Raw genomic sequence first — 485,533 nt, 5'->3', positions numbered from 1 at the left:
TTTTATTCCCATTGAGGTTTTATGTCATCACCACATTGTAATGGTTTGCTGGTAATCCTTTGGCATTAATCATGAATCCAAATTAAAATATTTGTTCCTGCATTTATTTGCATTTACTGAGCTATTCTTTCTTTAATTTCATGTAAATTTCACAGCTCCTGCATTCATTTCTGAAGCCCCTATTAACAAAAAATCAGCCTTAATATTCTCCCCCATAGTTGCATCAAATACACAGTAGTGGGTTTTGCTAGAGAGAAATCTGATAAAATATCACAACTACAGAAACAGAAAATAGAACCAAAAATTAGGAACCTCAGTTTTAAAGTGTTCATAAATAGGCATCTGTAGGGGAATAGCTTTCCTACTCTTAAGAAAGGGAGTCCAAATTATATCATCAGCTTTAGGTCCTGTGTAAGAAGACAAGTCTGGGTCCTGCTAAAAAGTGGAAATTGTCTTCTCTAATTTCTTAATATTCAAGGCTGCCTTTAGCATCACTGATCCAATTGAGGACACTGGCTGGGTTCTGATCATTTGTCAGGCTGATTCAAAAGATTTACCCTTTGTGATCAAAAACTATTAAAACCACTTCTCATCCATCACAGCTCTGAGCAAACCTGCCATGGACTGACCTCAAGCAACATTTGCTGCAACCCACCTGACCAGCACTTTTCATCCTTAGATAGCCATCAGAATAATTCCTAACTTGCAGTCTGAAGCTATAAAATGAGTCACATGATATTTACGTGCCCTGTGGTCCTTTTGGCCCAGGCATTATGGCATACCAGGGTTTAATGATCTTAATAACCCCATATGGCTTGCTGAGAAATTAGATTTTCCCTTTGGTTGCAGAAGGCAATTTTCAATTATAGCAGATGGCAAAACAGTGAAGGTCTGAGAAGTCAAGAACTGACTAAGAAACCTCAGATTAGTACTTAGGCCTTATGTTGCTCAGCCTAATAATGTCAATGGTTGAATTTTTTGCCCCAAATGAAAACAGCCTTGAAGCAGAGCACAGCATTTCAGCAGAACAGTCTCCCAATTCCACCTGCTCTTCAGAGACCAGGCACAACAGACACCCAGAAAGCCACAGGAAAGCATATGGAAAAAAACAACCCTTGGTGTCTCACATGCACAGCTCATTAATATTCAATTTTATTGGAAATTGGAGTCCAGGACAATTGAAGATAGAGATTCCTCAAAACATAAGAAACTTTTTCAACGAGATTTTATATCCCTTATAGGTTTTTCAGGGGGGTTTTATCTCATTTTTTCACCCTCCAAGCAAGATAAAATAAATCTGCATTGAGAGCCTGTGACTTGCTGTCTGCACTTGGGAAAATCCAACAGAACCTTTCTATGGGAAAGGTGTTTTTTGCCACTGCACCTGGTGCCCATGGCACACAGGGACTCCTCTGGAAGTCCCAGGATACAGGCTGTCACCACAGGATGCAAAGTGCCACCTCCTCCCAGTGGGGTTGCTCTCCTGCCATAGGTGGAGGGAGGTGCACTGGGAATTGTCCCCTGGAAGGATGTTTGTCACCTGCCTCCTAGCAGAGCATCCCTGGACTGCATTCCCTGCCCTCCTTCCCTTGATCTGGAAATTGTGGATGAAAGGGTTGAGGGAAGGAGGAGTAACCAGGTTTTAGAATGTGTTTCTTCAGTACTACCTCTAGTTAATGCCTGGAAAATATGGTAATGAGGAGTGTTTTAAGGAGCTATTCGAGATCTTTGGGGGTTAGCAAAGATTTTCCTGTGTCCTTGCAGACTCTGCTCCACAATGACCCGTTGCCAACTCTCTCCCTCCCTGCCAGAAAGGCTGTGCACAGAAAATGCAATAAATCTGCAAAGCTTTTTTCTGCTCTGCCTTTTTATGTGTTCAGAGGAAGGCAGGGCTCTCTAATGCCTCTTGCACAATTCATAGGGAGACACATGAAGTAGAAAATAGCACCTCTGTTAAGTAGCACACGATTGCTTTAGTGATGAGTTAACAGAGGGAATCTCTCATGGAGGCACAGTGGGGGGAAAAGTCTAAAACAGCTGAAGGTTCATGGATTTACTTCTAAATCCTCTGCATTCTTCCCAGTGTCTTTTCAAACACTTACAAAAGGTCTAAAATAATTAATAGTGATCAAGCTTCCTGTACTGTCTGTCAGAAGAAAAGCCATCTCAAAAAACCTGTAATTTTGGTCAGTGTATTATAGACTGGATCAGACAGGACCCTTTAACCCAGATTATTCAAAATTTCAAACTAAAAATTCAATATTCAGCTGCTTCTGCATTCCACAGCTTCCTTGTTTTACATCTTTAAAACAGGACTATATTAAAGTAGCTTAAGAATGGAATTCTAGTGAAATATTAAATAATAAAAAATAAATAATGCAATGATGTGATGATACAGTGCAGTCAGTGGGCATTAAAATGGAGGCAGAATAGAAGAGCTCTAGAAAAACAGAGATTTTCAGGCTGAAATAGAAAAACAATAAATGTAATGACTAGTACTCCTAATCTGTGGGAAGTCTGTAGTGCAATGTATACTTTGCTCTAAACTACTCTTCTAATCTTTTTACCCCTTCAGAAAAGGGAATAAAAAGAAAGAGAAGAATTAGCAACACCAAATTACTTCAGCAATTGTGTTAGGCATATTGCAATATACATAATAGATGAGATATTATTAATACAGAGCTATTCCATTGAGATGCTCTGGATAATATAAACTAGAAGTATTCTTAAAAATAATTCCTTCTCATGCAGTATCTCAAATATTTCTATGTACTTCAATTTTTTATTACTTTTTGAATGAGCATTATTGGATGCTCTGGATTGTGATTCTTAACTCTGACTCATGTTATTTCCAGGTTAACATATCACTGACATTTGGTTCTCATTTTATGGGCTGAGCCTTCCTCCTTTGTGGCCAAAGCCAAGGCATCCCCTTGACTTTGATGATGCTACTTTGCAAAAACTTTTATCTGTGCAACTCGTGGTGGGATCCTATTAAAAAAATGCACATTCAGGGGGTGAAAAACCTGGAAGACATACAGTTCCTTGTAGAAAGAAAAGTCTGACAACACTGAGCATGACAGCAGTGCTAATGGCATCAGGAAGTTTGGTGGTACAGCTGGAAAACAAGAGGGCAACACATTATGAGAACAAGACAGGGAATGCAGAGTGTCTCCACTTGTGCTAAGATGTTTTGGGAGATTCAAAACAAGATATTTCTAAATATCTTTTTGTTCTGGACCAGAGAACATTCTCCTTTTTACCACCTTCACAGCTCAGGAATCAAGACCTGTATGGCACATTTATCTTATGCTTGCAATTCAAAGCAAATTGCTGCTGCAAAACCTTTTAGCATGGCAGTTATATTTCACTTTTCTGACAGAGAAAAGGCGTTGTGTGAAACCTTTTTTTGGGAACACACACTTCCTCCCTTCCTGTCTGTTTAAATATGAAATCATGAGATGGTTTTTTCTGTGCACTGACAGTCCTTGCCCATAGATGCCATAACTGCATTTATTTCTGATGGGTTGTGCAAAAAAAAAAAAAAAAACCAAAATCCAACTGCACAAAGACAATTCAAGCATCCTTCTTCAGTATAAGAGGATTTGGTCCTCTTCTTTCATCCACCCAGGTGGAAGCCTTTCTGTTTTGCTTAGTGTTGATGATTATATTAAAAGGGATTCCTAGTGATTTATCAGATTACCAGACTCTCATTCAGGACTCTGCCAAATTTGCCTGGATAAGCAGTGTTCCATGCAGCTCCTCTTGAAGATACATCTGCCAACCCCTTTGTCCTCCATCTTTTTTCTCTATAATTCAGGTGTCATCTGATTTTGCTTCTCACTTCTTTAAAAGGAGTGGCCAGGGCAGGGAGGGAAGGGACTCCCTCCTTTGGGGACCAGGGGAAAAACATCCCAGGTACAGAGCAGGGTGGGCACAGTCACAGCAGGCATTTGGTGCCAACAGAAAGAAAACTCCCCAATGGGCCTGAAATTGTCCAGGCACCAAGAGAATGAAATCAAAATTGGGAGAAAGGCTCTGCCTCCCTCACCTCTCCTCATATCCACTTCTGCCTTGAGCTGCTAATCCCCACCAGCACCAAAACCACCTCACTCTTGTCCTCTGCAGAAAGAGTTTCTGCATGGCTGCTCTCACAAGACAACCAAATATTTCCAGCACTTTGTTCAAACAGGTTTTCCCCTCTTCAAGACATCACCTTTGGTAAACCTCACACAGAGGAAGGATGCTCACAAGGTTTTGTGTCTCCAAGACACATCCCTCTTAATTGCCTACAACAGCACTGGGAGGAGAAATGCTTTAGGACACAAAGTTGGATATAAACAAGTGTACAACCATGAGGTTGTAAAAATAAAAATAAAACTTAAAGTCTCTACATCGTTGCATATGCAAATTGCAGAAAAATTCAATGAGGTTGTTTCCTGACTGCTGTGGGGTTCAGGAATTTGGCTGTCCCTGGTAGAGCTGAACTCTCAAACCTGCCCTTGGGATCACAGAGCAGAGAACAGCAGACTCAAACAGATGTAAGACTAGACCTACACAGCACACAATAATCTGCCTGCCATAGAGATGAAACAAGGAAAAAGAAGAAAGTTGAAGTTCATGGTAATTACACAGGATTTGTCAGGTTCATCCATGAATATTTTGGGGCTGGATCACCAGCTGTTCTGATTGATAGTGTTCACTGAAGACAAGAGCATTGTATTAGTCTACAACAACTGCAGACATGGCTCTGCTGAACACTGCTTGACACATTTCTTGCACTGACATTGCCTTTAAGGTGATGAAGAGCTCAGTGACAGCATTTGTGCAGCCCTCAGTGCATCCTGAAACACCCACCCACCCCTGCAGCAGCACAGGCTGCATTAGAACTGCATTTTACTTCTGATAAATCCCCTAATTCCTGTCTAACAGTCAATTACAGTCGACTATTAAACCCCACAGCATCTCAGGAAAGTGTGGATAACTAGGAAAAAGAAAAGGCTTTGTTACAGAAATAACTGCATGCACATCCACAAACCAACCAGCTTTTACTCACAGTACTAATAAGAAAAATTAGTTTATCTGCTTGAGTAGTGAAGTGCATTTTTTCACTTATTTAATCTATAGAACCATCATTGACTTCTTCTTGGCCTGCAAAGGCCAAACACAAATGATGTGGTGGATTGTTAGCAGAGGCAATTCTTCAGGTCAGTCAGATTAGAGTTAAACCCCAGCTGCATTTGGGAAGGAATTAGACAGAGACTGCACACCTGAGAAAAAAGGCAATGTGATTTTCATCATCCAGTTTTGATGTAGCAATCCAGATATCTTGACACACCTGTTCTAACACAGGGCAGTGAGATTGAAAGGAAAACTTGGAAATAAAACTGCAGGGTGAAGTGTGTGCCTTTGATTTGCATACTCCAATTGCTGTGGTGGGGAGTGAGTTGAAGCCTCCTTCCCTTCTCCTCACAGCTTGAAAAAAGATAATAGGACAAACCCTGTATTATTTTTAAGAGAAGATGTCAAGATGAAAAAATGAAAACGTCAAAAAAGAGGCTGATATACAGCATTACTTAAAGACTGTTTTGTTGAGAAAAACTGACCAAATGATTTACGAAAGGCTTTTAACAGGGCAGTCTTTGGATTACAGTGAAGATGAAAAATAAATGAAAATCTATTTCAAGTTTACTTTAGCCTAGTCATTTGACAGATGAGGGCAAAACCTGGCAAGAACACAAGTTTTAATCTTCAGATGTAGTGACTTTATTTGCAGTTTTGCCGATTAAAGTCTTCTCAGTGCAAAATAAGAGTTTTTCAGAGCATTTGCAGATGTTTTCTGTTGAAATTACTTTTTTTTTTTTTTTTAGGTGAAGCTCCCATGAAAGGCACATGAGTAAAATGACCAAAGATGCTTCTGCTCATGGCACAGAGCTCACACAGACATTGTCCTGACTCTGCTGCAGCCCCATGCCCACCACCTTCCTCCTTTCCCAATCCTCCTCTCAAGCCTCACTCTTGAAATTCAGCCCTCCTAATTAATTACTGGATTAACCAGCCTAGCATCAAGATGCTCATGGCTGGAGGTGGATCTTGGAGCATGGGCCCATTCTCAGTATGCCCAGCCTGGCATATTTCTGCCTGGCCAGATGGGTTCACCATCTGCTCCTATTTGAAGAAAAACTTCCTGGAATTAGGGTTTTCCTCTTAACCTTTGCTTGTACAATCCTTTGCTTCCTCTTTCCTTTTTTTATTTTTTTTTCTTTTCCCCAGAATCACCTGAAGCACATCAGAGTCAGATTTAAAAAATAAAGTGGCAGCTTTGGTGCACACCTGGCAAAAAATGAGCACAAAGGCCACTGGTCTGGAGCAGCCTCAGCACAGCAAAGGGCCCATTTGTGGGAAAGTAGGAACACAGCAGAAATTATTTCTAGTGTATAGGTTTCAGAGAGTGTAGCAAAATCAATCCTAACACCAGGAGTCAAAGGTGGCTTTCTGCTGTTTGCTCAAGATATTAGGGCATGCTGTATTATTTCTGAGTATAGAATTTATAGATTGAGACAAGCAGTTGATCTCTTCGAGACGAGTAAAAAAAAAAAATAAAGATGGAAAAATGGAGAGCTGATATCTAATTCTATGAAAATCTGCCAGTTCTATATTTATGATAAGCCTATCCCAGCATATCCTGCTCTAAGTCTTACAGAAAATGTGTTGCTAACTACCAGGGAATCATTGATTTTTTAATTTTTTCCCTTTATAGGTCTACTGCTTAGCTGTGGTAGAAGCCATAACTTTGAGAGAAGGGTTAAAATTAAAAAAAAAAAAAAATCAATATTATCATTATCAAGTAGTGACTACAGTTTATAGCAGCAATAATCTCCTGTGAAGCAGCTTGCAGAAGTACCAGTTGTCATCTACATAAAGTATTAGTGGTTTGATCAAGTTATTAAATGCAGATATCATTTGATGTTTTGTCATTTTGATTTGGTGGCCATCAATATTGCCCAAACCTCACATCTAACCCACATTTGGCCAAGAGCTGCAGTATTTGCTGTCGGCTTTCTCTCTTCATTACTGCTAAGAGTGACTCATTCCCTCATTAAGAGCAACTAATTTTTAACATCCTGTGCTGTTTCTTGCACTGTGTATTAGTGGAGTGTTTAGATGTGCCCCCAGTCACTATGTGCTGTGCTTCCTCCAGCAATGCCTGAAGTTATGAGATCATTTGTCACTGGTTTTCCACACACGCCTTCTTCCCAGGGAAGCAGCTCCTGCAGGGTGATGCTTTCTCTCAACAGTTTTCTGAGCATCTTTTTCACATGTTGAGATTCTGAGATGCTACAGCAGATCAGGGTGGTCTTCAGGACTGAATCTCTGAGGCACAGAGCAGCTCTGTTTTGAGTTTATTGTGCCAAAACTGAAATATCCTTATTTATCTAATTGCTGGCAAATGCAAATGTAACCATTCAGAGCTTCAGGCCTTCTCCTGTGTGCCTTGGAGAAAACCTCCAGAGCTAATTTGATTCATCTTGGAGGTACTTTTAGGTTTTAACTTCTTTTAAAAGAAGCTCCATCTGAAGACCACAGGCATGAAGGCCACAAGTGTTGAATACCTAGAGAAGAGACAGGTATTGGTCTTCTAAAATGCTCTGTGTGTTTCCATAAATGAGAATTCATAACTGAATGTGTTTGCATCTATATTTATATAATAATTTCAAGAGGATGAACGATGACTTGGTTAGGAAAAGGATTAGGTCTGTGATTATTAATATATTGAAATTATAAAGGCAGTAGTTTTTTATGTTACCATGATATTCAAAGCTCTCAATGAGGAAACAAGAGCTGGTTTGCAAGTTTTCATTGTAACATAATGTAGTGGTAATCTCTTTGCTGAAGTCCCAATCTATCATTAAATACTTCATGTATGAAATGACAAATACTAAACTTTCTGTGTTAGAACACTGTTTAGCTTTTTTTCCCAAGGACTGGGAGAATTGCTGCTGGCCTGAGACTCCAGGAGATCCCACAGGTGGAACTAATTGGCTGCAGAAGGAGCTGTCACTGCTGCCCTCCCCTTGCTCCCATCACAAGGCCACCCTGCCTGCCAATCCAGCTGCTGCTATTTTTATCCTTTTATCTTTTCTGATATTGACTTAAAGCCTGTAATTTGTTACACCTGGAACAGCACCTATGAAAGTTAAGGTCTAAGAAACATGCCAAGGTCCACCCACGCAGAGCCTATCACTTGTGCAGAAAGTGTTTCAGAGTGTTCCAAGTTGGCATTAAATGCATTCCAGATGCACACATTCTCCAGGTGGATGGGCCAGGCACCTGCCACTCATGTTTGCAGAGGCAGGGCTTAACACCAAGTCGTGCTGCAGCAGTTTTGATTACCTTATCTACAAGCTAAAAGCAATATAAAATGTTACCACGGGATTATTTGTTTCCCTAGAGCAATGCACAAAACCCTAATGAAATTGCATTTATAATATAACCTCAATAAGAATTTTAATAATGCTTGTTCCTATATCACAGCTGTCAAGAGAAAGAGCCCATATTTCATTTGAGACAGTGAGGAGTTCTGTAGAGTAAGAACTTAGAGTATGTATCTTAAACTGTGACTATTAGGAGCTCTTAATGATTTAAGAAATAAAAATTTACACTTATTTGTTGCTTGTCCTTCAAAGGTGCATTATTCTGCAACCAACCTCTCTCCAGAATCACCTACACCAAGCTGCTTTCTCTTGGTGCTTACAGACAGATTCTGAATCTCAAAGTCACTGCTTGTGGCTCCTGAATGGATTCTCTACATCCCTTTCATTCCAGCTCTCAGTAGTAAGGCTGTCATCTTAGATCCAAGCATTTCCAGCATCAGTGGGGGTTTTGGGCTGGCTCTGTGCACATGATCCAATCCTCCTGGCTGTCATAACATGAATAATCCTAATTACATCCCTAGTTATGATTAGGCAAATGCATGTAGGAGCATTCACTCATTCTTGGGCACTGGTGTGAGCTCTGATCAGGTCCCAGATCTGTGCTGGATAAAAGTTACACCCACACAAGAACCTTCCACTCCCTGGAAGTGGAAGGTGTGCTCAGATGTGCTCAAAATTAAGGGTGGGAAGAGGGAGAAAAAAAAAGAGAGAAAAAAAATAGGCAAGATCTCAGGGTACACTGTGGTATGCTGCAAAATTTAGCCTGTGTGCAGCTGAAGAGATTGCTGGTGTGAATGGGAACTGCTGGCTGGAGGAAAGCCTGCAAGAGGAACTCTGCTTGTGTGATTCCACTGACACTGCCAAAAAACCTCAAAGTTTCACCATGCAACAGAAGTTTTTAACCACCTAAGATGCTTAAATGAAAGCGAAATGCATGAGGAAAAGCAACAGTGACTTGCTATGTATCACCATTACTCCTAACATTAGACACTTACAAGGGACTGTTCAGCTGAAGACCACAAGGTATATCACAAAATATTTCACAAATCATTAGGTAACTAATGGCAGAGCAGCCAGTGTGAATTAGGCAAGAGAATGAAAGGGTCACTTTGCTCATCCTTTAAGATGGATGCTGGTGGTGCAGCTCTGAAGCCACAAAAACAGCAGCAAAACAGCACAGGGAGTGGGAGAAGACTTTACCAGGCAGACAAGAGAGTTGCAGAGAGGATTTGGGAAGATGAACTTCAATTTTCTGTGTGGGACTTCTGCCAAAGACAGGACAAGCACTTTTCCTCCAGCAGGGCACACACTGAGATTATGTCAAAGTAATCTCCCCTGGATTTCACTCAGCAGTACAAACAGAAGAAATCACCTCCCCAAGCAAGAAACACAAAACATTTTTTCTAAATTTCTTAAGAAATGCAATTTCAGATATATCTGGAACACTTCTCCTGACCATAAACCCACCCAACCTTTGTATTTTAATCACAAAACACACCTCACTAGTCAGACAAAGCTGTTTCAAGCTAAGAGAGAGAAATTTTGTTGGAAAACAATAAAGTGTTGTGATTGTTATCACCGAGATGGAAAAGGAGATCTGGGAACTGTCTCTTCTTCCTGAAATCTTGTTGGTGTGCTGATTCAAGCAGAAATTGTCATCTATGGAATTATCAACAGGTGAGGCTCACTGCTCAGCCAGATGTTTTAGAGCTCTGTTAGGACCATATGTTCCTTTGTGACAGGTGGGGAATCCTGCCCAGGATACTTTCAAACCCCTAAATTCACCAGTATCCCAACAGATAAAGTTAAAAAAGTGATTTGTTTGGAGTGCAGGGAAGGAAAGGAGGGTTTTCCCTTTAAGTCAGGTTGAGGATTTTTAAAAATAGTAGCAATAAAAAGTGTTTGGGTTTTTTTCAAAATATGCTTTTAAAAACTAAGCTTTTTTGAGAAGTAATACAAATAAGTGGGCATATTTGAGAAAATGATATGAACAGAGAAGCTGTTCATAAATATGATTTCAAAAATGAATATAAATTTGTGGTGGTGTCACTGCAGATAAGGAATCAATAAATTTACTACCTCAGCAGGCAGGAGGGAACACTGTCAGCCTTTTTTCCCCACATTGAGTAGCTTTCAGGAAACTAGATTTTCAACACAATTATGTATTTTGTAGAGGAGAGGAACATTCAGACAGACTCCAGGGTGGTTCCAAAAGCAGTGACTGCAGCAGTACTCAGAGTTTAGCCTAGTTTAACACAGTGTTATAGAAACTGTGCAGAGCTGCTTCTGCAGATTGTGTTAAACTAAGCTTAGCACCACTTCTGTCATGTCTCTGGAGTCACTGGGCTCAGCCAGTCCCTGCTCATGCAGAGTGCCCTGAGCTCATCACACAGTCCATGGGGACACTCAGTTACCTCCTGCAATACAAACCTGGGCTTTGCTAGCACAGGCCATCATTTATTTCTGCTTGCCCTTTTTTAAAATGAGAAAGTGGTCATTCTATTCCCTTTTTTTGCTGTTGGGCATCCCTTGCCTTCTCACCCCTCATTGTGGATTTGAAGTTTTTGGGTTTAAATGAAGCACCCCCAGTGCAGTGCAAGGGTGTGTGAGCAGCAGTGGCTGCTTGGGAGCAGCTCAGCTTGGCACAAACACCAGGGATAATCACATTTGACTCAGCCTACCCATCAAGTAGATCCCCTGAGATCTTGTCTCTGAAGACATGCCAGACTGAATTCTCAGGTTCAGAGAAAGTCAGAGGTTAGAGAGGGGTCAGCTGTAATTTAAGCATCTCTCAAAGTCCTCTGAGTGCAGTTTTCACTCCCACAGCCCAGTACCAGGAGAATAAGCACAGGAAGAACCCTAAATGTAAGGAGGTCTAAATTAATGCAAAGACTGATATCTGCATGTATTCTGAATTTTGTCAGCTGCACAGGGATCCCTCTGGGATAGCACAGGGATGGGATGCCACCATGCAGAGTGCAGCCTAAGGCCATTTGGCACTGCAAAGCAGTCCCAGAAACACCTCTGTGAGGTCACAGCATCTGCAAACAATTCCAAACCACTTTCCCTAAGGTGCCACTTAGTAAATATATTTTCCCTCTTTTGGTATCTCTTATGTTGGAATACTACTCTGGACAAACACAGTGAAGATTTAAACCTCAGCAGGAAGAAAATCCATGTCTGTGCCAGGGGTTGTGCCACAGAAGAACCTCAGAGGTCTGTGCTGTCTCTAAGGACAGCAGAGACACCACCCAGCCCTACTTCCAAGGATGAGAGTCCTAGAAAAGGAACATGCACCAAAATGTGAGCCTCAAAGCTCCTGAAAAAGAGTTAGCAGAGCCTGGGTGTCCTTTGAGTCCCCAAGCCCACGGGCTGTGCTCTCACAGCTGCCTGTTACACATCCACAGGAAAAGGTCTAACCAGATGAGCAACAAGGCATGAGAGCAATTTTTCTTCCTTACTCAAACAGGGCAGGCTATTCTGACACTGAATAGCCTTGGATCAGCAGTAAGATGAAAATGTGCTACTTACAGAAAAATACAGCCACCTATTTCCTTTAAAACTAGGGGTTTAAACCTCCAAGTACAAAAGGTATTTTGCCCCTTTTCCTCATTAAGCTGTATAGCTCTCATCTTTCTGCTAATCAAAACGCTGTGCTGATTTAACAGTGTCACTGTGTTCTGTGAAAAGCTTAAGATAGCTCTTATATCACCAGTTGGAACACCAGTGACTTGAAATTAGTTGTATACATGTAGGGGAAAACAGACTGTCTGTCCCTCTGCCAGAACAAACAACTCATCTTCATCTGACTGCATGGAGTAGGGGTAAGCAATCCATAAAGAGGAAGAAGTTTTAGGATCTTAATAGCTGTGGGATGGCTGACTCAGCTATTTGACATTCTGGTTTTTTTTAAAAAATTAAAAATCATATAATCTATACAATCCCATCAGCTGAACAGCAAACGAGCTCTGCAAGCAGCAAACCTCAGCCCTCCATAAGAGTTCAGGTCTGTGTCCCCTTTTTGTCTCAGAAAGGTAGTGAGAGAAGGCAAGGTGAATTATTTGGGTTAGTTTTTATGCCTGGGTTTGTTTTATGAGGCACACAGTTGTGCTAAGGAAAGAGGTGTAAATCCTTGGGGGTGGGGATAGCAGCTGCCTGCCTCCTGCCCACACCTGCCTGTGCATCCTGCCTATGCCTCCTCCTGGGAAAACAGGAAAGTTTATCTTCTGCCTCTATCCTAATTGTTTCAGTTTTTCTAAACTGAAAAAAATAATAAAAAAAAGAATCCAGTTCTAGTAAAAAAACAAACAAATCTGTTGTTATAGCAACAGAACCTCCCCACCCACCTGTGATCAGACAATCCTCCGGGCTCACCAGCAGGGACAGGGATGGACAGGCAGTGCTCCCACAGATGGGGAGATTCATTTTGCACCATGATTTCAGGAGCTGCTGGCTCAGAGCCCACTGACCACCCAGGGGCTGCAGAGCACTGATCCCAAAACCCAGTGCCAGGTGGACACATGGCCCAGGACTAGGAATGAAATGGGAAAATGAATGAAATTGGATCTGGTTTTCCCCATGTGGAAAGAGTCCAAGAGCTTCTGATGGTTTGTGACTTCCATCCCCAGAAGTGCAGCACTTCTGGGAGCACTTCATAAACCTGGCCTAGGAAAACAGCTCTGCTAGTGCTGGCATCAGCCCAAGCCCAAAGGAAAGCCCACATGGCCTATTATATTTTATGACACCAACACACAATGTTAGTCTATGTCTAAAATTTACCAAACCTTATCTCTGTGCCACACTTATTCTTTATCACCTGAAGCTGTCAAGCATCATCCTGATCAGACAGGATCCTACCAGAGGCAAGAGGAAGCCTTCAACTCCAGTGTTTCCACAGAAGTAAACCCAAACTGTGACAGTACAAGGCTTGTCCCTAACTCAGGGAACAGAGCAAATCCAGAACAAGCATGGACTGTCCCTCTGGATGTTTCACTGCATCTCTGTGACCAGCAGCTCCTCCCAGCCATCCCATCCCTTCCCCAAAAAGCTCCACTGTGTAACCAACACTGGCACAGGTTCCTCCCACACCTCCTGGGATCTGTCCATCCCAACCATCCTTAGTGCTTGTTTCCTCCCAGGTCATGGCAAGCCCATTCTCACTGGGATTAGGGAGCTGTTCTGCTGATCCCCTGTCATTTTAAAAGGCTCCTGATTTCCCTCTGCATCTCTCAGCTCACGTTTGGAAAGCAGCTTCTGTGTCCTTAAGTGGCACTTGCCATTAAATGAGAAATGCTTTTCATCATCACAGAGAAATCTCCATACCATGCAGAAAGTTATTCCTTGCATGCAACCATGGGACAGATAATAATAAATACAATAAGTGTATTCTAAATACAGGAGCCATTTTCCTCATTTGAAACCTATTTCAGCCCTAACAAAGCAGAAACTTCAGCAAGGACAGCAAGTGTAGCCCATCACCAACCTGGGAGGGTTTGGCAGGACAGAAGTGTTTGATAGCAGTTCCCCAATGCATTTAAAGCTCAGTAGTGAAATGCTCAAAAGTAACTTCTAGTCAGTCCTCTGCAGGAATTAGCAACATCAAAATATTGCACACATATAACAATATTTTGCCCCATTTTGGGGCTACTCTACACACAAGTCCAACCAGACAGTATCTATTTCATATCTGCTCAGTATTCTGTTTTTTATCTCTTCTCATGTAATGGTTTTCCAAATATCTCCATGCCATCAAAGTAATGAGGTTACATGTAATTAGAATATATGAAGGTATTTAAAAATTAAGTGTTATTATTTTGTACACTTTTCAAATAGCATAATTGCCTTAAAATTACTACCTTCTGCTTGTTCCTGTTATAAACATCACTTTCCTTTTCTCATCTCAGAAGAAAATAAGAAAGGTCATCCAGAAGAGAGCTGTAGCTTATTTTGCATCTCATATCTCAGTGATACTGTATTAGAGATCTCTACATGCCCAGGTGTCTGCATCAGAGCTGATCTGAATAGGGATATTAAAGTTCCTGTTAAACTGAAAAAGCAGAGCTATACTTACCCTTTCCAAACAGGAGTTCTGCACTGGGCTGACACCAGTGCAGGGGCTGTGGCCCTCTGTTGGTACCACTTACTGCAGATCCAGGTGGGCTCACTTGAGGTAGATGCACAGGTGATTTTCAGCCATTTCTCAGCCTCTTGATCTTAGCAGCAATTAGGGCTGGATAGCACAGGAGAGTGAGAGTTACTCTAATGTGCATAGGCTGTGATTATTCCTGAGGCTCTGCCATCTGCAGAGAAATCCTCCTCTCCCCTCCTGGGCTTGTCTCCTTTCTCTGCAGCTCAAGGGGAGCAGCCAAGGATTAAGGAGCTGACCTTGAGTCCTGCCCTCATGAATTTCCCACTATTCACCATGGTAAACGAGCACACAAACATTTACCAACAACATTAATTCCTTGTCTTCTATGGAAGTGGAGCACTTTGGTGCATTCCAGAAAATTCTGCCTATTTCTACACCCTCACCAATCCATTTTCCTGTCCCAGCTGCTGCTCAGGCTTTGGCTGGGCACAGGCTGTTGGTGTCAGCAGCCAGGAGCTGCCTTTGCTCTGCCAGCACAGGTCCTGAGCATGTCTGGAGATGGGCTGAGATGGTTCAGGAGCCCTGCTCTGCTCCTCACCAGCACGTGGAGAAATATAGCTTATAATTCTGCACCACCAAGTGGCCAGATGGAGCAGAGATTGCAGAACACCTCGGGATCCAGGCTTGCCACATCACCTACATGGGTTTGGTTGTGGAACTCCATATTGGCCTGAACTGGCAAATAGGGAAAAAAACACAGGATATAAAGCCTCACATCTTCAACGAAGAAAACTCTTTAATTTTTTTTTCTTTTCTGACATTCCCTAAGATGTTCCTAAAGGTGTGTTGTCAAAACTGCTTCAGTTCTTATTCAGTCACAATTTGCATATTTCAAATTTAGTGGTGGATGGTTCTGTAAAAACAAGGCAAATATTTCTGAATATCAATAAAGTGCTTGTGTCAGAAGTAGGAAGAAAGTACATATTTTTGTTCTTTAGAGATTAATCCCTCCAACTTTAAAAGCTGTTAAAAAGAAAAAAAAGAAATATGGCATTTCATGCAGAAAGATGCATTACATGGTCTAAATAGAAGCTATTTTCCCATTCTTTTGTTCCTTGTGCTCAGTTGAACTCTTATTCAGTTACTTGAGGTACAAAGAGTGAGGTCTGATGCTGATCAATATTACTTATCCAAAATCTCCACATGACAGAGCAACTGAGCCCATTGCATAACATTACACATCCTATTTAATATATGATATTGATTTGTGACAGGACAGGGAGTGGTCCCTCATCCTGGTTTGGGAATATCAGTCCATGTATTGGGAGATTTCTTTTTTCAAAATGTTAATGAGTTGAGTCACTGTCTGAGGATCTTGATTAATAATTTCATAAATGGTATTTCCTTAAGTAAATATTTTCCTTAACTCTGATTTCAGAGTGTCTCACTGGTTCATCAGTCTCTTAGTGGAAATCTTTGTTTTCTGGATTTCCATGGGCCATATGGAGAGGTGTTCACCAGGAATCAGGACCCCAGCTCAGTGCTTTAAGCCTTCACATATTTCAGTGGGAAAAAGGCTTTTAACTTTCCTAAATATCTCAATGGGGTCTTTGGGTTTTGAGTGTTTAGGTCCCTACATATTTTTCAGTGCCCAGCCCTGTAATCATATTCAGACAGGATAATTTCACCTGTGTCTCTGCCTCTGGAAATTCACAGTTCTCACAGGTTACTTTTGTTCTGTGCATTGAGCCTTGGAGACCTTCAACAAAAAGTCTCTGACTTGGGTGCATTTGGGGTTGAACACAGGCCATACACACAGAGCCTTAATCCATGTGTTTCTTTTCAAAGTGGAATTTTCTAAGTAGTGGAATTTTCCTTCATAAGCTCTGAGGTCACAGTAGCAGGCATTGGTCCTGACCTGTGTGTGTTCCCTGACCATGGAACTGAGAAGCAAAACTGGGATGGGGGCATCAGAAGGCTCCAAGGGGGTTTTGTGTGTGTGCCTCACCATTCCTGATGCACTGCAGGGCAGTACAGGGAAACCTGTCAGGGATAACAGCAGATGTTGAAAAACTAAACACAAACACCAGAAATGTAAGTGTGCTTCTGATTATTTAAATAAGGACAAATTAAGAAGGAAGAATAAAGAGAAAAGGCATTTAACTGGAGTGCAGCAATGCCTGGAGACTTTAGCCATGATCAGAGTGACATTGTGCTGTGCAGGTTGTGAAGGATTAGCAAACCATTGAGCCAGGGGGACTCAACACCAAATCAGTCAATCAGTCAAATATGAGTGTCTGCATTCACAGCTGATGCTGAGAAACAGCAAAAGATGAAACAACTTGTCCAAGGATTTGTCCAGAGCTCTGTGCACCTCTGGGAGCAGTGCTGGGAGAGGCAAGGCTTGGCTCAGGGCTAAGGACCTGACAGTTTTAACCTTTGGAATGATAGCAGTCAAGACAGCAATATAACTATGGGATCCCAGATTGTAAATGACCACTTGTAAATGGCTTCTGACTGCAAAAAAGTACAAGGTTTCAGTGCCTCAGACTGGCTTCCATTTGGATTGGAGGTCCCTTATTTCTGTCGAGGTGGCTGCAGGAGCAACCACCACTCATGTACAAGCTGTGGACCAGCACTGCCACTGCCATGGAAGCTGGGAGCTTTGCAGTGGGTCAAAGGCATGGAATAACAGGACACATCCATTCAGTCTTCCCTCATATTGTGCTACAGGGTTATTTCTTGTTTGCAGCTCAGGACACACTGAAGGTCTTTCCTCAAAACCAGGCAAAGCTGGGTGCCTTGCTCACCTCCTGTGCTTCATCCACAGGGTCCATATGTCATTCCTGAGATTAAACCCTGGCTCCACTTGGAGCCCACGAGCAGTTTGCCAGTTATGTTCAAGGCAATGAGGATTTTATCCTTTGTTCATCCTGTGCCGGCTGGGCTAACGATGTTCAATTAGAAACTGCTCTTTGTTCTAGCTCAGTCAAGAGGATTCTTGCCAATGATTTGAATGAGCATTGGATAAAGCTTATGGCTAAATCCAGTCCTTATGCAAAAATCCATGGATTCTACTGAATTGCTTTTCTCCCAGTGAAATTAATGGAAGCTGTATGAGAACATCTAAGGGAAGATTTAGTTCCTGTTTGTAACAATATGTTACCCCCTGATACTGGGCCTGTTTGGAATGTTTATTGTTAAATCCATGTATTTTTTGCTATATCTCATTAAGAACACAATACAGCCTTGGAAAGTACATTCTGAAAAGGGTATTACAACCGGATTGGGATTACTGCTTGTGAGAGACTTTTAACTAGGGGGAAATTTCAAATTCAATTTACAGTAATGTCAAACCACAATTAATATATAGGCAATGATAAGGCGAACATGCAGGAGTACACATTGATAGCACTACATCAACAAATAAACTTTTGGAGCTAGTAATTAGGTACACAAGATTATTATATGTTTAATTGACTAAAGCGACAATTTGGAATTACATCTAGTCACATTTAATTGGATTTGGAATCTCTAGAGGAAAGGAAACAGAAAGCAGAGTAGAGAGGCAGCCATAAAAGCAAACTGATTTTCTAAAGTCTGTTAAGACTGCATTAATATCCTTTGCACAATACTTTTTTAATATCCCTCAGCCTAGAAAGAGCAATGCAATGATTGTCACAGGCAGAGGGAGTACTAAAATGTACTCAATTAGGTGACAAGACAGCTGATTACTTTTAGTTTGGGGTAGGTTTTAAGCTGTAGTTTAAACAAAGGTGAACTCCGAGACAAGTGATATTCCAGCACCGCCAAGACACAGGGTATTGTACAGCTTGATGCTGTCCTAGAAGGAATATACTTAAATATAAGATATTCATCCCCAAGTACTTTAAAGGAAAAAAAAGAAAAGCCTGACTAAAATATTGTATAGTATCCATTAATATTTGCTTAGAGCAAAATACTGGAAAGTTATTAAAATAAAATGTCGCGTTTTGTCAGGTAGTTTAAAAAATTCACCAATGCTTGTCTTAAGGCTGGACAAAGACTGAGAGTTATGTGTAATCTTTTGGTAAAAAACTCATGCTGCTCTCTTCTAATACCACCTGCATTAAATATTGCTATATGCATCCTTCCCTCCCTGGCCACTCATTTTTTCTGCTTTTGTCACGAGGAGGGCCGTGATTGCTGACTGTACATTCATCATGACAGAGGCACCGTGTGTGCAACAAGAGACCCCATCCATCTGTATTGGCAGCTAGAAATTGATAGCCCAATGAGGAAGGAGGTGCTTATCTCACTATTAAGATCAAAATGAAGGATTGCTGCTTAAAAGACTGCCGACAAAGGCAGCTCTTGGGCATATCAATCAACAGGACACCATACAGTACCACCGTGCTTGTAACCAAGTAGATTTTCTTGGACTAATTTTAAGGGCAAAACTCAAGGTTGTTAACCCTTGACTCATACTTCAATTTTATGGAGTGCCATAAAATTTAATTCCAGATACTCTATAGCCCCCTAAGCTATTTTTTTGTGAAGTCTTCCGACCACAGTGACACTTCCCTCTCGCAATTTGCATGGTACTAATCCTCTGACACCTTTCCAAACTCCTCAACTGGAAGGGGAGCAAAAAATGGCTGTAACAAATGGTCTCAGAGGAACCTGCAGTGCTCTGTGAAGGATGAGTAGGCAAGACCCCACTCTACCAAGATTACTGATGTGAGGAGTAGACCATTGACTTTAATGAGACTCGTGCCTTGAGTGATACTCATTTAAGATGGCTGTTCAGCCCCATCAGCACAAATTCAAGTTTTTTCAATTTTCAAGAATTCAAATTCAAGGGTACTTCCTTCTACTTGCATTTCTACTCCTTCCTGAGGAGCAAATTTTGTGGTAAATGGATCCTTTATTTGGAAATGCTCATTTCTGCAGGAGTTTGCCACCACCAGTGAAAACCCAGCCTTCATCCCTAGAGGGATGTGCAGCATTTGGGCCTCAGGTGGTGGAGAACTCTCCTGCCTCCCAAAATGGACCTGGTGCTCAGGCTCTCTTTTTCCATACAAAGATTTTAAGGATTCTGGGAACAGTGTATGCCCCATGCAACAAAATGTCAGGGTTTGATTCTGATCCCATTTATTTTAGCTTGTTCTGTGAAACACCTGTTACATCTGTACTGAATGTGAAGTGGTGCAAAAAATGTCTGACATAAGCCGTAGTAATAAAGATCAGAATGTGATTTTTTAAATCTTCCCTCACATGACAAATTCTTCCTTTTTTCAACTATTATTAGTTGCATTCTTATTGGTAAAAATGGAATAAATCTGAGTCCCAGGAGCTGCTGAATTTCAGTACTGCTGTGAGTGCAAAGTGCATCTAATTCAGAGAATTACCCACTGGGCTACTGTTTGCAGTGCCTGTGAACTTTCGTATGTGCTTTCCAGCAGAGAATTTCTTCTGTACAGAACAGTTTGATTTTTTTTCCCCACTGGGTCAGACTCATTTAAAATCTTGAGTTCACAAACACGTTTTACGAAGGGGTCATTTCTTCAAATGGAATGTCTTTTTCTGTCTCTTTACACTGGCATCCATTGACTTCCCTTCTTGATGTCATGGACATGAGGCTTCAAAGAATAACCCTTTAAAGGAGGAGCTGTCATAGCTGTCCTCTCCCCCAGGGGCTCAGGCCATCCTGCTATGCAACAGGGCTGGAAAAGTGGTGTGAAGGACAAGATTCATCCCAGTGCCTCCATGCAGAGCCTAAACCAGACGCTGTGGTTGGGCTAAGGTGGGGATGAACCAGAAGTGAAGGGGGAACTGAACTGCTTCCAGTCATTACCATCATCTGCTAAAGAGCAAGGGCCAAAGGATGTTGGCATTGGTAGGACTCTGGCTGATCAATACTCTACTCCAGAGCTCACAGCTCATTTCTCTTCCTGGCAGAAAGCTCCTGTGTGAGCCTGGCTGGACCCCTGTGGTACCAAGAGGCACCACCTTGGTGTTTGTGCCCTGCTCCTGCTCCCTGCCTTTCTCCCAAGTTGCTTTCACCTCCAGCTGCAGAAGCTTTGAAACATCAGTAGAGATCAAACCATTTGTCTGATCCCCTGCTGCTCACGGTTTTCAGCAGGAAACAGAGATTGCTCTGAGATTTTGTGCCTTTTGTGGGTGTGCCTGAGCGTGGGCTGTGCCAGGGGCTCAGTGGCACACGCAGGAGAGGCAGCTGGGTGCTGCTCCCACTCTGCAGCACCAGTGGCAGCCTTTCCCCCAGCACCAGTGGCAGCCTTTCCCCTCCCAGAGCTGCTGAGCTCTGTGCCCTCAGCACCAGGGCTGCCCTCAGAGTCATCAGAGCACACAGCGGCAATTATCAGGATGATGCAGCCTGTGACACTGCACTGGGACTTTCTGCCACAAAGAGACTGAGCAGAGGTAGCATAATCTCTTTTTTTTTATTAATATTCTCTCTATTTCATGGTGTAAAAGCTGAAAATAACTTGTCACAACTGTAGATGCTCATGTGCCTTTGTAACCAAAGCAACAGCTATTGATGCACGCGCTTCGTGCTAACTCCTCCTCTGCCCCAGCACTGCCTCACAACCATGAGCAACATTTTCCAAGGAAAAGGGAATAGTTAGGGGACAGGATGGTTTGCTTTTTCCTTCTCTGAAGAAAGATTTATAGGTTAAATACGTCACTCTTTGCTTTGATTAGTAGGTCAGGTTTAAAACCTTCTGGCTCGGCATTGACTACTTTTGTTTCTTCATATTATGATTCTTTTAACTGCTGGAAAAGTCTTCTATTTCTGTCATGGCTTCAAAATATTGTACAGACCATTTGAATCCCTGAGTTGACATCTTTACTGCAAAAAATTCAGGTCCTTAATTCTCATCTACAAAGCTCTTTAATATTTATCCTACTTCTAAGTCACTGTGTTTTCTCTCCTGATCTACTCCTCGTGCTCAGAGCAGTCTTTATCTTGTATCTCCTCTGGTTTTCTTCTCCTGATATGGGGTTTATGCTTTCCTTTGAACTTCTCCTATCCTTGATATCAACTGCCAGGAGTCCTCTTTCTTTAAACCATTCTTAAAACTTCCAAATTGTTCCCTCCATTATCATTTTTTACATATTTCTTCTTCTTTGGCACTAACCTGTTTCATGTGACTGAGTAGCTCCTCTTAGGCACACTCCAAGGTTTTTTCTGCTAAATATTTAAGGCCACATGGGCTCATGCTAATGAATTACCTGACTTTCTGCATAAAAACACCACAGAATTGCCTTCCTGCATTGGTGCCACAAGAGAAAAGCAGAGACTGGTTTTGAGAAAATTACCCAATGCCCATTTAAACAGTTTAGGAATTAGAATATTTACCATCACCTAATAGATCATTTTGGTGCAAGTTTTTTTCCCCTTTTTTGCCCTAATTTATGGACTGGAGCTTTACTCATTCAGTCTAAACTTCCATCAATTCATATTATGCATTAATTTCTGAAAGAATAAAGATCCTTTAGCACATCTTACCCTCTCCCTGTATATGTACCCATGGATCATGATCAAGGCAACTTTAAATATTCTTTTTGATTAGCTTTCTTTGATTGTCCCCTTAAAAATAAATAATCTATTTCTGGATCTTCTGTACAGTGATATGCAGTACCTAATATTAATACCCAACTTCCATTCTACTCTGAAACAAAGGTATAATGCCAAGAAGGGGTGGAAAAGTAATTTGAAATGGACAATATTATTCAGTAAGTTGGGCTTTTTTTCTCTGTTCAAATATTTTATTCTGTGGATTGAAAATCTACATTCCAAGTTGACATATGATCAAATGAATGGGTTTCTTTTCATAGCTCACTAGAGATGTGCACTGGATGATTTGTGTATTGGCTGTTAGATTAAAAATAGATGAATTAAATAGATTTCATCACAATAAATAATAATGGAAAAATTAAACGTGTTATAGTAAATATCTTTTGAGTGGTAGCAGCAAGACAAAGTTTAAACTTGCTTATTACTGTAGTCATGTAAGCTCCCCAGCATTTCTTGTCTGCAATGCAATTTCTCAGCTGGTAACAACAAAACAGTAGGCTTGTGATATTTCATCCCACAGAAAAAATCCCTCTCCAAACTGTCCAGCTTTACTCACACCTTGGCAAACAATTCCACTGGCTAAAAACTCTGCAATATAAACTGGATATTTTATTCTGTGAATGAGAATATTCCACACCCATACATTCTGGCAATGTCAAAAAAGCCCAACGTTGTCAAACATGGTTGAAACCTTGAAAGTCACAGCCTGACTTCACCAACATCTGGCACTCCCATTTTAGTATAAAATATTACCTCTTTTATAAATATCTCAGTCTTAACTCATTAGCACATGATAAATCTAAATTCTTTCATTGTTCCATCATGAAAACCATGTGGCCTATTTTATGCTAAAAGCTGAGCTCTAGCATCCACTCTGCACTTAGATCCAAAGTTGATCCCACCTATCCAGAGTCTTACAATAAATGCCATTGCACCAGCCATGATATGTTGCTGAAGCTAACAGAACTCCAGGAAAGAATTTCAAAGTCTGTATGTTCTTATCTGCACACTTCCATGGCCATCTGTACTCAAAACCTTAATTCCAGAATGCAGCCAATGAGTATTTGCTGCAGCTCAAATGGAAGCCTTTAATCTGCATTGGAGTAAACTGGGCTTTTACCTTTAATTCCTGTTCAGTGTTCTGAACAAGACTGAGCCACCACAGAGCTGCTCTTGTCACCCCAAAAATGCAACTTGAGAATATTTCTGTCAGCTAAACTCAGCACCACAGAGAAAGCCTCCAGCAGCACATGGAGGTCTGGGTGCCTTCAAACCTTGGCTTTGCACTCTGGTCACTGCTGTGAACACCAGGGGCTGCCATCCCAAAACCCTGGGCTGCTGCAGGCACAGGGCAGCACACACCCCACCCAGGAAAACAAATTACCCAGCCCTGAGAGGCAGCTGAGCACCTCCAGCACAGTCAACAGTTTGGAGAGGGATTCTTTCTGTGGGATGAAAGATCACAAGCCTACTGTTTGTTTTGTTGTTACCAGCTGAGAAATTGCATTGCAGACAAGAAATGCTGGTGAGCTTACATGACTACAGTAATAAGCAAGTTTAAACTTTGTCTTGCTGCTACTACTATGAAGATATTTACTGCAATACATTTAATTTTTTCCATTATTATTTATTGTGATGAAGTCTATTTAATTCATCTATTTTTAATCTAACAGCCAACACACAAATCATCCTGTGCCTATCTCTGGCGGGTTATGAAAAGAAACCCATTCATCTGATCATATGTCAGCTTGGAATGTATATTTTCAGGCATTGTCAGCTCCTGTAGAGCTCAGCCTCATCTCACACCTTCAGGGGTGAGAAGACAAGGCAAGGAACTTAAGAGGGGCAAGCTCTTGGTGGCCAAAGCCTCCTGTGCATTCCCAGCTGTGCCCAGGCCTGTCAGCAGTCTGTGTGCTCACTCTTGACCCGTGCCCTGCTGGGGAGCCTGAGCTCTCCAGGCTGGCAGAGGCAGGGATGTTTGCAGTGCTCCCAGCGGAATGACTGATAGGAGCTGACAGGCAGCCTCTCTGGGCAGCCTGGCCATCATGGCACTGACAAAACGAATTTCTCATTAATTCTTGAAGCTATTTCAGCAGCTCATGCTGTGCCACACCTCACTGCAGGAAAGTCCTTTCTTTAATCAAATCTGGGGGAATCTGTGTAAGGTCAATGGTCTGGGGTGCACTGGCAGAAGGAGGTGTCTGGTGTGCCTGTGTTGTCCCAGAGGTCTGTGGAGCTTGTTGCTGATTTAAGAATTCATTTTAAATTTTCTCATGCCAGAAAGAGAGAAAATTTCCCTTATAGCTCTTCATACATGCCTATAGGTAATCCTCCCTTTTTTACATCTATGGTCATATAGATATATCAACTCTTGCCTTGAAGCACTGAGCTTTTCATTTCCTGGTGGAAAATTTGGACATAATTACATTCCTTATCCTGGTCATTAGAACAAAAATTGTCCCTTGAGCAGGAAGATCAGTTTGTTCTTAAGACATCTCACTGGTGTCCAGATGATCTCAGTGCAACTTCTGACCAGTTTGTGTCCCATTTCCTATGACCCATTGCATCATGACTGAAGCAACTTGTTAAAATTAAAATTAATAACATTTTGTCAGGATAGAATGGGCCCCTTCCTATGTATGGCATTTCAGGGATTCTGCCTTTGGAATACATTCTTTGTAAGACATAACTCTCAGCTGCAGAAAATCAGCATTATTCTGCTCTCAGGTACAGTAGTAAAAATATGAAGTAATCAAAAACTGGATTGAGAAGACAAATAAAATAACATAACAGAGAGTTTCTATCACATTGATACTGATTTGGGAGCTTTTCACTGCTGTTGTTACTGCTGATATTTCCATTTCAGAAACAATTCTGCATGTACAAAACCAAGCAGCTTAACAGTTTTCTTGCATCCTTTCTTCTTTAATAATATCTACTTTCACATATTTTCTCCCTACTTGTATTTTTCTGGTGCTAAATCATTTATGATAGAATAAATACTGCTTGAATCATAACGCTAAGAGAAGGTATTAGCTTAAATGTCACAACTATTAAAGCAGATGGATTAATTGTCTCTGATTTCAGGAGAGATGGATTTATTTAACACTAGCTGAATGAAATAGGCAACACATACCTTGCTGTAGTTTCTAGCTGTTGAAATCCCAATATTAAACAAATTATCAACCCAATTAGGGTTGTAACTGTTAACAGGGGCCCATAAATCATGTCTCAAGGATACTCAAAAGGAACAACCTGGTCAGCAAAACTCTAGACCATTTAAAAAACCCACAGGGCAGCTCAAAAGTAATGTACATATTTCAAAAGCAGAATTTCCCATTAATTCTGTATTTTACTGGTTGCAAAGCAGAGCTTTAAGATTTACAAAGGAAAACTGAAAAACCAGCATAAAATCCCACCTATTTTGTGCTGTTCTCAGGCCCTCATTCTTCCCCTGAATTGCAAAGGTCCTTAAGAAGTTGCACATCCATTATCCTCCTCCCTTTCTTTGTATTTCTTTGGGGAAGTGAAGCTGCAGGCAGGAATGTGTGCTGCTCCTGGGATCATTACTGGTGATGTGCACACCTGCTCTTGAGGAGCTGCAGAGCACACTATGCAAAAATAGACAGAGTCACTTTTCAGAAACATCTCTATACACAGTCAACTCGGCTTCTACTAAATTAACAGCCATTCAGGCACATAAAGTAGTTTGCTATTGCAATGACTCAGGCATGATTTTCCACTGACCCTCTGAGCAGTGCTGTCCATTTGACAGGCTAACCACATCAGTCACCATCTCAGGCTGTCTGATTCATCTCTTCACATTTAAGTTCCCAAAAGACATTGAGCACTGTGCTGGGAAGGACTGACATCTCCTTCAGTTAGTTTCTGTATTCTAGTTTCTTTTTCTTCTTTTCTCTCTGTTTTTTTATTCCTCCTCAGGCTAAAAGCCCTAAAAACCCCTTACAGCAAATATCCCATCTTTCTCCAGGAGTATTCCCTTGCCAGGCTTGCTCCCTGTCTCTCAAGCACTTGCCTGAACCTCCTGATGGATGCTGATCCAGATGTTGGCCAGGGGATTCTGACTATGTCTCCCTAAATCACTCAGTGCTGCTCAACCTTTGGCTCTGCCTGTCTGAGTTCAGATGTCTGAGCCCAGGCTGCCAAAGCTGTTCAGCTGAGCACAGTTTATATATATGGGGGTTTTTGTTGTTGTTGGTTTTTTTGTTGTTGTTGTTTGTTTGTTTTGCACAAAAACAACATGTTGTTTAAGCTGTGACCTGTTCCTGCCCTAGCAGGAGCCCTGCAGAGCTGTCCCAACACCTGCTGAGGACTTTGAATAGCAAAAAAAGCTTCTTCCAGCACTGGAAGAGAGCCAAGAGCCACCACAGGGAATTGCCTCACTGGGATTGGGGTATTCCTCACTATAGAAACACCTTTTAAAAGGGGACATTGTTAACAAAACTGGTTTGAAACTCTGGTTCTAGACACCAGCTTCATGTAGAGGATAATTGGCCTGTTCACAGACACCACAGGCAAGGAGTTTCCAGAGCAGCCTCCAGCCTTTCCATACGCTGTGCATTCCAGGATTTTTCTTTAATGACTAGTGATCTCTTTGAAAGGATGTAAAACACGGATTTCCTTTCTTCCCAAACATAAAGAGACACTTATTAGAGTACCAAGCAGGCCTTGAAGCCTTAGGTAACCCATGAGCAGCACCTCTGCTTTGGGAGGACACGGATCTGTCACTGCAAATCCCCTTTCAAACACTCTGCATCCAAACTAACTCACAGAGACTTAAATACTTAATAGCTTAAGACCCCAAATAAGCTGATATTTGATGTGACCTACATTAATGGGGAGGCACTACATGGCAGATAAGCAGAAAGTTCTCCTCTGTTGTGTAATACATGATTTATTCGTGCCATAAACATATTGAGAAGGGGATGTGCTCTGGCATTCTTTCTGCTTATTTTTTTTTTTCCCACAGTAAAGAATATAAAATAAAATTATGTAAGAGGATCATGCTGGTGAGAAGATATTCGTATCACAACAGCCACAGACTTAGTGGCAGGACTGCCACAGACTTCTTTATGGTTGGAAAGATATAGAGGAAAGCACATAGGTTGCACTGCAGTGCACCCATAATTCTAACTACCAGCCTAGGAGTGGAAGCAGTTCATAGAAGAGGGTAATGGCTTTACCCTGTCTGATACCATTGCATTAATAAAAATCATCAATAAAAGCATCAGTTCCTGCTGTACTGTAAATGAGACAGGGGCTGAGTGTGCACTGCAGCTGCAAGATAAGGCACTAGAAAGATATCTAAATTTTTGGCTAATTCTAGATGTCAAGATAATTGGATTTTGCAAATTAAACCTTTCTGTAGTTAAAGAGGATTAAGGTTAGGGACTGTGGCAGGGAAAGCTACTGTCACTGTTATGAAGACTTTCTCACTACAGTGCCATTTTTCTTCTTCTACATCTGCTCTAATGCAAAATGGCAAGAGCTTCATAAAAATATTGAGGCAGTTACATCATTTGCCATCAGAAGCTGGCACAGGGAAGGTTCCTTTTTTGTGCACCTACCTATTCACTTTATGAGTTCTTAACAGAATTTTAGTGAGTGTTGAATCACAGAATTATAGACTGGTTTGGGTTGGAAAGGACTTTAAATCCCATTTCCTTCCACTCCCTGCCTTGGGCAGGGACATTTTCCACTGTTCCAGGTTGCTCCAAGCCCTGTCCAGCCCTTGGACACTTCCAGGGATCCAGGGACAGCCACAGCCTCTCTGGCCACCCTGTGCCAGGGTCTCACCACCCTCACTGGGAAGAAATCCTTGGATATTGCACAGCCAAGAGGCTCAGAAAAGAGTTGGAGACAGTTCTGGGTCAAATATGGGTTTAAAGCCTCAATCCAAAGTTTGTTGTTTAAGAATGTCTTTTGGCTTTTTCTTTTTCACGATAGCAACGCACACGCCTCAAACCTGTAACTGAGGCATCCCTCAAGCTCGTGCTTTGAGAAGGAATTAATTGGTATTTTAATAGAAGTGCTGACAATATAAATACCCCTTGAGACACTTTGTCTCCATATGGTTTCTCTGCAGAATTTCTCTGATTCCCCACACTTCCAAAACAGGGATATAAACCTCCTGACACAGCAGAGCATGAGTCAGTCCCATAACTGCAAAAAGAAATCTTCCCTATCACCAGGTTACTCTGCAGACTCTTTTTAAGCAAGTTTTTGCATCTTTGCTGGAGAAATAGATTCTGTCCACCTGCTGAAGTAAACCACACTCAGTGGCCTCGTGTCAGTCACAGCCCTGACATTCATTATTGCTCCTTGCTGGAGGAGATCTTCCTTATATTTTAAGATCACCTCAGGGACTTCAGGTTTTCCAACTGTTCTGGAATTAAGGGCTGGAGTTTAGCTCTACATGATGAAACTTGCTGAAGAGCTCAGTTGCAAGATATGCAAAAAAAAAAAAAAATCATCATTCTTTATGGTTTTGTCAGTTTAGCAGCTGCCCCCACACTCATGAGAGCCTCACACTCCTTCCACTCTTCCACTCAAGGCCAGAACAGCAACATCCTCCTCCTTGCACCTGACAGGACATTTTAGAAAGGTCTGTTCTGATGCAAGGACATCAAAACTCGTGCAAATGGGGAAAAACCAGTTGCCCAACCCTTTCTGCAAGGAATTCCTGGAAGTCCATTGAGCCTTTCCCATCCTCTCCTCCTTGTGTCTATAACTTGAGTGATATGCACAGCACAACAAATGTTCTGGAGGCATCTCTGCTTCCTGGACATGCTGCCAGATATTCATCCACAGTGACAGACTTCAGTACATAAAGGCGTGAGCAGAAAAATCCTCTGGGATTTCACCATATAAAGTTTTCTCCTCCAAAGTTTTTATGGGCTGAAGTTTTATATCTTTAAAGACTTTACTCCATAAAAATCCAAGAAGATAATAAAACAAATAGTGTCTCTGTCCAGGGTCAGTAGTCTAGAGGGGAAATGCTCTTGGGTAATAATAAGAGTGCCTTCAGTACCAGTATTGACCAGAAATGATGAATCTGTTCTTTTCCTCATTGGCTGACATTTCACCATCACTGCCCTCACTATTTGCTGTGCAGAGTAGCCACAGGTAGAAGCAGTGCAGAGATCCCAAAGTGTGACTTTGAAGTGTTCTTGGGGATGACAAATCCAAAAGTGAACTTTGTGGATTGCAGAGCTTGTCTGGTCCAGCCACTCACTTTTTCATCTTACTTCCTCACTCCACCTATTTTAAACCTGAAGTGTGTGGATACACCCAAACCCACACTCACATGCTCATACCAATCCAGATTAGGAAAGGGTTGCCAACCTATAGAAAATAAGCAGAATATCCAACATCTCACACAAAATTAGGCTGACCTAATTCCATGTCTATATTTACACATGAAATTCAGAAAAACTTGGAAAAGTTTGGGGGTTTTTTTTAATGCATCTGTGAAAGTTAGATTGGTGGCATTGTTTGCTGCATGATCCTCTAAAGGCTCTGAACAACGAGGTCATAAAGCTCACAGGAATAAGAAAACCTAAAATCACTTCCCAGTAAATCAGTGTAGACTGGTAAATTTACCACAGGAAGGAATGGGCACAGATCTCTTCATGTGTCCCCCAAGCTCTTGGCAGGAGGACACACTTGTTATTTTCTGGTCTGGTACCTCCAGGTCTGTGGCATTAACCATGGATAACATGGTTCTGCCCATGGAAAGCTGGAGCTTCTCCTCCCCTGGGTGGAATGTTATTATTGCCCCAGGTGGCCATGATACTATTACACACATTCAAGGCTTGTCAATTCTCCAGGGCTAAACTGGCTACTCCAGCCTGTTTCCATCCCAATAAATGTGCTGGCTAAATATAGAAATCTGAAATATAAACAAATCCCCAGTGATACCCTCGAGATCCAGGCAGAGTAATCAGTGTAAGAGCACTCAGGGTGCACATTGTGGCAGCCTATCCTAAAATCCACTCAAAACAACTGTAACAGTACTTCTGCACGCCCCATATCAATCAACAGGATGGAAATAAACTGGCATAAGAACCTTATCAGAAGTTCTGTTGTCTAAAGCCATTAGAGAGAAGGACATGGATACTTAACTAATTGGCACTCTCAGCCTCCCATCCTGGGGTGGTGGGAGCAGTCATCAGCTGAAGCAATGACTCACAGAGCCACACTGTGCCTTGGATAATTTTACACAGGTGGGGGATAGACTGGAGAACAAAAATGAGGGCTTGTCAGCAGCCCACAGGGCTGGTCCCACTGTGATACTCTCTGTGAATTACCTCAGTGCCCAGGGGACCTGGGAGATTCATCCCCCTGCTGAAATGCAGATATCCTCTCCTCTCCTGCAGGTCTGACCATGCCTGTTCACTCTGTGTTAGTGCTGGCACAGTCAAACACGTTTATGCCCTGCCAGGATGAAGCTCCCAGCAATGCCCCCCTCCTGATAAAGTTGTCATGGGCAGGGGCTGAGCGTGGTCTGACCCAAACCCCAGCCCAGCAGGAGCTGCAGCTCAGCCTCCCCTGCTCTGGGAATAAAATGCCAACGAGGCTGTTCCAGGCTGGCAGCTCCTCTGGGGTCCTTGAGTGTGAAATCCACCTCTCTGCACCACCCCAGCACCATGCATCACTTTCAGCCATTTCTAAGGGTTCACAGGAGTGAATTTTACTCTTGATGCAAACGGTGCTTAAATGCAATATTTTAAGACTAATATTCCGTATAGGCACAGTGTCTGATTCGTGCCAGCCCAAGGGGTAATATGAATGCTCAGTGTTTTTTAACCAGCTCCCAAGGACTGAATAAAACCCTCAGATGAAAGCTGTGACCTTCAAAGAGCATGGAATCACTCTTTCTTTTCATCTAGGAGATAATTTAGGCTAATACTTTTCTCCTCATTGAAGACAGAGGCTCACTGCACTGAAAACTGTTTACAAATGTTCTTTCCCCATTAAATTGATTTTCTGAGTATAGATAGGCAATGTTTTTTGGAGCCAATTTGAATTCCTCCCTAATTAATATTCAGGACCAAAATATGTTATCTTTGCATGACTGTGCAATTATTAGAGGGAAAATATCATCAGAGAAAGTAGGGGGGGATTTTGGTGGTTTTTTTTAACTAGCCATTACCCAACAAAAAATTTATCATTTCTTTGCTTTTTTTAGTCTGCAACTCAAGAAGCCTTCAAGAGAGAAGTATCTTTTTCAGTTATTTACACACCATTTGTGAAAGGAGACAAAGCTGACAAAATAAAGGAGGCAAATAAAAACTTTGCTAAAGAGCACCCTGATTACATACAGCACATATTCACAGGTAACAGCAGATGCCTTGAGCACTGTGTGTCTCTTTGGGTGTGATTGTGTCTTAAGAGGAGGCTGAGAGAGTCAAGCTTGAGCTCCAGACATTTCTACACTTCTGGGGGAAAACTCTCATCTGAGATTTGCTCTGATTGTCCATGATTTAGGTAATCAAATGAATTCTGAGGCAAAGTACAGACTTCACACTGCAAGTCCCCATAAATACAATTTTTAGCCATGAAGTGCCATATTTGTGTTGTTGAATCCCATCATTGCCACCAGTCTTTTGTTCAGGGGCAGCTTTGCAGTGTGCTGGGGTGACAGGGAGACCCAAGCTCCTTCCCAGCTCTGTGGATTTCCATGGGCACTGAGGGTCATCCCTGCAGCAGGAACTTCACCTTTCCCTTCTGTGAGCCCTTCTGGGCTGCCCTCCACCCTTGGGAGCTCCTCATCTGCAGGGATGGGAGCAGAGAGCCAGGTTTGCTTCAGCCTGTTGAAGGCAAGCAGGATGCAGAGTGAGCAAGGGCTTTGTCACAGCCCTCTTTGTACAGTAACTCCAATAGCCTCCCCTGGAGTAAAGAATTCCCAAATCCTGGTGACTGTGGCCTTGTTTCAAGAAGAATGGGCATGACATTTTGGCAGGGGAATAAAAGACATTTCTTCTGTCACTGACCTGCTGACCTGGAACATTGCTGTCCCTGATAACGCTTGGCTCTGGGTTGGTGATTGAGAAACACGAAGGGAAAAGTACATTTCCCACGTCAGATTGTGGAAATCCTCCACCTTTGCCAGTCAAACTGGGTGTAGCTGACCTCTCACTGCCACCTCCAACACAATCCAAAAGGCTGAGGGGCTGCCCAATTCCTGCAAACCCAGGTCAGAGAGTCCTAACCCTGCTGAGCTTCCAAAAGGAGACAGGCTGCATTTTTGGAGAAAAGAAGAAAATAAAATCTCCTTCTAAACACAAACAGGAATTAGGAAACTTAAGTGTTCACCATAAAACTAAGCATGTAGTTAGCACAAGTAAACTTGCTTTTGTTCATTCCTGTTTTGCTTTAGAAAACCAGCACAAAACTAGATCATGTTTTGCAAGTTGCAGACCACCCATGTATTGGAATTCTGGCAGGAGCTTTGGGCTTGTTCAAAGAGAGAAAATGAGAACTTATCTATCATGACAGTTGTAAAATCCCTGTCTTCCATTTACTTGCTGATGGGACTGTGGAGAATTTCCTGGGACAAAAGTACTGGCATTAAAAGGAGCATAAAATAAAACTCCCTCAATTTACAGCAAGGGTGAGACTTTCAGGAGCACATAAGCAGCAAAAGTGTGCAAGTGTTGCACTGAAACTCAGTTTGTGTTCATAAATCACTGAATGAAAATGCCACCAATCACTTTCTCACTCCTCCTTTTCCAATAAGGAAGAGGAAAAAGGCAAAAAATAAGGGAGGGAGTAAAAAATCCCAGTTCTATAGAGCTTTACTCAATTCTAAAACAGACTAAGTAGAGCCAATTCTGCTTTGACATGTTTCTTTACAAAAATCTATCAACTCAAAGAATTGTTTCAGTTTTGTTTGTTAGGTTTTTTTTTCCTGAGTACAGGTTCTGGGATCACTGAAATTTCTGGGATTTGAATGGTACCAAAGACAAAAAAAAAAAAAAATCATATGTATAAAAGGGCTGTATAACAGGCTGAGAACACTCTCAGTTAGAGCAGATATGGCTCCTTTTCCTTCACTTGATGCTGGGATAACTTTAAACGCTATTAGGTGAAGTCAGCCAAATCTGTAGTGTTTACTCAACTTATCTATTCAGATCTAACCTAAAATCATAGTGCCCACCAAAAGAAAAGACATCACCAGCCACAAGTTTAGTTCATTGCCACTGAGCATTCCAACTGCAGGTCTGAATCTCTCCCAGGTGAAATTAAAAATAGGAGTTAAATCCTATTCTAGCAGTGGGTGTAAATACCAGGCATCTCACGAACATGTTATTTTAAATACCCTTCCAATTCTGCAACAAATATCTGTCCAATTTTAGCCCAAGTTCTGCTGGAGTGCAAGGTCTGAATTGGTTTCAAAGTTTTCCTATTGCCAAGGAAAAGGAGCAGATACACATCGAAATCCAAGTGTGCAATGCAGTTTGTCACGAAATTGGGAATCCATCAGCAGCAGAATATGCTGCAAGGGAAATATCAGGTCCACTTGCTTTGATTTATGTCAGGGTAAGTCTGGAGAGCACTGAGTGGGGTTCTCCATTTGTCACTGTGACCACACAGCCTGGCATCTTAAAAGCAGAGCTCCCTGCAAACAGAGCACTCCTTTGTGAGAAGTGACACTGACATTCAATCTAGGTTTATTTTCTGCAGGGGAAGGGAAGGGAGGAGAGAGCTGCTCCAGCTCCCTACACAAAGGTGGTTTGTACAAGTGCTCTGAGCATCTGTCCTTGCTGAGGTTGGGCAGTGACACACAGGGGTTTGTCACACACCCTGTGCCAGCTGGGGACATCACACAGGACATGCAGGAAACCTGGGACTGTGGTGGTGGCAAAAGCACAGACTGTAGGAAATCAAACCTCACAAATTCAGGGAACAACAAAACAGCTCCTTTTGCAGTTAAGAGCTGATGTGTTCTGAAGGGTTGAGCTCCTGATGCTTTGGATGATCAGCACTGAAAAGTGCATAGATGGGAAGAAAGTTTTATCTTGCACATCAGCAAAAACTTAAGCTGTTGATGCAAAAGGTTGCAAAGTCTGGATTTTTCAATATCCTGTAAGAGCTGTGTGAACTGGTTTGGTCTCTTTTGTTTTGGCAAGATTTCTAGAATCCATTTCGTCCCTTTTAGACTTCCTTTTTGGTTTTGGATTGTTTTTTTTTTTCCTCCAAAACCAAGAAGTAGCTTCTCTTCCAACTGAAATGGCACAGTGGAAATTATCTCCATTTTGCTATTCCAGATCCTGATGGAATTTACACCTGGCCAGACATGGCTGAATCCCTGCCTGCCCAGCAGTGCTTATTGACTGTGGGCTTCAGAAACAAAAACACTGGTAAAAAACTTGGAAAGGTCTGTAACTAGAAAACTGCCAATTTTCTGAGGTGCACCCCTTGCTTGAAGGCTGGGACAGCTCAAGGGTGATGTCCACAATCCTTGCTGGAGGAGAAGGGCTGGTTGGGGAGTTTCTCAGGGCCCTTTTCTTTGGCCAGAGAAGTCTCCCCATCCTCCTCACTCCTCTACTTTATCCTCAGTCTGACAGATCCTTTACAGAAATTGAATATGAAAAAACACAGTCTATGGTATTGTTATTTCATTTCCTAAATCAGAAGTCAGTCCTACCATGGAAGAAGAAACAAAACAATATGGGGAAAGAACTGGGGGAAATATAGTAATGGATTTTATAAGAAGCACCAGAATAAATGTGAATATAAAAACCTCTCTTTGGTGTGTGATGTGTGGTGGCAGAATCTTCTGTGTGGGAATCATGTTGTGCTTTTTAGTGGGTACTTCATGCTGTACATGCCCCTCCCATGTCCAGAAACTGCACCAGGAGCTGAGATCAAATGGGGTTTAGATACTTTATAAAAGTAGTCCTAATTATTTAACAGTACACAGTTTATTTTAAATTGTTTAACATGCAATTTTCTCAAATCTTTATGGCCTGATGTATCATATCCTTTGTCCACATAGCCACCAGAACTACCCACTATATTTAATAACCACAGTATACTACACATTCTACCATCATCTCCATCAATAATTGCTCCTTGAAGCATTTCTGATGATTCAGATCCTGATCCCTGTGTAGGAAAATATGTGAAATAACCTTCAAATCTGCTACAGCCATATTAAAGGTATATTAGTTAATTCTACTCCATACTTTCTGCAATAATGTACACAGCTTTTTAGGAGCATGGCTGTTGATTAGCACAAAAGGTCAAAAATCAAATTTGCATGTAGACTAGACTGTTTTAATGCAATTCTTAAATTATTCTCCAGAAAATATGAGGAAGAAGCCTCTCCTCCTCCCCAGATTGTGAATGCTAATGTTAATGCTTTTTCCCTAGCAATAACTGGGTTGGAGTTTTCTGTGCACTCAGGGAATCAGAGCCATTTTCTCGTCAGGAGTGTCTTAGCAAATCACAGGATTTATATTCTTAGATAGGAGGTTGACAAAAACTGCTACTTAGCAACCCCTAGCAAGGAAGAAACATTAGCTGGATATTTGAGGAAGCTCTGTCTCCTTTAGTCCCAGAGAGCAGCTGCTGGAGCAAGGCTGATGCCTGAACTCCCAGGGCTGGTGGGAGGCAAAGGTGCTCAGTGCTTTTCCAAAATGGGAGCTCACAGTGTCTGCGTGGCTGGGAGGCAGGAGAAGGGTCACACATCCCCCAGGAAGCACAGCTGCCTCTCTCCAGTTCTCTCCTGAAGCCCTGGGTGACCAACAGCCTGAGTTATTGATGTGTGGGCTGATAGAAGTGGCATCTTTGGGAAAGTGAAATATCTGCTCCTGCTGTGGGCACTGCACTTCAGTGCACTTCAGGAAGCCACAATTGCAAACAGGCAGTGGGCTGGGTGCTGGGTACAGAATAAACCCCTGGCCTTTCTAAAAGCCCCAGTAAAACTGCAGTTTGGAAAGAATAATTGACTCCACAATTCTCTCTTTGGGTGTGGCACGGAGCTTTTAGAGGTAAGACTCCTCTATCACAGTTGTGCAGTCTCTAAAGAGTAGCAAGAAACTTTGAAATAGATTATCTTTTGTATTTTCCAAAATGATCCTATTCTGTAAATGAATTTGGAGGAGCAGGACCTCGTGGTTCAAGCAGAGCCAAAGAGCAAAAGACAATGGCAATTACAGACACAGAGCTGTTCTGCTGCTGAGGACAGCATTTCATGGTGCTGACAGATTTGGCCAATTTTGCTTCTTTAGAAGTATTCCAAAATTTTCTTTACGCTAGAAATACAACTCCATCTTACTTCTGTCACACACAAACTGAATTAAAAACATGCAAAACAAACTTCAGCTACAGACTTAAGCTTTACAACTTAAAGAAGATAAAATAATACCTTTGGGTTTTTTTAATAGAACCAACATTCCTTTCTGTCTTCTTTTTCATTTGAAGATGCAAATGTGCAATCCAAATTCTTGTCCTGATCAGATTTTCTTTTTTTTTTTTTTTTTTTTTTTTTTGACAAAATCACCCCAGGGCTAAAGTAGACCTTACTAAGCCAGGGCAGCACTGAATATTCAAGGCAATTCTGCAACCTCAGTTGTGCAGTCACACAACCTAGAGTTAGTTATGTGCTTTATACACACAGTGTATAAACATACACTGTTGATATACAACATACAGTCTTGGTATGATGTGAAGTCAGAGGTTTAAAAAGCAGAGAATTTTCTCTTTCCACCTCCCCCTCCTCATAAAGAACAGCCAGTCCCATTTAAATCAAGGGAACATTTGGTTATTGTAAAGAAATTTGAGGAAGAATATCATAGTCTGCCCCTCCTCTGCACTGTTGGGGAAATGCCATAAACCTCATCTACCCAGAAACACCCTGGCACAAGGATTATTGGTTATTTCATTTAGAAGATGTCTGCTGGTCAGAGCTGCAGTTACTCATACCCCAGCACTCACAAGCAGTTACTCTATTAAGTGATTTCACTGGGGTCATTTCTGCTGCTTTGTACACACCAAGTTTTTCTTTCTCTTGCTGTAGTCCCATGCTGATGGCACATGATGCTACTTAAGAGGAGAAAGAGTGGCCAGAGGGGTTTATTAGACTGCTCATGCTATAAAGGTGAGCAAAAGCTACCACATGATTCACAGCATGATGCTGACATTTACAGATCTCACTCTTTTGCTGTCTATTTTTTAAGTGGAGGGTAAGTATTTACTGCACACACTTCCTGAAGGATACCAGGGGCATTAAAGAAACATTATGATGGATTTTTTTCCTGCTTGTTATTGCAATGGGCTACAGAGCTGCTTGCAAGGCATAACTTCATTCAGAATTTTGAGCTGAAAAACAGTGGAAAGGACTTCACAGTAGACAAGAAATACTAAGCAAAATTCCAGACTTTTGCAAAGTGCTGTTCTTCAAGCTGATATTTAAACATGCCCTGAGTGCTGGCTATGACACATCCCACTTAAAATCCAGGCTGACCAAACACTTTGCTTTGCTTTTATGTTTTTTAGCACTCAGCAATTTGAGTTTATTTATAAATAGAAGTGGCAGAAGGGATGACTCCTTTCTTGCATGCAGAGAAAAGGAAAAGGTGGGGGTATCACCCCAAAGTTCTCAGTTCATGAAAGGACAGGATTCACTCCTCTCACATGCTCTGCAGCTCCTTTTTCCAATGAAAGCTTTGTTCTGGATGCTGGTGCTGGGTGTTTAGCAAGAGCTAAGGTAAGCTCCATCCAGCAGAGGCTGATCTGTTTGTGTGGGTGATTTTTCATCCCAAGGTCAGAGGAGGGAAGATGTCACAGGGCTGATCCTTGGGCAGCAGGACCTTATTTCTTTCCCAGCAGGAAGGTCTTCAAATGCCTCCAGGAATAAACAGCCTTTTTGGTTCTAGTTTAAAGGGAATTTGTGCAGCAAAATTTTCTAGGGAATGCTCCCTCTTGCAAGACTGCCCACTATGAATTAAGACTCAACAGAAAATCCAATTGCTTATTTTTACTTTTTCTTTTCAATTCTTCTTGAAATACTAGTCAACAGGGGTGAGATACATCCAAAAGTAACAGCAGCATCATTTACCTGTTTCTTATCTGAGTATGTTACTGAATTTCTAACCAGAATCCAACTCTTATTCCATATACTGCATTTTTGGTTCCTTTGCTACCTGATTTCTCTTTCCCATCAAGTCTCCATTTAAGTTTGCTGCTTGCTTAACCTTCACTGTGGCAACCTGGGCTGGTTTCACTTTCATCTGATTGCCAGGTCACTTTATTATGTTTTTTACTGCAGCTTAGTAGCCCCTTGAATTCTGCTACAGTTCATGTAATTCTCATCATGCGGATCAGCTCCCAGTGGAAATTTTCTTCCTGCCAGCAGCAGTTATTTACTTTCTCCTTCTGCATTTCTCATTGTCACTGAAACACCACCTCTGACAATGTTCAACCTCCTCTAATCCCTTAAAAAAAATTTAAAAAAACCTTGTGAGTCTTTTATTTATTTATTTCCAACCTACTCTAAATTTAAATAGCATTGCTGTGTCCACAGAGTGAGTGCTGGCTCAGATGCCAAATTTGTTTCATGGAGCTACGTGGCCTGCCTTTATATTCTTCTGAAGAGTCAAGCAGAGAAAAAATTGTTTTCTTTTAGCCTTTACTTTCTTAATCACTGGAGAAGCCCCCACCAGACACAGCATGATGAGAGAGGATTGTTACCTGCTTTCTGAGCTGATGACTCAACATGCTCATTTCTTAGTGCTTGCACAAAAAGGGTTTGGGTGGATTTCAAGAATAGCAGGGGAAAAAAAAAAAAAAAAAAACATTTGCTGCATCTCAAATGTTGTGAGACTATTTGGTGCTGGTAAGAGTTCTCTTTCTTTCTCATTAACTGATTGCTTCTCCTTTTAATGCACACAGCTCTGCCTGGGGCTTCCAGAGACCAGTGGTTGGGTGGAATCTGAGCTCCAAATTCTTCCTTTCTTCAGCACCACATTAACTACATAGGGTCAGATTTATAAGATAGGATCAGAATTATATTGTTATTGACTAGATATAGATTTCACATATTAAAGAGCACAGAAAACTTTTTCTTTGCTGGTATTTCCTAGTAATACTAGGTCAGGTCCTCAGAAAATGACTCCTCAAGTGATAAATGTACTTTTTAAGGAGGTTGTCCTGGTCTTCCCTCTTGGAGATGGGTTAACAGCTCATGAGCAGATGGGTTTAGAAGGACTCTCCTGCATCCTCAAGTCAGGTCATGTGCTGTTATAAACCTTTGTTTCACCAAATATCTCACTCATACATTGAGTAAAATCCCTCTTAGAATTACTCAGGCTTTCTGTCTTTTCTGCTCTGAGTGAAGCACACTGCAGACCTTCCACCTGAATTATCAGAAGCTTAACTGTCTTATTTGTACCTATTTTTACACAATGGTCCTTCTGCTATCATTGTCTTTTATCTCTCCTTTGCTTTTCAGTTGTTTGCTCTCTCTGGAATTCTGCCCTGCATTATGTTTATTGAGAAGAATAATAAGCTCTTGGCATTTTCATTAATAGACTAATCAAAGCACACTTCTCTCAAAAGAGGTATCTCCTACCGTGCTGGCTTCTCTGCTCTGTGGTGCTTGGGTTTCAATTAACCTCTCCAAACACAGCTGATGGGAGCTAGCTGCAATCCTCCAGGGAACTGCTGACCAGAGCTCCCTTTCCCTGTGCACTGCCTGATTCTCTCCTCCAGCTAATGGAAACACCAGCCCACTGCCTCAGCTCTTTCTTTCCCAGTTGCTCTCACATCTGGAGCTCCCAGATTACAGCTCCATTACTGTGCTGCTCTCCAGCACACAGTCTTCTATTTATATATTATATATATTTTATTTTTTATATAACTGTTTCACAATTATCTTAAGTGTTAGATTAAAAGGTGTAAAATTAACTGTGCCAGGATTGTGGTTTTTTAAAGTTAAAGAAAATTGAGTGTTTTTCCATTACTGCTCCTGTAAGAGGTATAGAAAGCAGCATCAGAGTTGTTATTAAATTCTTAGCCTTGATAAAAGAACCACGTTCACACTTGATGGCAACACTTGATGGTTGCCCACTGCAAATTTCTGCAAAACCAAGATCAAACCAAGTGATGAAGACTCTTTGTGAAGACGGGGTTCAATTTAAAAACAGGACAGAGTTTGTTGAAAAAATAAATGTCATTCCAAACTTTCCTTTCACTGTGCTCAATTCATGATTGGACCTAGAATCACCTACCTGAAGAGCATGGAAATGGCAGCATCAGGGTGCCACCATATGGAGCTGCCAGAACAAAGGTCTGCTAAAAATACTGGAAGTGGCTTTGAAAATTGATGCCAGTTCTTGGAATTTCAGGCACTTAAGTGCATTCAAAACCCTGATTAGATGAATGGAAATTTCACTCTGAAGGGCTGAGCATTCAGATATGCAATGGCTCCATCTCGTAGGGAATCTAGGCCAAATTGCTTTTGAAAATCTCAGTAGGGTGCTTATTTGCATTTTTGGCATCAGAATACTTCTGAAAATATGGTGGCAAGGCTGCCATCCATCAAACACTTCAGCAGGTGCTGAGATTTTATGCAAGCACTTGGCTGAGTTTCTGTATTCACACACTTAAAATTTACCATGTGCCTGGCTGCCTGGAGGATCAGAACCCACCTCTGCAGGTTTTAGGCCCTCAAGGTTATATATTTGAAAACTCTGGATTTGCCTAGTCTGCAAACAAACCATAAGTTGACACACTGCACATTTTCCTCAACCTCTTCCCTGAAACTTTAAAAGCAATCCATATAAGTTAGGTAATATTTAATAGAGGGGATTATAGAAAAGCCATTTCCAAATGAGAAAATTGCATTCAAGTTTGTTATCTGCTGTCCCCACTTCACATATGTTATGACTGCATATTTATTCTTCTACTACTACTACTACTACTACTAGAGAGAGTGTGGTAAGAAATTTTTTCCCCCAGTTCAGGGATTGTCAGCAGCATTTTCTTTAAGGTGCTGGATATCATATTGCTTATAGCATTACCTGCACAAATACAAGGGTTGAGAAGCCTCCAGGGGCAGGGCTTAAAGGACAAGGGTTTTATTTTTCCTGTGACTCTCCTCCTTTCCCTGCTTTTGCTGGGAAAAAAAGGCAAGCACAGCTCCTGTCCAGTGTGATGGAGAGGTTCCATTACCAACCTCCTTGGAGGAGGAGCAGTCCCAAGTGATGAATCAAGTGATGGCTGAGCTGGGGACCATGCCCTGCCCACAGGGAGGCACTTGGGAAGGTGCAGAACTGGTCAGGTTTTATTTCTAACTCCTATTTTGGCCTCTAGAAGAAGGCAGCCAGGGAGGAAAGGGCTGGGCCAGAGCTCTGCACTGCAATTTGCTCCATAACTCATTTTTCCAGTGTGCAGCCCTGAAGTAGTTTTTAAATCGTCCTTCAGTGCTTTATCAGAGGAGGTGCTGATCACCTGCAAGGATCACTTTTATAGAACCAGCATGACTCATCTGTGGGCATATTTTTAAAACCTCTTCTTTTCCCCCAAACCTCCCCAAATCAGTCTGGGAAAATGATTGCAATTATTCAGATTGTGCTACTCTAAGTTATCTAACCTCAGAAACCACCTGCTGCAAAACAGGCCCAACCCAGCTACAGCTGAGCAGAGCAGGAAAGGAAAGGTTTCCTTTCCTGCTGCCACCCCTGTCTCTGAATAATCCTGTGTGCCTGCCATGCTCTGTTTTCCTTTTGTGAGAGGAGGGCAGAGATGCCAGCAGGGCTGGGACTGGAGTCATTAAAGGCCTGATAGCACATCAATAAGCTGCAATCAGAAAGTACCATATGATTGTTCTTCCTCAAGGCTGTCAGGTTTTACAAAGGGGGAAAGAGAAGCTCAGGTACATGTAAATTTTAAGCATTTCATTCTAGGGTAAAAAAAAAAAAAAAAAAAAAAATTAAAAAAAAAAAGAAAAAAAGTCTCTCCACAGCCCTTGCATTTAAAGGCAGTCCAATTTTGATGATCCAACTAAAAATTCCTGGTTTTTCCAAAGCCAGTCCCTTGCCATTTGTTTGCAGTCCTGCAAAGCTCCTAAGCTCTGCAGAATTAAGGCTTCACAGCAGCTTGCTTTAGGGAAGAGAAGCAGCAGCCTGCAACTGCAGGAGGTGGCTGCCAGACTTTGAAGTCTGGGCTCGAGATAAGGGGAAACGACATTGCAAAGAAACTCTGTTATTAAAAGACATTCTCCTTTTGATTCAAGTTCTCTGGTATTAAACTTCAGCAGGCCCACATTTCAAGGCTGACTAAAGGGTCTTGAGTTATTGGTACATATTTCAGTGATGGGTTTTTCTCCAGGGCACAATATTTTCAGTACATCACACGTTCAGCACAGGCTCTCACTCTCTTGTCTGTATCTTGTCATGTAGTAATCATAAACCTGACCTCCCTGGAAAGCTTTTTGGAGAGGCTTTAGGCCACCCAAGACAGGTCTTCAGTCTCTTAAGGGTAGGACTGGGCAGAACAAAGGTCTGTGCTGGGACATTTATGTGACAGGCTTTAAATCTTTCAATGAAACGTGTATTTTTTGTTTACTGAGCTCAAGGTAAAAATGCTTTTTTAAAAGAAGACATAAAATCTCTACCAGCTACAGTGCATTAATTCAGAATTCATTTATTTTTCTTTGTTCTGCCACCCAGCTATAAACTATATCTTTATTCTGTGTGCAAATGGAAGCTCTGTTGCTTTGTAACTGGAATATTTTAGTAAAGTTAAGGCACCACAGTGTGAAGGCACAAGACTGCAGGCAAGAACTTGCAGAATAACTTCACCAGGGAGTGATTAATGGGGTTTATCTTCCCTGGTGACACCAGCCCACATGGCACAGGCCTCTCCTGTGCCAGCAGGGATGGGTTCCCTCCACATCCCAGCTGCAGTGAGCACAGAGCATCCCTGGCTCTGTGCTCCTGAGCCAGCCAGGGAAAGGGGCAGGGACAGACCCTCACCTGCTCCTCCTCCTGCCACCCTCCTCCTCCTCCCCCTGGGGTCCCCAGGATGGGTAATCTGCAGGACTGGGCTGTCCTGGTGTCCTCATCTCTCAGGGGCATCCAGGGGCAGCTCCTGTCCCTGGGGTCAGAGCCACAGCACCCACACTGACCCCCTGGGACTCTCACTCTTCAACATTTCTAAGAGAGCTCTAATTTCTTTTCCTTGAAGAAAACTGAGCTGGACAAATTCTAATCACATTTGGACTAATAAAAATTGAAAATAATTCCTCTGAGGTCATTCTGACTTTACACTGGTAAAACTGAGATAAGACTTTATGACCAAGGAAGGCAGTTAAATTGTGTGAGTTAGAAAGGGCTAAAGATGCCAAATGTTTATTATCACATACTGAATAAGTTGTATGAAGTTTAAAAGACACTGAATTTATAACAGTACAACTCACGTGGATCCCAAAGGCATTTCAGTTATAAACTCTTCTGTGTAAATATCTTCTTGTAACTAAATAAAGTCCTAAGGTATGGCACAGGGAACTGCTGCCTGTCTGGGTACAGATAGAAGAGACAATTTCTTGAAGGAAAAGATAACTTCTCCATAAATTCTAATGCTTACATTGTGCAATTCCTTGTAATGAGTAATGGATTTGAGAAGAGACTTCAAAAACTATTGTTTGCATTCTCTTTAAGCCACTACACATTTTGGAACAGACCTACTACACCACAGCAACGTGACAGGTATTAAACACCAGTTTCTCCCAGTTTGTCCCAAAATACTGATGGCTGCTGACAGGAGCCTGCTCAAGGATCTGAGCCTTGTGTCTCCCTTTCTAAGAGCTGCTGAAACATTTCCAGGTGTTTGGGAAAGGTGCACGGTGAGGCCATGCTGTGACTAACCTGGAAGGAGGCAGCTAACTGGAATTTTAGCCCCCCTTCCAACACTAAGGACTGATTACCAAGTATTTTCCCTCAGCTTCTTTTTATAGTTTACACTAGAAATTGTCAGCCTTGGTTTTATGCTCTGTTATGCTGAATGATGGGGAGAAGGAAGGGTTTGCCAAAGGAAAAGGATAGTAAAAGCAGGGGAAATGAGCTAGATACTTCCAGCTACAGTAAAAGCATCTCAGCTTTATTGTTGTCCTCTTGTAAGGTTTTACATGCTGCTTTAAATGATGATACATTAGCCTTGGGAGAAAATACTAAAAAGCATTCATGTACGACACAGAATATCTCAGACAGCTAAAGAATAAAATATGGAGCCTTTATTCTTTACAACCCCAGCCTTCCTTTACTAAATATAAACATTTACTGCATTAAAATGTATAGGCTTAAGTACAAATTTTCCAGAGGATTTTTTTCCCATTGTGAAGTATTTTAGATCCCAATAATGCAGTGCAATGGCTGAAGCAAAGATGAGGTGGCAGTGCTCATTGTGTGAAAGATGAGTAATAAAATCATCAGCGTACAAATGATTTTTTAATTAGGTTTTAATCTGTGTATTTAGAGAAGTTATTTCTGTGTGAATTCCACGCTGATAATTTTTATCTCTGTACCACAGCTGCAGTCACTAATGGTTGATGCCATGGACATCCTTGAAGGGAAAAGTGAAGAAGATCATGTGTGGGCTAAAATTGAGAAGGCAAAAAGCAGCAGCAAAGGGCAGGAGAATATATTGCTCATTGGGGAGTAAAATTCCACCTGAGTCATATCTATTTGAAAGGTAAAAAAACGTAAGTGCTATTTGAAATCTGACTGCACCTCTTGAACTCTGTTAGTGCTCAGGCACTGACCACAAATACATGTTTATTATTTGATTTAGCCCCTACAGCTGAACTTTGTCCATACTAACAGTCTCATAGGGCTGTCTAACACATGGGAAAAAAAAAAAAAAAAGACAAAAATCCCAACCTGAATAGCTTCTTTTTGGCTGATAATTAGAATTCTCTTCTATCTTTGTCATGTGTGGTACAGTGCTAATTGGATGTGGGGGGAAGTTGTTAGGGAATGAAATTCAGCCCAACAAATTAGGTCTGTTAGTGGAGCTCAAATGAGGCTTTGGTGATGTGAGAGGTAAAAGACATGTAAATGCCTTTCTGGAGTCTCTGCACAGCAACTGGTCAATTTAATTCTGAAAGGATTTGTGGAAGGCAGGGAGCCTTGTTGGTTCTCAGAACAGATGAGTCTGACCCAGCAGAATGAATGATGGGTCAGGCTGGGGTGGAAGAGGAGTATGTTGCATTTTCACAAAGTCTCTCAAACCAGAGCAAATCACAGCTCTGGGCATTCACCATCACAGACATTCAGCCCCTTGTGAGGGAAAGGATAGCTGCACATCACCAGGGAGGGAAAATGTTATTAATGGTTCTTGCAGCTCCCTCAGATCCCAGAGGGATGCACTCTCACTCTGGATTGTGGATGCAATGACAGCCTGGTGAGTAAAGGATTTGGATTTCTGCACTGGCAGGACCTGAAACTGCCTTTTTTGGGGTTTGGGGTTTGCAGACAGATCTCAGGTAAGACACTGAAAACCCCAAACCCTGCCTGAACAGAGATGTCTCATTTCAGACATTTCAGACATTTGAAAGGCACCACAGGGGTGGAAGGTCAAGGTGTTTCCAAAATGATTATATTCATTATATTCCTAAATTATTTGAATTACAATTTCAAAACAATTTCTCCCTAGAGAAAGTCTGAGTAGGTGTGTATTGCCTCAGTTAGCTGTCAGATCAGTGGCTTTTAATAAAGTTTCCCAAGAACAGAATGTTTTCTGAAACTAATCAAATCTTAAATGCCCTAAATTATAGACAGACTGGGGTTTCATCTCTTTCAAAAGCTTGTGAGGCAAAACAAAGGACAAATACTTTTTTACATTTCACCAGGATAGTCTCTAAATTTCTCACACCTGCCTACAGATTATGAGAACCTTTTGCAACACAAATACTGCACATGATATAAATTATATATACTTATACAATTGCATATATTTTCCTGCCTTATATAATAAATATTGTTACCTAGATGAGTGTAAATGACACAGCTACAAATAACCTATTCCCTGTACTTCTCTAATATTTGACATTTTAGACAGTAGACTTAAATATCAGACAGATTTCCAAATTTTTCCAAAAGTCAGAATTTAACCCTCAGCCAGGTGTTTGAATAACCAGTCTGATTTTCACAACTGTGAATGACCACAGGCTGTTGAGAATGGATTGAACAGAGACAGCTAAATATTTATTAAAGGTTCCTTAAAATTTTGTTACTTCCATATTTTTTACCACAAAGTGACTAATATCTCATTGCAAATTCAGTAAAACAAGCTTGGGTTTTGGTGTGTTTGTATGTATGTACATCATTTTTCTCTGGATACTTTTGTTTTCATTATAATTTTAACAAAAATCAAGCTAACATCTAAAAATGAACTGGTAGCCCATATTATGCCACATTAATCTGTGCATAACTCAATATTTGGGATTGAAATTTACTGAATGCATTAAAACCTCCTCCCTGCCATTACAAAATTTGGTGCTTCAAAATTCGTTTGCATTCTGAGCATATGTTTGCATTTAATTTCTGACAACTCACATAACTATTTGATTTGAGACATCTTGTTCCAGGCAGAACTCACAGTTTGTTTCATAATACTAAACTATTTTTCTGTATTATGTCAGAACAAAGAAACAAAAAGCATCATCAACTTTACTTTAAAAAAAAAAAAATGCATTTCAGCATATTCAGCATGTTCTTAGGAAATAATTCTGTTTAAATTGAAGAGACAGGAGAACACTCAGGGAGCTCAGGGAAGAGGGGTTTGTTGGATTTTTGGTGGTTTGTGGTTGTTGTTTTTTTAAATCAGCTCTAATTAAGAATGTTACATTAGGTTAAATATCTCTAACACATTACCAAGGAGGAGAGTTAAATCTGGTGATTAAAAATTGATGTGGTGTGGATTATCACATCACTTGAGCTAGAACCATTTCCAAAAATTCAGAATTTGTCAGCTCACTCATCACCTAACACTGATTGTAGGAGCCTACAAAGAACCTTCACACATATCTAGTTTCAAGGTAGTTATTTGTATTTTTGCTATTGAATTCATTTCCATATTTTGGAAAGCAAAAGAACAGAACATAAAGGAGTTTATACAATCAGCTATAAATGCAAAGCTCTGGAAAGCTGACAGCTATGCTCCCACCAGTGAGGTTTGGCTTTTGCAACAGAAAACAGCTGTTGCACCTAATGAAAGCACTCAACAGTTTTCTCTAATGCAGCAGGGTTATAGCAGTGCCTATTTTCCAAATGGTTAAAGGGTCTGTCAGAACTGCCAATACAAACCACTGTTTTCAGGGTTTTGCATTCTAGAGTCAGCCATAAAAAATTCATTCAGGCTGAAATCTGACATCAAAGGGCACAAAGCCTGACACACAAACACTTTTCCTCTTGTCATAGTGGAGGGTTTATGAAATTAGTTTGGAATTAATCTGAACAATTTTGAATTTCCAGGGCTGACAAAGTAGTAATGGATATGTAGCTTCAAGTGTTTTGGGTGCTGCACTGCTCATCCAATTCACTGACAGATTTACATCTTTAAGCCAACTAATTTATTAAATGGGCTAATTATTTTGTGAGCTTAAACACAAAGAAATGACAAATTACTTCATAATTAGCTGGGAAAAAGAGAAGATCAGTGCATGGAAGATGCTTCTGTCAGTATTACCAGGCTGTGACTGCAGCCACGAGGAGAGCTGACCTAGGAAAGCCCAGATTACCTTGGGAAATTAAGAAACACCCTCCCACAAATCCTTTCCCCACGTGCTGGGTATCCCTGAGGAATGCCAGAGAGGCAGGGAAAATGGGTCTGGTCAGTCTCCCAAAATCCCTATTCTGCAGAATTTACTGACACTTTTGTTCACAGTCCCCTGGATAAAATTTGGCCAGCAGCTGGGGGAAGCAGAGACCCTGAAAACTTTCCAGCAATTAAGGGAGGGACTGAGTCACAATCTACTTCAGGATTATGGACATTCATAAGAAAAATTTATCAACTTCTTTCTTTTTATAGTTGTCAGAAATTCCCAAACTCAACTTGCTTGTGGGCCAGAGCACTTGGCTCACAGAGGATTTGAGGCAACATACTAAAGCTTAGGACTATTGTTTTGGTCACTGGCTCTGTCCAAAATGTTTTATAAATTGAGTGTTGAAGGTATTTAAATATCACAACTTCAGGATTGCATGAGAATGAACCTCTCTGCAGCCCTTCCTAAGCATGGGAATCCCACCTAAAGCTGTCAACAGGAAACATTAAGGAAAAGAGAATCAAACCCTCTTTCTAAAAGGGGCTTAAGTCTTCAGCAGTCAAGGTAGGTAGAAATGTATTTTTTCTTACTGGATTTTAAAGCATAAATTCTCTTCTTAATTCAGATGATATTTGAATTTATTATTATAGCAAGTCTTATTTAGTCCAGTAATTTAAGCAATGATCTCTGATGCACGAGGCTCAGCAGCAATGAACAGGAAACTCCAAGAGATATTGATGGAAATTAGGATGGTAACTCAGCTCTGTCCCACAAAACTCAGTCCAGGCACTGAGAATTAAGCAGAAGGGGACACTCTCAGGTCTGGCTGTTATTGATGAGCTGCTTTGGTGACAGAGTTACACACAAGGTGACATCTGATGTGTACATCAGTGCTGGGACTGGCAGTAAAGCTTGGCCCTGAATCACTCAAGGAATCAGGACTCTGCATGCTCAGTGAAGGACTTTAGAGCAGCCACAGACAGGCAGAGGGGTTGGAATATCTGACACACATAAAACAACCTCCCTTTCCTCTACAGAGCCTTTGCCCCTCTGCAGTATTGTAAGAGGGGAAAATAAAAGGAAAATAAAGAGATTGCTTCCCTATCTCATAACCATAAATTCATTAATAAAGCCTCACAATATTGTTACAGTGAGAGGCATTTCATTAAATAAATAGATACTTTAGAGCCTGTCAACCAGAAACTTTTGATGTCCAAGGAGGGAAGAGCTGTGTAAGTGCAAGTGCCAGGATGGCTCTGCTTGCTCTACCAAGATAATAATAATGCAGCTTTACTTCTCTCCTCCATTTAGCCCCCAGGCTTTTGTAGCAGTTTCACAGGATCCTCTTAACATCATTTGAACAGCCAAAGGAGAGACAGGAGTTGGCAAATAAACACTTTCCTCCACTTCCACATGTGAGACACTTCATAAAACCTTCACAACTGAGTTTACCTCAAGGGCATCACATACTTTGCAATTTAGATAAGTTATTATGCCCATCATTTGCTGAGCTCAGTGGAATGCCTGTTTCATAAATCTGAAAGCAGAGCAAACATGGATGAGTGAATAAAAGAACAGATGTAACTTACATAAGGATAAGAATATAACAAAGGCTGCACTAATATATGTGAATATGAAATGAAGTAAAATTAGCCTAACATATTATATAATATTTTAGCCAGGCATGTAGATTTTCAGCAGTTGACCTCTGCTCACCACATCTCTGCCTTCTGCAGCAGCAGGGGGACACTGATGAACTGTGCTCTTCCACTGACATTATCTCTTAATTGAAAATCAAGCCATGGAAAAGGGCCACAGACTCTGGCTCTCAGTCAGCCAAAGGAGCAAGGAGGGAGATTCATGGGATGTTGATGGGAACTGGACATGTTGCTGAATAGGATTTGCTGGCTACTCCAACAGCTTTTGATGGATATGACTTTGTAACACCTGATAAAGTCATCCAAGCCCACGCCACAGCCACTGGGAGCTGCACAAAGGATTCACAAGTCCCTGAGTTCTGGTGCATTTTCTTGGCTCAAACTTGGCTATTCCTAAATTGATAGTAGGAAACCAGTTCCTGGTTTATTCCCTCCTTGGGGCTGTGGAGATGAGTGTTTCATGATTCTGTGGACCCACTGTGAAAAGGGAAAGCAAAGGATGGGAAAGGATAGGAAAAGCACACTTTCTGAAGCAGGAGTACAAGTCTAATGTGCAATTAAGTCAGAAAATGCAAAAGAAATAACAGGAAACCTAGGAGCACACAAGGTTTTATTCAGATCCAAAGGAAACATGGGAAGTTTTCAGTTTTCTGCTACACCAGAAGGAAATAAAATTTCCTTGTACCTAAAGGCATATTTTTTCCCCCTAAAATTCCTGAAAACTCCTAAAAAAGCTAAATCAATCAAACTAATCTCATATCATCTATATCCATAATGCTTGGGCCATGACTGCTCCAAAAACCACTGCTAATGCTATCAGGGAGGAGTTTTGTGCTGAGAAGGCCTTTGGTCCATTCCACCAAGATCTAAGGTGTGATAAATCACTGGGATAATTTTAAATAGCAGCAAATCTGGCAACTAAGCAGTAAGTGCCCTAAAATTGGAATAATGTAGGTGCTTGCAGCTGCCTGGCAGTTAAATCACAGGTGATTCTGGGCATTGCCAGTGCCCACACAAGGATTTAGGTAAATATTTCCCCAGCCCTTGCTATGGTGTGTCAGTGATAAACAGGCAGCGTGCTCACCTGCTGCCCTCCACCACAGAAGGTCTCCAGCCCTATAAACACTTGTTAGCAGGAATTGCTACTGCTGTGAAAAACACTGTGAGTCAACCAGGCTGCTGATAGTAAATACTGTGCTGGACAGGGGTTTCAGAAGAGCTTGTGAAGAACTAAAGGATTCTCTGAGTTCTAGGTAGTTATTAAGTGTAATTCATTAGCAACATCAATTTTTTTTTCCTTTCCTCATCAACAAAGTCTCTTCCCACCATCTGCTTTCAGCACTGGGGCTTTGCTGCTGTGCTAAGGACCTGCAGGCAAACACTGTTTTTCCATGTTTCACTGAGCTCATCCCTGCACGGTGGGAAGGCAGAGCTGTCTGTCAGAATTCCCTCCAAAGAGAAAGGCTGTGCATGCAAACGAGGCATGGAGGGGGAACTACAGGCAGGGAGCACGAGGGACAGCAGGTCTGTCTTTGGTATCTGCATCTGAGCTATGAGCACACCAGCAGCAGGGCCAAGGTGAGAGCTGGGTGCTCACAGAAATGCAGGGAAGAGGCTTTGCCCTGCCCAGGGCAGCTCAGATCCTGGGCAAACCTCCTCCCTTGCAAAAGCAACCATAACAGAACAAATGTGCTTCACTTAAAACAAACAGAAAAATCAGGAGCTCATTTCCCCCCCATGCTTAGCAACCTCTGTTCTAATTAACTTTCATGGAAGGTATAGATGGGGATGTAATCTTTATTAAAATATCAGTAGCTTTTCTCAAGCTGTTCCTCCACACCCTCTATAGCCATCCCTGCTCACTCACAGACCCTTCAAGTATTGTTCCTTTGGTTATAGTCACTCCAAAGAGAGCTTTAGCAAGCACCTATGAGAGACAAAGGAAAACACTGAGGGGAGTTTTGGGTTTGAAGGCAGCTCCTTTACCTTCTATTACTTAGAGCTCCCAAGTAATAGAGTCTGTATGCCAGAAGATCCTTTTTGCCATTACCTGTTATTTATAGCTCCTGCAGACATCTTCAAAAGCACCTGTCTCTTCCTTGAGCATGAGTCCTCAGAGTTGTACTGGGATTTGGGAAGTTTGGATGTTTAGGCACCACACTGCAGAGGATGCAAACACACGCACCCATGCGAGACATACTTTAATGATACAACAATTTACAGGGTCTGCTTGCTGCTTATCCAACTAAATTTTTCTCTAAACAAAGTTATTTCCCTAGAGGAGGTTTTTCCTTGTTGGATTCTGCCTCTTTCTCATTTTATTCTAAACTCTTTAGCAGACTCTATAACTGCTATTTTGCATTTGCACTCAAATAAATTCAGGTTGGTCTGTTAAAAGTTGTGTGTGCTTTCAAGCTTGTGACAAGAACAGCTCCCCCATTTTTGGATGAGAGCTTCCTTTGGACAGTCAGTAGTCACTGAACACAGACATCTGCTCCTTGGAAGGGCCCCTCACAGCAAAGGTTGACAAGTTCTGTGACATCTGTGGCCCATCAGGACTTGGACAAAAGCAATGAAATGATGGATGGTCTCACACAGTTCCCCTGTCTCTGGGTTAGGAACCATCTGTGGGATGTCTTATCCTGAGGAGTGCCCAGGAAGAGTGAAGGATATTCTGGCATTGGGATGTTTCAGGGCACAACCATGTGCACCCAAGAAATTTCAGAAGGGACTGATTGGGGTGTCACCAGAAATGCACTGAGTTTTTCAGAAGTGGAGAATAAAGTCCTCGCAAAGCCCTGCTTTGAAGAGAAGGTTGGTCCAGGTGACCTCTAGAGTCCCTTACAGAGAAACCATGCCATGATTGTAATTCAGCTGCAGCCAGCAAGTGCTGCTTCCACCTCCCTGCACAGCACAAGCAAATCAATCAGGATGGCATCCAGAGAGCAGGGCTCAGCACTCACAGCAGCCAGGCACTCCCCTTTATCCATCACTGGCCAGCAGGTACAAAAGGGCAGGATCAGAAATATTTCTATATGCTCCAAACAAGGCCTGTGTGATCCTTATCTGGGTGTGCATCTATAGGATGTCATTTTCAAGAACTCCTGTAGGTTTGAATCAAACCCTAAGCCAAAGGGGCACCACATTTTGTCTCACCTGATAAGAACCTCTGCTGTTCATCCCTCCAGCTAATCCTGCTGCAGTGCCTGTTACCCAAAGAGCCCTGTGTCTTCACTGCAGGCAGAAACTGCATTAGACATCTACCAAAAGCAGAAGCATTTCCAGATTCTGCCCAGCCTCAGAGAGCAATGTAAAACCATTTCAGTTAAGAATGAGCTGATCAGCCCAGTATTCACAAAGATCATTTTCTTTTCCCAGCAAACTCAGAACTGAGATTCAGAGCAGACTAATTGACCTTCAGTCCATCCAGCTACTGCTGGTGCACTAATTATGCTTTTCACCTTCTCACTCCATGTCAGAATAGAAATGCCTTGATGTGTGGCACTGAGGAAGGGCAGACACAACCTTGCTCATTGGGCTGATTTTCCCCAAGAAGAAAGAAGCAGAAACCTTTGAGATGTGACTTGTCAGTGCTGCAGGTCTGTGCTGTGCCACCAGCACAGCAGCTTCTGGGTCCAAGGGCACACACTGAGCCCTTGTCCTTCCCAAGCTTTCCTCTGGTGTAAAAAATGTGTGATTTCCTCCAGGTGGGCCAGACTAGTTTATTTTTCTTGTCCTGTTTGATGTTTTCACTCAGCCACCAGCCTGGAGATCTGTCTGTCCTAATTCCCCTAAGCCTTAGGCCCCCAGATAACTCATGGGTGTGAACTGAAGGCAGAGAGTTGAAAACACCAACACTACCCATGTGCTCTTGCAGAGGCCAGAGGTGTTATAATTCCCTTGATTCTTGTTCTGCCTCTCCCCAAATCAAACAATTTCCAACACTGATATCTTCTACAACATACTATTGGTGCAAGAATTTGATACACAAATAATTTGGGGGCAATGTAAAATAAATACAATACTAAATAAAGAGCACAAAATAAACCCTAAGGATCTTCATTTTCAGATTTCTGTCCCCAAAACCCTACATTTCTCTGCTTGGCTTCATCCCAAAGCACCTACAGGCACCACAAGGATGTGCTGTGGACCAAGCATGCAATTAGCTTAAAATTCATCTTTCATTTTTATTTGTTCTTCATTCTGTTCATTTCCTTTTCCTGCTCCTTCCAGCTGATCACAGAGGACAGACTAAAGACAGAGAGAAAAATCCAGAGGGAGAAATAGGGTCAGGAGCAGCCTGAAATCAGGAGCTAATGAGAAAGAAAGGTGAGGAACTTGAGTAGGTGGAGCAGCTGTGCACTGAGGAGCCTCCAGCTGGACCAAAGCTGCAGACACTGATCCAGAGAAGGAATGCTCTGAGGTGGAGTGAATACTCAGAATATTCCAAAATGAAGATGATGTAGCAGAGGATTAAAAATGGGTGATGCCCAGTTTGTCTCCGTAAGTTCTCAGGTCACCAGGCACTGAGGAAAAGTCCATAAAGCCACAGGATAGCAGATGGGAAAAGTGTGGATTTGTACACTCAGGAGAGGATTTAAGGGACTTCACTCTAAGGATGTGAGGCAGCAATTGAGTCACAGAGAGCTGAGCACAGCCCTGCAGATGGGCTCTGCCAAGCACTGAGGCTGGCACACGTGGGGATTTGTGGGGATCAAGGCACGACAGGTGAGGACCATAATCCAAATCCAAATTGTGCAAAGGACTGACCTGGTGTTACTGATGTGTGTGGGCTGGGATCATGCCCGAAAAGAGCCTCGTGTGAATCACTGATAACACCAGCAGTGAATGCTCTGCTGTGAGCCAAGCCCAGCAGAGCTCTTCACCTGGGGTTCAGTGCTGCTTTGGCCTGAGAGCAGCTGCAGGATTCAGCCACAGATCCCTGGGATTCCATCTCAGCATCAGTCTGTAGCCAGTTATTACTCTGCTTGGGAATAAACCTTTTCCAAAATCCATTTTCCTTCCGCTTTTGTTCTAACACTCATCATGTTTGGGCTGGCTACAAACGGTGTCCTACCTACTCCCACCCACATGTATTCTTATTTAAACTTCTATTGGGAGGGGGGGAAGGGGAAAAAAAGAAGATAAAAGAAAAAAGTGAAGCTATTGATTCAAGAAATTTGCATTTCCCAGGGAGAGCCCCAAAGGTGCCTCACCACAGCCAGGCAGCAGAGGAGCAGGCACAGGCAGGTTTTAAATCAAGGCAAAAAGGCAGAACATAATGCTTCCAATTTACTTTCTTAAAATGAAATGTGCAAGGTAAAAAGCCATGAATTAGCACTAGTGAACGCTGCAGCCACCAAAAAGAGATTTTTAAGCCATTCTCCACTGCTCCCCCCCCCTTTATCTTGTCAAGAGACTGTATTTTCATTGTGTGCTCCTGGTAATTTGAATCCTGCTCGGGCTCAGCGCGCACCGTGTAATTGTGAGTCGGCAAGGGTTTGAATGTCATCACTGCTGTGCAAATAACATCATCAGCTCATCAGCTGTGTCAGTAACATTGCAATTATGTAAGCCACTATTATTTCCACCCCTGATATGCCATATTAGAACTTATTTTGGGGGCTGGAGCTGACAGGTATTCTATCAGTATGAAAAGCACACAACAGCAGCCGAGCTACGGCTCCAGGTAGGAACATCATTCCCCTGGGACTCCCTGGTGACATCACCAGCGGTGCCAGAGCTCATGGATGGTCCTGAAGGAGCTGCTGTAAAGCCTGTTGCTGTTCTGGTGTCACCATTGCCCTCACCCCACACCCTACCCAGCACTAAGGACCTGTTTTGTTTCCTCTCACTCTTTGTGCTCACCCAAATGCAGACCCCGAAATAGAAATGGTGAGTTTTAACTGCTGAAGAAAGTTTGGTAGATATTTTCATTTGGTCTATTGGAGAAGAGTCTTAGGGGTTTAGTGGCTGTTTATAATATGGCTAAGCCCCTGGACTGCAGCTCAGCACTTACTGATTAGTTTTTCTGAGGCTTCCCATGTGCTTTTGGCCAGATCAACAATTTCCTAAGCTTTTATTTTCACCTCCTTAAAAATGAGGTTGGCATAATGATTCTTTCCTCTAATCCTCCATGTGATTATACAGGTGAGCACATCCCAGCAGAGGCAGCCCCTGAGGCTCCTCAGAGAGCCCCAGCCTCTCTGTGCTCCTGTTCCAATGGGTCTGCTGGCAACAAGGGAGCAGAAGCCCAGGCACAGCCAGCAAGGTTCACCAGCACTGCAGAAGCTCTTTCCTGCAGCATCATGCTCTGTTCTAAGCACAGCTGATCCCTGGAAATGCTCCATGGAGCAGGCAGAGCTCCTCTGCCAGAGCCATCCCCTGTGCCCCCAGCAGCCCAGGGGAGCAGGTGGAATAGTCCATAAACATTCCTGCTTGCCTTGGCTTTTCTCTCACACACCCACAGCACAAACCACAGCCAGAGCAGCAGCACAGCTCCAAGCTCAGGCTGAGGAGCACTTTGGTAACAGCTCAACACATGAGGAACAATGGGAAGCCACACTTGGATTAATTCCCAGTCAGCTGCTCCATGTTGTGCCTAAAGAAACAACGCTCCACTGAACGTGTGTCAAGATGATAGATTCAGACTTTTTCTTTTTTTTCCAAGATTATTTCAGCTTAAAATGCAATTGGAAGATTGATTCTTTAGATCCTCACATTATATAGGGTCTGGGTCTAGAGTATAACTCAGTGTGAAGGGAGATGATTCTCATCTTCACCTTCCAGAGATGCTGCGTGTCACCAAAGCTGACAAAGAGAATGAATAAAGGCAAGGGCTGGGGAGAGGGAGGCAGGAAATTATGAATGCTTGGTATTTACAGCATACCTGTACACAGTACTATTATTCCTTTTTTTTTTTTTTTTTTTTTTTGGAAATCACTCCTGCAAGGAAGATGAATACCTAAATATGCTCTTTATTAGGTTAATTACTGTTTTATTTGGGGGGGGATGCTGAGGTCATTATTCTTTTACTGTATTCTCTAGTGTATTATATTCACAGCAAAACATATTTATTCAGAACTTCATTTTTATTTAATAGAAAAATGTTTCTTGCCACAGCAGTGTGGAATACTCATTTTTCTCCATGTGTTGATTTTTGGCATATAAATGCCAGAAGCCTCTGTTCTCTTTCCTTATCAAGAAAAACTTGCCCGAGATTAATTTCCTCATCATCCTTTCCTTTTAAAGTGGCTGTTTTTCAATGCCATTTAAAGGCAGAGTTGTGATAAATTCCTGGTTTCAATGAACAGATTTCAATGAAAGAGTCTATTCCATAGCAGTAAAGTCATTGAATCCAAATAGAAAGAGAAAAAAAAATTATGAAGTTGGGTACTGCTACAGCAGCCAATTCTGTGAGAAGTGCCCTCATGTGTTTTGCTTTCTAATGACAATTAGTTTTGAAATGAACTGATTGCAAAAGTTGTTAATATTTTTCTAGAGGGAAAGGGACATTCTTCTGACACAACTTCTTTTCAATTGCATGTTGGACTAATCGAAAACTATTTTAACACAGCAAAAGATAATTTCTTAAGGAACAAAAGCTTAGATGGAAAACATGAATTTGACTCCAAATCTGTACATTTCTGACCCTAACATTTAGCTATAGAGCCAAAGAGGAGATTTATAGATTTTATAGGTATTGGGTAGATGGGCCAACAAGAGCCATCTTTCTACTTAATGATCCTTCCCCTTTCTATGGATTACCTTTAGCAAGACTTTATCCTGTACTTCATTAGTCTGAGCTGTCTGTGAAAGGCTTATTTTAAATAGAATTCACTTTAAGTTGTATTAATTAATATTTAAATTGCATTAATTTTTATTAATTTTCAATTCCATTCAATTGTATTGCATTTTAAATTGTAAGTAACATGCAGAAAAACAATTTCCTACTGTCAGAATATTCTGCATCCAAACTATAAACCCCTGCTTGTTTGTCACCCAAGCAGCATGGAAAACAGGGATCCTCAGCCAGAGATCACCTGAGCAGGTGATGCTGGCCCAGCTGAAGTTCAAGTTCTGCTAATGCTGGCAGTGCCTTTTGGTGCAGTTTCTTTGCAGGAAAATAACCTCACCCTTACAAAACCAGCATTCAGTTCACTGCTTTTTCTCATTCAAGGGTGATTTTAAAACAAAAGGATAGAAAGAAAGGAAAAATCCAGTCCCTAGCCCTAAGATTTAATTAAAAATCCAGGACCTCAAAAGGTATTTAGCCACTTAATTCCCATTATCTGTTTATCATAGACAGTCCAAGGCTTTTAGCTGCTAGAGACTGCCTTCCTAGGCTCTCAGGAAAGATTTCTGAAAAATAAGAAGAACTGGCAAAAGCTTTGATGGTCCTTTGTTCATTGTTAACAGAATAAAGAAATCTTTTTGAGAAAAATCAGAGCTCCTTAAATATGTAGGACAGAGAAAGGAAGAGTTATTGCCCTTTGGAGACAGCATTATTTTGCCATGGAGTTGGTTTTGTCAGATGAAGTTTTATGACACATAGTGGCAATCATCCATCTTTGATGAGCAGGCACACAGTAAATCAGAGAGACTGCTCTCCACGGATCACCGAGCCACAGCACACGCCTTGCTAAATCATGAGGCTCTTAAATAAATACCCTTAATGCGTTTCAAGCTGGCTTAGAATTCTGCAATATTTAATGAAAATCAGGTGTTTTTATCTGGAATGTTGGAAAATAATAAAGTGCACTGGAAGCAGGTGATCCCTGTGAAGAGAAAAAGCAGCATTGCCAAGAAAAAAAAACCAGTTGTGTGTGCAACAAGAACAAGTGGAGACCCGAGCAGAGTGAGAGAAATGTTGCAGTCTCGTTTCAGAGCTTTGGAGAGACCCAGATCCGAGGCAAGATGTGACATTTCACTTCTCAGATATCAAGTAGGGCGGAAAAGCTGTCTTACACTGCAGATCAATACATCACTTAGAGAGGGGGAGAGAGGCCACGGCCCAAATCAATCTGCAGGGTGTCAGAAACATCTAGGCCACGGTGCCCTTTAGCCCCCAGAGAGCCTCAGACCAAAGCAGTTGTCAGGAGATGAAGTCAGCCAGGAAACAGCACAAAGCAAATGTGAAAGAAGCCTCTTGTCGTGGAGAAGGGCATTGCTGTTTTCCAAAAATACCCAGCTGTAATGCACAGCTCCCCAGGCCCCAGTGTGCATTGGATTTTACTCAGGTTCAAGTTGTGAAAAAAAGGGCAATTATTTATTCCATGGATATACTATATTTTGGCTGGACAATGAGGAAGCTGAAGGAAGGGGAAGTAGGTAAACTTGATTTTTAAATAAACTACAGACTGGGTTACAACAATCCTCTTAGCTGGCAATTTCTATGGAGTAAAGATATAAACCACAGTTTCTCTCATTCAGGAAATATTATTACAAGCTGGACTTGACTCCTCATCCTCATTTTTTGGCTAAGGGCACATTAAAGAGCCTGGCCCATGGTTTCTGTGGCTGTTTTAGTCCCATGCACAAGGACACATCTGAGACCATCCCCACAAGTTCCACTTTCAGGTCACTTCTCTTTCAAAGAGCCGTTCCCAAATGAATGATGGGGACTTGTTTCCCTCCATCACAGAATTTTTTTTGTCACAGGAATGATTTATCTGTTGACAGCCAGGTTCACTGCCCCCAGGCAACTGATGGCAGTTGAAACCACTCGATGAAAAGAGAAGAACACTATAACCAGTTTTAAGAAAGGGAAGGAAAAGGTAAAAGTAAGTCCTTCCCTCCAAGACTGCCTTGTAACTCTTCCCTGCAAGAGACACAAAGTCAACTCCTCCAGGTGCTAGGTGTGGTATACCCTTGGGTTACAACATTAATTATAACTTGGAGAAGGTAGACCAGGCAGTGGTTGTTCTAAAAAAAAGATATTCCACTATTTGTGAAGTCTCTCCTGTCAAAGTGGTATGGTAAAAACACTTGGAAAATACAAGGTTATGGTTCAAAGCATGTCTACACCTAAAGTATTGCATGAAACACATCACCAGAGGAGCAAGATGAGGTGAGCTCATGACATCCAATTGTTGGGACTAAACAAGGACATGCACTAATGAGATCCACTGGCAGGGATTAAAGCAGTGCTCTGCTTGTGGCTGAGCTCTGTGGGGTCAGTGAGAGGGACTGCACTCAAAATGATTTGAAGCACCTCAGGCACAGTGCAAGTATCTCCTGTTTCACATCCAAGATGAAGGAAAATTTCAAATTTGACTCCATAGATTGCAAATTCTTGAGAATAAGGACTGTTCTATGGCCCACTCCTGAGGGCCTCTTGGGACTTAGCATATTAATATTTCAAAACAAAATACCACATAACAGAAAAAGAGACTGATATTAAGATATTTATAAGCTAGTTATCAGTTTATAGATACAGGAGGGATATTAGGCACCACACTACTTCTAAAACAAAGTCCATGGCTGAAATGAGAAGAACCAGGATACAAGGTATTAAATTTGAGAGGCCATACAAATGTAACCTGCTGTTCACTCAGTGGCAGATGTGATCACACACCCTCAATCTCAAAAACCAGAACAGCAGCAGGCCACAGTTTTACACTTCTCGATCTGAACCACAATTATTGTCACAAGAGCCAATTTCACATTGGGCCGTTTCTTGTTGTTGTAATTCATCATGAGAAGACTGAGATCTGAGATACCTCAGCAGGGCACAGCCCATGAATAATACAGCACGTTGCTCTGACCTTTTCAGTTTGCTTTGTGGTGTGATTGGCCAACTGTTCCTGTCCTCCCTGTTAACCACCCCATTAACCTGGGACCAAGGTGCAATGGACAGACAATTAGCCAGCAGAATGCTAAAAAGGTTAATGCAGGAGCTCACAGCCTTGGCTTTCTTGAGCTTCAATGGGTATTAAGATTCTGCAATCTTTCCTCTTTCAAAGTCTGCAGGGAAAAAACAAGAATTCACACAGGATGAACTTTGTTCTCAGATCATAATCATGTAGCTCCTCTCAGATGTCACACTTGGATGATTCCAGCATATGCGTGAATAAACCAAGAAGAATGTTTATTTTTACTCCTCTCAATATGGAGAATATTCAGATAAAGTGGTGAACCTTTTCTCTGAAGCTGACCATTCTTGAATAAAGGAAAATTGGAGAGAGTAGTGGCAGAGCAGCTCCACACAACAGCCTTCTTCCAAAGGTCACTCTTGCTACACTAACTACTCCAGCTGAGTCATCCCAGGCATCTCCTACTCAAAGAGAGCAAATGCTGGAATTTTCACATCCTGTGGGCAGAAAACTTCATCTCAGAACTCACCAAGACTGTGAGGACAGGCAGAGCTCACATGTTCTGGCACATGGAGAACGTGAGGCACAGTAGGGCTCAGTGGAAGTGCCTGTTGAAAGCAACTGCCCCATTTCTCTGGATATCTACACATTTTTAAAGTCTCCCAATACCTTATTTTTCAAAAGATAAAACCCCTATGGATGACACAGAGTTATAGGTAAGTATCAGAAACTGTTTTCTGAAGCCTTGCAGTCAACAGTCCTAATTTCACCATTTCACATGGGCTTCTTTTGCTCATAAAGATTTCCTAACCAACACTCCAGTGGTTCATTTATGATGACCTGGGATAAGTTTTTTTTTCAGACACTGCCACATTCTTGGTTTTGTGGAAATATCTGAGTTACTATTACTAGCAATGCTATGAAATACTTTAGATGGAAGCAGAGAAAAGGACCTTTTTGACACCCTTTGCAACACCAAATTTTACATTTATTACGGGTATTGACCGCAATAACGCAGAGCCCTTTTTATTACCTTCCACTAATAATATATTCTCTATTTTGCTTAAGGTGACCAATGATATTCAGACAGGAAGAATTATTAACAGGGAAAAGATAAAGCTCTAAATTATAAAAATGACTTGATAGTTTCTCTCTGTAATACATTTTAAGTCCAGAAGGGACCATTAGGATCACCTATATGCCAAGGATTTTTACACTGCATTTCTTGATATATGGGATCTCAAGTATCATACCATTTCTTTTGACCCTTGCTCTTGAGCACTATCTCTGATGGATTTTTACAAACTGCATATTAAAATATTCACATGCTTTGGGGCCTGCTCACAAACTGAAAGAGATTAGAGAAGCATAATTTCTTTTCAGAAGAGCAGTCTGGTTTTTTTTATTTTTAGTATAAAAGTTTTTCTCTGTTTCTGTAACAGGTGAAACCAGCATAAAGAAAAGTTTATCATGCTGCCATATATTTAATTTGAAAAGATTGGTGGGAACTTTAATGAGTTCTAATTCTATATCTGGGATAAAACTGAATATTTCTGAGCATTCAGCAAGAGTTATCACAGTTATGCCATTTACAGGCTCTACCAGTGCATTCAGCAGCAGACAGACACCATCATGAGAAGGACTGCCAACCTCAACAGCTGATCTCTACTGATCACTATCACAAATTAAGACATACCACAAATTAGGAGAGGGCTGATCTTGTCAGAATCAGATTAAATTCTGGGTATGTTGAATAGAAATGGCAAATAAAGAGAAAGGAAATCAATCCATTCCTGGATTTGTTCAACAGTCTGGGTGACCTGGGGAGTCCCTGCGGCAGTGAATGAATTGTGCCCTCCTGCAGATAAAGTTTTAGAACTCTCTTGGTTGTGTGCTCATTTAAGGAGGGCTGAGGTGATCCACAGGGAATGAGAGTGGCAGGAACCAAGGAGTCCTTGTGCTGCTGTCGTGTTTAACTCAGCCCCAAACAGCCACTCGCTCTCCTGGGTGGGAGGGAGAGAGAATCAGGAGAGCAAAAGTGAGAAAACTTGTGGGCTGAGATGAAGACAGTTTAATAAGAGAAGGAAAAGCCATGCACACAAGCAAAGCCAAACAAGGAATTCTTTCCCCACTTCCCATGGGCAGGCATGTGTTCAGCCAAAAGCTGTATCAGCGACTTTCCACCACACACAACAGTGACTTGGGAAGACAAAAGTCATCACTCTGAACATTCCCACTTCCCTCTTCTTCCTCAGCTTTATGCTGAACATAATACAATCTGGAATATCCCTTGGGTCATTGGGGTCAGCTGTCCTGCCTCTGTCCTTTCCCAAATCTTTGTGCATCCCCCTCCCCTTGCTGGGACTGAGGTGAGGAGCAGAAAATGCCTCAGCTCTGTTAAGCCCTGCTGAGCCATAACCAAAACACCCCTGAGTTATCCACACTGCTCCCAGCACAGATCCAAAGCACAGCCACACATCAGTTACTGGGAAAAGAATTAACCCTACCCCAACCAAAACCAGCACAGCTGCCTTGAAAAGCTTTCCCCCAAAGCCCTATTTATAGCAGTAACTCTACTTTTGAAATACATTTTTCAACTGCTGTTGTTAAATGTGCCCAAAGAGCTTTTATTTTTCAAAGGGACGATAACATCAGGTTTTACACATCGACAAACAAGCAGAGAAAAAGCTTTTTTTATTAAAATGTGGAATGTCACTTTTTGTGGGGATAATAGCTGGAGGTGCATAAAACCAAATTCTGCCATTTAATTAGTAATCAGCAGTGATCTGTTAGTCAGTTACTGTAATTCATGAACTGTTAAGTCAAAGCAAAAATGGCAAGTAATTAGACTGTATCCATTAGACCTTCCCTAGCACACACTCATACAGCCAGGGTTTCAATTGGAGGCAGAAATGGAAGTGTGAAACTCCTTAATATATTCCACTTTTTAATTAGCAATCAGCGCTGATTTGTCAGCCATACCAACTCTAATGCATGAGCCATTGAAACACAGAAAAAAGGCACACTTTCAAAACCATTTATGCTCATATTTACATTCCCTCCAGGGTGAAACATTGGAGAAAGAACTGAAATGCCATCAGAGAGCAGCAGAAACTGTGTAGGACCTCACAGTCCAATACAACCACTGCATCACTAATGGTTTGGGTGAAGACACAAATTATTTACAAGAGGCAGTTGGCACGTCCAGACACTGACAGATAAACATTAATAAGCATTACCTTTGTTAACTGTACACAACTCAAAATCTCCAAGAGCTCAGGCAGTTTATATTCCACTCAACTCCATTTGAAAGGATCTATTAATAAACTGATAGCAAACTTACCAGGTTGCTGCATTTTGGATGGAGACAGGAGTGAGAGAAGTGTAAAAAGTCCTCCTTTGCCTAATCTTCAGAGCTGCCAGAGGAACCTAAGCAAGAACAGCAGAACACATCCTGCTTCTGGGCTTTGGTAGGTGCAAGATTTTACTTCCCCCAAGCCAGGATGGGCTCTACAGCACTCCTGAAGCTGAGCAGCAAAACTGGGCACTCCAGCATTAGGCCAAGAGCCCCTTCCTTGTTCATCAACCCTTAAAGAACTTGAGGAGCTGAGGGAAGAGAGGGAATGAGGTGTAGAGGTTGTCCTCTTTTTATCCATGTTAGTATAAATACCAGAACTTCCACTCATATAAAGTACATTCACTAGGCCTCCCTACAGGGCATAAAAAGAAAAGGCTGCTTCATACATATTTGTAAGAACCTTTTGTTTATCAAAATACACAAACACATATATTGTTATATATAATAACTTACTTCAGAAACAGAAGGTAGCTCCTATAATAGTCAGGCTCTGTACTTGAAGTCATTGTCAGTGTATGGATCAGCTGACAAAAGCACCAACACAGCTTAAACTAATTACAGTTTGCAGGTAGGGTGGTAATTGCACTTCTAACTGCCTAAATTAAGTATACAAAGGCCTGGTTACATTTGCATAGAGGCTGACAGGATACTTTGTGCCAGCTGAAAATTCTGCCCTCAGCAGTGGTAATGTTCTTTACAAAAAAAAAATTGCTGTTGTTTGCCTAACATCTGACAGAGTGACATCTATTTCACCACATGCTTAATTAGTTTGTTTTCATGGTGTTCCCGCTTCCATCGCAGCTTTCCTTAGTGCTGGGAGAGGGGCAGGTTTCTGGCTCTGCTCTTGAAACCGGTCCCAAGGCAAAGAACCAGTTTGCCTTTCCCCTTCCAATGTCAGCTGCGAGGAGCACTCAGCCAGCGTTTCCAGCTTTCAACAGCTTTTGTGTTTTTAAAGTACCTCCTAGCTGCCCCTTTGTGTCTGATGGCTGCCTTTCAGGGCTGGAAACATCCATCTCGCAGAGGAGGTTGCAGCTCCTGCATTTGAAACAGCAACTATTTCTCTGCAAAGCACAGGTCAAGCTGTCCTGTTGAATCTACCACAAATTTGCAAACAGGTGCTCTCGAGCAGCTGTGAGATCTCCACCTTTTCCCTTTGAACAAGAACCTCTAAAAGATTAATCATGTTTAGCCGTTAATGCTTCAATAGTCTGTGAGTGTACATTTATGAGTTCTAGGCATGTGAATGGCTCCAACCTCTATTCCAGACTTCCTCCAGTCTGGTCTTGAGTGTGTCAGTGGGGCTCTTCTAATTTTTTTAAGCAAGCAGACGAACTTTTGCTTCCTTAAACATCACCCCACAAAACTCCCACCCAAAAGATCTTTTCCTTTGACAGCTGTCCTTCAACTACAAATTTAGAGCAATGGTTAAGAGAATTCTTGTAGCACTGCAAACTACTCAATAAACTGTTTTTGTACAGCCCACAAGAAAAGGTTGTATTTTAAACAAAGACCATCTTTGGACTTCTTCAGAATTCCAGTTTTTCTGAATGAAAAAAAATTTGTATGCTGAATATGTGTTGGCTGACTCTGTAGCACAGAGATTTTAAAATGTCCTTTTAAGCCAGTTTTTTTTCCTTAAAAGAGTTGCAGAACAGATCTTCTAGTTTTACAATTCAGAAATCTCAATATAAAGACTTAGGAAATTATACTGAATTTTCCTAAACTAAACTGAAATTTTAAAAAAATCATTCAGGAGATGTGAATTGTCTGTATCATGACTGAAGCTAGGTGTTGTACAAAAGCAGATGTTTACTGCTACTCAGTAAGTCACAGCCCATGAGGTGAGATGATAAAAGTAATATTGTTTAAAATTCTGGTTTGGAGAAGCAGTCTCACCTCAGAGTTCAAAATACCCTCCAAATTTTTGTACTTATTCCATTGCTACAAGTACAAGGAATATTGGAAATGGAAAAGGTGGGGCAAACTTCTCATTTGTAAAAATTCCTTATTTTGGCTTGTTTCTCTTACTCTGGATCACCTTTTTAACTCAAAAACTCATTTCCACCTCCCAGCCTGTTCTGTCATCTTACTCAAGATTTTGCTGCTGTGTGACAGCTGTAAAACTCTCTCCCCTTCCCTTCCCACTCTGTCAAGAGAAATACTGAGCAGACCCTTCTAAATCCTAACACTTGTTAACAGCACACCTATTTTTTTCATAAAAGCAGAAGCAGCTCTTGCTGAAATTTGACATTACAGGTTAAGGTAATGCATCCAGAATGTAGGAGTGGATAAAGTCACACCAGAAGCTGGTACAGCCTTCCTCCTCTTCCAAGAGTTAGCAAGACTGGGCAGAACTGGTTCCTCTATGAAAATGTGCAACAACTGGAGAAAAGGAGGGCTCAGCACTTAACTGAAGCTGATAGTGCTGTAAGTTTGTACAGAAGTTACCAGGCTGAAGATACCCTAACAATAATAACAACAAAAAAAAAAGGACAAACAGAAACCAGAAACTGTTGTTGGATTTTCAGTATTTATTGAATAGTTTATTTTCTAGAGCCACTTTATGATAGAAGTGTCAGTGCATAATCAGCTCAGAATGGACAAGGACCAAAAGAAAAAAAAAAAAACAAAAAAACCAAACCATGGACTGGACACACAGATCCAGGGGAGATTCATGAATATATTAAGAAAAAACAAAAAAATATTCAGGCCTATCAATTATTAGGAATAACTACATAGATAATCAAAGTACAGTTGTAGGCTAAAGCCCAACAATGCTTTTTTTTTTTTTCCCATATAAAAAAGTAAACTTTCATAAAAGCTTGTTTAGCAAAGCCAGAAGCAGTGTTATCTTAAACAGTTTATTTACATTGCTCAGATTGGCAAAAAAAGGATATAAAAAACAGTGCAGTCTGACACATTTAAAAGCATCACTAGTTACATATAGATACAAGACAAAACACAGGTGGTTAAAAAGAAACCAGAAGTTGTGAACTCCTGCTAATACCAACAGTTGAACTGTTAATGAAATGCAGAAATTCACATATTTAGATAGTTTGTGAGAGTGAATTGCAGGGTACAAACTGTTCAGAGATGACAGAAGTGAAGACAGAGTTTTAGAGGAAGACATAAATACATGAGAAAGCCTAAAAGCCTTAGGAGTAGTACACTGAAATTTTTACACACCAAAATTGGACCCTGAAGTTACAGTGTCCTGTATATATTGATGTATCATTACACCAATAATTCCATGTATTAAATAATGATTGGTTAACCAAGTATGGGGAATGTATGGGGGTTTGGTTTTTTAACAACCCTACTAAACACAAGTGTAATTATTTTCCTCAGACTTCCACTTCAAAGAAAGATGAAAAATTCAATTTTTTGGTGGTCAAAGCTCCTCATACCACTGTGTTACAATAAGGCTGCAGATCATAATCACAAAACTCAATTCTATTTAATTATAAACAACTACATGTATAAAAATATCTGGAAGAAGCAGCTGTACAACAGGTTAACTGTCATACTTGAAAGGTCAGGTACTTCATAATGAATCTCCATTTAAGAAATCCACAATTCAAACATTATAGTGCTCTGCCAGTAGATGAAGTTAGGCAAGCATAAGAGTCATCCAAACTAGCAGTAAATTATGTGATCATCATCCTCATTTCAAGATCTGACAAACCAGTTTAGTGCCTGGAGGGGACAATTTCCATAGAAGATGTTTCAGTTATGCTGGTAAGGAAATAAATCTGTGCAAGGGAACATTGTGTTTAAATGAAGGCCAAGTTACTTATTCCACTGATTGGCTGGTCTGTTTCAACACAACTAATCCCCCCTTGTGATTACCTAGTGTTATCTAGCATTTTGCTAATCATAGCTAAGTGCTAATGACTAAGGTACCATTAATGTCACTAACAGGTCACTGCCCAGCCACCTGCTTTGTCAGTCATTCCCAGAGCAGAGTCCTTCCCACCTGCTCATATCAAGTGGGTTGTTGATCGGCTTAAGGTGTGACTCCTCCTTTCAAAGATCGAGGGAAGGCTGACCAAGGAAGGAGAAGGAACACCCTGGTGGACAAAAAAAAAAAAAAAAAGTTATGATCATTTATGAGCCAATCTTGATAGTGCAGCAGTCATTTCTCAACCTTGACATACCCTACAAGGAATGTGTGAGTGCAGATCTCAAAGATTGGCAGCTTTTGAAATTAATGATTCAGCATTTCTAGAGTTTGAACAGGAAACTTCAAACATTTTTAAAATTGCAGAAGAAAGATATTTTTTTTGTTACTAGCCTGAGATTTGGAATGCAAGAACATGTTTTTGAAGAGTAGCTTTTAACAAGTATTAGTACACATCTTGCATCAGTTTTTGCAGTAATAATCTCCCTCCAAAACGAAGGCAAGATACACTGTGATAATCTCTTGGAGAAACAGAGCTCCCCCTCCAATCCTACAACTTTCTGTATTATGATCAGCTCTGAGCCCCAAATGAGATGCTGAACACATGTCTCCTTGGCTGCAGGAGGCAGCAGACATCCCAATGATTTGTCAGAGCTTGCTTTAGCTGTGCCTGGATGGGCACACACTAGGCAAGAAGCTGACTTTTCTGATGCTTGGAGAATAAGCTGCTTCTGAGACTTAATTACAGTGAAACCAACACATCAATATGTAGCACTAAAAGTAAACCTCTTTGGATTAGCTGAGATTTTATATTCTTTCCACATTAGACCTCAAGATACTTTCACAAGCAATCCTCTGTTGCTCTTAACAGCCAGTCAAGCTTCTCAGCACATCAACAGGTCACGGTAGTTAGGCAGCTTGTGCACCTGCATACTTCAAGAATCTTTTAAATAGGGATATTTTGGGCAGCTAAGGATATACACATCTCACTATGAATAAACCCTATGTCTGTTTGTGGCATGTCCTCCATTTGCAGTCATAGCAATATCTGAAAATTTAAACCTAAACTCCTCTTTATAAAGCAGCTCTTATTAGACTTAAGTATTTTATACCAGATTTTTTTTTATTTACAGATGGTTTTAGTTTTCTGTAATCTAAAGGTAATATGGTTGCAAGGAAGTCTTGAGCAGCTCAAGTTATTAAATTCCTCACAACTCTGGCCAGTGAGCTACACGGCCATTTGGACAATTGAACTGAAACAGTGAGGAATTTAACTGTATATAAATTTTAAAAAAATCCTCCAAAAAATTACATCTAAAAGTTTGTGAAAAAAATCAGTTGGCACCCAGAACCAGAAATAGAACCACATGTGAATGCTGACTCCAACCTGTGCATTAGAGGATGTTAAAGAAGAACCCAACACCATCTGAAGCCCTTTGTGCATTGGAGCTGTACCATGCTCTCTTAGCTTAGAGAACTCAGGATTTCTTGCTCACTTCAGTCAGGATCTGATGCACAGAATTTCCCAGCACCACGCTGGTTATCATCTCCAGAATCAGCACAAGTGGCAGCAATGACAGGGAAAGCACATGGTCTGTCCAAGGCATGACCATTTAAGCTCTCCAAGTTGGAAGAGGCTTTTGCTTCTACAGCACTTAAAAGATGAGTACTTGGAGAGCCAGGACACTGCACAGGTCCAGGCTGGGAATTGTGAGAGCTCCAATCAATAGAACTGGAGTGATGGACATTAACAGCACATTTGGCAGATCCACTTAGGCTGCACGTGGAAGTGGAACGAGCAATCTACAATTAGGAAGGATTTAAGAGTTAGCTCAAACTGGAAAAAAAAAAACCAAAAAACTCAAGCATCCAAGCTTTATTGCTATTTTTACTCTGGTTTTTTTTCTGCACCAAAAAATTCCTACATGAGCAAAGGCCAGGACTTAATTTAAATAAAACAAAATGTCTGAATAACAGCTTTGACTCTTAATGGACTCAGACAGGTTCCCTGCAGTTTTAGCTTCCTATCAACAACTGCACTGATATTCCAACTTGAGGGGCTGGAATCCAAACCTCTTTTCCCCTCAACATTATCATTGAACCAAAAAGGCTTTATGCAAGTTTAGTGGTGTGTGGCATTGGTTAAAATAACACAACACAATCTGCTGCCAAGCTGCAGCTTATTACCACAGAGGTGCAAGAGCTCTGAAGAATCTGAAACAGAAACATGGTTTTGCAACTTTCTAAGATTTTGTGGAAAACAAGTATTTTTGTCTGGGGTAGATATGCACAAAAAGAAAAGTACATGACTTGCAAGTTGATGAGAAATGAGACACAGTGCTGCATAAAAACAAAGACAATTAAAATGCAAAAACAACTGTTGCCATAATAATAATAAAGGAAGAAAATATCTCCACAGAAAACTAGGCTATAGCCTCATTGATAGATTTTTTTTTTTTTAATTTCCTCTAAAGCAAGGGAGTCTGCTGTGATCATTCCTCCCTGCTTCATATTTTCTCATGTGGGAGAGCAGGGCTATATCTTTATGTTGTACAATTTAATGACCACTCAAACATACTGAATTACCTCAATGTTAAAGTACTGACACATCAGTCAGTAGTAGAGAGATCAACATCATTCCCTTTTCTTGGCCTTCTGTCCCACATATTACAGACTAAGAAGAAGGTATTTACTCAAATTTACTCAAATTTACTCAAATGCTATAATAAAAAGCTAAGATGATGAAAAGATTCCTCCAAATCTAGTCTGCTTTACTAGACTGTATTAGGAAATTGAGTTTGGCCTAATGTACCAGAAGAAAACTGTTGCAGGCAGCCAGGCATAGCAGAAGAGCTGCAATATGTAGAACAATATTTTATTTTATCAAGTTTTCTTAAACATTTACAAGGAGATAATTCCCTTGTTGTTTTAAAGACTTGCAGGCTGCAGCATCTATGTTTTGCTACCCTTCCTTCCCAGTTTGTTTCACAGGATGTCTGTAATCTCCCTACTTTGACTGAAACATTCACCATACTATTCAGGGTTGCACCCCACATTTCTATTTAGTGTTCAAAATCAAAAGCATGAACCAATACAAGGCTTGTTTTGAAACTCTCTCACTCTCTCAGAAGAGGAAACATATTCCATCCTGAGCAAAAGAGATTGGTGGAGTTTTTCAACTTAAATGTATAAGGCTATTCCCATTTTCGAGTGCATCAAGATTTTTCTGCATTTTCAGCAAATAAGGCTTCTCATTACACAGCTCTTAAAACAATACTCCTATGAAAACAGTTAATAATTTTTCCCCACTGTGATGTTGGGATTGCTGGAGTGAGAGCAGCAGCAGACAAGAGAGGAGTGTGGTGAGAAGCTGCCCTCCCTGCCCTCAGGTCAGGTCACTCACCGCTAGGGAGGAGGTGCTGGTCAGGCGGCTGCCGATGAAACTCTCGCTAGCAGAGCTGGGGCTCCGCCCTTCCGTGGCGCTGTGAGACATCAGAGCCCGGCGCAGAGCTCGCTTGGGTGTTTTGGAGAAAGAAAAGGCTCTTGTGACCTGAGGAGTTGGACAAAAACCAGGCTGTAATAATTACTTTCTGAACATCTCTAGGATGTGTATCAAGTGTTGGTGGCTGGATCACAACCAGCCAAACGTCCACACCTGAAGGGAACTGACTTTTAAAGGCTCCCCATCATCCTTGTTCTTCTCATTCTGTCCAAATATGAGACAACACAGGAGGGAGAGAGGAAGGGCAGAGATTCAGGGAGAAGCAAATGCAAGGTCTGGTCACCAAGGCTTCCCCATTTCCCCCAGTCCTGCACAGTCAGCCTCCCCCACTTTAAGTTGCTCTCAATTTTGCATTATATTTAAAAGACTCAAAGTATTAAACAGCATAAGTTCCATAACAGACTCAAAATGACTACATAATAGGTATGGCTGTAATACTTAAGACTCTATATACAGATATTCCAAAACCTTAAACATCCCTCACCTTCTTTCTTTAAGGAGATTATAGTTAAGAGTTTTAGTTCAGATTAAGTTTCTCCTGTCACTACTGTAAATACTACAAGCCACCTGAAAGAGGAATCCCAGCACAATTCTCTGAATAAAAAGCACTACCTTCATGCTATCTTACCTTTTTTGATGTTTTCTTTATTGCCCTGGATGCTCTGCTTAAAGTACTGTCCATATCTTTAGTATTTACTTCAACTGAATCAGGATCAGCAACATAAATGAGATTTTCCTGTAGACAAAAATATCAAATATCAGCACTTGCCAAAATATAGTTTTCTCATCCATTAGATCAAATTTAGAGGGTTTAGTTGCCATATTTTTCCATATTTAACCCCTTATACAGTCCAGCAGCTATTTATTTTCAAACTATTTCATTAGATCTAAAGCTGGTACAATCAGTTTGTGAAACCACTTCATTAATAGTTTTACATTCAGTTTGTCTGATTCAGTTTCAAGTCCAGGCTTGACCAAATTAAAGGCAGTAGTTCTGAGGCATCCCAAGGGAGTTTCCAAGATAAACATTGCTTTATTCCACTGACACATCTAGCACATTTCTGAAGTGAAATCTTGAGAACTCCAGCTGTCAAACATTAAGAATAAAGACTTTCAACTTAAGTGCAATACATGTTGCAGGACAGCCACAAGTTTTGTGGTCTTTTCATGCCTTATTCTTAAACTCCAGCATGTACAAAGAAATCTCTGGCTACCAACTTAAAAAACCTGGGGGGCAGAGGGGGCACATATGAGTGAGAAATTGCTAGGATGATTTTTTTTTTTTTTTTTTGCTGTTTGTTGTCTGTATTTTGAGAAAAGATATTTTACATTAAAAAAAAAAAAATCTCAAAAGGATCCCAGGCAGGACTTTTATGGCCATTCCTAGAGCCTAAGAAAGATTAGCCAAAGCCTTTGCTGCCACCAGGTGGCAAAGCCAATGTTATCTCATTCACATAATGCTCTAGAAGTCTAAAACCAGGCAAAAGTGCTCAAATTGAAGCTCAATTTAGCATTTAAATCAGCAAGAAAGAAGCATTATATAGTCAGTACAAAGCAATAGGCACAGAAATTACAACTAATGGGATTCAGCAAAGTAGGTTACAATTGGTCACTGTGATTCTGAATGTCTTGGGGCAAGAGGGATACCTTTATTACACCAAGGTTTAATTTCTATTAAAAATCCAAGTTATATGTGACACAAAATACTGAAGATAGGCAACACACAGACTAAAGTAAATTAATACTTCCACATCAGCACTTTTCCTACTCAGTACCTAAAAGGGAAACCACAAAGCTGAAGTCTTATTCCTAAGTCCTTAGATCATAAGACTCACAAAATAAAACTAAGATGCTGTTTTCATTAGTTAATTACCTCTCCTGTAACAAGCATGCCTTTAAAAATCACAACCAAGTATTGTACTGGAAGAATACACTACAGAACATAAAGCATTTCTATTTTACACCAAGTAGCTTCAGCTATCTGTACTGCACATATTTTCAGCAAATTGAGATGACTGATATGCAGACTTTTACATAATTAAAACATTAACTGAAAGCCTCTTGCTGTAATTGGAGAGGATCTACTCCTCAGATTAGTGAGTTTCTGACTATAGGAAATCCACATGCTGAATTTCTAGAAATATGACAAGGCAAGTGCCTCCTTTATTTCAGTTTTTCTTATTTCCTTGTTTTAAAGTTATAGATTTCTGTCTATGGGAGGAAGATGCTTCATGTCTCTTGCATTATGGTGCAGATAAGGTGTAGAGCAAAGAACTCATCCTAACACAGTTAAATCTAACACAAATGATCACCAACACTGGGATTGTAAACTCAAAGATAGCTGTGAAAGAAGCTGAAAACCATTCTTGTTAGAACTACAGGGCAGAGTTGAATCATATCCTTTTACCATCACAAATTAATTACAAATAATTTTTGATTTTTAAGCACTATTTAGCTTCTGTACAGACTAACTTCCAGGCTGTTTCCTTTTATACTTCTTAACCTCTTCCTTGCAGACATGTTAGCACAAATGTTTTCTGTCTACTTTACCTCAGGCATGCCCACTATTAACTTCTTTAGCTTCAGGTGCTTAAAGCCCCAAAGAGGGAAATGTTTCCATCAGCAGCATGGCTCCAGAGTACTTACTGCATCTGCTTTACAAATGGTGTTGGCCACGTGTCGACACAACGTCTTCAGCCAGTCCTCCTTGCCAGGGTCTTCAGTTGTCATCTGGAAACTGAGCAGCTTGTTGTTGAGTTCTGTAGGTGGCCTCACAACTAAGGCAAAAGCTTTCTGGCAATCTATAGTTTATTAAAAGAAAAAGCAAGGAGTTAATGAAAAGAATAATGATTTTTTTCATGTAATTTAGGGGGAAAACTTTGGAAGGGTCGACCCTCTGTCTGCCAGGAGCTGGAGCTACAGACATGATTTGGGGCAGTGATTTTGTCTTTGACACAATAGTTGTTGTATCACTTGCAAGAGCAGAGTTCTGTCCACAGCCATCATCAAGAGACTGCAATCAGCATTTCAGGCAATAGCTGATTATTTAGCTTTATTCCTCTTTGCCTTTTCTCTTCTTAATTTGGTTTCTATGTTCAGGTGCTTCAGAGAACATAAAGCAGAACACATGATGTGCATATCATCACTTACAGTGAAACACCAAATCTTGCCAGGATAGAAATCTAGAAAATGGTGTGAAAAGATTCTTTGTATGTCACTACCAAAGCTGGAGTAATACAGCAAAGCAGGCAGAAAAATTAAGTCATCTTTTAAGATGCCAAGCACAGCTCCTCCTGAGCATTATCATCACCAGTTAAAAGAAAATTTGGTTTCACACCAACAGCACTTTTCCCTGGCCAGTCTAATGCTCTGGGCTGAAGTCTGAGGTTTGGTTTTATTTTGTACATCCAGAGCTGTCAAGTGTTTAACTCTGTTTATTTCACACTGCCAATTGGTTGGCTTATGCTAATGCCATCTAGTAGTTCTGCCAAATTCAGCACCCTGCAGCATTCTTGAAAAGCCAAAAGGCATCAGTACCAGGAATTCTCGAGCTCATACAGAGATTCAAACAGAAGCTTTTACTAAGATCACATACCTAATACACCATACAATAAACACATCTTAGCATTCCATCTCACAACAGCAGAGCTTCCCCTTCACATTCTAAAACAGTTCAATAGCATAGCACTTGAAAATACACAGACCTTCTGTCTCCCTGATGTCCAAGACTTTCTTGATCTGGGAGAGAGGCATGAGAACAACATGCTTGAGAGATGCAGGAGGCCTTGTGTGGCCATGGGGACTCTTGAAAGCTCCAATAACTTTATGCCGTTTCCTGGCAATCTGCAGTTAAATAGAATAGAATAGAAAGGGTCAGTTGGAATTTCTCTTGCCATTGTTTCCTTTCCTTTCTCTATTTTTTACCTTCTACTATCCAAGAAGGCACAGAATATCTTGCTACTGCCACATAAATCTTAAAGGAACTCACTTATCTCACTATTCACTGCCAACAGCCCAAGTGGCCCAGCAATATTTGTTACTTGGCATCAAAACACTCAGCTGAAAAAAACAATAAATTTTTTAAAAATACCTAGAGAAGAAGTAACTTCATCTTACAGACCTCAATTCTACCCTGCATAACAAACAAGGATCCTTTGAAATCTACCACAAGGTAGCCTAGATTTAAACACAAAAGACAACATCTATATGCATGAACCAACTTAAGGTGTGGTGTGTTATGTCCTAGAAATATCACTTGCTGTTGCTTATGCATGCAGTCATTGAGCAGGCTTTGCATAAAAACATGTAAGGTACTTGTGTGCTAAAGTAATGCATCTTGTTGTTTGTCTCTTGTCCAAGAGACAAGCCAAGAAGCTTTATTAAAAATGGTTTTATTTTTCTTTCTTTCCTTTACAAGAAGTGATGAAACTGAGTCGACTCCCAGAGAGAGTTCATCACTAGTCACAAGAACAGGCTTTTGTCTCCAAGTGCTGCTTAGGACAGCACTAATTTTGAATTATTTTAGAGTTGGTCTTCTACAATGTTCTTCACTGCTGCAGACAACAATGAGTACTTTATGAAAATGTCCTTTATAAATTCAGTTTTTCCACGTTAAGTCTCCAAAACCCAGTTAGATTATTCTTCCCCTCTAGTTCTTCCTAACATATTTTTAGTTTAAGGCATTTATTATGATTTTGGGTTTTTTTGGTAGCCTAAGAACAGACAGATCTACAGAGGCCCACTATTCACTCCCATTATATACAACTTTACAAGGACAAACAACCTGATGAGCCAAGGATTCCAGCACTTTTTCATCCATTTGTGCTACTCGAAGTGCTATTCAGATAAACATTTTTTAACATATTAAGATGCTTTTATGTTTTTACTCTGGCTGCAAGACATTAAAGGCTACATTAGCCCTTCCCACCTATGCAGACATTACTAATAACTATGTTGGCTTATACAGTAGCTAATGGAAAGGAAACATCAGCATGTGTTGACCTATCAGCAATCTACGACTTAGAATTCTGCCTCAAAAGTTCTTAAATTTTACTTCTTTATATTCATGTGTAGTGTCAAGCCTTTCACAAGTCAGTTCATGAGATGTACTCATCTTACCTCTAGGCAGTCATTGAACAGAAAGAGTGTGACCTGCTCTCCCCTGTCACAGAGGTCGTCCCCGAGTGCTACAGTTTCCAGACGCTGCACCAAGCTGCGGTGGGAGGACAGGAGATTGGCCTAAATAACACAAGCAAAAAGCTCATTAAGCATTTAGTTCAAGGGCTGGATTACTGCTTGCTTACAGCTTAGCACTGGCAATCTCTTTAAAGCAGCACCATTGCATTGTAGCCTCACACACTTTTGCAAAGGGAACAAAGTACTGCAGTCATTTAACAGATCTGCAGCTTTGGAGGAATTACTTACTGGACATCCATCCACTTCATAGACGACATCGAAGAACTGCCTTTGGGCCTCTGTTTTTCTTTTGTCTTCATTAATATGTCTAAGAAAAGCATATTATATTAATCTTCAATACCCAGAAACTGTAAATGGATGCACTGCATTTAAGGCATACAAAAAATAATAAAGCTAAACATTCAGGGATAGAATTTATACAGCAGCACTTGCCACATTTCCCTGAAAAAAACAGCCAAATACCACATGAAATCACATAGGAAACTTCAGCTCTAGAATACTATTCTTGTCATGTTCCCAGCACTTGACATACCAATCAGTTAAAACAGAATGCCCCTCCCCTGCCTTGCAAGATTTTAAACCAGAGACTGACACAACTCAGTTCTTTATAGCCTGCATTTTGTTCACCCCCCAAATCAAGACTGCAGCTCACCAAGAAGCAGATGCAAGAATAATTACAATTTAAAAGTTGTTGTTAAAACTGGACAAACATTTATCCAATTAATGCAGGAGTTCTTGTTGCTGGAGACATACGCTACATTTCAAAAGAGGTGAGACTACAATCTAAACAACTTCAGCTCTCAGCTAATTAACTCATGGAACAGAGCCAAGAAGAGCTAATACAAGACCAGAAGAAAAACCAATCTCCCACCAAAAGTCTGTCCTTTCAGTAGATATATGCATAGAAGAAAGATTTAAAGACAAAACCCATCTCTTCCATTCCAAAAGGAAGAGACAGAAATAAGAGTTGGAACAGAAGAGGGGACTGGGGCCAGTCCCTGCTGAGGCAGGGGGTCAGCAAAGGTTCAGGTACAGGTGCTGGGGAATGTCACAGACTCCTTCAGAGCTCTGGCACAGAACACCAAAGTGACAACAGCAGCCAAAAGGAGGCTGAAGAACACCTACAGTTATGTTTACTTACTGTTCCTTGTGACAACATAACACTGACAATTTAGGAGGAGCAGAGGGATCTAAATGCAGTATGTTTAACAGTATGTTCATAGAATCAACATGACTTACGTCATCACCTCCTTTAATGATTCAATAGCTCTCTCTAGAGTTATTTTATCTGGGTTCTCTTCTGCTGTATGTTTCTTAATATCTACAATTTAAAAAAATTAAAGAAATAAAAAGTCCACACATGTTATAAGTGCCAGAAAAAAATATGAAAAATTCAAATTTAAACTGAGTTAAGATAAGCTGTCTGATGAAATCAGATGTACCCACCCTGGAATCCAAGTAGCACTGATTAAGTGGGGAACTAGGCTGAACAGAAGCTGTCCAGACCTCATTAAGGAAAAAAACACATATAATACAGAAACTGAACCCTTAAACTATTAAAAAAATTCAATTAAAGCGCAGAAGTATTTTTCTACCTGAAACAAAGGGAAATGTGGATTTTTTTTTTTAAACAAAATCATTATTACAGCAAGTTGTTGATACGAGGTGGAACACATGAAACTGTGAGCCTTGTCAATATGAATTGCTCCTAGTTTATGTTAGTATCATTTGAATCTCAATTATATTCTTGTTTGAAGAGACAGAATTGTCAGTGCAAACTGTTCCTCTATCTGTATCCTGCATACAAATGTATGAACAAGTGGAATTTAGTCAGAATTTATGCTTCCTTCAGTAGTGGGTCTCACTGACTGCCAGGGATCACGGTTAACTCACATAACCCAGCTTCTTTTAAATGAAAAAAGCTGTTGCTAATGATGACAAAAAGTAGACATCATCTTGTGGTTTTAACACCTTCACAGACAAACTAATAAAAATTACACCACTATGTTACCATTTAGTAGTAGGGCAACACTGGGCAGCCTTTGAACAGGACGGATAAGGAGCTCAGCAAGGCTTTGGCGACCACATTCAGGTTTAGCTTGATTTATCTGGGAAGAAATAATGTTTACTTGTTTTTTTGTTTTGCTTTTTTTTTTTTTTTTACACATATACACAAGAAAAGCACAAGATGAAAAACTGCCTTCCTTGAAATTAGCATTGCTATGCAAGTATGAGAATTGTTTACCACAGTCATTAACAGAACATGTTAAAAACCACATTATAAAACCAGCTGCTAATGTGGAGTGGGACTGGGGATGGCCTGTTATCTTATTTATTCCCCATCTTTTAGATATCAGTATTTGGATGCAATTCCTCAGGAAACATGAGCTGAAACTGTCAGTGTGACTACTTGACTATTTAGATATATGTGTTAAAGCTACACTGCATTATTAACAGTACACACATATGTGAAGAGATCAAGAGTCTTAAGCCTCATCTTGAGATAAGTTTCTTTGAAGATCCTCTTCCTGTTAGATCTCCACTGTTAGGCTCCTATTCATTAGTCACAGGAAGGCTGAGAAATTCTACCTCCCTGGAGCTTCACAGCTGCCCAAGGAAAGTTAAAAGCTGTTTCAGAAATACAAGTCTCACGAACACAGGGAGGGGACTAGTCAAAGCAGCAGCTCCAGTTATCTCTACAGAAAGGAATAGACATGGATATGGGAGGAACTTTTTCCAGCAACAAATGCATATAATCAAATCACCTTGAAAGCTGTTTAACAGAGGAGGAACTTAGGCTTTTTCTGAAAGAGTCTTATGAGGAGCTTGAGGGATTGAAGTTCAAGTCCTTCCTATTTCTGTCTCACCAAGAGATGTTTGCATTCCTTCAAGCTTTCAAAATTTCACAATCTTCCATCTATTGCATTCAGTAGAACATGGTTCTCACAGACTTAGTTCTGCAGACACTTACCTTTAGGAAGGCATGAAACCTTGGTTTCTGCTTTTCACATCTTGTAATCGTCTCCTTGCTCATTTCAAAGAAATTCACAAATGGAGGGTATGTTTTCAGCAAGTCTTTTGACTGAAAGAAACAACTGTTAGGGCTCTGCTTTACATATTCTGTATCACTGTACATATGTTCCTATGCCCTGAGCCATACAAAGCTGCTCAAAGGCACATTGCAATAAAGAATAATAAAAAATGTGTTGTAAACCCATACGTGTTCCCAGAACAAGTTAAGACATTTTTGCATGCCAGATGCCCCAGACTGATGCTGCTGATTAAATGCAGGCTGCTCTCACCAGCATCAAGCAAATATGTGACAATCTTAGAAGCTGCTGAGCAACTCAAGTGGGAGGCAGGTTCTCACCTAGCAAGAGGCTTTTGGTGAGAATTTTGGAAATTTCAGACAGGTATTTTCACTAGTTACTGCAATCACCTTTTAAACCACCAGAAGCAATACCTTAGATGATAACTTTTGAATGGCAAGCACTATTTGTCTCAAAATCATCAGATCAGCAAAATCACAAGATACCTAGCAGCCTATTTATGTTAAAATACTTTTCAGTCCCAGACTTAGCTTTCCTGATCCACACAGGACTCCTTGTTCACTTCTATGTTTCAAGTCTTGAAGAAAACATAAGAATTTTTCGTGGAAAATTCTTTTCCTAGTTCTTTACTATTGATCAGAGGCAGCAGATGGCTAAGGGCCCAGGAAGTGGCTTTTAATGTCTGATTAAAAGCATGTCTGTAGTGTTGCAAATGACAGTTCTCAAACTGTAGCTATTTGTAGTTTTAATCCTTCATACCTGTGAACAGACATACACACTAAAACTTGACATGGATTGTATCACCTAACTCAACTGAAAAGTCTAAATAAAAAAAGACAATGATACAAGTTGGAGTTCTTTCTCAGCAGTGCTTTGCTCGTGTTTGCTAGCTCCTAGAAGTGGATTGTTTGTAAGGCAAGATAATACTTGTAAGCATAAAGAAAAACAGGAACTTACATATTTGAGAATGATATCACCAATACTTTTGCTTTCAGTCCAATTTATCATAAGATCTTCCAGGTCTTCCTAGAATAAATGCAGGGATGGGGGAGAAAACAAGCTGAGCATAAAGACATTAAATGGGATCAGCATTCTGCCAAACACATCATTAGGTGTGTTTTTGTGCTGACAAAACAGGCAAACCTAAAAGCTGTACAATTTCACATTCAGCCCCTCCAGTCTACTGAGGGCTGAAAACAAGAGATCTCTGGCTTACTGAACATTTGGATACAGGTGTAAATCACTGCAGGTAGAACCTGGCAGCATGTCAGGAGTAGCCAACTCTGCAGCAAGTGACATTGCTGCATCCAACACAATACATAACACATCCCAAAGGAATATTGAAAAAGGATACACAGAACACAGTTGAAACAATTCTAATTAAGACTGCAAAACTTATCTTGGACTTAAGTCTATAAGATGGGATTGAAATAGAACTAGGATAGATTCCACTTACTTGCTACACCAGGCTGTCAAGGAAAGTGAGAACAAGCCTGTTAAGCCTATATGAGCTTGATAAGGATCAAGCTTAATCATCATCAGATAATAAGAGACAGGAGGGCACAGCTGAAGGTTCAAGATTCACCTTAGGTGAAAAGGATTTATCACTAATATTGGTTTGCTGCTGTCACTGCTCATATCTTTATAAAGATGAAAGAAAACACAAGTCCTACATCAAAGCAACTCTGACTGCACTGAGTGCTGCAGGTGACTCCAATTTGACACACAGACACACAACTCTACTTTCATCCCTGTCTCACTGGGCACACATCAATACCTTGTGTGATTAACCAGACTGGACCCCACTGGTTGGAAAAAACCAACAAAAACTGTACAAACAAAGCACCAAGTTACAGGTAGCCTGCAAGTCTCTCTATTTTAAAAGCCTACAATGAAATGCTGCCAGGAATAGGAAGATGCCACTATTTGAAAGAGTAGGAATCAGCAACAGGAAGAGTTTATACCAGTCCAGCCCAGCAGATGCAACTGAAAACATGCAGAAAAGATTCAAAGTCTCTATGACAGCTTCCCCTGCAGGGGAGAAGGTGCAGCTTGCCTTGATTTTAGTGTGCACATCAAGAATGTCTGGAATGCTGCCGAATATGGTCTTGATCTCTTCCTGTGCAAGGATTGGTCCCCCAAGTTGTCCCTCCTTCTCCAACGGAACTTGAAATAACTGATGAATTAAGAGGCAAAAGTAAGTTAACTGGCAACATTGTATTAGAAATAGTAATGAAAGCAACACTGTTTTCCTTCTAGATCATAATTTCCTGCAGTCACAATCTTGAGATATCTCCATTCAGCAAGAGTGGATTTTGGAGAGTGGTTTGAAGACACAAACACTTAGTTTGATACATCTCTACAGCATAATCCCCTCTAATCTCTTTCTACTCAGACATCTTGGCTCATTCTTTAAGTAGATAATCAGCTGCAGTAGAAATAAACTTTCAAGAAATTAAGCTCTTCCTGTAAGTTGCTTGCTATTCTGCTCTTCTTGGAATAACTAAAAAAAAAAAAATTTTTCCCTTTGCCATCTCTCTTCTATTCACTAATATCTAAAATATTAGTCATGAACATCCTATTTTCCTGACACTTCCAATTTAATTTCCATATATATTGCAATACCACTGCAGATCCCAGATTAGAAATTGTATTTTCCAACCTGAAACTGAGTATTTTTATTTGTCAGTCATCTCCCTATGAAGCTTTGAAGCAAAGGCCTGCAGATCACAGCTTGAAAATACTAATTGATGCAAACATTGGATATTTTATTGCAATTGACCTGGACTGGCTTTAAACCATCTTACCTGAATAATTGTTGTCAGAATATCAACATAGTTACTTTCTGTCTGGTACAATTCCTTTGCAACCTGCCATCTTGCAGACTGCTTGAGAGGAAGAGGAGTTGAGTTTTTGGAAGGTCTTGCACAGGATTTTGGTGTTTCTGATAAAGAGATTTCCCAAAAGAAAATAGAGCTTTATTACAACAGAGTCCCTTAAAAATCTCATCCTCAAAGAAAAAAAGAAAAAAAAAAAACAAAAAACCAACTTCAGAATTTTTAACTGAAGTTTGGGGGTTTTTTTTCAAAGTCTGTATTGCAGTTACCAGGGCTCTTTCAAGATATTAGCTCTCTTTGTTACAGCCTACTTATAAACAACAGTAATATATCATTTCTCAAAATTAGACTGAAACTAATAAACCATTTATGGGCAGGTCAATGATTTGACCCTATTATAAGTACCTTATAGCAGTAAGCAAGGATTAGGTGCTGAACATTATTTATACACTAGTACAGAAGAGCTTTTCTACTTCACTTTGCCATATAAACAATTAACTCTCAACTGCCTACCATCCTTGCATTAGGTGTGCAGTTCAAAACCATTGACTAAAATCAGCCCTTGCATACAACACTCACATTCCATCCATCCTAGGAAAGGCTCAAGAAAGTAATTCCTCTTAAAGCTAAAGTCAAGATAGACGTGAGTTTCAAATACTTGCTCATGTATTGGATCTCAGAGACCTATACTGGCTTTTTTGATATCAAAGCTCATTTCTGCCATAGTTAATAATGAAATACCTTCTATGTTGTTTCCAAAGATTCTGAGACTGACTGCTGCTGTTGGATTAGAAGAAAATTCCCTACCAGGGGTAACAAGAGCACTACCATGGTATAAGAAGACTGATCTTCCCTGAATTCCTGAATTATCACTTACAGGTTGTGCCTCACTGGGAGCTCTTATGTGATTTGAGTTTGCCTTTTTAAAGCAGTGGCAGTAGCTCCAGATGCCTCCTCTATATGATAGAAACAGACCTTTTAAAAACACTTGGGGGTATCCAGCTTTTGACTAACCCAAAATTTTGCAGTTCCTCTCTTCACAAGAGCCATGTGCAGAGATATTTAAAACTCTGTGCATTCACCCCAAACCCATTGATGATTTATATTCTTGTGAAGTTTTAGACATGACAGTTTGCTGGCACAAATGGTGTTGCCTCAACAGAACATTTCAAAGACCTAGGAGTTGGCCCTGCAGGAATTTTCCCTTTACCTTCTAGAAAAGAATCTTTGTCTCCTCTCCAAGTATCCTGTGGAGAGTATTTTAGATAATTTACTGTTGACTATGCTGCTAATTTGCTGCAGACTTCCAACAGAGTTTTTGAAACATTTTGGAGTAACACTCAACTGTACTTCCTATTTATCACCTCTGTATCTATTCCTTCAGATATGAAAATGCTTACTGTGATGACAAGAGGTAGCTTGGCCTGTGTATGAACTCTTCACTCCAATTTTTTTCCTACACACTTTAAAAAGGCAAAAGCCTGGAATTACTTGGCAAGAAAGAAGCTGTAAGATTTCCCTACCACCACCATTTCCACTTGCATGCGAGAGCTGTTAAACACTAAGTGTGGCTGAACGGGAAGGCTTTAGCTCTACCTCCATTGGCAGTGCTTGACTCTGGGGTGTTGGAAATATCCAGCAAGGAGCCAATGGAGAGGGAATGCTCAGCTGAGGGGCGTTTCCGAGGAGGGAAAGGGGACACGTCTGTTTCCCTGGTCAGCTGTGCCAGGGTCTCTTTCAAGCGGCGCCGTTTGCGGTTGCTGTTGGGAGTGCTCAGCGAAAGCAGCGACACCGACTTCTTGAAGTCAGGACTCTCCGACTGCAGGCAAAGAAAACTCCCCTCAGTGGGTTTGTCCTCTGTGCCCAGTTCAACTCAGTGCAGAGATTAGTTAATTACAGAAATCAACACACAGCACAGAAGGAAACTTCACAGGGAAGCTAAGACAGCTTGTTTGATTAAAAGTAAAACTTTTGAGAAACAGAAAAAAAAAATCATCTATTCCAAATTAGTATTCCATGTATAAAATTTATAATGGATTATCTGGAATTTAAATTCTGCTTTAAACCAGCTGAGCTCTGACCCCCCACACACACACACTACATTGCATGCTAATTTTACCACCAAAATGCACTGTGCATTGTGTAAGTGTTCAACATACCTTCTCAAATAAATACATGGACTCTCCAGCTCTGGCATCCATTTGAATGCTTCCCCAAAACCACTAAAGGAAAAAAGAAAACACACATTTATAAACCCATTACAGAGCTTCACCCAAAGCTAAAAATATTCAAAATAATCTGTAGTAGTAACAGAGCTGGAATGGAAGATATTTTTTTCAGAATAAGACAGACAGTTCTACATAGCAGCATTCTCTAAAGAGTTTTCAGCACTAACCTCTTGCTTTACAACATAAAGTTTTTTTAAAGGTTCAAATGGAAGATCTTTTACTGTACTTTCTTCAACCACCAAGTGTGTACACCTTTCATCACCAACTGGTAAATAATGCCCTCCTAGACAAAAAAAAAAAAAAAGCAAATTAGCAAGAGGAAAGAATATTCTTGTTAGAAGTAAGTATCTCACTTAGCAGTTCTGTGGCACCTATCATTACAAACTCCACCCCATTCTTCCCACAGGTTTTCATAAACAACAACCTTGCATTTCTGTCATTTCTTCCATGTTAGCTTTCTCATCATCAGAGAATCCCAGGAAACTTAACATGCAATCCTGAAAGGGAGGAACCTTGAACTGGTTTCTAAAGTCATCATCAGCTGCACAGAAGTCACTGAAAGAAAGAAGATGCACAGAAAGGTCACTTAATAAGTGACTTATGTCAGTATTTAAGAAGTTCACATTTCAGGTGAACAGGATGCAAGGTAAAGGATGGAGGAGAATAAAAACCTACATTTCATTCCTTTTCTCCCATGCTTTATAAATCCACTCAGCTTTCACAATAGGAATGCCAAGACTTACAGCAATCTACAAAACAGGAAAAGCATAAGTTGTACCAAATATTTAATTTAAATCTTTCCCACATTAAGAAAAATTTGTAACCTTCCTGTTACTTTTCAAGACAGATACTGCAGAAAGTGAATATATTCCTTCAAGAGCCACATCCAACTGCAGCTCCCCAGAATTAGAGTGATCAAATTCAGTGACTAGGAGATCAGATCAATAGTTATTTTGACATTTCCTCAAAAGTGTACCATTTTGTTAGTCTGATATCCTTCATCATTCACAAAAAACACAAAATCAAATCTTTGTTCCAGTAAAATATGGATTTTTTTTCTCTTTTGATACTTTGTATGAAAAAAACACCCCATCCTGCTTTTATCAAAGAGAAAGTGACTGTTTGAAAGGTAACTGCCATGGTAGCTTGAGAGATTGTACATTTTCCTACATTTTCTCCTCTGAGTTGGTAGAAAGGAGTGTTTGAACAGAAAACAGGACTTTTCTTCCAACTGCAAGATTATAAAGACAAACACAGGGAAAAAAAAGCAACATCCCACCAATAATCCAAACAAGGGAGAGTCAAGGGGCACAGACATTGCTATGTCATATTAAATAATACAAAAACCTACAATCTGTTATTTACTTCTAAACTGAACATAAGTATCCAAAATTATTCCCTTTTAGAGCCAGAAAAGAAAAAGCACTCATGTCTATTTATGCATAAAGGAGTATTTGAATCCTCACCCATAAGAAGTTAAAAATAATTTTTAAATATATGCACTAATTAAGTACTAAAGTTTTTTGCAAGTTACCTCAAAGTTTATTGTTTGGACAGACAAAAGCAGACATTTGTTCATCACTGTCTTAACTACTGGTAGAATCAATACTGAACCATTTTGTCAGAGAAAAAATCATGCCAAAGCTGAACCAGACAAATGAATTCACTATTACAAGCTATTGCAATAGAGGAAAAAAGAGAAGCTTCTGAGCTAAAGTATAATGAACAGTCTACAAGAGCCAAATTCCAAAGGTTTCTATGAAATACCAACTCAAGTTTACACACTCTGAATTTGTCTCCATGTGTTGAGTTTGCCACCAGGTGAGTAACTTTTGAGCTGAAGTCCCTTCGAGTAATTCCACCCATATGATGAACCAAGGTCACAAGCTTAATCTGAAAAATGAAGATGAAAAGTTTCCATTATCTTTTGGAGAGTGAGTTCAGTGCAAAAGCGATTTAAAAAGCAAGTTACAGAAGATTACATTAAATGCCCAGAAATAGAAATACACTGATCTGTTTTTAAAACAACTTGTTCACTTCAACAGAAGATATAGCTTATACATCAAAGGAACAAACAATTCATTCTCCCCATGCAAGCTTGAGCCATGGTTAAACCCTATGGGTGATGGAGCAGAAGAGAATCTTGAAAATATACTTAACATGGTTTCATCAATCCAAAGAAGAATAAATTACTTACTAGTTCATCTTTCTTTCTGAATCCTGTAAAGCACAGTACCAAGTTCAACATACTTGCACAGTACAGTGGACGGCAGGAGAAAGGTAAAGGCTGAAAACATGAAAGCTCGTGAGTCAGCAGAACAGTGCTCCCATTAAAGTTTTCACATTACCTTTAATACATTACTGTCATTTCTAATATTAAAAATGCATCAGAGACTAGTCCAGGTCTGCATATTCAGTTATACCTTAGCTCCAGGCCTGCTGATAAAGTAACTAGAGCTTTATCAAGTCCAACAGGTAGCACTCCATCCTTTTATTTCCTCCCCAGTCCACCTGCTCTACATTACAACTTTTGGAAATATAAAGTGATTATTACTGGAGAATCATTTATATGCTGACTTGCCTAATGGCACCATCCCAACTGGTGATCAACAACTCCCACAACTACAGCAGCAATTGTAGCCTTTTGTCTGCCTGTGCTCTCTCACTGCACACGATATTCTATTTCTAGCATCAGAAATTTGCTTTCCTTAAAATTCTCTTGCTAGGAGTGTTTATAACGGATTGGAAGAGCAGAGAGACTTTACAGTGAACTCTCAGAGCTCAGTACAGCAGGGATTTCAGCAGCAAGTACACACCTCTCCTTTCTGTGCACAGTGCAGCAGGACTGGCGGCCCGATGACTCGGCAATCTGCCTTGCTCAGGTTGCTAAAGGCGGGAGCTTGGAAGTCTGACACAACGAAGATCGTCTCAAATTCTGGGGATTCAGAATCCCCAAGCTCTTCTATCGTGTCTGTCTTTATGTAGGGCATTTTAATTTCCTTCATGCACAGGGTGAAAGGGAAAGCATTACTCAGGCAACATATTTGCACAAGTGTAAAATTCAGCTGATGTATATATTGAACCATTAGAAAAATGTGTGATTTGTATTGCAGAGACAAAGTTAGGATTTGTGAGAGCTGAATGCAATGCACTCTTCTCTAGCATAAGAAGAGCTATGAACTGCTGCCTGCTTTAAGATTGAATGTCAAACTAATTCCTGCTTTTGAAGAATCAGAATTCTGGTTGCTTTAGCAGTTTACATATCAGTTCACATTGATAATGTAGCACTGGAAGTAGCTAAATAGAAAAAACACCCTAAGCTCATAAGATAAATGATATTTCAGACTGTCAGAACAGCTTTGGGTAATTTGGAATGCTACTAAAAAGCAACATCCAGTTTGCAACAGCAAGCTCCATGCTGCAGAACATCTACAGAACAAAAACAGATTTTGTTCATTTTTTGATATTTTAAAGGGATTAAAAAATTTGGTCTACTCCAATTTCAATCATAAATTTCAAACTTTATCTCTTTATATTTTTCACATCAAGAAATGGAAAAGCATTTCTTGCACTTCAGTTTAAATGTGGCTTTCAATTGAAAGAGCAGCTCATTAACAATTGCAAAGTCAGTTCATAGCACAAACTTATGTGTGACAGAATACAAGCATGCAGTTGGATGTCCCCATGAGTACTTTGCTACCCCTGTTAGAAAACACCACTAGGTAAGAGCTCCAAGTATTACTCCATGTTCTAAAAAAGTGCTAATTTTGATGAGCTGTGACACCACCAGAACCATTAGAATATATTATGAGCATTATACCAAATTAATTTGAATTAAAGTGTGTGCACATTTCAGTCCCATTGAAGTGTAACATGCTGCATGCAATTACATGTGCTGAATTGCATGACATACCATATGAATAATACTTTTTATTAGTTTTTCTTCTGATTTATCAGGACTACTTTTCTTTATCTTTATAACAGGTACTTCCATTATCTTAATAGTCTGTGGAAGAGGAAAACTTTAGTACAGAAGCAAATTGGTTACCAGAAGTCTGCAGGCAAAACATGTCCTTCCAGTGACTGTTTTATCTCAGGCCCACATACCTCCAAGGCTTTCAGAAGCTCCTCACGTTTCCCTGCTTCCTGAACCAAAACCACTCTTGTTTCTATTTGAGGCATTTCTTCTGCTTAGAGAGAAGCAATATTTGTATATTAGCAGAAAAATCCATGTTATGTCTAAATCAAGCAATAATGTATAGAAGAATACAGGCAGATAGTAGCCTTTCAAGATTCCTTATCAGGAGCAATCCATAAAATAAATGTTACACTGAAGAGTGTCCTTTAATTAAGGCATACCAAAATGACTTAGAGCCCAAACTTTTTAATATGAGATGAAACATGAATCTGAAATCAAGATCAATCAAAGCAAGAATGTAAATCAAGGGGTGGGAAGGAAAAAAGACAACAAGCAAAAGAAAACCCCAAAAAATTACAGGCTTAATGCTCCTCTCAGAATTAGATACAAAGATTTGCTAAAAAATAGGCAGTTGGTATCTTTTCTAGTTTCTGTGTTCCTGGTTGACAAGGTTCATTACATTCTTGGTAACTGAGCAGTCACCAAGAATATCAGAAGTGAAATTAGATGCCTTGTTCTTTTTTTCCATGTATTAATAAGTCTTCAAAATACCAGGAGGAAGAACAAGTGTTGCCTCCACTTGCATCAACAGACCACCAGCAGATTTTGGCTACTACCTTAGAAGAAAAGATGGGTGGTTGTTCTTTAATTTCAAGATTTGTTCTTGAATTAATTTTGGGCTCTATCAATCTCTCCACCTCTTTACCTTATACCTTAATCTGTCCACCTGTACACAACAGAGCAGCTGCAGTTTCCAAACACTGGTGTCAAACTGTCACCTGGAGAGAATTATCTCACAGAAGAGGCATCAAATGGAACTGACAGCTTTCTGTACAAGAGCCAGAAAATTCATTCAATTTGGTCTGTAACTCCAAATTTTCTTAATGAAAAGATTCCAGATCAACACCCTTTTCCCTACTGTACATACGACTTTGCAGCTCAAAGTACTTTAGGTTTTTCAAAACTACTAAATACCAGCAAAGTAATCAGTCATTACAAAAAACGAGTTGTCTTAAAATAAACTTCCCCCATTACCTTCAGCATCCAGAACAGTAGCACGGAATACATTCTCTTTGGAGGTTTCTATAATTTTTGAATCAAGAACAGAAGAATCAGCCAAGAGGCTCCTCCCAGTTTCAGACACCAGAGTACTGTTGTCAGCCATGATTATGCCTTGTTTCTTTCTTCAACAGCTGGAAGGTAGAGGGGCCAAACTCAGTTACAGGTGCAAAAGCTCATTTATAAGAAACCTATGACCAAGGCTGTCAGAAGTGACTTCAGAAAACAAAACATTTAGGCTCTTACTGGACTCTCACTCACTGATAGAGCAGCTCTGAAAGAGCATCAAGAGTAACACAGCTGATAGAAAAGACTGACAACAAAGCTGTTACAGAAATGGTTCTCTAATCTACCTTCACAGAGAGCTGCAGAGAGGGAATTTCAACTCTGAGCACAGGCAAGTACAAACTCAGATGCTCATTTTAAAAACTTTAACCACAAAGCACCAAACTAAAAGCACTTGTCCCTTTCAGTGACAAATATTATAAGCTACACTTGAGACTAAAATTAGCATTGTTGATTTGAAACGTTAGCAGAAGAACTAGAGTAAACATAACATCTTTCTAAAATCTGATTTTTCAGGTGATCTGGCCACAGATATTGTGGTTAGAAATGAGCACCCAGAGAGTAAAGCCAGGACTGTTTACTCAGAAAAATTAAAAAAGCTTGAGAGTCTCTGCAAAGTTGATATGCATATATATGCCTAGCAGTATGGTCTGATCTATTGTCCTGCATTAACTATAATAGAGTAGAAATACCCTTTCATCATCAGATAGATCACACAGAATGGATCTGGGTGCCCCTGCCCATCAGACTTGTCACCTGGCAGAATCCTTAACCTTCTCATATTCTGGGAGCTGCCAACCCAAATCCTGCACCACAAAGATTGTTCTAAGACATCTGCCCAACAGGCAGCACATGTTCTGTCACAACTGAGGCAAGCAGAGTGCAGGTCCTGTGATTCATCACACACCCAGATTTCAGTGTTTGCACAGTGATAGCAGAAGTCACCTGGAGCAGCAGCTGCACAAACTGCTGTTGGATAATAACCCTTTGTAGCATTTTAACTGAAATGCTCTTGTGACTGTAAATGCCTTTTTAAAACAGAAGCTACTCAAATACTGCACTAGAACATTGAAATAGGCCTCTTGATGTATTAAAACCCCTAGAGAACAGCACATACTATTTTTCAAACTGTGTAATAACCATCCTATTACACAGAAAATTAAGTCAAAAGACAAAAAGCAATGGGCACTTCAGCTATATACCATCTATACAGAAAAGGCTTTATCTTCCAGAGATCACATCTGGGACTCAGGGAAAGGATTCAAATCATCAAGCTCTTAATACAGCTATGAGCAATAATCAACACTACAAATCTATCATTATTCTAGATGTGTTCAGTTACCAGACTTGCCACCTTAGTTTCAATTTCAGGTCACACACAGCTGTGCACATTCACAGAATTGAGCTGCTTAGACCTAAGTCCCAGTCACCCACCTCATTTTTCCCAGAGCAGCTTAAAACGGAGCAAGAGAAGAAAGTAACCTCAATTTTAAAGAGGCCAGAATATTACAATGTCACCACCAGGAACTGCGACACAGTTACCAACTTTTTTGCAGTGAGGTTAAAGGGAACCATGATCTTGGCAGAGTCAAACCACATTGTTAATAATGATTACCACAAGGACAATAAAACGTAAATTCAAAAGAAAACAAGTGCTCCAGTTAAAGGCACAACTAAACTTAAATCCTAGAGATTGCTTCTTAGAAGTCTGAGACATCAGCATGGTTATTATTATACCAAATAACCTGTATATGAACTTAGAAAGAACTTCACTGCATACTTGAAGAAGCCCATAATTTTGGTCTGGGCATTGATTTCCTTTATGAATTTTCCAATTGATTTATTTCTGAGGTTCCATCCGGGGTGTATTTAAAAATATTCCTTATTTTAATAACCATATGATAATAACAATACTTGTCACTAAACTTACAGGCTGAAAGTACCAGGATACAGAGAACAAACAGCACAGAGAGACACGAACAAAACAGATTTCCCTCACATAAAGAGCAAAAGTCAGAGCTCCATCACGGGCTTGAGGCAGAGCTAATACCCCCTACAGCATCACACTCAGAAATAACCTTCCAGTAATTTGAGGAATGCCAGGAAAGGACAGCAAACACCTCCCACATTTCCCATGGCCCTCCCGAGGAACCACCCAGGAAGGTTCCCGAGCCCTGTGCAGGGAGATGGCCGGACAGGAGAGGACAGGACAGGAGAGAAGAGGAGAGGACAGGACGGGACAGGACAGGAGAGGAGAGGACAGGACGGGACGGGAAAGGAAAGGACGGGACAGGACGCGGGACCGCCGCCGCCTCTCCCCTCACGGGCCAGCAGGTGCCGGCGGGCCGGGGCTCCGCCCTGCCCAAGGAGCGCGGCCGGCGGCCTGAGGAGCCCCGGAGCAGCGCTGGGCCCCGCAGACCCCACAGGTTCCCGACACAGCAGCCCCGCTCCGAGCCGCCCGCACCCCCGGCCCCGCTGCCCCCTCACCGCCGGTGCCATCCGCCATCAGCGGCCGCCGCCAATTCAAAAAGCGAGCCGCCGCACCCACACCGCCGCCCATTGGCTGCCGGCCCCGCCGCCCCTCTGTAAACCTGCCTCTCATTCGCCACGGCCGCGGGATGCCCCGCCCCCTTGCCCTTCCTTCTCGGCCAGCCTTGCGCCCTCGTCCCTCTTCGATTGGTCAGTGCACCTGCCACTCAGGCGGAGCGAGCTCCCATTGGCTGTGAGAGGTTTCCTGGGCAGACGCACAGCGCTTGTTGCGGTACGGAGCGCAGGTTGTTGAGTGGGCGGGGTGACAAGCTCTGCGCCGATTGGCTGCCGGGAGGGACACTCTCTGCGCTGATTGGCTGCCGCGGAGTTTGAACGCTTCCAACGGCCGCGCCGAAAGACCCGGATGGAGTCGGGGTGGGGCCGGGAGTGGCGCTGCCCTCAGAGCCCTCAGAGCGCTCATTGCCCTCCACAGCAGCCCAGGGCACCCGGAGAAAGTCGCTATCTCACCACAAAAACAGTAAAGCTGCTAATAAGTAAAAAAAGGATATCGGTGTGCATCTCTATATTGAGTTTCAAAATAATCTTTTCAGTAGGAAACAGGAGCTGCCGGGAAAATACGACTTGACAAGATGAAAATCTACCAGCTGATTCCACGGCACCAGCCCCGAAACAAATTATGTCAAGTGCTTAAATCGTCCTTATATTTTTAATTTTACCTGATATTAAATCCTACTGGCACAGAAAGAAATTCTGTCGTAGGGGCTCAGCATCCTGGAACCTGATTTAGCACAATATTTATTTCACTGCAAATGTCCCAATGTAAATACAATGAGATGTATATTTTCTATTTCTAGAATGTTTTCTTCCAAACTGAGTTCTTAGATCTCCCAAATTTTTTTGGTACAACAATTTTTATTTTTTCATTTCAGACTTTTTCATGACTGATCCAGCACCTGTAAAAGTTCATTGACTTTTTATGATTTGGAAAAAAACCAAAATAGGCAAAAGTGTAAGAAAATGATAACGGGTGCTGTGTAAGTGGGTATAGATTTGCTGATGAGGTACACAGAAATCAGGATTATTTTCCTGATGAAAAGATTTCAGAATAACAGCCTGGACAACAAGGAGCTCATTTCAATGTTAACACTTGTGTCAAATTACTACACTATTACACAAGCTCTACAATTACTTTATTTCACATTGACTGGTTTCAATAATAACTTGCAGTCAAAATACACCCTTACCTTGGGTCCTTTTGTCACCTTTAAGTGACACTTGGGCAATCATTTTGCAGCTCCAGGCCAGACCAACTTTCACTGGCTTTTCCACTGCTCTCTCCCTTCTCTACACTTTTAAAAAGTTCTTTTTAGCCCTTCCAGTCCTTTTCAGCCAGACTTCCCCCACACCTGGAACCAGGGGCCAGGATTCTCCTGGGTTTGCAACAAGTTCTTCAGCACAGGAGTCACTATTACTTGTTTCTGGAAAAGATATTGATTGCACATTAATTTTCGTTTAACATCAAGATCTTAAAACAAAAAAAGTCTGCATGCAATGTTGCTCCTGCAAAGACAAGAGAACTATATTTATTTGGACAGGGGATTAAGAGGTGATAAGATGCATCACTTCTCAGTTAAATGTTTAAAAATATATATAATCAATACCCAGATGTTCAGTACATAAAAAGAGGATCCCTGTGCATTTGGGAGTGACTTGCATTACCCATTTTTTAATATACTTGAAAATCCAGAATTACAAACTGATAAAGCAATTTGGTTATTCTGGTGAACCTGGAGTCCCAGGAACAGAATGTAGACACATTTTAGGTAGTAATCACTTAAAAAACATGGCTAAGTTGTTGGGTTTTTCAAACCAAGTGCATTTATCCTCACTAAAGATTAGTAAAGAACTGATGACAAAATAATTATTATTCTTCATATGTCTGAGATTTAAACTTCAAAGTGCTTGTCTTAGGCTCTGAAATAGAAACACCCATTATTTTGTGTTCTGCAAAATGTAACCTGGAGCTGAAACTTGGTTCCTTCCAGTTAAGCAGGCATCAGTAGCCCAGGAGTATAACATTTCTTTTGTACTTAAATAGTTTCCTCAAGCAGTGCCACCCACAGGGAGAAGGTTTCAGGAGATTAAATCATTAAATAAATCCTGCCAGGACGCCTCCATGAGAGCAGGGATCACATACCTGTGGCAAAAAGGAGGCTGGAAAAGCTGATGGAACCCCAGGAGACCAGTGTTGTCCTGGGAAGTTGGGGTCCAGCACCTTTTTCTTGGCTTCAGGGTATGAACTTATGTAAGTAAAGATTTAAAATGTAAAATGGCTTGCAAGCATCCTGGGGTTTCATTTATCTCTTTTATATTTTGTTACACAAAGGGTTCTTTCTCAAACCACAGTGGTTTGTTGTTGGTTTGTTGGTTTGGTTTTTTTTTCAGTCAACCAACTTCTTTTTGAGCACTTGGAAAACAACAAATTTCTCAAAGAACCATTGATTCAGTTTAGCCAGAGCAGCAGTTTTCAAAATGTGAGGAAGGGGAGAGATTAAGCACCAGATGTATTTGGGGGGGGGTCATGAGAAACCTCAAAAAAATCCCATCCAACCTTTTTTATCTCTGCTTCGAGGAAATAAGTAGCTGAGAGAAGAATGGGGCTCAGTTTTGCCAGAGGTTTGGGAACAATGAGTTTTGTTGGAAGAGATGGGTACCAATTACACTGGGGATGCTGGCTGTGGGTTTTAGGGGCAGGACCTTGGGAAAGCAAAGGAACAGGGATGTGCAAAGCAAGGGAGGCAGGGGAGCAGGGCAAAATAATACAGAAAGGCACAACTTTGTATAAAAATCTGGAGACCTCAGGGACTTACCCTGTGCTGCTTTCTTGGCAAAACTTGTTTCTTCTCCTCTGTAGTCTGTCCAAATGGATTGTGAAAACTACAGAAAATCCATCTGCTATTGTTATTTAAAAAGGTTAAAGATGCTTGAAGGTCTGACTTCCTCACACATTCCAGAAACTCTTCTGCAACCTTTAGAATCAGTGAGGTGGTACTTCAGTTCCAGGAAAGCTAGACTAAAAGTTGACCTTTTACTTAGAAATATATTTTTCTTATATTACGTTTTTATGTCAATTTTTAAAGGAAACTTGTGCTTTCCAGGACATTATTTATATTTCTATGTGACTTTTTTAGTATTGTGAATTCATTTTTAATTATTGTAATTGTTAAGTTTGGTGCTCATTCTTTCTTTTTCTTTTTCTGCACTGGATTCATTATGTACGTGAATCTGGCTATTTAAATAAATATTTTAATTTGATGACGATAGAACTGTGACTAAGTAGTGACTTGTGTAAAGGCTGAACTTGTTAGTGTTTGGGATGAAAAAAAAATATTTAAATTTTTTTCCTGTCTTAGGTACAAGAAATATTCCTATGTTACACCAAAAATTGTTATTGACCCATGGTAAAAAATAAATTTAAACCCCAACAAATTCCCTGTCCAATACAAAATTACAAAATAAACAAATAATATTTCTGGAATCATTTGGTAATGTGCTAAATGGGAAACAGTATGATTTCTTCAGGTAAAACAAGGGTATCCCTGAGTTCCTGGAGACACCTTGAACCTGAGATGCTCTCAAACTGACTTGAATTGATCCATGTCACAGCCTTCATCTCACCTCCTCAGCCTCTGGGCTCATGGAGAAGGGCAAACCCTACCTGAGCATTGATATTCCTGTTCTCTGCTGGCAGAGAGCTGCCACTGTGCACATCTGCTGCTGCTACAACCCCTAAATATGAGAATCAAGGTCTGACAGGGCTTGGAGCAGCTTGCTCTAGGGGAAGGTGTCCTTATCCACGGCAGGGAGTTTGGAATGAGATGGGTTTTAAGGTCCCTTGCAACCCGAACCATTCTGTGATTCCATGAAACCGGCGGGGTTTGCTTGTGGGTCGGGCTGGATGCTGCCAGGTCAGCCCCCACCGAACCGCTCAGCCTGAGCTGGGCAGAGGGTTTGGGTGTGGGTACAGAGGTCAGGTGTGGGTACGGGGTTCAGGTGTGGTACAGGGTGTCAGCAGTGGGTACGGGGTGTCACCAGTGGGTACAGGGGGTCAGCAGTGTGTACGGGGTGTCACCAGTGGATACAGGGTGTCAGCAGTGGGCACAGGGGGTCACCAGTGGGTACGGGGTGCCAGCAGTGGGTACAGGGTATCAGCAATGGATTCGGGGTGTCAGCAGTGGGTACGGGGTGCCAGGAGGCAGCGCTGCAGATGAGGATGCCTTTGTTGGCCGAACGCGCGATGGAGGCGCTCCGTGACCCCGCGCCTCGCGTGTCCGCACAGCCCGTTCCCCCGGGAGCCCCCGCCCGGCGCGGGCAGCCTCAGGCGCGGCGATGCTCCGCGGCGGCTCGGCGGGGCGGGGCGGCGCCGGGCGGGCTGCGGGCTCGGCTCGGGCCGGGCACACGGCCGGCTGCCCGGGAGGAAGCGCCGGGACTTCCTCCGGGGGAGGCCGGCCCGGGGGCGGTGCGCGCCCCGCGGGGAGCGCGGCGAGGCGGCCGCACACGGCGCGGAGGAGGCGATGCGGGCCGCCTGGGTGCTGCTGCCGGCGCTGGCCGCCCTGTCCGCGTACTATGTGTACCTGCCGCTGCCCGGCGCCGTGTCCGACCCCTGGAAGCTGATGCTGCTGGATGCCACCTTCCGGGCGGTGCAGCAGACGGTAAGGCGGCCCCGGCACCGCGGCTCTGGGGGGCGGGCGGACGGTGCCCGCGCCGCTGCCGGGGGCGGTCGGGAGCGCGGTCATGGTGCCGGCCCGGGGTATCCCCGCACGGCGCTCCCGGCCCGGCCCCACCGGGCTGCCCTGTGCCTGCAGCCGAGCGGGGAGTGCCCGTCACCCCGGCTCGGTGACATCGCTGTGCTGGGGACGGTTCCGCAGCACCGCGCGGCCCCGCGTGCAGGAGGAGAAGCGGACTCGTGTCTCTGTAAGGCGCTGGCTCCGCGGCGGCAGCGGAGCGGGACAGCCCCGGGTGTCGCCCTGTCCGTCCATCTGTCCGTCCGTCCGTCCGTCCGGCGAGCGCCGCTCGGCACCGGCCGCTGCCGGCGCAGCCTGACCGCATGGGGCTCGGTCTGGTGCGCGGCTTGCCGGCTCGTGGTCAGGAAAAAACAGTTAGTGGGTTTTAATCTGATCCATTACGTATGCCTTAGGGAAAGAAGATATAGGAAGCTCTTTTAAATATTAAACTTCATTGGGAGTCTTATTACTAAAGAAAACTCTGTGAATGCTTGCTTTTTGTCACAAAGCGGTTGTCACGTAATCATTTCTCCCTTATTTTCTGCCAATGTTTTTAGGCTGACATGAAACAGAACAGGGATGGCAAAATTTCTGACAATGGCTTTAGCTGTGAGGTTTGTTTTCTTCTAATGTTATCTGATCTTTCACAAGGACTGATCAGTCATGGACAGGACTGATGTAAAGCACTATGTGTGTGAAAACTGAAAGTTGTTTTGTTTTTGATTTCAGCTTACTGAATTGTTTTGAAATCTGCAAAAGCTTGTATTTGGAGCAGGTGATGATGCCTTCAAAAAGGGCTTAAAGAGGACAGAGGGCTCATGAATGGACTAGGTGGGAATGTATCTGCTACATTCTTAATGCAGTAACATTAAGTGGATAGTGGGGAGCATGAGGTCAATGGACCATGTAGTGTCCAAACTTGTATATTCTGCCTGAATAGCTTCTCTGATTGTCACCTTTGGAGACAGAGGCTGGGACTAAATTGATCACTCATCTAATCCCCTGGGACATCTTATGGTCCAGTTGTATGGCTGAATCAAAGCATGGCTCTAGGATGAAATTATAAAACTTGTTTGCTGTACAGATAAAACCTGGTCACTTGTATATGCTCTTGTACAATAGAAAAATTATGCAATACAATAGCTTAAATTCTGCAGTAAAATCTATAGCTTCACATTCACTTGCTCCATGTTTTTAACTCAAGTGACTGAACTGCAAGTGCTCAGCTTGCCCAAATTCATTGGTAAGCAGGGACAGAGGAGCCATGGTGCCTGCAAAACACAGTGTCATGGTTTGTCCAGGAATCTGAAACCTGAATCAAGGCCAGAACCTCTGGCTGAAAGAGACTTAACTTTAGAAGATGGTAGGACTGTGACTATATATATTTATATTGCTGCTGCCTCAGCTACACATTCAGTTTATGTGATGTGTTGGGCGTAGATGCATTCTGGTGCTTCTAGCTTGGAGGCTGAGGATTATCTCTTTTGAGATATTCTAGAGGTCATAATCCCAGAAGGAGCTGGCAGGAATAAAGCCTGGTGAGTGCCAGCTGGAGCAGGCTGGCAGCACGGCTGAGGTGCCCACATCTGCCCCACTCTCTGGGGCAAGGAAGACTTTATTAGGAGAAAGTGGTCATTTCTTAATTGTTTACATCTCTGACCTTAGAAATAAAATCTTCAATAGTGAGAAAAACTACAAAGCAAGTAACAGTTCCTTAACATCACTTTCAAACCAAAGGCACAAATGAGTTTTGCACAGAAGCATGAAGGAGGTGAGTTGTTAGAGGTGCCCCAGTCACACAGCAGGTGAGCCTTGGGGCATTGGTTTCTGGAGAGAAAGAGAAGGTGCTTTCCAAGTGTTCAGAAATCTCTCTAACAAACACTGAGGCAGCACAGTCAGGAATAAATGACTGTCATTAGGAAGGAACTCTGGTGTACTCAGGGTAGGATTGTAAAAGTTAAGCTTGTGTGTTTACTTTTTTAGGCAGCTGTTGTGTGTGCTTATGTATAATAAAGTGTACGTCCTTTGCTAGAGCTCAGCTTCCTCTTTCTTTGTCTATCAGCTGTTTCAAGGCCAAATGGTTTAACATTTCTCTCAGTGTGACTGTTGAACTTTTACCCACTTCTGAATGTATTTCAGCTTGCTATTTATTACTTTGCTTTATAGGTCTGACAGCTGACAGAAACACCTTTCTAATTTTAAAATCTCTGAAATGTACTTTTTCCCCACAAACTTCATATGCTTCAAATAAATTAATTGTCATTTGCTTATTTTGAAATGGATTTGTCAAGACTCTGATGATTAAGTGTGACCATTTCTTGTTAGGGATAATATGTTTGTTTGCTCACTGCATTAATAATCACTGTGAATAAAACACAATAGCCTGTCACTGGCTTCCAGTGTCCTAATGATAAGGTTTTTACATTTGCACATAGAGTTTTGTCCCAGTCAGCTATAAATTTCTTTACAAGCTTGGGACTGAGTCAGTGTCCTGGCTCAGGGTGAGACTCCAACAAACGTTTGAGTATAATCAGGTGATTTTAAAAGTGCGCAATGCTTATGGGGCGGTTTCTTTAAGTGGATTTCAAAATGTACTGCAGAAGGGAACTGATACTGCTAACCTAGTCTTAAACTGGGGGGAACAGAGGTAGGAAGAACTGGAATGCTTATCTGAGGCCACAAAAATTCAGTGGAGGTGCTGAAAACTCAGATGGCTTTTCAGAGCCCTGTTCCTGTGCCCTCTCTAATGCCCTGTGCTGCTCTGGGAAGAAAACAGAGAAACTGAGACTTTAATGATATTAATGAATTGATGTGAAAATGCTTACCTAAGAGAAGGAAATTTGCCATCACTTGTCTAAAAATGGGGCATGGTAACATTTTTACATAAAACTGTGATATAACTCAATTTGAGATTAGAAATTTTAAAATTTTATACATACATATATATATATACAGGTACATCAGAACTCAGCTTCGCTGAAATTTGGGAGGCCACATAAAGTTAATTACGGGACTGAGCCATAGATTTAACCACGGTCATTTTTTTCAGTTGGTGTCTGTTTCAAAGTGTCTGGAGCAACATTTTGTAATTCTGCTGTAACAGCAGTATTGATAAAAGACATTTTTCACTTCTTCCTCTAACCACTCTCCCTTAGAGGAGGAAAGAGCAGCACATGTTTATTCAAGTCCTTTGAAATAAGTTATTTCTGAACACCACTGTCAAGATACTTGCTATTCTGGTGCATGGCAAGGAAAGAAGATTTTTTTGGAACTGGGACAGCTGTTAGCAAAGGTTTGGAAGTATAAACGAGTTGGCATAGAGGCCATCAGATAGATGTATATGGAAGGAGGCAGGCAGCTGTACAGGGCAGAAAACTTCTCATCAGCCAAGTGTTTCCTTTGTGCTTCTTCTCCACTCACTTTTGGAATAAAATCAGCCGTGGGATATCAACATTCAGGAGTAAAGAAAACAGTGATAGTTCTTTCTAATATTTTATTTTCTCACATATTTCTTATATTTCAGAGTGTGTGACTTCTGGGCAGATGTAAGTCATAGTTGTAGGCAGTGAAGTTAGTTGTTGATGGCTTTGGATGCAAGAACAATCTTAGACCTGATTTACAGTACAACAGGTTTTTAGTTATGGCAGGTAGGTCTCACAGCACTGGCACCTGAGCAGAAACTGAACCCACTGTAAGTCCTTTTTTCAGGAACAGATAATTTATGTTGCTATAAAAGCAGATCATCATGGTTGAATACTTACATTAAAACATAATCTAGATTTTGCTTCTAGTTAATAAACTGAAAACTGAAAAATTCCTGGTTTCTTTTTAGTTCTAAAGGAAATTCATAAACTAAGAGCACTTGTCTTTGAAAACTGTCTTTTTCTAATAGTAATAAAAAGACATGTTATTTACTGGGCAACAAGACATTGCATTGAGAAATCTTTTTGTAAAATCACCCTTAAACAGGGTAAATTGCCCAAAATGCACACAAAACAGTATGTTCTACACACAGCTAAATGTGGAAATCATCCTGTTTATTTATCACTAATCTGTTACTGACTGCACACATTGTCTTGGCATTTTGGCCTCTAACCTTCATGGAAGTATCCTTTTCCAAGCAATGCCAGGACTGACTATAGTGTCTGTGTCTTTTAAGGTAGGAAATTGGGTTTTGTTCAGCCTTGCAGTTCAGCATCATTACTCGGTCGAGTCATGAGTGAGATTTGGCTGGGTCCCAAGTAGTGCTGGATGCAAAAAGAGCCTCAGCTGTTTGCCCAGTTCCTGTTCCTCCCCAAGGCCTGAAAGGTCAGTGCAGGACCTTGGCTGTGCCTGTTTGGGGGGCACTGGAGGGAGCAGCTGGTGGCTCTGGGGGTGTTGCCTTTGTGCGCTGCAAGCGCGACCTGTCGCAATAATTCCGTGGCTAAAGGGCAGAGCCAGGCTTAGCCAAGGAGATTATCTGAGGACAGAGTCCCCATGTGCTCAGTAGTGTTAGAGGTTACTGGATATTAGCAACAAAAACTTTTGGGTTACTTTTTTGCAATCCTGAACACATGACAAGTATGGAATTCAAGTCCCTGGGGGATGTGAGTTTCTTCATTAAATTATCAGCTGGGGAGCCAATAGAAGAATCTATATAGTTTAGGGACAAGTATTGGTGGTTAAAGGTGAAGTAGTGGTGCCTCACTGTTGCAGTACTTTGTTCATTCTGCCCTGATGCCTTTCTTCATCTACTGAAAAATTTCTCCTACATCAATTAAATCTTTCAGTATCTGGCACCCCATTTCAAAGAATTTACCAGAGGAAGGTGTCAGTCTTGAACATTTCAGTACCTAGGGAGTGCCTGCATAGTCCTTACCTTAAAATCTCAGGCATGGGAATGACCTGGTGAAAGAGAAGGAGACTTTGCAGCTGTGACCCAGAGCGAGCAATGTGCTGTGCCTGTGACAGGCATGGCAGTTCTGGGCCAGTTGCCCACAGGCTTTTCATCTTTATCTCCTCCTTCTTTCCTGTAGTCTCTTCACTTCCCCCTTTTCCGTATGCTTTCTCTTCTTTTCTGCTAGGTTTTAGTATTACAGCTCCCTTTTCACCAGAGAACATCTCTTCTCTCTTCTCTTCTCTTCTCTTCTCTTCTCTTCTCTTCTCTTCTCTTCTCTTCTCTTCTCTTCTCTTCTCTTCTCTTCTCTTCTCTTCTCTTCTCTTCCTTCTCTTCTCTTCTCTTCTCTTCTCTTCTCTTCTCTTCTCTTCTCTTCTCTTCTCTTCTCTTCTCTTCTCTTCTCTTCTCTTCTCTTCTCTTCTCTTCTCTTCCCCTCTCCCTCTCCTCTCCTCTCCTCTCCTCTCCTCTCCTCTCCTCTCCTCTCCTCTCCTCTCCTCTCCTCTCCTCTCCTCTCCTCTCCTCTCCTCTCCTCTCCTCTCCTCTCCTCTCCTATCCTCTCCTCTCCTCTCCTCTCCTCTCCTCTCCTCTCCTCTCCTCTCCTCTCTTCTCCTCTCCTCTCCTCTCCTCTCCTCTCCTCTCCTCTCCTCTCCTCTCCTCTCCTCTCCTCTCCTCTCCTCTCCTCTCCTCTCCTCTCCTCTCCTCTCCTCTCTTCTCTATTCCTATTCCTATTCCTATTCCTATTCCTATTCCTATTCCTATTCCTATTCCTATTCCTCACACACCTACAAACATAATCCCCAAATATTTTTAAGTGTTATATTTGATAACCTTCAGCAACCCTACAGGTTGTAACTGGAAGGGTGGTAAAAAATCCCAGCTACTAGCAAAGATCAAATCCATTATTGCTCACATGAGATGAGCAGTTCCAGTTTTATACTGGATTTAAGGCAATCCAGCTGCTGCCACAAGGCATCCACTCTCCTGCCTTGGGGTCGCAGTAAGGTGATGACATGAAATTTAGTTTCTCTGCCTCTGCTGGGTTTGTATTGAGCTGGTGCAGCAAGATCATGCTCTGAGGCCTCCAGTGGCACCACAAGAAAGGTGCCAGGGAAAAACAGGCATCAGGATGGACAGGGCTGTTCTTTGAGTGGCAAAGCACTCCTAGAGGAGAGTTGGCCAAGTACATCTTCTGCCAGGAGTATTAGTACAGACTGCTAAGATATGATAGATATTTATATATATATATATTTAGAGAGAGGAAAAGAAGAAATTTATTTGTGAGAACTTTGGACAAGACCGGCTCTTTGCCAGCAAAAAGTGCAATCCTGATGCCTTGCAAATAACAAGTCAATAGGTTGATCAGGCAGATTGACTAACAAGGAATCTGTCTGATAAATGCTTGGCAAAAAACCTGCCCACGTCTGATAAACAATTAGGACTGTTGCATTTGTGCCCTGATGTAGAAAGCATCTCTTCCTAGTTTATGGATTCTTGGAAAGAGTGGCCTATTCTAGGAGAAATAGGCATGAAAGAGAACGGGCTGCAGATTGCCAGGGTGCTCTGTGGTTTGAAGAACAGGGCAAAACACTTTGTGGTAAACATCACTAACTAGCCTTGGAAAGAAAACATCCCTGATTTCAGGGAACATGTGGTAATGTTGTCTACAAAGAATGCAAACTAAACTGGGAGAAAACAAAAACGAGATGTCTATTGCAGCACAGTCAGGCTAAATAAAATCTACAAGAACATTTCCTTTAGAAGTATTTCTGAAACTGCTTCCCAGTGGTTATCTCCCTTGGGAAATTCCATAGGGCACAGAGAGGATCAGACCTTTATGTGGTTACATTAGTGGCAGCCCACCAATTTGTGTGCCAAATTATTAATAGATGTATTGCTCTTCAGAGTTCAAACTAGTCCTGGGGTTTCCTGTGGGAATTTTAAGTAATGGTGGGAGAAAAACACAGGCTGAAACTCAGAGATCCTTGTGAAATCAGCATTTCTTCCTGCTGGGTGGATATTTTGTGTTTCTTCTCCCAGAGGAAAAAAATTGTAGTATGAAGAAATTATATCCCACCCAAAAAGCAGCAAACATTTTGAAATTTGAATTCCTACCAAGCCATCTCAGCAGGGTGATGTTACTACAAGTTAAAGCAAGAAAAGAAAAGAGCTTTTTTTATTCTTGTTTTGGAAGTGGATTCCTCTCCCAGGTCACATAACAGCCCATGTATTTGGTGTAAATTTTGGGGTTTTTTTAAAGTATCAAACTTGTCTCTTTTTTTTCTACAGCAGTCTGCAGTAGGAGCTCTGCAGGGCCTTTTCTGTACACCACCTGGATGAAAGCAAATATTTCAATTTTTTTTTTAAATTCAAACTCATTAGAACAGAGAAAAAAATACATGTAAGAGATTGTGGCTGTAAGAACTCCTTTGGAAGAAAGGATGCTGAGTGCTTCAAAGCTTGCTTTTATTCTGGAGTGGGGTGTGTGCAGATTTTGTACAGATTAAACTGGCAACTGTCTGTTCTTCTGCAGGTGAATGTGGTTAGACCAGTGCCTTGGTGACCCTGCTGCCTTTGTGGCAGCATCTTGAATTCCTTGTAGCTGGTTGAACTGCACTAGTGGGACTGACAGAATTCACTCTGCAAAGTGGGCATGTCTAGAAAAGCCCTATACAACAGGACACCTCTTGTTCTGAGTATTTGGTGCCTGGACAGAAAATAAAAGGTCCCAGCTGACAGTTTTCTAATACAGATATATGTTAAGTACATCTGTTAATTTTACCTCCCAGCTCCTTTGCCTAGACTGAGAATTTTGTAAAAAAAGCTTTTCTGGTTATCCAGTTTCTGAGCTTAAAGGTGAAAGAACTCCACTACTTTTTCTTTTAAAAGGTCAGTTTGGACACTGTGGTCCTTTGGCTGCCCTTTTGTCAGTCCTGGTGCACCATCCAGGGCATGGGAACAGGTATGCACTACAAATAGTCAGCAGGTCATGTGTGGGGAGCAGGTCGTGACCATTTCAAGGAGGAGTGCCCTGAATCCCAGCAGTGTTTGCTAAGAGAAACAGGTTTCTAATCGAGTCAGGGCAAAATGTTAAAAATAAATACGGAAATAAAAGTCCTGGATAGCTAAAGGGGGTAAAATCTGTCTCCCGCCACAAGGAGACAGAAGGATGAGATGATTCTTCAGTTTCATAGTGTTTTAATCCCATAAAAAAGTAACACACTTGAGTCTCTGGGGTTGGAAGAAAGTGTCACTAACTTACTGTTGTTCTTGACTAGTGTTTCAGATCCTTCCCAATTCAGTAGGTAAACACAGGACAAGCCAAAAAACACCATTGTATTCCTTTAAGATTATTCATGCTTCCAGATTTCTTTGCAGTCCTTGGGAACTTTTCTTAATTTGGAAGTAGAAAGACTTGGGCTTTGCAGTGGAACAAGAGAAATAAGCTGCATTTTTGATACTTTTCCACCAAAAAACATCGCCTGTGTAGTATTGCCCTCTGCTGGCACCACTCTGAGGAGCTTCATAGGTCCCCTAATGGAACATGAGGTTTGTCCCCTTCCAAGGCATCTTTCAGAAGATCTTCTGCTTATTTATGATTGTGATACACAAAGTGCTCATGGTTTAATTTTATTTTTCCATAGGAGATCTTTTATGGGCAGCGTTTTGTTTTAATACAGCTTTAAAAATACTAGAGGTTCTTGATAAATTCCAGTGAATATTGTAAGAATAATGTAGGACCTGCCCTTTGAAGGCAGTTATTACTCATCAGTATGGTCACATATGATACGCTCTGAAGTAACAGAAATTTCTTTTCTTCTTCTTTTCCCCACTCTAGTGTCACCTGATTCACTATCTGAGACTCAGCCATCACTTGATAGTTCTGAATTATTTGATTTGCACCTTTGACAAGCTGAAGTCTGTCTCCTCTGAAGGCATTAAGATCACGGATGCAGTTTTTGATGGCGTGGAAGTGAGAGTGTTTGAACCTCCTGCGAAGGGAGATGAAAGCCTCAAGCGCAGCGTTGTTTACATCCATGGAGGGGGCTGGGCCTTGGCTAGTGCAAGTAGGTGTCTGCCAGTAATTAAATAGGATTCCAGTCTGCTTTTCTCCTAGCAGAAAAAGCCAAAAGCTCCTTTTCCTGCCAGGAATGGCAGTTTTGCTGAGATGTACCTGAATTCCACAGCGATCGTCTCCGCTCTGGTGGATCAAGTCTAATGAGAGAGAGAGAAAAAAATACCATGAGCACACAGCAGAAGTGCATATCTTATCTGCATGTGAGCTGTAAAAGGACCTAAAGGTTAATTTTGTTACATTCTGAGAGGAAAATTAGCTTTTTGATTAAATTTTTGTGATGCCTGTGTGGGCTGCTTGGGCCAGTCCCCCACTTTCTGAGGTAATGTGCAAAAGTCAGTCCTTGGTGATCATGTTCCAGTGGCTACATATAAGGACATTACATGGGTTTGCCTCATTTTCAGAGAATAATTAGCAGAAAGCTGAGCTGATCTACACTACATGCAAAGCCTTGCTAATGTTTGGTTCTTAAATAACACCTACCTGGGAATAGTCACTGCTGAGCACAGACAGGAGTGTGAGGGAAACAGGTAGAGGTTGGTTCCTCTTAGGTTAAGGTTGCTGCTTAGGGACAACCACCACCATTAGTATTATTACCTTGAAATTAATGCTGTTTGCTCCATTAACTTGAAAACCACAAACAGGCTCAAAGGGAATGAGGTACAGCTATAGGCAGTGATAAGGTAACCACTGATTCCTTCCACATTGGGCAGGAGGAAAACAACCTTGGGAGAGAAAGGGCTTGTGGTTCCTGTGGCTGCTGTGAGATCCAGATCTGGGAAGAGCCTTCTCTCTTTTCCTTCCACCTTGTTCCCATGACATCCTGAAGTCCACACAGCCCTGCTGCATTCTGCAGCTTCCTCTACAGAAAAAGAGCATCAGTGAATTTTTACAAAATGATACAAAACATGGACTATATTGATTGTATTTGGACTCTGGATTTACAAGTCACTTAGACCATGATTTGAGTGAGATTTAAGTTCCTAAATAACTTCAAAATGTGGCCTTCACATACCTTTGGAAATTCCAGTTTCTTTGACCTGTAGCAGTTAAATATTTTACTCCTCTTCCTACAGGAATTGTGCTTTGAGATGGGTTTTCTTAGACCTGCCTGAAGGATATTTGTTAACCTCCTGCCTGCATCAGTTGTTCTGTAATAGTTTGCATATGACTTTTGTGCAAAAGTTTATATTAAATTGCTGGACTTTGTCAGGATAATTATAGCTTGGCTTTGCCAGATGTGTCCCTGAGTCCAAGATGCAGAAGATAATGACACAATTGCTACACCTAAATAATAACTTTTAAGACTGGATACTTTAGAAAACTTTTAGTATCCTAGTATATTTTTATAGTACTGAGAACTAACAATTGAGTAACTGGAAAGGAACAAAATTAAAGATAATCAGTCCTCTTATAAATAGGATAGCTGTGATTAATCCTCCCTTAAATGAGTAGTTCAGCTGACATTAATAGGGCAACTCATTTGATTTAAAGCAATGCATGCTATAGTAAAATGAAGCAGAGGCAGTGACTCATACAGCAGTAACTCTCTCTGGATGTTAAAGTCCCCAAACCACTGGGTACCTTAGATTTTGGCCAACTGAGAAAATTGTGATAGGTGCATGAAATGATGTGTCTGAAGTCACCAAGAAACAGAGGAGGAAGGAGGCATTAGACTGCAGGATTCTGAAGGCATGAATTACCCTCCTTCTGCTGTAGTATGGATTTGGTACTTGATCAGTTGCAGGCTGATATGGATCTGTGTGATGGCTCTATGTTTTCTGAGAAGGCTTAGGAAGAGCTTTGAGTATTGACTCACATGTACCTAACACCATGTCCTTCCCTTCCAGGAACAAGCCTTTACAACAATCTCTGTAGGATCATGGCTGAATCTCTGAATGCTGTTGTTGTCTCTGTTGAGTGAGTAATCTAAAACTGATCAAGTAGTTTTAAGGTATTAGAAATATGTAACACAGTTTTTTTACTTCTTCTTTGCTAGTGGCTTCTCCATAAGACTTTAACTTGGACAGTAATTTTCTATACCAGTCTGATACCTTTATCCTTTTAAAATTACAACAAATTGGGATGGTATCAGAAGTTCATTTGAGTTTAATTATTTTAGAATACACTGTGGGGTCTGGCAGTTTCCTGCTGCTCTTGCAATCTCCCACTGTTCCAGTCCTCTTTTAAGCTTTGTGCTTCCCTTAAGAGCAGAAGACTGCCAGACAACAGAGAAGCAGGGCTGCTTTTTTAACATGTTGAATAATTCCAAGGCAAACAAACCTCTTGATTAGCTAAATACATTACCTAGACGACTCCAGCTTGATTGGTACTGTTCCCATCTTTATTGTCAACTTCAGTGTTTTCTTTTGCAAACCAAACCACTTGATAAAATTACTCAATTTTCCCACCTGCAGTTCATTACATACCAAGCTTTGGGATCTAATTGTAACTTAATTATATGGAGTTTTGTTACTCATTTAATGCTTATTATAGTATACTTTGAAGGGTTGGGGGGTTGGTTTATTTTTTTTCTTTTTACTGTTTTGTTTTTTTATTATTAGAAACAAGGAAAATGTAAAAAGCAGCTGTTGGTTGTTCCAGACAAGCAGCAATTGCAATATTGAAAAGTTCCTTATTATTTATTTTCTAATTTATGCTGATATCACTGTGCCTATTGCTCTGAGTTACTATTACCTCTTCTCCTTAATCATTATGTCCTTCAATCAAGGTGTTCAATTAGTCAAGTCTAATTAGATGCATCGTTGGTCTAATTGCACATCTCACTTTCACAATCTCTGCACAGTTTGCTGTTAGGCAGTTTTGCAAGGAGCTCCCAAAGGACACCCTTAGATTCCTGTATATACAAGATACATATTGCTTTCTGACAGCAGGTCACAGCTGGAGTTTGAAAGTTTTAATCTTATGTTTAAAATTTTTTTCTGCATCTGAAACTTCTTTAGCTTACACTCTAAAGATGTTTTGTCAGAGAACTGAATTTTGGTTCACTAGGCTCTTCTAAGAAAGTGTAAAATCTGTAGTTTGAAAAGCCGAAAACTTTGCTTTATACCATAAGGTCCAGTAACAACTCCTGGATGTCAGATTATTCAGTAAATGCAAACAGATTTCTCCTGCACTGTTACCTGGAGGCTGAGAAAGCCTCATGTCTGGGATTCAGCTGCTGGCTCTTCTGGCAGACTGTTTGCTCTCTCTGTGCCTCCATCCCCCACCTGCCCAATGGGTGCATTTCTGCTCCTCTCTCTGATAAAGGAAAGGAATTATTGCATCTGTTGCATAGGAGAAAATTGGCATTACTTAATTTTTTATTGTTCATTTCATGGCACAGAGGGATTAGCAAGGTTTATTCAGTAAATAAATCAGTAAAAGTTTGGGAAGCAGAAGTGCTTAGGTGTTTGGCTGAGCCAAACAGGAGCATATTGGGTGTGTATGATTTACTCACCCTTGTACTTGTTAAGGTGGGAATTTGGATCAAAACCAGGCACAGTGTAATGACTCCCTTTCCAAGGGTGTTTTAACTATTGATTTTTATAATGCATGATGAAATCCTCCATTGGGAAATCCTAGGAAAGTGCTGCACAGTTTTATACTATCTTGGTATTATTCATGTCCAGTAGGTTCATTTTAATTTTTCCAAATGAGAGCATTAATTATAAGATTAATTCTTACATAGGTATTACACACCTCCTACTTTTTCTGTACAATTTATCCTAATGAAATACTTATTTCCAGTAAGGGTTGTCTGATATCACCTGTCAATCCTAAAGGAGGGGTACAATAACATCAATACAATACAGCAGAGGGAAGAATTGTTTTTCATTTTCCTTTGCAGATACAGGCTGGTGCCTGAGGTGTGCTTCCCTGAGCAGTACAACGATGCTCTTCGTGCAACAAAGCATTTCCTGCAGCCTGATGTCTTAGCTGAGTATTCAGTGGACCCCAGTCGAATTGCAATCTCTGGGGACAGTGCAGGAGGGAATTTGGCAGCTGCTGTGTGCCAGCAGGTAACACCCACTCGCTGTTCTGTATTGCACTACAGCAGTCCAGCCCAGAGAGGCTGGCAGGTTCTTTGTGCTGCACCATCACAAGGTGGTGTGCCACCCTTAAAAACAGAATGGCAAAAATCCAGAATCTGCTAATTTTTCTTGTGTAAAGTGACTCAGTCACTATATGAATCAAATAAGTTGTGATGTGTTGTTACAGTCACAAGTTGCTATGGACCAGAGTTTAAGAGCAGGTAGCTAAATGCATTTTTTAATCTATTTTGCTGGTGAACTTCTTATTTTTCCAAGGAGGCATAATTTCTTAATATGGTTGCCTATTTTTAGATAATTGTCTGGAAATGTGCTTTTATTTCTTTCAAATAGAAATGAAGGACAAAATATACAGTAAATGGAGCTTAATTCTTCTGTTAAAATTTCCTCCTGTAGCATTTTGCAATTTTAAGGAAATTTCTTTTGTGTATCTGCAGTTTAAATGTAATCTGAATTTGATCTAGTAAAGAGTTTAAAGGAAACCCGAGGCAAGTACTATTTTTCACAGTTGAATGAAATATTATTATTACTAACTTATTCCTATTTCCATAACCATTAGTGATAAGAAAGCAGATACCATGTCTAGGCAACTAATTAGCATGACAACCTTGCAATATTGAATTAGGGTGGAAAAATTAATAAGAGACAATTACAACAAAAGCTTCAATACTGAGGACTGATAAACATGATAGTACCATGCTTTGGGAAGAGCATTCATAATTTGATTTCCTGATGCATAATTCTTTTTAAACAAGATGAGACACGATAGGACACTGGGTATCTTGTGTAGAAGATGAAACAAAGAGGTTGCTGACTCTTCCAGTAAGGCAGTCAGGGGGCACCAAATGTGTAATTGATAGACTCAAATCAAATGCAGGTTGAGTCAGATACAGAGAGGTGCTTCTGCACCAGGTGATTCTTTGCTAGAAGAAATTGTGGATGGTAGTAATCTGCATTGGCTGAAAAAAACCTAATTATAACAATTCATGGAGGAAAAATCCATGAAAAGCTCTTAATAGCAAGAATAGCTCTTTTGATTCAGGAAATCTTCCTGTTGTTCAACTGGGCACTGTGTTAGAGAAATGCCACTTTTTGCATTTTTTATTTCTTACTCCCTTCAATAAACTTAGGTCACAGATTTCTGTTGGGAACGGGATGCTGGGTCTGTCTGAACAGCCACCTCACGAGAGCAGAAAATGATCAGGCTGCTGATCCTTCAGACAAAGCAGCCACATTACCTGTGATGTTGAGAAGGATAAGGAGTTGACAGGAGGGTCTCATAGATATGTATGTATAACAGAAAGGTCTTTGAATGTAGAATCTGAAGAAGGTGTAGGAATGATAGCAAGTTTTGATGTAGAAGAAAAGAATTGCTGGGCGAGTTTTATGGGGTCACTAAGAAGGCAAAGAGCAAGTGAGTTGGAAGGGGCTTTTATGACTTAGAGCAAAAGATAAATCCACCTCAGACAAAAGATGTTTTTACCAAGCAAAAAGATTTTCACAGACAAACAAAAATACCATGTTGCAAGTGGAGAAAAGATCTCAGAATTTTCCACTGCAAGAAAACTGAAAAACAACTTCTAGCTTAAACTGTAACATACTAACTTTTGGTGATTGGAAAATCATAACATGAATATGGTAATGTTAGTAGTTATGATAGGCTATAGGTGATAGTAAAGGTATTGATTGGTTGTCAAGTTTTAACATGCTCTGTAATGAAAAGTATATAATGCATTGTAACCAGAACTAGAGGAAGCTTTCAGACAACCCACAGCTGTGGCTGACAGGCTGTGGGCCAGGCTCCTGTCACCCACAGCCCGTGAATTGCTGCATCATTTGGACACAAACAGCATTTCAAAGAGCCCACCTGGAGTTCTGCATCCCTCATTTTAGCCTCTTACACTGTACAAGAGAAGAATTCACTCTAAAACTGCCACATGAACGTTCCACATCGATAACCTTCCTTCTGTCCCGTGTTTCCCTGCGCAGCTCAGCAAAGAGGAGGATTTGCCCGTCAGGCCCAAACTGCAGGCCTTGATCTACCCCGTGCTGCAGGCCTTGGACTTCAACACGCCCTCGTACCAGCAGAACATGAACATGCCCGTGCTGCCCCGCTCCGTCATGGTCAACTACTGGATCGACTACCTCAGCGGCGACTACGAGCTGGCGCGCGAGCTGCTGGTCAACAACCACACGGCGCTCGACGTGGGGCCGGCGCTGCCCTTGCGCGCGCGCCTCGACTGGCCGGCGCTGCTGCCGCCCTCCTTCCAGAAGAGCTACCGGCCGGTGCTGCAGGCCCGGGGCAGCGCGGCCATCGTGGAGCGGCTGCCGGCGCTGCTGGACGCGCGGGCGGCGCCGCTGCTGGCGGACGACGCCACGCTGGCGCGGCAGCCGCGCACCTACGTGCTGACCTGCGAGAACGACGTGCTGCGCGACGACGGCGCCATGTACGCCGCGCGCCTGGAGCGCGCCGGGGTGCCCGTCACCCTCGACCACTTCCACGACTGCTTCCACGGCTGCATGATCTTCACCGTGTGGCCCACGGATTTCTCGGCCGGCGTGCGGACCAGGAGCAGCTACATCAAGTGGTTGGATGAGAATCTCTGAAGGGGGAGGATGCGCGGTGGGCGTGCGGCAGAAGAGCGAGCGAGCGTGAAGTGCACTTTTCTGAATTCTGACTTCAGTGTTTGGCTGCAGCTGCTGGGGGTACAGACCACTGACTGCAGCCTTTTCTAGCTCCATTGGCCTTGCCCAGTAAAGCATTTTGAGAAGTTCTTTTTGTTTTTTTCAAATCAATCTTTTTTTCCACTTTTTCCCAGGTGTTTGTTGCCAAACATTAACGTGTGTTGAGCAGGGAGATCAGGATTCCTGCAGGATTCTTACCTGGCTGCAACTCTTCAAGCTTTGACTCTTAATTAGGTACAAAGGCCCTGCCTTTCAAGTGATGTGAGATAAATCCTAACATATTCATCTACTTCTGAATACATAAAAAACATGAGCTAGTTTACAGCAGTGTTGAGCATCTGATGTCACAGTGAGAACACTCACCTTGGACAGCAGGGCCATGCATTTGAATGACAAGCATGGATTTAGGTGTTGGCTTTTTGCCATAGACAAACTGCTCATTTAAATTTTTCTAAAATATTTTTCACAAAAGCTCTTCTAGACAGTTAAAATGGTGCTAGATGAGTCTCTTAGCCAAACCTATAATTCAGCTTTGAAATTTGGTCTTTACTGCCTTTTAATAAATACATTTTTAGAAGGCACAGGACTAAATATATTTTCAATAAAAAGTATGATAGCATACACACAAATAGGTAAGATAAAATACTATGTGTAGAAGCAGAATCCAAGTTTCCTGGGTGAGTTTCCTTCAAAGCTGACTACAAATTTGGCTAAAGAATGTGACTTACCTGTGTTTAAAGCCTCAGTTGTACAACCTCCTTACAGAAAATACTGACCTTACTACAAATAGTCTGCTGTGTGGTTTGCACTAATGTTTGTAATTAATAGTAGAAGTTTTTGTTCATTGACTTTTATTTTGTGTTTGTAGTTTTTATTTTATTTCCTGCTTCATGAAAGGAGGACAGCAAGCAAAGAGAAGTGGGCTCCAATCTATACAGAAGATGTAATTCTGAGCTTTGCAGCTGAGCTTTGTCTGTCTTGTAGCCTGCTTTAGGTAAGGTGATCTCACTACTGAGCAGCAAATCTGTGCAGTTTGAGCCAGTCTAAAGTTCAGACAGGCAGGACAGGGCAGTGAAGCCACTTTGTGACTGACTGTTTTCCAGGCTGCTCACATCTTGCAGAAATGAAGGTGGTGTCAAAAGTAGGCACACAGGAGAGAGTGGGAGATCAAATTCCTCTTCAGCTTTACCACAGACTTCCTGTGGGTCCCCAGCAGAACAACATCATCTCCTTACACCCCACTTCTGCAAGGGAGGGAATGATTGCCCACCTCACAAAGGAGCTGTGAAGCTGAGCTCTCAGGGAACATGGCTGCAGGCACTCAGCAGCTCCCATGGCTTTTGACTTTCCATCCTTCTCCCAGAGCTGCCTCAGAGCAGCCTGTCCCACATCAGGGATGCTGCTGGGCTCGGGTCCTGCTGAGCTGTTTGCTCCCCTCTGTCCTGGTTCCTGTCAGGAACCCTAAGGTGAGGCTTCCTGGGTCCTGGAGATCATGACAAAGGCAATTTCATTAAAGCATTCCCTACAGCAGGATTCTGAAAAGTTGTTTAAAAAACCCCACCAGGTACTGGTAGATCAAACTGCCTTCATTTCAAATATATACAGAGCAGCCCCCTTTCACTGGGATTTAAATTAAATAGGAGAATGGCTTTGCTGAATCACTGCTTCATGGAAACACCAGGTTGTTAACGTGGTTGTGTGTATTAAGAAAAACCATTAATGAGACAAGGCCTGGATGTCAGCTCAGTCATGCAGGCCAAAACTCATTCCCAGCATAGTTCACACAGAGATCACAAGACAAAGTTTTTGAACAGTGGCCCAGATTCTCCTTCCATTTAGCATTTACAAAGACTTGCTGGAATTAGAGCAACCAAGTGACAATCTGAATTAGAATAAATTTTGATCCAGAAATCCAATTAACACTGCAGAGGAATTCAGACTTTTTATCTGGATTTAAACCCCTTCTTCCTTTTCCCCATAAACACAGCTTCATAGATTGTATGCTCTAAACAGACAGCAACCAAAGTTGTGTCTATTCAAGTTACTAATCTGCCCCAGAGTCCTTTCCCTTTATATGGAGACTGCTACATTTACCTGACTTTAAACTATGAGTAAAATAGTAAAAAAAAAATCACTTTACCTAGTTATAACAGCAGGTTTCTTCCTGAATTTCCCACTTAAAGAGTAAACCCATGTCAGAAAAGATAAAATTTATATCTACTCACTGTCATTAGCATAATATGTAGATATACTGTGATTATATGTCATAGTATAACTGTAGTACTGGAAGAAAATTGTTAATATTTCTATAAATCTTATAATAATTAAGTTTACCTGAGAGTTTTCTGCAAAGCTTTAGCTCAGCATTTGTTTATAGCTAAGTTATAAATATGTTACGAACCTAAAACATAATTGCTGCTGTTTTTAACTGAAAGGGAGAGCTGGAATATATATATATATGTGTATATATATATTCATGGAGTTGGTTGTAAATTTCCTTCATGCACTGAAGCACATTAAAGTCTTGGCACAAGGAATGGTGATAAGTTCCTAAGTGGAGTGAGTGTGTTTACGAAGCCGCCAGCAGCCTGCTGCGAGATCCCAGCGCCACGAGGGTGTGATGTGCAGTGTTAACTACTTCTGTCAGAGCATCTGGACTGCTTTCACCTTGCAGCCACCTGGCTCAATGCCTGAGAGCTGCAGAGATACCTGAGGGATCCTACAACATGGGGAAAAAGAGGTCTGAGTTGCACTAAAAGCCCTTTAGTGCACAGCCTCATGAGACACTGATCAAATTCAGTATAAACCTTGAAGGGAGTGTTAGTCCCACCCCAGCTCTCCTCCTGCTGTGCTTTGTCCTCATTTGCACACAGTCCCCGTGCCCCAAACTGGAAGTTTAGGGTTGTTTCCAGCTGTGTTGCTGCAAGCTCCCAGGAGCTGACTCAGGGTTACAGAAAGCAGATGCCTGATAGCGAGGGATTCAAATTAATCCATTTCACAACACCTGGATTTGTTCCTGTGTTTTCCTGCATCTCCAGGTGTTTCCTCAGGCACATCTTGCACCTTCATCCCTTGGTTATTTCACAAAGCAGTTTAGGGCACTTGGCACGTTGTAGGATCAGAGCAAGTGTTTGTAGCAGTATTTCACCTGTGCATGGTAGAGTCTTTCTGGAGGAGATGTTCTGTAAGTTTCTTTTCTTACCATGATTTTGGCTAGATACCTTTTGTAGGTAGCTTTTCTTCCCCTTCTACAATGAGATTTTACCCCTCTATTGCAAAAATATCTTGTTCCTGATAGCTATCAAAGAATTCAGATGACAAAAAAAAAAAAAAAAAAGAACAAAAAAGAAAAATCAATTTGCATAACAAAACCTATAGTCATTCTTATCTTGCTTTTGTAGACCTAATAACTATATTAATGAGTCCCCAGTATTTTGGCTAATATTTGCAGGAATAGATGGAGATTTTATCTCCCTAGCAGAGGATCTCTTAAAGGATGGGTGTTCAACATTTCTGGAAGCCCAGATCTCTTTCAAGAGGTTTCATGATGCATAAAAATCACAAATAAGTTGAATTTCCTGACCTTCCTCTAAGTAATTCCAGAACTGCATTCTCAGTCAAAGCAGAAAGGCCATTGTGAGTTTTAAGCCCTATAAGCTAAATATAAATAATTCATCTTTAAAACACTATTTTGTAGTATTTGGGCCTTGATATTTTTTAATCTCTTACCAAACTTTACTAGAAACTTTTTAAAATAAAAATAATGGAAGCAGGTAAACTTGAGTTAAACCTTTTAAGCTGCTATGATCTGTAACAATGATATTGTTTAAAAAAATAAATCTAAAATCAGCTGGTTTAGTGTTCTCATATTTATGATGTTCAAAAGCCCAACATGCAACATACTTGATGTGAATGCATTCAATACTTTATGTATGACTGGTTTTTGCTTTTTGCCCCAGAGCAGGGGAAAGATGTGTAAGATCTCATTACCAAGTGTACTCTGAGATGTGCTATCAAAATGAAGAACAAATAAATAAAGTGAAATATACTTGTGACTTAATTGTATTTTTCCCAGGACCACTGGTTTTGTATTTCTGAGCATTTCCAATCTGATTTTTGATTGTTTTCAAGGCAGGAGACTGCTGTGTGTCCATGGGCTGTGAGGGTCACCTCCTGGTACTTCATTTCTGCCCAGTGGTCAGTGGTGACCACATCTGCTGGTGCTGAAGAGTGGACAGACCTGCACTGGTGCTGTTGTTCTTCCTTAAAATAAACAGAAGAACTCACATTCTCCATTCTGATGTAGAAACATTTTTATGTGTCTGTAGGTTATGTGTATGTTTGAAATTTGGTTTAGCCAGCAGAAGTCCAGGTTCCTTTTTCATTCCTATTATTTATTTGCCCTCCATTCACTTTTTTTTTCTGACCTGTAACCCATTTTCTGCCCCTGCTGTCTCACTTATTGATCAAAAAGAAACACTGCAATGGCTTCTTTAAAGCTGTTTTTACAGAAACAATATTTTAAATAACTTTTTCTGATTTTATAAAATGTAGAAAACACTAAATACTTCCATTACAATAATTACTCATTTTTAAAGCACAATATCAAACCCCAACACCTCCCATCATAAGACAGTCTAGGGGTATAGGAGAGGCAAAACTTGTTAAAGGAGAGAATAAATTTGATAGCAAGAGACCTAAATCAGCAGTAATAATTGGTACTTTAGGAAAGCCCTTCTCCCACAAACACAAGTGCCAGTGTCAGGACAGTGCAGTACACTCAGGGCCACTGAGAGGTGGGATTCAGGGTGTGGTGAAGGAATAAAGGAAATTACTTTTAACCTAGCAATTACTGTTAACCTAGTAATTTCACAGCAATCCCATTCCAGTCTGAGATTTTTAGTAAAAAGGCAATCATTTGCAATATAGCCAGCAGAGGGAGTGTTTAAAGCAAATTCTGCTGCAGCAATTTCTAAAACCACACTTTCAAACAGGAAGTGTGACTGTGGGAATTGCAGCAATACTTGGGGCAGCCCAGCTGTGAATTCATGCACAGACAAGGCAGGAAAGTCACACCAATGGGGAATTACTCAGAGTTCTTGGGGAAAAAAAACCCCAAAAAACCCCAAACAAGCACCTCATAACCATTCCATCCCAGGGATACCCATCCCTGGAAGTGTCCAAAGCCAGGCTTTGAGAAACCTGATCCAGTGGAAGGTGTCCTGCCCATGGCAGACGGTGGAACGAGAGGAGCTTTGTGGTCCCTTCCAACCCAAACATTCTGTGGTTCCTCAGCATGAACCACTCAGCCTTGGCAGGCTGTGAGGGTGTTTTCCAGGTGACCTGGCCCTTGGTTCAGACCCTGGGCCCAGCTGGGGTGTGTGCAGTGACCCAGGTTTGCTGCAGCTGCAGAGCCAGAAGGGTGATGGAGTGCACCCAGGGGAAATGTGCTTCTCTGTGCCCAGGGCATGGGGCAAGCTCATGGAGAGCTGTGTTTTCAGGGCTGTCTCCATTGCCTGCACATACATCTGTGTCAGTGAGGGCTGCATAGAGGCATAAGCAGCATCTCCAAAAACCTGCAGAGAGCTGTGAGTGCTCCTGGAAATGGTGTGGGGTAATACCTGAAGAACTGGGGCTATTTCTGCCCTTGTGCTGTGGCATCTTCACTCTTTTAATGGTGCATAAGGCAACTCATGATAAGAAAAGGACAATTTTTAGCCCTTGTACCCCCTGCTCCTGGTGCTGGAAGGAGATGACCTTTCCAAGAACTCACTGGCAAAGCAGCCCTGATGCTCAGCTCTGTGGAGCCAGGGTTCCCTGGCACAGCCAGCAGCTGGGGTTTGAGTTATTTTGGCTGTCAGATGAGTTACCTTTGGTGCTTCTCACACCCAGCCACGTGCACAGCAGCCTTTGCATCCTCCCACAAGTGTGCTGTGGGTTCTGGAGCACTCCAAAGCCACAACTTAGCCCAGCAGCACTGCACATTTACTGTGACTGCATCTATTCATAAGGGTTTTTTCCCTCCCCAAAAAATCCTATGCTGAGGAGCATGCAGAGGCAGGAGTCAGATGTGCCTCCTCACCTCCCTGTGCTGCTGGAGAGGTTCAGCATGAAGGGTCAGGATCTGCACCCAGCACTGGGGCTTCAAAACCCCCTGCAAAAAAAATCCCCACAACTCCCAATTTCCTTTTGCATTCCTGTTTTTCATCACCAGCTCCTCTGCACAAGTGCAGCAGAACTTCCCAGCCTTTCCAAAGACCATACCACTGCAAATCCTGGTTTTGGTGGTCTGTGTGGACAGCCAAGGGAGGGAAGATGCCACTTGTTATTTCACAGCCACAGCAATGCCCCAGAGGCACGAACCAACTGCTTAGTTCAGGTCCTGTGTGATCTGCTGAAATACCAGGGGATTAATCAGAGATCAGACATTGTACATTTGTATTTCATGTTCAATCCCAGAGTGGTGGTCTTTGGACACAAATTTACCTGGATGTTGGCCAATTCCACAGTAAAACTATGAAAAATCAAAGACAGGGGTACAAATGTGAGAAAGGCCTATGGAACTACATTTCTCACATAAGTGACATGGTGAAGCTTGAGCCAATGTATATCTTTAAGCACACTCTCAGAAACTAGTTGCTATAAATTATACCTGTGCATATGTATATATACACACACATATAAATTGCCATAGTACAAACCTAGGACCACTTCATCAAGGATTATAGGCTGGCTCTAGATTTATAATGGTCCTTTTAGCCAGTCTAAAATGATTATATTGGCATGAATTTGGGCTCAAGGCTTTTATTGTCATGTCATTATCTTGGCCTTTGGGCTGGTGATCTTCTCACCTGAATTTCCAGGGGAGTTTCTGAGTTTAAGCAAGATCTAAACAAGTCTGTTGAGCTGTCACCTTGAGGCAGATTCATACATTGACTTCATCAGCCACTCATGCAATCTCTTTGGGTCTTCACTCCAAAATGCAAATCCCAATTCTAACATACTCTTTAGTGTTACTTTGAAATGCAACTTCAGCTTGACTAGCATTTATTTTTATCACATCACCTGTCCTGTGCCTGCCCAGACCAGTATCTCCTGAGCTGTAAAAAGCCATTTGCTGTTTGCATGTTAATGCAGCAGAGCCAACACAGCTGGGTGCTGCTCTTGCTCCTAAAACTTCCCCACAAGGCTTGTTTGCTAAGCTGCAGTCAGTTAAGGGCAGCAGGGTTAACTCTGCACCTCTTTGTGCCAGCTGACAGCACTCACCACACTGTTCCTGCAAACATCCCAGCAACTCCCCTTGACCCAGACTCAGTTCCCAAAGCTGGAGCTGGGAGCAGAACCAACTATCTTTCCACTTCCAAATCAATCAGGGCACAGGAATCATTAAAAGCTAATCTGTGCCAGCACCCATAATGAAATTCTGAAGTCATTTGTTTTCCAGATGAATAACAAGTTAAGGCAGGTGATTTTCCTGTTAATACTTCATCCTTTCCCCAAGGGCTGTCTCAAGAACCAGGGGATCTTCACTGGGTGGAAAGAAAGGCATGGAGTTTGGGGAGAGTTTAAAAAGCAACCAAGCCAGCAAGGGCTGAAGATGAGCCCTTGGGTTAAACTTTTGTGGGTTAAACCTTTGTGTCTGCACCAGGCTGGGAGCAGGAGCTGTGCCATGGGCAGAGGCAGCCCCAGCAGGGCAGGGATGGCTGTTTGCTCCAGGATGGCAGGGGAATTCCACCCCTTCTGTCACTGCTTCCCTAAGACCTGGACACCAGCCAGCTCTCCAAAAACTGGGAGGCAAAACAATGGAGGTGTTTCCTTGTTCAGGCTTGCAGGAAGAGATTTGAATTTAGTCGACAAGAGAGGGTTTGACAGCCTGGGAGCTCCTTTGGTGCTCTACAAGAGAGCAGCCTGAGGCTGGGATTCACCATCCCAGGGCTCAGCACACATTCCATAGGATTTCTATCTCCTGTGCAAGGCATTGCAGAATGCACCAGTTCACCACAGTGTCAGCAGTGTTTATTCAGGCAAGGATTTTAGGACACAAACACACCCGCAGCCAGTGGGCTGGCACTTGCTCCAACTGAGCAGGTTTGCTCTTTTCATCCTTGACAATGCTCCTACAACATCCAGCTGCTTGGAGAGCTGAAAACACTACACTGCTCACAGCTGAGGAGACTTTAGCTGTGTATTAAGGAAGAAATCAGATGACTGGCATATTGTCATTTTAGGACCTTAACAACACTCTGCTGAACCCAGCAGAGAGACTGACATTGTCCTGAGGAGCTCTGGGGCCACTGCTGACAGAGAGGAATCCCAAGAGCCCAGCAGAGGAGCTGCTGCCCCAGCCAGAGGGGTCTGTGGGCATCTCAAGCTGTGTCAGTGAGGTTTGAATAGAGATACACCTAACTCAGATTAGAAAAGCTTTGCCCACATTATTTGTAGCTGCTTCATGTAATGTGCTGGTGAAGGAACCTCTGACACCAGAGCAGTGACTGGCACAAACAAACAGGGTGCACGTGGGAATTTATCTTGCCTTTCTAAGCAGGCTAACTGCAACACACACAGGTAAGGTCAAAACTTTTAGAGCTGGTGCTTTCCACAGTATCAATAAAATACTCAGCCAAGGAGAGGAAAAACACTGCTGCTTATCTGCTCCACCCCTCCACTCAGCTTGTTTCCTTTTCCCTGAAATGTTTGAAAATAAATGAGCCAGTGTGGTTTCAGGAGAGTGCTTCAAATATTAAACAATCTGCTGCTCATAGCTAATAAGGAAGGAGGCTGGCCAAAAAGCCCTGCCTGTTTACTGACTCAGCCCTGCCCTCCTGGAGCCAGGAGGTAACAGCACTGCACAGAAATCTTGAGAAATGTTGGGAAATGTTGGGAATTGTGCAAATCAGGACAGTTCTGCCCTTTAGCAAGACCTTGTTGGAGATATCCAGACCTCACCAGCCAAAACCAAACCACTTACAATTGAGGAAAAGACTACTTTAACATGGTTTGAAGTGTCCCATGAATCTGAAGTTTTGTTTACCCTGGGTGTAAATAGTTTCATTTCTGTTTTCTCTCTGGTCTACCTTGAGCAGTAATCATGAAATGAAACAAGTCCAGCAGGGCAAGGTTACCTGGTTTATACACTCTTTTACAGCCTTTATCAGGACTAACAAGAAATGATAAAATGCTGAAAATAGCACACAGCCAGAGGTATCTTGATCCTGGTGCTACCATTCTTCAAAAAAACCAAATAAACCTGTTCTTCCACTAAATGCCTGTAATTTCAGGGTTTTTTTATAGCTGGTATTTAATGTCTCAGGTATTTAGCATGTTTTCATGCAGCACAGTATGCAGGGCTGGAAATGCAGACCCTGGGTAAAGAAAATGTCACCTTTCTCCAGCCTGGTCTGTTTTTAACTTTTCAGAGGTGCCAGCCTGTCTGTGTTCCATCACCTGACTGGAGATGCAGACATGTCACCACTCAGCTGGACTTGTCCAGATTTGCCTTTCTCACCCTTTTATTTCTCCTGCCCTTGTTTCTTTAGACATTTGTTTTCTTTGGAAATACTTTTTTGGTAGTCACAGGTAGAGAGGAGGTTCAAACTGAGCATGACAGGGATTTCTGTGAGGTCTTTGCAATAAAGTCTTCCTGCAATGGTGCGTTTCTACTAGAGGTTAAGAGATATATATTTAAAGTGTTTTGTGAACTATTTATATCACTGATAATACATTCTCACCATAAAGAAGGCCGTAAGTGAATTGAGAGGCACAAGTATAAGGCATTCATTGGATTCTCAATTTCACTGATAGAGCAAATAACCTGTATTTGCACTGTTAATACTATTTTAGCTTTTCTTATCTTATCGAGAACATTTTTTCCCCAAAATATTTTCACAGGAAAAGAACTACAGAAATTTAAGTGCTGTGCTCAGCAGTGGTGCTTTCCAACTTGCTGCAGTTACTTTCTGTGTAAGAATTTGGCTTTTCTTTGATCATGCATCTTAATTTGGGAATGAAGAGTGGGGACATTTGTGCTCTCAGTACTTAGGTTTGCTCCTTGCAAGACATCACCAGCCCAGCTCCCTGCTGAGGTGTGTAGGGAGGAAGGATCCAGATGCTCAGATCCCATCTGAGCTGCCTCTCTCTGCTTTTTATCACAAACCAACTTTGTTTATGTAAAAGTTTGTGTTTACATAACAATTTGGGTTTACACACAAATATTTTCCACGGTGCAGCAAGCCAAACACATTACCTAACAACATTGTCCAGCTATCTGCAAACATTTTGAAGCCTGAATAATATTTGCTCAATTCAAGTTTAGACTGTACTCACCAAGAAAAGTCAGGTGAGGCTTTCCAGCATGGTGACATCTTCCTTTTCTTTCCTTGTACAAACAGGAATGTTCATTCCAATAAATGTAGTCTTCTGAGAAAAATAAAATCTGCATGTGAAATCTAATAGCACAGGTAGATCTGCAGGGATTAACAATATGAAGGAGAACATCGTCAAGCATGTAATGATATTTTTTTTTGTATGTCTGCTACAGCTAATGCTTTTAATTGTGTTTTCCAGTTTAATTCTAGTAGCCAAAGGCACAATGCACAAGGCAAATAAATGACAGGATCATTGGCATGCCCAAGTGCTTCTTCTCCACATAAATAAGGCAGACAGCAAATATGAGTTGAGCAAGGAGATCTCTGTATTTCAGTTTAATTCACTCAGGATTTCATCAAAATTAACACTGCAGGATGGAAAAACAGGCCTGGGAAATGCATTGAAAATGTCAGGAGGGACAGGAGCCACAGAATCCTCCCCTCACATCACTTCACACAGGTGAGAGAAAGCTTTGTCAGCAGAGTGACTGGGGAGCAGTGGGATCAGACTCAGCATCCTGCTGGGGGCAGCTCTCCATTCCCTGCATGCCTGAGGTGCTTTACTGGGAGAGATTCTTCTGTGATTACAGGTGCCATTGGTGAAAGGCTTTTAAACAGAAAGACATTCCTACCAACCTGACAGCAGCAACAGATTTAATTATGCACACCCAGCTGGGTTTTTTTTTTTTAAGACATCAGCCCTGCAAGTACAGTGGAGGTGAACTATCACAGAACTTCCATTGGTGCTGCTCAGCTTGTTTTAATGCACCCAAAGAGCTGCAAAGAAATGAGTTTGACTGTAAGGCCTTGAGGGCTAAGATTATCTTTATGGGTTCAGACAAATACACATTACCAGAGTGTTGTTTTTAAGTCCATCAGAGCTGAACAGTGAAATGAGTATAAAGACAAGTACTTTTCCTTGACTTTTAAGTCAAGGTAGGTTTTCTCCTGTTTGATCTACAAATCCAGCCAGAGTCAATAAATTCTAAACTGCAAATATTCATTACACTTAAAACTCAAGGAACCTTGGCAACTTTTCACCTGTTTTTTTTTAAGCATTTTTTACTAACTATGAAGGAAAGCATGTCTGTATTTGGCTTTTTCACAGATTGTTTGGCCATCTAACCTAAAAAAGTGATACTGTTGATCAGTTTTGGAAAGCCACACTGTGTTGAGAAGAGTATTTCCAGGCTGTGAGCCATAAAATGAGCCTGTTCCTGCTGCAGTTCATGTGCTGTGAATTGGAACGAGGGCAGGCTCACATCCAATGCAAGGTCCCAAAGACACTCACACATATTTCACACCAAAAACCATCAGCTGTGAAAACAAAACATTTGGGGAAACTCCAGTCAGGGAGCAAACTGCCAAAAGAAATTATTCTCTGTTTACATGGAGCTGTTTCCATTTCTTGTTTTGCTCGTGGGCTGACCCAGGGCAGGGACAGGTGAGTTCTGTTTCCTGGGAAGCAGTGGGATGAGCTGGGTGACAGAACAGTCCCCAAAGCCTTTCCTTGGCTTTGCTGCAGGGTGAGGCTGCACCCTGACATTGCAGAGCTTGTTCCAATAAACCCCTCACTGTATTCCTGAAGGGCATTTCCCCCAATAATCCCATTATCTGGGTGAGTCCCCAGCACAATTTGTGCCTCTGGGATTCCTGCAGGGATCACTCCTGTCCCTGATGTCTGAGTGCACAGCTCTGTGGTGCCTTCACTCACCTGCACATTTACAGTTTCCAGTTCAGGTCAGTGCTATACCAAGCACTTGTTTACAGTCCAAAAGGAGGTGTTAGAAGGGATGGAAGGCAGATGTCCTGTGTTTATCCAGTGCCAGTGATTTCATAACATGAAAGTCACAGCAAGTCATGACTAGATTGTCTCAGCTGCCAGCAGCACAGCCCAAGATGTGTTCACTCCACTCAGCACACCCACAGCACTGAACTGAGCCACAGCAAAGCTAAAGTGCCATGGCAGGAAGAAATGCTTCAGAAATAGATATAGATATATATATGTGTGTATATATATGTGTGTGTGTATATATGTGTGTATATATATATATACACAACTTTTTTTTTTCCTTTTGAAAACTGGATTTCAAAAGCAGATACCACATACTTTAAAAGCCTTTGTGCTCCTTGGGGCACAAAGCTTCAGTCTGTGAAAGCATTCAGCTCCATGCTGTGACCACTGGCTGACCTTTATGCTGGTGCTGCCTGTGTCAGGATAAAGCACAAACCCTTCTGCAGCTACACAGATCTGTCAGCACTGATACTGCTGGGTCAACAAATAGTGTCTTAACCTGAACACAACCTAAAGCCTTTTTATTTACTTCAGCTAAAGCTTCCTGCACATGAACACTTCTGCTCAGAAAATAAATAGCTTGTCTAGGATCACCCAACTTTTACACCCTGCTCACTTTCTCTTTCCCTTGCAAGACTTTTGCACTCTCCCATAACAGCTGAGACTCCACCAAAATGCAGAAATTAGGTGAGAAACTTTGGAAGCCAGTTTGGGTATTACACCCTCTACCAACATAAAGCTGAGAAAAAGAAAGAGGTGAATACAAGATGTTTTACAAGAAGTGCAAATTCTCCAGGTCAGAGTAAACACACATTAAACATACATCAAACCTCTGCTCCAGGCTGTCAGAAACAGCAAAGTAACCTGGCAAGAAATTTGGAGAGCTGCACCCTTACTAAACAGTGAACAGTATTTGCTTGAAAAATGATCATTCTCCATGTTAAGAAAGTGTAATACCAGGTGTCCTACAGGTAATTTGTCTCAACTACAACAGAACTCCATCTGGGGATTAATGTAATCCAGAGTTTTCAAAGCACAATAAATCAAAGTTTTGCCAAGTGCACCAAACCAGGAGGAATTAGATCAGTAATATATATATATATTTGAATATGTGTGTGCAGGTTTAGGTAGGAGTGTCTATTCATAGAATAGAGCTCTAAATCCATAGAGATATGGGGACTTCAGATCTGGAGCAGCACCATGTTCAAGGATTATCTGATTAGTAGGGTTGTAAAGCAGTCTGTTTCTCATGACATTCCTTCCCTGTGAAAAGAAAGCAGAGGTTTGTCTATGCATCAATAATTCAGTCTTAAAAGTCAATTCCCACAAAGTGCTCTTCAGGCATGAATTCTTCACAATTCCACCTGGGGGGATTGGTTCTGGGATTTCTTCCACCTGATGGTCTCCTTGAAGACAGTGACACAGCGTGGAAGAGAAGCTGAATAATCTGGCTGAAGTGAGAGGAGAAATCTGACAAAGAGCCCAGCACAGCTCCCAGGAGCTCTGAGCTGGCAGATCTGCCCTTGGCTCACATCTCCATCAGTTTAATGCAATTTGCTGTCTACAGAAACACCTCCTCAGAAACAGGTGAAAAATCAAGCACAGACTCACAAATGCTTGCTTCTTAAAGAAATCAAAGGCAAGTTTCCAGCCCTAAAAACTACAGTAAGGAGTTCAGAGCTCAGAAAAACCCAAAAGCAAGGACAGGGAACACAAGGTGTTTTCTCTTTAGACCTGTGGGGACCTGTCAGCCTGTCCCTCTGAGGAGGGTGCAGCCATTCACCCTTCAGCCAGATTTAGCCAAGAAATCATGAGGTCAGAGGGAATTTTTTTTCTCTTTCCATGCACTCCATCATGAGCAGTGACAAAGGTTTTGGGCCTGTGGAGGCTGCTACAACAGGAGGGGCATGAGAAAGCCAGTGACTCACATTTGGTATCTGGTGGGATGCCAGTGAGCACCAGCAGCTGAAGGGTCACACTGCAGACACATTCCCCACTTGCAAGTCATGTCTAAACACAGAGCATCACTCAACTCTTTGTTCACATGCAAATCTGCAGTTAAAACCACTATGTGACCTCAAGGACCAGACACAGCCCAAGTCTGACCCACAGCAAGCCAGGATTACAAAGAAGGAATGCAGCCTACCCTTCAGGCCCCTCTTTTCATTTGCAAAGTGCAAATGAAGCAGAAGCTGTTGGTTTTTTCCTGCAAGTCTTGCCTCTGGGACATTTTTTAAATTTGGGGAATTTCCTGTATTGCATTTTAAGAACCATACTCTGGAGATCCTGGCAGTCAGCTGGATGGCAATATTGCCTCTCTCTGATTAAAGGAGAGACTTGCAAGAGAAGGGAAGAGGTTATTAAACCTATTTTTGATGTGCAACAGGTTCTTTTCTGAGTAAGGCAATGATGCCTCTGTAAATCACTGCCTCTAACCTTCAAAAAGATTCAGTGTTGAAGAAAACTGACTGGCTTTTAACACAAGAAAACTTAAAATGTAAAGGAACTGCTGAGTGATTGCACCCAGCTTGTCCCAGCTTTTTCCTTGTGGCAGACTCAGAGTTAAAATTCCCAAAGGCAACAGAATCAACCTGATTCCTGCAACTCTGGTGTTGCTCTTGTTCTTCCTGCAGTGTTGTTTTTGTTGCTGGAATCAGAGACCAGCCTCAGGGACATGTTTAGCAGAGATGGAGCATTGCTGATCCACACTCAGATCAGAATCTGGGCTGGCATCAGTGCTGGTCCTGTCTGGGTGGGAGTCTCAGTGGGGCAGGAAAGCTGGCACTGGTTTGGTGGAGAGAGGGGGATTCCTCTGTGGGCTTTGGCAGATGCAGCATCAAAACCCACCTAGGAGCTTCAGTTCTGTAATACTGAGCTGGACACAGCTCTTCCAAAACAAAAAAAGTGCCTCCTCAGCAGTCAGGAAGAGGTGCTTGGAAAGGGAGTTTGGACAAACCCTGTGTTCACATCTGCTTTTCTTCATTCCAAAAAAATCTCCTCCTGCCAGCTTCCATCTCCTGCTGCCATAGCCCTCCCCCAGACCCCAGCCCTTCCCCTGGCTGACTCAGACATGCTGAATTCTTTGTGGGAGGCTTCAAAGGCTTTAGTGCTTAGTCCTGCTGATTTGCAAATGTATTATCACAGCAATCTCTGCTATCCCCATCCAGCTATTGTGCTCCCTGGAGAAGAAATGCCTGTGTAGCTGTGCAGGGCAAGCACAACAAAACAAACAGATTACTACTATAAATATCCAGGATATATCTGATTTGCCATACCTGCACACAATCATTTTCAGGACAGCCTGTTACTCTTTCTGGAAGAATTTGATTCACTCTGAATGTGGCCACAGGTGGTAAATGTGAGTCTGCAGGAGGCATGGCAGCCTGGGGAGAGCTGATGAGCATCTGCAGTTACACTCAGTGACCCTGAGACAATTTCTGAGCAAGGAAATAGGAAATGAGCATAATAAATAGGCTATGTATGGGGTTTTATTTATAAAATATTTTTAACTTCCTCCCTATTAATATCTTGCAAGGACAACAAAATTACTTTTTCATAACCAGATGCAAAAAAAGGGCTCTCTACATCAGCACCCCTTGCTTGTGGACATTTTATCAGTTTCAAGTGATAGAAACTAAACAGCATCTCTTCCATGTGACAGGGGGGGAAAGGTGGTAAATGTTTCTTAAGAAGACATAGAAAAAAAAATAAAGCTATGGACAGAGCTGAGCTCTAAGTCTTCACTCCCATCAGCTCTTGGGCAATCCTAATAACCCTTCTCTCTGGATTTGACAGCACCTCATTGTCTTCTGCTATCTTGAGTTTAAATAAAATCTGCATATCTATCAGCAATCAGCAGAACAGAAGCACTGGCAAACATGATGAGCTCTACAGCAGCCTCACTGCTCAAATAAAGATGGCAATTCCACTCTCCATCCTCCTGTTTCAGCTGGTGGCAGTGAGTTCAAAGGTCCCATGTTAAAAATGCACATCTGCCCCATGACGTTCAGAGCAAGCCAGAGGTGCTTCCCCAGGGCCACTCTGACCCTCCTGGGACAGGGGACAGAGGCAGATGTCCTTCACACAGCTGGGTGCTGCCAGGGAGTAACAGCAGCACAATTTTTACATCTGGGTGGGAAGCTGAGGTGGAAGGAGGGGTGTGAGGGACTGACCCATTTTCCCAGCCTGTTCACCAAAGGGCAGCTCAGGCCACAGCTTTGGATGGGGTTTGTCACCCTGCCCTGCACCCCCTCACCTCTTGAGGGGATCAGCAAATCTCTTCATGTGACCAAACTACAAACCTGCCTGGGGAACTGAATTTTTCTTTCAAGCAAAGTGAAAAGATGTGGGGGCTGTAAATGGATATTGCCACTGGGATGGTTAAACCAGCAGTTCAGGGAAGCTGCTGGTGATTTCTCTCAAGCTGTGTCTGACTGAGGCTGTCTGGAGCTGGAAAACACTTCAAGATGGGGCTGGTAGCAGAAACAGAAAGCAGGTTCAACTGAGGCTCTGTGGGCAACTCCCTTCAGAGAACCTTGAAGTTAAATATGAAACTGCTAGCAACAAAGAAAAGGAAAAACAAAACCAATGATAATCTCACTGGAGGAAATAACCATTGTATTTCTCATAAAGAGTGTTTTTCCCCAAAATGAGTGCTACATAATAGGCAGGATTTTCCTAACTAATCTGTGACAGGAAAGTTTCAGCAGCCTGAAACACTCCTTAAAAATTTATGGCAGGGGTGATGAGAAAGACATTCATTGACTCTTTTCCTTTAAACTACCAAATTAAAAGAAGCCAGTACCTGAAGATGAGCCAGATCCAACCTCTGCACTGGCAAAACCCCTCTGGAGTGGCCAAGGCTGATGCTGGATGGGCAGCTGAGCCCTCCTCATGGCCAGGGGAGGGTCATCCTCACCCTGGCACTGCCCTGGGCTTGTGGGCTCTTCACTGAGCCAGTCCTGGCTGCCAGCCCAATAGAGAACTTTCTGGTGCTTTGTGGGAATAATGAGCTGCACTGAGCACCAGAGCTGATCCAAGGTCAGCAGCAAGGCCATAGAGTCAGGACAGAATTGGAAGAAGGCAAAAGTGGAGCTTTTTTCTGTTGAGAAGGGGTGAGCACATCTAAGATCTCACTGCATCTCCTGATCATCACTCCCCATTTGTGCTTTGTCTGGAGTGATGGGTATCAGATCCCATCCCATTATCACATCCTGCTCCTGCCACTGACACCAGCAGAGGGGGAGAGTTATTTTTGTGAAGCCATATCATCATCTCCTGGTGTTTTCCTTTCACAAAACTGCAACTGCATCATTAAGGTCCATTTTTAAAAATTAAGTCCTTGAGTCACACACCAGAACAATCTCTGTGCTGGGAACAGCTCTCTGCTGCCAGGGTGAGTGATATTTCTCCTTTAGGTGATTAAAGACCTAATTATCCCACATATGTTACTGGACAGGAGCCCTAGAGCAGGCAAGGAGATCAAATTCACCTGCCTTCAAAAGTCATAAAAAGGGACATGTTATTTTAAGCCAAGGCAAGCCCCTTGGTAATTGTTTTAATTAAGTCAGTCAAGGAGGTATTTTTGCAATCTAACTGTGCTGAAGAACTATTTCAGTGGCTGATTGCAGTCATCAATTATTTTTCAAGTGCTCTTTGGTGATAATTCTTCCTAGTTATACAGAAATTACTTTTGCATTTATTCTTTTAATGCAAACATTCTGTTGCAACAGTTCCAATTTTTCTTATCCAGGAGACTAAAGAAGTGTTTTATCTTACCCAGTCAGGTCATATTGAGACACAGACCTCAAGTTGTACTCCTGCATATCTATTTATGTCCATGAAGCTTCAACAAGGGCCCAAACATCTTCCCCAGCTTTCTCCATGGCAATCTCATGCACTGATTCTGCCAAAACAAGTTGCCAACACTCATCATTAAAAAGTTTTGAAATTATTTTACTATTGCAAAATAATTTACAGGCAAGTCTGGATTCCTTTAATATTTGGACCCTCAGCACACACTTTAGCTCCATTTCCAGTCTTTCCTCCTCCACCATAAAATCTGATTATTTTTTTCTTTTCCTTATTACATCCACAAATCTTTATAAACTAAGAAAAGGTCACCTATATCAAGATCATGTCATCATATGGACATTTTCTTTGGCAGAAAAACTGCTTTAAGTGTTTCCTTCCATTCTTCTCTGCCCTTATGCAATTTGTTGTGAATTTAGCTGCATCCTTGTAGAGGTTTGGTCTTACTGCTATGAAAAAAAGCTCAAGGATCAACACAAACAGAGCAGCCAGAGGGACAGAGGGGATTTGCAAAGCTCAGAGCCACTGCAGGACCCTTGATCTCACCCTTCTCACAGCCTGTCCCTCCCTGGAAGGACCTGGTGGTGTCTCCTCCCAGTTCAGAAACTGTGGCTACACCAAGGAGAGTGCAGAGTTTGAGGGGATTGTGTTTCCAGCTGTAGAGAGACCCAACAACCCTAAAAGTCCACCTGGGATCCCCATGCAAAATAAAAGGGATTACTGAATCCTGTGCCCCCTGGTCTGAGGAGACACCTGGAACAATGAAGGATGATGCTTTGATAAGGTTCAAAGCACCTCTGTGCAATCTCATTCCTTCCAAGTGTTTACATCTTAAATGTTGTTTTCACATGGCCTTTATTTGCATTGCCTGAATCACCTTTCTGGTTAATGCATTACTTAGAAAACTCTGACCAGAGCAGCAGTTAATCTGATATTGTTGTGATATTCAGACAAATAAGAGTAATGACTGTATAAAGTTGGAAACACAAGTTGGGAATGTTTTGCCTGCTAAGATATGAAAAAAGTCTCCAGGGTTTGTTTGGTGGAGTACTCCTGTATTAAGTTACATCTCAGAGCTAGCTAAAAATTAATGGAAAAAGACAAGTGCTGTGGGTTACCCAGAACAAGCAAATTGATTGCTGTGTAGCAATCACTAGCTCTTAAACCAGTGGGGTTTAAAAAAAATGTTCTCTTAAGGTTTAAGATTACCTTAAGATTTTTCATAGTAGATATTTATTGTCAGGAGCCCTTTTCAACTTGCTTTCCACATAAATAAGGAAATCCTGCTTCAAAGAGCCCAGGGAAGTGTTTGCTGTCTGATTTTTGTTCCCAGACACTCAAGTTCTTGTTTTGCCAATCAATGTTAGCTTAAGTTGAAAATTAGTGAGGAAAAGCTAAAAATCCAGGTCCAAGAGTAAATACACTGCAGCTCGATGAAGTGCACTGCAGTTTGCTTTTGGTTAAATATTGCTATACTTATAAATGTCTTTTTTCAGTTAAAGATTACACAACTTTGGAGTAGGAATGATGAAACTGAAATGCATACTGACCCAGGAGACTGCTCTGCTTTCTATTCTTCTTGAGCTCTTTCTGTTTACTGAGTTTCAGTGCTGTACAAGGCCAAGGAAACATCTTGCATCTGGCAAAATTTGCCATCTGTTATCATCTCCAGATCAATTCAGTCTCTGTTCTTATGGCAAACTGGCCCCAGAGCTGTTTCAATGCTCTCTTTGGCAGCAGCTATGGGGAATTTCTGCTCCCTCCCTGTAATGATCCATTTTCAGGACAGAAAGCAAATACCTGTGCAGTTGGGTGTCACTGAAAACACCAACTGGTCACCAGAGGTGCAGATACACAAAATTCTAATGCAATGTCTGCAACTGACATTTATCCAGTACCTTCACAACAGACAGCACGTGTATTTTTTATCACCACTCTGATGTGACTGGCTTATTCACCACAGCCAAGGTTTCATTTGAGCTTTGCTCCAGCTAACTGATAACCCAGCAATCTCCACCACTAATTCAAGCTCCTCCTGTCTTGCAGGGGTTCCACTGACTTGTGTTTCCTGCTCACAAGCCTCTGGACAACCCTGATTCATCTGGCTAGTCCCTGAGCCAGCTCCCCTGAATACACAGCTGTCAAGCTGAAAAGAACTGCATTTGAGGTGCTGCAGATACCCTCACACTGAAGGATTTAGAAGTGTTTCTTGCCTGAGAGTCACTGCATGCCACTTCCAGAAATTCCCCCATTTCTCTTCCTAAGGGTAAAATAGCCACAAATATTCATGGCTGTATTCTCTTCTTGTTATTCCCTATTTTTTATACTGATCACAGAGGATGGAAGACTGAGCAGAGGAGTTTTTCTAGCTACTGCCATGAAGTCTTTCAACAGCCATAAATGAAACAGTGGAAGAACCTTTGTGTCTTCCAGTAGTATGTAGAGTGAAATAGGCAGCACTTGATCAATCATCCAGGAGCTGGATCCACATGCTGTGGATCAGAGCAGCCCAGGTCTGTGCCACTCCTCAGAACCAAGCAGCCACCAGGCAGCCCCAAAGCCTCCACAGCAGCAGGACACAGAATAAGCCCAGGAAGTGCACACTCAGCAGTGGGTATCACCTTCTATGTCACAGTGGTGCTCCTGCTGCAGATGAGTAGCTGCAGATACAAACAAACCTCTTCCCCACTCCATCAGTGTGTTCTCATGAGGACTGTGCTGATTTAAATGCAAAATCCAGTCCACACATCCTCAACACAGATTAAACACATTGTAGGTGAAACCTCTCTATGATAGCAGGAGAACAAGATTCTCCTGGATATAATCAAGAATTTAATTCACTCCATGTTTTTTTTCAATGAAAAGAGAAGACACAGCCCATCCAATTAATCTGTCATGTCCTGGTTTTCCAGGAAGAGGGAAGAGGCTTCAGGGAAGCACAAATCATCCCCACCTGCTTCTCCCCAGCTCCTCTGCATCCCCAGGATTTTGCTGCCAGCTGGGAGAGCACATCTGAGCAGAGCTGGATGTGATGCCAGCAGCAGAGAGGACTGCCAATGGCAGATTCCCACACCAAGGGAACAGAAATCTCCTTCATTTCTCTACCTACAGCCCTGTTACTGATTTTAATCTGTCCCAGGAGGAATCTGTAGCCCAGATGAAGATAGACAGGTGTGTGACTGATGCTTTGCTGAGAAGAAGCCTCAAAAGAAAAAGTAATTTCTCTGCATACACAATTGGCATCCTTAAGAGAAATATTTGTCTTCCATTTTCAGTGGAGTTTAAAAGCACTCACCTATGGCAAAGAAAATCAAATTTCATGCTTCAAGGCTTAAGCTGATTGCATAGCAATGCTTTGCTGTGTGCCAGGGACAATTCTTCCTCTTTCTGCAGTGTTGTGGAGGCAGAGGGATGTGTTATGGATCTTGTCACAGCTCCCTCCAGAGCTGAGACTGCAATGAACCTATTTCAACATTATCACTTTGTTAGTGTAACACAAAGAGACTTAAGAGCATCTATAAACATTCTCTTTGCTCCCCTGGCCAGGGAGCATCATCTAGTGCTTCACACAAGTCTGGTTGTGTTATAAGGGAACAGCCACATGGCCAGGTCCAGCTTTGGAATCTGCAGTTTAAAGGAATTGCTGCTACTTCAGGGATCTCTGGGGAATACAGGAAAGCAGGACCATGCATCCCTTGCATGAATACATTATTGTATTCAATAATGTATCCTTATTTAAGGTACCCATATTGTATCCCTTACAATGAACACATACATTATTACAATGATAAAGTAGTTTCAATTATTCCAAAGTGATGTATTTAGAAACTTTCCTTTAACCAAAATCTTTCCCTCTAAGACAAACAGAAACATTGAAATGTGAGACCTTCCTGTCAAATAGAAACTCTCTGTTGTGGCACTATAAATCTTACTTAAAACAATGACATGGGAATGATTTGTGTTAATAAACCCCCACTGTGAGAAGGAATCTTGAGTCAGGGCACCTTAGTGAAACCAACTGTATTCATTCAGTGAGTAACACCTGGGTGCTTTCCTGGGATGTGCCTTGTGACAATCCCTGGTGCTCAAAAGCTAAATAAATACCAGTGTTAGGACAAGGGGGAATGGTTTCAACCTGAAAAGGGCAGATTTAGATGGGATATAGGGAAGAAATTCTCCCCTGTGAGGATGGTGATGCCCTGGCACAGGGTGCCCAGAGGAGCTGTGGCTGCTCCTGGATCCCTGGAAGTGCCCAAGGCCAGGTTGGAATGGCTGGGAGCAACCTGGGATGGTGGAAGGTGTCCCTGTTCATGGCAGGGAGGTTGGAACTGGATGAACTTTCCCTTCCAACCCAAACTATTCAGTGATTTGATGATTCTAAATCTCTCAAAGAAAGATTTCATAACGAGCACTCATAAAGGACAATATACTTTTGGAAGTGCCTCTATATAACTGACAAAGTTAAAAACATGCTTAAAATATATACAGTATATTAACAGGCAAAAGATATTTATTTATAGTAAAGTATTTTCTAAACCAAAATGGAGAGATTCAAAGTTAGATCTGGAGTACTGTTTCTACTGCACTTTTGGATATGATTGTGACATGCCCATGCACAGATATTGCCTGCTTTTTGTATCAAATCCAGTGCTTGGGGCATTAAAAGAGAGATGTCAGGTCTGACTAATTTAATTCATAGGTGTGTTTTGAGCCAGCCAAACCATTACAGTTGTTTTTGTAACACCATAGGCCAAAAGGGTATTGCACTGATAAATAGATCCTGATCCCATGACAGTACAAATCACAATGAACTCATGGATTTGAGATGGTTTACAACTGACAGCAAAACATGAGGCTGGAATCTGGCACAGGGACCATGAAGGAATGAACAAACCACAGGAGCCAGATGTGATCTGTCCAGCACATGTGCAGGGCTAAGCACTGCAAGGTTAACCCTGTGCTGGCTGCAGCCTCCTTGTGCCTGCTCAGCTGGCTGAGGCTCTTCACGACCTGTGCTCTGAAGCTGAGTGTGTCCCAGAGATGAACTGGGAGGCTGCAGAGCTGGGCAGGGACTTCCCTTTCCCTTCAGGAAGGAGAGGAGACAGCAACCTCCCACTGTGCTCTGACAGCCAAACAAGCAGCAGCTTCATTGTGGGAACTGACAGCTGGAGCAGCAAAGCAAGAGCAGCACTCAGGTGTCTGCTGGGGGCAAGGAGGAACAGCTTCATTCCCCCTCTGCAGCTACAGCACTGTAATTACATGCTGGGATGAAAAACACGACCCCCTTTGCTGCTCAGCAGAGAAATCAAAGTCAAGAACTGCTACAAACCACAAAGTCAGCTCTGCTTTGTCTGCCTTGGAAAACATCCTGCCTGAAAACATCTTCATCACCCTCATCACTGCAATCACTGAGGAATGGGAACTGAAGGACTTTTTCTAGTCCCTCTACCTTCATTTTTGCACATTTTCAGAGCCATTTTATATTCCTACTGGTCACACTGCTGGGGGACAAGGGTGGCAGGTCCCCTGCCTGGTGCTTCCTTGACATGCCAAGTGACACATCCTAAGTGCACAGGACTGATTAAGGTTTATCTCTAATTAACTGGCTCACTGAGTAAGCTTTAATAGGATGAAGGAGCCAGGAAGTATCAGATGTTTTGTTGGGGAAATGCTCTGGTCTAGCACTACACAAACACACGTGACTTGGTTCTGTTTAAAAACATACTGACATCATTCCTTCCCACTGGTGTCAATGGCCCAGGTTTACCGTGGCAAAATTTCATCAAAACACTCATTTTTAACTCTTGGAACCTTCAAAACAAATTATTTTCAGTATAAGCTTACACTTATTAGAGACAAAAATTAATTCCAGGAAAGCGAACATTGAAAGTAGCAAAGACTTTCAAGTGTATTCAGTGCTGGAAATTGTTGGAGTTTCACTTTTGGAGTATTCTATGTCAGTGTGGAAACTCAGAAACTGTTTATCATTGTGTAATGAAATTTTCAGATCTTAAATCTTCAGAAAGATAGTGAACTCATAATTTTTTTAAGAGATGGATTTGAGTCTGCTTTTCCCATTGCTCTTTTCAAATCATACTTCATTAATTTTGCCTCGCAAGACTGGCACTAATTTAAGAAGTATTAAATCAGAAATACCCATGGAGGATTTAAAATGATGAGTCAGGGGCACACAGACCATGCCTGGTAGAGGGCAACAAAATGAGTATATGCATCTCGAAAAAAAATCTTTCCTCAATTGGTATGTTAACCTACAAAATAATTCTGTTAAAAGTTGAAAGGGTGAGGAAAAAGCCATGAAGGGGCTGGAAAAACAGAATCCAAGCCAACTCCTGACTGAGTGAACAAGAGTGCTCTGTAGTGTACTGGATCTCTTTCACTTTTGTTTCCATTCTTTTTGAAAGGAAACTCCTTCAAATGATATAGAACCTCCCTAAACAATCAGAATGAACAGCCACAAAAGCTCCCTTCAGCAGGCAGGAGACTTCATCCAGGTCAGCTTGCTGTTTTTTATCTAATTCTTCACGTGTCTCTCCCAGATGTAATTTCCTTCTTAGGAATTTACGAACCTTGATAAACGAAGCAGGAGGAGTCCAAAGTGCCACAGTGACTCTCCTGACAAGGCATAGGAGGGGACCATGAGCTCACTTTTGAGAAGTAATCTTCTCCATCTGACTTTGTGTTGGAATTAGACAGATCTGAACTGCTTTGGCACACAGATTGAATGTCTCAAAGAGCCAGACAAATAAACTGTCTGCTGCCACGTTGAACAGGGAGTGGGGGGTTATTTTGTTACATTATGATGGAAGAAAAAGCAATTAATTCTCCTCTAAATGGCTGAACACAGTGCAGTTACGCCTTCTAAAGATTACTTCACTAGTCAGGGGAGATTAAGAGATCTTGATTTTAATTTTCTCCTGTAATTATACAGAGAACTCCCACCTGCATCCTGCCATTCAGGTTGCAGATGTTGAGCAGCAGCCAAAATTTCATCCCATCCTGCAGCCAGCAGCATGGAAGTGACCTGAGTCAAATGTCTGCACTTGGATTACAAATCCCAGTTTTCCATGGCTGCACAGTCAGCAGAGGCACTACCTGATTTAAAAGAATCAGCAGAAAATTATGAATTTGCTTATAACAGTCTGTGTGAGGTGAATGTGTCAGAGCCCCAGGGAAAGTTAATGGACACACCCTAAAGCACGGACATGCCTTTGGAAAACATCTATCTGGGTGGAACAATTTGGAGAAAAGTTTGCAAGAAGGAGCCTTAGAGATTTGAAAACCAAACAAACAAACCCCAAAATGCCAACAGATACAGCAAGCTCAAAATATACCTGATGTCCATGTATTGTGGCAATAATCATGTCATGACCAGGGTGTAGAAGCACTGGTAGCATTGGGAAGGAGCTCCTGGCACTGGTTTTTGGCTCACCAGCACCTTTCTGTGATGGACCAGCTCTACAGGAGAAGCTGCAGAGGACAGGACAGGTTAGGACAGCTCAGGAAGGACATGGATCTGTTGGAGTGAAGCAGATGATGCTCAGAGGGCTGGAACACCTCTCATGTGAAAAAAGGCTGAGAAAATAGGGTTTGTTCAGCTGAATAAGACTCCAGGGAATCCTCAATGAAGCCTTTCAGTACCTGAAAGAGGCTTATGAAAAATACAGGGACAGACTTTTTAGCAGGGTCAGTTTCAGTAGAACAAGAGATAATGGTTTTAAACTGAAGGAGTGTCGATTCACATTAGGTATAAAAAAGAAGTTATTTACAATGAAAAGATTTTTACACTTAGGGTGGTGAAAAACTGGCACAGGTTGCCCAGAGAAGCTGTGGATGCTCCAAAATTCCCAAGGTCAAGCTGGATGGGGCTTGGGGACAGTGGAAGGTGTCTCTGCCCGTCTTTGGGGTTGGACGAGCTGAACTTTAAGGTATCTCCCAACCCAAAACAATCTGTGATTCTAAGATTCTGTTACACATCTCACATTCAGGAAACTCCCAGAGAGTTTGCTCGGAGACGCTGCAGCAGCGCTGAGCAGTGACCGCAAACCCGCGCATCCCGCTCTTCGGGAGGCGGAAAAAGCGGCGGCAGAGGGAGGAAATCCAGGGGAAACAGGGCGGGAACGGACAGAGGGAAAGCAAGGAGAGGAGAGACAAAACAGGCGGGAACGGACAGAGCGGAGGAGAGGGAGGGACAGGACAGAGGGAGGGTCCCTCCGCCCCGCTCCGCCCGCTGCATGCCCGGCGGGGCGGGCTGGGCGCGGGGTGCATTCGCCACGGGACAGCGGCCGGGAGCCCAAAGCAGCCCCGGGAGCCCAAAGCAGCCCCGAGCAGCCCCCGGAGCCCCGAGCAGCCCCCGGCAGCCCCCGGAGCCCCGGCAGCCGCAGGATGCTGGCGGCGGGCGGCCCCAGCCCCGCGCAGAGCTGCGGGGCCGTGCTGGTGGCCGCCGTGCTGCTGCAGTCCGTGTGCGTGGCCGTGACCTTCCTGTACTTCACCAGCGAGCTCCGGCAGGTCTGTGCGGGGCTGAGCGGGGCTGAGCGGGTCTGTGCGGGGCTGAGCGGCGGGGGGACCCTGCCCCCGGGACAGCCCGGCTCGGGGGGCGATGCCAGAGCATCCCTGGGCTGGACAAAGAGCTCCGCTCCCTTTGTGCGGAGGGTGTGAGCGGGGAGAGGAGGGCACAGCCGGGCACACACACGGCGTCCGGCTCGAGAAAACAAAGCTCTGCCATTTAGCCCGAAATGTGTTTCCCATTAGAGCGCAAATTCGCCATCTCATCACTTTTGCGGTGCTGGGGTGGAACAGGCGCTGCACAGCCGAGGAGGATTGGGAAAGCTCAAATGCCTCGTGGATGCTTCCTGTAGGACAATACATAGTTTTAATGACTAGCTCTAAAGGAACTGCACCAGACGGCAAACACCGCTGAATTCCCCGGAATAACTTATAAAAAACCCATTGTATAGTCTAGATGCTTTAGTCTCCCGGCAGCCTCCCTTGAGGTCTGCCAGCTGCTGCTTAACTCTTCCCTCTTCTTGCAAAGGATGATTTACACTCCAGGAAAGTTGAATTTAGCTGATAGACCCGTGTGTGTGTAGCCCTGCTTTTCAAGGCCCCTTGTTACTCAGGGTTTCCATCAGTGTCTTATCCCAAATTGACTGTCCTGCTCTAAGTTGTGCCTGGATGTTGTTAGTCCTGGCACACAGGTAAACTACCTGCAGGTAAGTGTTCTGTACATATACAGCTTCAGAAAGTGTTGCATAAATGTGAATTACTGTTGTGTATATATATGCACTCAGTAATGCATAAATAATTACATTATTGATAATAATGTAGATATGCATGTTATGCTATATATGTATTTATTCCATTCCATATATACATTTATATATGTATTTATTGATTTAATAGCTGGAGTCTTCTGAGATGTCAGAGTTCTCTGTGAGGCAGAGGGTGTGCAATGTTCTGCAATAGAAACCAATGCTCATACTTTAATAATGTATAAAACAGATTTTCCTGCTGAATTTATAGCTGTGGCTGACCAGTGGGGGAGCCACAGAAATGTGCTTACTTTATGAAATCAGGTTACATGATTGCTAATGAAGAAAAATACATGGAAGGATTCTCATGCACACAGTTCAGAGTCCTTTACTAACAAACATGCCAATCTAAGTAGTTAGTAATAACACTTATCTTTTCCTTCCCTCTATTTAAACATATACACCTGGGACACAACCATAATCCAGGGACTTGCCCAAGATACAACTCATAGTTTCTGAAGAGTAGCAAGGCTGCATTTGTTGTGAAGGGATAAATCTGTCCAAACTGAAGTTGTGCTTTGCTGCAAACAAAGGCTGCTGGCTCTGGAGGGGTTACCTTAACCACATATTCCTGCATGTGCCATTTGGTGCACAATAAACAGGAAAATCCTCATCTAGGCACAGGCTGCTACCCCACATCCACATGGTGCATGTGGAATAAATCTCTGCAGGTAAACTATGATTTTTTTGTGTGCACATTTTTCTTCCCTTTTTTTGTTAACAATACTTGCATTTCTACACCTTCACCAAATGACTGTGGCTGCACAGACTGCAGGTATTTCCATCCTTACAAAAAGCATGCTAGTAACTAGCAGGATTTGTCTACTACTGTAGTAACATGATTAGGACTAGGAGTAGGACATTTGTTTAACAGTTAAGAGGAAGTACTGAGACAATAAAGTTCTTATAGTTCAGGATACAGGGCAATGAAAACAACCTCTGGCTTCCTTCTGCTTCAAAACAGTCCATAACCACTCCTAACATAGGAGAGAGGCTCTAAGGTAAGATTCCTGCAGGAGTCATGTCCTCAAAGGGTTCAGTGCTGCAGATAAACCTCATTTGAGTAAATCTTACAAGAGAAGTTCCAGTCCCTCAGTTCCATAATGTGCTGCTGTAAGGCTGCATTCCCATAGGATTTCAAACTGCATACAAAGTCAGGGTCCAGTGCCAAGAGAGTAAACCTGTTTTGGGGAAAAGTGAGCAGGTAAGGTGGAGGCAGAGGCACAGGACTTTGCTCCCAGATGGGAGGGCAGAGCTGTGACAAGTCTGCAGGAGAATAAACAGTAACCTCACAACTTGCTTATGTTTGGCTTTTTTTCTTAAACTCGTCAAACTACTTTTTTATAGAAGCTCATTGTATAGTTAAATCAGTCAGAGCTTGTAGTTTTACCTCAATGAGCACATAATATTAATCACTTAGAGTTCTTGAAACCTGACTTTAAAATACCATTGTACTCCTTGGCAAAGACACAGAAACCCTCACAAACACCCTTTTCCTTCTGCTGCCTACAAAATACATAATTTCAAATACTAGCTGAAGCTCAGTGGAATCTGCTGCTGCAAACTGAAGGTGGGACTTGAAGGAGGCGAACTCTCCTCCCCCTGTAGCAGGAAATCTCTCTCTTTGTTTTCTAACAGCCAGAAAAAGCATGGAGTGTGAAAGAGGAAATCCATTTGTTGCTTTCAATTCCCCAGTCTCAAAGGCAGCTAAAAAAACTGGTACTTGTAGAAAAAACAGAAAAAAAAAACCATCAGTATAGCAAACCAAACAATGCTTCTCTACCACAACAAAAAAGTGAAATTTACATGCTGTTACCAGGATTGCATCTGAATGCTCTGCATGTTTCCTGCTGCTTCCTCCAAGCTGCTGCAGTGCTTTGCTGGCTCCACAAGCCTGAGCAGTCTGTAGCTGGTGCAGCAGGAGCCCAGTTCAAGGCAAACAAGGAGCTGCTCTCAGGTTCTGTGCTCCCACTCTGCCCAACAGCGCCAGCTGGAGTCACATCCACAGGGAGCTTGGGGAGAGCTTTCCACTAGGAAAACACTCCCAGTCACATTCCCTTGGAGCCAGAAGGAGTTCTGCCAACTCTTCAATCTCAGAAAATTAAAAAAAAAAAGTTTTCTCCATGAGTAGAGGATACAGATATTTGATATTTTCATGTCAAAACCATCTAGCATTATGATTTTATTTGGACTCAAGTGTTATTTCACTATAAAAGAGACCACAAACTAGATATGGTGAGGATATGGTACAAATATATATAAGAGCAAAGGTCTGGATTATAAATGCAATTGGCTGAAAAGACTGCATAGAAAATACTTCTAAATTCTAGTATTTGATTTAGTCATCAATAAAAAAAAAATATTGTGCGAAAGAAATGTTTTTTTATGCAGAACTAGAGAATCTAAAGAATTTCCAACATCAGGGATTTAGGTGTTGTATTTTCACAAAGCCTATTAAGTTGAATACTGGATACCAGATTTATGTCCATGGAGATAATCCAAGCATATTTTTTCATGTGAGGTGTGCCCTCATACTTAAATACGTCAGGTCAGGGTGAATTAAATCCTCTTGTTCATGTAGCCCTACTTGCACCATACTAGCAAATGCTCTAGAGAAAAGGAAGTGTGTTTTTTAGCATTTGGTGAATCTAGTGACATACCACAGCTGCAAAAACATGGATACCAAATGCTGTTTTTCCTGTGCTGCAGCTGCAGGACTCGTACTCCAGGAGCGGCGTCGCTTGTCTCAGCGCGGAGCAGATCGGAGACTCCATCCAAAACTTGGATCTCATGGAAAGCCAGGACAGAGAGGCTGATCCCTGCTGGCAAGTAAAGTGGCACCTGGGAAAGTTAATTAAAAAGGTATTTGGGAGCAGTGTGCTTGGTGGTGTTCCAGCTGAAGGAGTCCTAATAGCAGAATAAAAGACGTTCAGATTGTTTTATTGCAAAGCAATTGTCAGGCTACAGCTCCAGCTGCAGAGTGCTTGCACTGAAGGAAAGGAAAAAAACAACCCATGAAAGTGGTTTCACTGCATTCAGGAAACAATAAAGCAAATAATATCAGCTTTTACTAAGCAAATTCCACTGATAGGTTGGCTTGTCTGAAATACCTCAGGGTAAAGGCTTTCTACTTGAGCATACAAATGATGGTGCTATCAGAGCTGTCACTGCCTCTTTGGAAATATGGGGAGGCTGGGGAGAGAAAGGGAGATTAAATGTAACACAGGGAGAGCACCAAGGTGCCTAAAGAGTGGTCCAGTCAGGAGCTGTGTGATGCAGTGGTGAGGAAAGAGAAGTGAGCACACAGCATCAGGCACAGCACCTTCCCAAAGAGCAGCTCCTGCGTGACTTACACACAATACAGATAATTTTGGCTACAGAGAACAAAGTCAGTCTGGCTGAAAAATCACAGTGGCTAAAATCTTCTGGAATGGCTTTCAAAATCCCATCTCCAGCACATAAACAAGCTCATCCGTAGAAATTCTCTTCTAGATGAAATTTCCTGGCAAAAACAGGTCTTGCAGTCCAAAACAGATTCTCTATTTGTGTTCAGAGATCTGGGCTCCTTTGATGGCAGCCAAAGTGAAGTGAAGTCCCTGAACTTCTGCACTGTTCTATGCACTAAAGCATTGTTTTAGTTGGTAGATGTCTGCACATCCAATACACCTACTAGCTCCCTGATTGCTTATGAAAAGGTAGCCTGGGTGCCAGAAATAAGTTACAATTACAATAATACTACTATTACTGTTAGGAGAGATGGATAAATAGAAATGTGTCAGGACAAAACCCATCAATAATTGGTGATATAGGCCTTATTAACCACCCAGGTAAATCATCACCACACTTGCTGCTGCTGCACCTCTGTCAATACTAAACTGGTTTGTTTCAGCAAACAGTTATGAAGAAGGGCAATGCACAAAGTAAAATATGCTGGATTAAGAGCTTAGGTAGATAGGTAGAGGTATAAAAATAAATTTAATTTAATTCCTCAGATCTAAGACCCTATAGTTCATACTGCCCAGTATTCTGCAAATAGAAGCTGGTGTTTGGACACTTCTCTTATTTGAGAGAAGCATGAGATTCAGATTTTTCCAACAGACTTATGCTTGAGCTCCTGTTTTCCCATGTATTTAATTACCTAAAAGCTGTAAACACAGAAATTCTTTATTACAACAAATTAATAGGTGCCTTTTCCCCCCTTTGTTGATCAAATCCAGAGTCCCCTTTGTTCATGAGTAAAAAAAGGTGTATCTTTTTCCTGCTCCTGTCAGCCCTAGCTGACAAACTAATTTATTTTCACTGTGTTTGTTTCAGATGATGTCAAGAAACTACGAGGAAAACATATCTGCAATCAATGGTATTGTAATAATTTTATTAACTGTGGTAAAAAGGAGCCACGAGTGGCACTTGATGTATAATGACTTGATTTTGTAAAAGTGCAGAAAACTGACTAAGATCTTGTACTGGCATCAAGTCATCAAAAAAATGATTACTTATTACTAGCAGGTAAATTTTCAGGAGCCAGAATTACTGTCAAGTGTTTAGAGCAAGGTAACCAAGGTGGACTCAGCCTTTAGAGCTCAGTCCCACGTGTCATGGGGGATGTTTGAGCACCCCAGCTCCTGGAACATGCAGCACAGGGCTGCAGAGATCAGTGAAGGAGCAGCTCTGCTGAAGCTCACACTAAAGATGCTGGGTTGAAAGCATTACAACAATTCACAGGGAGACCAGGAATATTTAACCATGAAATTGAATACTATGGGTTGTTTTGTTTGTTGATAACTTGAAGGCAGAGGGAGGAGAAAAAAGGGGAACAGAGAGGCAGAGAAAGACATTTCACGAGCAAGAGTAAAAGCAGAATTGGAGCCTTATTAACCAATAATTATCCACCAGCCCGTGATTCAGTGCAAGCGGCACAGCTGTTCAGTGCAGTCAGCTCAGCTGTAGGGGTGTTTTGCAGTGCTGATGTGGTGTGTTTCCTGCAGTGGGCAGCACGCTGACCCTGCCGCGCGCCGAGGGGCAGCAGCCGCGCGCAGCCGCGCGCAGGATCGCCGCGCACCTGACGGGCAGCAGCAGCAGCAGCAGCAGCAGCAGGAGCTCCCTGGCCCCTCGCAGTAAGGACACACTCCAGCAGCACCTAAACACCACACACTACTGAAAGTGCTCTCCCACTGCCAGCCTCGCTGCTTGCAGACACCTTTTAGTACTTGTGTTGAGGTAGGGTAGGGAACAAACTTGTCCCAGATATTGGGTACCCATTTCCTCTGGGTGCCTTCATAACTCTTCTTTTGGAACCTTCATTATGGGGGGAAAAGAAAGTGAAATATCCTTCCTAGTGTTAAGTTTTCCTCTTTTCTTTCCTTTGCTCCTGTTGGTTGTGTGAGTCCCAGCTGCTATGGTGACAGACCTAGTAGAAATGTGAGACAGGAGAGATTTGACATTCAGGCCATGTTAATGAAGGGCTTGCTTGGCTCTCTGCAGCTTCCAAGGGTATCAGACACTAATGGATATTTTAACTTTGTTACTAAGTAAAAACATAATTTTTTTCTCCTTATTTGGGACCACAAATATTAAAGGCAGTTCATGTTAATTCCCACATAAAGCTTTCTTACATACCATCAAATTGTTGAGAATGGATCTAATGAACTGCTGGGAAGAGCAGGTTTCCTTATTTTATTATTAAAAACAAGGCTCTTCAGCTAGCAGACACTTGGCTTCACCACCTGTTTTTTAAGTTAACATCTCTCTTTTTTTTTTTTTTTTTTTCCCCTCAAGTAAACCCCTTGCCCAGAAGAGGAAATGGACACAAAATAAACAACTGGGAATCATCAAGAAAAGGCCACTCCTTCCTTTACAATGTGGAGCTGAGAAATGGCGAGTTAGTGATACCCCAGACAGGCTTTTATTACATCTACTCACAAATTTACTTCCGCTTCCGTGAGGAGGAGAACGAGGACTCAGACTCGTTGGGACAAATCAAAAACCCCAAACAGCTTGTCCAGTATGTTTACAAACTGACTAACTACCCTGAGCCCATTTTGCTCATGAAAAGTGCAAGGACAAGCTGCTGGTCTAAAAAGGCACAATATGGACTCTACTCCATCTATCAAGGTGGTGTGTTTCAGCTGAAGAGAGAGGACAGGATTTTTGTCTCTGTCAGCAACAGTGACATAGTTGACATGGACAAAGAAGCAAGTTTTTTTGGAGCCTTTATGGTCAGTTAGAACATGAAAATCATGATCCCAAATGGCCCAGTTTTTCCTAGTCAAGGACAGCTTGAATTCCTATGAAATAGGAGATAACAAGCAAAAGCTGTATGGACACCAACAAGAGCAGCCTGCCCTTACTCACCACGTTCTGTCCCAGCAGCCAGGAGCAGCAGCAGCAGCTGGCTGTGGGTGGCAAGGCTCTGTGCAGGCACAGGCAGCCAGGCTGGGAGTGTGTGAGGATTCACAGGTGATACCTTTGGCCAGAACCCTGGGCAGGTGAGCACTCACCTGCAGCAGAGATGCTCCAGACTGGCTCAGCTGTGGCACAAGGGATGGCTGATGCTCCAGGTCTGGTCACTCAAGGCTACTGGACATCAAATTTTATTTGTGGTCTCCATTAGGACTCTTTCTTGAATGTGCCAGGAACCTTTGTACATACATTGCCCAAGTGTCTGTAGAGTATCTCCAGAAGTTTTCTGAACAGGAGTTTTGCAGGAGCTGCACATCTTCATCTCATCTAACAAAGCACTTAAGCACCTGATTAATTTTAAGCACACAAACAGTCTGACTACATCAGGGTATCCACATGCTTGAAATTAAGTATGTGCTTAAGCATCTCCAGAATCATGTCTTGAGTAAACACATTTGTCTTGTGTGGGATATTGTACATAAGAACAGCTGCTGGAATGGCAGTGAGGAGCTTTTGAAATCAATCTGTGTTTTGATCAGCATTTTGTAACAGTGCCTATTTACTTAATTACTGTGCTGTAGACATCCCACCAGGCTCCCAGTAAGTTCAGTAATGCAGTTGCTGTTAGACTTGCTGACAGCAAGAACTGGATCCAGAAAAAAAGAGGTGGGTTTCTGTAAATACTGAATTCTGTGAGAAATTTGCAGCAAGTTAGGCATGACAAGATTCTTCCATGTTTATTTGTACTGGTCTATGTTTGGGAGGATGTAATGTAGAATAACACACCCCAATGACTGACATTTTAAGGAAAGCAGGGACAACTATCTGTACTTACAAAAATGCTGCTTATTTAGGTAATGCTGTAAATATTTGATTTTATTTTTAGGAATCGGAATTTTTCACTATGTTTTTTGTAAAATACATTTTTTTATAAATGAACAGTATATTTTTTAACTCTATGAAAATGACTATTTTGTATTAAAAGGATTTGAAAGTTACTGGCTCAGTGCATAGCAAAAGTCAGGTTGTGTAAATCAGCTCATCTGTAGCATTGTCAGTGGAGGAATAGCAAATTGCACTATGAATGCATTTTGCCCAGATTTGGAGGAAACAGTGGGAAAGGTAAAACAAAAATAAAAATTGGAGGGAAAGGAGGACAGTTCTGCAAATGTTACTTTACATCAACAGAGTGATGGCAGGATAAAGTCTGGCTTTTTTTAAAGTCTGTTTTTTGAATGCACTGGGGTTGCCGTGGGAACCCTCCCATTCACCTGCATGCTCTGGTAATTAAATCACAGCAGCCCCTGCACAAGGGCCTCACCAGTAAACAGGAATTGTTCATCTTCCTGCCCAGCCAGCAACAGGGGGTTTACAGACAGCAGCCCTGAGTTCATCTGGCTATTCAGACAAACAGCTACATTGGCCCATTTAAATACCTGTGTTGGAGCAGCAAGAGAAGAATTTCAGGAGCACTTTTCTTTTGGCAGGTAAGGGCAAAGAAACGCACCAGTGTAAGCTGAAAATAATGAGTTTTAACTCCTGCCTGCTGTTTAACAGTGTCACACACACTGCTTTCAGTGGCAATCAAACATGTGAAATTCCTCACCGTTTACTGAAACACTTTGGTTTGCCTCCTTCTCAAATCATCTGTTTTGACAGAGAACAGAAAACATTTCTACAGTTTTCATTTCTGATTTCATTGTTTAATTCAGAAATTTCCTCCCTGCCAGAAAGGCTGGAGAACAGAGCCATTCCCTGTATATCTGTATGTCTGTTACCTTGGAGAAATGACTTTTGTGGGGTCTCCTTGCAGATGGACTGGGCCTGGTGATTTCAGCACAGGACTCACCCCTGATATCAGGCTTAGTCTCTGCATGCAGAGCATATTGCAACAGGAATCACACCAAATAATAATTTTATGAGTGATCTGAAGGCATGTTTGCCAGATCTTATCTTAGGGGAACATTGTCAAGGGATATCAGACAGGACACCTTTGAAGAAGAATGGAAAAATATAGGAAGTTCTGTTTGTGCTCTGACTCACACTTTTCATCTCACTTTATGCTGAATGACATATGTAGCAAATTTTGATAGGTTCCATTAACGTGTGAATATTGTAAATTTTTCTACATGCCTTTTTATATAAAATGTTTTTACTAAACAGTTATTTAGTCTCACAGTTATTGGTGTCATCCTATGGCTTTCATAACAACCCTGTCTTAAATAATTTCCCTGACATTGATTGCTATCAGATATAATCCACTAAATGCCAGAAATGGTTGCAATGCAAAGGACAAAATGCAAACCATTGAGCAATGCCATATTGTGTAATTTCATATAACTTGGTGAACAGCATCTGGAAGCAGCAGGCTGAAGAAATCCCTGAAAATGATCTTGTGACCAGAGAGCATTTCTCTTGAGGCACCTCTCATATTTCTGGGCTTTAGCAATTATTTAAGCACTGGGAATTCTTATTTAGTAGCAAAACATCTGATCTTTACCCATTACCAAACTACAGCAGAAGATGTTTGTTCAGTCTGGAGAAGAGAAGGCTCTGGGAGACCTTAGAGCATCTTCCAGGACCTACAGAGGCTCCAAGGAGCTGGAAAGAGACTTCACAAGGGCACAGGATGACAGGGCAGAGGGGAATGCACTCACACTGCCAGAGGACAGGGGATTGGGATATTGGGAAGGAATTCTTCCCTGTCAGGGTGGGGAGGGCTGGCACAGAGCACCCAGAGAAGCTGAGGCAGCCCCTGGATCTCTGGAAATGTCCAAGGCCAGGCTGGATGGGCAGCTGGGATAGTGGAAAGTGTCCCTGCCCATGGTAGAACCCCTACACCAAGGGCTCTCTCTGGAGCTGGGGAGAGAGTCTGAGGAGCAGGGACAGGATGCCCAGCTGGGAAAGAGTCTGAGGAGCAGGGACAGGATGCCAGCTGGGAAAGAGTCTGAGGAGCAGGGACAGGATGCCAGCTGGGAAAGAGTCTGAGGAGCAGGGACAGGATGCCCAGCTGGGGAATGAGTCTGAGGAGCAGGGACAGGATGCCCAGCTGGGCAGTGAGTCTGAGGAGCAGGGACAGGATGCCCAGCTGGGAAAGAGTCTGAGGAGCAGGGACGGGATGCCCAGCTGGGAAAGAGTCTGAGGAGCAGGGACAGGATGCCCAGCTGGGGAATGAGTCTGAGGAGCAGGGACGGGATGCCCAGCTGGGAAAGAGTCTGAGGAGCAGGGACAGGATGCCCAGCTGGGGAATGAGTCTGAGGAGCAGGGACGGGATGCCCAGCTGGGAATGAGTCTGAGGAGCAGGGACAGGATGCCCAGCTGGGGAAAGAGTCTGAGGAGCAGGGACAAGATGCCCAGCTGTGACCCAGTGACACACTGAGCTCAAGCACAGCCAAAAGCTGAGTTTGACCCTCTGAATTAGTGACTGCAGAGCACAGCTTTGCTGATTAATAAACTAGCAGTGTTTTGAAGTCTGCTGGCAGATAATACTGCCATACAAACAACTGTAAAGTAATTTGAGCTCATTTTGTGTTTTCCTTTATTAAGCTGCATTACTGCTATTCCATCAGCACTCCTCAGTGATGAGAGCTGCTAAACCATAACCTTTGAAAACATACACCAGGTGCTACCTTCTGCTCTAAACCATATTTATAACAACAGTCAAAACACCTTCTGTCCCTGGATATAATAAAAAAATGAATTTGCTTTTCTCTGAGTTTTGGAGGCGCATCATTTCAAAATTAATCTCTACCTTGAAGTCTGTTTTCCAGTTTCTTCTCTCCACAATAAACACATCATGATTGTAGATTCAAAGCCTTCAGATATTTCCATGACAACAAACACTGATATAAACAAGAATTAGAACTTTACTGGATGAGAAGAAAATTGAAAGAATGGAACAAAGGAGTGAGATCTCAAAACTCCACAAATAGAAACTCTTCTACCTCATCTCCGGTGCTCAATGCAGCTTTGAAGCTACTGAAGAGAAACAGAAATAATTTAAGAGTTCCATGAAAGGTAAATGCCCAGTTTAATGTGTTTTCTAAATTATCTTTTTAATATCTGGTTTGCTCTTACAACCAGTGGATAAATAGAATAAAAAGTACTTAACTTCAGCTCCTTTCTCTCATTGCAGTAAGACCAATGACTTCACTCTTGTATTGTTGCCAACATGAAACTAATGTTCTTGCAGCTGAGGGCTGGTAGACAACTTTTTTGGGAGCCTAAAGCCATCTTCTCTCACAGTTCTTACCTCTATTATCATCACTATCTGCACCACTGTCCTTCAGCATAGGCAAAGCTGAAGAAGGAATGCATTATGCAGTTTTTGTGGGACGACATATTTTTATATTCCATCCAAATTTGGCCTGATATTGCCAAAGAAGTCAAAAAAGAAAACTAAAGCTGCTTTTCTTCTCTCTCAACTGATTTTTTTTCTGGCCCTGACCCAGCCCCATGCAGGAAAAGCAGCCAGAAGAGCTCTTGACTCGTGATACCCTTTTAAGAAGGAGATCAATGTTGCTGGATTTGAAGTACAGCTGCCAGTTCTGATCAATTGGCTCATAACACATGAAACTCCCAAGGAATTCAGGGATAAATCTTTGCATTACAAGCTCAGGTTGTCTGGAGTGCACAGATCTGGTGCTTACTTATGTGGAGCACTTGATTTTATTCTAGAAAAGAATAATCATTTTCCTGGGGAGAAGAACAAAATATAACAAAAAAACCCCAAACCAAACACTTTTCTCTCCCCGGGGAAAGAAAAATGGTCTTTTTTGACAAGACACAATTCAGCAAAAACAGAGTTTCATGAAGGATCCTCTCTACATAGAAAGTCACATTTATAGCTTCAGGCCATTTTCTATGGTAAATATCAACGTCCTGCAGCTAACACCACTGGTCTGAGAATGTATTAGGGAAAAGAAATTTAAAAAAATGAGTGAGAAAATTCCTTTAATAATGCAAAGTATTTGGCAGCCTAACCACAGAAGCAGTTCCATAATATAAAGCATAATATAAATTAGGCTGGGGACACAATTCTAATATCAAATAATGGTGTCTTAGTGGCATAAAGCCCATGATTTTTATTCAGAAACATGCAACACAGCTATGCAGGCAACTGGGTAAAGTGAGAAGTACATTAGGCTCTTCTTCCTTTACAACTGCAATAATGTGCAGCCATCCCTCATAAAATTTAGCAACTGTTGAGTAACTTGCTGCAAAACTGTCTCACAGTTCACGAGCAGGAATGAGAATACTGATTCCAGTGAAATGGCAAAAATATATCATCCAAATTAGGATATGGACAAGGCAATAAGACTAATGCTTGCATTATTACAGAAGGCACAAATTACAGCACACAGGCACATTCAGAGGCACAGGCAGAGTAACTCAGCATTGTGTCACACCACCTTTGTGCTCTATCTACCCTCCAGCAAAGGCCTGCAGCCGTGGAATGGGAATGCCAGTGCTGGAGTGCAGCCAGGGGAACAGCAGAAACCTGCTTCCCTGCTGAGCTGGGCAGCCTGGAGCAGCCTGGGCTAGTGCAAGGCATCCCATGGCAAGGTGTAGGAATGGGATGGGCTTTAACATCCCTTCCTACCCAAACCATTCCTATGGTTAAGGTAGATGCCAATGTGGATTCAGAGCACTGGTTGCCCTCTGCGAGATGGGACAGAAGAGATTCAGCCCCTCTAGACAGATAGGAGTGAAAAAGGACTGTGCTGCTGCACACATACCCTTACAATCCGTGGGGACGAGGAAAGGTGGAGAGATACACCCTGTACAGATGTGTGGGAAGTTACTTTACCACCTCTGATCTCACCTTGTTCTGCTCACATCTTATTTCTTGGGTACAGTATTGTCCTTTTGTACAACAGGAGTCGGCAGCTGGGGAAGCACGGCTCCGTCTGTGCCTGCAAGGGGCAGAGCAGAGGACAGCAGTAACACGCTGAATCGAAATTTAATTGCAGGTAAATCATGTAGAAGCGGGTGACTGCAGCAGCTTCGCTGAACTAGAGCCTGACCGGGCTCCTGCCAAGATCCAAGGGCAGAGCAAAGAGAGGAGCGAGGAGGCAGCGATCGCACCCAGGGCTGCGCGACCGGCCGCGTGTGCGGGGACAGGGCTGAGAGCGCTGCCCGGGAACGGAGCGCTGCTCGGGGAGCGCGGACAGACAGCACCGGGGAGCACGGACAGACAGCACCGGGAACGGGAGCGCGGACAGACAGCACCGGGGAGCACGGACAGACAGCACCGGGCAGCACGGACAGACAGCACCGGGCAGCACGGACAGACAGCACCGGGAACGGGAGCGCTGACAGACAGCACCGGGGACAGCACGGACAGACAGCACCGGGGACGGGAGCGCTGACAGACAGCACCGGGGACAGCACGGACAGACAGCACCGGGAACGGAGCCCTGCTCCGGGTGCACGGACAGGCGGCACCGGGGACAGCACCGGGAACGGGAGCGAGGACAGACAGCACCGGGGAGCACGGACAGACAGCACCGGGAACGGGAGCGCGAACAGACAGCACCGGGAACGGAGCCCTGCTCCGGGAGCACGGACAGACAGCACCGGGGACAGCAGGGACAGGCGGCACTGGTGAACGCAGCCCTGCTAAGGGAACACGGACAGGCGCACCGCACCGAGGGACAGGACGGACAGGCGGCACCAGGGCTCCGTGAGCACGGACAGACAACACCACACCTGGGGACAGCACCGGGGACAGCACGCACAGGCGGCACCCGCTGTGGCGGGCGGCGGGGCAGGGACCGGGGCCGGACGGGCTGAGCCGTGCAGAGCCAGGGGCTCGGGAGGAAAGTTTGGCGGCTCGGGCAGCGGCCGCGGGGGTCGCAGCGGGGCCGCTCCGTGCCCACGTCTCCTGTGACGCGGCAGCGCCCGCCCGCCCCGGGCCGGGGGGAGCGGCGGAGAGGCGGAGCGGGGCCGCCCGTCCCTGCCCTTCCTCCCCTGCCCGTCCCTGCCCGCCCCCGGCCCCGCACCTGCCCGGCGAGCAGCGGGCACCCGCGGGGCCGGGCCGCGCCGCGCCGGGCGGGGATGCTCAGCCCGCGGCGCCAGGATGCGGGAGGGGAGCGCGGGCGGCCGCGGAGCGGAGAACCGGACGGGAGCCGAGCCCCCGCTGCACCTGTTCCCCGTGCCCGTGCTCACCGGCATCACCGTCGCCTGCGTCCTGCTCTTCGTCATCGGGATCATCGGCAATCTCATGACCATGCTGGTGGTGTCGCGGTTCCGGGACATGAGGACCACCACCAACTTCTACCTGTCCAGCATGGCCTTCTCTGACCTGCTCATCTTCCTCTGCATGCCCCTGGACCTCTTCCGCCTCTGGCAGTACCGGCCCTGGAACTTCGGGGATCTTCTCTGCAAGCTCTTCCAGTTCATCAGCGAGAGCTGCACCTACTCCACCATCCTCAACATCACGGCGCTCAGCGTGGAGCGGTACGTGGCCATCTGCTTCCCCCTGCGAGCTAAAGTCATCATCACCAAGGGGAAGGTCAAGCTGGTCATCCTCTTCCTCTGGGCCATCTCCTTCATCAGCGCCGGCCCCATCTTCATCCTGGTGGGGGTCGAGCACGAGAACGGCACGAACCCGCTGAGCACCAACGAGTGCCGCGCCACCGAGTACGCCATCCGCTCGGGGCTGCTCACCATCATGGTCTGGACCTCCAGCATCTTCTTCTTCCTGCCCGTGTTTTGCCTGACCGTGCTGTACAGCCTCATCGGGAGGAAGCTCTGGAGGAGGAAGAGAAAGAACATCGGTCCAAACACTGCCATCAGGGATAAGAACAACAAGCAAACTGTGAAAATGTTAGGTACGGGTCCTCTTGCTCTGTTTTTCCAGAAGGATGCGTGTGCTTGTGTGTGTGGGAGAGAGAGGAAAAGATGGGGAGCTCTCTGATAGTTTACTGTAGTTCCTTCCAAAGGAAAGAAAATGTTTCATGCAAAAGGCTAAACCTCAGGGTGTCTGTAGAATAACTCTCCCCCTCCCTTAGATTTATTTCTAACTGGTTTGAGCTGGGGACTCCCAAATAGTTAAACAAACATTAATAACAATTCCTGACAAGGACAAATACTTCAGTTATAATTAGCTTGTGCCCTGGAGATTTTTGAGCGTTTTTGCTCTTTGGTTGTGGATACCAATGTTATTTACAGAGAACAGTTTATTTGATTTTTAAACAAAACTAAACCCTTCTCAGTCCATGAAGTTGAGCTGCAGACTACAGCCATGCAGGCAGGACATGATGTGCACTTAAGATTCATAGGAAAAGAGTATCAAGGTTTTAGTAAATTGGAGTTATTTCCTAACATGGCCATGTAAGCTTATGAAAATTAATCTGCATTTTCATATTAGCAAAACTCCAGGGTATGCTGAACCTGGAGCACTGCCTCCTTTGAGGTCTGTGATGCTGTAAAATATCACTGACTGTAAGAAAACAGGATCAGGACAGCAGACAGTCATTCCTAACTTTGTGTATTGACACTGCTGAGTGTTTTAAACACTTGTGGTTGTCACATGGAAACACAAGTGGGGTTTTTTTTATACTAAGTCAGTGCATGTAATGGCAGCTTGAAACACAAACCTAAAAAGTTATCCTGCAGTTTCAGTGTCTGAAAACTGCAGAATCCTGCTGCTGCTTCTGCATACTTTTATCCAAGCCAAAAGTCCTCTGCAGTGCAAGTCATCCCGTGGATTTCAGGGAGGATGAGATGCTCTGCAAGGAGAAGCTTTCACAGGCTCCTTTCAGCAGGGTTGAAGTGCTGGGCTAATGAGGCAGACAAGAGGTGGCAGTGAGTCCTAAGTACCTTAATTATCAAATAGGAGCCTATGTGATCTTTTTGTTCATGCCCTAATTTATTACTATGTAACAGCAGGATGAATAATAAAACCTGCAGCATTCTTTATGCCCTTTCAGCTACATTTTATGATCAATAGAATTACTTCAGTCTGGTAAGCGTGACCTTGGAATAATTAATTGTTTACACTTCTGGAGGATTATGAACTTCCACTGACTATAAGTAAATTACATGTATTCCTACCATGTTTGTATTTTCATATACTTACTATAAAGAATTTTGAAATAAAATTTATTCCTGCCCTGAAGTATTGCAAACAAGCATTGCAATATTTCAGGCACCTTTTCTTTTTCCCTTTTACAAGGTCTGAGAACAGCCAGGCAGTGGCAAGACTCTATTCTGACAGAGAGCCAATATTCTCTAAAAGATAACAGCCTGATGCCTGATAGAAAGATGGAAAGAAGTTAGTGAGGGCTCAGTGGCTGCAGATGCTCAATGCAGTCAGCTCTCACTGGTGTTAATGTCCTGCTTAAAATTTAGAAGGTGCTTTCTGAGGCTTTATCAAGTCATGGAACATAAAGTAAATGGGATTAGCATCAGCAGTTCTTTTAACTGTAAAGACAGATTATGCTTCTGGATCTGAAATTAAGCACCTAAAATGTATAGCCTGACTTGCAAATGAGCTAGCACACCCCATTCCTATTGAAATCCATGGGATCCTGCATGCATGAAGATCAAACTGCCAAGAGCCTGACTGGGGATATTGCATGCCCACACGTGCTTAAAATTCTAATCATAATAGACTGTGCTTTAAACTCTGCTCATTCATAATGACCATCATAGTAATATTCATTACATGGATTCAAATCCCCAGGTGAGCTAGGGAGTCATCTGAATTCTGTAGTGAAGACAGTGAGGGAAAACTGGAAGTGGTTGGCTCAAGGAGATGCAGAGATGGAAAACCTATTCTGAACCTCAAGCTCTGGTGCTTTCCACTATATCACAAGACCTGCAAAAGCATCCTTTTAAATTTGGGAATGCTGGTGCAGAATTTTTGGGGAAAGATATCTCTAACCACTCTTCTCAGCAATTTGTATTTTATTATCTTCTGAGACATGATAATGAGGATTGCTGACACAAGCAGGTTGCTAACACAACCTGCCCACCAGGGCTGGGTTGGACTGGACTTTGAACAACCTGGTTTCATGTAAGGTGTCTCTGCTCGTAGCAGAGGGCTTGGAAAAAGATTTTCTCCAAGTTCCTTTCCAACCCTAACAATTCTGTGATTCCATGAACAGGTTAACTGTAAAAATTGCTTAAGAATGTCAGAAACCCTGGCTCGAGTTTTCTGGTTTTTCTCTCTGTAGTATATTAATAGATACACTCAGAGCAATATGAAAAATCATAAAGGTCAAAGGCACACAGGAAATGAGCAGAAAGTTTCCTTTTCTCTCAGATGAAAATTCCAATGGGTCAGTATTCAGAGATACCCACATTCCCATTATTATACAGACATGATATTTACATGTAAATGCAACCACTGTAGTAATATAATATTACAGATATACTGTGTAACTATAATTTTCCAGTTATATACTATACATTTAGTTTTACTCTTCTTGGGAGCAACTCATTTCCAAAAACTGGACAAACTGGAAGGGTGCACCACTCTCCTTATCTTGGCATATGTGCTCTACAAGTCCCCACTCTGTGTTTTATTTTGGGGCTTTGCCTTTAATAATTTTGTTTTTTGTCTTAAAAAATTTTGCTTCCCAGTGATTACATTCTTCATTATAAACCACAGTGTTGAGTCTACCACATATAATTTGCTTTTGTTAAACAGTGCAGATGGTGGATGATTAGGCTTCTTTTGTCACCATTTTGATTCTTTATCGCTCTGTTGATGCAAACATAAGTTTTATAGGTCAGAGTTTGCTACATCAGAGTAGTTGGGCAATATTCAGGCAGCCTGTTAAGATATGATCCAAGTGTATTAATATCAGCGATTTGTGCTCTCAGAGAATGTATTGAGACACAACTGAAAGCCGAGGGGAGGCACTTTCACACTCTGTGATTAATTTGTTAAAGGAATTTGTTAAGAGCTGTGGCAGAATGTGAATCACCTGTGTGCGGATACTCACACTTAACCCGCTTTCCTCTGCTGTTTTCGTTTTAGTCGTGGTGGTATTTGCGTTCATACTCTGCTGGTTGCCTTTTCACGTAGGACGCTACTTGTTTTCCAAATCCTTCGAAGCCGGCTCCCTGGAGATAGCAGTGATCAGCCAGTACTGCAACCTGGTGTCCTTCGTGCTCTTCTACCTTAGCGCAGCCATCAACCCCATCCTGTACAACATCCTGTCCAGGAGGTACCGCGCGGCCGCGGGGCGGCTGCTGGGACTGCCCGGGAAGAGCCTGGCCAGCAGCAAGCAGGGCAGCGCCCGCTGGACAGAGCCCAGCCCGGCCTGATGACCACGCATGGCCCCGCTGGACAGAGCCCAGCCCGGGCTGATGGCAGTGCAGGGCCCCGCTGGACAGAGCCCAGCCCGGCCTGATGACCGCGCATGGCCCCGCTGGACAGAGCCCAGCCCGGGCTGATGGCAGCGCATGGTCCCGCTGGACAGAGCCCAGCCCGGCCTGATGACCGCGCATGGCCCCGCTGGACAGAGCCCAGCCCGGGCTGATGGCAGCGCCCGCTGGACAGAGCCCAGCCCGGCCTGATGGCAGCGCCCGCTGGACAGAGCCCAGCCCGGGCTGATGGCAGCGCAGGGCCCCGCTGGACAGAGCCCAGCCCGGGCTGATGGCAGCGCAGGGCCCCGCTGGACAGAGCCCAGCCCGGCCTGATGGCAGCGCCCGCTGGACAGAGCCCAGCCCGGCCTGATGACCGCGCATGGCCCCGCTGGACAGAGCCCAGCCCGGGCTGATGGCAGCGCCGGGCCCCGCTGGACAGAGCCCAGCCCGGGCTGATGGCAGCGCAGGGCCCCGCTGGACAGAGCCCAGCCCGGGCTGATGGCAGCGCAGGGCCCCGCTGGACAGAGCCCAGCCCGGGCTGATGGCAGCGCCCGCTGGACAGAGCCCAGCCCGGGCTGATGGCAGCGCAGGGCCCCGCTGGACAGAGCCCAGCCCGGCCTGATGGCAGCGCAGGGCCCCGCTGGCAGCCAGCAGCATCCTGCACCCAGGGCATCGCCGCAGACGCACATCTGGGGGGAATGTTTGGGACTCAGAGAGACGCGGTCATGGAACTGGGTGTTGTTTTTGCGCAGCTTTTGCCCCTTTGGTTTTTTTAATGCTGACTTTAGCCCACCCACTCCAAAATTTGTACGACTTCAGCGCCAATTCCACCTGAATTTTTCCACAGTTAGCTTTAGTTTTGCTAAGAATTTTGCTAGCATCTAACCAGACCCTAGAGAGAGAATGCTGAATTGTCTTTTCGGAGTAGTAAACAGGAAATTTGATACGCTTTTCATAAAACCAATTTTTAAGTAAGCTCACGGTTTTCTCGGAATGAGGAAAATTATTTCTTTAAAAAAAAAAGATATAAAATGGATAATTTTAAAACACGATAAAAGTAAATAACTTTCATGTCACATCCAAGTAGAAAGGAAAGGAAAAAAATGCCTTCACAGAAGTGGCTTAGAACGTGACTGTACTGAAATATTTTTTTAAAATATATATCAGTGGGACAAGGACAATGCTGACTTCAGGCCTGCAGTGATACTATAAAAACGTGGAATGCAATCACCCAGCAAGTCTTTTTTTTTTTTTAACTAGCTAAATAATCGTACTTGTTCTGCTCAGTTTGACTGTGAATGACTTGATGTGTTTGAACTTGGAAGCTTTTAATTGTTTCAATATTTGTAACGAGTCTGTGGCTACCTGTCCCTAACTGCCCCACCACACCCTAAACCTTGCTGAGGACAGGTATCCTGCCTGTAAACCCCCAGGTTTCTGTTTAAAGTCTGTTCCCAGTGCCCCCTGTAAAGCCTGGTGTGCATTTGTGCTTGTTTGCTGCAATGTTGAATTGAGAATATTTTGCATTTTTAACCACCGTGACCTGAGAAGGTAATAGAAAAATCTGCATTAAAGGACACAGGCAGGCACATTCTCGTACTTGATTCATAAACACCTTAAATTAGATTTTTATACCTCAAGTGTGCCGTTTCAAGGCAAACCAGAAAACGTTCCATCCTCTGTGCTAATGAGTATTGGCTTATATTGTCTCTCCAACACGTGGGTTTTGTGCCCCACAGAGCTGACAGAGCTTTGGAGCATGCATGTGTGCTAGCAGCTTTCTGCTCACTTGGTTCTAGTGTTCAACCCCAGCTGGTCCAGAGCCCTTTCTCCCTGGTGGATTTTAATTCTCCCCAGTGAATTGTGTGTTAGCAGAACTCTCCTGCCTTCAACCCCCCCTGCTCACACTGATGGGCCACAGTTCCCCCTGTTACACCTTCAGCTGCTCAGGTTGAACTCACAAGAGAAACTGGCCTCTTCTGTATATCCAGTGCCACATCTATCACCTTTGCTGGTGCCAGGGGCTGGTTGCTGCTCCTTGGTGGCACCTGAGCCTGTCCCCTCCCCACTCCAGGAGTGCAGGGTTTATGTGCAAACACCCACACTGCAGGATCCCCTCCTGCTCCACCTCCACCCACATCACCTGTCCACGCTGTTCTCTCTCTCACTGGCTGACAAGCAGGTCTGGTGGCAGAATTCATGCAACTCAGGGAAACAAGACATTGGGAACCATGGAAAGAGGGTGCAGATGTGAGCTCAGTAACAACCTGTCTGTACAAACACCCGGCGTCACATCGGTGTTTCAAATCTCAGCTGTGTCTGTGCTGTTAAATGTGAACAGAAAAAGAAATAAAGTGATGAGACCCTTTATAACCCTGTGGCTCTGTGGTGGGGGAGGATCCATTGTGACACAACTGGATTTTAATTTATTTTTTCATATTTATATTTTAATTTTTTTTCCCAAATCTGTATAACTAGCTTGATAAAGCTATTTTGTTTAGCCAGAGTAACTGCAACATGAAAGCACTGTGTGGACACATTTGTGCATACAAACTACAAACATACTAATAATTTCACTTAGCTTAAACATTTCATCAGGAAAAAATGTAAATGTTAGCTCTACCAACACTATAAAATTTCCACAACTTTGTGTATAGAATGAAATTTAAAGCATTTGATCTGAGGTCATAAAAGTCAGAAAGAAAGGGACTGGCTAGTCCTTGGGAGGGAGGACAGGACTTCTTCCTTCCAGCTGAGGAGATGGTCTTATTTTTACAAGTCCTTGGACAAATCTAGCAAAATACACAAATTATTATCAAAGAAAAGTAGCCACCTTCATAGGACATTTAACACACTGTAGCTGTTAACACACATCAGCCATTAGTGTTGCTGCCCTCAGTACCAAAACTTTTCTGTATGGATTCTCTAAGACCAGTAGGGTCACACCAGCACAGGCTGAGTGCAGATGGTGAATAGGAACTGCTGCTTCAAATTGGTACATAATGAACTGCTTTTATATGGAAAGCATGGAAAAAACCACCTGAAAATCTGGATTACCCTCACTTTTGCATCATAAAGTGAACTTTTGTCTGATGCCTCCAAAAAGACACACGTCCCCACCTGCAGTGATAGATGAATCCAGCATTGCTTGTCTTGAGTGTTATTCAGAGAATCACAGAACATAAAAGGCACCTTAAAGACCCTCTAGTCCCAACCCTCTGCCATGGGCAGGGTGACACCCACTAGATTGCTCAGAGCCTCATTCAACCTGACTCTGCCCAAGTTTGAAGAAATAACTTCACTGGGAGAAAAATAAGAAAGAGTGAGCAAGATTTGAATAGCGTTTTTTACCTAAGAACAGTGAAGTCAGTCCAAGGTAGGCATCATCAATGTGTCTCAGGTAGCAGCAAGGGGCAAGGCTCCTCCTGCCCTGTCTCTGGCAGGATGAACAGGGGCAGAGTGGATGCTGCAGGTGCAGAGGGCAGTGCAAGCAACCTGTGCTGGCACAGTGATGCTGGCACAGTGCCACCCACCAGAGCTGCTCCTCGTCCTCAGCCTGGCAAACATTTCCCAGCTCAGACAAAGCCTTTCTCCTCTGCTTCCCAGGGCATTTCTGCAGCACCTCGTGTTCCTGGCAGCTTCTCCCCAAAGCCTTCCCTACATGCAAGGCACAGCTGTGCCTCCCATCCAATTTTGGGTCTGGACATGGTTTTTGAGATCCAGTTTTCATGGGGGGAAGACAAGAGTCCTTGCAGGCACTGGGCTGTTCATTGGCATGGCAGACAGGGCAGCTCTGCAGGAAAGAGTTTTTTCAGGCAGTTGAACCTTTCCATTTCTGGAAACTCTTCCCTGTGGGAACAAACCTTGCCAGTTCTGATGGGAAAAAAAAAAAGCATAGAGGCTTTAGGAGTCAAAATTTTGCTGTGTTCTTACTGACTTGAATGTGAGCAGCCCATAGAGAAAATAACTGAAAGTTCATTCATTAAACAGTCACAGTTTTAAAAGCTTTTCTACCTGTACATTTTGTATCACAGCTTCCCAAATAAACAAGAACCATTTGGCTGCATTTTCCTTCTTGGCAATGACTTAAATTGGTGATGAAATAGGTGAAAAGGACTTTATCAGAAAGCTTCATTTATTTTACAAAAGTGCCTTTGATGGAGACATGCACAGGCAGAAAATCATGTCCTATTGTATTTCTTGCAAAAAAAAAAAAAAAAAAAGGAAAACCAGCACTTCCTGTCAGAATTTGAATTGATAGATATTCAGCAGTTATATAAGTTTGTATCAAATGACATTTGCATAAACCCTAATAAAATAGGCTTTTTAGATACCTAAATATCCAGGAGAACCCCCTCTCTGTCATGGGTCTGCTGGTTTTAGGGTGATGCTGCTCTGAGCCCAGTGGACATTTCTGGATGGGCTTCCATCAAGATTGTATCTTCGGCAAAAATCCAGTGGCCTTGAAAAGATAAATTATATCTTGAGAAGTAAATTCAAATTTGGGACAAAAAAATCTAACTCATCTCTCAGGGATGCCCCTGCTGTTCCTTCCCCATTGTGTACTCTGCTTTCACTGCCCTGGCTCTGCATCCCTGCAGTCCATGGTGACCCTGCACCTGCAGCAGGGTTTGTATCCACACAGGAGCTTCCCAGAAAATCCTCAGGATGAGCCAGCAGATGAGTTGCAGGAGCTGCATGTCCCGGGGGTTTTGGCAGTGTTTGACACCATCTGCTGTCAGGCACAGGCAGCTGAGTCACCCTGCCCAGTGATGCCAGCAGCACCTGGAGAGCTGGGAGCTCCTGAGGTGTTAATGGGAGATCTCTGCTCCTTTGGGCAGGTGCATCATTCACAGAGGGCAGTGACACTCACCCCCCTTCAGCCATCTCCTCCCCATCCCCACCTGATGGATCACCTGGAATCCTTCCCAGCTCCCCATAAACTTCCCAGGAGCAAATTTCCTCACGCAGCTGTGCCTGCCAATGGCTTTTCCCTCTGAAACACGAGTTCTGGTGAGAGACAGGTAAAACCCAGGGGTTTGGCTTCATGTCCCACATCCCTGGCCAAACTTTTGCCCAAAGCAGTTGTTAGATGTGGGGTCCAGCTGTGCCAGCTCTGTCAGATCATGAAACCACAACCCTGCCTGCTGCTGTTTAGGAAAAAGAGCAGAAAAGCCAATATTACATCAGAATTTGCCTCTTATCTCTAAATTGTGATTATGCAAGTACAGTGGAGAAAGGAAAAATTAATCCATCTTGTATTAATGCAGGCTAAGAGGTTTCTGCAGTCACTCTGTCAAGCCTTAGCCCAGTTGTGTTCCAGCACACAATACAGCACATTAGCATTATCCCATGTAACCAACACACTTCATGGGTCTTTAACAGGTAAGTCCAGTCCTTGTGTGTCATGGCCCTTCTCACTCTCAGCTGTAGATGGGTGCATGCCATGACTTCTCCCCTAAGACCAAAATTCAGAGCCTCTCATGAACTCAATAACCTGGATCAGAACAAAAAGCACCTGGGCTTCATCTTGGAGCTGAGCTGGTGATGCTGAGTGCTCATTTCTCTGAGACCTGCAGACACACTGACCTGCTTCTGCTCAGAGAGAGGAAGAGGCTCTGCAGCACAATTTTGAAGAGCAAACACGTCCACACCCACTGATGTGCAGTGTCACCTGGATCCCAGCCCTGACACCCTGCCAAGCCCTCACTGCTGGCCAGGATTGGGCTGAGAAGGAAACACAAGGTGAGCAGAGCCCCACAGATGTTATACAGGATCCCAGCAAAGCACCCCGAGGGATGGCAGCAACCCCCAGGAGGAGAGTAGGGGTTGACTTCTAAACATCAGCATCCAAACCACCCAGTGCCCACTGCCAACCCCAGCTCTCATTTCTGTGTACAAATACCCTCCTGGGAGCTGCAGGGTGCTCCTCCTGTTGTACTTGGAGATAAACCACTTTGTGTTTCTCCACATAAAGGGGTTTTATGGCTTTCCACATCTGCTCTGATTCTTTCACTGGCAGCAAAATAATGGTTTTGTGACGTGTGTGAGTCCATAAGGCAAAATTGCTCTCAGAACTTAACTACCCCACTCTCCCCTTCAGAGACTGCTCTGAGGGCTCAGGAGATGTTCTCCCAGCACTTGCCCCTATTTTTGATGCTACTGGATCAAAAGATCCTTTGCTTTTTTCTCATGTTCTGATTGATTTTCACATGATTGTAGCACTGTCTGTGAGAAAGAAAAGGCATGGCTATTTCCAAGCCTCCATCCACATTGTTCTTCCCTGCACAGCCTCCTTCCACTAATGACCTGGTGCTGCAAATCCTGGCTCATTAAGGTGGGCAGGCAGGGAATCTGACACCTCGAGCCTGCTCTGCAATGAGACTCAGCAGGATGAGCTCTGAGGAACAGGGATTTAAATAGTTTTAACACAGCAATCTGAGAGAAGACAGCAACAATGCATACTACAAATTCTCCCAAAATTAAGCCAAGATCCATGGTCACACACAGGCAGACATCCTGCCCAGTCAATAGCACCTTGGTACTTTTATCAAGCAGTGACAATGAGATTGATTTTTCTAAAATTTGCTGTGCTATGCTGGGGGTGCCAGCATGGGGCTGTGAAAGGTGCAATCTCCTGAGTTAGTTGTGATTGAATGTGGGGTTTTGAACCCACTGAACCACTGTTATTTTGTGAGGAAGGAAGTGGGCAGCCAGCACAAGGGTTTCTGTGTGCCTTGGCTGGTCCCTGGCTCTGGGAGAGGAGTGCTGGTGTGGGTTCATCCCTTGGATGCCTGAGGATCTCTGGTCTAATGCTGGTGTGCAGAATCATGGGATGGTTTGGGTTGGAAGAGACCTTGAAGACCATCTAGTCCCAACACCCTGACATGGGCAGGGACACCTTCCATTATCCCAGGTTACTCAGAACCCAACCCAACCTGGTCATGAGCACTTCCAGGGATGGGGAACCCAAAACTTCCCTGGGCAACCTGTGCCAGGACCACAGCACCTTCACAGAGGGGTCACCTCACACCAGCTATGGTGTCAAAACCCATGAGAGGTTTGTACTTACCTGCTTCCTTTCAGTCTTTGCTGTGGGCTCGTGCCTGATTTCCCTCACTGCAGTGGAATCTGGACTCTGCCACACAGCCAGGGCAGTGCCAGTGCCACAGGCTGTGCCCAGATCTGTATCCAAGGGAAGGGGCTTGCACCACTGCCTAGACAGGGCTCAGTCAGGGAATAACCAGAGGTTTGTAGAGCTGGCATGCTTTTGGTTTCAGAACACTAAACACCTTATAGAAGACAGGACAGAGCCATAAAGAGCACAGGAACTCTGAACCCTCACCCTGGAGAGAAGCAGAGCAGGAGCAGCACTGGCTTCAGTGCTGTGATCCAGAGCAATCACTAATCCAGAGCTACAGCAACACAAACTCCACCCAGCAGCATCCCAGGGGTATTTGGCCCTGCTGAGTGCAAAGACCCAATTTTCTCAGCAAACCCTGATAAGCTGAGCCATGTCTGGGCAGGGACCAAGTTCATCCTGCCCAGAGAGCAGCCAGGGAACACCAACATCACCAGTGCTGCACAGCCTCTGAGCCCAGGACACCACCTCCAGCTCACAAGCTGCTTATGGAAACAAAGAGCATTTGAGCTATAAATTAAAAAAAGACAATATTTGCATTGGATTAGAGTGAATTTCTCAAATTTATTCACAAGTTAATCCTCAGAAGACTTTTGCATCCCTACTGTTTGCCCCATTTTATTTGTAGAGAGTAATAGCTTTCATATGACAGAAAGTGAGAGAGATGAGCTAATAAAATTACCAAGAAATGACATCCACTGAGCACACTGACCCAAGCAGTTATTTATTAACCATGTCAGGAGACCTAAAAATAGCTTTGATTGCATGCAAGACCATCTATGCCACCAATTAGTGCAGTAAATGTAACTACTCAAGCTAATAACAGCACATTCAGTTAGGTAACAGCAGATCCCAGGCTAATCCATGGTGTTTGAAAGCATCTTGTGAAACTTCTTTTTATTTCACTGAGCCAAGAATCTGGGCATTATAAGAGCAATTGTCAAGAGCAAAAATAGATGTAATTGTTCAGAATGTAGCAGCAATAAAATAGCCCTTTCAGGGGATCTCAGCTGGCTTTTCTGCTCAGCCATAAAAACAGTGAAACAAAATGTCCATATTTATCTCTACTTACTTGTGGCTCTCACTCAGAGAAAAATACAAATAACATTTGCATCCTTACTCCAGGCCAGGTTAAGGACAGAGAATATAATACTACACTATTTCAATAAATGACAATACATCATGAACTCTGTAATAATTGTAGAGAAAGATTTGCAGAGGAAATATAATTTATACCTCGTATTACCACATGAATTTCTTCTTGTCTCTAACACCTTTGGTTGAAAGAGAGATCTAAGAGAATCATCCTGTTGATGTAGATGCCAATGCTGGAGAAGATGTCCATGTCCACAGGCCATAAATGAACGGAATAGAATGGAATCACAGAATGGTGTGGGTTGGAAGAGGCTTTAATGATCATCTGCTTCCAGCCCAAGTATTTAATTTTCAGGGGGATTTTAAATACTTGAGCTATGCTTCAAGATGGGAGGGACAGGGAAGAGAGCCTTGATCCCTTGATCCTCTGGCACAACACTGGGACTATGACACACCCCACTTCATGCTGGATTTGAGCATCTCCTAAAATTCACAGACACAGGTGAGTTTGTGGAAAAGCTCCACAGGAGATGAACAGGCACTGATGTCAGCCCAGGTCCTGCTTGCTTCCTGGGAGCGCGTGGCTCCGCTCGTGCCACACGTGGCTCTGACCCCAATTCCAGAGGGGCTCAGCTCCCCTGCACCACACCAAACGTGCTGGGAGCTGCCAGGAGAGACCGAAGTGAGGAGCAAAACAAATTCCAGGCGTTGGGTTTTGAGCATCTCTGTGATTACTGAGAGGAGAGAATCGCCGCTGCCATAGAAACGGCAGCGCCAGCCCAGGGACCAGCTGCTGGGGCACACCTGGCACTGCTCACACTGTGACATGTTCCCCCTGCTGCACCACCCCAAAAATACCCCAAAGACTCTCTGCTCTCTTCCAGAACTCTTCAAAGCTGGTGCTCCTCCTGCCAGCTGCTGGTAAACACAGCATCACCCAAGCCTGGTTACAACTTGCTCTGTGCATCCTCACAGAACAAAATCCATGGTGAATTTAGTGCTACTTACCCAGCTCTGCACAGCCTGGGTGTGGGAAAGGCACCCAGCACCTCTGCAAGAACCTGTGGGTGATAACAGCACAAGGTAACATTCAGAACTCCAACAGCAAATGTTTAAATCTGCTTCATCCCCATGGGCTCTCACTGCAGACACCCCTGGCAATAAACCAGGGAGCACTGAAAATAAAATATCTCCTCAGGTGCCAAAGATTACTATTTTACAGACATATTTAAAAAATATTTGGTTCAAGAAATTGTCTTGGCAAACAGTGCTCAAATAAAAAAAGCTGAGCAACCAAGTGAAAAAAGTTACTGTATTCCCCTAGAAAACCCCACTCATGTTGGAAACTGCAGCAATTAAAAAAGCAAACAAATAAATTGTTGTATTTAAGCAGTGACCTGAAAAGCATTAAAAAATTAACGTGTGTTTGACAAGAAACATGTATACATACCAGATTAATTCATCGTGATGAGGAATTGAATTCATTGCACATAATTAATAAGTTAAAAGCTTGAGTATTTCAAGTGTTTAATTACTAGGAACATACCTAGGTATGTTTCTGTAAGTATAAATCTTTAATTTTCATGCAAACTATTTAAAAGAAGTGATTAGAACACCTGACTTTCAGATTATCACTATAAACTTACTCTTCGAAGTGCCAAAGAAATCACTCCAATTACAAACCAGAAACATCCTGAGGTAAATTCAAGGCTCCCACCCTTGCTAAAGGATCACAACAGCACTGACCTGCCAGAAGTGGACCCAAAGGGCTGTGTTCAATTAAAATAAAGAATTAAAACAGAAAGAATTAAAACATTTATTGGGCATAAATATATTACATATACACTACAGATACAGTTAAGTCTTACATACATAGTGTAGTATTTGCAAAATCTATACATTAAAATTGATATGGCAGTTTTAATATAATGCATATGAAATAGTCTAAAATTTACAATACAAGAAAACTTCTGATTATTTTTTTTTTAAAGTTGAAAAGCTTGGAATGTATGTTCCCATAGTGAGGTAAAAACATTTTATTTTTCTTTTTCAATTTAAAGAACTGTGCAAGGATAAGGTTCATACACATTCAATTAGGGCACTTCTCAATCGTGACACTGAATACTGAGCTACTGGAGCCAACAAACAGGATTAGAAAACACTTCAAGTTCATAAAGAAAAAGGCAGAACAATATAAAAACATCTCTCTCCTTCCTTAAGGGTATTAAATACTTAGTGTTTCATTCTACCTTTGTTGTTGTTGGTGATTCCTGTGAGAGCAAAGTGCCCTGGGGATGGATCCAGCACCTGCCACTGCTGGACCAGGGGCACCAAGAGATTTGGGAAGGGCCAAGGCATCAGCAGTGGTGGGACAGGGACAAGGTCCCTCAGAGGAGAAGCTTGTCACATTAGAGATATTTGTCATTGACATACTAGTGACAATCAGGTCACTATGGCAGGAGATACAGACTGAAAATGTCAAATTCACTGGGCCTGTCCCAGCTGCTCCAGATCTCCCAAAACCTGAGCCCTGGACTGGGGGCTCTGGTTGGTGTGGCTACAAGGGACCCAAAAATCAGCAGTGCCAGAGATGCTTTGAGTGTGACTGGTGCTCTCCCCTCCACTTCTGCTCACTGCTTTTAGTAGCACTCGTATTTCCAACTTTCAAAATCGCTGATCTAGAGCACAGTGGGTATTTTCCTTTCTTTATTAAAGCAGTTTTGTTTTTTTTTTTTCTTTTAAAAAAAGGTGTCAAGCTCAGATTTCATAGCAGCACTGCTCAAACAATATACCAAAAATAAAAAAAAGGAATCTATTCAAATTTCTGGATTTTTCCAAACTAGCGGTCTTTTCATCGTTTTAAAAAATACACTCTTCTCCCCTCCAATGAAAACAGCTGTATACTCTTTGCTCACAAAATACAGATGCAAGGTCACAGAGTTTCATATCACAAATAAATTTAAATAAGATGTAAATAAATTTGACAAGCCATGACTTTGGCAAAAAACAAAAAAATATATATATTTAGCTCAATGCCATTAGTTTGCAAGGCTAAATCAAACTAATTATAGTCAATAACAAAATACAGAACATTTCTAATATTTGCTACATCTAGAGAGGCACACAGAATAATTCATTGATCTTAGCACTTTCTTTCCAGAGATGATTTTGTTTTTGGATACATGTAAACGTTTGAATCACTGATAATGGGGTTTTTTTTGGCATTTAATGTACTAGATGCTCCCATCTTCAAAAACACAAGAAAATGCAAGAAGATTAATAATACTAGGAATGCTGCCAGGTAAAAAGTTGACCTAAAGAACAACAGTATAAAACAGACAAAATGTAACATGCTATGGGGAGGGCGGAGAGGGGGATTAGATTAGTACATAAGTACACTTTTTATTTTTTATTTTTTTTTACAATAAATAAAAAGATTGCACTGTAATTGGTATTTAAAGTACTGTATGCAGTATATAGTATAAATAAACCTAAAAACAAAAATAATGTTGCTTTTTTCCCCATTACTTTGGTTAAGGGAATATTATGCTAATACAGGACACTGAATTTTAGACGATGGAGACAGCACAAAAAAAGCCAGGACAAAAGCAAAATCAAGTAGCAAAAATATACAAAAACAAGAGGCAGGGAAATACACTGTGTCTGTTGCACCCTTTTGGAATCTATTTGCACCTCCAGCTCATTTATGTCCCTGAGGTACTCGCACAATGTTGACGTAATATAAATAACCCCATGACTCAAGAGTTAAAAAATCTAGTGTCTGAATGGATTAAAATGTGTCTGGGAAGGGGCAGGCAGGAGGGGGACACTGCCACCAGAGCAGGGACCTTTCCTCTGCAGGACTCTCAGTTTTGCCAGGTACCAAGTTATTTCAGTCAGCCCCGTGGTAAGAACAGCATAGACACCCTCTCAAGGTATTTAAAAGGAACAGATGTGATTTCTGACACCTCCAAGAAAGTTCCATAAAATAGATATCCCTCAAAAAACCAACAATAATAATAATAATAAAAAAAAGATCAACTGACAGGAAAGTTTGCTTCCATTGAGTGTAAATCTCACCTAATTCAGTAGAGGCAGTAAGCTGTCACCAGCTCGAATCATATAAATCAGGCTGAACGTAATAGAATAATATCTAGTATTAGATTAGGAATAGTTATATACAATGACAAACAGACAAGTTAAAGCAGCTTTTAAATAGCTGAACATGGGAATAACTAACTATTGCACAATGCCCTCTTACTTAAAATTACTGCTAGGAATCAAAATGGTAAAAAAAAAAGAACCTATAATGCTTCGTAATTTAAATGCAGTTTGGTTATTTGATTTCTTATACAGGCAGTTTATAGTGTTTGTAAAAGTAACAGGCAACTAAAAAAGTTTTTCATCTGCAGGATGCTGTTCCAATTTAAATGCACTAAACAGTTAAAAGAACAACTTAGGTTTTATCTTGAAAAAATGGGGCAAACGTAGTGAATAATTTGTAGGCAACATTGCTAACACTGTTCAAGGAAAAACTGGTACTTGACTAACACTGTATTCTAGTCTTACCACTATACACACTTGTGACTAATGTTTAGAAGGAACACGAAGAGACAAAAAAAAGTGACTCATGATTAAAATTTCCTAAATAGTAAGATAAAATAAGAGACTGCATGAACTTCAGTGAAAAAAAAAAAAAAATCCAAAACGACATCGAAAAGGCAAATTGGTGACAATTTTGAAATCGTAAAGGAAAAACAAAATATCTTGCTTTTGGTATCTGGTTTACTTGTTTCTCCAGTTTGACCACTTCCTAGTTCTGAATTTCAAAAAGGTGCATCAAAACACTGATTTATCTTTCTTCAAGCTAGAACCGTAAAAAAACAAGAGCAGTATATATAAAACGCACGGATTTCCGAAACCAACAAAAACCGAAAGGGGCGGGGGGGTAATAAATGTGTGGACTATAATGCGTAGCATTAGTTAAACCTGTCCTCCGAGCCGCGTCACTTCATGAAGAAGTACTGCAGGATGCAGGCGAAGACGATGGAGAGGCTGGCGAAGCCCAGCACGATGAGCGCGGCGAACTGCTCGTCCGTGGGCAGCGGCGCCTTGGCGGCGGGGCCGCGGGCAGCGCCCGGCTCGCCCGGCGGCTCCGGCGCGCCGCGGGGCAGCGCCAGGGCGGCCGAGGGGCTGAAGGGGCCGCTCAGCTCCTGGCCCGTGGCCCCGCAGCGCCGGCAGGCGCACACGCGGAACCGATAGTCTGTGCTCGCCTGCAGCCCGGAGATCTGGAATGTGGTTTCTTCTCCCTTGTACACCTTGGGGGACAAAGCAAGGCAGCGCGGTCAGGCACGGCAAGCCCTCCTTTGCCCCGCTCCCGCGGCGCAACGGTGTAGCAATGTAGGTAGCAATGTATATATAACGGATACATAATGTGCATAATACGCATATATAATGTGTATATATGTATATATAATGTGCATAATACGTATATATAATGTGCATAATATGTATATATAATGTGTATATATAATGTGCATAATATGTGTATATAATGTGCATAATATGTATCTATAATGTGTATATATATATAATATGCATAATACGTATATATAATGTGTATATATATAATGTGCATAATACGTATATATAATGTGCATATATAATGTGCATAATATGTATATATAATGTGTATATATAATGTGCATATATAATGTGCATAATATGTATATATAATGTGCATATATAATGTGCATAATACGTATCTATAACGTGTACATATATATAATATGCATAATACGTATATATAATGTGTATATACGTAATGTGCGTAATATGTATATATAATGTGTATATATATATATATAATGTGCATAATATGTATATATAATGTGTATATATATATATATAATGTGCGTAATATGTATATATAATGTGTATATAATGTGCGTAATATGTATATATAATGTGTATATACATAATGTGCATTATATATATAATGTGTATATAATGTGCAAAATATGTATATATAATGTGCATAATAGGTATATGTAACGTGTATATATATAACGTGCATAATATGAATATATAATACATATATGTATATATAATGTGCATAATATGTACATATAATGTATAATATGTATATATGTATAGATAATGTATATATATGTATATATAATGTGCATAATATGTATATATAACGTGTATATGTATAATGTGCATAATACGCATATATAATGTGTGTATATGTATAATGTGCATATGTATATATAATGTGTATATATATAATGTGCATATGTATATATAATGTGCATAATATGTATATATAATACATATATGTATATATAATGTGCATAATATGTACATATAATGTACAAAACAGAATACCAAAATTAAAAGAACCAAAGTAAAAGTGGACAGTAAAGTTCTGAACAGCGACCAATCATTGTACCTAAAAACCTTGTGCAAAGCACGTAAACAGCATAAAAGCACCAATCAATAAATATGTAATAGTGCAAACAGCAATCTTAAAATGTGCAATTAAAGTTAAAAAGTAAACAATAAATCAGTTTCTGCATAACCATATTAATTTGCTTTCCAAAAGTCCTATTTGTCCCACACAGCAACACCAGATTTCGTGGGGATTTTGGATTTCAGTTCAGTCTGATGCCTTGGGACTTCAGCTTTTATATTTTTCAGATCCTGTACTGAGTTAGTGCATCACTCTGAACTCCACATAGAGTTCACATTTCTCTCTCCACATTTTGGTCAGACAAAACAATTCTTCCAAGTCATCACTGCAGCCTCAGGACCCGAAAAGTATAAAAAAAATGAATTGGGGGGAGCAAACTGGGGAGATGTGACTTCATTACCTGAAGCTGTAATTGGATAATTAAGCCCTGATATGCAAACAGATCAAACTTGTAGCTGTCTGAAAAATTTGTGACCACTGTCCTCTCATCCTCTCTGCACTCCCATCCTCTTCTGCACTGCCCAAGGTGTATCCTTTGAAAGCCTTTAATAAACACCCACTTTATTCTCTGTCTAGACTCTGTTCTAGGTCGCCTCTCCAGGCATCAAGTCAAGTCTAAGGAAATGCTTCTCAAAGGAAGGAACTCACTGGGTCGACACAGGTTTTGGAAAAACACAGGCAGAGAAAACCAGAACTTCCCAACAAATCCCAGCACGGTGCACACAGGGACATACAACAAACACATCACTCACTGCAGCAATGACAGCACACACTAATCTTTTGTGAGTGTGATAAATGCTACAAATGTATTTCTGCACTCTGAAAGGGTGACTGTATGCCCAAAACATGTCTAGGACATAACTGCCCTGTCTAGCCCCAAAACAAAACCTGCAAATGAGGTTTTTAGAAGTCATTCCATGTGTGGTTGTAAAATTGCTTACAAATGTAATTTTAATGTATTTTCCCCTCACATTTCTCTCAAGAAACAGTAATCTTGCCAGAAATTGCACTTTCAGAACTGGTGAAATAATAAAATATTATTAAGATATGAAAAATTTCCTCATAATTGCATTATGTTTGGTTATTTACTAATCCAAACCCATCACATATTTATGTTAATCAAATGTAGGTACCACATGACTCAGAGCACAAGTCATGGTATCAGAAAGGAGAGAAAAAAACTGAGTATCTGAGACAATTTTGTGACTTGAATGGAAAAAAAACCCACTGGAAATATTCACAAAGTCTGAAAACAAATAATTTATGTAATAGATGGTTATTGAGACTGGTATTTTATGAAATGAAAAAAGTGTCACAGAGTGCCTGTGTCTGCTGGAAAAAAAAATCCTCAACTTCAGCTGCTTCTTCCTCTGCAAATTTACCATTTCCCTTCCATTTGCTGTGGGAGCAGAAGGTTGAGAGCATCTCTGTCCTTCCAGAGGCAAGAACTCATCTTAGAAAAGGGAAGAAACTGGGAAACTAGTCCCAAGGCCAGAGAGGATTTCCTGTGTGTTACTCTGGAGTAAGAAATGAGGAGGAAAGGGAAGAAACCTGCTCAGCTAAAGAGCACTTAAAGATCTCAGCTTCCCATCCCTGCCTGCCCCTGAGACTCATCCCTTGCTTAAACAAGCAGCTGCTGATTTTTTGAGAAGGTCTGTGACAAAAAGATTGAGGTGCTTCTTTCATTTATCATCTTCACTTTTCAGCTTTCACAGCCCTTCCAAAATGCAGCTTGAATGATGGTGAGTCTGGATTTGCAGACTAAGCACAAATCCCTCTAACTGGCTCATGCTTCTTGGACCTGAGGCACAGATCAAGAAACAAAAAATAAACAACAAATAAATGTTGCCTTGCTCAAGTACTGCTCAGTATTTGCAGGAAGTTCCCTCTAGTGACAGGACTAGAACAAATTCATCGCATAAACCCTTCACTGGCCACAGCCATGCACTGCTGCCTTTCTCCTTGTCCTTGCTTGCCTTTGCCAGTGGGGAGTGTCACTGGGTTACAGCAATTGCAGGGAAAACAAAACTGAAGTGCTGCAGCAGCCCACAGGGTGATGAGAGGTTGAAACATCTGTTTGCAGAGCAGCCCTGATGCCAAGAGCACCTCTGGCACTCTGCTCTCCAAGGGCAGCTCCATTTCTAACTCCCACCTGTTGGTAACTGTGTTGTCTCACAGGATTGAGTCAGGATTCTTCCACCTAACTCCCATTTCTTTAGATTCTGAGTCAGGGCAACTCAAAGCCCTCACAAAACACCTGTCAGCAAGGTTTGCTTTCTGTAATTATTTCTGTAATGCTGCTGTAATAAATAATTTAATTTCAAAACATATAGCCAGAAAAGCTCTACATGCCTTTGCCACAAATAAACCTCTGCAACCAGTATGACCCCTTCTGAACCAAAATAAAATAATCCAATAAAATCTGAATAACCACATTTAAATTAATAAATTTACAATCTAAACTTCATAAATTACATTAAAGAGATACTAGGGACTACACATATACAATCTGTCTGCACTGAAGAAAATCCTGTACAGTAAAAAAAAAAAAAAAAATCCTGGCTTTTTTACTTGTTTTGTTCTGTCAGGGTGGTGAATACCAGTGTAACTGGAGGCCAAATTTGGCTAAATCAAAGACCTCTATCTTCATTACAGTCTAACAAGTACAGATGGCTGAGCTCACTCAAACCACCTATTCACCAGCACTTCTCAGAAAAAGGCCAGACAGCCAAGTGAGAGAAGAGTACAGCTGTAAATAAAGTTTGAAAAATTGTAGAAAATCAATAAATTACGTGAATTAATATTCACCAATGATAAAGACAAAACATGTCCTGCAGTAGCACTAAGACAGTTATGGAAATTGTTCTGCTTCCAGTGGTTTGAGGAGTATTTACCAGCAGTGGATCTACATGTCAGTAACAGGTAAACAATTATTAAATTGTTGACCAGGGGCTGCAGCAGCACCTCAGAGCTATGGCAGGACGCCCCAGCACAAACACATTTGGTTGTAAATAGTTGCACTCTGTGAGTGGACTTTACACATATAATAGAAAAAACCCTTGACAACTATGGATAAGGTCTTTAAATCAGCTGAACAAATATTAAATCAAATATAACTCCATGGAGCAGCAATAGTATTTTATATGTAGCACATTATGCTTTGGTGGCCAACAAACCAAAGTGAAGTGCCTATCCAATTTATCACTTTCAGTTCCTAAAAACAGCTTTTTGGTTTGGACACTTGAGAATATAATAAAAATGTGATGAGCTTTTTGCCTGCCTCCCTCAATGAAAATATCACCACAAGTAATAAACTGCTGCTGAAGCCTCTCATGGTATTTGATCCTACTGATAGAGCTAGATAGAGCATTCCTGCAGGCAAGGATTTCTCAGTTTCACTGATCTCATTAAATAATTCCAACCCTCTCTCCCTCCTTTCCAAACAATAACAATGACAACCACAATTGCCCTATAAGCAACAACTGGAAAGTGCAAAGTAACCTCACCTGGTTGTTGAACACTGATGCAATGGCCAATGTCTTTAATAATTAGCAAAAGCCTATTTTGTGTGCTAATAAAAATACAGAATCATAGAAAAGTTTGGGTTGTAAAGGACCTTAAAGATCACCCAGTTCCAGCCCCTGCCATGGGCAGGAACATCTTCCACCAGACCAGGCTGCTCCAAGCCTTGTCCAACCTGGCCTGGGACACTGCCAGGGATGAGTTTCAATCTGTGCCAAAAACATGTCCACTTTAAAAGTTCAATTTCTTCTAAGTCACCTGACAGGTTTCTTATTAAGAAACTGGATTGTACTTTCATCCAAACTCAACATCAGCTTCTCTGACTTCACCGCTGAGATGCTCAAATTGGCACAAGGAGGCAGAGGGAATACCCAGTGCAAGTGGCACTAAATGCCAACAGGTACTGTGGAATTCTGTCATATTCTGGCTCATGACCAGCACAACTGCCTTTGATTTACTGAAAATAGAGAAGGAAACCAAATTTTTGTCTGACTACAGCTTTACACAAATTATCAGTTCACTAAGGAAGTTCTGATATTGTGTGCCTACACAATCTAATGCAAATAAAAAATAGTAATTAAAGTGAGGGCTTGGTAAGGCCAGCTGAGCTCTCCCAGGCACCCACCTCCAGTGCAGACCTGAGAACTGCTGGGGGATTTTCACACACCCAGTGTATCCTGGCCATAATTTTTCTTCTTTTGGAAAGCATTTGAAGTGAGTTTTTTTTCCCAGTAGAGATGTGGCAGAAGCTGGTGGAACACTGCTGCCTCCAAATTCTTGGAAATTTCAAAGGTAGAACATTTTGCTTTGTGGCAAACAATTGTGGCAAACAATTTAAGGATAAAGAAGCTTTAAAAAGCTCAATTCTCACTTTCCATGGTCAGTTCTTAGGAGAACCTGGTTTCTGGGTGATTCCATCCCCAGAGCTGCTCAACTGGGAAACCAAACCTGTTATCCCAAACTGCAGCTCCTGCAGGTGCTGCACAGCCCAGCCCACCCCTCTAAATCCACATTAAAGCTGTGCAAACACAGAGACAATTTAATACACTTTGGAGCTAATTTCTGACTGAGTCAGCTATGCTGGATACAAGTGCAAGAAACAGAAAAACAAATCCAGGCCACTGATTCCTGGAATTTCCTGTGGCTTACATCCTGATTCATAAACAAGGAAGATTTGATTTCCTAAAAAGAACTGTCCTATGCCATTGCTTTTTTAAAATTATCTGTAAAGATAGAGCATACAAATACACAAAAAGGAATACACTGTGTGAGAACCAAGGAAAGGAGTAGCTAGCATTTTTAAAAATACACTTTCCAAGGAGCTAAAATGTTGTTTAGCTCCAGCAAATCCAGCTCTTCAGGCAATTCTCAGCAGAGAAATATTTACAAAATATTCTCCCATAGGAGGGCAGAGATGGCTCTAGTCCCAGTCTGAAAAAAAGGGCTTTTGAGTAATTTGGTATCACCTCTGCTAGATCAAATGGTGGAAAATCAGCAGCTTTTGGGCTGTGGAGAGCTGCAAACACTGGGGTGCATGGGAGGGAGAAGCTCAGGTGTGACAATCTACAGAGAAATGACAGCTTCACCCAAAAGCATATCAGTGGCTGATGCTGCATTCCATTAACAGCCTGAAAATCTAGTGTATTTCATTTGTGCCACCCTTCAAAACAATTTTATCTTCTGTGCCCATTACAGGAGCTCAGAGCACACAGCCACTGCAGCTCATGGACATGGATGTGGCCACATTTCTGATGGAGAAAAAACCATCTTGATAGGCAAAGGGGATTTCTGTGCAGGTGGAACAGTGGAAGTCTCCCTCTTTCCCATGGCTGGTTATCAGCCAGCACAACTACATAAATCCCAGTGGCACTTGGAGCATCCCAGCTAGGAACTTCATCCAGGGATTTATTGGTGATAATTCACACAAAAACCCAATTGTCAGGCTTGTGCCTCATCAGAAATGAAGACCTTCAACATAAGAAGAGCCTGAAAGCATTTTTTACTTCCTTACTCCACTGCTGTTTTTTCCCCACCACAAGTTCTGGACAGTGCAGATGAAGCCATCACTTCTGTCCCAGGACCATGAAGCTGTGCCCAAGGACACCAGAACATTTTAAACACTGGGGCTACATTTACTGAAGCTGTACCTGGAGGAAACACACCAAAGCTGCTCTGTAAATCAAGCAATAGCCAAATATCTCCATTTATCCACTTGCCCCTGACATTATGAGGCTAGCACAGCACACAGGGGTTTCATTACCTACACTACACCAAAGATTGTTTCCTGACAAAAACAATCATTAGGTTTCTCAATCTTATTGCCCCCATGAATTGTCTTGCATTTTTTTCTGTTATTTTTGATAATTCATTAGCTCACAGTAGCACTCAGAAACAGCCCGAAGAGGAACAAAAACACAGTTGCAAAGAAAGCACTACCTTAAACTGATTTTTAAGAGCTTAATTAGCACAGCATAAGAGTTTAATTAGCATAGCATCTCTCATTTCCCTAATTTGGATTTATCTGGAATCCACATGACAACAAAAGAAAGCAGAGGAAAAAGAGAGCACACAGGTGCTCAGGAAATCACACAGGCAGAGGTGTGACAGATGAAATAAAAGATCTGACTGTGAACGAGCTGTTCTGTGTCAGGTGCTCTGGGCAAGTGTCCACTTGTGATGTCTAATCCAGACAGACAAGGAAAGAAGGACCAGCTGTACTCCACTGCCTTTGCTTCCACAGTGACAGAAAGGATACACAGCAGTTACACGTGCAGCAAAACCTCAGACAGGAGTGAGACAGATGAACAAACCACTTAACGTGTGCTTGACTGAAAACCCTGATGGACAGTCTTGGAATTGGCTTAGCAAGATTCATCTTCTGGCTTCATCTCATCTCCAGATAATGGTTAAGAGCAACCAGCTCAGAAGCAAGCATGGACAGAATTGTAACTTTTTAAAGGTTAGTACAGTTAAAAATAGTGATTAACCACAGAAAGAACACAAATCACTCCAATAAAATAATAATGTTCTATATAGTCCCTTAGGAGAGAAAACAGCCCATTACAGACCTTAATTTTGACTCAGCCTTTACCAAAGTGCATCTGACACATCACCATAGGGTGTAATTCAATACAGTAGAAAGCAGCAGCACAGTGGACTTTCAAAACCATTTCCATTATGCCATCAATTTAACAATATTAAATCCAGACCATTTCCCTACCTGCTTGTATTCAGATTCTCTTCCAACCAGTACCTGCAGAACATAACCAACAGGATCTCCCTTCATGGGTGGCACCATTTCCCAGGTAACTTCACAGGAGTTTCCTCCCAGCTGTGTCACTCGAGGGGCTACAATAAAAGGAAATGTGTTCATGTTTAATATAAAGACCACACCAAAATCTTATTTTATGAGCACTGTAATATATATACTAGAACATTTTAAAAAGGGTAGAGCACCTCTTACCTGTCAGCTCTGTGAGCTGCTACAAAGGAGGAGTGGATTTAGAGAAAACTTTCAAAACTTAATTGCAGTGCTGTGCACTGATCTTTTCAAAGCAAAAGCCAATGCACAAATTACACAGGCATTCATAAAAGCAGCTACTGTGAGAAGTTCTCAGCAAACACCTGTGCCAGTGGAGATGCCTGCACATCCCTCCCATGCTACATGCCATTGAAAGAGAGGAACAATATCAAACACTTCATTCAGGAAAAACAGGAGAAGGAACATGAGAAGAAAAGCTAAAGAATCTTCTGTATCTGAGATGAAATCCAGCCTGGGAAGCAAAAGGACAAGCATAATTCTCAAGACTTGGACTTGAATATAACTCTGAGCCTGACACCCACTCAATCAGACCTGCTATTTCTTGCCAGACTCAGAGTAGTGCTCTCACTAGAACTCCAGAGAAATTCAATTTGTCAGCTGTCCTTGGCCAAGGGATGCTGTGCCTTGACCCACAGCAAGCTCACAGGTGAGCCTAGCAGAGCACAGACAGGGGCAGCACATTTTTAGGTACAACAAAGCATTTGCCAGTGGAAGGCATGAAAAAAAACTGCAACAGCATCCAGGGTTCACCAACTTCTTGATCAGACAGAGCCAGCAAGCACAATACCAAAAAAGAGAATGAAAGTGGGAGAAACAAGAGTGCTGAACACTTGTATCAGGTGGTTAACACGTGCATGTGCAAGGACATGAGCTTGTTAAAGGCAATCCAGATCCCCAACCCTACAAAAACAGACAACAGGAGGGTCTACCAGAGAATACTGCTGCATACATTACATGAATTTTAGAGTGATTTGTTACTTCCCAAGAGGAACACATGAATCATGAAAGCCCAAATGTAATCAATATCCATTTACTTCTCTCTGCACATCTGCTAGTGTTGAGAGACTGATAATAGATGCCTTAATCTTAGCTGACAATGACAATCCCAATTATTTTCCCTTTTCCTTCCATCCCTCACTTCAATACATGTAGATTTTTGCCTGACACTTACAAAACACTGCCATTAACAACAAAGCTATTCTAGGGTTGGCATCACTAAGGGAGTGATGAGGAGACCTTATTGGAGAACAAACACTTTATTCTGACAGATAAAAAGCCAAACTAACATTATCACATAAATTCCTTTTATTTCTCTGAGCAGAGAAGGGAATCAACACTCTCATTTTGCATCAGACCACTCCTCCCCATGGCACCAGTCCCCCTGAGCAGTGTTCATTAGCACAGTTTTGTCATGCCCTGTTCTCTGTCACAGCCAGGTACCCGAGGTCCCAGCCCACACACGACCTGGTATTTGCACCACACCATTGAAACTCAGCTTGACTCTCAGCCCAGAGGATGAGTCACATTTCACAGGGACTCAACAGGCAGACTGGGAGCTCAAAACAAAATCCTAGGTGAGGTGAGCTGAATAAAATGGGATTTTAGCCAACAAAGTGCAAATGTGGCTACAGTGCCTCTGGCATCCAGGGTGAGGCCACAGGAGCTCCCTTCCCCTGGCTGGGCAGCACATCTCCCACCCCTGCAGAGGTGGGGATCAGGATAACTCACCCCTGGCTCAGCATCCTTACCCTCAATCACACAGGTATGCTTTGCTGCAGAGTGTTTTCTCCCTCAGAGCAGCTGATCTAGCAGGGAAAGGCACCCCCAGCAGTGCTCTTCCCTCCCTAAATATTTGGTTACAAAAGGTGTCAAAATCACCAAATTTAAAATTTTTAAATTTTAAATATGGAGAAGCAAACTGACAAATTGACAGTTGTTTCAAAAAATCAAGGGAAGACTTTTCCTCTCTTTTCAGGAGAAAAGGTGCATTTGATTTCAGCTCAGCTGATCTGACAGCCCACAGAGCAAACCCATTGCCTTTGGAACAGGCCAAAGTAGGACTAATTAGGCCTAGAACAAAAGACTTAATTATATGAAATTTTATAATTAAATATCTTTCACTGTGGTTTTTACTTTTGCTCCTTCCTTCCTCCTCCTCCTCAGGAGCATAATTACTTAGGACAAAATTTACACATAGTAAAAGACATTTCATTATAAAACTTCATTTAATTAGACCTTTATTTCTCCTAGTGGAACTCATGCTGAGTTCTAAGTCTAATGCTCTATATGTGAAATATCATAATTAATTTTATACACTAAAGTAAAAATAAACCCTTAAGATCTACATTGGACATCACAAACACAATGAAAAACATTAAAATTTACTAAAGCTTAAGTTGGTAGGAATCCATACACACTACAGCTGTTAGATCCCTTGTATAAATGTTGTGGTAATCCAGAGAAACCCCTAGTAAACTATTAACAGCAGCAGCATTTTAACAGTTTTTTATTACAATAGTTTTTGACATACCCTTCATGTATTTGTGTGGTTTATTTTTGTGTGGTAATTTAGCTTCCCACCATTCACAACTCAAAAGAAACCTACAGTCAGCACAAACTGGTTCTTCCCATGTGTTATTACTTCTGGTAACCCTTACAACCTCCCCTCATACTTAACAATTTACATAAATATTTACATGTTACTTACATGCAAAAACCCTACACATACCTTTGATTGCAGGTGGGACTGACTTAGTTGTGCAGAAGGTAGAGATTTCTGAGAAAGGTCCCTCCCCAGCATCATTGACTGCCTGTATTCTGAAGGAGTAACAGGTGGATTCTGTCAGCCTCTGGATCTTGTACGTGTGACTTGGTCCCCTATAAATTGGGATAAACCTGAAACAATAAAAACAAGAGTATGTAGTTACACTGGAGAGGCTCTGACTCTTCTGGCTATTACACCCATCAGCTCAAAGTATTCTTCTTGTGAAAACTGGCACCAAGTGCCCTGCAGGGCTGTTAAATGCACATATAAAAATGTCACATTAATAACACACTGATGATGATAAGAAGCTCAGGGAAAGCAGAAGTTCATTGTCCCTTTTGAAACTACTATTACCTTGCAAAATGATTGCATGAATTATCAGGAAGAACATCTGTCAATGGTTCCCTACTGCCATGGAATCAAAATGGATTCAGCCTGTCCTGCTCCAATACACCATTTGGCTGCTGGTTTACATGGATGATGGAAACACAATTAATATGTTGACTCTTTCATGGACTGGGACTTCATTTGCTCATTAAGACACAAAGACTGTGTCTTGCAGTTATCTGCCTTATCTCCCAAAACACTTCAATTGTCAAGACTAAACAAGAGCACACACAAACTTGTCCAACAATGTAACACTGAACAAAATCAATGTCACTTAAAAAAAAATATACAGCTACTACAGAGAATCTGACTTATATTTTCTATTGCTCTGCTCAGATAAATACTCTTCACTAACAGCTGTAAGTCAACCAGAAATTTCTAAGTCCCTGATCCCCAGGAGCTGAGCAGAGTGGGGATGAAAGCAAATAAAGAGGAAGCACCCAGACTGTGCATCCATCCACTTGGCCTCCACCAGGGAACAACATTTTGCACACAATAGTCCTGGCCTTGGAGAACAGATAATTTGCTGTGTAGGATCACATACTATTTTTTGATTATTTAGTACCCTTATTCAAGTATCTCAACCATTTCAGAAGGTTTTAAATCACCAGGAAGCCAAGAGATATTTTTCTTTGACCTCCCTATCTAGGTGCTAGCTTTATGCTTTGGATTTGGATGAGATACAGAGTACAACCAATTTGAGCATTTCAAAGAAACTGGGTCTGTCATTAGCTCTCAGGGGCAGTACTCAATTTGTATGATGTTATGATTGCAATCCACATAAGTACAAACAAAGATCAAGAATCATCTGCAATAATATTCAGGTAATTCAAATTGCTGGAAATGTACTCTGAAGACTAATGTGACTTACTACTCCCACTGAGTTTTAGTGAGAACCACACCTTGATAGCAAACTAAAGATCTGTGCCCACAAGTTTTAAAGGGGAGAGCTTAGAGCCAATTTCCAAAGATTGGTTTTTTAACCTTATGCTTCCCCAGTTTAAGAACTCCCTGCTTTCCCACATTTCTGAAGCTCACATAAGCAGCCACAGCATGTTTCAAGGCTGACACAAACCTGTGTTCATGGAATAGAATTTCCTGAGATTCACCATGTGATGAGCAAAGAACACATACTCAGGACAGCTTTAAGACAAGATACTCTCCCTCTGCACTTCTTGCAGCTCAATCAGGCAGCTGGCTCAGAAACCACTGCAGTACTCACAGGAGTGCAGAGATTTGTCACTGACCCTGATCCCAGGGCAACAGAAAGCAAAAAAGATCCAATGCCTATTTTAGACTAATGACATCTTTGCAATCATTTGTGGAGTTAGGTGAGCAAGGGAGGATAAATGTATCTTCCCAGCTAACAGACAAGCAGACCCTCACTCCAAGCTAAGGTACATTTCCAGTCATTCATGTGGCCAATACCAATGACTCAAATGACATTTTCACCTTTTGGATATGACTAAGGTCACTAATACTTGCTTAACACTCAGGAAGTGATCTGGAAAAACATTTGAGCTCCTTCTGTTATTTGGACACTGGACTAACACTCCCAGTTCAGTTAATACCAATACACCATCCAGTTTCCATCTCCACTCATTTCTACTTCTCTGTCTTAAAAAACATCTGTAAGAAAAGCAAGAACTGTGACAGAAGCTTGCAGATTCCTGTGTGCAGCCACATCTGGGGGCAAGGAACAGGCAGGAGGACAACATTGAGCACAGATTAAATGGGAATTAACAGCATTTATGGAGTGGAAGATGTGGGAGCAATCAGGGAGAGCACCCAATGGCCTCTTGAAATTATACAGTCAGGAATGAGGCAGCTACAACACCTTGTCAACAACCAACAGCAGATATAAATAAGTGAACCAGAAGAGAACAAACACAGTTGAGAGCAGCAAACCAATATTCTTAGAGCCCTACACGTGTTTATGTTCCCTGTGCAGCATTAGAGCCACTTTCCCAGAGTGGCAGCACTGAACAGTGTTTATGGGCCTTGCAGTGATGCTCAGTGAGCACACTGTGTCCCAGCTGCTGCTGTGCCAGCCCCAGGAGCCTGGGCAGAGCTGCAACAGGGAGCCAAGCTCAGCCTCTGCCTCACCAATTTCAGCAAAGTGAAGCTGGAACCTAAAAATGTGCTCTTGGAAAACTGGCCAACGTGATCCTGCTGCACTAAGCTGAGCCCCCATTATACTTCAGAGATTAAATACTAAGTCATTACTCTAATCAAGGCACTGTTTTTCTTATAAGGTTGTTACAGGTGTGCAAAAACCAGTTCTTATTACAGTGACAATCCTGGGTATGGATGCAGCTCTTATTTATGATCTGCTGTCTGGAATACTGAATATTCAGTTACCCATGAAGTCTGAAGTACCTGCAGATGTGCACAGATCAAAATAAAGGAGAAAATTTTATTTCTTACCAAAGCAGGGATTTTTTGAAAATACTTATGGGGTGGCATCTTACTCTGTGTCTCACCAGCTTCCTAACAGCTGCAACACCTCATCTCACACATTTAACATGGTTTTCACTTTGTCTCAAATAATGACACCCATACAGTTAACTCACACCTGCAACAAATGTTGGTTTACTCCTGCTTCCAGAGAGGAAGATGAAATGCATTAACAACTTCACTCTGACACTTGGGAACAGTTCTCCCTCTTCTTTTTAATTTGCAGAGCCCCCAGTATCTGCTCAGAGTGCTGCTAATATAAATATCACTAATATTAATAGCAATACTCACCTACAGAATGAACCAATATAAACACAGGTTAGCTTGAAAACTTTCCTGAACATTAAGCTTCTATCTAGCCAGGCTTGCAGTGGAACTGTAGCATGCCATCTGTCTTGGTGCTCATGCTTAATTGCCTTTTATCACTGTTTTACACAATATGAAAATGATTTTTTCCTGCAGGTTTTTGCAAGGATATGCTAACTTATCTGATTTTGTATTTTAATAGAATTTCACAAGCCAGTAGGACTGATACATAACAGTAATTGCTGTTAAAATGGGTGTAAATTGTCTTGATCAAATCAGGAGTGTAAACAATTTTTTAATTAGACTGCTTGAAACTTGCAGCAACCAGGGAATGATTATGCCAAAGTCATCAGCCAAGGGCAGCACATTCAGCAGCACATTCTGTGTTTCTTCCTCCAAGTTAAAGCAGAGAAAACACCCATGGCTGAGGCTCATATGCTCAACCACTCCCTGCCACCACCAGCTGAAGACAAGAGAAGTGTGGGACAGTGGCCAATGATCCTTACATTGTATTTTTAAAGAATATGTTTAGGCTGTTTCTTAGTCAACCTTACCAATGACTCTCCCTTAAAATGTAATTACATGTGTAAGTATTGACTGTGATTCTGTACACACACAAAAATCACACAATTTACCTCAGCTGCAACATACAGTCATCTAAAAGAAACCCAAGCAACTGATAAATGACCCACTACTAATTTATTTGCTAATTCTCCTTTTCAGACTGGATATTGTGAGCATTTTAAGGCACTAAGAGGTGTAATTAGTAGTGGGAACAACTAAAGATTAATTACCAGTACAGCAGAAAAAAAAGGAAAACCATTAATTAGGTTCATTTGTTCCACAGAGGAAAAAACCCATAATATTCTGGAATGTAGTGCAATTTGATAAACAGAAATTTCTTGACATTACCACAATTAGAAAATGAAGTCACAACTGATAGTTCATTTAAAAAAGAAAGGAATTTCATAGTCCTTACATAAAGGTCACTTACTCTCAACTAACATTTCCATGTACTGAGCTTTCCAGAAAGAGATTTTTCTTCATTTCCACTCAGTGCTACCCGTAATTGAAAGGACAAGTGATGCTAATTTCATCTTCCTAAATGTCACACCCTGAAGAGCTAATGGGAGCTAACACAGGTACATCTCTGATGTGCACACCTCTTCAAGCCCTTACACTAATCAGTGCCAGAAGATTTCCAAGTATTTTGTTTCACAGGTCTTGCAATCAATGAAACATTTGGTTTCCAACAACTGGCCTGTTACACCTCATTACAGAAAGGAAAAGTTGAAAACAATCCTTAATGACCAGGACACGCTGGAGAGCACTGGCTATCATTACATAAAACCAGAGCTGAGTCTTTACCAAAAGACCATTAAAGCTATTGGGTCAGGATGGGATTTACTGGATATTTCCTTTTTGCAAAAGAACTTGCTCATCTTTAAATTTTTGCTTGTGAAAATGCTTCAACAGCATTTAAAAGGTAACTTCTCTTTTAAACCAAAGAAGGGACAATTGTGATACTGAATTGAGAGATTTCAATATAAACCTGTTATCAGTAATTTCAGATGTCTCAGGGAACACAGTAATAGAGTAATACATTACAGAGTAATGTCCTCTGGAAGACCAGGGGTAGGACAGAGGTCACTCTTCAGTTATCCATGTTTTAAACCACAACCTCTTTCCCTGAATCAAGTCTGTCTCTTCTCCCAGCAGAGGGGACACCATAGCACCTTCCTACAACTCCTTCAAACCATAAAATACTCCAAAAACATCCTTCCAGATCATTTATTCTATGTCATTTTGTCACCAGACTGGCTTCCTAAAGGGGAGGTCAGTCCCAGACCTGTCAGTGATTGAGAGGCATTTGGACAATGCCCTTAACAACACCTTTTCACTTGGCCAGCACTGACACTGCATCACTGCAGGTCCCTTCCAACTAAAATATTCTATTTAATTACTCCCTCACATGTGCACAGTTTGCTGTGCAGCTCAAGAGGCCAGTGATGCTCAGAGAGCTGTATTCCAGTATTCCAGCTCTGCTTCATGACAGGAATTATCTGGGTTAATTGTTCCAATCCCAGCCACCAAAGGGAGCCAGTTCAAGCAGAGGGAGACAGCACAGTGGAGAGGAGCAGCTTCTCTGCATCTCTGGGAGATCATGGGGACTCTAAGTCAAATTCACAGCTAAGAAGATCCAGCAGAGTATCAAGTTCAAATGCTCCCAATTAAAAGCTCATAAGAGACCATTTGCAGTGGGAAAAGCTTGTGCAAAAGCAAAGGCTCATGCTAAAGCTCTGTGCCAAAGCAAAGCAGAAAAAAACATTCCTTGCCTGCTGGGAGGTAACATTCTATTCTTACAAGGAAACTTACTATTTTCCCCAGTATAAAGACAGGTTAAAAACAATTTACAGTTATTCACCTTCCTACCTGCAGTGCTACATGAAAGCAAAGCAAAGCAGCCTGCTGGATGTGTCTTTGGAGCTGACTGAATCCCAGGGTGCTGCAGCTGATGGGCTCCTGCCAAGCATCACTGCACTCTCAGGGAACTGTTTTTACCTGTCAGACTTTCAAATGGGTATTTATATTCATTGGACACCTCTCAGGATTAATACAGGGGAGCATGTACCCTCTCTGCATCAGTACAGTTGAGATACTGGGAGGTATTAAGGCATTATTCATGGTGGGTTTATTAATTAAAATTAGAACTTTTGGGCCAGATTTTCAGCTGGCATAAACTCAGCATAGCTCTATTTAAATTAAAGGAATTGTGCTAATTTACATCAAATTATGATCTGTGCTGAAGGTCTCTAAGGATTATCTACTCAATAAGTCCCTTATTTTAGCTAATTGAAGTAGTTGAGAGTGTTTCTTAGTAAATTATGAACCATCTATGATATTTATTCATTGAAGAGCTCAGACTATTAGGCAATACTTGCATATTGTCTTTTTTTCTTTCCCTTTTTTAACTGAATATATCTCATCACAACTTTGGAGCTACATTAGCAAATCTTCCCATACAAAGCTCACATGGGAAGATAGTTTTTGCTTAGCACTGACTGTCTGATCTAAACACAGATTTTTTGTTTGTTTGTTTCTTGCACACCTTATTTCAAAATTATTATGGAGCTACCAAGCTGATGCCAAGCTCATATTTTCTAATGCTGTAAAACATTACAGCTATAAAATCAAGACCACCATGCTGCCCAAAAAACATTGTTCTGCACAGTTTTACTTTACCTAGAACTCTGATTTGTAACCCTTGGCTTTATTAATACACACAGCAAGCTGGGTGTTTCATATATTCCAAAAGATAAAGCACTGAAACTTGATTTTAAAATGACTGGCAGAAAGGTGAGGGTTTTGCTGAAATTTCACCAGAACATGACTGATTTCTGTTAGACTGGCAGTGTTAGGTTAAGGGTTGGACTCAACAATTTAGAGGTGTTTGCAGCCTTGGTGATGCCATGATGCTGTATCAGTTACAGCTTTGCTACATAACCTGCTCAGACTACAGGCACAGAATGCCTATTAAAACAGTATTTTGTACATAATGGCAGGCACAAAGCAATCAGGAAAACAAAATTTTTCCTTCGCTCACAACTGTGTTATGATGAACCAGAACTCCTTTTTATCAGCACAAGGAAAAGATTCATGTCTCTTACCTTTTATTTCTGTCTTCTATCTGCAAGATATAGACCATGTCATCAGCAGAGTGAAGCTTGGAGCTGCTGTCTCCCCACTTCAGCTTCAGGCTCTGAGGCCCTGCTGCAGCACACTCCAGCCGTGGAGGTAAGGGTGGTAATGGCCTGGTTTTTGCTTTAATAAAGTGGCTAAAAGGTCCAGCTCCAATTTCATTGACAGCCTGGATCCTGATCCTAAAACAACAGCAAGAGGATTAATGTTAGATGATGTACTTTTATGAGGTTTTTGATATAAACATGTCCCAAGGGACAAATGAGCCTCCTGGGGCTGGCTGCTCCATCCCAGCCACAGTGCCCCAGTGGATGGTTATGGTTATCTAACAATGATCATGGGCTAATTTGGGTGAAACCATTCAGGAAAAGCACCCCATCCCCAGGCTGGCAAACACCCTGAAGACCCAGAGCAGTGCTCTCTCACTGTCTCACACAGCACACTATTTAATCACAGGAAACTCTGCTGGGAGGAACTCATGGAGAAGGTTAAATCCACAAACCTCCTACACTCTGCCACAAACTGCAGAAATGCTAACTGCCAGTGAACTCTCCATTAGATCAAATAAATGCTGGACCCAAGTCACTCTCCCAAGATGCACAAAAGCCCTTGAGCTATTTGAGGTCATCAAGAAGAAAAGCAGACCTCCTGCCTGGTCACAGCAGCTTGAATTTGGAAATGTTCTTGAGACTGAGCCAGTCTTCTAAATTCTATTTCTTTCTTAAGATAGTGATTCCTGCTTTCTGCTTTGTTAATTTTCTCTTACCTGTCTGCAATATCACACTTTTTAGATATATGCATGCACTGACACCTGACTTATCTTGATTTTGCCAGGTATTTGCACCAGGCAAAAATGTGTCTCTTCATTCATTTTTTTTCTCACTTTTCTCTGCTGCACAGAGTTCTTGCTCCCCCCTTCTGACACACACAAATATGCAGACACACACTCCCCTTCTGACTCTGGAGCACAGTAACACTGATGGAAACTCTTAAGCCTTAAAATAGAGACAGACATCTTTACAAATGAGTGGTGACACTGGGAAAGCAGGAATTGATTTATTTGACTCTACCATGGCTGATGTGGCCACTCTTTTCTGCTGATTGCACCACCATAAAGCTCAGTAAATTGCCACTATCATTCCCAGGGCCTGAGCTTCATCAGACACACACAAACAACTAATTTTGTGTTTCCTGTGCACATGGCAGCACAATCCAAACCCAGGTGCCATCCTCCTCTGAACCCCAGGAGTGTCTGCTCAATGGGCATCAGGCCTTGGGAAGTCCAAAGGGAAGGGGAGAAGCAAGAAGGGAAACAGAAAAGGAAGAAAAGACCACGTGGAGAAGGGGAGAGAGCAGATGGTGGTGGGAAAGGACCTTGAACTGCATTATCTCTGCTCCAGCTCAGGTGGTTTTTAGTGTCCCTGCCCCAGCCTGTGACAATGAGCTTTTCCAGCTGGTGGCACAGCCAGGGTGGGCAAGAGAACATCCACAATTAAGTGGAAACCAATTACTGTTTACAGAACTGGTACTGGGAAAAATCAGCTCTTTATTTTCATGTAAAAGTATAATACAGACAAGGAGAAATATTTGCAGTAAAAGCACTTCCTGAATTCCTTTCAACTTTTCCACTAATGGTTTCTAAGTGAAAATACCCCAAACATCCTCTTGGAAAGAAAGACAGTTTAACAATCTGACAATCACAATTTGACAACAAGTTTTTTGGAAATGTAAAGACTATTTAAGAATAGTGCCTAATTCTATAGATACTGGACCAATAATATTTGCATTCATTCTCACATTTTCCCACTAAAATTTTTAAACATTTAGAAAGAAAAACCATAAATCAGACTAGGCAAATTTAGAAACCACTAAATGATCTTTAACAGACCATTCTCTCTTAAAAGATTCTTGACCCAGGGAAATAAACACACTAAACAGGATGCTATTTTCAGAGTGGTCACAAAATCCTTCATGTAGTATTCCAACAAACTGGAAAATCAACTTTTGAATTAATTTTAGAGTCGGACATGAGAAGACTTCGATTCCCTTGTTCCCATAAGAGGAATGCCACCAGTTGCAATGCATGTGCCTGTGGAAACCTGTGGGAGTTAAAATGCCATGGGCTTCCAAAGGGGAGGGGAAGCAGCATCCTGGACATGATGAACAGCAATCACACACTGCCCCACTAACCTCCACTCAAGACTCCTGGAAGAAGACTTAGCTTTACACTCTGAAATACATTTTGTTTCATAGCCTGTTTAAACTTTGCTAATTTGAGCATCCACATGAATTTCTCTCCATCTTGGATGACCTATTACTTGACATGGTTTAAAAAGAAAAAAAAATATAGATTTTTTTTATTCCTAAACCAAATTAAATGCTGCTACTAAAATTTAATAATGTTACTATATATTTCTGTACACTGTGTAACTTCAGAAGAGAAGAAGCTTTCTTAAAAATTTGAAGTTGTTTTGCAGTGAAGTATCTCAACAGCAGAACACAATTATCTATGGAATGTGTTAAGTGAAGCTTGGGAACAGAGTGTAATAGAAAATTGGTGTTTCTGTGACTGTTGAATTTTTATTTATTATGGAATATTTATTAACTCACTCCTAGTTACATCAGTTCACAGAAAACCAGGCCAAATATATTACCCTATAATCTGAGTTTCCAGAGCTTTGTGGCTGTGTCAATAAAGCAGAGAGACTGCAGAAATCAGACATATTTCTGCAGCTGCTCAGCAGCCAGGATGTTTACACAGTGCTCTGGGGAGGCATCAGCTCTGCAGCAGCAGAGCTGGAATCCTGACTCAGCCCTGCCATGGCCACTTGCAGTGTGACAGAGGCATCTTCAGCCCCTCCTGCCTCAAATGCATTTTGGGATGGAAATCCTTCTCATGGGATGGAAATCCTTCTCATGGGATGGAAATCCTTCTCATGGGATGCTGGTTGGATTTGCTGCTCCAACTTGTCAGCCTGGAGCCCATCTCTGCAGAGAGCTGGATTTCTCCCTGTGCTCTTGGGCTGCTCCTGTTATGGTCACTCCCACAGAGAATCTGGAAGCAAAGCAGTGCCAGACCCAAGCTAACAGCCCCAAGAGGGTGGACCCACATGGACAGGCATTCACACCCTATCCAAAACAATTTAAATTTCCAATTTTGGACTTGTTGGGTTCATAACAACCAAGATTTGCTTTCAATCTTTGTTTCCCACAACCAAAAACATTGACAGTGGAATTCCAACTCAACTGAAACATATAAACCCTTTGCTGATCTACTTCAAATTCTGCTGAAACTTTGGCAAGGGAGTTCAGAGCCTCAAACCCAGCAGTACTTGGCTTGTTTAGGAAAAGTATGTTCACTGTTTTTAAACACAGCAAGGAATAAACACTTGAGAGGAAGAAGAGTAAGTTGTGTTAAACAAAACTGACACGAAAAGAATACTGATGAGTGGAGAAATGAAGAGAATGAGATCAGTGATGTTCTGAGAGATTCTTCTGATTCAGCCAGGAGGGCAGAAAATGCACCAAGGTTTAGCACACAGCCTGATAATCCTGTTCCTTGAGGATTTGTTTATCTGGACAGACATTCCTTGATCAAAGACAGGTGTCAAGATATGCTTGAAGAAGAAATAGCAGTGAAGAAGTTAATGATTGAAACACTTTGACAAATCTGTTTTTGATTAGCAAAATAATACTTCAAACTATTGATGAAGTGCATTTGCAATCCAACTGTAGTTACTTGTCTTCCCTTACAGGAATGAGATGCAAGATTTGGGGGTTTCTTTCTCTTATTCTATTTAAGAAATGAGCTTTTCTACATTATTACTTCTGATTAGCCATCCATTGGTCTCTGCTCTTCAAGTGTTGTTTTTTGTTTTTTTTTTTTGGTAGGAACTTAGTCTTACAATAATATTTAGAACAGTTAATGCTTGTGGCTTTGGCTGTTTCATTTGGACCAGAGACAGGACGAATCCTAGACTAAAACTATGTAATTTAATATGGTGCTTCTTACAAAATAATGAAATAAGAATGAAAAAAAAAAATCATTCCACTCTCCATTTTTAAACCTTGAAGAAGACATTTTCTTTAAGGAAGCTGTAGACAATCAAGAATCAGCTAAAAAAGAGACTGAAGTAAGACTTTGGTGAAGAATTTAAACGGCACATTCTGTCTTGAATCAGTTGCTAAAAGTTCCCTTTTCAGCTTTTTTGGGTCTTGCTTGAACAAACATTTGAGGAGAAACCAGGGAATACAAAACTGCCCAAAGATGATGAATTTCCACAGCTGGATGACCAATCCACAGACAAACTCTTCAACTTTATATGAATGATCTGTGAGCAAGCAATGTGCTCCTCACTTTAAATAACTTCTAGTGAATGCATTTGTATCCTTGCTACAACAAGTCCTCTTTCCTTGGGTACATAATAAAATTTGATTTATAAACTTATCATTTACAAGACCTGTAGGATTGTGACCTCGAATATGAATTTAAAAAAAAAAAAAGAAAAATATTACAGCAAGTCTGTGACATCTCTAATTTTACAACTCTGTGACAAAATTTCAGTCTTTATCAGAACAGTACTTAAAATAGAATTTCTTTTGTCACATATTCTGTTGTATTGCTGTTCATTGCCTGCATGGAACCATTTTTCTTTCTTAATTAGCAATTAGGGAGAAAACATATACATCTGAACATTAAACTAATAAAATTTTGGCAATGCCACTTATCAATTTAGACTCTGAAGCAATATAAATTGGTTTTAAATTCAGATCAACTTTTCATTAATCTCCATATACCAGAGACAAAAAATAGCTGCAACTATACAAATAAAAGTTTGTTGTGTGAAAGTTGCTAACTCTACTCAGGGATCTATAGCTTAATTTAATCCCTTGGAAGAGTACTTTTATGTAGCTGAAAAATATTATGAGATGTAAAGTTAATTTTAATTACTTCTTATTTTTAAAATTTATTATTAGCAGTGTGACCTTACCTTAGCAGAGCAACTCAAAAAGGAGAGATCAGAGATAACGCAAGGAGAGGAGAGGACAAAAAGGCGGGAGAAAAAAACATCTGAACACAAACTACCACAATCCATCCCATCAAGGAATGCCTGCAGCTCCCTATGCTCCTAGGCTGGTTCTCTGGGGTGCTGGTTTGCATTTTCAGGCCCTGCCATGCCATGAGCATCTCCACGTGAAGCTGGGGAGCCCCAGCACTCACCGGTACGAGGTCTCGGGCAGCAAGCCCTCGAGGACGTGGCGCGTCACCTTCCCCACGGGCACGCTGAGCTCGCCCAGCTCGATGTTGTAGGATGTGATCTCAGCCCCGTTATTGCTTGGCTCTTCCCAGCTCAGGACAAGGCACACAGAGGGTGAGGGCTGGCAGGCAGCCACGTGCTCGTCCTCCAGCACGCACAGGCTGGGGACGGCGTCAGGCACGGCGGCAGGGATTCTGCAGGTCACCAGCTCGCTGTAGGGTCCAGCTCCAGCCTGGTTAATGGCCTGGGTGTGAAAACAATCAACATTTACCAGTGTTCTCCACATGTGTATCGAGCTCAGAATGATGAACTGTGCAGCCTGCAAGAGCTGCATGAATTAATTCTTCGGAAGGTATGCACTGCTGGCTTCTTCTCTAGAGCATGACTCACACCTCTGCTATCCTAGGGAATTAGTTCCTTTGTCACTTAGGAATGTCTCAAAAATACTGGAGAATATTTCTCTTTCCCTTAACAGATATTTAGTAACTCTTTTATCAGTGGCAAACTTTGGTTAGTAAGGCAAAATGTCATAGTCATGCTGCCAGTGACAGGTGATATCAGCAAACTGGCTACCCAAAATTACTGAGCCACCCAGTACAAAGTCCCCAGTATGCAGGGTGGCCCAACAGGTGCTTCATGCAAGCAAAAATATCCCTAAAGATAAGGGATATTTGGCTTGTTAAAAACTACCCTTGTTCCTAATTTGGAAAATGGATAACTAATTTCATGCTAAAAAGCTTCTGATATAAAAATATAGAACCTCAGCAGAGCATTAAGCCTATGACTCAACATTTCCCCAGAATCACAGAATCATTAAAGTTGGAAAAGTCATAATTCACCACCAAACCACAATCAAAGCACAAAGGCTCAGTCTCTCCCACAAAACTGGAGAGTAACAATTTATCAAGCTTCTCAACCTAAATCCTAGATCCTGAATACCAATGGAAACAAAGCTTCAAAACCTGGCCCCTTTCTGCTCATTAATTAGAGGCTGTTGTCTTTGCAAGCCCAACATTGCACAGTTGTACAGGCCTGGGGTTTTATCATCTGATGCTCAGCCAGTGGCAAAAGCTGTACCCATTGCACTGGAATTGCCTAGGGACTGAGTGATGCTACCTCCTCAGGATTATTATAAACTCAATCACAGAACCATGCAGGCTGGAAGGGACTGGGGGACTCATCTCATCCAAACTGCTGCTCCAGCCAGGATCAGACATTGCACACCAGGCTACTCAGGCTTTTTTTCCAGTTGGGTCTTGAAAAATTCCAGGTGTGTAGATTGCACACCTCTCTGGACTACTGTTAGATCCTTAATTGCCTGCACAGTGATATATTTTCTTTATATCTCATCTGAACATCCCTATTTCAGCCTGGAGCAACACTGGATGGGGCATTCCAGGCTGTCAGGAATGGCATGAAATGGGCAATCCCACCTTCCCTGGACCTGCTTGCTGGGCTCCTCCTGACAGCCCAGCATCCTGCCAGCACACAAGGCATGGGGAGGGCTTACAGAACATGGTACAGCAGAAACTACAGGAGTCCAGAAGGCACAGACCTCCAGAAACACCTTTGATGCTGCCCAGCACCATTTACATTTCCTTTACATTTGGAAAAGTTAGCCCAGAGTCTCCCATCAGGTTACAATTAATTAAAAAATCCAGGCTTACAATACTGCCAGCAGGACTCTGATGGCAATGACATGACACATCAAACAACTGTTTGATTTCTAACCTATGCTTAACTGCAGTGAATAACTTATTTCTGTTCTGCATAATGCAAACACAAAGCCATGTTCTGTTTTTTCCAGGAGACGTTTTGTTCAACTGGAGAAAGAGATAATAAAGTTACATTTGTCAGCCTTTAAAAAGCCCTTCAAAACAAATCCTGCTCGGGGGAAATCTTCTATTTAGTGCAGTGCTCCTGGAGCTGTTAGAAGTGAGCCCTGCTTTGTGCTCTGCCAATGATATGATTTGTCTTGCCCCTAAACCAGTGTTTGGCCATTTGTATCTTGCTCCAAGCATTTGATTGTCAGTGGTGTTTTTTAACTGCTTTATTGGACAATCTCATCTCCATAACTGATGGGGCTTTGCTGCCAGGCTGCTTTCCCCTGCCACCCCCAAATGACACAATATTTTCCCTTTGCAGAAGCCACTACTGTTTTCAGGAATATTCATTACAGGAAAAAAGTTGAGCAACGGTAAAGACAATTGTCTGCCCTGCAGTTAGATATGTCTGATTCCTCTTTTTTACTGAGTTACTGGAGACTGATATAGCACTGTGTGTTTATTAGAAGGATGAATAAATGTGGTTAGGAGGATCTTTATTTTTAAAAAGGAAATTTTTCTGTTAAAGCTGGTGATAGATAAAATAAGCTAATATTTCTGACATTATTTAACTTCCTTTGTATGTTATATCTATTTTGTAGTCAGATTTTTGTGTAACTGTTTGAAGATTACGGTGTATCTTTTAAGGCATTCTTTTCCACATATTACAGAGGATCAGATCCAGAGGATGAAGCTCTCCAGACAGTAACACCTGAGTCACTGATGCACTTCAATAAAAAATCTTCTTGCTGCTGTGCCTTTCCTGTAACTTCTGCCTATGGATTAAATTATACTGGCTGCATTAAAAACTGAGTAGACTTGTGCAGCATTTTTGTGGCAGGTAGTTTGAAATAAGCACCCACTGGAAATCAAAGATGCCATACAGCTGCCTGTTTCCATTTTTAACACAAAATTTTCCTTGGGCTCCCCACAGCAGTGGTCTCAGAGTCTCCTCCCTGCCCAGCAGATGCTGAATGCTCTCCCTCTTGCAGAAACAAGAGGCACTTTCTGGCTCACACCTCCCAGCCACTCACACATTCCCTCATTCTGCTTCCCCCACAGAGCCAGAGCAAGGTACAGACCAGCTCTGGCCAAGACACAAAATACATTTGAGTGCCCTTGGAGCTGTGGGGCCTGAGCTCTTGGGCTGCTGGCCAGCTCCTCCAAACCTTCTTCCCAAAAAAATGAAAAAAATTCAATATCCTGCTTTAAAAGAAAAAAAAAAAACAACAAAAAAACTGTAAGAAGGAAACACTCAACAGAAGCTTGTTTTCCCTGATCAAAGAGATTATTCTGGGTGGTCCACATGTTACCAGCTGGGTGGGTATTTGGGTTGGATTAGTGTTGGTTCTGTCTTCACATGCAAATGTATCTTGTGCAAGAGTATCTTAGTAAAATATTTCTATTTCACTCCCAGTTGCTTTACCTTCCATTTATTTATCAGAAGACATAAAGGATGAAAAGTACTAGTTTTTTACTTCCATACAGATGTACAAAACATATTTTAACTGCTACTTTTTACTGAAAATAATAGGAGATCAAAGAAAAAGGAATCATGTAGAGACACTTCATGAGATTCAATTTCACAAATCTAAGAGACAAAATGGCAAAGATGGGAACTCACTTTTTGACAGGTACCATCCCCTGTACACACAGGAATTTATTCTGCTTTGCCTTACTGGATAAAATAAACAGGTGCTGCTACTCATTATTTAAGCCAGGGAAATCTTCAATATCTAGTTGGAAGGTAGATATTATTTGCCTCTCCTTACAATGAACAGTTTTTGTTTTTTTTATTTTCTAAACCATTACCATTTTGTTTTGGTGTCAGAGGGCAAGGTGGCTGTTACAAGCACTAGCCACTGAAAGTAACAAAACACAAGAGCAATTTTTAAGTAGCACTTCAGTCTGTATTGCTTCAAATAAATGTGCATGCCCTGCCTTGCAGAGCACGACTTGAGAAGGGTTATTGATGAAATAAGAGCAGCAGTGGAAGGAAACTCAGTTTGGATCTCAGAGGGCAATGCATGCAGCCCTGCCTTACCTGTAGCCTGCAGCAGTAATGTGCTGCTGCCAACAAGTCACTGACTTCAAAGCAGGTTTCTGTGCCACTATATGCAAGCTGTAGAGATTCCTCCTCTTCTCCCCACTCTAATCTGTATTCAGAGATGTCAGTACCAGAACATTCAGGACTCTGCAACACAAATATTTATGTGGTTCAGATCAGAAATGAGCACTTTGGATCGCTGTGTTTCACTGGGGAAGGAAAAAAAGTACATGGGAAAAAAAAACCCAACAATCACCCTTATTTTTAAATTAATACTCCATTACTGCTGCAAATAGAAATGTACTGAGTTAATGTTCCCTGAGAGGCTACTGAAACAGGACAATTCTGCACAAAAATTACCTGATTGAAATTCAGAGAAATGAGTGTACGCAGCTACTTTGCTTTCCATCAGGACACTCAGGAATAAATTGTCTCTCCACTGGCTTGGCAGAAGCTCAACCATGGAGAACATAAAAAAAAGCATCAGTCTAGTGCAGCCTAGCTGAGAGATCAAAACACAGCTCTGGAAGCCCTGGCCTTGGAGCCTGAAGCTGTGCTGAGAAAAGAACCACCTCAGCAAGGGAGGAGCTGGCCTGAGGTTCTCTGTGGAAGACACCCATCAGTCCCAGAAGGGGAGCTGGGAGTGTGGATCCATTCACATCCACAGTGACACTCCCATGGGATCACAGAATTACCAAATGGTTTGGGTTGAATGGGACCTTGAAGATCACCTTGTTCCACCCCCTGCCATGGACAGGACACCTTCATCAGACCAGGCTGCTCCAGCCCCATCCAACCCTTGAGAACTCCAGGGATGGGGCAGCTTCTCTGGGCAAACTGTTTTAGTGTCTCACCTCATTCACAACACAGAATGTCTTCCCAATATCTAATCTAAACCTGTCCCCTTCCACATATCCCCAGCAATCCCTTTATTGATGGAAACACAAATTCAATGCCTGAACGTGCTGGAGATGAGCCAATACAGGCAAAACAGCACAGTTCCCAAACCAAACCAATCAGTGTTTTTAACAGAACTACCTAGAGCTGTACTGTGTGGCCTGAAGCAGCTCTGCCTGAAGTGTGGCCTGCAAGGACTTTGTGATTTTGACAGGCAAGATGAAATTTCCAGTGCAAGGATCCAGAGCCTTGCTGCACAACTCTGCAGAGGCACAGGGGCTCCTCTGCCTCAGAGCTTCCAGCTGTTTGAGCAGGAACATTCAGAGCTCCTAAGCCAGATTTCAGAACAATGTGCAAAAAAAAGCATCATAATAGGCATCACAGTGTGCTCTCTAGCCACACTCCACAGTGCTTCACTGTTTTTGCTTCTTATTCAGATCAGCCAAAAAATGACACTCTTTAAGAAAACAACCACTGCAAACCACAGCTTCATTTTTAGCTAGAATAAACAAATATATCCTTCAAATAAATAGAGAACCTACCAGAACCACTGCTTCATGGCTGGGGAGAGCAAATCCCTGACCATTAAAAGGCAACATTTGAAGGTTAAATGAGATTTCTAGTTGCAAAAAATATTAATAGCCCCAAACTGCACCAAATACATCTTTGTTATAAAATTAAATGCAGATTATGTTTGGATATAGATATGTCCTTAGCACAATTTATTTGAGCATCTTGTGAATGTCAGTGACTTCCTTCTCAACAGGGGCATTGTTTTGGGGAGGAGCCCAATATAAGCAGGTCTGGAATGGCTGCTAGATTTTCACTGAAGTCTGTGGCAGAACCACATCACAGTATTATTTATCTGTATACCATTATTTATGATAACATCCTTTCTTTTCTGCCTTAATTAGACAACATTTTTTTCTTTAATGGCACCAATCATCCCCATAGCACTTCAGTTAAAAAGTGTCTTGAGCCCCAATGCCTAAGATGCTGCAGAATGAAGGAGGAATGCACACAAACTAAAATAAAAGTAAATATTTGGGGAAGAGACAAACAATTCTTGAGGAGCAAAAAGCCCTACATTGTAAGCATTTATGGAGAGTTAATTTCATATCAGAGACTCCAGTTTCAGCCAAAATCAAATATTTGTCTTCATAATTCCAGTTGAGGACATGCTGATGTACTAAAAGCTTGCAGAGAGCATTTCTATCATCAGATGCCAGTGCAGGAGGCCTTGTGTCTGAATCTTGGCCTGGAAGACTTTGTGTAATTCTTCAGAGCAAGGGAGAGAAGATGATTTTCTAAAATAGAATAGTTTCTACACAGGGTTTTCCTGCACAAAAAGATAAACAGCTCTTGGCTCACTTTTGAGTTCTGTTGTGAGCATATCAGTGGTGGAATCAAACCAGCAGAGAGCTGACTTACTGACTCACCTCCCAGCTGACCAGGACCCGTGTGTGGGACAGGAAGGACAGGGAAGGTGCTCTGCACTGGCCTGGGGGTCCTGCTGCTGTGGTCACCTCTGTCACCTCTGAATATGGCCCGTACTGGAGGGAACAAGGTGTTGTTATCATTATTATTATTATTATACAGGTGTACATCCATCTCAAAGTCCTTAAGGGCTTTCCAAGAACAGCACATGAACTTTTTCAGAGCACTAAACTTTCTCAAAGAGAGACTGGGCTTGCAATACCTGGCACCAAACAGCAGAGCTCAGGAGGAGCCCACAGAAATGACTCAGAGTTGAAGTGTGAGGTGGGCTCAGGAACAAGCAGAGAGCATTGTACATCCTTTGTGCATCCTCCTGTGTGGCTCATGAAAGCAGAAACCACCTCCAATTTGCCCAAAAGTGAGAATGAGCACACAGTAACTGAGGAACAGTTTGCGTCTCTCTGCCTTACCTTAGCACAGCGTGTTCACGTATCATAACCAGCTTCTCATGGATACAAAGGGGAGCACAGCAAGAGCAAAGCACATCCTGGAGTCCACTTCCAGCTTCTTTTACATGAAATGCCTGCCCCAAGTTACTTGTAAAAGGACAGGATGTGCTGGAGCCCCAGCCTGGTACAAGGTGCAGGGACATGCTGCACACACGCTGTGGATGCTCCGCTCCACGAGCAGCTCAGCTCAGACAAACCCTGAGCCCGTGGCAGGAGAATCATTTAAATGCAGATTAGCAAAAAAAAAAAAAAAAAAAAAGCCAATTTTCAGCAGTCTGGGAGCCTGGCTACAGCCAGCAGTGTGAGGACAAGAGATAGCACTGAAACAGCTTTTCTGAGGCCTCCTGAGTGGAAGAGTGAAGTTTGCTCAGTACATCCCCAAGTTAATTAGAAATCGTTCTCCAGAACAAAGGAGCTTCACTTGGAAGCAATTAGAGGAAAACCACTGATATTTAGTTGTTTTGTAATGAAATATTAGTAAGCATGAAAAAATGAGCCACTACAAAAAGGCCAAATGACACAGAAATTATGAACCACAGAAAACTTCTCATCAGATGTGTCAATATCTACCATCAAGGAAAGGCCAACACTGATTGCTTTGTCTTACAAAGAATGTACATGTCAAAAAATGGCATTTATTGACTTCTGCTGTTTTTGAGGAAGAGTCTGGTAAAGGACATCCTCCCTTATTTTGCATCTGGTAGAAAACTCCTGTCAAACCAGAATCAGACCCTTCATTTAGAGCCTTATTTTTTCAGAGGGCTGAACCAGAAATGCTTTGCAACTGTTCTGCCATAGAAAAAGGACTAAAAAAAAAAGAAAAAAAGCAAGGCATCATAGCTCCCAGGTAGGCAATGGCTTTCACTCCAGCAAGCAAATCTAATCTTTCCATGTGCATTTAATTAATTTTTCACAAAAACAAAACAGTAGGTATTTTTATGACAAAACAATTTAACGGTCTTGCCAATTTTTCTAATATCCAAGTTAAGTTTTAACAGAACTTCTCCCTGTAGGTGAGCAACTTTAAACCTTTGTGTTATATTTGTCATCAAGATTTCCTGGGGAGAAACACATCAATGCATGTAGTTTAGCTGGGACTTTATGTAATACCACTAGAATGACACAAAGGCAAACATAATCAACTCAAACCTCAATGAAAAAGATTTTTGTGCAGATCTCCATGGACATCAGACAGAATTTCTGATGTATTTGGGAAGGAACTTCTTCCAAGGAAATAATTTAATAAAAAAAATCTCATCAAATCTATAAAGCTCCTATTTTTTTAAAATTGAAACAAAGAAATCACCAGAATGTGAGTTTCCCTCAAAACACACCACCTGGGTGAAACTGCAGTACTTGTTTTTACACACTTTAGATTTAAAACAAAAAGAAGGAAGGAAATGCAACAGAATGAGGATAAAGTGTCTCCCCTGCAAGCAGCTATGACTTTTAGCAGGGATTCCACACATTTGGGAGCAGCTGATTCTCAAATCACATCAACACCCGAAATCTCCTTTTAAAAGACACCCAGGTCTAAAAGTGCAGCTTTTCCTCTGAAGTTCCTGTGGAGCATTGACACGGTTTTGCCTTGGCTCGTGTGCCCTGCCCCTGGTGCAGGCAGCAGAGGCGGCAGGGCAGGGCAGGGCAGGGCAGGGCAGGGCAGGGCAGGGCAGGGCAGGGCAGGGCAGGGAAGGGCAGGGAAGGGCAGGGAAGGGCAGGGAAGGGAAGGGAAGGGAAGGGCAGGGCAGGGAAGGGAAGGGAAGGGCAGGGCAGGGAAGGGAAGGGAAGGGAAGGGAAGGGAAGGGAAGGGAAGGGAAGGGAAGGAAGGGAAGGGAAGGGAAGGGAAGGGAAGGGAAGGGAAGGGAAGGGAAGGGAAGGGAAGGGAAGGGAAGGGAAGGGAAGGGAAGGGAAGGGAAGGGAAGGGAAGGGAAGGGAAGGGAAGGGAAGGGAAGGGAAGGGAAGGGAAGGGCACGTACCCCGCCGTCGTTCCGGGCGCGCACGCGGAAGCCGTAGGTGGCCCCGGGCAGGAGGCTGCTCACGGTGCACTCCAGCTCAGGCCCGTGGTACACCTCAGAAACCATCTCTTCAGGGGCTGTCATCTCCACACTGTACTCAGAGACGGGGCAGCCACTTTCTGACTGAGGGACATCTAAAAGAGATTGTGTAAATGCATTAGCAATGTTAGGGGGTGTGAGGGAAGAGCCGTTTTTTACTTCATATGCCACAAAAACGTGTATTTCTGTATCTGTGTATAGATACACATGATGCATTTGAGCAGTGGAAAGGATAAGCAAAAAGAGTTTTTATTTAAAGAAACACTACACTTATATAGAGTAGTTTGTGAAATATGAAATAGAAAAGGCTCATTGGTTCAAGAAGGCAACACCTCTTTGAAAACATGCTTTTTGTAAAACATCATGTCTCTCACATCTTCAGCAGGTGTTTAATCATTGTTATAATTCCTTGTCCTTGAGCAGCCTGAGAAAAGGCTGCTTTCTTGGCTCCCAGGTGTATCCTAACATACACACACACACACACCTCTCTCTTCTGTTGTGGGCACCTCTGTGTGGCCAATAAAAACAATGTATTTGATAATACCTGCATATTATGTTACAAGCCAGTACCACAGAATCAAACTGCCTGGGGATCAGAAAAACAGCAGCCACCAAAATACTTCCAGGAAGCATTTGGGCAAATTTTTATACTGGTGTTGAAATATATTTGACAGTTAGAAATTTTACTTATCTAGAATTTGGCTTAACAAATGATGCTACAAAAATACTTGGATGCTGCAAGATTATCACTGTAAAGAAAGCATTCTGTTGGAAACTGGCATGTGCCTTGTATTCTGAAAAATGTGAAATTTTTGACAATTTAGCACCATGACTGTAGTCCAACATCTTTGCAAAACGGGTCCAACAGATTATGTGTGTTATACTGTGGATCAGGATTTAAATGCCACTCAAACCCCTCAATATGTTCCAACTTGAATTTTTGAAAGAAGTTATACATTAGCAATATCAAAATTATTCTGCCAAGCCAATATTGCAAATGAACAAAAAAAGAGATTTTGAGTCACTGTGTTTTTAAAATAAAAGGATAGTGATTTTAATGAAGCTGATTCTTAATAGCCCTGAGAGGGACAGGGCTAAAAAAACCAAAATGGGAGCAGAGTATAAGACCTAAAGCAGAGCTGAGCCACCACAGCTGATGAGAAGCTGCTCTTCAGGCTTTGCTGTGCACTTCCCAGTGAACAGGACACAAGCAGTAGAAAGAAAGGCTCAAGCTGAGCAGCAGAAGCAAAGTTTTAGAGCAGAGGATGCTGCCCTGGCTTACCCCACTGCAGCTGCAGCTCCCTGTGCCTCGGCTTGCCCAGGAGCCGGGGCGGGCGGCAGGGACCCGGCGCCACGCTCAGCGTACGGACAGGTAAACTCTCAGAGCACTGCAGGAGGGCAAGGAGCAGAGAGCAGTCACAACCTGAACCAGCACAGCCCAGACTGCCCTGGGGCACCAACAGAGCCCACACAGCCCTGTGGCACCAGCACAGCCCAGACACCACCCTGGTACCAACACAGCTCAGTCACTCCTGGTACCAGCACAGCCCAGACACCACCCTGGTACCAGCACAGCTCAGACTGCCCTGTGGCACTAACAGAGCCCAGACATCACCCTGGTACCATCAGAGCCCAGACACCACCCTGGTACCAACACAGCTCAGTCACTCCTGGTACCAACACAACTCAGTCACCCCACTCTAAGGATCACAGCTCAATCACCCCTCTGGTGTGATCACAGCCCAGTCACCCTCTGGCACAGCCAACACCTTCAAAGTAAGCCACAGCTTACACAGGAAATTTTCTACACCCACCACTTCATGGAAATTTATATGAACAGTAAAGGAGAGGAGATACTATCAAGCCTGTTAATACAAATGCAATTAATAGAGTTCCTTCATTAGCATTCTCAATACTAGGCTCTCTGTTTTAATTTTCCTTGGTTTCCAAATAATGTCAAGGCCTAAAGTACTCAATCTTAAATGAGAAAAAACCATATCAAAGCAGGAGGAATAAGTGTAAAAGTACTGAAGTGAATTTAAATCAAAGAGGGAAATTACAGGAACTGGGGTCTGAAAAAAGGAACTGAAAGGATTCAGCCATATGAAAGACAATTGTTACAACAAACTACCTCTTTCTGCATCTCCAGTAAATACAGGGTCAACACATGAGTCTGTGGCCTTTTTCAAGCAAGTGGCCACATCAGATAAACATGTAATGTAAATATAAACAACTACATATTGGTTTTGAGGAAACCAAATCTCATTAAATTGCAGCTTGCTGAAAAGGAAATTATGTACACATAGAAATCTAAAATTCAGCAACTTGCAGCATAAGATCAACTGCAATCAGTGTAGTTTTACTGTGCTACAGGGAAAACATCTCCCTTCTTTTGAAAGCAGTATTTTATCAAAATTAGCAGATAAATCTCAGAAAAATATCAACCCAACAGACCTTATGGTTAGACAATACCCACCTGACTGTGTCCACCAGTGCTGATACAGCACGCCCGGAGTTTATACAAAGTGCCTGGTTTCAAGTGAGTACAGGTGTATTCTGTAGCTGAGCCACTATAGGCCACTTCCCACTGATTTGCTAAAAAAAAAAAAAATACATCCAAGTTTAAAGAAGTGGAAAGCAACACATTTAGGAGTGTCTAGGAGAAAGGAAAATCTTCAGTGTGGTCTTCCACAAATGATGGGTGTCAGGAAAACCATCAGTATTACTATAAATGTTATTTCTCACTTGAAGACAAAACACAGACACACATGCAAATGCATGTATTTACAAATATAAATGAATATGAGTATTATATGTCATGTATAAACGTGCAAATATGTGCACACAAAAATATTTCTAGCTTTATCCATATAACCTAAAATTCTGCAATTACTAGTAAAAAGAGGATACCTAAAAATCCCACTTCAAAACCTTCCCAAAATCCAACTCCAGGTCACCCAGGAATACTGCAAAGTACATAACTCTCTTTCAATCACATTATTAGGGCATTAGTGATAATAACAGTAATAACCTAAAGATTCAGGACTTCCATATAGTAGCCACAGTGTTTTGAAATTGAGACAACTCAAGTTTACCTTCTGGACATCCTTGAGAAATCTCCAGCAGATACTTTAGGATTTCTGAACCACCATTATCCTGTGGAGGATCTGAAAAAAACAAAGACAAGAATAGAAGTTAAAGGTAACAAAACAATTCCAAACCTGTTTCTGACCCAGCTCTTCTCCAAACTCCTCCACATTAACTACACCAGGTTATGTGCAGCAGAAGTGGGTGACAGACATTATTTTTCAGCATGAATCAAACTAAGACTGCTGGATAATGATGATCCAAAACAAATTGTATGGAAAAAGCACTGAAAGAGAAAATGTGTGGAGGTTTGCCCCATTAATAAAGGAAGCAGCTGGAATGAAGCTGCAATGGGACATGAAATGGAGAGTGAAAAGCCTGAAGATGCACTTGAGTAAGAGTTAATCAAAACAAAAACATTTTTGCTTCTGAATACACAAGAGCGTCTACATGTCTTTTTGAATATTAAAAAAAATTAAGCTGTCAAGTTTTCCAAACGCATTCAACTTTGGACTGAGAAGGAGCATGAACAATCTAAGTTGTAACACATATTTATGCAATTTCACTTGAATTTCTTACGACCCCAAAAAGCTCTGCTGCAGCAATCTGAGCTGGCTTACCCCACTTCACACTAAAGCCATGAGATGTTATTGGCCCCTTGATCACAGGTCTGGTTGGAGGTCCTGGCCTGTCTGGGCTGGTTGTGCAGACCAACACTTCACTGGGAGAACTCCTCCCTTCCACGTTGGAAGCAAACAGCTGAAACAAAACCACAACAGGTTTGCCCTTGTTCACTGCAACTGCTTTTCTGGCAGTTCTGCATCACACTTCTTTCAGTAATTGCACAAATGTCACCAGACTGGAAGGTATGTCACATCCCAAAGTGTGTGGGATTGTAATAACATATTAGATTGTCATTATGTTTCTTTACAAACTACAGTGATTTCTTCCCCTCCCTCCATCAGCAATAGATTATGACATGTTTAAGATAGAAGCAGTCCTGGTTTTCCCTTTAAAGAAAAAGTCACTTTTAAGAATAACTTGCAGTATTTTTCTCATAAAATTCCTCATAAGAGGACTATAATAACAACTTTGCTTTTTTTCTAACTGTGTTTCTAACTGCTATTTACAACAAAGTCGTTCAGATTATCAGTAATCACACAATTAAAAGATCCAAGTTGTGTCTGTAGCCAGTGACATCAAGCTACAGATTTGTTCTGATATCAGTGCAGTTTTGTAAAATTCATGTTTAATTTGAAAGCAGTGCTGCGAAGAAGCACTAAGGGTTCTCTTCTCTCACCAGCCACAGCAGCCTTTACAACACTAAGCTAAAAGGCATCATCTCAGAGTGACAACACAAAAACTTCCCAATTCTTTGGGTAGTTCAGGCAACTTCACACGGTCTTCTGTCCCACAGAGTAGTAAAAAAGTGTTCACTTTGAGGGTGGTGAGGCCCTGGCACAGCTGCTCAGAGAAGCTGTGAATGCCCCAGGGACAGAAGTGTTCAAGGCCAGGCTGGGTGTGGCTGGCCTAGTGGAAGGTGTCCCTGTTCACAGCAGGAGGGCTGCAATCAGGTGATTTTCCAACCCAAACTGTTCTATGACTCTGTTCTTCTTTTGTTTTTGTTGCTCCTGTAGAGAAGCCAGGTGCTAGCCTCACACACAGCTTCTGGCCTTCTCCAGAGGGACACCACACTCTGGGGGGCACATCTTGTGGAGCCACTGCAGGGGACACTCAGGGATGGAAGGACAGTGGCACCACAGCTGATCCAGCACCAGCACTGGGATCAGAGACCTCAGCACAGAGAGGAAAATGACTGAGCTTGGTGCTTGCAGGAAGACTCCAGAGCATCTTCACACAGAGAAGACACCAACACCTGCTAAAATCAGCTCCAGAACCAACAGACAGATGAGGCAGGAAAGCTTCAGTCTGTGGCTGCCAGGGGAGCACACTGTGCTGGCTGGGCACCTGACAGTGTTTGCTGCATTCTGAACAAGTGAGATGGGATTTGCCACCAGGGACCAGGTTTTTGGGAGCAATGCAGCTCACTATGACCACCTCACACCCTGGGCTACATTTTCACAACATCCTCCCACGTGGTATTGAGAATTGTGATTGTTCACCCAAGTCTGAGCAACAGTACCTCCTGTGTGATAAAAGCAGAAATACAACTACTAGTTTAATCTATTGGGTCACAGTATAAAGCAAATTTGTATTTGATGACTCAGTTTTGGAAAGAACACTGAAGGACCCCCATAGTGCCTGGAAAAACCCCAAAACAGAAAATACTTCACAATGACAAGAGAGAAAAGACTTTACCCTGAATTTATACTGTGTGCTTCTTCTGAGATTTTTCACAGTACAGGCTTGCTCCTCTCCAGTGTACTTTGGGTGAAACACGCTATCCTAAAAAAATACAAAAGTAAACAAATTCCCATAACTGAGGAGTCTGAGAAAGTGCTCCTTGTGCTAGTCTCTGCCTGTAACACGTTATAGCAAAGGGGCTTTATAGCTGATTTTTTTTTTAAACAAGAACAAACATATATATAATAATATTAATTATTATTATTATTGCTACTGCTTTTAAACTGCAAGGCCACAATACTTTTTCTTTAGAAGAAATACGCTGCAGCTACCCTGAATAATGTAATTTTGCTGCAAAATAAGCACAAAACCAATTGTGGCACTTTGACCTGCTACAGAACTGGAAATGACAGATGACAGAACACAAGCCCACCAAGGAGCAGCCAGGAGGACATGGCAGACTGACCCAGCTAAGGACAAGCTGCCCTGTATCTCACAGAATCCTGTGTGGCTTTGTAAGCAATCACAGATGACAGCAGAGATTTTCAACTAAGGATTCCTAATTCTGCTGTGCAGCAGAGCAAATCACACCCTGCCAAGTACCCAGTACTCCTGGAAGGCCCTCCAAAGCAGCAGTCCATGCTGCTTCTAAGTGATCTCCAATTAATAAATCAAATCTCAGTGCACTTTACAGCAACACAGTACTCACATTATCCTCTTCCTGAATTTCCAGAGTGTAGGAAATCACTTCCTCTGGTGTGCATCCTTCTACTTTATTCCACTGCAACGAGACCCACGTCACACCAGCTCGAGTGAGCCGTGGTGCAGAAGGGGTCTGGGGAATATTGCCTGCAGTGTAGCAAACCACCTCCTGGCTGTACCCACTGCTCAGAGACACAGCAGAGAGAGGAATATTAAAAACAAACAAACAAACCAACCTCCAAACCCCCCCCGCCAAACAAAGAAACAAAGCAAACAAAACAAAAAACCCACCACAAAAACACAAAGCTTAAGAAACTTAAACCTCAGTGTACTTAGAAAAATATTTCACATTTTCAAAAAATTTGGACAAAGTTCAAATTTCTCAGGTGGAAAAGATGAATAGTTAGGAAATGCCAGAACTAAGAATAGAAAAAAATGCAGGGTAATGTGTCTGCACAGTTGTTTTTACAGATCTCACCACAATAACACTGGAAAAAAATATTTGAATGCCTAAAATGATTAACTTGGTATTAACTGTGGAGGAAAATCTCATTTAACAAAGGAGAACTAAAGTATAGGAAATAAAGCCTCAACTGCTCAACTTTTGGATGTTGAACCTGAGATATGCAGAATACAAATTCTATAGACTCTGATCAAGGTTTCAATGGAAGGTGACACTCTTGCAATTTTCAAATCTGTTTCCAAAGTAGAAAATATATTTTGTGCCCTAAAGTCACATCGTGCACTTAACACATAGAAAAAGCCAGATTCCTTATTCCAAATCTTCTTTCTCAAAAATAACCTATTTGATTAAATACACTTATATTTAAATAAACCACCTATAACTAAAACCCAAACAAGACAAAAAATCATCACATATGGTAAGCCCACAACAACAAACCAAAGCCATCTCATGACATGAAGTGTTAGATGACATTATCATGCCTTAATTTTGAGTGCTGTCTATAAAAGTAAGGCATGTGTTGCTGGTGCTTATCTCACAGATTAGCACAGAGCAGCTGACCATAAATAGATTTTTAGCTCACTCCTTCATCAATAGCCTGAGGGGAGAGAAAAAAGGGAGAAGGAGAAAAAAAAAAAAAGGAGGAATGGGGGAGGAGCACCAAGATATTTTAAAAATCTGGAATCTGGCAAAGAAAAGAGATGCCAGAACTGAGAACTGTGCCCAAACCCAATTCCCTTCCAGTTACACTCAGCAGCTCCAGCTCAGCCCCCTCTCTCTCCACACTGAGTATTATTTCAATGGAGAGGAAATTAATCTTGCAAGAAGTTGGGAAAAGAGACTCTGTGCACACATGAATGGTCTCAGTCCATGTCAGGGAAACACAGCAAAATGAATAAAGAAGCTTTCTAAAGCCATAAATTACTGACAGGCTTGTGTTTTAGAAGAGACAACAATGCAGGAGCCTCCCTCCACAAAACACATTGTTATATACCACTGGTGTTTCCTTTGTGTCCTTGTAATAATGATTAGATCCTGTTTAGCTAAGAAGGACAATAAAGGAGTACACAAGGGCACTGGATGTTTGGCTTCTTCACAGCTCAACCTTTCCTGGCCTGCTCTGCTTGCCTGAGCACAGGAGCACACACTGCCCTGCAGCACAATGTCCCTCTGGGCTCACTCTACCCCTCAGCTGCAGAACATTTCATCCCAATGTTCCCTAGCAGCTCCCAGAGCACTGAACTAAGTCTGATTTCTCACCCATCTTCATGTGAGTGCAGCAATTTGTGTGCAAGGAAAAGCAGAAGCTAAATCCCATCTTTCAGTGCCTTGGATGTGCCTGTCCTCTCTCAGTCCTGCCTGTCTCTCCCTTCTTTCCCTCCCCATCAGCCAGTCCTGCCAGTCCTGAAGAAGGAAGGGACTGTACTGCTGAAAAGAGACAGAAGGGCTTTGCTTTAAACCAGAAAAAATAAATATATCAAGATTCCTTTCAAAATCTGTAACTCAACTTCCCCTTGCTTGTTTTTCTTGGTTCACAGAGGTCCCTAGTGGGAATTTTACATAACAGATGTATTCTTTTTTTATTAGGAATAGCCCACAAAACACCATTTAACACCTCAAAAGGAGTCTATCTGCTTAGGCTGATCTCATCATGCTGAAGGTACACAGCAGCTCCCTGGGGGGGTGAAGGATATCACCAAGGAAAGCGTGACTTACCTTGAAGCATTAACAACAGCAAATGTCAGATATTGAACTCAAAACCACGAAGAGAAAAGAAACAAAAATCCCCCAGAAATTCCTCTTTATGCTGACATTGATACCAAACTTTTCAAGTGCCACTTTTCCTCAAGAAAGAGTGTCCTGAGGAACTCACCTCGTACCGATGTCGTTCTGCGCCGCCAGCCGGAAGGTGTAACCCAGAGCAGGGCACAGCTTGGTCAGCTTGCAATGCTTCTGGCTCCCAAAGTAACATTCTCTGAAACCACTGTTCCTCTTCCCCTGGAAAGAGAGCAATCTGTGATCAGATGCTATGAAACAAAGCCACGCCAGGCTCATTTGAAAAGGAGCTGTATCAAATGGGATGTTTTCATAAAGCAAGCTGTGCAAGCACTGACAGCACTGCTGTGCTCTGAAAATCACACAGACAGCACAGTCTGCCTGCTGTCAGATCCCTCCTCTTCTCATCCTCTTGGAGTTGTGAGATGTGTCTACAGCTCCACCTTGAAACACAATTTATCCCACTCAGGAACAAAAAAGTGGGAGAATGATGAGTGAAATGAATCCCTGAATCTTCTCGGACACAGGAGCACAGGAGAGGTGCAGCCAACATCTCCCTGTGCTCCACGTGTGCATCCCTCGCTGGGATTGCTTCAGGAATTCCCTATCCCACAAGAGGGCTCTCGCTCCCCACGGTCCAGCACGGCCAGCGTCAGAGGGACAAGCTGGGTGTGACCTTCCCCTGCTCTCCAGGACAAGATTTACCCATCCCAGAGGAATATTCAGCGTGCCAGGCTCTGCACCCACCCCACTGCCCAGAGCACACGGCATGTGCCGAGTGAACAGGGTTTGTTGGGAACTTTGTTGGGGAAGTTTGTTAGGAAGTTTTTGGCCAGAGGGATGGTTTATTGGAGCTTCCCATCACCATGACCTGGAGCAATGATCCATCCTGGCAAAGACAGCATGAGGCAGCAGCCCAGAGGGTTTGAGACACTTCTGCAGCTCCCAAATCCTTCCTCAGGTACTGCTGTGTCCCTCAGCACCACTCAGCGCAAGGACACTCAGAAATTCTCTCCCCAACCCCACCACATTTAAAACAAAACCAAATCAATCAATCTACCCCAGAGCTTGGTACACCTTGGGGCAGAAATAAAGCTGAGCTGTTTGCAGGACAGGGACCCTAAAGTAACAGGGAATACCTGGACTCATTCTAGGCCACACATGGAAAATAGTTTGAAATCTTCCAGGAGAAAGGACATGAACTGCTCAGCTCCTCATAAACAATATCTACCAGAACTGGAACAGCTGAAAAGAGTGTTAATTTCACTATTCATATACAAACTTATTGGACAATTGCAGGATGAAGTACCCAAAAGCCTGACAAAGCACATCCATGGGCTCCAGCATGTGCAGAAGACAGAGTGATGCCCATCTCTGCAACTTCTGCCTGAAAAGCACTGCTGAGCCATCTACCAGTTTTGGCATGTGTCTGTACAATTTTTAATGTTTATTTTACTATATACACAGGCATTCCCCCCTGAGGCCAACAGCCTCACCTGCTGTGCCCCCTTGGGCTCCCTCTGCCCTCCCACACACTGCTCCTGCTCCATGCTCAGAGCATCACCTCTAAAGATCTGAGAAATACCCGAGTGGAACATGCATTTTTCACTGGCCCATTCTCCAATCCTTGCCACTCTCTACTTCTTGTCCCTTGAACTGTGACATAGAAGGAAAAACTCCCTGAAACATTTATAGAGAATCTCCAGAATGTGTTTATCAGGCTAGAATCAACCACCCAGATCTCCAGCACAGCACAACAATGTGGAGGCACTGAAGGGACATTTAGCACACTGGCAAACAGCCAGAACTTTTATTTATACAGTGGGAGCCTACACTTGTTCTAGAACTCCTTTACACACAATCTCCTTAGGCTTCACCCACCTGCTCCAGCTGTAGCAATACTGCACAGCTCACGTAAATTAAGGAGTGGAATTGGAAAAGAATCATGAAATTCAGAGCAAAACCATTTTGTAAATGAAAATTTTTTCAGGTCTAAAATCCCAAGCCATAGAGTGCTATGAGTTCTATGACAGAATTTCTTTAGGACAAAAGTAACAGGTGAGCATACTTCTCAGCTCAGCAGTAATATATTTAAAATGCAGACTACACAAAACCTAATTACAAATCTTATGTTTCAGTAAAATATCCATTCATCAGTGCAGCACTACTAAAAATAAATTTTTTTCCCCTACGCAAACTCTCTTTTACAGGTTGAGTTGCCTTAATTTTTCCTCAATTCCTTCATGACTTCACTGCTTATAAATAATTGAAAACATTTCATTTATTTTGGACTTCTGTTTAAGAATCCCTTTAAAAAGAATAATTTTTTTTTCCAAGGGAACAAAGTGACCAATTGCTAAGCATGTGGTCAATAAAACAATGCTGGCTAACAAGAGAAATCATTGAAAATGTCACCTATAGCACAATGCCTGAACTGAGAGCAATGGGCCAAGCAAACTCTTGTTTGTCAAACTGGTAGGTTAAAACTTTGCCAAGATTGCCAAACATTTAAGGTATCCTTAACTCTATAAGAGTACAAATCCTGACACTGTATGTATTTCTCTTGTAGAACTGATATTGTACAATCCCCAGACTCACTCAGAGACCAACTGGTATTCAGATTACTCAGACTGGCTGGTATTTTGGATTCTATTGGCACTAATTGGAGAGGTTGGCCGATATTTCTAATTATCCTGGCATTAATAGCCTGGAAATAGCCTCTCCACTCCCTCTCTCCCAAGATTTATGAAAGCACTAATGCTGGCATAATTATAGACAGGAACAACTGGCAGGCTGGTACTGGCTGCCACCCAAGAGTCTTACAGCTTTCCCAGAATCCTTCTCCTATTCTTTGTACACTCGGCATCCAAGATTTTAATCCTTCAAATAATGTTTCATAAGTTGCTTAAAATACACTGTATCATTTCTGCAAGTATTTGTAATCCCCAGATTTGGGAGGGAGAGGTTGTGGGACTTCCCCAGCCTGGGGATGTCTTCTCCAGCCTGGGTTCCTTTTCCTCTTCAGGACAGCCCACCCTGTGATGGACCATCAGTGCCTGTCTGAGGAAACAAGGACAATTCAGCCCCACAAATCCATTCTACATTGCACAATGCTCCAACTCAGTGTTTAAACACAATTAAGAGCTCTGCCTGCTATTTCAGCAATATTTCAAGCTGCACGCTCACTTAACACAGGGTGCTTGATTGTCTTTGGAGAGTGTATTTATTGAAGGAGGGATTTGAGGTTTGAAATGGGTTTTGTTGACTGAGTTCCCTGCAGCAGACCCAGTAAATAAACACAAGAGGAGGAGGAAGAGGCCACTGAAGGTAGAGCAAGGCAGGAATGGAGCAGAGTCTCACTACACACGACTGAAGCAAAGCTCAGGGCCACATCTGTGACCAGCATGCAGGACTGACATCTGCTCTGGCCACACCAGCTTTGGCTTCTGTGTTTGGGTCATGTTGGCAACAAAAAGGAACAGACTGAAATTCAATCTGACACAGAGCTGTGGAGCAAACTGCCAACAATTAGTGCAACACACCCTCAGACCTCTGCAGAGCATTTTCTGTGCCAGTTATGCAAGTAACTGGATTTTCCCTATACACTAACACTGAGAAGGCAGAAGACCTATAAAACATGCCTAAAATATACACAAATCCAAATTTTATCCAAGGCTCTCCTCTTGCATGTCCCACAAGAGTGGCACAGCCACAGAACAAACTCAGAGGGCAGGTGAGTGAACAAACACAAACATGGAGCTCCCTGTATCCAGCTCTGTGGATCACCACTGAGATCCACCTCAAACTATCAACTCCTATAAACAAACATCTCTGCTACCTCAAAGAATTTAAAACAGAACAAAATTATCCCTATTGATCTCTATGTAAACTTCATTATTAACTATCCATCATCAAATCATTAAATAATGTGGTATTGTGTCAGTCTCTCTCTCAAGTAAATTAAAATGAGCTGCTTACTGAGTAAGAATTAAAGCTGCTTTGAGTTCTACACAGAAACAGGGACACACACTGGGTGAGAGGGATGTCCTTGTCTCTGGCTCAGGAACATTCCTGCCCTTTCCCATCCAGAATGAATGGGATACTCTTGCTATCCATATACACAAGAGAAACATTTATTTACTACCACTTAATCACACAACGAGCATTTCACATCTAATTAGTAACAAAGGGCTGGTTCTTAAAGCAGTGCCAGCAGCAATTTTCAATGCAGTTACAGTTTACTGATTTTGATGAATGCTGGCATCAGGGAAAGCATCACCTCCTTTACAGTCATGTTTTCTGTTTGGTGTATTTTTAATGCTATTTTTTCCCCCATTAGCTTTTTGCTTACCCTGAATAATCAGTCCTGGCACCAAGACATCAACTGATTAGTTCAGGTTTGTAAATTCAAAAGTTCATAGCAAAATTCATAGCCAGAAGGTGAAGTTTTTCTTAATTATTAATTTTAACTGATTTTATTGCCAGACAGCTAATATACCTGTGGTACAAGCATGTTCCAAACTCAATGAAATCCAGAGTACTTGAGACAGGGGCTGATCCTTACTTCTTTAGAGTCAGTGGAAATTTTCCTGGGGTACATCCAGTGTATCTGAGTGACAATTTGCTGAACTGATCTTTTACTCCCCTATTAAGAATTAAGTGTCCTTCCTAGTTTTCAAGCATTTTAAGAGATAACAGTTTATTAGCAAGGTATTACAACTCTAATTCAAAGACTTGGATCATTAAAGGGAATGCACTTGTGTTTTATAACTAAATATATAGCACCAGTTACATTACAAACCATTTAATCCAAACTGGGATAGAAAAATGTACGATAACTGGAATACCTTTATGTACTGACAATCTTTCAGAGTCTGCAGGTCAGAAAAACCCCAAACTTCAGAATCAAACTGAAGCAGCAGCCAAGATAGGGCTGACACAGAAACATAGTAAGCAGAATAACCTTCCAGAATTGGAAAAATTCCCACCTCACCTAATCCTGGGGCTGTAAACACAGCGCTCCTGCTGCCACTTTACAGACACAAATTGTCTTCTGCACATACAAATGATGCCACCTACACTCCTACAAACTGCACAAGAGGAACCAGGTGAGACACTGCTGAGCATGTGACACTGAGATCTGAGCTGTGCCAGGGACAGACAGACAGACAGACATCTGTGACCACCCTGCCAGGAGCACAAAGGGGCTGCAGGAGCCCCCCTGGGGGAGCACACTGGTGTGACTGGGACACACTGGCAGTGTTTGCCTGGGTGCCTCCACCACTCTGCACAGCCCCCATGCCTGATGCCAGCTTTGTTTCCACAGCCTGAGCTGCAGCCTTGCACAGGAGCCACCCAGCACCTGTGTGCCACCAGAGTGCCAAGGGCTTTCCACACCATTCTTTCCTAGGAAGGGGCAGGCTGGCACTTCAGGGTGTTTTCCCACCTTTATCATCTGACAGATTTCTTGTTCTCTGCTGTGCAGCCACGATTTAATTTCCTTCTGATGGCTGATTTTCCCGTGTTTATATTTTACCCTGTGCCTCTCAGTTAATGAATGCTGCTCTAGCTGAGATCTGGCAGGGTGCTCAGTGCTGCCTGGCAAGCCTTCTCCTGAGCCTGCATCTATGTATTCCTGGATTTCACCAGGACACAGTGTGGCCTTGTGGAGAAGGCAGTGATTTGCTTATGTGGAGTTTCCACAGCCAAGCACGATGCTACAGGGCACTGAAGTGAATTCTCTTTTGTACCTGGGTGCCATAACTCCAGTAGCTAAATGCACTTTATGTCACAACCAGCCATGGCACGTGGAAAAGTGAGTGCAGCAGCCTGCCAGCCCACCACTGCATGTGATGAGGCTCCTGCAAACCCAGGCACAGCCAGCCTGCCTCTTCAGACCATTCCTGTCACAAGCTTTAATAGCAGGCTTTAATTTCAGTGGCTTCAAGCTGCATTTCTGTCTCTTATCAGAGGGAAAAAAAAAATTAAAGAAGCTACACCTGTGGCATTAACTGTCTCAGAGCCTGACAGCTACATTTCAGCCAGGAGTCCTGTCAAGCCATTGGAGATGTACCAAATTAATTTGTGCAGGGCCATTATTCTTTCATCTATGCTGGCTAGCTATCCATTATAATCTCAGATTTCAGGGCTGTTACTGAGAAAACGAGGTAATTAAAACAGGTAGACTAAGCAAATCTGGATGCCTTAATTTTTTCCCATTGGTTGCTGAACTACCCTAAACCAAACTGCTTTTGTTCTGTGAAAAATGAGTGTCATAACCATTCTTTTTTCTGAAGACAAAACTCTTTAATAAAAGAGTTTGAAGGACAGAAGAATTTTAGAATTGCCCTATATATACCCAAAACTATGCTGATGCTCCATGCAGTCAAAATCAACATTACAGTATTTGCACTGCATTAACTATCTGCTGATGGTCCTTCTGACAAGTCCTTCCGTTTCTTCCTTTCCTTTGCAAGCTGGAATCATCCATTATTCCACTGCTCTGTGCTGCTCTGCTCCTTCAGCTCCAAGTTACTGGAAGCTTTGGAAGAAATCACAACTGCCCAATCAAGGTATCAGGGGTCTAACAGGATCATCCTGGCCCATCCTTTTGGAGAAATCTCTCTTTATCTCCTTTCCCAGACTTCACATTCCCCTTTTCTCCTCCTTCAGTGACAATGTTTGGCTTTCCATTATGTGCAGGGGGGCAGCTACTCATTCTGAAGTTGTAGTTCACCTTTAGCTCAGGTTCTGAGGGTTTCTCATTGTGCAGACCCCCCAACTGTGACAGTGCATACAATAAATGTTTGCACAGTGAGTGGTTCCAAACACCCAACATGTAGCAGAACAAGCAGGGAATGTGTTACTAATGCCATGGTGGAAAACTATTCATAACAGAATACTCCCTTTAGATTATTTTTAGACTACAAAAGACCTCAAGAGATGTTTCTCAGACTTTACAACCAAACACCCTTTCACACCCTACATTTCCCAACTCATGACTTTTATTTACACGCTGTCCAAGCCCTTTCTGTCACCCAATATTTATTCTTTTCCTTCAGAGATAATACTCCCTGAGTTGTGCTTTCTGCAGAAATACGGCTTGCACAAAGGAAAGGGGGCAGAAATTAGGGGACAGAGGGAGGACTCACAAGAACACACTCCAACAAATCCTGCACATCCTCTCTCAGGGCACTCTCCCAACAGCCCAGTGCTCACTAACCATGGAAGATCTTTAGGAGAAAACTTATTTTCTTTTGTGTCTGGAAGGGGGCTAATTGCACTACAAAACAGACACTGATTTTGACCCTGAGTACATTTTCTGTAGACAGGTCTGCAAGATCATGGCTCTTCTCCTCTAAGGCAGGAACAAGTGTTTGTTCTGCACTCAGTAGAAGAAGAAAGGGACCATGAACATAACTGTAAGATATATCCCAGTAATTAAATAGTGAGTAATCCTGATTAACAAATAAGCACACCAAATGAAGGATAAAATATTTCAAGGGTACAGAAACAGAACACTGTCACTGTGTAAAATACACTGAATGGAAAGTGTTCCCCCACTGCCTCTTTCACCTTTCCAACTTTTTACCTAATACCATCAGGATTTCATTTTCCCATTTCTACTTTCTCCTGTATTTAATTACTTTTCTTTACTCAGCAAATCCTTGTAAAGTCTGAGTGCCACTTTTTTGTGTATTTATTTCAGCTAGTTACTACTTACCTCATCCCACTCCAGAAGGTAGCTGGTGATTTTTGAACCATTATCAATGGGTGCCTACAAACAAAAATAAACAAAAGGTGATTTGGGGAATAAGAGAAAACTGCTTCACCTCCCCCAGGCAAATGACTACAGTTTCAAGTGAAACCAAAGCCTTGAACATGGCTTGGCAACCTCTTAAGGAATGCTGGGAAGAAGCTGGACATAATGAAACACATACATTATAAAAGTCAAGTTGGTGCACAGGAAGGGATTTGTCAGAGTACAGCAAGTTCAAGCCCCTTACTGAAAAATGACTGTCTCAGCTTTCAATTATTTCCAGCATTAATGCTCAGTGCCAGCTCTTTTCCCCTGCTTTTGCCCCAAGTGTTACCTACCTTCCACTGTAAGGTTAAGGAGCTTTTGGTCCTGTGTGAGGGTTTTGGTGGGAAGGGACACTCTGGTGCTGAGCTGTGGGTGGTGAAGCTTACTGGCTCTGAGCAGGATCCCTTTACTGAGTTGTACATTGCATATACCCTGGAAACAGCATTCAAATGGGTTAGAAATGTGCTGCCAGTTACAGTGGCACAGCATTTGACCACCAAAGCACCCACCATACCATCACTAATGACACATTTTCACAGACCAATGGCTATCCTCACCTCACTTCATTTATACAAGAATGCAAAAAAACTACAGAAGAGGAACAGTGTTTTGTGCAAATATTCCCACAGAATACTGAGTTATTTCTTTCCACCAATATTTCCTTGCCTATTGCCAGTCTTCCACACACTGTGGTAAAATCCTCCTTGAAATACAACAGAAAAAAGGTATCAGTTTTAATGCCTGGTTTACACTTGATCCACATGTACCATGTTGAGTGCAGGTGTCTGCTGGTCTCCTTCCATGACCTACAAAACTCAGGCATCAACATTTGTGAACCTCCATGAACTAGAACTATCACAGGTCAGCAACATTGCTGTGATAAACTAAAAATCTTCAAAGCTCATTAGATTTCAGACAAATCCTCCATATGTCAACATAGACCATGCAATATCAAATAATTGGGAAAGCAAATAGGGTACAGCTGAGCACTTCCTGACGAGGTGCTTTTCTCTGAAAAAGTAATGATGTTATTTTTCCCTTCACATTTTCCATGCAGCAAAAGAAAAGTGCAAATTGGGAGTCTTCTACTCAAAAAAAAGTTCAGGCCATGACCAGACAATGACCTCTGAGCTGGCTGTAGCTATTGTGTGCTTGAATGCAGAGCTAAAGAAAGGGCAATTTCTAAATTTGTTTTCAGTAGATAAGAGCAATTTATGTACAATGGCCACCTACATAGAATCAAACCTTCTGGGGGAGGCAGACAAGAACTGCTCTGGTGCTGCTTTACACATCACCTGTTAGCAGGCAGGAGCAACAAGAGATGCAATTAATTAATTGAGTCTGCATCTGGCAAGTGGTACATGTGCTGGAAATGAGCATGGCCCAGCATCCACCACACACCCCAAGGGAAATAAAACTGTGAACATGAGCTCAGGGGGCATCTTCTGCAAGCCCCTGAAACACTGAGCACAGCCAGCTCAAAACAACACACCTGAAGGGAAGCAGGTGGTGTTCAGAGCAAACCAGGTTGTTCCAGGTAGTCCCAGGGCAGGAATGAGCACAAGCACCTTGTCCAGTAGAGACAAAGCTCTGGGAGATGCTGCCAAGGTCAGGGAAACCCAAGCAACTGCTGGCCTCATAAATCTCTTTACTCAACAGGTTTATTTCTTCACAGTCATTAACACATAATGCATTTTCAGTGAAGGAAAAAAAAACAAACCTATGGTGGAAAGCAAACAGCCACTATTTCAGGGTCAGCTTGCTCCATTACAAACAGTGCTGCTGCTCTGCAAACCTGACTTTGGTATTTAGTCCCTCCTTTTCAAACAGGAGTTATTGTTAACTATTCACAATCAACCTGTATTTTGGCAAAGAAGGTGAAAGCAACTGTAGGTAGGGAGGAAGAAATCAGCCAGGACCTGGGGTAAAGACCCACAACACCCCCAAAAATGGCTGAGACCTCAGCCCAGCTGTGCATGGTGACCATGGTGTTTGAAGTTGGCTTCAAAGGAGATGTTCAATGCTCAGAAGGAAGCTCAACAGTGTTTTACAACCTTCTCCTTGTTACCATCCCTTTGCTGCTAAGGCCAAGACTGCTGCCCCACTCAGGAGCTGAATCTTTTCCTCATTGATGAAAAGTTCCTACTGGTCTTGTGGTTTTACTTGAAAAGATAATTTTAGGGCTCCACTAGAAATTATCCTTAAAAATAAAAAGAATCTATAGTATCAAAGCTGGATGATTTTGGTATTGGATTTCTTTTTTTTTAGAGCTCAGAAGCAAGGTGTTTGCTCTTTAAAGTTTTACAAACAGGAGCAACCTTGATGTGAAACAGTGTGCCAAAGCTAGCCCTTGTTTGGAAAAACAGAAGGGAACAATAGACAGGAGTGAAGGGATTTTTTTAAAAAGGATATTGAGGGTAAGTGAACAGGATGTAAATTCAAAGCCTTCGTTCATAAATAAAGTTTTTAAAAAAAAGCAGCAAGAGCAGGTAACACAATGCTCAAACCATCAGAGAGCAAAACTGGAATGTGTTAATAGTTAATAAATGTGCAAAATACACTTACAGAATCAAAGATAAATATGTTACGAAAACATCAACACAGTTCAGTGTGAATCCCTTATTTTCTTGTAATAAATGCTGCAGTGACTATGGTCAGAGGGATCTGTATTCAGCAGATTTACTTCCCAAAGTGTGGCCAACTTATGAAAAAATCATGGGGTTCATGTTCATGTTACAGGAACTGAAGAAACACCAGTTGCTTGAGTCAAATTTTTAGATGACCTCAGATATCCTACTTTCATACATAAGAACTTCAAGGCCTCTTATCCATACAGAAACACAGATACAAGAACTTCTTTTTGCCTCTTACTACAGCAGTGATAATACCACAATGAAAGATATTGCTCAAAAACAACTCTTACAGTCCCAGATAAAATCTATGATAAAATACTTAGACACCACTGAAAAACACACCTACATGAAATTCCTGAACTACACTGTATATTTACTTCATAATCTTTCACTTTTATTCTCATATAATTGAAGAGTTTATTTTTAATTGACATTCAAATCATGTTAACTCACCTGACATGATAATCTGTTGCTGGCCTAAGGTCCTTCAGGTGATATTCTAATTCTTCTCCACTGTAGGAAAGAATCCAAACCCAACCAATTAATAAACTATGAAAAGCAGTATCACACTTAGCACAGCTAGTGATTTTCTAGTGATATAACTTAAAAGAAGAAAAATAATCCCTCTGAAGAGAAACAATAGCAAGCAAACAATTTTTCAACACACTTCATGTTTCTTGAAGACTTCATAAAGCTCCAGATGCACAGGAGAAAAGAATTTATCACACCAATTTATTCAGTAAACTAAATATATGGGTTTATTTCAATGCTTATATTTTGCTGATATTTGTATAAAGCTCATTGTGGTTTTCAACCCTCCCAGAGCCGAAAAGAGCAAAGCCCAAACATTATTGTTGTAGTTTCTGCATATTTTCTATTCAAAATACTTTATACAAAGTGACCCATTGAACTTCAGAGGAAGGAGCAGAGTTTTTTGCACAACTGTTTCACTTATTGTTTTCTCCTCCAGAATCACACTCCCTGTGAAGACCACAGCAAGGAGACATTTAATTAACACCCAAACAGCTGGACCCAGCTCTCTTTCAATACCAAGACAACTTAAAGCAAAGGGTTTTAGACATGTTAAGAAAAAAAACCAGCATACAATCTATTAATTTCAAAAGCAGCCAACATAGTTAGGGCTATTCTTTTTCCCTCTGGCTTGTTCATTGGTAAATGAACACTGGGCTCAGTCATGTGTTGCCAAATCTGTGAAGATTAAGGTATGGGTCAGTGCTTAATAAGCAATAGTCACCTCATGTAAGAGCTTGGCTTATTCATGATTTTATTAAAATATGGGAAACAAGAAAGCTCTCAATTTAGCATAAAGAAATATTTCATAGCTAGCTGGACAAACACAGGGAGATGTCTCAAAACCAACAGAACAAAATCCACCAGAAAGCACATGCCTGCTGTGTTGCCAGAAATCCACCAGAAAGCCTTCTATTTTTTATTTCATATAATGCAATGCTCTGCAAATCCAATTTTTCCCCTCTGAGATGAGCGCACCTCCTTCCAAAGACAATGTATTCAACATATTGCAGACTCTTTTGCCTATAGTAATAACAATTACTGCTGCTCCTGATGGAACATAGCACATCAGGCTAAAGGCTGCACTCTGGCCAGCAGCAGGAGACACATCACCACCAGCAGCTTTAAAACAGATGCACAACATTTCATAACCAGGGGAAAATGTGCAGCCATCAAGCACAAGAAGTACTAGAAAGTGTCCTTCTCACTTTAAAAGCTCAGCAGCACACACTTGACTGTGGAGATGCTCACATTGGCTCACAAACAGCTGCTGTAAATGCCAGAAAAAGAGTAAAATCAGGCAGCCTCTCCCTGGTTAACAGACCCTTTTTGTATTATCCAAGACCTGCCTTCAACATACCAAGTGGAATATCCTAATTCACAGGACATCTTAAGAAAGGAGATGGCTTGGTCTCAAGAGGTAATTCCTTAAATGCTCTATCACCTGGACTTTATTTAATGAGATTTGGGAAGGATTAGCTATTTCACAATAGCCAAGGTCACATCTCCAAATTCTCTTTCCTAGACGTCACCAGCAGGGAAAAAGAAAGGCACAACACCATATGTGCTTGATCACAGAGTGAGCTCAGAGGATCACTGCAAGGAGACACAGAGAAATCCCTCAGAACTTTTACTGAAGCTTGCTGAGAGCCAAGTATTTGGGTTTTTCTGGGGAGCCTCTGCAACCTACTGACTGCTATACTCCCTCCTCTGCTCATCCAAGGCACTACAAAGCAGCAAAGCCCCCACATTTTTCTAGTTAGCTGAAATAACAAGACTTTACTGCTCTAAATTCTGCAAGTCCACACAAAACTAGCCCATTAGGAAGGCAGCTCTCCTGCCTGCATGGTGTACACTAAAGGTTTTGACATTTAGCACAAAAGAAAAAGTAACCTTTTCACTGGCAAAGGGAGTGATGGCACTGCAGGCAGGATCTGCCACGGGCTGGGGAGGTGGGATGGGGTGACAATTAGGGACCTTGTGACATGCACTCCACCAGCTCCCTGCAAACTCCTCTGCTGAGGAAACAGGATGCTCAAATATGCCTTTCTTTTGTGACTGATGGCCATGCCAGGATACACCCTGAAAAGCTTAGAGAATTTACTCCTAATGAGCAAAAAAAAAGTGTAAAAATTATGGTTTTTACCTGTAAATGGTCTTGTATTTTCCATCCCTCCCTTTATCTGATAAGGCAACCTCGTAGGTACAGGTGTAAGGCAAACCATTGCTGTGTCTATCTGCATTGAGAAGGCCAGGGGGAGGTGACCAGGAAAGCAAAACTGTTCTTGCTTGAATATTTGTAACCTACAAAAGAAACATCAGTTAATTTGAAACCTGAGAAAAAAAACCCACTATTCTGTAAGTATTTGCTTTTTGCATCTTCACAACTAATTTCTTGCAAAATGGAAATTTCAGAGCTAGAGCTGAAAAGTAAAGGGTCAGAAACGATCAACAACACAAACAAAAACAGAGATTCATGGCAAAAAGTGATCTCTAACAGATGAGGAACACAGAGAGAGGTTTCCCTGCAGTGAACTGGCTCATCCTGTCTGAGCACCCAGCAAAGGATGCCTCTGGAGGTACCTGCTGCTGTGGCCACTCCCAGAAGGGAACTGGAACTAAGTGGAACAAAGATTTAAACCTATGGATTGTTTTATACACAATTATTTCCCTGAAGTTTTTGCTGGGGAGCTTTTTCAATGTAACTCTGACAGCTTTTTCAGTCCTTCTGTTCCTTCTTGCCACTTGAAATCTCAATAACTCAACAGCAAATAAGAAGAAAAGCCCAATTCAACCTGGAAAGTTATGCTGGCTCAAAAGCACAAGGGAAAATCCTAATAGAAGTCCAACCTGCTAATTAAAAACTCAAACGTCCTGCCACCAACTCTCCACTTTTCACCATGAAAATAATGGTGCTTTTCCTTCTTAACTGTAGTGAATATATAAAGAATATTTTTTAGTTAGCCTTCATATGGAGGAATCAGAAACTGGGGGTTTATAATCTTTATTTTTCCTAAGCAACAAATTTCACTGCATCTATAATTTTGTCAGATTTTTGCAACACAAAGAGCAAGATGCTGTTATTTCAGAAGGTGTAACATGAATGCTGCAGGTGCTCAGTTACACATTTCCTAACTTTTGTTGAGACAAGTGAAAACCCTTACCCACAATTTACTTGGGAATAAAGTATCAGCAATCAGCTTTCAGGGACTGCTTGTTTACAAATCCAGCTTCTGGATATCTTTATATAATGGAGAATATTTACCTTCTGGTGTGGAAACACATTGCTTCCAGCTGATGAGCACTGCAACTGCTGTGGCTGAAACCCATACATCAACCAGATTCCTTCTGAGCAAGTCATAAATCCATTTTTAACAGCCTGACAAGTAGGTGACACCATGAAATGTCTCATCATAAACACCATGATCTCAAAAGTTAGAGATTTTAATTTATAGCAGCACATCCAAGTCTTGCCAACAAAAGAAAACCTTTCTTCAAGCTAATGTGAAAAATAAGTTTTAAGGCAAGAAGGTTTAAGTAGCATCAAGCTTTCTTTGTAAAAAACATGGACGTGCAAAATTTCTTATGAATTTTCATGGCATTTCTTGCTTTCACAGCATTTTCTTATCATATTTTTCTGATGCTATGAAATCAGTGTTTATTTTAAAAATCTTGGAGCAGCTAACCCTGATACTGGATAAGATACCTTATAAGAATCTAGAATGATTCCAGTAAGAAAAGTTGATTTTTTTGAGATATGCACATAAATGTATATACACATGTATGTAAATGAAACCGTAGCAAAGATACTGAAAAGCTAAAAATCCACATTGAAAATAATATTTTGATCAAAAACCTGATTAACAAGATCCAAATAGATTTTAGGGGTTTTTTTAACAGACATTACTACTATGCCAGCTCAGCCCATCAACATGCAGTTTCTTTTATTATGGAAATATGCTTGCATAATTGTTTTTCATAAATTCAGACAGACTTGGAGCTGGAGGCATGATATCCTGCCAATGTTCTATTTGAAATGTTTTTCTCTATGACTACTCCCAAGGACACACGTATATATTCCACATACAGCAAAACTCTGGCCCTCCACGAACTCCAGCAATCTGCAAAAAGTTAGGTCTTGGGTTTCTTAAAATAAGAGAAAGTATCTTGTGGGCTAACTGCTAGAAACTGTCAGACTATTACTCTGAAGCCAGCACACAGAGGATAGAAGTCCAAGGGCAGTTGCTAAGCTGCTCCAGCTACACCATTAATTTCACAGAGAATTTCAGAGCACCAGGAGTGGCTGCCTTGGAGCTCGTAGGTACACAGCAACTGCTGCTGGAGGTTTAAAAATAAACACCAGAAATTGTTAAATACCAGTCTGAGCTGCACTGAGCACACAGCAAGTGCAGGGAAGCAAGTGAGGGGTCACTGTCTGCAAGATAAGTCAGAAAAAGGCAAATTTGTTCCTTCCCTAGGCTGTGCATGTCAGCTGGGAATGGATTTATTTGTGTGGCTGGAGATAGGTTTATCTGCTGCTCCCTGACCAACAGGCTGATACCATATCACAGTTACCTGCCAGTATCTCCTTTCATGGCCAAAGCCACCTCTTAGCTTACCAGGGAACTCCTACCTGGAGCAGGAAGCACCAGCTTTGCTGTGAAAAAACCTCAGTTAAATAAATGGGGTTATGATATGCTGAGAATAACAAGCAGGAACTTGTAAAACAGTTCAGTATCTCTACCTCCAACTTTTCTAACTTAGACAAACACCTTTCCCAAGGTACAGACCTGGACCAGCCCTCTCCAGGCTGTAAGGAACAGCCCAGCTACCACCACGATGGTGGGCTTAATGTCCCTTCTGAAAATGCAGACAGAAATGCTTCACCATCAGTAAAAAACAGCTTATTGTTCAATAACAGTGCACTAATTCCATCTGACAAAATATAAGCAGCCAGAGCATCTCTTCCCAGGCTGGGCAGGTAAACCTTTGAGTTGCTTTTAAGCTCCCCCAGCCTGTCTCATCTGTCCCCAAAATCACTGTGCTTGCTTTGAAGAGGGCTGGCTTGGCCTTTTAGCTGAGACCTAACAAAAGATTCTCCCACAAGGAGTTCTGTACGTCTGGTGAAAAGCACAGTTAATTAGTTTCTGAAAACTTCTCAGTTTACACAGTAAATGCCTCCTTTCTGCTCTATCAAAACTCGGTGGTGTAAATAATTATTCCATAAAAGCCCCTGGGAAAGAATCCAACTCCTGCACCACTTCAATAAGGTTACAAGACTGATGAGTATCAGCCCTTCCCGTCTTTCAGGTAATGAAAAATGTTTCTGTACAACTTCCATTATCTTCCAAATTCCGGGTTAGCATTCACAGGCATCGTGTGGTTCGGGGGCTCATTGTATGTGTGAGAACTACACTGCAAGCAACATTCATTTACTCCCTCCAGGGCACGGTTTGAAAGGCTTGGGGGTCAAATGAATTCACAGTTATTACTGGGTTGAGATTCTGCTTTTAAATTATGGCTGTAATCCTGCAATTTTAGGCAAAACCCCCCGTGATTAAATATGAGTTTCTCTGCAGAGGCAGCAGCAGGAGCAGGCTGCCTGTGGAAAGCCAGGCTGATGTCTGAGCTGTGGTTTGACAGAGCCCTGGTGATTCCCCACGGGGGGTAATATCCCCCCCAGCCCCTTGGCTGTCACATGCAGCCATTTCAGAAACCCAGAGTCAAATTTCCCTCCCCTCACTGAGGTATTTGTTTCAGAGAATGCTTACTTTGTCTGTGATAACGTGAATTAAAAACATATTTCAGTTGACAGAACCATGGGGGATTGAAAGCAAGAGGTGCTTTTTAAAATTCTGTCTGTTAAAGGGACAAAGCTCTGATTAAATTTACAGCTCAGCAGCACATCCCTCAAACAGGTAACAGTATCTATTACTGAAAACAGACCTTTCATGAAGTAATAATTTTAAAAGTGTGTATATTTTGTAGTCAGAGAGGTACCTGTATGATGCAGACAGCTCCCAGTGACAGCTCTCCTGCAGGAGCTGCTCACAAGGCTAATCCCTTTGGATGGATTCATCCCCCCCAAGGATGGAGGGAGCTGCCCACTTGGACAAATCAAATCCATGTGCTGCACACACAGCATCACCCACTTGTCACTGACTCACCACTCTGTGTTCTTTCTCTTTGTATCATTTTTTTTTTCTATACATTGTTTTATTTTTCAATTGTATATGCATAAGACTTGCCAAGAAACATGACCAAGATCACTATTTATGAATATAAGATATATTTCTATCAGATGCAATACTGACTACACACACAGAGAATCACTCACAGCAATTCACAATTGCTGAGAGTCCTGTGAGTTTAATTACTCACAAATGTCAAAGTTACAGGGAGAGAATAACAGATAATCTCCAACATCACTTCAGTAAATGTCATTATTATTGAACCAGCATTTGCCATAGTTTAGATTTTTTTTTTTTAATTCTATTTTTGGTATGACTAAAGGAAGACTATTTTTGTTTAATTTATTTTGTTTTTTGCTTCTTTTGGTTTTAAAGGCTCTGGATACCATAAATTTAATTGTCTAGATCTCAGAATCCTGCAAATTGCTCTAACAGCTCCTCTTCCTACCTCTAAAGATAAAAGTATGAAACAACACATTTTTCTTGTCAGCTCTCTGCATCTTTGTAAAAGCACCTGGCTGTAGCTATTGACCAAATGAGTAACACTCAGGTGGTCCTTGGTATAAAAATTTTGATTCCCTCTGTACAACAAATGAGCCTAATTCTGTGCTAGGTGCACTTTCTTCCCTTCTGAGCACCCTGAAACCCTTAAGTCCTCATCTCAGTATTGTCACTTGTTTCCACACACAGTGAAGTGACTCCCTCCTTGTGAGCAGAACTCAGGCTGCTGTTTATCATCTCTAGGCCTGGCTTAGATTGTGGCTGGCTTCGAACCAGCTCCTGCCCATGCCAACACCAGCACCTACTGATGGAGCAATTTAAGTCCAAACACCTTTTGTATTTATTCACATAACAACATTATCCATCAGAAGAGAGTCCAAAAAATAAAATTCAGGCTGTGCTCACACCTGGCTCTCCCTGAGCTCTGCCACTTGTGCAGCCAAGGCTCCCACTGCAGTGTTTCTGTATCAGCCTCTATCAGCTGAACCAAGTCTTCCCATGAGCTTTCCACCACTATTTTTTATTTATTTGCTTATTTGTGCTCTAGCTCTCCAGCAGGACAGAGAAAGGCCTGAGCTGTGCAGAGTGAAGGAGATAGGCTGTGCTTTGGGATTTCTGCCTCCCCCTGTCCCATCACTGCTTCTTCCAGTGCTGGCTTGGACCATTCATTCAGACCCACAGTGCTCTGCTGGCTTTCATTTGACACACCAAACTAGAAAAAGGCTTACAACCAGACTTATTAATAGCCTCACCTGACTGCAGTCACACTCAGCATTAGGGTTATTTACAGGGTGATTCAATTCCATCATAATTCACAGGCTTTTATGGCTCAGACAAACACAGACTATAGTAATTTGCCATTGAATAATAGAATTAGCTTAATTTAATCATGATTAAAGACATAAATTGCTCATGACAAAATTAAACCCAGGGGAGAGGGGGGTAAGAGCTGTGCAAGCCATCCCAGTGCATTGAGCTCCCTATAACATGAATTATACTATGAATACTGGGAATTGTCCTCTGGAAACAGACAACTGGTGCAATTCTAGGAGTGGGCAGAGTCCTCAAACATCCATAAGCACAACAGATCCTTCAGATTTATATCCCAGTAAAATGAGTTATTGGCAACAATCTGCTATGGGAAAAAAATCAGAGGTGCTCCCCTGTGAAATCACCAGTGTGTTGTGACACAATCTACTTTTCACATTTGGTATTGTACGTTTGTGTGGCAATTTGGGATCACATACCTGTGGTTTCTCCATTCCAGAAAGAATGTCTTGAACCCTTTTTGTTTCTGAATCAAATTCTGTAAAATAGAGAGAGTGGAAAGAGGAAGAGAAATAAATTACCAAAATTAAACAAAAATTTCAGTTACATAAATAAAAATAGGGGAGGGAGAGAGACATTACCTACATGTGAGCATCAGTTGCCTTGTGGATTTAAGGCATGCAGTTACATGGATTAATATTACCAAAAAAAAATTAGTTGTGATCTACATTCAGAGAGTAAAACCAGGGTGCTGTTGTGAAAGAAGCCCAAGGGTTTCAGGGGTTTTTCAGCTCCTGCTGAACCTATCCCTGGTTTGTTAACCAGACCTACCCTCACTCCAGTAGCTGCAGATTGAGCTGCCCACCTGGGCTCTGGACAGGACAACTGTCCCTGTCCCATGAAGGAAAAACCCAGGGGACCCACACAGGTGCCCTGAGCCCCTGCAGCCACCTGTCCTTAAACTGGGCAATGCCCAAAACTCCTTCACAGCCACCTTCCAGCTGTGGAGGCAATAAAGAAAAATTCCAAAGTCTGACCAGCAGCAATCCATCCTCCCTGCCTGGTACAGCAGCTCTTGCACAGAGCTACCTACAGGCTGTCAAATGCTCCCCCTAAATTAAGGGATGATTGTGCAGAAGGTGCTGCAGGGGCCATCCTCTGAGCAGGGGAATCAGCCTTTCCCTCATCCTCCCTCCTCAAAACAATCTTGAGGTAAAACATCAGCTTAGAGTAATGAGGTGACACAAAGCAGCTTTATTCCTTTTGGACGACAGCACAGAGACGCCTCACTTTCCACTACAGTATTTTCTAATGGAAAACCAAGAACATATTTTCCTGTTTTTTTGGATTTTTCTTTTTGAAAATGTTAATGCAAAAAGTTTGCTCACCAAAGCAGAACAGCATATCTCACCTAAAGCAAAATGAGCCAGATGTACTTGGCATAGGAAGCAAAACACATTAATAAACAGGTGGGATCAGATCAACAGCTTTCACTAATGATTCCCCCAAAAGCTGACCTACTTCTCGTAGCCCAAGAATGTGTCTTTATTTTTGTCTGTGACCTGCTTTAAAAAAGTAGATCTTCTTTTTAAAAATTCCATGTGCTCGACTGCCAAAAAATAGAATTGGCTGAATGCTGATGGCAGAATTCCAGTGTAAATGCCCATCTCTCCCTACAAGAATGCACCTTGGTGTGGACTGGGAATGACAGATCTCCTGCTGCACACATTCCTGGATTCCTTTTAGTCTCATGAGTAGTAATATTTCAAGAGAAGTTGAAGATAACACTCTTTTTTTTCCATAGTAGATAACCCTCAGAGTGTATTACAAAGAGCATAAACTGGCAGGATTGAGGCAGAATATGGTAATACTGATTTCAAAATTACACAGATGGACTAAAATGGCTAAGTAAAAGGCTGAGATGCTTATCCAAGTGAAAATGTCAAAATTTGGGGTGTTGCAGAATGCAGGGCTCCTTTCAGCATCAGTAAAAAAGTTGAACAGTGCCACAAAAGCCTGGAGCCAGATCTGCACACTGTGGAGATCCTGCAGGCTTATCTCCAAGGGATGCTAATCAGAAGCAGCTTCTGCAGCTCTGAGTGTAACAAAAAAGCTGCTACTATTTTATCAAAAGTTTATGGTTATTATGTCACCCCTAATTACAACCCCCAGAAGCTGAGCGTGAATCACTCTCAACCCTAAATCCCAAACATGTGGACTGAATTTTCTTTCCTCTCTCTGCTTTCTAGCAAGGATGCTCAGTCACACTGAGCAGGAGAGGAAAACAAACCCTGAAGCCCAAAGAAATCTCCTTTCCCTCTCCCATGAAAGGTGATTGCTTTGTGCAGTAACTGAGCCCTCCAACCCTCTGCAGGTCAGGGCTGAGGGTTCAAACTGCTCCAGGCACAGGAACTGACTCCAAAACTTAAGGGAGGTGGGTATACCTAGTTAATAAATAATAATTTAATTACTTCCATTAAATTTCTCAACGAAGTGTCCTACTCAGGGAATTGTTCCCATTAGTGTCCCAATTATGTATCTTGTTCACACAGAGAAGGGCTCTGGGTACCAGAGACAGAAGCCTTGGATTATTACAGAGATGTGGACATTTATGAGGTCAGTATGGACATTTATGTCACCAAGTGTTTATATAGATAAGCTGGAGGTGGAAGGAATGAGATACAAATAACAAATAATGGCCTGTGAAAATAAAGCAAATATTAAAGGCAGAAAGCAATAAATACCCACAAGTGGTGTCTATAACAGCATCAGTGAACATTGCAAGTTGAAAGGGGATCTCAGGAGTGGTTATCAAGAATTACAGTATTTACACTATTCCAAATACTTAGTTTCCCATTTCAAGAGCCATAAAAAAAAAAAAAAAAAAAAATCCTCAGGCTTCTATGGATGGCTGACTTCCTTTCTGTAATAAACATGATTATTCACAGTCTCCTGAGCTAGACTAAGCTAAGGAGAACAAGACCTGTCCCAAATCCCTCCCTCAGCAGGGAAGCTGCTCTGACCTGCCAATCTCTCTCGAGTATCAAGCTCAATATCTTCCTTCCAAGCCAACAAAGAGCAGAAAGCCTTCTGAAATAAATGACAGAGAATGAAAGAAACCATCTGATGCTCTGTCTGATAACACAGAGCTGCTGAAGGCCTTTCCTCCTTGCTCTGTGCTCTTACTCAGCAGCCACCAGTGCAGTACTCTGAATTAGCTCACTGGAGCATCCAGGGACAAGGAGCACCATGAACACCTGCTGCACATCAAATGCAGTGGTGGAAAAGTAGGCAAGAACAGCAGCAAGAAATGGGCAAGTCTTGATGTAAAACAGGAGATTCAGGTTCAAAAAAACTACCTAGAACTGCTCAGGAAAGGTGGTGGGTGAGCATGATTCACCTACCTGGGACTAACAGTCCCTGAAAAACAGACAGCTGATTTGCATTTCAATCTTGGTCCCTTCCTCTCCCTCAGCTGACTGAGCCCTGAGGAGCTGACAGGAAGACAGAAAATCTCTGTATGTCAGGGGCAGGAGCTGCTTTCCTCCATTGCCATGGGGAACAGAAGCTCAGTCACGTCAAGGAAGAGCCCAGCTAACACTCCAGGTCATTGTCCCATTTTAACTTTTACTCTCAACATCTGTTCCCCACATCTGTCATGGCAAAAATCTTCCTCCTAGGAGGAAGCTGGGGGTGGGGATGAATTCCTTGTGAATGCTCAATGGGGTCCTCTGAGGGACAGTACAAAAATCTGAGTTACCCAGCTAATCTCACTGTCTGAGAGATATTACAGCACTCCCAAGCTGCAGCATTAGATTCTAATTCCCAGGCCAAGGGTTCTTTGGATCCAATGCTTCAGACTAATCTTTTATTGCAGAAAAGTCAGCTGAAAGACCTGGACCTCATCAAGTCCTCTCTTTTTTCATTGTTTTGAATCATAAACAAAACTCTATAGATACAAGCAGGAGTAAATGCCCCTAAAATCTAAACACTTTCTCAGCAGCTGTTTGGTGCTAACAGGGTTTCAGTGTCAAGTCTTGCTGAACTAAAAGCCTTTTATTCCATGCTTCTGTTAGCCCATGTCTATGTTCCTTTCTGCACGTACAGCACAAATATAATTTTCAGACATTTCCAACCATACTTTTAAACACCAAGCACAGCTTTAAAAAACAGGGGAAAAAATGTCAGTTCAAGGTAAGTTTGAAGTTTCCATCAATAGTTTACATGTTTGCATGAACAGCAGCTGTGTATGTAAATGGTTTGAAATAGCTAAAAGCTCTAAACTAATTAAGATTTTCCCATTGCAAATACACATTTTGGGTTTGTTCTGCATTCTTTCCTTCGAAGAGAGGAAAAGGTCCAGCTCAAGACTTAGCTTCTGGCCACAGAAAGTATTTACTGTTTCAACAGCCTTTCCATTCCAAGGGAATGACATCAGCACTAGCACTTTGAAAACTCTAGGTCTAATTCTCAAGCAGAGCTGCATGCTCACAGATATGCCAGTCATAACATGACATGCTTTCTCAGAATTTGTTCCAGATTTATCGGGGCTGTGACTGGCTTTAATGCTGGGAAAGATCTTTCATCAGTCACGTACAGCACAACCTACAGCCCCCAGAAAATGAACTCTTCAAAACACAGCCCAGCTCCTTTGTGAGCTGCCTGCCCGTGTCAAAGCTTAAACCCAAGAAGAACACAGAGACTTTCAGGGAATTGCAGAAATATAAATTAATCAGCTCCTTGTACAAAGCAGCAGCTGAGTCACAGGAGCAGAGGGGATGTGACACAGTCACAGAGTCCACCTTCCTACACTGAAACATATCATCTACACCCAAACCACTTCTCTGAGATGCCTTCCTAGCCCATTTTTACAAAGTAGATGACAAATAAATGACATCCTGCCCAATGATCATGGTAACCTCCAAACTTCTCAGCTAGGTGAAGGAAAGCAATTTGTTCCTTTAACCAACAACCTCATTTCTCCATACCTGTCTTTAAGAGACTCCACCTGCTGCTGTCCTCAGCCACATTTTTTAAATTGGTTTACATCCTTGTGAAGATGTGGCACAGCTGAGGTCCTGGCAGCACCAAAACCAAGGACCCATTTACAGAGCTTGCTTAGAAGTTTCCTCTTCTCTTTGTCTACAGAACAACTTGACTCTTGGGCTTTGTCATCTCCTATTCCTTCCAGAACTACCACCTAATTAAAAAAGCTAATCTAAACTAGCTGCAGTGCAGAACATGCCTCTTGCCTTGATCAAACTTTTTCTTTGAAGGCCATTACAGAGCTCTCCTTCTGTCTTGTCCTCCTTCCCTGACCCATCAAGCACTCTCAACCCTATCAGAGTCTGATATGGACTATAATTTAATAATCCTCAATCCTTATTCCATCCTTCAAGCCCTTAATGAAAATATTGAATAAAATTAGACCTAGGACAAATTCCTGCCTAATCCAGTTTGATGCAGCTCTCCAGTCTGTCAGGGAGGCAGCCCAGGATAGGGCAGGGTCAGGGATAAATTGCCAGGCTGCTGCTGGCTGACAGATGTGACACTGGGAAGGGCAAATCCAGTGCCACGCTGAGCACACAGGGCTTTAAAAGACTCTTCCCAGCACCACTTCCATGCTGGGCAGAACAGGGAGACCTTCAGAATAAAAAAAGTATGAAAAAAATATTTATATTCAAAACAGTCAATCACACCATGTGAACCTATAATACACCAAAGAAGATTATCAATTAAGCCTGGACTAGATTTCTAAATGTTAAATATTTCGAATTTCTGTCCATTAAATGAAAGCTAATAAAAAAAACCAATGATAAAACACAACTGTGGCTGCTCTGATAAAGGTAGAGAGATTGATGTTATCCAGCTTTAGATACAATTGTTAAAACATGTTCTCATTCTTTAAAACTTGCAGTGCATGAGTGTATCACAACTTTTCCATTCCTAAGTGCCCCCACTGTTGCTATCTGATTTCTCCTGCTAGCTTACCTTAATTAATGTCTAGGAGTTTATCCCTGAAGACCAAACAATATATAGTTAGTAAAAAACTGAAAGAAAAAAAATTACAAAAAACCCACAAAAAAATCCCAAAAAACCTCCCAAACCAAAACCCCAATGCCAAATCACTCTCTGAATAACTGAAGGCAAACAGAACAAAACCCCTGTGTAAAATCCAGAAAGGCACATTTTTATTGTCTGGGACAATAAAGCAAAGGATAACTGAAGTGCTTTGCCTCAGCACCACTGTGATTTAGGCATTAATTTAATGCCATGCTTCACAGATGTCCTGGCCACAGTCCATATTCACTTGCTAGTTTTACCCTGACTGCTTCAGTGTCCTATTGTCCATGGGATAGGATACTCCAAAATACCTGGAGTGCAAATGCACAGCTCATCCTTCTCTAACCAAAGGAACTAACTAACATGGATCAGGATCTGATGTGGAAACATCCAGATGTACACAATGAAGTCACCTAAAAAGTGTTTTAAAAATAAATATAAGGGGATCCAATCTTCCCTGTCCCCCATTATTGTTTGGATCTCTGTTTTTCATTGGGGTGGAGGAAGGAAAATCAGATCAGTAGCAACCAGCAAGGGAAATAAAAGGCTGGATGCAAGGGACAAATGGAGGCTAAGTGACATGTTGGGTTTGTTTTTCTCTGCTTCTTCACTGCTACTGCTGGAAGACAGCAAAAACAACTCCTACTTTACTGGCTGGAGATCTGAGGGAATTCCTACTGTGAGCACACAGTTGGTCCATTAGAAGGCAGAAAAGGGCTTTCTCAGTAAAACACAGCCACCCCATCTCCATCACATACATCTGACATCTTGAGCCAGAGCTTTGTACATCTCCCAAAGCAGATAACAGAGGCACTGCACTGTGGATGGCTGCAGCTGCCTGGGTTTGAAGGAACACCAAATCAAACAATGACATAACCCACACAAACAGAGGAAGCCCAAGCTGAATCTGCTGGAACAACAAACCACTTACACACAGGACCTCCTCTTGGAGTGTTCTCTTTTCATCATTTTGACCTGCTTTAGCTTATTTTCTGTGTCAAAGTATTTTTTCTTTTTATTTCCAGCAGCTTCCTTCTTGCTATCCTGTTACAGCAGCTCACAGGCTTTGTGGGGTTGAGAAGACAATAAAAGCTTTGAAGAGAAACCAAGCAGTGACCAGCCCTCCATCTTTTGGTAAAGTATTTGACAAAGAGACTGAAAGTCTCTCCTAAAACTTTCCTGGAGCTCCTAACTCCCAGTTTCCAGGTAGAAGGCTGACGTTTTGTCCTCACTACAACTTTGCCAACAAACACTCATCTTTTCCTAGGAACACTGATGTTCTTCACACTCCTCAGAGTTTTGCACAATAGTTGGGATGCACGGAATTTCCTCACAATTAATTCCTTCCATTTATTTCTGTGCTTCATGCTTTGTCTCTCTCATTTCTCCTCATTCCCTGTGACTGCCTGTCCAGCCTTTGCCACACTCAAGGGTTGTTCTCCAGGCTGAGGACATTCAGGAGGGGATGTAACCTCTGCAGAGCTGCACCTTGCTGTCACCAGCACCCCAGGCTGTCCCAGGTGACATGGCCATAAAAACTCCACAGGCTTCTCCAGCTCAAAGCAGGAGCAGGGCATGGACAGAAGCATGGCTGAGATAACCAGGCTTCCTAAAATGTGAAACTGGCTCAAAAGGATGTCTGACACCAGCCATGAAATTACACCATCTGGCATTTACAGACAGATTTCCTCTCCAAAAGAAAAGGTTCCCTTCAGTCCTGGCACCTGTCACAGCCAGGCAAAGCAGGAGCCTGAGCATCATGGAAAAAACATGAAAGGAGGGGCTCACAACTCCTCCTTGCACTGACAAAAACCACAAGTTTGACAGCACCAAGGATTCATCTTCTCTTCCCAACTGGCTCACTGACAACTCCACTGCATCTCACAACAGGTGTGGCTTTGTCACCTGCTGGGGCAGAGGTGAGTCCTGCACTCTCCAAGAACTCAGATGGAAAGCACAATCCCTAAAGAACAGAGGGACAAATCTCCAGTATAACCAGTGTGCCTTTAAAATCCTGTGTCTGCTGCCCCATGCCAGTGAGGAAATACTTTTCACTGAAATACCATCCCCAGTGTAGGGGGACAATGGCACCAGTATTGAACACAAAATTAAACAACTTCTTGACATTCAAAAATATGACCATAGGCAATTCTGGCCATAAAACCCTTTGCTAATCTGCCTATTACACAATAAGAGCATTTTCCGGATCAAACACCAAACTAGCAAAATAACCTGCAGAACTGCATATTTGCACAGAAAAATAATCCCACAGCACAGCCAAAACAGACTCCATAGGAGTTCCAAACTTGCTGGGGATTAAACAGAGCACCTCAGCCAAAATTAACAACTTCCTTGGCAGTGCACCTCACAAAGCCACTGAGTTTGCTACAACAATAGGAAGGCAGCAGAGCACTTCCCAAAGCAGAGGCACAGCAGACCCCATCATGAACTAAAGATTTAAAGAAAATAACTGGAGGCCAAATTTTGCCCTCAGTCACAACTTCTCAGCCTTGCTCAAATCAAAGAAGAAAAGCCTTCTTTGGATTTCATGGTGGGCAATGTGAAGCTTTGGGCTGCTGGGTTTTAGCAATAACCACTCTCAAGAACAGAGTCAGAGCAAAGCAAGCTGTTTATCCTCTGTGAGAAATTAAGCAGGGAAAGCTTGCCCTAAAACAGGATAAAAGTACCATCTTTTCACTGTTCTTGATTTTTGTCTAAGCATTTACATTAAAGCAGAAATTGTATTTCTGTGCACTACTTACACTACTTGCACATCTTTAGAAGTTGTTACATTCCACAGGAAAAAAGGTTTGGGCTTTTTTTATTTTATTTTGAATACAACCATTCCAAATAATGGTGCTAGAAAGGTAAAGATTTTTTCATGGCAACCTAGTGAGGGGCTGCAGTTACAATATTCTTAGAATGAACCTCAACCTAAGCTCTTCTGTTACCAATGTAAATTACTGACCTATTTTTCCAGATGAAAAGTAGATACAATGAAATTGCCATGAGTGGCGGGGCAGATCACAGTAATCCCAGAAATTAAATAACATTTTTCTCTTTCCACTCAGCCCAGGCACCACAGCTCAGAGATGGGGGAAGGCAAAGAGCTTCCCCTCCCTGCTTTAAATCAACCCAAACACCTACAGATTGACAGCAGAACAGAAATAAATTATCTTCCTCGTGACAGATGACAATCAACTGACTCAAGCAATCCCAGGCTAAATTGTTTTGCACTCATGTCTGGAGGATGAACTATGACTATATGAGCTAGAAGGATATTAAACAGAACATTTAATATAGACTGAGGGCTAAAGTTTTAAAATGCAGAAGTCAAAAAAGCTGATGTAATCTTATCTGTGCCCTCTCATGCCTGAGATAGGAAGAATGAGCTCAAGAATGTTTAAAAAACCTGACCTATGTCTGAACCAACTTCCTACTAGTGAGCTGGAAGAAGTGCATGGGCAATTAGCAGTCCTGCATGGGACAAGGGCAAAATGTGATCTTGGATATTGGCACAACCAGCTTCACCACCAAGAACCCTTCCAAATATTTAAAATATTTCACAGAAATATCCACCTGATTACTGCTTGCTGGGAAGGATTCAACAAAGCTACAGGAATTTCAGCTCATTCTGGATTTCATTGCTGAGATGAAATTCAGGCACAAGTCACATGAACTGCAGTAAATCAAAGCAGCTGCTTCTAAGCACAGCTCCTTAGAGGGGGGAAAAAATAACAAGAAGAAAAAAACCAAAACCCAAACTCAAGCTTTTGGGCAAAATCTTTCATCATAAATCTTGGAGAAAACTGAAATGGATGCTTCATTTTAGATTAGTGTTTATCCTTTCTGTTAACTGCAACACTCAAGGCATCTCTCTGCATAAAGATCCTTCCTCCCCTTAAAAGTAAATATACTGAAAGTCACAAAAACTTCAGAAATCAAATTCCACCCTTCCTCAGAAAAGGAAGGTTTGAAGCACAGCCTAAGAGAGCTCAGTAAACAAATCCCATTAACTTCAGGGGGACATGAAATTTCATTTCACCACCTTTGCAAATCCAGCTGGAAATACAGATGGACATTGTTCAGAGCATCTGGCTACACAAGTAAGTGTTGTTCATTAAATCATTAGACTTAAATGCATTTTATTTTTTATAGTCTGGAGGGAGGAAATGTTCTACCTCTCCCCTATAAATACCCTCTCCCTTTTGGCTCAGTGTCCCAGATCTTGCCAAATAAGGGAAACACAGTTCCCTTCCCTTGTTGGTGGTCCCTGTTATCTCCCCCTAACTGGTGAGGACACACTGCTTATCTTGCTCTGAAACTCTGAGATCTTGGTGTAACTCTTCTCCCTGTCTCTGGCATTTAATCAGTGAGCATTTAAGCAGGATGAAAATGCACTTTGTACAATTTTTATTTTTTTTTCTGTTGGGTGGGTACCCATAAATTATGTAAACTCCTAGGAAAAAGGTTCAGATTTCAGCCTTCTGGATGTGACTGTCAGTTGCAGCAGAAGCTGCAAATTCTTGAGATAATATGAAGATCCTCTGGGGGAAAGAGGTTGTGCCTTACGTCATTTAGCACTGACTTCCTGATAAATGATGGAGCAGACAGCTTATCCAGCTCAGCCTGCCAAGGAGATCCTGCTGGCAAAATGAGGCAAGGGAGGGATAAAGCAGATGAGAATAAACCTATGAGAACCTACAGAAACTGATCAGGAGTGGGGAAAACAGCTTTGAGGTAAAATACCAACCACTGCCAAAAGGGTTTATAAGCCCTAAGAAGGTCAAACACAAACCCTGGAGCCAAATTCCCCCACTCTTTTACCAGATTGCCCTACATGCTCCTCAGTGGACTTTGAGCTGTGTTTGCTGTTGTTAGCACACTTAGGAAGATTAGGGAGCTTCTAAAGAGATTTATTTTGTCACAACTGCTGTGATGAGACTGAAAAATGTAACCAGAAGTGTGGTGACCCATTCTGCCCATGGATGGCTCAGAGCCATGAAGCCCACACCACCTCATAACCACACTGGATCATTTGTATCCACACTGCTCTGGTGTTCTCTTTGCATTTTCAGTACAAAAAGTCTGAACAAAACCAAGTTTGAGGCATTTCCATTCAAACAGGGGACATTGATGATGGGAGAACATTGTGCAATTAAATTAGGAGATGCTCCCACTTAGCTGATGAAGAGAATCTCTCATCTACAACTTCTGGTGCTGAAGTTATGAAGCTGATTCTCTAGTCATTCAAGATGAATGCATAAAAACAGAGTGTATCTCCTCTCTCTCCCTGTGTCAGCTTTTCCCAGCTTGTAGAACTCTGTGCTAGTAAAGCAGTGTGATGTGGAAGAAGGTGGGACTGCCATGGTATTCAGGCCCCCCATAAACTCTGGGTTTGTTCTTGGAGTATGGACACAGCATGAGCATATCTCCCTGTGACAGGTCACATGCAGACAAGATTTCACAGGCTTGCAAATTCCTGGAAATTATCTGCACACAGGCAACTTCTGGGAAAGAGTTGGTCAAGATGCCTGAGAAGGAAGCAGCCACAGGCAGCTCAAAGCAAAACACTGCAGGGTTTGGAACTGGGCAGAGCTATGGCAGAGGCAGGGAGTGCTCTGGACTTGCTTTCCAGCACCATTTGGGATATTCAGTTTTCACCCTTCTCCATCTAGGCCCCTTGCTGTAAGTTAAGCTTCAAGACAGCAAAGGAAACAGATTTGTTTCTCCCCCTCAACAGAGGGTATTTCAGTGATGCTGGATAAACATTTTAGCCATTCTTTCTGCTAAAGCAAAGTCACAAATTAAGCCTGATCTGGATAAATTCTTGCAGGCACACAGACTGACATGAACTTGGGAATGTACTCTACCTGAACCCTGCAATATGTTTCTAATACAGCCATCAGTCTATATAAAGCTCACTTAAATGGTTACTTTATGTGACTATTAAGCAAAATTATTATTTGGTGAGAATCTGTGTGGCCCAGCTAATGGAGTTCAAGCTGGTACACAAAGGTGTATCTGACACTCATAACCACTTTGTTTACTGCCTGAATGAGCAATTCACACCCTATTATTTTAGAGAAAATACCAAAGATAAAGGCTGCTGAAGAGGCAGGCATATTTCCAAACACAAACAAACAAAAGCACAAGCTCAGTCATGATGTGGGAGATAAGGTCAAGGCATGAAAGTATCACACTGAAATTCTGGGTGTTGAAAATGAACATTTGTTTCTCAAGTTCAGACTATGCCCTAATTAATGCATCCTATTTCCTTTCATGCATTAAAACTCACAGAAAAACAGCACAGAGTACACAAAATCTATTTCTAATGAGATGTAAGTCTGAAGAATCCAGACAAGTAGCATTAATGGCTAAAACTATTAAAAAATGCAGTAGGAACAGTAACACCATTTAGATTTCATGTATGATGCTGATCTATGCTCTCAAGATTCAACACTTCTCTGGTTCCACTAAATATTATGTTTCATGTTGCATTATTTGATATAATACTAAAATTCACTTAACCTGACAGATGTATTTTACTCTTCCATGTGGGTTTTTTTTTTTTTTTCAATGCTATTAATAAAATCACTGTGTCAGTTTTGACAGATTGTTTTCAGGAGACAATCTTATTGAAACTCCTTATTTTATAGAAGCAAATACATTTAGAGACACCAGAGAAGCTGCATTTAACACAGGGGTATTTTGTATGGCAGAAGAAAAAACATTTATGACCAATTTTGTCTGTGAACATTTCTACATTGGTATAACAAATGACTATTAGCATGTACCAAATCATCAGCTCCTGGCTAAAAGAACATAAAATTTACATGTATTTCTAGTGTTTCTCAGCACTTTGCTTACATGGACCAAAACTGATGAAACTACTCTTTTAAGTTTTTACATCTATAGCATATACAGGCACAGATAAATGCATGACTCAAAAAGCAAAATGGATTCAGGACCAAAATAGAAAAGAATTGACAGGATCTAGAATGAGTAAGAAGAGGAACCTCGCCTGGTTCCTGTCTGCACTGAATCACAGCTCCAACAATTTACCTTTAAGTCACAGCCTCTGGATTAAAACAACAACTTGAAACAGTTAAACAAAAATAGAAAAAAACCTACGTTTTTCCTAAGTATATTTAAATGTTGCATGGAAGATTCAGAGAGAACAGGATGGGGCTGTACCAAGAATGCCTCAGTTCTGGTTTTTCATGTGTCACCCACTCTGCATCACTTACCAGAAGCTTGCAGAGCACATCTCACCCAGGGATACCTGAGAGCTCTTCACCTCAGAACTTCTGCTTTGCCAAGTTAAGCACTTATTTTGAAATGTTTTCAAATTAAAGCCACCATTGTCAGGAAGGCTTGCCAAGCTCATTTTCAGTGTATTCCTAATGTATATCCCTCAAAGAAATGAGCAGAGCCCGTACCCATATCTCCCATATCTCCTGAGAACCTCCAAGCAGCAGGAATTTGAAGCCATGGTTTCCACCTTTCAGAGTAGCTGGAGGCTGCTTCAGTGCACAAAATCTGATTTACAAAATAGGAAAGCAACACCTCTGAGGCTTGTACACATATGAAAATGGAAGTTTATGATCTGCCAATAGTCTACAACAACTCTTTGAACTATTAATTGATTCTAATGTTTTTTCCTGCCTTCTCCAGGTCTAAAAGCACTTCAATGCCACATGCAAGAAAGCAGCTGCTCAGAGCAGTGAAGTGCAGACCAAAGCAAGTGTTCCTCACTGGGAAATCAAATGTACTTTTCAAAACTGAGTTAGATGATTCACAGAGAACAGGTCAGTGCGTGGGCACCCAAAGGGCTGGGCAGGACTCGACCCTCCCTGGTGCCTGGCAGGTCTGGATGCTGCTGGAGGAGCAGTGTGTGGGACACATTCAGGCTTCTCCCCAACATCATCTTCATCACACTCCTGGGCTGGAAGGGCCCCTGATCTGCAGCCAGATCTCAGATGAGGACAAAAACTTCTTTAGGAACTCCTCCACAAAGGCACACGCGACAGAGCTGGAGCCACTCCCTGCCCAGGCTGGCTCTGTTTGTTCTGGCTCCCAGCTCCTGCACAGGATGCACACAACAATCCAAGCCCCTTCCCACTTCTACCCATTTCAAGTGCTTTAGTTTTGGCCATCTTGAGCTCTTCAAGCTTCAATAAAGACTTTAAAAAATAATCGTATTTGAAGAGAGGGGAAAAAAAAAGATGTTTTATAAGGAAATAGGCAAAAGCATTGTCAGAGCTGCTTATGTTCCCACAGTACTTGCAGCCACACAGAACTTGTTGAACTACCAGATCACTGTATGACCAAGAAGGGAGCACTGAGTGCATGAGGAGGAAGTGACTCAGACTGAAATTCATAAAGGACAGCATGAATGGGACAGGATTTCCGCTTACAGCTCTTTTTACATGGCAAGGCTCCTTTACAGAAAAAAACCCCAACCCACAAAAAACCCAACCCTGCTCCCTCCTCTCCCATTCAGCTTTTGAAACAGCTCTGTGGAAAAGCTCCAATATGGATTTTAAATCAGAATCCCAGTGTCATACCTCCAAGCCTTCTACCTGTACAAGACACCATCCATCATCCTACCAGAACCACTCAGAAGAATTGCTAATTTTACAGTCAATTATAAGCAATCAGTTTCCTTCTTTTTTTTCTTTTTTTTTTTTTTTTTTTTTTGCCTTAAAGCAGCCTGTTTCCTAAAAATCTTTATTTACAAGTGCACCACCCAACACAGCATGATGCTGTCAATGGAAAGGTCAGAACTGCACTCATAACCCCAATGTGAAACTGTAAATTTCCTCGTAAAAAGAGGATGTTGCTGTTATAGAATAACCCTGGGATAAGGGTGTGTTATAGAAGCACCAACTTTTTTTTTAATGAACCATCATGCTGTACAGAGCACAGGGGTGCACAAGCTGGATCCACAACTGGAGAGGTGACTGAACAAAAGTACTCCAGAGTAATTTACTTAGTATCAGTACTGATCACATTCAGAATTGATGCTCTATAACCCATTTCTTCTACCAGTGATGAAGCAGATTTTCTGGGGAATCCTTCCTTCTTTTGGAGGGAAGTTGGAAGTTACTGATACATGGCAGAATTTTCCTTGAGCACTTACTCAAATTTCATGGCCATAATACATTAAATAAGAATAGATTCATATGGAAAAGTACATTTTTAAATTGAATACCACACATACTGTGATTTTTCAGCAAGAAGGGCTGAGCTGTCCTTGCATTGTACACTGGACATTTTCTTCAGCATTATTCACATGAATAGTTTGAGTTGTATGTTAAAAGATCCTCTCATTCCAGCCCCTACCATGGGCAGGGACACCTTCCACCATCCCAGGTTGCTCCCAGCCCATCCAACCTGGCTTTGGACACTCCCAGGGATCCAGGGGCAGCCACAGCTTCTCTGGGCACCCTGTGCCAAGCCTCCTCACCCTCACAGGGAAAAAATCCTTCCCAGTATCCCATCTCGGGAAGGAGGATATGCCCTCTTTCAGTTTAAAGCCATCTGCCCTGTCCTGTCACCCCATGCCCCTGTCAAAAGCCCCTCTCCAGCTCTCTTGAACCCTCTTCAGGGGCTCTAAGGTCTCCCCCTGTCCAGGCTCAGCCCTCTCAGTCTGTGTTGATAAGGAAGGTGCTCCAGCCCCCTTATTGCTCCTGCAGCACTGTAATAACCTCAGCCACAGCTGAGTGGGTGTGCTAAGGAAGGAGTAACACACCCCTCAGAGAAATCCCTACCAAGAAACAAGGAGCAGGACAAACATCACCCCAAGCACAGGGGCAACAGATCCAAGAACAGAAACTCCCATCTTCCCCATCACAAACACCCCTGTGTGGATCATCCTTCTCTGCTGATGAAAGCAGACACTGCAGCTCCCTCTCTGAGCATCAGCTGGGACTCCTTGCTGGGAGAGGTGCCCCTGGTGAGATCCCACCCAAGCTTCCAGCACTGAGGCAGCTCCCAAACCTTGCTTCAGCCAGCCCCTAAGGATCCCTGAGGACAGGAATCACTGTCAGGCTGCAGCACTGTGCACTGACACAGCCTGTTCTCTGCAGCAACCAGAGCTGGGCTGTGCAAGTTCCTGCTCCAGCTGTGTCTGGGGCTCCTACAGCCCCTCCCTTGCCAGCAGCTGGATCCTGGGACTGCTCCATCATCCAAACACCCCAAAGAGGCCAGAACCACTGCAGGAGCACACACACCCCACAGACAGATAGGAAATATCATCTCCACAGCCATCCAGGCTGTGAAGCATATCACAATCCCAATAAAAGAATTCATGCAAAGCCCTCAGCTCCAGCTCTCCTTCACGTTACTCCAAGTTTTACTGCAAATTCATACATTCCTTCCACCCTCCTAAAGAGCTTTTTGGTTAAGTGGTTTTCTAAATAAAGAATTCTCCACAAGTTTTATACATATATATACATACATTTTTATATATTTATGCATCTAAAAATAGGTTTTCCAAGCTATTCTGCAATTTTGGGAAGCAGCCACTCAGCACCATCAAGTTTTTAACTATTAGCAGGCTTGAACATCCATAAAACCTGTAAATTTAAACCCCTTTGCTACTTGTTGCTTCTTACACATTCATTTTTTTCTGGCTATTTTGAAAACTGTCATTTTAGCAGCATAAATCAAATTAGCAACTGTGCCCAGACTGCTGTTAGCTCTCACCCTAATTACCTGTATGGTGAGGTTAGTCAGGTATTCATCAATAAATCCCCAAATAATTCAAGAAGAAACAGAAAAGGTAAACTTAAAGTGACAGATATTATTAGAAGCTTGTAAATATCAAATAAGAATTTTTTTAGGGAGCTGCTTGATGAGAGTCTTTAAGGAACCTCTGTGTCCTTTCTGCAGAAATTTGCATGTAAGTTTACATGTATGTCTAGAATAATACACTGATGTCAAAATCCTCACATTTGAGCTCACAGTATCTCTTCATTTTCTTTTAATGTGAAATTAATTCTCCTATTCCTGCTGTGGCCCTGGACTTGCTGCAGATCAGTTCACACAACTCCAGGGCTGCCACTGGCAGGGCAGATGCAGAACCTGATTTTAAAAGGCAGGAGGCTGGGACAAGGGATGCTTTTATGCACAGCCTGCTGTTAGGGACTTTTCCCCAGCTGGGGAGGACTCCATCCCTTGCTGTTCCCAGTCTGAAGGCATTCTCTGGCTGACAAGACTGGGTGTGCTGTAACCTTGACTCCACTGATTTTCCTGGCATTTTAAAAGCACTCGTGCTCTTCAGCAGCAGCACAGCAGAGCAGTCCAGGGCAACGAATTAGACAAACACAAGGGTTGCAGGAAACCCTTACAAGATGATTTTAAATTATTTCTAGATTATTTCAGAAGTGATCAGCCAGGCTGACTCAGTACCCATTGAACCAATATTGTAAGACTATACTTTTTTCTTTTCACAGGTCTTTCCAACACGTGCTTCAAACACCTCATGTATTCCACCTCAAACAAACACCTAAACATAAATAAGAATACTCAAGTTCACATAAGCTGATTGGCAAGAAATAACTAGAAAGTCTAATGCAGTGATTCATTTTCTTGGATTACAGCATTCCCAAATGCAGCTCCTTGCTAATTCTAAAGACCCTGAAGCACGTCTGCAAATCCTCATTCCAGCAACATTTTCCCCCCTCTTTGGCTATTGATACAGTTAATTTTAATAACTATTTCTTTCAGTTGTGTCTTACACATAAAAGTACAGAGCCATATAAATATACACTACAGGTAGATAATGGGAAACCCATGCCTTATGCATAAATTAACCCAAGATATTTCAGTGTGCTACAGTATGAATATCCTGGACATGCTGCTTTGGTTACTACATCAAAGTTTGTTCAGGGAGCTGCTGCTTTAGCAGTCAGCAAAGAGAGGAGAAATGCAGGTAGGTAAAAGGGATTATAACAAGTTACTAAACTAAATTTAGGTAGAACTGACTGTGTGCAGAATGGCTTGTGATAAATAAGAATTGATTACATTAAAGCATTGGGTTGCTAATCTAAAGTTTCAATTTTTTAAAATGGCAAGTCTCTGAAAACGTTGAAGAAAATAGTTTCAAAAGTAGCCAGATTTATGACTGCTATTTCCAATGGCTAACATTAAGAAATTTCTTCTCAGTTTTGTTTTCAACTAATCTTACTTTCACTGAATTTTCACATAAAAGAACACCTTGGTTTCTCAGTCATCACCTCTAAATTTTCTAATAATTTCACCAGCTCAACCTAGGATATGCAAAATAGTGGTTCCTAGTAGTCAAACATTGATTATAGCTTAATTGTCCATGAATATTTTTGTGAAGTGCCAGGATTCCTCTCTGAAAAGCAAAATAAAAATCAAGACCTCGCCCATAAAATGCACTTCTTCAAACAGATAAAAAAAGAGAATGATGCTGCAGCTGCCAAGGGAGCAGTCACAAGAGATGGGGAGGCACTGGGTTCACCTTACAAAACAAACCCAGCCCAGCACTTGCATTAAAGTTCACACCGTGTTAACGCGCGGGTGGGAGCGTTTCTTGGCACGGCCGCTGGATGCAGACAGAGGAGGCCACAAGCCAGAAAGGTGCAATAAAAAAGAATTGCAAATAAATAAAAGCCTCTTTTTACCGTGTGGGTCTTGCTCATTTGACTTTGGGCTGCTCCTTGCTCTGCGCTCAGGTTTCTTCAGGGCCGGGGCTCCGCCGCTGCTCGCCCCGTTGTGGCTCTTGGCGTACCCATTGTACACCGTGGTGCAGCTGCCTATATGGCTCTTGTAGATGGAGGAGGGAGGGCTGTTCAGGCGGTTCTGCCGGTCAATCTGCCTGTCCTTGAGCTTTTTGTGCTGTGGTTTGCTGTACTGATCTTCCCTGGTGATGTAGCTGGACATGCCGTATAGTGGTATGATTTCTGAAACGGAACGGTTCACCCGCGTTAACTCGGAACAACAAAAATCACTCAAGGTTTCATTCCTATCACAAATTCAAATTCCTGGCCATCTCCTAATTTCATTTGCATTCTATCTGTTCCTGCAGATTTTTAGAAAACCTTTTTTGCAATTATTTTGTAGTAATTGTGCTCCTTTGATGACAGAAGTTTACTTTGGATAAGTGTGTAAAATATCACTATTAGGGTGATGTTTTTACCCCTCCTTTTAAGTCTTTGTGTTCCAGGGACACAGATTTCAAGCAAAAATCCAGACAGAACTGATCGTTTGGAAAAAAAGATCATAAATTCAGAGCAATTTAGCATTTTCTTCCTCAGGGCCTGACTGGACAGAACAAGGTGAGATGTGCTGGTTTCAAATTGCCAACCTTTGATTATATGCAATTTAATTTCCCATTATAAACAGACTTTAGAACCGTGTCAGTTGTGCTGCCTAAGGAGAGAAGTGCAACACGAAGTAGAAGCTTTGGGAATTAAAACTATCTAAAAAAAGCTGGAGAATTATCATAAATATCATGTACACTCTTCAGATACACTTCATAAAATACAATCCCCACTTCTATCTCCAAAGATGACTCTCTTAACTTCAGGCAGGTTACCTTGCAGGCATCATGGTATTTCCTGATTTTTTCTGTAATTCAGTCCATTTTTTGAGTGTGAATCTTGAAAATATCATGCCCAAAAGAGTGTTTTCTTTGTTGGCAAAACAAAAATGGATATTTTGGATAGCTACAGCCCCTCACTAAGGATATTAAAGGAGGCTCCTTCCATGTAACAAAAGCTCTCTAAGTTCCCCACTTCATTCCTACTCTTGGTCCCCCCAGCCCTTACACCTTGCTGAACACAGGTGTGAAAGGTCAGTCCCAGCTCACCTTGTTCTCCATATATTGTTGGGGGAAGATGATGCTGCGGGAAAAACTGCGGTGGCATGTCCCCAGGTCCAGTGACAGGAGGGTAAAAGGCTGTGTGGGAGTTGTGGATGAAGTGGGGATGGTGTGCCAGGTAGGGAGGCAGGTGATGGGTTGGTGAGATGGCCGAGGGGTAGCTGGGAGGGAAACACTCCGGCGACTGCGGCGTCACCACCACCCTGCGCACGCCCGTGCTGTCTTCTATCACCTGCAGAGAAAGGAGCACGTCAGGCAGACCTGAGCCAGGCACACCTCTAAAACAGCTCTGATTACAGCCTGTCCTCCCACTGGCCATCAGCTGGTCCTTGGGTTTGGCTTCATGAATAAACACAATTCTAAAATTAATATCAGCAGAAATAACGGCGGTGGTGATGTGGCTTTTCCTGCAGGCTCAGATATCCACACTCATCACTGGGAGCTGTACTGCTGCTGGTGATAACTATGTGGGTTAAGGGACAGAATAAATAACCTGCATTTAGGGAGGAAAACAATTGGAAAGGAACACAAAGCACCAAAAATGAGCACACTCATTAGGACTGACCTTACATTCTGCCCATAAAATTTCTACCACAGATTTTGACAGCACCCTGAGAATGGAGTTGGTAACACTTTGGAAAGCAGCTGGCACTGCTGCTGAGGAGAGGCTGTGTGTGTGCACACAGACATGTACTCTGCAGGAGCCTGCTGTGCTGGCCTACATTTGCAAAGGAGCTGCTCTGTTCAGAACAAGTAGCTGCTCAGGATAAATCATAGGGTAGAGGGTTTGTTTCTGTTTCAGAGCTGGTCTATACATCCACACAAATCAGCTCTGGGATTTGCATACCTTGGCCCCTAACACCATAGTCAAAGCATGTAAAAACAGATGTAGGAAGGTGGAAATGTGCTTAGGCTGAAAAATGTTTTTCAGGTTATAATTTTTCCAGAGTTATATTCCTGGAGAACAGTCAACCAGCCAAATTTCAATCCAGACTTAGGAACCAAGCTTTTCTTGAAGCTCATTCAAAAAACTTCTGCCATTTCTTAAACTGAAAAATACAACCACGTAAGAACAATTACTATCCCTTTGACTCTGTATGCTGGCATGCACAAGGTAGAAAAGCATGAAGGAAGCATAATCTAATTTCATACAACAAAACAGGTTGTTGAAAACCCCATTTTCTCTAAAGTGACTGATGGCACACAGATGGAGCAGTATTTGTGATGAATATGCTGTATGAGATAAATGAACATGCACCAAAGGCACCTGCTGCAAGATGCTGCCAGTCCCAGCTGATCAGCAGAGCATCAGCTGGAGTTATCCACCCCCAGCAGCACCAGCAGCAGAGACTCTGCTGTGGATTTCCCACACTCCAGTGGCTCTCATCACATCCCAGTGTCTTTAAACCACGAAGAAACAACTGTACCCTGGAGCAGAGGGAAGGCATAGGCACGTGGGTGGCTGTGCCACCTGTGCCACACAGGAGCAGCCCTACCCAGGGGCAATGCCCACAGCCCTGGGCAGAACTGCTCCAAAAAACAGCAGCTCCTGCCTCAGGCAACAGCTGAGCAAGGTATCACAGGGGAAAATTCACCTAGGAGCAGCTGACCCAATCCCTCCCCAATCCCTCCCCATGTGTGCATTTATGCCTGTTTAGCTATGGGATGTGACCAGGACACAACTTCTGTGGTGTGGCTTGGCTGGCCTCTACAGAAGATAATTTTCTGTAGAAAGTTAATTCATTCACTTGTAACATTTCACATTAAAAATGTGTCACTTGCTGAGTAACCAAAATAATAATTGTCTGGCTTAACGTACTTGATTCTACCCTCACAATTTATGACTTCCACTAGCAATTTGTCAGCTGCCAGCTTTAAATTTCAAAGACTTTGCAGAGTCCTTAAAAGACAGCTGAACCTCAGAGATTTAGACTATCACATCCTTTCAACTACTGCATTTCCAGGCTTCCCATCTCTGCCACTGGTTCTGCTCCACAGCCTCTCTTATCCTGCTGCCAGGTCTCAAACCTGCACTTGTAACCTGGATAAGAGGGAAATCCTTTTCCATTCAGCACATATTTGAAAAAAAGAACTACTTTTCTAGAACTATGCACAAAAATGTTGGATTTAACTCTCAGATTATGCAGGAACTTAATTGAGAGAGCAAGCTCCTACATCCTGATGTGAGAGGTTTTCATCGTGGATTTAACTAGTCCAAGCCTCAAAGCCAACTCCAAGCTCTTATCTCTGCATCTAGACCAGCTACATGTGCCTTTTGTGCTCTGGTGAAAGATGAATATATTAAGGAACAGATTTAGACAGAAAGCTTGTACACTGAGCAGCACATAATGTAAACCATATTTAAAATTATTAGGACTCAGCTTCCTGAACTATCAGCTATAAAGCAGGGAGGAAAGCTCAGAGTCCTGTCAAAGACCTTTTTGATGACATTACCCTGCTAGATGAAGCTATAAAATATCAACAGGACTGAGAGAAGCCAGAGATGAGGGGATAGAATAGAAAATTTCAGTTGGGAGGAACCTACAACCACCAACTAGACCAACTCAAAGGATGAGCCAGCCTTCCAAATTACTTTAGTAAAAAAACCAAGGCACTAATCTCTTTCATTTGTTTCCTCCCAGGCCATGAGCGCCAATAACATTCTTTGATCCATTAATGAAAAAAACATACCTTTTCAGAGAGGTTCAACTTTGCTATTTTAAGGATAAATCTGCAGTTCTTTGTATCTGCTTAAAACCATTTGTCTCAAAGATCATAAATTCATCTGGAAACTGTCTCTACTTCAGTGCCAAGAATCAACAAAATCCTAATCCCTGTTGAAGTCTCTAGATGCAACTGGAATATTAGAAGTAATTGCTATTACTAATTTTAGCACTTTATATTTAGAGAAAACAAACATCTCAGGTCATTTGGAGCTCAGAGATAAACTTTCATTATTTTGTGGGTTTTTTTCAAACAGTTAGTAGGTAAATTGTCTTTTGCTGGTATTTTTTTGTGCTTCCTGGTGTAAATGGCATACCACTCAATAACAATACTATTATAGCATAGTTCTGTGTGGGTTTTTTCCCATATTTTAGGGAGTTTAATTGCTATGTGAGGTAGGTGATGATCTTTCAGGGCAGTTTGGGTTAACATTACTCATACACAATAAAACTGCCTCCCCCATTGCTTGCCACATTTTGGGAATGTCATTTTAAATGTTATTTGTTTTCCAGTGCAGATATCACTGTAGTAACTGGAGATAATTGACATATTCAAATTATACCACACTGCCCCATGTTGTCTCATTTTTCTCCACTGAAATTTAATATTACACTCTAAGGAAAAAGACATGTTAACTGTGCACAGGTAAATTGTATCTGCATTTTGTGAGACCCAGTTAAAGAAACAACCACCCTGATTCTGTAACACATCCTTACTGTATGAGTTTATATGGTAATATCCAAGTAATTTCTACTTACTTACAAAAAAAAAAAAATAAAAAAAACAAAACAAAACCAAAAAACCCTTATTTCATTTAAATTTAATGTGCTAGATTCAGCAAGGACATGTGGAGCATGGCCACCGGGTGGATAACAACCAGTACTTCATGAACTTCATGAACAAATTTGAAACTTCATTCATAAATCAATCTGTACCCAAAAACAGTACAGAATGAGCTCATCCACGAGGCACTTGGATGTCAACATTTTATTTATTAATTTAATTTCTTAAAGATGCCAATCCGAGTTCACGCCAGTCGTGGCAAGTTTGCATCACTATCTTTAGAATCCATCAGTATTAAATCAAACACCAAATTAAATCTACACCTTCAATGTGGAAAATAGACAGATAAATATCTAGAATGCTGGCAAACATGTTGGGGTACTTTAAATCTAGAATGATACAGTTCTTCAGGACCAGTGCCCATGAATTCAAAGGATCATCACTTCATGGCTTGCTCCATATGAGATCTGTATAACTTTCCTTGTGTTCACAACTTTAATGAGGATTATTTTAAAGGATGCTTGTATTGACTGCAGTCTACAAAAATCCCAGAGCAGCTCTGTGAGCAGTTAGCCACACAAAATCAAGGAGATCATCACCAAAATCCAATTTTGGAGAAGAACCCCTCTCTTAGGGGACAGGATGTACCCAGAACCAAAATCCTGATTTTCAAGGATAGGATAAATTTTCTACCATTTTAAATGTTATTTAAAGATATTCCCCTTGCCAGAAGTTTTGCTTTAGCTCTGTCAAATGCCAATGTTTAGTGCAGGAATACTGAACTGCAGGACCATGGCTCAAATTGAACACTTCAGACCATAGAAAACCCATGACCAAAGGAGGCTTTTCAACATATGTGCACCTCATGGCCCAACCAGTAAATTTGTTTTTTATCTTAAAATATCTGTGGCAGAGAGCTCATGTTAACAAACCTGCATATAAAATCAAAAGTGAAGTTTCATGCCAAATTTTCACGTCCAACTACAGACAAGCAACTTCTCAAATTCAAGTGGAATTGCTCCAGACTTATTTCAGAGAGAGCAGTCCTCAGCCAGTAGCATTAAACAAACAAGTTAATGATCCTGCTTTTTGATATTTTCATTTCTCTAGTTCTCCTGATTACAACACTTCAAACTCTCCTTCTCCCAGGCATACACTGAAAAGCAGGAGCAACAACCCATGAAGTTGCCCCTCAATTTAACACCTTAGCCTTGAAATCTGTAATCTCATTTAACAGTTGAAGCCAAAACAAGGTGACATCACACACATTTAATGCAGATTTCTCTGCCATCTCACCTTCCACAACCAACTTCTACAGCAGAGATATTGTCCACCAAGAGCACAGCAAGGAACTTCTCCCCTTGTCTGTATTTAACTAACCCTTAGCCCACAAAGAATTGCAGGACATGAACCCTGATCTGATAGCTCATATCTGCCAAAGGGGCACAGAGGTTTGTCTGCTGAAAAGATAATCCAAAACACTGGCTCTTTGAAGAGCTGGTCTTTTGAGAGCAAAACCATAGCATGAAAGATTTGAACTGGTGGTGTGTGTTTGTTTTCTATTATTTTCCTGGATCATTTCCTGCCCTGGCTAAGCCTCATCATAGGGAACATCTCCTTAATATCAACAAAACCAGCTTCTAGTCACAATTATTAACGTGGTCCTTGAAGTCTAGAAACAGAATCTGTGTTTGTGCTGCTTCCAGTGGGGCTGACCTTGCAGGGCTCACATCCTCCTGCCAATTTTTCCTGAGAGGTGATGAAGCACCACGTTAATCCAGGGTTGCAATCATTTGATAATTCATGTAATATTCAGAGCTAACACAGCTCACACAGGCTTGGCATCACAAAATGGAAATAAGATTTCATGCCTTTTTTTAACAGGCACTGTTGCTACTCTGCAGGGGTATTGCTTTCTGCCTGACTCTTAGATGTACACTTTGGGGACAAATCAAACCAAAAATCAAATATATTTCGTTTCATATCCCAGAGTGAATTAATTTGCTTTATGGCCTACATGTTAAATTTGTGTTCTAATTATTTATCATCAAATACTGAGTTTTAACTATAAAGCAATAGACAAAAGCAAGAGCAAATAAGGCAGAGACATTTATTACAACAAAGAGCTAATTTCATCACTAGAGACTTCCAACTACTATTTAATATGAAGCAGTCTGAAAGGCAAGAGTCTCACTCACCACAGAACAGAGCACACATTCCACTGCAGAAAAGTGCCAAATACAGAGTTTCCCCCTAAAACTTTACAATGTATTTCCAGCTCTCTGGAAAAACTGCTTCAGAAGAGGTTTTTGGTTGGATTTTTTTTTCTGGTTAAGAAACTACTTAAAGGCTTCTTTAGTGGAATTATTATGGTGCCCCACAAAAAGCGGTACAGAAGAGCTGGGCTCAGACAGAGATACAGCTGGAAGACTTTCATCCCTCTGGTTTAGAAAGCATTCCAATTATACCCAACCATTTATCTTAGCAGAGAGGTGGAGAGGCATAAACATTTTAATATTAAAAAGGTGTTAAAAGTTATTTCAAAGGGAGAATAAATCTTTAGATAAACCTCTGCATGATATGGGCCAGTTTATTAAATGAGGTGAGCCCATGAGGAGCATTAAGCAGCAAATGCTGTCTCAAAACTCCAACCACTCCCCTTGGGATGGCTGAGGAGCAGCAGGACCACCCTGCCATCCTGCCCTCTCTCCTAGGCTGGCTAGCAAATTCCCCCTTACTGGAAGTGTGTTTTCACTCTGTTCAGAAGTCAAAATACCACAGAGTGATTGCAGCATTTTGTGGGATTTAAGCATGACGCCATCCACGATTTTTCAGAATTACACAAGCTCACATGTTTCCTGGGGAGGGGAAGAGACTCCAGGACATCATCTATTTTCTGCTTAACAAGATGCCAAACTATATCTATCAAAAGTTCTTATGCTATTCATCAAGGATATCTGAAATACTTCGTGCACTTTTAAGGAAGCTTTTGGTCTAGGTCTCAATGAAAATGGTGAAATTTTTGGATTTATTGTATTGTTCACAGCTGTTATGCCTTATATCAATCTTTTAGGGTTGCTTTTTTTTTTTTTTTCTTACCTCAGAAAGAATCTAAGTTTTGCAGAAGATGGAAGGAACAGACTGGTAATCTGTGGTTATTTACACAGAAGAGCAGTAGCTGTTCAAGAGTTCCAAAACCTAAGAGCTTTGTGAAACCTTTTCCATTTTTTTCCATAAATAGATAGTTAAATCACATTTATTCTTGAAACCACACCAAAACCCCCAGTTCTTGGTATGCTGCAGGATTTCTGCTGGGAAGATACCAAGGATCAGCTGCATATTTTACAGCTACAGTGGCTCCTTCTGTCTCTTCCATGGCCTCCTATCCTTGCTAACTGTCTCACAAGAACTTTACCCAACATCTCCCCCTCTCACCAACAACACAAGTTGCATTTATAGGCTCAGTCTGTGTGCAGAGATTTTGCTGGTGCTCAAATCCCAAATCTACTACAAATACCAGGGTGTGAAGCTACACATCCCTGGTCACTTGTGCAAATGTGGGTGTACTATCAGCAAAGAGCACGAGCATGAAGATGTGTATTGTCATTTTGGTTAAAACTTCCAAATAAAACTTCAACCAAGTAGACTTCTCTACATGGATCAATGCTTTATCTTTTAAATTTATATTTTTTGTTATTTTAATAATAAAAAACTTTAATCCTTCAAGAAGCATACCTGTGAGATATAACCAGGAGGCACATGAATAGGGGGAATGGATCCATTGGGTGACATCATGGGAACCTCTGCTGGTCCTAAGAAAAAGAGAGTAGTAAGATATCAGTGGTTTTTTTCAGTTAAAAAAATAGCATAATTCCTTAGAAAAGGTTAAAAATAGCTTTATTTTTGAAGCCTGCAATAACAAAATGAGCAGCCCCACTAATTTCTGGTATATGGAAAATGCCTTGTGCCATCATTCTGAGAATAAGATCATTGTTCAATGACTTTACCATATATTCTGCTGAAATAATATTTTCACCATAAAACAGCTAGAACATAGACTTTATATTACCCACTGATCAACTTATACAGCATTAAGCAGTAACACAATATGTCCTTTAGCAGCCCACAATTTCTATATTGAATTCTGTTTAAGTTATTCTTGTCAAAGACATAGGAGCAGGGAACAAAGCAGAAACTGTGCAGCCTGGAATTAGGCAGCTCCCAAGAAAAGCGTCCAATTGTAGCAAAAAAAAAAAAAAAAGTCACATATGTGAAAAACTATCTATTTAAGAATGCACAAAGACCAAATTCATTATCTCAGCTATTCAGACTAACCTTGGAATGTGGTTATACAAGCAAGAAGCTTATGGTTTCCACTCTGAAATCCAGCCCTGAACATGCAAGTTCCATTTTGAGGCACTGAGTACAAGTACAACAAAGTGAGTGCCATAACCACTGTGCTTCTGGAAATGGAGCCTCACAGCTAAAAGAAAGTGTCTAGATAAAATGGAAATAGTTCTCTCAACTGCTCATTGATTCACCCATTAACTTCAGGAACATCACATGGAGCAGTCAGTAAAACAAACCTCCCAAACATCAGACAGATGTTTGCCATCAGAGTTTACTGCTTGGAAAAGAAAAATTAATTTAATTCCTTCCTTATTACATATTAAAATCTGACACTGAACTGTTAATTAGCCCATTTGCCCCCACTGTCAAACTCTGGAGAGGAGCTCAGCAGGACTCTGCTCCTTGTCACTGCAAACTGAATTTCAGCTTTGACTGACAACACAAAAGGTAACTCCATCACCTTCTGTGATGGAGAAGCCATCCAACATCTCCAAACCATATCACATTCTAGGCAAGGATGCTGAACACTAAAACATATGAAGCACTTCAGGCACAGATGGGATGCAATGGCCTGTAGGAGTGACTGCTCCTAAAATTTAGACTAATCTAATGAAATCTCCAACAACAAACTGAGTCACAGTCTGTTGTCTGATATCAGCAAAATCAGTCCACATTAAATCAGCAGTCATTCCCTATCCATCTGCATTTTTATACTCTTGTTTCTGGTACAGTCAGCAGAACTTCTCACCTCCCAAAATCCATGTCACATGCAGGAATCCATCTGAGTTATTTTTACCTCCTCTTATCTTGGTTTGTTTTCTCTATCCAGTTATTTCAGTCTAACCAGCCCCTACAGCTTTTACTACTCAGATCTAGATTTCAAATATGGTAAACCATCATCAAGCGTAAAAGACAAATGGGAACTCTGATGCTTAAATTTAAATATTTTGGATCTGGTTTTGCTGGACTTCATACTTTCCTACACTTAACTATGTGGGGAACTTTACCTACACTACAGGCCTAGTAAGGGGAAAAAGTTATTATTTATTATTCAGCTCATATGGATTTCTCTCTTACCCTATTGGCCCTCACAACAATATTTGTCTCCCCTGACAGCCAACAATTTTAGTGTCAATGGAAAAAATTCAGCCTGAACAGTAAGTGATTATTGGGAAGGAGCTGCCATCTAAATGGCTTTATTTAAATCCATCAAAAATATGAAGTGACAATTGGTTCAGAACAGGAATACTGTTTGAATAAATGTGTTTTCCCAATAAAAACAAAAAAATCTCTGCAAAATTCTTTTGAGTTTATTTCTCTCTGAATTCACTTTGGTCTGTGGACACCGCCAAGTTTTGCCTCACAGTAAGTTGGACAGCACATAAAAGGTAAATGCTGATATTGTGAACATGCAATGATGCTGTTTTAATCCACACTGGATTATCAAGAACTGTTCAGTTTTTCAGGACAGAAAAACATGCTTGAAAATATGCAAAATGAATAGTTAACAAATATGCAACATATTCCTTGTCAGTGATTTCTCATACTCAAGAAACTGCAAGAAAAACTGCTGATATAAATTTTAAAATCCCAAGTTCACCATTCAAATAGACAACAATTTAAATATTGCATGTAAATATTGCTCAGTAGAATGAAGCTTTATGCATAACCTCACCAAAAAAAAAAAAAGCTATTCTGACTTGGAAATAAACTTAAAAATGGAACAATTTTGGAGTTTCTACATAGAGAGTAGAATATACAACAAATAAGCAGCACTTTTCTGGCATGCCTCATATCTGTCTCTCCAAACCCTGTGCCAGCTGCTCATATGGAGTAGTGATCTACTAGCAGGAAGAAATCAAACTCCCACACTGATACTGTTGACTGTAACACTTAAACTCCAATAAAAAAAAAAAAGTAATATTGTGTTTTATCATCAGAACGTGCACCGTGCAGGATGAGTCTTAACCTTGCCTCTGACCCACAAACTGTTAAAGTCATTTGGATAACAAGTTTTAAAAGACTGACAGGCTGGTGATTTGCAGCTAGATTTTGTTTCCAGTGCTTTGATTTCAGGGTTAGCCAAATGACTTTAGCACACATTATTGCATTCCTCTCATCAATGGTATCAAAACAACTTCAAGTGGTAGTAAAATGAAGACCCCCACCTCCACAGCTCAACAAGTCCCAACAATTATTAAAGACTCTTCTTGTTATCAAACCATTCCCTAATTAACACTAAAACAAAACCATACCTTTTCTTTGGCTTGAGTTTTGGTTGGTTGGTTTGGGGTTTTGTCTTTTTTTTTTTTTTTTTATTATTTCAAATAGTTTTGACCTGTTAAAAAGCAGAAATTTAGAGGAGGATGTTCCTCAGCTGCTTATATTCACAGGATGGATGTAAGTAACACACACTCTTGGGAATCACAACTTTTGCAAGTTTTAATTGAAGCTCGTGGTGCAATACAAACTTTATTTTAAATGAGAAAATGTCCATCCATTCTATCAGAGATGCTGCACACTGAAGTGAGCTCCCTGGAGTACTCTGCTAACCTGTTAACAAATGCAGATTATCTGCTGAGTTCCCAATGAAACAGAGCCAGCAGTGCTTGGCCACCTCTGCTGACACAGCCAGTGGCCAAATTCCACACTGAGCTCCTTTCCTGGGAATTCAGCACATCTCTGGCTCCTGGAGGGCTGCCCTGGCCAAAATGCAGGTGCAAGGAAATTGTTCCCCCTCCTCTGAAAGAAGAGGAAAAGCAGGAGCCATCAGGCTGGAGGGATGAACGTCCACCTGGCCAGGCAGGGGACAGACCCCACTTGTCTGCAGCTGGCAGAGCAGAGTTTTCCTATTTCTTACATGTTAATATTTAACAGGATAAAATTTGGAATAAGTAAAAGAAGTAATTTGGTCTCATATAGTGGCAGAACTAATTAACACCTTGACACCCCAGTCTGAGCCTTTGCTCCTCTTCCCAAACACCTATTCCCTTGTGCTGCTCTGTCACCCCTCTGATGGCATTAGAACTGATTATTTTAACTATTTCAGATAATCAACAAGGTTCTGCAAATCTATTGCCTTTTTTAAAAAACACCTGCATGCTCAGTCTAACAAAAATGACAACAATAATAATTCTATTCCTTCTTGTGTCATGTTTTATTGGGTGATTGTACTGCACATCAAAACAGGGCTCCCTTCTACCTCTGTCTCCCACTTGCCCTGGCAAGAGGATGTTCCTGTCAGAGACTGACTGGTCATCTTTATTCCTCCTGGGCTAATGTCACAATGTACTTGAGAAACTTCTGTCCCAAGATTTTCAAGGCTAATTATAGCCTGGGGTTGCAACCCATGACACTTTCAAAATGCTTGTACAAAATCAGTTTTGGAATAAGTATGCTTTTTTCCTTGCTCCCTAGTGACCTTTAATGCATGCATTAAAGATCACTTTAATCAGCTTTCTTTCCTTAAATTACAGAAGCCAGAATCTGGCATTTCAGTTCCTCCAGCTACAGCAACACTTCTTTCCTATTTCTTTCCTTCCCTGTAACATTATAGGATAAAGAAGTCATTTTACCACACCATTTTCATGAGTGCTTGGAGGGCATTGCTTTTTATTTATGTTCCCTGTAGAATATTTTTCACATCCAGCTCTAGCACATGGGCATATGTTTCACACTGAGTTTCTAGTTCTGCAATTACCAAACTCTACCAGGCTTTGTTATTAAGTTCCCATTCTCAGAGCAATTACTGGAAATTTCCTGAAGTTCAGGAATTTCTCAGCCCTGTTTCCAGCAAACACATACCAATTTACCATTTCACACCACAATGCCTGCACTGGCAGAGAAACAATATGAAATTTAGTGATTTTGCAATTTGAGTTTGAAAATTAAGAATCCTGCACATTTCAGTAACAAGAACCTACAGAAAAATTAAATCCAGGGAGGTAAATGCATTGAGTTTTATAAAGCTTAACAGTTAATTAACCCATGAATAATTATTCTGCCTCTCCCTGATCCACAACACGTATCACGTATTTCACGTGTGCCTTTTCTCAGAAGTAAATCTATGGAGCAAGAGGTGTGACAGAATGAAAAGGAGAGATAATTAAAGGGCAAATTGGTCTGCTTTGCTAAAACAAATGACCCAGGGCTTGCTGACCTTGGCTGGGACCCAAGGGTTTGCATTTTCACATGGATGAGCAGCTGTTCCGGAACAATTTCCTCAATGAAACAAGCACAAACAGGCTCCCTGTCAGGCACACGTGTCTTCTCCCTCCACTTGGTTATTCTCAAAGCAGCTTACGGGCTAAACAAGGTGATGACAAGGAAAATATAAAAAAAAAACCAAGCCTGGATCCTTCCATTCATCATCTTCCCTACACAGCAGAGCTGTGGTGAGCATTTTCCTCAACCTTTTGGCCACAGCCTAGAACTCCTTGTTAGTACAAGCAAATGTGAGCACTTTGTAAAAACCTTTTTAAAACAGGATGTAAAGAGCTTTCACATACCTGCATCACCACAATTTTGAACTGCACTCTCCTAGCAAGAGCTTACTTGGCCACTAACTCAACTCTGCTCATGTACAAGGCAGAGTCAGCTCTCAGGTGTCTATTCAAGTTCCTAGGACACAGAGTCTTCTCTCTAATGTGGAGCTGCTTTAATCTATTTTGATCTAAGGACCGAGTATTTAGATGCTGATCAGCAGCAGATTTAAAAGGAATAACTTTAACAATATTAAGTGCTTGAATAGTGGAGGAAATATTCTCTCTTCTGAAAAAGCAGAAAAAAAATCCCACTCGTGCTCCATTCAACCTGCCAATGGCAGTGAAAGGTGCTTAAATAATGTTACCTGTGCTTTGATAAATGCTAAGAAATGTGTCCAGCACTTGGGTATCCCCATGGCAGCAGGCAGAGTTTTATCCAGCTTATCCCTACAGATTTGACAATATTTTTAAGACTACCTGATCTACACACCAAGATGCGAATAAAAGGATGCCTGCCACAAGCCCATTCACATTCTGGCACCTCAACTGCTTATTTTCTATCCAGATCACAGTTTAGTAGTATGAAGTGATTCCTTCACCTTTGAAGAGCACAAAAACCTTACCACAACCCTCAAGTTTAACAGAAATGGCTCCATGAATTCCAAATTATCTCAGACATCACAACAAATGACTATTTAAATGCAAATGGAACAGATAAAAGAAAAAAAAAAACCAAAACCAAACAGACTGAGAAATCCTGCAGGTGCATGGCTAAACCACTGAGCACAGTCACCTCTGCATGTGTAAACACAGGGTTTGACAGTGGAGATTGAAGCACTTTTGATGTAGACAACAGACACTTCTTGAAATCTTTGTGACTTCTATGACCACTTGATGTTTTTTCTGAATCCCAGGACTACAAATACAGCAGTTCTTTACTCACTCTCACAGACTGTCAAGTCGATTTGCCGTAAATACAATTAAAAATAAGATGCCAAACCCATGCAACTTATAAAAACCACATTGGTGTCTGGGAGTTTCAGTGCATGACCATTATTAGGACCAAACTGCAACCCCCAAAGGCTGGAATGACATGTTCAGCCCTTGGACTGTGCAGCCACAGAGCCAGCAGGACCAGCCACGCTCCAGCCTGCGTTTGACCGATGCTTTCAACATCAAAAGTTTCACAGACAAGCTCACTCAACCCAGCCTCCAATCAAAGTGCTCAGAAATGCCAAATGCATCCAGCAGACAGCTCCTGGAGCATTTGCTGGGTTATTTACACAGAGGCACCTTTGCTGTTTACACTGGAGCCTCTTGAAAGGCGTTTGCTGCTTGACCTGCTGCACACAGCGGGAGGCTCGAGCACGTCCAACCTGCAGTGAAACAACAGCTCCCATGGCAGAACCACAAGATTCCTGCTCAGCAGCCTGCTGGTTTGCTGTGTGTGTCTCCCAGATGTTGTGTTTGGGGCATATTCTGGAAATAATGCAGTAACCTGTAAAAACAGGAAATTAACTAAAAGCTCTCAGTTGCCCCGAATATGCCCTGTCCAAAACTACCACAGCACTACAGCAGTCACACAGCAGCACAAATTTTGAGTCAAATTCTGGTTTAAATGTCCACCACAGAACTATGAATTAATAGCTTTTCAAGTGTCAAACCTTTGCTGTTTCAAACATGAAGTGGTTTGAATTTGGAGATATTAATCCTGAGAACATAAACAGCTGCCCTGCTCCTCACCTGCCCATCCTGCACTTTGGTTTTGGGGTTCACCACACTTCACTGATTTAACAAGCAGAGAAGAGTCTAGACAAGATCAACAGGCTGTTTAGCAGCCTAGCAGATCCTCTCCTGGTGCATTCTCAGCTTCTCCTCCTGCAGTGGGGCTGGAAGGGAAGGAGAAAGCACCTGGAGACAAGGAGACAGTCCCAGAGCACACCCTACACCAGAGACAAAACATCAGTGACCACACTCTGCAGTGATGACATGTAAATTTACACATTAAGAAACTCAGACAATCTAAAGCTCACTAAAATCTTTCAAAAAGGTTAGACAAACTTGTTCAAGCTCCAGAATGGAGCTGGACAAGGGGGATTCTTCAGGTCTCCTGCTGTTCTTCAATATTCTCAGGTGGGTTTTGTTTCTTTTTTAAACTAGACCCACATATCTATCATTCTAGAGTTTCAATTTACAGGCAACATTTTGGAGTGCAACATTTTTTGTTATTGTTGTTTGGAACAGAAGTGGAGTATTTTCCTGTCCTAATCTGAACAAACAAGTTGGAGTCTTTTGCTAAAATAAACCCTTTCTGATAGTTGGCTCCCCAGTCGCTACTGCAAAAACACTTGCAAAGAGTATGTTGCAATACTTCAAGCATTGAAAATAAGCATATTCCCATGGCAATTCACCAGATGGGCTACAGATTGTAAATCATAAATGTCTAGACTGAAACACAAGAGACAAACATCTGTCTAAAATCAGTTGACTTGAATGGCAAATACTGTTAAATAAATTAGGACTACTTTGGAAACAAAGAGAACAACCAACTACTTGAAAACATCTGAAATTAATCCATTAGCACACAAGCCACAACACAATAACCTGAAACTGGAGAGACACTCATTTCGTGAGGAATATTAGCCCAAGATGACATCCTGACATCTGAGGCAGGAGCACAAAAGCATTTCTGTGACCCACAGCACGTTACCCCACAAGGACTCACGAATCCATCCCCAGAACATCTGGCTGGAGCTGGGCTGCTGCTCCCCTCGCTTCACAAGTGGAGCTGTGGGACAAAGTAATGAAATGCCTGATGCAGGGTCACACAGGAAGTTTGTGGGAATGCAAATGGACACAAACCCAGAATAGGATTTAGGTCATAAAGCAATACTTAAGCCTGACTAAAACTTCAGGCTGCAAAAGAAAAATTGTAGGGTATCGCAGAAACAATACTCTGTTTTGGAAAAAAAAGAAATCTTCCTCATATCTACTGTCTTCTTTTTCCTTTACATAACCCTTTGTTTTATGACAGAAATATGCCAGAATGTCCATGGATGAACAGAGAGAACAGCACTACCAAGAAATGTGTGAGAGAAGAGACTTTGCAAAGAAAACTGCAGCCTGGTCCCTGCATGATGCTGCAAGAGAGAAAAGGAGACCACAGAGCTGAATTCAGAAATGGGGAAAACCCATCAAGTAACTACTGCCAAGCCACACAACTGATGGGAGATCTCTGTCAGCATCAGGCTTCACTTTAGCATTTAAAAAATATCTCATTTATGAAGTTTTTACACTGTTAAAGCTATGAAGAGCTAAAGGAGGATTAGGACCCTCCAGATCAGCTTCCCACCAGACCTATACAACCAATGGGCTCAGAATCAGAACTCAGTTTCAAGGGAAACAGATGTCCTGAAATGAGAATTATTTTACTTCTGCACCAGTTATCAACACCATTTCCATTTGCTTACAATATGACACTATTTGCCTGAAAGAAAAACAACAAACCATGAGAACATCACTAAAAATGTTATTTTCCACTTTTCAATTTTGAGACAGCTCTCCAACACATTCCAGTGACATAAATGTTTTTTGGAGAGTGCATATGTCAGCTTTCAGCCACATTTATGAAAGGGCATCCACTTGCAGAAAGTTTTGTTCTCTGCAGCAGGTTTATACAAATACTGAACACTCAGCTCTAAGCTCCATCAAAGGCAGCAGTAATTACACAACACCACTTTCCTGCAACAGTAGAAGAAAATGCTCCAATTATTCACAATATAATTATTTTATTCCCATGGCAACAGCAGAAGGACTGTACAACCAGCAACAGACCCAAACCTGGCCAACAATGAAGTTTCACAGAATGTTCTCTTCCACCTGCCCCAAACAAGGCAGCAATTAGGTGATGGCTATTCTTCACCTGTCCACCCACAGGGAGAAATATCAGCCAGTGAAAACTGAATTAAACCAAACCTCCAACCCTCCCTCCCCACCCAGCACTGCCACAGTGCCACCCATCACCATCACAGGGCTGACGAGTTTTATTTGTGACATGTTTGGATCCTGAACTTCAGTGAATCATCTGAAAGTCTCTGTTTGAATGTGCTCATCAAAAACACAGCAATTAATATCCACCTGTCACAAACAAGCACTCTATCATGCAAGGGTGGGCAGGGAATGAGGATCATCAGCACTGGTGGCTCTCAGATATGTGTTGGGATATTTTGTGAGGCTGTGGTGAACTGCCATTTCCCTGGAGTAAAAGCACATTTCATATATACACAACATACATATTTTTCATTCATGCATATATATATATTCAGTAAATATTAAAACCAAATTTCACTATATATTACTATGGTCTGTCCCTCTGTTGCAAGTTCTATTACAGAATTGCACTTACACCAGTATTAACATAGAAAAAAATAAAAGCTAAAATGTAGAGCATGACAGCACAGGGCTTAGAGATGCTGTTGGTGAGCCCAGGGCTTTCCAAGCTGAGGTTTGCTTTCTGTTATTTCTATTCCAACAGCCTTTCCTGAAACCCCTCACTGCCCCATCTTCACTCAGCCTGCCCTTCCCCATCCCAAACTAAACCCATTTTCCAATCTTTCCTCACAGCTCATGTTCACAGGGCTCTGATTCTCTTGGCTGCAGGTCTCTGAACATCTTGCAGTCACTCCAGGCTAAAGGAAGGTGCTCAAATCCCACCTGAAGCCCAGCAGGCACAGGAAGGGTTTTGCTGACTCTGGTTCCTCCTCCCAGCTTCCACTCCAGCTGCACAGTGGCTGTCCCAGAAAGGCACTAACTCACTTGTTCACATCCTGCTCTCATTTATAAACACTCAAGGTGAGGAGGAAGGCTGTGAGTCACCAGGTTATGCTTGAAGGGCCCTGTCATCCTCCCCTCGTTTTCACTTCATCTCTCATATTTCTAAAGCTGAGCCTTTGCAGGGAGCACGTTTGTTGAGCTGTGTTTAAAACATGCCTCTGGGCTACTGACAGCATTGCATCCTTCAAAAAACAAGCCATAAATTCTTATTTTCCCATGTCTCAAATAAAAAAATCCTAGCACGCAGCATGATGTAGTGGGGGAGTGAGACTCTGCCCTTTCTAAATAAATTAACTGTCAATGAGAACCAAATATCATGTAATTAACTAAATTATTCTAATTATTCAAATAACACTTCTAACCAGAACAGTTCTAGGACAGTTCCTCCATAGCATGTTTGAAATACTCTGAATTTTCAGGTGCAATAAAGGGAGTTTCTTGTTGGCTGTAACAACTGCAAAACTAATTTACTACCCAAAACATTCATCGTGCAGCCTGATAGAGATTAAAAGCCCCCTGTCCTCCAGGGAGTGAGTATTTCAACTGGCCATCACTCTTCAGAGCTCATTAAAAAGTTTTCAAACACAGGAGTGAAGTGTTTTCCTTTCAGCATTCCCAGGTCTCCATCCCAGCAGAGGAGCCTTGCCAGGGGCTGCTTTGCTCAGGAGCTCCATGGGTGCAGTTGTGTTGGAATAATCCCATTTTTGGGGCCCTTCCCAGGGTCACAGAGGGATGGCCCACATTGCAAGGAGCCCTCCATGACAACTCCACCCTCAGGGCCTGGAATCTGCAGCAAGGACTGGGCTGGGGGAAGGGATTCAGCCACCCCAAAACTATTCAAGGAATGCTCTTGATTTCCTCTTAACAAGCTCAGGTTGAGAAACTGTCCTCTGAAGTATTTGAATGTCTACTTCAGCTCTATTGTTGGGATCTAACATCTCAGTTAGTAAAGGAAGTGAAGAGTCCAATGGGAAGGGAGGAGAAGTGGCAGCTAAGAAAACATGGGTAGTGTGTGATTTTAAAAAAAAAAACACCCAGAAGAAACTACAATTTTCAAAAGGCAAAAATTCTAAAACGTATCTCTGATGGTTGTGGTTTGCACATGCAAACAAGTGCAAGGACTGTGTGCCCCCTGACAGAAATGGGGAGCACAGCAGCTTTAATTTAATCATAGAATCACAGAATGGTTTGGGATGGAAGGAGCCTTCAAAGCTCATCCAGTTCCATCCCCTGCCATGGGCAGGAACAGCTTCCACTACACCAGGTTGCTCCAAGTCCCATCCAGCCTGGTCTTGAACACTTCCAGGGTTGGGATAAACTGATCAATTAAAACACAAATCTCATCCACCTTGTTTCATTCATTTTCAAGCATTAAAAAAAGAGAAAAGAAAATAAAATCCTTCTTCCTGCACCTAAACAACTATGCACTTTTGATGTAGGTAGAAACCATAAATTTCATTCAAAACCTCTTGAAGTTTGGATGGTGTTTCTAAATCCCCAAAACTTCATACAGGTGTAACTTGAGCATTGGACCCACAATCAAAGTGCTTCTCTCTCAAAAGAAGGAAGATTCCACAGGTGTGTTCTTCCTTTTCTTTCTCCTCAATTCCACTAAAGCAGTGAATTTATTTGTTTGTAAACCATTTCAGTGACCAGGCAGCTCTGCCACCAATAGCAATGTGGATGAAGGGACAGGAATACCTGGAGTTGCTGCACATCCAAAAGTATCTAACAGGGAGCAAAACAACTCACTGGGTCATATGAGTTTGTGCATTAGCCCTCCCAGCACACAATTAAAAAAAAAATAAAATAACAAAAACAATTTGTCCTGGTGACTCAGAGTCTCCATGGCTTGAAGAAAGCCCTGTTTCAGTAACACTGCATCATGCTGGCTTCAGATCTATTCTCATGGGGCTCAGGCTCGTGACTCAACTGTTTTCCCCTGTATTTGCTCATGCAGTTGCCCATCAAGAACTTAGTGAAATCTGCACTCATCATAAGGTTTGGCTAAGAAGAAAATAATCTAGAGAAATTAGTATCACTGGAAAACATAAAAAACCCAATATCATTGTTATTTTCTTTGGAATTACAGAAATTAACACTCAGCAACCTTTCTGGTTAAAGACTGCCTTGTTTACCACAAGCCTTTCTAATGTTAAGATTGCAATGGTGTTCAGGAAATTGAGTTTGAAAATATCAGAAAGAAGCATTTGGGAGAAACACACCAAATGGACTGGCTGCTTTATTTGCTGGGAGTGCTTAACAGGTTCATTTCATTATGTTAAACTCAGAGCAGTTTTACTCAACTTCAATCTGTTTTGTAAGTAAGTCTGCTGTGCTTTTATTTCAGACCTAGAAATGGAATTCTGGCCAAGAAAGATGATGCATTCAGAAAAAACTACTTCATGCCATGGACATGTATTTCTCCAACAAGCTTCTTGTCTTTATTTGCAGCATCCCTAAAGACCTAATACAGTGATTTTTTCCAAAGCAAAGAGTTTTAAGCATGAGCTTCTCATCTCTTCTGCTTCTTGCTGTGCACTCTCCATCACACTCCTGACATTGCATTTTATGTCCAGGTTGGAAGGCAAATGAGCCTTTGCTTTGTAGGCAACTATGCTGTCCAGCAGAGAAATTAACACAAGGCATTAAATATTTTCTGCTGAACCCCAGACATGAGCTGGCAGAACAGCCTGGCACCACAGAATCACATTTATTTGCCAAGAGAAAGCTGAGCATCAAAAATTACCCCTTGCACAAAACAGTTTTAAAGCACCTCTAAACCCCATCACACATCACCTTGTAAGCTCTAATATTCCCTTTATAGGAGAGCACAGCAAAGAGAAGCTATCAGACAGCAAGGGAAAGAATTAGGGAAATAAACAAATTGTAGTGATGCTCAGCTCTCTTAACTACTAATTCACTCTCCCTCAATATCTAAGATTCAATAAGTCATATTACAAACCAGAGCCACAGTGAAAGAAAAAAAACAAAAAATTCGCTGAAAAATGTGTGGTTTGTTACTTCACATTTTGCCCTGCATCTGAGTTAAATTAAATCAATATCGTTTGCATTAGGGAAAATATATTTTCTAAAAACTTTGCTGCATCAGTGCAACAGAAATATTGTTCCACACCACCTGTTTTAGATATTCCTCTCCTTTCTTTCTCTAATTTCTATATGTCTGTGCACAGTTATACACATACTTGTCATAAATGAACTAATTCTGAAAATTACAGTCAAACTGATAGTAAATATTTATGCTGTCATACATGCAGTAATTCTGAAAAAATTAAGAACAGTGAAATTTTAACCCATAAATTCGTGGTCATAGATAATTTTCAGCTATCCCATTCCCAAAGTGAAATACCAGAGAATGCCCTACAATGATCCATTCAGAACAATGTTTAAGTGACTGGATGCACAGCAAAATGTTCACTTTTCCAGCATACATCCAAGCCCAAGGATATGACTGTGTCAAATCAGTATGCAGCAACTCTCAAGCAAGCTGAAATCATTCTCCAGATGAGCTTTTCCTATAGAAAACACAAATTTGCCAAAACTTAACTGCATTTAATAGAAAACTCCAGTGCCACTGATGAGAGCTGGGCAGGCTTTTCAAGTGACATTCAGTAGCTGCTGTGGAATCTCTCCCACGATCCACTAGGAATTCAAAAAGAACTTTCAGCATCTTCCTGCACCTACCAGTGCAAACCTGTGGCCAACTGGGGGTTAGTCTGGGCTACACTGCCCCAGATCCAAGTCTTCTGGTAAAAATACATTATGTTTTCATATATCAAAGAGAGAAAGTCACAGCTTGGCACAATATGTGGTAGCACAGTCTTTACAGCTGGTATCACAGCAGCAGCCACAGCTGGAGCAGCCACAGCTGGAGCCAGTCTGATCCTGTGTTTGCTGGTGGTGCAACATCTCTGGGGATAATTCCTACACTGGCACACTCAGGTTTCAAGCTTAGCCCATTCTTCCTACAAATGAGGTTCTGGTGGGATGTGGCCATAACTAAACACTTCCTTATAGGTTGCTCTGCTTTAGCATTTGGCTTCTGACTATCAAGACATATGTGATAAAAGATAAGGGAACATCTGGTAAAAATTGCTGTTGCAATTTGACTTTGCCTGCTTTAAGATAAATTTCTGCCCATCATGCACTCAGAGATATTTTACAATGCAATACACCATACTGAACCCATTAGCCAGAGCCATTTACAGGTATTTCATAAAAATGTGCACCACATCCGGATATTTTATCAGCATCTCATAGTACAGCAAACTACACAAACCTCAGAGAGTGAATAACTTCCACATACAATTTATAATGTAGTGTCAAGAGCTTAAAAACACTTTTAGGTGGTTATTTTTTTTTTCCTTTACGTTTTCTCACTATAAATGATTGACTATAGTTTATGTCAATACTGCCTGCAGAATGAGCTGTCACTATAGAAACAGTGACAGCAGTGAAGTCCTTCATCCCTCTCCTGCACACAAAAGTCCCAGAACAAACACATTTTTGTTATTTCTTAGATAATGTGCACACACTGTCAAGTCCTGAGCAAAAGTCAGGATTTTTCTCTTGAAGTGCATTTTTCATTTCAGTCTTCACAACATCTTTTCCTTCCATGTAAAAAAGCTGCCCCACTCTGGAATTGCAAAATTGCTTGTGAAGCATTCTGAAAACAAAAATAGATGAGCACTGCACTTAAAGGAATTATAATCCCTGTTTATTTAAGTTAGATACAAATATAGTTCGGGAATGGGAGAATGCTACTTGGGGGAGGGAAGGGAGCAAGGGTGAAATTTTGCTTATGCTGCAAAGAGCCTCAAGTTACTTCACTATGCACTATAATTTTCAGATCAATTCACCAAAATCATATCAAGTTATCTACAACCAAATATCACAAGCACAGAATTAATCTTGTATAAAATCCTTTGACTCCAGATAAGCCTGCACAGGTAATGGATCAATTAATGCACATGCTGCTGTGGAATCAGGCCTTACTATGGTAATTTTCCAAAACACAACTATGTTTACAAACTACAGCTGAAGGCTTAGAAGATGAAAAGAATTGTTTTACAAGCTTTATATTAGTCTCCTAGAAAAGAGCTGGGATGAACTTGCTAGTGACAGCAAACATTTTTTCAAAATAAACAGAGTGGTATGTTAAAAATGTGCGTTTACCATTTTTTTCCCCTCAAGAAACAGCAGATACAGCAACATTTTAATGGGAAGAAAAGTTTCAATCTAAAAATACAGCAACAAATGGTAAAAATCCCATCCCTTCTTCTTAACTTCCTTCCCTTTCTGAACCCCTGCATTAAGGCAACGCTCTCATACGGTCACTAAAGGCTTTTTTGACATTGCAGAAGGCTGAAAGGAATATTTCTCTCCCTCTCTGTCTCGCATTCAGAGCTCCTGAGCACAAGAGGAGCTATTCAAGCCGTGATGGAGTGCCTCACAGAGACTGCAATATGCTCCCAGTTGGCAAGCAGGGATGTGTTTGGACAGTGAGCCCAGCCATCCCCTCGGCAAACAGCGGCATTCCTGGGACGCGGCGCACTGCGCGCCCTTGTCAGGGCTCCCGCAGCCACCAGCTCAGCCCCAGAACAAACACCCCTTTGTGCCCCACTCACACTCCAACGGGCTTCTCAAGGAAAAAAAAGCTGCCTCCTTCCACTCAGCCTTAGGTTGGGATCCTGTAAAATATTCTGAAGCTGCGAAGCGGGGAGGAAATACACTTAAATATAATTCCGCGGTATCTTTAGTAGCTTAAACTTCTGGACAATATTGCAAATCTGCCTGTGGATACTGATCTGGTTCCTAATGCTGTGGCTTTTTGAGTGTTTCTAAAGCAACTAATCACAATCACCAAGCCACTGCAAGTCAGCAGTGAGAATTAAAAGTGAAATACACCCTTGGGCCAAGGAACAGCAAACTGCAGCTTTTACACCCAGTACCAGCAGCCAGCAGTGGGAGCCTTCCCTAGAAATGCACAGAGAGATTCTGCCTCTCCTGAACACATCTCAGGTGGGCACAGAGATGCTCACACACCCTCACCAGCCTCCTGTCAGCCATTCTGGCAGGGATGAGAGCAGGGGAATTGAATGTCTGCAGCCCCTCCCCTCTACCCACCTCCCCGCAGGAGCCAGCCAGGGCTTCACCCCATCTGTGGTTACAGCATCAGCAGGATGCTGAGAGGTCTCTGCAATACAGACTCTGACACACAGCACCAGGTCTCCAAGCAATCAATGGAAGTAATTAGCTTTTCTCTGCCTGACGTGTGCTCCATCTAGACTATTGGTATTTGGAACTCGTGGAATTCATTAACTCAGCCCTAACAGAGAGACCTGCAGCTTCTACATCCTTAATCAAATGTCCTGCTTCAAAGAGATTCATGGAGTGGCAGATTCTGAGAGAAAACCCTCAAAACTACAAAAATCCCTGAGAACAGCCCTGCTTGAACACACTACTGCTACAAAGGGACACAGTTCTTGCATCAGCACGATCCCATGTCCTCTTCTGAATCTGGTGCTTGACCCCATTTCAGTCAGCAGCTGGGCTGAAGGTGGGCTATGGTTTTGTTTTGGTTTTTTTGGATTTTTTTTTGGTTTGTCTGTTGTTGGGATTTTAGGAGGGGAGAAGCACAGAGTGAAAGCAGCAGCAGAATTCTACTCTGAGTTCGGGAATAGCCTTTCCATGAGCTCCTTGCCTCATTCAATGAAGGGGGGTAAATTCCTTCTCTGAAGCTTCGAAAGGCATTGTGCAAAGGAGCAGCAGGAGGAAAAGTTAAGTGGGAACCCTGAAACTCATGGGATGTTTTTTTTTATTTGCCTCCTAGCTTCCAAGGCTGCCTGCTGGCAGCACCATGTCTCTCAGGTACTGCCTGCAGCCCTCAGCAGAGCTCCATAAATGTTAGGAGAGCTTGTACGTATGGAAAAAGTCTGTATTTACACAGCAATAACACACCACTCACCATAAGCCTAAACATGAATCCCAACCAAAGGGCTTTCCCTAAATGAAGGGGATGGGGGTCTCTTTAAACATTAAGTGTAACAAAATTATACCATGGAAACTCTGGGACATTATTCAAATCATCCACATGAATAAAACATCTCACTTTTGCCAAGTTTTGTTCAAGCTGACTTCAGCTTTCTGCTTAAACAAACCTCAGGCAATACTGACATCATTTGTAGCAAAGGCAGCATTTTATTTAAGCTTGAAATCTGAGGGTGTTGGGTAGATTACCAAATAAAGAGTTGATTTTTCATCTAAAGAATCTCAAATGACCTAACTTCAAAGGCTGGATTTAGACTTACTAAGCCAATGGAAAACAAACATCTTTAATCTCCACACTGACATTAAACTCAAACAGAAAATAACTCTGGGAAAAGCCCTTTATCATCAGACTACTACACAGAAATAGGGGAAAGGTGGGGGGAAAAAATTCAGATTGTTCTACATGAATAGCCTGCCTCACAGGCAAGGTTACCTAGTTCCTCTCCCTGTTATATTTTTCCAACCCATTTTACTCCCCCCTTTTTTTTTCAAATTAGGTTAAATTAGGCCAGGCACTGAGCCTCGATTAACACACTTGAACACTGAGAATTTACTCCAGGGCAAATCCAGGCATTTAGACACCTATGCAAACACCTAAATTATCCATCCTCTGCATTCAGATGCTACTGCACTTTAGCTAAGAAGTAAGCTGCACATGAAAGAAGACACATCTGAGCACCAAGTGATCATTTTCTGGCCATGGAGACACTGAGTTATTAGACCTGAAGCCTTATTTCAGTAAAGGATTCAACTCTGCCTGTTCCTCATCTTTGAGGACTAGAAACCATGTGCCTGGCTACAAAAAAAAAAAAAAAAAAAAAGACACACTAAAATCAATCATCTTCCCCACCTCAAAAGCAACTGTTTTCAAAGACTGCTCAGAAACCCAAAATATACAATACTCCCCAAAAGAAGAGAGAGGCAGGGAAGGAAAGCATCTCCTTTTCCACAGGAACACAGCCACCAAATGCTGTGTGACACAGGGAGGGGACAATCTGCAACAGAGATGAAACAACCTCTGGGTTTGAAGGCAGGAACAGCTCAACAATGAACAATGGAAAACAATATTCAAAGAAGACACCACAAATTGTTGGAAATGATGAGATGAAATCTGTTTGGGGGAATTCCAAGGTAGAACATCTCTCCTTTCTTCAGGCACGAGAAGGTACGTGATCTGCTGAGAGCCCCACGACTCAGACTTACAACATACCCACAAGTAATAACATGCCATCACATTGCTTTTTTAAACAACAGCATTGCCCTTCTTTTGAAAAGGAATATCAAGTTTCCTGCTGAATAAATTGAGGGAGCCTCATTATTTTTAGCATGCTAAGTGAGCCTGTCAATCACTCACATAAATACATACAATTAGTTTGATCCAGCAAGATCCTGAACACATGTAATTCTCAGACTTCAGAAACCTGACCGACCCACAAAGGCACACACAGTATCTCACAAGTATGGAATTACATGTACTGTGTGGAGCTTAAAAATACAGAGTGGTAGAAATGCTGCACTGAATGGAGAAGCCCTCGTGCTCCCTTTGCACAGAGGCACTGAACATCCATCCAAGTTTTTTGCATTAATTTTATCATTCCAGTGTTGTCAGGTGGCACACAGGGCTGAACTCCACCCCATCTTTGAGGTGTAAATGATAAATTAACTTTGTTTGGTTAAAAGAACAGCACACTTTTGAAAAGCACATGATCTTTGGTGAAGCTTTGGAAACTTTGCTCCAACTCACCTTCCAGTTTTAACAACACTGAATCCCAGTCTCCATGGGGCAGAAGAACACAGAGAACCCTTTAGTTACCAAATGCAGCTGGCACTGGGGAGGTGCCCCAGCAGAACACAGCAGGACCTTCTGCCAGGTCATTTCACCTTAATTTAATCTGCAGCCTTGCCGACAATTCTGGGTAGGTGTCTGAATCTGACTTGCCAAATTAAAAGCTTGAGAACACAAAAAGCACAGTACTGCTAAGTGGAAAGCATTTTAAAACATTCTTGAATGGAATTGTTGAATATTTATGGACAGAAGCAGATCAGCTGTAACTGGAATGGAAAACCACCCACATTCCATCCCACCTTCAAAACATCACACTGGGAATTTGTGATGTATAACTTCAGAAAGGTCTTCAAGGAAATACAGCCTGGGTTTAACTACCAACTTGCTTTTGTCCAGATGGAGAAAATAGCTTTTGTAACTAAAGGAAAATCCATTACTACTGAGGATACAGACTCTTTTCCAAAGTGCACAGCACTATGATGAGAGGCAACAGACAAGCTCAAACACATGAAATTGCAATCATATATAATGAGGACTACTTTTTTTTTAATTCATTCACCATGAGTGGGATCAAATGATAGGTTGCCCAAAGAGGCTGTGGAATCCCCATCCTTGGAGATGTTCAAGACTCAGCTGGAGAAGTCTCTGAGCAACCTGCCCTGTTTGGATTTGGGGATGGCCTTTGGAGATCCACCTAACCTAAATAACTCTATGATTTAACTCTGCAGGAAAAAGCTTCAATGCTGCACATAAGCCTGGAGACTGCTATCTACAAAAACTTCTTAAAAATACAAGAATTAAAAAACAAAGACATGCAAACAGCATGAAATGTCCCATAATAATGAGGAAAGTTTACACAGTACAAGGTTTCTACTCATGTCTGTTAAATGAGTTACGGTCTGTTAATTACTCCATGGCAGCCAGTTTCTTATGAACCCACCAGGCATGAAAAGAATGTGAGGAATATCAGGTAGAAAACACCTGGAAATTTCTTCTGCCACAATTTGTTTCAACACTTACTAATTCTGTGTGAATTATTTATACAAAAAAGAGAGGAACGCACCAGAGTACCAAGAATCTTTGAGACATTTCATTTTTGTAGCTTTAATCCTGCTATGTTCCCACTTTTCCTCTGAAGTAGGGTAAACAGGGTGGGCAAAGCAACTTTTCTCTTGAAAGCATTGCTTCTAAATACTCCTGCCCTTAAAAAGAGCTCCTAAAGCTGGCAGGTCACTGATATGATCAAGCAGCACACAGATATTTAATGAAGTCCACTGGATAAAAATTACCCAGCCTGCATTCATCTTTGAATAGTGAAATTGTTTTTGCTTTATTTGATTTTAAGACTGCTGGTAAGAAAGCCTATTAAGAAAGATCTTTTTAAGCTCTCAAAAGTATAGCTGGATACTTTGTACCACTGCTACTCATGATCAGCATTAAAATCATTATAATCAGATAATTTCAGGGCTTTAGGGAACCATGCTCTACCATCTGGGGACTGACCACACTGCAATAAATCAGGCACAAGTCTATAGATGTTGAAGGAATTTGTATTTTAAAATTACCTAAACTAATCTTACAGGCCATGTACCAATTTTAGTAACAAATAGGGCCCAAATGATAAAAAAAAGCTCTGAAGAAATAACAGCTGATAGCCAAGAACAGTTTGCAGGTGGTGGGAGAACACCACCAGGAGTGGCACAGGCTGAAAACCTCCATCCAGGAGCCCTGTCCATCCTCTTCTGCCTGAGCATCACTGGAGCACTCACAGCCAGGAAACAGCTGGAGAAACCATCCTGCAGGGCTGGGGAGGAGTGGGCTTTTCTAAGAGTCTCTTCTGCAACCACTAAAAAAAAAGGGATTTCCTCTATCACTGTCACACAAGTATTTCTCAGAAATATTTCATTGATTGAGGTCCTCAACAACTGCATCAACCAAAAAAAGGTCTCTACAGCTACATGAATATTGTACATAAATGTTATGTACTACAATATAAAATCAGATTTCACATGATAGGGTAGAGACCAGATTGAGACCCAGAGGGTTTAAGAGTTTGACATTAAATATGTGAAAAATCAACCACCTTGAGACTGATCCCAGTAACATTTGTTCAATTACTCCAGTATATAAAGATGCATTTTTCTATGCCCAAGTTTCTTAATGCTTGGAAATGTTTCCAACACAAGCCAGTGTACTAATGCATAAATAACCTTAAACTTCTAAAAATTCACTTCCATAGTAATTCTGTGAGGACTTTGAACTTTGGGAGAAGAGGTGCTGTAAGTAATCACAGGATTTAAAAAACAAAAAAACCCTCCTCCAGGAAAGTGTTCTGACTGCACTGAGGCATCTTCTATCCAAAGAAAATGTTCCCACCTCAGTGGCAGAAGGTTCCCCCTGCACACACAGGCTGCACCAGAAGAGGCACCTGCTTCATCTGACTGCAGGGGATGTTTACAGGGTCAGTGGTTACTAAATAAACCAGGAATTCAGACTTCCAGTCACTCCAACAAACCAGCCCCCTTCTCAAGTGTCACAAGACAAGAGCAACTCAAACAAATTTGGAAATGAGTCTTTGATCAGCAGTTTCTCCAAGGCCAAGGTTCTCCTGTTTTGTGTCTGTGATCAGGCACAAGATGATGAGTTTTGGTTTTGTTAAGCACAAGTTCCATCAGGGTGCTGTTTTAAAAGGTCACACTATTTCTTTTAATCATAAAATGTATGAAATTACCAATGTCTATCCTGGGTTAGCACTAACCTGTGATATCCATGTGCATCCCTGCTCCAGCTAAAGGACATTTATTTTGCACAGCAAGAATACTTGATGCACGTCAAAAATATTCAATTTTTAATTACAAAACCCTTCTGTTAGGTTTCCTGTTTTTCCTGAGACATGGGGCAGAGTGAGTGATTTGCAAAAATCCTGCACATGCAGCACCAGGAAGATTTCCAAAGCAAGCTGGTAAAGCATGACAAAAGAGGACAGGCAAATCCCAGGAGCTGCTGGGTATCAGAAGCATCTCTGTGACAAAGCTGCCTGCAAAGAGCAGAACAGCAGGGCCAAAAATCCCCCAGGTGCTGCTTTATGGCATCTTTGTGGGATGTCTCCATCCTACCACAGGCCCCTGGGAAAGGCATCTTGGGAGGGGGAGAAATGCAAACAAACAAAATCACCCAAGAAGCTGCCCACAAAAAAGTAGTTAGAACCGATGATGCTTTTTTTCAAACATTATAAAACACACCAAGCAACAACAACAAAAAAAAAACCTGCTGAATTTTCAGCCCTCTCCCCCTCAGCAGTACTCTTCCTGCAAGTGGAACTCAAGAATACATAAATATGTTTTCACATAGGAAAATAATTTAGCTTTAAATTATTCCCCCGAATTCTATTTAAATTAAATCACTTTTACTTCTTAAAAATGGAAATAAGTATGCAAACACCTTTTGAAGATGCTCACTTACTTCTGCATGTACTCACCAAGGAGATAATTGTCTAGCTATTTTTTTAAAAAGAACAAAAGGCTTTTCCTCTGGTAAATAAATAATTAATTTAAAAATTAATCTTGTTTATTAATTGTTGCCTTTTGAATGAGCAAAGCTTTTAGTTGTGTCAAAGCTATTAACAGTGGCAGTTGTACATTAAGCAAATGAAATATTCAGCAGCCTCACTTCAGTGCCTTTTTGTAATTGCAGATTGGTTACCAAACACCTCATCTCTTTGGTAAATAAAAGGATATTTCTGCATTTATTTTAAAAGCTGGTTTCAGAATTCAGAGGAGATTTTATGCAAATTGTTATGACAATTATGCAAATATCTAAGGAATTTTTGCTTTTATAGAAAATCATGGCAAGAGTGCTTTTCCTGGGAACTGTCCACACTCCATGTTTAGAATTCCTTGGATGCTCAGGCACTATCATTTCAGCATCAGGGCAAAAGTAACTGCAAAAATAAGGATATGTGGCCATGTAGATAAAACATTGTGAAATAAGGATGGTGTGAAAGGTTTTGAAATCAAAATATTCAATTTCACAGCAAAATAACAGAGCACATGAAGTAGAAATCTGCTCTATTAATAAAAGCTTGAATGTACACTAATCCTCACTATTTCTGTGAATTGGGGGAAAAGACTCAATGTATTGTGGTTTCCCTTGTGACCAGTGACCCAACTGGAAAGAGAAACCAGGAACAATTTTTGTGCCAATTTCTGTGACTTTTTTGCTATGGCAGAGGATTCTCTCTGCTCAGCCACCAGCTGCACCAATGTCACCTGTATTCTTGAACAAAGTTGGCTCAGTCACTACAAACTGCTCCCAAGCAGAAGGAAAGTGGGAACAGCACCTTATTCTAAAATTATTTGATTGCACTCTCAGGAAATGAAACATTTGAGGTCCCCTCTGTGCCAGGAGGGACCAAGAGCTCCATCACCTCTTGCCCATGTTGCTCATCTTGAGATTAGTGCCCAAATATCACACCAGAAAAAACAGTTTCTGTCTGTAAATTACATTCAAAAAGTCTGTGAGATACAGAGGAAGCTAGAATACAGAAATCAAGGGAGGGGCTGCTCTGGGCATAGTGGAGAACCAGAAATGGATCCATTCTCTCATCACAACCATACAGCACACTGTGCTCTGCATTCCCAGCTGAAGCAGCTGGGATGTGATGCCCAACTGGAGAGAAATGGAAATAGATTGGTCCCAGGTTGGATTGGGTATGAACTGTCTGCAAATGTGCTTTACCAAAATAATCCATATATCCAAGCTATTCTAAGGCACAACACAATATTTTGTACATTATTATTTACATGGAGAGGTGTTTAATGGAAGAGAAAAACCTTAAGTCTCAGAAACCTGAGGCATTCAAGCTCCCTTTTGTTTTAATTAGCATGACATTATTTTCATGGCAATCTATATAATTCATACTATGTGCAGATTGAAAAAAATAAAAAGTACTATCCCAAAATCAAAACCATGATGAGAGACAATGCTACATGCAGGATTACAAAGACAACATGAAAAAGTATCAGGAGGTTAAAATTTTAGAATGTCTTTCTGGGTCACTCACTGTTACAGCAGTAGCTAAAATTATCCTTTAACCTGGCTTGTCTTGCAGTATCTAATAATCAGCTCAGATTTCAGGTAATGTGAACCCTCCTGCTAGGATACCTTTGCAATATGTCATTCCACATAACACACCCAGTGAAACAGGTGCAGTTAAGGCACAGCTTTATGTTTGATTTCATAAGCTCACAACAGAGGAGCTACAAGACCAATTTCAAGCAGTCTGCACCACCAGGGCACAGACAGGCAAGTGGGTCCACTGGCACTCAGGTAGAATGTGCTGGATTTGGAGTCACTTTAAGCAGACATAAAATACTTCTAAGAATTTTATAAACAATCTCCCCACTCAGATGAAATGATATCCTCAATTTTCACTACTCACCCAAAGAGACTGGAAAGTGAGAACACAATTCTGAACAGTGCTGTCACAAAACTCAACCAACAGCCTGAGGTTGGAAGCAGATTTGAAGACTGAAAATTAATAGCATTAACACACAAAGGTAGTAGAGAAGAAGCTTTAACACTTTTAGTACTATTTCTAAATTTTTATAAAAGAAGGATGAATATTATTACTGATTATCAAAGAGCTTGCACATGAATCACCTTCTCATTCAACTGAGCTGATTGCTGAAGACAGAATTGTTTCATGCACAACTAAGGTTTGTAGATTTTTACTTTCACAAACAAAGGATACAAAAACTTGCTATTCCCCCTTCACCAGGTGAATCCCCACAGGTATCAAAACCATTTGACACAAGTCTAAGCAAACTAGGGATGATTTTTAGATGCACTGATTGGGGTCTATGACACTGAAAATCACCATTAGCATAATATATAATCTGCTAAAGTATACATATGATTTAGGTCAGTCTCTAACAAAGTATTTGTTGGCATATAGTTATAAAAAAAAAAATCTTTTTTTTTTAAGGTTTATAACAAGCTGCTGAAGGAAAAGGTGTAAATAAACCCACAAATGATAAGTGAATGTCTGGTATTCTGATGCTGGACTTAACAGATGCATTTTTCCTTCAATGCAAACCACAATCCTTGATTTTTAATACTTGCATGAATCTATAAGCATGAATTTCAATCCTCTATTTGCATTTTCAACCAGAGATACAGATCATGATCCATTAGCTTACAACTTACAGACTCAACATGATGTGAAGGAATTCTAGAAACCAACCCCACTTTGAAAGAAGAAAGTAGTTTCAGAGGTTTAAGGAGTCCCATGTCCTTAACAGAAGAAAACCCCAGACAAGTAATAAAAGGACTTAATTGCTGCAGTCTGACTTCCTTACTTTTAATATCATTGTGTTATTAACAAATCTCATTACCAGCTTATGCTCCAAGTCAAGCAACTGTTACTGTTTGAATTCTTATACTTTAAAAGGAAATGCACATAAAATTTGGCAGAAAAATAAAGGAAAATATGGATTTTCTGGTTCATGTATGTTTATGTTAAACTACTTAGGGTTAGTTCTAAAAACATTGTCCTAAAACAGTTAGGATGTTAAATTTAAATCTGCTTATTAGAAGGCTGAAACAAAACACAGATAGTAGACAAAGCCCTAAATAAAGTTTAAAAAAGCATATGTAAGAAAGAGCTACACTTTTAAAGAAAAGCAAGCCTTCAACTCTCAAGGACTCATGTGGATAATAAATCAGCAGTAAGACAACCATAGCTCTGCATCTATCTGCATCAGCTGGACTTCAGAAGAAAATACTAGAGCATCACAGATGTTGCTTTCCAGCTGCACACACTCTCCCATTAAATCTCTGTACACATTCAAAGGCTGACAACACTGTGAAGGAGGCAGCTCTGACAGAAATGTGTTAATGCCAGCAGCTCAGAGCATCTCCTGCAGTATGGATTTACCAGGATAATGGTCCAGCTGACTCATATTCCTTCCTGAAAGCAGGTCTCTAGAAGAAACCATGAAAGACCATTTGCAGGCATTCCCTACCTTCTCTGGCTAACTTTAAAATGAATGGATTGTGTTTGATACTGTCCTGTTTTGAAACAACATGCTTTTGTCTCCCCAGTGGTGTTTATGAAGCCTAGGGTTGGTTAACAAGTTTGAAGGACACATTTTTGCCACATTACTGAAGGAATGCAGTGAGTTATCCTGGCAACCTGAATATTAAAAAATAATTTACAGTATAAAACCTGCAAGCAGGAATAACCAGAAAAAATATTTTCACAATTTTGCTTCCAAGTATCAAGTTAGGGCTTTTTTTATTATTATTAACAAATATTTGCTTTATTACAGCTTTATTAACATCTGCTGAAAAAGCTCAAGGTGAGGGAAAAATGACCATGCTGAAAGACAGTTTCTTTCAGCCCCCCTTTTGACAAGGGTTTTTGCATTCCTGTGCCAAGAGATGTCTGGCTGAGGATGGTGATTTGGGCTGCTGTGATGAAAGCAGCACAGTGTTTGATGTGCCCAGGGCTCTGCCTGGGTATTGTCCTGCTCATCTCCCAGAGCCACAGGAACACTGACTCCAGACATCCCCCAGCATCCCACCTGCACCATCCCCATGTGCTGAGACTGCCTAAAACTGCTGCCTTTGTACACAAAATGTGTGTTTCAGCAAGAGCTGAGCTGCCCAAGAAATCCACATTGGAAAGCTCTTTGCAGTCAAGATTTTTTTACGAATTTTTTTACGATTTTTTTAAGAAGGGATTTGTATTTTTTTTGTAAAACCATGTGCTGCCAAAGACCCCTAAAATTATTAGCATGTGCAAGAAACATGCTTTACACCTTAACTGTATTGTATTTAATTGATGGAGAATGACAAGCACATCCTTATCTCTCTAGAAAATGAAGTGCCTATGTCTAGAGCAGCCTCCTCCTTGTGGCTGTGCTCCCCAGTTTGTGCCAAAACAGCAAGGACTGAGCATCTCCACCAGCTTCTTGTAAAGACCTTAACCCAGATCCATCCCAACAAATTTTCAGATTCTGAGGTGCCCATGAACACCCTTGTCCATGCCTCTGATTGTCCAAAACACCCCTTGGGATGCTCTTCCTGTTTTGGAGGGAACCAAAATGCTGGATCCACTCCCAGTGACTGCCTGGAGTTACACAAAACACTGAATGTCTTTGATCACACTCATCAGACTAACAAGTGTACCTGAAGTAAAACTGTCTCAGTTATTTCATTTTCAGCTTCCATGGGATTTCTCAGATTCTTTAGATTTCTCACCTTCTGCTCATTTCTCTCCAGTGAAATACTTACTGACAACTATTGGTAGGCTAATACAAAAACAGGGGTTTGAAATTATTTGCTTCTAAGACATGGAAACCAAATATCTGAGAAATCTCTCCAAAACCAAAAAAAACTGAGAAATTGAGCAACTTTGCATGTTAGTCAGATGAAAAAAACCCAAACATTACTGCAGGGACGTGGGAAATGGAATTATCCTCTCTCCTTTTCTCTGGGCATCAAAGCATTCTATCTTCTAAAAAAAATAACTGTGATCACATTCTGCTATTTAATACCTTGCATTTCACCGAGGACTGTCAGATATTTTTAACAAATAACAGAAATAAATCAAAATTCTATTTCTGAACTGTCTGAAGCCACATGTCTTCCCCAGCTCTCCACAGTCCCTGCTGCTCTCCCTCCTCCCTTCCTCTTACTCCAAAGACCAATGACCTCCAAAGGCAATAAAAGCTTTCTGATTCTATTTAGTATGTTTAGGTGGCCCCTATGATAGAGTAGGTTAATTGTAAACAAGTTATTGTAATCACAGGTGCTTCTACTGAGAACTTAAACGTGGAATAAACAAATTGACTTATGTAGGCGGAGATGGAAGGGAAATGGACTCTCACTGTCTATAACCTCACGTTATTTGGCTGTAATATGTATTTTCCCATCTGCAAGCTATGCAACAGCTCCACTGCTCTCAGGGAGAACTTGAGAGGTGTAGAGTGGGCTACAAATCCTTCACTGCCTGTGTAACAGCTGACAGCAAGAAAAAAGGGAGGAAGTTCAGATGTGCTTGACGTGCGTTGGGGAGCTACAACACACTTGCATCCACAAAACACTATTATTAACTAATAAGTAATAACAAGGCAGAAAGATTTTCTTGCAAGGCGTTCAAATTTTCCAGGCGCTGGATCCCGATTAGTCACACCAGAAGTATTTCATCAGAGGGATAAAACAAACGCGTCCAGTGCGGCCACGGCATGACGCACAGATGCTGGCAGTCTGGGGAGGGGGTCGCAGCCTGTGCACACATCTGGTATGGTGGGAAAAAGCCATGTTGGTGTTTTGTCAAATTGCTCTATTAGTAATGAATACAGCTGTTTCACATCCCATCATCTGTGTTGCAACACTTGGCTAAGTGACTCCGCACAGAACTATGCCCTGCTGTTCGCGCTCAGCTGTAATTCTGATTATCCAGGGAGATGCCACTGTGCTTTTAAAATTAAAAAAAAAAAAAAAAAAGGTTGAGGGCAGCTGTTTGTTCTTCAAGGAATGTCAAAATAAATCGTTTCTCCCTGCCATGTATGTATTTTTCACTGGAAATCACAATGTGTTCTGGCACTAGGGCAACTGCCCACTGGTAACACAGAGATGTGCCAAGTGTCTCTGCAGCCTTGGCTGAGAGCAGGGGTAGTGCTGACCAAGGTTTTAGCATAAACACACAAGAGGATGAGAAGTTATCATCACCTCAGGCTTCAACTTAAGCTTTAAGTAAAGGAAAATATGATCATCCTCCTTTCTTTGATAAATCCCTGACTGGAAATAAGTAAACGATTATCACTGCTCACAGACTGAAAGCCAATGGAACATCCCAGTGCTCGAGGTTACAGTCTTTGCTTACTACCCTCTTGTCACATCTGAGGCTGATGTTGGACCAAATACATTTCCTCTTACAAAGTCATTTCAACTCTTAAGCCTACTGAGATAGTAACTATCACAATAATGTCTTAAACCAGGCTACAGGTGCAGCGCCTTTGAAACTGCCAGCTTACAATGCAAACGTGGAATTTGTGTCAGTTTTCCCCCCAGAGCTCAGCTTTCAGACTCTCTGCAGCTACAGACAAACCCTGAGGACAGTGGCCCTTTGTGTGCAAGGCCAGGTGGGGAGCTGGGTCCTGCTGCTGGCAGACACCTCCAAGGAGCCTCTCTTTGTCCCCAGGTAACAAAACCCTCTGCTTCCAGCAGATACAGCACAATGGCTAACAGGATAGGAAAGCATGTGCAATGGTGAAATGAAGCTGATGGTGATATTTGACACTAAGAAAGAAACACAAAAAACCCCACCTCGGTTTCAAGAAGACAATTGGAAGCCAACAAGATTTCCAGTTTTCAGGCTGTAGCAAAAACTTCAGAAAGAAAAGGGGAAACAGCCAGGTGGAAAGAAAAATTAATTCCCAGATATGCAAATCTATTTGGATGTGTATTTTTGAAACGCTGTCATTCAAGGACAAATAGAAACATCCAGTAGACAAAATCCCCACTTGGTTTCCCAAACTGGAAATTCCCAAATTTCCACTTTTACAAAGCTCTTGGGTAAAACCCACAACCTGCACAGATAGTACATGTGTTTATACTTAAGCACCAATTTAGTCCTTCTATGCTGCTTTTCTGCCTCATGCACAGACCAAGAAAAAGGCATTTTTATGGTCACCAGAGCCTCAGCTGTGGTCAGCCTGTGAAGCTGCAGGGGCATGCTGGGGGTGCAGGATGCCCATCAGAGCATCCACCCCAAGGCTTTAGCCAGGATGTGCACTCTCACTTACAGCTGCCAAGGTGGCAAAGCTGAACTGTAGTGTGGAAAAATGCTGCAGGTACAGAAGCCACAAGTGTTTCCTGCTGAATGGATGCACTGATATGGTGAAGTACAAAACATGCAGATCAAGGTGCAAGCAAGGCAGGAAGATCTAGAGCAGAGCAAACTGGCATTCCTCAACTGAATGTGAAATAAGATGTGGCAAGCTCTCTAAAGTCCAAAAAGACTGTGATTCCCCTGGTATTTGGACAGAAGAGACAAACAACAGAAAGAGAGGCCACTGTTCCTGGAATTTATATTGCTCTGAAATCAGATTTCCTGTCCACACAGCATCCTTTAGTGAAAGAGCTCCTGAGCTGAGGGCCAGGGAGGAGCAAGGACTCCAAGGATAACCCCTTTGTGCACCCCTCACAATTTACTGATCCCCAACAAGTGACTGCAATTTTCCTTGAAAATAAATCAAATGGTCCCTCAGATAACTCAAAGAAAAGGCACAGTCCTGCCAGTACATCTCCTAGATCTCCACAGGACTGAAGTGACATCTGACTGCCTCCTCAAGTGTCCCTCAGGCATCTGCATTTTCCATTTCTTTCTGGGCAGTTCAGCAGATGATCAGTCCTAGTTCACAGCAGAAAGAAGCCTGAGGTGACACAAGTATAATGAATGGTTTCTTTATGGAATGGGTTTCAAAAGCCCAACGGCAAGAGCATATGGAAAAGAAACAATAAAAAGGGTCCCACAGACAAGAGACTCTTCTGGGGTGCCCATGGTGATGATGCCTCACAGTCCCCAAAGCCTGTGGCACACACACACACACCCAACAAGCACTTAAAACCATCTGCAAACTAAAGAAAATAATTTAACAAGTGGCTTTCTTGTATTCTAACCCCTGTAACACACAGCTCATGTTCCTAACTCACATTAGTTCATAATTTTCCTATCAGGATGCATAATTAGTGACTGGATAAATAGGTTTGTGAGCTAATGCCACTAAAGTGGATGTATCACTCTCATTTCTTCCTCCTCCTCCTCTTCTTTTTTGCTCCTGAACTGTGGGAGCTGAGACTAAATGGCAGAAGATCAGTTTTTCCTTCCTGCCCAGGCTAATGGGTCAAGCAAATGCCAGCACCAGGCAAAGGAAACAGTGGGAAATGATGTAAAGGGTGGAGAGGACATCATGAGGTCATGTCTTTCAGCAGCAGCCTTCCACCAGGTCAGGTCATTTGTATCAAACCACAATTTTTCCAAAGTCAAAAACAACCACTGCTTTCAGCAGTAAAAACTGTCTCCTACTAATATAAAAATCACAAGGAAGAAAAGCACTTTAGAGCAGTACAAGACAGAAGAGCTACTCTACTGAACTGAAAGCTATTTGAGCAGCAGCACATCCACAGCATGGCTGAAGAACCATTATCCACCTTCTGAGACATAAAAATAAAGGTTTGAATGTAGGTTAGACATACTGGAAGACATAGTAATTCACAGGTAAAATACAGAAAAGAAAGAAATCAGAAAGGGCCAGAAAAGAGTTCTTTGTGTACAATGAAACAGCACTGGTGGATGCCAGCAAACCAAATAAAATGACACTTGCAAATAAAACACTATTTTCACTTTCTCTCTGTACAGAAAAAATACAGTTAAAATATTGAGCACGATTCTCTTCAGCCCCTCATGTTTGGGAGATGCTACTTTGGCCAACACAGTCTCAGACCTGCAGCACATAGCTTCCCTCTTTTACCCAAAAACACTCTTCAAAAGGACAATGAATCAGAGCATGCAGTTCACTTATGTGCTCTGAAACTGCTTCTGAGGGAGGGAAATTTGCTTCACTGCCTGTTGAGGAACCTGGAGGGTGTCTGGTCCCTGGAAGGCAGGCAGTGCTCACCCCACTGAGCACACATTTCCCAGGCACTTCCAATGGGGGAAGCATCAGCTGTCTGCAGAGTCAATGCCAGCTCCAAACACGTTTACTGAGGGGCTGGGAAATCTGTGGAGAGAGCAGCCTCTGCTCCAAACATTAAAAACAGCAGCAAAACTCATGTGGAAACATGCAGGGCTTATAAAGAGCCCCATGCTCCTTATCAGCAGAGCTGCATGCTGACAGCTTTTAAGGGCTATCTGGTTTGAAAGGCAATTTTTCAGCCTCTAACTGCATTTGTACTTAGAACAGAATCGCTGCTGCTTTAATGACTCTCATTACATTTTTAATTATAAAAAGTTCAATTTAAAATTGCCCAGACATTTGCACAAAATGCTTTTAGCAACTCACTAAACCCAGGCAGATAAGACTAACCATTATGTGTGCCTGGCACATTCATCTTGACAATAAAAATAAAGCAAGAAAAATAATGCTCCAAATTGGATATTCAAAATGGTCCTTGCCATACAGCTCCTAAAATGATGAATCAAGGGGTTTAAGAAGTTGCAAGCAGAGAAGAGATAGTAGCATTGAAGTAATATTGCAACTATAAAGTCTGGGCTTAGAAAATAGCTACAGATCTATTTCTGACATAGGTAGCTCTTTGAGCCAGCTGCTAATTCATTTAACCCATCTTGTGCATAAGCTTTTCTGGCTACATATAGAATGGAAATAACTGTGAATGAGCAGCAGTTGATAAATGCCATTTATCAGCTTGTAGACCACTATTTCTTTTGTGTATAATAATGCACTTCAAAGCAGAGCGCCCAAATTTCATGCTCAGGTATCTGTGTTGGCCTTAAAACTGAAATTCATTCAATTTGCTGTGCTTGTCAACAACACAATTTCAGTCTTAGATTCACCCTGAGGGAAACACAACCTTCTGTTATTTGAACATGTACAAGGCCGTAGTTCAAATGAAGACAAGGCATCAATAAATAAATTGAAAAGCCTTTGAACACACCCCCACCTTTTTGTAGAGTTAAGCCTCACTTGAAGAGAAGCTGCTGGAGTGAAGAGGAGGAGAAAAACTCGACTAAAAGTCATTGCTCACATGCTCATCCAAAGCCACTCACTGCTCCAAACCCAGCAGAGTATAAAGTTTGTCCTTACACCCTCCTGGTCATAAACAAAAACATCCCTGATCTGCACAGCAGCACCACCCACACACAAACATTCACAGTCCTAGAGAGATTCCCCCGGTGTTTATCAACAGCACAGGCTTCAAAACAGGGTGAGGTTGGCTGTGTGGTGTATTTACCACATCATAATGGAGCAGGGACCACAGCCTAGCTCTGCACTAGCAGGGAAGTGACAAGACAGTCACAACAGCATTGTTTAAACACCACCCTTAACTGAGTGTATTCATTAATTCAACAGTTTAAACCATTTCAAAGAAACTTATTAAATTCCCCTGTATGAAGGAAAGGAAAACCTTTATGTAGAAATCGCACTGTACCCGTAAATATTTTGTAAACCAAGGCTACTTGGCCGAGAAACTTAGCAGGAAAACATTCAATTCCTGGGCTAAATAATGTCACCAGGGTCACCAGCTCACCAAGGAGCCAGGCTGCACACGGCTCTGGCTTTTGTAAGGAGAAATTCCAATAATACTCAAAGTGAACTGCAACCTAGAGTAGGATCTAGAAATGCAGGTAATTAAAAAAACTACTGAATATACCTTGTAAGTATTCTGGGGCAGGTGATCTTTTAAAAAGACATGAAGACTTCTATACAGAAGAAAGAAAATTTTCCAATGGACATGTGACACATGTGACATGCAATGAAATAAAGGCTTTAAAAAGACAAATGAACAAAACGAGAATTAACAGAAAAGAAGGATCAAAACAATTAGATAGTTTCTTTTTTAGCCTAGAGAAGAGAAATCTCTAAGGAGACCTCACATCTGCATATGCTCAGGCTTCCAAACCAGCTGGTACCCAGAGCCTCACTTTACCTGGGGACAGTCCTCAGCCATCCTCTGCAGCCACCACAGCACCTTGAAACTGTTAAAACATTTCACAAAGCACAGAAAAATGTGCACAGGCACTTGTGTCCACAAAGGATGGCCACACAGATGATTCTGGAATAATAACATTAACATGCATGTTCATTTTTCCACTGATGAACTCATTACCTCTATTACCCAGTCTATTCTGATACATTAGTTATCAGAGCAGCTCATAAGAACACAGAATATCCCAAAAGAGAACTTGAGGAGAAGCTTAATTAAATAATTGATTATTCTTTATGTTTAAAAAAGAAATACATGCACGTACACTTCCATGTGACAAGCTCCCTGGGGAAAATTTTGTACAATGAGCATAAAGTGTTTGTTTAACTCAGAGAAGCAATTAAACCATTAAGAAGAGCTCAAAGTAGGCATTATGCTGATTATCCCTTAATTACGTGCATTCACAGCAGTGACAGACAAACTGTAACAATAACAACTATGTTACCATACTCATTTTCTCCTGACCTGGGCACATTCTACAACAAATCCATCAGTGATGTATATTCAAGCTGATTTAAGAGTGATGGTCCACATTGTTACCAGCATGGAGATATCTATGATTGCTGCTCCTGACACCAAGTTAAACATGCCTAGGTTTGTTTCAATACAAACAGACACAGCTGTTTATTCATGTGCTTCTCCTGATACAGCATGCAATGCTAACAAGAGCTTAATTGCAGTTCTCATCTCTGTGTTTACTCTGCCCTGGTGGCAGCCTCTCACTGTGCACACACAGGGCTCAGCACCCCTGGTGTGGCACAGGATGGAGACAGAGCCTTGCCTGTGCTGCCAAGGCAGGACTGGCACAAAACAACCCAAGGAGTGCCTTGGGTGAAATCCCAGCTGGAGGAGCCCCAGTGAGCATCCCAAACCTTTGCTGCAGGCAGCCAGCACAGCCAGCAGCCTCAACAGGACACTGTGCCCAACACTGAGCACCCAAAGGCAGGAGCTGGAGCTCTTCTTCCAGCCAGCAGCAGCATCCCAGCACAGGGTAAACAAACAAAGTCATTTTGGAGCTCTCCTGGCAGGAGGAGCCGCCGAGAGGAACGTGCTCTGCTCCAGCCCTGGCAGGGCAAAGCGGCTGCCAAGGCATCGAGTCGCCAAGAAAATTACAGTATGATAGTCTTAATTACACTAATTGCGTTTCCTGGTATTGAGGCAGGATTAATATAGTGTTTCTTATGCTAGATTTCATAAACACAATTGGTTTCAGCTTAACTCCTCGTAATTGTATTTCACAGTTCTTGCAAACAATTAGCCACCAATTATGTTCATTCCGTTCTGCAGATGACTGATAAACATCCCAAATATCAGAATTTTCCCTCAAGGGAGGCAAATTACTTCTAACTTAAGTAATCTTAATGATGCCTCAGTGAAAATCCTGTGGGCAAATCACCCAATGGCACTTGCTTGCTATTTCCATGCTTGCACCAAGGATTAAAAAAACTTCCACTCAGAGGAGAGCCATGGCTGGAATAGCTTTGGAGAGCTGAGTAACTATCTAAAGGAATGACCATATATAAATACAATTTTTTAAAATATGTTTGTATATTTTTACAGCTGTACATAGATAATTCTTACGTAAAAGTAGATGAACATATATACACATACACACTTAGCTGGTTAAGAAATCACATATTTGAGGTACTGTAAGTCTCAAGGCTACAGGTGCTGGGAACTGCCTAATTAATGCCCCACTCCCACCCTGCTCACCACAGCCCCATCATCAAACCCAAGAGCTCACACAATTGAGAATGGCAGGCATTGTGTTTCAGTCCCCTCTCCAGGCACAGCTCCAACATTCAGAACAATCCAGCCAGAAATGTTCAAAAATGTTATGGTGAGATAATATCGTCTGCTGAGACAAAAATAGTTCTTTTATCACATTACACCGGGGTCATCTGGAGCGACCTTGCTCAGATGGCATTTGGGGAGCCTCACCCTCAGCAGCAGCAGGCAGGGCAACCAAAACTCCAGCAGTTTCTAGGAATTTTGGGCTGGATTTTTATAAATAACACAGCATAGCCCAGCTTAACATCTATACCACTTCAAAGGTTAAGCTTAAGCTTGGATAAACAGTATACAGATAGTTAGAGACCAAATGGTCACTTAAAAACTCTGCTTGAAAGCTGTATGGTAAAAAAAATAAAATTGCAAGCTCTTGCTTGCTAGTGCTGGCAATCCCAAAGCCTTCCCATAACATAACAATTAGAACATTCTTTGCTGACAAAGCCTTACACCAGATTTCTGCAAAGGTTCTTTCTTCCATACCTGCAGGGTCACAAACCCTTCACTTGCCAGGAGAAGCAAAAATAAACCTTGCTGTTGAGTAATTTGCAATCCTTCCCATATACACTGAGTTAACATGGTTATGTGCTACCAAACATTTTTTAAGATCTCCTATATGGGTATATTAACAGAAAATTACAGCAACCCAGAGAGGAAGGCTCTGCTTGTGACAACCCATCCACACTCAAATATTCCCCTACTTCATTCCCAACAGAAATAAGAGGAACAAATTTACAAAAACATAGGAGCAAGGAAAAAAGAAGTCCCAAAACACACCATCAAAACTGTAGTTAATAATAGAATCAAGAAGGCAAAAAGTCACAAGCAGTAATCAAACCCAGCTTATAAACAAAGCAGGTGCAGCTTTACATTATAACACATGGGGTACATTAATAAAAAACTTAATTGCAATTTCAATTTTAAACATTGAGAAAAAAAACAACAAAACTCCCACTCATCTCCAGGAGTAGCTTGATTTTTAAGTAGTACTTGAAGCTCTCTGACCCACAAAGACAGGAAATATCAAAATTAAGTCTTGTGGTGTTTAAATGAGTAAATTACAGTGTAGGTTTATTTGTTCCTAGAATATTTGTCCTAAATAATTTGGAATATTAAGTTAGATTCTAGCTTTACTATTAAACAGCTATTACTGATACAACTGGATGGCAGTCTACACACTTTGGGGTTGTCCACAGTTATGCAATTTCACACTGGTTAGTGTGGCTGAGTGGGCTTTTTGGCTTTTCCCTTTCCTTTTTGTTTTGAAGCCAGTGATGCTTTCATTACAAAGCTGACTCAGCAATTTATTTCTGTTAATATCTTCTATTCTTCAAACCTCTATTAATGAAAATAATCATGACACACCAAATTAGTAGCTGATGTCACAGGCAGAATCCACCCTACAGCAGTGACCACAAGAAAACACTGTTGCAGAAGGAACAAACAAGAGTCTTAAAGATATGATCAGATAAATTGTATCTAATTATAGAAGGGGTTTGACTGTCAGTGAAAGCTACCAGCTCCAGAAATCTGATAAGAGCAGGATCAGCAGCTGATTCAATACAGCTTTCAACAACCACCACACCATACAATTTCAAATTCAGCAAAACCAACAATCCAATTCACATTCTTTACCATTTACAGTCAATTCATTATTATCACTTATCCAAGTTGAGATTTGTTTCAAAATTAAAAATGAGAAGCATTATAATAAAAGCCCTGCAAAGATTCTAAGTTGCAATGTGCTTCATCCCCATCCCTGATCCACATCTCCTACATGAACAACAAACATGAACCAGAATCACAGACATTAAAGAATAAAAAGCATGGGAAACTAAATATTTGCCTGTGATGAGGAATAAAGGAATTTAATAAGGATAATGGAATAATTTCATGATTCTTCTGGCCAACAAATATAATTACTTCAGATTAAGAAAGCTGACTGCAATTGCCTTACTAATTCAGAACTATAGCTGCACTAATACACTGTAAAAATACTAAAAGCACTGACTAATGGGTTTGCAATGTCTGTAGCCTGAGTAAAGAGTGTGGATCTTGGACTTCAAAATCCTGCCACCATTGACTGGAATGCACTGGGTCCACACTAGGAGGATTTGAGGATTTGAGCAGGGCTGACACAACTCCAGCATTCCTGCAGATACCCAAACACTCACAGAGCTCCCCTGTGTTTTGGGGAGAGATCCTGAGATACCAGGAAACTTAAAAATTGGGAGTATGCTGGTAACAGCCAGCCTTCCCAAAGGCCTTTGGATGTACCACAATTCCTGATTCTGTCAGACACACACACATATATATAAACACATACATACACAAGTAAAATAAGGACAGACACAAACCCCAAACACAAGTCCTGCATATTTACAAATCCAAAAAAAAAAGTCTGAAATTATAGCCCAGACCGTATGTTCTAACATTTGTCTTTAAAGTCTGCTTCCCTAATTCTAGAGATCAATACATTTCCCAGCAGCAGATTCTTATGCATTCCAAAAAATAAACAAAAATATCTCCATTTTAGCAAAGGGCAAGCTTCAAGAGCTGCTTCTCTGCTCATTTGGGTGCTGCTCTGCTGGGAAGCAGGATGACTGATTTTTACATATGTACAAACCAGAATGATTCAAGTCTTAATTCATTTCTCAGCCTGTTGATGGCTCAGCCCCTGCCCCTCTCCTGTGCCAGGAGCCCACACCAGCTTCTCTCCCAGCCTGGCCAGTGGCTTCTCCAGGGACCTGCAGGGTCAGGAGAGGCTCTGGCCACCCCTCCAGCATAGGTGGCCACAGACCATCAAAGCAAGGATCTCAAGAAATGCTTGGTTTCCACATTTCATAGAATTTCCAAAGTATTTCCAGCCTTAGCTGGTATTACTCTCCCATTCTCTCAATGAGTCACAATTTAGGATTCGGAAAGATTAAGCCAAATTAAAATTTAATTACATGCCAAGACTATTTTTCCTTTTGTCTTGTGTCAGGGGAGCTATAACAAATAACAGCTACCAACTGTAAAGAACCAGATATTCCACCCAGCAAAGCTACAAGTGCAGGTGCATCTGGTTCAAGATTTAATCACACACATGCAAAATAAATTTCCATAATTATTCTTAGCATTATCGGATTTAAAATGGAGAAGCAAAGATTATCCACACAGTAAACAAAGCATCCCATTGTTTAGTCTTGGCTTCTTACATGGCTTCCTATACTTGATTGTGGTGTGCTAAAAAAACAAAACCATGACATGAACAGGGAATGGTGGTGTGATCTCACTGACAATAACTTGGGAAAAACCCACTCCAGGTCACTCTTGGCTCTCTCAGATTTTAACACAAGGTTCACCAATACCTGAAAGTTGGGTATTGCACGAGAGGAATAAAGGATACATCAGCAGGACCACAGTTTTCTAAGGTGACCAAACACTAAAAAGCACAAAGAGCCCATCTATGACATAAAGAGAGGCACCAAAAACATCAGAAATAACAGAGGATGGAAGGTTCCTGTACAAACTCTGTTACCCAGCTAGAAAATACCAATGTGAAAACAAAATAACAGTGTCTGTTATGACTATATGATTAACAACTGGTGGTTTATAGCTATGGAGTGCACCACAGATAATATCCCAACAGGAAAAGCACAGCAGATCACAGGCCTGAGTACATGCCTATGCTACAGAGCTGAATTTGCTGAAACACTGAAATAAACCCAGAATTTGGTGACAGTGCTTTAAAAGCATGATGGTGACTCTGCTATATCCATTAAAAAAATTTTGGTCAATACAACAAAGGCTGTTTAGACACTGACATGGGATTCCCAGTTAGTGTTCTCAAGCACAGCTTTGCTCTGGAAGATGCTTATGCAGATAATTCCTCATTTGTCAATTAACAGAAAGAACTTTAATAAATCAAAACCTTATTTGTGCTACAGGAGACCCATGGGTATTGCAGGCCTGGCTTTTGCATCAAACATTAAATCTAAACATCAAGTACCAGGAGTCAAAGTAAAGTGATGTAAATGAGGAATAAGAGTTATGTTTTAATACATAATAGGATGAAAAGGACCCTTGCTGGTAAACAGAAAGAAACTGAGCCAAAGCTTAATAAACAAAGTGCAAACAAAAGCTATTTAATACCAAGAGCCATGCTGTAAAACACCACCACACAGACTGTTCTGCTCCAAGCCCTAATGACCAAAACAGTCTGAACTGCAACTGCATTTCCTACAGAGAGTTTTCCATGCTGTGTAACCAGCACGTAGGTGGAAAGAGCTGAAACTTTCTGCAGAAACAAGGAGAAACAGAACCAGAGCTCACCCTCCCTTCCCTGGCCCAGACAAGCACCCTCCTGTCCTGCTGCCCTGGCAGATGTGTCCCCAAAGCCTTTCCCCTGGAATGTGCCTGACCAGGAGCAGCTCCCAACCACCAGCACACACAGGTGACAAAGGGCAATGTTTCTTCATTTTTGACAAGTTTAATGTTCTGATCAATGCAGTGCTTTGCAGAGTATTTTGAATGAAGTCACAAATTTATTTTATTAAATGTAACCAAGAGCCAAATTCTGCTAATTCAGGTGATGCTCTGGAGAGAAGCAGGTACTGAACCAAAGGGACTCCAACTCCAGCCTCTGGATCTCACCAGCACATGAGCACCTCCTCATTTCCCACCTCATACCATAGAGGGAAAAAATACATACTTTGTTTGATTTGCTTGGACTGTACTAACAGCCTTATTTCACTGACATACACACTCTTCCTATACAAATATACAGCTGTTAAGCCTTTAATATTATCCATTCCTTTGCACTACCACACCAAACCACACCCACCCACCAAATTAAGAGGATATTAGTTCCAGGAAATCTTTCATTTGAGAAATCACTGCTAGATTTTTTGCATACTTCTGGTCTTTTTCTTGAGTTACTCACTTTTAGAGCCACAGAAAAAGCAGCACTGAAATTTAATCCTTGCATTCTTTTTTTTTGTTTTTTTTACAAGATAAGAAGTAAAGACTTAAAGTTCAGCCTCAATGGCAAAATACTTGGAAAAAAAATCATTTAAAACAAGTATCAGTATTAGTAAACTGACTATGTTTTTATCCTGTTTTCATTTCAAAATGTAACCACCCAAAACCAATTGAGGTCCTTGTCTGCAACACAGATATTTATGCTCCAACATAACTACAACTCCTCCATGTCACTGCATATCTGTACCTTGTCCTTGAATAAATCACAAAAGCCAGTTTAATGCAGAGTCTTGCTCACCTTATTCAAGGGTGAATTCCCCCTGTTCCAGGCCAGAATTATAGCAGAATTTTTAATCCTTTAGCATATTTGTTTTCAGGCAAATTTTGTTCACTGTTCCAAACCTTGTACTGGCATACAAGACAAAGGCTAGAGGTGAGTTTCAAGCATGGGTTAGGCAGAAATTACCAGGAATTCCAGTTTTTATTCCATCAGCTGATTTTCTGCTACCTGTTCCAACTTATTACAGGCTTTTTGCAGCTTTACATGCATACAGAAAATTTGGTTTGTGGCAGAAAATGAGATCCAGCTTGAGGACCATTTACATGGATGGCAATAAAAAGAGCATTTAGCAATAATTGGGCAATTCTGTATGATCAGTGGATATGCAGCCTGTATATCTGTACATACATATTTTCAACATGTGGGTGACAAGCAAGGTCAGGTGGCTCCAGAATAATCATTCTGTCCATGTCACTCCTACCACAGTGGGTGTGACAGCTTGGCATTATTGCCTGCCAGGAGGGAAAAGCTCTGAACAGATTCTCAAGCACAGCTCCACTGCCCCAAACCATGCACAAACAGTGAATTTTTAAAGTGTGAATGACAAAATTCTCCAGCAGCAATGAAAGTTCATACCAAAGATCTTAGGATATTGGCTAAAAAACTCATCTTTAATCAGTCACTAGGGAAAATGAGTTTCTTGAACATGCCAGTTTCACATGAGATCTATTTATTTTGAAATTTAGAAAGAGGAATATTTTTTTTTCAAGGGTCTGTTTCAAATCCATTTTGTAGTTACCAGATCCAGGCTCTCAACCTTCTCCATATTTCATTTATTGTGGTTACCACAGAGCAGTAGCTAGAAGCAATCTTTCATACAAAGGAAATACAAGGTCTACAGTTAATAGCTGAGTAAAGAAATAGCTGAGGATATGCCCTGCCCTTGTCCTTTTCTTGCAGAGCTAGCAACAGTCAAGTCCTGAGTTTTTGACAAATAAAAGGCGAATATGGGAAAAGGAAATGAAGCATTTAAAATATTGACACATTTATGAAGTATTTAATATCAAATTTTATATAAAAAGCAGCCTTTAAAATACTGCTGATAGAGCACAAACACATGTTCCATCTTCCAAAGAGACTGAATGAAGACCCTAAATCAGCCTCCCCTGCAGCACCCAGAGGGGCAGCTCTGCATCAGAGCCCTGAGCTCATTCTGGAGGAGCAGGGAAACCCCAAAGGAAGCACCAATAACTTGTCATTAACACCCCCATGGACTAAAAGGAACAAAGACTGCCCATGTAATCACACATGAATAAAGGATGTGCTTTATATTTCCACTTCATCCCACAGGCCAGGTGGCCAGTCCCAAAATCCAGCAAGCCCTGGGTGTTTCACAGCCCAGCTGGGCAGCACCACGTGCCTCCCATCCACACAGGCAGCCTCAGGTCACAGGCTTCTACTTGGTCCAGCTTCTAGCAACTATTAAAAAAATTAATCTCAGTTAATCCCCAACACCCCTTTTCTTTATTCCTTTATTTGGCTGTTGTTATAAAGGCTACAAAAGTCACATACCACAGCATCTCTTCTATCACATGGGATGGAGAAGGCAAATCCTGAGGAAGTCAGACAACAACACAACTCCTGCTGAGAGCACCTGGAACTGTTCAGATGCTTCCCTAAACAACTCACCACGTGGACTGTGCACTCAAGGGCTGGATTTCTCCAGAAGACCAGATTTATTGTGGGGGTTTTTATTTTTTTATTTTCATTTCCAAGAGCTGCCTAATCCAGGCCCACACCATGATCTACAGTGCTTATAAATCATTGTCTTAAACAAGTAACCTTCAACTATATGCAAAAAAAACCCCAGGAATGAAGAGAGCACTTGCTGCAATACCTTGAATCCTCAGTTACAAATATATATTTATTCCTGTTTTTTTATTATTTAGGGGTTATTATTTAAGTTTTCACTCATTATCTTACTGCTGCAACCCCGAGGAACTGGAAAAATTTTTGTATCTGAGATTTCTCCACCACTCCAAAACATCAGAAACCTTCAAATGTGCATCTGCTCTTTCTGGCTTAAAACAGTGATTACTCAATTAGTGGCTAATTACACTTCAGGGTGTTTGAAACAGGGGATATTCCATAGAGGATTTACTCAAGCAAGTGTCTTTCTTCCAATCTTGTAAGACAAATGAAGATGAACTATGTCATGTTTTTCTCTGTTGTTTTTGCCTCAGTCCTCTAAAGCACATCAGCACCAGATATACCACAGCTGTGGAGCCAAGCTGGGGTCTGGACACAAAGCAGGGCTCACAGGACTTCCAGAACTGGCTCCAGAAGCACAACCTGCAAATTATATACAGCTCAAAAAAAAAAGTCATAAGCAAAAAAGTAAAAATAAAAAAAAAGAGCCTAACTAAAAAAAAAATAAGTCTACATAAGCGAAGTCAGCTATCCCTGCAGAATGGTCACATGCCAAAGGGAAGAGCTTTCGTAGATCCTGAAGAATTCAGTGTTACCAAGCCTGACATCTCAAGTTTTTATTAACAGTGTTCACTCCCAGAACTCAGGAGAATCACCCAATTTGTAATAAAGCAATCCTTCACACTCAGAATATTCAGCAGCACATCTTATGTCACAACCCTGAGTACGTGGCAGTAAGGAAAAAGCAAGAATCATCTATTCCACAGGGAGCTACCAGCTGAGAGGCACTGCCCAAAAAGAGACTTTCATGCTGCCTTAACATAGTGCTAAAATTATTCCTTATCCTGCTAATCATAGTGCAGTGTGGGAGCATAGGAAAATGCATCATTATTGTCTGAGTGCTGTCCTATGTATAGGGAATACATTCACCTTTAAACATAGCAAACACTCTATAACCTTTAAACATGCCAAGAACTCTATCACTGGAGGGGAAAAAAAAAAAAAAAAGCTCTAAGTTTTGTGGAGCAAGGGGGTGTGTAATTTCCAAAAACACTGCATACAAAATAAGCCTGTCTTCTATAATAACCTCAGAGCACAAAACCAGAACTGTCATGAATCCAAATCTTACTCTATTTGCAAGCTGATTACAACAGATCTTCTGTAATAGATCTCTGTTAACGTTAAAGTCCACAAATGCAGCTTTATCAAAAGAAAAGAAAAAAAAACCACAACAGCAACACAGGTGCTTTCCTGTGTCTGAAGCATGCATGCAGTTCAGCAATAAAAATATTTTACAATAAAGTAGAATCAGAAGCTTTAGCTTGAAAAGAAGATCACAATTTTTCAGGCCAAACTGCAAGGGTGTATACAAATAAACATGAGCCTTGGCAGTCAATACTGCAGCTATAGCAAATAAAAGGAGACAATCTTATGCTGGAAATTCTAAATCAATTTTATGAAAGACTGCTGATGAGAACCAAACAAGTCCCATTGGCACAAACACCTTAAATTACTGGGAATATAGAACCACAAGGTTTCAAGTTGAATTCATTTATATGCACTGTCTGAACACCACTTTGAGCACGAACAAAATTATAAATAAATGGGGTCATAATTATATTTGTAATGGAAATCTTTCATGTACTGAGCCAGAATAAAGCATTCTTTTCAAATAAAAGGAGTAGCCAGCTTTATTCCTCTGTTAATTGCCACATGGACCAATTTCTTACCACACAGCACGTTGGCTATAAATCTCAACAAGCAGCTTTAAATTGCTGTTATTATTGCTCATCAAGACCAAATAACCCTGGATGATGTTCAGGGAAGCTTCTGTAACGTCTATCTCAAACAACTATTAATTCATCATTTCCATGGGGATGGAACTTCAAGCAAGAACCACCCACTCCTCCACTGTTTAAATGGAGGGGGTGTCACAGAAAAGATGCAAAGAGGCTGCAAGATGGGACTGATAAATAACAGGAGAGAGAAATCCTCCTGGACTTCCAAGAAATGCATGACTCATTCTGAGATACTCAACTCCTAGAATACAGAGAGCAGCCACGTCTGCAAGTTCTCACTCCCCAGTGCTTCAGTGCATTTTCACAGCTGCACATCACATTTTAGGAGATGACAGAACAGGTATTCCATAAAGCAATGCTCATGCACAGCTTTTGTGCATCCTCTTACCTTGGATGCACTGGAGGGTTCCATCCTCAGCCCTTATTGTAAAGGTTTCACCTGGATTAACTTGAACCAAAAAGACCTGCAGAAAGAAAAATAAACATTTGGTTCAGTGAGATCTCCAAAAATTAAAATTTCCCCTAAACAGTAAGTGGGCTACCCCTTTTCTGGAAGAGGTGGGGAGGCAGGGAGGGAAGAGACTGGCATATTACACTTGTGGGTCTGAGACTCCAGGAGCAGGGAGAGATCTAAAATTCACCTACTCCTCTACATTTTAAGAGCTGAAATGAAGATGTAACTGAATTGTATACAGATGAGAATTATGGCTTTGAGTTCCACACCAAAATGTGTTTAATTTGACCAAATGCTGCTGGCTAAGGACATAAATCTTCACACCACTGGCACATGAAAACAGTACATGAACTCTAACATGCAGCACCAACCCAAAATGGGATTTCAAGTTCACAGGAATAAAAGGTTTTTTCTGTGGGAAGTTGATCCATCATGTTTTCATAATTTCAAAATTTATATTTCAGTCTTGCACATAACAAATCTGAGTTAAGCAAAACCTGTAGGCACACACACATTTTAACAGTTGCACACACAACCAGTAATAAACTATTTATTAACAAATATAATATTTACTTAAATAGTAAAACGATCACCCCAGTCTCCCATTGCTGAATCCTGCAGATGATGGGATCACACAAGGACCAGAAAGCACCAAAATATGTCCCAGTTCACAGTATGTTATAGCATCTTTATTAATTTTCAGGTGTCTGAAACAATTGGTTTAAACCTGGGATTTAGAATCCTTTCTTATATTGACAGTTTCATTGGGAACTAGAGACCATTTATCCCACCTTGGTGCTCCTGAAACTTTCACTACAATACTTTAAACACACTCCTGCTAACTGCTTTGTCATAAGTTCAATCAAGATATAAATTAAATTTTCAATTTGTACCAAGATTAATCAACATTTTTTGTGAAAGCTCTCTCTAAATTTAGGTCTGGTCTTTCTATTCTGGGACATCTGCATGCAAAATTTAATCATTCAATCTGGAAAGAGAGAATTTGAATTCATGTTGTGTTTCTGAATTCCTTAAGCCAAATGCATAAGATAATTATTACCTAGATGACCTTTTGAATTACAGTAATCTTACAGAAACCCATTATTCCACCAACATTTTTAAAGCACAAGCTGGAAATCAGAAAATGACATATGAAAGCCATTATGTTGTCTGCAACAATCATTTCTCAGGGAGCACTGATCAGGGTGGATCTGATCCAGCATACAGAGCACAATAAATGGTTCAGAAAAGATAAAAGGCACAAAGCCATTCCATCCCTAATCTCTGAACAATCAACATTTAAGTGACAGCGTTTAAGTGCTCTTTTGCTATGAATAGGGGTGAATTATCCACCACAGGACATGGGCATCGGGTCAAGAGAAGCACAGAGCAATGCAATGTCATCCAGCTTAATAAAAAAAAAACCTAAACAACCAATAAACAAGAAACCAGAACACAAGGGCCAAGAATCACAGAAATATTTCATCAGCTCATTTGCATTATGTGTCTGAACCAACAGCCCTAAAGCTGGTTATCTACTAACAAATTTGATTAATAAAATCAGAAGCACTTGCACACCTGTGGAAGAATTTGGTCCAGCTCCTCAAAACACACTCTTAGAATGATGCTCCATGCATGAAAAGCTTCATCCTTCCCCTAAAACAGGACAGACTGATTCCTGTTCCTACTCTAGGCACATGCCCACCCCAGAGTTACAGAATATTTACAAATTCCTGTCCCATGAGTCCATCACCAGCACAAGTGCCCACCTGAGCACACCTGCAGCTGTCCCTTGACAATAATTCCTTGGGGTTCTGCATTAAAAAAAGGTGATATCCCCAATCACAGCTGCTGCTTGTAATAGTCAAACTGAAGAATCATCATCCTTGCCTAATCACACATGTTTTAAGACAAGCAAGCCGTTCCAGTAACAAATTTGTTTCCTGTAGAGCAGCAGCCACACAGCTTTGTCCCCCCATCACTAGCCCGTGGGCAGAGCCTGGGACTTATCTACAGTAGCTTCTATTAAATGCTATAAATGTCCTTATTGCCAGATGCTCAAATCAGCCACCTTGGGAGCCAAAGAAAACATTTACAGCCTGTTGCTGGGGGAAGGCAGCAATATCAAGAGCAAACAGGAGTAGCCAAGGTGTGACTGATGTGGGTCAACAGTAGAGCAAGGGCTGGGCACAAAAGGAGGAGATGAAACCAAAGTGACCTCAGATCCAGGAGCAGCAATTGGGCTCCTCAGGCAATATCCTTCCAGAGGATCCCAGCCCCAGCCTCTTCCTTCCCAAAACTGGAGTACTGGGGTGTTCCCCATAACCCACCCCCCCAGGCAGTCCCCCCATGCTGCACACAACCCCCAGAGCTCACAAATGCACTGCACTGACCAGAGAGATGCAGAGCTGAGGCCAAACCACTAAAGCCAGCACATGCTGAGTATTATTCATGGGGCACCTTCCAGCCAACACCCCTGACTTGTCCCAGTTGCCTGGGACAAATAATGTCAAGCACACTGCAACTTCTTTTGTTTATACACGCTAAGTATATAAAACTAATTCCATGATTTATTCTTCCCCACGTCCTCATAAACAACAAAACCATATTCTGCAGCCTGGAATGCAGCTTCCCTCTTTCCTTTCACACAAGGGAACTTCATGAGAACTCCTCACTTCTAAAGCTTTTAATTAAAAAATCTGAGGAAAGCAATAAAACTAGTGTAAAGATAACATCTCTATTTTAATGAAAACAAACCCAGATGATCTTTAATTGGGCTATGCCTCTTCCAATACTCATCATCCCAAGTATGTACAATTATGAGATGGCAACAGAAGAACTGGAAGGGTCACTTGGAGCCCTTGCTGCTGGCTGGCAGCATCTCCAGGGTGTGGTCTGTCCCCAGCCCACTGTCAGTCCTTGGCCTCCTCCCATTCAAAATGTGACATGTGACAGCTGGGAGCAGGGCGCCAGCAGCACAACCCCAAAGGACTTTCCTTTCTCCTAAAACATACTTGGATGTTTAATTTATCAGTTTAATCCACTTGCTGCTGAAGCCCAGCCATACCTGCTGCATCCTCAGAGAAACCCTGTTATCTCCATAATGCTTTTTTTTGCATTTATTTTGCATTTAAGAATGCCATTCTATTTTATTGAAAGTCACATTTGTTCAGTGATGGATGTTACCAAGTTGCATAGCTACTATAAATATTTATAATCCCACAGAGTACGTCCAGACTAAGTTTTCATGACAAGCCAAGCACGTGTCACTTGTGCCTCCCTTGCTCCCAACAATCCAACTCCCATGGCCAGGGGAAGAGACTGAAGTGCCCATGAAGCTAATGCAGGTTCAGAAATAAACTGACTCTGGGAAGTTTTGGATTTGATATTAGGGTAAATTTCTTTCCTGTGAGGGTGGGGAGGCCCTGGGGAGGGTGCCCAGAGAAGCTGTGGCTGCCCCACCCTGGCAGTGTCCAAAGCCAGGCTGGACAGGCTTTGGAGCCACCTGGGACAGTGGAAGGTGTCCCTGCCCATGGCAGGGGTGGAAAGAGATGAGCTTGAATGTGTGGGATACTGGTGAAAGCCAGGGAAAAAGCAGGCTTGGATTTTCTCAAGCTGCTCAAGGAAAACGTAAGAGAAAGAATTGTAACAATGATTAAGCACCTGCTGGATGTGTGAGAGATGTGATGTTTTGGTGGAAGCATGTTTACCAGGGGTGCCACCTTCCCTGCACCAATGAAATCACTTCTATCCTTGCTGCCATGACCTACTCTATGAAAGTGGTTTGATTCTTTAATGAAGGGCTTTTATCTTCTCTTCTACATAAAGTATTGTTGCTACATCCCTTTCACCACTCTCCTAGCCCAGCAGCAACATTAACATCCCTTCCAATCCAAACCCCTCTATGATATAAAACCATATCCACTGTGAGGAAACACTCTCACACAAAGCAGAAATGCCACCTGAGAAGGACCAAGAGCATAGATTATATCTCTTTTGCACACTATTGGTTTAGCTATACAAGAGTTGAAGCCCACAGAAGGAGGTTCATACTGGAGGCAGGCCATCATCCCCCACCTGCTCTGTGCCTCTCACAGCAGTGAGGATAACCTTCACCTGAATCCATGTGATGCAATTCAGTCCCAGAGCTCACTTAAACTATTCCCCCCTTATGAGAACATTTCCCTCACTAAGGTCAAAGAGCCACTTGAAGGGCTAAGGCTTATTAAAATCCCACACTGAACATTTTCCAGTGTGGTCAGTGCTCTCTTCCATGAGATTTATCATGCCTCATACAGCTGGGGAGTACAATATCATAGATAACACCTGGGATCCTCACAGATTCCTCACAAATGCTTGAAACTATTAAGATTTACTGTATTTACAATTTTTATGGCTCATAACTTATGCAATACATTGCATCTTTAGTGGAAGGAAAATAAACAAGGAAACACAGAAAAACAAAACAATCACTTGCATCCATTCTTATCTGCTTTAAAAATCTGTGCCCCAGTAATTTCCAGGAGCATCCCACAGAAAAGACCAGGGAACTCACACCATTCTGTATGCATTACTCTTCTCAGGAACACATCCCTCAGTCACACAGAGCAGGAAGGCTAAAGACTTACAGCATCTCTTCAGTAAGAAAAATCAGGGAACATGCTACATCTTGAACAATAAAGCTTTTATTAATTTTAAACTAATAATTTTAAAATAGTGTCTGAGCTTAACTTTTTTTTATTTTGATTGGACAAAAAGAGGTATTAATAGGGGCATGATGCAATTCAGTCAGTTTACCATGAGTACTCTTTACAGCAAAATCCACAAGAGGCAGATCCTGAGCCCCCTAATTTATTAAACCTTAAAACACACATGCCAAAGAAGCAGTAAAAATAAAATAAATTAATAAATTGAGAAACCATGAAGAAGTAACTAAATTTTGGCTGAAAGTTCGTTCACTCAGTTCAGATGCTGTGGCTCAGTATAAAACCCAGCTAAAGTGCCTTGAGTTGCTTGCAAGGTGCACAGACTTGTTATGCTACAGAAAAGCACCAAATCTTGTTCCTCATTCAGCTGTAACTCGTGTCCTCATTGGAAGCCTGTGACCCTAAAAGACAAGAACAAGCACACACAGCACTATGTGCAGTGCCCAAGCTTAAACCAAGTGGTGAAACCACAGGGTTTGTAAACACAGCTTTACAAAGAGCAGGCAAGCAGAAAACCTGCTGTACCTCTGCAGGTGCAGCAAGGAATGAACCAAGCTGAAATAAAACTTCCCCAACTAATTAGCCCAACATTCTGTACAGATGTGCTGTAGCACAGCTAGCTGCCCCTTCACTTTATACTCCAAGCTTTTTAGAGCTTGCAGTGGAGTACCTACAGGAAACCATTGAAATTCTTGGACCAAAAGGTTAATTATTGCTCCCTGAATCCCCTAAGGAGTTACAAGTGGATTAGAAGCAGAAACAGCTCTGGAAGCAACATGAAAGCATTAAACACAGTCAGCAGTAGTGGAAATAAAGTGTGGGAAACTAAAAAAAAAAAAAAAAAAAAAAAAAAAAAGAAAGCCAGTGCTAGAAATGCCATTTTGGGTAGTCTAGATGAGAGGGATTACTGTCAAGCAGGCAGAGACATTCCTTGCCCTGCCTTGTGCAGCTTTGCAGCCCTCACTCTCAGGAAGATAAAGCAAGGGCATGTTCCCATGCAATTGCTCTACACTGCAGACCTGCTCACTGGCAGATCTGCCTTCTGCATCACCCTCCAGCTGGCTGCTGGCAAGGCCAAGGTGTTTCACCAGCTCTACTCTGCTTTATTCTACATCTATAAGAACTGGTCTTTTGAGAAAAGGCTTTTCCCTGGAGCTCAGCATTTCCAGGCACAGCTCCTAATACATCTCTGTGCTGCTGGCAAGCTGAGGTTTCACAAATCCAGCAATGCAGGAGGGTGAGCAGCAGCCAGTGTGGCCAGAGCAGCCCATCAGAACCTCCATTCTGTCAGCCCCAAAACACAAGGCACTGATGCCTGCTGGCCACTGCAGCCTGGAGAACTCCACATGCCTCATCTTCCAGCAGCTCTGCTTTCTCACCACCAGCTTCTAATGGGGACTGTAATTACACCCTGTAAATGTGTGTCCTCCTAAAGCTAGAACCTATTTATGCAGTCATATAAACTATCTTTCTTAAGGAAGTCACTCCTGTGTGAATCTATCCTGAAGGCTCTTCCCACCTTACAAGTAACTAAAATAAATCTCTTTCAACAAACACCTCACATTTGTTTCCACCTTACAAACCATATTAAGAGTAATTAACATGGTTCATTTGCAAAGATCAAACAAAACATTTATTCCAATTTAATTCTATTTTTAGAAAAGCAAAGATGATCTGAAATTTCAGGAATAGGATGAAAACAAAGCATAGAGGTACTTAAGCTTTGCAATAGATGAGGGGACATCCAGACTAGAGGCCAAAAAAGTCCTGTGGAAAATTGGTATTTCAGCTATAGGCACTTCAAGAAATAAGGAGATGATATCTAAAAGCATCATCCAGCAAACTCAGAAGAGGGACCTGGCCCAGAACTGTTCTACTGTTGTAGAGTAGAGCTTGCATAACACAGCAAAAGCAAGAAGCAATGTGCTTCCAGTGCACCTGCAATTCTTTTTAATGCAAAACATTAGCTGAGAAACTACTTTAAAGGCAACAGAGGCATCTGCCAAGCCAGGCTGCTGAATCATCAAAGATGGGGAAATTGAAAGACTGGGCTTAGAGCACCATCTCAGAGGAGGGCTCAGAACAATTCCCTTGTTCTTTCTATAATACAGAAGGTCCCACTGACAGGACAATGTGACCTGGTAAGTGGTTTCCAGCAAGGAAGAAAGCATGTACTTCAAGAACAATTATCCTTTCCAGTATGAATAAGACTGTTCCTTCATCTAAGCCTAACATTGGACCTGGTAAATACAGCCAATGAAAGCATTCTTTTCTGTTTTTTCAAGTCAAAGCACACTTTGCAAAAATGACTTTAAAAAACCAACAATGAAGCACAACAATGAAAATCTCCATCATAATGAGAGTCCAGATAACCAAAGAGATTTAGAAGTTTGCAAGGAAAGCAGAAATTATTCTTCCTCTTGAGGTTGGTCTAGCTCAAAACACAGCTTGGAAGGAGGAACAAATGATCCAGGGAACAAGAAGTAACAGAATGACCTTTTATATTGATTCAAGAAGAACAGATTGCTTCTACCTTCATCATAACACTTTGCTGAAATGTCTCAAGTGAGAAGGGAATCAAATTGAGAAACACAAAAATACTGCCAGGGTAGATTTCTCCAAAGGGACTCCTTGACCCCAAGTGACATATTTAGGAATCCACCACTGACCAGCTTGAACCTCCAGGCTATATCATGACATGAAGACATTGCTGTGGTCTTATGATCATTCCACTAACTTCTGATGAAGCTTATTAGAGAGTATCTCTCAGAAAAAAGAAAGAAAAAAAATCAACTGTAAACTTGCCTTTGTACAAAACCCACTCAAAATTTACATGTGCTTCTTATAATGAAGCACAGGGTAGTACACAGGCCTGCTGGGAAAGGTGCATTCAGGTAAGCAAAGAATAGCAGACATCACTGCTATTATCCATTTCTTTTTTAGCTTCCATTTTTTTTCCTCCTCTCAGCATTTTTTCAATCTTAAAATCTCACACAAATGTAAGAGGTCTGGACAAGAGTGAGCACAAGCAAATTATAAGACTAACTTTCTGCAAAGCCCTCAGATATGCAGCATTTGTAACCACTGTTTCAATTCCACTACTTTTGCCTCAACAAACACACCTGCAAACAAACACACTCAATTTAATAGTACATTTTACCGTCTTTGTGCAAAGGCAGATTTCTACAACCCAAATCCCCTGCACTCCCTAGTGCTACAGAAAACCATTTTCATATTGAAAGCATCCAGTTGAGGCAGAAGGAGCTCTGCAAAGGCAGCAGGGTCTGACCTGCTGGGATCCATCTCCATTCACCATGTGGGGCATCATGGGCACCTCCCCGTTCAGCAGCGGCGGCAGCTCCAGCGGGATCTGGTCCGTCATCATCATGGTGACGTACATTCATGGAGGAACTTCCTCAGAGGGCTTCCTGCAAGAGGAAACATCAGGTGAGACCCTGCAGAAACCCTGCTGTGGCTTCAGAGCTTCAGGGACTTGAGCCCTGGTTTTGTACCAGGAGGTATAAGGGAGCTCGATGTTGTGAATGGTTTAACTGTTAGATCAAGAGAATGAGAAGTCAAGTTTTCATGTGAGAATTCCAAAAACCAACTGGACAGATTTTCACTCTTCCCCACCATTATAAACCTCACTGCTGAAATAAGCAGGTTCTGAGACAGTTTTGCTCTTAAATCACCATCCTGCTTGCTGCCACAGCTCTTGGAACTAGGCACGGTTAAGATGTTACAGCAATTTCACTCAATAGCCACACTTCAAAGCCAAACACCTTTATTTTCTTTCTAGGGCCCTGCAAACAGTGTGAACTACCACAACAAAACAAAGACCAGACCCGACTTCCATTTAATCATGACCCAAAAGGATTAAGGCTTCTGCTGGAGCAGGAGAGACAGAATATCCTCAATGTTCTGAACACCCTGTTCTAGGAAGGGCAACAGAAAATGATGAAATCACATAAGGATTTGTGAAAAATCACAAATTAGTTCCAGCACACCCTCCCCCTTTCACAACTAACTGATGTGATACGTGAGCATCAGTAAAAACATGAGAAGCTGCCTTGCAAAGTCTTAATTCAGTGGTAAGGGTATCATCATGCTGGTTTGTGGGGCAATAACACAGCTCCAGTAAATAAAAAGGATGATCTCATCACATAGCTTATCTAGACTTCTGCACAACTCCTAAGCAATGTCCTGTGATGAGCAGCCTCCTTAGTGCACCTCATGCAAGAGGATTCCAAAGTCAATTTCATATATAACACAAATATACATTTTTATATATCCCAAATTCAAATTAGAAAACAAATATGCTGCGACTGAGGTGGCAGCACAGGTGATCAGCTGGCACAAGATGACCAGAGTACACCAGAGTACAGAAAGGAGAATTCTTGGCAAAGAGCATGGGACTCAATTAGAGAGCCATAAACCAGCAGTTTAATTCAGCTGCTCCAGAGGGGATGAAGGACTGAGCCAGCCTCACCAGGGTTGGACCATCCCATTCCATGAATGCTGCAAAATTTACATCCCCTCAGCCCCAAATGCTGCTGGACTTCAAATCTTTATTTTTTTTAGTTCAACAACTGAATTATTAGTTTAGTTGAAATATACTGTCTTCATTTTCATCAGCCTGTTCCAGAGCTCACTGCAATCCCATCACCTGCACAGCCTCATGATCAGAAACATCATCCTGACCAAGAGCTGCTCCTCCAGCTCCTGAGGAGGAGAACCTGTGTGGTTTGGAAGTGATGGCAGAGCTCACACAGACTGAATCACATCTGTCTCCTCACTGTCATCAAACAGGCCCCTTCACATCTAAGCAGAACCAAAAGACTGAAAGTACATGAATTTTTCAGAAGATGTGCAAACCTGGCAATGTGACCTCCAACCACACAGCTCAAGACCAGTGTTTTAATTTAACTCAGTACCAAATTTAGCACAACTCTCACAGCTCTTTCCACTGTTCTCATCTGTGAGAAAACACCACTTTTCTAATCATCACTTCACCAAGATATAAACAGAAGCAATGTATTTTCATCCACCTTTAAATTAAATCCCTCCTTTTATCCAAGACTCAATTACAGGACAGAAGTTCTCCAGAAGCCTGAGATACAGTTGTTGTTAGGATGGTACATCCTAAAGGTTTTGCTTCTCATTACTTCACTGTTTCAGGCTTTAATTTCAAGAAAGATCCAAGTCCAACAACAATATTCACAGGTGATGGGATTTGGGGATGGAGGAGGACAAGTGGGTCAGTGCAACTGCACTTTTTGGGGGTTCTGTTGGTCTCCTCTTCCTTGTTAAACAATGTGAGGTTTTGAACCATTTCTTAACTGCTTGGGTTGAAGAAAAGGACTAAAAGAACCCAACAATGATCACCAGAGAACACATGAATAAACAGCTTTCAATGGAAACAGACTGATTTGGTCAACAGCCAGTTGTACCTCCAATTATTCTGGGTATAGATGCATAGATATCTGCATGTATAGTTGTGTGTGCAAATACATATATGAACATTTAAAATTTATTTGTAAAGAACAGAACATTCGGAGAAACTATTTTAAACTCATATGAAAAAAACCCCAGTCCCCAAACAAATGACAGGTTCATTTAATCTGAATCTGAAAGCCAAACTTTAACAGTTTAAGCACCACACTGACACTATTTTCTTGAGGAAAAAAGCCTCATACTGTAGCTTGAAGCGACATATTTTCCTGGTAATATTTCCATTCCAGGCATAACAACGGATATGTTGACATTTATTTGCTACGTGTCATTATTTAAAGTGTTGCAGCTACATTCCTTTTGCTTTATTAATGGTTTGTCACTACAGCCGTGTCTACACTTGCCTTGTTTGAAATGAGAAAACAAAAGAACAAGAAATCATAAATAAAAAGGATTTCCTCTATTTGTCAGGTCTGGTACGACCCCACCAGAGATGACACCAGCAGCAGTTCTGGCTACCAGGCACAGCCACTGGCAGGAATTTTTGGCAGCAATTCACAAAGATTCACTCCAGGCAGAGTTAAGATAACTGCCATGGACTGGCAGACTTCACTGCAAAGCCAAACCCTTTGGAAACAGGCTTCACACACTTTTCCAGCTTATTTGTTCATCCATCCTACTTAAAACAGATTTATTAGCCGTGCTTTCACACCCCTCCTGAAGCCTAGTTCCTACTCCCTCAGGGGATGCAAAGCTGATTAATAAAAGAAAGTGAGGTCTGAACACAAACAGTTTCTTCTTCCTGCAAATCAGGAACATCGATGGAAGAAAACACCAGACACGACTCAAAGAGCCAGGTCACATTCCAGGATATGAGAATTCTTCCTCAGCTAAAATATGAACTGCCAAATACTAACCCACAGCCTCTTTTTCAGGTACTAACTCAAATTTGGGGTTTTGTCTAGAAAGCTGCCTATATTTAAATTTTAAAAAGATATTTCCTGTGCGTCAACATTCCCTAGGTTTGGCTGGGACAGGTCACAACAACGCCAACATGGAGTGGCTGCATCACCCTGTCTAGCTTCCTCCAGGAATATGGAAATCACAGCTTTCCACTTTGCTGTAGAGCAAGGAAGAAATAACCATCCAAGTCTGATGTCTCAGGTCCCCAAACAAAACTTCCAAATCTTTTGATGTCTGCAAGTTACTGTTACAAACTTGATTTTGAATTCAGAACTAGAGCCTTGTACTGATCCCTGAGATGACTCCATTTCCTTAAATCAATTCAATATGTGAATAAGTAATGCATAAATTAGTTGCACATGGCACTAGAAAGAAAATTAAAACACACAGAAGAATAAAGCGTAACTATCTAAAACCCAATGTCCATTTATGGTCAAATAACATGACCCAACAGGTTACGTCAGTTTTCCTGAAATTCCATAGCAGTGTGAACCACATCAAGATACCCAATTCCACTTTTCCTAGAAGATTTCACCCATGCTATTTATAGGGCTGGAAGCCAAGGACATTTTTCTTTCTGTGATTTTCTTCCTACCTTCTGTCTTTTACAAAGCCAAAGAACTTCTTCCAGCTATGGCAGACAAATGCAGAGAAGCTGGCAGAAGCAAGAGGAGTTGTGAATGTTGAGTCCTGTGACTGCTCTTTGCAAAGACCTGATTTTTATTTCCCTGCAGTGGACCGTTAAAAGTTCCTGAACAAAGTGTTCTGCTTTTTTATCACAATCATCTGGAATTACAGAAGTTGTACTACAACAAGGACAGAGAGTTTTCAATACCAAGTAGAGCCACATAGTCAGGTTTATTTAATATGCAACTAAAATTCAGTGCTAAGCACACATTTTACTCCTGCAGTGCAGAGATAGGGATATTCTACCTGAATAGAACTGACTGCAGAAAGAGTAAGAAGCTACCCCACCTTCCATTCTAGCCTTGATTTAAAAAATACTTGAAATGAACACAGTATAAACTTAAAATGGAAGAACTTCTCTTTCCAGCCTGAAAAAACCCCTTACCACTTTCCCATGAAGTTCACACACAGATGGTACATGCACAGGGTTACACAGTCTAACAGACTCCTTTCTACCATGACTTTATTACATGTACTACAGGAACCCCTCTTCTGCCATGCTCTATGGGCTGGGTGAGCTCCTCTTCACAGAGGGTGCTGCACTGGCCAGAGAAATGATCCAACCCAGCAGGAGCTTCCTTAGTATTCTAAACCATGGGCAAAGCCAGTTCTGCTGTTACCAAAATCCAAAGTGTGTGGACAATTGCCCTCCTGGTGACCAGCAGTCACAAGGCAAATGTTTCTCCCCCCAGCCAGGCAACTTCTATAGGTTCTATAGTGAGGATGTTCAGAAATTGGCAGTTCTCTGATCCAAAAAGGAAAGGATTTGTGATATATGATCTGCATCCTCCAAACCATATCCCTAACACTATGGCCAGTCCAAACCCTCCAGCATCACCTGCACAGCCAATGTGAACACATCCACTGCACCAACCTCAAATGTTTGTGGTGTTATAACCAGGATAACAAGGAGGAATTGCTTAGAAGGGCTTTACCATGGTGTTAAAAAATGTATGGAATCATAGGTTCATGTCAGAGGGAGTTCCACATGGCACACTGAGAGGTCAAACACATCAGGCCCTGAACACAGGGAAGACCCAAATATTTCTAGACAAACACTCACTTCAAAAGATATATGGTAAAATATAATGAGAATTTAAGAAAAAATAATTTAGTATTCACAGAAGCCATTATCTGCAGCATATCTTATTCTTCTTCCAAAAAGAGAAATAGTCCTGAAATTATTTGTTATTTTTCAGGATGTTATATGTGCAGTTGAAGAACCCTATCAAAGTCTAGCATGTCAAATCATGTTACTGCTGGTTATTATATAGTTGAAGAAATGGGTGTTTTCCCAGAGTAGTTTTGAATAATCTTTTGAATAAGAAAGAAAAGTAACTAGGAAAAAATTGCTAGTACGTACAAGGAGAATATGTATACATAGTCTTATTTGTACACATTCTCAGACACTAAGAATTTAAGATACATCTACAGCCCAGTAGGAAGGCTCTGAATGAGGAGTGCTCCTTCTGCACATCCCTGCTGATGCTGGAATTTATGTGCAAGAGATGCAAAACTCACACACTGCCCCATTTGCTACTGCATTTTGGACAGCACACGCTGAAATTCAGGATTAATTAAAACATACATAACACAATTACATTTTCACTGAAAAGCAGAGTGGTAAATACAGCTGCTTTCAAGAGACTCCTGCCATGGCTTGCCATTCCAATTCAAAGAGGAGTGGTAATAATTGTTCATGTAGAAAAGCCTCTTGAGACATGAGCAGTACCTGGAGGTATGTGCACAGATGGTTGGTCAAGGCACAAACAGTCTGGAATTTGTCTTGTCTGATGTGCCTTCATTAGTTTAGTTAAATCACATCCGTCTGCAGCGCCACTGAAACCTGAACACATTCTTTCTCTGTTTAATTACAAACACGGTAGATTAAATTGGAAGCATCCAAACAGACAGGCTTCTTCATAACAATTTTGAAGAAATATATGCAATTCTAAAAATCTGTTATGACAAAAGAAAACAGATTAGAGGGAATACATACACACAACCCACTGGCATTGTGGAAGAGGTAGTGAAATGCCTGCTGCTTGCTCTCTGTGCCATTTCACAGACACAAGGCCACAGTAGCTGCATCCTATCTCCAGCAAGCTGAAAAGCATAAACATCCTCTCAAAACTTAACCACTGTAATTAATCAGTGGGTTTATTCCCCTCTAGTTTATTTTAAACAACAACACATTTCAGTGTGCGTGGTACATTCCATCTCTGAAGATGGAATTATCAACATTTCAGTTCTACGCAGGATCAAGGAAAGTTAATGTTGTTTTTCCCCCACACTGGTGTTATATTCCCAAGGCAGCAATCCAGAGGGTAATGATATGAAGATTTTCAGTAGTTTGCATTTATTTAGACCCAAAATCTGACCTCAAATTTTCCAGGCTTGAAACTCCACTATCTTAAAGAACAAGAAATTTGCACTGTAACCAGCTGCACACCCCTCATAGGAAATGTTTGTCATTCAGTAACTGAAAAACTATTGAAAACTGGTTCCTGGCTTAACCTTGGGAAGAAATGGCATAACCAACTTCAAACGTACCAGAAATGAGCATCAGGAATGGGGATATCAGGTCAAACTGCATCATGCTGCAGTCTCTTATTTCACAAGGCAAATACAACTAATCAGCAGATAATAGGTCTGGTGAAATACTGGAATAAAGCAAACTGGCACAAAAAGGAGTCTTTTACCAAAGATAAACTTCACCCCACTAGGGGTTTTTCCCCCTCGTTTTCCAAGGGGAAATCTTGTGAAAACTCATGCAGGAAAAGCAAGCTTGCCCTCCTCCCACCACCCCCCACGCCTGGGGTGTGCAGTGCCTGAGGGCCATCATATTCATGTGCAAACCTAGTGAAACTAGATTCAAGGGAATAAAATACACCAGAGGTGAAACAGACCTTCAAAAATTTTTATTAGGCTTACATTAGCTATGGCTGAGCAGAAAGCCACAGGCAGACAAGCTAATCCAATGGTTCCACAGCATTCTCGCTTCTGCAAATAGTATTAGAGCAGCAAATTCATCTGCTGCTCAAAAAAAATCAATTCCAAAACATGCAAACACACCACAGCTACAGCCTGCACTGCTGGCAGAAGAGCAAGCTGCAGAGACAACTTGTATACAACTCACTCTCACCATGTGGGTTTTTCACTGCTTTTTCTTCAATCTGAAAATTAAGTTAGTCATTTTTGCTACTTATATTCCTTTCCTTCTTGGTTCTCACACCTTTCTTTCCTCACCTTCCTCCGTATTAATCACAACGGATAAAGAGACTCACAAGGGATGTAGCTGCAAAGTTTTCAAGCACACAATTCTCACATTATTTCACAATAATTCTTCTAAGCAGCCATAGGCTGAGTTTAACTCTTCTTGCACAATAGTGGCCAATTACGTTTTTACCATGATTTTTAGTGTTGTTATTTTTGGCACTACTTGGCTCTAAAATAACAACTACTCCAAATTTCTTTTTCTCTTTTCAAGGGAAATTATTTTATGCACTTCCAAAAACACAAGCAGCAATTAACATTTCAAACTAATTTGTTGCTGCTTGTCCACCCTCAGAGACATTTGAGTTGAGAGTTCTGGATGCTGTTTAATTGCCAGCTGCACAACACACTCCCAACTGCACTCAGCATCTCTTTGCTTTTCTAGAACACAAATCACTTGAAAGAGGATGGGGGCAAATCAGGAGTAGACTTTGATTATATAATTAGGAAGAAATTCTCCCCTGTGATAGCAGTGAGGCCAGGGAAGCTGTGGCTGTCCCTGGATCCCTGGAAATGTCCATGGCCAGGTTGGATGGGGCTGGGAGCAACCGGGGACAGTGGAAGGTGTCCCTGCCCATGGCAGGGGGTGCAATGAGAAGCTTTAAGGTTCCTTCCAACCCAAACAACTCTGTGATTCTCTGATGACATCTGCCTTGCCAGAGGCCAGCAGGAAAGCACAGAGCTCTTCCAGCTGTGGTCCCCCATTGCCAGGGCAAGGAGAGGAGGATGGCAGTGGCCCAAGAGTCCTCCCTCCACCTAAGTGCATAGACAAAATTGCACACTTACTAACTAAATGATCACCCTTTTAAGGTTCTCTGCACTCTGCATTGCCTCTGACAAAAGCAACTTGCAAATGAAAGTCACATGGTCTAGCAGGATCTTCAGTAGCTTAGACACAATTGGAATAACCTGCTATTTGTTTGGAGCAATTTGTGAAAGGAGGAACAACTCCCTTCAGTCCAGACCTAGACCTGTCTACAAACTGGGCCCTGATCCTGCAAACATTTGCACTAGAGCACATCTTTACACATTCTTAATACTTTTAATACTTTTATTAAGTACTGAACTCGCCCAGATCAGGGCTGCAAGCCCAAGAACGTGCCCAGGGACACGGGCAGAACCTCTGTGCAAAGAGACGTTCCTGCACAAAGGTGAAAGGCAGATAAGGCACAGGTATGCTTTATCTATTTGCTTTCTCCCTCCATTTAATAGCCAAAGTATTAATCACGGTTACAGGCTGATAAGCACAGCATTTGTCGATAAATACCCTTCCCTTCAACTCTGCTCTCTCAAATAATAATCTCTCTGCAATAATATCACAAAGACCTTGGTTATCTCTCCTGGAGTTCCTGTGCAACGGGGAATCTACTGGAATCAATGGGGTGGGGATTATTTTTTTTTTTTTTACCCCTAATTAAACCACGAAGCAGAGAAGGGAAAAAAAAAAAAAAAAAAAAAAAAAAAAAAAGGCTATCTATCATATCAATCTGCAGCTCTTGAAAAGCCTGCATACCAAAGCCCATTTCCAACAAGGTCCCAGCACACCTTTGTGCGAGGCACCCTCGCTGCTGTCGCCATCCCCCGCTAGCCTGGCTCGGGCTGACAAAGTGGCTCATTGTGCTCCTGTGGGAACCAGCCCCGCAGAGATCTCCCATTCCACCCTGGGATTCAGCAGCAGCCACTCACTGGGGGCAGCCCTGCCAGCAGCACCTCTGCAGCTGCCCCAGAGGCTTCTCATGGCAGGGGAAAGGTGAGCTTGCTATTCTCATGGTGCTCACAAAATCCAACTGCCCAAAACCCAGTGGTAACTGTAAAACTGACCCAAGACCCACCACCCAAACCTCAGCACCAGGAGAAAAAGTTAAAGTTTTATTACGCCATCCCTCAGTTTCACAGAGCATTAAGTAAATTTTTTAGGATTTCTGTATTTTTCTGAACTGCTTCATAAGAATGAAGTCATTATGCTACCTATGAAGGCTTTTCCTAACTGGAAATATACAGGAATTTACACTAAACAAAGACTTGAAACTCACAAGCAAGAAAGAAACCACACACACGAAGTCAAGGCATTGTTCCATCTTTGACTGAGCAATTTTGGTATCCAGGACCTTACAGGAAAGAAGCCTCTCCCACTCCAGGTATCTGATTTTGATCTCCAATGATAATAAAGAATCAATTAATGAAAAAAACCCAAATCTTTGAATGCAGAGTATTAGGTTTGTTTTCCTTAGGGTGGGAATAGGGTCCCTATCTAGACAGAAAATGCTGTGCTGAATGTGCCACCCGCTGCAGCTAGAAAGCTCAAGGTAGCAATTAAATGGTTTAAAAGGGAAAACCTTTGTGGTTTGATACCTGTCTGAAGTAACAGTTTGTAACAGACTGAAGGAGAAACAGAGTTCTGTTTGTACAGCAAGGACAACCCAGCTCTCAGGTGGTCTGTATCCAAATTAATTCTGAATCCTTATCCTTCTAAACTCATTCCCATATTCTGACAAATCATTCTGGCAATGGAAAGTTGAAAATTATTCTCAATGAATCATACTGGTCTTTGATAATAATGAATACAGATAAGTACTGAAAAGCTTGTCTTATGAACTGGGAAACCAGTAGCTCTTAAAGCTACACCAAACCTAGAAGTGCTGGTTGAAAAGCAGCCTCAAGGCTTGGTAGCAGCAGGACAGATGCTCTTCCCACCCTGGGTGAAGTCAAGACAGCAACCCCAATCCTACCAGTTACAGGAGTTATTCATTAATTAGTTACAAGTCTTTGTTAATTAAAGTTTCCTACTATTTCACCTATTGACTTTGATTCTCCAGCTTTCAGGTATGAGCAGTATTATTAAGGGGCTTCAAAGAAAGCTGTGGAAAGTCTACATATATATACACAAGTCAATAACAAGAACCAGGGTGAGCTAAATAAAGTAAATTCCTGCAAACTTAAATATTTTTAATGGAAAGTTTGTATTTAATCAAAAAGTGGACAGTCATGCTTCTTTGTATTTCCCTACTGATACAAGCACACACAACTCCAATGAAGCTAATTAAACCCTTGAAGCTCAAGTGAACTTTCCATATGCTTTAGATGACAAAATTTCAGTCAAGCAAAAACTTAGACAAGCAGCAGAAAGCAAACCAACTTTCAAGCTTCATATCACATGTACCTGAAGTTTCATTTTCCCTTGTTACACTTGGAAAAATTAATTTCCATAACCACTCAGCAAACTTTAGAGGTGCAGGAGTCCAGGGTCAGAACACAGATAAATCCACAGAGAGGAAGAAACAGAATCATTGATGTTGGAAAAGAACCATTAATCCCCAGTCTCATGGATACACCACACTATTCCCATTTCATGTTTCCCAGGCATAAACAACATGTTTGCCACTTAACAATATGGGAGAGATCCACTGTACAAGCTCAAAGCAGACTAGCAGCAATAAATTAATCACTAACAAAGCTGAGCTTATCTTTGAGTCTTGTTACACAAAATCTTTTTTACTGTGATAGTCTTCAGCAATAACCATTCAAAGGATTTCAGCTTTCTGGGAAGAAATAAAAAAAACCCTATGATATTTTCTGATAAGTTATTTATAATTCTAGAATTCAAACATTTAAGTATTTCAGAAAGGCACAGAAAAAAATTAGCTTTGCATCCTAAAATAGGTAAACCTGAATTTCATGAATTGGCTAGGTTAGCATATGGGAGTGGGGAAAATTATTTTAACAGCAAGCAGTTTTTGGGGGGTTGGGGAAAAGGTACAAATATACAGTTCACCCAGAGAATTTCAATAAACAGGTGAGAACAAAATACACAAGTCCTTCAAATATAAGAAAACCCATCTCATAACTCAAATGGAAGCAAGCCAAGTGATAAACACTGAAACTACAAGAAAGGCTAATTCTCTGGAGGCTTTTTCTACAGTATCTTTCATAAATATAAAAGATTTTTCCACCACATGCCCTGACAGCCTTCAGCTTTTCCTGGACATGCATCTCACTTTGCCTACTGCAAAAAAATATTCAGAGAAATCCTGAAGGAGCAAAGAATGTTACACTGAGTGGAGGTCAAATATACAAATATAGTATATATGTATAAAAATAAATTTGAAAAATTCAATGTGGCTTGACAGCAGCTTTTCTTTGACAGTGGAGGCAGAAACATCAGAATATCAGCAAATGCAGGAGTTTGCCTGCAGGGTTCTGACCACATTAGCACAGGACTCAAGCAAGAAAAAAACTTTCCCAGTCAAATTTAGTTGTGCTCAATTTTACCTGAATGATATAAGTGACACATGACCCAACAGGATTTTAGTCCCAGGGGAGCTCCAGTGAGGTGCACTAGGTTTGTGTGAATAAGCTGGAACACCCAGGTGTTATCATGGAAAGTACAGCACAATCTCAATTCTTTAATATTTACATTCTGACCCAGTTCAGTCACATTTTGGCAGCACAGAGCCCACACAGATACCCACTTGAACAATACAGTACACAGTTAATCAGTGACAAACACCTACCCATTAACACCAGTTCTCCCAGCTAAAGGCTTCACAGTCCCAGAGATTGAAGTAGATTGAATTTGTTCCCCACTATCTATGGAGAGGACACTTTGCCATCATTTGACATGTTAATATCTGGTTTAAAAAAATAAGTAAAACTGATATTATTCTCTACCCACACCATGGCATATTACTCTTAGGGCAGGGGAGGAAGATGACATGGCCATGCAACAATTTTTATAAAGACTCCCAAAAGTAACAGTGTAGGAGAAGGAAAAAAAAAAATTAAAAAAAAAAAGAAAAAGAAAAAAAAAAAAAAACAAAGAAAAAAAAACCCACTCCTACTCTCTCTTATGAACATATTCCTCTTCCCCTTTCTCTCTCTAGTCCCTAATCATAACTCCAGGTTGGTACAGAAATACAGCCTGGGTTTTCAGGGGAGGTTTAACCTGCTGATGAGAACATGAGCAGTGGTGCATGGTGCAGAGAAACCCCACAACACCAAACACTTGTTCAGCACCTCATCCTCCTCCCACTGCTCACTAAGGAAATTCCCTCATCCTTAATGAATTTGGACTTTTTCCATCACCCCAGATGAAACACCAACCATAAGATTTTTCTCTAATCTTGCTCTGTGTTCCTAGGTGCTGCTGCACCAAGTCTTTTATCAATAATCTAAACCACAGATTGCCCCTCACCATCCCACAGGTGCCAGAGATGCCTTAGAGCTCACAGAGCCTGTTAGAGCTCAACATATGTAAGCCAGCACTTCAGTTTTGCAGAAAGTCATCATTTAGCCACCACAGTTTTAAATACTCAGAAATTAATACTATGAATTTCAGCACAACCACCAGCTGCTTTACCCTCAGCATCTTCCCTGTTCAAGGAAGTGTAGAATAAGATTTATTATTATTTCCATCAGAACCTCAGCTTGTTACAACTTTTGTCTTTAAATCTGAAGCTGAAGGAATGCTCTGATTTTTGCCATTCTCATGAATATGCATTAGTGGTACAGAAATCTCAAAAGAGTACTTGGCCTGAACTAACCATAGTCATCTAAATTGAGCAGATTGTAACATGTTTATTATTAAGATCATGTCAAAGTACATTAGTCTTCAAAGCTTTTTTTGAACACTCCTTGAATTGATCAAATTAAGGAAAGTCACTCTGTTACTAGTAATTTACTTCTTATGACAAACAGTAGTGGGTTGAGCCTCCTACCTGTAGAGACAGTACTTAGGTTAATAATAAACAAAGAAAAAGCAGTTGTACAATCTCTGATTGCATCCTGCTTACAATATTAATACTGAAGCATCATTGAGGTTTTAAAAGGATTAAGAATTCCTGAAGATTAACAGAAAGCTGATTTTTAAAAATGAAGAAATGTGAAGGTATCTAACATCACAGATACTTAGCTGCTGAGCCAGTAGGATTTTTAGACCAGATAACAGACTGGAAATACACACACAGAAGTCACCATTCCCTCTAGGAATAATCAGTACAGGAAAAGAAATGTAGTGCAGTAAAACATCATACACCAGCTGTCAGACCTGTAACTGATACTGTAACAGGGATCTACATTTGTCATCAAGTTACTCCGTCACTGGCAAACTAGTAATGTAGAACTGCAGCAAGTGAGCTCCCCATCCCATATATAAATAGCTATGCCATATAAAGGATAAAGTCTTTATTTTAGATGCTTATTAGGTTAAAATCAGTCTAGCACATAGTCAAACACAAGGGAGAGGTCACTAAGTTTTTAAAACATGAATTCAAGAAACCTAATCAGCTGCAAGAAGATATGAACATGCAGAACAGGTGCACAGAATTCACTGCTGCTTCCACACTGCAGTACCTTGAGACATGCCAGTGGCCCCAAACCCAAAACAAGGTGTCTTCTGCTCAGTACAAGTGTCAGGCCACCCTCCACCAATACAATAAACCTGGTAATTACTTTTGCAGCTTCTCTTGGGAATTTTATCTCCTGTGGACTTCATTCAGGGTCCTACTCTTCCCCTATCTAATCCCAGAGGTTTGCTATCACCTCACAAGTCACGAGGTATGTCCATATACACACATCCATACACATTCACCTACATAATGGGTACAAATACCTCCATTTATCCTAAGACCCTTGGAATGCTTTAAGCCGCGTTGAGAAATAAGCAAGTTCAAAGAACTACTAAAGTGGTCAAGAGAAAAAAAAAAAAAAAAAAAAAAATCTCAAATTCTCCCTGTCTCTTTTCCTGGATTTAACCTGCTACCAAATCCTGTGAGGGCTGGCAGGGTGTCCTTGAGCCCTGACTCCCAGCTTGCCTGCGTGCCAGAGCCTCACAGGCGTTCCGGGGAGCGCAGCTCCTGCCACTGGCACATACCAAAGATTCCAGATCATTTTTGCATCACGACCTGAATGCTCCCATCAACTTGGATTTCTGTTATAACACGTTACTCCAGCCTCAAAAAGTGCCACCTCAGCATGGTAAGTTCAGTGCTCTTTGACTAAACATTCTCTTGGGTGGTGGGGGTGCAGGGGAAATGGGGTAAATTTAACACACATAATCCTCATGTTTCCAAAAACAAATTCCAGCTATAAACCTTAAGAATGCCACACACCTACTAAATTCTTTTCTCTTTTTATTAGCACGGGGAAGATAGGGTACTTCACTAATGCCTCACCTCTTCATTACACTGCCTCCCTCCCACAAGTTTTACTGGATTGCCAAATACTTGTTGCTAAGTTTGAGAAACTTACAGGAAAATGAATCCTTTATGAAAAAACTTGTTGCTAGAAACACACACAAACAGGAAAATAGACGGTAAACAATAAATTCTCATTGTCTTTAATAGCCAAAGGTCTTTGTTCACAACAGCTACCCCAGAACACTCAGCCACATTCATGGGATTGAGTGAATTCTATCTGAAGTTTACAGAAGGAAGCATATACAAACAGCCTCACAAAGGTATTTTCCATGCAGGAAGCTACAAGCACTTCTCTGCTGCTCTGGCAGCGGCGGCCCCGCCGTCAATGGGAGAGCAGTGGCAGCAGTGCTAAGCACACTTTACTTTCACTGTGGGATTAACCAGATCACAAATCACCAATTAAATCCTGCTTTATGATTTAGGCTTTAATTCATTAATGAACGCAAAGGCAAAACACGCAGCAGAGCCTGGTGGAAGTCAGTAAGGAGAGCTTTGCTCTCCCTGTCCCAAGGGTCAACCCTCTTTGGGATTAAATGCCTTTTTAACCAACAGTGTTCAAAAGTCTCATTTTTATTAGAAACTAGTGGTCAATTGCTGCACATTGTTGACAGCAATAAATGCAATCACTGAATATTCAATGTGCAACTGGGCATGCTGGTGGTTCACTGCTACATAAAAGGTGTGCATTTTTTCTGTTCTCCAAAGCTTCTCACCACTTAAGATGGGAAAATTAGGAACTCATCTTCTGCAATGTACAAGTTTCCCTCCCCCACTTCCATTTTGTGGATTTTCTGCCAATAATATTGTTGAAAAATACATTCTTGAGGACAGGAAATATCCTGAGCAAAGGATATCTAGCTTTATGACACTTAAAATGTTGTGCATTCCTCCCGACCCGTGACTGCCCGGGCCAGCTGCCGGCATGCCAGAGCATGTGCAACGCCTTGGGGTGGCCAGGAAGGGCCCCCCCTGCAGATCCCCCCAGGATTCCAGCCTCACAGCTTTGGATAAACCAGCTCCTTCAGAGTTTGTCAAGATTTCCCTTTCCTGTGTACTCAGCCCCAGACATCTCCGTGGTCCAAAGAGACGTGAGGCAACGCAGCTTTCCAAGCACTGCTGGCTATCAGGAGCACATCCTCCCCAAGGTCTCCTGATAAGGGGCTTTAAAGCATGCCCACAACCCTCATCTCAACAGCCTAATCTGATGTAGGTGGCTTGCCCTTACAGAGATCCCTTGGTTTAATTTCCTCAACAACTGCACTCCACAAAAGCAAACATCCTGTCCCACTTCCAGAGCCAGATCCCAGTGGTGGCAGGCAGCTGCCAACAGCACAGGCACGAGGAGAGCAGGACAAGGGGCACAGATCCAGTTCTTGCTGGGGAGCCCCACCAGCTGTCCTGTTACAGAGCCAGTCCACCCTCTGGAATGGGCCAGAAGTCATGAGAATGGACTGATGCTGTGAACAAGTTTCACAGCTTTTCAAGCAGCCCCTGAGCTCATCCCATCCCTCAAATGGGGCCCCCATGACACAAGCTGGAGGCAAAACAAACATTGTTGATTGGACTTCTGCAGGTAATAGCAACTGTACAGAAATCCCAAACTTTTAATAGTCACCTAAGTTACTCAATGTAGGTACTGGGGATAGTCCCACCATCACCTGCTGTGCAACTCTTCCCTGCTTGACCAGCTCCAAGGGCCATGAAACAATATCAAAGTCGATGATTCATATCTAAATTGTTTGCAGTAGTCAGTACCTTACTTTTCTTAACCAAAAGCAGACAAATCTTTACAATCACACCCATTAAAATCAGGATTCAATCCCTTAAGGGCACTCTGACACTTCAGTAGCTTTCTGTCTCCTCCTATGAGGAGAACAGGCAAAATCCAAAGCTAAATGTGAAGGAGCAGCTGAGGCAGAGCCAAGGCTGCCACCTCTGGAATGAGGGCATCTGTTCCACAGGGAAAAAAAGAAAGCATTTCAAGAAATAAAAGCACTAATTCTGACAGCACAAAACCCCAGCCATGACATTTGGATCTTTTTAAAATACATTTCTCAAAAGGTTTTTAAGTTCCACTTTTTCTTTTAATAAGCATCCAAATCCAGCCTCAGTAATAAAAAATGTTTACACTTGACATCTTCACTAGTCTCTATTTAAATATCTTATCTTTACAAGAACACCACATCACTGTGGTTTCACTGGAGACAAGGGGCTAATGCTCCTGTAGAAGACCTCAAAACCAGCTACATTTTTAATATGCCAAAAATGATGGCGCTTCTTGGAGTGTTCTAATACAGCCTTAGCCAAAGGATATTCTCATGCCAATTAATTACTCCTACAACATCTGACAAGTTCATGGAGAAAGGAGATCCATTCCAAGGGAAGGTCCCTGTGCACTAGCCCTTGTGTCAGCACATGGACAGGGAGGTGCTGACTCTCCTAACTCTGTCTTAGAGCAATGTTCAATTCCACACCCAATGACCACCACAACATCCAGCAACACTGCTCACTAAGTACTGGACACCAGCCTTGGCACAGGTGTAAGTATATATTGATTAACTGACAGCAAATATAAAGATACAGTTAAAGTTTTAAGCAGCTACGTGGGATAGAAGAGAGAAGTCATGACTTTCACAAGAGATACCAGCTGCACCTCTTCTGGTGGCAGAGCACACCTAAAGATATTTACTCAACTCTGGCCACAGTTTTCATAAGAGTAAGTATTCCCTTTGAAAAACAGTTCTACAGAGAGAAATATGTATCTTGTCTGAACACCACATGCTTGGACACACTCAGGCTTCAGTCAGCACTGCAGCAACAAAAGTTTAATTGTAGTGTTTCTCATTTCTGTTGGCTTCCCCTTGTTAGCTGGCACAGGTTAGAGTCTACTCGGTGCCTCAACATCAATAACTGATGTTCAAAGTAAAATGCAAAAAAAGGACGTCTTGATCTGCTCACAAGCACAGAGCAAGCACTTTATAATAAAGTCATGTTTATTCCGGAACACTCGGTGCCTGGGGAAAACTTGCTTCTAGAAATATTGTGCTCAAAATATTTTATAGCCCCAGCAATGCCCACAAGCAAAATTTACTCCCAGCCAGTAGAGAGCATCACAACTGCCCCTCCACCTCTGACAGCTCCCAGGTGAAGCTTGCTGGTTTCTCAGGTATAACTCACAATGTTGGATTCATTACACCTTTGGGTCTCTGCTCTGAGATCACCTTTATATCCCACCACGAGCTCTCCAAACCCACCAACCTTCACCAAACTAGAGGGTCTGAACGTTGAAAAGCTGAAACCAAGACATTTCCAAGGGTGAGTGGCTGCATTAGACACAGCCAACAAGCTCTGACTAGACTGCAGGAGCGAGGAAGAGATTTTGGAGAGCAGTGTCTGCTCTGACACATCTGCCCAGAGGGCACAAAGAGAATAGAGCCAACAATGTAAGCAGAGAAATCTTTGTCCTCAGGTGACACAGGCAATCTACACGTGCCAAAACTGTTGTGCAATTAGTATGTTCTTAATTCTGTACCCTTAGAGAAGCATACTTAATCAAATGAAAGCAACATAATGCAAAATAAAGCAACCCAAATAACTAATTAGCTAAAAGATGCAGAATGGAAGCAAAATGAAGTGCCTAATTATGTATCTTCAGTTCAAGTGTATAGCACACTAGACCTATAAAGAAACCATACCACTTGCTAATTTAATCAAAACAATCCAACTAAACATCATGGTTGAATAAAATTGGAGAGAAAAAGTTAAGGAGGTAACAAAAGGGTTAAAGTCTTCCCAGTGAGTTTCACTGAAATCTTTTTAGTCCACTGAAGCTAAACGACAAACTAGAACCAAATTCACAAGATTCAAAGTCTGCCTCCTGACAGTTTTATGCAACACAATTCACTTGAAGACATTACATCAAAAAAATGAAGATTTTTGAGGTTTTCTCCAATATCCATAGAAATTGTACACTCTCCTGTACACTCAGCATTTATTCTCACAGCAGCATCTCAATTTGCACAGTCATTATGCCTCTTGCAAAATTGGAGTGGCAATAATTCATCAGGGGATAATTTCTTTCAAAAACCTTCATCCCCATTACTGCATTTCTTTGCCACTCAAACACACTCCAACACTGACAGTCTCAGTCGTGAATGTACAGTCTAAACACGAACCATCCAGGCTGATCAGATCACTGACAATTTCAAAAGCTTAAAAACTTAAGTGTTTTAGGGATAAATATCTTGGAAACAATGAAGCTCTGCTGATATGCATCAGAGAAAAGGCCACCTACGTGCTTGTCAAATTCTCATTTTTGTTCTAACCTGAATAACCACTACAGAAAACAAGCATCTGTAGGAAGGTGAGGGGAACAAAAAAGGTAATGGAGCATTTCAGAGGATATAAAGTCCCATCAGACACATTTCCAAATTCAGTTTCATAGACACTAACTGCCAAATACAATGAACATTGCTGAAGTTTGTTTCTGCATCTGGCTTTAGTTGTTTTCTTTTTAATTACATGTCACCTTCACTACTTCAGTAACAACACCTAGCATCCCAAATCCTTCCAGGTGTCCTGGAAATGGCACCAACACATTCAGCAGAGAAATGTTGTAGTATTTGAAAATACAGTGGAAATAGGTGTTTCCTCATAAAAACAAAACAATTGTTATAAAAATATAAGGCACTTTCAGTACAGTATACTAAGTTCAGTAAAATTTAGTCCTTAAGTAGGAATGCATGAATTTAATTGAATCAGATGGACTCAGAGCTCTCTCTCATTAGAAGTAGAACAGATTAAATGTCAGAGTATTGGCAAATAATAAGGGTAAAAAGACTGGGCTCTTTTGAGTTGTCTAAAGTACAATAATTGTCAATTTAAAGAGATTTTAAGGAAGACTTTAGAAAACCATTTTTAGAAATACTCAAGAAGCCTTAAGCTGCACTCAGTGCAACTTCCCATCAAGCCACATTAACAGTCCTCTAAAAAACAGAATTAACCAAAAAGATGCTTGGAATTCCTTCTGCATTACACAGACCTTCCCATCTGCAGTCTGGCATCCCAGCTCTCTCTCATGCCTCCACTGAAATCCTTGAGGCAGCCCTGGGCAGACAAAGCCTGCTGCCAAAGCTGAGTCTCCCAAATGTGGGCAAGGAATAACAGAGAGGGCACAGCACCTACACCAGTGTAGGGCACCCTGTGCACCCCAGATAAACCCAACTGAGCCCACTGCTCTAAGGGCAGACTCCACACACACACACACAGAAACATGACCCAGGGGCTACATCCCCAGGTGGAAAATCCAAACAGATCTCATTAATTGTTGCTCCATATCTCAGCTTGCTTTATTTTTTTTATGCATCCCAGTAGTTGAGACTTCCAACCAGCACATTAAAGGAGATGTTAATAATCGAGTTCTTTCCACCACCTCTACAGTACCTGTTACATTTCTGTTATCCATTCACACCTTGGCATTCCAGTGTTAGAGTTGTGCCTGCACTGCAGAGCTTGCTATCCCTTCCCCCATAAGGCCAGGAATAAAAGACCCATGGACAAGCACTTCAAGTCAAACACACCCTTTGCTATTTCAGGCTCTAACATAAGCAGATTACAGCTCAGCTGTGTCCTGTCTGAACTTTTGTTTCTCTCTTTCCAGTGCTGCACTAATTATCCCTGAGAAAAGACAGACTTTAATTAACAAGCAATGACCAACTTCTATCTATAAAACTCTTCCTTGCCATCCAAGTTCTGCCTCTAAGTAGCTATTAAACACTAAGTTTTAGCAGTGAGCTAAGGAGATATCCTTGCCATACAGAGTTAATGCAGAATTCAAACAAAGCAGGAGACCCAGGTCAAGGGGGCTGCCAGGGATGCCCTGTCCATGGGAGAAGACAGGATGGACCCCTGCCCATGGCAGAGCCTTTTTCAGAGCCCATGTGCTCTTGCTGCCAGGTTGGATGGCTGCTACCCAGTGCAACCTGCTTTGCAGTGAGCCAAGATAAAGAAAGACAGATCTCTGCCTCAAGCTGTTGAGAGGAGAAAGGGAAGATCTTTCTTAATGCCCTTTCATACAGGGAAAGTGCAAGGCCATCTCTTCAAACATGAGAAACAAGAGTAGACAGCTTCAAAGGAGGGAAAATTAGCTATTGGACAGGTAGCTAAAATAAAGACTGAAGGAGAACATGTGATTTAAACAAAAACCAGGCAGTTGAGCTGGTTCTTTCAGCTGGCACATCACCTGCTGAGGAATACCCCACAACTCTGCCCCCCTCAACACAGCAGAGCACTGAGGAGACCACGAGGCTGCACCTGCAGCACTTCTGCACTCACCTTCTGCCACCCCTTCTCCTTTAATGTGGGAGGTGGTGCTCAGGCAGAACAACCACTGACACTGATTCAAACAGCACAAGTACCAAAAGACTCAAGGCAAAGCACAATACACTTTTTGTCCATTTAACAAGGATGGCTCCTCTCTGCAGTCCACCCCAGCAGGAACTGCAGCACACTGGGGCAGCAGGCACAGGAGGGGCCCCAGGACACACTGTGCCCCTCTCAGGTACAGCAGGAGCCTTGCTGGACCCTCACTGCCTGTACCAGGATGGCCCTCAGCCAGCAGCAGGGAGACAGATATCCAAGGCTGGCTTCCAGAGCAGCCCAGGGACTTTTGACTCACTGAGCCAAAACAAGAATAAAGGGAGCAGGAGGCAGGACTGACCTTTCAGTAGCAGCTCCAGCTCAGGGCTGTGTCATCAGGGCACAAATTCACACTGATGTACATCAGTACTATTTTATCTAGTGATAGGCAGAAGGAGTTTGATCTCAGCAGCTCCTTTTTTAATATCATTATGTTTAACTACTTGAACTACTCCACCAAGCTCTGTACAGCAAACACTTGTGAAACCATTTCCTTCCCCCACTGACAACAACATACTTAGAGAATTATTTGATTTACACCACAAAGGGAATTCAAACATAGCTCAAGAGCAAACAAAACTTCCTGCACCATACACACTCAACCTATATAAGATGTGTGAATAAACCTCAGTGTTCTATTCTCCTTGTGACTTTTGTGCACTCAATACCCAACAGCTGCAAGTTTCATCTTCACAGAGCCAGTCAGAATCATCCCATGAGAACTTCTGAGTTACCACAGCAATCAAATGTTATTAGAGTGAGATTAATTGGAGTCAGTTTAGGTTTAGAACAATAAATGCTAATTTTCCAAAACTGAGGGGGAAAATGGACTTGAAAATAAAAATTATAGATAATTGTAAGCTCTTTTTTTTTTTTTCCCCAGAAAAGACAACTTGAAAAATTATGATTCTCTTGTTTGAGAAAGAAGAAAACTTAATCTAAAATCCTATCCTGATACCATGGTAAAAAGACAATAAAAATGTAATGCAGGATTCAAATGGGTAGAAGAGGGAAGCTAAGAATAGATAGTGAAATTTGGTAAGTGAAACCAAGGCTAAAGTCAAGACAAGTCAGACAAAGAAAAATAACCATGACTTGCAAGAAATAGAAAATGATCTGCATTATAAAACAAACTAAAGAGGACCGAACTCTAATAGTGGCATAACCCCACTACAAAACAGAAGTGAAAATAGGGCTAGTGATGCAGGGGAAAAGAGTTTAATGAATTCTTCTGTTTGGTATTTGGAAGAGCCACTAATCACACTTGTTGACTTACCCCAGAGGGCAAGTCAGTCCCAAAATCTTTCAATTAAATTTTGATCCAAACCTTTACAGAAATGCATGACCTACTGCCAATACTAGGACACACTGATGCAGAGGGATGGAACAGAGAGGGATGGTGCTGTGTTAACCCAGCACCAGCAGCTGAGAGGGAAGCAGGCTGCCCAGGGCAATTACAACCCATTAGTAAGACACAGCTTTCAGATAAAACAATCAAAAGTCAATGAAGGATTCCATTGATAAGGAATGCAAAGATAGGAACATAATCAGCATTGTCACTCCATATAAAATAGTCCTGTCAAACAAATCCAAGTGTGGTCTGGGCTGAGATTACACCTTTGGCTGGAGAGATATCTGTGTTAGCACATGTGTGTTCTTTAGCCAGTGGCTGACTTGGAACCAAGCAACACTGATAAAAGAGTTCACACTGCACAATCAAAATGGAATATCTCCAATGTATTAAGAGCTGGCCAGCCAACTGACCACAGATTAATGTGTGAGCTGATAACACCATGTGTGAATCAGCCAGGGGGTGCAGATGTGCCCCACTGCCCCACACATGGCACAGCAGCCCTCCCAAAGGGCTGGCATTTTTATAAAGTTCCAGGCTCAACAAGGACTGAACATTAAAGAACAGTAAGAACCGATGAGCAGAAGCAGGAGCCAGGCAAATCAGAGTTGGGCACAACATTAGAAATGAAAATCCCAAGATTAGCTACTGAAGTAGATGGAATCAGCCAGGGGAAGTGAGCAGTATTTCCTCCTCTTATGGAAATAAGACTTCATGTGCTCACCAGAAATATAAATTACAAGTAAGCCAGGATAACTTTATCCTTTCTAAGAAAGAACTATAACCTTACTAAATCAGGTGTATGCTGTACTGCCTACTGACAATTTTATTAGTTTGCAAAGACCTAGCTGGCATTTGCAAGGAAAACTGTTCTTGCCCCCAAACCACAGCAAGCCAGCCTTGCACAAAGGCTTCCTACAGATACAATACAGTATTCTGAGCAGAAGGCAAGTAGTTATTGCCCTCTTGCCAAGGAAACCTCCTCTGGGAGAGGCTTTCAGAGGCAGGAACTGCACACAGGCACTTGTCAAGAGCTGTGTTGGGGAGGGAAGCCCCCATATATGTGCAGACCACTAATAAGATTTCTAGTCCAGCCTCAACTGAAAAAAGCATCTCCAGTATTTTCACCTCTGTGTCTTGTTTTCTCAGCTGCAAAATGGGGATAATGAAACACATCACCTCTGTTAGTGCTCTGGTCTCTTCCAAGGGAAGAAGAACCAACATACTGGTTATTCACCAGTGTTTATTTAATGATTTCCTACTAAAATTGACAGCCTGCCCTGGCCAGTAACACTAATTATCACTTCATGGGATCTGTTTGACTGTTCACATTAAAAACTACAGCTTTACACTGCAAGTTTTTTCATATTGACCTTCCTAAATCAGGAAATGCTTAGCAGTTTGTGGGTGAGACTGAAACTAAACCAGCCAGCATTAAATAAAGCCCCACTGATCACTTCTGCTGTGCTCCTGGCTCTGCCAACCTGCTCAGGGATGCTCCCTCTGCCCCATTCCCAGTCAGCTCCTGGCCTCCCACCAGCACTTTCACCTCTGGAAACTGACTGAGTTCTTGTTGCCCATGTTAATTTTTCCTTTGCCCTGAAATCCCATCAGAACAATAAAAATCAACTCCAGCAAACTTTGCACCAACTCAGCCACGACTGAGCAAGTGGCCACAATGCGAGATGCTGTTCTCTGTTGTTTTATTAACTGCCCAGTCAGAGCAGTTTTAAGTAAAAATAAAAAAAACTAAAAAAAAAGCCAAACACTTTTAAGTGCACTGGCTTATTGTGATTTTTAATTAGCACCAGGATTTCAGATAGTGCACACCCATGGCCCCAGAAGGGGGGCGAGGGGAGTACGTGTGTGCGCTTGTGAAACCATTGTTCCTCCATCAAATACAGCTCATCCTCCAGCCCATCCGAGTTCCCAGCTGCCCAGTCACACAGCTTTTAAAAGTTCAACAGCTGGGTGTTTTATAACCCTGGAGAACTCCCAAGCCAATCCTTACTCACTGGCAAAGAGCCCTGGCCAAAGGCTGGGGACCCTGCGGGGAACTTTCAGGGCTGCACCTTCCTCCTTGTGCTGCTGACAAAGGCAAAGTCCACACTCACACACCCAGCACAGTGTTTTGTAAGCAGCAAATGACAGAGGCATGGGCAGTGGCTGGGATCCAGGATCTGCAACCATCTGCAAGTTTGCTTGGCTTTTGTTTCAGTTTCCAGCTGATGGATGGAAAGAAGCTCCCAGTTTTTCTGCATTAGCATAAAGACAATTAAAGCAACTTTTACCCTCCTCAAGCAGCTTGGGGAAAAAACACATCACAAGTTTAAATGAGTGTTGATAATATATTTAAGTAAAACCGGACTCTTTAAAAAAAGAAAAAACCCTCCCCAAACCAAAATCTCAGTTGTATCACAGAAAACAGCTTTGTCAACAAGTTGCTGTGACTCCCATTGCAGATGAAGAGACTCAGATGAAAGTCTGCAGAATTCTGCATTCTCCTCTCTCCAAAGAAACATTAATTTCTGCCTGACACAAAAGCATTTCTGCTGGGAAAGGGGAACACCACAGGTCAGTACAAAAGCAATTTCAGTATAGCTACCAAGCAATTAGCTGGATAATACCTTCTCTACATGGTGATTTTTTTTCCTCTTCCAGAGTCCTGGAGCCAGCAGAACTAGAAATTTGCTGGCTTTATAGCCACTTCTGAAGTTGCAAATGACTAAATTTAAATTTCCCTTTCCTTATCACTGGTAGTACTTCTACTTTGGCATTGCAGATTTGTTCACTGATTTCACACTTTAAAAAACTTTTACCTTGCATTTTCATATCACTTCCATCTTCTATCAGCAAACAAATTCAGACATTTTGATTTTTAAATATTTAAATTCACATTCGTATAAGCCTGACTGTTACCTTTTTTCCCCTAAGACAAATTGTAAACAAAAGTTTATCTTGCATTCCGATTTTGCTTTGAAGTCTGTGATTATCAAGAATTAACATACTCTTTCCTAGAGATTATCATTGGAAAAGTTTTGGATACAAACCTCTCCACTTTGATAAGTGATTCACCACTTTTGGAAAACACCTTTATTGTTAGACCTGATGTTCAAAGCTCTTTGAAAGCTGCCCATCTCCTTTCCTGGAACTATGTTACCTTCTACCGATAAAAGTAACACTAGCTGAAAATGAAATTCCACCAGGACTGCAGCCATACTGAAGTTGCACCACTAGTATTGTACAGTTCTGCACATGCATAACTTCAGGAGACTTGAAAAAAGTTGCCAGTTGAAGTTGAATGCTAGTTCACAAAAAAGTAAGGATATTTATAAAATTTTAAAAATTTTTAAATTATAAATAAATTATAAATTATCAATTAATAAATCTTGCAGCTGCAATGAATGCCCACAGTACTTTCATCAGACTATATTCCATGTACTCTGTTCTCCCACGTCCTTGAAATCCACCTTGTTCATTCCTTATTCACATATGGAAATATCAGTCCCATATTCTTTAATTGCCTTGCATTAAGCCCTGTACATTAGTGCTTAGGTCTTTCTTCATGCCATTAAGTTGGCTCCTGTTTAGATAGCTGGGTTTGGTTTGGACTAAGCTGCTTGATCAAATTCTAAAGTTTCCATTTATTGACATCTTGCATCCTCTCAATCATCTGCCAGCACTGGCTTTTGGCTTAAACAGTCCTGTACACCTTCAGTGTTTACCTCTCTGATGGATTTAGAGATAGTAAAGTTCATTGGAACTTCTTTCCTGTAAATATTTCCCCATCTCATCTTACGAGAAGGGCTTTCCACACTTCCAGTCATGCTTGTAACCCTTGCCTGTAACTCTACCCCTTCAAATTTACCCATCTTTCACTAACATAGGTGATCAGAATGCATACACTTTCCAAAACAAATCCCAGAAGGACTTGCAAAATAGTGTTAATCTCCCTTCCCATCTCTATTCAAAGCAAAATAAGATTCCCCCCTTGGGTGGGTACCTTTCTTCACGGCTGTATAACCACTATCAGACCACATTCACAGTTTGGTTGAGCACCTGCACAACAAAGTCTCCAGATTTGCTTGAAGAAACTTCAGTGCTAATATTGATCACAGAGGTCAGGGAGAGCTGATGTTGGCAGAAAAACAAAGAAAACCTTTGTCTAATACACTAGAATAGATAAAAATGGTATTTATCTGTTTCTTCCTTCCAACTGTGTATCTTGTGTATGATGACAGAAGAGTTGTTGCTTTCCCTCCCCATCTGCCAAATCCTTTCATAAATGCACAAGTTGAATATTGCAAAACATTTTCTGAGAAAAACAGAGATATGCAAAAAATACTCAATCGGTGATATTTTATACAGCATGTAGCCAACACAAAATACTCACTGAAGAACCAATCAAATCTTCAAAATTTTTAAGGAAAAGTTTTCTTCATTTGCATCACCTACACTTAGCATACAGCTCCCTCAAATCGTCTTGCACTTGCCAGGCAATAGGAGCAGGAGGAGGGACAGTCCTGGCAGGGAGCACAGGCAGGACCTCCCTGCACCCCTGCCCAGCCAGCCATCCTGGGGAACCCTTCAGGGACCCAGCAGACCACAGCTGCACCTCACTCCTCTACAGAGCCAGGACACGTCAGGAAAAAAAAAAAAAAAAAAAAGTACACATCCATAATTAATGGAAAATAACTCTTCTGAGGACAGAAGAGGAGGGAAGCTGACAGATCCAATCTGCCATCCCCATACACTTTCTAACCCCAATACAAGTGAGGTTAGTCCAGGCAGCAGGCCAAGGCTTTGCTTTTCCCTCCTGAGTGAAAGGACAGCGCTGCTGCTGCCACGTCACTCACACACAGCCAGAGCAGCACTTGTATCCCCAGGCAGCACTGCCACAGCCCCAGGCAGCACTGCCACAGCCCCAGGCAGCACTGCCACAGCCCCAGGCAGCACTGCCACAGCCCCAGGCAGCACTGCCACAGCCCCAGGCAGCACTGCCACAGCCCCAGGCAGCACTGCCACAGCCCAGCACTGCACAGCCAGGCAGCACTGCCACAGCCCCAGGCAGCACTGCCACAGCCCTGCAGCACTGCATCCCCAACCAGCACAGCCACAGCCCTGCAGCACTGCATCCCCAACCAGCACAGCCACAGCCCTGCAGCTGCAGCACAACATCCCCAGGCAGCCTGGACCCCATCTGCTCCAAGGTGCTGCCAGCACTGCCCAAGTGAACTCTGCCATGTAAGAGTGCATTACTGCATTTCACCGTGAGAGAACGTCACGGAACCTTCAATTACAGCAGGGCCAATAATAATAATACGCTTGGTCTACTTGCAAACTGATCCAGTCAATGCTATTTTTTCCATATCTTCACATATCTGTATTTTCTTTGTCCCAATTCTCACGTTTCACTCGTCTTCCTCCCCTTGCACTAACTCAACAACTGAGGATACACTGAAATCAATACACTGTAATCTAGAAAAATCTAACAAAAAAGGGAATAGAGAAATAAGGATTTACTAAGATCAGAAAGGACTCACACATGCTAGCAAGGGCAGGACTGGAGTAGTTTAGAAGGCCTGAGAAAATGAAAAAACTTTTTGCAGCAACATTTTAGAGCATAATATCATCCTGTTCGACTGCATGATCACAAAATGCCCAAAGGAAGTGAAACCGTTGATGCCTAACTTCAGAGTTCTAGATCCACAAATATTGCCTTTACAGTAACACAGCAGCTCTCACACATCCACTGAAGCAACCTATTCAGAGGTGCATGAAAATTCAAGTGTAGCCACCTTGTTCCTTACACAGATTGTGGTTACAGAAGTATCTGAATGACTTGACTCTTACCTTTTATCCAGAAGTGGCTGCTGTGGAAGAGATCAGAGATCCTTCTGGTAGCACTCAGTAGAATTGCCTAATTTCCACCACATCACCATTTCCTGCCCACTGAACAAGGCAGCTGGAACAGCTGGACAAGCACGTCCAGCTCTATTAACCAAGAGGGGAAAGGGCAAAGATAAAACACCACACACGCCAGAGCTTGCAGAGAGAAGACACTTAAATGAGGTAACAAGACAATTCCTCTCCGTTTCTCATATCCAGTTGTGGGTGTGCAGTGCCCTGACTGCTGCTTGCAGTGCTTGCTGACCTGAGGAACAGCCCTCAAGTCAACAAAAATTTGCACTGTGTCTAACGAAGTCACAGAGGATGTTTATGTTTTGTGCAGTCACTAAAAGCACCGCTGAACTTAACAAGCAATAATAAAGATCTGTTAGAGCAGCATATGGAGTTGCAAAAATAAACATGTGCAGAGCAGAAAGAAACAAGTTAATTTCACCACCAGCTGACACACAAGAAACAAGGATTAAGGCTCAGATCATAGATTCATGAAATGGTTTGGGTTGAAAGGTTCCATGAAGACTATGTAGTTCCAACCCCCTGCCATGGACAGGGACACCAGCCACTGTGTCAGGCTGCTCCAAGCCCTGTGTAGCCTGGCCTGGGACACTTCCAGGGATCCAGGGGCAGCCACAGCTTCTCTGTGACCACCCTCACAGTAAAAAACTTGTTCCTACTATCTAAGCTAAATCTATCTTTTCAGTCACTACTTTTATGCCAAACTCTGCAGAACTTTTGCTTTGTGGAAAAAATCTCAGAATTCCTCTTTAGCCATAAGATTTCTTGTGCATTGGTTATAGTCAGCTAAGAATAATGTAACCTGCATGTTCAATTTCAAGTAAGAGTGTGACCCTAGAACTCCATCTAGTACTAAAACTCTCAATGAACCTTATGCTGCTTCCTATTTATGGCATTTTAACCTCCTGGCATGGTAGGAACAGCTGAGTGCTGCCCAGTACTCCACAGTGGTCATCCAACAGGACATTGTCTAGGTCTCTGGTGAAATCCATAGGATATTTCTTATTTCTGAACATAACATTATTACCTCACCAACATCTAAGTCAACCACAGTGGGAAATACAAAATCATTTGTGTTTGGTCCTTTAAGGTTTCTGTATACTGACTTCTGTTGTTTTGAAGTGCTGCTGAACTAAAATGTAATTTAGTTTTGTAACAAAGAAACCAAAAGGAAACACACAAACAGAAAGTTACATAAGAAGACACCATGGGAATGAATTACCTACCTGCTTGAGTGCAAGCAGAACACAGAAGTATCAGAAAACCAGGCTCCACTTCTGCTTATTGAGTGTTTTATCAGCATTATCAGAGACCAGGAAAGTATCTACAGCAGCCTAAATAACAAACTTCTGACTAGAGAACAGTGAGAAATTGACTGCCAAACAAACTGACTTACAAACATATGAACTTATACCCTGAAATGCCATAAAATTAACCCTTTATCCTCAAAACATCCAACATACATTTCCTTCAAGTACAAAAGGAGGTTGAACTCTTCAGAGCAGAGCTGACAGCCTGCAGGGTCACAGAGCACAAAGAGAACAGGGATCAGTCTTTTGGCTATTGAGTCATTTTGAACTGATCCAGAATCTTAAGTTTTGTTTCACTCCACAGTTCCTACAGGGGATTATTTGTGACACGGTGACATCTTCTCTGCTCCTCCAAGCCACCTCAGGTCACTCATTTAAGAGGAGACAACACGTGTACATGTTCAGACATCAACACAGACATACTGAAGTACCACTTATATACTGAATTTATATTTATTTTTTGCCATCTCTTTTTCTTTTCTTTAACACCACCAACTTTCTGCAGCTCATCCTGCTTCTGGGTTCTAAGTTCTCCACAACCACGTGCAGTTTAACTCCTTCCAACACTGCCACAAAACTCAAGGCCACTTCACCATACTGCCAATCTCTCATAAAAAGACCCTTCCCAACCAAGCCAGGAAACTTGTGACCCATTTTCCCTCCTTATACAGCTGGCTGGGACCTGTACCATTGACAATGCCTCAACTATGATCCAAGGAGAAGCACCTGTGGCCCTGCAGCTCTTCTGAAGCACATGAGGACCACATCCCACATTTCCTGGGTCATTGTACCCACCCTGGGGCCAAGACACAGCCAGCTGGGCTGCAGTGCTGGCACACCCCACTGCACATGTGGGTGGACACATCCTCCCACCCAGCAGACTCAGGTCCACATGCCTGCACTTTTAGTCACACAAAGACCACACATCACAGCCAGGGCGTGAGCAAGAGCATGAAGCAAAGGCAAGAGGACAGAAGGGAATGCAGAGCCCCACAAACACAGATCTGCTGCCCCTCCCTCACCCACATCTGAAGCATTCAAGAAAAGCCAGCTAAGAGCAAACACTGTGCCAAATTAAGGATTGTGTCTCTAGCTGCTCAGTTCCCCAGACAATTGTCAGATGGGTTGCTCAGGAGGGACACTCCTCCTGTGACCAAATGCTGCACCCCAAGCCCCCAGCCTGGAGCACAGGAGTAGAAGAAACCTCACTGCATGGCTGAGAATCACCTTTAACAGCTTTGCAACCAACAGAGTATAAATCTTAGAGATCATTAGAAGGAAAACTCTACTGTAGGATCAAGAATCATGGGTGGCTAATGAATAAGCATGTTAAAGAAAGGATGGGCAAGCATGACACTGAGAAAAGCAGACCTTGGAATTAAAAACAAACAAAAAACCTCCCTAAAGCACAAGTCAAAGGCACAAAAACAGAGTAAAAAACAGTTGTTTTCTTTCATTTGCTTTTCTGTGAGCTGCCACAGCTTCTAACACTTTCCAGCATTTGAAAATGAAGACTTGTTGCTCTCTCCTCCCTAAGGCAGGCTTTGAAAACAAATTTCCTAGTTAACCTGCCAAAGCAGAAGATGTGATAGCAGCTGAACATCCCTCTTCCCTGCTCAGGGGATGACTCAGAGGAAATCAGCCCTCAAGAAATGTGTTGCCATCCTTCAGACAATGCAACCAAATAGGAACAAATTCCTCACCTTGAAAGTTGTGGCTTCCAAGGTAGCTACAGCTCAATACAGGGCTGTATAATAGGGGAACATTAACATGGTTGGGAGAAAATCTAGTTTATTTTTAACCCTTGTTATCAATTTTTAATAGTTAATAAAAATATATCTCCTAACAAGACTATAACATCATTTCCTCAGAGCTTTAGAGTAGCACAAAAGAACAGGACATAAGCATGTTCTGAGCAAAGTAAAATAAGAAAATAAGACCAACACAAAAAATGTTCAAGCCAACCAAACACATCCCTCAAAGCCAAACACCAATTACTATCTGCTACAAGGACAGAAGAATACACAAAAGCATGTATGCAACTAGGTCCCAAACTTGCATCCAGTCCAAATGCATCCAGAAGGATCATGTACATGGTATATTCCAACTTGCCTTACCTTGTCACAAAAGGAGGAATGTATTCCACTTCTACCTAAGCCATTATTCCTGATATTCTAACATCATAGGAAAATACTGAGTCCCCCAGTAAAGCAACACCCTTCATGGATTCAGTCAAGCCAAGGCTGCATCTTTGCTTTTCCAACTCACTATTTCTATCAGAAGTTGCAGGAAAAAAAAAAATCCACTATTTGGGAATGACAGACCCCAATATATTCCACAAGCTCTGCAGTTCTCACTGGATCTCTCCTACTCTGTTAATTCATTCTAATGAAGTGATGCTTCTAGTTGCCATACATTTGCTAGTAACAAGACACTGAAAGCAATTCTTTCCCTTCTGTGAGCTGGCACAGGAGTCCACAAAAAATACAGGCTGACCAGAAAGAAAGCTACCCAGTGCTCTCATTATCCACAAAAGCTTTCACCTTTTTTTTTCTCTTCTGCATTATTCCACATCAATAAATACATAAGGAGCAGAGCACTGTGTAACAGTGAGTAATGTACCCAGATCAGTTCAAGTGTCTGCAAGCATAAGGTCACTTATGTTAGGTGAATTGTCATTGAATAGGGACATACTTCTACAACAAAGGCAAGTTATAAAGTGGAATGAATTCTTTCAGCTAACTAACCATACACTAAAGGAAAATGGTAACGTCATCCTGAAACAAATCAGGACAGCTCTTTGCTCTCATGCTGTTTCTGCTATCAAGGTCCAAAATAATCACTCCATCTTACTTTACTACAGTTCTGGGGTCGACTAAAGAATTGTGTAGAAATATTTGGGGCAAAAGACAACACCAGGATTTAGGTTAGAAACACTGGCATTTTATTAGTGGGTGACTGAAAAACAAGGGGCAACCATTTAAAATTAACAGCTGCACAGGGGCCCAGAGAACCTGCAACTAAGCAGTGCAGATTGATTTTGCTAGTTTAGATTAAAAGTATGGGGAAATCTGCCCACAACATCCCAAGCATCTCTGGGGGTGGCAAGGGTCATCTAAAACTGTTGTTCACTAAAGTTTTTATTAACCTCTTGAAAGGAATTTCTCTCTTTTCAAAGTATTGCATATGAAACATTCCTGGAAGCATGAAGTCTATGTTTAAATACATGTATGCACACATTCTATTATTAGAGTTCTTTGCAAGGACCTAATAATAGAAATGTCCATAATTATGTATAAGGCAGTGATAAGAGACCAGGATGTAAAGCATGTTTTAAGGTATTTGCATTGCTGCACAGAATTGCCATACACTAACTTAACACAGAAAAATCAGACAGGCTTATCACCTTCATCTCCAGACAATTCAAGTGTTTGCTTCCAGTTATTCTAAATCTAACAAATAAGACAAACCAAAACACAACAGCAGATACTCCTGTTCTGAATCCATCTTGTCACTGCACTGAGTACCTTCTAGAATGAGGAGCAGATGCCAGAACAAGCAAATGCCACATATCAGTTTTGTCCTCAAAAATAAACTAGAAAATATACATTTAATTACTTCGGAACTGTTTGTTGCTTCATGTTACAAAATTACTTTGGAACTGTTTGTTGCTTCATGTTACAAAACTAACACTATACATAGTTGCAGTTTACTAAGAGTATCCACATGCCAATTTCTAGTATATCACCAATATAAACTGTCACCACTAGGAAAACAAATAGAAAATGTTTCCTATGCTATTGGCTTTTTGTCTTATCTGCTAACAAACACCACAATTTACTTGTAAACAAAGGATTCCTCAGATGAAACACAGAAAGCATGTCACTGGAGAAGCCCTACATTTTAACCTCTAAGCTCAAAGAAACCCATCCTTTTGCCAATTAAAAGCACCACAAAGATTTGCTCAAAGCTGCACTACCTGGAACCTCCAGGGAACATTCCTGCTCAAGAACAGACTTTAACACAGACGATGCTTTCCTTGTGTACTTGCTCAACAGCACCATCATTTTTCATCCAGAGCAAAGCACAGATTTAACATCTACAGCAGCATTTCTGAAAGGCAACTCATCTCTCCAACACTGTTGCAAATTCCACGATAAATCACATTTAATTAGTTTGCGCCGGTTTTTTTTTCCCCTGGCTGTCTAGAATCCAACAGCGAGCAGGCTTCCAACTTCAATTTTGCAAAGAAGTGCTTAGAATAAACTGATAAAAACAGCAAGCACCACGTCCCCACTGGAAGCTGTTTGGAGTTATCACTGACACACCAGCATTCCTGCCTGTAGATGGCTTTTCACCGCTGTGCATCCAGCGGCTCCTATTTCCACTGCCTTGTTTGAAGAACTTCCCTCTTCCCACATACCTTCCATCTCCAGGGACAGATCACACAGGGACACTAAACCTTGGCCGTAAACAACACGAGTTTGGACACTGCTGTTTCCAAAGGAGCCTGCAGCACTCAGCAGTGCAGAGACAATCACTGAGGCACAAATCCTCCGGGCAACGCTTGAGAAACTCTCTGCCTCACCTCTATTTTGCACAGCTGAGATTTACACAGGGCTCTGCTGGCTTCTTCTGCTATTTATTTTATTTGCTGCACACTAAAGGCTACTGCAAACAAATGGGATCTCGATAACTTGTGGCACGCTGCTCAAAACAATTCCAGTGCACTGGGATGCTATTTCCCAACTTTAAAGCTGACACCACATCCTTGGTGGAGTGACAGGATGCTCTCCCAGTGTGTCCCAAACTCCAAGTCTGGGAGTCACCCCATCTTCCTCATGTATTTTCTTTGGATGGAAGAGTCAGGCTACAGCAAGGAGAAAAGCACTGTGGAAAGTAATTTGTTTGATTCAGGTGTGTTCAGGCTCTGGGCTTTTTATTTAAATTACATATATTTAGCAGGCATTTATCCTCACATTACAAACATTTATTCGTACTGTAAATGTTGGCTCTGACAACCTACATTTTTGAGGGAAAAAGTCAATTATACTTACTTCATTATTCATGAATACAACCGCACACACGCAGAAGTTTGCTGCATGGTCTATATATATTTTCTTGCACAGATTTATGAACTGCAGAAGTTTGACTGCCCTTAACTGCTTCTCTTTCTCAGAAGACATAAAGGAAACTATAAAATGAGGAGAAAAAAACCCAAATTCTCCGTAAAGAAAGAGGTATGATGGAAAAAACTTTCACACGTATAAAAAACAGGGCCAGGATAAACACATTTCAGATTGGAAGTTACAAACTTTTCTGGGACTAAAGATAAAATACTTGCAGTATGGAGTTACAGCTCTAAGCTTCTTGGCTATAGCGGAATATCAGCTTATTTTGGCTGCTAACTACCTTCATTTCTTATCCTTTGGCCAACTATAGGCGAACAGTATGAAAAAGCCTCTCATTGCTGTCCCAGCAGTGACCTTAAACCCAAACCAGATGAGTCCCTAAGGCAGAAAAAATACAAAAATAAAAAAAACCCAAAAAATAAGAATAAGATGATATATCACCTTCCACACAGACTCATCTCTGAGCTACATTATAAGCACAAAATAGCTAAAAGATACTGAACTGGGAAGAACAATACACAATACTTCTGGAGCAGCAGACGTTTCTGCCACAGCAGGGTCCCAACACAACCACAAATCACAACCGCTTTGAAACTAACGAGAGGGAACCACAGAAGTGCTGAAGATTAAGAGAAAAGCACTAACAGACCGCTTCTGTGCGAGACCCGAAATGACCCCGGGAACACGGCCAAGAATCATTTTCTTACTGGTAGCACCGGCAGCGTGTTCAGAGAAAGGCACACGGGCCCTAGGTGGGGACGGGGCCGGAGGAGCAGGATGCTCCCGCTCAGGAGGCAGCCTCAGCCATTCCCGAGGCTCATGGAAGCGATGCCTCTATCGGGATTTGCAGCCAAGCACACATTGTGTCACCCGTGTCCAGAGCAGCCGCTCCCCATCAGAACAAAGCGCAGACCCAGAGCGGGATAGGCACTGAGGCACTGCCAGGCCTGGCACTCGCAACCTTTTGTAAGTAAGCTCTGCTGCTGCAAATAAAGGTTGAGAAATAGTGTTCTGAGCTTAAAAAAAAAAAAAAATCTGTGGAAGTTTGAAATGCCATTACCTAGCACATTGTTAAACTCGAGTTAGACTGGTTTGGCACCTTTCAGGAACGTACTGAGCCCTGTGTTCTGCAGGGTAAGTGGTTAAGGGATGCAGCAGCTGTGGTTAGGGCACAGGTAACTGGGAGAGTGAATCCTGTTCTCACAGATCCTGCACGGAGTTCAAATAGCAAATAAAAAAAATTCCTAAATAAAATAAATTAAAATCCCGCCAACACGGAACTCCAACCTCTCCATACCTCAGTTCCCCCTCCATCCCCCGATGGGGTAACTACCCCTTTAAGGCCAGTACTTTTATATACTCAGAAAGACACAAAGAAATGCAAATGAAATACAAAATTACTAATATGGTGAGAGGCAGGCTTGCCCCGCGCCTTCTATTCTACAAATATAGATGGGACAAATGGTTCGTTACATTTAACTCCAAGCCGCACTACCTCCGCCAAAACCTTATTTAAATAGCACATTTCTGAGAACCGGGAAGGGGGGGATGCAGCTGTGGTCTTAACCTAAGAGAGGTTAAGCTTTTAAAAAGAGTTGTTCTTTTTTCACTCTGTCTGCTGGTCGCATGCCATTTTAAAAAGGTGTCTGGCAAGCAAAAATAAAAAGTTTCCAGGGCTTTCCTTCCCCAAGCCGCCTCTGCCAGGAGCCGGGCGGGGAGGACGCGGCCGAGAGAAGACGGTCGCGCCTTTCTCCAGCTTTTTCTCCAACATGCCCTCTGGATCCCGACGTTCTGGCGGCGGAGGAGCCCCCGGTTCCTCCACCTGCCCGCAGCGCCGGCCGGGCAGCGGGGCTGCGGAGCGGGGCGCGGCTCGGGGGGCGCCGCGGGCAGGAGCCCCGCACACACCCGCGGTGCCCGCGGCCCCCGCCAGCGCCGACCGCTCCCGCACTTCTCCTCCGGGAGCCGCAGCGGGCGGGGAGGGCGGCGGCGATGACAGCGGCCGGGCCGGCCGCCCCCGGGGACAGGCAGCCGGGCGGTGCAGGAGCGCCCGTCCCGCCGCCAGCCCCGAGCGCGGCCGCTCCCGCCCGCCCGCCGGGCGCTCCCCGCGCCGGGGGGGAGCCGGCGGGGCGGCGAGAGAAACTTTCCACCGAGTGCGGCCGCGTCCCGCCGCCGAACAAAAGAGCCGGGACCGGCAGAGGCGCGGCGGGGCGGGGGACGCGGCTGCCCGGCGCTCGGAGCGCAGCGGAGCCGCGGGGCTCCCCGCCCGGCACCCGCTTCCCCGCGGCGCCGCCGCGTCCTTACCTGCGGGAGGGCGGTGCGGGGCGGCGAGTCCCGGTTAGCTGGAGCGAGTGCCGGGAGGGCTCGGCGGGGATTCCGCCATGTCAGTGATGTCGGCACCACATGGGGCCCCGGCCGGCCCACGCTACCGCGCACTCTGGAGTAGCGGCTCCCGCCGAAAAGGCGGCCGAGGCGGGCGTGGGACGCGGGCCAGCCCCGCTGCCGCTCCGCCCCCGCGCTGCCGGGGCGGGCGCTCCGCGAGGGGCGGGCATGGGGCGGGCACGGCGCCCGGCCCCGGATCCTTCCCCTCCCGCTCCGTTCCGCCGTGCCCGCCGCGGTCCGCTCCTGCTTACTTGGAATCGCCGGGGTTCGGGATGCTCCGGTCCAGCCGCACACCCTGCAGCATCGCTGTTGCCGCTAAACCCCATCGCGCAGCGTCGGGTCCGGCCGCCTCTTTAACACCTTCGGGATGGTGACTGCACCGCCATCCGCTTCAGTGCCAGACCACCCTTAAAATAAAACATTTGTTTCTCATGTCTAATCTGAATCTCCCCTATCTCAGCTTAAGGCTGTTTTCCTCTCACTGAAGGTGCGGGAGAAAAGAGCATCCCCCAGCTGCTACAATCGCCTTTCAAGGACTTGTAGAGAGGGATGAGGTCTCACCTGATCCTTCTCTTCTCCGGATTAAACAGACTCTCCCACAGCTGTTCCTCATACAATATGTTTTGTAGACCCTCCACTTACTACCAAATGTCACCCGGGACCACACGTGCCCCACTGAGCCTCCCCCTGCCCCTAGCAGGGCTGTGTGATTGTGATGGATGTTGGAAAGTTGTCACCAAAATGCCATTTCTGACAGGGTAGCCCTTTGCCCAAGCCGTTCCAGGCTGAGCTCAGTGCCTGTCCCCATCCATGTCCTCCCCTCGGTGCCTGCTGTTGGTTGCTGCAAAGGCAAGGTCTGTGCTCCCATCAGTGTGGTCATTCCTACATTCCCATCCGCTGGGAGCAAGGAGGAAAAATCTCTAGGCAATATTTTTCAGGGCTAAAGAAATGCTCTGACTTATTAAATTGTGCAGCCCAAAAGAAGAGAGGTTTATCTGCTGGGTGGGAAGAGAGCCCCAGGGAGGAGCCATGGTGTTCATTCATCTCTCAGCGCCGCATCCAAGCTGTGCAGGACCACGACTGAGCTTTAATCTGCTACAGGAAAAGCTTAAAATAGGACTTGGCCTTACCCCCACCACAGATTGCAGCCGTGCTATGAAGGGTCTTTTGATTTAGCCTTGGTCCTTGGGGAAGCCAACCTTGCTCTGCAGGAGCTCATCGCCCACACGTCCTGTGCTCTGCCTCCTCTCCATCACTATATTCCTCAGTGTTACTTTTCCCAACAGCTTTTATCCACTTTATCCACCAGAGCAAGGTTTCCATTCAAAAACTGGAAAACCCTCTGGAGTCTGAGGCAGCCCAGGTATATTTTCTTCAGCTTCCATTAAAATATCAACACAAACAGTTTTCCCATATGACTCCTTGATGTTCTGCTTCTTGCTGAAACACACGCTAAAGAAAAATCAGTTTGGCATCAAAGCTGAGTAAAAGCATCGTGCCCAAATAGGCTGGGTTTGGGGTTTTTTTGTACATGACTAAAACCCAGAAAAATGAAAACAAAGTTATCTGAAATAGATAATTCCTATGAAAATAACAAATAGGCAATTTTCCCATGGGAAGGATTTTTCAATGTGGAATGGTCAGCCAGCACTAAGTATTGTTCGTTGTTAATTGCAAAAAACTTTTGTAATGCATAAAATCTAAAAGTAGAAAAATGGTTTGTTTTATTATTGACCCAAAACACGCAAAATTTTTGATGGTCCTGGATAGAGTTGCAAACCAGATGAGATTAATTATTCACTAGTAACGACTTTACTTGGTTGTTTTGTGGAAAAAAAAAAAAAAGAGAAGGGACAGTGAAGACATTGGTATAGAAGGGAAAAATCACTGACATAAGTTGGAAAATTATTTTTAAAAAGATAAAATTCAAATTATCAGAATTTAAATTTAAAATTTAATAGTAAATAAATTCAAACCTGAGAAAGCAATATGAAGAGAAATAAAGAAGAGGAAAGAAATGGAACCATAGGGCTGATTTGGATATTTTCTATCTGATGGGGCAAAAGTCCTTATCCAGAAAGTTGGAACAGGGGCCCCAGGCACAGGGACATTTCCAGTCTCACCTGAAACTGCAGAAGGGAAGAATCACAAAATCTAGAGCAAGGTCAGCCCGGACCTGGAGCAAATGTTGGCTTCTCTTTGGAGCTCCATCTCTTCATCCCCACAGCCCTGATGAACTGGAAGAGCAGATGGTTTACAGCAGCAATGATCTGGTTCAATGGAGCCTGGGCAGGGCTCAGGAACCGAGGCACAGGGCAGGGGAGAGGGAAGCAAGGATGGCTTTCCATCAGAGAGTTCCTACATAAATAACAGATAAAACTATTTCTTTAACAGCTTACTCCCTGAGCCAGCTCATCTAGGAAGAGCATTAATCAGACCAAGAGGAAATTTCTCTTGCCACTGGAAAAGGAAAAGGATTAGGTTAAGTGATGACACAGCAGAGACTGACAAGTCACACTGGAGAAAATGACTGACCTAAACTATCATCCAAATAAATACAGACCGAAGCTATGAACTAATTTTTCTGTTTTGATGAGTCTGAGAGGTTTCTTTCAATAACATGCATATTTATCTTTTATCACAGGGTGATCTTTCTGTTTATTCAGGAAGCGAGTGGCGTCAGAAACGCGATAGCGCGTCTCTTCCATCTCCCTTCCCACACGTGCTGATGCAGAGCAGCAGGATGAAGGGGCTGTGCTCTGTCCTTCTTTGGTCTTTCTGTTGGATCCCTGTCCCCATGAGAGTCACTCTGAAGCCACAGATGCAGCAGGACCAGACAGAACACCCGACTCCTTTCAAGCAGGAATTGTTTCTCCGTCACACAGTAACGATTTTGGCACTGCTGACTGAGCTGGGTCCAAAGCAGTTTCTAAATCCTGTATTCTGCCATCATCTCCATCAGCCATCCCCTCCTACTCAGTGGCAAACCCAGAGAGGGGCCCATGTCTCTGTACAATTGGGATGTGGCCTTGGAGGTCAGACATCATTGCCAAGGTTGTGAAGACAGTCTTTATTCTCCCAGGATACTGCCCCTCACTTTCTGATGGAATTCGAGTTAAACTGTTACTATTCCCACAAGCTGCATCTTCTGTATTCTGGAGGGCAGGCAGGCAGAGATCTTGGCATTGGTGCTGTTTGACAGCATACAGAGCATGCTTTGATTGATTTATTTGCTGAATTCTGTGTTGGTTTTTACCTGGGATATACCGCCCTCAGTCAGTTTTAACCCTGCATAGCACCAGCATAGATGGTTCCCCTCAAACACTGGATGGGCTGTGGCCACAGGAGTCTTCTCTCCACACCTCTGAGCAGCTGTAGGGTGAGGACTCAGTCCTAAAAGTTTGCATTCATCCATAGCAAGAGCTCCAGGGTCACAAGTTGTTTTATTTCTTTTTGCCAGCAGCAACTTGGATGAAGAAAGACAGAAGTACTCAGCAAAATTGCCTTTGGTGACTCCTCAGGCTGAGAGCATGGCCCTGAAGCATCCCTTACTCACCTCACCCTGCCACTTGAGAGGTGGCACTGGCAGGATGCTCAAAGCAGATGTGGAAGATCTCCTCACAAAAATATCCAGAACAAAATGATGGCTCACCTCTCCTCCCTCTCCTTGTGATGGCATAACTTACTCCTTCCACAGAATTAAGAGAATGCCATATAATCTGTTCTTGTTTTAAAATGCTTTTCTGTCACAAACGGATAAAGTTAGGGTACTTAAACAATTGAGTACTCAAAATCACATAGTACAATCTGGTCATGGTAGTCTTTTCTCACTCTATGTGACAAAAAAAAAAAAAAAAAAAAAAAAAAAAAAAGAAAACTAAAGGAAAATTAGATTGTAGAGATTAAAACACGATAATTTCCTTCAATCCTTACAATGCTTTATTTTCAAGGTAGTGCCTGTGGAGACTGGCACATGCAAGAGAATCTGGGTAAGTGTATGTATAATGGTCACTTTTACTGCAGGGAATCCAAAATTCTGCAGGACAGTCTTTCTAAATAAGTAGGGCATGTAAACATGAGCATGAACCAGGATTTCTGTCTGTACCTCTCTATTTAGAGGAAATGAATGCCAGTTATTCACTCAGCATATATTCACTGGTTTGCATTCATGAACTGACTGAGTTTGTGCTCATGGTATTAATTAGCAGATTTTTCCCTTTTTAGGATAACACAGTTCAGGATTTCTCATGCTCAATACCATGTGAAGAAATTAAGCCCCAAAAATTTGATTGTTGGGATAAGATCAAAGGAGTAACCTCTGTATGAGTCTGAAATAAAATTTCTCAGCCTCTTCCATTAGTGCAGTGCATGATAACTTTGAATTGCATATCAGTGTGATAAAACCAATTGCTTATTGGACATAATTTTATTACATTTAATGGACAAGTCTTTAATTTGACCTCTCACAGAGATTTTACCAAGATATAAATATAAATAATATAACTATAAATATCTCCAGTCAAACTCTACTAGGAGTCACAAAAGACCAGAGAAGTTCACCAGCAGCTAGAAGAGGCTCTCTAAACACCCATGCCATTAGTGCAGAGACATGATTGCTGACACCCCAGAAGTTATTGTTAGTCAGGGATATTATTCTGTACTTTTCTTAATCTTTACAAAGGCATCATGGAAAGAAAAGGTTCCTGCTGCCCTCTCTTCCATGAGAAGCACCATTGTCTTCACAGTTTGTCTGTTTGCAAGCTGAGGCCTTACACGGGGCATTTTTTACATTTTTTCGTCTGCGTTGGTTTTATAAGTTTAAATAAGTTCCTGTCTGCTAAGAGCTTCCAAAGAGGGTTGGCACCTCACCAATTCAAAAAGCTCGCCGTGAAGATTACACACCAGTGGTGCTTATTCAAAACAATAACTTCTGACCACTGCACCAGAAGAAAATACTCTCATTTATTGTCTCGTAATCATGCATCTCTGCAGTGTTAGTTCCAGTTTTGCCAACGAGAAGGATGTTCCTTTTGATATTTTACAAATATTTCAGCTAAATCTCCTTAACACTGTGCAGCTCTCTGGCTCGTTAGGTTTGCTTGGGGTTTTGTTTTGTTGAAAGCTCTTGTTTCAGTTCAGGCTCTAAAGAAAACAAAGCAGTATTGCTTGAATTGTTAAAGCCAAAAGTAGGGCCATGGAAAAAAAAATGTTCTTCTTGGAAGAGTTTGGAGATTGGCATTCATGAAACAGCTGGAGATGAAACATACAGCACTAATCCTGTCCAGTTGCTCCTGGTCATGTTGCACATTCAGGAAATTCATAATTAGGTGGTTATATCCCCAGTGTTTCCCCTGCAGCACTCTTTACAACCAGCAGTTTATCTTCTTGTCGTTGGAAAAAAAAGAACAAAAAAGCCAACAACAAAACCCACAACAACAAAGAAAAAAAAAAAGAGGGGGAGAAAACACAAGCAGGAATGACTTGAAATATGCTTAATAGCTTCTTCTCCCTGTAAAAAAAAGAATAAATCAGATGTTGTCATTTCTGCACATACCAGCAAACTTCTGCTGATCCATTGCCCTTTTCTATCACAGTTTTCCTCTGTGCTGTATCTCCTTCCTCTTCACAGTATTTATTTTTCCAGTTAATTTTTTCTTTTCCCTTGCCAGTCATGCACCCGCTTTCCTGTAAAGGGCAGCCACACCTGACAATTTAGAAATAAATGCTTTAATAAGTAAACATTTATTTTTCTTGCTGAGTGGAAGCACTAGACATGGGGGCTTTATTCCTAGCTCCCACCAAGGTTTCTAGTGAATTCCTAAGTAGTTTCTGCTCTTTATTTTGATTTCTCTAGTGGTATCATGAAAGCATTTTGCCACACACTAGGAATCTTCATACTGCACACTACAAATGGTGTTTTGTCAAAAATTCATCTTCATTTTAAATCAGTCAAGGTACAGCTTGAAGGATTTTTCTTCTTTTCATAGCTGAAGAGGTTTTTGCAAGGCCATACCAAAACATCTATATTCCAGACACAATCATGTATCTTTTAAACCCAACAGCCTTATCTACTGTTAACTACACAAAGCAATATGGAGATTTTTGTGTACAGGGCAATCCATGAGAAATGTTGCCAACTCTGGACTTGAACTGTTACCAGTGACTCAGCAGCTTTGCTCTGCAATAGCAAAGCATTCAGTATAAGCTTTTAAAACAATCACAAACACTGATTTTTTTCCCCAAAGTCACTTTGAAAGAAGACTACTCAGATCACACTTCTAGTTAAAGTTCAGGAGTTTCCCTGCCTGTGATTAGGAAGCCAACACCAGTGGCTCAAAAGTCTGGGCTCTTCAGAGATAAAAAAACCCACAGCAATTTCAAAATGCTTGCAGTGAATGCAAAAATAACTTTAAAACAAAAAGAGTCACAAGCCCCTCTGGTGCTGGCAGTTCCAGCCCCTAGATCATGGGATGACCATAAATCCCAGGGAGAGGAGAGGGAAGAGCCAGCCCAGCCTTGCTGCCAGCTCTTCTTATCCAGGGAGCCTTGGACACTTTGCGTGCACTTGTGGTTTCCTCCTCCTTTCAGAATTTTGCTAAGTGTGTTTTTTGTTATAAAAGCAGCAAAAACAAAGCTAATAATGCCTTTTTTCCTGTCTAGCCATCTCCAAGTCTCTGGCTGACAGTGTGAAAAGAGAAGGCTCAGTGCTTTTGAATGGAGATGCCCAATCATACCCATGTATGAGTCCTCTTCTAAAACATCATGGAAGTGAAACAAATGCCTCAAAAGCTCTATATATCTGCAATAAACTGAGAATCTTTATACCAGGTGTAAGGTCCCTGTGAAAAAAAAATATCACCAACTTCAAGTGTATTATCTGGGGAAAAAAAAAAATAAAAGCAGCACTGAACAATTTAAGAGTTTCACATCAGATTCCTTTCCATCAATGACTTTTCCAAGAGCTTCCCCAAAGCTGCATGGAAATACATCAAGTGTTACTTTGAAAAGCAGTCACGTTTTGAAAATTATTTACCACGCTGCTAACTTTTCCAGACTTCAAAGGTGATGCCTGAGATTGTTTATCATCATGAAATAGAAACATTATTGAGTCTGGAATATAAATGTTTTGGTATGGCCTTGGAAAAAACCTCTTCAGCTAACCCTGCCTCAGGCTAGAGTGATTTAAAAAATAATGCATATTTTACAATTCTATTACTTTTTTATCTGCAATAAATAGCCAGGCTTACCCTCTCCATCATGCCCTGTCCCATACACTATCATACCTATATTCTACACGCTTTCAACCTTCTTTTTTTTTATAACCATGTTAAGATCTAGCAACATGCCCTAAAAATCAACAAAACCTGGACTTATTTTCTATCAAGGGAGGAGCAACTGCAACAAGGAAGGCAATATAGGCAGGGTGCTGTGTCAGCTCCTGCCTTCCTGTGTGCAGCCAGCAGATCACAGCTGTGATACACAGTGATGTGAAGTGGTGTCTGCATCAGTCCCGAGTCATTCCATGGCTGAGAGGTCAAACACAGCCTTAAATCTCACTTGAAAGCTGACCACAGAGCTGAGACAGGGATGGAGGAATGATTGCAGCCTGTTAAAATAAAGAGAAAAAAAAAAAAAGAAGGAGAAGAGGAAAAAAAAAACCAAACAGTGCAGTTCTCCTAGGTTTCTGCTGCTGTTTTTCTTAATTCTTGAAGATTAAACAAATCTAGAAGGGATAGGAAAGCAAGTACAATAATTTCCATTACGCACACAATGATTATGTGAAGATTAATTGATGGGCATTTGTAAATATGCTTTGTGATTTCTGAAAGGAAGTTGTTACAGAGGAAAGGTGCCATGAATGTGCCAGTTACAATGCAAATCATATGCCATATACAGTAAAGATAAATATAATAGACTTTTTAGAAGGATTGGAAGAGTTCTCATACACATATTTCAGATGTTACTTATTCCTCTCTCCCCACACTACTTCAGCTTTAAAAATGGAGTCACAAAATAAGGAGCAAGGTCACACTCTTCACCAGCTCCTCACCACAGTTCTGCTTCCCTGAGTTAAACTCTGTAAGATTTGCAGAGCTGATTCCCAGTGCCCACAGCCAGTCAACATTTGGAGCAGAGCACAGCAGATCTCTTCTCATCCCTGACCCCCAGCCCAGAGCTGTCACCCCCAGCCAAGCTCTGGTCCTGGATGCAGCTCTACACCTGGGTTTCAGACTCTTTCAGCAGTCCAGTTGCTATTCACTGGGTCATTTTTACTACCAAGGCTGTTTTACTGTCCCAAATTCACAAATACCCTCAGGGTCTCACAGTCTGTCCGTGAGTTTTGTAGCTTCCTCTAGAAAGTTCTGCTTGCTGGGAAGAGGATGGGAAAAGGCACAGATGCCCAAGGAGCATCTCCCTGACCAGACCACAATCCTTCTCAGTCCAAGTTGTAAGGCTGGGGTTACATGAGCAAAAAAAAACTGGGTCTGTGTAGTTCCAGATTTGTTCTTAGCACATTTGTCCTGGAGCAGGCGTGTCTGCTGAGCTTGTCAGAGTCATGGTGCAGGTCGTGCTCACCCCACATCTGCTCTGGGGATGGGATCAGGCACAGGGCCTGATCTGGCATAAAGCTTGACTCTTCAGAGTTAATACATCAGGATTTTTAAATAAACTGGAACTGGCAGAGAGTTCAGACCATGAAAATACTTGATCTCATATGGCAGCACTTTTTAATCCTGTCCAAAAACTAGGTGTATTCTGTTGTCACTCCACTCCCTTTGTCCTTTGGTGTTTTGGTTCTTCTGTGACTATAAAATGGGGATCCCAGCATATCTATAATGGCATTCATATAAATTCCTCATGAAAGCATGCACCTACTTTGAAGCAATACTGAATTGATATTGAACATTTCTTCTGAATGGTACTAAAACCCTCAGAGATTAAACTGAAAATGCATCAATCCCTCAGAGCGCTGGGGGCATGTATTTATATTTAACTTAATCCTGAGATTAACATATTCAAAACAGACTTGGCAGTTCATTATGAGAGAGCTATAAAAGTACTCTGAAGTATTCAGAATAATCAAGAAAGCACATGCAGTATCAGGGGCCAAGATGGAGCTATTTGGGGAAAATGTAGTTCTGTCTGGCATGAACAACATCCAGTGATGACCAGAATACTAATTTCAACAAATGCTCAAGAGATGCCCATATCTTACTTTGCATTTATTCTATAAGGCTACATATGGAAAGAGAGAAAAAGTGCTATGATTCTATTCTTGTTGGGGAAAGATTTGAACTTCAGAGAATTTTAAAGTTTTAGCAACTCATCTCCTTTCACAAGCTTGAACTTGATCCTGGAAACTGCTCAGTTCCATTCATCAACTGACTTTGTGACTACATCTTAGTAACAAAAAAAAAATGACACCTGAGTACTTTAAACAGCATTTACTGAATCAAAAAAGAGTAAACTCCTGCAATCTGTAAATTATGCAACCAACATTTAAACTTAGATGTGTTAATCAGGGAATGGAGAAAACACAGTTAAAGTGAGCTAACACAAGTGCTTCATTTTCAATAGCCAAAAGATGTTGCTCACGAAGGGGAAAACAAGAACCTTTCTTCTGGTTTTTTGATAAGTCAATTCAGTGAGCAGGTGTCTTTTCACTTGGGACACAGGTTATGAGAATGAAAGCTAAGTGAGTGAGAGCAGAAGCAATTTTAGATAGGTAAACTTTTGTAAAAGCCTATTAACAGCTGATTGCTTTCGAATACTAACAGAGAGTGTCAGTGGGATTTCTTTGAAAGGGCTGTGTTGCAATCACCTACAGCTAAAAATAAGAGAACATATGATGCCCAGAACACACAGCATGTGGGAAAACCTCGACAGGACAGGGAAGAGTAGACGAATGGGGGTTTGAAATCTGGGGTGAAACAAAGTGATCTTTTGCCATCTCCTGATTAATTACCTTAGCAGAAATAAGCTGCTCAGTAAGATTTCTTTGGGTGTAAGATGCAAACCTAAATTCATGCTGCTTTATCCAAAGGCAAAGGTAAAAGCTGGGTTAAACCTGTGGTATCCCTGCTTTGTTCAGAACAGAGGATTAGGCTGAGCTTTGCTCCCCAAACTGTGGTTCCAGCTCCAGGGTTTTGATGCAAAGCCTTTGGTAGGAATTTAGGCTTGAGCTGTTGCTGCCCCTCACTGCTGGCTGGTACCTCTGTGCTCTGCCTGGGTGCTGCTGGCACTCCTGGGCTTTGCATCAGGGCTGCAATGAGGTCAGGATATTGATCTGGCTGTGAGCCAGCATACCTAAAAAGGTTTGGCTTTATTTTTGCTGTTCAAACCAGGTATCTCCACAGCTGGATTCCAATGGCACCAAAGGCAGGGGTGTGGGCTGAGTACAGAGGTAGGCATGGATGTAAGAGGAGGACAGGTATTTATTAAGCCAGCATTACTGCCAGGCACATGCAGCAACATGATTTTGAACCACATCTCATCCAGACACATCACATACTGAATTCCACCAAAGGGAGACAATTCCCCTTCAGTTCATGTGGAAGTGGCTTGTGGTTTAGCACAGGAAAAGCTGTATTATTTCCTCTCCTGCCAAATATTTCTGAGCAGCTACAGTGTTCACCCCATTGACAGGTGTGAAACTCTACCTGGTCACTAATCCCTTACCTGCTCCCGTGGATAATTAACTACTAAGCATAAACGTAGCCTGCAGCATTTTCTGTTGGGAGGAAGCCCAGGTGCTGCAGAATGAAGATCCAAACTTGCTGCAATAGCAGGGTTATTTTACCAATCCCCACACACCCTGAGTCATGTGCCTGCTGCCTCAGTTCCTCCTTTTTGCTTCCCTGATGAGCACATGCATGCACTCACATGCACTCACATCCACATGTACACAAACCACATGCTGTGGGGCTCCTGCATTTGGAGTTATGCAGCCCAAATTACACCTAGTTTTCTAGGACTTAAGTGCTTCTGGATGCTTAATAAAACACTGAGCTTAGGATCTCAGTGAAGTTTAAGGCAATGTAGAAGGGAAGGGCCCCAATTCTTATCTCCTGCTCTGAAACTTTAGCACTGCTGTCTCTTGCTATTGGGCTCTTGCTATCATGATCCTTATAACAAGGTCTTTTTAGGGTATGTAAAAAAATATTTTCTTTCCACTGCTGTTTCAGGAACATTCATTTGCATTTGCTTGCTTTTTCTGCACGCTGACATGCAAATGTCCAGAACACCTGAACAGATCTCCATTCAGAATTGCTCACGTTGGTGTCTAAGAAGCAGCTGAGCACCCTTCACTTTGTGTACAGTTCTCTTTATTCAAATAAAGAAACTTAAAGTTAATGGAGTTAATGCCTTATCAGGATAAATCCTCTGGTGAAGACTTACAGAACTCAAAACATTTGAAAAAATTAATACAGCATTTGGGATATTCTCAGAATATCCCAAAATCTTCAGAAAGAGTGAAGATGAAGAAAATCCAGTGAGAACAGATAACAACATTGAAAGGAAGCCTGTGTGGAAGAATGGAAGTGTTTGGAAGGGAGACTTCTCCAGGGTGAAATGTTATTTAGCTGCAGCACAGTTTGAAATGACCCGTCTGTGCTTAAAATCCAGATTCAGCTCACCCAGACACGTTTGCAGCCAGCAAATGCAGTCAGAGCTGCACACTGGTTTCTCAGGAATCATTATTCTTTCTTTGCCTTTTGTTTTTGGAACTCCTTCAGAATTAGCTGTGTACTCACACCTAAAGTTATAAATGATACCAGTTATAAGGGACTTGCCTTGTTTCTCCAATGCACATACCTTTTGGAGCTATTTCTCTCTGGGAATTGCCCTAATGTAAGTTTTCCTTAATGTCCAATACCAGGTTACTTGTTTATGTGTTTCAGTAGTTTCAGGAGGGTAGAATCTGGCTACATAATTTTTCTGTACGTTGGAAGAAAGCACAGAAAGAAAAAAGGTTTTTAATTTCCTCAGATGGTATTGGTGCTAGTTGATTCATATATTATTTCTTCTTTGGGACCTGTGGATTTTCTTTGACTTCTTCATTGCACACCTAAGCTCCTTTCTGGTGCACATGGGTTTTCTGAGGACGTCAGTCATCTCACCTGGAGGATGAATTGTGACAGGTCAGTGTTTTGGAAGGACCATCCCTTGGGGCTGCCAGACTCACTGTGCAAGCTCAGCTCACCATCTCTGCTGGTGTGGGGAACAGACAAGCCAGGAGTGAAGCCAGGACAGCAACAGTGATGAAGAGGATGTGATCACTTTGCAGAGTTCTCAAAAAATGGATGTGTTTATCAACCTGACAAGGAACCCCTCTGGTTGGCAGGAATTATTAAGGTTAGTTTTGCAGGTAAAGAAATGGGGTGAAACCCAGTCTCTCCTTAGGTTTTATTTTGTGGAATGAGAGGCAGACACATTGCTGGAAACAGGAGTTTTTCTCACTGCTCCAGAGGGTGGTTTGACAGAGGAGATTTCCTACAGAACAGAGACATCCCCCATACACCTCCCTCCTCCTCTCATTTGCAGCTTTTTTGACCCCTCAGGGTTTCTCACAATTCAAGAACCAAAGAGGAAAAAAACGAAGAGGGGACATAAAGCCTGGGTTTTTAACACTTCCTTCCAAACTCTTCTAGCTGGGCTAATTTTGCTGCTGTTCAGTTTACTGTGCTATTTTCTTTCAAGTTTCATGGACCCTAGAGGCCTCTTCACCTGTGATATTACTGAGACTCTTTCTTCTCAGACTGTCTGTGCAGTGCAGACGTCTTTGATTGCATTTTACCTACTACAAGAAGCAGCACACCCAAATCACTGGTGGTGTTTAGACTCCCACTGACTTGTTTGGATGTCCCAATTCAAGGAAAATGTGCAAAAGCAAAGACAGCATTAGTTTAGTTCCTCCTGACCTCCCCTTATCTGTAGACAGAGACATGGGTCCATAAACTCAGTGTTTAGTTAAAACATAACTGCTGGTTATGTTAAGTTGGTAATGAGGAAAATGAAGCAGAGATCAAAAGATTTGCTTTTTTGTGATTTAATTTTCTTCCTCATCTTTGCACTTTGGTCATAAACACTGCCATTCCCCCTCTGCCCTCCTGTTCCACACACTGAAGATTAAGTTGGGAAATATTTTTAGAAAAGACATGAGTCTACAGAAGGGAGTATTAGACTGTGACCTTAGAGCTGCTTTTGAAGTTTTTGAAAGCTACATGGCAAATGTTCCCAGCATTTCCAAATTCTCAGAAAAAGGAGATTCATAGATTGCTCTTCATTAATTTAAGTGTACTAACTAATTGGCCACATGTATGTTTATTCCCTTTCTCTCATGCATGCACACACAGAGCAAAGCCAACACATATATTCAAAGATGCCTGAAACAAATAATGGACCCACAGTATTGCCTCAATTGCTACTGGCATGGGAAGAAAAGTAAACAGCAAAACAGGAAAAGGAAGGCTAAAACTAGATTAAACAGATTGCTGCATTCAAGAGTATGCAGTCAGCTGGGAACTTAATGAAAAAAAAAAAAAAGAGAGAGTTGAAAGGAAAAGTTAAATAACATACAGTCCTCTCTTGTATTTGTGAAAATCCCTCACCAGCTGTGTGGTAAAATGCCCTTAAACTAGCATGCAGTATAAATCTTGGATGTACAGAATTAACCTTTCATTCACGAAGGTAAGCAAAATATCAGGTTATTCCTCATCACTGGAATTCAAATTAGGCCCAGATTGTTCAACAGAAGCTGGAAGATAGAAGAAAAGGAGCTTCTTTGTCTCAGTACTAGGGGAAAAAAGAAGTAATTTCTCAAGATAAAGACATGTTACCAATGGAAATTCGTGCTGCATATATGTAACACAATATGGTTTCAATTATCTGTAAGAGGAGGTGTGCAAAAATCAAGGTAATTTAAAAACCTGACCTATCACCAAAGCCAGCAAGATCCCTCACTGTTTCTATCATTTGAAGCCAAAATCTCCTGCTGAATACTCTAGTCTTTTTTAATCCTGGTTTGGATTTGAACTTGAACTCTAGGTCCTAGAATAAATCAAACCCACATCTTAACATGCTCTTTCCAGACTGTTTCTGATGATAACACAACCTCTATTAAAATAACCTGGCTTTGCTTCTGCAATGATTTCCAAGAGCTACAACCAGGAATTTTGCTACTTTCCTGACTGGCTGCACAGATATACCTTTCCAGGTTAGCAGGCTGAGCCAAAAAAGAAACCCTAGCCTCCTTCACCACTGTTTTAGATTTTTACATTTGGAAATACGAAACTATTTTAGAATAAAGACTCTGTTGGGACAACCTATCATGTCAGTTAGGGAATACTTCTCCCTTCTGTCTGATCTTCAAGAGCAGTAAAACTATTTGTCTGCAGCATTTCTGAGCTCTGCTGCAGCCTCATAAATGGAAAGAATTTTTTGGAGTGAAACGTTGCTGCCCACTGGTCAGAAGGCACAGAAAGAGACTTTTCAAGTAAGATAAGGAGAAATGCATCTGTTGTTGCCCTGAGAGGAACACCTGTAAGTGACCCCAGGGAGTCTTTTCACCACAGTCTAAACCCAAGATGTTCTCCTATTCTGCTACCAGGGGTATTAAGTTTGGGCAATGCTGTTGTTCTGATAGAATGTGTAGCTCAATGTGATAGAATGTGTAGCTCTTCCTTAATCACAAAGTCTTTTCCTCCAAGTCAGGAAAGACCTTTCCATTAGATTACCCAGTCTGGGCTAGTGAATCCCACAGGTTCACCTTCAAATTATGACTGAAGTTATTCCAGAGCCAGATGTCTCTCATGAACTCAAACGTGGGCAGCTGAACCTCCATTTCCCATGATATTTCACATAGGATATTACTTTTTGTTTATCTTAACCAATGTCCTGAAGCAGCACTTGGCTAACTTGTTTCTAAAATAAGCTGCATTTCAATTTCCAAGTGATGGAGATAGAGATAAATATATATATATAAAAATAAATAAATAAATATATATATATATATATAAAAACTGGTTCCAGTGCTTCTGGACTCCTATGGCAAAGTTATAGTGACTTATAATAGCCCAGATCCATTGGATTGGGCCATGGTTGGTTGCTTAGGTCAATGCTGGGGTGGTTTGTGTTGTAAATGTCAGATCTATATTTGACCTGTAACAAACAGGAGATCTGAAGTTCTGGGACAGCCAATATCTGAACCTTCATCTCTATTTTTCCAGTAAAGCAGAATATTTTTTTCAGAAAATAAATTATGAATGTGCATGTTGGTTTTTTCCACCTGTATGAGCCATAGACAAGCAAAAATCATTTCATGGAACTGGAAACACTCTTATCAGATTTGAAATCATGATATTACAACTGAGGGTTTCTATATATAGAAGTAGGACAGTGGCTCTCTGGTTGTTATCATTAAATTTTATTTTATTTTTCTGAAGGTTCCAGGTACTGGTACCATAGAAACAACATTAAAACACTAAAACCTCAAGATGTAGTGCTCATCATTGTCTCTAATATTAGATTTTAGCTTTTGTGCTCCACTGGCAGTGCAGGGAATGGTGCCTATTTCAGCAGCTGCATCAGAGGGGGAGTTTGCAGCCAGCCTTGCCCTTTTCGCCCCAGCTCTTCCCTCCAGTACCTGAAGGGTTTTCAGCCCCTGTCCATGAATTTCCACCTCTCTCCCTGTCCCAGAAATGTTTAAAGATCTGGAAGTTTCCAAAGAGGGATTTTCCCTGTGCTGGTGGAGTGCAGGTGGCAGACAGCAGGCTGTGATTGCTTCAAGGACTGCAAATAGAGGGAGAAAAAAGTACTCAGAGAGATGAAACCCTGGTACAAATGAAACCAGAAGGAATTCAGCTGTTTACATGAATGGAGCCAGGATTACCCTCCTAGCCAAGATGATAAGACCCTGAAGTTTATCTGTACATTTACTCTTGTTTTCTGCCAGCAATAAACACAGTAAAGGGTAAGATAAAAGCTGTATCAAAGGAGCTGCCTGAGCTACAAGGGAGGTTTCTCCAGGCTCCAGGCTGCAGGATTATCTTGCACAAAGCAGTACCTAGGAGAGCCCTTGTGCAAACACTACACACCATTGTTTATTTTGTCACATCACAGCTCATCAGAGCCCCTTCAAAACCCTGGGCAGATTTGGGGAGTGGGAGCTGCAGAAGGTGAGCAGAATGCAGGATGGGAGAGCTCCCTCCAACCACTGCAGCTGCCTTGTGCAGGACACTGCAGCTCTTCTGATCTGCAGAATGAAAGCTGATTAAGGGCACAAACTATTCTGAATATGGACTTTGACTCATTTACTGTGCTGTAAGTAACAATGCCATAGTTTTGGTGTACTGTCAGTCCTACTTTGGCAAAGGAAAAGGTTCCATCACACAGCTTTCCCCAACTTTATTAACACTGTGCTGTCCCACCAGAGAGATCTGAGGGAAACACTGGTGATTTTAAGACATTACTGGTCACAGCTGTCAGTTCAAAAAGTGTTTGGACAATGATCTTGGGCTCATGGTGTGACTTTTGGGGATGGTGATGTGCAGGACCAGGAGAACTTGATGATCCTTGTGGGTCCTTTCCAACTCAGCATATTCTCTGATTCTGTGAACTCCTTGCATGTGAAATAACATAGATGAAACATCCATTTGTTTGAGGCTATTTTAATTGGGATCAGCTCAACTTTAATTGTGTCCTAGAAATCATCAATAAGTGACCAGTGGCACAACCATTGATGATTTACTTTGTAATGATTATTCAATGGAATCCTCACAAGGAGAGAGAAGGAAGAGCTGAGGAAATAAAATAACATGTGCACCTTGCTGCTGAGGCTGCTGCACTGCCACACACTCATAAAGGTCTTTTCCAGCCTAAATAATTCTAAGATCAAGTCCACCTCTACACCTAACCCAACCAAACATAAGAAGCTGAAAGGGCATCAGCTTTCCTGGTTGTGATGGATGTGACATGTTGCAGGGTTCTTTCTTCCCATCCTGTGGCCTGAGACAGGTTCACAGAGCTCTCCTACCCCCACATCCTGCTGGACACTCTCCATGGACACTGGGCACTGGACTCAGCCCATGTGTCAGCAGGACCCAGCCCCATTTCCCTTCTCCTCCTTGTGGTGAATAATCCCCAGCTCATACCAGGCAGCAGTAGACAAATGGAAAAATTTACCTCTTGGTTTATCCACCACCAGTAATGTAAGATTTAATCATGTATCCCCTGCCATTTGTGCCCTGAGTTTGGCTCCTGAAACTGTGCTGCAAGTTCAAGGCAGCTGTGATCAGCATCCATTCCCTGCGGTGAGTTCAGGAGCAGCCCAGCTGTGGAAGCAGGGTCATTTTTCAGTTCTTGCACTGTTCTTGGAGCCGGTGACTGCCCTCCCTTTTACAGCTACAAAGCCAGGCATCGGCGTGTAAATCAGCCTGCTCCTGTCTCACAGTCTGCTAGACAAACTCCCAGCAGAGGTGTGAACTTCCCCAATTAATCTTAATGAAGTGTTAACTTCAAAGCAGAGCTGAAGCCATTTCTAGGTTAACAGAACCTTACAGAAAAAAAACCTCCCAGCTTGACTCGTTAAAAACAGCTCCAAGGTGAGAGGATTGGTCAAATTTGGGAGTTATTCTGGGAGCTGGAAAAAATCCCACTTCAGTGGCAGCCTTTGCTCATGCACCACTTCCATTGCAGTTGCATTGTTAGGAAACCAAAGGGTCAGGCAGCCAGGCTGGAAAAACTGTACAGTGAATGCATGCTAAAAATATCACTGGGATGGAGCAGATGGAGCAAGATAAGGAGGCCTGGATGATAAAGGCTGTAAGGAGCTGTGCAAGCTCTTTGAGCAAGTGATGAACTTGATCACACTTTTACCTTATTCAGGTCAGTGAAGTGCAGAGCAAGATTCAAATCTTGAGCCCAGATTTAATCCGTGTATTTCCATAACCCTCAGTTACCCAGGGAAGCAGATATTTTGCCCCCAAAACAATAAAGTGGATTCCTCAAATTAGTCTCAGACATTGCAGTACTGCCATTATCTTTGCTAGCACTATGAGTCATTGTGGTATTAGTGCATTTGGAAGCGTGAATTCACATCAGGAACCCCAAACACAGGTCTCTTGGAATAAAACCATCATTGGAAGAACCCTGCACTCTTATTTTCCTGATAAAATGCCACAGAAGTGGAGCATTTGCAATGAAACCCTCCCTTTCATGTTTCTGTCTGGTTTGCAGACAAGGAGCCCACCTAAGAACCTGGAAAGAAGGATGCAGTTTTGGGAATTAGGCCATGACCCAGCAGTACATATTCACTTCCTATTCCCAGCATGAACTTGTTGATCTTGGTGCTCATTTGTTACTCAAAAGCAGGACAGTTGGGCAGGTCTAGTTTTAGGGAGCATATCAACAGAAAGGAAACACCCTCCCCGGGGAAAAGTGTCACCAGATCAGATTTGAGTGACTTCCACACTCAGGTGCTCCAGCAAATGAACACTCCACTGCCTCGTTTTTAACTGTCAAAGGCAATAGGAAAAGCATTTCCTTAGAAACAATAGCATGGATCTGTTTGATACAGCCCCCTAAAGCCAAAGCTGCTGTGCTGAGCAATTCATCTTGAACTCTGGATACAAGAACTTAATTGTAAAAGATGTAGATCCTTTACAAGCTCCCTTGAAGGACTCTGACTCAGCTGATTACTAATTGCCAGAACACATCCACATCTGCCTGTGTAAGCTTTTATAATAGAAAAAAGTAAACCTCCCCCCAAAGAGACAAAAATGAAACCACAAAGTAAAAGGTTAAATTAATTACTCCTGTTTTGAAAAGTTCAAGAGTGAATGGCTGTATTGCCATGGATGCTTGTTTGTTTATAATATTGTTTTGTGCTCATTATCAGCTACTATTAAATACCATAAAACAAGAGTTCACCTCCAGAATTTACCATGGCTCTGACCTCCAGAGCTGCCAGCAGCTGTAGTGGGGCACAACACAGAGAATTTCACTTTTGCTAAATGATAGATGTAAGTTAGATGATGCAGAAGCAGTAGTTGTTCCAGATCCAGACTTTCTGCTGGATACCTCAAGCCCAGCTATGCTCACCAGGGTCAGGAAGCAGCTATTGCAAAGTTATTTCATGCTGGGAACTGCTTTGTGTTCTTCTCCTTCCTCTGGAGTGTCTCATCAGAGAAGACAGACTAATAGTCTGAGCCTGGCAATAGCAGACACAGTCAAGAGTGGAGCAGAGCAAGAGGTACCACTCGTTTTAGGAGCTTTGGGTCACCCCTGACAGGAATAGGAAGTAGTTATTTTAACTTACACAGTTATAAGGTAAGTGGGAAAACGGGGTCTTTGATCAGCCTCAGGCTGCAGGATGTGTTGAGCTGCTGTGACACAGCTCAGTCATGAAACCACATTTACAGCTGCCAACAAGTTCTTTCCTAAGTCCAGGAGGCTTTATTTTTCCATTGGAATGGGAATATTAGTGGATATTTACTATGGCACACAGGCTGACAGAGCTCTGCAGTGCTTTTCCTAGTCCTGTGCCAGCAGGAAGAGAGCAGTGGTGCTCATCCCCACCAGGAGCACAGTGCTGATGATGCCCCACTGCCATCACCTCCTTCCCAAGGTGTGTGTGCTCACATGGAGCAGTTTGGGCAGCACAGATTGCACTGTCTTCATTAATCCTTTAGAACAGTTCCAAACACAGTTTTATTCCAGCCAATTCAGTATCCAACTTCTAAGTCTGGTCTCCGTTGCATTTGCCAAAACCTGGTTTATAAATAAATAAATAAATAAATACACACATATTAAAAATTATATATATAAGGAAACACAATGGAACAACTGCACTTTAGCTTGATTTGTCAGATACAGTCTATGCCCTTTTTAGATTTGGTTTAATACCCAGTTCCTCACTTAGGGAAGACTTTATAGAGCCCATGAACCAATTACGAACAAAAATAATGACTGCACATTTTATGCATTAATTATTAATGTTTAAAAACTTTGCATTATTCCTCCTGCAAATTTTCACTTGCATAGTAACAGCAGGAGGGAGCACATATCCCACAAGAGAGCAGCCCTTCCTGATGGGGAGAAGCTGTGCTTCCTCAAATGCTGCTCTCAGGGCTGCCAAGGCAGATGTAAATAAGTGATGCTGCTGCACTTTCCTCAGCCTGCTTTGCATGAGAGAGCTTGCAGGAGTTTAAACCCACAGCAAGGAACACATGATTTTGGATACCAAATCACCACAGCCACAGAGGGACAAGTTCTCAGGCATCCCTCAACTCCCAATTAATTACAGTACTAATAAGCAGAAGAGTGTGTGCACATATGCTCATGCCTCCATCCATTTCTGATGTAAATATTATAATAATTAGTAATAAGAATTAAGTAAACTGTGACTCTTTGTCCCCAAGAGAGATGACTAAGGAGTACAGTAGAGGTTTACACTGTAAAGTGACACACAGGAGGAACATAAAGCCCAATTGTTCATATTTTATGACTTTAAGAAGGAATAATTTGGTGTCACACAGAGTGAGCAGATATGAGGTTTAAACCAAATAAGATGTTCTTCACATCACATATGGGACTCCTTGCTACAGGACACTGCAGATGCCAAAGGTTTACATGTATTGTATAAATTGTTTTCAACCTTCCACAATGTGCCCTGGATTTCAACAGACTCTGGAAAGCCTTAGTGGAAATCATGGACAATCATGTGAATCCCTTCCCCTTGCATCTCTGATCACACAGGGTCAACACTCATGGAAAAATAATGGCAGTTTTACCATTGGAGAATTAAGCTGCTGAAAATAAGAGCACCAGCACCAAACTATCCATTCTCTCTGTGGACCACTAATGATATATTTACTAAGATTGCTGAGCCATGGGAACATACAGTCCTGTACCTAATAACATGAGTCATTCAAATGGAAATTTTATACTCTGAAATTTTATGGCTTAATTAAGAGCATTAACAAAAATCTATACTTGCTTCATGCTTTTTTTTGCTAACAACTTTGTTTTGAACATTACCTGTATGATATTTCCATTTAGAAGAATCATAGAGGTCAAGTGTTGCAAGTTCTGCTTGAAAAAAATTAAGAGTTCATTGGCCTAAATTCATGTCAAAATTCCTTACATGTATACAATTAAGAAATTATTTTTATTGGGTTTTGTTTCCTATTGATGCAGCAGTGAATTTTCCTCTTAATTAAAAGTGCCATTGCCATAATGGCAGTTGACTTTTGTTGTGTTATTATTGTGTTATTATTTTATTGTGTTATTAACACAAACTGGGGTAAACAAAATGCATAGAAAAAGTCTGAGAACTGAACATTTAAAGAAATGCCTGAGTTTTTATAAAACTCAGCAGAAATGGATGACAGTCATGAATTGGTGTCTGTAAGAAAATGGATTTGGCTTATCAAATCCAGCACTTCATCTCTGCTAGGAAAAGTCTCCCAGAACAGGGAAGGAAAAAATGGTAGCAATGGACTGCAAGTGACACACTGCAGAGGCAGCAGTGACAGCAAGGCTGAAATGTGCTGCAGGAGGATTGCTGTCTTAGCAACTCCTCCTGGAAATGGCAAGGCCAACAGCTGGTTGGAGATGGAACACTCATCCAGACAGAAAGAGAAATGACCTGAGCAACTAGTTGCAATTTGATCTCCAATCAAAGAAAAAATGTAGTTTGTATTCAGAACAGTCAGTGCTGTCACCCCAGTGTTTGCTGTCCCCTGGGATGGTTCCAGGATGTGTTCTTCCCATAGAAAAGTCATTGTGCCTCTACAGAAAATAACAGCTATTAAGCTATAGTTATAAATGAGCATGGCCATGGATCAGGTCTCATTCAACAGCTTCTTGTTAGTTTGCATTTTATCATTGCAGCTTCTCCCCAGCCTGCCTTGGCTCCTGGAAGAATACAGTGAAATGCACTTTATATTTTTACCCAAGGCAGTTTTCATCCCTGACCACATTACTACCAGCTCACCCTGGCAGACTCAAACATAGTGTCATAGAACAGCTTGGCCTGGAAGGGACCTCAAATATCATCTAGAACATCTCAATTTACTTTTTTTAATTCTACAACATCTCAACTTACTTTCCTAATTCTGGGCCAAACTGTCTGCACATAAAAATATAAGACTATGAAGCTAATTCCCATACACACCATGTTGTACCTTACATCATGTCCAATCTTACTCTTTCTATCCAGTTCAGTATTCTTCAGTCAATACTGTCAATACATTTTCAGGCAATAATTCTACACACTTGAGATTAAAAAGAAGTGGGACCACTTCTTTTCCATTTTTCCTCCACCACTTCCAGCCACCAGCTCAGCTTTTTTTTTGACTCAGTAGCTTCATAGACATTTAAAATACTGCAGCCATACTGAGGTCAAACAACATAAACCCAGGGCATCTCCATTCTGGCTTTTCAAAACTGACCCTTTTTTGGCTTTACTAATAGAACTTGTTTTAATTGCATGAATCTCTCAGCTAGATAAGTCATCAAGGAGGTGGCTTCTGATATGTGTGTGATTTAATCTGGGTCTTGGAATGACCCTCAGGGGCTTCTCAGGTTTATGGTTGAGAAAAGGAGTTTCATGGGGCTTAATGTAGAGTTTTGTGGGGACTAGGGGGGTCAAATGGGAAGAGAACTGGGGCAAAGTGGCAGAGCATTGGATACTGGGTTTTATCAGTTTGATAAATTGTAAACATGAAAAAAATTCATTGTTTTTACCAATTTTCCCCATATTAGAATTCGTATAAATTACACATATAATATTTATACATAACTATATACATATATAGTTACATATATACATAACTAGAAAATACTTTTATATTGATTTATCATTTAAATATAGACACATCCCATGAATCAAGCCCTGAAAGGAACCTCTTATTTTCCTGCTGGGAACTGAGTCTTCCATGCAATTTCAAGTCTTTTCATAGTTTAGCTGCTCTGGAAGGCAGTCTCCAGGATTGCTCAGCAGCTCAGCAGCACTGTTCACATGGTGCATCCATCACTCAACTTCCTCTGAATTTTGCTGAACACCACACAATGTAAAAAACTTTTGCTTTTGCCCATTGTTACATGATCTCAGTCTCCCAGAGCACCACTTTTGTTTCACCACAGTCCTGGTAAAGTTAGGAATAAGACATCCTTTACAAGAATATTTTTGCATGGAAAATGCAAATTGTATCTTAAAGAGATTAAGCAAACTGTGAAATTTATCACTTGCAGATGCTTCTGCATTCATACTGTTTGGCAAAGTTATCTTTAGAGATAAACCTTGATTTCAAGAGACCATGGGCTTGAATCAAGCACTCAAATCTGGGGCAAGACTATTAGAAACTCCACAGCCCTGAGATATGAGCAGCAGTGCTGTCTGGAGTGGGAATAACTGGAATTTATATCAGGGTGGTGGTGATGTAATTTGGGACAGCTTGGACATCACATGAAAGGCAAAGAAAAATAAGAGCCAACACATCCACAAACACAGACACAGAGATTAGCAGGGAGTTCCACCTCAGGAAGTCTTTGTGGCTCCCTGTTCCTGACAATAACGTGTCTGCAAATGTCACCCAGCAGCAATGCATCACCCCAGCAGCAGCCACAGAGCAGAGACAACCAAAGGGTGATGAGGAAGAGATTGCCAAATACTTTTGGAACAAGTCAGGGATTGGGCCTGTTGGGAGAAAAATTACACAATCAAATAAACAGCTTTTGCCAAGAAAACCAAGACTGAGGAAGTTGGCTGTGCCAGTCCTGGCCACAGAGGAGAAGGCTGTTTCTCTGGGAAGGACAGTGAAGTCACATTAAATATTTACTTCTCCTTGTCATCTTCCTTCTCTACTTAATGTCCCTGACAACAAAGTTGGTCTCAGACAGCAAATTTGGTTTACCTGGTGCTCAGACCAAAGCTCCCCTGTGAATGGTGTGTGGTTCACTGAACTGAATTTTAACAGGTAGGCATGGCATGGGAGAATAATTACTCCAGAGAAGCTCCATTTCCTTCTTCCCTTTACAGCAGAGCTCTGTCATCTGCCATTGGAAGAAAGACCTCTTTTATCTTTATTAGAGACAAACAATTAGAGATAAAAAGGAAAAACCACACTCCCAGGAAAGACTAATTCCATTCTCTGTTTTCTGTGAGCACAACAGAAACAAGAGAAGGGTTGGCAGACCCTGGCAAAGCCCATGGCAAAGGATGCACCTCTGTGAAAAAGCCACAGAGGTGCACATCTCTCCCAGGAGAAATGAGAGATGAGAGAGCCTCCATGGACTCAGTGGTGGGAAAAATCCCTGGAGTTTCCTGTGTGTTGGTGCCCACAGGCTGCAGAGCCACTGTCACTTCTGGGGACACTCAGCCACTGTGATCTCCAGTCTGCAAGGAAATGAAGTCACAACAGCCACTGGAACAACTTCAGGAAAGCTTTCCATGAGGCAGCAGGCATGGAAAACCATTACTGACAAGGGGTGAAGGAGAAACAGTGGAAAACTCTGTGTGTCATCAGCAGTTGCCACAAAGTGTGGATTAGGAGCACTGACCTGGTCACTGCTGCTCCAGGTGGGCTGGGGGAGGACTTGGCTCCCCCAGCACTCAGAGTTTTAACAGGTTAATACTGGCAAGTTTATTTAGTGCTCTGAGCTCAGTTCCTGTTGGCTGATGTTAATGTTGGCACAATGAGGCTGATGAAAACACTGTGCAGATGTCCTCTGGTGATCCAGTCCCTCCCCAGCTCTTGCAGCTATCAGATAATAAACTCTTTTTCCAAGGTGGCTCTGGCTGGTGATCCACTGCAGATTCCTGCACTGGCTCCCCAGTTCCTTTTGCAATGTGTCTGGACTCCTCACCTAACTCACTTCTGTTTTCTCCACCACCCTTGTCATTGGCCAGTCACAATTTCTCTGGGATTTCTTCCTGCTTGCAGAGAGTGGAGCTGAGCTGGGAGCAGGGGGAGGCTCCAGGACTGCCCTGGTGATCACATCTCACTGCTTTATTTTAAATTGCTACAAATACTTCAGTTGGCTGGAATTTTTTCTTCTTCTTTTTTTTCCTCTCTCTTTTCTTCCTTCTTTTCTTCCTTTCTCCTGACTAAACTCATCTTCTATACAGCTAATTCCCTGTTAATATTTACTATATTGTTATATAATAAAAGCATATTAAATAAATCTATATTCATTATGTTGTTATATGTATTATAATTACAGTTATAATTAATATAACTGTAATTTATATTACTGTTAACACTGAAACACGATGGCAAATTTAAGCCTCTGCCTTATTGAAGGCTCCATTTAGAATATCCAGAGCAAATATCAGTTTTCCTATGGGAGTTTAATTAATTCTTGTCCATCATTTTTCCTTCTTACACATCAGCTTTGCTATCTTACTCCTACTTTTCATGAAGTTCACATTCCCTACAATCATTGGTAATGGACAATAGGAAAATTAGGGGAGGATGTTGAAAAACCAGTGTCTCCTTATAGGTAGCTGTTGTTCAATATTCAAGTGGAGGTATGGAAAAAGCAATCCATAGGGCAATTACTGGCTGTAAGATCTTGGGAGCATGAGGAAAAAAGTCAAACATTTATTCTCTGAAGAGTGGTGGCATCACACAGTGGGACCACTCTTGCAGTTCCCTTGGCATCAACCTCTAGCAACATGAAATCCAGGACAGATTTTGGCTGCTCTGCTTCACCTCATATATGCTCTTTTCCAGCTCAGGAATAAATTCTGAGATTCTGAAGCATTTCAGCTTTTTGCCATTGTTCTGCAAAGGCCTGTATCAGTGGGGTGGGAAGCAGACTGCAAAAGGACATGCTGGAAGCAGTTTCGTGCCTGGAAGGAGGAATAAGTGTTTCACAGCATTCACACAGCTCCTCAGCCTGGGTGTGTTGTCAGCTCAGTGCCCAAATTCCAGCTTTTCTCTGTATTTTCCTTTCCATGGGAAGGAAATTTGTGTGTCTGGGCCAGATTAAGGTCGCTGAGCAGTGTTTTCACATTCTGGGGCAGAATAATCCAGGTCCAAGAGCACAGGACAGCCAGGGGAGTATCCCCACAGCTCAGAATTGTCACCTGCAGCAGCAGCCCTTCTTGCCTGGGGGAACATGGCCCTGGGTGTGATCTGCAGAAGGCAGGCTGCTCCTGTGGTGCTGAGTTTTCTCTGATTTTCAGCTGCTGGAGCATATTAAACAAGCCTTTTCCCAGTGTTACTCTGCTCTGTTGCCATAGGGATGCCTTGTGCCTGCGACTGGCAGGGATCTCAAGGCCATCTCTCTGGTGATGTGATGTCTGCTGTCAGGGAGTGAAAGCCCTGACTCATTTGCATTTCACAGCTACACTGATGTTTATTGCCAGCATCAGAGCAGAAGAAAAGAATGATTTGTTTTACTTAATTTATTTTTTTTTTCCTATCAGGCCAGTTACAATTCTATTTTATATTCCCTTTTAATAGAAGTCAGCACGGATCAAGCCTAGAAACTCATCATCTGAGGCAAGAAAAACAGTGGTGACCTTCTCTGCAATCTAAAGATGTCACAGAGATTTCCAGGAAACATAAAGCCTGAGGATTGATCTGTGCATGGAGGGAATCAGAACTGATCTGTGCATGGTGGGTGGCAGTGGTCAACTGTGTGCTTCAAAAGGCATCCTCAGCATTAGCCATTCATCTGCAAGGGAAAAGCAGCCTTCCTTCCACTGTGTCCTGTCAGTCTGCAAAAGGACATGATGGCAGCATTGTTCCTTAATTAAAAATATTTTGGGAGTGAGCTGTGATAAATATGAAACTCTAAGGAGAGAAATAAAGTGAATATTTTAATAATCATGCAAGCTAAGTGTGATTCAGCAAACAGGTCTGGGGAATTTGTACTTACTTTTTAAAAATAACTATCTAGATAGAAATAGAAATGAAATCTGTAAGATTTTTCCTTGTCACAACTAACCATGCTACACCTGGCACTACAAGAGCCATGGACTTATACTTCATCAGCAATAGGGTGAGAAATAGGAGATTGTTTTAGCAGTGTTCAGGAAAGGAATTAATTTCCCCTTGATGCCTCTTCCCCAAAAATTAACAGTTAAGGTGAATTTTCTTCTGCAGGACCATTGCACACAGGGAGGGTAGGGACCAGGGAACAAATTGTGAGGCTGAAAATGAAAAATCAGGGGAAAGAATCTGAGGACAATGGAAATGCCTATATGCCCTGTGGCATCCCTCTGACACTGATTTTGTAGTGATTGTGACTCTGAACATAGAAAGTAATGAATCTTAATAATGCCTGGTCCATGGGAGGCTGAATGAGTTTTGTAGTTGAGTGGTTTTAGCTGAGCTTTTCCTGGAGGAACAGAAGTGCAAATTGACCTATACTTTCATTAGGGGTTTGTCTTCCACAGGAGCCTCTGAGAGGATGGAGAGGACAAAGTGTAACAGGAAGAATGGATACTATTAGTGACCTCTGGGAGCAACAGCTCTCAAAACAGCTTTCAGATTAAGTCTCCAAATTAGCTTGGCAGAAAATAGAGCTGCCTTCCATTCCCTGTCCATGTGAGTGGATTTAGGACAGACTATGCCCAAACTACAGGGCCAGTAGTGTCTTCCAATCATGGGTTAGATCCAAGCAGCTTTCTACTCTCTTCCTCCATGTTCAAATCTCCATGGAAAGGAAAGACAGGAAAATACTCCCCATGCAGGTTTCCAGCTGAACAAGACCCCATGATAAATCTGTAGAATATTTCACACTACACATTACCAGAAGGAGCACCACCCCATCCCTCTGGTGAAAAGAGATGTCATCATCTCTCTGTCACTCCCTGCTGGTCCTAATCATTGCCTTCTCCCCTTGGATGTTTCCACTGCTTTCCTACTCCATTGTTATCTCTGCCTTTTCCTCTTCCCCATCTCATTTCCCCTCCTGCTCCACCCTGCTCCTTCCCTCACTCCCCTCAGTCTTTACTCCTCACATGGGTGAAAATTCCTGCTGGAATAGGCAGGATGCTGCCACCCAGACAGGAGGAACTGGCAGAAGATAACTGGATGTGGATGTACAGATAGTTTCAGACTGTCACAGTGCTGCCTGTCAGCAAGTGGCAGGGGAACAGGGGCATTGCATGGCAGAGTAGGAAAATGATGCTGCACCCATGAATCCCTGCCAAGGCTGAACTGAAGAGCTTCAAAACACCCAGGCTATCAAAGGGGTCCCACTGAATGATTCAGAAAGGCAAAAAGCTTTCAGGCTTGACAAATACAATTGCCAAGTGACATCCGTGAGAAGCAGCAAGGCTGAGTGCAGCCTTTGGAGCTTCCCAAGGCTTTGCTTGCCCTGCTGCTGGTGCTCTGTGTGTGCTGCCTCCCTGAAAACAGGACACACAGGGCAGAACAAACATTTGTATAGTGAGTGACTCACACAGAAACAAAACCGTTCTTGCAATTAAAGCCCAGGAAAGCATCCTAAATCCCTTTGACTCCAGTATCTCAGGGCACCCAGTGCAGGCTCAACAACCCATGGCTGCTGACCCAGGCACTGGGCTACTCTGTGCATCCAGCCTAGAAAACTTGCGAAAAGCATCACAACTTCCCATTGAGAGACTTCACATCTCGCTGAGAGCCCCATTAACATTTTTAACCCCCTGAGCGTTGACGCATTTGCTGTAATAGCAGACAAACCTGGGAAGCTCGGGGGCGCAGAGTGCTCCTGATTTCAGAGCAGACATTTACCAGCAGCTGGGAGCTCGCAGATACAGCATCTATTCTTTCCTTTCACATTTGCCTACAGAGCTGTAAATGTCAAAGCCTTTCAAGTGCCCCTCAAACAAAACGAGTGAGTAAATCAGCAAATGTGGCACTGCACACACTCATGTGGTGCATGTTAAGCTACTGTACTTCATTCACTTCTTTATACCATGGCTCCGTGAGAAACACAGCTCGCCGAGGCGCCGAGATGCCTTAGTCACTTTGTTTGTTTTTTCACATGGCTACTGTTCTTGTTTTGTTTTTTTTCCCAAAAGCTGCGTCAGATGTGCTTAGCATTCAGCTCAACTCGATACATTGGATGAAAAGGCCATTTTCTCTTCACTGATGAAATATAATTGAACCCACTTATAATGAACTCACATACCAAATAATGAAACTCCATTTGTGTGAGCGGGGCTCTTTTCCGAACCCCCCAATTCCCAGTCCCCCAAGGGAATGTTTTATGTGCTTTTCCACCAGTTTCACTGAGATCACAATTTGGCACATCGGCTTTTTGCTTTGTTCTTTATTGTCTCTATACCAGAGAGAAGCAAGTTTGTAAAAAGAAAAGACAAAGAGTAGGAGCAGTTTAATTAGCAATCAGTGCTGTTTGAAAACCATCACTTTAGCACACAGTTTTTTTCCCAGTCCTGTGTTTTAGCATTCCACTTCACTGCAACTGGTGGTTTCCTGGGTGTCTTCTTCACCTTCAACCTGTTTTAAGCTGTCTCCTGCAAATTCTGCAGGAAGCTGCCAGTTTTGGCACAGCCCTGCAATCTATTCCCTTGAAAGCCATAAGGGCCTTGTTAAGGAGCAGAGCAGCACAAGGCAAACACTTGTGTTGTGTCTTTGGGGCTCCCACAGAGATAAAACTCTCCCTTTGGTTCAAATATGGGGAGATGTCCCCAACCTTTTACGTGCAAACATCGTGGATAAGGAGGGTACTTGGCCAAAAAGTCTCTGTTTGACCTCATGAGTGTATCTGGAGAATGTCAGAGCTGCTGGCTGAAGATAAGGAAGAAGGCTCAGCCCCAGACAGGGAAGATGTGGAAGGAAGGGTGGGCTAAGTGCCTATACATGCTGGATTTTAGGAAAAATTAATTTATGGTGCACTTATTAAAATCTGACTGCCTAAAGCCAGGCATTTCTTTTCCTCTGAGCTCTGCCCCAGGGGAACTGGTATGTGAGGAAATCAAACCAACTGAAACAGCCTCAGGTATTAAAAGGAGTGATGTGTTTTTTTCTAAGGTGACATTAACCTGAAAAATTTGGGAACTTGTTAAAAAAATCACTAAGTTTGACCACACTGGTACTGTCTGTTGCCAGCTGTGCATCTCCTGGGTGGTTGATAATCCCAGGTAATCTGGGAGGGATTACCACCAGAGCCCAGGGGTACAGCAGAGCCATGGGACTTTATCATGGGAGCATTTTGGGAGAGGTCCTGATATGTAGCTGTTGTCTGCCTTTGGTCTCATACAGGAATAAATCAGTTTAGCTTCATGCATGGTATTTAAAACCAACACCACCATCAGGTTTATTTGTGAGCATGATGCCCTGATCAGCCTCACCTGTGATCTCAGCCCCACCTGCCCTTGGCCCCCATTTAAGCTCAGCCCAGGGCTCTTTCCTGTTTCTGAGTTTGGGTGCTGGCTGTGATTCTTGGTCTGTCGCTGTAAGTAATCCTGAGAATAAGGCATAACTTTTTTTCAGCTAATTGTGAGCTAAAAATAGTAGATAATGAGTTCTGGACTATATGGCACTTCATTCCTGCTCTGAGAGGGTCATTCTGGCACAGGCAGGGTCTCTGAACACGTTTCTGTGAGTGTCACCTTGCTTTCACTGACAAGTGACATTTCTAACCATATAACTGGTTGGGGTTTTTTTCTGCTATAAAATGTATTGTTAGCAAGCAAAGCTTTTGTAGATGTGGACTTTAAATTCTGGAGTGAACAAGTAATTCTGGTTAATGGGAAAGTCTTCATCTTCCCAACTGAAGCACACATGTCTACGAGTGGCTCTCAGCTGAGGGTCTGGTGGTGACAAAGGACATCTGCCAGGCTACAGGAGTGGCTGAGAGAGCTGCTGTGAGTGTGAGTGTGCCAGCCTGAGAGTGGAATGGGAGACAGGGAGAGGGTGAGGAGGTGTCTGAGCACTCCTCCCTTCTCCTGGCTATGGTGTGGGAATGTGGATGGCTGCTGGATGCTGTTTTTCCAATACCTGGGACTACAGGGATGGCAGCACTAGACAAGATTCATCTGATTTGTTTTTCTTGGGCTCTTTGGCTTTTCTGAAGTCTCACTTTATTGGTTCTGTGTCCAGCTGACCCCTCATTGTGCTGGGTTTCAGATCATGTTGAGGCAGGTCATGTCCCTTATTTATCACTCTCATTTTCCTTTGGAAGCTGCTGAGAGGCTGGACTAGACGAGTTAATATCCAGCTGAATTTGCTCTGTTAAGTGCATTATTGCTAATATCTGTGGAAGGAGCTTCTTGGAGGTGCTGAGATAACACAAATGGTAAACAAAATATAAATGAAGATAGAGGCAATGCCTAGCGGAGAGCAATAATCTAGCAAGGTCTGTGCCTGGGAGTTTCCTGATTTCAGTTACTGCAGCCAAATAGAGTTTTAGTGGAAATTCTGATGGCAGCTGGTCTAGTTTTGGTAAAGGCTGGCCTTTTAAAAATCAGTGCTGAGAAGGCTATCAGCTGCTACTGCATCAGCCAAGAATTAGTGTGAGAGTAAATAAATATTTCTCATTTCTTAAAATGAATTAGCTGGTATTCTGCAGCCTGGCTCCTGGAGCCCCTGGAGCTGCAGACAGGCTCCCCTGCTGATGTGCAACCCCCTCACTCTTCAGCAGGAGCTGGAGTGGCAACTCTCACTTGAGTTTCAAAGAAAATTGCACAGCTCTTCAGGCTGGGAGCTGAGAGTGAGGATGGAAGCTGCTGGTCGTTGCTGTGATGAAACTAATCCAGTCCAGGAGGATAAAGGGTTGCTTAGCAATACTTTAGCAGTGACTAACAATGCTTTAGGAGGCTTTTACTGTTGACTAAGTCTTTAATAGTGGCTCAGTGGGTTTTTTTTAGTGGAATGTCTTCACTACTTTTGTAATGGTCTCTCCTCTTGAGAAACTGTCAAACTCATCACGTATAATGAACAGACAGCAGTCAGCAAGCATTTGATTGCTGCTCATGTGTTGATTTTTGGCCTGGCCTCATTAAGATTCCTTATCTCTACCTTCTCTTTCCCTAGGAGTTCTTAAATTAGCTACAGAGATTAGATTATTGAAGTGCTTTTCATATAAATGCCTCCTAGTCTGTTTGTTTTTCCTGTGACACCCCTGTGTCCATGTGGAAGCTCCTTTTGGGTCTTTAAGGAGAGATGCAAGATTTGTCTGAACTAGTCCAGAGTCACATCTTGTAGAAAACTTTATCATGGTGTTCTCTAAAGCTCTTCAGGGCAGGATACGTATTGCTATGCTGAATATTCTTGACTATTAAGAAAAGTTGCTTCTTTGATGGCAAGAGGCTGCTATGTACATGCAGTATATTAAAATAATTCCCATTAAAAGGTGTAATGAGGGCCAAGTGTTCTACTCATGGTTTTGGGGTTCAGTTACAAGCAGACCCCAAATAAATGCCTCTTCCTCTTTCCTGCTGAGCTATCTAGTTGTGGCTGTCACTGCAGAAAAAGTGTGGTAGTATTTAGAGGGAAGGAAAACACATTAAGGCTGAGCACTGCATCTGGATTCTTTAAGCATTCCCCATGGCCACATCCACACTTTGGAGTTGATGCTATCAGGGGAAGCAGTAACAACACAGTAATCCCCAGCAAAACACAGCTCACATTTGAGCAGTGCTCAGAGACTACTGTGCAAGCAAGTGCTGCTGTGGGAGCTCAGTGAGCCACTTTGAGCCCACCAGGAAAGCCTGCAGCAGGAGAGCCAGGGCTCTGTGCTCCAGCTGGAGCAGGGATCCCCCTCCAGCAGTGCTGTGGGGCTCGTGGCAGCATGGTGGGTTTCCAAATTTTGGTAGCCAGTGTTGATCCAAGAGCCAGATGGGAGTTTCCAGCTCAGGAGCTCTGCAGAGAGCAGCATGTGGAAAGGCTGCCAGGACTTTCCAAACCCACCAGGAGGGATGCAGCACCCTACAGAATGTGAAAATCTGAGTAACTGTGGCTCTGCAGCCCTGTGAGCACTCCACTGTTATAATACTGCTCACTAAGAGATGGAATGAGTCTCTGGGCTTGTGAACACCAGGACTCTGGAGGATGCTGTCCCTCAGTTCCTGTGAAAATAGGGAATGAAAAAGAGAGAAGTTCAGCACATTAATGGAAGCTCCTGGTGCTGGCTGTATTCTGAAATCCACTTTTTTAATTATCACAGAATTTATCTGTCACTATTCAGCTGGGAAGCTGAATTTCTTTCAGCACCACTGGCTCCATTAACTTCTTAAACTTCAGCACACTTAGGAAAAGTGGAGCTGTGTGTCTGGGAGCTGAAGTGGGAACCTGCAGCACATCACCTTGGCCTGAGGTGTGAGGCACAGCCTGGTGTGGTTTTGTGGGCACCCCAGGTGAGCTCCTGCCCTGTGATGTGGTGACTGTGCTGCTGCAGGAATGATGCTCCTGGTGTCCCCAGAGCTGAGCCACTGCCCTGTCACCCTCTGTCATGGTGCTGAATCACCCAGGCAAGGTTTGGTGGTTAAACACTGTGGAGCACAAAGCCACCTCTGCTCTTTGAAGTTTCTGGTGGTGAGATGAAGAAAGCTCTCTCCTTTTGAATTTTCTCTTAAGTCCATAGTGTAGCTGCAACCTCAACAGCACTGGCATGGAAAGGGAGAATGAGAATGGACTTTGAAATTATAATTCATGTTTTAGCTGTTCCCAGCTAATATCCCATGGATATTACCTCAAAATCCAAAGCTTTCAAATTTGTTGGAAATTGCTTTAAATCTGAATATTGACTGGTAAACCCATGAGTTAACCACAGAAGTGACCTGGATAAATCTCATCTTTGATCCTTTAATGATATTGTCAGAGTCTCCAGCACAGCAAAGAATTAGTGGTGATATTTTCAGTGAGCTGCTGCTATCTGAGTCTCCCCAAGAGTCCTCCAGGCTTGTTAAAGTTGGAAAGACATCTTCCAGGCTAGATTTAAACAACAGAATCAATTTTTTTCACTAACCTCTTACCACTGTTACTTAATGATGTGTGCTGTGTATCAACACAGATATTTCACTTGTGTTTTATTGCTGGAATTTTTATAAGGTATTTGTTCAGCTATCTGTGGGAATCCTTCAGCACAGAGCTATTCCTGCATGTCTGTTTTTAGATAGTCTCATGAAATCAGTGTTTTGGTGCTTTCTTGCTATGTGTAGACTAATAAAATCCAGCATATTCATCTTTTCTGCTCACTTTTTCCAAGCCTGTCTTTCTCAATGGCCTTCAGTGAGTACAAATGTCTGACACTGGAGGCTTATCTGAGGCTTTTCCAACACCCTGCTGTAGCTGACTGCAGTCATTCCACAATATTTATTACCTGAATGTAAGGTTTAGCAGCTGTGAGAGGAAGGGAAAGCCACACAATAACAACAATATGTGTGAGACTTAGCACATTCCCACCAAGTGTAAACTTCCACTTTGAAAGAAGGATGATGATTCCCAATGAAAGCAAATCTGGGTTAGGTTTCCTAGCATGAGCCTCCTGTGATAATCTGGGAAGCCTCACTTGGCAGTGCTCAGTTACAGGGGTGTGTGCAGGCATGTCAAGTTCAAACTCCTTTTGGGTTCTGGGGCTTGTTTTTCTGTTTTCTGTGCCCTCCCTAGAGGTGTAAAGAGAAGCACCTAGCACAGGGCAACAAAAACATCACTAAACTTTGGGGATTTCTCTGGGTGGGGTGGCCAAACTGTTGGGAGCTGCCTGAGGTTTAGCTAAGGTGCCAGGATTGCTTTCTGCTCTTTATTGACCTGTGTATGAAAGGGCTGAGAGGCTGATTTTTAAATTAGAAAGGGATTTTCTCTGAAGTATTTTTAGGAAAGGCAAGAGAAGGTGTATGATCTTTCCAAGAGAAGCATATAGGTGAGGGAGGAAGGGACAGGAAATCCCTCATAATTGAGCATTCTTTTTTTTTATGGGGATCTCCTATGCACACAGGGGAACATGCTTGTGTAGACACACAGGGAGGAATTTCAATCCCCCAAAGGCAGGAAAATGTGCTTGAGGTCTGTATTATTTGTCCAAGGTTTTATATTCCAAATCCTAGCCAAGCTGTACTTGTTTTGGGCTGGCCCACTGGTGTGCATGTGTCACACACTCTTCTACCCTGTGGTTTATTGAGCTGAATCATCTTGCCAAGGGATCAGACAGGCAAGGTGGAAGAAAAGTGGTTGGAATAGTTGACTTGGACCAACACAACCTGTGTGGGTGCCACTGAGATGTTGAAGTGACTCAGGTGCACCATGACACCCTTAGAGACAAGTGCTGGGTGAGAAATTAGGGAAAGGCTCAGACACCAAAAATGCAGTTTGATTCAGACCAAAAGTCTGTGTAGGTCTCAGCTACTGAGAAGAAAATAACTCTGTGCCTGAAACCAGGACAATATCCTTCTGCCCCTGTGGCCTGGCTCAGCACTTGGGGCTTTCTAGAAGGTAAATGAATTTTGCTGCACATGGAGACTCCAGCAACTTGGTGTTCCTGGTGTGAGTGGGAATTTGCCCTGGGAAGCAGACACCTATCAGCCAGGCATCACTTACTTTGGCATCTTGGTCTCCTGATGGGTCTGAGCTTCCATAAATGGGCCAATCTTCAGCTCAGTGGAGGCAAATAAAGCCTTCAGTAGGATTGAGCTAAATCTCCTAACTGGTAACTCCCAGGAAATAGAAATTGTTAAGCCAGCTTTGCATCAGATTGTTTGTGGAGTAGGTGTGTGTCCTTCTCCTCAAAGGCTACTGACACAACAGAGAAGTTACTGTAAGAGTTTTTAGAAGATATAAATAATAATGCCAGTGTTCTGAAATTACTTTTGGAGTGTGTATGTGTACCTTGTTTCAAAGGATCTTTATAAGAATTGGCTCATCGGATTCTTATTCATCAGCTATTGCTTTCAAAGACAGGGCTTCTGTTTTAATACAGCCATTAACTAATGCCTTTACTTTTCTTTGATCTTTGCCAGCAAAATTTTTTCCTTTAATTTCTTCTGTAGTCTTTCTCCCATGTACAGTGGCACACACCCTTATTTGTTCTTCGATTGCTTTCCAATTAATTATCACAGGCAGTTATAAAAATTTCCATCCAATATTATAAAAAGGCAATCTCTTTTTTAAGAGCTGTAAAATCAGCCACACTGTTTCCTTTCATGTGGTTTGACTTTAACCTACACTGCCCTGAAGGTAAGAGATGAGGAGATGAAGTGCTCCTGAGTTCTGGGCATTTGCAGTAAAGTCAGACATGAACAGAGCAGGAAGCACTTTGTCAATAATAAATCAGGTGTCCCAAGGAGGAAGAGGCTGACAGGGGCTTCAGTGGTGTTTTGTCTCCTTATTAGTACCTGCACAGCAGAATTATGCCTGTGGCGTTTTCTGAGGTAAGTGCAAGCTTGAAGCTGATGGAAGCAGCAGGGTATGCTCAGCAGGCAGATGGGGGCTGGAACCCCCCACACCCCCCAGCACACCCAGAGCCTGCCTGGGGAATGTGAACTCCTATAACCCCCCTGCACACAAGAAAACACAACTGCACTTCACACACTTGAAAATGTGTCCAGTATTTCCAATTCTTCAGTAAAATGTCTTGTTGGCTGACGACAGTTTTTTTAGTGCTTTTCCTGTGTAAAGATTATTTGGCTTTGTTTATTTACATGCTGCATTATCAGAGTTAAACCTCTCCATCTGTGTGAGGAGTAAGTAGCCTCAGGTCAGTCCTCTGCACTGGACATGCCATGGCAATTTGTTCCAGCCCTTCCTTTTACAAACCTTCACACTTGTCACTCTTCCTGCTCTGCCATTTCCATTCACACAGTGGCTGGGGAATCTCAGAAGCCTCTTCCATTTCTCTTGCTCTGATCAGACCAGGAGCTGCCAGCACTTCATTTTTACTGTCCTGCTACCAACACAGCTGACGTGGCTGGTGAGGTGTTCATGAAAACATCACCCAGAGAAACCAGAGCATCCTGTGGAAAGCTGGGGATCTCCTCCTGATGTGATAAACAGGATTTTATTATCTAGAATTCTACATTTAGTGCTAAAGGTTTTTTTTAACAAGAAAATTACCTGTGTCTCAATGCTGTAGCACTATTTAGATCCTGACTTGTCCTCCTAAGGAGGCATCAGGTTTTTGAAGAGCAGGAAAAGGGTGGCAGACTGGTCATGTCAGCTGGAACTGCTGTAGCAGAGCCTTGTATGGCATCTTCATTAGAGCCTTGGTGGTATTAATTACCCGGAAAACCGATTTATGGGCAGTGACAGGTCAATCAGGAAGCATGCTGAACTGAGATGGAAATTACAAGACTTGCACAGAAAATATAAGCTTGCAGCCCCAGGAGCAGAAGTGCTGAGTCAAAGCCCCAGGGACTGCAGAGGTTGTGGGCAGGAGTGTGCTGATTACCTGCCATAAAGCCCTGCACTCAGCTGAGCACCATCACCTGCTGTAGTTGTGCCTGGCTAATGATTATAGGTTTAGGCTTTAACTCTGCCATCTGCTCTGTGTGCAGATGGACACCTGCACTGGATGCTGCTAGATGAGGACCCACACTCAGGGATGATTTTTGTTTCCTGAAATGCCTCAAAAATTCTGCCTTTGTTTTAGTGGAGATGTCTCTCAACACATCTAAGATTTATCCAGTGACTCTGATGGCCCAAGACTCCGGTTAACCAAGACCACTGCAAACAGCATTGCTGTTTCCAAAATCTGAGTAACATTAATGTTTCCATAAACACCACAGAGCATTTCCATGCAGTTTAGAAAGTGCAGTTGAATTATGGAGAGTGAAATTGTAACACAGGCTTACGTAGGTCATTAGCTATCAGGGCTTCCAGACTTCCCTTGTCTGGATGAGATAGAATCTTGGCTTGAGCTGCAGTTATTGTCCCTCTGGGCAAAGAGACCTTGGGAGGTGAGCTTGGCTGAAGCTGCAAGGAACTTTCCTTTGCATTTCTCATTAGGAGGTGGTGGATGGAAAATGTAAGCAGTGGGATAAAGGATTCCAGGGTGATGCTAACCCTGAGCCACAGGCTGAAGAGACAGGGAGTGCAGATTTGGGGAAAGGACAGTGGTGTTTGTGTGGGAGACAGAATGAATGGAGGTGATGGGCTGTGGCACAGAAAATGAGTCAGAGCTGGGAGGAACCCACAATCAGGAATGATGTTTGGAGCTGCAGGAGTCAGGGACATGAGCCTGTGATCTCATGCCTGGAAGGTGGTGCTCAAATCTGTAGAAGAATCAAAATGTGAGGCAGTGAGCTGGGACTTGAGTGCAAGTGCCAGCCTTCCACACAGAGATCAAGGGTTTTTTTCCTGATAGTGATGCAACAACCCAGATTTTTCTACTTTGCTGCTGAAAATTAAGGTGTTTCCTGGTGTGTAAAAAAGCCTGTGTCTGAGCAGGCAATGGAAAGACTTCATTGCTTCAGGTGATGCACTGGCACCCCCAGATGAAACCCATGGTTTTACAGCACAGCTGCATTTTAAATCCCATCCAACCTGAATCCTGACTACCACCACATTAATTACAGTACTTGTCAGGCTGAGCTCAGCAGCATCACCCCTGTCTGCTACAGGTCTCTACTGAAGGGTCTTTATACCTTTATTTTTAGGCCAAGAATTTAATTTTAGGTGTATTTAAGTGTCTTACACAAAGGTACGAGTGGAAGGTAATGGTATCTGCATGATGTAAGTTTGATACTCAGCAAAATGGATACCACTATAGTAAAATTTAACTGCATTGAAATCAAATAGCAAAACAAACTTCTCTGTTGAGAACCCTTAGCACCAGGTTGAGATAAAACTGTGTGCAGCATCTTACCTTTAAGGGTGGGAGTGGATTCATCCATCCATTTTTGCACTGAATTTAACTGGAAGGACCTGCAGGATCTGGAGACGTCTTGCTGTGAAGGAGATTCTCTGTCTGTACAGTCTGGATCAGCTACAATCACTTAGATTTGCAAGTGTTCTCCTTGTCAAGGGCAGGATAATTCAATTTCTACTCTGTCCAGAGCTGCCTGTAGTCAGTGCTGCCCTGTGCAGGTGTCAATGCTGACAGTGGGCTGTGAGCTTTTCTTTGTTGCTGTATCTCCCTGATGCAACCATGGAATTAACAGCTTCCTCTGAGGGAGCTGGAGGTTAACAGGATGTCAATCCATAGAACAAATTTTCTTAATGTCAGCACAGAGCCTTTGTTGTCCCATTTAGTCACAGTGCCACAACAGAAAGGTGTTTCTGCTCACAGGGGATCCCATCCCCAAACTGATGGAACCCATCAACATCCTTCCACTGATTCCTGTGGCTTTTGGGGTCAGCCTTTGAGCATGGAACAGTTTGACCCTGTTAGATTAGTTTGACTAATGCAGAAATAGTTTGGAAAAGCTCTGCATAGAGCTGATTCAGTGCTGGGTGGTTTTTCCTTGTGTTTATAGCTATTGAGCATTTCAATACTGGTAATTATTCAATAGGGTCACCTGGAAAGGCACAAGCACTCCAGCTCTTGCCAACAAACCACTTAAACACCTGCTTAGAGATAAGCACACACATTAAGGGAAATGAAGTTGCTTCTGGGCTTGGTGTTGAGCAGATGTTTACAGTTTCTGGATTAGGTGAAACTCCTTGCTTGAAATTGTCATCTTTTAATGGGTGGAAATTAGTTTCTAGTATGAGAGTTAATTTTCATTAACAAAATATAAAACTCTCCCCATGCTGAAAAACTAGATGGAATAAGGTAAAAACTAGTTAAAGTTTCTCCATGCAGATGTTTAGAGCAATGCCATTCATTGGGAAGGAATGATGTGTGTAGTGAGAAGTTTTTGCATATGCACTTCAAAATATGTTTTTGGAGCTTAAAATATCCAGGTTTAAAATTACAAACCTGCTTTGGATGTTGCAAAGCAATGTGTGGAGAGACAATATCTCACTCTGAAGCACACCTGACCTTATCCTGCTGGGAATACTGCAGGAGTGTGCAAAAGCTGAGCTGGAGAGAGCTCCTGAGTGAGTGGATGTCCTGAAGAGAAAGATAAAAGGAAAGAAACAGTCTGAATCCTTCTTCTCCCTTGGAACAGCACTGCTGTGCTGAAATGTGTCAGCATCAAAATAAAGGAAAGGTCCTTCCAGAGAAATCCAGCACAGCTGGGCATTCCCACTCCCCTCGATGGGGAGTTTATAACCCTGGCCCTTGGTGACTCTGGTTTCATAAGGGTGGAGTGTCCCCAGCTGAGGCATGGGCACTGTGTGCTGGCACAAGAAAAACTGAAGGAAAAAGAAGTGGGAAAACAAGTTGTCATCAGGTCTTGTGTAGGAATGGTTTTGAACATTAAAGATGGATAACCTGTCTTTTTGGGAGGAAGGCAGGGAAGGGAAGGAGGTGAGTTGAGCAGCACTTGTGTTACAGGGATCTGCAGCATCAGGGCTTTAAACCAGCTCGTTAAAATCTTGATTTGGGCTGTGCCCACAGTGATGGAGGAAAGGGCCTGCCCTGCTCCCACATGCAGATGAGGATTCTCAGGACTGGAGCTGAAACATTTGGCAAGTGAGTGCATGAAGCTGAAGGGTACCTGTTGGCAGCTGTTGCTCAGCCTGGGGTGTTTATATGGCTATTTAATTGCATGTTGCTCAGTACTAAATGAGTGAGACTTTCATGAATAACCACAGCAACACAAGCGCTGCTGCCTCTGAGATAAAGGATCTTACTTGAGAAAAAAATGCTTAACTAATAATACCCCAGGCCCTGTGCACTTTTAAAACTCTGTACTTATCTCTGATAGGAAAGAAACGGTCTAGTTCTTAAAAATAAACCCAAAAGCATTTGAAGGATGTTTTTTTCCCCCCTCCATTTTTCTATTCTTTTCCCAGGTTGCAAAAATAACATCCAATAATGAAATGAAAACAAGCAGAATGGTTACACTGAGTGGAGGAGGGAAGAGGTAGTCACAGACAGCTGGAGCATGTCTGGGCCAGTGTCTCAGTTCCTTTCTTTCTGTTCCTTCAGTGCCCCTCCAAGAATGCAGACAATGCTGGCCACGACTGTTTCATATTTGATTTCCACACTTGAATCTGTGCTTGTTTAATGAAACCCCATTGTCAGGCTGGCACACACCCACGCTGCCTCCCTGGTCCCACTGCAGGTCATGGGCAAGGGTCCTGCTCCAGCCCCTCCAGAGAGGATCAGGTATGCAAAGAACACTTTGCTCCTTTTGTGGCATTGCAGTAAAAGCTTTTGGACTCCTCTTGCAGCCACATCCATGGATTGGCCTCATAAATCTTGGTTGGAGGGCAGACAGAGTGCTGCAGGGAAGGGATGAGGATTTGGATCAATGGGGCACTCAGCTGGAGTCAGTCTCTGGGAAAGGTATTGGGAGAAAACTCTTGGGTAAGCAGGGCCTGGCTCTGCAAAGGGCTGCTCCCCTGCCCAGGGAGGGAGGGAGGGCAGGTGGGGATGCTTTGGGTCCTGGGGAGGTCCCAGGGTGGGACAGGAACATTAGATCCAGTTCCAGAGCTTTGCTCAATGTAGGCAGGAGAAAAGATGTGTGCTGGGAGCAAAGCAGGGACTGGTAACAAAGGATCCCTTCATATCCCCTGTAAAATACCAAGGAGGGCATGAAAATTATGAATCTGGTTAATAAGCTTAGGGGATTAAAAAATGCAACAGCTGTCCAATCCTTTGGGCTGCAGACCCCTCTGGCCTCTCCCCCACAGGCTGGTTCTGTGGTTCAGTACCTGCCTCTGCAGCCCTTGTGAGTTGTCAGCATCCTGGCTGTGACAGGGATGCCACAGCAGGCAGAGCCCTGCCCAAAGACCAGTGCAGCACAGGAGAGGGGACAGGATGTGGCTGTGGCACCACGGGGTGTGATGCTGGAGCAGGAGAGAGCACTGGCACTGCTTTAAATCTTCAGGTGCCCCAGAGGAGTCAGCTGGGCTGTTGTCATGGAAACACTTATTTTTTGGGGTTTGCAGACTGGCTCCAACCAAAGGTTAAAGGGAAGAAAAGCCCCAAGGGGTGGCATGCACAGAGGGTGAGATTTCCCTCAGCACAGCAGAATTTGTGAATGTCTGAACCAGCAGCAAGCTTTCAGAGGTGGATGTGCTGGAGGAATGTCAGGGCTGGGAATCAAAGCCATGCTCATGCAAGAGCTGCTCAGGGGGTGTGCTGGGCTCTGCTCTGGGTCCCTCAGATCCATTTCTCCTCCTGCTCTCCCCTCTCATCCCCCTGCTAAGGAGCTCCTGCCCAGGCTCTGCTGGAGCACAGATCCCACATGCTGCATGGGGTAATTGTCACCTCTCCTGCTGTCTGTGCTGAGATCAGACCTGTGCTTCTCTCAGAGCTGGGTCTGTGCAGGTTTTGATGGTTCTGTGTGCTACTGGCACAGCAGTGTTGTCAGTCACAAGGAAGGGCAGATAGGCAAATCTCCAGGTTCTGCTTCCTGTAATGTCAAAAGCCAACTGTATCATTTCCATAAAATTTTGCCAAGGCTTTAAATTCAGATGCCCAGGCTATGCATGTAAAAGATGTAATGGGGCTGAAGGGCCAAATTAAAGGATCATAAGATGATCTAATGGAATGAACCACATGGCTTCAGGGATACTCCTGATCCCAATGTGATCCTTGCCCAGCCATGCCACTCTCCTGGCAATCCCCCTTCCAGCTGTGACTGATCCTGTTAAGTGAGCACATTGGAGCAGTTTCACAAAAATCCTCACAAAACTCAAAGCTGCACAGAGCACAGCCAAACTCTAACATGGGTTCAGTGTTTGCTGGGTGAGGGGGTACCACTCATAACATGATGGGTGTTTGCAGAGGTTTGGGAAGGGAAAAGGGAGCAGGACTGTAACCCAGGTGGCTGAAACGAACCAGGGAGCAGTAGCAGGATGGGCCAAGAGCAGGGAAGTAGCAGCAGGAGCAAACAGCACTGAGGCTCTCATGATGCTCAGGATGTTAAAGGCAAAACTGGCTTCCCACTGAAATGGAGACAAAAGCATTTTATCACTTTTATGACTCGCTGAGTGATTATTTATTTAAAGAAAAATCAAGCTCTTTAAAAAGTATTTTTGTATTTCTTCATTTCCAACTTGGATAAATCCTTTTTAAAAAAATACATTTAATCTCCTTTATTCTGTGTCCAAAAAAAGGCTATGATGGTAAAGAGAATTAGTAGCTTGAATGTCACGAACTTATTGAAAAAAGGAGACCTTTTTATTTTTTTTTTTTCAGGGAAGACCAAGTCACTGGAACCATATTTTACTGAGAATATCAGAAGAATAAGTTGGAACAGGTATACAATCATATAGTGTTTAAGGACAATGGGTGGCCTTTAAAATTTAAATTGCACAGTTGAATACAAACAAATTCCTTCTTATTAAACAGAAGATGTGGTAGGAAATGGGAGGTTGACTGCTGGTGGGACACTTACTGTGCACCCTCAATGAGCCCTGCTCAGCACATGTGACCCACAATACTAACAAGAAAAGTGGTTTTCTTTTCAAATGCATCACCCAGGTTGGCTCTGCTGCTCCCTTCCTGCCTCCTGCATATGGCACCCAGGCATTGTCCCCCTGCCTGATGGCATCACCTGCCCCTGCCCTCAGCAGGATTTTGTGGCTGAGAGCTCTGGGGTTGGTGGGTGAAAAGCTTTGCTGGGTGCTCACCTTCCCTGGCTCTTGTGCTTCCTCCTTGTCCCAGCACATCCCTGCCCCGGAGGGGTTTGCTATGGAGCCAGTTCCACCCTTTGTGCCAGCTCAGAGGCTTTTCTATGCTGGGGGAAGCCTTAGAAGAGCTTTTAGGAATAATTTAAATTTTCTTTGATCCAGCAGTTCTGCAGATAGAACGGTAATACTGCTGGAGCAGGCAGTAACTGGCTGCTGTGCTGGGGCTGGAATGATTGCTCTGTGTTCTTCCCCTGCCCAGTGCTCAGGGAGGGCTTTAAAAGGGATTGAATTGTCCACAGGAAAGGCAGGACCATGGTGAGCACTCAGCCAGCTGGGAGAGCCTTGGAGGAAAGGCTAAAATTCACCTTTTGTGGACTCAGCCATGGCACTGTGTCCTCACTGTGGGCATGGTCACACAGAGGGTGTTCAGTGCTGGTTGCCAAAAGGTCACTGAAAACTGTTGTGTGCATCTCCTGCCTCTGCTGTTCCATGCTCCTGAGTGTCCTGACCCTGAGGAACCTCAGGGCACTTGGAAGGACATGGCCAGGACACCTTCCACACTGGCACTGGCCATCACCAGACTCCATCTTTAATGCTCATGCTGGCAAATGGGGAGCAGGAAAGAAATTCAGGATGCCACAAAGAGGAGAGTCTGAAGGAAATCCCAGGCAGTGCAGAAGGAAAGGTTATTAGGGTTATTCCAATTCCTGCTTTGTGCTGCTTTTTTCACTCTGGACAAGGAAAGAGTTTGGGGTTGGTTATTGTTCCTGAGTGCTGCTAAATCCCCATCAGGGCAGGGTATGTTTGGTCCCTGTCCTTATATCAGAGCCAGTTTTGTCTAGGGAGAGCATTTGTGACACACACAGGCATGTGTTCATTTAAATACAGCAGCACTGTCTCTGCCTGGTGGGGTGGAATCTCTCCCAGTGTCAGCATCTTGGACCCACGTGTGTCTGGGCTCCTGACTTCAGGCTGGTGAAGGGGGAGAAGAGCTGGATTTGTGCTAAAGGCAAAGTCTGTGTCTGAGATCACAGAGAACAGCATGGTCTGGGCTGTGATTTCTGCTTCAGTGTGGCAGAATGTACCAGCACAGGGCATTGAGCAGCATTGTCCTGTGGTTATTTTCCATTCTGGCATGCTAAAATGCTGTAAGAACCCAGGGGGGGTTTTGTGGCACTTTCCATTTTTTGATTTAGGGAATTTTAAAAATACTTGTCTTGAGGCTGAGCCTGAAGTTATGATCTTGGCATGTCCATACCATTAAATTCCCGTGGATAAAAGCAGAAACATCTGGATCCATGAGTGGATGTTGGCTAAATCCACCAGAAAAAAAACAAAAAAAAACAAAAAAAAAAAAACCTTCAGGGGATCCTAGAGGGTTCTAGCCAGGATAAATAATACAACAAAACAAGAGTGTTATTAAGAGTAATTGTAATACTGAAGCTGAATTATAAGATGAGGGCCAAGCCCTTTACACAATCTGCTTTTTCACCAAAGAGTCCTTCAATTTACACTTAACACACATGTGGCTGATGGAACAAAGGAAAAGTTGAAGGAAGATGAAAGCAGTGCAGAGATTATTCAGTCTTGCTGGTTTAGCTCCAGGCACATCATTTAAATGAGTAGATGATCAGTTTCCAGTTTGTTTTAAATTTTTCTGGCAAGAAATTCCAAAGTTGGATGTGCTTAAAACTATTGTGTTTTTATTTTGAGGGTATGCCTTTTTTTTTTTTTTTTTTTTAATTTCTGAAGGCAAGGCTGTGGAAGTGCTCTGCAGGATGCACCTGAGTGCTGGGGCTGGAGGAGCAGCCCAGCTGTGCCACCAAGGGAGCCTTGTCCCTGTTCCCAGCTCCATGGGGGAACAGTTTCTACTCTTCTCCCACACCTCTGGGAGGCTGAGCCCTGCCTTGCTGAGCCACACTCTGATTTTTACAGCACCCAGAGTCAAGGGAAGTGGCCTAAATTGTTGTGTCCCACACACAACCTCTTTGCACCCTGTCGTACTAGCACTGCTCTCCTGGTTTAAAGTGGATGGAGAAAAGTTTCTACTGCTTTCCCCTTATATCTCCTTTTCAAGTTTTTAGGCTTAAAACCTCTGAACAGCACATCCTCTGCCATCCAGCCCCTCTTTTGTGGGTCTCCTTTCAAGAGGTCTCCAAAGCTGCCACCAGCACCAGGCCATGCAGGCTGGCTCCCTGTGATGGGTGAATGACACCCATGGCAGATGAATAAAAAGTAAGTTGCATGTTCCTGGAAGTGCCCTTAGAACACAAACCCTTCCCAACCACTACAGTCAGAGCTTCTCATGCCCTGGACTTTGCCCATCATCCTTCCTCATTCCTGGAAAACCTTGGATCTTTGCCTGCTCTGTCTTCAACCAGTGCATCTCAGAGTGAGTTACTTCATTGTGGAGAAAAACCCCTATTGCTCAGTCCTTGTCCCATCCTCCTCCTTTGCTGTCCATTGGAGCTGCTCTCTTGGTTCCACCCCAGCAGATCCTTTTGCATGGCCAGGTTTTAGGTTATCCTCCATGGAGATGTTTTTGGGGTGCTTAACACTCCCTGAAGGCTGTTGTGGGATCTGAATGATGGGATACACATTTAGGGTGAAGCAGAACTGCAAACATGCCTGGGAATACCAGTGATGCACAAATGGTGACGTTTAGGCTGCCATATGTCCCACAGAGGGAATAATCCTGTTTACACTGTAAGGAGTGGGAGTTGAGTCTGCCTTAAAATAGCCTCAATGTATCTAGGAAATCCATAAAAAGGATGCACCACCATTTCTTAGGAATTTATTTTCAGCAGCTCTTGTTATTTATTTTGCTGCCAACATCTGTCATTTCCTGCACTGTTTATTTCCTAGCACCCACAGGCTGTGTCTGAACTGAAATCTGACAGGACCTAACACTAAATAATGGAGTGCTGCTTCCTGTTAGCATCTTGGCCATCAAAGTCAAACAGGGAAATGCCTCTGATCATAGATGTTGTGAAATATTTGTTTTAGATTAGCTGCCATCCCTGCCACAGTCCACGTTGGCAGTGTGCTCCTCCACCCAACTGGAGGGCAGCAGGAAGGTTTGCTGGAACTGGGCTGGGGACAAACAGTTTGAGGAGCTGAGGAATGAGGGATGAAGCAGTGCTAAATTTAGAACCTGAGATAAGAAAATAGCTGTATCTTCACAGTGCAGTGTGGTTTTATTTTGGGGGACAGAACACACCTCGGTGTTGCACGGCTGTTTGCAGATTGTGCTGCCTCAAAGGAGGCTCGTGGGGAAAAAGGCTTTGATGTCTTCAGTAAACAAATAGCAGTGTTAAAAGATCTTCAGTTCTTGTTAGCATGCTGCAAACAGCTATGTTTGAAGAAAAATAAACATCCCAAGGTTGATGGAAGGGTAGGGAAGCCATAAAGTACTGCAGAGAACTCCTTGGTATGAGGACAGCAGAAATGACAGTGCCACAACAAAACCTTTTCTTTGTCCTTTTGGATTAGAAAGAAAAGAATGGACTGTGTCAAGGCTTACCAGTCAGGTGGTGGGAATACATGAGTATAAATCCCCTGGCTTAATCACTGCATTGAAATCACAAGAATAACATCAACTCCCCTGCAAAACCAAGAGTAGGATTGCCCTGGAGATCTTTCTCCAGCTGCTGGGGTGAGGGGGAGAAGATGTGTATTGTACCCTCATTGAGGAGGATGAGGATTTCCCAGCCATGTCCTTACCTGAGCTTTTACTCCTTAAAGCTTGCTGTGCTTGTCTCACTGCATCACTTAAAACATCCCCTTGGAAATGCAAAAATTTAGGCAAAGTACCAAAGAAAAGCACTAAACAATTATCACATTAACAACCAGCACAACCTGGGTGATCCTAACTTACATTTATATCCTTTCAACAGTCCAAATCAGGGTAAGAAAGAGATGGTTTGGGGTTCTCTGAGAAGGGAAATTAAAAATCAGCAGGTCATGATAATAATCAATATGCCAATATTTACTGCAAATTTGAATCTTATCAAGAGCCTCCAGGGAGCCTCTTTCTTTAGTATCATGTAATTCCAAGCATTTCTCTGTTTAAATATAGTTCACAGAAACTAGGAAATAAATAATTCAGACACAGTTGACTTTTTAATGCTTCTGTAGGATCACTAACATCTTTCCTTTGATAACACTTTTGTTCTGCCTACCACAGGTCCATCCTAAACAGGTCTGGTGAGACTCCATCCAAAGAAACAGAGCTTATATGAAAAACCACAGGGGAAAAGGCAAAAATCCAGCGGGAAAATAAAAGGGTTGTAATCCCAAAGGTAACAAGGATCCCTCTGGCGACTCCATACAAGCTCCTCCCTTCCTTGTGAGCCTCTCCCTGTTGGATTTGCAGGGAGGGTTTGTCACTAATGCCGAGGCAGGGATGGCTCATAATAAACAGCAGCTCCTTAGAGACTGTAGCCATGGCATGCAAGAGCTGTTTACCTGGCACCACAAGCACTATTCTGTTTATCTTCAGATGTTCCTACAGAAACAGAAGGTTTTACACTCTGGTGAATAAGGCTCCTTCACCCCCAGGAATGTTTGGGTGGTTTTTTGTTATTTTTTCCAAATGCACTGCTCTTCCTGTCAGCTGCAGAAAGCCTGTCCTGTGATTTCTGAGTTGCTCTGTACCCTGCCTCCCCAAGAGGAGAGGCTGCTCCCAGAGCAGAGGCAGGACCTGCTGACAGCAGCTGAGGGGCTGTTCCCAGCCCTGATCTGAGCCAGCAGGAATGGTTCTGCAGGACTGGGATGTGTCCTCCTGCACTGTCCTTCCCCCAGGACAGTCATTCTTGGTGTCATGTGTGTGGCCTGACAGGGAATAGGCATTAGCTGGTAGCTTGAAATCAAATTAATCATACACACCTAATGCTTTTCATTGCCCCAAATATGAAAGACAAGGGCTCTGACACCCTTGAGAGATGGTGGCTTGGAAGAGAGAGAGATGGCTTGGAAGGTGGGAGATCTCCCTGAGGATTTCCTCCAGGGCACAGTTAGAAAAGGCTTTGGTTATAGAGGGATTGGAGCAGGGCACCTCCCATTGCTGGAGCACTGTTTCTCCCTACCTGCCACAGCAAATATTTTGATTGCAAGAGCCAAACCAATTGTGTACTTCATCATCTGCAATCCTATCCTCAAACTCATTTCAGACCTGTCAGCTGCAGCTGGATGCTGCCATCAGCCAGGGTGACACTGGGCACAAGCAGAGACCCCAGAGCAGATCCTGTTTCTCCTAAAGCAGACTGGACTGGGATGATTGTGCTTCATGCCAAGCCTGTGTGCACCTCGGGCTGCTGAGATGGCAGTGTCCCCTCTGCATGCTGGGGAAGGCAGAGTGGCAAATTTAGTAGGAATTTTGTAGTTAAACTCACCCTTCTGAAAATCTCTTTATGCCAAATTAACCCCATCAGGAGGAATCCAGCACTGAGCTGATTTATGGCTGAGTGCAGTGGGCTGTGTGGAGGGTGTTTGTTCAAATAATACCAGCCCCCTTTACCAAGCACTGTTTTATTTCTAGCTAAATTAAAACACAATTAGCAGGGTTTGCTATTTTTTTAAATGTGTCTGATCTTCAATGAAATTAATATTAATGTCTGTTCAGAGTGCGAGTGAATAAAGTGACACATGGAAAATTGCACATTCTTGACTCAGCAATGCAGCTTGCAGGATGACTTCATGCCCCTGATTGAGAGGATCAGCATGCCAGATGTGCTTGCTGCCTGACCCCTTTACAGGCTCTGAAAGATCACACATCACTTTAAAATGTCATTTCATGCATGCAGGAGGAAGAAAGAGAGTCTGATCTCGCTTCATGTTACTGAGCTGCCCGTTTAATTTTGTTAAGGTGGTGTGAATGTCTTAATAACATGAAGCAGAGCTCTGATCTCTGCTCTGGCTGTGTGTTTCCAACAGACACCCTGATGTCATTTTCAGGGCTAGAGTGGGTAACAATCTGTATTTTCTTGCTATTAATTATAAGGCTGCATTTCATTCTGATTTTTCATTCAGCCTTGCAGCATAGCTGATGAGCTTGAAGTCCTCACTTCCAGTCAGGCATTGAATTTGCTGAATTGTTTTTTCTCAAGGTAAAAACAGCAAATGTGAGTATAGAAATAATACCTTTAAAATTGTGATTGCATTTCTAAGCCCCAAAAGTCAGGTGGTAGTCAGACTTTCCTGCTCTTGGCCCTGTTCTCTGTGATGGTCTTGAATGTCCTTTCTATTTCCTTGCCTAACTGCTCACTCCAAAAATTGCTGAAAACAATCCAGAGAGCAATCCAGGTCTCCGTAATAATCATGTTCCCATAGCAAATTATATAACAGAATTTTGTACACTTGTATTTTCTCCTCTCCTCCAGTGCATTCCATGCACCTACACAGTCACACTAATTAGATAATGTAATAAACTTAAATGTGGCAAAAAATCTGTTCACAGGGAGTTGCAAGACAGCTGGACTTGGAAAGCAGCCAGTCATTAACTTTGTTTTGTTTGAGAAAACCTAAAGGACATTATCTTACTGAAGATGAAGCAAACTTCATGCAGTAGGAGCTGTAACTTAACTTTGAACCTCAGGTGTCTTTTAAATAAAAAGAGGTGTCTTGAGATATGCACCACAATTTTTTTTTATTTTTTAATATATAGTCTTAAACTGCACAATACAGTAATCCCTGCACTTGTGGGGAAATACAGGAGGGTGAAAGCAGGGCCTACTCTAAGACACCACTTACAGTGGCAATTTTACACTTGCACACTCATTTCTAGGGAAAGGAGTAACTTTGAGTGCTCTGCCAGTTTGACAGCAATGTTTGCTGGTAAAGGGATCAGCTCTGAGGCAGGAATAGCTTTCCTAGTTTCAGTTGAGATGCTGGAAGTTTTGGCCACTGTGGTGCTGAATCACATTTAAATCTGTAGCTCTCTTGAGTTGGTGCTTAAGCAGAAGCCCAGTGATGCTCCTGATGATCCAGGCAGACTGGGAGCATTCTGCAGAGCTAACCCAGGCACTGACATGGAGCTGACACAGTGGGGAACACAGGGGAGAAGGAGCTGGGCTTGGCAGTGGTGTCATGGTCCAGGAAACACTTAATTTCTTCAAAATACCATTAACAAAGCATGTGATAACTTCCAGCTATATTCCTGATCAACACTAGATGTTGCTGTGCTGCTACTCATGTAAACTATACATTATCAAGGTTTTTAAATGGTATTTACTGCAATTTCCTCTTTCCTGTTTCTATTAGTCACTATATCCTGACACTATATGCTGGGGAAGCAGCCACTTTAATTTACTTTTCCTTTGAAGTTTCAACTTTATTTGAATAATATCAAGTTTATAATTTCCCCTCGAATGCACATGCAAAACTTTACAAGAAAGAGAGACTCTTCAAGTGATAACATGAAGCAACTCCTATATGAATGTCAAATATTTACTTAACTCTGCTTCTGGATTTTTTGCAATCCAAGGGGAATGACATTGTTAACCGGGCGATTCCGGGAACAGACTGACAGCTGCAAGGCCACGGAGGGAAGTTTGTTTATAAGGGGACAAAAAAAAAAAATATATAAAAAACAATTAAAAAAAAAAAATGTTTAGTCCTGCTGGGTTTCAGGCTTTCTACTCCCACGTGTTTGAGTGGGAGAAAGGACAAATCTTAGGACGTTGATTTCCCCATGGCAACAGAAAACGGAAATTACTTTAACCCCATCTAGTGACAGATGACTCATTGCTCAGCCTGCTGCTATTTTCCAAAGCACTAAAACAATACAGCTGCAAAGAAAAGGCCAGCCTGTATTATCTCATAGGCTGAGCACCAGGCTCGTGGGAGAGGGCAGTTCTCTGGCTGCTTTTCTGTCGAAGAAAGGCAGAGCTGGAGCCTTTTGGTTGTTTTATTGTGTAAAGCAAACGTGCCTATGTGTTTTCCATCCTTGTGCTGCTGGGAGGAAAAGCCAGGGTGTCCCCAGGATGAGGTGCTGCTGGGTGTTCTGTTGCTTGGTCCTGCTCATTCTGGATATCATGGAATGGTTTGGGTTGAAAGGGATCTTAAAGATTATCTCATTTCAACTTCCACTATCCCAGGGTGCTCCAAGCTCCATCCAACCCATCCCTGGACACTTCCAGGGTTTGGGCAGCCACAGGTTCTGGGTGCCTGGGCTTCACCACCCCCACAAAGAACCCTTTTCTAATATATAGTTTAAATCTCTCCTCTTTTGGTTTGAAACTGTTCCCCCTTGTCCCATCTTGCACCCAGGGATCTGACAGGACCTTGCCATGCTTTCAGTAGAAATACAGGAATGACTCATTCCCAAATGCAGCCTGGGGAGGGGACAGCAGGGATGAGCAGGGTTTCCAGGCCCCTACATATCAAAAAGATACCTGATGGCACAAATGCATTCTGTATTGCTGGAGAAGTCATTAAAAAATCCCCCAGGGTATGGTGTAATAGGAATATTCATCTTTGAAAGGTTTGTGCCCTCTTTTCTTGCTGGTTTTCCCAAATGCTAGTAAGAATTCTGTAAGGCTCAGAAGTGAGGCTGGTAAGTCTTACAGAGTCTAAGGTTTGTTTTGTGCATGGGGAAGGTATCATGTTACTCCTGAGATGATAGTGAATAAGTGGTCAGTTAACATCACTTTATTCACCACAAACTGGGATCAGACGTCACAGCATTAGGAAATCCAGGATCCCAGGAAAACTGCATGGTGGGATGGTGTCATGGGATATGTGAATCATTTTCTTTCTGGGAAAGACAGGCTGAGCTGCTGGTACAATAGCTGAGTCTTTACTCAGTCTTGTCATGTGTATGCTGGTATGATTAGTTTTCTTTTTCTAATAGCAGAAAATCAGGTCCACAAGATTCTGTTTGGACAGCATAATTAACAAAAAGAATAGCTCCATTACCAGGTTGTTCTGGAAACCAAAATCTGCCTTAGCAGCACAAAGATTATCTTCCTGCAGGAATCAACACATACCAACATGAGCTGCTGGCTAAACCCAGACCTTGAATGAGCACACTGCTATCTGTTTGTTATCTGGGAACACCCTGGGGTTGGCTACAGCTGTCCCAAAGCCCTCATGTCAACAGCAGCTGGACCAGGCTGCTCAGGCCAGCTCTGATTACTGAGAATGAACCACTCAGTTCTGTCAGGGAGGTGTTATCTTATTCTGATAAGGTTTTCTTACAGTTCTGCTCAGTGCTGTGGTACAAGGCAAAATGTCCCCTTACAAAATTGCAAGAGCCCTGAGAAGCTGCCAGCTGTGGGCAAGGAGAATCAGAGATCACCACATCTTACCCTTGAAACAGAAAGTATGACTATTCCTGTCTAAACTTACAGCAGCTCAGTAAAGCCAGAGAAAGATGTGCGAAATCAGATTAAATCCCACCTTTTGAGACTCCATCCATCAGCATTCTGGTTTAGAAGCCTATGAGTTATGACACTGAACAAAAAGACTGCTCCTTTCGGAGAAAAACCAAAAATGTCCATGTAGAAAATGAGAATAACAGTTCTAATATAGGTTTTTCTGCTTTAGTGTTCACTTCTTTACCTAGAAAATGGCTGTATTACCTGGAAAAAATATTTTTGTATTTTGCTGCTTGAGGGGGAAAGAGCTAATTAAATTTGTAAAAGTGGAAAATAATGTTAAGAGGTCTTTGTAGGCCTGTGGTTCTGTCTGCTGGTGTCAGCTTTACTGCTAATATGTGCAGATGGTAATGAATGAGCTACCATCAAGCTTCCTTTATTGTCCTAGGGCCTCACTCAGCTCATAAATGTCTTCACTGGTTATTATTTCCAGTTATTTAGTGTTCAGCTGGTGAGTGCAGCAGGCATGGATGCTGCACCCCAAACCACCAGAGCAGGAAAAGGAATGGCAGTTTTTTAACCAAAGCCTCTGACCCAGCTCAGAGAGGCTGCAGAGGATGCACTGCAGCAGCCACACGTGAGCCAGCCTCAGTGCTGAAACCAAACCCTCCCAGCTGAGCTGTTTGTACATAAATGTGACTTTCTAGCAACAGCCTGGGCCCCTGGGATGGGTAGAGCACTGAGCCAAGGCCAGGCCAGCCCCAGGAGGGACAGTGTGCAGGCTGCTGGCTGTGCAAGTGGATTTGAGTGGGGTGATGGAGCTCCCAGAGGGCTCCAGGACTTTTGGATAATGCATTTAGGCTTTCCACAGAACATGCTGTGCAGAATTTTACATAGCCAGAGGACAGCATTTCTCCTCACAAACAAGGACATAATAGTCTTTTCCAGAATAAGAATATAAATGACTTGCCCTATAAAGCATTTGAAGCTGTGGGCAAGCACAGTGTTTGCTGTCTGATTTCCCAGCCTGATGTCTGTGTTGGGTTCAGCTCTTCAGTCCATAGAAACACTTCCTGTGCCTCTTGCAGCCTGCAAACACTGTGGTGGCTTCTGCAAACCACAACCAACTGCTGTGCACTTTCTGTCGGCAGTTCTTCCTTCATACCAGCAGGTTCTTCTTCCAGCTCTATCCATATTTCTGCTCCTCACCTCATCCCCAGGAAGAGCAGCTCTTGTCCTCTGCCAGGCTGGTGCAGATTGGGGTCCAAACTTTCCATTTCCATTTTGCAAACCTGCTTTCTTCAACTCTGGCAGAACATTTTCATGCCTGTTAAGCCATAAGGGTTCATCTGTACCTGGCCCTCTGGCCAGCCAATGCTCTCTCCTCAAGCAGCATTCAAACCTCCCATGGAATCCCAAGGCTAATTTCCCTATGACTAGAGACTCCAAGAAATATCATCCTTTTCCAACCCTCATCATGGCAGAAAGAGTTTCTTTCTTGGTATCTAATTCTCCTAAACATGTTCAAGTTTTCCAGCTGGAGCTTGCTAATTTCCAAGCAGAGTTGCCTATAAAAATTTCCCTCAATCTCAACACATTTTCTCTTGCACTGGGGCTATGGAAACAGCTGCAGGCTGCCAGCTTTCCTGGCTCACCTTCCCAGGAAGGCTGCAAATTCGTGTTTCCTGGGACTACAATTCCCAGAAGACAATTTATCTTCCCCCAAACCGGGAACCAAGGCTTGCTGCATCTGTTGCATCTTTCTAAAAGTTTCCTCCTGCCATGAGTGAGGAAGGGATGAGCCTTCCTGCAGCAAACTGGGAGCAGGAGGGGAATGTAGTAAGGGGCAAAGAATCCTTCTCAGCACAGCTCCTGCCCAGTCACAGCTCTGTGCAGAGTTAGGGGAGAGCATCTCAGGTCACTTCCACTTTCACAGAACTACACCATCCCAAGCAAAAGTGGTGATTGAAGGGCTGGCTGGTGTTTAATTAAGTGTTTTTGGGACTGTGTGAGGATGTTAGAAATGCCCTCCTCAGCTGTGTGTCTCCACTGAAGGAAATTTCAGCGTGTCTGCTCTGAAGAGGCCACAAAATCCTCCTGTGTAGCCTCTGATCAGACACGTTTGTGGTTCCTGCTGAAGTGGTGATGCCAAATACCCCACTGGCTTCCTCCTCCCAGGGGAACAGCCTTAGGAAAAATTTTTAAAGGCAGGACTGAACTCCATGGCCCTAAGCAATCTCCAGTACTGTTCCGGTGCTGTGACTCAGTACTGTATTTGGTCACTTAACAACTCTCAGTGCTCCTAATTAAAACCAGCCTTTGCCCAGACTATCATTGTGTGAGTCTCCATCAGCAAAGCCATAAATAGTGGTACCACCCTAAACAGCCCTGTTTGAATGGGGGGCTGTAATCTCCTGAAGGAAACTCTGGGTTTCTTTTGCAATCAGAAGGCAAAGGTGTTGTTTTTACAACATCCTTCTAAAATCTGCTTTTCAAAAGATGGACAGCTCATGACTTTGGAGTCACAAGGAGTCTCCCAAAAATCAGCAGAGTGTGTCACTGGCAGGTTAAAAGGTTCCAGGCTGGTGTTTGCAGTGCAGAAAGGCCAGGATGGGTTTTCAGCAAGCCAGAGGAGTTGGGCAATCAGCAGCATCGTGTGTTCAGTGCTTTAAAAATGCAGCAGATTTGGGGTGAAAACATGAAGAAGCCATGGTGTTGCATGAGGATGCTTCTCCCCGTGTGCACAAGGTAGGATGACTCAGCTGCTCACTGATAGCAAGTTTGCTGAAACAAACACTGACCTTCAAACAGTCACTAAATATTATCACTAAATAAATACCAACTGAATAAAATAAACCTCACCGTCATCTTTTTTTTTTTTTTTTTTTTCCCTCCACTACTCTGTTTCCAGGAGGTTTTTCACTTAGATCTCTCCCAGGAGATCTCAGCATCCCTTTTCATCCTTATTGAGCTTAAGCAGAGCTTTGCTCTGTGGGCTCAGCCCATCAAAAGAAAAAGTTAATGGAAAAGAAAAACCATTCAGAATAAAGATGAGACAACCTTCCCAACACCTAGATTGAAGCACTTCTCAAGAGTTTATAAGAAATATACCCACTTGCCACCTGTTTGCACAAAAATCAGTATTTGGACACCTAAATATGCCACAACTGTCTTGCTCAGTGACTGTGGAGTGTGCTCCCTCCTCAGTTGGTTCCCAGGAAGCCTCCTGGACCTGGCTGTGTCCTGTGGGAGCAGATGCTGTGAGCACCTGGCTCCCCTGGGACCAGACAGGCACCAGAGGCAGCAGAAGAGAAGCAGAGCCAACCTGTCAGATATTTGAAACACCCCAGTGGTTTCATACCAGAGGAGCACACTGTACCTGGGCTGGCTGTTCTTGCAATCCTGAAGCTCCTTTTCCTCAGCCTTCACTGTGCAGTCCCACACTTGCCTGCCCCTATTCACCCACTTGTAAAGTAGTGTGAATGTCCTCACAGCATAGATCTTCCAAAACTGATGAAGAATGACTGGCCAGGCTCCTAGCTGTGCCTGCTTTTCTGAAAACTGCAGATCTTTCCATTCAGTGAGCTTAGATGCAGGAATATCACACAAGTTTTTTTTTTTCTCCAAGATAAAAACTCCCTTCTTCCTACATTTAAAACAATAAGAATTGAAACATTCTTATTATAAAAGAAGAAGAAAAGGGCCATGAAGCACTTGCTGTTGGGTCCTTCCGTGTAACACCAGTGACGTTGGAAAGAGGAAGCGCCCGGAGCTGGAGCTGTGCCGGCGATCCCGCGCTGCTGCTGGCGTGTCCTCACCTGCTTATCTCTCCATTCACCCACTCGTGGGGCATCTGGCTGCCAGAGCAGTGGGGCTGCCTCAGGAGTCCCTCCTGAAAGGCTCCAGAGGCAGCTGTGTCTGCAGCACGGTGCTGGGATCGCGCAGTTTCCCATGGACTGACGCCCAAGAGCAGCATTTGCATCACTCCTGGAGGCTCTGGAGGGAATCCAGGTCAGATCCAGGTAAGTGCTGGCTGCTTGGAGCAGGAGTTTGCTGGGCTGGCTCACTGGGGTACTTGTTGATGGCGTGGTTGATTTTGGGAATTCCACAGACAGCAGGAGAAAGTGATGTGAAGTTGTTCTCTGCCTTGTTAGCTTGGTTTCATTCCTGACTCCAAAGTGTAATTTTGCTTTAAATGGGGAGGAACAGCGCTGCCAGGAGATAAGGGTGTTTGGATCTGGGATGGGCAGTTTGCTCAGGCAGCCCTTGGTTTATTAAGTCAATACCAAACACTGACATGCAGCTCTGAATCACACCCAGCAGCTGCCTCTGCTCCCCTAAACCAGCCTGGAGATATTTGATTATGGGGAGAACCCCAAGACTTGGAAACAGACATCCTCAGAAGCAGCTTTTCAGTTACACATTAATGCAAATTCCAAGTAAATGCTGGTTATTTGCATAAGGACCAGCCTGGAGAGATGCCAGGAATTTTGGTGTGACCCCCAAATAAATGCCAGCCCCTTTATGGGCACAGAAACCTCCAGTGCCTTCAGTTGGAAACTGGGCTGTGGAGCAGATGCCAACCAAACCCCTTGAATTCATGTCACCTACCTACATGCAGAAGAGCCAGAAAATTCCAGCAGTGACCTTCCTCTGGCCTCTCTGAAATAATTGGGAATCCAGGTATGCATTAGGGGCTGACAGAAAGATAAAAACCAAAGACTGTTAAAAAAATAAAGTAAAAGCTAAGCATCCCATTCCTGGGTGTGCTGCTATTATCAGCTGCTGTAGGTGAGCCTGACAATTAAATTGCTGAAGAACCGGTTCTGAGTCAGGTTCATGCTCCCTCTGTAAGTGTGACAGAGGGTAAAATGGGAATCTGGCACTTCAGGGCCACTTTCATGTGAAGGTTTAGTAAAGACTAACACCTCTGAGGCTGTGTGCCACTGGCTGCTCAGTTTGTTATTCTTGTTCATGTGTTTGTAAATAATTGTCAGAAATCTACAGTAGAACACTGACTGGCAGCTAAGGGGGTTCAAAAACTGGGTGAAATGTAAAAATTGTAAATATTTTTTCTTTAAATTTTCCCTCTGCTTAAAGAGGACCTGATGGGTTAGCTGGGCAAACGGGTGTTTCACTCACTGTGGTAATCACACCTCTGCTCCACAGGCTGATCCCAGCCCCACCTGTGTCCAGTTACTGCCTTCAGAAAGGATTCCACATGAAGGCAACCCATCCTGTGCTTAGCACTTGGGTGTTTTTATCTGCCAAGCACACTGAGATTTGTAATGCTCTGCTCTTCCCAGATTTATGGATGGAATTAGAGGAAGGTGAGAATATACCCCCAGCCATGCTCTTCTGAGAGCTGTGCAGCTCCTGTGCTGGTGAGTACAAACACAAATAATTGACTGGACTCTGCTGGGGCTTTGTATGCCAGGTTCTGTCTTTCTTTAATTGTTTTTTTTATTTTATTTTTCACTTGTTTCCTTTTTTCAGTTTTCACCCTATGGCAAAGTCTGGTTTTACGTGTTTTACTTGAACTGTGCAAAACAACTGAAATTGGGGGGGGAAAAAGAAGAGTAGAGAATTTGCTGTTGGCTTTAGTGGAGGACCTGAGCAAACTGGGAGCAGAGTGCAGGGAACTGGGACTGATGGCAGCTTTGAGTTTGGTCTAAACTCTGGAAAGGCAGTGCTCAGCTTTTCTGATTGCCTTTTTTGCATGTGCGCTTGGCAAATAGGAAAATGACTTTTTTGAGAGAAGCTTTATGCTTCCTGATGGATTTTCAGCAGGAAAAATAAAACCTTTCTTCATGGGCATTGTGTTGGGGGGTGGGATCTGCTCCATCCCATGTTCCCTGTGTTGTGTGGTGCCACAGCATGTCCAGTGGGTTTTTCCAGCTCATGGTGTATTAAAAGTTTCATGACTCATTCAGACCCATTTGTTTTTTCCTATTGCAATCCATCCAATGGGCTACCACATAAAAATCCTCTTTCCTGTGACCTCCCTGCCTCTGGGAGACAGTGTGTGCAGCCCTGTGGGAGTCAGGGTGGTGGCTGGAGGGGACAGAGCCATCCTGGCTGCTAAACTCATGGCCCCAGCACAGGGGCTTCAGCTGAAGTGTGAAGGAGCAAGATCTGGGAGCTGCATCTCCCAAACTCCTCTGAGTGAGCCAACTTGTGATTTACAGGAGTCACAAGCTGGGGGGGGGGACACTAAAGCAACAATAATCATTGGTAAAACATTGGCTTTCCATCACCAGCAGGATCAAGTGCAGTTTTCTTACAACAGGAAAGCTTTGAAAGTTAGAACACAGCTCAGATAAAAAAATAAAGCAAGTGAGAGCAGCTGCATTATTGATCTCTGGGTGAGAAGTGACTGTCTCAGCAGGACTGCAGGCGAATTTTTGAGCATTTAAGAGCAGAAGCAGCAGCTCCCTTATCTCCTTTGACCATCTCTCTACCAGATGCAGTTTGTCCGGATATTTGTAAGTTTTTCGGCATGAATAACAGAATAAACTGTTCTGATCATCTAGTCTGACCTGTAGCATCAGGCAAACCACAGGATTTATAGTTTCCTTGAACCAGTGTAGCCTTTGGATGGAAAAAACCTCCTGTCTTTAATGAAAGCCTTTTTAATGATGATGATTTTACTTTACTTGATGAAGGACTGGTTCAGTGTTTGGATTTGTGTCAAATTCAGCATTGCCTGGTTCAGATTCTGACATTCAGGTGACATCCAAGAAAGCATTTTCACTTCTCAAGAGTAACTTTTCAAAAGTATTAACAAAGATTTGAGGAACCTGGAAAGTGGAATATTGCAAAAGCATGCAAAGAAGCTCATTCCTGTGATAATAAAATATTAAAGTGATGAGCTAATTCTGAGCATTTTAACAATGTGAGGGAACAAAGCTAGAGTTTAAATGAAAATATTCAAAACTAACACTCCCACTACTTACAGGCACATGTAAGCTGACAGATTGTTTTAGATGCAGAGCATTACTGGAATACAAAGTGCTAGCACTAAGCAAAAATAAGAATATAGGGGAAAGTGCATCTGTAGAAAGATATGTGTGTTATAGAAAGAGATTTTATTGTGTCTTCTCTGTATGGGATCATACACAGTCAGAACAGCAATGAAGAAATTTAAAAAGGTGTTTACTAAAGCTAACAAGGAAAACAAACTCACTGGAGAAAGAATGTGGAATATTGTGAAATAAGCAAACAGTAGCTCTGAGGATGATATATTTGCACATCTTTGAAATAAAGAGAGAAGCTTGGAGCAGTGCTGGATCCAGAGACATGAGAGCAATGCAGAGTTGGTGTCATGCTGGGAAGCATGGGATATCTCAGAAGAAAATCAGATTTACACCAGATAAAACCAAAATTATGCAATGACTAGCACAATTCCTACTCCCCTCCCCCTTGAAACCTAGCTTAAAAATAAAACATTAGGAGGAACTTCAATTCAGAAACTGTTGCTTTTCATGTAAACAAGGAATATGGGAACAGAGAAATACAAAATCAGGGGAAAATGATTCAGAGAACAGGCACATAAGTAGAGCAGGATTATATCCCTGATATTCAGGGGCCTGGAGCACCTCTGCTCTGGAGCCAGGCTGAAACATTTGGGGTGTTCTGCCTGAAGAAGAGAAGGCTCCAGTGGGACCTGGGAGCCCTGTCCAGTGCCTAAAGGGGCTCCAAGAGAGCTGGAGAGGGACAGTGGACAAGGGCATGGAGTGACAGGACAAGGAAGATTAGATTCAAATTGACAGAAGGTGTGTTTAAATTGGTTATTAGGAAAAAAAATTCTCCCCTGTGAGGGTGGTGAGGCCCTGGCACAGAGTGCCCAGAGAAGCTGGGGAATGCCCTGGATCCCTGGAAGTGTCCAAGTCCAGGTAGGATGAGGCTTGGAGCAAGCTGGGATAGTGGAAGGTGTCCCTGCCCATGGCAGGGGGTAGAACTGGAGGATCTTTATGGTCCCTTCCAACCTGAACCATTCTATATCCAAAGCAGATGATAAACTTTTAGTAAAACTGCAAAAAATGCAGCTGCTTTACTTTCAGCCAGCCCAGCCCTGCAAAGAGTAAAACATTTGTTAGAGAGGCATCAACCAGCCTCACCTGTGGCTGATCCAGCCTCACTTGGGCTGAGTCTTGGGACAATCAGGAACAGGGCTGGTTTGGGAAAGGGGTGATGGTGTTTGTCTGCCTGAGGAGGTGATGGAGCCAGCAGGAAACTTAAGAAGGAACTCAGGGGATGAATGAGGCTGTGTGAAAGCAAAAAATTGTTGGGGAGGAAGGACTGGCTGAGACCTAGGAGTAGTTTCTGGTGAAGAAATGGCTGGTGGGTGGCAAAAGGGGAAGGAGGTGCCAGCTGAATGGTGATGGGGGTGACAGCAACATGTCACATCCTGTGTCTCCCAAGGATTCCCCCAGGCTGAGCTGGAGAATTGCTTTTGGGAAGTGTTGGAGCATTCCTGGGGCTCAAGCAGTGAGGGTGCCAGCTCTGAGGGTCTGGGCTCTGCAGAGGAGCCTTTGTGCAGCAGGACTGCTGTGGTGGTGACTGCCAGAGCTGAAAAATACAAAAAAAAAAGAGCTGAAGAGGCATCAGATGAGGCAGACTATGATGCTGCACAGGGGAGTTTGCTGCTCTTTTGAGGATAGAAATGTCACCGTGGGGACTGTTAGCAGGTGGCTTCTTTGCCTGATGAGAGCCCATGGAATGTGTGAGATTTTGAGATGTAGCTGATGTGGTACCACCCACACAGGGTGCTGGTGGGCCCAGCCCTGACCTCAGCAGGGCAGGAAGTGCCCCAAGTGTTCACATTACAGGAAGATAAAAATCTTTCAGCCTTGTGCCTAAGATAATTTATTTCCTCAAGAAAAATTCTGCATCCCAAAGTAATCTGTGAGGGGGTGTCTCAAGGTTTTTGTGAAAGAGGAGCTGTTCCCTCACAGTAACACGAGGAAAAGCCCCTGATGAGCATCCCCCAGCACAGTGAGTGGGGTATGTCTGGTGCAGGCTGATTCACAAGAACAGAGAGTTTTGACATTGCTGAAAGAAAAAAAAAAAAGAAAAAAAAAAGTGGTGCATGCTGATGGCTGTCACAGGAAAGACTCGCTCCTTTCAGCGCCTTGGTGCTGAAAAATGCACTTTTTACAAGACAAAGGTCTCTTCTCAGGAGTTTGAATGGCTGTTCTTAGCTATTGACAAGCCCAGAGTTAGCAAAATAAGCTCTTCTTTCTTTTATGTAAGGTGATAAATATAAATGTCCTATGATAAATAGTCAATGGAATATAATAAGTTCTTACACAAGTAAATGTGTTTAATTTTGTTCCCAGACAACAGTGACAAAGGGATGTTGCACTGAATGCCTTGCAGTGATAGAGTTTCAGTAGTGAGAGGAAATGAGATCTGGTTTCTGAAAGGGGAGAGAGAGGCTTTGTGAATGAAGAACAAATCTGAAAGGTGCCGCTTCTTCCCTCTGTTTATGCTCTAATATCAATACAGGGAATAACAGTGGAAGCTGCAGCTGGAAAGGGCACTAGGGGTCACCCCTGTCTTATCTATGTCATCTGGATTTAATTCTGAAGCAAGATAAATAACATGACAGAAAACAAAGCCAGGCTATTCTGCTTTCTTTTTCTTTCTTTTTCTTTTATTCTCTTTTTTTTTTTTTTTTTTTTTTTTTTAATTGTGTGGGCCAGACAGCTTGCATTTCATTTCTTCATTTTCCCCTCCTGCCTGCCTTCTGTCTGTCTCTCCCTTAAAACAAAGCCCCAGGAACCCAGTGGGTTGCAGCCAGGGAGGATGCTATAGATGTAGGGGGACTTGCATCAAAATTCCCTCTGTGTGGCTCCCATTTATTTAGAGCAAAGGTCAGGCAAATCACAAACACTAAGTCAGTCGGGCAGAATCACAGAGCAGCCTTGGCATGTTCCTGCAAGTACCACAGAGCAAACTGATTGCAGCCATGAATGACTCCCTTGTAGTTCTGAGAGTAACTCCTGACACGTTTTGCTCTGCCTGCCCAAAAACCCTTTGCCTAAAGATCTTTCTCTCTCCTTTTCTTCCCCCAACCAGATAAGTGTCCCCAACTTCTTGTGCAACTGCATCTGATACCTGCATTTGGAGGATCTGGTGTCTGGGCCATGAAGAGAATTGCTAATTCTGTTCTCTGAGACTTTTTTTTTTTTTTTTTTTACCTTGTGTCTAGGAAGCAACTGCTGCTGCCAGCTGAATCTGATGTCTGAGTGTTGGAATTGTGCATTTTAAGGTGTGATACAAGATGTCTAGGGAGGAAAAGTCTTTCTTTATGGAGACAGATGATTTTTCTCAAGATAGACAGGCTTTCAGGCACACAAGATGTGATGAAGAGGCTGCACCCCCTCCCAGCCTGCTTTTTTTAGCTCTAGTAATTGATGTTGCAAGATGTAGATCCCTTTTTCTCTACAGATAAATTATGGTAAATTGTGGTAGGTTTTGTCACATGATGTGGCAGAAGTTGAAAGTTCACGAGAATTTAAGAACTGACCTGTCAAATTATTGAAAGAGTCAGCTGCCAGGAGCTGGGAAATCACAAAGACAGAACTTCTGTCTTGGAAAGTCCCTTTCCTGCAGATCCCTGGAGACAGGAAGAGGCGCAGAGAAGCTTTCCCATAGCCATACCCCTCTTGCATGCACCAGTTATAATTCCCTGGGGATGACACCCTGGGGGTGGGTGGTGTTTAGCCTGCCCTGCCTCCCGAGAGCAGAGGCACGTTCCTGGATCATCACGGGTGATAAATGTGCAGGAGCTGGGGGAATCCGGACCCGCCACCTCAGCCGTGCTCAGGCTGGTGGCAGCACACACAGGACACCTCTGTCCCTGCCACTGGCTCCTGCCAGCTCCAGCCTGCCCCTCTCAGTGGGAGCTGCTTCGGGGTCAGTTCAGGTACCCGTGGGCTGCACAAAGCTGTCACCCAAAGGTGGGGGAGTGCTCCGGCTCCCTCTTTCAGGGTTTTATGTAACATCCAGCTTATATAAGCCTTTGTCTGTTAACAAAATGGGTGGAGTGTGTCTCGCTCGGATTCCTCGCTAAAGAAACGCTCATTACTTAACGCTTACTCAAGTGCTCATTGCATACTTTAAGAATAATTTACTTAGTTCCTTTCCCATTGCTAATAATGACACGGTGACTTGACAACCTGTTATGGACAAATGATAAAACATGTAATTCTCCCTTCAATGAACTGCACCTTGGAATAAATGAGAAGCAGTGCTGTTGAGGTAGACGAGGGGAAACTGAGACATACCCCAGAGGTACTTAATGGGAAAATAAGGTATTTCTCAGAGGCAGAGGGTGGAAGAATGAGGCATACCCCAGACCCTGGGCTGTGCATTGTTTTCTTCTTGCTGCCTCCTGGCAGGAGACAGTTTTAGGGTGCTGGTAGAGGAGGAATGATGGTTTGGCCGGCAGGATGTGCCTGGGGACAGCATTGGTAGCACAATCCTCATCTTCAGGGCACCACCCAGCATTGTTTCCCACGTGGAGGGGAAAAGAAGGGGTGGCACTAAACACTCTACAGTCCATGTCCTCATCACAAAACTGATGTGGACCCCAGGAAAGTCCCACTGATATCTGTCATTAATTAAACACCTTTCAGATGAGGAGTTTGTCCTCCAGCAGAAAAAGGTGGGTTGTATCCTGCCGTGTGGGAATGGTAAGGCATTAAAAGCTGTCAGATAACCAGACCCCGTGGTAGAGAGGACTGTGTAAATTATTTTCAGCAGGACTTGTTGAGCTCACTCGAACCTGGCACTCACGTTCCTGCAGGGCTTTAAATAGAAATACAGTGTGCCTGAGCTCAACACCATACGGAGCTGGTTTGCACTCTCTCCTTCCTCCAGATCCTGTGCTTCATCTACTGACGTGCTTGGCATTCCTTGAAGTTTTGTGAATTGCTGCAAAAAAAAGCCCAACCCTTCTTTTTTTTTTTTCTTTTTTTTTTCTTTTTTTTTTTTAATTTTATTACCCCCCCCTCCTCTTTTTCCCCCTTAAAGCCTTGCCTTTCCCTTGCTCTGTCCCTATCCCTGTCCCTCCACAGCTTGGGGCAGCTGCCACACGGTGGCATCCAGGTATCTGTGCAACGATGCTCCAGTGAGGAAAAGGGTGGGACAGCTTGGATTCGGGCATTTCCTGCCCAAAAGCAAGTTCGTGAAACAAGAAATATGCATTATTTAAGTTCTGAGGCATGTTTCTGTCCCCTGAGGCTCTGAAAGGGTGATACAGAGGGGAGATGCACTGCTGCCTGGAAAATCAAGCTAGAAGTGGTATCTCATGTATTATTCAATGTATTTTTTTCTTCTTCTCCTTTTTAATTTTCTGGAGTTTTTAAAGTTTTTCATTTACCACTTTCATCCACACCCCCCCTCGCCGAGAGAAGGAAAAAAAGCCCCAACCAAACACAAACAGCAAGACCATTGTTTGTGTTTCCATGGGAATCCTGTGAAAGGAGAAGGGTGTGAAAGAAAACTGAAATATTCTGGCCAAATCTGATAAGGTTTGGATCCTGAGCAGCCCCCAGGGGTGTCCTGTAGCATCTAAAGTCCAGGGTCCCACTGTCACCTGACTGTGCAGGGGTGTTGCTGCTGTGTCATGGGAGGTATTATACTGCTATGGAATTTTGGCAGAAAAAGCAGTTTTTATGGGAGAAGACAAGACTACAACTCCCAGGAGGCCCTGTGGCCTAGTCAGGAACTTGATGCTGAAGTGCCTTTCAACAAAATTTCCTCCCCTGCCTGTTCCCTCAGAGTTAGGAGGACAATAGTGGTCCTTGAAGGGAAGAGCAGGAAAAAAAGTACTTGATAATGTGATTTCTACAAGCAACCCTGCCTTTCCCTTTTGGAATACTGGTTTTATGAGACGAAACAATGAAAATTTTTTTTTTTTTTTTTTTTTTTTTTTTTTTTTTTGTGCATATATGTGGCTTAATGCCAGCTGGCTCACATTGGATTGCCTTGGGTTGCTCCATCCTTGGCAGTGTCACCAGTGGCTGCCTCTGTGTGGATCCACAGGGTTTTTCTGGAATGCCTGGTGCAGACTCCACAGGGCTCCACTGCCTGCTGTGGGGGCATTGGAGTTGGGGTGGGAGCTGAGCACTGTTCTGCCCCATCCCTCCTGCCCCTCTTGGGAGGATCTTGAGGCCCTTTCTCATTGCACTGCTCTGAAATGCCTGCAGCAAAGCACATTTCCCATCCCTAGTGAGGTGACTCTCTGGGATAGAGTAAAATAGCTCTTTTTTCACTGTGCTGTGGGCCATAAAAACCTTTGCTCTGTAGTCAGGACATCTTCAGGGGAGGTTGGGGACAGGCTGCAGGAGCAGGAGGCACAGTGATGTCCCAAGCTGGAGTCTGACTTTACACACAGCCAAAGTAAATCCTCACCTCACCAAGGGTGATAAAGCTGATTCCTCCCTCCCCTGGAGCTCTGCAGGCTCCTTCCCAAATGTGACTGAGCTGGGGGAAAAACAACTCCTTTTTTTTTCCCCTAGTTTCCCTCTGGTCCCCATGGCTTTGCAGGGGCACCAACATGACCCACACTTGGTGTCAGAAAGCCCCTGAATGGCTAAAGGGAAACTACATGGAGGAAAAAGACCCTTTTAATGCCTGCAGATATGAAAGATGCTCCAGGCTTCACCCTGGAATTTGATGGTTGTTTTTATTTATTTTTCTGTCTTTGATGTGTTGGTTGCTGTGAGCAGTTCTCTGGGCTGAGGAACAGCCAGGGCTGGGGCTTGTACTGGTGTAGCTGGGCTCATTTAACAAAGGAAAAGCAAATGGGTGGTAAAAATATCTATGGGTAAAACCCTGTGTTTAGGTGACACCTGTGTTCAACGTGTCAGACAGATCCCCGATGTGGCTCTGCTGAGATCCTTCCTGTACTCCAACCCATTACCAAAACTGCCTTTTGCCACAGAGGAAGGGGAGAGTGTTTCTCAGGTTGTGAAAAAATGGTTTCTTTGTGCTGTCACGTGTTCACTCCTGCCTGCTCTTAGTTTGGCATTTATTTCCCCCCCTTTTTTCCCCCTTAAAGCCTTATCTCGTTTGGAATTTCTCTAGTGTCCTGCAGCTCTCTGGTCCTCCCCCTCCTCCCTGTGTTGTGATGCCAAGTGGTGACTGAGATTGAAGACAATGTCCTTATTTTAAAAGAAAGCCTGTTTCTTTTCCTGTATTATCTTTCAGCTGGTGGTTTGGGTTTGGTGTGCAGCAGCACCAGCTTTTAGTCACCAAGAGCTCTTCTGCAGATGTCTCTACATGCCTCTGTAGCTCCACTTTTGGCCACCTCATCGGGCATGGAAGTGAAAATTTTTGGAGAGAGAGGGAAAAAATATGAAGTATGACTAAATAATAATAACAATTTTTAAAAAGATTGCTAATATCAGCATCTTGGTTTTACAGACTGCAGCAGCCTCAATCCCTGACTGTCACTCAGAGCACTCTGCACCAGTCTCATCTTAAAAAAGAAAACTTCACACTCCTGTGATGACACCAGGCATCCTCTGAGGGATGTGTGGAAGTTCCTGAAGATTGAAAAGCAGGTGGGAGAGAAGCAAAGAAACTCCTGACACATAATACTGTGCTTCTTTAGAGCTCAAGATATTTTCGAGGGTATGTGCCAAGTATCTACTTTATGAATTGCCTCTGGGACAGGGAAGGTTCTGGGAAGTGTAGAAAACCACTAATGGGACATGGGCACAGACAGTGGTGTTTCCCTGGGAGAGATGATAACTGTGTGTGGAGAACCTGATCTGTTGTGATGCTGCAGAGGGGGAAACTGTGCAAAGTAGATGCCAAAATACTCTCCTACACTGGCTGCTCTCTTCTGCTTCTTCTCTCTTTTCTAACCCTGCTCACTGCCAACATAAACCTACAGCAGAGAGATTAAATACATATTAAGTGAGCTAAGGTTTATGGATTTGGAAAGATTTGCCAGAAATCAGCCAGTCACGTAGGGGATGAGCACTGAAATGAGCTCTGGGCAGGAGTCTGTCTGCAGAGAAAGTTGTTTTTCTCTGTGTCTGATATGTCTCTGCATTGCATCAACACAAGTGGAGAGGTGTGCAGAGATGGGAGGTGCAGAGATCCCCTGCTGGCCACCTGGGAGCTGGGGGTGGACAGAGGTGTGTCCAGGGAGGATGGCAGAGATTGGGCAGGTGGGTGCCCTGGGGGATGCTCCCTGTGCCATCTCTCCACTCATTCCTATTCCATATGTCTATCATGAAACCTCTCTGCAGTGTGTGGCAATGTGCGTGCCTGGAACATGGCTCTGCCCACTCTTTGGGGTGGAAATGGCACTGATATTGGGAAACTCAGAATATTTCCCATTGCTCTGCAGTGTTCCACCCCAATTTCCTCTCTTGCTTTGCTCTCTCCTGACACTGAGTGCTACAAATGTCTGTGCTGACTTTTTCCTTGCTCAGTGCAGCCAGCACTGCTGAGCCACCTTGACTCACAGCTCTGCACAGGTGCTGAATGGAGCAGTGTTTGAGCCCAGCCCCATGAGTTGCAATGCTATTGGGAACCCACCTTAGATTTCTAAGTTTGATTTTGGGTGTGAAGCACTTACACTGGTTTTGTTAAGGTGTTGGTAAGCCAAGTCACAGTAAACCCAGTGTAAACAAGCTGAGCCAGCGTTTTACAGGGGTGCCCATAAAAAAGGCAGGTGCTGCTCTGGTTAAGAATGTGATACTTTAGTATTGTACAGTCGGAGTAGGGGACAGAGGCTGCCTCTGAACCAGCAGTGATCAAAGCTGGGTTATTTATCTCATCTACATTTGAGGACCATGGTTCCTCGTGATTTAAAGAAATAAAAATTAAAATAATTTAAGGAAGAAAAATATCCTAATAACAGAATGATCATGCTGAAGTCTTGCTGTAGATTTAGAAGTGGAATCACCGAGTTCCCTGGAAGAAATCACCAAGCTCTCCCCATACAGCCACAGCAGTGAGAGCTGCAGTGCTGCAGACAGATTTTGGGCATTCCACCAGCGCTCACGGCTGGGTTATAGCAGAAACCTGCCGGGAATTTTGCTTATCCGCATGTCAGTTCAAAGCTTCGGCAAGCACAAAAAAAAATTCTCTCTCGCTTTGCATATTAAAAAGGGCATATGGGAAGTAACACGGTAAATGCAGCATGTGCAGGGGAGGGCGGCTCGGATCCAAACAGCACCGGACTGTAATTATTGGGTTGTCTTATGCTAAAAAAAAAAAATGCATGGCATGTGCAATTAATAATTGTTAATTTGCGCTGGCTTTTCCAATCTGTTTCCCTGGCCAAACGCAGTTTCTCGGTGCCGATGTGGAACCTTGGCTTTTCCCTCCTGGACTACGAAGGGGAGAACCGTGCTCCCGGTGGAAGCGGCACTGGGAGCAGGAGCCCCAAACCCCGGCACAGGCTGCAAAGTTGGGCTGAAATCAGCGAGTTCCTCCCCTTCAGCTGCCCGTGCTCTCCCCCGGCTCCTCGGGCCCGGCCGGCCCTCAGTCCCGCCCCGGGCCCGGAGCGGCGCTGCCCTCAGCGGGGCGGGCCCGGGGGCCGGGCCTGGGCAGCGCGCCCGAGCCCGGCGGGCGGGGCGGTGCAGACGGGCTGCTTGGGCTCCTTGGGCTCCGGGCGCTGCTCCGGCTGCTCGCTGCCCCGCGAGGGGGACGGGACCCGCTGGCTCTGACAGCACCCGCTGGATCTGGCAGCACCATGGGGCACCCGCGGCCGCGGGGGCCGGAGGTGGGTGCGGGCGGGCGCGGCCGCGGGTGCCCCGGAGTGGGCGCCCGGCCCGGGGCGCTGCGGTGACTTCAGCGGCTGTTTTCAAGTGAATTCCCTGCCCGGGCGCTTTGCTGGGGCAGGCTGTGCCGCGGGGAGGTGTTTGTCGGACACACGCGGGACTGTTCACGCGTTTCTCGTGCTGTGGAATGGGCGGGTTTGGTCGGTGCGGTCGTGCCCTGCGGTCAGCGCGGGCGGCTGGTTGGGAAACTCGGCGATGTGGTGAACTTCAGTGTCCCCGGCACTGGCGGAGCCGTGACCCTGCCACGTCCCTTCCGCACCCGCCGCTTTTGGGTTTTGGGAAAACCTTGAGAGTTACTAAACGTACTGACACAACCCGGGTGGGTTTCTCGCATGAAAGCGTTTTCTGCCAGTTGCTGGTTTTCGTTACTTGGCGTGATGCTCTCTAAGAAATCTTCAGCCCAAGGTGCCTCCCGGTCCTGGCTGGACCGTGCTTCGGGTCAGAGCAGCTCCATTGGCTTTGGAAGCGTTTCCCCGGGCTGAGCAGGCTCTGCACACAGAAGGACAATGCCCATTGTGTGCCCAGGTCTGTGCGAGCCCCGCATCCCTCTCGGGACATCTGCACGATGTGCTGTAGCCGTACTGCGGTGAGGCTGTTTGGGACAGGGTGGATGAAGCTCTGCTGGTTTGACCCTGGTGGAAGATGCTAAGTGTGGATGTCACGGTGAGGTCGGTGTGCCCATGGCTGCTGGGACAAAAGCTCCCTGTTTGCATTGTGTTTCGAGCTGGCTGTGTTTGCAGCTCGAAGGGTGGGAGCTCTCTTTCGAGTGTCTTTATAATCGCTCAAGAATTTGTGTTTTCCCTCCTGTGCCGTCTCTACCATTTGATAAGGGTGAGCTCATGCCAGAGGCTCGCAGGTAACCAGGGAACTTAATTTCCAACCACCTCATGATGCTCACAGAGTGTTGACCTTGTGACTTGGATCTCAGGGTAAAATCCTGACCAGCTTAGCTAGAATTTGGAAAGCTCTGCGTTTGAATCTGTGAGCTACCCTCCCTTTGCTGCTGGAGAGCCCTTTTCTCAGCATCACTGTTTCCCTGTGATGCTGAGCACTCCCCAGGGATGCTGGGGTCCCCCATCCAGGCTCGGGGCACTGATGGCAGCAGCCTGTCCCCCCTGTGCACCTGCCCTGCCCTTGCCTGTAGCTGAAAGAGGCCATTCCTCCTGCCATGAGGTAGCACTAAACCTGTAAAATCAGATTTTTTGCAGTGGGATAGTGTGTCTGGCCTCTCCTTGCCCTGGGGGTGCAGCACATGGGTGACCTCCCATGGTGTCCCCATCACCCATCTTGGTGCAGGGTTTTCTGGCCAGGATACTGAGCCTGGATCTGCCCTCCCCTCTAGAGAGGAGCCCAGCCCCAGGCTTGGCCAGAGCTCCCTGTGGGACAGGGCCAAGGTCAGATCCCTCTGAAAAGACCTGTTCAAATTTACAGAGATGTGCTTCAGCTGATTGAATGAAAGGTTATTGAGAGGTACAGGGGTTGAATTTGGTTTTGCCAAGATTTAACTTTCCTAAGTAGAGAAGATTGAAGGATTTAATTTAAATACTCATTTGGGTTTTTAGTTTTATCTTGATTTATAGCATCATCCTTTTCAGGACTATTGAAAATTAGTGTTGAGGCTCTGGTCTAACTAGAAAAGACTTAATAAATTCACTTTTCCTGAAGGCCATGATGCTCTTCTTATTTTGAGAGGCTTGAACTCCTGCCACAAAAAACGCTGTTGTTGACAGGTATGTCCTGCTCTCTCTCAGCTGAGAAAGAGTGTGCTGTTACCAGAACTGCAGCTTCTTTAAACTGCTGAAGATGCTGTTTCACATGAGTGCAAATGAAATTATAAGTACTAGGAAGGTGATCATTGCTGGTGAAATTAATCTTTCACAAAGTGTGCTGCAATCTCATGCCTCTCCTAGAGATTTTTATTACTCTAAATAATAATAAAGTGTAAAGGGTTGTGTAATTTTGACATTGTTATTCCTGTAATTTAGGAAGTGCTCTTTAGACTGCAGGTGTATCTGTGATGGAAGAAAGATGTTTTAAGGGAGCGGGTCTTTATCTCCAGCAGTGATTTGAGAAATCTCTTGCATGATTAAGGGAAAGTTCAGCCAGCTGAACTTGGGTTTTACTCTGAAAATGGATTTAAAACAGGTTATCAAACCTTCAGGGAAAGAAGTTCCAGGGGAATGCACTTAAATGCTGGCATTACCACAAGTGTTATTCCCTTGAAATGACATAATAAGGAAGATATCAGTTGCTAATGTTCATAGAGGCTTCCAGTTTTATCTTCTCTCTGTCTGTACCCAGTGAATACATCGAAGGAGAAACTCAGTGTCTGAAATTTCTGGATTTGTGCAGGAAGCCATCATGCTCCATGAGGAGCAGCACCTTTCTGATGCCTTGGCTGCAAACAGGTGGTTCCTTAATTTCATGTTGTTTTTCAGGTATTTTGTAGCAAGCAATTTGAAATAATAATAATGGTAATAATAATAATAAAGCTTTAATGAGAATCAGCATTGGCCAGTGGTCCTAAAACTGTGTATAACAGAGCTGAAGAAGCACTTTGATTTTCTTCTAGAGTTTCTGATATCAGTAAGCACCTGGTGTTGGCTAAGGATGAGGAAGGAGGAGGGCAAGAGCAAATCTTCACATGCCTTTTCCTCCTATTGTCTGCCTGGCAATTATTTGATGATGTGTTTTTAACTTGCTCTCACATGCCCTGTACCCTGGAAGCTCTTGCAGGAGCTGAGATTTGGTCGTGATCATTTGCCTGACAGGAGTTGCTGCTGTGTCTTTTTTTCTTTCCCTTTGCAAAACCTTTTTTTGGTTCTTTTTGCCAAAATAAGGGCTTTTTCAGTCCATATTTAGGTGCTGCTTGCTATGCTTTTTCTGCCCTCTGAGAAGTGGGATGTGTGTGCAGCTTGTGTGCAGCCTGGCTTCTTTGCACCCACCTATGCAGGGCCAGACCTCAGCTCTGCTGAGCTGCAGGATAGAGATGGATATATAGTGTCAATTCATTTTTTTGTTTGTTTTAGATATATAAATAAGTTTTTAACAGATATTTAGCCAGGTGCACCTGCCCTGTCCCTCACTTCTATGGATTTAAGATCATCTGGTACATGTACATACCAGCTCTGCAAGTGCAGACACCCTGGAAGGCAGAAAGTGGTGGAGGGACTGATGGAAAAAGCTCCATTTTGCTGGTTTTATTTACAACATATTTGCCATGTTGCTCCCTCAGCTCCTGGCACAGGTGTCCAGGGTGGCACGAGGCAATCCCAGTCCTTGCAGTGGATGGGACACTCACCCTTACCCTGGCTCCTGTGGGGGGGTGGACAAACAGGAGTGAAATGTGGATTAGAAGATCATGAATTTTGTATTGATATATATTTTTGTCCTTGGAATTCAGAGTTTTCTCTGTTTCCCCACAGTAGCAGTGGGAGGTAGCACCGGGGGCACCGTGTGCCATCGCCACTGCCCCGAGCACTTGGCACATCCCTCGCTCCTCGTGCCCACACACTGTGGTGGCATTTAGTGATTTCTGGATCCTTCAAGCAGATAAACACCGAAACCTGGGGGTTTACATAACAAAGTGGGAGTGGGGCTCGTGTCTGTCAGACAGCCCCAGCCCCCAGGCACCCATCTGCTGGTGTGGGGAGAGGGGGAGAAGCTGTCTGGTGGCTGCTGCTCCTACATGGGAGAGCTGGGACCCAAAGGAGCTGGGATGGCACCAGGAAACCACACACCCCAGAAGGAGGCCAGTTTTGTCTCAGAGAATAAAACCTTCTATTTAAAAACAGTTGTGGCTTGAACAAGTCTAAATAGATGCAGGTCAGGGAAATCTTGCTGGGAAAGGGTCAGGGAAGGGGGGTAGAGCAGGTGCCAGAGGATCTGCTGCTGCTCCTGCAGTGAGCGTGGTGTCAGCTCAGCAAGGGTGACAGCCTGGCCAGGGTTTATTGCCAGCATGGGATGTAGGGCTTTAATGCTGAGCTAATGACCTGGGAGAGTCTTACTGGGCTGCCATGCTTGCTTGGATGCCAGTAAAAGTGTCTGGGAGTGGGGCTGGGTGGGAATGAACCCTGGCACGCAGGGTGTGCCCATCTGTGCCAAGTCCACGCTGAAACCAGTGTCAGCTGTGTGTGGTGTTAGTACCTTTGTGCTCTTTGGTTTTCTGTGATTTGTTTGCTCTTAAATCTTCTCTTTTGCTCCCTGGGAATGCAGAGTGGACCACAGTGAGCTCTATCAAATAAAATGGTGCTACACCTCCAGTAGGATTTGACAGTAAAATAGCCAGTTTGCATTAGTTACCTTGGTGTTATAACATTGTCCCTTCCTTCTCTATCCTGTTTTCTATGGCAGAGGAGGAATAAATAAAATAAATTCTCTTCTGCCCTAAGGAACTCGCTATTTAGGGGGAAAGTCTGTAATAAAAGGGCAGGGATAATAAAAAAGGTGAATGGTGGTGGGGTGCATATTTTGCAGAAGAGAAAGAGCATCCCTCCACTGGCCACCCATAGAAAGCCTCTGGGAGAGGAGTTGCAGGGCTGAGGATGAGAATCCTCATCATTATTGGTGGGATTGTGTGACAGAAGGAGACTTTTCTCCCTGAGTGGGGGAGCCCTGTGCACACTATACTGACAGCAGCAAGTATTCAGAATATTCATGGTGTTGAGATCTATTTTCCTGGCTTACACCTGCTGGTGAAGAAAGGATTAAACTGCATTTCCTGGATTGCATTTTTCAGGTCAGGCTGTGAGTGAGCCTGATTCCTGTCTTACATTTTTCTTTCTGCTGGTGCAGCGAGCCCTCGTGTGCAGCTTTCACATGAGGACTCTTTCCTGGGAGAAATAAGATAAGCCTGCTGATAAAAGATCCCAGTGAGCTGGGGGCACTTTACATCTTCTTTCCCAAGGCTGGGGAAGGTGGTCCTGGCACAGAGGGTCCTCTTTTCTCTGGGACAAGTGTTCCAGAGCGCAGAGACAAAAGGCAGTGCCAGGCAGACAATGTCCCACAGAGCAGGGCTCTGACAGCCTCTGTCCCAGCCTGTGCAAGAGGCTCATTCACAGCCAGTTGCAGTTTCTGGTTGTCTGCCTGTGCAAGAACTTGCTTCTCTTTTCCCTCCAGGATCTGCTGATGCTCTGTCCTGGGGCCCTTCCTTGCCATTGGCACTGACTCATCACTGAACTGCTTCCTAGAAACTTCTCCCAATTTACCAGCCAGCCTTCTGGCAGGATTTTTTTTAGTCAGAAATACTCATTTCTTGTTCTTCCTGCTTGTCTCTGACCCACCCAGAAAACACCCACTGGTGAGCATAGTGCTCACTGTGTTGCATTGGGTCAGACAAGCCTTGCAGCACAGGCTTCTCTCACCATCAGCTGGGCTGACTCCTGCTTGAAGCCTCCAGGAAGCCCTTGGGCAGAGGGGAAATAAACCAGCAGGAGTAATTAACTTCATCTTTCCAACACTTTCAGTAGCCTGAGGGGTTGTGGCCATGGCAGGACATCATAACTGCACTCCACTACCTGGCTAAAGCCAACCCTGCTGTTGGGCTTTTCTTTATTTAAAGAGTAAGTGTTCTTATTCCCAACCAGATTTGAATGTGACACACAAGAGGTGAAACCATTGGATTGTTTGTACTTGTATTTTCTCTTTCGATTCAAGTAAGATGCAATTGCCTTCACATGAAGAGCACATGCCTCACTTGTGGTTTTCTTGGCTGCCCTGGGGAAGCACCCATGGCTGCTGGTGTCTTCCAGGGAGCTCAGCTGTCCTCTCTGTCACAGCTGAAGGGCTGCTGAAACCATTTGAAGAGCAGGCAGTGCATCATAGTCTTTTCAGATAGAAGTACTTTGTTTTCTCATTTCTCTTTTGCTATTTATGTAGTCCCCGTGAGATGTTCTGAAGTATATTTTTCCATGACTGAGGTTTCCTGCAAATTGATTTTTTTTTTCTGTGTCTGTGTCCCACCCAGCGTTGAGTCTTACCAAGAAAGAATAGTAGATGACTCATGGTGGCTTTGAAATCTCTGTTTAGACCTGATCCTGCAGAGTTTTGGCAGCAGTTATGGCAAGTGGGCCATTTTGTTCACCAGGAGAAAGAACTGGCAAGATGGGAACTGCTGTCTGAGCCTGTTTAGCCTTTTTTACTTCTCTCCCAAAACTACTGTGTTTCTTCCTGCCAAACAGCATTTTTTGTACATGTAGAAAACTCTCTGCAAACACTTTTCTGGGCAGCGCTGCTCCAGAAGGTCATGGCAGTTGAAGGGAAAATAGTCTTTAATTTTTGCCTCACTGTGTGCTGAGGTCTGGAGGATTAAGCTTATAAGTCATAATATTAACACTCTGATTTCCTCTAGGAAAATGTGGGGAAAATACTGTAAAGAGGTGTTGTCAAAAGGAGAATGAGCTGCAGGGTGTCTGCCTTGCCCAGACGCCTGTGTAAGGTGCTGGAGGTCTGGAGATGTGGGTGGAGGAGAGGAGGCAGCTGAGGCTTGATCTGAGCTCTGAGATGAGCATCATCTTTCCCTCCCTGCCATCAGCAGGCTCCTGTGCAGGCTTGATCCAGGCATTGTTTTTCCCCTCTAGGAAAGTGATTAAAAAAAAATTTGTCCACGGCATCTATTTTGTTCTAAGCAAGCTGTCAGTATTGTCAATGTGTAAATGAGCTATTTTGCATAAATTTGCAGGTGTTTAGTTGTATTTAAGAAAGAAACATAAGGGAGCTATTCTGTTTCTGCAAGTTACTGCTTCATAACAGACAGTTTCTTATTGAATTTGCCTAGATTTATCTCAGCCTAAAACCTCAGCCATCATTCCAGAATTATTTGAGAAATCAGAACCAATTACTGTAATTACTTACTCATCCTTAATTCTGATAATGAATCAAATATTCAAGGTATAGAAAAATTAGTTTTTCACTAATTTGAGTACCCTGTGTCTTAGGTGAGTGATATTGTGTTACCATGTAGGGTGTCCGTGGGAGAGGCTGGTTTGCAAAATCCCCTGGAGCCCTCTGTGAAGTCTTGGGGCAGCATCAGCTCTGCCCTCTGAGCCTGGCTTAATGGCTTGCTTCTCTTAAAATTACCTCTGGGACTTCCTCAAACAAACTGTTTTGTTCTTGTAAATGAGACATTCCCAATTTATTTTTTTTTTTCCACAGAGAAGGAAAATGCAGTTCTTGTGGGACCTTAGTGTTGTCAGAAATCCACAAATGAAGGTGGGAACTGGTTGGAGGTTTCTGGGTGTGAAAGGGAGGCTGGGGGCTGATGTCTGCCCATGTCAGTGCTGGCTATGCTGAGGGAAAACAGCTGTTCTTGGAAAGGTGGATCAGGAGCAGACATGCACCCTCCTGTTGTCACCTCTGGCACCTGGTGTTGCTGGTTTTTTGTGAGTGATGCTGGTTGTATGACAGGCTTGCTGTGCTAGGTGTCCCAGCTCGATGGTGGGAGCTGCTGCCACTGAGTGCTGCAGCTTTAGGAGTAGACTGGAAAATAACTGCAGTCAAATGAGGACAGAGACATCAAATTCTTATGGAGCTTATCAGCCAGAACACATCAAGCATGTTTAAAAGCATTGCTAAATAAAACATTAAAAATCACTGTGGAGCTTCAGCTTGGAAAGGTGCTGAATCCAGGCCTGCAGGCAGGAGCACAGGAACATTTTGGGGTGATGAGAGTGGCTGCACCACATAATGGGGCTTTGCACTTGTGGCTCCAGCCTGTCCTGCCCTGGGAAGGGACAGCAGGTGACAGTGCTCTCAGGGTGGTGCAGGTCCTGTTTGAGATGGGGAAGCTGAGAGAGCAGCTGGGACATCCCCTTGCTGGGACAGCCTGGTGCCACAGTTCCTCTCACACCCATTAACCAGAGGTCATCCCGTGCCTTGGGTTACCAGAGGAACTCCTGGTACAGCGGGTGCAGAGTCTGCAATAGCTTGGCACAGGTTAATGTTCAGTGTGAGCAGTCACAGGGTTCACACTGCCAGGAGGGATCAGTGTGGGACACTGCATGTGGGTCCCAGCCCTGCACCCTGTGCTTGCAGCTGCCTCTAAGATGGACAAAAGCATCAGTAAAACTGTGGTGGTCACCCTGCAGTGGTTGTCCTCGAAGCTGGTAGTGTTGTGGGGAAGCCACCCTGGAGATGAGCCTGTGTCTTGCATTCCCCTGGCAGGGGAGGGAGTTGGACTTGGCTGCTCACATGGAAACATTTGAGTTCTGCACTGTAGTACTGTGGAAGGGTCACTTTTCTCCTCCATTATGGCCCTCTGCCCCTGCTAACTGTTTGGGTTTTTTTAAATGGAAATTATTTGAGATATTCCATTAGGGCAAACAAACTCCCAGAAGTCAAAACAATAGAAACAGCATTTTATTGAAGTGTTAAACTTTTTGTTAAACTATTAGTAAAAATACATGGTCCCAATCTGCTGCTCCATGTTGCTGTGATACCCACAGGAATTTCTCATTTCTTTGTGCAAGTCACATAAAGGGTCAACAAAATCACCTCCCTGTGCTTTCACATAGAAAAGAGCAGGAGAAAGAGAAGTCATGTTGCCACTTAATGGGAACAGTTCAATCAGCAGCAGGGTGGCAGCAGGAACAGGGACATTGGCTTCCTGACCCATGGCTGTGCTCTTTGCTGTGATCTCCAGCTGCTGCCAGGATCCAGTGCCCGTGCAGGGCACAGTGCTGGGCTGAGATCCTGCTGCAGTTGCTGAATCCCTCCCGAGCACAGGCTGCAGTGCTTTCCCTGGAAATACCTTGGCTGGTAGGAGATATGTGAAGGTCTGTGTTTGCATTTTTCAGCTGCCACCTAACCCCAGTGTGGGAGGGAGGGAGGGAGGGAGGGATGGAGGTGTTGGGCTGCTGCCAGCGTGCCCGCTTGTCTCCCAGCTGCCGGAATTCCCTGCGGAACTGTGGCTTGGCAGGTGGCGATGGCTGGAGCAGACGTGGCACTGGGAGATAGCAGAATAGTGTGGAGTGATGTACAGGACATCAGCCCTGCAGATACCTGTACATTTAGGTCACTAAATTATGTGCTGTGTTTGTGTGGTGTGTTCAGCTGTAGATAAGAGCTGCAGCCATGTGTATCATCCTGTGAGCACTGTGGGGTCCCTGTTATCCCTGATCCTCATGGAGATGGTCACTCTAAAAGTCCTGTGCATTGCACTATCACTTTGGCTAGCTCTTTGCTTTTAGGATTGTATATAAAGCTTTTGTGAGCTCTCTCTTGTGCCAAACTCTGTGTGTCTGTCAGCACCCAGAAGTGCTGCATGCTTTGGCCTTCCTGCCATTTGCTCTTTGCTGCAGGCAGTTTTCCAATCCCCTCTTTTCCATCAGTCCAGGACTTTATTGACCACTCTTTTGCATTTTGATTGTGTTGTTGGGGATGCTGAATGGAGCTGATCCCCAAGGTGCTGTCACCTGGTTCCTTTGCCTGTCAGCAGCTATAGTGCTAGAAGGTCTGTGGGGGTGACTAACCAGGTTCCAGAGGCTCTGGGCATCCCCTGTCCTGGTTTTCAGGGGTGTTATGTGCAGTACTCCTGGGTTTAGGTCTGCAGGGTGTGTGCCATGTGCCACATCAGGGAGTGGAAGGCTGCTGGTGATCCCTGAGGGATGCACAGCCTGAGGTGTGAGTGCTGTGCTTAAACTCTTGTCCATGCCTGAGGAATCCAAAACAAGGTGACGAATTAGGATGTGCAGGGCCAGCCTTAATTACCAATAAATACCTAATGATGGGCTTCCCAGGGAGGCTGCACTTCCTGTGGCAGCCCAGGGAGCAGGGATGGTGCTGCTGGGCAGGGGGCTGGGAGCCAGAGCAAGCAGTACATCAGCATGAGATCAGCAGCCACTGCCCATCCGAGGATGGTTGTTTTCCCTTCACTGTTCTGTAAAGCAAATGAAACAAGTCCTTGGGAGGTGCCTGATGCTTAGGCTGGGCCTGGGTGTGGGGACAAACCACGGAGGGGCTTTCTGGCTGAAGCAGTGGGTTAGTCACCAGTGCCTTAACTCATCCTTTCCCTTGCCTGGCTTTCCTGTGTCCTTTTCTCTGGCAGAAGTGCTGGGGGATGGATGCTGCAGAGCTCTGAGCAGGGGCAGAAGAGGCTCTGCCCAGTGGGGATAGTGCAGCAGGGACTTCCAAAGATGAACCTGTTATTTCCAGGCCATCCCAGCCTTGAAGCATCTCGTGCCCTGTTGCAAACAGGCTGTGTGGATTCCTGTGACTTTGCTGTTCCTGTGGGCAGGCTGGTGGCTTGGCAATAAGCCTCACATGGCAAGGGCTGTGGAAATCAATAATGCACAGCCAGGGAACTGTGCTGCAGGAAACACTAATTGGTTTCTGCTTTTAGAGGTATTGCTATTAAATGTGAGCACTTTGTGGCAATAATTGTTTTGGAAACAGTATTTTAAAATATTTTGGTTTTATGAGGATTGGGCTTAAGATAAGCAAATGAAGTCAGGATGATATTTCAACGTGTCTATTGTTGATCTGGTTTTTTATTTCAGTTCTCCAGCTACAGATCTTTCCAGGGTAAGAGCAATGCTTTGGTTCTTATTCAAGGGCTGCTTTGTATATTTTAAGAAACAAACTCTAATCATTTTGCACTGCCCCTGCAGTATGAACATCACGAAGGGCAGATTTTCAGGCGGAGTCTGCACTTGCTGTTGCTGGCTCCTCTGGCTGAGTGTTTCCTTGTACTGAACTGAAGAACAGGGTTAAGGCTGCTGAGCATTTTTCAACCCTTTTGTCATTTAGTTTCATAGTTAGGAAATGTAACATGCTACAAGTAACATACAAGAGCCCTGGGTTTTTGGTTAAATATTGAGGGAAAGATAAAATCAGTGTGTCTGTTTTGCTTTGTGTGAGTATTGGGATTTTTCCTGCGCTGGAAAATCAGGATACTCTTTGCAGTTTCTGGCAGGGATCCTGAGCTCAGGGAACATTTTCTAACTGTGGTGGAGGGCTGACCCCTTCCCAGGGCTGTGTAAGGAAAGTGTGCCAGGGCATAAATCTGGGGTGCTGACAAGCCCATCCTCTCCTGGGGGAGGCAAATAACTCCTCAGAAATGGCTCTTATCATATGAGGGTATTTCTTTACAACAGAGTGGTCCAAAGCTAATTTTAGGTTTAAAATGGGATGAATTGGGCAATATTTACATGCAAAAGATTCATCACCACTAGACAGTGCAAAAAGCTGTTGAGGGCATTGTGCATGGGAATTCCTGGGCATTTCATTTGGGCTCTTGGTGTCCCTATTGCACCCAGGCTCCTGGCAGCAGCAGGAGGAGACAGAGGGAATTCATGGCTCAGATTCTTTGGGCTTTATTTTGTTTGTTTGTTTGTTTGTTTTCTGTTAATAACCCCATCTCCCTGCCCTGTTTTGGCCTGAGGTTGTCTGCTGTGCTCCAGGCAGCCTGGGAGGGTTTTGTGTGTCCCAGCATGGGTGCTGCTGCCTGCAGGAGAAAACTGAGTATGGGAACAGAGGTCACTTGTCACAGGCCTTGCCAAAGGTCACTGTACTGGGGGAGATGTCATGAGAACAGATAATTTTCAGGGATTATAGTGTTTCTCACCATAGGGATAAGAGTTGATACAGAGCATCAAACCCTGGGAGGCATTAGCAGGAAATGTCTGTTTTTCCTGGATGTATTTTCTCTTCTGTGCTCCCCTGTTTTTCCCAAATGAAATTTATCTGGGTTTTATAGCTTTGTGTGGTGCTTTTCAGCGTTGGAACCTCATTAAGGAGCTGTGATTGTCTGTGCTTGTTTCAGATCTGCCACGATACAGAATAAACTCAGGCTGACCAAGTTTTAGATAGTCTGTGCTATTACCAGCCGCATACATTTTCACATCAGGACGTCAGTGTCTTCAAAACACAGAACTGTTCATGAATATTTACCAAAAAATGTCTTTTCTGCCTTCCAGTTTCTCTGCCTTTAAAGCTGTGCCTTTGTTGTCCTGTGCAACAAGTAGAAAAATAATTTCTGTACTGAAGGCTGAGATAGTCATATGATCCCTGAAGTAATAACTTGGGGTTAAAGCATAACCAAAATGCCAAATAACAAGTAGCTATTGGGCTTGCAAAGTTGCAGGATAGAGTTACAGGTTTGCAAAATATTCATAAAGGTTCAAGAATTAATATAGTTAATTTCTGGGTTTTGAGTCATTGTCCTTGCAACTGAAATCTTGGCTGATTCTTGGTGCAGTCACTGTTTCCAGTGTATGTATTTTACAAGTTCATGAGGTTTGAGACCCTTGTGCTATGGGGACAGCCTGGGACAGAAGGCAGAGTGCTTATGTGGTACTTTAAGAGGAAGTAATTAATATGAGAATTGGGTTGGACAAAGGCAGTGTCAGCAGTCTTTATGGGATTTGTACTATGTGTTTGTATCTCTTTCAGTTTTTAATCATCTCATTTTTTGTCTGTTCATTCTTTCCAATGTTTTCCTTTTTGCTGCTTTAGCCCAGGCAGACTTTGATCCAGATAAAGCTGGAGCTGCACCTTCCCTCTGTTCAAGCAGCAGCTCCTGGGTGCCCTGGCAGCAGGTTTGGGCTGTGGGTGCTGAGGTACAACTTTCCCCTGCCTCCTCCAAGCTCTGGGGCTCTCCAAGCCCTCCTCAGGCAGTGCCATGCCATTGCCATTAGACAGGGCATTCTCCCTAGTCCCTGCTTTAAACCAGCAGTTAAACTGAAAGAGAGTAGATTTAGATTAGATATTAGGAATAATTTCTTGCCTTTGAAGGTGGTGAGGCATTGGTTGTCCAGAGAAGTCGTGGATGCCCCATCCCTGGAAATGTTCAAGGCTAGGTTGAACGGGGTTTGGAGCAAGCTGGATAATGGAAAATATCCCTGCCCATGGGTTAGAACTGGATGATCTTTAGGCTCCTTTCCAACCTAAACCATCCTGTGATTCTAATTCAGAGCATTTCTCCTTGTCCACCCTGCACAGCAGCTTTCTGCAGAGTTGCAGCCTCCTGTCACGTTTCTCTGCCTTCTCTCAGTAATGACACTGTTCTTACAGGTCAAATGCTTTAGGTCTGAGTCTTCCTGTGTTCTGCACCATCTCTTCCTTCCTGGCTCACAAGCAAATAGTCCCGTTTGTGCATCTTGGCACAGGTTTTGCCTTTGTTCAGATTGCTGGTTCTTGACTCAGTCAGACCCTGGCTTTTCTCTTTTGGTTGTTTGGGTTTATTTTCCTTTAAAAAACCTGCTGCTTATTTTCTATCTTGAATGGCAACAGCTGAATACTGAAATGCAGCACTTACTTCTCAGAGATTTCAATCTATTATTTGCAGTCTCCTGTGCTTTACTGCTATCACTTGAGTTCAGTTTCAGAGGTTTTTAGTTCCTTTCTCTAGTTTGTCAGCAGTGTGAGGAGTGGTGAGTGGCATTGAACAGACAGGCCCTTCTTGGTAGCCTGCCTGGTTTGTGGTTAAATCCTGGATATCCGTGCATGGTGCCTGTTTGCACCCAGGCTGTTGCAGATTAACCCAGGAATTGCTCAGCTTGCCCATGGGAATGCAGAGCGTCCACGTGGAAACTGCTCGAGAGGTTAAATAGCTCTTACAGAGCAGAGCCCTGTAAAGCAATTTGGCAAAGCTTTCAGAGGGATGTGGTGTGTCCTGTGTGTCCAGCTGACCCCAGTGCCATCCTCCCTGCCCAGGGCTGGGTTTGCCCTGTGTCCTCTGGCTCTGCTGTGGCAGGGAGCACAGCCACTGCCCAGGTTCATGGGGCTGCTGCCAGGGCCATGGGCAAGTCACATTTTCCTCTCAACCCCAAAATTTGGCTTTAATGTCAATGAGGGGAATCTTGCTGCTAGCTTTGACTCAGGTCCCATTTCAGTTTGGACCCTGCTTTATACCAGGATTTGTCTGTGCCAGCTGTGAAAACCGCTTTAGCTTTAAAGAAAAAAAAAAAAATCCCGAGTTGTGGAGCCCTGCTGTGGTCCCTTGCAAATAATAATTGCATACACTGGTTAATTGTTTATCCATTAACCAACTGTGTCAATTAATCTGACAAAGAGCCCAGCTGTACCTGGCACAGTGGGGAGGAAAGGAGGAGGAGGAGGGAGGATGAGCATCCTCTCTCCCTCTTAGCTCCTCTCTGTTTCTCTTTCTCCAGCCCTGCTGATGTGGTATTTGTCTGCTGGTTTCCTTCAAGTGTAATTGCTGGCATGGCATGTCCAGAGTGTGTTTGGGCTTGTGTTCTTTTTGACCATGGAAAACTCCTTTTGGAAAGGACATTAAGTTTCCATGAAGCAAAAGCATCTTCTGATGGAGAAAAAAAACCTAATTCTGTTTTGTTTCTAGATGTGAATGCAGACAGAAATTCAAAGCAAGATGCTGCTTTATTTGAAGCTAGAAATACACAAAAAAAGTATTTGCATGAAGTCCTGAGTGGGAAATAGGATTTTAATGTGTGTATTGGTGCAGAATGAGGCTCTGGTCTCCCTCCTGCCATCCCCAGGATTATTTGGGAAAGCCTGGTAGCATGGCCTTTCTTGGGAATGCTGTTTATGGATGCCTGCTTTCCAGGGAGAAAATCAAACATCCCAAGCCAGTGTATATCAGGTGGGATGACTTCATGCCAAAGAAATGAAAATGTACTTTATGGTCTCTGAATAACTGAAGTCCCCTGCAGTATGTTGTTAGAATAGGAAAAGTGTAAGGCTTCCAAGAGGGAGATCTGGCTTTCCATGAAGTGGTGACAGTGCCAGTGCCAAATTCCTGCTGCAGAGAGGCTGCACAGGCTGGGTAGGGTAACATCAGTGGGCTGAGAACTGTTTGATAATTGAAACAAAATAAAATATAGTAATAATTGTAATGGAAGGGGAATAACACTGATGGAAACAAATGATGCATAATACAGTAATTGCTCACCACCCCCCAGCAGCAGTTGGCACCCCCCAGCCAGTTTCCCCAGCTGATATCCTGGAAATGGTGTCCTGTGGAATGGAATATCCCTTTGGCCAGTTTGGATCAGCTGTCCTGGCCATGCTCCCCCACAGCTTTTTGTGCTCCTCATTGTGAGAGCATTGGAAACTGGGAAGCCCTTGAATTCGGGGAAACAGAACTTAGCAACAACTCAAACATTAGTGTGTTATCAACATTGTTCTGGTCCTAAATCTAAAACAGAACACTGTGCCAGCTAATAATAAAATTAACTCTGTCCCAGCTGAAACCAGGACATTGCAGCAAAGTTCAGTGTATCACTGGGAAGGGAGGTATCCACATGTGTGGGTATTGAATTATTGAATTATTCTTGCAGACCTCTTGAAGTGATTTTGGGGCCCAGTGATCCCCTGGTCTGGTCCTAAAGCCTTCTGTGCTCTGGTGGCTTTCCCTGCCACTGGTGAAAGGTGACAGAGCCACCCAGGCCCTTGGAGCCCTCAATCCCAAGATGAAGCTGTTGCTTCTACATTTATTTTGGTATAATAGAAGAGATTGACCCAGTTTTTCTTAATTCAAGTCTGTGTGCAAATGGATTTTTTTTTTCTTGAAGGCAGCTGCTTCTAGCATGTATGTAGTAATGAAATAACTGACTTGTTTCAAGAGGAAACAATAATAAAGAATGTTCTTTCAAGAGCAGCTAAATGCATGATTTATTAAAATGTTAAATTATTTCCAAGTTACGGCATAGCAGCTCTTGTTGTGGAGCTCACTCAAGAATAATTGCACAGTGTTCTCTGCAGAACTTAACATCAGAAATGTCACACTTTTTTGGAAAAATCATTCTTTAACATAGTGTAAGAGCTTCCACAAGTATAAATGGGCATCCTTGTATTGGCCTGTGTAAAATGTTGCCAGTTTGTCCCATCCATATTTTTTCAGCGTAGCTGTCGAGCTGTGACATTTATTGCAGAGCAAGACAAAGATTGAAGGGACTTTTTATCATCACCAGGGAGATGCCCAGGAGCTGAAACCTGGCTGTGTGTAAGGACCAGCAGGCAGCTGCACAGCCCGTGGTGAGATGCAGGGAAGGAAGAGGAGGAGGAGGAAGAGGGTTTGCAAATACTCATAAGCAGGGAAGGCTTGTGCTAGTATCAGTGGTCATGCCTCATATATCGATTTACTTTTGTTTCCTTATTTTATTTTTTTTTGTTCTTCTTCCTTCCCTATTTTTCTGGTGACTTAGGCTCTTGGAATGGATGGGTGGGAATAAAGGTGGGAAGTGCTGTAGTCACTTTTTCCCTGGCTGTGTCCCCATCACAAAGGGACAGTGGGCTGGTCCCCTGCAGCCACCAGGAGTATTGGAAGAGGTAGGATCCACCTTGTTGATCCCAGGCTTTCTGTGGAGATCAGGATGCTCCTGACCCCAGAGAGGAACCCTTAGAGCTGAAACTTTTCAGCCTGCTGAGAGGATGGAGCTGTGGGAGAGCATGAGGTAGGCAGACACCACAGGCAATTGTGTAAGCATAGCAATACAGGAAGCCTTAATAACGCCAGGAGTGTCTATCACTATTCACTCAAAGGAAGAACATGTAGAAAAATGCCTTCTGATTTTCTGAGTGAGCTTTTCCTCCATGCAGCTTAACCTGGGAAATGCAGCTCTGGGTGAATTAAATCTGGAATTTGACCAGGCAGTGAATACGATTTATAGCTTTAGGACTGAACATTTGGCATTGGGTGTGTAGGATGGGGATAGCTGGGATGAATGTAGGTGAAGGGATGTCAGGATGTCTGTGCATTGCTGGTGGTTTCCTTCAGCAGAGAAGGTGGTGCCAGCTCTGCCCTGTCTCTCCCCAGCGCCCCTTGGCTCCTGAGCACAGCCCCCTGAGATGTCTCTGAGGGCAGAAAGCCATGCAGCCACATCCACGCTGAAGAAACTCGCTGCAGACATGAGCAACATCATCGAGAGCCTGGACACCAGGGAGCTCCATGTGGAGGGGGAGGAGGTGGATGCAGAGGTGCTCACTGACCCCAAAGGCACCGGTGAGTTGGCACCGTGTGTTCTCATCCCGTGTCCTGCCTGGCTTTAACACTTGTTGGCAGGTAGGCTACAGCCTCAGGGGTTTTGCCAAGCCCAGCATTGACCCTGATTTAGAGCCAGGAGGCTTTTAACACTTGAGCTTCTCAAGTTAAGTTCCTTCTGTGTAACCTTGTCTTTGAGCTCTCTTCAATAAAAATTGCTCTTTTGCTGGAATTAATGCTGCTGTACAAATGCTCCCGTGTTACAGCACTGCTGTCTGCTACCTTTCACACCCTTGTGGATTGCTACAAGGCTGTTAAGCTAACAGTTTTGTGGGGTTTGTGGTCCTTGCAGTGTGCATTCCCTTCTCTGCCATCTACCACACCCATGGGTTCAAAGAGCCGGGCACGCAGACGTACCTCACGGGATGTCCTGTCCGAGTGCGTGTGTTGGAAGTTGAACGCTTCACTTCCACCAAGAAGGTCAGAACTTGCAGAGATTTCTTTTGATTTCTGTAGAACTATACTTAAAATGCTGTTTGTGCCTTAGTTTTGTGCTTGCTTGTTCGTGGGCTGAGGAAGCAGCAATGCCTGTGTCTCAGAAAACGCTTAGGAGAGAAGGTTTTCTGTCTGTTTATAAAATCTAATAAAGCGGAACAAGAAATCATGAGAAGGAATAATCCTTAAGTAAAATTAAATAAAGACTCTTTAGATGAGCAGCTGCAGAAAATTGGCTGATTTCAAAACTTACATCCCATGTGATGATGTTCTCCCCTGCAGGTACCAAGCCCCAATGTTTACACCATCGAGCTGACCCATGGAGAGTTCGTCTGGCACGTGAAAAGGAAGTTCAAGCACTTCCAGGAGTTTCACAGGGAGCTGCTGAGGTACAAAGCCTTTGTGCGCATCCCTATCCCCACCAGGAGGTGAGTGTGCATCCCTGTGGACACTGTGGGCTTTTAATATTGTATCTGTTTGGCTTCTCTGGTCCTACTTTGCTGTAAGGAGTAGAGGGAAGAAGAATTCAGTCTCTGTGAATATTTACCAACTGTAATAAAAATATTTAATGTATGTGTTTAGCAGCCATAATCTAAGTGATGAAAACATCTCTCTGCTGACGCAGAAAACATTGTCTCCTGGGTCAGGAGCTGGATTCACCTTGAACTTGGGGAAAGGTTGTGATAATGTTAATGGAAATTGCTGGGGCTTTGTGGCTTTCTGACAGTGTAAGCAGGATGTGGGAGGTATGGGGGGCCCTGGCCAGGCTGTTCTTAGTGCTTAGGATGGCTGGAAAGGTAAGGGGAAGGAGAAAAGAACTAGGAGGAGAATGGTGTGGGTCAGTGAGAGCCTCCTGATATAGACAAACATTGGGATATGATAGGAAAGGTAAAATTATAAGGAGTTAAGAGCTGGAGGAACAGAATGCTCTAAAAACAGGGTGTAGGCTCCCTTTACTTACAAGGGAAAATTGTGGCTGCCAAAAATCAAACTGATATTTCTGTGTTTCATTTTTGTTTGTGAGTCAGTTGGAGCACACCACACTATCTTTTCTGGTTTGTCTTTTCGGCTCTCCTGCCCACCTGTCAGTTTATAAGGTCTTGCATAGGAAAAATAAAGGCATTGCAGAAGAGGGGTTATGTTTGGAGGCATACAGACACTTGCAGCCCTGAGGCTTGATGCTGGGGTGTGTTTTTCCTTCCAGTCACACAGTGAGAAGACAATCCATCAAAAGGGGAGAGCCGAGGCAGATGCCGAGTCTGCCGCACACGGCGGAGAGCACGGTGCGGGAGGAGCACTTCTCCAGCAGGAGGGTGAGTGCCCACCTCACTCTGGGGCCACAGGGATGCTCTGAGGTGCAGAGAAGCCTGGCAGGTTGCTTGCAAAGCAACAAACTGTCAAAAACCTTGTTTATAGTCATTACAGTGTGTTTTGCTTGACAAAGTTTGGCTTTGACAAGTCCAGCTTTAATGCCAAATTCTCTGCTGTGCAGTGATGAGGATGCTGCTCCTGGGGGTCATATGGGCAAAGCTTTCCTCTGAAGCTGAGGAACACTGTGATGCTGGGAGTGGTGGTTCCCCTCCTCCCACCTGCTCTGGTTTAAAGATAGGGCAGTTTGCAGAGTTGTGTGATGGAAGCAGCCCCGTGGCCATCAAAATCTGAGAGATTTCAGTGCCATCCCCCTCTGAAAGAGGAGATGACAGTCAGGATATTGATGCTGAAGTGGGTAATTTTAGCCCAGGCACACGTGTTCTGTGTAACTCCATCAGATGTTGACAGATGGGCCCTTCCATGGAGAGGGTGGATGTCTTCCTACCTCCTCATTGCAGCTTTGCTGCTTGCAAGTTAAAAACCCCATGTTTGTTCAGACTGTGCTTATCCTTGTCTTTCTGCTGCTCCCTCCTTCCCTGGGCTTTGTGCCACTGGAACTTCAAGGCCCAAAGGATTAAAGGATTGTGTCTTGTGGCTGTGCCATGCAGAAACCCTGCTGTTCATGGCTTCTCTGATGTGTGGGAAGTTTGAGGGGAGAAATGTAGGTTTAAAGGAGGAAGAAAACTGTTTTCTAGATGCTTTTTAGATGCTTTTTTTTCTTTTTCTTTTAAGCCCATGTTTCCGTTCAGTTTGCTTTGTGTTCTGTAGGACTCTGCCCAGCTTTCCATGCCCAGACAATTTAATTTTTTCTTTTCCCTTTAAACATGAGGATGGTAAGAGATTACTTTTCCCACAATGGTTTCTTTTCTTCTCCCTTCCTTGCTGGGGAGGACAGGCCCAGCCACTGCTTTCTCTGTGTCCTTGGGACAGGACAGCATGGTCCCTGTGTCTCTCACCCCATGAACCTTTTGTTTTGGTTCAACAGGCTCTCTCAGTTGCCCCTGAGCCTATTTTCTCACAAAGCTGATTCCTGTAGGTCAGAAACAATGGGGACTGATTTGGTATTTAAAATTGTTCTGAAACTTTAGCTCAGTCACAAAAGTTGACCTCCAAAGTGACCCTGCCACAGAACAGATCTTCTAGTGGAAGGTACAAACAGAACTATGAACAGTAAACAACCTATGACCAAACTGTTTATGGTGCTGAGTTATTACATCCTGTGAGTACATAATAATGGATTTATTTATCTACTCAAACTGAGAAGTGGATCTGATTTCTTGATTGCTTCTTAATGCCAGACAGTTGGATTGCAAGAATTTTCAAGAAAAACCTCCACATCCTATCTAAAGTTTCCATATTTTAATTGTAGAAACAGCTGGAGGACTACTTGACAAATATCCTGAAAATGCCAATGTACAGGAACTACCATGGAACAGTAAGTAGAAATTAATGTGCTTAATTGTCTAAAGAATATTCACTTTACAAATGCTGAATTCATTGGAAGAAGACATGCAGCTTCTGCAAGAAGCATTTTTCATCTGTTTTGTGAGAGTTTTGACTTAGCTGAATTCTCTGACACAGATGTAAAATGATTAAAACCAAAGGAATGACTCAGTGTTAGAGGTTGCTGGTATAACACAGTGATAACCTCCTCAAGCTGGTCCAGTCCAGACAGCTGCTTGTACATGTATGATGTAGTGAGATTCTGTTTAATTCTGCAGACTGTTTAAGTTGGTAAGTTAAGCTTTTAAATACTTAAAAAAATTGAATTCAAACCATATTTTTAATTGTTCCTTCAGTCTGAGCTTTGTATGTGGTTCTGGGTGCAGATTTGTCTCAGGTTTCTCTTCTGTGCAGTTTCCCTGGACATCAGTGATGTTGAGTTTGTGTGTGTGGGATACCCAGAGAGGTGAATGAGTATTTTGTCAGTTCCAAAGGGAGATGGTAATTGGCTTCTTTCCCCAAATCAACACTGTTTGAAACTAGGAGAGATGTCAAATCCAGCATCAGGCCTATTTTAAGCAAAAATATTTCTTTTGAAACTCATCCTTGAATGTTTCTTGAGAAGTCCTCACCTGTCAGCCACAGCTGTGACATCTCTTGGGGATGGTAATTTATTTCCCCTTTTTTTGGCTGCATAATGACTGTGTTACTTCATCTTTTGTATTACCAGCAAAATCTGATGCACACACTGAGCTGCTGCCAAGTTTAGTGACATTTCTGAGCACAGAGTGATGGTTTTCAAACAAGCCAAAAGTACTGAACTTTGGGTTTCTGTAGCAGCCACTTCTCTTCCACTTTTGCTGTTGTTAGATATTCTTCTGTTTTGCAGTATTTTCATTGTATAGAGATGTTGGGCAGCTCATAGCTGGATGTTGTGTATAAAAACTTAAAATCTGTGTGTGCTGTATTGCAGATCTCAGTGTTGAGCACTGCTTGCTCCGTGGGACAAAGTGCCCATTGGGGTTGGCCATTGCACTCTGGATGGCAGAAAATCTTCAGGCTGAGGAAGCTGCATTCCTTAAAGGGCTTCTTTAGGAGACAGGCTGTGGAGTTTAATTCCAATGCAGTGAAGAGCTGTGTGAGTGTGCATGTGGAAAAGAGTCATCTTTTGTTCTAGAAGCAAGATCAGGATAACTTGGCAATTTTGATCAGTAGCATATGCAGAGCGGGGGAGGGTTATTTTACAGTGTGGATCCATCTTGTCACTTTGAGGCAAGCGTTGCCTTTTTCAAATATTTTGGAACATTTCTGCTCCTCTGAGAACGTGGGTGATGCCTTGGCCAGGCTGTGGTTTGAGACAGGCTGCACAGTGGGGGAGAGGAGATGGGCAGCCCTGCCTTCCTGGGCAGCTGTGGGGTGCTCCCTCCTGGGCTGAATCGCCCTTCTGTCCCCAGCCCCTGGAGCCAGATGTCCCTTTTGCACATAAATTCTCAGTTTATTGTTGGCTTTCTCTGAATTTGACCACAGAGAAGTGTCTGGGGAGGACTCTGCTGCCCGTGGTGGTGGCACGGGTCCTGCAGTCGATGCTGGAAGAGGGCACAGGGAAGGAAATGCTTCCTTTAAACCAACACCCAAACAACCCCCACCATTCTCAGACTAAAGTGAACATTTCTGGCACTTTCCCTGGAGCTGTATTTGTCTTCCTGAGAACAAAATGAAGGCTTTGCTCTTCCTGTGGCTGAGAAGTTTTTTGCCCAGATGCTGACAAATGCTGTAACTGTCTGAATCTTGGAGCATTTGGACTCCTTTGTGTTCCTCTCATCAAATCCATGCACTGAGGACTTTTTTTAAAATCAGGAGTTCTGTTAAATCAGGCATGGAGTTGCAAGGGCAAGCTGAGATCTGCCTGGAGTGTATCCCTTGGTCATTGTGAAGAGCCTGCTTGGATCAATAGCATCTCTGAGGAGATGTTTTTTTATATCTGAGCTGAATGAATTTGGTTTTTTGCTTCTTTTATTTTGCATTTGTGGTTGATTTATTTTTTGCCAGTGAGAGCAAACTGCTTTGTACACTGTCTAGAGGATGTGCCATGCACAGAGACAGTCAAGCCTGCAAGTCAAGCTTGTGGTTTTGCAGACCTGAAGTCTCTGGGTGGGTTAAGGATCAGGTCCACAGTGATTACATGGCATTGTAGAGGTTGTACATCATCTAGCTTTTTATATTTAATAAATTTTTTAAAATTATTTGATTTATGTAATTAAATCTCATCATCTTCTTCGTGCCAAAACCTTTTTATAGTACTTTTGGGCTGAAGTGCTTTAAGACAATTAGTGTTAAAATGAATGTTGTGGGAATCTCAGTGTGTTAACTGTTCACACATTTATTTCTGAAAATTGTGAATTGGAAGAATATAGCCTCAAAATGTTGAGGCTTAATTGGATTCTGTATAAAAATTGTATTAATTGGACCTTTGCATTATTTTTTGCAAGCTCCCATACTTAAAAGATGCACAAGCAAAATGAAAAGTAAAATTTGATTGGAGTGTGTGTATGTGTGTAATGTTTTGCATGAACTTTAGAAAGAGTAAAAACCTCATCTTAAGTGAAAGCAACACAATTTAGAGCAGCTGAGAAGTGAGAGTGGCCACTGGTTTGCTTCTGATACAGCCCTTGGATCTGCAGACCTTTGTGGAAGTCCCCACCCAACCCATCAGTATTTCTAGCTATTGCACTTGAAATCCAGCACATTTAGGGGGTTTTTAGTGTGTCTTTTGTATAAGCAAACTTTATTTTTGTGTAAGAAATTGTGCTGAACAGTATCATTCTGAAGAATGTGCTGCTGATCAGCTTTTGGTGCATTTCTGAACCCGCTAAATAAAGAACAAGAGTCAAAATGAAAAAATGCAGCATAGATAAACTGAATCCTTTCTGAAATGCAGATGCTGTATGAAATTTTTACTTACATGAATCATGCATGCTGCACATTGCTGGCAGGACAGGATGGATGGAACACCTTGCAGCTGGTTCTCCACCTTCCATAGCCTGTCCTTCTTCAGCCCATCACTCCCATCTGCCTCGTTCTTTATGTTTCTTTTTCATTGCCACAACAATGTGATTGAAGCTGAACTCTCCAGGCCCATATCTCATACCAAAAACATCCTGCTGGGGGTCACTGTGAAACCAGAGTGGGATGCCAGCTCACAGGGAGGCAGCTGGGCAGCACAGGAATTCCAAAGTGACGGGGATGGAAGCTCCTGCCTGCCTCTCCCAGCCTCTCTGTGAATGATGAGCACCTCAGATGAGGCACTGGGACAGTAAAAATAGCTAATTGTAACAATAAATCATTCCATCAGATGCTTTGCACTATGCTAAGGAATTTTCCTTCTCACTGCAGGAATTTATTTAAGGTTGGTTTGTTGGTTTTTTTTTTACAAACCAATGCTTGCTCAATGTGTTGGATGAGCTCCTGTCTCTGCTGCTCCAGAGTCTGCTTGGCTGAAGGGGAGGTTGCTGTGCTGCCAGACAATCTTTCTTTTTCTTTTATGTAGTGGTAGTTCTGTATCTGCAACTAATTTTTCCTCTTGGTTTTCTTCTTTGCTTCTTTGGGGACAATTATTTCTCTGCATGCAGTGCTCCTCAAATTCCTGCCAGTTTTCTGGTTCCAGCCAGCATTTTCAAAAGGTTTTGGCATTTATTTGCTTTTTTTGTGTGTATGCCCACTGTGAGAGAGATGTCTGGGTTTCTGATTTGTTTGATAGGAAATGCCATGAAGAAGTTAAAATGGGATCCAGGCAAAAACTGGCCTGAGAGTTTGCTTGGGACTTCTGATAAGGGCTTGTAGGGTACACTGGATTTTTTCAGGTGCTTCCCACCCTGCTTTGAGTGTTGCTGCAAGAAACAGTGGAGACATTTGTTGGTCACACTTGGTGCTTTTCCAGAAAACTTGAGGATAACAGAGAGCAAGATGGTTGGTAAAGTAGCATGGAATGACTTGTACTAAACACTTCCTGAAAACAGGCTGAAATCACCCTAAAATCAAAGCGTTAAAATTGCCTCAGCTGAGTAGAGAGTTATGCCTTGAGATTTTCAGGGGAAAGCAGTAGTGTTTTTGTTTTTCTCCACGACCTTGGCTGATATGTGAAGTTTGGGAAGGTCCCAGGAGCAGCTGAGCATGAGGAGGACTCCTTTGAGACTTAGGGGTCTACCCGTGTAATTCCTGTGCAAAAGTGGGTTTTGCTGATGAGAGCCCTGGTTTGCCAAAGAGAGATGACAGTGGTCCTTTCCTTGAGAAGAGAAAGCCTTTCCTTGGAGTTGCTGTGGCTGTGGGTGGGCATGTCCTGAAGCTGCTACCAAGGCTGCCTCCTGTCCCAGCTGTGATCAGGAGCATGGGCTGAGCCCTGGACTTGCAGCTCCAGCAGGGTTCATTGCCAAAATGTGCTGTTAGAGGTTCCCTCTGGCTTGCTGCCTGGCCAAAGGGACAGTGACACCTGCCCTCACCCTGCCCTGAGCACCTTCCTGCACTAGGACAACTTGATGTGACAATAAATTAGAAGTGTCTGGGTGCAGACAAGGTTCTGCTGTGCAAGATGACTCCCGTGCCTGCCCCAGCCCTGTCCTGCACAGGACACCCTGGCAGAATGTTTCTCCCTGCTAAAGGGGCCCAGGGCTAATATCCATCAGACTGCCAGGAATGTCCTGCTGTGCCAAGAAAAGCCTGCCTGGTGGAAATTGCCCAGTGTCCTATTTTTAGAGTGAATGTCATCGTGCTGAGCTTTCTCACCAGCTTTACTCGCTTTATGTTCCCTGCAATCCCTGCTGAACCAGGAGGAGCCATGAGGAGGCAGGTTCCTTGAGTTTGGGATTTGAACTTGCTCTCCTCCTGCCCCACTGTGGTTTTCCTGTGGATTTTCAGTTCCTGGAACCAAATGGGCAGTGATGTGTGTCCAGCATTGACCTGCTGCAGTGGCTTTGGAGGATGATTATGGGTTGTGGGGCTGAACTCTCCTGTGCTGTCTCCATGGGGCAGGGGGATTAAAGGATGCTCCCAGCTCTAGGCATGTGTCCTCATTTCCTTTCCAGTCTTTCTGTGAGAGTCCCTGGAGGAAAGAGAGGATTCAGGCAGCCACACAGATCCCACAGACCCCTGAACAGTGTCAAACTTGGATCCTTATTTCAGCCAAAGATCCAGGAGGGAGAATACCAGGGAGTGAGTCCCTGTGATACATTGGAGTTGCATTGCACTGAAGTGTGTTTGCCAAAGTACATCTAAAATAAGTGAACAGAAAACTCAACCAAAATACTTTTCTTGGTCTTCTTGAAGATGCTTAAGTGATGGTGGGTAACATCTGCTCAGGATGTTCTGTAGGTCTTTATGGCAAGTCACTTTGATGAAGCAAAAAAAAAGTGTGGATTTCAGGGTTATAAAGTTGAGGGAATCTCTTTCTTTCCCAGATGGAGTTTGTTGGAGTAAGTCAGCTGTCATTCATCCACGACCTGGGACCAAAGGGCATGTGAGTTGTGAGCTGTGTCTTTGTGAGTTGTGATTCACTAGGAGCATGGCTTTATGCATAAATACTGTTAAAATTAATAGCTTTCCTTTCTCAGCACTAACTGTCTGGAGAATATTTTGCCATCTAGATATGAAAAATTACTACTGTTCAGACAGAAATGCTACAATTTGTAGAAATGTGTTTGAGAGTGGGCTGCTTTGTGCAGCAGCACTTATGGGGTTTCCACTCTTCCCTCCTTGTGCCCTCCCTGTTAAGCCACTTAATTTTCTGCTTCCTGTGCTATAAACTGGGACTCTGGACTTCTTAAAACTGCATTATTTTCTTCTGGGGGGGTTGTTTTTGCCCTTCCTCCAGCTTCCAGGGTGAGGCTGATGTGAGCCTGTTGTGTCCTTGCAGAGAAGGGTTCATCATGAAGCGCTCCGGGGGTCACCGCATCCCCGGCCTGAACTGCTGCGGCCAAGGGAGGATGTGCTACCGCTGGTCCAAAAGGTACTGCTGGGCTGCCAGGGGTGCCATGTGCTCCCTGGGCACACAGAAATCCCCACTGCTCTTGTTCTCCTAAAAAATCGGAGAGAGAGAATCCTGCTTGTTTTATGAAAGTCACGGATTTTCAGGTTGGAAGGGCCTATGGGCTGTTCTCTGCCTCACCCTTCTGTGTAGTGGTTGGGTTTTTTTTCTCCTTTGGAGTTCACAGAAGGGACACGTTACTCCAGAGAAAATCTGGGATTTCCTGGAGCTGATGGAAATGGCAGTGACCTCCTTCAGCAGGGACAGCTGCAGGAGCACAGGTGGCTCTGTGCCTTCAGGAGGGAATGTGGCTGGTGACCTGCCCCTGGCAGATTTCAGCCTGGCTTTCTGAGCTTCCCTTCCTCAATTTACAAAATGAAAATCAATTAATTGAAACACACTTTGGACTGCTTCAGGGCAGGATCAAATCAGACGTGACCTGCAGCACTAAGGAGCTGTTTGGTGCAATTAACCTTGGCATTAAATACATTGCCTCTTGCTTATTACTGCCAATGTTTTCTCCTGTTCCCATGTCCCTTCCTGCTGGAGACAGACATCATTTGCTGTTCCCATCCCTTTACCCTCTTTGTTAGGTCTCAGTGTTGCCAGGGGCTGGGAGATGTGTGCTGTGGGGGAGTACCTGTGTTACCAGGCAGCCTCCAAAAAATGCAGGATGCATTTCCTGGAGCATGCCCTTCCCAGGCAAATCTTTCCATTTGAAAATCTAAATAGCCATATCTGCCTCACAGCAACAATTTCTTAGTCGATGGAGCTTCCCCAGGTATTATGCACCTCTGGATTTTGTGGTCACCCATGGGTTCTCATTAGTTTTATCTTTAATAGAACTATTATCTAACAAAACCTTTCTGCATTCTTGTGAAGAAAAGGTCGTATTTCTGCACAATCTTTCCAACATTTCTTAATTTAGGTTTACAGAAGATCTCTATAATGAGGGCAAAAGGAGATAAAGATGTGACCTTCTTTCAGGTCAAATCGTTAAAGTGTCACCAATTCTTCTTCTTTTTCATGGGAAAAAATCCTTTTCCTCTTGATACTCCTCAGTTAATCCTTTTTTGTATTGTCCAGAGCTCAGGCTGTAGTGGGGACAGTAGCACATCCAGCTCTGATGGATCTCCATTTTTCTTTAGAGCCTAAAAAGGGGGTAGGAGAAGTGTTTGAGTGGGATTGTGTGCAGAATATCACAAATGAGATACTGCATTCCCATCTTAGCCCACTGGGACTGATGGTTTATGCATCAATAAATAAGCAAATAACAGTAATATTTCCCAGAGAGGGTTATTTAAAGGAAGGATTCTAGGACATGGAGGAGGATGGTGGGGTGAAGCTGTGAATGGGCACAGCCAGGACTCCTCAGGCATGCAGAGCTGCCTGGGAGAAACAGAAGGGAGAATATTTGGAAATACACTCTGTGGGATGTTTGAGTGAAATTATGGTTCAAATAAAGAGGGGAGGTATTTTGGCACCAAAGGAGAGGTGATGCCAGGCCTCTTTCAGGGCCCTGAAAGCAAGAAAAAAAATTACAGGATCTAATAAAAAATTACAGGAAGTAGCTGAGGAGCTGAGGCTGTTACTAAAGATACAAGAATGAACAGATTTTTGCAGTGTTTTTGCTGCTTTGTGTGCTTCTGGGTGTGCTGAAGAATGAAACAAAGGTCTGGTGATGGAGACCTGTGTGGGACAGAGGTGACTGGTTACCCCAGCTACGCTGCAGGGGAAGAAAAAATTATAAATGCCATTCACAGTAAAAAATGTGGTTTTTTTCCCAGAGTTGCCTTCAGGCTATAGTATTTATGTAAAACCTGCTGGTCATCCCTCCTCATGTGTTTCTAACAGGGTGCCTGTTGCTTGGCAATGAAAGATTTCCAAAATGCCTTGTTCATATATTTTGATAGGAGTGAAAGTGATCCTAGCATCAGAATTAATGTTAGAAATGTCAAATAACTCCCATATAGCATACAAGCTGAATAAAAATCAGTGATGGAGGAATCCTTGTGGCACCTTACCTTGTGCTTGAAGGTTTATGACCAGGGAGATTCTCATGGGTTTTGTTAAACAAGGCAACCTGTATTTTTAAAGACTCCTGTAAAAAGGATTTAGTTATATACTGTAAAAGTTCTATATGGAGTTAAAACTCATTACCCAAGTTCATAAAATTTCCTGCTCAAGAAAACCACCCCCTGGTCTAGCTCCTGAGAATAATTTTTACCATTTAGTAGATTTCCCTGAATGTGTTTTGAAGAAGCATTTTCCCATTTTATCAGCTCTTTTCATAGCTCATGTTTTGAGGCCAGGCATGGGTGTGACATGCAGGTGACGTGGTTGCTGTGTCTGTACAGGTGGCTGGTGGTGAAGGACTCGTTCCTGATGTACATGAAGCCTGATTCAGGGGCCATTTCCTTTGTCCTGCTGGTGGATAAGGAATTCAACATCAAGATAGGCCAGAAAGAAACAGAAACTAAATACGGGTTGCAGATTGACAATCTCTCCAGGTAAGAAAACAGCTTTGTTTATCCCATTTTAGTTCGCTTTTGATTTTTTAAGGAGGAATCAATGCTGCCCTGCAGGAGGGGTTAAGAAGCCTGGGTGGCTGCTGCTGGTGTGCTCAGACCTGCTGGGGATTTGGCCCCAATGCTGATGATTTCCCATGTTTTAATGAGCCTGTTTGTCCATCCCTGTGGTTATTGCTGGGTCCTGCATGCTGAGTTCCACAGTCTGGTTTGGCAGTAATTACTTAGGTAATTTTTTGGGCACTCTGTTCTCTTAATGCTGCAAGCAGGGATGTTTTTCTTCTGCATCCCAATGGAGTATTACTCAAAAGACATGCTAGTGGGGGATAAAGAGATATTTAACGTTTTTATGTTAGCGCTCAGTATAAATTCATCTCTTGAAAGATACAACATTAGCTGGCTCCAACTCTACGTTAAGCTGGTGCTAATAATTTAAACATGGGTGGGTTTTTGTGCTTGGCAGTGCAATACTGTTAGTCACTCAGAGCAGCTCAGTGCTGTGCATTCTTTTGCAAACAAAACAGCCACGTCCCTGTTTTTTGTGTAAATAAAATATGACTGGTACAGATGCATTTACCAACACGGACAGGCAGCGATGAGCAGCCCAGTTACATGGAAATGGCTTCATCCTCCTGCCCTGTGCTCTTGCAGGTCGCTGATTCTGAAGTGTAACAGCTACAGACATGCCCAGTGGTGGAGGCAGGGCATAGATGAGTTCGTCAGGAAGCACGGCAAGGACTTTCTGACGGAGCATCGCTTCGGCTCCTACGCGGCCGTGCAGGAGAACACCCTGGCCAAGTGGTGAGCCTGCCCTCTGCACCCCAGCTCTGATCAGCTGGCAGCCTTTGATAGGGGACTGGTGATAATTAAAGAAGTTGTGGAAAAAAGAGGCTTTCTTCACCAGGGATGGAGTAGCAGAGCTGGTGGCTGGAGCTCTGTGTCGCAGCTCGTTGCGTTTGTCAAGTTCTGTTTAAATTCAAATGTGCTGGTGTTTGTTATTGTAAGGATAAAGAGAGGAAAAGGGAATCAACAAATGCAGAACTGGTTATAGTTGGAGGGTGGCTGGGCTTTATGCAATCAGCAGCAGCCCCTGAGAAATCCTTCTGCCCAGTGTAACCTGACTGCACTAATCCATAGCCAACGTGCCTCAAAAACTGGATTCTAGCTGGAAGCAGAGCAGTGCTTTCCCTGCAACACCTGCCTTGCAGCAACCTCTGCCTGAGTACTTCCATAAATCAAAGGAAACACCATTCCATCATCCTTTCCTAAGAGACAAACCTGGCTTGCATGTCAAGCAGAACCCAGGAATACTGTGTGAAGTTGGCAGAAGTGCCAAGAGGCATTTAATATTCCCTTAATATGCTGTATCATCAAGCTACTGGTAGCAGCACTGAATTCCCCCTGCGTGTTCTCCTGATTCTGGAAATTAGGATTGTGTTTGCTTTTGAGAAGAGAACATAAATGTCATTGACATGGAACTTCATCACTCTTCAGCTGTGTACTTTGTTTAATGGAGGGGAGGAGGCATAACTCTGCACTCTGTTTGCTTTTGCAGGTATGTCAATGCCAAGTGGTACTTTGAAGACGTTGCAAATGCCATGGAAGCTGCTAAGGAAGAAATTTTCATCACAGATTGGTGGTTCGTACTGACATGTTTGGGTGTTGCCCAGCTGTCTCTCTGGGGACACTCCTGACAATGCAGCTCTGTTTGGAGCCCTACAGTATGGCAGCTAGCCCTGCAGCCAGATGGTTTGGCAGCACACCCAAACCTCTCCTTGTGTTGTATTCAAAGGCCTTTTCAGGAGGGCTGGCAGCAAAAGCACACGCTTCAGATCAACAGCTTGGTTGTCTCCCTCCACGGAAATGCCTGAAACTGCACGGAGGCACCACCTGAGCTGCAAATGTGGTGTCTTGAGGGGCTCCTCAGGAGTGTAAATAGCTGCAAATCTGAGGGGTATGGGTGTCTTTCAGTGTATCAGGGAACAGGGATGCTCAGCTGTGCTCTTGGAATGGGATCCTGCATGGGATCCCCTTTCAGCTCCTCCTCACTGCCTTAGGAAGCCTTATGTGAGTGGTGAGAGCATCTCGTGAGTGTGTCCCTTTGGTCTGCTCAATGCTCATGGATTCCCCCTATGTAACATGAGTGGCAGTTCAAGAGCATCCCATTTCAGACCTGTTGTCTCTTACTTAGAGTTTTATTCAGACAATTGTTAAAGTATAATGGAATTCCAAAACTTGCCTAGGTCTTGATGTATAAGATAAAAATAGGATGTAGCAATATACTTTATCCAAGCCCAAGTTGCCATGCTTGGTATAAAAGTAAAGGAGTGAAATTCTGTCACCTTGCTGTGCAGGAGTTAGATTGAGATGCTTAACTATTTCTTGTAATCCTTAAAGCAATAAAATGTCCTGTTGAGAGATCTTATTGCTTTGTCTTTAGGCAGCAAGGAAAATTCAGCACAGGTTTCTTCTGTACAGGTAACTCAGGTACCTGGAGAACTGAAATCCCACTCTTATTTCTTTTTTATGTCTGCATATTTCTTTCAGCACTACCTCAGGGTTTTCTTTTGTTACATCTTTCTTTCAGAGATAGAGTCCAAATTTCCCTATTTATTTATACATCACTGTTTAGCCTGGTCTCATGGGTTGTTGAATATAAAGATGAATGTGCTGGACATGTCCCTTGCCCTCTGTAATGCTCAGTTATTAAAGAACAAAGAGCAGGATATTGGAGAATGCATCACTCTGGGACATGAGCTTTCACATCCACTTTATTTAAACTTCAATTCCTTTGCTTCCCAAGTTGGTTATTTAGGCAGGTGCTTTGTTTGCAGGCTACATCTGCTGTGTTTTTTATATACCTTTATTTTCTTAGGCTGAGCCCAGAAATCTTCATGAAGCGACCGGTGGTGGAAGGGAATCGCTGGAGGCTGGACTGCATCCTCAAGAGGAAAGCAGTGAGTGAGCTCCAGCTGCACCCTTACCCTGCACCCACCCTGCCAGGGGTCATACTGGGGCTGGAGCACTTCCACCAGTCACTTTGGTAGAGATGAGAGTTGAGGCCTATTCTTAAATGGCCTTTGAAAACCACGTTTTGATTTGTTCCCCTTGTTTGGGTTTGGAAGAGCTCAGAGGCACAAGGGTAGTTCCTCTTGGTTGCCCCAGGTTTGGGTCACTTCAGCCTCACTTTACAACTACCAGTTCCTGGTAGGTCAAAACCTTGCTTTACAGCTGTCTCAGTTCCTGGTAGGTCAGAGCTGCTGACCATGCTCTCCATGTGGTTTATGTCATTTAGAGGTGCAGGGAAGGCTGAGCACTTTGTGGTGTGTTTATGAGTGTTGGCAGTGCTCCAGCTGTTTACATACCCTGTGATAACACTGGGGCTAAAAAGCTTGCCCATATCAGCAGCAAGTCACAAAGCTTATTCCCATGGCTGGGAAACCTCTTGAACTCTTGCTGTAGTAGAAGGGCAGAAGTCCACATGGATACAGACTTTAAAAAGGGACAGGTTTAGATTAGATATTGGGAAGAAATTCTCTGTGAGGGTAGTGAGGCCCTGGCACAGGTTGCCTGAGAAGCTGTGGCTGGAATTGTTCAAGGTCAGGTTGGATGACACTTTCAGCAACCTGACCTAGTGGAAGGTGTCCCTGCTCATGGCTGGGAGTGGAACAAGATGGTCTTGAAGTTTCCTTCCAACCCAATCCATTCTGTGATTTTATGACATGCTGAAATAGTCTTTGACTCTTTCCCCTTTGAAGCCAGTTGTCATCACAATCATCACCCCTCCACATACCTAGATAAAAAACCGAGAGCTTTGTGTCTGACTGCTGTTGATTTGAAATTACTCTTATTTTCTGGCAAAAATAAACTAGCCACAAGGCATCACTCACTCAGAGGAGGAATTTGGCTTCTTTTTATGACTTTGACGTGGATTTTCTTATGGCTATAAAAGCATTGTGATAGGTGAGTGAGGTCAGCCCCTGGAAATGCTTACTCTGTCACTTAAGATGTTTTTTGACTCAACAGGGCAGTCAGCAAGTTGATGTCATGGTGTAGGGGTGAGGCTGTCCTTTCTGTGTGTGCAGTGTTTCCTTGGACTCCTCTGGGTGCAGTGGAGACCAGAATATCATCCACAATTTGCCTTAGCTCTTGGTAGCAGCTTACTGGAAATAGGAATTCAAAAGGCTGTGCAAAGTTTAGGGGTTCCAAATTTAAGCTGGCAAACTCTAGTGCAAGCTTTTAATCCATACTGATTTATGGGAAGTGGAGGTGTCCCAGTGTGTGACCAGCATTTGCCAAGGTTTGGGAGGCACTTGGCACATTTGAAAATGCTTTAACAAGAGTTCTTAAAATCTCTGCCATGGATACAATGCTGATCACAAAAAGCACCATGTTTTTAGCACTGCTAAATGCTCAATTCCAGGAGCTTGTTTATCTCTACCAGCAGAATGAACCTCTTTGCTGGTGTTGAGTTGGTGACATCCCCTTCAGGAGGAGGATGTCAGTGTGTCCTCACTGGTGGTGTCATCCTGCAGGGACATTTAACTGAGGGCAACCCTCAGGACAACACGAAGCAGCAGAACACTGAACTTCAGTGGATGAGCATGATTGGAGTGAATCATGCCTGGAAAATCTACCTCAAAGGGTGTGTAAAAGGAGCTGCTGTAGGAATGACCTGTGGATGGGCCTTGGCACAGCCCAGACAAAAGCAACAAAACCCACACAAACCCAGGTACTGAGCCCTTCTCAGAAAGCTGGAGAGCTTTCCCAAGCAGGCTGGTCCTACCAGCCTACCAGTGGGGTCCCAATGGAGGATCTGAAAGAGCATAACCAGGAGCAAGTAACCTTAGTCAGCATTTCCATCAGCAGACACAACACATTTCCTGCCTCTTAGCTGTTCCTCCCTTTGGAAACAAACTGTATCCATTGATGTGCCTACATTCCATGTGTTCTTTTTTATTTCTGACAGCAACAAGGAGTGAGAATTTTTGTTATGCTGTACAAAGAGGTGGAGCTTGCCCTGGGGATCAACAGTGAATACAGCAAGCGGACCCTCATGCACCTCCATCCAAACATCAAGGTAATTCATTGCACAGGGCTGTGGGGAGGGTGTTTGCATTCCATTGCTGATAGCTGGTGCTGACCCTGGTGTATTTGGGTGGGAGCTGCAAGTTCAGGAGTGTTTCCTGCCATTGCAGTGGGAATAGTCTGACAAGACACATCCATGTAGTGACTGCCACATCTGCCAGCTTCATTTCTTTAGGTTCTAATGGAACATAAAATTACTTAGTTTAGATTTGCCAAAGCAACTGTTTGCCTTAATTCCCAAGAAGTGTATTTCATGTGACAAGTTAATGGGGTTACATCAAATGGAAAATTAAAATTTGAGAGTGTTGTCTTATTTCAGCATTTCTGCTCAAATGTGAATAATGAGAGTCAACACTGGGCATTAATGTTCCCACCACAGAAGAACAGCATGGCACTGTCCTGTGCTGTTATACTGCTGTTCTGGCACCAAGCAGAAAATCAGCTGTGGCAGACAAACCAGTATAGTCTCTTAGAGACACATACACCTTAATGAGCAGTAAGATACTTGTTATGCTAGAATAATTGGTTTGTTTTCACTTGATCAGTTGTCACAGCAAAGGGAAGCATCCATTCATCATCTTTGCAGCAAAAGTGGACAATATGCACAAGCTGTGTCACAGGTTTTGGGAGCAGCCAGGTGAAACTTGGTAGCTTTTTCTCCAGGAAGCTGGTCTTGTGGCTTCATCATCATAAATAAAACTCTGAGCTTAGATACAGGAATTAGGGTTCTGTAGACATTTGTCAAAAGGAAATTCTTAAACAAATGCCAAACAACTTGATTTTAAGTGGGGGGAAAAAACCACCCGACTTCTCATTTCACTTGTGTGGTGGCAACAACCAAAGAAGTGACTCAGATCACCAATATGTTGTTTTCTTTCAGAGCAGGCTCTGTGTTTGAAAGCTCAGCTATTACAGCTCAGCTGAAGCAGTTTCTTTAACTGTGGTCCTCCTGTGAAGCTGTTGTAAGGGTGACCTATCCCAACATCAGTAATCATTGCTGTCTGGGATTCCTGCATCCTAGGGAAACACCTGCCTGCCATATGGGTGACACCAGCCATGGGGAAATTGAGTAGCTTCCAATAACAACTCCAGCATTTCCTTATTCCCCCAAACCACCAAAAAAAACCAGAACAGCTCCCTGCCTGGAAGGATTCCAACTTGACAACGATGCTGAATCAAGCACTGCTTCCCTCCCAGGTGATGAGGCACCCAGACCACGTGTCCTCCTCCGTGTACCTGTGGGCTCACCACGAGAAGCTGGTGATCGTTGACCAGTCGGTGGCGTTTGTGGGGGGCATTGACCTGGCCTACGGGCGCTGGGACGACGACGAGCACCGCCTGACCGACGTGGGCAGCGTCAAGCGCGCCACCAAGTCGCTGTCCAGCGCCAACCTGGCAGTGAGTGGGCTCACAGCAGGGCTGAAAGGGCTGGGTCCTCTTCTGAGCTGAGGGTTGGGTTGGGTTATGGAGGTTTCCACAGGAGTTTGGAATAGCAGCCACAATTTGAAGTCTGTGTTGTTAAAATTATAGAATGTTTTGGGTTGGAAGGGATCTTAAGGATTATGTTGTTTCTACCTCTGTCGTGGGCAGAAACGCTTTCCACTAGACTGTGTTGCTCCATGTCCTGCCTGATCTGGCTTTGAACAGTGCCAGGGATGGGGCATCCACATTCACATCTGGGCAACCTCACTCTTCCTAACAAAACTTAGAAATGCAGAGCAAGCACTTGCAGAGTGCTCTGTAATGTTTGTTTGTGCACTCAACAGCAGCCTTGTTTGCTGAGCTTTCTGCTAACCTGGATCTGTCTGTAGCCACATATAATTTCTAATAATTATTTCTCATATAATTTCTAATAATTTGAGAGGTCTAGGTTGATGAGAATTTCAAGGGGATTTATAATCCAGAGTAAGTTTCTGGATATAAATGCTGCTAATACTACTAGGCTTTCCTGGCAAGTGCCTCCTCAATACAGACTGTGCCCAGAAAGCAGTGGGGAAGGACCACATGCCACAGTTCCCACCAAAGTGTGTCTGTCACAGAGCAAAATTTGGCTCATGGTTGTTTCTGAGCACTGATCTGCACAAGAATCTGTCATTAAAGGGGAACCTCTTCATACCTGACCTGCAGCCATGTCTTATATCTTTTAAGTCTGCAGCAGAATCGACTGAACATGTCCCACTACAGCCTCAAACTCTGGCCCCAGAGAGCCACTTGTTTGAGAGAAATGCTGATGATGCCCCAGACACATCAAAAATGAAAGGAGTAGGAAAACCCAAAAAGTTTTCAAGGTTCAGCATTTACAAGCACCTGCACAAGCATGGCATGCACCACGCTGACAGCGTCAGCAGCATCGACAGTGAGTCAAGTAAGTGATGCTCAGCTAAATAATGTATGTAAAGGATGTGTGGAGGTGGAGGGTGGGTGTATGTGCATGTTCTCATGATTTCTGGGGCAATGTGTTCTTTGTATGGAAGGAAAGTTGACAAGTTACCTAACTATCAGAATAATAGGTGTGTGTAGTCAACGTGTAAATTTGTGTCACTGCAAAATAGAGAAGAAAGGTTTTATGTGGTTTTTTTTATTTAGCTAATTAGCAATTTTCATGAGCCATCAGATGATGTCATACAGTATATGTGATTCTTAATGTTTGTTTTGTTGGAAAGTGTTCATTCCTGCAAGAGAGAATGGAATCTCATTTTTCAACTCGGATTTATTATAACAAGCAAATAATTTCTGAATGGGATTATCTCATCTTGTAGACTAGTGTTAAAAGCTAGGTTTTTAAATAAGTTCATTTAAATGGAAATATGCTAAATTTACTAGAGAGGAAAGTCTGTTCAACAGTTGAATATTTAAATGCAGCTTTTAATTCCCGACATTAAAGATTACTTCAGTGCCAGAATTACAAGGATCAGCTTGGCAATTGCTCCAGAATGAAATTCTTCCTGGAAGTCCTCGGCTCCTGAAGATGAGGGAACTTACTGGAATTTCCATCTCCTCCCTGCAGATCTTTCTCTTGCCTCTGACTCCTTATGAGGGTCTTGATTGCAGTCAGCTCAGGACACAGCCATGGCTTTGTACTTCCTCACATCTGTTTGGGTTAAAACCAGCTGGGTCCTGAATTTGGTCCTTTGCCTGGCAGTCACTTTAGTTTCAGCAAACTGACATCTGGTTTGAGTCTCTGTCTGCCAGGTGTCTTCAGACAGGAGCAGTCACCAGGGTGGCAGTGGTGGATTTGTTTTTGCCATGAATAGAGCATCTTGACTTTCTGCAGGTTACTCTAGTCCCACTAGGAGCCAGCCGAATATAATCCAGAGTTTAAGGCCCCATCTGAAAATGTTCCATCACCACAGTGAATCCAAACAGGGGCTCGCTGAGCCTCGGGAGGGTAAGTGAAGGAAGGCAGTGCTGTGGACCCTTCAGGCTTTAGCTGCTGTTGTTTTTGCATTATAACCATGGTGAGAGTGAGGCTGGGTGCCAGGATCAGCCTTCACTGCTTGTTCTCCCAGCATCCTTATCCCTCCTCTGTGGGCATCCTGGCAGAAGAGCCTTCTCCAGAAATTGCAAATTAAAAACCCTCAAACGACAACAACAACAACAAACCAAAATCAAACAAAGGAGCAAATAAAAAATTTGCAATAATGACAGCAGGGAACAGTTGCAGAAATAGTTCTGATTCTGGTATGTGATGATTTCAGCAGCTCTCATCCTGTAAAGGAAAGAGCTGTTACTGGAAGTGGGAAGTTCTGTATTGGATATTTTTAAAATAAGCCTGATGCAGGAAGATATGCAAACAGAGAGAGGAAGCAGCAGAGTGGCTACTGCCAGTCCTATGTTTGGACAAAGACTTGTGTCCCCTCTTTTGCTTCTAGTTAAAACCAAGGAAAGCACACTCAGTTGAGACAGGAGTTGGGTGGTTGTGAGCACTGAGCTGTTCCCACCTCTGGACTGGTGTTGGAAGCACCTGTCCCAGTGTTGGTACCTTTCCAAGATGCCTTTGGGTTCAGGAATGGAGTGAGGAGCAGCATCATCCTCTTGCAGACATCTTCCTCTAAGGCATTAATTGCCATTTATAAAACATTGATTACAAAGTAGTGGCAGGCAGCAAAGCATTTCCATGTCCTTGTGGAGACAAGGTGCAGTCTCCCCTGTGCCTTGCTGCTCACTCATGAGTCACTGTGCAGTCATCTGCTCACGGAGCCTGTGCTGGCCTGTGTCCCTCTCATCCCCATTCCCACCCAGCATGTCGAGTCAGTGATTCCCCAGCTCCACCTGGACTCTCACTAGGAGCTCCAGCTTCCCAAGCAGCTGTGGTGCAAACCTGCTGCATGGCATTCCTGGCATGGCTTGGCTCAGCTTGGCAGGGTCACAGTGCTGCTGGCAGGGCTTGCTTTGTGTCCCCTGGTCTTGTGCTGCTGCCAGTGTGTGTTTTGTTGACTGTTAAAAGTTGATTTTTCTGTGTGCCAAGGGGTTTTATGGTTACCTGGTGGCGTGGTTGGGTTAGGAGGAGGTTTCTGCTCGTGGCATTGCTGTGTAATTACTGTGTTAATATTTGGTGTCACAGATGGAGGCTGCTCTCAAGGTCAGGAAATAGCAGCAGTTAGCTGTTTATGGTCTGGGCCAACAGTTTTGGATTTTTTAAGAGTGAGGAAAAAAGAGTTCACTGCCCAAAAATACGTGCACTGGAAAAGGGATCCTGTTAGGAGGGAGTATCCCTGCGTATAATATTTTAGACCATTTTTAATCAACGTGAATTTGGAATTCAGGATCCATTTGTTCAACATGTAAAATTGTATCAAAAATGATGCTGCTATTTGGAAAAACAGCGAGAAAGAAAATGAAAGAAAACCCACAGTACTTCATGAGGGAACATGAACATCTTATTCTAGATAATAAATACTTCTATTAGACTAGATATACCCTGCTAGTGAGGCAAAATAATAAACTCTCCAGCAGAGAAAATGGAATTAGTCCACTATTAATGTAAAATATATGAAGTGGATTATACACATGATGTGGACTACCATATGGGAATATTTAGTTGTTATTGAACTGGGGAAAGGCAAATGGTTATAGGGTGATGTAGTCCAAGATAAAATTCAGCATCTGCTTTTCATTTCCATAACAGACTCCTACGTATAGCCTCTTCTGACTGTATAAAAATTACAAAAATAGGGAGCAAAAATTATTAACAGATATCCCTTGAGAGTAACATGAGCACTAGAGAGAATCCAGCTTCAACTGCTTGGGCCTGGCAGGTCCCACCAGTGCTGTTCATGGCTGTGAGTCTCTCACTGCTGTGTGCAATGGATGACCATGACTTTGGAGCACGTTTTTGTTTTGTTTGCCTGGGACAGATAAAGGATCCATCCGTAGCCTGAAGACAGGTGTTGGAGAGCTGCTTGGGGAAACCAGGTTCTGGCACGGAAAGGACTATTGCAACTTTGTCTTTAAAGACTGGGTTCAACTTGACAAGCCTTTTGCTGGTGAGTGGGAGTCTTTACATGCCCCCAGACTTTTTCTTCTTTTTGGTCTCAGATGATATTTTTCCTGCCTCCAAGCCAGAGATAACAAGGCTGGTTTGGTTTGGTTGCTATGAAAAAGCGGCAAAACTCCCTTTGAGAGGCTTTAGGGCTGTTGCAATCCAAGTCATCTGCCTTGGGGCTGCTTGGTGCCATATCCCATTCTGAGGAGGGGGGTGCTGTGCTTTTCCACATTCATGCCCTTTGTGTGAGGAGGCTCAGCCATGCTCCCCTGTGCCCCAGACTTCATTGACAGGTACACCACGCCGAGGATGCCCTGGCACGACATCTCCTCGGCGGTGCACGGCCGCGCCGCACGCGACGTCGCCCGGCACTTCATCCAGCGCTGGAACTTCACCAAGGTGGGTGTGGGTGCCCCTGCTGGGGCAGGGAGGCAGGCACAGCCTTGCCTCATCCCCCTGCCCTCTGTAGGCATCTTCTGATATGTTACAAGTGTTTTTTCTTTATCTGTTGCAAGCATTTTTTCTTTATCTGTTTTTTTCCCCCCCCCCGCCCCGTGCAGATTATGAAACCCAAATACCGGTCCCTGTCCTACCCATTCCTGCTGCCAAAATCTCAGCAAACTGCTCATGAATTGAAGTATCAGGTGCCTGAGGCTGTTCCTGCCACAGTCCAGGTGGGTGTTGATGGTCCCCTGCTCACTTAGTCCTCAGAGGGCTTGTTCTGCTTCCTCCCAGCAAGTTAAAATGCCTGACAGACCCTCTGCAGAACTTGAATTATAAGATGCAAAACTCTTACCTAATTCAACTCACAGATTAGGTGATCAGATCCTCAATTGCAATAGAATAATGCAGCTCTTTTAGTAGACGGGCATTAATTTATATCTTCACCTTGGAGGTAAGGGGACTTAAGTATATGCAGTGCTCAAGTGGTGGGAACACTGTGACTTTGCATAGCTGTGTGGTCTAATGGTTTGTTTCTGCTGCTCTTCATCTAACACCTAACATTTGGGCTTTATGATTTGAGAAGTCCTGATGGGTTGAGGTTACCCACTGAATATTTATCTCAGATCTCAGAGCAGCCTGCCAGACTCTGATGCCCCTCCCAGACGGGTGGTGGTCACTGAGAGCCCAGCAGTAGTGGAGTCTTGTGGCTGTTGCTTTCTGCCTTGAGCTTCCTCTGCACTTTGTTATGCAACCCTGCACCCCTGGGGGTTCTCTGCAGTTCCACACAGTCAGCCCACAGTCTGATTTGATCCAATCAGTCTCACAGTCAGAATTGCCAAGATACCTCTGTTTAAAAGCACAGTTTACTCTGTCAAGTGCACATACTTGAATACTGCTGTTACCCAGCAGAAATATGAACTTGTTGAAGAGTACAAAGTCAAAATAGTTATGCTGAAGCAGCAAAACCATTGTGTGTCTCTGTGGATGAAAGATGTATGAAGTAAGAGCAGTTAGACCAAAACCAGGAAAAATGCATGACTTTGCTCTTTGTAAGGAGTGGTCTGCCCAGATGACAGCACTGCTTGGGGAAGCTTAGTGAAATAAGATGCTTTTTTCTGGTTTTGTGGATTGCCAGAGCATTGTCTGCTCTTCTCTGTGTGGTGTGAGGGATGGGCAGCACGGGGATCTTGTGTCAGGGGTCTGGGGTGTTTTACATCAGCCTCCAAAGCAAGGCTCCCAGCTTGCTGGGAAGCAGTCCCCTTCAGGCATCATCCTTTTCCCTGTGGCTGTAAATGCCTCCCTGTCTGTCTGACACTAGCTTTTTGGGAAATCTTGTTCTCATAGAAGTGATGGGGCATGTGTCCCCTGAGCTCACTTTAACTGCAAGATAAGCCACAACTCCTAAATCATGGGGTTTGCTGTAGCAAAAAGTTAAGCTCTACTGATTACAGAACTGGAGGCAGTTCCCAAAGGAGAAATTAAACTGAGAACAACCTAGATCCAGCTTCTCTTCAGTCCAGCTGCTGGCTCAGAGATCAGGCTGTGGGAGAGGAGGATGGAGCTCAAACGGTGACTGCGGAATCCACAGACGCCAGTGCTGAGTGATGGGTGAGCAGCTGGAAAACCAGCCTGGCCACCACATTGCTGAGCCATTGCAAATAACTGATACATCCAGAAAATGAGGGGCTGCTCTCAGTGATGCCATAAACAGCAAAAAGAGAGCAGGTTTGTCTTGTAAATTATTCATTTGAAACTACCTTGCTCATTTCTTATTTATACATCTGTCAAAACAGCCCTGCACCCAGACAGATAAATAAAACTGCATTATATTAGGCTGCAAATGTGTTGTCCTGAAATGTATCAGCCTTCCCAGTATAACTAGTGGGGGAGAGCATTTGCAGTGCCAAGCCTGATGGAAGCAGTGAGGGGCTCCTCCACCCAGGCTGGGGCACTCTGCCTGGGTGCAGGTCCCCAGGCTGCTTCAGCTGGGTCTTGATTTCTGGGTGACCTCCTCAAGCTCCAAGGCAGAGATTTACATGTACATAGTAAAATTTGGACTGTCTCTTCCCTAATACCCACACTGGCCTGGTTTCCCTTGGTGCCCAGGTGATACAAGTGCCCTGAGCATCCCTGAAGTCCCACAGGTGACTCAGTCTCTCCTCCTGATGGAGGTTTCAGATTTGGCTGCTGTAGGAAGTGGGGACAGGGGAGGACACCTGCAGCCTGGATCTGAACTCCCCCTTCTGAATGCCTTTTCTGGAGCTGCCAGGGTGTGCATCAGGGCATCCCTGTGTCTTCTTTCCTGCAGGGACAGGAATGGACCTCTTGCTTGTCCAGTTTATTCATTTTGGAGCAGGGGCTCAGGTGCTCTCATCTCCTCTCAGTGCTACAGTTCTGCACAGAAATAAGCAGATATCCTAAAATCTTTTACCAACTTCTTATCCAGAAAAACTAGAGCAATATTCTTGTTCTTAGTATTGAGTCCTTTGGCTGGCCAGCAGCCAGTCCCCTGTTACCTCTATTTGAGTAGTGTGTAGGGATTTTATAAAGGAAGTTACTGCCCCAAGGTAAAATCCAGCATTCCAGGACTGTCCTTGGCTGTGGGATGATTGAGGAAAGACTGGCTGTTAGTTTCTTGTTTCTGACCTTGTTTGCAAGTCTGTCTTCAACTGTGGGCAGATCAGAGGAAGGGAAAACACAAAGGATCCATGGGGATTGCAACATTGCTGCAAGCCCAAACCATGGACCTGTCAGCAACAGATTCCAGCCTCATTGTACCATCTGGTTTTGCTTTCCTCTGTGAGAGGAGAGGAGTAGGAAAGCATTTCTGTGAGGATGGAGCACTGACAAGGGCTTTCCCCTGGGCAGGGAGGATGAATGCAATGTGTGTGGGAAACACTGTAGAGGTACAGGCTGTGAAGGAGGAAAAGGAGTCAGGCATGGTCTCCCATCCTCTTTCATTTGAACTTCGGGGCTCTGCTTGCAATAAGCAATGTGATTTTTTCAAGAGCACATTGATTCTTGCAGGAGTCAAATAGAGATCTGCCAAAGGCAGTGCCAGATTTTTTTCCCCTGTTTCATCTCCCTGTTTCCACTCCAGAGTTTGCAGTTATCTGGCAAAGCCAGTGTTGCAAAAGACATGACATGGTGAGGCAACATCCCATTCCTGATGGAAATGCAATGAAAGTTTAATGCAGCAGCTGACACCCTCACCTCTTTGAAGTCTGGCATTATTCAGGGTTTATGCACTAGCCCTCAGCAAACATCACATTTATTACCTTTGTATCAGTTAGAGAAGTTAAAGGGATGATAAGCTATTGAGAGGCTCAAGGGGAGGGTGAGGGAGAGGCAGGAGCAGGGAGACTCAGCTCTGGATGGGAGGTGCTCTGCTGGGCAGCATGTGGTTGTTTTCTCCCCAGGAAATAGGTTGGGTTTGAACCAGCTGCCTTTAAATAGCTTGACAGGAAACAGAGGTGTCCAGAAGTGTGAGATGGAACATCAGTGATAAGGGAAGGGCTGTGTAGCAAATTTCCAGATGTGGGGGTGTCTGTGTGTCTGTGAGTGCCACAGCTTTGTCACCATGGGATGCTTCCTTGGTGGCATTGTCCTGTCCCTGTGGCTCCAGACCTGTTACAAACAACTTTATTTTGAGGAGGCCTGAGATGAAACACCTTTCTGCTGTCCCATCCAACATTTTGTGATACTTCTCTTTGCAGGGGGATTTGAGGTTGTAGATGATGGGAGCTTTGTGGGTGGTGCTGGGCCAGCATTTTGGAATTGGCCATGACACATTATTCTGGGGTGAGGCAGAGGGATGATGGCACTGTAATAGGGGCAGCCCAGGGTGTGGAGTGAGCTGGGGTGCCAGTTATGTGGAGGGGTGAGGAGGAATAGGGAAGGGCAGGTAGATGATGCACTGGGAAGTCATGATGCTGGAAAGGGATGATCCTGAGTGATGGTTCTGCTGTGTTTATTAGCAAAAAAAAAAAAAAAAAAAAAAAAAAAAAAAATCAGACTTTGTGTACTAGAAAACTACAATCTGCCACTTTTCTGAAGTGCAGTTCCAGATTGCTGCACTGGCCAGAGTGGAAGTGTGAGCTCCAGTCCAGGCTGTGTATGGAATAATTAGCCTGCTTTCTACCCAGAAAAATCAGCTTTTCCTGTTCTTATTAATGCCAGTAACAGCTTATTAATGACAGTGGTGGAATTTTGTTCAAGATCTCAGTCTGCTGTGGTGCTCAGTGTTGTTTCAGAAGAGCCCAGCTTGGGATGAGTGGGAACACTGAGCCTTGGCTTTGTAAACCAAATGAGTGATTAAAAACCTTTGGGAATGATCAGCATGGCCTTGCAGAGGCCTGCAGGCAAAGGGCAGCTGTTTGGCACTGCTAAAGGCTGTGGCAGCCCTTGTATTCAGGCTGGCTCCCTCATTCCAACATTTGTGACCCCAACACTCAGGTGGGGAGACTGCAGAATGCACCCTCCTGTTGGCCAAATATGAGAGTTGCAGGGCCTGTTTTTTTTACTGGGATAAACAGATTTGGGAGAAAGTTCCTGTCCAGGTGAAGGAATTAGCTCAGGAGTCATCTGCTCAGATCTAGAGATGCTCTGGAGATGAGAGGATTGGTTTGGTTGATTCCCAAGGGATCAGGATTTTGCTGGAACTGACACACACATTTCACAGATCCCAGCCTCTGGGTCTTGTGCTGTGTGGGACTGGCCTCAAGTTCCAGTATAATGGTTAAATTGAGATAAATTAAGGGTATTGTTTCAATGTTTTTGTCTTGACAATGTTTAAAGAGAGAGGCTAATAATGAGTAACTATTCTCCCAAGCACATACTCTGCCAATACTTAATTAAAAACTAAATTTCCATCTAGGAAAGCATCACTTGGGACTTAGTGGGGCTGCCTCTTGATTCAAAGTGCAGGAACAGGAGGTGCCACAGCATCTCTGGCTGGTGGGGACAGGCTGCTGACTGCTGTGGGGCTTGTTCAGCCTGGCCCAGAGCACAAAGATTGTTTCTCATGTTGGTTTGGCTCTCTTGCACAAAAACTGCAGGATGGAGGGACAGGACATGCCCTGGCGATCTTGCAGGAAATCTACTTTATAAGTGGATTTCCAGTAAAAACTAAATAGTATCCTCACAAATGGGATGGCTTGTGCAAGAATTTGGCAGAATAAACAAATGACCTCGAGTGCTGAGGACAAAGGGCTGTGTTATCAGGCTGACTGTATGATTCTGTACAGCCTCCTTGGGGGAAAAGCATCCTGCCCCAGCTGGAGACCAGCTTTAAAGTGCTGGGCAGGAGATCAGTGGTGGGGATGTGCATCCCTAAAGCTTGGAAAGTCAGATTTTTTTAAAGCAGTTTATCATAAGACCTTAAGCAAGAATAAGCATCTGGATCTGCTCAGGTGGGAGAGGGCAAAAATGGAAAGGGCTCTTATGTTTTTAATCAAAATATTGCTAAGTTAATACTATTTCTGAATGTCCTTTCTCACAATTACAAATGCACTATAAGTGTTGTACTTATGACCTTATTTAGTGGAAGGCTGTCTGTGCCAGGGAAGAGCCTTGCCTGTGGGATAATTGGGGTGCCATGGTGCTGTCCTGGAAGGACAGAGCTGAGGGTGTCTCTCTCTTGTTTGCAGGTGATCCGCTCTGCTGCTGACTGGTCTGCTGGCATTAAATACCACGAGGAGTCCATCCACAAAGCCTACATCAGTGTGATAGAGAACAGCAAGCACTACATCTACATAGAGGTGAGTGGCAGGGAGGGAAGGCAGGAGGGTCCTGATGCTCTGAGCATGGCTTGTCACCATCAGGAGGATAATTATTTCTTGAGATTCAGTCCTAAGCTTTTATGCATTTAGACAGATCCATTACCTTCAGTGGTCTTCAGGCCAGACTGATGGCTGGGTACCCTGACAGCCATCTGCCCACGAGGTGGAAAAAAGTGGACCTCTCCTTTGTAAGGCTCTTTGCAAAATTGCCAGCAGCTTTCATTGCCTGTGCAATAGTCTCCCTGTCCCCTCTGTGGCTTTGCAGTGTCCCTGTGCATGCCCAAACCTCCCACTCACAGAGCAGCCCTTCATCCAGCAGCCTTCAGCTGCAGCAATCTCTTGTGTCAGAGTGACACTCAGTGCTGACTGAATGGAGATGCTTTTCCTTCTCTCTCTTTTTTTTTTTTTTAAGCCTCTTGTTAGGTTGCTCTTTACATGAACTTTCTAAGGAGTGTAATTAATAAGAACTAATTCATTCCCTAAGCAAGCACAGACACACATATCATTTAATTACAATTTTAAAAAGCCTTTACTCCAGTGGCACACAAACCCAGCTATCTTTAGTTGCTCTTGGTCTGAAATAAAGCATGCAAATATTTTGGGTTGGTTGCTGGCAGTGTCTGACAGTAGCTTTGCTTGCTTTTCCTGCAGAACCAGTTTTTTATTAGCTGTGCTGATGATAAAGTTGTCTGGAACAAGATTGGTGATGCGATTGCTCAGAGGATTCTCAAAGCTCACAGGTAACCTGTTCTTAATGAGGCTGGGAGTCTTCAGGTGCATTTCCACTGTGTGGTGCAAAAAGTAACCCTTCAGTGGACACAGCTGGACAGTAGCTGTGCCAGCACAGAACCAAGTATCAGAGTATCTGCATTTGCAGCAGTGAGACTCCTGAGTGGTTTCTTTGCATCCAGAAAGTGATTTTCTGGACTTACCCCAATGTAAATGTATTTTTAACTATGGAACTTGTTTAAAAGCAAGTCCTTTGTGCTCTGGTTCAGTGACACCTTTGCTCCATTGCCAACTTCCCTTGAGGTGGGTGGTCAGGCAGTTTCATGGGTGGGAAGGGTGAACTGGGATTTGTGGTTTATTTAAATCATCTAGAGAGGAGCGGCTTCCAACTGGGGAAGCAAACACATTTTGAGGATTTGAATGCAGGGTTCTGCCATTGTTTGAACAACTTTTTCTGGTACATGCTGGAGGGTGTTCACCACCTCCAGTCTTTGCAAGGGGACCGTTTTTTGTTCCTGGGTGGATTGAATCCAACCATATTTTAGACACTCCTTCAGCACACCTAACCCTGTGTTAACATCAGTGCCACAGGTAGTGGCTTGTCTTCACTTTGATCCTGGGCAGCCTTGCTTAAGATTGCTCCCCTGGAGTCTCTTTGAAACATATATTTCATAGTATAAAACTGTACCCTGCTCCTGCTGGGCTGATATACAGGAAACACTCTAAACTTTTCTAAACTGAGGCAGCAGCAAATTCTCTAGGTAATCTGTTAAGGTTTTCCTGTTATATAAAGTTTATGTAAGAGGTTTCATTCTGTCCAGATCCTAAAAATCTATCACAAAAGAGGATCACAGAGATTCTTAGTGACCCATTTCCAGATATGATGCTCACTTCTGCTTTACTCCAATTGTATGCCAGTATTGTGCTGGCTTAATTCCTAACTGAATATAAGGTTCAAATTCTGCATTACCTAAGATTAAAAGTAAATTGAGACCTAAATAGTTCGTATCATAATGCTCATTTTCCAAACTGCCCCAGGAAAATAGCATTTAATTATAAATTAATGTCTGTAGTGAGCTTGTATACTTCTCACTCTTCTAGACTAAATATTTTCTGCTGATGTTACTAATAATATTCTTTTCTTGGTTTCTTCTTTTTTTTCATGGGTGGCTCTCTAAACAATTTAGTAAACACTGTCCTTACACAAACAAACTGCCTTTTGGGGAATGCTTTTGTTGGTAGACCTTTCTCATGATGCAAACAGACTTGGTTTCACAGTCTTTTGTGTCTGGGAAGACTTCATTAACTGTTTCTGAGTTCTGCTGGAAAACCAGAGCCAGTCTGCAGTGCCCAGCACAGCTGGACAGAAATTAAATGAAAGATGAAAGATCCTCACTATCTCCCTCCCAGCTCAGATGAGATTCCAGTGCTTCACAATTCCTACACCCCTAAATTCACAGGTATGGCTTGCTTGAGGAAGGAGTACTTCTAGCAAAACCTGGAGTCTGGTTAATCCTCAGAGTGCTTCTGAAATGGTTTTGTGCTGATTAAACTGTGTTTGCCATCTAGTGGCAGCATCCTTCCATGGAGCATTATCCTTGTCCTCCTCCTCCGAGCCACAGGGCAGGGAATTCCCAGCACCAGGGGCACCTGGACAGTGCTCTCAGAGCAGATATACCTGGAATTTGTCAGCAGAGGAAACCCAAGGGGAGCTTTGAGAAAAGCCCCAAGCAGTGCCACAATAGTAGCTTTTGTTCTGAATCAGATCATCATTAGGGTATGGATTAGTTTGGAGAACACTGGAATTGAGATTTTTCTCTTTTTTTTTGTGCTGTGATATATCAAAGACATATTTGCCTTCCTCCAGTGATCAATGTTTTACTTTTGCTCTGAACTTTTTCCACCTTTTGTGGTGTTTCTGACTTGAAAACCAGGAGGCAGTGGGAATGTTGGGTTAGGTTTTGGGTTTCTGCATATGATGCCTCTGTAAGCTTTGCTGTGCTCTGCCAGGCAGCTGTCCACACCAGTCTGCACCAGTATCAGTGGGATCAGTATTGGGGCGCTCAAACAAACCTTTGCAGTGGCAGATACAATCTGAAAAATCTTAGCCTGCCCCTGAATTTCAGTAAAAATGTGTTTCTTTTCCTTTAACTTCTTTTGCTGTTTGCTGAGAGTAAACTATTCCCTCTCCTCCTGAAGGAGCACTCACAGAAGTACTGATGGCAGATGATGATTTCCTGAAACTGGAAATGCACTTCACACTTTGCTCCCTTAAATTCTGTGTGTTGGCATTGGATGGGAACCAAGTCGGTCATCTCGGGGGAAGTGAAACCGAGGGGGCTTCACCTTGTGCAAAGCTGTGACTTTTCCAGGCTGTGACATTCCCAGGGTGACATTCCCCAACCGTTTTTCAGGGAGAACAAGCGTTTCCGAGTGTACGTGGTGATCCCGCTGCTGCCGGGCTTCGAGGGGGACATCTCGACAGGGGGGGGCAACGCTCTGCAGGCCATCATGCACTTCAACTACAGGTACCACTGCAGCCTGCACTGCCCCTGCACTGCCCCAGCCCCTGCCCAGCCCCTGCCCAGCCCCTGCACTGCCCCAGCCCCTGCACTGCCCCAGCCCCTGCCCAGCCCCTGCCCAGCCCCTGCCCAGCCCCTGCCCCTGCACTGCCCCTGCCCAGCCCAGCCCCTGCCCAGCCCCTGCCCAGCCCCTGCCCAGCCCCTGCCCAGCCCCTGCACTGCCCCTGCCCAGCCCCTGCCCAGCCCCTGCACTGCCCCTGCACTGCCCCTGCCCAGCCCCTGCCCAGCCCCTGCCCAGCCCCTGCCCAGCCCCTGCCCAGCCCCTGCCCAGCCCCTGCACTGCCCCTGCCCAGCCCCTGCACTGCCCCTGCCCTGCCCCTGCCCAGCCCCTGCCCAGCCCCTGCCCAGCCCCTGCACTGCCCCTGCACTGCCCCTGCACTGCCCCTGCACTGCCCCTGCACTGCCCCTGCCCAGCCCAGCCCCAGCCCAGCCCCTGCCCAGCCCCTGCCCAGCCCCTGCACTGCCCCTGCCCAGCCCCTGCACTGCCTCTGCCCAGCCCAGCCCCTGCCCAGCCCCTGCACTGCCCCTGCCCAGCCCCTGCCCCTGCACTGCCCCTGCCCAGCCCCTGCACTGCCCCTGCCCAGCCCCTGCCCCTGCACTGCCCCTGCCCAGCCCCTGCACTGCCCCTGCCCAGCCCCTGCACTGCCCCACTGCCCCTGCACACCTCCACCTGCCAGCACTGTGACCACTGGACACAGCTTTGGGCAGCCTGTGTTGGGAAAGGTGTCCCTACCCATGGAAAGGGGATGGAGTAAGATGAGCTTTAAGGCTCAACCAATCCAGGCCGTTGTATGATTTGTTTTTCCACTTAGCTGATTAAATCAGACTTGCTGATCAAGATTTGTCTCCAAATCTGCCTTTCTGGCCTGGCTCTGCCTGTTGGTATTGCAGTCCAGCAGGTCTCATAGGAAGGACTGAGCTGCAGGAGAATAGTCCTTGTGCTGGGAAATGTAGAAGAAGGCAAAATGGCCCAAGCTGGTTTTACTGGAAAGCTGCTATGTTATGGTATGGCCAGGGCACAGTCAGTGTCACAGTCAGATACTGCTGCAACCCTCAGAGTGAATCTCCCCTGTCTGCTGGCCTGCAGGGATCCTGTTGCACCTCCAAGAGGGATGAGTGGGACACAAGCAGATGGAAAGTAGCACATTCCCCTGACCCTTCTGCCTGAGCTTCCTCCTGCAAGGGCAACCAGAGAAAATTGCCTGTGGATTGGTTGGTTCTTTGGAATTTCAGCTGTGACTTTTCCAGCCCAGCCATAATCACACAAACTCCCTGAACCTGGTGTTCTGCACGTGTGGATTCAGGATTTCACATCCAGGCCTGGCACAGGGTAGCAGTGTGACAAGCAGTGTGTGCTTGTCACACATTTACAATCATTACCACATGCTGTAGAAGGCAGAAGTGCTCCCCAGCTCTTCTGTGGGTTGGTATAAGCTCCTTTTGGAACATGAGCAGTCCTTGATATAGTAAGTCATTTGGGGGGATAAAAAGTGCTCTGGAGACCCTGTTTCTCCTGCTGTTGGAGAGGGAGCTGTGTTTGGGATTTACCCCACCCAGTTCTGCTCCAGCACGTGCTGATGGCTGCCTACCTTCTTTCCAGGACCATGTGCAGAGGGGAGAACTCCATCCTGGGCCAGCTGAAGGCAGAGGGTAAGAACTTTATTCCTCTCCTCTGTGTTGTTTATTTTGGATGCTGCTGTTTGATGGATGCAGCTATAACACATAATGCAGCACATGCTACGGGCTCGTGGGGCTGTGAGTAACCTCCTCCTTGACCATCCTCCCTTGGAGAGCTCTGTAGGGTCACACAGGCCATGGCCACTTGTCAGACTTGAGACCTGGTTGCAGCCCTGAGCAGAGGAGGGGAGCACCCCAGGGAGGAGCACAGCACAGTTGCAGCTGCTCAGGATTGTGTTAGTTGGAAAATGTCCTGAGCAGGGTCACACTTCTGGGAGCCATGAGCCCTCAGCCTCCCCCTGGATCCCACCCAGGGTTTGTTTCTGGCAGTTGTCAGATGTGGAGAGGAAGAACCTGCCTAAGAAACAGGCTGTTTTTTTGCCATGAGGAATCCTGCTGGAATTTGCTCTGCTGGGAATTGGAGCAGTGTGAAAACCCAGATATCACAAACACTAGGACTGTGCATAATGCCTCATTTGTTCTAGTCCTGGTGTAAATTTGAACTGCACACAAGTGCATTAGGACACATTTGCCATACTGACCGTGGACAGAACACCTGCTCCAGCCTCCTTTCTGCAGGATCTGCAGAAAAATAGTCTCATAGTCCACCTATTGTGCTGTGCTCAGGAGACTGGAGACATTTCTCACTGAAGTGTGAGTCTCTGAGTAAGCAGCAGATGAGAGCAGCACAGTGAGCTCACAAACAAATTTTCAAGTCTATTAAAAAAAAATATTCTGTTATCCGTTCATTTATAATTTTTTTAAAAGTCAAAAATGAACTGTTGTTCATAGGGTTCTTCATGTAAACAAGGTCTTTTTTTTCCCCCTCATCCCATCAGTTTTCTTGTCTTCTAATTTTCAGTTGGAGATAAGTGGATAAACTACATCTCATTCTGTGGCCTCCGAACATATGCAGAGCTGGAAGGAAAGCTGGTCACAGAGCTCATCTATGTGCACAGCAAACTGCTCATTGCTGATGACAACACAGTTATAATTGGTGAGCAGGGGCTCTCAGGAGGGATTTGGGGCACTGGGTTATACCTGGATCAATCCCTTCCCATCCCCATGCACAGTGCAGGCTTTTCTATGCCATGGGCTTTTCTATGTTGTCATTTCTTTCCTGAGAAATATTTTGCTGTTTAAAAAAAACCCCAAAAATCAAACTCATAAATTCATCAAGAAGGAAGAGAGGATTCAGAAGGCTGTCATTTAATTTGTTTTTCTAAAATCTTTTAAATCTGTGTGTAACCATGAAGAGAATCCCAGTGCAGGGAATATTGTCCATCTGTCTTGTATCAAACTCTGCTCTAACAGGAAGACTTGTGAGACTTGTCATCTGTTCCTGAAAGAACAGAATGTGCTGTAAAATTTGGAAGGTTTGGACAACATGTGTCATGTATCAGCTCCATTTCCTAAGAATGGGACAATATGCTATAGGGAGTAAGAGATATCATTCCATCCTCTTTTCTTACCGTATTTATTATGAGAAAATAAGCAAAGTCAAGAGAGTTCAGGCTCACAGCTCCACACTGCAGTAGAATTTCAACCTGTTTCTTTAAAGAAGCCCTTTTTGAGCTGTTATATCAACAAGAAAAACTTTGCCAATTAATACCTTAATACCAGATTTTACAAGACTCAAAATACTCTCTCTCCCTTCAAAGCAGTGATCTTGGGTGATCTATAGTGAGGTCCTCTGTCACCTCCTCAGGAGCCAGATCCTGTCTCAGTGCCCAGAGTGGCTCTGAGGTGATGTCACAGCAGGAGCTGTGTTGTTCCAGCTGGGATGGTCTGGGGGCCTGAGGCAGCTCTTAGTTTTTATTTCCTGTACCCATAAGCTCGAGGGTAGATTTTGATACAGTCTGTGCTGTCTGGTGAGGGGATGGAAAGTCATCCCTGTTCCACATAAGAGAGAGTGCATGGAAATGAAGTGCTCATGGAGCTGCTGGGCAGGAGGAGGGGGTGAAAGGACAGAGAGACACTTAGCTGGATTTTCCTCTGGTGCTGTTGACTCCTCTGGAGTTAATCCAGTTCCTAGGAAGGCTCAATGGCTAACTATAGCCTGGGGGTCTCTTTAAGCTGTGCCTGGAGTTTTTTTTATTGTAGTTTTGGTCATTTCTGTGGGTTATGACCTCTTTATGTCTATCCTTCCCTGCATCTTGCTGTTCCCTTGGAGCCAACAACTGCAAGCAGTGTTCCCCCTTGCCCTATTTTCTGGTGTCTGTGTAGGATAGAGAAACCTGTTTGGGGGGACAAAGCCTCAGCTGGCCTCAAGCAGACCCCCCTGAATGGAACAGCAGCCTGGTCTAGTGGAAGGTTTCCCTGACCATGGCAGTGAGGTTAAAATGAGAGGAGCTTGAAAGTATTTTCCAAGCCAAACCATTCTGGGATTTACCCAGAGAGCCCATCCTGCCTTAGGTAATTGAGCATCCAAATTTAATGCAGTTCAGACCTTTGAAAGCTGTGGCTCCTTCAGCAGAAGCACCTGGGAAGTAGCAGAAAGAACAAATTTTGAAAGTGTTGGTCTGGATTTGGCTGGGATTTAATCTTCTTCCAAGTTGTTGAAGCCTGCAAAAATTAGTTGGGGTTTTTTTTTGTTTTTCCACTAACTCCTTTCACAGTCTGTGTTTCTGTAAGGAACCCCCTGGTTGATGCTTGGAGTGGGCTTACCTAGAAACAGAGACCAGACAAAGTTTTTAACTTTGATCCAAGTGGATATAATTATTGAAGGGCCTTCAGGTACATTAAGGGCAGCCAAAGCCTTCCCAGGGGGCTACACCCAAAATGGACAATGGTCATGAGTTTCTCAGGCAGATTTAAGTTTGGTCTATTTGCATATTGGGCTTATTCTCCAATTATAGCTTCAGGTAATGAAGTCATATTTGCTGCCCACCTTGATTCACTTTTTTAGGGGGGGCCTGAAGCAGAGGGTGTCCTTGGTTCTCAGGCTTAGAAGGATCTGACCAACATGTGAAGAGAGCTTCAGAGTTATACACTGTACAGGATCTGAAAAAGATAAAAGCTCAAATCTGAAGGCATCAGGCTGGGGTTTTACCTGTGGAAGCCGTGGACGGCTCCCGAGGGGCGTGCAGGGTCCTGGGGATGGCAGGTGGTGATGGGGCTGAGTGCAGGAGCACCTGGAGCAGCAGTGAGACATTTCTGTGCCCTGGCCAGGCTCTGCCAACATCAACGACCGCAGCATGCTGGGGAAGAGGGACAGTGAGATGGCCATCATCGTGCAGGACAGCGACACCGTGCCCTCGGTCATGGACGGGCAGCAGTTCCGTGCCGGCCGCTTCGCCCAGTCCCTGCGCCTGCGCTGCTTCAGGTGGGCTCAGCAGGGGGACAGGCAGGGCTTGCTCAGGCTCAGCCTGCCCCCTCAGCCTTCCAGACCAATGGGCTGCCACTGCCTGCTCGGGTTTAGCTCTGCTAAACCTGGTTTTGCTTCTATTTCTGTCCGCGGCTCGATTTTAAAAATTATTTCGCTTCAAGATTTTGCTAGCAGAGCTCATAAACAAGTGGTGTTTCCCCTCCAGATCTTGTTTGCACACTCTCTCAATCTTAGGTGGTGGTGTCACTTTCTAAAGGAAGCTTTTTTTGCTGGGAGCAGCCATCTGGCCCAAAACACAGCCATTTTTAGTTTAAGGCCTTTTTCCTTTTTTTCCCCCACCACCCTCTTTCCCATCTGGACATTTACTGCACAGAAGAAAAGGAGAAAGTCAAGCAGCATTAGAGCTGACAGATTATCACAGGGGATGGGAGTGGGAGGGTGCTGGGAGCACACAGGGTTTGGCAAGTCCCAAGGAAACTTCTTGTCTCCTGGCATTTATCAAGAGGGCAGTGCCCAGTGTTTCAGCCTCTGTGAGCATTCATCCTTTGTCTTCTCAGGGTTGTCCTTGGTGGCTCTGATCTCAATCCAGAACACCAGGATCCTGTCTGTGACAAATTCTTCAAGGAGGTGTGGATTGCCACAGCAGCTCGCAATGCCACCATCTTTGACAAGGTGAGGAGCACAGCCACTTTTCCCTCCCTCCATCCCACACAGAGGCACCAGGGGCCAGTGGGAGAAGCAGCACAGGAGGGCAAAGAGAGCAGGTCCAGTTCCTGGGGTTGCACCTTCAGAGATGTTTTGAAAGAATGAGAAGTGTCAGATGCAAGAGCTGTGAACAGGAAACTGGAGCTGGTGCATTCTCAGTGTGACAGTGCCACGAAGGCAGCAGATCAGATTTCTCCTTGTGTTTGCATCAGCTCCAGTGAATGGCTGTGGTGTAGTTACTGCTTGTAATTACCCATGGTGTAACAGGAGTAGAAGCAAATTTTACTTCTGTCTCTTAATGAGCTTTTGCAGTGATCAGAAAAGGCCCTGGAGCTTCCCCTCTGCCTGCTCCAGCCTCCTCAAGGACAGGCACTTCTTCCCTCCCTGTTCTCTGGGCTGTTAATTCAGTCACTCCTATCCTGGGGAATTTGCACTGGATGCTTTCTTTGGTCTTTCTCAGGAACTCTGCATTGCTGTATTTTCCCTACACTGACAGGTGACTTTTCTGTTTTGATCAGGTGTTTCGATGCCTTCCCAGTGACCAGGTGAATAATTTAACCCAGCTGCGTGATTTCATCAACAAGCCCAAATTAGCAAATGATGATCCTGCAAAAGCAGCAGAAGAATTAAAAAAGATTCGTGGGTTTCTAGTACAATTCCCCTTTCGTTTTCTGGAGGAAGAGTACTTGCTTCCCTCTGTTGGAACAAAGGAGTCCATGGTACCCATGGAGGTTTGGACTTAAGAAGATGCAGACTGCTTTGCCTTTTAAAGTCGTGTTCTCAGGAGAGAAGTTAAGGAAAATATGGGATTTTGGAAAGTAAAAGGAGACAAAAAGCTTCTTCATCAAGCTAATGAGCCCTTCTGAAGGATTTTGGTAGAGGAACTTGAAGCAAATCAACACTAGCAGACAAGAGAAGCAGAAAAACTTAGAAATGATGGCAGATGAGAAGTGTAACCTCTAGAGGAGTTACTTCAGGCGTGTCCTGAGCATCTAAAGGATGCAGGCTGCTTCCTAGGACAGGAACTGACTCCCAATTGATGTTGTCACCACTGCCAGCTGTGTCCTGTGGTTGTGTTCATACTGTGATCGTGCTGTGGCTGCACAGGAGTCGTGGGCTGCGTGTGCTGCTTCTCAGGCTTTGGGTATCTGCACCTTGGCTGGCTGGAGTTCCCCATCTCACCCCTTCCACACCATCAGAGCACGTTGTGCAGCCCTGCCACTGCTGGGAAGTGCCATTTGCTGCTGCCTTGGGCTGTCCTGCAGCTTTCCAAGTGTGGGTGTTTGAGTTCTTACAGAGAAACAGACTAACAATCCTGTATGAGAATCAGCATTTTGGTCTCTTCATCCCTTTGGGAGAAAAAATCCTCTTCCCATTGCAGCTGGAGCAATCAGCAGCCCTCAGGCTTGGTGAGGGCAATCTCAGTGGAGCTGCTGGAGATCACTGGAGTTTGCTGGTCTTTGCAGACACAGCACATCAGCTTGGTCCCACTGAGTGTGACTGTTTTCCTCAGGAGAGGATCAAGGTTCCAGCTCAAGCCTGAGGTGTCCAGAGCTGAGGGAAACAAGGCACTGCATGTAACAGGGCTGAGACTCCAAAGGCAGCATGATCTGAACCAAGCTCTGCACTCTGCTTGTGGGTTTATCTTGCAGCATATGGGTAGATGTTCATTTCCATCCCTTTCCCCCTACTTAAAAGAAGAGAAAGGCCATTAAGCTGACACCAGGCTCAGACTGAGCTGATGTGTGGATTTGTAGGTGGGTGAATGCAAGGGGGAAGGGGAGCAGGTGACAAAGCCTTGTCTCCGCTCTGCTTTGTTACTGACCCAGCCACAGCCTTGAGTTCAGTCATGCAGGATGTGTCTTCCCAAGCAGAGGTAAAGCTCAGCATTGCACATTCCTGTTTTCCATTGCTGTGAGAAGGTTTCCAAAGCTCTTTTGCACCTCCCTAGAGAAGCAGCATTTCAATCCAGCATCCTGGGAAAAACACTACAGTTCCTTGGTTAGGACCTCGTGTGGTGGGCACCAGCCTGGGTCTGGCCCCATGCTCCATTCTGCAGTGAGGCCATGTCTCCCCATTTCATGTCCAGCTCCAGCCTGAGGTGTTCCTTGCAGTCTGCAGTGCTGTGTCAGGCACTGGGGAAATGGAGCATTAGAAAGCACTTCAGGAGAGTTGGATCTGGAAGAGTGGGAGGCTGAGCTCAACTGCTGCCCCTGCATCCTCCATCCCTTCCCTTCCCAGGGTTTTGCCTGTGCCCAACACTCCTTGGTCAAAAGGGCCAATGAACTGGTATTTATTTTAGTTCACAGAAGAGTTTAGTTTTTTGTTTTCTGGCTCTTCCAACAGTTTTTTGACTGGAAAAGAATCCCACTGGTCTCCTAGCTATCCCCAAAAGGTGGCTGGCATGACATTTTAGCTGGTTGCCTTCTGTGTTCAGACCTGTGAATAGGCACCAGCTTATTCTATACCTGCTGCATCACCCAAATTGGGAACAAACCCAGATGTTCTTCCAAATCTCAGCCCATTCCTACAGCTTCCAGTGTTTTACACTTGTGTTTTGTAAGTGCAGTTGCCTTTTACACTCCTTTCTGGCATCTGTGGTCTGGTTCAGCTTTGGGAAGTGCATGTGCAGTATTTTATGTGATTGAGTCTGGGGGGTTGATGGTTTTACCTGGCATGCTGTAAGCACAGAAATATGTTCCCTTGATTTTTTTTTTTTCTCTTAAAAACCTGACCTGGGGTCACCCCCTGCAGAGCCAAAGCAATGTGTGCCCTGACCATTTCCACTGGAGAAAGATCAAAGGTGTCCTGTGATTTCACATCAGTGCAGGTTCAGAGCTTTTCTCTCCTGATATTTTTAGCTCTTTTAGTTTGACTGAAGCTGCTGACTTTAAACAATTACAGCCTGCCAGAGAATGCCTGTCAGTCACAGAGATGCGTGTTCAGAGTCAGAAAATGTTCAACCCCACCACCTATACACTGAACCTTGAAGTGCAACACTCCTGTCACCTTCTAAGTGCTCTTATTCTCCTCATATTAGTGAAGGGTTTTGTAATTGTTAAATTATCCTTACATTGTCTTTTAAAATGGTAGGTAGCTAACTGTTGTGGCTTCCCAACTCCAGGGGTGTTAACTCCCCTCTGCCAGGCTGCTTTGGGGAAAAACCACTCAGGTTCTGCAATGCTCAGCCCACTGTGTGATAGCTGCTGGTGTCCACTGACACAGCAGAGCCATGGAGGGAGATGTAATTGACTGATTTGGTATGAAAAGTTGTTATAATTAAGAAGTTCTTTCATTATTGAGGTAGCAGACAGGCCTGATGTTGGCTCTCTGTCAGGGAGGAGGTTCCCCTGTGTGGGAACAGAGGCACTGCACTGGCCATCCCTTCCCTGTGTTGGTGCTAAATTCCTGATACCAGGAATTTAGAAACATTCAGATGCAAGCAGGGTGTGCAGCCTTGGCACAGTGAGGAGAACCCAGCATCCCCAGGGGCTTGTGGGGCCACCAAGTTCCCTGAGGAGCAGCCTGCTGATCCCAAACAGAGAGCAGAGCTGGAGCCACTCTGGTGAAGGCCCTGCTCATTCACACCCCAGGCTGTGCTGTTTGCAGCTGGCTCCATGGGCCCTGTCAGCTACAGGTTTGTTTCTTATATTAAGAAGCCTTTGAAGTTGAACCCCTTGAGCAAGTTGGTTTCTGCATCTGAACAATCACTACTTAGTGTGTCACACCAGTGTGGGCTTCAGACTGGAGAGGGTCGCCCACAATACCCAGAGCTGGAACAGGTGAGTGGATTCAAGCACTAGCAACCCCAGAAACATCAACTGTTTCTTGTGGCATTGATGTTTTAGAACTTCTCCCAGGCTCAGACTCTCCAGGCTCAGTAGAACACTTCTTTTCCCTTTAAGTTATTCCTTAACAGGTTTTGCCATGAGAAGTCATGCTCCTTTCCTTAAATTTTAATAGTCTGATATTTTTAAATATTTGTTTTGTTATATCGATGTTGGACTGCATAAATGTTTCACTGTAAAGTCAATGCATGATTTAAAAAATGAGGGATAAAATGTCTGCAAGAACTGTACTAAAAAACAATTTATAGGAGAACCACTCCAGTGTTCTATGGAAGAGGCAAGTGCTCAGCTCAGTTTCTGGTCTCTTGATCTCAGTTTGTCCCCTGATTTGGTGTGAGCTTTGCTACATTAAACCCCCAGTGCTCCATTTTCTTTTCTTTTGATCAAGTTTCACAACAAGATTTTGCAATCCTGGTGCTGTCCCTGGGAGAACCTCAGTGCAGGTGTTGCCTAGCTGGGACTCTTCCATGAATAATTTCCAATGTCTTTATTCCTTCCAGAGGAGCATCCCTGTACAATCAAGCACAGATGTGCTCTGTGTTGTTATTTCAGTGTAAGAGCCTTGAGCACTTGTAGCAAGGACAGTCAGGGGGTTGTAATTGTGCACAGAGCTGCTTTTGTGGGGACAGTCCCATGCAAGTATGAGAGTACTGTAGGATAATGACATTTCCTCTCCTGCTGCATGTGGAGCCCCAAATCCATGCTGGGCTGAGCTGACCCCTCTCAGCAGCAGCAGAGCCTTTCATGGTGAGTGCTGTGGTGGCCAAGGGGAAGAAAAAGCCAGCAGGCTCCAGACCAGGATATGAGCAGAGGTTGGCACCCCTTGGGTGCCCCACAAGCTGTGCACACACTGTCACAGCTCATGGCACTGCTTCTGCACATGGTTTCAAACAAGCAATTGCTGCTGCACTGCTGAGATCTGCTGAAGCCAGGAGCTCTGCAGAGTCCTGCCCTAAACCCAGAGTGAAACTTCATGGCAGTGAATCAAGGCCAGCATGTGAATCTGTGCATCAAAGTGGAGCCACCCCACTAACCATACCTTGACCACTGAATGCAATGCTCCTCTTGGGGTGTCATAGTTTTTTTCATATTTTCCTTTCCCTGCCTGCTTTCTTGTATTTTCCAGTATTTGTGATTATTCTATTTTTAACCTTCCAGTCAGCGTCTTTTCATAAAATCTCCTCTATGTAAATAATTCCAACTTTCCCTAGTTCTGCCACTAGGGAAGTGAGAACAAGTGTCAAAAAGTCGCAGTTTTGGGAATGTTTTTTGTTAGAAAATGATGTCTCTAGCTAAACTAATCCTCAAAAGGAGAGCTTCCACTTGAGGTGTGAGCACAGGTCTCTGTGCATCCCTCCCTTCGGGCAGTGCTGCTGGGACACTGAATATCCCTTCTGTGAAGGCTGCTGGAAATGAGTTTTGTATCCTTGTTCCTGCTAATGAGCGCTTTCCTTTCCACTCTGTTTGTATCTGGTAAATGAATGTGTATTAATGGACTGAAAATACAACAGATCATCATGTCAGAACATTTGGCTTCGGTGTAATTTCTCCTTGTTTTGGGGGTTTCATCCTGCCTTGGGATGAGTTCTGTCCTTGCTCTGTATCAGCAGCCAGGATGTGATGGGGAAAGGCCCAGAATAGCAATAAAAATGGCTAGACTTGAGTCATTTGGGTTTCCCTGGGAGAGAGAAATTGCTGGGGTGAAACAGCATAGAAAGAAAATTGGACTTTTTAAATAGATTAAAAAGTCGTGTTTAAAGGAGTTTTAATAATCCAAAAGCATTATGAAAGGCATAGACAAAAATGCTCTGTCTCCAAAATAGAATTAACTTGCCCCTGTCCCCTTTTAACTTCCAGTAAAGGAAATTCAGCAGAGAGAAAGGAAGAAGCAGCTGCCTGTTGTCCTCCAGGGGCAGAAGAGATTAATAAAGCATCAGTGGCATTTCCAAGCTCTCCTGCAAACTGAAAACATATTAACTTCTCCATTTCTTAGGTTTCATCTCCTTCCTCAGATGCCAGAGGGCTCTCTGTATCTTCAGAGCTTCCAAACCCAATCTGTGTCCTCGACAGACAATAAACCAAGACAAAAGAGGCAGGGAGTTGGTGAGAGACATCAGGCAGCTGCTGAGTGACACTCTCAGCTTCTGCTGCCACTCCAGCCTCCCCCTGCTGATTCTGTGCCTCCTGAATCCCCTTTACAGGCTCCTGAAGAGGGGACAGCAGCAAGCAGGAGCAATGAGGGGCCTGGCAGTCCCTGCTGGGTGTGTGGTGCTGAGCCCAGGGGTGCTGGGGGGCAGCAGGGTGGCTGTGGGGTCACACAGGGCAGCCTCAGCCGTGTCCTGCCAGCATTGCTTGGTTTCCCTGAGAGCAGCAGGACAGCCATGGGATCAGACTTGAGACTATCTTGACATTAATGGGAAACTGGAAGTGGTCCTGCACCTAGGGAGTTCAGGTGAGGATTTGTAGGAAGGGTCCTTTCCCTTTTCTACATGGTTGTCCCAGTTTCAGGGAGGATAGAGTTCATTTTCCTTAGTAGCCAGCAGGTTGTGTTTTGGATTCTGGTAGGGGATCAGCTTGAGGGCACTGTTGCTGTTTTTTGCTATTTTCCCTCTCCTCCAGGGCCTGACTTTGTTCACATCCATCCCTCAAAGCAGAAGTGGATGCCAGCTCTTGGCTGTGGCTGTGGGGAGGCAGGAAGGCGATGGCAGAACTCCCCCAGCCCTTCCCCAACCAGAATGTTCTCTTTGCTCCTGCAGGACTCACAAAGCCTCAATTTGGTGGCTCCTCACTGAGCAGGAATGCAGCCCACGCCTACCCTGAACACAAAGTGCCCTTGCCAGAGTGTTTAACAACCTGTTCTTCCCAGGGTGGATTTCTCCAGCCATTTCTTGTGCCGAGGCTGTTCTTGCCTCCTCCCACAGCTCAGCTCCTCCATCGTGGATGTGTCCACAGGAATTCTGTACCAGGAGCAGGAGGAATCCTCTCACCCACCCCAGCACCCAGCACATCTGCTCTCTGGCCCTTTGTTGGCATCTGTGCACCAAGCTCTCAATAACACATCAGCTTTAATGAGTGCCAGCCCTTTGCATGCATGAAATCACTAATATGCTGCAGTTATTTTTGTTCTGAGCAGGAAAGCAGGGAAGAAAGAAAAGGTTTTGTGAGCCAGGTCTAAGGGTACATGAAGAAACAGGTTTCTTCTCACTGCTAAAAAATCAATTTATTATAGTTTCTCTGCAATTGTGTCAGCTCTTCATGTTTTCAAGTACAGCTCTGAAGCAGTGGAGCGAAGGTTTGAAGAGCTTGAATCACAACAGCACTGTGAGTGAAATGCTCAATTTTTTTATTATTGGAAAAATTAAAAGTGACAGCTTCAAAATTGGTTCCACTGCTTTGATTGATTAGACAGAATATTTAGCTCAAAATGATTATGGCAAGATTTTCTACAGAGGCTCATGGCTAGGATGGAAATTAATTTGGAGAAAAGGGGAGAGGGAATTAAAAAAGAAATTATTCTGCAAAAGATACTGTTTATCCCCAGAATCTGCGATGAATAATCTCTCCATATTCATCCTGATCTCAATAACTAAATATTCTGTGAGTTCTCATTTGAGGACAAAGCAAAGGGGCATGGGGAGATGGTGCTAATGAGGCTTCACAGGTGTCTATTCCCTGGAGATTCTGATGCCCAGTTGCAGCTGTTCAGTGCACAGCTTCTCTGGACACCCTGTGCCAGGGCCTCACCACTCTTACAGGGGAGAATTTTTCTCTAATATCCAGTCTAAACCTACTCTCTTTCAGTTAGAAGTGATGCCCCCTAGTCCTACCACTCCAGGCTCTTTTAAAAAGTCTCTCTCCATATCTCTTGCAGGCTGCGTTCAGGTATTGAAAGGCCATAATTAGGTGACTCAAAGCCTTCTCCTCTCCAGGCTGAACAATCCCAATTCTTTCAGCCCTACAGCAGAGAATGCTTCCATCCCATCCTGTGCTCCATGCTTCTATCCCATCTTGTGGGTTTATCCTGCTGCTGGTGTCCTGCCTTTGGCATTTATCTGATTAATCCCTGTTCTTTCATTAAACAGGCAGAAAAGTGTTTCTACTCTTTTCACTGGGTTATCTTCCTTATTCCATGCTTTATGAGACAAATGTCCATTAAACAGCCCAGCCAAGCCCAGCAGACTCATAGGCTGGAACCTACACATTGTCCATCCAAGAGAGAAACAGAAAATGGGTCCTTCAGGAGAGGACTCAGGCTGCTTGCCCAACATTTTTTAATTTCAGCTTGAAAAATGGGTTTGGGACTTTGGGTTGTGGGGTTTTTTTGTTTTTTGGTTTTTTTACATTTTAGGTTTTCATATTTTGGACATGCTTCCTCTTGAAATTGGTACATGGTTTATGAAATAAAATATAAAAACACTGTACTGCAGAAATATGAACTAGGTATTGTATATGGAAGTAATTTAAAGTAGAGTTATGTTTTTCTCTATAGAGAAAAGCTCCATGTTGACCAGTATCAGATATGGAACAGGGAAACTCCAGAAAGAAACACAGCTCTAGCCACAAGCCACAGCTGTAGCCACAGACCAGCACAGCACTTAGAGGATGTTCTTCCACGGGTGTCTCCTGTCTCATGCACAGTGAATCCTGGATGATCCCACATCTTTTAGGACTGTGTGTTGGCCAGCACATCCTGGCTGGAAAGAGTAATGCAGATGTCACCTGGGCATTTAATCACATGTAGGAATTTAGGCTGTGTTGGGGCCATGTTACAGCAGCCTCAAGGTCTCTTTTAGGTAACAATCCACCTAATCCATAATTTTCACTGATAGGTCACTGTTAGGTACAATCCACATGACCCTTCTTGGCCTGACAGCTGTTCTGTCCAGCTGTGTGTGGGGATGGCTGAGGCTGTGCCTACAGCTCAGTCCTGGGCTGAACTGATCTTACAGGGACCACATGCTGTGAGTGACATGTTCATCTCCACACCTGCACTTCCAGTTTGGGTTAAACCTGCCAAAACCATGACAATGCCGACTGTAGCTGTGGTCACACCTGGAGCCCTGCAAGGCAGGACCTTGGAGGATTGATTTCCCCATGGGGCTGCTTTCCGGTTTGCTGGGAGCCTCTGGTTCATCTCTCCATCCCCTCCAGCACTGCCCATCTCCATCCCCTCCAGCACTGCCCATCTCCATCCCTTCCAGCACTGCCCATCTCCATCCCTTCCAGCACGGGGCAGGAGCGCCTGGAAGCTGGCGCTGCTGGGGCTCAGCACTGCGCTGGTGCACAGCGACGGATTAAACACACCCAAGGAAAAAAGCCTTGCTGGAGAGGTTATTTCCATGGATCCAAGCCCGCCCTGGGTGGCCGAGTTCCTCTAGAGGGTGCTGCGGGCTCAGCCTGCGCTCCCCGGGGATGGGGTGTCCCTGTTCCCGGCTGTTCCGGATCCCTGCGCTCCGCAGGAATGGGGTGTCCCTTTGCCGGAGCCCCCATCCCGCTGTGCCGGGTCCCTGCCGGGTCCCTGCGCTCCCCGGGAATGGGGTGTCCCTTTTCTGGGAGCCCCAACCCCGCTGTGCCGGGTCCCTGCGCTCCCCGGGGATGGGGTGTCCTTTTTCCCGGCTGTGCCGGGTCCCTGCGCTCCCCGGGGATGGGGTGTCCCTGTTCCCGGCTGTTCCGGATCCCTGCGCTCCCCAGGAATGGGGTGTCCCTTTTCCCCGCTGTGCCCGGTCCCTGCCGGGTCCCTGCCGGTCCCCACGGGCACAGGATGCAGCCAAAGCACATCGACCCCGCCGGGCTCCCCGGTCCTGCCTCTCTCCAAGGGCTGTCCCCACATCTGGCCTCGCTGCTGGGGGCTCGCAGGTCAGCATCTCCCCCTCCCTGCGAGCACGGTCACGCTGTGACATTTTTAAATTGAGGACTGCGTGTACCGTGACTGTTTGGGCTCAGATGCATTCCCTGGATGTCCTTCCAGGCTGCGCTGGCTCTCCAGTGACTCGCCGCAATATGTATCGCCACTTTGCTTCCTCGCAGACCATATCTGTACGACATCGATTGTACTGGCTGAGAATGCTTACAAACCTATTTCCTGCTGCAGGATGATCGCATTATACACAATTACACACTCTAGGAATTTCTCCTGAGATCCAGCTGGGTACAGGCTGGAGTGGCGGAGGAGCCGGAGCGTGTGCAGAATAATGAATCATTCATTCAAGCTGACTTGGAGCTCTTGGGTTCTGCCAGCATGTGGTGAGCTGCACTAGCTGCTTATTGCCCCCAAAAAAGCCTGAATCACCTAAATCATTCCAAATTTGGTTTCCACTGTGTGTACGCTTTCTGGGTCTTGCCACTTCATTATTATTATTTTTACCATGCCAGAAAGGTTTTTGCAGGATTTATTCTAAATGTCTCAGCAGGAGAAGTCCCCATGAGCTGAGACATGCTGTTCCAAACAGAGACTTTCTCAGCAGGAGCAAAATCCATGTCCACAAGGTTCCTGCCCTCAGCAGAGTCACAGTGTTGCTTGTCCTGTGGTGCTGGTGGTGATGGCAGCAGCAGCAGCACCACGGGGCACCTTCCCAGGATCCTGAGATGCCAAGGGATCTAAAACATGAGCATTCCCCTGGCCTGGGAATCTCACAGCCTTAGATGGGACAGAGCTGCCTGGAAATCATGGAGATGCTGTTTGCCCTTGAAAAGGGCAGGGATGTTGTGGGAGTTAATCTCATGCAGAGTTTTTCTATAAACAAGGAAGTTGATGCTTTTCTTTGACCCACTGCTGGATCTGTCCAGCAGAGCCATGTGCTGCAGTGTCACAGGAGGGACGTGGAGATGATGGATGGTCACAATGAAATGCTGATGAGGAGCACAAAGCCCATCAAGCTGTGCTGGCTGTCCCTGAGAGCAGTGCCAGGGCTGCAGTGTGGCACATTGCAACACCCAAAAACCTGACCCTGCACCTTCCTCCTCCTCTTCCTCGCCAAGCTGCTCCAGGAGCAGCTCTCCTGCCATTTCCTCTGGCCTGGTGAAATATCTCCATGCACAGCACCACTTCCCTGGTATCCAGTTATGTTTTATCCACTGTTCCACTGTTATCTGCCAGCTCAAAAAGCTGGAGCATGTTTCTTAGCTAAAGATTTCCTTTTAGGGAGCTGGAGGCAGATTATCCTGGCTGTTTCTAACAATGTGTAATCTAAGCTGTCACCCACATTTCCAATATTTTATTTCTGGCAAGGCTGCAGCAAGGCTGGGGTGGAACTGGGGGGTTGGAGAGCCCTCCTCATGCTGGGTGAATGGTCCCTTTGACCTGGGACCTCACCAATCCCATCACCTCCACCCTCAGGTCACCTGAACTTAAATTCAGTTTCTTTAACCCTCTCAGGGATTATACTCTATTGCTTTCCTAAGGCTACAACTTGCAGTTGTTTATTTTAAAATAAGACCTGAAAGTCATATATGGATACATGGTTCCAAGACCTACAAAAGTGCTGAATTTTGTGAGAGCTGGGAGAAAAATCAAGTGAAATGTCTCCACTGAAACACTTCAGACATGCTGTTTGGAAGACCCACCCTTGCCAAGCAGGCTTGTGTACTCCCCTTTTGTTCATCATAACTTCTGTTTCTATCAACCTCTGCAAAGAGAATTTAGCAGAGGATTTACTGAATTTTTTCTGGGTTTTCTGATGAGGCACATCCACCCTCCTGGGTGTGTTTAGCAGGTGCCCAGCATCTTGTGATAATCTGAAGGGACATTTCCCTTCAGTGCCACATGAGATAATGTCACTTTGACCCCATATGTTTCTTGCTTTCTGACTGAACTTCTGTGCTGGTGGTTTTGCTGTGTTTAATCTGAACTCAGTATAGGCTGATGTGCTCATTATGTTCTCACATTCCTTTATCTACAAAGCCAGGACCTGAAACAAAACACGGGCAATTCTGTCAGGGCGAACACAACTGTTTTGCATGCCTGGAAGAAATTGTTGTCTTACAGTTGTCTTACAGGTTTTTCATTATTTTAATGGGTAATCCCAGGCCAGCTGCATCTCAGCTCCAACACTAGATCAAGTTAAAGACTGAAAAGTAATGAAAAACCAGGCTGAAAGAGGATCTATGTGTTTCAGGAGCACAAGTCCTATTTTTCACAAGCAACCTGGGCTTTTAGCAGCCTAATTGCCATTTACTAGCAGCTGGACTAGCTCTTAATGCTGAGTTTTGCAGAGGAAAAGGCTAATTCTCTTTCGGTGAACAGCATGTGTCAGCTACAGCAAATGCAAAACTCAGACTATGCTGTGTGTCATCTGGTGTTTCTGAGAGCTCACAAAGGGCTAAAGCCACCACCTGCCTGTGCAGAGGATGGGGATTTTCTGTCAGGATATGGCTAACTTGCTTCTTAAGATGTTGTGTAAAGCACTGAAACCTTCTGAAGCAACTAAATAATTCAGAGAAATTTTGCAGAAAGGTCCCCTGTGGGGCTGTCAGCACCTCCCCTCTGTGCATTTTGGTGAGATGATGTGGTACAGAATGGCTTTATCCCCTCTGTCCAAGCATGTGGTGGAAGAGGACTGAGAGGGCACAATCAGCTTTGGTCAAGTAGGATCTGAAAGTGGGCTGAACCATTTTAATTTTTACATCCCCCTAAACAGGCACCAGGGAGGAGGATTCTTATTGTCAGGACAGGTTGGAGCTCTTCCAGTATCCAAGGGCACAAAAACACCTCCTGCCTTTGCCACTGCCCCAAGTCTTTCAGCTGCCTCCTGGGCAAAGGCTGGGTTAGAAAGGCACCAGTAACAAAGCACCAGTAACAGAGCAGGTACTTGTACATGTCTCAGCTTTCCAGATCTTTGCACTGGACATGGCTGGAGCACCTCTCTGACAGCCTGGGACAGCAGGAATGGACAAAGAAGTCAGTCTTCAATTGCTGTTATCTGCAGTGTCTCTTCCCAGTCATCTCCATGTGCTTTTGAGAGTCTTGTAACTCTTGGGGGTGGCAACCTCTGTGCAGGCTGCAGTACTGCATGTGCTAGGAGCCACAAGCTGAGAAACAAAAATTTCTGAGTTAATTAAATATATAATGACATTTTTTAAGCCTCTCTAATACTCTGGCTGCTTTGAGCCTGTAGGGGACAGAATTTCAAAGGAAATTTTCTGGCTTATCCCTCCCACTCAGAAGTGGTGCACACAGGAACTGGGTCTCAGTCATGACTTTGGGATCTCCTGAGTGTCCTGTCTACCCCCAGCTGCTGGTTCCCTTGTAGTAACCTACTCATGAGAGCCCAGACTGCAGGCTCAGATGTGGGCAGGGTTTCCCCTTGTTCTGAGGCTCAGCCCACTCTTTTCTGCTTTCTTAACTGAAGATGGAGTCACTCCACTGAACATGCAGAACGCCTTCAACAGATATTTTCAAAACCACACAGTTTCCTGCCTGGTGTTTTGGTAGTTGTTCAGAAATCACATGTTAACACTAAAGTCATCAGCTTGTTTAAATGTACCCATTTTATTTTGATCATTATATCCTGTGCTGAACCAAGTGTGACTGTGCTTTTCCCATCTTGGATGCTCCTTCATTCCCAGGTTTTTACTGACCAGTGGGATGTTGCACAGCTAGGAGGACCCTTGTCCATTCCTCCTGGGTTTGCCTCTCATGAGTAAAGATGTATAAATCAATATATATAAACTCTACAGGACCTCCTGGGCCCAAAGCCAGTCTCCATCCACATCCCTGCAGCAGAAGGCCTTCCATATATAAATCCAGACTCAAGTGCCTCCTCGCTGACATGAAGTGGTATTTTTGGGTGCTCTGGTAATGATTTTCTCTTTCAGCAAGGCAGAAAGCCCATGCCTTGATACTCTCCACCCATTTCCTAAGTGTACAGCATGTCTTACCTTTGGTGAATATTTGTGTGAGCTTTTTTAAGCTTTTCCTTGTTATGACAGGACCTGGAACATCCCCCTCCTCCTCCTTTTTTTTTTTTTTAACCATTTTTATCTAATTCCAGGAGGAGTGCTTTCATAGACTGCCACATCTCCACTAAGGCATGAGGAAGTAAACACCTCTGAGCAAAGCCTCCCCAGAAAGGCAACAGCAGTTGGCTCAAACCCCATCTTCCTACTCAAACCCTCACACTTTAAGCACTACTCAGACGATTTCTTTCAGTTGCTTTAAGTACCTCCAGTTGTTTTCTGACTCGCTTTGGGCATTGATGATGAGTGGGAAGCCTGAAAACACTTGCAAAGTCTGTTCTGGTCTGTAGGTTAACAGAATTTTATTCCTTTTATTAATTTTTATTTTTTTTTTTAAATTGTTGTATGTTTGTGTGTATAAAACACTTACTTATGCCTTTTTCAGGGGAAAATGGCAAGTATTCAACATGCTCCCAACATGGCAGAAGCATCATGTGTTTGTGGCCCTATCTTCTTTGCAGAACAACAAATGTAACAAGCCATGATGAAGACACTGATCATTAAAAAAAAGGAAAATCTGGAAAAATATATATGCCAAGGAGGTTTGGCCCTGTATTGCCTCCAGTCTCAAGGTCTTGGAGAACTCTGTATGCTTGGCTGCCACTGAATCCCTGTGGGACCTTTGTTGTCAGCAGCTCTGCCAACTGCAGTTCCAGTTTTGTGACCCCTTTCCTGAGATGTCGAACCCTACCCACACCTCAGGATAGATTATAATTTAAAAAAACCAAAAAACCTCACTGTTCCTGAAATGTGTCTTAATTAACTCTCAGCAATTTGCATTTGACAAAAGATAGAAGCCAGTTTCTCTTGTTCTACTGATCTGTGCTTCATGCCAGATGGGGGTGGCTTTGGGTCAGGTGTTTCCCAGACCTGGGGCTGTCTCTGGGATGCAAGGCAACCCAGGAGAGAAAAGGGAAAGAGAGAAGATAAATACTGGTTGGCTTAGGGTAGCTCAGCTCCAGACTGATCAGCATAAAAAACGTATTGGGATGATAAATAATTTTGATAAAAGGCACTTGACAAATGGAGCAGCTGTTCCACCCTGTGGATGGGGCTGTAAATCCAATATTTATGGGCAGGGGCTCCCAAAGGACTTCCCTGCTGT

The 485,533-nt window shown here is 42.9% G+C and overlaps 6 protein-coding genes across 15 annotated transcripts; 4 read left to right on the top strand and 2 right to left on the bottom strand.

The window, feature by feature from the left end:
• Positions 1 to 48,894: 48,894 nt before the first annotated feature.
• Positions 48,895 to 346,454, bottom strand: FNDC3B (fibronectin type III domain containing 3B). Its single transcript, XM_079315475.1, has 27 exons — positions 346,255 to 346,454; positions 309,541 to 309,679; positions 301,480 to 301,555; positions 256,806 to 256,882; positions 249,552 to 249,795; positions 248,365 to 248,643; positions 230,122 to 230,180; positions 224,329 to 224,486; positions 222,105 to 222,164; positions 219,312 to 219,450; positions 218,938 to 218,991; positions 211,312 to 211,436; positions 208,983 to 209,157; positions 208,289 to 208,375; positions 206,590 to 206,728; positions 205,978 to 206,049; positions 205,359 to 205,477; positions 204,165 to 204,270; positions 202,805 to 202,977; positions 200,322 to 200,435; positions 197,983 to 198,132; positions 194,079 to 194,359; positions 188,827 to 189,039; positions 181,973 to 182,139; positions 179,143 to 179,270; positions 170,877 to 171,243; positions 48,895 to 48,905 (listed from the first exon to the last, which is right to left on the bottom strand). Exons 2-26 carry the CDS (start codon positions 309,649 to 309,651, stop codon positions 170,932 to 170,934), a joined length of 3,618 nt encoding a protein of 1,205 aa, XP_079171601.1. The 5' UTR covers positions 309,652 to 309,679; positions 346,255 to 346,454; the 3' UTR covers positions 48,895 to 48,905; positions 170,877 to 170,931.
• ECT2 (epithelial cell transforming 2) lies at positions 66,578 to 92,284 on the bottom strand. 7 transcript variants are annotated; one of them, XR_013775508.1, is made up of 27 exons: positions 92,195 to 92,276; positions 89,618 to 89,775; positions 88,552 to 88,631; positions 88,358 to 88,450; positions 87,261 to 87,443; positions 86,642 to 86,731; positions 86,230 to 86,337; positions 85,120 to 85,193; positions 84,869 to 84,999; positions 84,612 to 84,727; positions 84,376 to 84,438; positions 83,813 to 84,035; positions 82,187 to 82,323; positions 81,436 to 81,555; positions 80,337 to 80,405; positions 79,301 to 79,411; positions 78,341 to 78,437; positions 77,569 to 77,650; positions 76,558 to 76,636; positions 76,252 to 76,371; positions 74,838 to 74,976; positions 73,780 to 73,934; positions 71,762 to 71,869; positions 71,035 to 71,181; positions 69,128 to 69,434; positions 67,707 to 67,800; positions 66,578 to 67,426 (listed from the first exon to the last, which is right to left on the bottom strand). XR_013775508.1 is itself a non-coding variant. In XM_079315481.1 (26 exons), exons 2-25 carry the CDS (start codon positions 89,745 to 89,747, stop codon positions 69,129 to 69,131), a joined length of 2,961 nt encoding a protein of 986 aa, XP_079171607.1. In that variant the 5' UTR covers positions 89,748 to 89,775; positions 92,195 to 92,276; the 3' UTR covers positions 66,578 to 67,800; position 69,128. The 7 variants fall into 7 exon arrangements, 6 of the variants coding, with proteins under 6 accessions (XP_079171607.1, XP_079171608.1, XP_079171610.1 ...); XM_079315481.1 differs by having other exon boundaries at positions 66,578 to 67,800; XM_079315482.1 differs by lacking the exon at positions 92,195 to 92,276 and adding an exon at positions 90,910 to 90,971 and having other exon boundaries at positions 66,578 to 67,800; positions 69,087 to 69,434.
• On the top strand, positions 96,614 to 116,714 carry NCEH1 (neutral cholesterol ester hydrolase 1). The gene is made up of 5 exons (XM_079315497.1): positions 96,614 to 96,909; positions 105,693 to 105,921; positions 107,780 to 107,849; positions 109,780 to 109,951; positions 111,971 to 116,714. Exons 1-5 carry the CDS (start codon positions 96,772 to 96,774, stop codon positions 112,586 to 112,588), a joined length of 1,227 nt encoding a protein of 408 aa, XP_079171623.1. The 5' UTR covers positions 96,614 to 96,771; the 3' UTR covers positions 112,589 to 116,714.
• Positions 138,876 to 147,702, top strand: TNFSF10 (TNF superfamily member 10). 2 transcript variants are annotated; one of them, XM_079315498.1, is made up of 5 exons: positions 138,876 to 139,162; positions 142,675 to 142,827; positions 144,280 to 144,322; positions 144,951 to 145,079; positions 145,741 to 147,702. In XM_079315498.1, exons 1-5 carry the CDS (start codon positions 139,040 to 139,042, stop codon positions 146,187 to 146,189), a joined length of 897 nt encoding a protein of 298 aa, XP_079171624.1. In that variant the 5' UTR covers positions 138,876 to 139,039; the 3' UTR covers positions 146,190 to 147,702. The 2 variants fall into 2 exon arrangements, with proteins under 2 accessions (XP_079171624.1, XP_079171625.1); XM_079315499.1 differs by lacking the exon at positions 144,951 to 145,079 and having other exon boundaries at positions 138,986 to 139,162.
• On the top strand, positions 153,318 to 157,647 carry GHSR (growth hormone secretagogue receptor; the record flags this gene model as incomplete). Its single annotated transcript, XM_079315293.1, has 2 exons — positions 153,318 to 154,199; positions 157,358 to 157,647. Exons 1-2 carry the CDS (start codon positions 153,446 to 153,448, stop codon positions 157,645 to 157,647), a joined length of 1,044 nt encoding a protein of 347 aa, XP_079171419.1. The 5' UTR covers positions 153,318 to 153,445.
• A 57,928-nt stretch (positions 346,455 to 404,382) lies between the features above and the next one.
• PLD1 (phospholipase D1) lies at positions 404,383 to 476,000 on the top strand. Of its 3 annotated transcripts, XM_079315479.1 has the most exons (28): positions 404,383 to 404,625; positions 413,681 to 413,890; positions 432,791 to 432,976; positions 433,308 to 433,435; positions 433,733 to 433,878; positions 434,655 to 434,763; positions 436,191 to 436,256; positions 441,715 to 441,773; positions 442,170 to 442,262; positions 444,638 to 444,790; positions 445,460 to 445,609; positions 446,364 to 446,447; positions 447,684 to 447,765; positions 449,778 to 449,888; positions 451,094 to 451,294; positions 452,045 to 452,261; positions 453,171 to 453,284; positions 455,254 to 455,382; positions 455,662 to 455,780; positions 455,942 to 456,055; positions 461,474 to 461,584; positions 462,257 to 462,345; positions 464,749 to 464,862; positions 466,517 to 466,566; positions 467,456 to 467,590; positions 469,765 to 469,918; positions 470,479 to 470,593; positions 471,145 to 476,000. In XM_079315479.1, the coding sequence occupies exons 3-28, from the start codon at positions 432,823 to 432,825 to the stop codon at positions 471,367 to 471,369; spliced, it is 3,222 nt and encodes a 1,073-aa protein (XP_079171605.1). In that variant the 5' UTR covers positions 404,383 to 404,625; positions 413,681 to 413,890; positions 432,791 to 432,822; the 3' UTR covers positions 471,370 to 476,000. The 3 variants fall into 3 exon arrangements, with proteins under 3 accessions (XP_079171605.1, XP_079171606.1, XP_079171604.1); XM_079315478.1 differs by lacking the exons at positions 404,383 to 404,625; positions 413,681 to 413,890 and adding an exon at positions 415,838 to 416,000; XM_079315480.1 differs by lacking the exons at positions 404,383 to 404,625; positions 413,681 to 413,890; positions 453,171 to 453,284 and adding an exon at positions 415,828 to 416,000.
• The last annotated feature ends 9,533 nt before the right edge of the window (positions 476,001 to 485,533 follow it).

The sequence above is a fragment of the Erithacus rubecula genome (genome assembly GCF_903797595.1).
Source record: "Erithacus rubecula genome assembly, chromosome: 11".
In the NCBI taxonomy this organism is placed as follows: domain Eukaryota; kingdom Metazoa; phylum Chordata; class Aves; order Passeriformes; family Muscicapidae; genus Erithacus; species Erithacus rubecula.
Note: the sequence above shows the minus strand (reverse complement) of the source record. Positions and strands in the feature narration are given on the sequence as shown.

Excerpts from the sequence above, each read along its gene's own strand:
- ECT2 (XM_079315481.1), bottom strand. The coding sequence starts at position 89,747 with ATGGCTGACAACAGTACTCTGGTGTCTGAAACTGGGAGGAGCCTCTTG. Across the intron at positions 86,338-86,641 it reads TCAGAAAGAAAGATGAACTA|ATTAAGCTTGTGACCTTGGT; the intron begins GTAAGTAATTTA and ends TTCATTTTTCAG. Across the intron at positions 73,935-74,837 it reads GGACATCAGGGAGACAGAAG|ATTGCCAGAAAGCTTTTGCC; the intron begins GTCTGTGTATTT and ends AATAAACTATAG.
- NCEH1 (XM_079315497.1), top strand. The coding sequence starts at position 96,772 with ATGCGGGCCGCCTGGGTGCTGCTGCCGGCGCTGGCCGCCCTGTCCGCG. Across the intron at positions 107,850-109,779 it reads GCTGTTGTTGTCTCTGTTGA|ATACAGGCTGGTGCCTGAGG; the intron begins GTGAGTAATCTA and ends TTTCCTTTGCAG. Across the intron at positions 109,952-111,970 it reads CAGCTGCTGTGTGCCAGCAG|CTCAGCAAAGAGGAGGATTT; the intron begins GTAACACCCACT and ends TTCCCTGCGCAG.
- TNFSF10 (XM_079315498.1), top strand. The coding sequence starts at position 139,040 with ATGCTGGCGGCGGGCGGCCCCAGCCCCGCGCAGAGCTGCGGGGCCGTG. Across the intron at positions 139,163-142,674 it reads TCACCAGCGAGCTCCGGCAG|CTGCAGGACTCGTACTCCAG; the intron begins GTCTGTGCGGGG and ends CCTGTGCTGCAG. Across the intron at positions 145,080-145,740 it reads GAGCTCCCTGGCCCCTCGCA|TAAACCCCTTGCCCAGAAGA; the intron begins GTAAGGACACAC and ends TTTCCCCTCAAG.
- FNDC3B (XM_079315475.1), bottom strand. The coding sequence starts at position 309,651 with ATGTACGTCACCATGATGATGACGGACCAGATCCCGCTGGAGCTGCCG. Across the intron at positions 218,992-219,311 it reads CCTTAACCTTACAGTGGAAG|GCACCCATTGATAATGGTTC; the intron begins GTAGGTAACACT and ends TTTTGTTTGTAG. Across the intron at positions 205,478-205,977 it reads TTCTCAAGGATGTCCAGAAG|CAAATCAGTGGGAAGTGGCC; the intron begins GTAAACTTGAGT and ends TTTTTTTTTTAG.
- PLD1 (XM_079315479.1), top strand. The coding sequence starts at position 432,823 with ATGTCTCTGAGGGCAGAAAGCCATGCAGCCACATCCACGCTGAAGAAA. Across the intron at positions 462,346-464,748 it reads AGGATTCTCAAAGCTCACAG|GGAGAACAAGCGTTTCCGAG; the intron begins GTAACCTGTTCT and ends ACCGTTTTTCAG. Across the intron at positions 470,594-471,144 it reads ATGCCACCATCTTTGACAAG|GTGTTTCGATGCCTTCCCAG; the intron begins GTGAGGAGCACA and ends TGTTTTGATCAG.